General features: G+C 41.3%; 11 protein-coding genes and 2 long non-coding RNA genes across 35 annotated transcripts; 8 read left to right on the forward strand and 5 right to left on the reverse strand.

Moving 5' to 3' along the window:
* Window positions 1-16035: 16035 nt before the first annotated feature.
* Window positions 16036-55356, forward strand: LOC113950524 (retinol-binding protein 1). Of its 7 annotated transcripts, XM_027650431.1 has the most exons (8): window positions 16234-16291; window positions 22410-22494; window positions 23879-24015; window positions 30803-30986; window positions 35092-35201; window positions 39289-39467; window positions 51862-51963; window positions 55079-55278. In XM_027650431.1, exons 3-8 carry the CDS (start codon window positions 23907-23909, stop codon window positions 55130-55132), a joined length of 738 nt encoding a protein of 245 aa, XP_027506232.1. In that variant the 5' UTR covers window positions 16234-16291; window positions 22410-22494; window positions 23879-23906; the 3' UTR covers window positions 55133-55278. The 7 variants fall into 7 exon arrangements, with proteins under 7 accessions (XP_027506233.1, XP_027506231.1, XP_027506232.1 ...); XM_027650428.1 differs by lacking the exons at window positions 39289-39467; window positions 51862-51963; window positions 55079-55278 and adding an exon at window positions 36668-37177; XM_027650429.1 differs by lacking the exons at window positions 16234-16291; window positions 39289-39467; window positions 51862-51963; window positions 55079-55278 and adding exons at window positions 20629-20738; window positions 36668-37177.
* Window positions 46201-49075, forward strand: LOC113950530. The gene is made up of 3 exons (XR_003528768.1): window positions 46201-46335; window positions 47448-47513; window positions 47886-49075. It is a non-coding gene; the product is annotated as an uncharacterized LOC113950530 (long non-coding RNA).
* Window positions 55357-72619: 17263 nt separating the features above from the next.
* Window positions 72620-80839, forward strand: RBP2 (retinol binding protein 2). Its single transcript, XM_027650435.1, has 4 exons — window positions 72620-72806; window positions 75569-75747; window positions 78732-78833; window positions 80570-80839. The coding sequence occupies exons 1-4, from the start codon at window positions 72734-72736 to the stop codon at window positions 80621-80623; spliced, it is 408 nt and encodes a 135-aa protein (XP_027506236.1). The 5' UTR covers window positions 72620-72733; the 3' UTR covers window positions 80624-80839.
* A 17203-nt stretch (window positions 80840-98042) lies between these two features.
* COPB2 (coatomer protein complex subunit beta 2) lies at window positions 98043-112127 on the forward strand. 2 transcript variants are annotated; one of them, XM_027650423.1, is made up of 22 exons: window positions 98043-98214; window positions 99349-99486; window positions 99739-99825; window positions 100631-100757; window positions 101802-101950; window positions 103079-103225; window positions 104387-104486; window positions 104619-104761; window positions 104958-105157; window positions 105481-105591; window positions 105863-105951; window positions 106032-106138; window positions 106412-106555; window positions 107209-107339; window positions 107645-107852; window positions 108094-108204; window positions 108779-108993; window positions 109272-109364; window positions 109444-109624; window positions 109742-109810; window positions 111238-111330; window positions 111784-112127. In XM_027650423.1, the coding sequence occupies exons 1-22, from the start codon at window positions 98212-98214 to the stop codon at window positions 111877-111879; spliced, it is 2742 nt and encodes a 913-aa protein (XP_027506224.1). In that variant the 5' UTR covers window positions 98043-98211; the 3' UTR covers window positions 111880-112127. The 2 variants fall into 2 exon arrangements, with proteins under 2 accessions (XP_027506224.1, XP_027506225.1); XM_027650424.1 differs by having other exon boundaries at window positions 111241-111330.
* Window positions 112128-112523: 396 nt separating this feature from the next.
* MRPS22 (mitochondrial ribosomal protein S22) lies at window positions 112524-118707 on the reverse strand. Of its 2 annotated transcripts, none has more exons than XM_027650426.1 (8): window positions 118656-118707; window positions 117703-117863; window positions 116798-116962; window positions 115475-115618; window positions 114911-114994; window positions 113804-113949; window positions 112982-113090; window positions 112524-112700 (listed from the first exon to the last, which is right to left on the reverse strand). In XM_027650426.1, the coding sequence occupies exons 1-8, from the start codon at window positions 118690-118692 to the stop codon at window positions 112608-112610; spliced, it is 939 nt and encodes a 312-aa protein (XP_027506227.1). In that variant the 5' UTR covers window positions 118693-118707; the 3' UTR covers window positions 112524-112607. The 2 variants fall into 2 exon arrangements, with proteins under 2 accessions (XP_027506227.1, XP_027506226.1); XM_027650425.1 differs by lacking the exon at window positions 118656-118707 and adding an exon at window positions 118042-118144.
* On the forward strand, window positions 118427-401313 carry PIK3CB (phosphatidylinositol-4,5-bisphosphate 3-kinase catalytic subunit beta). Of its 5 annotated transcripts, XM_027650417.1 has the most exons (31): window positions 118427-118647; window positions 124221-124347; window positions 186930-187036; window positions 223871-224006; window positions 300228-300347; window positions 302546-302644; window positions 327674-327839; window positions 345575-345665; window positions 349570-349688; window positions 360913-361098; window positions 363667-363892; window positions 366506-366729; window positions 369375-369557; window positions 369813-369983; window positions 370832-370909; window positions 373343-373594; window positions 374184-374280; window positions 375148-375278; window positions 378199-378252; window positions 378984-379172; window positions 386429-386550; window positions 387483-387626; window positions 388439-388538; window positions 390842-391020; window positions 391637-391746; window positions 392064-392142; window positions 396813-396980; window positions 397409-397532; window positions 398558-398703; window positions 399531-399663; window positions 400142-400279. In XM_027650417.1, the coding sequence occupies exons 10-31, from the start codon at window positions 360946-360948 to the stop codon at window positions 400277-400279; spliced, it is 3201 nt and encodes a 1066-aa protein (XP_027506218.1). In that variant the 5' UTR covers window positions 118427-118647; window positions 124221-124347; window positions 186930-187036; window positions 223871-224006; window positions 300228-300347; window positions 302546-302644; window positions 327674-327839; window positions 345575-345665; window positions 349570-349688; window positions 360913-360945. The 5 variants fall into 5 exon arrangements, with proteins under 5 accessions (XP_027506218.1, XP_027506219.1, XP_027506221.1 ...); XM_027650418.1 differs by lacking the exons at window positions 118427-118647; window positions 124221-124347; window positions 186930-187036; ... (1 more) ...; window positions 300228-300347; window positions 302546-302644 and adding an exon at window positions 308568-308619 and having other exon boundaries at window positions 400142-401313; XM_027650420.1 differs by lacking the exons at window positions 118427-118647; window positions 124221-124347; window positions 186930-187036; ... (2 more) ...; window positions 302546-302644; window positions 345575-345665 and adding an exon at window positions 308568-308619.
* Window positions 276509-278257, forward strand: FOXL2 (forkhead box L2). Its single transcript, XM_027650427.1, has one exon. The coding sequence runs from the start codon at window positions 276509-276511 to the stop codon at window positions 277427-277429; it is 921 nt and encodes a 306-aa protein (XP_027506228.1). The 3' UTR covers window positions 277430-278257.
* A 4971-nt stretch (window positions 401314-406284) lies between the features above and the next one.
* Window positions 406285-410131, reverse strand: CUNH17orf50 (chromosome unknown C17orf50 homolog). The gene is made up of 2 exons (XM_027650436.1): window positions 409059-410131; window positions 406285-406951 (listed from the first exon to the last, which is right to left on the reverse strand). Exons 1-2 carry the CDS (start codon window positions 409208-409210, stop codon window positions 406708-406710), a joined length of 396 nt encoding a protein of 131 aa, XP_027506237.1. The 5' UTR covers window positions 409211-410131; the 3' UTR covers window positions 406285-406707.
* A 3811-nt stretch (window positions 410132-413942) lies between these two features.
* LOC113950528 (vesicle-associated membrane protein 2-like) lies at window positions 413943-466549 on the forward strand. Its single transcript, XM_027650437.1, has 5 exons — window positions 413943-414483; window positions 449822-449936; window positions 453249-453407; window positions 455372-455423; window positions 457540-466549. Coding segments are annotated over exons 1-5 (345 nt in total). The 5' UTR covers window positions 413943-414481; the 3' UTR covers window positions 457557-466549.
* A 12200-nt stretch (window positions 466550-478749) lies between these two features.
* Window positions 478750-525187, forward strand: PER2 (period circadian regulator 2). Of its 11 annotated transcripts, none has more exons than XM_027650517.1 (26): window positions 478750-478767; window positions 486200-486256; window positions 487173-487234; window positions 489121-489281; window positions 495863-496352; window positions 497012-497080; window positions 500097-500251; window positions 500761-500882; window positions 502356-502557; window positions 504071-504122; window positions 505440-505582; window positions 505808-505886; window positions 510447-510553; window positions 511180-511333; window positions 511557-511665; window positions 512040-512171; window positions 513286-513382; window positions 513930-514086; window positions 514169-514296; window positions 515486-515659; window positions 515919-516179; window positions 516920-517767; window positions 519192-519378; window positions 519877-520069; window positions 521663-521813; window positions 522727-525187. In XM_027650517.1, exons 5-26 carry the CDS (start codon window positions 496081-496083, stop codon window positions 522874-522876), a joined length of 3942 nt encoding a protein of 1313 aa, XP_027506318.1. In that variant the 5' UTR covers window positions 478750-478767; window positions 486200-486256; window positions 487173-487234; window positions 489121-489281; window positions 495863-496080; the 3' UTR covers window positions 522877-525187. The 11 variants fall into 11 exon arrangements, with proteins under 11 accessions (XP_027506318.1, XP_027506315.1, XP_027506316.1 ...); XM_027650521.1 differs by lacking the exons at window positions 478750-478767; window positions 489121-489281 and adding exons at window positions 479018-479078; window positions 489029-489092; XM_027650519.1 differs by lacking the exon at window positions 478750-478767 and adding an exon at window positions 479018-479078 and having other exon boundaries at window positions 489115-489281.
* LOC113950572 lies at window positions 486956-494595 on the reverse strand. The gene is made up of 2 exons (XR_003528780.1): window positions 493716-494595; window positions 486956-487459 (listed from the first exon to the last, which is right to left on the reverse strand). It is a non-coding gene; the product is annotated as an uncharacterized LOC113950572 (long non-coding RNA).
* A 14028-nt stretch (window positions 525188-539215) lies between the features above and the next one.
* Window positions 539216-540912, reverse strand: LOC113950636 (transcription cofactor HES-6-like). Its single transcript, XM_027650639.1, has 4 exons — window positions 540762-540912; window positions 540594-540680; window positions 540437-540518; window positions 539216-540361 (listed from the first exon to the last, which is right to left on the reverse strand). Exons 1-4 carry the CDS (start codon window positions 540885-540887, stop codon window positions 539958-539960), a joined length of 699 nt encoding a protein of 232 aa, XP_027506440.1. The 5' UTR covers window positions 540888-540912; the 3' UTR covers window positions 539216-539957.
* A 27444-nt stretch (window positions 540913-568356) lies between these two features.
* LOC113950635 (transcription cofactor HES-6-like) lies at window positions 568357-570604 on the reverse strand. Its single transcript, XM_027650638.1, has 4 exons — window positions 570163-570604; window positions 569654-569749; window positions 569428-569506; window positions 568357-569027 (listed from the first exon to the last, which is right to left on the reverse strand). The coding sequence occupies exons 1-4, from the start codon at window positions 570223-570225 to the stop codon at window positions 568582-568584; spliced, it is 684 nt and encodes a 227-aa protein (XP_027506439.1). The 5' UTR covers window positions 570226-570604; the 3' UTR covers window positions 568357-568581.
* Window positions 570605-576716: the final 6112 nt, after the last annotated feature.

Here is a 576716-nt window from a genome sequence, read left to right on the forward strand (position 1 = left end):
CAGCCTCTCCAGCACATTGCTGAGGGATGCCCTTTCAAATACTCTGAAAAAGCTTCGAGGTTGAAGCACAAGATCTGCAGTTGAATCTAAGATCAGACAAAATGCCAGCACAGCACCAGGAACTCGGTTGTTTGTGCCCTCTCTCATTCAGCAGCTGAGCCCAGGCTGTCGAGCCAGTTGTTTTCATGCCCTGTGTGTAACAGTCCAACATTCAGCAAGATGCAGCAGTAAAACTCACATGGTAAAAATGAGTTAAACAACTTCCCCAAGTAATACAGCTTGTTAAGCTAGTTTGGATAATACCTGGACTTGCAAATGTCAGTGAGAATCTGGGTGAATAAAGCAGGAAAATGAGCATATTGCAGCTTTCCCAATTCAGAGAGTAAAGTCATACTAAATAGCTCAAAAAGGAAGAGACAAATACATCTATATCTCTTATGACAGGACTGTGTCACGTATGACAACTCTTTTGGTATTGGAACAAGGACTTTACGTGTCAACTGTCTATGAAATTGTTAACAGAATGGTCACACATTTATCAGGAGCACAACATATTTGCCTGTTGAAACTTATACAGGGAGAAGTACATTTGTGCAAGCAAATGGTTGGCAACAACAGATTCGGAGAGAAGTGGTGAAAGACCAAACATTGGGCAAAAACCAAAGTATCTCCAAGTTTGCTGGTATCTTAGGAACTGTCTCTGAGCAGATTAACCTTGTCCTCTCTCTTTACCATCCTCTTCATACATTATCACTGTGTATTCAACAAGACCAGCTCTGGCTCTCACCCTGAACTGCGTGAGTAGCTGTGAAATGCAAATCTATGACAAAATAAAGTGATCAGTATTTTTTGTCCTGCTCACTTGGGCAAGAGTAGTTTTAGCTCACTTTAATACCATGTACTTCCAATGCAAACAGTAGAACTAGATTAGGGAACAGCACCTAAGGGGCCCACCCAGGACTTCATTTTGAAATACCAGAGCACATCCCTAATGGGCAAAGCCCCACAGATACTAAACACAGAAACCTGGAGCAGGAATGTCAGCTGTGTGTTTTCTATTTTGTGTTGAACTGGAGGCTAAACATCAGATCCAACAGTCACCTCCTTACAAAGTAGATGCATTTTTTTCAGCTCTACATTTCTCATTTATTCAGTCTTCTCAGAAGCAGTTCATTATTGCTCTGTTCTCCAGTGCGTGAAATCCAGCTTTTCCCCGCTTCATATTTTCTTTAGTTATGGCCTTTTTGGAATAATTGTATGGATTTCCTATTAGCAGTGCCAGTGTTTCATTTAAATTATCACTAAAGACAATTCTATTCTAAATGTGTCAAAAAAAATCAAGCTATACAGTACTTTCCATGCTAATCCAGTAAGTGTATCTGAGGAGCAAGTGATCCCTCACTGGGCTTGCAGTAGAGGGTACGCTGCTGGCACCATTTCAGTGCTAACAAGGATTTTTCTGGTGTATACTGACATATATTCCAGTACAGACTCTACACAGTGGCATTCATAATATTTGAATTTTTTTGGTGGGTTTTCTTTCATTCTCCCTTATGAGAATGAACAGAATTACATTTTTAGGCAATTCAGCCTGGTAGCATATAAAGTTACAGAGAGATACATGTGTAGAAAGTATCTACCAAAGAGCTTCATCCCACAAATGTTTGGTACCATTTCCTACTAATTTTTATAACAGTTGCTTTAACTTTTCAGAGCTCATCTCCTTTTTCAGTATTGATTTTAGGTATGGTGCAGAGCACAGCTTTGGGATGAGAACTGAATGATAGAGATCAAGATTTCATTGACTTGTTCCTGCTGAAAGGAATGCCTTAGTTATTCTTTATTGTGTTATGTACTTCTGTATCTGCTGGTCAAACCTATTTTAACTCTCTCTTTGGCAAGGCAGGGGCAGCCACGTTTTACAGTAGCTGCATTATATTTTATTAGATTCCTTCTTGCTTCTAAGCCCATCCTGACACAGCTTCTTTTACAGAAGGAATTCTAAAAAATCATTCCTCACAATTACTGTAAGAAATTCTAGTTCTCCTTTTTCTCCTCTCCAGAACATGGACAGTATATCCTTACCCCATACAATTTATAAGGTAATACTTGTTTTAAAGACCATCAGTTCCTCTATAACAAGTGCCAGTGATGGATAAGAGGAAAAGTTACCCAGGTTTTCTTGAAATGTTAATTCTTTTGAAGAATTCTTATTCTAGCTTAAGGGAAAATTCATTTTTGAATAAAGCAGTGCTAAGGTCATTAACCTCACTGAATTGCAAGTCTTGGCCAAAAAAAAAAAAAAAAAAATCAACCTTTCCTGCTATTTCTTTGAATCTAATTATTGATGATTAAAGAAAGTCAAATTAGTAGGAAATGTGAATTCAGTTCCATAAAGTAATTTCAGAGATATGAGCACCTGCATCCTCGCTGCAGAAAGCTTTAAAAGAGAACCCTTTACTGCCTGCTCACAATTCAGAGTTAGTATGTATGGGCTCAGGAAGAAAGAATTCAAGTTAATTATGTTTCTTTTAACCTAACCCTTCTTTAACATACCTGTTTCTAGCAATACCATATCCACAGACAGTTGAACCATTCTTGAGTTAAGAAGCTTTATTTTAGATGTGGAATTATTTAAGTCAGGTATTGAATTTCCCAGCTATTAATTCTTTCTTATTTTTTTCTGGGTATTTTGTTGGAGTTTTCTGAAGACTTTTCTTATGGGAAGTCCATTATCTTTTTAAGATTATCAGGCATACTTTTCCTTCTTCAGTCCTATTCACCCCATTGTGCCACTTCCTGCAAATTGTAAAGAAATTGAGTAATTCCAAACACATTCCAAACACAGCACTACTGAACTCACTCCCTGCATTTAAACATCCACATACATTAAAGTTGTCAGGCTTATTTCCCCTCCTCTTTTCTACTGTTTTACTGTCTGGTTTCCCTTCCTTTCTGAAAGAGGCCAGCCCTTTCTGTAATTGTTTGGTTTTATATCTTGTATACATGAACAAAAACTAGAGGTTAAAGCCACAAATGTTTTAACCTTTCTGCATATTCAAGCAATATTTCCTCCACGGAGACCCTGCTCCTCTCATGCATTTTTAACTAGCTCTTGATTCAAATGCCAAGCTTTACCTTGAAGGTTCATAACTTTTATCTGGCAAACAAATCAGTCATTGTTTCCACGAGGTTTACAGTATTAGGTTCCAAAAGACTAATAGTCCTACACTGGCACTGAAGTTGTTCACTTATGCAACTCTAAGGGCTCTGTGCTGGGCATTTCTTGGTACCAACAGGTACCACTACTGGGAGGAACACAGAGAGGTTGAAAACAGCAAGGAACGAAATACTAACTGCACATGGTGGATACAGACTTACTGGAGCTAAAACACCAAAAATCTATTTGTGATGAGTCTCAAACATCTGCAGAAAAGTCTGGGTAAGACAGAAGAAAGATGAAGAGCTATTTTAGTACATTCTTTCCTTCACTTTTCCTATCAGATTAGCAGCACAAAGAAATGACACTGAGGTTACATCTCTCTCCATTATGCCATCTCTGACTTTGCAGACACCAGGATCCCGAGAGGCAGACATGGTCCTCGTGTACAAAGGTTAGTCATGTGGAACCAGCAATAGGATTGAAGCTTTGCTAAGGTAAAGATATTGAAGCCTGGAAAAGTTCAGGGGATGCTGGGACAAACGGAATCCCTGGTTTGAATTATTGTTTATTTGAATTACAGATGCCTAAGGGGGAGAAAGAAGCAAGTCAGCTAATCTGCTCTGCACTCTATGAACATTTCCAGCAGAATTACTGTTTCTTTTTCCCTTCTCTCCTGTTCTCACCCAAGCACTATGTCAGAAACACCTTTTTAAATGGGCTGAATTTCCTTCTCCTGCTGCCCAAAGAGCCACTAGGTAACACAAGCCTTAGCTTTTAATTTTGACAAACAAGGTATGCAAGTCATGATTTTAATGTCTGCCTTGCTGCATTAAAAGCCCCACCTATCATTATGATTGCATGTGTCAAGAAGTTTTCTTATTACAAACATTTCCTAGATTAGCATAAGCAGTCATTAGAGGAAACAGTAAAGTTGCTCAGTAGAGCAGGAAGAAAGCGAACCTGGAAAGAACAATGGAGGTAACATGGACAGACAGAACCATAAAGCTCAATGAAGGGACTCAGGCAAGCTGCAGGCAAAAGGAGAGTTGAACGAAAAACCACCATGTGACAGTACTTCCCTGTTTAAACAGGGGTACTGAGATATCTTTTCAGACTCTCTTGGGTCTCCTGGAGATAAAGTTTTGCTCAGGGGCAGAACTCCAATAACCACCTTCCACTAGACCCAAACAGGCAACAGAAAAGCATACAGGTTTCACATTGAGGTGGAGAGTAGTAACTGGTCACATCTTCCTCTCCCCTTTCAATAGAGGTACCAAAGCTAGGGCCAACATGAGGACACATTGTTCCCAAACATCTGAGCTCCCTCAGGACTTCCCCCAGGACTCAATGAACTTGTGCCTGGAATTGTGTCTTTCCTTTCAGAGGACATCACCGAATATCCATGAGAAAGCTTTAGGAACATCTCCCTCCTGAATGGCTTTTAATGTAAGAGACAACCATTACCTGAAGTACAACCAGGCAGACGTGGCCTTACTCTGAGGTTTATATCTGCAGCTACAAAAATATGAGGAAAAGAAGTCTCAGAGATTGAGCCCCTCCTTCATACCAAGATAATTTCATATTCTAGGACAGTCCTCACCATGCTCTGATCACACCATTAATCCGAAAGGCCCCACAGCTAACAAAATATCCTCTTCTTTGGGAAGAACAAAACAATACTGAAAGGTCAACAGAAGTAACAGCATGAATCATAATAGCAGGCAATTACATCCACTGTGGTATCAATGAGGCACTCAAAGTGGCAGCAGAAGTTGCTTGATGAATGACTGGAGTAGAAGGATAAATGAGCTCAGCAGTGACAGCCTCGCTGACTGACAGCTGGAGCAAATGCCTTGACTGCAGGTGCTTGAAGATCATCACTATTAATGGCAGGTTCCCACCTGGAGGCCTCACTTCCAGAATCCCAGTGGGATGAATGGTTAGAGACAAAGATATTTCTTCTCAGAGCTTTGCTAGAACACTGATGCTTGGGGGTTAGGGTTTAATGGTGCGTTATATGTTCAGGATTTGAACTGGTAATTTTAACTAAACTCATTTGCTAAGTTTTTGCTAAAATCTTTTCTTAAAGTCTACTCCCTTTGAGTTAACTTCAAGAAGTTATCACAGCATATCCCACTATTTCAAGGTAACCATTTTAAACATGACTGAAGTATTTCACATCAAGAGAAACATGACACACCTGCTTTTATACCATTGTGGCCTGTTCTCTCTGTGTGTTTTAGTGCAGTAAAAAATGCCACCTGCATTATCCACTTGGAGAGGCATTTAAATGCCTTATGCAGAAATGGAGAAATGTTATCCCACCTCTTTTGCAAACTTTTCTTCTGTATCAGTACCTCAGCTAAGAATTTTTTGCACATAAAATATGAATTGTTCTGGTCTTTAGAGTCTTTTGCAAAAGAAGGATTCTGGAGTGCAGGTCAGCATGGTGACAAGAATTCTCTAATGAACCACAGGTTGCAGAATGAAGAACTAACTTTTGCATTCTAATCCTAGCAGAAACTCCAATTTCTAGACAAAAAGGTATCTCTGAAAGCAGCATATGGACAGTTCCTACTTCTGAATTTCTGCCTCTACATTCCTCTACTTTCACACAGATAAATTAACTTATCCCATTAGCCAAGAAATTCTTGCAGTATCTTATAAACAGTTGCACAATTTCTGCTTTTTCCTTTCTGTTGGATATATTAATTTAGACATACAAAGCCTCCATCACTCATATTTCCTGTCTAATATAGACAAAATGTCAGTAGTAACTGAGTAACATCTCACGTACTGTCCAAGTCTTTTCGGGAAAGAAATGAATGGCAATGTGTTGAATATCACTAAGGGGAGATTTTGCAATTTTTATCGGAGCATGCAAATAACTATAATTACTTATGCCACAAAAAATGTCAGTAAAACATTATTTTTTGAGAGTCCTAGATCAGGAAATATTTTTTTATAAACCATGCAAATATATACAGGAATACTGTAATTAACTATACCCATAATTACATTTCATACAATCGAGAATAAAGGTTTACTAAAAACCACCTGAAACCAGCCCGACACACCTCTCTGTTGACTTAAAGGAGGCCTTGAAACATTCTGCAATAAATCTTCAGCTTGGCTGATGTTAATAAAGAATATGCAACAGACCAATGATCCAATGCATTAATCATGATATATAATTGCAGTAAAATAATAAACAGCCACAACCTGAATAATGCTCACAGTTTGTTGACAATGTCAACAACCCAAGAGTCAAATACTTTTTTTCCTGAATAAAAGCTTTCATGTAGATTTAGGGGAATGAATAATATCTAAAACCTCATGCAGTTGACATTAATACGATATTTTCCTCATCATTCAACAATAAATTATTTTTTTCTTCATTTTATTCAACCAAATTGGTACAAGAACAGTTCCTAGGACACTTAGGTTGTAACATTTACCCTCATGTGTGCTTCTCCAAAAATATTATTTCTCCACAAAATGGAACACTGGAAATTGGATAGATTATTTCCTCAGGCTATGAAAATAATGGTGTTTACTGCTATTTTTCTAGGTTTGTACATGTAACAAGACTCTGAAATTAGCTCCTTGGGAGGGTAAATGAAGTAAAGTAAGCCCATTCATTGTACAGCAGAAGCTATAATTCATTTTAATCCCATGTTAATATAATTTTGCCTGGATTCTTTAGAAATAAACTAATTCTGCTCCATTCTGGTGGAAATTATGTACTCTGTGCACATACTGAGCACACCTTGATAATCAGAGATTCCATTACGTGTTTAATAATTGACTATTCAATAGAGCACTGAGGCGTTTTTGTCTGGAACTAATTCACCTTTGTCTGTGTATCAGCATGAATGTACAGTGAATTACAGATATGGTCTTGAGATGTAAAGGCCATATGCTTTATTCATCTCAGGTTTTTTTAAACTACATATTCATGACAGGCACTGCTTGGAAATTAATGCCCTAACTTGTATACGCTGGTATACATACAATATGATTTATTAGAGCAGTGATTCATTGGAAAGCACCTTGAACCTCTCACAAAAATAACACCTTCTGTAACAGGTTTGACCTCAAAAATAAATCACTCATTGCTGTATTTGCAGAGATGTGTGAGACATGAAGTACTAACAAATACAAACAGTGGTTGGAGTATTTAAAATATCAAGTTAAAAAAAGCCACAGAGACTGTTGCTGTTACTCAGACATATGAATATCGCTGCAGCAGAAAAGCAAGTACAAGAAAGTCCCCCCTGTTCATGCAGACCTGTCACCCTATCATTGCCAACTCAGGAAGAAAAACCTTCTTAAAAAAACGCTTATTCTTAAATATAAGATGTTCCATCTCACCAAAAATAAGTGTCTCCATGACATCTGTTCTCACCAAACAATCAGCCTTGATTTCAAGAACAACCTTACTGGTTTAGGCCACACAACTCCACTGAATTCAGCCAAGAATGAAAAATAAAACTGAAGAAAACAACTCCTAAAATTTTCAACAAGTTACATTTAATCTGAAAGAGAAAAAGCAATAAATTTTTCTCCATTGGGAAATTTTTTTTTTTTTAGCTGTACAGTAACCAAACCACTTTTCCATCTTTGGAAGCTGCATGTCTAAAGGTGAAGTTGCTGTACAGTACGTCAGTCAAGCCAGCACCTTCAAGGGCAATAAATTCACACACAAACTATTTATGTCACTTTGCCACAACTGCACTGTTGGCCCAAAATGCCTTTGAATTTCCTTCAGCTATAACCAACAGCTAATGCCCCATGAGTAAAGCAGCAGAGCCCTGAACTAAGGCACCTGTCATTTTGTACCCATTTGTAAAATCACAAATGTAGATTTGCCAGCAATCTAACCTGGTGAAAGCTTACTTCTATCTAATAATCTTACCTGTTACACTACCTTATAACATACACAGGCTGCCAGAAGTCTTGTTGCACTATATGGTAAACAACTGATAACGTTCAAGTTAGTGTTTTAAGAGACTCCAGATGCAGACTGTGGCATTACCTGATCATTATTATTAACAAGTGCTTATTCTCAGATAACTACAGAGTATATTGCCATTTCAAACATCTCATGGTAAACTTAACTTAATTCTTGCTATCTTTGCAGCCATCCATCCCAAATCTTTGGATTTACCCCCTTAATATGTTCACTTCAAGCCATAACAAACTTTTCCCCTTATTTTGCAGTCATTTCTTTTCCCTGAAGGTTTAAGAAATACTTTAAAGTACAAAACACCCCTGATTTTGCAAGATGACAAAAGGTACCACAAACATTTTTATCCACTGATGTGCAGCTGTGTTTTGAAAGGCATTTCATTAAATTTGGTCACAGTTTTGCCAAAGCTATGATAGAACCTACCATGATGAACCCCCTCCGAAGATCCCATGGGAGTGCACTGTTCCAAAAGCCCCATTCCAAGGGGCTCACTGCCACAGCACATGATTCACAGGGCAAGCTGAAGGTATCCCCAGACCAGCACATTTGTGAAATTCTGTTTGAGGACTACTCACAGTTGGATAAAGGACCTTCCACTGCTGCTGCCAAACCAATAGAGCAGAGCTGCTGGGCTCTGCTAAGGAAGTGCTCTCTGTCACCCACCTGGGATTGCTGATGAGAAGGTGATTCCTTCCCATATATGGAAAGGATTTCAAGGCATGGCAGCTGCAAGCAATTGGCTCAGCTGTAGCAGAGGGGCCACTCCAAGTACCCCATTATACTCTAGGTCTAGAGCCTATATACAGGAAAAGCAAAGCACAACACTGAAAACAGCTGACCCAAGATTTTTAGGGATCTACATTCACTACTTTCTAACACATTTGCAATGTTCAAATTTCATTTCCCTGAGGACTGGGGGTTTGCCTATACAGCTATCCAAGTCTTAAACAGCTTCATTCCTGATTGTATGCCTGTCCATGAATTTATCTGTTACTGGTGGAGCCCTCAACAGGTGAAGTCAATTTAGCAATTTTCTGAAGCAAACAATAACTTACAGGACGTGAACTCAATTCACAGTTTGGTTGAAGCTTTGGGAATCTCCCCAGTGATCTCTCTACGTGTTTAATGTGGTCCTGTTGTAGTTAAGAATATTTCTACTCTTTCACACCCCTCTTTGGTGAGAATACCTTTGAAAAGTACCACTGATTCCCAGTGATTTATTTTACTTCATGTTTATTTAAGAAGATACATTCTCCACCTATTTATATGGCATTACAGCCCCGAGATGTTGCACTTTCACACCCATGCTTCTGTTTTTGTTGGAATTGTGATTACAGACACATGGGCAACAAAGATAGCGAACACTGAAGATCTTAATTACATAGCCTGTTTTTCCTTGTTTGTTTTTTTTTCTTCAGGACAACTAATAATCATTTATAACACGGACAGCTAGGTTTTTTCAGTTTGCACATAACTCTCTTATGTTGTCACTGCATTTAGTAAAACACGCCTTGGGAAAACGCTTTCAATTGAAGAGTTCAGGAGATAATGCTGGTTCTGCATTAGCTGGAAAATTACTGACATTTCACTGCATGAGGGATGCTGTTTTCTAAGTGGATACTTCACCTTTTAAAGGGCTTATTACAAGGTTGGCTCTGTGCTGTACCATTCCACACAGATTTTGTCTTTCATCAACAACAATGGTAAGCAGTAACACTGCTCTACAGCTCTAGAGACCTTTCAGCTGCTGATGGCCTCTAAGTAGTGAAAATAAACCAGTGGTTTCTCATTCCCGAGTTACTTTATGTTTTTCAGAGCTGGCTCTCTCGTTCTCTGTGTGCAGTGTAAATAAGTCAAATGCCCTGTCATAACCCAGCCCAGAAGGTGAGGGTAACCCAGGTTTCTGTTCAGAGATGCCTTGGGGTGGATTAGAGCGAAACACCACCGAAGGATCGGTGTTTGTAAATATACATACACATAGAGTTTATTTTGGAACAGTTTGGTCTCAAAGGAAAACAGGTATGTAGCCATTTTGTTTGTTATCATCCATAGTAAGAGAGCACTATTACAGCATAAAAATAACCCTTAAGGACTTAGCAATCTTTAAGCCATTAACCATTTCAGTCTCTGACGTGCCCCACCCAGGACTAAAACGAAAATGCACTCAAAAACATGTGAAAAAGGAAGAGTTCTATTAAAATATTCATATATTTAATGAAAAATAGACCAAGCTCTACTTGCCATAGGTTTCTCTCTTTTTTTTAATAGGCATATATTGCCAATTGTTAGCACACCATAGCCAGCTATGCTATTTTACAATAACAACTAACAATGACAGTTACAAAAGATTTTATGGCTCTCCTGAAGGAAAAAAACCTTGACACAGCAGTAATGAAAAGTAAAAAAAAAAAAAAAAAAAAAAAGCCCTTAGGTCTGCTTTCCACAGAGCTTCATATAAAATATTCTTCTCTGCGAGGGTTTATTTCCCCCACGATCTCTGCAGGAAGAACTGAGCTGCAGATAAAGTTTAGGAAGTGCTGTTGGATCTGAATTGCCTGTGTATGGACAAACCAATTAGTGACAAGCAATAAGTCATCAGGTGCAATTGAAAGGAATATGCAATCTGGCTTTCCCCTTCTCAGGAGGCACTTATCTTCTCATCTATTGCAGCTATAACTTGAAACTCCTCTGCAGTTGCCATCTGGCATGTAAGTGTGGATCTGGGCCTAAATGAGGAACAATAAAGATGGATGAAGCCTTGATGCTTTGCGCTGCACAAAACTGCTTTGTAAAAGATCCTTCATATTAAATTATACTGAAATCAAGATTTTAAGCGTTACATTTCTGCTTCATTGTTATCATTTCAAAGTTTATATAAAAGAGATTAAATAATCTTCTAGCCAAGTCATTAAAAACTAGACTGGTGAGGGCTGAGAGAGAAAGAGAGAGATCCTCTAGCTCACTAAGATAACAGAAACCATAGTTAAAAATGGGTAAAAATTGATATTTTCAGCACATTTAATTTTTATTCTTTAAAGTTCAATACTGCATGTTCTAAAGAGGTTTACAAATATGAGCAAAAATATACTTTTTTTTAAATTCTAACCATGCTGTGCCTCAATAATCCTTGAGGAGGATGGCAATATCAGGTACTCAGGAAAGGCAGGCATCTGCCCAACATTAAGGGCTGCAGCTGCCCATTTGCCATGGCCTGGTGAAACTGTACAGCTTGCTAAGAGAAAGGGTACCAGCACCTTGTGTGCACAGGCAGAATTCTCTTGTGGGAACAGTGACACTGCAATGCCTCTCCAGAACACAAACCCCACTACTGACCACGTTGTCCTGGTGTACTAACCATAAGTTCAGTTATGAGAAGACAAAAACTCCCTCAAACCTGTGGCTATGGCAGCAGGAATTGAAGCCTGGAGTATCTCTGTTATTTAGAGTGGGGAAATGATGCACCTTTACAGCAATTCCTCTCAGAAAAGCAATAATGAAATCCACATATTATGCCCATTTTTTCCTCTGTTACACAACTCTGTGTTACAGAGAAGCTATTCTAAAAATTACAGAGCTCCCAAAAAATGACAGCTCTGTTTCACAACAAACCTCCAAGGTTTGAAATTAGTCTTTGTTCTGCGTTGAAAGAACACAAAATCCTCTCCAGATCTTTGTGGAATGGTACTGTGTCAGATATCCCATTTTATGAAAACCCATACGCTTTCTAGCATTAGACTTGCTTGCTTTTCTCTCTGCCCTATCTGTGTGAGAGATCAGTGAGTCCTACGTGGTCAGAAAATTATCAGAACAAAGAGGCCACAACGATACATTTCAATTTTGACTAGGGCTGTATTTTAACTAAAAAGTAATTTCATTAAAATCACTCCAATCATTACAAGGCTGTTCCCAGCACTTTAAACAAAATCTTAATGCCCAAAGTTTGCTGTTCCTGTGATACAAACCTGTTAAGGCTAAGGAGGCAAAGCAGTGAGTTACTGTCATTTCTCAGTAGAGAAGCAAGAGTTTATTTTCAATCCTATTTCATTCTTGGTAAAGAGATGTAAAGTTTATACTGTACTCTCATTATAACCCTTTTTACTACTGGAGTTTCTGCCCTAGGGACTCTGCTGAGGTGTCCCTCCCTCCTACCTTTGCTATCGAGGGAATTTGTTGCACAGAAATATATTAAAGTACCAGTATTTTTTGTCTTGGTCCTCCCTTTCTGAATTAGAACAGACCAGGTAAACAGGAATGGTTTCCTTTTGGTAGTGGTATTACTCTCACTTTCAGCTCAGCAGAACTATTAAATCTTAAACTTCCAATGATATGGAGGCTTTAGGAAGAGGAAAGCTGACATTCGACAAAAATGGTGTTGTGGTTTCCAGTACAATTATTAAAAATACCTGTGAGTAAAATCCTGCAGGTTACAGAAGAACACAGCAGCATAATAACATGCATCAACAGAGATCCAAAAGAATTTATGAAGGAAAAGCAAGGTGCCAAATACTTTCATAATATCCACTTGAAAAAAACCCACGTATATTAAAAACTGAATTTTAAATTATCTTACAAAAATTCTCTCAGACTAGATATACGTTGTTGTTACCTCCAGATACAACCCTGCAAATTTTTTTAATTGTGATTAAAATACCAAACAACCCTAATGTTATGATTTTATGAATCAATAATACCACTCACTGCGCTGGAAAGATAATATGGAATGTCATCTGAAACATTTTGCAAACAAAACAAGCTATTTTAGAGCTGTTTTAAGCGTCGCTAAAATTCAAAATACAAGCAAGTGAAGGCAATGACAAAAACAATTGATACATATTGATATAATTTTACAAACAGTGGAGGATTAAGGAGAGAGAGGGGAAAAACCAAAACAATTTAAAATGCACGGGTGACAGACTCTCTAATAACAGAAAGAAAGAAACCAATGAACCAAACGTTCCATTCTGTTCACCTGTGACCAAAAAAAACAAACCAAAACAAAACCTGCTTTTATCATCAGGGAGCCTAAAACAAGTGAGAAAAATTTTATTTATCTCCCTTTCAATGCTTGTATTTGATTTTAACCTTGCAGCCAGGTTAAAAAGTTTTACGATTGTTTCTGAGCCCTTTTTAAGTTGGTTTGGTTTTCTTCTCCTTAGCTTTCAGACAAAACTTTGTATTCTGCCCTGTCTCTACCTCAGCTCATTTATCTTCTGCAATTCCAGAGGAATCAGCACACTGGAGCCCGCTTTGCTTTGTGTCTGTACTGCATTTTAGCCTTTTGATTTCTACTGCTCACCTCAGTAATAATGGATTTGCTAATGTTTGCCTTTAGTTCTAATAGCAATCAAACAATTGAAAGATTTCCATTTGCAAGAAGTTAACATTTCCTTGTCCTCCTGTACTTGTAACATTTGATGTAATGTTCAAACCAACCATAACTGCAGCATTTAAGTAATTTAGAGATAAAAGCTTGCGTATTTACTTCATAAATGAAGCTGAGTGAACCAAGCGAAGCCTTCAAGCTAATGCTTTCCAATTCTGTTATGGAGGGGAAAGGTTAATGAACATTTCCCTCATGTTTTGCTTCTCCATCTCGTCCCAATAGAATTTTCTTCAGATCTGAACCACCCATCAGTACAGAGCAGATGCCAAGAACTAAAAGACTTTACCATGCTGCTGTTTTGGCAGATTTTACAATTACAAGGCCTAATCCTACAGCCTCAATGTGCATAACTTATGTAAGACCCTGGGAGCTTTGGGTCTCAGGCACCGCATCCAATGCCAAATTTTCTTACAACGGTTGATTCAGAGCATCTGGAACAACTCTGGCTTGGAACCTCATACTCATAGTTTTACACCTTGGCAGGGGTATTCTGACTTATGTTTTGCTTAATACTAACAGAAGAGTAACAGAGCAACACGTTGCTCCAAAGTCGCACTGAAAGCAGGCCAGAACTGAAAGCCATGAAAGTAATACTGTGACAAAGAGTAGAAGCCAGTGCAGTGATTACCATTATCTTTAGGTAATTGTCAGAGTGCTACATGATCTCGTAGGGGTAACTTTGTCTTCATTTAATTGCAGGAAGACAGGTTTTAACGAGATCATCTTTCACAATCATCTGGAACTTTCTGTGGTCATTTGTTCCTCCTGTGCAGTGTGGCATCTCAGTGCTGCAGCTCCTGTCCACTTCCTTGGCTGATACTCCTCTCTTCTCATATCTTCCCTTTTACATCACTTGCACTTCAGGCACGATTTGCAATTTCACCCACTTCACATGGGCTCAGAGGAGAACACAGCTTAGGATCAGACCTACTGCTCCATTTGTTTAGCATCAGCAAATTATTCCCAGTTCTAAAAGCACTATATATTAAACAGTTTATTAAAACCTAATGTGAAATGGAAACCTTAGGTTTAAAAACAACAGAAAAGAAGTAATTATTATCACAACTATGATTCAGTTCACAACAAAACTTGTGAAGGACAGAACCTCAGCCAGCACAGAACAGTTCCCACTGAGATCAGTTGAGCCACATTAATTTGTGACAACTCAGCAGCTCATTTCTAGTTTTCAGCTTGATGCACAAGATTTAATCTTTGGATTGGTCATCTTTTTTGTAAATAAAGGACTATGTCTCCTTTTATAGGGAATCTTATTTATTCCCAAAACACCTAACAGTAATTCAAACTCTAGAAAAAGGAAGTTTTAATCCTAACTACTCCTTTTCAGAGTAAGGCTGGTCAGCCAAAGCAAATGGTCCATTATGCACTAGGATGGCAGCTTCATAAAGTTTTTTTAAATAGACTTTTGTCTCTCAAAAGGAGTTGGGGAATTATTGTTTCTATAGTGTTGTAGATCCTTTGACAAAAAGGATTATTTATATACACATTAGTTAATTTCAAAACTGCCAGTCTGGGTTGCCATCATTTTATCATCCCATAGAATTTAAACCCACCTATAGTCTGGGTTGTTAAATATATGAAAGGGTTTGTGTAGTCTTTTTGTCCCACATTTTTTCTCTTTAAAACAATTACAAACAACACCACTAGCAACAGGATTTCCCTACCGTCTCAAGTTACAAGTTGCATTCTAAAATTAAAACTTCATGTGAAGAGGGCAGGACCAAAGAGGAGCAAGGAAATATCATGGAGAAATACACAGCCACACACAGGTAAACAAGAATTTCAGCACAGCCCACACTGCTGCTCTTATCACCCTGAATTGTGGGGACCATCTGCTGGTGTGAGAAATTCAGCATTAGGGAGGAAGTCCCAAACCCAGCAGCCATATATGCTTAAAAGCAGACACTATGAGACTTCATACACCTAACTGGATTGGTTTTGTTTAAGCTTGTGCCTTGTCTGGGAAATCTAATTTATGATTTCAAACTTCCTGAGGTTAAACCTCAAAAGTGTAAACCCTGCTGCCAGTCTCAATCCAAAGACATGAATGCCAACACTGTCCCTTGGGCAGCCCTGAGCAAGGCCAGCCTTGCTTATGGCCTGAAGCACAGCTTATGGCCTCTGAGTAAGAGCGAATCTTTATTGTTTGCATGTGCACTTTACACAGGAAAGCTTAAAAATGCAATCCACAGTCCTATTTACTTTTTACCACAATGTCAGACAAGAAGAATAGTTGTGTTTCCCTTCAACACCATGAAAACCAGGAGGTTTGGGGTAGATTCCAAACTTGACTGGTGACATTTGGACATCGTAAGACACTGGATTTTACATGCCTAAAATTAAAGAAATAAACTATTTTTAAATTCTCCGGACTTCACTTTTATGCAAAAATCTACTAAACGCGCGTTTTGTGACATTTCTGTATTTTTCAGAATATCGCACAGCTGCTGAAAAAGGAGGTGACTCTATGAGGCCATTCAATACACCGAGAAACCTAAGCTCCACTACTCCAAGCCCAAGCCTCTGAGAAAGCCATGCGAACTCAGGAACCCTCTTCGTCCTCACCACGCTGAAAGCGCAACCCCGGAGCCGCAGGGCCCGTCCCTAAAAAACAGGAATAACAGCAGGAAGCCAAAGGTTTGGGACGTCACCTCCAGGTGAATACGAGAGGGGAGTCCCCGCTCCGTGCCGGCGCCGGGGGAGGCCTGGGCGGAGCTGCCGGGGGAAGGCGGGAGAGAGCGGCCCCCCAGCCGAGGTAAGGAGGGAGGGAAGGAGGGAAGGAGGGAGGGGAGGAGGCGACGTCGGCGGCAGGAGCCGGGGATCGGTGACCGGGGTCGGCTCCGAGCGGGGCGGAGGGAGGGGAGAGCGCGGGCGGGGCGGAGCGCGGCGGGGCCGGGCAGGCCTCGCTGTCCCGTGTTGTGCTCTCCCCGGCAATTACACCATAAGCATATATCCAGGAACGTGTATGTATGTATCTCTGTGTGCATATATATATTTGTATTTAAAACAGAAAATTAAAGCTTTTTTTTTTTCTCTCCCTCCCTCCCCCCCTAGTGCTAGAGTTAAATAGAACAAGAGCATATATGGTTACTTTTCCCTTTTTTTTTAAAATCTATGTAATTCATCTTTCTCCTCCACTTTAAGAGGTTGTTTCCCCCCTTGTGCAACAGCTGTGGTTCAGTTTTGTAAGCAGTCCCTGGTTCCAATGTGTGGTTCTGGCAGTAAATTACCTTCATGCCTTTTGCTTCAGAAATGCAAATTTTAGGGTTTGGTGTAGCTATGATAAGCTAATTAGTGTTCTGATGATCCGGACTTTGGGAAGTCCAGAGATGTCTTAGGGAGGCACTGAGGATGCAATAGGTGACAGTCCTGTCAGAGGGGAATTTGAGCTATTTAAGGTTCTGCCTTTTACAATAATTTAATTAGACAAATTGGATTTCACTGCAGTGATGATTTCTAAGGACTTAATTCATAAAATGTTTCAGTAGCTATTGCTGCATCTGGAGCAGACTAAATTGGCTGGGTGAAGCTGTTAACCCACAGCTGCCTGCCCTGGCCTTAGCAGGTGCCCTGAAGAAGGACTGGCTGCATCGCCACTCAAAAAAAAAATGTGTGGATGTCCCCTCACCAAGCATTGTGCATTTTTTTTAACAATATCTAGAAAAAACTAAGAAATGAGCCTTTTAGGCTCACAAAGTATAATGGAGAGTTTCAAAGACATAAGAACTGCTGTCCAGCCCAGCGATCTGTCACAGGCAATGGAGAGAGGAGATGCAGTTTAGGGAAACTAACCTGGCCACTTGCTTCACCTTGTGTTCCTTAGGGACACCACACATGGATGTATCCTCCCAGGGTGCTCTTCTTACCTGTTGTAAAGTTTGGTATTGCTTTCACTGACTGCCCTCTAGATCTGCTATTGCAGGAAGAAGTGCTTTCAATTTAACCAGTGCTTTCATCATTCTGTAAAACTCAGCTGTAGCCTCCCCCAAGCTCCTCCTCTCCAAACCAAACAGTCTCTGACATTTTTTGCCTCTCCATTCACTTGGCTATTTGAACTGCCCATCCTGAGCTGAGACCAGAACTGCTCGTAGCAGTCAAGGCTCGGTCCCACCCAGGTTTTTGGTAGCACTAAGACAATACCCCATGTGATGGTCTTGGTACCTTTCCTCATGATGCCCAGCATTTTCTTGGCTTTTTTGTCTGCCACCAAAAAAAGAGGAGGTGCAAAGTTTTGGAGATAGTATGACTATATGGTTATTAGTGTATACTTTAATTATCAGAACAATTTATAAACAGTTCAGTGTAGTTGTTTCAGAATCTCATGTCTTTTTCTTTGGATAGATAGAAATCCCCACATAGGTGAGATGTTCTTAAAGAGAGAGCACAACGTTTTGGACAATAGGCAGGGCAGTGTAATTTCCAAGTTCTTTGGTTGTACAAGACAAGTAAAGTTCTAAAGCAATCATTTAATTAAAATGATAAGAAGCGATGTGAACTCTTGATCCTAGGAGCCATGTACTTAAACTGCTTCATTGCTATGCAAAATCCTCAGTCTTATTAGGAAAATTCATATATTAGTGCAAGAAATGCACATGATGCTTTGCATTTTGATGGCTTAAAAATAGAGCTGCAAGTAATTTTCTCACTGGCAAGTAGGCTATGCTTAGGGGCACCTGGATGCTACCAAGGGTGTGCAGGAGGGCACATTGTTTCCAGCAGCAGCCTTATATATTCATTATCAACCTCAATCTTTGAGCTGGGTTTGTTGCCTCCAGCAGTAACCAATAGATGAAGTTTCAGAGGAAAATGAGACCTGTCATGCACTTAACAAACTGAGCAGTTCTACATATTGCAGAATTCCTTCTTGCTTGCAGGTGGTCCGGTAAACTTCAAAGCATAGAAAGATAGCTTTCTTAGTCATGATTTTAGCTTATTGTTTTTAATTCTCTCCTTTGCTAGAAGACCTGCTCCATATGACTTAAGAGCCAGTGAGATGTTCTTTCCTTGACTACATAAACTCTGTCAGGGATTAGTTGCTCCTAACACAGCATGATGGCAAATAGTGATCCCTTTTTTGAAACCCAAAAGTAACTAGGGGGATTATCAATGTCGATGTTTTAACTTTGGTCTTGCTGTTTTTTCTGGAAATCCTGCATTTCCCTCTGGTTGCTATATATGATTATTTTGCATCTGTTCTGCAGTAGTGCTTTTAGATGTTTCATTAGTTTCCTACCTTTTAAAGCCAGCTTTATAAAAGCAAATTGTAGTGATTGAAGATGCTTTCATTACCACTTAAATATCTTCCATTTGTGTGCAAGCTGTATTTCTGAGATTTACCTTAGGTTATGCTAAGTGTATCTTTCTAGTTACAAGAAAATTACAATGATGATGATAGACAAAAAAATCACTCTGAGGGGCTTCTCGAAAGGAACTTGAAGTTTTAGCAAGAGACTGTTTTGACAGACAAGTTGGTGTTTTCACTAAATCAGCTGTTTGTTTGCTTAAAAATAACCACCCTGGGGTTTAGTTCTGCATGTATCCTCTCTTTTCTGTAGATCAATATATTGTTCTTTGTGGGTGATTGACTCATACGTGCAAACAGAAGGATGATTATTGGCTTTACTTAGAGTAGTTTATACAACTGTAGGAGAATAAAAAACTTATTTATTCGTGTGATATGGGCACAAGGAGTAGGAAAGGAGCTGAGGGTTAGATGTTGAGTGATCACAGGGGATTACTGGGTAAGTAATTATAAAGCTCATCCTGCAGTAAATACAAGAAGATGCCAGGAGTTGGTTGTGTCCCTGTGACCTTGTGGAAATGCTGCCAAATGTACAAGGTCTGCTCTTGTGTAATGCACGCTGACATCCTGCATTTCCCAGCAAACTGCCTGTGGGAAGTTGGACAAGATGGTCTTTTTTTACTTATTTTCTGCATAGTCTGGGCTGGGGAGGTATCGTTGGCTTTGTCACCAGATGGAACTGCTACAGATCTCTGTGCCTAAATATTGTCAAATGCTCAATGGGCAGTTTCCAAAATGGGGATTATTTTGTTATTTTCCCAGAGATGCAGAGAAAGAATATTAAGAGTGTTATACTTTGTTTTCTCTTTACGTGTTTACTGTTTAAGGATAACAGATAATCTAATGACCTCAAAATATTTAGTAAATGCCCATATAGGCGTGTTAAAAACATGGGAGTTTACTGTTCATGTGCATAAATGGTGGTTTCTGAATTCCATGTTGCTGAGTTGTTCCATCCCTTATTGCTGTTCAAGCAAGAGGGAGCCTGTAAGCATGATTATTTGGCAGGATGATTAAGAATATTAATAAAATATAATATTCTTAATATTAAGAATATGAGGAGGAATATATCCTACAGGATACTATCATGGGACCATCGCTGTGGACTTCTCATTGGCTGGACTCTGGGACCAGACCCTCTTGTGCCCCACTGTGTAATTCCAGTTAAAGTTCTAAACTTGCAACAACTCAACAGGCTTAAAAAATTATATTGTTGACTTGAGCTCACAGGGACTGTTTTATGTGTATTGTGAACACCATCCTTTTAAAGTTGTGCTAAAGAATATTTCTGCTCATTTTTTTTTGCACTTGAAAATCACTGAAGGCAATACCATGAGCATTATTAACTAGAGGTTCAATATTGGCACATATTTCAAATTGCTTGAATCCTGTGCTCAATTTATTATTTATATTTTTCATGCTTTATCCATGTGTACTTTTTACGGTGATTTTTTTTGTTTAGTTCCTTTCAACTGTAGGTTCTTTGTACAATGGAGCAGAAACAGTTGGGAATGGAAGTTGAAAACAGAGAACTAGTTGTATTGAGAAGAAAAAAAAAATAAAAGTAAAAGCAACTATAAGTGATGTTTAGGTTGATTTCAGAGATGTCATGGATGAAGAGATTTTGTTGGCTCCTCCCTCCCTGTGAGAGGGAACTTCCCCACAGATACAGCCTGAAATAAAGGAATTGCAAGAGTGAAGTATCCCACTGTGATTTGAAGGATTATAATTTCAGGAAAGGAAGAGACACTTCTGGTCAGGCTGCTTTTTCTGGTTACCACCAGGGCACTTGGAGTTTGGGCCACAGACATATCACAGTTTTCTGTGAGGTAACTTCTCCATGGAAAACTTTTTGGTTTGTTGGGAAAATTGCTGCCTGGACAGAGATGAAAAAAAAATAGTGAGTACCCCCTCAAATTAAGCAAAAGATCCCTATGCATTGTTAATATTATTTATTATTTTTGTGCCTTGAGGCAGTTTCAAAGATATATGTGAAAAAGCAGGGATTATTTTTATAAAGTTGTACAAGCTGCTGCTCCAGTGAAAACTGAAACAAACTATTCTTCTTTGCTGGGGTAACAAGCTTTTTAATGAGTAAATAAAATGTCACCTTAGATTGTACATTTTTAATTTTTTCTCTCACCCAGGTACTTACGTTGATTATTGAAGTGGAAGGTGGGGATACACTGGTAAATATTTGTCACTGTTGCAGAGGATTGATTTTAGTGACAGCACATGCTGGGAACTTACTGACTGGAGTAACTTCTGTTACAGGGGTGGCTCTCATTATTTAGAGTGTGAGAAAATCTGATATCCAGTCATATTTTTAAGGGACATTTGTGTACTGTGGTTTGCTGTGGTTTGGGTCAGCTACTAAAATGCACTTTATATTTTCTGACTTTGAAAATATGTCTAGCAGCCATAATATTCTTATAATGTCATTTGGTGTAACTCAGCTGGACTCAGTGCATCTGCATGAATATATATGAGTTAATGATGTGGTCCAGTAAGAGAATGGAAATGGGTAGCTTTGAACTTGTTCAAATCTAAATTTCATCTAAATTAATCTAGATTCATCCTCACAGGAGGAGATAACACTTTAATCCTGTGCTAGGATTTGTTTTTTTATTTCTGTTCTTTGCAGAAATTTTCCCTCAAGGGTGAGTGCCTCAGAGCATGCACGGATCAGTGTCTTGTTCTCCAGTTTACTAATTTAACAGCTCATGAATCAGCCTGCACTGCTCAGCACTCCATTGTGCTGCTGATAATTAATCAGATATGGCTCTAATTCCTGTCTTTCAGCAGAACTTAGCTGTGGTCATCTGTTACATCATCTATTATTGACATATTGTAGGAATATAGGCAACAGGAAGAGATCTTGCAGGAATTTTCTAATGAAGTTAATAGTGATTTGTCCATCATAAAACCTTTTTTATATGGATTAAATTTGATGGTAACTGCCCTTTTGTGTATTGCCACATGATGTTCCATGTTGCTGAAAGCATTCCCAGCTGCAGACACTCGAGTGGGAGGTGACTGGCATTTATAGGGAGACACCTGCTTGGCCAGGGCTGTTGGTACAAGTGCCCAGAGCAGGGCACACAGGCTCTGTGTTTAAAGTTTTCTCCTGTGTTTGATTTCTCAAGAGAGCTTAGCTGAAAAATCACTTAACTTCCTTTTTTTTTTTTTTTCCCTCTTATTTTGAGTGGTGTTCTATTGATTTTAAACCTTTAAGTAATTAGTACCAGCCAAGATAGTGGCTGAATCAGAAAGTTTTGTTTGAAATTTTAACTGTTGTACTAGACCTGTTGAATAGGTTTAGGATACACTATACTGGGGATAGTAGGAATAAAAATACTGCTCTTTTGATTATTTTTTTTAATATATAACTAGATTTTATAAGTGGGGGGTGTATATATGTATAAAACATCTTATGCAACACAACTTCATTACATGTTTAATATTAGTACATTCTTGGTTTGGTTTGTTTGTTTGTTTGTTTTTAGTCTTTTTATTGTTGTTGGTTTGATTTTTGAGTTTCCACTATTGGTGTTGCCTGATTATCATTAAGAATTACGGGTTGAAGTCTTTCGCTGGAGTCTCAGGATACGAATGAGTAAGAGCTGCAATCAAACCATCCAACACCTTTGTTTCAGGTGAGAAATAGAGTAGTCTGTAGAATTAAAAGAAAAACAAAAGCAATCATTCAGCTAAGATGGCAAATTAAAGATCAGCAATGGGAATATAAACCACCCTTCATCAGAACAGAAGAGAGTTCACAGAGCCATGGACCAGCACGTGAGAGCTCCCATTCACATAGAATGTTTTGCTCACTGTTTCAAGGCAAAAAGACAATCAAGATACATTTACAGAACTGCTGATATGGAAACTAAAACTTTGGTGTTGGTTTTTCTGAATAAACAACCTGCAGATTTTGCATGCAGTTTTCATGTGTGAGTTTGTTTGGTGTCCACGCAGGGTCAGTAAAGCAGAGGAGAGAGAGAGAAGAGGGTGCTGTGAAATGTGCTTCCTGCAGCTGCTACAACTGTAAACCATAAAATTGTTGCTAACTTCCAATGGCTCTGCAGCCAGCAAGTCTTTTCTCCCTGAGTATGATGTGAGATATGAGAAATAAGTGAAGTAAGATAAAAACATTATGAAAGAATCTTTATATGTATATTTAGTACTAAATGTTCAAGTTACAGATAGCACTTATGCTTCAAAGAATTTTCTCTATGAAATTTTGCAAACTGCTAATGTGTCACAAGTGGAAATATTAAAATTTGTTTCAGGGTGCACTGAATGCTGTTAAGAGGTACAGTCCCAAGCTTCAGAACTGTAAATCCTCTGTAAATTAACTGATAGAGTTGGCAGCTACAAAACATCAACTTCACATTGTTGTAACTGTTATTATCAAATTTTTCTAAGTCAGAGAAGTTAAAAAAAAAAAGGGAATATAAGGCCTGGGAACAGTAAGAGGTAGGCTCTGAGCTACAGTACTTGGTTGTATTGCAGATGGAGAGTAAGATTTGGCTAAACAGAGCACAGAATCCAGACTGGATTTGGTCTGCTAACCCAAGACTGACTGCTGAAGTTTGGGATGCAAGTGTCTTCTGCAGGAAGACAGTTAACATTTGGTGGAGAGGCCTGGAGGCCAGGAAAAGTGATGCTCACACCTATATATCATACACACCTATACTGTATGTGTGATATATAGGTGTGAGCATTGTAGAGATTTCAAATCTAGGCAAATAAATTGAATTCACAGACGTGTGTGGGACATACATATTTTTACCATGCCAGGTATATTCTTGATCAGTTGTAAAAAGTAGCTCCAAGCACAGTGACTAATTTAAACTGATTTCTGCTCCATTTTTACTGAGGTACCTGACATTTTAACACACAGGACTGATCTCCTGCTACTTCTCTGGTGCTCCATGAATACACACCTCTGAGAATGGTGCTCCTTTTAGATTAGGAAGGATAGACAGGGGCTTCTCTTTGTCAAGTGTCTTCTATTTTAATTTTTTTTTTCTTTAGGGTGGAGTTTTAATGTTTTGCTGTCAGGATGACGAGCAGGATCCCTGTCATTCTTGTAGCCTGTGGCTCCTTCAACCCCATCACAAACATGCACATGCGGTTGTTTGAGCTGGCTAGAGATCACCTGCACCAAACAGGTCAGTAAGGTGGGCTGAGGGGCACACACTCAGAGCTCTGCTGGGAAAAGGAAGGAACATTTTCAGCACTTGCCTGGATAAGCTCTCCATTTATGTCTGACTTAATTTTAATTCTCCTTATTGATCATTTAATATGAGGTTTTCTTGGCATATTCAATGCGGGAAGGGTAGCATTACCTCTTCCTTTGGCTCAGTGTTTAAAAAAGTATAATGAGTGTTGACACAAATAAAGTGAAAGTTTTATCAGCAGTTTTAGGATCGTATTTGTGGAACTGGCTGAGCCTTGTGAAGGAGTATGCTTAATAATTCTGAAACTGAGAAGAATCATTTATGTTCAGATTTCATGCTTTTATGATACACTATGTTTTAGTAAGAAGTGTAGCAGTTCTGACAGCCAGGTGAAACTGGAGAAAAGGTGAAACGTTAATTATTCATTATCCATCTTCACTAAGAGGCACTTTTTCTATCCTAGAAAAATAATTTGTTCATAAACTAAAAAAAAAAATTGAGATACCAGCAGGATAGAATGTTTTGGCAACAAAGGAGAAAGTGGGTAACATCAGGAACTTCAGCAAGAATCAGAAGAGCCACTGAGAGGCGTTGAATTCTAAGCTTGATCAGCTCCTTAGTTGCTGAGGGGGTTTTTTGGTTTATTTGTTTTTTTTCATTTGGCAGCTGAAATTTGCATTTATGTTTCTGGAAGCAGTAGTGAGAGAATTGGAGTTCACTGGAATCTGACAGAAGTTCCTAGGGAGGTGGTTCAGTAGGAACCTGAAGGGCAAATAACAGTAAAAGGAATGTGGCTGTCAAAGTGAGGCGGGGAGAGAATCTGGTAACCCACTGATACCCCTGTGCAGGAAATGCAGCAACTACCTACTCTCTGTATACTGTCAGAATACCTTGACCCTCATGGGGAAGAATTACAGAGCTGGCTCAGAGAGCAACCTCTACAAGTCTCTGTTGTCCTATAACTTTAATATTATTTTGTTGCTCCTGCAAGACTGGAAATAAAGGGTTAAAAAAAGATTTTACTTGACTTTTTTTCACTGTAATTTTGTAACTGATTCTGCTGCCCATGTGTGCAAGGAGTAGAAGGGTAATGTGAGACCAATTGGTAATTCTGTTTAAGTAACATTTCATTACCTTGGAAGAAGGATTGAACTGGGAAATGAATTATGGCTCTGTCTGAATCACAATTCATGGTTTAGTCTGCTCCAGGATGTGTGTAATGAGACTCCACCCCTTACTCAGAGCAGGTTACTTAAAGAAGTCTGGTAAAAATCATACTAAAAGTGAAATTGTGAAAAGCTGAAATGGAAATTGTGCATTACTTTGCACCTCTCTAATGTCAGTGCTTAGTTCTGGATAGGGTGTGACTTGCCTTTTGACTTCTCAGTTTAATGTGTGAAGACTCACTAGTATTAGGGCTTTGTGCTTTAAAGAAACCCTTCATTTGTGTCTGGGTTGCCTGCAGTGCAAAGCAAGAATCCTGTTACCCATCGCAAGTCAAGGTGGCTTTATTTGAAGTATCTGTAAGTGCAGATATATGTGTTTTTATGTCTGGATATACAAATCTCCTGTATGATCTTCTTTCCACTGTGAAGATAGTTTCTCAAGCAGAAGGGGTTGGCAAAGTGTTATAAACATGACTGATTTGGGATGCCTGTTTGATAGTAGACCCATTCCTACCCAGGAAGTTCATTGGTCATTCTCTCCCGGTTTTAATCCTGTTTCCAGTTCTGTGGTTACCCAGGGAAGGAGGGGAGAAATTGGAGCTCATTTGCTGAGAAGCCCCAGCTGCAGACTTGGGAGCTGGTAGTGGGGCTGGAGAACAATGGTGATCCATGGCTAGGGTTTGTTTGAGCTGAGGGAGGAGGATGCTGTATTGCCAGGGATTCCCTCCTCAGAGGGAGCAGTGCACTTGGAAGCTGACACACACTGAGTGCCTGGGAAGGTGAGAAGCAGGAGTGAGGAATCACCCAGCACAAGGGGCTGTTACCAGGCTGTGAGAACGGCTTCATTTGGTTCTTTTGCAGGAGTTCTTCATTCCAGATGGGACTGGCATGATGAGTTGTGAAGTGGCTTGGCTGGAGCTCACTGCAGTCACCAGCCCTGGGAGTGTTCAAAAGCTGTGTGGATCTGGCACTGGGGGCATGTTGTAGTGCTGAACTCGGTAGGGCTGTGTTAATGGTTGGGCTCAATGATCTTAGAGGACTTTTCCAACCTTAATGATTCTGTGACTTCAGAGTCAGGTTTTGCTGTTAGGAATGACATGACTATCCCTGATGTGCATCCTGTCTGACAGCTCCAGTAATTCTCTCTGCCAGCTTTTTGTACATCACTTCAGTTTCAAATGCTGCCTAATCTTATTTTTCATACATCCCTGTTTCAAGTAGGAAATTTTATTGAGTTTCTGGTATTTTAAGCAGTTTCATTGCCACATGTGAAGTAATTCATTACGGCTGTGATGTATGTTCACTTTCAATGCAATGGTTTCTGAATTGTGTCCCCTTTGATTTTCCTTCTGTTGAATTCCTTTCACAGAAGGTGACTGAATAAGAAGTAAAAAAGTCCTTTTTCATGCTTAGCATGGTATACATGTCATGGGAAGGTAAGTTTAGGATGATATCCTTTTGATATTTAATCTGAACAAAGATGTTAGATATCCCTCCCTCCTCCCCACTTAATTATACCTTATTAACATTTTAGTTTAAATGGAACAATGACAAATTTGTTTTCCTTGCCTTAGTAGGCTGAGAGTTCTGAGAGGATAATTGTGGCTTTCTTGTGGGTTCAAGGGAAACCACTGCTATTGCTTCAATACAGAATTTTGTCAAGTGATTTTAATCAGTGTGTAGTCACACACAGAAGGCTGATAAAAGAAATTAAATAGTCCAGTAATTATCTGTATTTGTAAAAGCAAGTGTGCCAGTCATTTCAACAAAGAAATGAAAACTTACATCTTGTTTCAATTTAGACAATTAGAACATTATATTGTAACTTATTTTCCAACACTGTTCACGACTGGTAGCACATTTTACATCATTTTACATTTTGAAATAGCTGCCACTTCCCTCACAAAGGAGAACTGACTCCTCAGCAGAGTGATACTTGTTATTTATGTGTTTGATGTTGTGTACATACTATGCAGTAAAATTTAAACCGTTCATCAGATGCATTTGGTTAAATCTGAGATGTGTAGGTAGTTTTATGCCCTTAGAACAGGCTTAATGAAGCAAAGAAAATACTTATGCCTGGAGAAACCTTCCAAAACCCAGCGCCAAAAAATTTGCAATCCTGTGTCCTACAATCATTCACGAGTGCACTGAGTAGAAGTTATCTTGTCCAGTGCTTGAAAGAAAATTAGGGAGAGTCTCTAGAAAGAAACAGGAGTCCAGGGAACTTTCTTTCACTTATGCTTGCAGACTGGATGCACAGGACAGAAACCATAGATAGGTGATGAGTTGAGTGCTGTCATCTTGAGTAAAGTGTGTGGGGTTTGAGGGGAGAGTTTTTGGTCTTTGGTTTTCAGTGGGTTTGGGGTTTTTTTGGTGTTTAGGTTGGTGGAAGTTCTTTTGGTGTGGTATTGATTTGGATTTTTGTGTATGTGTTTAGGGCTTTTGATTTGGTGGCTTGGAATTTTTTGGTGGTTTACTCTGGGTATGGTTTTAGAGGGGGTGTTGGGTTTTTCTTAGTTGGCCTTTGTTTTTTTCCCAGTGGATGAGAGATACATGACATGGTCTTTAAACTAATGCCCATATCTGCAGGGAGGCAAAACTTTTGTGTTTAAGTTGGTGTCATGTTTCATTGATGTCAGAGAAGCTTCCAGCAAGTCTAACTCTGCCTTTTACTCAATTACCATGGAAATGCAGAAGAGACTTATGTTTTGTGGGCACTGCTCAGCAGGGAGGAAAGTTTCTAGAAATTTTGCTTATGCTAAACCAGAACTATTTCATAATACTTACTTAGTAGCATCTTGGAAAAGGAATGAAATCCAGCAGCACTGAGGCACCAAGTGCCATTGCTGCCTGCTCGGGACGGGAAGGAAGGAAGAACAGCAGTGGGGTCATTCCTCTTCTCTGGGGAGGATCACACCAGAAAGCTGCAGAGCTTCCCAGTCTGTTGTGGGTTTTCCTGTGACATTGAGAGAAAAATGAGTCATGGGTCAGAGTTAAACGTATGGAAAGTGTCTCATTTATTTGGTTTCCTATAGTGGTTATTTACTTTTATTATTTACCTTTTGTATAGTTTCTCACAGTGAATTCCAGACTTACTACTAGAAGAAATAAATCTTTAGAAGCCCAACCAAAGTGCACATACAATTTTATATGAAATTGCCATTTGATAAATTTGCTTTAGTATTAATAAATTAATTCAGCATTACAATTTGTGCTAGTGTTTGTGACAATTGACAGTGACTTTTATTATGTAAAACTAAATACCTACTTAATAGTCTATTTTAACATGTTTGAGAGACAGCTTTTTTTTCATTACTTTTGTTATATTTAGTTTTCTAACCACTAACAAGTTTTCCTAAACAGTTCTTAGAGAATATAAGTTTGTAGCAAGAGGAAATTTTTTGCTACTTGTGGTAGGTATGTTTTGTAAAACAAAGCCACTTAAGGGCCTGAAGGATTTTTACACATACTTAGGACAAGCAATAATAACACACTTCAGGATGAAAAATTCTATTCCAGAGAAATAGAATTTGAAGATAATTCTGGACCAAGAAAGGTTTAAAGCTACCTATAATAATTTATGGGACAGAGAAGAGAATTGCAGTGGACATTAAGAAAAGCCCAAGGGGACAGAATTTAATGATTTTCTCTTTGCATGCCTGCCAGAATTGAGGGCCATATTTGAATAGGTGAACTTTGAAGTTACTGAAGAGGACACAAGTTATTACCAGCCAATAATAAAATGTTTTCCTATGTTTTGGCAGCTAGAGCTTGTAATTTTAGGTGGAAGGCTCTCATGGGCATCGTGTTTGCATAGTGTGGGTTACTCAGTTGTGAATCATCTCAAACACTTCCTGTGTTTGACTGTCAGTACTGAAGTACCTTCATTTTTTCCTTCCAGTTGTTTTCATTTCTGCTTTGGAACAAGCTGATATGGCATCAGAAGCTCTTAGCCCATTTATGCAGTTCTGGGCCAGACTGAAGACTGAAATCATTACAACTCACAGGGATAGGACAGACTCGTTCTTGGTTAGCATGATCTCACAGAAATTTAACTTTTACACTTAATATATTCATTTAAAATATAAGGGAACAATTTATGTCTGTAGGAACTGAAAAGAAAAAACTGAAATGTGGAAAATAAAATTATTGTTAACCTTTTAATAAGGTTAACATACTAATGACTTCAAACTGTAGCTTCTTTCCCTTTAAATGAGAAGTGACTTCAAACTGTACTTTCTTTCGCTTTAAATAACAACTTGTTATAGCTCTGTATAATATCAGACTACCAGAGAATAATTGTGGTTCATAAATCAAGTGAAATTATTTCCAATTTCAGATCAAGAGATAGACTTAATTATATGCACATCTTTGCATGTTTCTGGAAAGTTTTATCTTGCTCATTTTGTCTGCAATGAGAATGTTTTAAAACAGAGGATGGTTTGAACTGACATTTTAAGAGGATGCAAATCTCATTGAATTTTCATACTATTTTTTAAGTCCAACTCTTGAAAATTTTACCCTATTACATCAAAATAAATGTGAAGTTACTAGATTGTATTTTAGAATATTAAATTGTCACGTGCCAGTATCAGAAATTATGAGTCATGGGGTATTGTTTTCATTATAAAGAATGCTGCATTTAAGTTTCTTTGTTAAAACAATTGAATTAGAAAAGAAGATGATTTTTCCCCTTCAGTATCATATTTAGCATAGCTATTTAGAATGCATGTGCTACATCAGAAATAATTTTGTTTCCTTTTTGTTCAGTTGAAACACCCTTTCTTTCCTCTCCATTTCTTGAGGGTTCCAGCTTAGAGTAGTGACTGATGGTTTATCAAAACGAGAGCTACATTTTTGTTTTCTGATTTGAGGACAGAATTGCAAAATCTAACAAAAAGAGCCTGATGTGTTAATGATTCCATGATGTCACAGGAGTAGAAAAATATGGGCCTATTTTCAAATTTAATTAACATGATCAGCCTGACAGAAAGGGACTTTAGTGGCTGCTAAGCTGGTGTTTATAAGTTTCATTTTAGACTCCATTAGCCCCATCTTTGGTCTTGAATCTTCTGATGTGTCTGAATCACATTAATCACAGCTGTAATAATGTGCCATAATTCTTGGTTTAACACAAGAAGGCACAATGATTTTGATAAGCAAGCATCAGATGCTTAAGAACAAAGTAGTATTAGTTAAGTCATCCATTGCTCTGGCTATATCAAAGCTGTAATTACTGGACTATGAAACTTAATCATATCTAACGATTTTGGTACTTTGCAACATAAATTATGAATATCTCTACTTGCTTTAAAATTTTCTGTTCATCCAGCTTTCCTTTATGGATCATATAACAGGATAAACATATTGATAGTAATTGTGAGCAGTTCACAGAGGAACAAAGAAGCTGCATTTTAATTGCTGTTAATGTATTAAAAACAACACCCAAAACAAGTTGTTCATAGTGTCTTATAATTTTGTAGATAACCATGAAAGTTAACCTTTGAAGAAGTTGGACTAGATGACCTCCCAAGGTGTTATCCACCCTAAATTTTCAAGGTTCTGTGAAGAGGATGTAATTTTCTTTTTTCTTTTCGTTTTTTCAAAAGGAAGGTATCAGGTGATTGAGGGCATAATGTCTCCTGTTAACGACAACTATGGAAAGAAAGGCTTGGTTTCAGCAAGGCACAGGATAGCAATGGCTAAACTAGCACTGAAGACATCTGACTGGATTCGAGTTGATCCATGGGAGAGTGAGCAGGAGACATGGACAGAGACAGTCAAAGTATTAAGGTAATTACATTATCTTTTTTCTGTCTTTATGAAATTGCTGACTGCCAAAAATCTGCCGGGGGTCAGTGCACAGACCTCACTCCTGTAAAACAGCCAGGCAAAGCAGAGCATGTCTGGTTGTGTTCACTTGCTGTGGAATAAAGTATTGTACCTGTGAGCAATGAAAATTCTCATCCCTTTCATTCAGAAGTCAGGATTCCCCACCAGGAGGCTTTCCTTTGCTAATGCAAAGCAGATGAGCTTTCCCCAAACCTCTGTAATAACCACAGCCCTGCACTAATGCCCTTTAAGTAGTTAAATGCATGTGGAAAGCTTCTGCAAAATTCTGGCCACTGGAAGAGTTCTGCTGGAAAAGTTCTTGGCTCTCATGTTGTTTTTCTTGTTTTTAAGTCTCTAAGCAGGTAATAGAGGTCATAATCAGAAACTGAGAGGGTTTACAAACAATTCAATTCTTCAGGAGCATCCCTATTCCAGATTAGCTTTGTTAGCATTGTTGTGCCTCCAGGTTTATCTATTCACACTTCCTTGAAAAGTTTCCTTATTAACTCTAATGGCAAGTTAAACCCAAGCTCATCACTGCTGATATTTTCTTCAAAATCTCTTTGAGTTTGCTGGGCCTTTGTGCTGGAAGGAAAAATTAAACAATTTGTCCCAAGCCTGTTAACTTGATGCAAGGACCTGGAAACATGCCTTTTCCCATATGGTAATAAGTGCATTATGAGGCAAGGTATGAAAACACAAAGTTCTTGTGCTAAACCATCTTTTGGAAACACAGGTGCTACAGAAGTCAACAGATAGAGTTAAACTGAAAGACTTCCTGGATGTCTACAGCAAATGTGCTCTAAGAGTTGTCACTGATTCTTCATTTCTATCCCCTTTTTTTAGGTTATTATTTAAGTGGAAACAGGTGTTCGTGTAGCTTAGGGCTCTAAATTGTGCCTTCCAACAACTGCCCTGGAAGATCTTCTGGCTCCTGTGAAAGCAGTTGAAAGCCAGACCTGTTACTTTACAAAAGCATACATAAGAATTCACTACATATTTACAAAACAATTCGAGGAGCCTTTCAGTTTGGCTTTTATTTGCTTCACTGAGGGAACACAGTTGCTCCATTTGCCCCTCCCCTCCAGGGAGCAGAATAGGACTGGGATGGGAGGAAGGCTTGACAATGCCCCCCTGTCCCTGTGGAAAACTCTGTTCTTTTCTCGAGTCACAACTGTATGTCCCAGTGTGAGAAATCACCAAAAGGTCTCTTCTGCAGTATTGGCTGAGTTTGGGATGTTTGTCCTAAACTTCAGTTCTGTAAAACTATTTTCCTCCAGAGGAAACAGTCCCAAATCTCAGATCAGGTGATCCTACTTACAAAGGCATTGATCTTGCACAGCTCCAAGCGAGTACTGCTTGCAAGATTGGGTTTGTAAGTTGTAAATCCACTTCAGAGTCCTTTAATATAAGAGGTACAATAAATAAAACCTACATGTATAATTTTCTGCTCAGGCAAAGTAGTTATCAGTGTGGTACGAACAGCCAGACTTCTTGTCTGCCTGGAAAACGAACCTCTAGCTTTATGATTAAATTCACAAAATGTTAAAGTGGCTGCTTGTTAAGGAGAGAAATGAGCTTAAATATTTTTTTCCTAATTCTGACCTGTATTAGTGAGCTGAACCAGTGCCATAATGTAATGTTGAACCTTGTCCCTTGAATGGGGAAGCAGCATTCTGATGAAATGGCACATGTGGGTGTTTGTGCTTTATATTGTATTTTAAGTGTCACAGGTAAAAAAAAAGATGAAAAAGAGCTGGGTTTAGAGCTAGAATCTTACTAAGTATAAAGAGGCAATTGTTTATTGTGGAGTTGTTCTTCACATGTTTTCAAGGTTAGTCTATAGATCTTCCCAGCTCAAAGAACCAAGGAGCAATTGCTGCCTTCTCTGTAAGCTCCCTCAGGTAGGAAACTGCAGTACTAATAGAAAAAGATATTTCTATTGCAAGTCAAAGGTAAAAATCATTATTTTACCTAAATGTCTCTTCTTATAAGTATTTTGAGTTGTACACTTAACTGCAGAGGAACATTTTGTCCTGAGATACATGAATGGCCTTTTCTTACAGTGCTTGTTTTAACTGAGTGCGATAAAAATGTCACATTTCATGAAAATCTGTGGATTTTGCAGAGGCTCACAAGTAGTTGTGACATAAAAGAATTTTAAGCAGCAAAGCTCATATCCCACTTATGGTGGTGCTGTTAAATGAGAATGGAGATTTTGGAGACTATCCCAAGCCTTTTTTTTGCAAGCAGGAAGGGAACATACTAGAGCTAATTTCCACTTATCTGCTGTTTGAGAGTATCCTTCCTAGCCAAGGAAACAGTACTGTCAGTAACCAAAGAGCTACATTCACTCCTCTTGTATTGTAGATTTGATTGTTGTGCAGATATACTCGTAAGTGATTAAGAATTGGCAAAGATCTGCATTACCTAACTTTTGTTGAGATGTGCTTGTGACTGAGTTCTTTAGTGACTCAAAGCTTCATACACAGTTCAGAAAATAATAAATAAATAAATAAATAATAAACTGGCAGATTGGTTGTACTTTTTGGTGTATCTTTACAGCAACATAACCCTCCTGCTCCAGCCCTTGAAACTCCTGCTGAACAGCCCCTGTGCAGTTCAGGCTCGGCAGTCCTGTAACGTTATTCCTGCAGGGAGCTCTTTGCCAAGCGTTCTTATTTTTGAATCATGGCCCAAGAATGTCAGACCACAATACACAGTTAGTGTGCTTGACTATACATAGCATCTTGTTTACAGCAAGACAGGATTAAAATTAGAAGTGTAGGAAGGCACAGACCAAGCTACTGGTACCTCCTCTCTGCTGCCATATGTCCCTCACCTCTTGTCTGTGCAGTTTCTTTAGCCAGTGGCTGAGCACTAAAAATTACTTTGCAGCCTGTCTGGATGCAGGTCCTTGGCACGTGTGCAACTTATTCCTGTGAGTAAAGTATTTACAGGATTTGAAGAGTGTGCTTTTAAATCCCTCAACTATAAGCTCATTCCTGACACCAGACATTCCGGGGGTCATCTGTGGCTTTGTACACGCACTGAATTCAGACTGGACCTTGCAGCTCATAATCTTTGCTTTGATACAGTTACAAGAGCTGATGGTCATGTCAGCTCTGTATGTGCTAGACAGAGACTGGACACTGATGTGACTCTGGGTCTGCCTGTCCTGTCTAACCATGAGCTTGTTTCCTGAAGCAATTTTGGTTTGTGCCAATATGAGCAGCACCTGAGCATGGCTCAGGATGGTGCAAGTCTGGAACTCTTCTAAATAGTTAAGGCCATGCTGATTTGGAAGGAAGGGAGTTTGGGTGTTTCGATCTGACACTGGCACTTGCCCTCATAATCAAAGAAAAGGCCCCTACATGAGGTAGCATTATCAGTATTGCAGGGGGGCACCAGTGATCAGGAGCAGCGAAAGAATAAAGTAATAGAAAGCTGGAAAAACTGACAGAGGGATCCTTGACTGCCGTCATACATCTGAGCTCAGTAAAATTAGAAGCAGAGCAGATGTCAAAAATCTTACAAGAATCGCATATTTTTAGTTTCTCAGAATTCTTTCAATTAAAACGAAGGGGAAGATCACAAGGTGAAAACTCAGGGAACATGTTTTTATGGAGAAGAGGAGGAGAGAGAACAAAAATGTCTCCTCCTGAAATCTGAGCACATGTTCTAAAAAGATGATCATGAGGAGTTGTATTTAATCAAGAACTTAAATCTAATGACTGAAGTGTGATTCAATCCTGTTTCAAGCAAAAACCTCCACAATGTTTTAACTGTAATGAATTTTTTTTTTGCTACCAAAATTGCCATAATTTCAAAGGGGATTTAAAAACCAGAATGCCATGAAAGGACATTGCTTGTGAATTCCACAAAATGTTAACTACATTGATACTAATCTCATGGCAGAGTGAATATGCCAGATTCTTAACAAATTGTATTCAAATCCAAAGTGTATAAAAGCAGACTCTGTTCTTGAAGGGGAAAGTGCCAGGTAATCGCTTTGTTGCATCTCTGAGAGGATTATCTCACACAGAAGCCTTTCTTTTAAATGTAGGCACCATTATAATGAATCACTCAGATTGCTCCAGTCCAAGAAGGAATTTATGGAAAACAAACATCCCCATGAAAGATCCACCAGGGATTCCCTTTCTTGCCAGCACCCAGGTTGGTTCATAACTGTAAACGTGACTCTTTGTTTAGTATTAAAAACTGTGCAGCTTTACCAGGTTACACTGACAATGAAAAAGTTGAACAGAGTAGCTGGTGAGTGTTGAGGGCTGGAGCTGCCTGCCAAAAACAAGCCATGCCAATAGAACTGCTGGTACAGTGTTTTGTAATAATTCCCACTCAGACAGGAGGCCTTGGAGTTGTATTAAATCTGGGTTTTATAAGCATATCTTTAGCTATGTCAGAGATGTATGTTGTGGCCCTGCTTGTTTTGCAAAGCACAGAATATATGAATAAAAAATATCACAAATACAGGGGTTACTTAGAATTCTAATTCTAGTATTGGAAAATAAAGTGTCTGGATACCACAGCAGTGATGCTGATGCCTTGATGTTTACTGTGTTTCTGGCCAGAAAAGCTTCTGTTGACAGCAAAAGTGTGGCAGGTCCTGGAACAATGTCAGTTCTCAGTTTCCTATTTAATCATATTCCCTGGCCCTATGACTTGCTAGGATGCTGCTAGATTTTTGATACCTTGCATTTTTCCTGTAGTATTGCAGCCTCTCTTGGACATGAATAATACATAACAGTTGTTCATGGTTGTTGATGAGTTGTATCTTCACAGTTGGTGGAGAAAAAAAGGTCTGCTTTTTGTGCATCATCACTGGGATGTTTCTTGTTTTCTGAATTGCTCATTTAAGGAGTTTGTAGAAGACTTGCAGATGTGTTAACCACCTACAACCACAAATGAGTGTAAAATGGAGGCAATACCTCCATCCTTCCCCTTCATTTGTATTCACGTGAATACAAGGCTGTGAAAATACCTGGGCAGTGTTTGTAAAATACTCAGATGGAATAATGATGAGTTACATAGAAATGATTTGAGGAAAGAGATAGTTCTGTGCTGGGGCTTAGGCAGCGGAGAGCAAATAAGAAATGGAGAGAAAACAGAAAAAAATGTACTGGTGCAGTATCCTTGGTCATTCCTACAAGATACAAAGTGAAAATGCCATGGCCATGTGACACAAAATATCTGTAAAATATTCTGCCCATTCAGATTTGTCTAAAAGTGAAATAAAATTTGGTAGGTTATCTAACTAGGTTATTGTAAGGCAGTTGATTAGATACAGTTTGTCATAATTCTCTTCATTTGTTTCTCCCCCTTTTTGGCTTGCTTGAGTGGAGGAAGAATTCTCCTTTGCCTTTGTACTGATAATATTTGATATGCTGAGTGATGATGAAGTAGGTGGTAAAGTAATTGTGATGAGACACATAAAATCTAAACTGATTTTTTTCTTGCAGGCTTTTGAAAAAATCACTAAAACCAAACTGGAGTAAAGCTAAATTATTTTTAAAATAGGGGGGAGGTGGGGATGAAGTGATGAGTTAAAACCAATTTTAAGTAAAAACTTCCTAGAAAACTGAGAAAGGATAGACATCTCTTATTTCCTGTTGTCTTTCCAGTTCTACCAGAATTAAAGCTGCTCTGTGGAGCTGATTTTCTACAGACCTTTAAGACCCCCAATCTCTGGAAGGAAGAAGACATCAAAGAAATAGTGGAAAAGTTTGGTTTGGTCTGTATTAGCCGGGCTGGCTCTGATCCCTCTCAGTATATCAAGGAATCAGACCTTTTAACTCAATTTCAGCACAATATCTTTCTGGTGAAAGAATGGATTCAGAATGATATCAGTGCAACACAGATCCGCTCTGCCTTGTGCAGAGGGCTGAGTGTCAAATACCTGCTGCCAGACTCAGTTATATCCTACATTGCACAGCACAACATCTACACCGAGGAGAGCGAGAGGAGGAACGAAGGGGACCTGCTGCAGCCTCTGAAACTGCAGAACCCAACAGGAACCCCCCTGAGGGACTGATGTCTGCAGGGGCTCACCTCCACACACAGCCAGTTTGACCACTGAAATTTCTTCAGAAAGTTGTTTCCTGTTAATAAAAAGAAAGCCCATCAGTCCCAAATTTCTTGAAATCGTGTGGTGTTTTAAACAAGCGAATCCTCCTGTGGCAGTGCTTAAGCAAATGGGGATGCTCAGCTGCACAGCTTAAAATATAAAAAGAACAACTTCCTTGTGAAAATAAAAGGAGATCTTCATAATGAATGGTCATCTTTAGTAATGCTTAAAGGTCAAACATAGTACTTTCCTAAACTGTAATTCTGTAATCTTACAGACTGTTTTAGCGTGAAGATGGCTCACTGTTTGAAACAGCAAAATATAATGAACCGTAACTTTATACTGATATGTTTAAATATATGTTAATGCTAAAATTTGACTTTATAAGACCCTAAAAAACTTTTTGAGTTTTGGCAGTTTGGCCAAGAGATGGAAATATATCTTTCTTTCATGCAAGCACTTAAAGACACATGTAACACTTATGCCACTTTTGAGCCTCTGCATTCTCAAATTCCAGACAATCCTCATCCCCACATTTAAAGTGGGTTTCTTTACTTCTCTGATCCAGAGTCTTCTGTAAGGGTAAGTTGTTGCCAAAGCCCCAGAGTAGAAAATATATCCAAGAGGAACATCACATGTTCCATTTGAAAATAAACAGTGGAAAATAAATGAAATTATTAATAGGGCTCAGTCTTTGAGCCATAATTTTAGCCAGAAAAATCTGTTCTCTTCTGTGCTGGTTGCCTGTTGTGCTGAATCAGTATTTCTCATTTCTGACAGAAGACACCTTCAAAGAATATAGAAACTCTTTATAAAGTGTTGGTTTTGTATTTCAAAGTTTCTTAAATTACGTGTTCAGTAGTGATGTAGGATTTATCAATATACACAGCTAACCACTGCTCCTTAATACAAGTTTCCACTTCACTGGCCCTTTTAGAATCCTCAGTTGGCCAAACAGCTTCCACTGGTAGTTCTCTAGAATTAAGGAGCTTGGGGAACAAGTTGAAGTAAAGCCAGACCCAAATTGCTTTCACTGAAAGAGTCTGTATGATTGTTTTCTGGAAAGAAGAAGGTATAAAGTAGCTGAAACATATTCAAGAAAGAAGATTTTGCCTCAAAAACCATACAAGATAAGCCCTTGTATAGCTTTGGCTGATATCCTAAACTAAAGCTATTTAAAGGGGTTTTTTTTCTGAGTGGCATGAGAAATGAAGAGTAATATGGTTAAAATGGATCTCCCTTACAGAAGTTACATGAAAGGTGAAAGTTTCATTGAGTTTAAATCAAGTCATCCTGGTGTCATTAAAACCTCTGAGTTCAGCCTTGTGGAAGGGTTTAAAGGCAGCACTTCAGCACTAATCGGATTAGGAGGACTTGCATAGCTCTGTGGGCTAAAAACGACATAAAAGAAAGCAGAGTTCCAGCTTGCCCGAAGAAAGGCAGTGAGCTGTGTGGGGCACCATCAACACACGGTTCCAAGGCTTGGATTTTGACAATTCCCTAAAGTAGGGATGCCTGTGGATTTCAATGGGTACTGGAAAATGGTCAGCAATGACAATTTTGAGGAGTATCTGAAAGCACTGGGTAAGGTCCCCTTTGTACTTCTTCAATAAATAATCAATAAATGCCACCTTGGTCTTTACATTAATCTATTTTTTTTTATAGTCATAAATCATTTTCATGAGCAATGTTTTCTTCAGGAATGCACTTTAAGAATTACCTTAAGGAAAATTATTTCACCTTAAGCAGCTTCTACTTTTTATCATCTTGAAGCTTACATTAACAGGGATTAAACTACATAGCTCGAAGGGGTGGCGGATTTCAAACCATAATTTGAAAAGAGTAAAATTTTTATGTTTAATAAAGAATCAGTACTGTACATTATGCAATGTTGTGTGTTTGTATTTGATGTTAAGTGTTAGTATTTCTAGAGAAATACTCAAGGCCTTATGAACTGCCCAATACAAATTTTTTTAAGATTCCATGAAATGAGAAAATTGAAACATTAAGTTACTGAAGTTAAAAGAATTAGGTTGTGGACTTTTTCCTGATGAGAAGGCTGGCCTGAAAGATCTGGATATTTTATCTATCTTTGTTCCTTTTAGTTCTCCCAAAAAGTGACAAGCTTATATTTGTGGACAACTTTTCTAGATAAAAATAATTCTTTTTCTTTTTCAGATGTCAACGTTGCCGTAAGAAAAATAGCAAACTTGGTAAAGCCTGACAAAGAAATCCTTCAGGATGGGGATCATATGATCATTAAAACTCTAAGCACTTTTAGAAACTACATCATGGAATTTGATATAGGAAAGGAGTTTGAGGAGGATTTATCTGGGGTGGATGATCGCAAATGCATGGTAAGAATTAGAACTGTAACCATGGGCACAAAAAAAGAATAGTACTAATCTGAGGCCTTTCACAAAGCTCATCTGTTACCTTTTTGTGGGGCTATTCCTAAAATTATTTCTATATTTCTCAGTTGGCCAAGATGTACCTACAGTTTTGGGCATGCCTTTACTAATTTTAATCAGGAGCACAAAGCAATTTTATCAGTGAAAATTGATTTCAATTAATTTCAATAAAAATTTGCTCAGTTACAGTGGGATATTCATTAGTCAAAAAGGCATCTCAGTTCCTTTTCAGAACCTCTTCACTGGATGATGTTTTATGGTAGAGGAAATGCACTGATTGCAGGACCAGGCACTAGTCCCCATGTGTAAGAATGGCCAAGTGCTTGAAAAATTTATGTAAGTTAATTAAAATTATAAAGATATATTACTTAAAAATTATATGCATTCATTAGAGCAGACACATTAATTACTGGAACAAATATTATTGAAATGAACAAACAGGACTCTGAGCTGTGACTCTTATGAGCTCTTTTTGCTTGCCAGGGAGACAGTAGTTTTTGTCTTATGACTGATAAATAGCAATTAACAGGGGAAAAATTTGAGAATACCAAGTTCTCACCTTTTAGTTTGAAAGCATGATGCTGGCAATATTCTACAGTGAAGAAGTTGATAAACAAAAGATAGTTATCTCGAGAGGGACTATAGAGGAGAACTCTACATCTACATAAAAGAGAATCAATAGATTTCCAAGAAAGATAGTGCCATTTAAAGGCAATACTTTTATCTAACCCCAGGATATGCAAATTATCTTTTGCTCAGGTCAAGGCAGGAAAGGGAAAGATTGTGGAGACCAGAAAAAAAAGAATGGCTACATGCTGAATGCCTCAAGTAACCCCTCTGTACTCCTTGTTCCAGAGGGTCCAAGTGTGCTCAGAGTGCAGAATCCAAAGTGCACAGAAGGGAGGAGCACATGGATTTGTGAACAGGGAAATACCCCAATGACACAATGCATTTTTGACTCCTGGAAGGCTCTTAATCAGGGTAATGAGGTCCAGATGCACTGAACAGTTATGAGCCCACAGAAAGATTTGACTTAGGTGGCTAAATTCCCGTTTGAGATAGCAATGTTCAAAACATCTGCTCACGGTGTTGGTGTGCACAGAGCTGTCTCCATCTAAGCATTATCCATACTTAAATGCCATTAAACTCCCATTTAAAGGAGGACTACACCATCCTCTACGTGGCAGAAAGAAGTCTTTGTGCTCTGAGGCTGCCTAGCAAGTGCCTGCAATTGAGTTCTTACAAAATGTGTAAGGACCAAAAAATCAGATTCAGAAGACAGGGAAATGTGGTCCTTGCCTAATCCTGCTTTCAAAGTGCTGAATAGATTTAACACACAACTCTTGATTTCTTGAGAAATATCCTAAATATTTCCTTATTTGTAATAAGCAAAAATTTTCTACCCTTTTTTGCTAAACTGAGTGATAGGGAAGAATTCAAAATGTTAAACCAGAAAGAAGAAACTAGAAGAAGATTATTTTAGCCACTACAACAGCTATTTGATTTGGAGTAGAACCTAATTTACCCTACTTTCAAAGATTACTCAACCATTTTATCTGTTTACTGTTTAGTGCAAAATGTTTATTCAGCCTTGGAAGCAGAAGGTACCAGCACCTTCTTGCCTTTTCAGAAAAAAAAATAAAAAAAATCAGAGGTAATCACTAATCCTGACTGGATTTTTGTTAAGAATGACTTAGGGATGTAACTCCACAAAACCCTCCAGAGCTCTCCATGTCTCTTTATGGCCTCCAAGAACAAATTCCAGCTGCAGCTGTACAGTTCAGGTCACTGATCCCTGGTTCTCTGCTTGCCTTGTAACAACAGTTCCATTTTCCAATTAAAGATTTCTACATGAGGCCTCTGTTTTGTCAAAGGCAAAACAGTATAAGAAGCTCTGTCTTTCTGAAATCACTTCAGTCCAAATCTGATAAACATGAGGAAAAATTTGCAGTTGTTAAGCAGCAAAATAACTCCAACCCTGCAGAAAGAGTCCTGTGAGAGCAGGGTCATGGAGGCTATAAGAGATACTGGACCCGTCCCTGAGTGGTGTTATGAAGAATACCACCATAAAAGCAAAGGTTGAGTATCGTTCTTGGTGTTTCCTTTGCTCAGCTGGAGCTTGTGGAACTGCCTCCATAAATGGCTTAATCATTAATAGTCAGACTGTGTAATGGGAGAGATTGTGAATCAATTATTGTTATTTATGCTGTGGACTGAGCAGACCACTGGGCAAGTTTCATCCAAGTAGCTCAATGTATGAGCAGTACAAAGTAACATGGATAAGACAAATTGCACATTAAACATTAATCTGTATAGCAGAGCAATCATCAGGAGAGTAGCAAAAACAACCTTAGAGGTAATTCACCCTATAGGTATGGATCATTTTTCCTTTTAATGAAGGATATATCATCTCACTGGAGTTAACATAATGTTAGCACAGTGAACAGGTTACATCTTGTGTGTAATTCGCTGAAATTGTGTTCACCTTTCAGTTGTTGAACATATCCTTGAGTCAGGCAGGGTAGAGTGTAACTACAGTAATTTCAAATCGATACTGTCCATAGTAAGAAAAGGCTAAAAAGCTTTGCTGATACTTATTTTAGAAGTAAGTTGAAGTTTTGGCACTGGGAGTTGATACTCCTGTGGCAGTACAGCCTCTCTCCTTCATTTCCCTGAAGGCTCTTTCATTTCTAGAGTTGGTCACTCCCAGAAGCCTGTCTGAACTTTCTGGATCAGGGAGTTAATTGAGCAGGATAAACCTCAGGAGTTTCAGTTTGTCCTTCTTTTGACCCTGAACTGTCTCGTTCTTGTATGCACATGTTTTAGGTGACTCTAAGATTTTGTTTCTGTGGGGAAGTGAACATGTGCTAGTTTGGAATCTTGAGAAACTCAAAAGTTTCTCCCTTAGTTAAAGATGCAGTTTCTCTGTTAGTTGCCCGCACAGGAGAGATCCCTAATCCCAGTGCCAGGTACTTCCAAGAGGGCAGTTGGTATCATTGCCTTACTGAAAGCATGGATGGATCCAGCTGCAGCACAGCCTGGTCTGCTCAGGAATACAGACACCTGCATTCACTGAGCCCCATAATGCTGCCATGCTGCTCCTCCAGCTTTCCCCCAGAGATTTTATCTCCTAGGGAAAAGTTAAGTGACAGTTTCTCTATTTATTTGGCGATTTCAGCAAAGTGTTTCTGCAGGTTTAATCATACTTAATATTCAGGGTTGTTAAAAACTTGGCAGTTTGAAGTACAGAGGTACAATGAAAGTTGACATATTCAGGAGCCTCTTTTATTTTTTGCAAATATTACAAGGAGCACAAGATGTAGAAAGAGGTTTAGAACATTAATATTGTGTTACATTTTTTTCTCCTGAGATGTGAATCAGACCAAGAAGTAAAGTTTCTGCTACTCTGGAGAGTTTGTTCATGGTTTTAATTGGTAACATATATCAGATGGATAGTGTACCAAGACAGAAATTTAAAGTGAAACGGATAACTCTGGCTTTGGTATTTCCTGCATTGAATATTTGATCCTGCTATCTTAATTCTTAGTGAAGCTCCAGTCTCATCATGAGATTTCCTCAGTTTTAAAGATAATGTCTGTAATCTCTCATCATGATTAATTTAGTGACTGTCTCAGGTGCTGCACTAAGTATGAAACTTTGTTTCATGTGTATAAACATTAGTGTGGGAAAAATTTATTGTGCACAAAAGAGGCAAGACTTTATTGAAACAACAATTAATTGAAAACCATCTCTGAGAGTATATCCCATTCATCAGCAGATAATTCTGCTTTCCTTTTTCACCACCAGTAATAAACAGTGGAACTGAGGAGTCATCTGCAATGTATGTACCAGCACACATAAAAACAGGGCAGGATTTGACACTAAGCAGAAAATATAAGCCTTCAAAGTGTATTTGCTTAATATATAGTAAAAAATTTACAAAAATATTAACTGAAAAAACTTAAAAGCTGAAACAAAGGCTGAAGTTTCAGATTCCAAGTCTTTGCACCCAATGAATCAAAGCAGCTTGAAAATGGGATAGCTCAGATGCAAAAATTCCTTTCCTAGAATTTTTACTTTCCTAATCATTTTGCTGCTGAAATCCGAGGAAGCTTGTGCATTGTAATTTTTCTCTGCTGTTCAAGCCTTTGACTGAATTGCTTTAGCTCACACTATGCAGAGTGAAGCTGTCTTCTGACAGAGACTAAGGGCTGTTTAAAAACTCAAGGAAGATTTTATGTTCTAAATATAGAGCAGCAGAATTCCTTGGATAACTGCAAACAGTGTTAGTTGCATTAGAGCTGCGTATTTGGCCAAACACGTGAGGGCTGCTCCGGTCATTCAGAGCCTTGTGCTCTCTGCCAGAGTAATTTTCTTCTTCCATTGGAGTGGGAAATGACATGACAATGACTGGGAACTGGGAAACAGAGAAACCAGTGGGAATTTTAAACTGAATATGGGAAATAATAATACTAACCAGTTAGTTAAAAAAATTGAATGCAAGCAGAATATAACTGTGAATAAGTTATCAAATGGGTATTTAGGGTTCCTTTATTGGAACTATTATAACTTCTAGTCATAGTTAAGACTTGCTGGGGTGGGGTAGGGTGAGGATTTGGGAGCTGTAGAATTCACTCATCAGAACTATCATCCATCTTAACCATATGAAGTAGCTTCCTGAAAATATAGGCAATTAATATTTAAGACAGCCACATAAGGACTGTTCATAGGCACCTGTTACGTGTGCCTTATCTTACTGAGGGGAGATAAGTTGTTTGAAACTGCAGTTTTAATTAACAAAAATGCCTTCTGTGACACTGATTCCTCTCTAGTTCATATGAAGTTTGGTTGTTCTGGACATAATTTGATTTATACCACTGCAAGGTCAGGATAAAGCCCTGTTACAAAATCACATGGCTCATGAAGCTTATTTAACTATTTAGGAAAGGTTCTTCTGTTACACAAATGGAATTCACAGCTCTTAATCTAGTTTAGAGTAGGTTTTGGAATTAAGACTTTGTTGCTAAAAAACCAACAACTAACATTCCAACACTTGGAATTTCAGTAGGGATCCCCACAGGATGAGAAGACTCACATTGTGTCCATCTAGTAAAATGCAAAATTATCAATATGTCTTTACTTGATCCTTCTGGTTGAGCTGGTTTGTGTCTTTACCCTTCACATTCTGTCCTTTTTGGCTTGTAGGTATTTTCTCATAGACTTGGTTGGCTCAAGCATTTTTCTGGAATCACTGTAGCTGGGACTAGTCTTCTCCCAAATTTAGTGCCCCCTCTCTCTCTGCAGCACTGTATTTTCCGCAGCTCCTCACTGGCATAATCACTGATTACTTTTTTTAATAGTTTAAAAGAGGTAGACTTCCATGTAGTTTTCTGTTGATATTTCTGACCTTTTACAAACTGCTCTCCACAAATGAGGAAGAAAATCCCTCCAGTAAATCCCCTTGAGGTCTGGAGAACAGAGGTCCACTCCTGGCTCTGTCTCAGACTCTCTCAAACTCTAGTTCATCCTGTCTGTGCCTCAGTAAAGAGGGGCTGTTTCCTTTCTCCTGCCTTGTTTCACCCTGCCTGCTCTTTTGGCATCACTGCTTATTGCCTGCAGGTGAAATGCTCAGCACATTCACACAGTGACAGCAGATGAGATCTCCTGAATCTTTTGCCATATAATTTGTCATAAATTTCGAATTTTGCAGTGCTGGATTCATGTCTAAAATCTGAGACTGATCAGAAGCTTTTGAGCTGGTTATTCACAAAAGCACTGCTAGCACACTGAAGTTCTGTAGGGAACATGGGTTTGGATGGGTTTAGCATTTCAGCTTTTTGCGAATTCTGAAAAGCTCTGAGAGTTATGAATGCAGAAAGTACAATCAGAAAGAATCAGCTGAAAAGCTGAGAACCAGATACAACAAATCCGATTTTGAATGGCAAGCCATTAGTGTTATGTACAATTGCATCTTGCTAAAATTACACAGGGGATAAATCAATTATACACATTACTTTAAACAGTGATTGTCTTAGAATCGATTCTGATCCTTGCACAAAGTGAATTGGATGTGCTGGTTTTTACTCCTTTTTTTTTTTCTGGCATAGGATATACACAGCTCTTCCTATTTTTGTATTACTTGTATACGGTTTTATTTCAGTAGGAAAAAATATCCACCATGCCTAAGAAATGAAGCAATATGCACTGTCCAAAATATTGATTCTACCCCTCCTCCCACATGTTGCCAGCTGCATGACCTGCAGCTTTTCCACTACTCCCTGCACCATATCATTACTCCTTGCTCTTATGAGCAAGGATTCAAAATAAGGCATTTAAGATCTGCTCCTATCTGACAGCAGCTTACCTTTGATCTAAAACTTGACAATCCAATCCCAAGCCCCTTTCCTAGCTATTCTAGCAATGGAAATGCTGACAGTAATAGAAGCAAAGAAGACTTTATCATGACCTAGGTACAGTGTGGCTAAATATGGCCAGCAACAGGATCTTGAGATAAATCCAGGAATCCAAACACTGATTTTTCTGTTGGGTTTGTTGTTTTCTCAGTGGTTTCTCTCTGTCACCAACCTACCAGACACAGATTTGAGGAGACAAAAGAGGTTACAGGACAGAGAAGATGACAAACCCTGAGCATGGCTGGAGCCTCCTGGCAGCAGCGTGCAGCCTCCTCCACAGACCACAACAGTACAGAATGTCCCTTCACAGCTACGTTAGACTTTGGCTGTGACATCAACATTAGTTTATGCCATCAGCACTTCATTTGATGAAAATTTCCTCTGCAAACTGCTTACCAGAGGTTTTTATATCACTTTGATACTTAGGACAGATGAAAATGCTTTATCTTGAGAAGCTATTGGATACCTAGTTGGATATATTGCCACGTGTGACCGAAAGTTCTGGGATATTTTCTTTGGTGTTATTTTTAAACACTGTACAGGACACAGCTCAAATTGGATTTTCCTGTGTCATCTGACTTAAAAAAATGACTTTCCATTGTTTAATCCTTCTTAAATCATAATTACAGTTGTAAAATGACATGTCATTCTCACAAGCAGGGCCTTGCTGGATTGAGATGGAGCTCAGTGTGCTTTTAGAGCTTTGCAGTCGTTTGCTGCACCATATATAGAGACAACACTCTGAAGGGAAGTAGGAGAAAAACAGAACTGGTACTGCTGTGTTTCTCCTGCAGGCAGGAAATCAATAACATAGTTTGGATGAAAGGTGGTAGCTGTAGTTCGTTTTTGTAAATGCAACATGTTAAAAAATCTATGTAGCATTAAAAAAAATGTTCATGAACTGCTTTGAAAAAAGTTATTTTCTTTCATTTGTCTGTAAAATACATTAGGTACCTTCAGGTGCAGAGCACCTGACACAAAGCAGCACAGTAGGAACAGCCAACAGGGGAATGGGAAGCATTGTGCAGAGCCAGCATCAAATGGTTTTGCACTTAGACCTCAATGGGAAATGCAAAGTTCTCTGATAACATGTTGATGACTATTTCAGTAAATGGCAAAAGTCACTATCTCTGGCTGTGGGACAATATGACTTGCCACTAGAGGCTGGAATTGTGCAAGACTTCACTACTGTTACTGGAGAAAAAGCAAATACATAGTCAATGATGTGATTTGGTTTTATTAAATATTTCATTTAATAAATCTATCTTGTCTCATAACTGAAAATGGTGATGAGAATATTTTAATCATAATTTCTTCCAGCTTTAATTTTTAGGAAGATGGTGCTGCTATGCACATGAATTTAAATCTTCATTGCACAAAGAGATTAAATCACTAACTAAAGTGTGTGAATGACCAAGTAATCAAAGGAAAATACCAGAGTGCAGAAAAAGTGTAAGATTACATAAACTATAGCATAAATCTAAAGAAAAATTGAACTTTTTTGTGTTCTCAGGCTTCAAAGGCTTTTGCATTTCCCAGAGGAGCTCCATTCTCTATTATTACTCTTCAAGAACAAAGAGTTTGTAGTCTGAAAAATGTGCAGTATTGTTGGTTAGAGTTTTTGAGAAGAGTTAAATTAAGGCAAGACTCACTCTTATTTATCTTGCTCCCTTACCTTTTCTTGTGTACCTTCAGTATTTTTAATGGCACATTAATCACCATTCTCTGTTGAAGTTTCCTACAGAATTATATGCATCTGACTTAAGAAGTATTCATCTTAGGTTTAAGGATGATCAGGCAGTGAGTAAGCAAAATTTAGGTGTGCTTATGACAAATTAGATTATGTACTACCTAGTTAAAAGGAATAAATGATGGCTTCCATTTATCCTGCAGGAATCTTCAGTTTTAGAGAAATACTACATTTTCATCTACTTGGTTCTGTTACCATCAGGAAACTGCAGTTTTCAGTGTCCTCTGAGTTAGTGTACCCCTGCTCTTGCTTGTGGGGGAAGATGAAGAATAGGAACTGCCTGCCTGGGCAAGCTGTGTCCACCAAACCCTGGCAAAGGTTTCCAGCCATGGCTCAGTGTCTGTAATCAGGCAAACCTTAGGTAACACTATTATCAAAACGGGGGCAAACAAGGTTAATTATAAAGGCCTACTTTTCTAAGAAAAGTAGCTTGGCATAAAAGGTAGAGTGTTTCTTTCTCCTGATAGTGTGTGCCAGGAGGGGAAAACAACAGCAACTGAAGGCTCAGGCAGAGCTGCCTTAGTGTGTTCCAGTGCTTGGCTCCTGATTATGCTGTGGTGAAATCTGGATCCAGTCTTCAAAAATAAAATCTTTGCTCTTATATACAACAAAAGAGATGATGTATACCAACATTTGCCCTACAGTGGTATTTTTGGAGTGTTATTTTTATGTTCTGACTCAAATGTTTGGGAATGTTGTAAGGCAAGCATTGCTCTGTCTTAGATGTTGGTGGAGGGTGCAAATGTAGCAGCCACAGCACCTCTGACCTCAGCTGCCACTCACTGTGTGTCTCAATAGAGATGTTTGGAGAGGAAGAACTTGTTTCAGTCTGAGCTGAAAGAGAATTTTCTATCTTCTGTATTAGTGTGCCTTTAATAAAAGAGACATTGAGACATTACAGTGTGACCTAAAGAAAGACAAGATACAGGTGCTGCTGATTAATCTCACTGTCATAGAGGGGTTGTTCTGCTAATAACGAAAAGGACGTTATGTTCTCCTGCAATATTCTGTCCTTTATAACCTTCAGAACAAAATAGCTACATACAAAAATCAGAAACTGTGTGGTTTACTCATATCCCCTCAGCATTTATATTTCTCAAAGGGAAGGCAGAGGATGATAACTGAGAATATTGCCTGATAAAGCAGCTTGGTTAACGGTCTGTGGTATTATACTCTTTGTGGTTATCGCCAGATTGCAAAAAGCAATATCTAATCTTGACTGGAAAAACAAGAAAGCCAGAGAAAAAATTGTGTTGTTTTCTGAGATGAAACTATTTCAGTCACCCTTGGAGGCTAAAAAGTTAACATTTCCTTGAACAGCTACAAATATTTGTGAATTGCCCCCAAATGTACTAAGCTGGGGAATTTTATCAGGCCTAATAACTTTCACAACTGACTTTGAACATTAGTAGTTGGATTAATAAAGTTGGGTCTTACTTTGTCATGGTGTATTGCCTTTGAATTCCCATATAAACCCACAAAAACTATTAAGGTAGTCTAATGATTAAACTATGCTGAGCTAATACTCAACAGATACAAGTGCAGTTACTAAGCAAGGTTTCTTAGTACAAATGCTTCATTCCTCGGTAGCCCTCACATGTACTGGTTATCATTTATTTTCTGTTATATTCATTTTCAGAATCAGAAATTCTTAGATATGTTAGCTTATAAACATTTTTGACTTTGAATCTGTAGACATCCACTTAGAGACAGAGATAACAAATAATAGGAGTCAAACAGAGGAGAGAATTTATATTGTGGGTGAGCACATAAACTACTGTTTTACCCAGGGTTGTTCCTTCCTGCATTAGCATTTCTTACATTAAGGGGATATGGTTTCATTAAAATGTTATCTCGTCATCATGGCTGGACTTCGTGAACGAAGATTTGGGGAGGGCTCCACCCATGATTGTTACAAGCACGCTGGTGGCTTAAAAGGCCAATACGAGACAGGCACGTCTGGTTGCAAAAGGCACAGCAGAGAGACTCCTTAGGTGGTAAATTTTGCAAGACGCGATTCTTTCTGCGTTGTCTTTTCTCCTCAAGGTGATCCTGTGTGCTTTCTCAAAGGCATCAGCAGTGTTATAGATGCTGTGTCTCCAGACCTCCCGATTGGAGGCCAGAATAGACCAGTTCTGTTGATCAATGTGGCCAAGGCTGAGATGTTGTTTCAGGGAGTCCTTGTATCTTCTCTTTGGGGCTCCTCTCTTGCAGCAGCCGGTGGCAAGTTCACCATAAAGCAGGATCTTAGGGAGGTGGTGGTTGGTCCTTCATCCTGGAGACGTGCCCTGCCCAGCGCAGCTGTGTTCTCAGCAACATGGCCTCAATACTTGAGACTGCTGCTTGTTCCAGAACAGATGTATTGGTCACATAATCTGACCAGTGGATGTTTAGGATTGTACAGAGACAGCGTTGATGGAAGCATTCTAAGAGTCGCAGGTGATGGCGGTAGATGACCCATGATTCTGAACCATATAAAAGAGCAGACAGCACAAAGGCTCTGTAAACACCGATCTTGCTGCATGCGAGACGAAAGGCTGCTTTTGTCTCGTGACAGGATGGCAGTGCAAGGTGTGCTTGGTGGGCGGTTCTCTTCTTCCTCAACAATTCCTGGATCTCTTGATTGTTTTCATCAAACCAGTCCTTGTTCTTCTTGAAGGAGAACCCTAAGGATTCTTCAGAGGACTGCAGGATGCTGTTTTTAATATGCCGGGACCGGGGCTGGGCCGCGCTGCACGCGAAAATGTTATCTACTACTTGGTTTAAATACATCATTTGCCAAAAGCAAACAGAAGAATTTGCAAATGTGCTTTCCAAACTGAAGAGATTTTTAGCAGGGACACGTGAGTTTGTCTTTCAGAGACCCCCTGTGGTGCAAAGAGACTATATGTGATCAATACCAATGCCTTGCCTGTGATTATCTATTCTGGCACTCCTTCTACTGATTCATTTTCCATGCTTGTTTAGTCTAAAGCTTCCCGCAGTAGGAAGCTGGCTGTACTCTTGCAGAGATAGTGGCTATCATGGATATCATTTAAGAATTAATTGTTTGTGACATGCACAGATTAAATAAATAGGACCACGTAGTTCCTGAGTGTTGAACTGGCATTAATTCCCGGAATGAAAAATGGAGGCTGACTTCTCTTAGAAACTACACAGGATGGATGCAAGAAGTTTCCCTTAATGACAGATCAGAATTCATCATCTCTCCCGATTTGGCTACTCGTGCGGGCAGTGGCTGAAGGCTTTTACAAGATAGACAGTAATTTCATATTTAGTCCTCAGAGCCACTTCAAACAAGCTGATTTAAAAGCCATGTGCTAATATTGATGTTAAATTATCCTCATGGAACACAAATTGTCACTGCTCTTCCCTCTTTAAATATTTTACAGAGTATTGCTCCTCTTTATCTTAGGGAGATGTGAAAGGCAAATTGTCAAGCAACACTAACCAGAGTAACAAGCTGGAGGATGCACCATCGTGCATTTAAATAGTTCTGTGAATCAAGTTTTACTGAACTACTCAGGACAGCACCAATATTCACAAAAGTGCTGTGTTGAATACTGTAACACCTGACCCTCACTCTCATTTGCCAGTCCTGGCTCAAGTAGTTCCCCAGCCTCAGTTAAAAGGCGGGATGCTGGCAAAGTCAGCAGTTTGCTGATACTTCCAAACCACTCTGCTCGATGAAGGAAGGCAGATTAAGACATGAGGAAAAACCAGCTCAGTATTCAAAAGCCTTGTTCATCCATAATGCTAGGAAGTGGGAGTTTTTTTCAGGTGGTGCAGCTGGGGAATCATTCTTAAGGTGGAAGAACCAAAGTGAATCTCAAGTTTTCAGCTCCTTTTGTAAACACAGCGTTAGGCTGCAGAGCCCTTCTCTGCTGTGTTTGTCAGTAGGGAGGGAGCAGTGTGCTCTCATCATCAGTGATTTTGATGGTATTTTTTCTTGCATTTAAACAACTTTATCTCATCCTTCCAGTTTTTAGCAGGCAGTTGGGCAGCATCTTTCTGTTTGGGCTCATTTCTTTTGTAGTTACCCTAAGTATTGTAACACTCTGCAATTCTTACGAGATACATTAATCATTAATTACATTAGAGATAAGTTTTGCTTCATGGAAACTAATCATAAAATCAGAGAATACTGTGGTAACACTGAACATGTCTATTTTGTTAGACCACTGTATCTTGGGATGGCGATAAACTTCTTTGTGTACAGATTGGAGAAAAAGAAGGTCGTGGTTGGACCCAGTGGATTGAAGGAGATAAAATGCACCTGGTAAGATCATGTAAGAGGTTTTAAATGCCACTCTATTAAAATGGTTGGATGTAACACAGCAGGGGATGTGCTGTTGTTTGGGCCACTTGGACATAATTATGTATCGGTGCAGCATTTGACTTGTTTCTAAAGCAACAATGTCTTTTAGAGCCATTACACTTTTGTGTCCCTTACAAAGACTGGTGGTTTCAGAGCACTACTCTGTTTTAACTATCTGTCCAGACATGACAGGCTGAAATGTTCACACTGAGGAAGATGTTTAACAGAATGTCCCTCTCACAGTTTCTGAAATACTCAGTATGGGAGCTGGTAAAATTGCACACCCAACACTAAAGGGAAAATACATCATTGTTCTTTTAAAATAATTACAGGTCACACTGCATTATAGCCTGCAGAACTAAAACAGCAATTAATTTTTTGAAATGTATGTTCTTTGAGATCATCATTTTTATCTTCCTGAATTAACAGGACGTGAAAGAAGATGCCTATTCTTTTATCCTGTAAGGCTTTATAGCAGCCTCACTCTCTCATCAGTGTGGGTAAAAGGCAGCCTTCCTGCTGAGATAGTAAAATCCAGCCTCCATTTCTGTTCAGGACTATTAGTATTCAGCAGCCTAAATGGATGGTCTCTAAATATTCAAATCAGTAGCAGAGCTATGAAATCTTTGCAAAAGTACTGCAAACCTCTCCTAACCACTATTTTCAGGAAGTCTCAGAAACCAGTTCAGGAAAGGAATATATATGATGTCTTACCCACTGGACTAGGTACTTGATCCAATGCAGGTAGGGAGAAAGTTGCTCAGTGATCACCTTAGAGCTGAGGCCCTGGCCTCACAGAAAGTAGGGGACCAAGCAATAAGGAGAGTCCAGAATTGCCTGTACCTACATTACCAGTGCTATTCAGCACATTACAGTATTTCCACACGGCCTCCCAGCTTCCCAACAGCTGCTGCCATGACACTGAGCATCAGCCCTTTCAGATTCTCTGCTGGCAAACAGGTTGCAATGACCCATTACAATGTCTGGCCTAGAAGTTCAGTTTACACCTTGCTGCACTCAACCATGCACATATATGCACTCATCTGAAAGATATATGACATAGGTGAAATGAGCACTAGTTGCTCTTGCATTTCTCTGTGTTGGCATCCTGGTTTCTGTCCCTTGCCAGCTCTGCAGTCATTATCTCTTCCCATTTCCTGTCCCCAGCATGGATTTCTTTAGTCTTGAGTGCTGCTATCCACACAACCTGCCCATGGACCTCCAGCCCAGACCACTTTCTATATTTGTCCCTGTCAAGAGGTTGATTTTAGAAGTCAGAAAGTGCAATTCAGTTCCTCAAATATATGTCTCCAGTGCCACTCTGGGTACCCCAGGGTAATCTGACTGACCTGGGGCTCTTTCCAGAAGGCTGTGCAGGGTTCTGTGTCACACCTGCCAGCTCATGCAGGCATCATTGTACTCACTGGCACTTGTACAATTTATCACAATCTGTCTCAGAACTCAGTATAAAATTACTTAATGCAAAAAATATTTTAGAGTCCACTCCCCGGTATTTCAATTTTATCACATTTTATATTTCATGAACTTCAAAAGACATCCTCTTTACTTCTCTAAATCCCTGTTAAAAACACAGTAAAGAGTCCCATTTCATACCTTATTTTTGACCAGCTAAGGTAACTAGGGCTTGAACTTTTGAGAGTGCTTTGATAGAATGAGCAGTTACCTCTAGAAAATTGATACTTCGATAGCTTTATGATCCTATTGAACTTTACACAATGAGCCAAGTGTTAATTCTTCCACAGTTCTGTAGAGAGTGATACCACATCCTTTAGTAGTTTATTGTTTCCTATTTCCTTCATTTCATTCCATGGTCTGCACTTTGTAGTTCTTTTTCCTCTTTAGATTTTATTTTATGTGAGTGACTTATTTGGCCATTCTCCATTTCCTTTTGAGTTTTATTGCCCTTTTCTATTGTATTGATTGCTTCTGCTCTATAGGTTTTTGTCACTGTCAGCAGATCTCTTAGCCCTTATTGCACACTCCTTCTTCTGGGTTACCCGTAGAGTAGTGAACAAAACAGGTCCCAAGTAAAATCAGTGTATTGGTCTGCTTGGTGTGCCAGTTCATTATGAAGCACTTTCTCCTGTTGGGGTCCAGCAACATATGTCAATAAGGTTATCGACTTAATGTAAGGGTTTTGATGTCATTTTATCAAAGTAAGTCCCCCATAAGAAATGTGCATAACTTCCTCTAAGTATTCCTACAGCTTTATTAAAAGTCTTGTCTAGAAAGTACAACCATCCCTTCTGCTGGGTCATACATAACCTTTGTGTCCCTTAAAGAGTTTCTGCGCTATTTTTCTTCCACCTAAAGCAGCTGAGCCATGCACACATCCCATGTGCACACATCCCATGTGCACACATCCCACATGGACACACCTGTGGGCACTTCTCAGCTCAGAGTTAAGTAGTCTCAGTAATAGAGAAGGGTAAGCAGGTGAACAGCAGCAGCCTGACAAATCAGAGGCCAGGATGTGATCATTATTGCACCTGCTTACGCCCGGTTCACAGGGATCCAGTGCCTGGCAAGTGGGGATTTTTGGAAAGCTCTTACGGAACACAAAGGAACAGTAGAGAGCATTAGGCATCCAGTGTGCTCAGGTTCAGGCCAGACTCGCTGCTGTGCTGCTTTATCAACTCCTGCACACCTGTGCTTTTGTCCCATGATCTCTGTGTGGGCCTTCAGCCTGTGTCTGCTTTGGCACATTCAGAACTGGTCAGTCAAATCCACCTCCACTTCTTTATGTGTCCAAAACAGAAATGCCCGTTGCAAAGATCTGAGCAGTTGCATAAACTGCAAATAGAGAATAATGCACAATATTTGGCCCTTTAAGATCAGAGGTCCTAAAATAACTTCTCTTACTCCATCTTTTACCAGAAAAAAAACCCAAACCAAATTGTTTCTTTTAGGATGAAAAATAGGCAAAAATATGTACAAGCTTCCCAAACTAATTTAATAGACAATTGTGGATTCCAATTAAGGTGGACGTACACATGAATCTATAATCCATGTGTTCTAAGTAAAAGTTGTATTTTTAATTATTTTCTCTTCTTAGGAAATAAGAGCGTGTGGAGTAATGTGTAAGCAGGTCTTTAAGAAGGTACAGTGAGCCTACTGCTGATACAAAGTGAAGAACAGTAGAATTTACAGACTTACCACCAAATCTCCAAGTGCTGGTACTGAACATCATCAGTGACAAGAGCAAACACAGAAATGAAGATCACATTAGAAATGTGTAATTAGAATAACATATTTTTAAGAAATAATTTTGAAAAAATGACTGCAAATAAAAGTATTTTTAGAAATGCCAATAAAGATACTAAATGCTATAAATGTGTGCATATCATAATTCTTGGCTACACCAAAACAGGACGTTTGTGCAAAACAAGAGGCTGGAGTTTAAGACCTTGTAAGTTAATTTTTGACTCTCAATAGACATCACCCTTTCACAGCCTTAGCAAGGGGCCTCCACGTAGTCTTGTTGTCAAAAGCTGAACTGTAGTTGTAGGGAAAAAACTGAGAGCTGTAGGATGAGCTTACACTTACATCCTGAATTCAGTGAAGCCAGTGAGGATTTGACCATTAGCTCCAGTGGAGCAATACAGCACTGGAAATGTTCCACTAAAAATAAAAATCTGATTTCTCAAAATGAATGAAGTTATGGATCAATAGTCTGCAAAAACACAGAAGCATGGCTAAAGGACTATTCTTCTCTGAACACTTTAGCAAATATCTGCCCTTGCATTTTGTTTTCTTATTCTTGAGAACTAAGAGTAGGATCACTGCTAGAAGCTGTATATAACTGTACACACACCACACTGCAGATATGACTGGCATTGCTTTGTACCATATAATTTGCAGAGTTTTTTATGACCCATCACAGTCCTCAGTGGAGACTGAGCGTGTAGCAAAGCATTGGCTGAGCAGTTTCCAATGCTGGGTTAAACATTAGTTGGAGTAATAACTTTCAAAGCACACTGTTGTATTTTCAGTCCATCAACACACTGGATATACAATTAGCACCACCACTTCACAACAAGTTCAAAAAGAAACAAGGATACAGGGTGTCCGGTGGGATCAGACCTTTGGTATGTAATAGAATTCCAAGTATCTCCTAGAACAACTGTTACCAGCCATTTTCTCAATCAGTGGGGAAGTCGCTGTGGCAGAGTTGGAGGTGTTTTTTAAAGTGTTCTAAGATGTTCTACATTTCCCTACTCTTCTGCACCTCCTGTGCACAGCATGGCTTTTGCCTTCCTTGGGAACCCAATGCTGACAGAGACTTTAGAAATGTGAATGGGAACAAATGCTGCCATTCTCTACTAATCAGGGTCTGCTTTGAATTATGCACTATTGTTAATCCTGTTTAGGAGCCTGATCCAAATGAAGGAAAGGAGGTTCAGAAACAGTCATTGTGAACTCTGAGGTCAGCACAGCAAGGATGATAAACTTTCTAAACTATGGTATTTCAGTAGTACTACATTTACAGTGAGTTTAGCACCAGATGTGCTGTAATGGACATCTAATTCAATTTTCTAAAGTTTTGGGGGTTGTTTACTTCAGAAAGTACACAGAAGATATTATTCATGAAGATTTAAGCATCCCCATGTGATAAACAGGTGAAAAATACTCCCTCTCCATGTAAATTCTTGTGTTACTATTGCAACAGGTGTGGATCATACTACTTAGAATTCCAGAGAATTGTTTACTTTTTTCCCCTGTAATTTTTTTTTCTTGGCAATACTCTTCCTCATACTGAGGAAGTCTTGGGGAATTATGCTTGGCTTAGTCAACCAGAAACATGCAGGAGCTGTTTTTCTCTCATGGAAGAGTATGTTAGCCATGTAGCTGTGTTTCCATAGCTAAATGGATACCCCTCCTGACCAACATATAGACCAGCAAATAATGGTGTTTGAGTTTTCTTGGAGTGGAACAGGTTACAGTTAAATAAGATGGAAAGGTACTAGGAGAGGGGAAAGGATCAGAAACCTGTGGATCTCAGGTTAAAATACTTCTCTGCTTAAGTGAAATTGCAAGTAGTTGTCTACTTAAAGTGCTACTTATCATCCTATGCAAGGTTGGGGATTTCCCAGTTGCCAAATTTCAGTGCATCAGTCATTTGTTTTTCTTGAAAGATTATTGGACACAGAAACTTCTTTCCTTCAAGTTCCTAATTATGGATTTCATAATCATGGACACCCTCCAGGTACCTCTCCACTCTTCAGCCTCAAGGAAAGCAAGAGAACAATGGAAAATAATGGAAAATAAGTAACTGTGTCATAAAGTGATTTTTGGATAGTGACACCACTATCCAAAGTTAAACTTTGCATAGTTCTTTTAATGTTCAGCACTGAGACCTTTTTTGAAATGTAGTTTTCCTTCAATAGAACTTGGCAGTTCATAACCCTTAATTCACCAGCTGTCCTCTAATTTTTGCCTGCAGCTCTCTGCAGTCTTGTGTAACATTCACAAACTCTTTTTGCAGAAGGTTGTAAGTGGATCAATTAACATCTAGCTAAGTAAATCCAATTGTTAAAAGCTATTATTATTGTAATCAAACAGACAGCTTTTCCCCTTTGGGTCATTTGGTACAAGGGCAAATTTAGCACTGTACTAATAACTAATGGCTTATCAACCAGGAGCAATGTAACCTGCTGGTAATTATGGAGAAAAGGCAAGCTCACAAAGTACTGCCACAGCTCATGGACGTAAAATACAGAAACTTCAGAAATATTTAACTTTTAATACATTGGCTTCAAATCAGCTCAATTGCTTGTCATGATAATTGTAACCTCTTATCTCTCTTGCAGCAATCCTTTCCCTTGGAAAAGGAAATTATGTTCATTCATTGCTTCCACCACGATGCTTTCCAACTGATGTGTATAAAATGAACCATGCTGCTGCCACAAACCTTGAACAATTGAAAATGTACCATAAAAATATAGTTTAAAACTTTCTCCATAAAATAAATGCTTGCTGAATGTATAACATTCAACAGTCACCTGACAAACATCAGCCTCCCTGACTATTTTCCTGACTACTTAGTAGCCAAAACCTTCACAGTGAATTCATATCCAGATTTGCTTACTACTCAGAATCAAACTTCATATCGATTTTCTTGATCTTGCACAGAATTTCAGCTGTGGTTTGCCAATACCAACTCTGTATTTCTGCAGAACTGCATTCCTTCCAGATAATAGAAATTTTTTATTTTGTAGGGAAAGACCAGTGCCCACAGCAGCAGTGTGAATGGAAAGGCAAAAGGGTGCATTGCACCATTTCTAAAAGTTAAATTCAGTATTGGTTTTATTCTCGATCCAGAAACCTCTAAGTGAGAAAAGCTGAAGAATAAAGGCCAATGTGTTCCATAAGGCTGATTGTTCTACTTCAGTTCCCCCAGCTGGGGATTTGTGTGCATTTTCTAAGTAGGTGTGATCTTCTGAGGATGACTGGGGAACTCACTGCTACATTTTATGGTTCTGTGGCTTTTCAGTGAAGGACATCCAGAAGGAATACATACCTTCTGTCTCTATAGCACATGAAGGCATGTTGTGGGTATGAAATTGCAGCCTTACAGAAGTAGAGAGACAGAACCATATTTTTAGCAGTCATGGTGCAAGAGAGCAAAATTTGGAGCCTGAAAGTGTGGAATGGCCAAACTTCCTGTGAAAACAGAAGAAGCAACATGTAGAGCCATGAGCAGCCTGCTTATCTTCTCTGGAGATGCAGAGAATTAAATAAAGGATTAATTCAGGTTGTGTGCTTAGAACACACAATAATAAGGAATCAAGGCTTTCACAGAGCAGAACATGAAAGAAATTTCAGTAGGATTTGAAAACATGATATATATGGAAATGCAAAGGATCAGGGACAGAATTATCACGGAATCATTGAATGGATTGGGTTGGAAGGGACCCTAAAGACCATCCAGTTCCAACCCTCCTGCCATGGGCAGAGACACCTTCCACTAGACCAGGTTGCTCAGAGCCCCAACCAATTGAAACTTTTTGTAGCGGCATTTAAAGAAAACAGGATGGTCTTATAAGAGTAGGAGGAGAGGGAAGGGTGAGAAAGAAAGAAGAAAAATTAGTAGCACTAATATTTTTAATAAATTGATCATGTTTGATAGTATAATCTGTACAGATTATATTTTCATTTGGAAACCAGTTCGATTTCTGTTTTATATGAAGAATTCAAAACATACATATTAGTTTTAGTGGGGCAAATAAGAGTGTAAAGCCTTTAACTCACTACTTGAAGACTAGATATTTGATATGAGTGCAAATCTAATCTAATCTAATCTATACAAAATACATGTGTGTCTATGGACTGTAAATGTTTCGTTTCTGTATTCTAAAAATCCAGGATTTTTTAATAGATAACAAAATATTTTGCCAGCAGGAGAACACAAATTAAGCCAGATTCCATTACCTAAAGAGGTATTTTAATATCAGTAATTAGTGTTATTAAATTAATGGTATTAATGAATCTTTTGAAATGCCTTTAATGTTGCCAGAGCATTTCATCCTCAGATTTATTCTGCAGTGTCATGTGTGCAGAACACCACCCTTTGTGATTTCCATAAAATATGACTAACATTATACTACAGTGTTCTCCCAGACTGTACTGAGCTGTAGCTGAATCTAGAATATTTTCTCTTTGGATTGATTAACCTTCACCATATTTTTTTTCATGAAACTCTCCAATGACTTGTGGGATCAATGTAAACAAAACAGCCTCTGTCCCTTGTTGAGAAAACACCTCTTTTTGTTTGCTTGAATCTGCTACTTGCTATTATAATGTAATTTCTAATTCTTGTAATGCAAGAGATACCAAAGAGCTATTCTCTGTCTTGTCCATGCCACTCAGATTTTCTTTACCCCTTCTAGTGTATAAACTTGACTGTTTTCTTTCCTAGAAGCTTTTGTTTAAAACATCAGAATATCAGTGTTCTCATTTCAGTCCACACCAGTGAAATACTCCATGGAAACACGTGGACTAAGAGCAACTCTTACAACCTAAGCCATGGAAACCAAACTTGAAATAAGAGTTGGGCTTGCAGTCTTCATTTATGTAACAATCCAGCTTTGAAAGATGGGAAAGAGGTGCTTAGTGTGATCTGTGTAAGTGTTTTATTGTCAAAGAAGCACGAGGGAGCTGAATGGCAAATCCCTTAAAACGAGAAGGTGCATTAGATTCCTGAAGTGTCCCATGGGACTGAGCAGCAGAGGGTGATTGATAGTCTACTGGCATGCCATGAATGATGTGCTCCACCAGACACATCCACTTCCATCAATCATTTGCTTGATTCTGCTATATGAAACTCAAGCTGACAGTAAAAAGCAACGGTTCTCCATTACAACATTAATAAAATTTCCTAGTATGTATCATGTTGTATTATATTATTTTTTTGGACAGCCTCATCTGTAATCACATAACAGACTCACAGCTATTCATCCTTTCATCCTCTGTTAGTAGCACATTTGTCTTGGAATACTCTCTGTGTGGTACAGCTATTGCTATTTTCAGGTTTTTTTAACCTCAAAGCAAATATTCATTTAAATAATTTACTCCTGTCTAGCAGAAGTGCCCACAAAAGCAGAGTCCCATCAGTACCATGTGTTTTATTACCAGGGCCAGCACTTTCTCTATATTAATAGCTAAATATAAATATCCACACTGAACACTTACACGGACTGGCATTTCAGTTCTTCACCGAACCCTTCAACAGGATCACCTGACAAGTTTCCACACCATGGAGGCAAAATAAAATTCCCTTTTTCAATGGCAACATTCTCATTAAAGGAGTGGAGGAAAGAAGGATAAGAAATGGTCTGCGGTTATTGACTCTACACTTATTTACATAACAAGAGACCATTTGTCTTGTTAACACCACTTTTCTAATGCTGAGCAAATTAAAAGGCCAATATTGTAACAAGAGCATTTCAGATTTAAAGCATTTTATTTAAATGTTCAGCTATTTGATAGTTAAAGATTGGAGCAGAGGCATGAGCAGTTATTTACAGGTCCATAGGCATTATAGAGCAGCAAACATTTAGAACCTGTTTGGGCACATGCAAAGACAGAGAGAGCATTACCCTCAGCAGTGCACTGCAAAGATGTGCTCTCCTTAGAAAGCTTTGATCAGTATTGTAGTCTCACTTCCAAAGTTTTCCTGTAACTCTTTGACTGGCTTTTCTTTCCCCTCTCCTTTCAGCTACACAAAGCAACAGCACAGAAGTGCACAACTGAAACACAAGAAAAGATGAAGAAAGAGCTTATGCAAAATGGTACTGAAATTTGAAGTTACACTTAAACTGAAAAGTTCCTCTCTGTCCTGATGTTGCTACCAAATCTTTCCCTAGTGTGAGTCAGTGGACTTACTGCAAAAAGGAGTTGTTTATAATGCAATGCAGTCACCATTATAGTTTGATGGGGCTTAGAACCAAAGCATATGGGGAGAGCTCACTGAAATTTAACATTCAGTCAAGTGCAATAAGACTCACCTCCTTCTCTAATTCTAAATCAGCATGACTCAATTTATATTTTCTTACCAATACACTGAAGCTTATTATCCATAACCATTACAATTTCCAGCACTTCTCTCCAGCTGGGCATGTTAAGGGCATACAGAAGAAGTTAACACAATTCAGCAGTGCTTCTGTGAAATGACTGTGTGATCTTTCACTCATCCTGTCAAGAAACAGGCTGCCATTCTTGATGCTGACATTTCCAAGTTTATTTTTGTAGAGAAATAGGAGAGAAAAGTGCCATTTTATGTGTGCAACAGCAACACAGCAAAGAACTTACTCACACACAGCACCAAGCAGTTCCTCCAAACACTCACTTTCGGGTTCAACAATGTAGTTCCCTGTAATGCAGTCAGTGCTTTCCATTTTATCACTGATGACAGTGTTCATCAGAGACACTTAATTACTCAGGACAATCCTTAAGGGCAACATATGGTCTAAAATAGCACTAGCTGGAAAGCCAGCCATCACTATCCTTGATTCCAACACATATGTCCCATTATTGCACCTATAAACACAGATACTGTCTCAGCTCCTAAGAGCTCTGAAAGAATTACTTGAGAGTTTTAGACATATTATACCTAAAAACCAGCCAAAAGCACAGGACAGACTTTCACAACACTCTGCAGCAGTAACACATCATACCAACCTCAACCAATCTCAGACACGGGGGCTGGCTTAGGAGCCAGACAAACAAGAACTGCAAACTAGATTTCACGCTGTCCTAAATGATGCAGAAACAGATGACTCATTCCCTAGCAAGTAAAACAGAAAATAAGTAGAACATTAGAGTTCCATAGCAAAATAGTCTGTGAACAGTCTGCTTCCACCTCCTTACAGACCAAAAAAACCTCAAATTTCTGTTAGAAACTTTCCTTGTCACCTTTTGTGCAATTGAACACAAGGCAAATGTGTCCCAAACACAGATGCAGAATTATTTCAGATAATGGTTTTTTCAACATATGCACAACACTTTCTAGAGTATTTTTCTCACACAGCAATTCTACCCTGTAAACATTTAAAGTATCACATTACACAAAATTCCATTTCTGTTTCCAACTGCCAGCATGGTGGCATCTATTTTGGATTGTATTTTGGGGACCAAAGAAACAGGTAGACACTCAAACTGCTTAAGGTTAGTCAAAAACCTTACCAGGTGCTTTACTGTTAGTTAAAATTAACAGGTAACAAGTACCTACTTTGCTTGAACATCATGTGGATATTTTTAGGAGAGCCTTTTGCCCTCTTCAGCCACAAGAATGTTTTAAAAAGCTGGCCCAATGTCCTGCACTTCCCACTCCAGCTTGTGTAACTTCAGGAGCATCTAGTTGCCTTTTCAGTCATACATTCCCCTGAAGTGATTGGTTTTCAGTACTCATCAAACACTTAGAATTTGAAAAAGGAATGCCTAAATCTTAGTAATGTGCAGGCAAATGCAGATTAAATCCCCACATAAATAACACTGTTCTTCTTTTAAGTCCTCCCTGCACAACGAAAAGAAAAAAAAGCCCCCCAACAGCAAAATCATCAATAGCAAAATAAGTACAGCTTTCAATTACAGAGCTGCCCAAAAGCTTACTACAGTTCATCTCTGAAGCATAAAACCTCAAGACACTGTGCCTAAATTCAGGATGGCACACTGCTTATCTTGGCTGGTAAATCCTCCTCCTAGAAATGTCTGTACGAGTCAAGAGAAAAAATAAATGGAACAAGTATCCACAGAAAAGGCCACTTTTCATAAGAGTTATTTCTTTGTGAAGTACAGCTCTTCCTGGACCTGCTACAACTTCTTTTGGAGTGTATTTTGTTTTGTTGTGCAACATGTGCATTCCATCAGAACAAAAAATTTGTTGATGAAATAGCTTACACAAAGCAAGAAAAGTATCCTTTCTTCATACTCCTCTTTTTTCTGGTGCAAATGATCCTTATTTTTAGAAAACTCAGTTTTGTAAAGCTCTACCACAGGTCATTTTGGTGCTTGTTTGCTGATAATTTGATCTTTTCACAACAAAAGTATTTTCTGAAATAACACTGTTTAAATTCTTTTTTTTTTCTTGAAAAGATAGCAAAACTACCTGCAATTTCACCAAGGATTTCAAAAGTAGGTATTTCCATGTTAGAGATCAATGCAGGTATGTCTCCTTGTTGTAATTAAATATCTAAACTCAATCTACTGTCTGCACTGCAAACGTGCTTGAATGAGATTCTGCGAGGTCCCAAGATCTCTACCTTGAAATATGAACTATGAAAACTACTAAAACACAAAGCTATGCACTGACAGAAAGCAAAAAGTTACGTCAGTGTGCTGGCCAGATAAAAGGCAGTTTACTCAGCAGCCTGTGTGCTCAGATCCTAATGAAGAGTATATTACTGGGGGGAAGAGGAACAGCTTTGGGCTGCTTTCAATAAATCCAAGCTCTCAGAGCATCCAACTAGACTCAGTCTAATGACTGTGTGTTTAAGAGACACCATATAAAAGGTTATAATAATGAGGTGATGTCTTCTTTGGCACTGCAGCTCTGTGTGATTGCCACGCAGTGCTGTAACCTTTACTCATGAGCGAAGGGTATGTTGTTGAGCAGAGATAGCAAATCAGCCTTCAAAGGCCATGAGCATATTCCAAGGAATGGCAGGCACCAGGCAATGTCACAACTGACTGTTCACAGGGCTCACAGACCTTCCAACCACGCTGGACTTTGGCACTGTCACTGTTATCACACGGTGCTGTTGGAATCCTTAGAACTGCCGGCTGAAGATGTAGCTGTAACAGTCACAAGGAGGAAAAGGCATCATTTTTCCCCCTCTCATGCTCAATATTGGTCTAAAAGACATTTTTTTTCCTCCCTTAAAATGTCTGTTAGTTGCAATCTCTTGATAACAGAGCTAATTGAGGCAGCATCCTCTCCCCAAAAGGCTCATCTTTCAACTAGGAAGCAATGGAGCACAATGCCCTGATAACTAAAACACTTTCTTTTCCCTGACAGGGTTGTCCTTTACTAGAAACAAAGGCAATGATAAACATCACTCTAACAGATATATAGCTCACTGCAACCACTTCTGTTCATGTTTGGCAAGTTAGAAAAAATTGCTCAGTTATCTATGTTTTCACAAGTAACACATTTCATTTCAGCACGAGACTGTTTTCCCAGTGTCATGAAGGGAGACTCCTCACAAGGAGTCTGATGGTACTGGAGAAATACTTCCCAGCTCACACTCTTTAGTCATGGTTGCTATCAGACAGGTCAAAGCTGACACTTGCACTGCTTCCACACACCTGACAGGCTGTGTCTGTGTTCATAAAAAGGAGATACTTGTTTCCATATTGTTTTTTCCTCCGCTCAAACCCCAGATCATCTGGAAATCTCCATACAATCAAGATGAAGCCAAATGACCACAATAGCTACAACTTCAAATACAGTCTGAAAGGGAGTGGGGAAACAGATCAGTGTGGATACTTTCATTTTGTACTAAGTAGCAAATAGTTTTAGCAAGGCAAAGGTAAACGTTGTTGTTTTGCCTTATTCATTCAGCTTCCTTAAGTCCCTTTTGTCAACATTCTAGGAGAGCTGCTATACTAATGATATCATAAATAAAAATGTACTTTTACCTCCATCAATAAGGATTCTTTCTTTCTCTTTCTCCCTTTCTCTTTCTTCCTTTCCCTTCCTCCCTTCCTTTCTTCCTTCCCTTATTAAACCCAGTTACTATGAGAAAAAACACTGATATAGTTCTCCAATTTCTGGGAAGCATTAAATGGAAATCTGTAAAGGTAACTTTCAAATGCTCTCTTGAAAGTAACTCTTCTGATCAATTGATTAATTTTATTTTCACGCATAAACTAGAGAAACATATCATCATGAACATGACTGAATTTCTGGGGAATTCTTTCCTAATCCGAGATTTTATTTAGGCCTCGGGTTTCCAATTTTCAATTATTTTTATCTTTTCTTTTACTCTTCTAGTGAAATACAGCCTGCCATTCTGTTATATTATACACGTTGGTATAGGTATATCTATATCTACAAGTATACATTTTCTTCTAAAATGCACCATTTAAGAAACTTTACTTTCTGTTTTATCTTCTTCTATATTAAATGTACTTTGTGCTTTTTACTGAAAACTGATATTACCATATTTATCAATTCTTCATTTCAACTCAAACATCCACTGGCAATATCAATAAATCAAATTGATCCTTCCCCCTGCTTTGCATGCATGTGCATCCAGTTCCTGAAACTACTGGGTATCACTGTTGTTAAGAACCAATCCTGACAGATGCCAGGGAGAAATCTTAACTTCACCAACGTGTCCTGAATTATATTGCTTGGCCTACCACCAGGGATTCCTAAATTGACTGATTATACACATCAGGGCCAGCTTGCAGTGTCAATGTTGCATTTTAGTAACACAGAGTGTACCAACTCATTTAACTACCTCAGATAATATTGGGATTTTTCAAGTTAGTTTTTTTTTTTTAAAGATTACTGTAAATTTCCATCTTAAGTGCTGTTTCTATCAAATAATTGCCAACTAACTCAGAGCCAGAAATTCACCACAAGGAGAGACAGACATCTAAACACCACTGTTACTACAACAAAACTATTTTCTAATAAGCTCCAGGATGCATTGGAGAGCTAAACACTGGGTCTTTGCTCAACAAATGTGGGTAGAATGAAGGCAGAGCCTTTCCCACAGCAGGGGTGCTGCTGTGGAGCTGGAGATGCAGGCAGAAAAGAATAACTATACAGCACGGGGAGAGGAGTAAACTCCTGAGATTTACAAGGCAGAGAACCCCTTAATCAACAGGAAATAGAGACTTCTGCCTGCACTCTGAGAGGTGGAACAGCACGGGATGGTTGCACTCAGTGACCATGAAGATTTTGCCCCTGAGTTGCTTGTGATTTTTTTTCAATCTGAAGCAGTAAAAAACTGATGTATGGCAAAAAGAAAGCATTCAGGAAACAGATACACTCACTGTCGGAGTTTCCCCAGGCCTGGGGTAACAGTTCTGTGACTGCTCCACACTGGCAGCAGAGCAGTGAAAGAAAAGAGGCAGAACATTATTGTGGGTTTTCATCAGTATGTCTGGACCCAATCTACAGTTCTTCTGGGACAATGGCTTCAGGTCCTTCAGGTTATCACAAGAACGGTTTTAATCTTTTTCTTAAAGGCTACAGTGAATTCAAATTTGTGCACTAACTGCAACACCCGATACAACTTTTTCTGTTCATCTGAATTATGGAATTTGAAGCAAAATCTTCCCATCATTGAATTAAACTACTTATGAGGTATGTGAAAACTTGAGGTCTAAGATATTTGAAATTATCCCTATAAAGTGTTCTTCAGATGAGGTAAAAAGGACTTTTTCTGTTTGACAAAATTGATTCTTTAAAATATTCTTCTAATGGATGAGACTCTGCATTAAAATGACATTTAGGCTTTTAAGGTCAGGCCTGAGATACACATTTGCTTAGCTAAATTGTGCCTGTCATAGAAGTATCAAAGAAAAAACCTCAGATTGCTTTCTATAGATTCCTTTAATTCCAAACCCATCCATCAGTATTCCAGTCCAATGTCTGAGTAATGCAACCTTTATCTGATGAAGATAAGAAGTGGCAGTTGCAATTACAAAACTTTGCCACAGAATAAATACAATTAAGTTATAGATTACAGTTACAGATATTAATGTGCAGCTCATGCAGGGAATTCAAATCCCGAAAAAATCTTTCAAGGGAAAATTTAAGCAGCCTTAAATTGACAAAGCATTTAAACTGGCTCCAGATTTTCCATCCACGTTAAAGTTGGCCAGGTAGAAGCATGATTTTAGTGGATAACATAAAGGGTTATACTCACTAACTTGCTCTGCCCATTGGCTTTATGACCTTCATGCCCTTGGCCAAAGCATGTCACTCCTTACATTTTTCTAATTTCACGAAGGCTAATGATTTTTGCCTGCTTCCCCTGGGTAAAGAGCATTGAATAAATGCTCAGGAGAATTAAGGAACAAATAAATTCAGTAATCCCCATTTTTTTTCTAAAAACCAAGGTCAGCTTTATCCATTGGCTAATATATCTCTACAGCATAATTTTTCATAATGTAAACTGCTTTAATAAAAGTGAGTTCTCAAGACAGTAGGATCCACTGGCTTGTATTTTTAATATTATCAAGCTCAGTAACATGATCACTAGTGACATTATGAAGTCTCTAAGAGCTAAGCCAAAGTCCTTAGTTAGAGAGGAGGAAGGCTTCTAATTAATAAAGTGTGTAACATCTGCATCCAACTCCATCAGCAAAATCAGATGGAGTAAGACAGGAATGACTGAAGACAGTCAGTCATTGATTAAAAAAAAAAAGGGGGGGGAGGAACAAAAATCCAATGGCTGAAAGCCAAGTATTTTCTTTCTAAGAGAGTGATTACAAACATATTTTTGTGCATCTTTGTTTAAGCTGAAGGTAAACACAAAATGTGCTAAACTGGCATAACTGCAAGCCTTGTGCACTCCCTCACGCCACCACAGCATTTGCAACCTGTGTCTGCTGCTGTGTCAACAAGGTGTAAGGCATGTTCCTCTGCTGAGGTGGGAATGAAGGAATTCTCCCTTCTCTTAGCTCTCAACAAAAAGTTTGTTCCTACAGGTTTCTGTTTTGGCATGATCAGCTAAGAACTGATGCCAAATAATATGTGTTTAGCCAACAACTCTTATGTACAACTGGTCAGACTTCCAGTCCTTCTCTGTAGGGTCTAGGACTGAACAAACAAACAATCTCAAGAGTTAGAACCCAAAACTCCAACCCCAAGGCACTGAGGCACCCCAACCCCCAGTGCTCAGAGATGGCTCTGAGCCAGCAAGAAAGCTTATCAGTTAAGGATATCCAAGGGAGTGTAGTGCCAGCTGATACTGGAGGAAGGCAACCAGCAAGGGGGCCATCAAATCCTATTTGCTGAGCTCGTTTTGCAAATAGTGCCTTTTGATTCTGTCCCCTCCTGCTGCTCCTGCCACTTCTTGCTAAGCTCTCTGCCCAGCAGATGATTGCTCTCCTCAGCCAGCTGAACTCCCAAGGCCTCCAACACACCTACAAGGAAGCATGTTTGCCTTCTTCCAGTGTACTTTTAGTTGCCATAATGTGACTCCTCAGGCTAGTGCAGAACAGAGCCCCAAGCCTGGTGAGACAGCACCTCTGACAGCTTTTGCAGTAGCAGCCATCACTGAATACATTTCAAATGATTAATTTTCTTAAAAATAAAAATAAACCTAGTGAATTCACATGTGCTAACAAGTTAAAAATAATAATAGGTGTCTGTGACCATGCTGCTTCTGTCTGGATCCTTCAGGGGAATTCAGTTGCTAAGAACAACTTCCACAGCTTGCCATATTTCTATGTGTTAAACAACAACCAAAGAACTATAGGCAACAGTCCCAGCTGTCAAGCATGAGGAGTGTAGGGGCTGGCTGGGGGAGTACAAGGCATTTTTCTCTTGTGTTACATATGCATATTAGATAATCTAAAAGGAAAATGAAATGAGGCAAGGACAGAGTGGGAAGCATGTTACTGTCTCTCCAAAATACCATGCCCAAAAGTTTACAGGAAAAATTCTGTTTGACCTGGTCATTCTGTGCTTTATGTGGTGCTCCCAACAGAGCTTTACAGAAGAACCTTTCCAAGGAGAATGCACCACCAGCTCTTTCAGGCAGCAAGAAAGGCTGAGTTTTGTTCAGCTACCTGGATAGAATTTCTCTTCTAGGCAGGTCTCAGACACAGAGAGAAGAGCTGGAGGTAAGTGTTAGAAGTAGCATCCATGAGTGCTGACTTATTCCACACAAACAGCATTTGGGCCTCACCTTTCAATCTTGTCAGTCTAGACTCCTTCTATGAGATTATATTTCTCAATAAGAGGCAACACTGTCTTTGTTTTTTCACACACAAATAAAGACTGAAAAAGTTACTTAGGCATTTAGCAAAAGTAATTTGATTTTTCATGATTTGCTTTATTTCTAAGGTCTCACTATTCAGCCATAAAACTTACGCCTGTGTTGACACCTGACACAAAAGATATGAGCTCAGAACTTTGGGTTATAACATACATATCGGAAAACATGGAAAAAACACCTCCCTCTCCCCATTCCTGGGGTTCAATACATGGTGCACATGGCATCCCTGGTGGTCTTGCAAGAAAAGGATACTGAGAACAAAATATTAATGACAATCAGGAGAAGGCACCTTATCTTCATTTCCCCAAAGGTAGACTTGTCCCATGGGAAGGAAATATTCCTTTGCCATTTTGAAAGTTTGTCTCTATGTCTACAGTACATAAACAATAAATACAGAGCACACTGAATAATTTCTAAGATTTCAAATGAATAATTAGTCAAAATTTTAAATCTGAAATGTGATGAGAGGCAGGTCACTATAACTGGTAAGGCACAGAGCCAAGACTTGCAATTATCCACCTAGTGCTGTAAAAAAAGTTGTGTTCTCAGTATCCAAACTGTGTCTTGGCATCATATGATTTAGGCAGGTGTTTGACTGTGGTAGAGCTTTTACTGTCTACCAAGATATTCATTCTTAAACTGAAAATTCTCTTCATGGACCTTAACACAATGCTCTTTAAAAGCTCACGAAGCATCACAGAACTCTGCCAAGTTAGTATTTAATTTTCAGTATTTCAGTGTTATTAATTCTCTATTTAGCCAGTTCTTTGATTGGTTAAACTTCATGTCTGTAAACCTCTTGGCTGTATATTTACCTGAAAAGGCTCAAAATGCTACTTTAGTCTAATGGGTAAACACGTGCTTAGAAAACATACACATTGGGGGAAAAATAAGAAAAAGTTGTGAATATCATCAAAACATCATGGGGAAAACCTGTACAATTATATGTTTTATGCAAAGCATGTACTCATCTCATAATTGACTTTCTCTGAATGTGCCTGGCTCTGCATATCTGCAGCAACAGGACCCTCTGTTACTTTATTGGTTGTTAATGGACATTAGTTGGTGATCATCACATGGCACAGCTTCAGTCTCCTCCACATCCCACCAAAATGACTGTTACATAGGAAGCAAACTACATCAGAACTAAAATCAACAAGCACATGAAATCTCTCCCCGTGAGCTTCTAGCAAATGCTCTGATTTTTGGAGGTGCTTGTAGACATGCAGTCTGATTTACTCCTCATAAATCCCCCCCCCCTCCAATATCTCCATATTTGGAGATATAAGGTAAAACACCAAGTACCTGCTTATAAATTGTATCTCATTCTTTCAGTATCCTGAAGGAGAGAAGAACTTCCAGTTGGGAAGAGAGCGTGATAAGACAAAGATGATTATGCATGTGCACAAGGGAACCAGTGGTGCTTACACAGCTAATTTTGAGTGGTTGTGAGGGGTTGACTTGAGAATGATAACATTTTCTTTTTCTTGTTTTTATAGAACCTTTTAGTACATACATAAAATTTACAGAACCTTTTAGTACATACATAAAACATCTAAATAGTAATAATGTATTTATTGACATTGATGCAGCACGGAGGCTAAGAAAGTACACAAAGATACGTAAAATCAAACCTATTGCATAGGTATTACCTAATATGACCACAGAACAATATTTGAGACACAAAGATTTTCAATTTTCACTTCCAACATAACAACATTCATCGTGTTTCATCTAGAATTTCTTACAGTGGAAACAAATGTATAAATGATGCCTGAAGTGAGCCGTGTTTTAGAAAGCCCCCCTCTTCCTATGCAAAGATGTCAGTGGTTGCCAAAGTCCTGGGTAAACTGGGCTAGAGACAAACTACACACTCAGCAATGCAGGTACCTGCCCATGGCATTCCCAGAGGAATTCACCCAACTTCAACCGTCAGTCACTGCAGTTCCTGGAGCCTTTCTCTGATTGAAAACCCTCTCCCCATCTCCTGTAAGTACAGATCAAGATACTTCCTTTCCTTATCTTAAATTAGCTCCTTAAGTTAAGGCATTTTAAGAACTCAGCTCCCAGAAAGTCTCAAATTTCCTTAGGTTTTTGTTGTTTTTTTAAAACCCTACGTAAATTTTCAGCAATTGTGGAATTTTACATTAAATTTTAATAAAGTGAAGGCAAAGAAGAGACATTATAAGATCAGTAACTATTCAATTTTGTTATTTCTGACTTAGAGTTCTAGACTTTATTACTTCTTCTAGTAAATTTTTAAATAATATCCCCATAAAAAAATAAAAAGGAAGAAAGAGGAGGGAAAGAAAGGCAAGGAGTTTAAGGAGTTTTTGACTGCTGATCATTTCAATTACTCTCTCTGTAGAGCCATCTCTAAGTTCTCTGGACTGATTAAAGCCACACAGTGTAAAATCTTATGTTAATTTGCTTTTAGTACTTACTTTAAATTCCAATAAAATTTGACTGCACATTCAAATTCACCATTCAGACACATTCTGAATGTGCTTATTTGCACAACTGAAATATGTGGGTTTGTCCACAACAATGTAATGCCAATGGATGAAAAATACCTTTCTAACTGCCATGTTTCAGCGTAATTAAAAATCATTCTTAGGGCAGACTTGATATTAATTATGATTGATTTTTTTTACTTTATATTTGATAAACTTGCTGTTAAATTAAAACAAAAATATGGAAGTGTGGTTGGTATAAGTACAGCTACTTTGAAAATCAAAGGAAAATAAAAATATTTTCAATGGGAATATTCCTTTTTCTGCCCTGCCTTACATTTTTTGCACATTCGAGACTTCCAAACATTTTAAATGGGAGTTCTGGGTGTGACAGTTCCGTAAAATTGACTCTTCACAGGGAACAGTGACACAGAGGAAGGAACTGAAAAAGAGAATTCACCTTGGAAACTTTTAACTGGATTGCACAATTTGACACTGTGTTCAGTATATTTCAAAGGTATCCCATAACAGCTTGTCGTTCTTCCCAGAGGTCACTGTAAAATCCTATCCTCTATTACTCCGGATTTCTGAAAGTGTTCCTTGTCTGCCAGCTGTTCAAGTGAACTTTGTTAATGAAGGCAAAGTTTGCAGGGTTATCACTCTGCGTTATCTAGAAAACCATAAACCTTATTAAAAAAAAAAAAAGATATGAAAAGCTTTATAAAACCTTCTGTGAGCAGGTGCTGTTTCCAGCCTCCCCTCTTGAGCCGAAGGTGATTTGAAGCTGTCGCCACCATGCCGGCTGATTACAATGGCACCTGGGAGATGGAGACCAATGAGAACTTTGAAGGCTACATGGTTGCTTTAGGTAAGGGAAAAAATATTATCTGTACAGAGAGAAGAGGAAACGTTCCAATTATAAGTAAAATCCTTCCAAAAATGAATGAGCTTATTTCTGTTGTGTGTGTTGTGGCATAAGGGCTTCTGCCAATCGAGTGAAAATCAACAAATTGCCATGCACTTATAATTGCCATGATATAAGTATATAAGCAAGAGAAGATTTGCAGCCAAATATATTATTCTTTATTTAGATAAATGAAAAAACAGATACAGATGGGGGAAAAAAATCCAAAATAACAGGCTTTCAGATACAGAAACTCTTTTTATTCCTGTAAATACTTACTGTACCAGTGAAGCCACAGCCTGGTTAGCTCTGCTAAAGAGGAATAGGATGTTTTATATCACTAAAGCAACAATAATGCTAATACTTAATTAGTGCTTTGAACAACTAAAATTATATGTTACATAAATGAAAAACTTGATGCTTTATGTGATTTTGTACTAGTTTTACTCTTACCAAAGAATCTTAACCCTAATTGATTTATTTGTTCAGATTGAAAGAGAAGGAATACACATAAATACTTATAAATAAACTCTCATCATTATTCACCAACAATTGAAAATGTTTATAATTTCCTCAAAGCTTCAACTCTCTTGAGAGAGAAAAGCAAGTTTCCATCTTCATAGTTTTTGCCCTTTGTATTTATGGAAAAAAGATCAATAACTTTGGGGACACCTGCAGATAAAATACAGAGACACCCGTGAGGTTTTAAAAAAATAAGAATGATTAAGCCAATATCATGAATTTCAGGAGAAGGATACACACTAACTGAAGTGATTTGCATGCTGGGGTTTGGCAGTTAGTTAAGCATGAAGAATAATTGCTATTTTTTGTGCAACTGAAATGTGATTTCAGCTTTGAATATGGGGCCTGTTGGTCTGGCTGATGCTTAAGACAACTTCCAGTTGTCACAAATTGAGTGTTCCATCATGCTTTTTTGTGTACACATGCACATACACACAATAAGTTATATGAAGTTAAAACTGCCAATAATTAGCAAAAACACCCAACACCAAAAACAACACAAAGATACATATGCTATAGGTGATTCTCAGAATGAAAAGAAATTACAGGCAAAGGGTGAAAAAAATATTCTTCTGCTCTGTTTCTCACAATTTTACATGTAGTTGGTATTTTAAGTATGAAAGTGCTCAGATTCAAAGCACACTGAGGTTTGGGGGTTTTTTAAATTCATCCATCCTTTTAATTAATGCACACATATATTCTATACTTTAATTAAAGAATGCTTTTGTCCTTTAAGTCAGGAACTTTGGTTTTATCATAAACATGTTACAAAGTATTTTAACCTACCAAAATTGAACAATATATCCTTTTTATTGCTTGTATTGTTCAAAATGCAGTTATGAAAACCATGCTTTAATAAAACCTCCCCTAATTTTCTCCAGGAGCTACAAGACTAATATATTAGTCAGAAATAGCATTTCTTTAGAGGTCTAGACAATTTTTTCCCTCGGAGAGAACTAAATTTTATGTTGTCTGGCTATAAATCAGACCCAGAGATACCTTTAATCCACCACAGCAGATAAAATATACCCAAGAAGTCTTGAATATAAATACCGAACACGAACATTATTCCCTGCGTTAAAAAGTCACATTTTTTTAAAGCCAATCCTCTTACTCAACTCTATTAGTACTTCACAAGTAGTCTAATGAATCTACCAAAAGAAAAAGGGCTCCTTCAGAACATGGCATTGCCGAGCTGACAGTGATTAACTCCCATGCAAAAACCACTAAAGGATGGCTGGCAAACCAAACCCATTTTTCAGCCTCTTGCAGCAGCATGTGAGATTATTTCATTTGCATAGAGCACCACAAGAAGATTCCCTGCCAGCTGGTCAGAAATATTTATTGCAGCTGGTAATGCTGCTGGCATGAGGTGGATTGGCTGGGGCACACTGTCATCATGGTAATCTATATTCTGCCTTTGGTAACTTCCAATGCATTCCACTGCAAGCAGTTGTTTACATTAGAATGTTCATCACCAGTATATATTTCATTATTTTAGGTTAATTAATTAACCTCTTATATACTCCCACAGGCTGTAGGTTCATCATAAAAGTAACATGCAGAATCCCTTTGATTACGTGCTCATTCTCCCTTGGTTACATACTCATTCTAACATGCTTTATTTCTGAAAAGGAATATTATTCTGAGATCTTTCTTTAGAAGTGGCCAACATCTGTAATCCTGCAGGACAAACAGCAGTACCCCCCTGTGCCTAAGGGAGCTCCCTGAGTTCCTGCATGCTTAGGAAAGGCAGTGGCAAAGGAATGGCCCCCTGTTATTAGATGATAACAGCTCTCCTGCACCCCACAGCTTCGTGTGTAAGGGAGGTCAAACAGGCAATGTCAGTCTGAATAGCCCCTGTTGTTTCATGTTCTCAAAAAAACCTGGAAATTCAGGTAATTTAAGCACTATTGGTTGTATGCTGTAGCTCTGCTCACATTCCCACAGATATCTTGTTAATAAATAAATTTATAATCAGTGGAAGATCATCGAATTGAAAGCGTACTTGCAAACACAAGATGATTTTTATTTGAAATTATCTTTTTCTCTGCAAAATGTTCTAGGTAAAAGCATTATTTGTGGAACTATATTCCACATGTTTTTTTTAATGTATAAATATATGCTGTGTTTTGCTTTTTTTTATTTTTGGTATCAAATACTGGAATTTTCATTGTGATACTCTCTCTTTTGGTTTTTGACAGGTATTGATTTTGCAACTCGTAAGATTGCAAAACACTTGAAACAAACAAAGGAGTTTACTCAAAATGGAGATAATTTTAAAACAAAAACACTCAGCACTTTCAGAAACTATGATCTGGATTACACAGTGGGAGTGGAGTTTGAAGAACACACCAAAGGACTGGATAACCGAGTGGTAAAGGTAAAAATCTGGTACCTGAGTCAGCAGTTTCAAAAATTAGCTGAATACATTAAATAAGCCCCCAATATTTCACAAACATCAGAGGATTTTTATAAAGCAGAAATAATTTGCATCTCAAGACAGTTTTCTTTCCTGCTACAAGCATTTATTAGAAATGTGAATCGGGATGGTTACTCAGACACAAGAGGACAATTGTTAATTACAGGTTTTTCTAGTAGGGAATTTTTCCAGCTTTTCTACTTTCTTTATGCATTTAGAAAGTAGAAAAACTTATTTTTACCCATGTATCCTCTTTAATGAAACTTTAAATTCATCCCTGTGAATTTAGGACTGTTTCCATGTCAATATAAATGTTCAGTTTGCAATGGTTGTGTTCAGAGTGTATTTTTAATCTGAGCCTGATCAGCCTCAGCTGGGCAGTTTAACAGTTAGACACTTAAAAATAAACTGTGCTTGGCTGGGAACCTTAAGGGAGCTTCAGGAAGGGGCAAGAAAGAAATGTGAGCCAGAGCTCGCAGTGATCCAGGTGGCAGGGCTGCTGGCAGGGGCAGAGGGGCAAGGAGGCCCAGCAGTGCATGCTCTGATACCTTTTGGATTATAGGAGTAACCTGAGCTCAGAATTCCCCCAGGAATCTGTGGGGACATGTTCAGACACACAGGTTTGGATCAAGGGCCATGCTGTGCTTTAGCCCCTTCCCTCCCTCCTGTGGCAGAGTCAGTGAGTCGGTTCCTGTGGGGTCTTCAGACAAGGCTCTGTCAGAGAGGGAAGGAACACCCTTGAGTCCTAATTCATTTACTGAATTCAGCCTCATGTTTCTGCATCAATACCAGTGCAGGCTTACTCTCATCTCACCCCTAAAATAATTAAGCAAGATTTTCAAAGCTAGAAAGCCTTTCTGGATAGATCTTACATTTCCAGTGCCTGTCCCCTCCCGAGCCTTGCTGATCCTGCATCCCCTGCCTCCTCTTGGCACCGTGCCCTGAATTCCCCTTTCTGACTCTTTGCCATCACCACAACCGTGTTCTGCCACTCAGCTCTCAGCTGCCAAGCTCAGAGAAGCTGAGACCAAAGCTCCCTGTCAAAGGACCTGGTTTGTTTTGGCAATTGCCACAGGAACCTGGCAGCATAAAGGACATGTTTACATTTGAACTCACATCATCCTGCACTGGAGTGGCACAGATTTAACACAAGTCATTGTTTATTCACCATGGATCACTTTTCATTCTCAAACTAACTGTGCAGTGTAATTCCATGACTTCTCCCAAATTATTTCTCATTGACAGCACTGCAAGCCATCAAATAATAAAAACCTTTTTTTTTTCCCCACTATCCTGAATATCCCTGTATTGAAATTTTCTTCCTATCTCTTTCTCCAGTGAGCCCTGGGTAGGACATATTCCTGTGACAAAGTCCATGCTTTAAAACATTGTTCCCACACCTCTTTAGGTCAGTTGAAGGCATTATGAAGCATCTAAGGACTCATTAGATGCATCACTCCTTAAATCCATTAACTAACATTCCTCTAGTGCCCTTCACCACTACCAAAGCACTTACCTTTCCCTGCAAAATCTTTTCACTTGCAGACTCTTCACTATCAGCGGGAGGGAGGGAGGGAAGAAAGGCAAGGAAAGGAAGAGAGGAAGGGAGAAAGGGAGGGAAGGAGGGAAGGAGGGAGGAAGGAAGGAAGGAAGAAAACACAGTGTGTACATTTATAACCCTACCTGGTTTAATTACTTTGGCCTAGTATTCTTTTCTTAACAAATTATATTATTTGTTTCTAATGAGAAAAGAAGCAAAAAAGAAGCATGTCATGCCATTACTCTCTGGACTGCTGTAAAAGAATGTTCCGGTCATTTTATTAACTAAACAATGCCACAAACACATTAAAGTTAGATGAACATAATAAAATTGGTAGGCAACATTTAAATGTAAAGAGGGCATGGATAATTTAGAGAGCATGTAGCTTGAAAATTCTGTAAATAAAAAAGAAATTAACTGAAATGGAATGACTTTTGTCACATTAATAGAAAGCTCCCTCATAAGAGAAATAAATTACCCAGTGTTGAAGTAGAAAATGAACTAAGGTCCCAGTACACTTGGAGCTTTATAATAGCTGAACTTACATGGACTGGAACTGGTCTCTAAAAAGGATTTGTCTGAGACATGGTTAAGTATGCTTCTAAAGTACAATGTTTCAAACCTAGAACAGTTCAAACAAAATTGCTGTGAATGTACCCTGGCACACCTGCAGATATTAGAGAGGATTTAGCCTGTAAAGAGAAATTCTTACTGACAGTTATCCTGCTCCTGGACAAGAATCAGCACACCCAATACCCTGCCTACTAGTGACAGTCTCTGAATCACACCAAATCATCAAATGGTTGAGGATGGAAGGTGACCTCTTGAGATCACCTTGTCCAACCCTTCTGCTCAAGTAGGGTCAGCTACAGCACATTGTCCAGCTTATGATCATATCTCTTTAAATGTCTTTATGAAAGTGCATGAAAACTTATAAAAAAAATTTATTGTATGAGATGATACTAACATCCACTTTCTCTTGTTATTTTGTGCAGACCTAGAAAAGGTGTTAGCACTGCACTAGCTGGTATGAACCCCCAGGTCTTCACCATCTTATTAATGGCTTTAAACAGCAAGGAAAAAAAGTACGATTGGCATATATTGCACAATTATCTGTTAACTCACTCAGCAGTTCATTGGTTAATATGAACACTAGATATATGTGTATGGGAAGAAACACCTGGAAATGAAAACAAAGCACTGCAAAACTTCCCTTCAACATACTGTTGGCATCTTGAATGCACTGGGGTTTTGGTTAAAGGCATTTGAGGTTTTTTAGGAGGAAGATGGGAAATGATAGAAAGCAGTTGTGTAATTGTGTATTTACATTTTTTGATTGAACTTATTTTCATGTATTCATTAACTTCTCATTAACATATCTGCGTTAATTATCTGATTCATGCAGTCACTGGTGACTTGGGATGGTGACAAACTGGTCTGTGTTCAGAAAGGTGAAAAGAACAACAGGGGCTGGAAGCACTGGATTGAAGGAGACATTCTGCATCTGGTAAGGGTTGTTGTGCAGATACATGGCACATCTCTGAGGGTGCAACACACTCAGGTTTTCCATTTCAAATGATCCTTTTTCTAGTTAGAAAGGTCTTTATTTAGACGGTTCTGATCTCTGAACTCTAAGGAAATTACCCTCAAGGAATAGGAATGCTCTATTTCTTTCCACCTGCTCCCAGTTAAGTCATAACCCTGCAGTGGGGTTTTTGCTCCAGTCCACTGCCCTCCAGCCATTAACCCTTCCTGTTATGTTGCATCTCTAACATCATCACATTCTGTTGTAATCCCTGGTAGGAGAAAAAAAAAGAAGAAATAACAAAAAACCAATCAGGCAGATTGCAAGAGAAATGTTATTTTTTGTTCTGAAAGAAGCACTATGAAATTTTAGCACACTGTGTTGTTATACAGATCAGAAACCCATGGATACTCAAGAGGATCCCGTAAACAACCTCTACTGCAACTAGTTTTGCTAGTACAATAAAAACTTCAAAATATTCATACATCTGAGGTAGTAGCTGGAACCCAAAGACAGAAGAGGTGAGTCCAAGAGAGGCCTGAAGAACCCATGCAGGAAATAAGCAGGCAGTGAAGTCCAGAAAGATTTCAAAACAGTAGAATCATAGAAGGTTGGAAAAGACTTCCAAGACCATCAAATCCAAGGTCTGACTGAATACCACCATGCCCACCAAACCATACCATGCATTGCCACATCTACTCATTTTTTTGAACATTTCACATAATGATTCCTGAGTTTCCTGGGAGAGCAATCAAGAAATGGGCATGATAGTGTTGGATGGCACAATGGTGGGGGGGAGAAAGATTGTGGAGAAGATCTCATTGTTCTCTCCCACGCTTTGCACCCAGACATCTGCTCCTTCACATGTTTCCTCTGTGGATTCTTGGTGTGGCAACTACAGTGGCTCGGGTCTGTACCCCCGAAAGGTCAAAGCTATGAGTTAAAACCATGATCTGCCACCAAACTAAAAGTCACCCATCCAGTGACTTCAAATCTACTTTAACACATACTCAAAAGCTGACCTAACAAAGGTTCTACAGGATGGAACCACAATTGAGGCTAAGATTGGAGGAAACAGAGAGGCCAAGTAGATCCTTACAAGAGTCTTCAGAAACTGTATTGCAGGTTTGGCTCCCTGCTGGCCAAAAAGCCAGCTCCAGCTCCCTTCAAAGTGCTGTTTGCACAGGAATGCTGGCTGATCAGACTAGTCAAACTGACTACGCTGCAACAAGCAGCTGTGCCAAACTTTAAGGGGTCAGCTGCAACACTGGGCAAAAATGGCGTATTGTTCCGGTCCCTGAGAAATAGCTGGGCACACCTCTGAAGCAAATCATCTTTTTAAAGTATTCCTTTTTTATTATTATTTCCTTGTTTCAATGCTTCTCATGAATTATGAGGTAACGTGAATTATAAACTAGTACAGTACATTGTTTTAATAACAGAGCATGAAAAGGCCTTGCATTACAGCACAATTTTTATGCATTTTTCATGTTTATTCTTCTTAGAGTTCAATTCAAATGTCAAAAACTAATTACTGCAACATGAGGTGCATGCCTGCTGTTTGGTTACATATATTACACTATTCTTTCTGTTCTCTTTTTCATAAGTATAAGTTTTTAATGTGGTGGCTCAGTAGTAGTAATTTCTGTTGGGATCTGCTGTGTATGCAAAATATAACTTCTACCACTATATATTTACTCATTGTTTTAATACTGTAGGAGCTGACATGTGAAGACCAGGTGTGCCATCAGACGTTCAGGAAGAAGAAATAAAAGTGAGCAGAAAGCTGCCCTGATCTTCATCACATTGTTCTGCTGTTATGTTTTGTCTAAAAGAAGGATAAAACCAGATTTTCACTTCTTTAACACTGCTATGTGAATACATTTTGTTCCTGTTTATGGAAACAAACACATTTTATAGAAATAACATCAAACAGTTACAAACCTCATAAATTTCTTTGCCTTTCAGTCTGGAGGTAAATAAAAGTAATTGTCTTTCAAATACTGCTTCCCTATGTCTTTCAAATCCTTTCCAGAGGAATGTCCTTTAGCAACAAGGCTGACAATTAACAGTCACAATTATCTCAACCACAGTATATCTCTCTATAGTGCTGCATTATCATAATATATTTGGATGACTGAGTAAAATTGGACATTCATTGGAGTGTTTCTATTTAATTTAGTCCTGGATCACTAAGTCCACAGTTTCAGGTACCAGAATGGCTCACTGAGCACAGTACATGGCCTTTCACAAGATGTTCACTTGAATTTGGCCCAGGTCTATAGCTCATAGCAGTTATCACCTGATAAATGTCTCATGGCCCTGGGCAAATGCTGCAGCTCCTTAATATGGTGGATCGATGACAATGCTGTAACCTCCTCCAGTTAGAAACAGCATCCTACTACAAATCCCAGTGGAGAAATCTGCTGTTTGAAGCAAACTCTACATTTTCACAGTTGCTCTGTGGTGCAAAAACTAAGGCACACTTAGGATGTAAGAGGAAAACTTCAGAGCACACACAGCCTGCATGTACCCTGTGCATAAAGAGCACCCCGCATGCTGCACTCTTCGCCTTGTACCTACCTTTCAGAGACTTTAAAAAGAAAAGTCATTTCCATGCAACTCTACTCACTTTTATTCAGGGTTTTTCAAAAGAATTCATGTTCTTTGCTAAAGGCAAGTTGAAGTTACCCATGGCTGATGAGCACTACTTCAGTAGACAAACTGAAATTATTTGGCAAAATGCGTGTGCGCCTTCCAGGGAACTGAAGAAGAGCTGGTATGCCCAAAAGCTCATCTGCTTTTTCCCAGCTATATGAACTATTTAATAATACATACTGTCTTTCCTACGACCTTGCCTTTCAGATATAAAAACTTTCACATCAACTTTATCACTGTTAAAGTTCTCTCTTGTCCATAGCCCCCATCTTCTGTTTAGTATGGCAGGGGTGGAAGTTCACTAAATAGATCAGTGGTAGGGAAGAACAGATAATATGTGGAAAGAAAATTTCATAAATGGAGGAACATATGCTTTCTCCTCATCCCTACCTGTTCCTTAGCCACTCACTGTCAATAGCTCAGGATAGGAAAGGAGTGAGACAGTCCCAGCTGAAAACTAGGTTACATCTGCAAAAATCTGACTATTATGTCACCAATACTTACATGGCCATGGACATTATCCTGGAGCCAGCTGGGATTGAGTTAATTTTCCTCTTAGTAGCTAGTTTTATGGAGTTTCTGTGGCCAGGTTTTGGTAGCAGGGGGACCACAGGGGGACTACTTCTGTGAGAAGCTGCCAGGATGGACCCGCCACTGGCCAAGGCCAAGCCCATCAGGAATGGCAGTAATGCCTCTGGGATAACACCATTAAGAAGGAAAAAAAGTTATTTGGCAGATGAAAATTGCAGCCAGAAAAGAGCAGAGTGAGAACATGTGAACAACTCTGCAGAAACCAAGGTCAGTGGAGAAGGAGGGGCAGGAGGGGCAGAAGGGGCTCCAGGCACCGGAGCCGAGGTTCCCCCGCAGCCCCTGGACGACCATCGGGGTGCAGAGACCCTCCTGCAGCCCCTGGAGGAGCCCAGGCTGGAGCAGGTGGGTATCCAAAGGAGGCTGGGACCTCATGGGAGGCCCATGATGGAGCAGGGACCCTGCAGGGACCTGCTGATCTGTGGGGAGAGGAGCTCACCCTGGAGCAGGTTTTCCCTGGATTTGTGGCCCTGTGGGGGGCCCACACTGGAGCAGACTGTGCCTGAAGGACTGCACCCCCATGTAAAAGTGACCCACACTGCAGCAGCTTGTAAAGAACTGTTGCCCATGGGATGGACTCACGCTGGAGAAGGCTGTGTAGGACTGTCTCCCATGGGAGAGACCCCATGGGGAGCAGGGGAAGGACCCTTCTCCCTCAGCAGCAGCAGAAATAACCTGTGACGAACTGATCATGACCCCCACTCCCATCTCCCTGTGTCACTGTGGGGAGGAGACAGAACTTGGAAGGAGGGAGGGGTGGGGGGAAGGTGTTCTTAAGATTTATTTTACTTCTCATTCTTCTGCTCTGATTCTGTCAGTAGTAAATTTAATTAATATCCCCACTCTGTTTTGCCCGTGATGGTGATTGGTGACTGATCTCTCCCTGTCCTTATCTCAACTCATGAACCATTTGTTATATTTTCTCTCCTCTGTCCAGCTGCAGAGGGGAGTGAGAGAGCTGGTACCTGGTGTCCACCCAGGGCCAACCCACTACACCAGTGCTGTGGTTTGGATTTAGTATGAGAATAATGGGGACAACACCCTGATGGTTTAGTTGCTGCTAAGTAGTGCTTTCTCTAAGCCAAGGACTCCAGGTTCCCATGCTCTGCCAGGGAGGAGGTGCACGAGAAGCTGGGAGGGAGCTGGGACAGCTGACCTGAAGTAGCCAAAGGGATGTTCCATGCTTGGTTTATAAAGCTGAAATAAAAAGAGGGAAAACGGTTGTTTCCTACCCATGGGAAGTGGCGAATTGATTCCTCGTCCTACTTTCCTTGTTCATGAAGCTTTTTCTTTACCTATTTAACTGTCTTTGGCTCAACACATGAGTTTTCTCAGTGAATGGCTGTGTGGTGCTTAGGTGCTATCTGGGGTTAAATCCTGACAGGCATAGAGGTGCATATGTAAGGATGTATTTATGAATTGGACTTTGCTTCTCCTGATAAAAGTTGACCTGGTATCAAACTTCCTGTGTACTTCAACTGAGCAAAGCTTTCGTGTTAGTTCACATAGAAGAAACTGCACTTGGACTTAGTAAACTCCTTATTTTTTCTTATTCAGCCCTGAGTTGGACTTTTCAGTAGAAATGTATTTAATTCCTATTTCTAAGTCTCTGACAGTTACAAGGATAAGAAGTGCCACAATTCATTAAGATTTCAAAATGTTATCCAAAGGAAGTAATCACTAGAAAACAAAATGTGCACGTTTTAATCAGTGACATTTCTCATAGTTCTTGCCAGGAATGAGCACAATAAAGGGTTTTGTGACTTCACACAAAATCATAAAACAAAAGAAAACCTTTCATGTATCAAAAAGAACTATCATCAATTCACAAATTATGAGTTTGAAGATGGAGAGTAAACGTTCTTCAATTAGTTTCATATTATGGTTGTGGTTCAGAAGTAAATGAAGTAGGAAACTGAGCACAAGTAAACTTTGATTAGAAGAAAACTGGATTTGATCCTATTTTCTCATCTACTTTGGAAATGAAAATTTCAGATTCTTTAACAGGAAGTGAGAAAACGTGCAAGGATTTTTATTCTCCAAAACAGCATTTTGTTTCTGGACATACTGATATGGAAGAACCTGCAGTGTCCTTTACAACTGTATACATAGAACTGGAGACAGAGGAGATATTCATTATGTTGCATTATAACTTCTTCCAAAGGTAACCTTTTTTGTATCATATTTGGGATGTTAGCTTGGTCTCCAAGCTGTACAAAGCCCCTTATCTCCTTGTCAGCAGATTAAATACTTGCACTGGAGGAACAGCCCTTGCTGGTAAATCAGAGCATATTCATTCACATTTTTCAGCCCTCTGGCACACTGTGCTGTCTCAGCTGTTTTGAAGGATTACCATTTGCATGGATTCTTTTCCTCACAGAGAATAATACCCAAATACAGCTCCAGGAAGGGAATTTACCAGCAACCTTCTGATCCAGAAAGCAGAAAAAGCCTGTACTGTACAAAAGCCCTTCCTACTGATACAGTGCTGGGAAAAGAATCAGTACCATTACCTGTCAGTGGACTTTTCAAATGACAATGACAAAGCTGTGTGTAAGAAAAGTTTATGGCAGAATTACTAAAAATCCTCTCCATTGAGCCAGTTTTTCTCTCCAGAAGTTATCTGCATTTTCTTGCCAGCTGCCAAGAGAGCAACACTGCAGGCAAAGGCTGTAGAGTAACACTGTAAATGCTCCTACAAAAAACACTCTGTGGCAAGTCCCTGTGATGCCGCCTTTCTGTGGAGCTCTGAAGGGTCACCAGGATATGCACAGAATGCCCCTCAAATTTTCCATGAATATCCTGGATGCTCTGCTGATTTGCTGCTTGTGAAAGGTGTCTACTGCAATGCCACCTGGCAAAAAGTCTAAGGCTTCCAAATCAGTGTTTACTTCAAGATCTGATGAAGACAAAATTCAGAAAAAAAAAAAAAAGTTGCGTAGTAACATCTATTTGTATTCTTTTAAGCAAGGGTAAATGTTTTACTTTAGTGGAGAGAAATAAACAAGAGGGATTTCCTTGGAAGGTTTTTTCCTGCTAGAAGACACTGTTTTTAGGTTTAATTTGTGATTGATTTGAAGGGCAGAGGTGGCAGAGATTTTAATTTCAGCTTGCTGATTACACTTCTTATGCAGATGGTGAAGATTAGAAGAAATCATTTTGTGAAAACAAGATTTAAAATAAAATGAACCAGACAAGCTTTTCAATAACTGTGAAAATTTTGTCAGTTATTCTCTAAATATCACATTGGCTTTAATTGTATCTCACACTGCAGTGCTTCAGTCACTGTTAAATAGAAATGGGAATGAAGCAGATGACAGTACATATTCCAGAGTTCTTAGAGGTGGAGGAGTCCATGGAAAGATTGGGAGCTTTGTCTTATGTGACAGCAGAGATTTCACTTGGCATAAGAATACAAAATGAAAGGCTTCTGCTCAAGAAATGGAGGCACACTGTCACCCACACTCAAAGACAGGGAAAGAAAGACAGGACAAGAAGTAACAGGCTGGAACTGCAGCATGGAAACTTCAGGTAAACATTAGGCAAGAGCTGTAAACTTAGTTATGACTTCAGAATTAAACCCTGGCATGAAAGTTAAATGGAATGTCTCTCTGTGAAAGCTGCAAAGGGCCTTCCTTCGAACTGCTTTTTAAATATGTGATGCCCTTTGCTACCTTTTGTCAGTGCATCCAAAGTCAATTGTTTTCCTATAGTTTCTCAATTGGTTTTTTTCTGTCCCCTCTATTTCATTCACTTTGGATAGACATATGCACCTTTACATTTAGGGGTAAAGGGGTTCAGTAGCCTCCTTTGTTAAGAAGATGAGGTATAGTGTCCATAGTATTTGTTTGCCCTCACCTCCACAGCTTTTGAACCAGTTGCCCGGAGTAGACTGGCCAACCAAACCTGGCTGTACAAGATAAAGTCTGTAAGATGCAGTATTGCTACAACATTATGTGAAATTTAATGGCCTGATAGAGTGTCTTCAGTAAAAGACAGGCTGCAGGGTGAACTCATGTTTATCAAGTCCCAGCAAAATCACTTCGGATAAATGCCCATAACCATGGAAAACTGTCAGCTGGAGTTCGTATTTTGATGCCAATGAATTCAACCATGAGATAGAACCCACTAGAAACCAAGCTTCAGGAGTTCTGCTGCTCACAGTAGTACTTGTTTTATTGACTACTTTACATTTAATATTTTTGCTTACTCAGTTATCTGGTTTGCCTTTTTCTGGCTGTCTATCTCTAGTATCTAATCACTTGTTTCTTCGAAATTTGCTCATCTCTTCCTACACATGTGCAGGGGAAAAGAACTTCAATAACTGAAGAATAAGTATATGTTTTTTCTGGACATACACTAAAGCCAGAGATTGCTTAAATTTTCTGATGGCCAGACTAAAGCCATGCTCTTCCAACACTCCACCCAGGGCAGCAGTCCTAAAAAGAGTGTGGGGTGTCTTTGAAACATTTGGAGTCATTGTGGTCATGCCTCCTGCTCGAGCAGAGAAAGGCTATTGAGCCTTTGGCACAAAAGTGAGTAAAGTCATAATAAGAGTCAGTCAGTGTGACAAGTGAGACAATGGCATATTCTCAAAATATGTAATTTTAGCTTTTCTTTAAACCTTTTTAATTAATTGTCAGCTTTTGAAATAATTATAAAGGCCTCTAACTGTACATTGGAGCTGGGTTTGCAAGTAGTTCTACTTAGGTGAGAGCACTTCCATGGAGTCATTTATTCCATTCAGCCAGGCCAGATCCTGTCAGGCCACACACAGCACAGACTGAAGCTGCAGAATTTAATGCATTCAAAGTATCAGGGTCAGAAAAATGTGTGTTACTATTCACTGTTATTGGCACCTGCTTCAAAGATTCAACAACAAAAGAATTCAATAATGTTCCTGAATATTTCGAAAGAGGGTTTTAGGTTAAACATTTTTCAAATCGAGCAACTAAAAATAAAGGCATGTGACATATGGCACTTTTTTCTGTAATTTTGAAAAGAAATTGAGAATTTATACTTCTTTATATAGATATATATCACATACTTTTTAAAATACATCACTAACAACTTAATTTAAATTAGACTTTAATTTTCTATACATTTTTCGAAGCCATTATTAGTAAAATAGTCAGAAATAACACCTGGAAGATGAGCTTTACTGGTTAGAGGATTAAGGGAGAGTTGAATTGCTCCCTTTGTGAAATAACAGCCTTGGTTCTCTAAAAACACAGATTGCTGTTTGCTACTAATGGGTGCCTTGTGCAGCATTACAGCAAATTGCTTTCCTTGATGGCATAAACTGAATACACAGAAAACATGAACACTTAGTTAAAATGTTAGCACATCAAAAGGCACTAAAGGAAAATAACTGTTTTGCAGAGAAAGACTTTGCATGACCATAATTGATCTGTTTTGGTGATCAATTTAGTTTCTCTTTTAGTGAACTTGTATCATTTAAAACAAGAAGCAGAACCAGATTTTCTCTGGCCATGCTGATTGCACAGTCATTCTGTAGCAGAGCAAAATGGATGGGGACTGTGACTAAATGACAATGGCAGGAATAAATTAACCTCTGGCCATCGGGCTGCAGGCCCCAGTGTGATCCCCAATGGAATTCTAGACAGCTCCAGCCCTTGCCTCTGCTTGGACTTCCAGATACAACATCTGCTCTCAGTAACAGGGTTATCAGACTGTTTTGGTTACACCTGGCTTAGCTTGCACTGTACTGCACTAGGAGGTCCTGCAGAGGTGATGCAAGAGGAGAATATTTCTCAGGAGATGATCTCATACCAACCAGTTGGACTCTTTCCAACAAGTGTGGCAGGAGGGCCCACCCCAATGAGACCTAAAATCCAGTCAGAGAATGCAAACAGTTCAAGCTCTCCTGCAAGCTCTCTGTGAGTTACTGGTGGCACCAGTGCTGAGTGCTGGCTTTGGTGTTGAATTATGCTAAAACCAGCCCAGTTCACCAAACTTCAAACACACATCCTGCTTTTTGAAGCTGGATGTGACAGATAAGCTGGTAGCTGGCCTATAAATTTGTGGCTAGCACTCAATCACTTTACAGTATAAAAGTCCAGTCCACTTTCATACAGTGAGGTTCTTCTAACACAAACCTTCTTGGGCTCTATGTGTGGAGATTCAACCTTCAAGGTTACTCCTTAAGGTTGAGAGAAAGAGATCTCCCCATGAGTGTTGGTGTGGGTGAGTTACATCAAATCTCTACTTAATAATTATTTCTTTTTGGAAGCTCTAATATAATTGCTTCAATAAGTGTTTCAAAATAGTGCACTATACCATCTTATACTATACTACTAGTAGTTTTAGCATTTATAGTGTGTAGTAAATACCTCTGATTAATATCTTTTGTCTGATCATTTGTAATAATAAATGATTCATTTTATATAAATATTCTCATTTTGCCTGCCACTCATTAAAACCTGCTGGACAAAAATGGTTCAATCACACCTCTGTAATTCCTTAAATGTAAACCACTGACACAATCTGAGGCTAAGATTGGATTCAGCTGCACCCCGACTCCTCTCTGAGAAGGAGTTTGGAAATCAAGTCCTTTCTGCACCTTGTGACTCAACAGCAGGGCTTTTCTTCAATAAATTTTGTCTCAGCCTTCCACTCACACCCACAACAACAAGTTAACACAAAGGAATTGCAGAGCATATTTTAGTATAGTAGTTTAAAGCTGTCAATGTTCCATTGATACAATGCAAGGCAATGGAAATTCTGGCCCTTGAGCTCAGACTTGAGTTTACAGGTTTTCATAACTTGCTTTTTTACAAGGATAAATCTCTGTAATCTGTTGATATAGTTTGTGTTTGTCTTTTGTTTCAAATAAGAAAGTCAATCTTTCACAAAGAAGAAAAAAAAATTTGTTTGGTTTATTGTAGATCTCAATATCAACAAACTATAAGCAAAGCTGTGCATGGAAATACCATAATAACTTCTCAGATCTGTGATTTTATTTATAAAGTATGTGGTAGAACTCTGTAGCTGTCCTAGTGCAGATAATTTAAATAAAATGAGACCCAGAGCATATTAGGAATCTTCCAGTGAAAAGTAGAACATATTTTGGCACCTTGGAATAGGGTTAAAGGGAAGCCCAAATAATTCCCCTCACGCTGAAAATTTGTTTCCTAATGGAAGTAGACACAGATTAAATTTCTTTCACAGAATAAATCAGCACCACTGTATGAGGTATAACAACAGTGCAACAACTTACCTAAAAATCTAGGCCTGCAAGATATTTCAAATATCCTTTGCTGGATTACCAACAATAGTAACAACCAAGAGTTCTAAGTGTATACACACTGGTTATAATTATGCAGTGAAGAATGTACACAGACTCTCACCAAACTGTTTCACCTTAGGCAGTTAACAGCCCAAATAACTTTCTCAAATATTAGATCAATGCTAGAGCATTTGGAGCACGTATTTTGGTTGTTTTCTGGATTCCACTTGGACTAAAGAAATAAAATATGGAAACATATCAATGATAAGGTATAACTCTCCTGACCACTCCATTAGGTTTTGGTAATGAAACCATTACTACTCCTATCCTTTCCTGCTGGTTGCCTCAGCAGTAATTAATCTCCACAGACTGAAGAGCATAAAGGTGCTTTTATCACCATTTCCCCCCCACATTATAATGACTATGTAACCAAAAAAATGCACCAGAGAACATCTTTGGGTAGGAAAAAATTTAATCTGAGAACTTCCGTATCTAGTTCAGTGTCAGGTCTTCTTATCTGGTAGTATTAATTAGAGAGTAAAAAACCAAAGAAATCTTGGTTTATGTAGTTGTCTTTAATGTGTAAGATTGTAACCATGTCTCTGCATGTGACATGAGCTGCCAAGTACAGCCTGGCTGTCCTAGCTAATGCAAGGTATAGAGAACCTTCCTCCAATACTTCATACTAATACACTCACGGCCCTCTATGAAGTCACTTGAAGCCACAGAAGAATTTGCAGTATCTTCTCCGAGGACAAATGCTTTAATTTAGTGTTATTTGGTTTTGAGGAGAATGTATTTTTCTTCTATACTATCATCTTCAGCAAAAAAAACATTTCCTCAAAAGTCTGGTCTGCACTGCAAAGGCTTATTGCCAGAGACCTCCTTTTGTCATTAAAACTATAAACACAAACCTGATGCAAGTCAGGAAAGCCCAGGTTTTGTCTTATCCAAATCAAATCTACTTTCCCAAACAACAAAATTCTCTCAGCCAACAGTTACCAAAAATACTGCTGACAAAATAACACTGTCTCCAGTGTTATTTTATAAATGCTTCCAGCTCCTATTTGCAGTCAGAGTCAGTCTTCTGAGTCCCATCTCAGAGAAGCCCTTCAAACAATTCCACCACTAATTTCTAATGCACTGAATAGAACAACAGTCATCAGCTGTCACGACATAGTTCACATAAAAAATCAGAAAGCATTTTCATTACAGTAACTTTGTAACTAACCTGGAAGTTTCAGGCAGTGGGTGGCACCTCTTCCAGTTACAAAACCACCTAAAGAGCCTGGATTTTGTCAGCAAAGCAGCCAAGAACATGGAACATAATAATGTTCTAACATACAAGATCTGTTCTATCAGGATTTGGGCCTAGTGCAGCCCTTTGACTCATAAAAAAATATCCCAAAGGAATTAGGTCCTGTTGGCAACTTGGTGCCAGGAACTGCTCCCATGGCAGTGCCCACCTGCAAATATCTACATTGAAGTACTGCTTAACCAAAATTGAGGAAATTCACCATCTTTCTTTGAAGGGCTGGAGTTAAAAAGCATCAGTGAAAATTGAAAAGAATGTATTTCCATCAGTAGAGGACATTTCAAATTATCTTTTAGAAACGTGCGGTAAGCATTCTTTCCCAGCTGGATTTACTACAGAAACAGTTCCGGGATTTTCACATCCAGACATCAATCAGAGACCGCAAAATAGGTATTAACAGAATCAAGGCGCCATCGAGTGGCGAATCATGTAATCACACTGTCCCCTTCACCTCCTCGAATCAAAAAATACCAGCACTATTGTAATTTTGTATGTCTACAAGTAAATGAAATAAAATCCTCATAATGTCTTTTTAAGACAACGTGCTCACTGTAAAACCACATCACAACTTTCCAAGTGCTTTTACTTTTAGGGGATGAAATTCCAACCACATACTGACTACATATTATTAAAACTCATCAGTTAAATTTGGACAGCCACCTAAAAATAGTACATATCCATTTTTGATAGAATAATTCATAAAGTTTATAAAAGTATGTGTAGGTGATAGGTGATAGTTATCACCACTTGGAGGGAGGGGGGACATTGACTGTATTACAGAATGGCAGCATTTGCAAGAAAAGCATCAGAGGAGTTGAACCAGAAACCTCCAGGATTAAAAGCATACAATTTTTTAGTCTAACCAAGACTCTATATTGATCCTCACTCATCATCAGTATATATTCTAAACCACTGAGAGTGAACTTGTGCAGAAGATCTGAATGCTGTAAATCCCAGATCAGGTTCCATTTATGTAATATATTGACAAAGGACTGAATAAGAGACATTCAAACCTAAAAGCATTAATTGCTACAGTCTGAGTTTGAAAAATCAAACACTGGTCACAGATGGTTGTGATAACTTGCAGCCTTCACACCATATAATTGAGTTATATATACGACTGGATCTCTGAAAAAAAAAATGATTCAGGGTCTACTAGAAATGGGAAAACAAAAGAAACAACTATTGTATAGGACTTGTATATATAAATGTATTGTTACATTTGCCTCTGGCAATATGTTATTTATGTGTGATTGTTATAAAAGAGCAGGGATAAAATTTAATATAGCTTTCATCACTGCCTGCTCTCCTACATAAACAACTTGTTAGTGTGTTGTTGGGAAGAAAAAGCTTCTGATGCAAAGCCATACTTTTGGTGTTACAGAAATGCCATAACATTCTGTGATTGCTGGTCATCTGCACATGATGCAAACTGATAAACCACGTAACTATGCAGCTCAAATCACAAACACAGAGTGGTCTTAACTTTCCTTAAAAAAAAAAAACACCTTACATATACTGAAAACAAATTAAAAATAAAATAATAGAATGTTTCAAAAAGCCCCAAACCTATTGGCAGAGCCACTTTCCATTTGACATGCATATCTTGAGAGAAGAGCACTGGATTACAGTCACATTTTGGGTTTGTAAAAGCTTCTCCTGACACCTTGTGTAAATTAGCCTGACTTGAAATAAAAACTCAGTAGCAGGGGTTTAGTTTTCTGTGCTATCACACCACAAGTCTGACCCACATTTGAGCCCTGGTGAACCTTTTATTACCACTTTGCAGCTGGATAAAAAAATAACTCTATGTCAGTTTTTTCTAACATTAATAGGAAACAAACTTAATATTTTCAATAAACATTTTTTGCAAGCTTATGGAAAACCTCATGCTGAATCCAAGAATGCTCCAACTCTGTGGTCAGCAATGATAAGATAATAATATATAACAGCAATTAGAAGTGAAAATCATAGAATCTTTTTGTCCTGAAATCAATATCATTATAGAAACTTTTAAGTAGCTGTTGGACTGATACTCCTCAGACAAGAAGAAATAATTTTATAGGTTTTCTAGTTCATGTTATCTCGAAATTACATTCAAGGATTCTTGCTGAATCAGACCTTAGAAACAGTCTGACATGTTTAAAGATGAGCAGAAAAAATAGAATAAGTTTACCTGAAGCCTCAAAACTCAGTAAAAGAACATTAACACTCAGTCAGTGAAAGGCATCGTAAATCTGATAAAGAAAGACATTATAAGCTCCAAACTTGGAATACTTGGGAGGATATATTCTGCTGCCTTCTGAACCACTCCTGTGCTTTCAAGGCCTGGCCTTTTGTCACTGATCTTAATGGAAGTGGAATTGTGCCAAAATTGAGACTATGGCCTCCAGGAAATAAAACACGAAGCAGCAAGTGTTCATAAATCAGAAGCACTAACAGGTCAATCAAGATCATTGCTGGTAAGTGATTTCATGAATAAAGACATAAAGATAGCATTTGTCTAATGAATCAAGTGTGCCCAAAGAAGATGTAGCACAAGAGGTCAAGAAGTGGAGTCTTTATATTATGTACAACACTTTGTTTTCTCTCACTGACAACCTTCTTTTTTATCAGAGTTCCCTGTTTATGGACATCTCTCTCTTCATTATTATCAGCATGTGGGTGCCACTTAGGAGTGTGCTACCATGATTAGTACTTTAAATTAAGTCCATATCAGATCCTGCTAAAAATATTGTTGATTATCCTGGTGCTGATTTTGTGCTCCCTTAAAATTACTAAATTGCTCCTTTAAAAATGACCAAACCCTTCTATTGAAACTTGAAAATACAAGGTAAAATAGGCCCCTTGTTCAGATGGAGACATTCAGCACCAACAAATTCAAACCCACATGGCTGAAGTTTGGCAGAACTGTGGGTTGAAAAGGCAGGCCAGTAATGAAAGTGTCAGGTGATATTATTTGAGATGACATCAAATATAAAACTTCCAAACCCTTCTTTACTTACTGCAGTATCTAGTTTCCTTGTATGCACCACATATATGATTGCATTTGAAGGAACAGCCATTTTTTGAAACTATCAGTTTATGCACCATCAGGCTGCTGCTGACAGGTCGCAGGTTTTGGAGAGGATGGGATTATATATTTTCATATATGAACTCTACACTTTTGACAGTTCTCATTTCTTTACTGGCATTTTAATTCCTCATTATCCCAGTGAGTTTAATGCTCTGTATCTGTGTCAGGATTGTATCCAAGGGTAGTGTGTTTGCAAGAGAGTGAGAAGGGACAGGCTGGGCATCTCAGACTGAGAGAGACAAACTGCATTCCACCACACTGCTGTGTCCCTGCTCTACAACAAAGTGAAATGCTATCATTTCAAGGGAGGCTTTAATGCAGATTTACAATGGGGTTTGTCTCACAGCTCTGACACCTACATGTTAATAACACCTTTTCTTTAATCCCACTGTGTTCCATCAATCTTTACTATCTTCCAAGTTAAGGCTGCAATGAGTTTTGCTCCAGTTCACTGCACTGCAAGTATTAACTCCTGGCAATCACCAGCACAGCACATTGATTTTGCAGATGAAATGAACACTTTACAATACTGCAGAGTTGACCTAAATACGTAAGTGCCTCTGTTTATTATAAAATAAAGGATCTTATGAGAATAAAATACAATAATTCAGGATACAGAACACTTAGGGAATTAAAAAGCCACCCATAATACTACCTCAGTTAGCCAAGCTCCGAGGCACTGGCAAACCCAAAGTGAAATGCAGTGATTCTGCTCCATAACCCCATAAAGAAAACCAGCAGTGGCTGAAGTCTGGAGAAACAAAGAATTTACATAACAGGGGTGATGTCCTGGGTAGAACAATCAAGGCAAAGAAATCCTGGACCCTCAGGACTGAGCTACCTCCTGCAGCCAGCAGCAGCACACACTATAATAATTATACTAGGTGTGGATCTTCCTAACAGCATTTCAGAGATTTTTGCCTGAATATGAATTTTCAGACGTATGGGATGAGCCACATAGATATGGTTCTTACTTCAAGACCTCCAGTCTCCACACGAGAGAAAAAGAGAGTGGACTGGTGTTTTTTATTGTTAAAACACCAGTTAAAAATCATTTGCTATGCTGAGGATAAATTACAGGTGCTTGTGACTTGTATCCCAAACTGCTTTAATCTTTTTCTTTGAAAGAATGACATCGTACAATTTTTTTATTTTAAAATGCTCTATCCTGTTTCCAAAAAAACTTTTTATATTGCCACGCAAATTCAAAACCTGCCAATAATTTCACAGCCTAAAGGATCTAAGCTGAAATCTCAGACAAATAAGGTTGAGTGAATTGGCTTTCCTGAGAAGCAAAAACCCTGTAAAGAAGAAAATACCAGTACACTGAAACAGTACCAGCGTTGCTTCCCCCTCACCACTGTTGTATTGCTTGTGGCAAACCCATTTTAGCTGCTGTATTTCTGACTAAATCACCAACAGTAAAAGTGGGCAGAATTCCTCTCTTACAGAACTTCAGTAATATTTTAGCTTTACAAAATTTAATGGGTCAGAATGCAACTGCTTCAACTACCAGCACTTACCTGGTCAGTTGTTTAGAACATCTTTTTTTTTTTTTTTTTCTAAATTTTGGGGTTTTTTTAGTAATAAAAAAGATCCTTTTTAATGCTTTGTACTGAGAACTTCAAGAGATTTAAAAGCAGCTTTGCACCTACAGGAAATGTGTCCTGCAAAATCCTACTAGCAGTTCCTTTATCATGCACTTACATACATACAAATATCCACACTTTTCAGGAATGCTGGTTGTGTTTCTAACAAGAAGACAGTTGAGGAATGGTACCAGACACTGCATTCTGTACAGCTTTATTCTGGTTTCTTAAGGAAACAAGGCCTATGGCTGCACTCTGATGATCTGTAGCCATCTCATCATTTGCCCTTCATCGTTCTCTCCTCTCCCCTTTTCCTGTCTGTGGTCTTCAAGTTATCAAGCAGCCATGGGAGACAGACAAACCCAAGTTTGTGGCCTTGCTCCAAAGTAAAGCAAATGCCAGATTTTTTCCAGGCCTGGGAGGAAAGAGCCAAATGCCCAGTGCACTTGTGATGTTCCAGGTAAGCTCAGCAAGAGCTCCTACACTGCCAAGCAGGCAGAGGGATGAAAGGGGCAACCAGGGACTTCAAGGCAATGCCTACAAGAGACAAAGTTTTCTTTCTGCTCCGGAGTAAAACATTGCCTTGGGGGGTTTTTTACCTGAAAAATATCTTTCAGTAAAGAGGTATAAGAAAAGCTGTTGGGTCACACAAAAGAACCTGAAGTAGAGATTTTGTTCTCATTTAATCCCTGTAGTGAAAGTCTTCTCAGAGACACCCCATGGTTCCAGCTATTATGTATATAACCCTTGGTGAAACAGTGCCCAGTACAGGATACACTGGAAAGAACGTGAGAGGAAAACAAATACATAATATATTTCCCCTGTGTATTCATTCAATTCCCACAATGGGTCATGGTTTTGACACAGAACTGGTACCCAGTTGGTCCCTTTGCATGTAACAGCTGTGAGGGATATTTCTTATTTTTAATTTCATTGGATTTTTTTCATTTCTTCTCTCCTACTGTAAGGTCAGCCTTGGCTTATACCCTGTGCCTTTTTTCTCCCTTTAGTTTTTCTATTATTACAACTTTCCAGGAGAAGCTAACAGCAAAATAATTTCTTCCTTTCCCTGCTGTTATTTTCTTGTCTAAGATCTATACCTATATATTTCACTTACCTTTCTGATTATCTTTGATTCAATACTCTCATCTCTCTCTGGATAGGATCTCATTGAGTTTTTCAAGGAAAAATATACAGTGTGTGCTCTATATCCCCCACTACCTACATTCTCTAATATGGTATCTTTCCTCTACATCTCTTCTTTCATTGTTAGACCTCATCTGCCTAAAAACCATGAAATAGACTCAAAAGTCATAAATTTTACTCAGATCATTACTTTTAAGCAAGATTATCCAGATTCTGCATCCTGAAATTCTGTACTCAGACATTTTCAGTGTTATTCTACAATCATTATTCCAATGAATTCAAAGTAAAAAGCAAACCTTAAGGAAAGCTGAAAGTCTAAATTCACCCATAACAGTATTGTGCCCCTTCTCTTGCTTCAGGCATTTCTCTTCTCACTTTTCATCAGCCTTGTGGTTTTTTGAATTTTAATTATCTATCTTTTCTGTCTTTGCCCTCTTGGAGTGAAAATAACAAGCATTGCAGTAATGTCTCTGTCTCTCTGCTTTTTGTTTGTTTATGTCCTTCAGACTGTAATCACTCCAGGTCAGTGTAATCCTTCTTGCTGTGCTGTGGGATCAAACACACAGGGCTCCTAATCCCCAGGGGAACATTTGTTTTCGAAAGGAGAATTTTCTTTAACTGAATTCCAATGAATATAAATATGCTCCATGTTATCCCTCTCCTTTACACAACGACAGGGGGGGCTGTAATTTTTAATTGGAGGTGGAACTTCAACCTGGCAGCAATGCTGGGAGAGAAATTCCCATGTGCTTCGGTGCTTCCCAAACCCTCGCATTCCCCATGTTTCTGTGAGATGCTGTTTGGGTTTGCAGTGGCTTCAGCTGACAAAACGAATAGGAAGAGGAGAAATGTGTCACAGAGCCTCTCACAGGGCCTGCAGGGTGACCAGGCTCATGTCTTTGTCTTTGAGAGAGGTCCGAGGTCGCACAGGGGACTGTGGCTGGGGACACTGAGAGAACACTGAACAGACACAGTTTCGGGCAGCATAATATAAAAAAGACATTAAGCTATTAGAGAGCATTTAAAGGAAGGCCACGAGGACGATGAAGGGCCTTGAGGGGAAGCTGTACGAGGAGTGGCTGAGGGCACTTGGTCTGTTCAACCTGGAGTAGACTGAGGGGAGACCTCGTAGCAATCTACAGCTTCCTCATGAGGGGAAGCAGAGGGGACGGCACCGATCTCTGCTCTGTGGTGACCGGTGACAGGACCCGAGGGAACGGCATGAAGCTGAGTCAGGGGAGGTTTAGGTTCGATGTCAGGAAAAGGTTCTTCTCCCAGAGGGTGGCTGGGCACTGAACAGGCTCCCTGGAACAGTGGTCGCAGCACCAAGCCTGACAGAGGTCAAGGAGCGTTTCAACAACGATTTCGGGCACATGGTGTGACTCTTGGGGTGTCCTGCGCAGGGGTGGCACTCGATGATCCTTGTGGGTCCCTCCCAGCTCAGCCTATTCCACGGTCTCGCCACACCGCGCGCTCCCCTCTCACCCGCCGACTACATCTCCCGGCACCCCGCGGGGCGGCGCCTCGTTCTCGCGAGTGCCGGGAGTTCCCGCGCTCTGTCGCGAGAGCGGCGGGTCCGGAAGCTCCACGTCGGAGGGTCGGGACCTGCCCGGGGCGCGGCGGCGGCTGAGGGACAGCGGAGGGACACCGCGGGGAGCTGAGGGACAGCGGAGAGACACCGCGGGGAGCTGAGGGACACCGGAGAGACACCGCGGGGAGACCTCGGCGGGAGCGGGGCCATGGTGAGCGCGGGGAGCGCCCTGTGCCAGCTCCCGGTGCGGGAGGTTGACAGTCCCAGCCCCGCGGAGCGGAGGGGGGTGGCGGGGCAGGAGCAGCAGCGCGGTGTCACTGGCGGGGTGTTCATCAGGCACACCGAGCAGCTGTACCAGTGTTCTGGGTGCGTGTTGCAGGTCGCCCCTCAGAGCGGCCGTACCCGGCCCTGGTGGGCTGCAGGTCTGAGCAGTGCCGCGAATAAGCAGAGTCGAGTGCATGGTGTTCTAATGTTTATATCGGGAGAAATAATCCACAAATCCGTCCTCTCCCACCATGTCCTGTCTGTAAGTCACAGGTACTGCATAATAACTGGGTATTTTTTTCTCCTTGCGGTGTCGTAACAAATGTAACTGCAGGTTTTATTAATATTATCCCACCACTAGACACAGCATTCTTTGATCAGATATTATCCATTAAGTTTTCTATGAGATAAAATGTCAGCAGAGTTAAGTGAGCTCAGCTGAGTGTCTGAATGAATCTGTAATGCATCCAATAGTTTATAAAATCATTTCACTAGACTTTGTGCCTTTCAAATACCATGGATTTACAGTGCCAGTGATGAAAGTGGAAAGTCGAGGCCTTCTCTGTAAGGGAAAGACTTAAACTTTTCCCTCCTCTCAGTTTTTGTGACATACTGTTGTGTTCTAAAACTTTATTTTGGAGTTGTGAAGGGAAATAAATTCATAATGGGCAAATCTTGTTGTGATAATTGGCTCTTCTACCTGTTTTTTCAGGTGAAGTAGCAGGAAGATTAACTTTCTAACATTTGTATTAGGAGCTTTGCTTTAGTAGGTCAGGGACACTAGGAAGATGTACAGTGCATCTTGGTTTTCACTGTTCTGAGGACGCTTTCTACAGCATGAAGAAATTTTGAATTTCACAAAATTAAGTTTAATGGACCCATTGCCACTGATGGGGATGTGCTGGTTCCCTACAGAAACAAATAAGCAGGTGGATAGCAAAGAGTGGTAGCCTTCTGCCTGCCTGAAAAGCAAGACTGAATCCTTTTATTTTGAGGTTTAACATCAGCTTTCCTTTCCCTGTTGTATTTCTGTGCCAGTTTTCTGTTAAGCAAGTGGATATTCCCAACTCTTTCCCCCCAGCCTCTCCGACTGGATATAAAGCGGAAGCTGACGGCTCGGTCCGACCGCGTGAAGAGCGTGGACTTGCATCCCACGGAGCCATGGATGCTGGCCAGCCTCTACAATGGCAGTGTCTGTGTTTGGAACCATGAGACACAGGTGAAGGGGCTTGCTTTGCCTTTTTTATGGAATCTTCATGGCTGTCAGATGTGTATCTGGGACTGAAAAATTCAGTTTATCCAAGAATCTTAAGTCACTGTCACTAATTGACTGCGCTCTCCTCTGATTACAAAAGTCACTGTATCAGTAGACAAGGAGGCAACATAGTGGACACTGTTAAGAAAATATGAAGAGCTGATTTCAAAGCTTGTGTTTTCTCCTGTACTATAAACTTACTGTTTTTGTTTTTAGACTCTGGTGAAGAATTTTGAAGTGTGTGACCTGCCTGTGAGAGCTGCCAAATTCGTGGCGAGGAAGAACTGGGTTGTTACTGGAGCTGTAAGATATTGTCCTCTTGTGATTTCATATGTAGCTGTACTTTCTCTGATTTATTTTCATGCCATTGCCTTGTGCATGTTTAAGCTTAGAAGCTTAAACTCTTCATTTCCAAAGAGAGCAGCCTAATAATGTGACTAACTCTGCAGGTAGTACAGGGTAGATCTAGAGTCAGCTTTTGCTGCCAGCTGGAACATACTCAGCACCCAGTTTTGACTCAATACTGTTGGTGCTACTTTAAGATGAAACTACTGACAATCCTAGGTAAGATGAATTAGAAGTTGCTTTCTGCTTTTGTTCTTGGTCATAAATTTTTTAGTTTTGCTCACCTCTAGGAAAAAATCTGCTTTTATTCAATGAGTCTACTTGGAGAGGAATAGTTTTGTTCTAATCTTGGTAACACATTTTTCTTGCTGGAATGAGTATTTTGTGTCTGAATTGAGGTAATGCCTAAATATTTTTGTCTCAATTTTCTTTTCCTAGTCTTCTGCCCTATATACAGAGTAAAAATTTCTTGTCATTTTGTTGTTTTACACTGCTGTGACCAAGTTACTTTTAAAAATTAAATTTTGGTTGAAGTTTTTTCCATTTCCTAAGTGTCTTGGGAATAACAGTGGGTAATTTATAAACTTCTGAATTAAAGCATAATTTTTACCATTAGCAATGTGCAGAAAATACATTTTCTTCAACGTTTTGTTGTTAGAGGCTCTTAAGTGCCAGAATATTTTCTCTAGCTCCCCTGCATTGCACAGAAGATGCACTGGACAGAGAGTCTTATTTTAATGGTGGCTTTCCTTACCTTTCACAGGATGACATGCAGATCAGAGTTTTTAATTACAACACCTTGGAAAGGGTGCACATGTTTGAGGCCCATTCTGATTATATCCGTTGCATTGCTGTGCATCCCACACAGCCCTTCATACTGACCAGCAGTGGTAAGAGCCCTTTGGCATGTTTTTATATTTATTTTGTATTTAATAACCAGCTACTTTTAGGCTTCTGTTTTCTGTGTAGTGAGGGATGCATGTCTTCTCCTTTTCCTGCAGAAACAGGGATCAGTTGTCACTTGGTTATTTCTTTATCAGTTGCATTCCTGTTTCTTTGGTTGAATATCAACTGCACCTAAAATTTAAAATATAATAGCTTATGGTCATGTCAGAGAAGAGCAAAGAACCTTCTCATTTAAATATCTGCCAGGGGAAGGGTTCCTATATATGCTAATTAGTGTGGCAAACTCTTGAATAACAGCTTGATTCCCATTTTTTGAAAAATTACATAATGATCTGGAGTATGTTTTCAGCTGGCAATCTGACTTGGAAGGAACAGGTAACTTAAATCTTTTTCCCAAAATGTCACTGAGCTCTCTGTTATTTGAAGTGATCTCTGTTACTCAGCTCTGGAAGATCAGTGGTGCAAGAGATCTTGCCCAGGAACACCTGGATTGTGCTGCTCAGTCCTTTTTGCTCCTGGAAACCTTACTAATGCAGTCAGAGCTCTGCAGGAATGCAGGGAGCTTTGTGTGTCACAAGCACTATGTATTTCTGTGTTTTGCTGTTAAACTTACACTTAACACTTGAAATGAAGGTCCTGAGGAGCCAGCTTGGTGTTCTCTGCTTCCTGTTCCTTAGCACTCATCAGAGTAGGTGCTGCAGAACAAAGCACAGCTCCAATTACTTAATGTCTGCACACTATTTTAAGATTAATAATTCAATCCCTTAATATCAATTCTTAATCTTCCTTTTAAAGACATGTATTTCTTTCTTAGTTTATCACCATTTTACTGGACAGTCTTTTTGAGAAACTTGTACTCTCTGTGGTCCTTCTGCAAGGAAGGACTGGTGAAATCCTACAGATGAAAAATATATTGAATATTAGCAGTGCTTCCTTTGCAGCCTTTAGCTTGAAGCTTTTGAGGATTATGTAGTTTAAGAAGGTAATTATCACTCAGTGATGCTTGGTTGTTTGTGGGTTTTTTTCAGATGACATGCTCATTAAACTCTGGGACTGGGATAAAAAATGGTCTTGTTCTCAGGTGTTTGAAGGACACACCCATTATGTCATGCAGATCGTCATAAACCCGAAAGACAATAATCAGTTTGCCAGTGCCTCTTTGGATAGGACAATTAAGGTAAAGAAACTGTATTTGGGGATTTTTTTAGTCATTAAGTAATTAACAGTATACACAAACCAATAATCCTGCATGGACAGTGCATCAGTATCCTTAAAAGCAGGTGCAAGAACTGAATATAAATTGAGCAAAGACCTGAATGCTGGTCAACTTATTAAGTATTTCAGTAAATTTACCAGATTACTTGTCACCTCCAATCACTGAAATGTGGGTCTTTAAACTTTTTGAAGTGCTGCTTTTCTATTTGGATTACACAGAAATACAGAGAGTAGTAATGGTTAAACTGTCAGCGAGTGGTTTGGCACTATTAAAACTATATAGTGGGTAAAGGCTTTTAATTGTGCAGCAAAAGGAAAAAACCAAAACTCTGGTAAAGGTGTCTCACTCATTACTTTCCTGTTCTTGGCTGTCTATTGAATTGTTCCTGAAGGTGCCCTCAGCCTTCTCGTGGTAGACCCTGATGAGTCTGATTTGCTGTGAAACTGTTACTAAATATCTATGACTACAGATTTACAGGCACCTGAGCAGTGAGACTTCCTCCCATGTACAGTATATTGGCTGTAAAAAGCCAGTTCTGATTTCAGATGTCCTCAGATGCTGAGATCAGGCCCACGTAAATGTTGATTTGACGTGATAAACGTCAGAAAATAGCAGTATTTCTGCACTTATTTGGTATCCTCATTTAACATAAGATTTGTTATTCATTTAATGTCACTGGGAAAAAATTAAATTCAGGAGCCAGTTGGGGGCAACCCGTGTATGCACAGTTGTTGCTTTTTCGAGGTGTTCTAGTTGATAACATAAACAGGTACTTCTTCTTACAGACAGTGCCTTACTATTTCTTACAGACAGTGCTTTATATGGTTTTATGTTTTAAAAAGAAGTTGAAAGAAACCAATTCCATTGTTTAGAGGTATGAGCAGGGCATGTGCAACTCGACATGTTGGGGGTTTTTTGTTTTTATTTGGGGGGAAGGACTGGTAGTGTGAGCAGTTGGAGTTCCATAGTATCTATCTTTGGACTTGTAAAGTACACCTGAATACCTGCTCTGTTTGGCAAGCTTGACCTGGAGGCAAAAGATCAGTAACTGCATGTGTTTGGTGTTCTGTTGGGTCTCTTCCTGGGAAGGTGTGGCAGCTGGGATCATCCTCTCCCAACTTCACTTTGGAAGGCCATGAGAAAGGAGTGAACTGCATTGACTATTACAGTGGGGGGGACAAGCCCTACCTCATCTCGGGGGCTGATGACCGGCTGGTGAAAATCTGGGACTACCAGGTATGTGTTCAAGCCCTCAGGAACCTTCCTGCAGGCTGCCGTGGCAAAACATCAGTGGCCAGGTTTGAATAGACCAACAGATTTCCTTCATTTGTCCTTGGAAAGAAGGATACTGAGGAGGGAATATTTCATGACGTGTATGTAGTTAAAAAATGTGTTAACCCTTGAGAAAACCTGCTGTGAATTTAAATAGCCTCAAAGTTGATTCGTAAAATTAAATTTGACATAAGGTTTCTGCTGTTAGCATTAGGTTTTTTCCTTGTAACATATTAATCCCTGCCTTTTAGGCTTCATGTCTGTGGATTAACATGCTCCTCTTTTATGTTCAAGTGTAAATATTGTTCATGTATCAACTCTTTCCCTCTCTCCTTTCTCATCCTGTGCACATTTACACAGGCACACATGTGCATGCACACCCTTGCACGTGCTTCTACTTGACAGGAGTCATCAGAGGACCTGTTTGAATGCTCTGTTCTGTTGTTGGACCCTAGAACTCAAAAGTTCTTCCTGTGTACAAGTGTATGAATGGCCAGAAGGGAAGACAAAAGTTGTTAGGTGGTACTTTCTGGTTATTAAAGCATTGTCCTAGAGTAAACCCAAGCCCAGAAGTTTAAGCTGGCACTGTTAATTTAAGCATGCACTGCAGTAATGACTGTTAGACAACACTGCTTGAAATGTTGCCACCATGTACAACTGTAGCCATCAGTTAGTCTTAGTTGTAACAAGCCTTTTCATTCATAACTGTGTGATTGAACATTCTTACCAAAGACATTAGATCTGTCTTCACCTGCATTTAGATTCAGATATTTTCTGATTTTTTTTTTCAGTGAACTCAGCTTTCTATGTTACTTTAATCTATTGTGCTGCACAGATCTGGGAAAGCATATTTTCTAGGCAGAAACCTACCTGAAAATAGAGGAAAAAACCTCTATGTAGGGAAATAAATATTTTCTTCTGGGCAAGAGAAATTAACTCAGTACAGTCATAATTTTTAATATGTTAATACTGTTGTTTGAGCATCTTGGAAATAAATGGAAGAAATCTAGAGAAATATGTTTTCAGGCAAATTTTGGATTTGAGGGAGATTTTTTTAAGAAATGAAGGTTAAAATGCAGCTCTGTGTTCATTTTCTGTACCTGTACTTCTCATTCTCTTTTGCAGAATAAAACCTGTGTACAGACACTGGAAGGGCACGCTCAGAACGTGTCGTGTGTCAGCTTCCATCCTGAGCTGCCCATCATCATCACGGGCTCAGAGGATGGTAATTTTGTGTTTTCTGTGGTATAAAGGACAGGGAAAGAACTTAGGGGGGAACTCTTCTTGTGGTGAGGCTGCACAGCTCCTGCCCTTGCACTGGGAGGAGAGGAAAAGCATCCATCTCTTTTTCCTGTAGGAACTGTCCGCATTTGGCATTCCAGCACCTACCGCCTGGAAAGCACCCTGAACTATGGCATGGAGAGAGTGTGGTGTGTGGCCAGCTTGAGAGGGTCCAATAATGTGGCTTTGGGATATGATGAAGGCAGCATTATTGTCAAGGTACCTTTAATGCTTGGAAATGAGAAATGGTGATGCAGAGCAGCTGGTTTCTGATTCTGGAATAATTTGTAAAATTCTGAAAGTCTGACATTTTAATTGGCGTTTTTAGATAGAGGTGGGCTCTTTCATTTGATATTTTCAACTGAAAAGAAACGTGTTCTTTCCATCTCCCACCTTCTTACACTATGCTTTCTAGCTTGGTCGTGAAGAACCTGCCATGTCCATGGATGCAAATGGAAAAATTATTTGGGCTAAACATTCAGAAGTCCAACAGGCGAACTTGAAAGCCATGGGAGATGCTGAGATCAAAGATGGAGAGAGATTGCCCCTGGCTGTGAAGGATATGGGGAGCTGTGAAATCTATCCCCAGACCATTCAGCACAACCCCAATGGACGGTAATACATTCTTTTATCCTTCTCTTGAATTGTTTTTTTTTTGTTAACAGACAGGCTAAAATAAAAGAAAGGCATGCAAGGTACAAGAGCTGCTCAGTGGAGACCAGAAGGAAGAGGGAATAGCAAGTAGCCAGCAACATGATGCAGAAAAAAGATGCAGCTCCTTGACACTTTATGGATATATAAAGCTCATGCTCTGTCTGCATTTGCAGTGATTATATTGGGCATGGGGGCCTTTCACTTTTTAGATAATTTGCCTTCTTGATGATGCCTATTGAACTGAACAGAGATATCTGACCAGTTCCATCTTCTTCCTGCTCCAGGTTCGTGGTGGTGTGTGGGGATGGTGAGTACATCATCTACACAGCCATGGCTCTGAGAAACAAGAGCTTTGGTTCTGCACAGGAGTTTGTTTGGGCACATGATTCCTCAGAGTAAGTGGTGCACATTTTTTCCTATGTATTAGATTTGCTGCTGCTCGTTTTTGGGCCGTGCAAACAGTGAACTGGCCTGAAGACTAAAATCTATGTGGACTTGCAATGAACTTGCAATAACTTGGCTGCTTTAAAATTACTATTTCTAGCACTCTGCTAGTTGCTGATGATAACTGAAATGCAGCTGTTTCATAGCAGCTTATGATTTAGTAATTTGCTACTTTGGAAACCAAATAATCTTGGTTTTTCTTACAATTTAATCTCTATTTAGATATGCAATCAGGGAGAGCAACAGTGTTGTAAAGATATTTAAAAATTTCAAAGAGAAGAAGTCGTTCAAACCCGATTTTGGAGCAGAAGGTAAGTATTTACTTTTAAAATAGATACGTTGGTTCATTTTTTGCACAGTGTGGATTTCTTCTGCCTTTATTTTCTTGCAGGCATCTATGGTGGCTTTCTGTTGGGAGTCAGATCTGTTAATGGCCTGGCATTCTATGACTGGGAAAACACAGAACTGATTCGCAGAATTGAAATTCAGCCCAAACACGTAAGTTTCTACATGGAACTGAAGATATTTAGCTGTCTGTGTTTACTGATTTTTCATTTGTTTACTAAACTGCTGATTTTCATGAATGAAGCCAAGCTATCAATCCTAAAGTTCATCTCAATCATATGGCAGAAGGAGAAGAAAAAATCCTATATGTGTTGGTTTTTCAGGTCCTAAAGCTTCTAGAGTTAATATGTTTTAACTTTAATTTACACATCCTCTTTTCCTAACCTGAGGTGTCTAAAACTTCTGTTGTTGATTCTGATGATACAGATTTTCTGGTCTGACTCGGGTGAGCTTGTGTGCATTGCTACAGAGGAGTCATTCTTCATTCTGAAATACCTGTCAGAAAAAGTAGCAGCAGCCCAAGAAACACATGAAGGTGTCACTGAAGATGGAATTGAAGATGCCTTTGAGGTATTTAAAACTTCTGTTTGAAAAGTGGAATAAGATGAGATGGTAGAAGCCAGTCTTCCCAGAGTGTAGCAACTTAGTGGTTAAAATAACTATTTACACCATAGTTTCCAGACCACTGAGTACCACACAGTACATCTGCCTAAGGAACAATCTTCATCATTTTCTTTGGGTTCCAGAGGAGAGTTATCCCAGTTTGAATCCCAGCATAACAGACCTTGATGCCTGCATTTCCCTTCAGTTATCTGTTTACTATTCTCACAGACTTACAAAGGTTGTTTTTAAGACACACTTTTGGGTCATAGCTTAAACTTTTTTTTTTTGCAATTTTCAAGTTTTGAAATGTTATTCAAATTTAGAAGTGAGAAAATGTCATGCTGTGAAACGTCAGAAATGACAATTTCAGAAGGAAAGTTGTCTTTGATTGCCTTGCTTAATGCTTATTTTGGTGATTGTTTCCTAGATTTATTATTGGGTTAGTTAAGAATTAAGGTAGCATTTTTGTAAAACAAAATCATCATTTATGTACTTCTAATCTGTATCTAAACTTATTTTTGCAACTTGCCAGAATATTAAATATAATTTCAAAGTGCAGTAATCTTTCTGCTACCTAAAAGTACATTTTTGTCTCTAATTAAACCAATCTTACTTTGCAGGTTCTTGGTGAGATTCAGGAGATTGTGAAAACAGGCTTGTGGGTGGGTGACTGCTTTATTTACACCAGCTCTGTGAACAGACTCAACTACTACGTTGGAGGAGAGATTGTCACTATTGCCCATTTGGACAGGTGAGGGGCTGCTTCAGGTTCCTGAGCGAGTGTTAAAGGTTCTGTCAGTCAAGTGAGTCCAAGGTAAACCTTGTCCCCTGCTTGCTGTGATTACAGCCCGTTCTTATATATCATACTGATGTATGTTCTGAGGCAGGAGTGTAATGGTGGAGGGAATGAACAGTGCTGTGTGAAAGTGTACATCTGGTACAAGTAGAATATTTAATGTGAGTGCTCTCGCGACCATGAGAACTACTGGAGGGTTTTTTTGATAGACTGCTTTGTAGTGGATCTATTGAAGATGAATATTCTTTGTTTTGTTTCAGAACAATGTATCTTCTGGGGTATATCCCCAAGGACAACCGACTTTATTTGGGTGATAAAGAGCTAAACATTGTTAGTTACTCTTTGCTGGTCTCGGTGCTTGAATATCAGACTGCTGTGATGAGAAGAGATTTTGGTATGGCTGACAAAGTTCTTCCCACAATTCCAAAAGAACAGAGAACAAGAGTTGCACATTTCCTTGAAAAGCAGGCAAGAAAACTACTTCTTAGTTATCAAACTAAACAAATCAGTTAATTCACATTTTTAATTGAGTTTGCTAAGCAGAACCCAGCATAACCCAGCTTACAGTTATCTGTAAGCATAAACTCCTGTTAATTTTCTATATTTATTTGAGAATCCTGTAACCTTCTGATGAGAGTATTTTTGTTAAAACATCTCAGATGCTGTTGGACCTGACAGATCCCACCTAACTTTGAGATTTTTCTTTCAGGGCTTCAAACAACAAGCTCTTGCAGTATCTACAGATCCAGAACATCGTTTTGAACTTGCTCTTCAGCTTGGAGAGTTAAAAATAGCATATCAGCTTGCAGTGGAAGCAGAGGTACATATATACTTTTTGGTGATTCATGCTAATTCTAAGTGCTAGTGTGAATCTGAGTGGCCCTGTAAGAAAAGACAGTGGTATGTAGGGACACAGTACAGCTCCCTGAACACAACAGAAATGCCTCCAACTCTTGATGAAGCTCTTCTGCCTGTAATTCAAAGGCATCTAAGCTGTGGGATGGGGACAGAAGAATGTTGTTTGCTCAGAAAGCTACAGGATCTCCTGGAGAACCAGAACCTGGGCAAAGAACGAAGCCCTGGTCTCCAGTACTTAACAATGAGAGGAGTGACAGGGCTGAGGCCTTTAGGCCAATTTCCAAAGTTATTCCTACCTCCCACCTCCATGTTTACTGACAAACTGTTTATGGCTGTGTAATGATCTTATAAAACTCACTGTCATGCTGTGAAGCTACAGTAATCACAGGACCTCAAAGGGAAGACAATGTGGTAATGGGATACATAAGTAAACTTACATTTTCATACTGAATGCTCTGCAAATCTTTCAGTGCTGTTCAAAAATGTGAGTTACGGCTTATTTTCTTTCCCTTCCTCTCCCCTTTTTGTACAATTAGTCAGAACAGAAATGGAAGCAACTTGCAGAGCTTGCCATCAGTAAATGCCAGTTTGGCTTAGCCCAGGAGTGTCTCCACCATGCACAAGACTATGGAGGGCTGCTGCTCCTGGCCACAGCTTCAGGAAATGCCAACATGGTGAACAAGTTAGCTGAAGGAGCAGAGAAAGATGGCAAGAATAATGTGGCATTTATGAGCTACTTCCTGCAGGGAAAGTAAGTAGCAAACAAGAGATTCTGATTGTTCTGTTCTGCCTCCCCAAGTTCTAAGTACCTCAGCTTCTCCAAATGGTAAACTACAGCCAACTTTCACCGAGAAAGTTGGTGGTGGGCACCTTCTCAGAAAAGGTGCTTCTATTTTATGAGGGCTGCTAGATTTAAAAACTGAGATGAAAGCACTTTAAATTAATGTAATAGGGTAAACAGCTAATCTTAACACAGGAATTTGTCTTTATTAAATTTACTTGTTAAAAGCACATTTTAAAATCTTCTAGGCTTGATTCATGTTTGGAACTCCTGATTAAAACTGGGCGTCTCCCAGAAGCTGCTTTTCTTGCACGGACATATTTGCCAAGCCAAGTTTCCAGGTAATTTTTAAGCATATTCAAAGCACAAATGGCTTTGTCAGAATTAACTGGGTGTGACAAATACTGTTTGTATCTCCAGGGTTGTTAAACTCTGGCGGGAAAACCTCTCCAAAGTCAATCAAAAAGCTGCTGAGTCCCTCGCTGATCCTACAGAATATGAAAACCTTTTCCCTGGACTAAAGGAAGCTTTTGTTGCTGAAGAGTACGTGAAACAAAGCCTGGCTGACTTGAGGCCAGCCAAGGAATACCCCCTTGTCACTGTGAGTGGGAGTTTTTATTGTCTCTAGAAGAAGAAGATTTGGTGCTGTGTGAAACCAGCTTTGAGCAAGTCAGTGCAACATTTAAACACACGTGTTGTGTTGGTTTTTTACTTTTAGCCAAACGAAGAAAGAAACTTACTTGAAGAAGCAAAAGGATTTGAGCCTTCTGGAGTAATGGCATCTCAGGTCAGTGTTACTAAGTGATGAATTCTAAGAGACAACTTTGCTATTTGGTGATAACATCTACCTTGGAGAATATTTCACCAATAATGGACAAATTATTGCTCTTACTGGCTTGACTGTAAGTGCTGCAGCTGAGTTCCGTGTTCTTTGCTTCAGATTCTTCTTCTCTGCGTCTGTAACTACTAATAACTTTTGACTGTGAAATTATTTGTGTGCTTCCCTACCCTGGGTCACCCTTTGTGGTGTGAGTGACTGTAGAGTGTTACCACTGAATTCATCCTACAGAAAAACAATTTCAATTGCACATACAAACACCACCCCAACTGCAGATGGCTTTGTAAAAGCTCAGTTGCTGGAACCTGGAAACTCCTGTGTATTACAGCTTTAAAAATGCTTTATGTTCTCTGCTAGTGTGCTGCATGGTTATGGAATAACACTATTCCATGACTGACTGATTAGGAATCATACTCAGGTACTTGAACAGATGTTCTAATCAATATCTGAAGTAACAAACTGATTTTTTTTTTTCTCCACCTCAGTTGTCCAATTTTTATGCAGAAAACACAACTTAAGTGTAAGGTATGAGCATACAGATTGAAACAAACACTTCAAATGCTTTTCAGAGCTTAAACAGAAGATGACAACTTCAGTTCTTGCTCATGTCAAATACATTTGTACATGAAAATCAGATTGTGAGTTTCTTGAAGAGGCACAGCTCTTTGACACTATAAACATCTTAAATTAGAACTAAAATCAGAAACTGAGGGAGAAACATAAAAGCCACAACTCCCCATTCTGTCTGTATTTTTTTCCTCTTAGGAGATGCACTACAAAGCATCCCTGGCAGTTCAGAGAAGTTACCTTACTTTCAAGTAGCTGTCATGATTACATAGAAGGCCTAAACCACAGTTGTCTTTTACAGGGTAGGAGATAATTATAGAATTAATCAGAACACAGTTAATTGGATAGTATTGCTTCAGTAATGATACTGATGAATTATCTTAATATAAAACTAGTGCAGCAGCAAAGAGAGAAGATGAAGTGTTTAAACCTTTACAGGATACACAAAACCCAGCAACAGTACTAAGGTTTGCTGTCACAGTCTCAAGTAACCTAATGTGTCTTGCTGTGGACCTTTACAATCACTTTCTAGTACTTCAGTATTTGAAATGAACTGGTACTTTCTGAAGGTGGTTTTCCTTTTATCAGTTCCATCCATTGAAGCAGTTCCAACTGCTTCAAATTACCTGGGGAGGGAAATGGCAGGTTCCAGTGGAGTGAGGACTTGAACCCTTACAGGCTGTGGCTCAAGAATTGCTGAGGAAAACTTTGGAAGAGAACTGCTGGGAGGGGAGGATTATAGGTTTGCTGTTGTTTACTTGCTTTTGTTGGAAAATTCAAAAGAACTAAAGGAATTTTTTTGTCATTAGAAGAAGTTTGAAGAACCAGTTCCCTCTCCTAAACAAGAAGTGATGAAGACAGTTTTGCAGAATTCTGATATACTTCCAACAAGAGATCAGAAGGTACCAAAACATATTTTTATGAAGGGGAGCACTACAAGCACTAATTTTGTGTTAAAGCCTTCAATTAATAATGTGATTCAACAAAGCTACTGGAAAATGTCTCTATATTACTGGACAACTTAGGGCCAGTCCAGGGTACAGGTCCCTCCCTTGGTGGGGTGCAGAAACCATCCACAGTAACACAGACCAGTTCACAGCCTTGGGGGGTTACAAGGGGCAAGTTCAAACACAGTTGGCCAGAACATGGTAAAAAGCTGCAACTCCTGAAAGATGCTTCCTCACCAAGGCCAGAGCTTCTCTCTACAGCTTAGTTTAGCTCTCCTGTTCCACACCACTGCCAGAACTTGGGGTTTGCAGAATGTGCAAGTACATCCTACAGAATTGTACATGATATAAGCTGGCTGCCATGGAACTGTAGTAGTGTACCCTTCATCTAGTCTTTTCTTTCCCTAGACACTGCTGGACTTGGAAGATGACTTAGATAACTTGGATCTGGAGGATATTGATACTACAGATATCAATCTGGATGAAGAGATCTTAGATGAGTGAACATCCTTTTTTAGATGACCAAATCAGTTACTCCAAACCAACGAATGAAGTTCTGTGGACTATGTGCTCCAGGTTAATTTGATTTTTATACCACAAGTGGACCATGTACAGAAGGAAGTGCAGACCCAGCAATTGTTTGTGCAGAATCAGCTTCCAGTACATTGAATTTCAAGACTTAAGCCTGGCTCCAGCATGTGCTAACAAATGTTTTCATTTTGCAAGCAACTCAATAAAGTCTTTTAAACATTCTTCTCCTCAGATCTCCATTTACTAGTAACTCTACTAAGAACAGTGCCATTCTTATGAATAACCCAGCTTCAACAGTGTATATTAGAAATACATGAAACAGGAGCATAATAGTTGAACATTAGTGTTTTAGCCTGACATTCCTCAGCATATACACTTAGGCATATGGTTATGTTCACTGTGCTGTTTGGCTTGGGTTTGGTAACAATCAGTAAAATAACTGAAATGAATTGTGGGAAATTCTTTAGATTCAAGATGTAACATTAAAATATTAAACTCGGGGCATATTGGCACCAAAAACAAAACTCATGATGCTCTAAGTTCATTTACAGAGCTTTTCAAAATAGCAAACTGCTGTAGTGATTCTTATATAGTTCATTAAAAAAATATCCAGAACAGTCAGTTTATTGTATTTATTGTGAAATCCTGTACAGAGAATGTTTATAAACAGACTTAAAACTTAGGATGAACTGACGTTTATTTCACGAAGCCGTAGAAGTAGCCATTGCTTCTTCATAAGCCTGCAAGGCCAGCTGGATGTAGCCTTCTCTCTGGGATTCAGTTTTCACAAATACCTGCAACCATGGCAGGAGAGAGATTAATGTACAGTTAACAGCAGAGTTGCATAATGAGATTTCATCATGCCAGTGGCAGATCAGCCACCTACAGCTGAAATCCTGGTGCAGATATATATATATATATAGATATATATCTTAAAATACACCAAACATGGCATGCAGAACAGTTCTAGTTAAATATCTGCTTCTTAAGGTAAGAAATTTAGGCTACTAAATGCGTTGTGCTGTTTAAAAGCTTTCTCCTCTGTAGTTAAGTAGCTTAAAGCAGAAAAGCATACCTTGATCAGATCAACTCCTTTAAGTTTCCCTTCTTTAGCTTCTTTTGCCGACTGACATTCAGGATGTAGCATATGATACAGTGTAATTAAACTGGTAGCATCATCCAGCCTAAACAAAGAAAGGCTCATTTGTAGCAATTACTTTCTCTTGATCATTCAGAGTCTACAGAGGAAGTGTATATTGTGATGTACTTTGCACACCACAGGCTGTCAGAAACTGCTGCTTTCACTGAGTATCCAGTCACTGCAATATGGTAAACAGGGCAACGGGCATCCCATCATCTCTAGCAGCCCCTTCATGAGAAGGAAGACCAGAAGCACATGAACACCACACAGTGCACCAGGAAAAGTACCTAAATCTAGCCAGAGTGCAGTTGAAGCCTGGTGCCCTGCTCAGCAGTAATACACCTGAAATCTATCTGTAAAATAAAATTAATTACCCCACAACAAATAGTTAGTGGAGCAACTGTGCCAAAGGGGAGCTTCTGAACACAGACTGCAGTGACTAGCACGTTTAAGATCAGCACTGCCCAGGGCTGAAAGTGTTCTGACAATTACATGGGAAACAAAAATAAAACCCCAACAACTCCAAAAGGTCTGTTTCTGCAGAGAAACTTAGTTTAGTACCCCACAACTTCATGCACTGCAGTCAGTGCTTCCATACAGCAAACAGCACCTATACAGCCAACGCTCAGAGCCAGCCTAAGTTTTCCTGCAAATGAAAACTTTTGTACATCTTACAGAAATATTATTTTTGAACAGTGGCGCTTGTTTTCTATTTGTTGGGATAAGCAGAATCAGTAGGTGTCAGGCACTACTTACAGGTCTCTGTTGATCATATCTATTAGTAAGCCATCTGTCCTCTTCCTGTTGACCAGGTACCACACCATGCCCCCGAAGTGCCTGGTTGAGCGCAGCAGATCGTACTTGGCGCGTTTATCGATGTCATCGTACGTCCGCTGATGAACCTGCTCCCAGGGACGGTTTCAGTTTCACTCACACAGCTGGAGCTTGATGGCAGCTCTTCCCCTCTACCTCTCTCATAGTTTTTAATCTATTTTCTCCTCAGGAGTAAAAGCCACAGACTGAACCATGCTACCTTAAAGCTTTATGCATATTACAATTCAGGGTAACAGTGGAATAGCCCAGTTCTTAGTATTTAGGCACAGGCACCTTTATGGTAAAAGGAAACTAAATCCTAGTTATGTCCTGAACATTTGGGGAGGCAAGGACATAACCTCAACCTTCAGTGCACTGCTGTCAAGTTGTAATCTGCTCTTTAAGGTGAAAAATGCTAGAGCAAAGAAGTGAAACTTTCCTTTGAAGAAAAGGTCCTTGAAAAATTACCTAACAGAAGTTACAATTTCTCAGACAACTGAGATTATTAGAGAGTAAAGAGTAGTAAACATTTTAAAAGCAACTGCAGACGAACATATTTACCAGCAGCTACAGCTACTAACTTTAAATAGTTCAGCTAGAACTACATTTTTGTACCTGGTCTTTGTCAAAAGTCATACTTTGTGTACAGTGCTCTCTCTCAAAGTGCACTTTCAGTTATCTAACTGGTCCTTTTAAGTCCCAACAGAGCAGTTACCCTGACTCCAGCAGCACAACTCTGCTCATGGCCACTTATGCATGTTGTCATCAATTCTGTTTAGATAATAAAAATATCTGCACAGAGACTATTTTTTTGCATATGTAGTATTTTTCCATCGCGTTGAAAATTACTTAAACAGAATTCTAGTTTACTTTTCTGCATAAAAATAAACCCCAAAACTCATCAGAAGGATAACTGATAATCTATATGGAGGGGAAAAAAACCCTGTGACCAACACCTTTGAGCCCCAGATAATATTTGTGTTTACAAGACAAACCCAAACAGTTGTTCACTATTTTTGTTTTTACTAGAAAAATGACAAGTGAACTCACTCTGATATAGTCAGGTGAATCTGGCTCAAACTGAGCAATGCACATATTAAGGACATCTTCATGACGGTCTTGCTGAAATACATTCTGAAACGACAGTTCAAATTCAGGAGACTCTGTATCACACCACTCCAACTCTCCAAAATCAAAACAGCAGCCACAACATTCTGTTCTGAGCAACACTTACAGTGAGTAACCCCTTAATTGAAAGGTAAAATGCACAGAAGTACCATAACTGCCTTGACATTAAAACACTGTTCCTTGAATTTTGTTTCTGAAACACCAGTTCACATTTTCAGATTAAATGTACAATATCATCAATGCATAACAATTAAATGTGGACTTCTAGTATGACACAGTGTTTATACCTATCCAGGATTTACCTGGACCTAACCTGGAACTTTACTGTAAGTATTTTAACTAAGTTACAATGATAAGCAATTGCTGAAAACAGAATTTAAGCAGCTTAAAGCACATACTCAGAGTGGCTTATTCATAGCTCCTCTGCCCAGTAACAGAGCACAATTAAGTAAAACTAATCAGTTTTCAAACTCAGGAGGAACTTACCCCAAGGTTTTCATCCTTGAATAGCGCTGGGGCAATAACTCTGCGCCCTTCCCTGGGGAAGAATATCTGTATCATTCTGTCCCGTTCTTCCCAGGTCGCTTTTCTTAACACACCATTCGGTTCTCTAACTACAATGAAACGCTCCTGAAAATAAGGTAAAATAAAAAAAAGAGCATTATCTCCCAAAGCCTTCTGTCTTCGTAGCCAGAACCGCTATAAAAAAAGATTATTTGTCAAAGTCCTTCAACACCTAACTCCCACTAATAATGCCAGTTTCTAACTGATTGTTGCTATGTGCTAGATTCATCATTTCTGCCTTGGTACCTGCTAATTAAGTGCTACATTTGCACCTTCATTTTACTGTGCATGTGCCTATACTAAAAGCTACAGCTCTGTTTAGATTAACAGCATAAATCCTACCCAGACAAGGCAGTTAGCCTTGCTGCTGGCCTGATTTTACCACTTAGTAATACACATGAAATTAAAAATGCAAGTGTCTTGCACTTCTTTACCTTTGTTTCAGAGGCAGGTGCTAGAATCAAGTAAGGGCAACTGCAGTACAAAAAAAATACAAGTGAAACCATATACTCAGATCTGTTCACAAGCATAACTGATTTAGGGCAGCAGATGGGAAAGTCTGTTGGGGCAGGGAAGCTTTCAAAACACTGAAAAATAAACAGCAGGTTCCTGGGGAGAGCTCTCAGATAGAGTAATAGATGGAGGAGTGGGCAACTCCTTTCACAGGGCCAACACTATATGCATGCTGGAACCATGGAGACTTCTTAGAATCATAACTGTTTGTTAAGAATCTTTCCAGCCTCTTCCTACTGGTACTTAAAGACCATCTAGATGTTTCATTAGACAAAGAAAATTCTATCCCTATACTGAACAATTCTACTTGACAGCTGTTTCTTTACAGCTTTCCCATGAATTCATCCATCCTTTGCACAGCTTTCCACCAGATTTTTGCTACTGTGAAGGAGCTCTTTAGTACATATTTAGCCTATGTCCTAAATATTCCAATTCCACAGAAAGTTTCTAGGAAATATGGAAGAACTCAGTACTTCTAGCGTATCACAAGCATCTGCTTATAAAATAACTAACTACCCCACAGCTTCCCCTCATGCCTGTTTTTGAGTAATAGAAGTTAATTTATCATTATCAGTAAGAAGCAAGCTTTTAGAAATATATGTTTCTCTCTTGCCTTGTACCAGACTAAATTTACAACTTGTCAGCCTTTTCGCAAACTGATATAATTACGTTTTCATTAAAACCTGAAGGTTATTTTGAAAACAAATTAATATTTTCAATTGTGTTACTTACACGATGTGGAGTGGAGTAAGTTAAATCTGTAAATACATATTTTGTAGTTTCAGTTCCTTCAAGGAATTTGTCTTCTGCTAAGACATCATCGATTGGCTCTCGTTCATCCAAAACAGGGGGCATGATTAGTTTTTCTTTAGCTTCCTCAATGGCTTTTCTTGTGGCCTTGGGAGAAAAAAAGTAGTGTAATTTTACAACTAAAAATATCATTCTATTGGAAAGCTAACATACAATTTTGGAACAAATATTTTCATTTAGAGAAGTATTTTTAAATTTTTTTTCTCCAGCAGTTAAGAGAAAGGAGACACTAATTCAAACTCCAGGTAGATGAATCACACATGAACAATTCACCAGTACTAAAACCTGGGCAAAATGCTGGAGGAAGTTCCAAAACTTCAATGGACAAATTGCAAACACCACGTTTATTTCAGGTATTTTTCCAGGGTAATTTTCCCCCAAATCATAAACCACAATCCACAGTCTGTATATAGCTGTGTTTGTGGCTCCAGGACAGGCTCAAGTCAGGCCTCTTTGCCACCCCAAACCAAGTCAGACCACAGGAAAAAGAAAGTAGTCAAAGGAATCCCAGGGCTATAATTTAGATACCTGATAAAACATTTAACACAGTCAGGAAGCATAATGGGATAATAAAGAGAAGCTGTCACTCAGGGGGAAAAAAAGCATCCAATTTCCTTCATATTGCATAAAAATCGAGCAACATTGAACAAAACAAGATATTTAAAGTGAAGAAGCACTGTCTTACGCTATTTTAGGGAATGACCTGAAACAAAGGCAAGAAACCAAAATGTTTTCAAAAGCAGCAATAAAGGACACAGAAGTATGAGCTGTTACAGGCTCTTTTATTAAAGCCAACACTCAGTTCCTAAGGAACCAGAGCAGCCTACCTCTTGCAGCTGAGCTTCGGTCATCAGCTTGTACTGAGGCGGCTTGAGCTCCTTCTTCACGGGCCGGAACACCTTGTGCAGGTCGATCCCCGTCATTTTGTAGAGCAGCGTCTGAACCGCCTCGTCCGTGAAGGCGGGCCTGGGCTTGGCGGCCTTTCCCTCTGCGAGCGGAGGACACCCGCGGTTAACCGGGGAGCGAGGGGACGGTCACGGCCACCGCCTCCTCCCGCGCCCCCACACACCCGTCGCGTCCCGCCTCCCTCCCCACAGCCCCACGCGGGTCGGGACCGGCCGAGTCCCGTCCCCGGGCCGGGGTCCCCCCGCGCCCCCCTCACGTACCGCCCGCGTCCTGCGCGAGCCCCCGCCGCGCGTGCCTCCCCCACAGCGCCCGCAGCCGCGCGGGCACCGCCGAGGAGACACGCGCCCCCAGCGCCGCCATCTTACACACGCCACGCCCCGCCCCGCCCCGCCCTGCCTCCACCCCCGCTGAGGCGCGCCGGGAAATGGAGTCATAGAATCACAGAATATCCTCAGTTGGAAGGGACCCACAAGGATCATCGAGTCGAGCTCTCGGCCCTGCACGGGACACCCCAAGAATCCCACCACGTGCCTGAGAGCGTTGTACAAACACTCCTTGAGCTCCGTCAGGCTGGTGTTGTGCTCACTGCCCTGGGGAGCCAATTCCAGTGCCCGACCACCCTGTGAGGGAAGAGCTCTTTCCTCTTATCCAGCCTAAACCTCCCTTGACACAGCTTCATGCCGTTCCCTTGGGTCCTGTCACTGGTCACCACAGAGCAGTGCCCTCCCCTCCGCTTCCCCTCACAAGAAAGCTGTAGATTGCTATGAAGTCTCCCCTCAGTCTCCTCTTATCCAAGCTGAACAAATCCCCCTTTGCCTGGCGCGAGGGAGACACGCAGGCCCCCGGCGTTTTCTCCGAGGGAAAGGGTAAGAACCTTGTTGTTTGAAGTCCCCCCAGTGCGTTTGTGTCATTAAAGGCTGCCGAGGCGGAGATGAGGGGCAGGTCAGGGCGGGAACCCATCCAGCAGCTGCGGGACAACGGGAGCACAGCGGGAGCGAGGGGGCAGCCGGCTCCCTCAGCCGCCGAGGGGACGGAGTAGGGCTGCGGGCTGGCGGGTTTCCTTCCTTAGCGGAGAAAAAAAGCGATAGGAAAAAAGGTGGAGTTGAGGCCCTCGTGGGCGCTGTTGCAATTGAAGCGCTGTTAACCCGCGGCTGCCGTGAGGTCGGGACAGGTGCAGGCGGCAGGAGGGCGCGCTGCAGCAGCGGCTGCCCGCTGTGACAGGCACCTCCCTGGCCCGGTTCCTGGGCAGTCCGCCCAAGCGGGAGGAATACGGTGGTAATTTACACAGAATTAAAAACCCCATCTGGCACTGCGTACTGCTTTGGCACTTGCATGGTTCATGCCTGAGAGCATCCTGTGCTGTGCGGGGCTGTGCTGGGCTCGTCAGCCTGGCCACAGGTGTCACTGCCACGGGGGGGGTGAGGAGTTCACTCTGCTCGTGTTCAGGGAGCTTTAATGCTTTTGTAAAGGAAGGAAAATATATAACTGTATTTAAGCGTAAAGCCAAAGGTGAATTTTATACCCAATAAACATGTCAGATCAGAGCTAGTGAAGACAGGTTTTGCAGTCAAAAGGGGTATGGTATTCCACTGAAACTGTACGAGAGGAAATGGATTCAAAATGAAAGAGAGTGGGTTTAAATTAGATATTGGGAAAATAATCTTTCCTGTGAGGGTGCTGAGGCACTGGCACAGGTTGCCCAGAGAAGCTTTGGCTGTCCCATACCTGGAAGTGTCCAAGGTTGGATGGGTCTCTGAGCAACCTGGTCTAGTGGATGATGTCCCTGCCCATGGCAGGGGGTTGGAGCAAGATGATCTTTAAGGTCTCTTCCGCCCCAAACCATTCTATGACTATAACTGATTTCTTACAACCAGGCCTATTTCAAGGGCTTGAAAGTTTATTATTACTTGAAGTTTATTTTCTCTGGCTGGTCTGTATCTTCTCTTGAGAATTTCAGTCTTACACACAGTGCTTAGGGGGATGTGAAGCTGAAAGAAAACCCATTTCGTCTTTAAGGTCTCTTCCAATCTTGGTGATTCTATGATCCTGTTATCAGCAGCCAAGTCTCTGTTCAGGGCCCCAAAATGCTTTGAATTCTAAAAGATTCAAAGCCACAGACATCGATGCAACCTGGCTGATGACTTCCTGTTCAAACAGGAAGTATTTCATCTCCAGGAGGGGAGATGTGAAAACAGAGGTAATGTACTTACATTCTGTGGGTTTCCAATTCTTTTAAACTTTAGTGGTTTGTTCATTGCTTTGCTAAATCAAAGTCTAAATTACACTGCTTTTGAAAATAACAGTTGAAGTCTGGGAGAAAATGAAGACTTTATTGCATATATTGGTATTCATTACATTAAAGTTAAGCATCAGCCAAAAAAAATACATTTGTTTCTTATAATTGATCTTTGTTGTACTGGGGATATTCCTATTTTTCTCGGCCTTATGCAATATCCAAACACATGTGCTGGATTGAATTTAATTTTCAACTTTTTCAATATCCTGGTGCTTGCATCATCAGGAAGGTTGCAGGAGGGCATATTCTTCTCATATTTGTATTACTACAACTAAGTTGAAATCCTTGAGAACTGAAGAGGGCAAATGAACACTTAATATTATTTTAATGTAATTTTGTGCCAAATTTATTTAAATAATACTAAGAAAATGAAAGATAACTTTGAGGAAATGGAGAAGGTGTTGTTTTTCAGTTCTTGCATGGAAGATCTCTGGAGTGAGAGCTATACCCTATAAGGGAATTGGGAAGTTATTTGGCGACTTGCCTAAAAGCCACTTCAGACCTGTTCATGAATTTGGATGGCAAGCCAAAGTCCATTTTAATTTACAGAAGTGCTTAGAAAAACAACAGAATTTGTTGGGCTATATCCAGGAGAGGTTAAATTCGCATTCATTCTGTATTGGAGTAGTAACAGCTGGTGTGAGGATTAACCTTTTTGTCTGGTGGGATGAAAGGAAATATTAACTAACTGTACTGTAGATGAGAGTATAGCAGGTTAACATAACTTATAAAGTAGTATCAATTTATATTGAATAGATTGGTTATATTTTATTTGTGGTTTATTTTTGTACTGGAGTAACAATTTTAAGTAGGATGTTTTATGTTGGTATAAAACCACCTTGAAGAATCAGTGGTGTAAAAACTGATGATGAAATAAAGAATCTTTCTTAGCTTTTGTTATTATTTTGAATGCATCCCAAGACAGTTGCTGTTGGAGATTTACAACCATCTGATGGATGGGGGAATGTCCCCTGTGGAACACATTGGTGGTTCAAGTCTGGATTCTGTTGGAAAAGTGCCCATACCAAATCATCTGCCCAGTTGGCATTAATTTCCTTTTTGCTGGTAGTTTCAGGAGAGCAAAAGGATCAGATGGCTGCTGGGAGTGAACCAGTTGATTAACATCTCAGGGAAAGGGAAGGCAAATGAGGGGCTTTTCCTACTTAGTTGATGAAATAAGGAGCTATAGTTTACCAGTCTTTCTGAGTAATAAATATGTCAAATTAGTAATAAGGAGTTGTTTGGAAGAAAGAATTCTTTTTGGAAAAAAATACAGTGAAAAATACAAAATGTAAGGTTTGGTAACTGTGCATCCATTCGTTATAAGAATAAACAGAGTGAACTCAGGCAGGCTGTGAACATGGCCACATGACCCTTTTAAAATTAATGGCTGGTTCTCTTGTTCCTGATAAGAAACACTCTGGCAATCCTCTGGAACATTTTTCTGAGGGACACAATGGACCAGGCTGGAAGCTCTTTTTACTAAACCTGCATGAATAAATTGGTTTTTTACAGAGAAGGCCTAGAGAGTTGAAGTAAGAGAGATGACACAAACTCTATTATATCATCAGATTAGCCTTTAAGGGGATAACACATTACACATGTTTGGTTTTGTTTCCCCACATACATCGAGGGAGTCAGTATTTTTTTGTAAAATTGTTGGGGTGGTCATTTGCAATATGATTGCCTATTTTCAGGCACATTGCCTGCAAGCATCTTATTCATCAGTTTATTTTGTTTAACAAAGACAGTATTATTTTATCCAGAATTGTCTTTTAAGGTCTGTGGCCATGGATTTGTGTTGCCAACTCGAGCCCTGTGTAACTCCCTGGGTGATGATGGTGATGATGATGATGATGCATAAGCCTTTGCTCATACTCCAGAGTGGCTGTTTTCTATCTCAAAGACCATGTAGTTGTCTGAAGCTGTTTAGTTTTCAGGTTTCCTGTGGGTACTTGGCAGCAGGGACAGATCAGTGTGGCTGTAGGACTCTGGCCTAGGCTGCTGGGCCAAATCCACCTCTGAAGGCAGAGTTATGGGTGGTTGTGCTGGACAAAGCCCATTTTTACAAATAATAACTGAGATGCCCACTGAAACTACAGAAATCGAGTTCAACTGCAGCATTATCATCCTGGGGGACCAGCTGCCTTCTGTTACTGGTGTAAATATCCTCAGTGAGAGGGAACATTATGCAAAGTTGTTTCTTCAGTGCTCTCCGTTTTGGCAAGTGCCAACAGTCAGCAGAGATTGAAGAGCAGACGTCCCTGGAGGTTTTATTTGTGCCCTGACTATTTGACATTTGTATTTCCCATTTGAAGGAAAAGCAACAAAACCAAAAGGATTGTCCGTGCCCTTTATTTGTGCTGTTCAGTGTGGTTTCAGCCACACCTCCACTGTGCACATGTGCTGTGTTCCTGTGGGCCACGGCGGGGCAGGATTGAGGGCTAAACGTGAGGAATGAGCGTCCTGAGGAGTTCCAGTGGATCCTGTAAATGAACTGTTTTCATTAATGACCCGGATTTGCCTCTGTCTCGCATAAAGCTGCCATAATCTCACTTTAATAATGATAAATTAGATATATACAAAGACTGTCTCCAGTAGCTGAGATTACATACATTATTTATAGTAGGGATATAAATCCCACTTCAGTTTATATTCTTTTCTTTGCTACACTATAAGGGCTTGAGCCAAAGCCCATTAAAGTCCTTCCCTAACTTCAGCAAGCTCTGAGTTGAGTCCTTATTTTTCAAACAAATTTTATTATTCCTTTCTTCTCTCGTAATACTTATCTTTTAAAAATACTTACCAAGGAAAAAATAATAGTACATATTTAGTATTATTCACAGTAAGGTAGGGCTTGAGTAATTGTTGTTTTCCCCATTCCTAATAGTTTTTTAACCTCCCTCTATAGTCCATAACTGTTTCAAGTCCTGTCCTTCTGAATCCAAGCACTTGCCAGGGCATGGTGAACTAAACCTGGTGTCCAGCACAAACTGTTTGATATGAAGGATGTCTTAGGTCCAAGATGAAATGATTTTTCAGCTCTTTAGTGAAGAGCCTGTCTCACAAGAACAGTTTCAAGTTGCATTTGTTCTTGTTACTTTCTTTCTACCCAAGCAAATCAAGAAAAACCAAGAAACAAAAGCAGAAATAGAATTAATTTGTTCAAATAGTTATCAGACTATTTTCCTAATTTATTTCCAAATAATCCTTTTGACATTTATTAGGTTAGCCACTAGAGTTAATAGGAAGATTCCCATCCATTTTTGGACAAAGTGTCTGAGTAGAGTACGAGATGTCACCAGATGATTTCCAGAAGAGCGCTGGTAACGATTATTCAGCTGGTGCTACACCTGCTTCATCTGGGGCAAAAAATACGTGTATGTGCTTTATAAATTGTTTTAAAACGGTTCACTGAGTGAGTAATTGCATTTGTGCTCCTTTTGGTTTTCAGAGATTATATGTATGGGTAGAAAGCTGTACACTGTGTTTCCACAGTGCTTTCTCCTGCCTGCCCACCACCCCTGCATGCCTTGCCACGCCATCCTGCAGTACATGGTGTGATCGTGAACGTGGGCCAGTGTTTGCACACTTGGGCTACAACAAGTGCCTGGGTCTTTATGAGGGCCCATATTACATATCTAAATAAATAACGTTGCTGGGTAGCTGGAGAGATCTGGTGGCGGTTTTATAAAAAGTTTCAAGGGAAAAACCCCCAGCCCGGCATGGCAGGAGGAATCTGAGTGCCAGAAACATAAACCACACGGGCCTGACTCCACACCGTGCACTGTGGGCAGAGTGTCCCCGTTTGTCAGAGGGATAAGTGTGTGGGACACAGTGTGGAATTCTTTCATTGTTGGGAAAAGGGATGAAAAACAACCTTCCAGCAAGTGAGTAGATTGAAAATAAAGATGAAAAGCTAAAAGTGCTAGAAGTCCAAATGTTTGTATCTTGTTAGATACTTTTTGTTTTACAACTGCACAGCAAAATGGGAATGTGTTGGTCCTTGCTTTTATTCACCCCTTCTGGGCTGCCTGCCTCTAATTCCTTCCCTTACACCCACTCCATACACACACATCATATCTTTTCATAAACAGTCTCAGCTTATTATCCAAGTGGAAACAATGAATAATTTTCTTTTAGGTGATTGAGCTGAATCAAGTCACAGAAGGATCTAATGAGAGCCAGAGCCTCTCAAGGAAAAAGAATGGAAGCAGGATCTTCTCCTTTTGATATCAGCAAGCCTCCAGATTGTGTCACAGTGCTTCAGGTAACTACAGCCTCAAGATGCTGTTTTATAACTGGCCAAAATTGATCCTATCCTTCTGCCTCAGTTCAAGCCCTCCCTTGGGCTGTTTCACTTGCTGAAAACATTCTGGTCTTCATGACAGTCCCTAAACAGAGTCAGTTATTTTCTTCTGAATTTTGATTAAAAGCACAACACTTTGGGACACAGGTAAATTCAGGATCTAACTCTGAAAGGGAGCATATATGTTGCATGGAAAAGCAAGTTGAATTCTGTCCCCTTTGAGTCTCTGCAACAGCACAGAGATCTCCTAAACCTTACCAGGTATTACTGAGATGCAGCCAATCCACTGGGATTTTTTTTTACGGTACAGGTTTGCAGATCACTTCATTTTTCCTGAATGCTCTGTTGCAGCAGAATTCCTTCCAACCTAACTACCATTTACTTTGTAATTAAGCAGAGGAATTTTTGATTGATACTTTCAAATTAAGCAGGCTATTGCTTGGAGGGTTTTCAATAAGTGAGTCCAAAATCAACTGTGCATTTTCTGTGCACATTTCAACCCAGAGGACTGAATATTTACCCTTAAAGCAAAGCATCATTTTAACTAGTTGTTCACTCTTTCCCCCCCTCCTCTCCTCTCTTTTTTTTTTACTGTAGGCCCAATCAAACTTCTAAATGCTGGTACAATATGTGCAATGTTCTCTAAATATGATTATATGTCCTACTAAATAAGGTTAAATGATGCTTGCTTTATAGTCAGATGTTCTTTTGCTTTCTCCTAATAATTTCCTCAGTGCTACTGAAAACCAAAAAGATGAAAAAAAGGTAGTTCAGAATAGTATCTGCCTTTTCAACTACTGGATGTGCTTGTTTTATCATACAGTACTGTTTCTGAAAATTTATGAAAAATAAGACTAATCCGCGATTGTTACTGTGAAATAATTTGGAATATCCTTTCCACGTTCTCAGGTCAGTCCCGGTATGGCCTTGGACGCTAGATGGCAATGTGTGGCTGTGTGTCGTACACGGCAGCGGCAGTAGCAAAAGTCTCTCAACACGAGAGAATCCTCATCTTTCAAAAATATTTGTAATATTGCCCTTTTATTATGAAAACAATTGAAATGTGCAAATGCTGGATTTTTACACTCTAAAAACTTTGCAAACTTTCTTTTTTCCTGCATTATGACTGCATGGGGAACATTTCCTAATGAGTTGGACAGGTGAGTAGAACATTTACTCATTTTTTTGGTGTACTAGAAAGCTCTTCAATCGATTAATCTATCAAAAGAGAGAATTTTCAGTCCCCAACATGCTCTTTGCCTTAGAACTGGAAGGAAGGAATGACAAGTGAGAGTGCTGGCCTCTTCTCTCTCCTCAAATAACCTTTTATTGACTGTCACGACAATGATGAGAATGGAAATCTTAAAAATTAGGTAAAAGCAAAAGGTGTTGGGTAGGAATGGCCACCTTATACCCTTATTTTGAGCTAAAAAGTCATCTTGAAAACAACCAATGCAACCACTTGTTATTTTGTCCACATTTGATTGCTTTTGGATGACTTTAAAAGAGGTGGTTTCAAAGCCACTGATCTGACACAAGCTGACATGTTATGGAAAAGGGCCCGTTCCTGCACAGGTCCTTTAAGGGAAAGGCTGAGTGGGTTTGGTCATGTGTTATTTCTTTTCCATGTCACACCCTACCTCTGCCTCACTGCTTTAGGTCTCTCTCTTAGCTAGTCTATGTGGGTCACTTCTCCTCAAGATAAAACAGTGCCCTGTGTTTGTCAGTTAATTATCTCATTTTTGGAAGTGCAGGCAGAAATAATTGTTAGAAGAATGAAATTATGAGATGCCTTTATGAGTCTCTGTACAACTTTGCATTTACTCTATTATTGCTGTACAAACAAGAGGGAGGTTTGCAATGATGAGGACCCACCAAGAATGTTACAGAGGGGCATTATCCCTAAGATACTACAGACTGTTACCTTCCTCCTGCCCACTGGTGTGTTTTTAGTAGGGCAGAAAGGCTGTCTCTGCCTCTGGGTGCATTAAATGGAAGGACTGTGATGGGCTGTGGTTCCTGCTGTACCGTAGGATCCGTGAGTGTAGGATGAAGGCAGCACTGTCTCATTCTTTCTCTTCTCACAGGCAGTGCTGCTTTCTGTGCTCAAAGGAGAGGCATACCATGAGCAGACAGCTTTATTTCATTGTCTTCTCCAGCCTAATGCAGCATCCATTGCTGCCTTGTGATAAACACCAGCAGTCATTCCATCAGGGAAAAAAAGCCTGAATGGGAAACTAAGACGTTTAGGGCCTTTGTTAATGACCCTTCTCCACCCCTGTTTCTATTTTGCTATTTGTCTCTGCTCCATGTTCCCCACTGGTGCTTTATTTTGACATTTTTGACCCCTCGTGCACTTCCTTTTTTCCACCCATTGTCCCTCTCTCTCCTCCTCTTCTTTTTCTGGTAGAAGGGCATGTCCCTGTGGCATTTAGTTTTGTTTGGTTGGGTCTGATACCAGTCCCCACTGAAAACATTTTGCTTTGGGTACTCAGAACCACCGTGTGTAGGGGTGAACTGTTACCTCTGATGGCTATAATCCTTTATTTCTCAGTGAGGAACACGAATAAGGACAAGCCCTTGCTTAGTGGAAATGAGATTTGGGACTTTCTACAGTTTGCAAACTGATCAACTGTAAAATTAAAACTGAACATTTTGGAGAGCAGTACTAAAGTAAAACAAATCTATCCAATCAGTCATGACTAAATTTTCCTGAGGTTTAAACGTTCTGGGTTTTTTTCATTAATTCAAAATAAAATCAGAGTGCAGACTAGCCACAGAGCTGCCTCTATCCTCTTACAAAGCAATCAGGCTCATTAAACAAGCAGCTATACGTTATGAGCAGATACTGTGCCCAAATGACATCCCCAGTACTTTAGAAGGCAAGGCTCTCTGTTCCTTCCCTCTGTAAGAGAGGCACATGCACATCCCTCGGTGGTTAGAGGTGCTGAGGCCCCAGTGTGCTGGCTGAGCGGGGCACTCACAGGCACTGCTGCTCTGCAGGCACCTCGGGGGAGGGACTCAGCCCACAGCACTGCCAGGAGCCCACGGGGCTTTGCCTTGAAAGACAACCGGGGCACAGACACTGCTTGGGAACAACAGCTGTGTTTTGAGATTATCTCAGGGACCAGATTATATCCCATCCTTACAGAAAGAATTTTTCCTCCCATCCTTCCCACTGATGGCACCAGAACAGGGGACACAAAACTAAGCGTGCTGTGTCTGAGGAGTGTCCGTGCCTCAGGATTCCCAGGTGGGGGGGGAAAACTCCTCAAAACACCTTTTCCACATCAGTTTGTTTTAATAGGAGCAAGATTAAATGCTCTCAAATCTCCTACTTATGTTTGCAGTGAGAAAAGGGCCAAGAAATAGGCGAAGTCCCTCACAGAAACAGGACATCCTGAGCTGTGGCAGATGGACTTCCTTTACAAAGTTTTAATGAAAATTTTCAACAATAGCCCTGTGTATTTTCTTGCAGGGGTTAACACTTCTGTACACACACACTGTGCAATGCTACACAAACTTTTTGAAATAACATACAAAATACCGTGTATATTTTGCTAGAAGAAATGTATTTTGTAAATATATATATATATATTTACTGTGTTATGACATAAGGCAGGATTAGGTAGAGAGAAAATTTCAGGATGTGGGTGGCCAGTTGAAGGTCTTACAGGGAGTGTTCAGTAAAATATCCTTGGAACATAAAATTAAAATAAATGAAGAATAAACGTAACCAATGTATCAGTGAACATAAACAAATCTTGATGCTAAAAAATATTCCAAGGAAGCCAAAGTGCAATAATTAGAAAGAGATAATTATGCTTTCTCTCCTTTCTAGAAGAGATACCTAGGATTTTTGGTAATTTCTTAAATGCATAGCAAAAATAGCTGATGTAAGATGCAAGATGAAAAACCCTTGTTGAAATTTATGATATACAAGAATCTACTCTGGCTGAAGGCTTGTTTCATGGCAATAAAGACAGAGTAAATAAAAAAAATTTAAAATATTTTAAAGGTTTTGTCTGTTATAACATATAAAAATATCTGGAAATATAACATACAAGAAAAGAAAGTTACTATACTGTAATTTAGATAGGAATGGTGGTAAATCAAGGTGTCCAGGAAGGACAACAGATGGATACTGTTCTGATGTTAATTATCTGGTACAGCTCTCTGGAACTCAGTTTAGATTTTGAAGGAATGCTGTGAGATAATAAACTATTCTTATGATATTTTAACAAAATTATATTGTTGTCAAAATGCAGTTACAGCATGAAAAAATGGTTATTAAAAACTCTTTGCATTTTTCTCTTATATGGTAAACAATCTGGTCTCCTAATCCCTTCTGGATGATTTGAACTTCATGTCCATGCTTAGAATGCCCCAGTCATAACTGCAATGGCACCTTCACCCTCTCTTCTTTTGGAGTTTTTGTTGTCCTGTATTCCCAGAAATCTGTGTCAGAATGAGAGGCCCGTTGTGCTGCATGTTCCACAAACAGACCCAAAAGGAAAAAAAGACAGGCCACAAATCTGGTACTGTTGTGACGAGAGGCTCTTCTGTTGTTCCCACCAGCACACGTATGGAACCTTCCCCAGAGGCTTTGGACAGACCATGGCTATAAAAACACAGCACTCATTGGTTGGTTTAAACATTTGGAGTCATTATTTGAACTACAATAAGATAAAGACTTTTTGTTTTTCTTCTCTTCAATGAAAATGTGAAAAGCCTTTCTCATTTTGTATTAGCAAATTGGAACCTAGTTTTGATATTCCCGGGGACAGTGGAATGTGGGCAGGAAGTGCTTGCTCTTGAGGAGAAATGCTATGGTTTGCCACATTTCTTGGAATCCCAAAGCCCTCAGGGTGTATAACTGTGTAAGTTCTACTTTTTGTAGGCAAATAAGACCATCCCAAGTAGGTTACAATTGCATTTAGCACACAATTATATAAAATAATAGGAGAAAGAAATAGCAATGCTTGTGCTAGAAATGTGAATATATGTGGGCAAGGTCTGCGTAAAGATACATGGATTTGAATTCTTACAAAGAGGAAATAAAAACTTACACAAAATGCATATCATACAGCAGAAATATTACATAGTATTTTACTTATGACTTAATTTTTCTAGAGATTTGACTGACTTGCATCTTACACTCTGCCATAGAAGAGTTTTTTACCATAAGCTTGAATTTCCAACTTTCTGAGAAGATTCATAAAGGTTCTGATACACCATCAGAGGAAAAAATAATTGAAACACTAAATGGAATCAGATACATTTTACTGGGGCAGATATTTGCATGATCTGTGCTGTGTCCAAGAGCAGTAGAACTTAAACTGGAGACTTCAGGAAGATGTTGGGTTTGTATCTTGGGTCTGAAATCTTTTGACCTTTCTCGAGTCACTATGGATTTAAATAGACAAATTATGTCCAGAATATTTTTGTTATAGTGTCCTTTAGAGCCCTTAGGAAGAGAAAAGTACATTGTTAATTATTTTGGTGTGGTTGAATGATTAGGTTCAATGGAATGCTTAATATGTTCTGATGGATAATTAGGCCTGTTCTGTTCCTGGGAATGTCCCTGCAGGTATTTGTAGGAGCCAGGTAAGAGGAAGAGGGCTGATAACTGGCCCCAAACCAGGAGAAGGCTCTTTTGTTTTACAGGGTGTTGAGCTCTTGGAGGGTGAAGTTGCACGTGGGGCTGAGGAGGAACAGGATGGGTGTGAGGAGGCAGATGCAGCCATTGCACTGCAGTGAAAGAATTTGAGGGATGTGTTTTGATTCCACACCAGGAGGAGACTTATAGTGGAAAAAAGGAACATGTGGCCCTGTATCTTGACCTTTCTGTTCATTATAAAGCTTTGATTTTGAAGTTTGCATTACCTCTCTAATCAACTTTGATTTCAAACCTAAGCCTAAAGCTCAGGACACAAGCTGTTATATTGCTAACTGGTTTTTTTTTCTAGAGTTGTGCTGCTTATGGGACCAAACAGAACAGCATTCAGTTGTTTCCATTTGGGATTGTCAGTGAAGTGATTGGTTTCTCACAAGTGCCCTGCAGATCCAGTTGAGAGCAATGCTGGAAGAATTGCAACTGGAAACCTTTGAGAAACCAGGCACCTCATTTTCAGTGGTTAAATGTGGTTTCAGGTCTCCTAGAAATTTAATCACAGTCTATAAAATAGTTTGTTAACAAAAGTTGTGATTTTTGGGTTACACGGATGCAGCCAGACGTTGTCACATCTTTAATTTTTGAGGATAATTTAGGAGATTGGGATGTAGTATTATAATAAGACCCAAATGTCTGATTCCAGTCTTATCTTTCTCTGAAAAGGAAGGTTAAAGCAAGTCATTCTTCAGTTTAGGATTTGATGCACGGACTAAAATAAATCGCTTCAGAAGCTTGTTAAATTCTTCACACAGATCAAATTCAGAGTTAAGGCTTTTCTAGGCTGCATTTTCCATTGCCCAAAATATTGAAGTTTATTTGTTTGTTGACTATAAATAACCAAAAGTTATAAATGTATGAAGTTAGCATGCTCTATTAGCATCACTGAAACAAGTAGAAATACCTACTGTGATTTAATAACCATATTGGCTCACGGGTAGGAAAGTCAGTGGGGTAACACCTTGCTCCAGACACTGAAGCTGAGTGCAACACTGAGCCTCTTGAGCTTTTGTTTCCCTTGTAGGTAGCAACACTGAGGAGAAACAGAATAGCTCAGAACATAGGGGATAAAAGCTGATCATCTGAGAGCACTGGGCATGTGACCTAAAACACAAGATGGTTTATTGTTGTGGGTTAGTTATTTTAATTTTGGGGTAGTCCTCAGAGAGTGGGTGGAACTGTCTCTCCAGCCAGAAGAACTCAAAAGGGTATGAGCTCACAACAGGAGCATGTGGGATTTATTCTGTTTTGTTCAAATCTGAGCCGTTAAGCCACCCAGGCCTTTTAAATAAAACTGACCTGTTGAAATGACCATCATACTTTCTGTAACTGAAAACTCCGGGCTAACTCTGTAAAGTATGGGAAGGTGTCTTTTGGAAGAATGAGTGGATTGGGTTCCCAGCACTGGCAGTTAAATTTTAGGAGGGGAATGTACTGTGTGTGCAAACTGAAAAGGAGGTGTAGTTCAAGAAATCACAAGCCCTGTATGTTACCCTTAGTTTTTATTCTTGGAAAACAGTAGGGAAATGAAGTCTTGGCTTCCAGTGATTATAGATTTCTGTTTCCTGATTCCACCTGTGTAAGAACTGTGCTAGTCAATGGCTGGAGTGCAGGTTCCTTTTACTCCCTCCCTGGCAGCTCCTGGGAAGGGGTATGTTGCCTGCCTCAGTGTTTGGAATTTTATTGCCTAGGCTTCTTTTGATCATATTGTTTCACCTGTATTAGATCCTGACTCTGCTGTTGCTTGGGTACAAAAGTTGCACTGGTAAGGTACTCCCTTTTGTGTTAGTCAGCTCCCACTGCAGAGGGGTGTCGAGATGTGGGTACAAGCTGCTCTCAAAGGGAAGAAAACCCATGGCTGAAATTAACCCCACAGGACTTTCTCAAAGCCACACAGGAAACCTGTGAGAGATCCCAGAATAAATCCCAGATTTCCTGTCTCCTCCACTTGTGCTGTAACTACAAGGCCCATAATTTCTTAGCTGAGGAAAGTGTTGTCCAATATTATCTTTCTTTTTCTGCTGTATTGTTGCTTCAGTTTACTGCACTAGTTGCTGCCACATGTCAGGCTGTGGCAGCTCATCCCTATGACTCTTTCTTTGTGGTATTTTGTGGAACATGCATGAGGATTGCACAGTGAACAGTATTAATGCTGAGTACCAGTACTGTCCCACATTTAAGCAAATAAAATTCAACAAAAGGTGCTATTATGAGTTAACCATGGAGTATTTGCAGGTAAAGATAATTTATGGTCTGTCACTCTTCAAAATAAACTACTTGTGCTTCTAATCTAAATAGCATTCAGAGAAGCAGGTTTGATATGTATTAAATGATAGCTGCCTGTGCTAAGATAATACTTATTCAAATAACTCTATCAAAATGCAGGTTTCCTTTTTGCATATGCCACTTTGGAAGGTTGATGCATTCTGTTGTTAAGCATCCGTCCTTTTTAATGAATTATAAATTAATAGATGCAGTATTATCAAGGGAAAGTGATTCATAACTGCATGAGGTGCTCTGAAGATTTTATGACTTTTACTAGGGCTAGGTAAATTGAAACTGGAGTAATTTGGTTTGCTCCTTAGGTATCTCAGATGTTCACATATTCATATGTATTGCTGAATGCATGATCTTTTTTTAGATATTTTGCTGCCAGGTTAAACTTTAATAGTTTTCATTCTGTGCTTCTCAATTTGCTCTCATATGGTTCTTCTTTAGATAACGTTACTTGTACAAATTCCAACTGAAGCAGAATCAGTAATCTTTAGCCAGTCTTGACAGCATTTCTAATGCAGTGCAGCTATGGAATTTCATTGCATCTTCTTTTCTGTCGAAATTGTAGCTAAATAACTGGACAGAAACACTGGGGGGAAATGAGCTTTGCTAAACACTCTCTTCTTAATTTATAGGATGACATTTAGAGCACTTATTAAAGGCGTAATTGTTTTGAATGCAAAACCTTTGTAGACTTCAGTGGGAAATTTCATAAGCAGGAAGCTGAAGGTTTGTGTTTACTGATGTTTAAAACGAAGCTTAACTTCCAGCCCCGTGCAGAGACTGACACAGGGTCTGCAGGAGCTGCTCTGAGTGTAACCTCGGTGGTGCTGAGCCACAGAGACACCTCGAGAGAGCTGCCTGGGCATCTGAGCACTCTCGCCAGCATTCTGGGTCCCAAGAAGCTTTTTCAGTGAGGGAGACATTGGTTCACAAGAGGGCTGGTGCTTTGCCACATCCACTGGTTCCTTCTTAAACCAAGATCAGTGAGCACTGATGTGCAGAGAGAGCCTTTCCTCTGCAGGGACCAGTTACCTCTAGCTCACCATTATCCCTGGTGGATCTTGGCTGGCTCCACACAGCTGTCTGTGCACCGTGCAGTCTGGTAACCATCTGAGCCATGTTTTTCCATGACCTTTACTGTCCTAGTTCCCATTTCAGTGGATAATGGAGAGTCAGCTGTATTACAGTTGTTTTTACATAAGACTGGTCACTCTTTATGGTGGGAAGGGTTACTCTTTGGGGTCAGTGCTACCACTGGTGGCAACATCTGCACCGATTCTGAACATACTGCACCCTGCAAAAAAAACCAGAACATAGCAAATTAAGAAATGACACTGCTCACATGAGCCCTTTACAAGGCAGAAGGATAATGAAGATTTGGAGAATGATGGTGTCCATTTTCGCCCCTTACAGAGCTTTAATGAACATGAGTGTGACATGGCACAGATCCAGATACTGAACCCCTGTTTAAATCAGTGTAAAGTGGCAGGCTCTTAAACCAGGTGGTTATCAAATTATTAGACTGTAACACAACATTAATAGAGTTATCACACACAAGATAAAACTTTAGCCTGAATATGCATTTGAGAAAGGACACACTGTGGTTCTTAATTAATTTTTCATTTTATGAAAGAAAAATCTATAGGTATCCTACCTGTCATCTCCTGATTTCAGTATTTGCTACTCATCTCGTATAAAAGAAACTGAGAGTTCACAGTGGACTTCAAATAAGGTCTGTGAGAACTGGCACCCAGTCTTGAAACAGTTTTCTGTGGCTGCCTCATTTCTGAGCTGGGGATGCCAGACTACATGAGCTTCCAGTGTAAACCCTGATGGGCACAGAGATAACCATTTTAGCCTTTCAGTTCCTCTTAGCAGGGCATCCAGGAAGTCAGTCCTGAGTGGAGGCAGAGTTTGCAACTCTGAATATGTGGTTCAGCATGCTGAGGAGCCTACAACAATCTGCAAAGTGGATACAGTTGAGAGAGGGATATGATAAAATGGTATCTGACAACTAAGAAACTATGTGCTTCCTACTTAGAGGGAAAGATGCTTCTCTTAGCGCTTCCAAATTACTTTCCTTCATCTCTCACCCTTGATTTATAACCATGTTTACTGTAATATATGTAAAATAGTATAGAGTAGCCTCAGAAAACTATAGAATAGATCCAAAAGCAAGGTCTGTGCATGTGAGAGGAGTTCAGACACGCCACAATGTCCCCTGGTCCATGGGACAAATCAGTTCTGGGGACAGTCATGCCAATAACAGGTTTTGAAAATGACTGCAGACATTTGTCTCCCAGCTGCTGGTGCCCAGTGCCCCAGAGAGCCTGGGCAGCCAAGTTAGCAGAGCTCTGAGCTCCTGAACCCTTCCTACAACGATATTTTCATTCACTTTTCTAATCAAGTAAGTACATTAACAGGAATGGAGCAGTCTGCCAAATGACTATATTAATAGGTATGATCATGAATTAACAATCAAGATTAACAAGAGTAGGATAATAATTAATTATACATAAATGTACGTGAGAAACACTTTTGGTCTCTTAGCACTTTGTGTTTTCCTTAGACTAGGAGTATGGAAATGCATTTACAAGCTGTGACTATATATGAATGAGGACGTGGCACTTTCAAGGCTGGAGATTAGACGATACCAACAAATTTTTCTCACCCATAGGAGTCAATTCTGGGACCCATTACTTCACTCCTTATCAGGATAGGCAAAGCACTCTTCTTCCTCACAGTACAGTGGTACATTACCCCACATGTTAGTGCCAGCTTCTGATTAGACCCTTATTAAGGAATAAGGGGAATAGCAGACTGGTCACAGGTCATCTTAAAGGAATAAATAGGTTTCAGAGACACAGAGGATTTTCACTGACAGCACACAGCTCAACTGCTCTATGTTCATTGGTGCCTCCTCTCTATCTTTGTAGTTCAAAAGTACTTATATGTCTCTGTAGCTGCAGAGTTGTTCTTACATCTGCTTTATGAATCCAAAGTGATATGATTAGCAATTTATGTCCTTATTCTGATTGCAATTAAAACAAGTTAAAGAAAATAGGAACCAGCTTCAGAATATTTCATCTTTCACATAATATAATGTAATATCATTTAATAAAGTTGTTTACGATGGTTCTGCCTGGTTAATGAAACTACATGCAATAATGTTACCACCAGGTCTCTTTATCTTTTTTTTAGTAAGTCTGATTTCTTTGTGAAGAACAGCTGTTATGTACTTGGACTATCTGAGTTCAAAGACATAATCAACAAGGCTCATAGATCTGCAGTCAGAAAGCAGTTTAGTTCTGTGAGAGTAAAGATTAGAAATACCCCTAATAACAGCTGGGTGCATCTGGAAGGTTCCACAGCCATAGTTTCTTTCTTTATCTCATTACAGTTGTTGGTTTCTATTCTTATATTTTCTTTCTCCATTGATCTGAGATGCAAATACATTTTAAAAATTCAATATAATTTCCCAAATGAAACTTAACTGAGATGCTATTCAGGATTAAAGGAAAAATACAACCACCATGTAGCTATATGCATTTCACAAAGGAAAGGAAAACTCAAATATTATTTGCTTTCTATAGGGATATTGGGGCATATGCATAAAGCATTAATGATGCATATCATAAAGTAGAATCAGTTAAAACAATGAAATTGTAATCAGCAACATTTAACACAGGCACAGGATTTCAATTTTGCATGTGTAGTGAAGGACATACACTTTCAATTCATACAGCAGTCACCTGCAGAAGTGCCACCCCACCGAGTCAGCACACAGAAGAGCCATTCTCAGTGCCCCTTTATCCTTCGTGTGCTCTCAGCACCCCTTTCAGAGCCAGTTCTGCTGGGCAAGATGGAGCTGGATTCCCGTGGCTGCAGGGAACACGAATCCATGAGCTGTAGCAGGTGATCACCCAGGAGCTGCACAACCAAACTGCCACGTGCTCTGCACACGAAGCAGGTGGCTGCAGGGTCACCTCCAGCAAGGCCATCCCGCTTTGGCACAGTGTGCTTTTCCTATATGCAAAAGCCTTAGGGAAGAACATCACTTTACCAGGGAAGGGTCCTGCCATCTGCAGGTGGATGCAATCCCTGAGCTGATGAATATGGATTTGAGGCAGTGCAGCTGCAATGCTTTATCACAACACTTGATAGTCTAACTATTGCTTGAGCTTACTAGTTTGTGAAGTTGTTCATATGTCAGCACTTGCAGTTTAAGATTCCTCAAGTCCTTAATGTCATGAACTATATGGAATTACAGTGATATTTCCCTCCCAAATAATCTGTACCATTCTCCAATCTCTGTACAGCAACCATCCAAAACTGTTGGGTAGGAATTTTTTCCTCAATTCAGTATGTTTTACTCAATTACATGCAAACACGTAGTAAAGTCCCCTAACTGCTGATCACTTTTCTTTATTTTAATAATTATTTTTAAAGATGAATTAAATTATTTTATAAAGATTTATTATTAAACCACACGTACTCAGTGTTTTAATGTAGGCTGATAATCATTTGTGTAGTATTCCTTGGAAAGGAAAATAAATCACTCCTCTTTTAGAATAATGTGTTATTGTGCCACTTTGGGAAAATAGTTTATTTAAATTATTTTCCCCAAAAGTGTGAAAATATAAATGTAAAAATTAACAGTAAATAATCCAGTACAACTGCTTAGACTACCAGCCATGTCCCAAAAGACTTTAGACAAACAACAGAAGGTGATTTTGCTTGCAGAATTTTTTAGCCTAAGCTCTTTTTAGTCTTCAGAGGCATAGAGGCAGTAACCCTTGCACATATTTGCAACAGGTAAGAAAAGAAATTATTTTTTTTCTTCCAATTTGCAGCTTTACAAGAAATGCTGTGGTGCTTGACTTGATGCCTTGGAATCACAAAAAGCGTTTTTAGTTTCATTCCAATGAATGTTTTCTCTTGGCAAGGTTTATTGCTTCTAACAGACTGACCCCATCTTAAAAATCTTCCAGAAACCTTCTTGGTCTAGAACTGAGTTTGGAGTTTGTGCAGGATTAAAAATCAATATTCACAATGGGAAGCAGTAGCCATGAGTAACAGAAAGTTGTCATCCCTTAATCCTCCTTCTGCCCTTCTTTGAGCTGTCTTTGCTGCTTCCTCAGTGTGAAGAAGAAACTAGATCTCAAAGCTACTAAAAAGTAATTTTTTAAGACATTCTTCCCTCTGAAACCACCACTCTCCTTTACTGAAAAGGCTGCTTTATGTAGCATCCCTGTTCTCTAATATTCTTAAAATGATAATGAAAAGAGCAGGGCATATCTGCTGAGTCAGCTGTTGCTTTATTATAAACCCAACTGGGGGGGTTGGAGAGGGGGGAAGTAAAAATACTCTGGTGTAGAGAGTTCATTGCAGAGTCAGTTCAATAAAACTTGTGCTTCCCAGTTCTGGCAATGCATTTGGACATTTCAAAGGGCTTGATAAACAGCAATAGCCTTGTCTCCCACACATTAAAGCTTCATCAACGACATTATATGAAAAGAAGAAAAACCTGGCAGAACAGTAAAGCAAAGGGTAAGGTGTTCCTTAGATGGGTCAAGGTGCTCTGAGTTCCTCTTGCCTCACTGAAATAACAGCTTTTTTTTGTCTGGCAGCAGAACATCTGTAACCTCTGTCTGCATCGAAGCAGCACATCTGTTCACAGTTATGGGTCAGTACCAGACGGGAAGCTCAGTTGTGCTGCACTCGGAGATGCTGGATCATAGCTCACACAAAGCATTTCTAAAACTTTAATTAGTGGAGGAACAGGAGGATAAAATGAATGCAAGTCAGATCCATGAGAGTTAAAACCCCGAACAACTGCTTTCAACCTGTTGAACATCTCGATAGGCAACTATCATAGGGGTTTTTTTAATTGATTTTGGTTAAAATTCCTGATTCGAAAAAATACCAAGGAATAAAATTTTTATCAATAATGCAGCAAAGCACACGATGAGCCTGGTGGGTTATCTGATTATAAGGAATTCATAACACAGCATATTTTCTGAAGTTATTCCTGTCCTGTCAGCCCACAGCTGTTGCAGTGTTTCCCTCTGTCAGGTAGCTTCTTGGGAATACTTCTAGTTTTAGAAGGAATAGCATACAGCACACTGTTTGCAGTAACATTAAAATCAGTCTATTGTTGCTAGAGTTGCCCTGTAAACAACACGTTTATTTGTTTTGGTTCTCTTACCTTTGAAAAAATATTTTGAGAGGATTAAGGTGTACATTTTCAGTCCTAAAATATGTAGGCCTATGCAGATGCAGTTTTCTAATTATAATATCTGCTCTGAATTCAGTTATTCCAAGTCTGCTTAAACTGGAAAGCAAAAATATTTCAAAAGAATGGTAGCAATGAAACCGTCAGCCCTGTGGCAGGAACGACACATTAGAAGGCAATTTAGAAAACTAAAATTTTAAATACCTTTGTGTTTCATAACATCACCCAATTACTTTGTTTGAAAGAATTAATGGCCTTGTTTTGAGACACAGTAATATTAGTACAAAGTAGACTGAGCTGATGGGGTTTTTTTGATTGATTCTGCTTCTTGATAACCTTAACTATGAGGCTGACCTTGCTCTCCACCTTAAACCCACTTAATATAGTCCAGTTTTATTGCTGTAAGTTAGAATCAGCTCATAATACTGAAATTTGACTGTAGGATGCCCCACTACCCAGCTGCTGGAAGAATGGTTAATCTCTAAAATAGGAAATTGTACTTCCATTTTCCTACTTCCTCGAAGCACAAGCACTTCAGCATTTAAGTGTTCTAGCAATGTCTATTTTTTGACCTCTGAATTCCACCACAAAGCCCTTGAAGGAAGGTCACTGCTGTAGACAACAGCTTCTAACACACCAAAAGTTGTAATTCCTACCACAAATTAATCTGATGACTGATCTTTCATTCTTAATTGATAATGGTGACTTATAACAAGCCATGACATTGTATGCATTCATTTGTGTGGCAAGATGGGCTTTATAACTTCAGGAAATAATGTATAAAATATGACTAGGACATAAAAATGTCTAATTTATTTAATAAAGACACTTGGGATGTTTATAAGGTACTCGTCTCTGGTTTAATGCTCTTCTAATTGCAATTAATAAAATTCCTGCCCTTCCCAAAGTTCAAAGGGCAATAATATTCTTGCTGAGTAAGTTGTAGCTGAACCTGTAGCTCCTGAGACTCAGGTACTATACAGGGCAATTTTGTCTCTTTCTCTGTTGAGGGAATTTTGTCTGCTATGTCTGTCCACTTGCCAGTCACATACTAAACACTAGACAGTCACTACTTCTGCTCTGATGCAAAAGCTTGAACTTATGCACGATATTTATTCAGTTAGACATGGAGAAATTATTCAAAGATTGTTGGACTGTACAACTCAATCCTTATAACGTGCTTGAATATCAGCATTTTTTCCTGTGTAAAGTCCTGGGTACCTTCAAAGTGCATAAAAAGAAAATTAACATTGGTAATCACAATGAGTCATCATATAAAACCAGACAAAAACATTTGAAAATATTTAAGTATTTGTACTTTTATAAATAAATGCTAGCAGTTTAATACTTTTAAGTATTTGAATAATAACAGTTTAAGGTTTCAATTGACAGTAAAGCTCTGAATGTGAGACCCTGGGATGAGGGAAGAGCTCTCAGCATGGATCCTGCTGTTTTGCATGTATCCTATTAGGTTTGTGCGTTTGATAAACAAATTTTCAGAAAACTGCCTTCAGACATCACTTTCCAGAGGTCTTAGTGCACAGCCCCACTGATGCTCTATAGGGATTGCTGGCTTGCTCTGAACTGGGTGCTCCAGCATCTCTGTTTGATGGCCAGCACTGTTGACCTTCTCACCTGCAGTGCAGACACCCTGGAGCATGTTCAGGTTTGCACATTGCTGCAGTCAGGAGGTACTCAGCAGTTAAGGCTGACCTTGTGCTTAGGCTGTGGGAAGAAGCAGATTAATCAGTCTGCTTTTTTCAACTTTCCACAAGCAAGTTAAGATACAGGGAGACTTTTTGCAAATAGACACAATTCTATTTCTCTACTTCCCAAGTTTTTTGAAGGCAACTACATTAAGACTACCTGAAGTACCACAGAAATAGAGCCTATATAAAAAAATATTACTTGCTGGGCATAGTCTGGAGAAAACAGCCATGAAAAGCATGAATTTTAAAGGATGAGCAGAAATTCAAGCATAGCAGGTTATTCCAATTGCTCTTGTGGCACCAAGGTCAGAAAGTTACACAAGAGGCAAAGGGGGCCTAGTTACAGAAGATAGTTCTCCTAGTTTTCGCTGTGCACAAGGTGAGGGAGAAGAAGAGCCTGTCTGTGATCATAATAGAAATAGAGCCTGTTATCTGCATTAACAAGCTGAGGTCAGAATTAGAAAATATAAACTAGGAAAAATTGATCAAACTGTATTTGAAGGCTGTGAATGAGACTGAAGGAGTTACCATAGCCTATGTAGTTAGATTTCAAGGCTTCTTATAACAGCTTGAGTTCCTCTTAAAATATGGTTTTATCCTCAATGAGTAGGTATGCTGTCTGGCTGGAGATACCAAAATCTCAAAATACACTGTGGGCTGCAATGGCTAAAAAAAAAATTGTTTCATATATTTCTTGCGATTTATTCAGAGCCGGTAAGTTTTCATGCTTGCTTTCTTAGGAACCTGAACTTTGATAGCAGTTACTGTAAGACATGTGGCAAGGTCCTTGTTAACTTCAGGTTTGCCTAATTACCAAACAGTACAACAGCACAGATAACACTATATTGAGCAGAGTCATTCAGAAAATGTACCAGAAAGTTTCATGTGCACCTGCATGCCTTGTTTATGTGGTTGATGCTGCATGGTAAAATACATTGGAGAAACCTGTAAAGATTTCTTCTGGAAACACAGTAGCTTATGGAAAAGAAAGGGGGGAAAAGTGTTGAGAATACTCAAAACGTGGAAGGCAATGATTTATATTGATGTTTAAGGCTGGAGAGAAGCATGTGATTGTTTTATCAAACATTAGGAGTTTTCCCAGAGAAACTTGGCTGTTTTTCTTGATAAGCGCACAGCTGACTAGTTGCTTTTCACTCTAGCAAATTGATAGCTCAGTTGTTGATTGATAGCTCAGTTTATTGCAGAAGTAGCCTTCTTGCTGCAGATGCAGCTGTGAATTCTAATCAACTGAAGCAATTAACAGCTATCTCTGTGGCTGCAGAGGAGCCAACTGGAGAACCAAATGTACTGAGAACAGTCTTTTGCAGATAACTGAGAAGAGCGAAGTCATGCCTAACATTTACTCCCTATAACATTCCCCTAAGTTCCTATATTTAGTAACTGGATTTGTCACTGTATTACTTGATCAAGATTTCTGTTTCCACTATATTTAATTTTACTTTGTTGGGCAATCAGTAAGTGGGATTAAACCAGGAAGATTGCGATTAGGTTAAATAACTGACTTCCACATTTTCAGTCTGAGTACAATATAAGTATCCCATGTCCCAAGTGGACTTTTAAAGATTGTCTGCCACAGGCTTCAGTGAGAGCAATCTTGATGCTAGGAAAAGGTAGAGTAGTTGGTGGCAAAGTGACAGAGTAAAGAAACACGGGTTCCAAAACATTTGCTTTCCATAAAGAGGGGAACCAAGGATCTGACCACACATCATTCTATAGCCCCTGGCACCTTTTCAAATGTGTAAGACTGTTAACCCTGGTGTCCTGACCAGAACCCATCTTGCTTAAATAGAACTTGCCAGTATTAACTTCAGTTTTTGTTTCACCTGGTTATCATGGGGTTTTATTTCCTGTCCTGGGTTTTTAAATCATAACCATACTACTTTTCTTTTTGAAAAGTATCATAAAAGAGTGGCCAGCTTTAAGATTCTACACATTTTATTTTGTCCTGATGGCTGCAGATCTTAATGGGCCTCCTCCTCTTGAGAAGGATCCGAGACCAATTCTCCAGACTATACCACGTCATATAAATCCCAAAGTCAGTATATCAAACAATAATAGTGTAAAAACTTTTCAGGATTATGTCTTTGCTATTTGGTGTTCAGATAGAGAAGTTTTAGAATTTCACACATGGTAACTGCTGATACTGATAGTCATGTGAGTAAGAAGAGAAAAGCAGATGTCATTTTTCAGAAGTGATTAACTACAATATAAAAATAGTATCACTGAGTACAGTCAGTGGCCTACAATATTTTTCACACACAATTTTTCACTTTAATATCTGTTGAATTCTATTCTCACTGAATGGAAAAAGGTAGCAGTTACATGAAAAAATTACGATCAATTATTTAAGCAAATGATGATATAAAAAGTTTATCTTATACGAGGTTAATGCAATAATATCCCTTCTTTTTTGTATTTTATATAAAGAAAAAGAATTTCCTATAAAAATCATATATTAAAAAGTCAGGTTTTATCAACATTGACCATAACTCTTACAGCTGCTACCCTTAAGTGCAACAAAGATCCACAATAACTTTCACAACACTTGCTGTTACTCATATTTGGATTTTCATTATCTCATTTGCATGATGCGTTTGCAAACTGATAGGAGAAGGGAACTGTGCCCAGGTTTCAAGAACTGGGGCCTGCCTGGCCTCCAGCTGTTCCTGATCTTGAAAATTGCAAGGCTGTAAATCAGCAAATTAAGATTTACCAGAATAGCTGAATTCTGCTGTCTTAGAATTGAATTAAAAGAGATTAAGGTTTGCTGAGCATTTTAATCTGGCAGTGAAAGAAATGGTTATTGATGCTTATGTTTTTTAGTGTTCAGATAAAAATTTAGGAAATATTCAGATATGCTCAGGACAATATAAGATTATATACAAATACATTCACTGACGCCTATGGGTAGTGTCGCTTGGTGATTTGCTAAAATTGCTCATCAAATACTTATTAGGTAATCTTTCTCTTTTTTCAGAACTGGGCAAAGATAAGATTAATAGGGACATTTCTACATTCTAAAAGAAAGTACCTTGATATGTAGTTAATCTTGCTTTTGGAGCAGAGGTGAGGGAAATGACTGATTTAATCATTACTTTCTTTTGTATAAAGTGAAGCCCATGCTCTAGGCTACTAGAACATACCTCCTAATTGAAATCTAGTTTAGGGTTGCTTTAAAGCACATATTTAGCTTCAAGAATTCAACCGAGCATTTTTCTGGATCTCATGTAGCTGTTCTCTTGTAAAATACCCTAAATCTCAGCTCCTCTCAGTGGTGTGCAGGTCCCCGTTCCTGCCGGGGCACTGGAGGGCCCTGTCCCTGCTCAGCCTCCCTGGAGCCTCTGGCCACACGCGCACCCCTCTTGTCCGTGAGCCTGGAGCCCTGTTCCAGCCCAGCCCGGAGCCGTTCCCACGTGCCCCACTGTGCTGTAGCAGTGTCTGGCTGCATTCTTGTCTTGCCCGTGCCTGTGTCCAGCCATGGGCGCCACTGCTGCGAACTCTGATGTGCACATTGGTTCTGGGCCTGACCCTGGCCCTGCCTCCTGGCTTTGGCCTGCCCAGCAGTCCCTGACAGTGGCTGACCCTGGTTACCACCACCGAGCCTGATCCTCATGCTTGACTTGTGCTGCTGACTGAAACTCAGGCCTGCCTATCCCCATGATCTTCCTCGGTGATGTGGAGATGTTCAGGCTGGCTGCCACCTCTGGCAGTGCCTGCCGTGCTGGGCTCAGGGCAGACCCTGCCCTGACAGCTGCCTTATTGCCCTCAGCTCCCCCCCTTGGCACAGCAGTGGGTCCCGCTGCTCCCCGCCGGTTCCCTTCAGCAAAGCAGTTCCTTTGTTTGCTTGCAGAATTCACCAGTGTCACCTGGTAATTTAAAATGCCTAATGACATGGTAAGGAAATTTTGGGTTTAAAAATCCATTCATCATGGGCAAGAAGTTTAAACTCCAAAATGAGCTAGAGGCTTCTCGAGTCAGTGAATTCAGAATCTAGCAGTTGAAAACAGCTGTATTTCATTCAGAGTAGTCCAGAGAAGATCTGTTCTCTTTTCTCTCATAGATGCTAAACTGTATAACTTCCTCTAATGTGCAATAATATCCATCCAAGCTTTTGTGTGAGACAAATTGCATGGTGTGGGTTACATACAGAAAAGTAGATAGGATGGGGAAAGGCAAGCCTTTAAAGTCTGGCAAATTTAATCCCCATTTATCCAAAGTTAAATTAAATGCCTTTGGATCAGTAGTACATTGTTTGTAGATGTTCTTTGTCTAGTTTCAACTTTTAATAATCAAGACAGCTTTCCAGGAGTTGACTAAGCCATGCATCCAGCTCTTTCACTTAATTCTCTTTGGAAAACTGATTCAGAGTTCTAAAGCCAAATTCATACTGGGTCAAGCTCCACTGGTGGCAAGAAATTTCCACTGGTGCAAATGTGACCTAACTTTAGAGCTATCCCTTTATATAAAGCTTTGTGTGTGCCAGCCCACTAGCAGGTGGGTCAGAAACAGTCTATTCATATGGTTGCTTATAACTATAAAAGCACTAATTATTTTAGACACACATATACTGGTAATGCTTATGATAAATTTTGTTTCCTACTTGCTGTGACTAATGTTTACCTCATTGCTTTTTCGAAAAAAATAAAAATCTCCTCTTCCATGCCCTAAATCCATTAAGTTTTATTTGCTATCCTAGCACAGAAGAAATTTCAAGAGGGTAAAAATAATTTCAGGATAGCGAAATGCCACAGTGGTTTTTTTTATTCCATCCAACAAACAGAGAAGTATTTTAGCTGCAAAATACTTGGTCAAGATGTACTGCTGTACCCAAATAAATTCCCTGTGTTTGCCAAGAAAAAAACAACCCTGCAGAACAAAAGAAAGTTTGGAATGAATAAAAAGTTCAATAGGAGTAGATACTATCAGAACTGCTCTTTTACTTGAAAGGAACATGAAAAACCTTTTGTAGTGTTCCTCTTAAACTCTTAGAGGACACCAGCTTCTCAGAAAAGCCCTCCTGTTTGTAATATGTGTGCATGGCCATTGACTCCCATGCTGAAAGAGACTTAACATCTCATTTTTAACCCACCATCTTTCTGTTTTTTAGCATAATCAGGGATTTAGAAGCCTGTAGCAGTGATCCAATCAAGCACAATACTGACAGTAATAGTGGTGAAAAGAACTCCTACTCTTTCAACTCCAGCAGTTTGCTCCATGCCACAATCACTGGCCCCTCAGTTGTCACAAAGGTCACAGCCAGGCCATGAGTGGTGCCAAAGAAACTGTGTTTGGGAATAAACACACATTATTCTGATTTTTAAAATTACTATTTCATCCACATCTGACTTTAACCTCTCCTTTCTAGCCAGCTGGATCTGGGGTATTACCTTTATTTCTTGCAGTTGACCAACTGCTAACAGATAAGTGAAAACTGTAACTCCGGATGTTCCCAGTTACGGATTCCCTTTTAATAAGGAAAAGCTCTTACATATTTGGAATGGAATATTGACATCTGTTTTGACAGTATTGGTTAAGTGTTTTCATAGTAATTATTCTTGAAAAAGGAAAAACAGTTTGAAATGCTTCTCTAGGCTGAGTTCCAACTGGGATAATTACATGCTACTCTCTTTAATCCCCCTCCAACGTTGTCTTTTATGATGTTCCTTAGCTGCTGTCTTTAAACAATTGTTCACTGCTGCTCAACAGAAGCCCCTCTTCCTTTCGGGGAGGGATACACAGTATTTGTACATTATGTCAGGCAAGGAGTCCTAGAGTTTCAAAATTGCTCAGTTTTGGTCTATATACCTTCAGGCAGAGCACTGCTGATCCAGAGCAAATCCTACTCTAGCTCTTCACATATGGAATCTTAGCACACCTCAAGCTGGAAGGGACCCCTAAGGATCATCATATAACTGGTGAACTTCCACAAGCTAACTTGCCCTTTTTTGGGGGTGAGAGGAAGCCGAAGGAAACTCTTCAACATTTGTTGAAGCAATCCAGATATTTTATTCATTAGGTGTGGTGACTTTTTCTAAGCCAAAGACCTGTGAGTCTGCTTTCTGCCTGAATGTGCTGTCTGAGAAACAAGACAAACTGCTGATGGCTCCCAGCTCAGGTAATACAACATGATCAGAGAACTCATTTATTTCACCTTCTCAGAAGTATGTATCTCTCTAATCCTTGCTTAATCAGGCCAACACATGAATGAAAATTACTTTGAAATTTTTATGCACAAGGAGTGCTTGAGAAATGAAGCATCTGTCTTTCACTGTGATTTAGCCCCCGTATCAGTAAATGGTCCTCCAGAAACTATAATATCCTTGGCTCTGTGGCACCTCCCCTCTGTTTCATGGTTGAGATGAGAGTCTTGTAGCTATCTCAGAGTGGGAAAGGCTGTTTTGTTTCCTTCAGCCAAATCAGTAGCCTTGTTTTCAGAACAAAATGTCACTGATGGGAATAACAGTTCTTTTTGGTGAGAACTGAACTGGTTGGCAGTGTAACAGTTGTGATAAACGTCGCCTCTGTGGTTTGACTGAACCAAAACAACCTGGCATTTCCAAGAATTAAAATGCAAGCAATGAAGATTAGACTGTATTAAAAAAAAAAAAAAAGAGAGAGAAAAAAGAGAAAAAGGAAAAAAATTGAATGCAGATAACTAAATTGCAGTTGGGGCAGGTCAGATTCACAGCATAAAACCTGGGCCAAAGTCCCATGTGGATCTAAAAGGGATGAGTTAGCAACTGATAATGTAGGAAAAAAGGGACACAACCTTCCTCTTTGGAATTTTGATGCACTGATGTGGCATGGGCTCTGCCTCCTTGTCTCTTCCAGAAAGCTTAACTGCTTTGCCATCTTTTTTTCCTTTTCTATTTATTGAAGGCAAGGCAGGAACAAAACAGACTTGAGAACTGTATTGCAAACACTGTGACAAAATGTGGAGGCTGTGCTGTTGGAGTTGGCAGTGTGGGCAGCATTTACTGCCTTTGGCACAGGGCAGTGGGATGGAAAAGAAAACACGGCTTCCTCAATATTGTGCTTTCTCACTGTCTTTGGAACCCTTCGTTGAACCTGCTGACATCTTGCAAGTTTGTGGAACTGCTTCACAAACTGGGGCTGATTACTGATTGTTGTTGTCACAGTAATCAATATTATAAAAGTGTACTTCATCTCTCTCTTCTTTTCACTGTAGTTTTGCTGGGAGAGAGTTGCCCATGGATTGAGCTGTAAAGATGGGGACGTTGATATACATCACTCCTGTTCCAGTGACTCCCACGGAGCTGCAGTGGTTTGTGTGTTGGTTGATAGCCCACTCCACTAAGGTGATAGACACTGAAGGATGTAGGAGAATAATCCAGGATTCACAGGGGCCAAGGAAACAGTAAAATGAAAAGGAACATGGAAGATGTGGTATACTGTGTTTCAGGAGTAGTTGACTGAAGAGTCACATCTGGTAGCATTGAGAAGGGAATTTAATATGCACAAAAATTGTGGCTGGAAGACCAGTTTAACCACAATAGTGGTCAAATTGGCAGGCTGTGTAAGAAAATGGGAATTTTCCAGAGAATGTGTTGTCAAAAGAGAGGAGAAAGTAGCATGGGCTAGAAGACAATTCCAGTTCCTAATATAAATGCCATAATAGAAAAACTGTGGAAAAAAAAGACAAAATTATAGTGCATGTAACAGAGAAAACCATCACAGTATTAGTGCTGTCAATCAAATGGGTGTGTGATGACTGATTCAATAGGTGGGAAGTTACTGACATAATATAGAAATAATAAAGCCTTTAGCAGATACTGGGAATTTAAGTTTGCTGCATTTTAATATGTCGCATGTGTAATTTACTTGGGCTTAATTTCTACTTAATTTGTTAACAACCCTCACAGAGGGTATCCAGAGAATGCAAAATGAATTTTTTGTTAGCTCTGATCATAATGACTCATTTGTAAACAAGCATAAAAGCTTAGAGATATAAATACATCAGTGATAAAGTTCTTTGAGAGTGATTCTTTGACCACTCTTAGTTTATGTCTCCTCACAGATATACTTTTGATTTTCAGTCAGAAGTTTAGGGAAAGCATTATAACAAAAAGCAAAGCTAGGGGAGTCTCACTCTAAGCACAAAGTATCTTATATGAAAGGTATTATAATCTTTATTACAAAATATGTACCTTTCCAGACATTGATAATGAACATTGTCCATCCGGAAAATTACAGTTAATATTGCTTTTAATTCATGGAGAGCTTCACATGTTTGAAGTCTGAGTAAATTTCCATGTTTAGACCAAACTTGGCATGTACACACCAATATTCACATGTATCTGCCTGCACATACAACTGTCTAAAATAATAAATTGCAAATTTGTAGGCTTCCAGACATTTTGTAAGGGTAATTTTGACATGCAGGGCTGGTCAAATTATTTCACTTTTTTTTTTCAGTTAAAAAAATCATCAATAGAGAACCTATTTTCCATTGCAAGCAGGTTTGCTTTTCAGTTAAAAAAAACTTGCAGAGGCCTATTTTGATATTTTCTAAACCCAATATCATTCTTTTTAGTATCATTCTTTTAGCTAATTCGAATCATTTAAAATCTGCACATAATCACTCAAATTTCTATCTCAATTTCACATAGGAGAATTTCTGAAATCTCAAGTGTGATCATGTAACTAAAGACAGTTTCCCACCTACCTTTGGTGTCAATTTTGAGATTAATGAGTGTAGTGTGTTGTCCTGATTAGCTACACTAGGAAGACTGTCACAAAAATTCCTTTGATTTCAATGTTATGGTAGATAAGTCCCTGAAGTGTCAGCCTTACTAAATAGCATCATATCCATGATACTCTAAGTACCACTGTATGGAGCTCAAAGAGCACCTTTAGGTAACATACCTGAAAATAAAAGTAAGATACCAGAAATAAGGTTTATTAATTGCTTCTTTATACTATCAGTTCCTGACAGAGGCCCCTTTTCCCACAACCAATGTATTTTTTCTTCTGCATAAAAAATGCAAAGCCCAATTTCAGACCAGGGGAGTCATCAGAATACAGCAAACACACTGGGACCAGTGCTGGACTAACTGGAAAAGGAAACAGGTTGACTCATTGCATCTTCTGCTCCCACAAATTGACAATGTGACAATCATGAGCTTTAATCTCACAGATCCCTGTGTTGTACCCTTCTTGTTATGCATAGCAAGTGAGGGAACAGGTCTGTGGTTTGTTTACCATGACTTCAGGGAACTTCTACAATTTGAATCATCTACAGTCTTATTTATCACGAGCTGTATAAAATATTGAGCTTTGGTAGCATTCAAGGCTACAAATTCAAGAAAGTGTTTCTGTGATCCTGTAAACATAAAGATAAAACTGAATTCCTGGTCTTTCAAAAAAGCTTTCTGTAAAGTGACTGTGAAAGCTGGACGTGTCAGGAATGCAGTATTTGGCCAGTTTATTTCCATGTCCTCATTTTTCAAGCACAAATAGGCCTTTTGGTTGCATAATTTAAGACATGTGAAACCCCGTGCTCAGCAAATGGGAAGAAGCAGTGCTGTGCTATACAAGAGAAATTGTTCTGAAACACATCATATCTGAAAGGGTTGCAGCTTCCCATACAGTCTGAACCACTGCCTCAACAACTGAAAGGGGTGATTGTAATGCCCAGAAAAAGGGCCCTAATATTAACAGTGTTAGCTGGGGAAGGTGTAGTTGTTGGGGTTTTCTGGGCTTTGGTTTTTAATCTTATGGTATTTTAATAAAATATGAAACATGGAAACAAACCCAGGTCTGAAGCAAGATTTTGAGACCTCCTGGGTAGCATATTTCTGATCAGATTGAACTTCATCAGATATACCTGTTTTTCTAAGAGTGGTTATCCACAAATGCCAATATTTTTCTGACAGTTGTGTTCCCTTATTATTGCCGAATTTTTTTATGGATTCCATAGCAATGCAAGAGTTGGAGGAGCATTGGCAGTGGCCATTTAGGGACAGCACAGGGAGAGAGGCTGAGATATCTCAGGTTTACCATTCCTAGTAACTGAATTGTTGTTATTTCTGAAAGCAGGTACTAAGAGAACTCGATATCCAGTGTGTCCACCCATTCCGAAAATCTGGAAGTAGCAATTTTCTGCTGAAAAACTAATGGTAGTGGATGGACATTGAGTAACAGAGACAGATGGATAAGTACAATGTGTAAAAGCTACAAGAGCAACTATTTAGAAAAGTTGACAGTTATAAATATAACACATTGAAAATTAATTTACAATGTTCAGCCTGTCTGTCCCGCTTTTCTGTCTGGGACTTATGTTAACATTATACACTTAAGACATTATATCATTATTCTTATTTTAATGCATTTCATGCCTATAGATTTAATATAAACAGAGGTGGTGACAGGAGCTTCAGTTTAAACAGGTTTAAATGTGAATTTGACTTTATGATTCTCATCAGGGAAAAAGACTAAACAGTTTAAGTTGATTAAATTTTCTTAAAGCTGCAGCTAAATATAATGAAAGCCATTTGTGCATTTTTTTTGCAGGAAAATTGAGTGTCTCAATGTTAGTGACTGACAGCTTCATGCAATGAATTCTTTTCTTGTGAAACAGAGTCAAAACAGTTTCTATTTTTCATAAACTTCTGCTAGGTAGTTTCAATTTTCTGGTTTTTAGAGGAAGCAAAGCTTTCCCATTTAAGCGTGGGCTTATTAGACCAAACTATATATGTCAAATTACTAAAAAAACAGATCACACTAGATATTCCTTAAATATTATGTTTTCTTGTACTGCGGACATCACAGTGATCAATTTCTTCTTCCCTTTTTTTAAATTAAATTTCTCCTTTTCAAATTTTATTTCTCAAACGTTCTGATTGGTAAAGCCTATGGCTCTGATTCAATCTGAATACCTATTTAAGCATGGCCCAGATTCCAAGCATGCCCAGCCACATAAAAAAACGTGGTGTGAACTTACAAATGAGTACATGAGTCAGGCTCTGGCTGAAGCTGGCATGTGTTTATTAGGGGTTTATTAGGGGTTACTCTTGCATAGGAGAAGTGACATGTCCCTGCTTTGCAACAAAGCTATTTAAACTGTATGTCAGGGGAATACTGTATCCACATGCAGACTGGTTTGCAGTGGTTTCCCTGGAACAGGCACTTGGGTTGCACTGTGTGGTAGGTGCATTTTGAATGTCATTGTCTTCAATCACTGAATGGAAATAAACCCTCCAGTATTCCCAATATCCAGTATTCTCTAATTGTTAGTGATTTACCCATCACACCCTCCTTGGGCAGAGGTAACTTTGTGACAAAACCCAGGTGTATTGGCTCAAGGGTGAGCCCCTGGGAAGGATAAAGTGCCACTTGGCCATCCAAGAGATCCTGGACTGCACCCACACGCAAGTCAATGTTCTTAGAAGTGGAAATCTAGGAAAGCTCCAGCTTTATTTTTGTTCAGAAAGCGATTCATCCTCTTCCTGTTCTTGCAAATTACAGAAATACACTTTCTTAAAAACTCAATCCTTTTTGACATGCTCTTAAGAATTATTTAATATTCTTGGCTCCAGTGTGCTGTTTCATAGGACAGGAACTCAGAGACAAATGCTGCATGTCATTGAAAGGGTTTCTTTTTGAAGTTGCCTGAAAAATCAGATTAGACATCACAGACTGTGTCACTTTTCAGTGCACTTTATTAAACTTGCAACATCTTGCTGGAAGTTTGTTTGACATCTTTTACTCCCTTGGTGTTAAATGTCGTGCAAGTCCGCTGATATTAACTTTGGAAAATAACTTTCCATAATAAGTCAGTTTAAATTATGTTCCTAGTTAAGTGATAATGTGGATTACTGGTGCATTCAAATACTTGGCCATTGGCTCCCTCTGATATAATGAGAAATCACATCACTACTATGTGCCTCAGTTTCCCTTCACCTCTCCATGTACTGATTATGCCAAATCTTGTGCTTAAAGCAAAAGTAGAAACTTAGAAATGAAAGAGCAAAATTGGTTTGCACTGTGTGTGTACTTAGCAGTTAAAATTAAATTTTTCTGAAATTAGACTTACGTGGAAAATAAGAAAGATTCTCAGGTCTTAGTTCTGGTGACCAAGAGTCTGCATTTAGGTGGACACTGAAAAGTCTTTCGGATCTGTTTTCAAATCTCATGGTCCACACAACCTGCATTCCAGCTACCACACTGAGCAACAGAATCTCAGCTGTTTTTTCACCAGCCTAAAAACTTATGATTAACTCTGTCATCCTGTAATTTTTAAGGCATATTTTTGGCAGCAGTTCTTTCACTTCTTGGCCATTTTTTGAGCATAAAATAAGACCATAGCAGCTTCCACACTTGCCAGGCCTGCAACAGGAAGTATCCTTAGGGATAACTGTCTCAATATTTGGAAACATATCCCTCTGGTGTCACTAGACTGCAAGTTTCCAAGGAGATCTTTGGATAGTCCCACTATTAGATTTACTCAGAAAGGTCAATGAGTGCATGGGAAAGAGGATCAGGAGAAGCATTAAAGGCAACCATATGTAATGATTCATTTCAGTAAGAGATTTCACCCTAACAAAAGTCACCCTGGAGCCAGTGCTTGGACTATTGCCTTAAACTCTTTCAGGTATTACAGCTCACAGAGCGTTATGTATCTAATGCAAGGTCCACCCTGTTTTGCTGAAATTGGTGCATCTGACAGAGTGGCTTGAAGGAACAATTCTCCTGGAAGCAGCAGCTCCAGAGGTGTTCCACACACTTGTTTGAGCAGCATCCAGGCTGGAGAGCAGGGCTGTGTGAATGGGCAGCACTGCCCTCCTGCTGCTCTGCTTGAGGGAGTTGCCATGAAATTTCTCCTCACCTGGTGTGAGACACTGTCTTATAAAGCACCAGGTGAGGAGAATAATCCTGTGCTTTCTCTTGGAGAATGGAGATACTAAATACATGTATTTAATCAAGGCTTATTGTTTAGTAATGGAATTCATTTATACATTTGCTATTACTGGAGACAGTGTGAAAAATCTGGCAAAGGAACTTCAGTGGTAAGTGGATTTTTGTCTTGCATGAAATGACCATCTCTCCGTCAGCTATCAAAGCTGTGAAGGCATGCTTGGAGCCACCCCAAATATAACATTGCTATTAACTTCCTCTTCACTTAGCCATAATTGCCTCATGAACTGCAATGTACAACTCAAATTGGCTTCTTGGAGGACAGAAATCTCTTCTTGCCATGTACAGTAAATTAATAAGTAGTAAATAAAAGGAACTTTTTTAATTATAAGGAAGTTCCTATTTCTGCGAAGACTTTCTAGGGGAAAGCAATAGATGCAGGTTTAAAAAAGATAGAGCAGAAGTGGCCCATGACAAGACATTAAAATATTTACTTGAATCAAATCCATCCCCCCACTCATTTGTAAAACATGCAGTTAAGTGCAGTTAACTAGCTCCTTAACAAAAGGCAGATAAACAGCTGGACATTAAAAAATTAGCAATAAAATCAGTCGTGAATACTTTTTCCCTTTGTTTGCAAAATTATTTTGAAAGAGGAAAAGAGAATCATTCTGAGTGGCTTTTTTTAATGTATATTTTTTAAATGCAATCACAGAAACATGCAATTCAGAAATGCTTTGGGCTGCATGTTTGTATCTGCAATATCTCCTCTGACCCCGAAGGCCACACAGGCTGCTTTGAGATATGGAGCTGTTCTCTCCAGACTTTTTTTAAAATTTTTCTTCTTTTGAATTTTATTCTAGGTCTCGATTCTAAACCTGTGCTATGCCTACTGTGAACAAGCATACAACCAGAAGGACTGCAGAGGGCATGTCTTTTTAATTTATTTAAAACTTTTTCGGACACGGATTTTTTATTTGTACATGTTAGTACATAAAAAAATGCAAAAGCAGTTTTGAAATGTATTGGATGATTTTGATGCTACCCCCCACAAAATCCTGTGGTAATTAATGTAAAGACTCCAAAACAATTTCAGTAGGATTGAATCTGATTGTAAATCCTTCAGGGATGAGGACCAGTTGCATATACCTGTAGCATTTAAAAAAATATTATTATTATAATCTCAGACTTCACTGCAATGTAGGAGATATCTCAGAGCCTCTGCCCAAGCCAGGACAGGTGTTTATGTCTAGAACAAATCTTTGGGAAGCTCAGAGGGCTAGGGCATAATAATGGCTGACTGTGCTTGTTTTGTTTCCAAACCTTTTCTGTCTGAGGAGTAAACTTGGGATATTTGTGGAGGAAGGGTATTTTTCTGCATTTTAAAAATACGTAAAAAGCCCCACATTTTTGATAAAGAAACTTGTCTGAGTGTATGGATACAGAGCACTCCCTAATCCAGCAATGAATGATGCACAGGTATGCAGGTATAATTAGAAAACTATGTGGACAGCAAAAGTGTTAAAAACAATATAAAAACTTTAGGATTTTTCATTACTATTATGAGTCCATGAAAGTATTCCAACAAATTTGAGGAGAATCAATGAAAGCAATTTAGTAAGACTTTTTATATCAATGCCTAAGTTGGCATCAGAGGCACAGTTTGTCACAAACTTCGGGCAAGAAACCTTATGAAAATTCCAAGCTCGTCTACAGACATGATGCTAGAAACTACAGGAGTTTATTTTATAAGCATTCACTTAACCACTGCACAACAAAAATGTAACACTTCCCTGTTGCTGTTCTCACAGTTCATAACAGTGCACAGAGAATTCCATTCTGATGTTCTCAGAATTTCTGCAATATCTCCACTGAAGAGACTCTCTAATGCACTGTTCTGCTGGCATGAAGGAAATTGTCCCTTTCAGTTTATTGGACTCAAACAACCTTTTTGAAAAGGATCCCATACTGATGCTTGTGCTGTTTAGGGGCTGTATCAGGAAATATACTGTTACTTCTCAGCTTGAGAAAACTGGGAGAGTGTGTGCGTGTTTCTGGATCTGCTCTTTCCTGCCATCTGCCTTTGGTGTGAGGTTTTCTAATGTCCTTTTAAAGTGAGAAAACAAATACTTTGTAATCCTTTCTTACTGACATGAAGCCCACGTGCACCTCAACCTCCCCATCTTCCTGGGGTGTGGTGAAGATCAGATGTCTTTCTCAGCTGCAGGTATCACACCTCTGATACTTGTGATTAATGTGGGATTTCCAGAGAGGAGCTTAGCCTTCATCTTCTTCTTGGGCCTCCCATTCCTTCTATATTGTAAACAATCAAAAGTTTAAATTTTCAGACTTGTGGCTATCTCTGATCAGATAAACTAAATGCTGTTTATCAAACCCTCTTAAAAGTTCACCCTTTTGTAAAGATCATTTTCCAAATAATCTTTCCAAATAAACTACTTAGATTTCAATCATAAAATTCAGCCAAGCACAACGAGTGCTCTGCAGCGCTTAGATCTCACTCAAATACATTTCTCAGCACTGTTGGGAGTCAATGATTAAAATCACTTTCTATCCCTGTAGACAACCACAAGTGGTCTAAAGTGTCTTCACAAATGCTGCACATAATGAGTTTTCTTGCTCCAGTTCTCACTGATTATCTGACTATTGAGATGTTAGCCATGTGTTTTTAATCCAGTTTGATACTCATGGAGGTAACTTTCAATAGTAATATAAATCTACCTTTTTACAACAGAATTTATTGTAACAATTATAAAAAATTTTAAGCATGTCTGTCATAAGCTAAGTTAGATACAACTAAATTCTTGTTTGCTAATTAAACTGAGCAAACAAAGGACATAAGTAGGCTTTTCATCCAGTGCTTCTCTGTCTTCTGAGCTGTGCAGTCTAGAATTCCATCCCAAAAGAAGTACATATCAACAATTTACTAAATGTGTAAACAGCTTCCAGTGCTGTGTGTGCTTGATTTTAATCCCAGGAGCAATTCTGTGGAGGATTCATTTAGACACATAAACCTAAATTCAGAGAAAGAGGGTCTTTCGTGCTTATATTAAATTGCCTAGGTACAATCCTATGATTACTGGAAATGGAAATGCAGGTTCTAGGTCATTGAAGTATCAGTTCATAGAAACATACCTTGTTCTTATTTGTGACTGATGTGAATATTACTTCAGCAATATTATAAATACTGTCTGCCTCGCTAAAAAAATGTATCAGGTAAATACAGTAAATAATTGCAACTTTCATCATGTCTATAAGAGCTGAAATAAACATCTGCTAGATGGAGAAGGGATGTATAATGTAATTGTAATGCTGATTTCTGCTGGGACATTCTGTGATTATACACAAAGCCTAACTGAAGATAGTCTGGGAAGGGATTATCAGAGAATCTGGATATTGTCAACCACAACGAGTGAAAAACTTCACAAGCTGAAAAGCGAAAGTGCAATTCAGTCTGTTTGAATACACCTGTTTATTACTGAGAGATCCTCTTAAGTACACCAGGCTGCCTTGTGGGTAAATCCTTTTTCAGGATCAAAGCTTCAAGAACTGGAAACGTTCATATCTATTCTACTAAAGAATACATTCGAGTGCTCTCTTACCGTGTGGAATGCAGCCTAGCTGAGCCTTTGATGAACAGCAGACAGTTGTTCAACACCACCATTAAAGAGCTTCTAGCATAGTATCTTATGCCTGTATAAGCAAACAATTTGTCAAGCAGGAAAGAATAATTTTGGTTCTCTGCCATCTGCCCATTTGAAAGCTTGTCCCACTTGCAGCACAAACTGCTTAATTCTGCACTTAGCAGGGCAGGAGATATTGTTGCCAAAATTGTTATCTCAGTTGCCACGTTATTTGTTTTTATTGCCATAGTTCTACAATGAGGTTTTGCAGCTTTAAACTCCCCTGAAAAAAAATATAAATACAGGCTGCCACAAAAAAGGAGGCCCAAGAAATCTGAGAAGACTGAGGCAAAGCTGTTCCCATTTGCATATTCTTATTCTGAAAAATCTGTGTCTCTTTCTTCTATGATAAGTGGGGAGGGATGTGGGGAGAATCAATCAATGGAGTGCTCAGACAGAAGTTCAGAGTGAGACTGGAGAGAGGCAGAGAGGCAGATTGCTGAAATCAATAGAAAACTTCTCATTTATTACAATAAATTCTAATTATTTTTATGATCAGAGCATTCATGATCCTTTGATCAGGACCACAACAAGTAAAGCATTCTCCAAACAGAGCGGGAGATGACCCTGGTCCCAGAGAGCTTAAAGTCACATTAGAGATGTGAGAGAACATGAATGAGATGTTGTGGGTCAATATGGTGTGCTATGTACTTAGAAAATACATTTCAGCATCTACTGAGCAGGTGAGGCAGCTTGGTGAGCACAGTTTGGGAATTTCACAAAAAATGGTACTTTAAGGAATTAACCAGGAACATATCTTGAGTTACAGGAATGCCTTGGTGTCAGAATGGGATGAGCCCTTTATTAACACTGTGCTTTTACAGGGCTTGACCTGTGGTGTTAATGAACAGATTAATGTTCCTCAAAAAGTTTCAAGATGGTGCTATTATAGATAATACAGTTCATCAAATACTGCTGCATGGACCCATAACAGTTATCTGTCTGGGGCTTTTTCACTGGATTATGAGTAACTGGCTTTCTAATAGACAATGGGTTTTAAATACAATCTTTGTTTCTTATTTGGTTATGTGGAAGCATATATATATGTATATATGTATATATGCACATATATATGTACATATATATATATGGATATATACATATATATGTCTCTCCCATATTCTCTTTTTTCAGATTTTTTTTCTGACCTGTGAGTATGTTGAGCTCAAATCATCTTTGAGGGTCAGTGTGATTGTTTGGTGTGGTTCTCATTTTAAAAAGAAAAATATACATTCAGCCACCAGAAAATAATAACAAAGCCTTAAACACAAAATAAAATTCACTAAATGTAAAATTTAATATAGGCACATGGAAAATATTTGCAGTGTTTCCTTGTGGCTATACCTAATAATAAATAGCTTTTCAGAGTTGTTAGAAAGACATGGTTGTAACGTGTATTAGAACTGACAACATAAAGTTACCAGGGCTGGGCAGGATCATTTGTCAGTCGAAAATGAAGCTCTCTGCACTTACTACTTGTATGTTGTACATCATACTTGATTTTCAGAGCAGACTTGGAAAAGCCTCCAACCTCTTAGAAGTCAGAGTGATCAAGTTGTCCTAATTAGGACTTTCATATCGAGTGTTCCAGAGGTTTGGCCCCCACATCCATTCACTGGAGGAGGTTTGCAGCCTCTGTGCCATGGGAATCACTGTCAGTCTATTAGCAGGCAGCTTTTCATCATCTTCTTTCCTCTCCTTGCCTATAAATACAGTTTAAAAAACACTTATATGACTTGTTTCAGAAAGTCATATACATCAGGTGTTCTCTCCCCTGAAATACTTTCCTGCTAATTCTGTTCAGTGATCATTCTCCTGTTCTCCTCCTGCTTCCTTTTCCAATTGGTTCTTGTTCCCCTGCCCTCCTTTCTCCTGATTCCTTTCCAGCAAGGAAAAAGCAGCGAGTGATCACTGAACCAAACGTTTTAGCAAATGGCTGACCCCTTCCTTGGCATTCAGCTCATGGCAGAGATTGAAAGGACCTCCCTGACTGTGAAATGGGAGACAGAAGAGAGACCCCTGGACTTCATTCTGTAAGAGCTTGTCCACAGTCTGAATTAGAGGAAACACAGTAATGATTCCTGGAGGCTGGTGCAGTGTTGATCAAGTGTGGCTTTTCTTGGCTTGTACAGCTCCTGCCCAGCACAGGCAGAATTGATCTCTCTGGATGCTTCCTGCTCAACAGCTACTGCAGAAATAATAATGTAAAAAACCTCTCTCAGTGTAGATGCATGCACTTCAAATAAGTCCCTCATTGTACAGTGTCTCAGAAACCCATGTCAGTAACCTGGACATGTCCTTGTATCACATGTGCAGTGCAACTGGGAACTCACAATGCTGAAAGGCAGAGCTCAGTTCAGCATTGGCATGGATGTAATCATTGTCCAAAAAATGTCACTGTGTATTTAAGATATCTCGAGGCATTTGTAACAGTATTACTGTTTGTTGCACACTGGCTTTCTGAAGCAGAGAGCTAAACTTCAGCGATCTGTCTGCCAGAACTCAGTGAATTTGGATTGGAAGTGAAGCTGCAGCACATACATTAATAATTTTCTCCAATAACTTGTTTATTCATTCTCATTCTGCCACTGATGGGTCAGAGTTTTTGGCAGGAAAGTTCTGTATCTGGCAAAGCCCCCAAGTTCTAGTGTGCAGTGTATTCATGTTGCACGGAACATACAAGCAGCAGTCTGCATAAATGCTCTCAATTGGATCAATCAGAAGTGATTTAGAGCTTTTGGTAATACAAGTCTACACAGTGAGTCACATTTTCAAGAGAGTTCAGTGTTCAGCTGTTCCCAGGGAAATGATTACAGCCATTACCTGAGAGGCTGAGCCCTTTTGTGGTGTGTGACAAAGGACTTGAGCTACCCCGAGCCTCAATGCCAGCCAATGAGCTTCTGCAAATTTAGGTTTGTTTTTCAGAGGCAGATATTTAATTGTCTCCTTATGTCTTTTTCCAAAAGATGATTCCTGCCAATCCTTGACAAATGGTGTGAAGTTTCAGAAGTGCTGCTTGCCTCTTACTTCATGGCAAACTCTCTTTTGAGTTCGGCTGATACCGTGGGGGTGGCATTTTGTGAAGGGAACACACAATTAGCTCTTGTGCCCATCTTCGGAGCGGGAGAGGGGGGTAATATTTCTTATATTTTTGGTGACTTCATCAATTACTATGAAACAAAATTTCTCTTCTCTGGCCAGTGCTGGGAGCCTTTGCAGAGGAGGAGGGGGACGCAGCCAGGTGAGCTACCCACAGCTATGCCTTGGATCAGTAGCAGAGCTGGGCTCAGAGCTCAAGACCTGCCCACACCCAGCTCTCCAGACACATCTGCCACACTGTCTGTGCCAAGTGTGGCACAGTGACAAGAAAGTCTCCGTGAAAACAATGATATTTAAACACTTTTTCAGAAGAACACTATCAACCAGCTCTAAAATGCTTTTGAAACATTTTAATTATGATGTTGGTTTTTTGCAAATTATGTTATGGATCCGAGTTTTCAGTTTGCTCTGAATGTTCACGTGCTGCAGGACTGCAAAGAAAAGGCCCAAATTTGCAAGTTTTACTTTAATGAAAATCCCACTGAGAAGAAGCATGAATATCATTGTTTTTCCAGACTTGTATTTTTCTGTATTTCTACTATTTTTTCTTTCTAACACATAGCCCATTAGAAGTGCCCTGTGGCTGTATTTATGACATGAAGTAGAACAAGTAGATTTGGTTGTGTATTTTGTAACTGAAGCTGCACCACTTTCTACCTTGTTGCTTGTGGAGTAACATGATGCCTAATTTGACTAATTTAATTTCAACCATTAAAAAAGTAAATGTAGGGAAAATGCAGTAATTGACAAAACATAAATGATTATTTCCCTGAAGCCAAAGTGTTACTTCGTAAAAATTAAGTTATTCTTTGATTAGAGATTCCAGGATCAGGTTTCTCTCCTTTTCTTCTCTGGTATTTGTATTTTGGTAATTTTTGTTCTTTATAAATTTTGAGGAAAATATCTAAGCAATTTTTTTCAAATCCTTGCTCTACAAACATAAGCAAAAATTATCTGTTTCATTAGTCATAAAATAGGAGGCTTCCTAAAGTTGTTTTTTATACAAAATTTATTATCCAGGGACCTATTTCTGCTCAAGCTACAACCAAGTGGGAAAAGAAAAAGCTATTATAAATCCTCTCATTTGCAGGGGACAAAACAAGTAAAAAATAAAGAAAATTTTGTTTTAGAGAAGAAAATTTCCTTTGTTTTTAATCCTCTACTGATTCTACAGTGAATCTGTTTTTAAACAATAAACAGAGAGTACCAAAGCCTCCCTCTTCACAATCAAAATATTCCTGTCTAAACCAAACATGTATGACTTCTGATATGAAGCCTTCAGTTCTTAAAACATAATCAACAAACAAGAAATATTTACCTTTGGGCCTGGAATGGGAGATACAGAACTGTGGCCACGGAGTTCTTCACAACCTTCCCAAGAAATCTTATGATTTTGCCTTTTACTTTTTAACATTTGCATTTTAAGCATATATTTTAGACTGATATACCTGTGGCTATCAGTAAGAGTAGTTTGAAACACATGTATTCTAAATATTTGCTGGGAGATGTGTCATTGCTTGTCAGTGTCACAGTGAGTATTAAAATAAAGGCATGTTTATGGGAATTGAGAGACCTTGGCCCGTTCCCATTCCTGTCACCGAGTGCTGGGTGACCTTGGGCAAGGCACAGACTCTGGGCTTCCGCCTGACTCCTCTGTGCAGGGCTGATTCCGAGCACCTTTCCTTTATGGATACTTGTACAAGGTCAGATCATTCTTTGGGGGTGTTCTGGAAGTCACTTTTCCCCATCACCCTCCTCTCCAACACCCCTTGAAGTGGCTGAATACGATTTCAGTGCCTCTAACACCTACAAAGCACAGTTGTGCCACAGACAACCAGAATCTAAATCATCACAGGAAAAAAAAGTATTTGAAAAGCAATGTATGAGTTAGGTATGTCAGAGAAGAGAGTAAGGAATTGTAAAAGGTGCAAATGCTCACTAAATGCCTCCTTTCTTTCATAGTCCCTATGTTCTGTTTCAAAGGGATTGATAACTGTTCCCATGGATAAAAGGCCATGGTGTGGCCTTCGTCCTCTTTCTGTGCTTGTCTGCCAGTCGATGGTTTTCCTGATGTAGGTGTGCATGTCTGGATGTGGAAAGCTCCAATAAGGAATGAATATACCCAGCAGCACCTCAGGAAAAGTCAGAGGATGCAACTTTTATTTTACTTTAGTCTGCAGTAAAAAATTCCAAATTAAATTTTCAGACAGCCCAGCAGTTGGATTGAGTTTCCTTTAATCAGATGGCCCTTCTGAATAAATGGTTGTTCCTCTGTCTTTAAAAGGAAGAGTTTCAGGTGCATTCAATACTTAGGATTTTGGAAACTTTAACTTTTTTAGAAAGCCCAAGGTGGAGAGATAGGAAAGGCTTAGAGAATAGTATGGCTGTCTTTATAATCTTCTTACAGCTCTAGTTTGTAGTGATGAATGTGCCTCCCTGCCCTCTCCCCTGAGCATCTGCCTGGGAGCAGTGCACACCTTCCCAGGGTCAGCACGGGGCTGAGGGGGAGCGTGGGCTCAGTGCAACCCCCACCCAGGGAGGAGGTTCTACATTTGATGCAGAGGTAACATGAAGACTTTCCAGTTGGAAAGGCTGAGCTTTGGCTTCTGCTTTTAAGTTTCTGTCACTAACAACTTCCCCTCTAACTTCAGCAATCCATATGTGTAACTCAGTTGGGTGGCCCAAAATGAAGCGTTGAAAATGAATCTGTCCATGCAGAAGTAGTGCTTACAACAAAACTGATAGAGAAATACGTAGATAAGTAGTTCTAATGAGAAAAATGGGGACATTTATAGAGACATATGAATCTTGCTTTCTCCCAGTGATGATATCAGCTTAGTGGGGCATAACCAGACAGCAGGAGCTATCCTGAAGATCATTAATTATTACTCACATGTCTATTATATATTTCACCAATACATCTTAGTTATTGCACAATAATTTAAAAAGGCTGCACGGATAAACTAAAATTCATTATTCTCATAGGAAACTCATCTATATCAACATGGAAATGAAATCCAAACATATATATATATACATACATTTCTATTATTAATTTGATACTCTCTGTGTGCCTATCAGTTACATCTGAGCCATATTTCTGGTCCTCAGTTCAGTCACTGTAGTGCTGTAGCCATGTATATCATGTCACAACTGGCAACCATAAACCTCTAGTGAGAGGTTTTGTTCTGCATCATTTGGAGCTGTGTCCTGTAGCTGAGTTATGACTGAATTCTTGCTAATGTTCAGGCTTTTGGCAGGTTTTTATAGGTTATTGTGTTGGCAACTGATTAAATACTGTGGAGCTTCTTTGAGCCAATGGTGCCTTCTACTGTAAAATCTTCTTCCAAAATTTGCACTAAGGACTTCCCTTCTCAATGTTTTACAACAGTGCATGAAAAAGAACACTCCTAAGAACTTCATTTTGTTCTGACAAATGTAAGAAAGGTCTGTGATGTTTCCCTCTGATGTGTTTTCTCTCAGTTGGAGACACGCTTGGTGACATTCAGCACTTCCCTGGGATCCTTCTACCTCCGTGGGCAGAAACCAGAATCAGTTCAGCTCATGTTAAAGAACTGCTCCCCCTGTGAGCACCCCAAGTGTCTGTCACTTGGGTGAGATCTACTCATGTAGCTCATGGTGCTCTAAAAACAGAAAATGTTTTGTGTGGAAAAAAATTAAGAGAGTGATTTTTTTAATGTAGCACATTAAATTGAGCCATAGCTTTAAAATGAAACAACATAAAAACTTTGCTCGCTGCAATAAAATATAATGATCTCTTAGATTTTGCAGTAAACTGATATTATTCTAACTTGTTTTAATCTGACACACTTTCACAAGAGTGTGTTCTCTCAGCATAGCCCTCTGACATAGAGCTAATTTATAGAAGATTTGGGAGTATGATGCAATATCAGCTGCGTTTGCATAACTCATCACTGTTTTCATTTGAAATCTCTCGTTAAGACTCATGTTACTGTTTGGAAGGTTACTCAGTTCTTTCCTGTTCAATGACTGGGCTGATTTGGTAACTTCTAAGTATATTAAATGGGCTAGGAATAAAAAAGAAGCTTTAGATCATAGTCGATATTAAATTAGAATGTTATTCTTATCAAATGGAAGATTTCAGGCTAGGATACTAATTGAAAATCCCAGGTTTACAAGTAAACAATTATTTTTGTACACAAATAATAAGAACTTACAGTGTCCACATTATTTTCTTGCTATTTAATTTGTTCCAATAATTTAGTTTAACTGAATCCTTTTTAAAGTTTCTGGAACTAAAATCTTACCAGTTCCTTTAAATGTCTTTAAACACCACCTAGAAAGTGATTATTAGTTCAGTGTTTTAAAATGTGTATGTTCTGCAATATCAGAGAAAGGCCTGAAAAAAGCTCATTTGGCAAAAAGAATTAATTTTTAACATGAGTGTTTGCTTTTTAAAAGATCATACACCTCATATTCCCAGATTGTCCTCAGCTAGTTTTGTTGTTGAATTTTCTCCCATTTACTCTTATATTAAATTTTGTTCTAGTTAGAGCATAAGGCATCCACTTGTTTTCCATTAAAGATATTGTACAGAAAAATATGAAGTAAATTAAATCATCCCTTTATGCTCTTTCTCCTTAACTCTATTCAGTAAGTCATTTTAAAATGAATAAAATATCAACATTTTTCAAAATGGTATTTATATGCTTAAAATACATTTTCTTACCATTTACAGTAGTTGAAATGATTCAGTTACACTTAAATATTTCTAAAGGGTCCCAAGGAATTCTGTATGAAGTATTAGTCAGATCTGTCAACGTTGTATATTGACTTCATAAAATACCACTAACCGAAACTGAAAGCACCAGGATTACATTGCACTTGTTCTCTTTACATATTAAAAGATTGTTAGATGCCCATGTGTCAGAGACAAGACAAATTAACTCCAGTGTGTGCAGTGAACAATTTCATTGCTGTACCAAAGTTGCTGAGTGCTAAAGCTGAGTCGATGGCGTTCAGATTCATGGAGATTCAGAATGTCCAGGGCAAATGTTAAGCTGAAAATAGACAGCATTTTAAATCTGTTTTGCCATTCAGATGTATATAATCCACAGAGTTCTGACAAACCCGGGCCTTGCAGACCTTACAGATTCAGCCCAGAGTTCGACCAGTCAGGTTAAATTTCCTGACCCACTTCTGCTGCTCTGATTGTGACCATTGCTCAGAAAAAAAAGAAAAAGGGGGAAAAAAATACACCCACACACAGGCTTCCAAAAGGGTCGTCATGGAAGTTATATTTCTTCAGTAAAAATTCTTATTGAACCTGCTAATAAAGAAACTAATTAATTAACAAAAGAAAAATCTTGAACTGAGTTCTTCAAGGTTTCATTTTATTATTAAAAATGAAAAGATGGATTTGAGAATGAAAACCACCTTTGGTACAGTACTGAATCTTGTTTGCAGGGAAATGGATTTCAGAGTTTTCTTCTTTTACTTTGGCTTTCTTTTTTTCCCGTGAAGGAAAAGCAGTGATAAAGTATCTAGTAAGTGTTCAGAGCAGAGGAGTTGTAGAAATCCACGTAGGAAAAGGAAGAGTGAGGGTGAGCAGGCGTGTTGGGAGCAGGTCAGGAGCAGATCTGAGCTGCCTCCGCAGCTTCCCCAACGATTGTGTTTGGGGACCAGCATGAGGCTCTCTCCAAACCTCCCCTTGCTTCAGCAGCAAAATTATACTGTGCAACCTCATTTCATGAGGTTCTGCAGGACAGTTACCCAGCCCAAACAGAAACAAAAACCTACTTGGTACTTTCCCAGCAAAACCCAAACTGATCTTATACGAAACGTCCTTATTTCTTCACCTGACGGTTTTTGCAATATGTGTAATGTATGTGTGTGATACCTTTGTTTTGAACATCTGTCATGAGATTAAAATAAGATTTTAATTTCTGGTATGCTATTGATGTTCAAGAAATGTAGGATAGAAAGCATTATTAGCTATCTGCTGGTTGACAAGGGGGCAGGATTAGGTTTCTTTAAGGGAATTACACTTTTGATGACCCCGCTACATATAAAACATGTTAGCTAATGGGGGTGCAGAGGGGGCAGATTTAAGTGTTTGATCAGGAAATCCTGCATGAGCATATTGGATGGAAATTTGATTAGTAACCTTAGTGACAAGGGGATCAGATCCACTCTCCACGTACAATCAGATCTGGCAGTACATGCTTTTTTGTCTCTTTGAAGGAAGGGAACATTTGTACAGAATCAAGGCAGCGTATTGGATAATTTAAAAGGCTGTTACATATTGAAACCTGGAAAATCACCTTTTTTGTTCTATTTTGGAAATATGCTTGCAGTTATCCTGGTGTGGTTTTTCTTACCAAAAAAAAAAAAAAAAAAAAATGGAGAAAAGAGTAAGGCTTTTAGCATTTACAGGAAATATTTTATAGAAAATGGCCTTTTTCTAAAACTACTTGTATTTTACCTCAGTGTTGTAAAGAATGTTGGAAAAGAGCAGAATGAGAAAAACAATACTTTTGTCTATACTTGCCTAATATTTGTGCAACAGTATCAATATGGTTTTATACTGGTTGTAAGCATTCTATCTGTTGAGAAAGCTGATATAGTTTTGAAAACCAGTTTATTTTTTTAGATCATTAAAGCATGCTATCAGGTTTTTAACTAACATGTTAAAAATAAATATTTCTGTGTTTTGATAGCAAAGCTCCTTTTATTTGTGTTTGATTTTTGAAGGGAGCTCGAACTGACTGTAGAAATCAGGCCTCCCTTTTCCTTGGTGAGAAGTGTAAATTGAGGATGATAATGTGGTGACACTGATTCTCACGAGCCAAGCATCTGGACCCAAGTGTTTGTTTTATAAAGAATGGAGGCAAAACGAGCCACCTCCTGGTCTCCAAAACCTTGTGAGTGCAAGGACGGCTCTTGCCTGTGGCTGCACAGATTTTAGTGCAGTGTCCCGGTTGTGTTTTGCTCCCACTTTTGTGCAAACACAGTGAGGATAAAGCAGCCCATGAAATGCCCGTGGGCTCCTTGGCTGGGAAGAGTTGAGTGTCCTCTGCTTCGTGTGAAGAAGCTTCAAAGTCTGGTGCAGGGAATTCTGCTGATAACGCCCCACCAGACAGAGTACAAGCCCAGGTTCAAATGCTGGCTCTGCTGCTGACCTTAAACAAGTCATTTCCTATCTCTTTGCTCCCTCTTCCACTGCCCTACTCTGTTTTGATTTCCAGTTATCCAGGGTTGGATGAGGGCTTGGAGCATCTACCACATGTCAGGACAACATTTAGCACCAGTGTCTGTCCGACTGTGGTTCTGTGTCAGGATGCTAGTGTATTATAAATAAGATGTAGTTATCACAGGAAATCCTGGCACCTGGCAATGCAGGCTGTTCCTGTGCTTTAAACTGGGTGTAGACTTTAGCTCTCCCTTACTTGGGATTTTCATATTTTTAAGGACAATAGTATGGAAATTCAGGACGTGAAATCAGCCTTAGAGTTTGAAAAGGAAAAGCATGTCAAATTTTCCAGAGTGTTGTGGAAAAAAATACTCAGAGTAACCTTTTTATATAAAGTCCACTGCTAGAAGTAATTAAGTAATAACATCTGATGACACAAGGACTGTCATCTGTTTAAACTCAAAAAACTGGAAAGCTCAAGGAGCCCAGATATCAGATAACAGGAGTGCCTGTGTTGTGGAGCTTCTCAGCAACTCCATTCTTGAGGTGGATGTGAATTAACAGCTGAAAATGCTGTTTTTTAAAAAAGCCATACCTTGTGGGAGAAGTAGACAACCAGAATGGGGATGGGTCTCAGCAGCTGCAGACCTCAAACTGGCCCTGCTCCTCTGCTAGAGGTGCGACATCTTTGCCTTTCTCCATCCCAAACCTACAGGAGGATGAGGCCCTGTGTGCATTTGCTGAACTGAGACGTATGTGCAGTCTTGGGACACACTGAAGAATTTGCAATTTATTTTCTAAAAGTAGTTTAATGAGAATTAGCCTTTCCAGTGAGTTTGATAACGTTATTTATTTTATACAATAGTCTCGTGAGAACAGACAATACTTTCATTGTAATTAATTCATCTAATACTTCAAAAATGATACATCCAGCAGTTTAAGGCTCCTGCCTTTAAGATACAGTAAATGTTTGAGCTCGGTTTTTTTTCATTTACTACTTGATGTCAAAATACTTAGAATTGTTTTCTCCTTATAGCTAATATTATTTTTTCTTTCTTTTTAATACTATGGTCCTAATTGCAGAGAGTTATAAAGGAATGACAAAATAGGATGGAAAAAAAGGTTCTGATCGGATTATAAAGGCTAACAACTAACCAGCAAAGTGGAACTTTTTTTTAACACCATCCAATGATGTCACCAGTTTGAGGTTTCTCTGGGACTTTATTAAAATGTTTGTGACAGAGCCAATGTAAACCATCCTAAATCTAACACAGAGCTGAAAGGACTGATTTTAGGGAATGCAAAGATATGGATCATTGGGTCTGTCGAAGCGGCATCTTGAGCCAATTATTGGTGTCATCTTGAGCCAATTTAATCAATCCAAGGGGGACTCAAAGGAGGTGGGGGTGCAGGGTTGCAAGTGTTGGTCAAACATTCTGGCAAAAACGGATTTGTTGTAACAGCAACCAATCTCTGGTGTGTTGACTGACTTCCTGTGGCTCTGGGTTTGTGCACACTGTAAATAACTGATCAATCACTGCAACTGCTCTTTTAATTGCTGGGTAAATTTGTACATTATGTGATTGTATGTGCACAAATGTGAGCTCGAATTTATTTAAGACACTTCTAAAGGGGAGGTAATTTAGCGTAAAAGAACCTGAAATACCATACAGTGTTACTTTCAAAATAGTAAAATATACAAATATATTTCTAAAGAGTAACATCTACTGACATTATCTGAGTCTGATCTTGTACACAAGTAAGCTTGAGGGTTGTAATTCCTATAATATAAACTACTCACAGGGGCTACTCAGTTGAGGAAAGCTAATCTGCAAAACAATTATTAGCAACAGAGAACTGAAGTGACAAGCTCTTAAATCTTACTAAAGTGATTTTGTTTTATCCTGTCAGATCCATAGCAACAGTTTTTGGTCAGAAAATCTATGTGGAAAATTATTTAATTTAAATTCTACCCGAAGCACCTTTTAAAGATTTTTTGTTTGCTTTTTTGCTTTAATATTGTGGTATGATTAAGAGAGTTTTTATTTTAGTTAAAATCCCACAAACTCTCCCTCATTCAGTAACTTCTGTAAAAACTAAACAGGGAATCCTCCTCACCTTTGGGATTTTTCCCATCAATGAACATTTACAAGTCAAGGTACTACACATATTCTCTTGTTGTAATGACATATACAGTTGTAATTTATAGTGCATCTGTGTTTGGACATAACAGAAATTTTAAGTCACAAATGCTTTCTACTAGTTCTGCAATTTGCATCCTGCATTAGTTTAAAGGTAGAGACATGGTTTGTGTCTATATATGAACTGGGAGACTGAAATATAAATAGATATAGGTAGCAGTAAGAAAAAACAGTAGAAACAGCATATAAATCCATTCATATTACAATAAAAATACATTTCTTACATGTGAAAAATGTAGTATGTGTATTTTAAGTATGTCTCATAAAGATTATCTATCAAACTAAATCAGTGAGAAGGGGATATTTGCTTTGGACAAGATGTCTTGAAAAAGCAACTTACATGTTTTGGAACTGTTAACACTGCACAAGTTATGTCACTGCAGCACAGACACGACTGAATGCAAGGAGATGGAATGTGAGATGAGCCGATAAAACAAAGGCTCAAATTTAAAGAAGTACACATTCAACTTCACTGTTGCATCTTTGCTGCTAAAATATTGGCTCTTTTCTTTAACATATCCCAGCAGCTGAGGAAAAGAACACTCAGGTAAGTGTCCAAAACCCACCTCTTCTACCTTACTGCATTCACCCAGGGCCTGTTCTTTCCTTTCAAGAGGCCTTTCTCGCTTGCTGCTAAATGCACATGTAAAAACAGCAACGAGCACATTGAAGAGGGTTTGCAGTGTGTTCACTTGACTCTACACCCATGCCATTCCTTCATCCCACTGTGCTCAGTGCATCCTTCTCTCCAGAATAAAGAATGGCAATCTCCAGTTGGGCAGGCAAAGGCCAGTCCCTGCTCTGTGAGCTGGGGGGGTTTCAGCTCAGGTAAGAACAGCCCTGCAGCAGGATCTGCTTTGCACAGCAGTGCGAGGAAAGGGGGTGCCAGCAGAGCAATAGCATTAAATAAAAGGTGAGTCACAAGTTAAATACCTAAATCATTTGAGATCTTTCAAACATCTTCTGCAAAAGTGTTTGTTTGTTTGACACTGAATTAGTTCTATATTTCACCAGCAGAAAAATGTTGATTTTAAATTAAAGATCCAAGGTATGCCAGCTTACAGGAATCACACTCTTCAACGCATTCCCAGCTCAAAAATATTATTAGTGTTTAATTTGTCAGTAAAAGGACATTTTTTCTTATATTTATAGATAGTATTATACTTTCTATCACTTCTATCCAGTGTACCTTTTTATCTTAGATGTAGCAACATATTTGTGATGGTTCAACTTCAGCAATAATCTGCAGGCTCTAGGTCTGTAATTTATTATTTGCTCTAAAAGATCAGGTCCAGAGTTTAAACATCCCTAGCTGAAAGTTTATACCGTTCAGGACAGAAAATTATTCTCTATGCCTAGGTTGAAGTACGTTACTTCTTTATTGAATTAATTATGATAAGGATCATAACTTTAAACTAGGGGTGAGGTGCTGGCTTTCTACTAGGATTGCTTGAAGCAATTTTCATCTGAACATTTTTGTAGAGTTATTGAGTCTGGCAGGTCTGAACTTTATGAGAGAGTAACTTTCTCCACAACTTAAAAGAGGTTGGACATTGATCCAGGCAAAGGTTTACCATATCCATGTCTGTAGCCAGAAAAATTTGCACTGCATACTGAACAAATAACTACAGAACCAAATTAAACACATCTTATGAGCTTTTAAAAGAAAAGCAGTGCTGGCCCTTTCCCTGAGGGATCGATCAGGGAACTGAATTAATATGACAGATTTACTTCTTTTTTGTTTGTTTGAAGTGGAAGTCTAAAATGATTTTTGGTCAAGGAGGAATTAGTCTACTAAGTATGTATACATGAGGCTATTGAACCATGTATATTCAGTGACAAATTTTATATCTCTATCAGATTTGAAAAAGTTGGGCTTCAAAAGCAGGTAAAGATGTTAATCCTACAGTGATTGTTCCCCCCCGATTGGATTAAAAGGCCTAGGAACAACAGAAGGAAATTACAGGCTTCTGAAAAGTTAAAAAGAAAGAAGAAAAACATTCAGCTTGAGAAAAGCAGGTTCCAATAACTGTTCTGTTGCCTTGAGTCAAACACTCAGAGTTTGTGCAAGACTATAAACAAGAGATCCTCTGGGAAAACTGTGGTTTAAGTGACTTACCTAGAATTACATAAGAATTCTGTGGCTCAGATTGGATTAGGAATAATTTATTTAGGTGAGAGGTGGCTATTTTTCATCCACTTTGTGTTGCAGTACCTATGTTACCTCTACTTTTTTCAGAGCAAGAGAGGCAAGAGGCTGTCATCTAGCACTCTCAGTCTTACAACTGCTCAAAACCAGCAAATAGTTACTCAGTGTAACATTTTGAAATTTCAGAGCTTTTTCTATTATACAAAGGCTGAAACTCGACTGTGCTTTTTTTTATGTTATTTTATAATGTAAAAGATTCACCTTTTAAATCTTCAGAATTTTCAATTTTTTTGTTGCCCCTCTTTTATGCCACTGAGTCCAATAACAGGAATAATGTCAAAGATAAATTTTGCTTTCATTTTTATTTTGCTGCTTTTCCTAATTTCTGTCCTGGAAAGTTAAGAGTAGCAAATAGAGAGCCCGTAATTTCTAACAAAGTCCCTCTACTTTTACAAAACTTTCTGGCTATTGAAAGAGGAGGGTTTTTTCAGCCTTAATAGCATTACTTTCATATTCATTTTTTATTGTTTCAGTTCTGTAATTTGTTAGTTTGAGAAATAAAAATACCTTTTTTTTTCTGTTACAAGCAAACACAAGAAATCTACACTGACATTATGAATTGTATCAGAATAATCTTGAGAGCTGGAGCACTGAAGTAGAAAATACAGTTACCATTTAAACTTATAAACATCACTAAAAGCTTTGTCTTGCCCTGAGAACAGAGAGGAAGAAGGAGGATATGCTGATTTACTGCAAAGAGGTAGTAGAAACTGGTTACTACTCAATGGATTGGTATCTGTGGGTGTATAAGAGCATAAAACATGGCCCCTCAGGGGAGCTAAGAGGATTCTCTCTTTAAAGAGATAATTGGTGGGCAGACACCGAATGTGACAGAGGTCCATATAAATTTTTTGATAATATTGAGTAAATACTGTGAATAAGAAGAGTTAGAGGTGTTTATTCATTGCTTTTCCCAAAATCAAACTTACATGCTGCCCAAGGAGTTTCACAAGCAATAGATTTAAAACAGAAACAACCCTGACTTCTTTCATGACGCCAATAACTGTGCAATGGAAGTTGTAACGGGGTTTCAAAATGAAACTACACCGGTGTGAGGAAGGTGAGTGACATCTAAACAAAATGCTCTGGAAGCCCTTTATCCACTGATTTCTGGGTCATGGGATGTTACACTGGAGAACAGTCTCCATTTCTGGCTTTCCTCAAGACCATGCTGTTGGCAGCTGTGGAACACTGTAATGCAGGCAGCCGTGTCATGGATGTCCATAGTCCCTACCACTGAAGGGGACACTGCCATTATCTTTCCTCTTATCCCAACTCTACTTTATGTGGTCTATTGTACTTAGCTTGTAATATATTTTTAGGAGTTCTACTTTATTCTGCACCTTGTTCCTCTTGACTGTGCACCCTGCCTGGATTTGGGGCATGGAAAACCCAGCTTTTAATGTCCCTGGGTCCAGTACTACATTCAATGCCAAATATAAGTGCTAATAATAATAATACAAGATAGACTTCAGAATGCTTACAGTTCACTAAGTGTTCATTTAGTGTTTGAGATGCCCTGAGCAGTTCTTCACACGAGAGCTCATTTGGAAAATCAGCACTACCAGACTGTCAGTCCTGTTTATCCTGTTGTTTCATGTCCTCATGGCCTGTTATCTCAACCTTTGGAGTTTGCACCGTGCTTGGTGCCCCTTGCAATCTTCTCTTTTTTGGCATCTGTGTGAGCTTTTCCTCCATTGTCATTGGTCTTCAGGGCTAATAAACCTATGTGAGTGAAGTCTTAGGTCAACTTCTCCATTTTTAGGCTGTCTTGTAGCTATAGGGAAGTAGAAGAAAAGATGGTGGAGTATCTCTGAATCCCAAATCACGTGGACTATTTACGTGTTTCCCCATTAGCTGGGGGTTGGCAGTTCTTAGTGATTTTGGTATGTTTTTCAAGCGTGCTGCCATTTGGCTCTCACTTTTCTTCCTGAACCAAGCATGATCTGGTGACAGGCAATAACATCACGCTGCTATTCCTTTTGCAGGTCATCATCTGATCTTCAGAATGTAGGCAGTTATTTTGGCAGTTTTCTACCAGCCCTGCCTACATGAGCACATGACTGGTCTCACACCTCTATTGCCCTCTGTCCCGTGGGTTAAAAGATAACTATATTTTAGGCCTTTTAAATTTATAGTATATTTTCAAGTGTCTTATTTCTGGTACTGAACATAACTAACACGGTATGAAAAGGGTATGATGTCTCCTGAAGAGAAGACTCAATGAACACAAAATTAGGCGTTTAATGTTACTTCTTTATCCTTATTTTTTATTGTATGTAAAAATATATATCTATATTTATTTTATAGCCTTTCATTTCTATTTATCCTTGCATTGTTTCTTTTCTGATGAAACATAGCTATAATGTCTAATATCCTGTTAGATGAAAAGGGCATTTTGTGTGCTTCTGGAGTGATGTCTCAGTCACTGACAGTGCTGTCCATTACTCTAAAGAAGCAGTTTTGCTCTTTTCCTTTCTACCTAAATAACTTACCCTCTACTGCTGCTGAGAACTATTTCCAAAGTGATGTAATCCACTGAATTTCTTCAATCCTTTTTTTCCTACTGCCAGGCATTGCCTTAGTTTGAGATGGTTGCTGCAACGCTGTTGACGTTTGGGTTAGTTTTTGTGAGCTCTCTCTGTCTTCTCTCTCTATTCTTACAGTATTTTGGATTCTATTTAGGAGATACTGTATCAGAGCTGGCTGCTTCCAGAAACTCCATTCTTGGACAGCGTGAATTTCTTTATTTGGCAAATGTTCAATTCTGGATTTTTTTATATCTCTTTCCAAAAGTTTTGTCCTGAATTTCAATAATTATCAGATCTTTTGTCAAGAATTCATCCCTTCCCCATAACTGGCTTCTTAGTTTATGATTAGCAAAGTCTTTTATCACCATGTTTTTCTATCTTTGTTTTTCTTTGTATCCTTCAGCTCAGGTTTTCTCATGCTTCTTTAATGCAATTAACTAATTGCTAGCTTGCTCCTCTTGATTAGCACAAGCACCTTAAAGCTCCTGCTATCAGAAACTCAGATCAGTGCTGGCTGTTCTCCCTTAGGCTACAGATTTGGAGCACAGCTGTGAGGACATTTGTGGGCTGAGGGCTCTGTCTGTCCACACTGCTCAGGAGCTGTGTGCCTGGGGCAAGTCCTGGAGAACCTGAACCACACTTTCAGTCCCTGCTTCTGGGCCTTCCAAAACCAGTCCTTTGTCTTAGGAGAGTGATTTTAAAAACAGTTGTGCCTTTTGATCCATTGTCAAGATTTTGTTTTCTGTAAACTATTCTCATAAATAAGAGGTGATTTTGTTAAGAGCCTGAGGAAGCAACTCAGTTGATAGAAGCACTGTGTTCAGTAATAACAGGGATAGTGATAGGTCCTGTGTAATGTAATTATGGTAGCAAACATTTCCCAAAAAAAAGGAGTCCAAATCTTTATTTTTTTCCCATGTTCCAGGGGTGCATTAGGTCAGATGGAGAAAGGTCAGCACTTCATGTGCCACTGACCAGCACTGAACCTCTATGGACATCTGGGACAATGATTTCAGGCACATGGTGGGATTCCTGGGGCTTCCTGTGCAGGACCAAGAGTTGGACTTCAGTGATCCTTGTGGGTCCATTCTGACTCAGGATACTCTATGATTCCGTGTTTTGATGACAGAAATGGAGTTGAATTCTCATAAGGTCCAGGCCTTAATTGCCAATTCTGAGCATTATTGAAAACCAAGTCCCTTTAATTCCACTTGCTAAAGACAACCAGAGGTTTCCCCAACAATTAATTTCCACCATTTTGCTGAGGATTTCCTCTGTTTTTATTCCAGAGCAATCTGCCCAGTTCATATGCATGTGCACAAGGAAGAGGACAGTAAACCAAGGCACTGGCTCTTGTTCTGCATTAATGCTTCTGCTTCCTCAGACCTCTGAAAAAGAGGAGAAAAAAAATTATCTTCCATGAATACTTTTTTCACTTAATAAATGTGAGGTGACAGCTAGAGAAGTGAAGAGGAATGACATGGTTTATGGCTGTTTTCTTTTCCTTCTATAATAAGGAATTGGTTCATCATAAATGAGAATGTTAATTCCTATTGTTTTAGCCCAAATCCTTTCTACTGCATCAAAACATGGATTTTCTTCTAAGGCAGCTGCAATGCTTTTCTCACAGACAGATGTTGAGCTCAGTCCTGATGCGCAAGACACTTCAAACCCTCTGAATTTTGCAAGTATTGTTACTGTATTCTGTTTTCCCAACAAACAGACAAAAAGCAGTTTGAAAGTCTTTTTGCACTTTACATGAAGAATTTTGGCAAAAGTGGAGCATATTTATGTGGCTCTGACAATCAGGTTGGTTTTATGCAGGCATTTAGCCTTTTAATTTAATAATTATCTTTTAATTTTGAAGTACTTTATCTTTCCATTCTGATAGTTCAAATTTAACTTTGCTGATAGGGTTTTTCTCTTAGTGCCACCATGTATTTTGTACAGAGTGCAGAAAGCCAAGTTCTTCCCTTAACACACTTGTTTGGCTTTATAATATATTCATGGCTAGGCTTCATGAACGAAGATTTGGAAATAATACATACTAATATTATATTATATTATATTATTGATGTTTGTAAGACTGGCTTTCATGTTTGGAAGCTGTCACTGCATTTGATTTTAATTTTGCTCTGCTTTTTGCCCTCTACTACAGACTAATGCAGTGTTTAGGAGAGGCGGCAACTACTTTAATGACACTCTTAAATCTCAGCCCAGATTAATTACAGCATAGTAACATTTTTGTCCTAGTAACAGCTGAAGTGGGTTGTGTCAACAAGATGGAATTTGACTCACTTGGGCTGTAGCACCCCTTTTCAGGGCTGCATGTAAATGATTAGGGTTTCAGAGAACACGTGGACAGTGAGTGTGTATTACTCTGAACTCAACAGTGGATGAAAAACATCTGCCTTATTAAGCATCCTTTTAGAGACAACCATCCAAATATGCCTTTTGAAATCAGCATTCTTGATTTTTTTTGTAGCAGCCAAGGTAAGCATAGCTTTAACCTTCCCAGTAAACCATTTCTAGGTGTGATGCTGGCAGGGACTGTGAACCTTCAAGACTGGGAATTACATTATCTGTTTATAGCACATGCATCCAGTCAGCAATTGGAATTCATGATCTACCAGGGAAACATTAGAGTGTTCTGCACAGCCATGGTTTTACAGAGCTGCTGAAAGATTGTGTTCTGGAACTAACTACACCTTAAAGAGGGTAATTACACTGTGTGTGATGGTGTGCACTGGGCAGACCATAAGTAATGTGTAGAATTTGCCACCCTACACTTTTTATTTAGAAAAATCACCAGAGATTAACCTTTAGCATTTATATATAAAAAGATTTTCAGAAAGATTTGGAAGGTCATGGGAGAAACCAAAATACTTCCAAAAATTTCTTTGGGTGTATATCTGTACTTAGAAACCTGAAACTTGAAAGCATCCTCAAGCATAAAGCACATATGCTTGTTATCTTAATTGACTTTCACTCCAGAATCTGTGAACTTCAGTCACTGGTGCTCCAGCATTGAACTGAAAAGCAGTCTCCCCTCGGTTCTTTGCACCAGTGTTGGCATTAATAACTTTGTAGTTCTAAAATTAACACAGTGTAGTCAGCCCAGATGCCAACAGATCTGAGCCTCTGAGCACTATTTTTTTTAATATTCTGTTATAGGTAAAAATAAGATTAAATGTCAGTGGCACAGAAGTCTAATTTAAATCAACTTCCATAATCAATAAGTTTCACTGAAAATGGCAAAGCCTGGTGAGAAAATACTTGTGATTTACCAGCAATGTAAATCTCAGGCACCCTATCACTGTTAACAGAAGATCCTGTTCGAGGACATTGCAAAGTGATCCTATTTGTTTACATTTCTTATTAAAAAACAACTGATAGAATGAATCTGAAATTTATCTTGCCTGTTAAGGACAAGCCTCAACAATGTCAGCATGTTTTTACATTTAAACTCTTGTGAAAAAAATAGGTAGAAAATCAATATGAACTTCTAGCACAGTCCATGTTTTACCTTGCACACTCACATCAAATTCTTCTTGATATCAACTGCCTGACTTGGTGGCAGTTATTCAGACACGGTTTAGTTGGTGTCAGCAAGATTTGGGCACATGGAAAAAGGCAGTAGTCCTTCAGGCATGCCCTTAAGAGCAGGTTTATTTTAGCACTGAACTGGCTGCTCAATGCTAAACCCATGCTTAGGTGCTCTGCTGCAGCCAAGTACTGAGCAGAAACCTGCTCTGCTGTAGAAATCAGGAAATACAGAACTCTGATGCCAGATTAATGTACAGACCTTTCACTTGAAACCAAGGTCTATCCAGTGCTTTTCAGTTAGGTATTCTTACTGTGACATTTATGATGGCAAAGCTTAACATTGCTGGGAACGCTGAAATGTCCTTAGCTGCTTTGAAGCAGAGATTTGTAACATTTTAATGGTGGATATTCCCAAAAAACAGAAGCTGGAAGGTCTAGCCTGAGGCTGTCCTAAGACAACAGCTGATCTTAAGAAATATTTTTACTATCTTTTTTCATGAGAACTGTACACAGTTAAGTTTTAAGCTAAAAAGGAAGTGATTATTGTCAAGAAAGGAGTAAAATCTTTTTAGGACTAGATATTTCTGGGAGTCTGAGGAGAAGCTGTGTTTGTTGTTTGTCATACCAACTGCAGGGAATGTGTCTGAGCCGGTTCTCTTTAAATCCAGGTCTTCAGTGGAAGTTAACAGTGAACAATTATGTCTGGATAGTGTGCCCCACATTAAAGGCCAAACTCCCTCATGATACAAACTGGCAAAGCTGTGCTCATGTCTCTCTAATTCAAAATTTGCTTCAGCAAGTGTGTTAGAACTGGCCTTTTTTCTGCCAGAGCTGAGCCCAGGGAGAGAGATCATCAACCAGAGAACAACAGTTCTATTTAAGGTCCCTATTTCATTTAAATAGAAAAAGCCCTTTGGGGAGATAAAAGCAGAATAAAAGAGCCTCGGGTTCAAAATCCAAACCCTTGCTCTCAGTCACAGAGAAGAAAAGCTGCCCCTGTGTTTGTATTTTCTGTGTCAGTGCATGAAATGTTTCAGTGGCTGTTTCAGGCAGAGCCAGTGTTAACTTTGTTGGATACCTGAGAATAAAACAGGCCTGGGTTTGCTGCAGGAGTGCTACGAGTGAGTGACAGGAACACGTGGCTGTAACCCTAAACAGGATTGTGAAGGCCTTTATCCAGAAGCCAAGTTTACAGATTTTGCAAAGACATTAAACAAACACTGTAACTTTTAACATAAACACAATTAACTAACATAAATATTTAGGCAATTTTCTTTTCATTTCACTCAATGCATATAGTGCACATGAATCAGAGTTTACCCTTAAACAGTTGGCCTTAGGATACCATTATCACTCTTATCAATAACTCAACTTTTCTAGAGCAAATAACTTCCTTGCTTAGCCCAAAGACATTTCTTAAACTTAGTACTTGCTCCAAAGGATTTCAGGATTCGTTCAGCTTCTTAGACTGATGAGTTGTTAGACACAGAGAGTTCCTTTCAAGGGTCAGACAGACAGGGGTAGTTTTTTCTTGCCATGCTCAATCTCCAGCTATTCCAACAGCACAACAGAAATTTTGCAGTGTGAAAGTAAGTAAGGACTGAGTAATGGATATAGAAATTTCTCTCTTAAACCAGCACACAGCATTGCTCTAGTAGCACTAATATAGCATTACTATAATCCCTTTTTAGTAAGAGGTCTTGCTGTGAGTTTGGTGCAGTCAGGTAGAGAACCTGTATAGATACAGAACCCTTGGAGTGTTCAGTAAACACAGTCAGTCACCTACTGTGTCCTATTCTGACCACAAAACTACCGCTGTCCCAACAATTTGGGTCATAGTCAGCCCCACTGAATACAGTGAAGACTTTCAAGTTGCATATCCCTCCTACATGTGACTTACCAAGGCTGCAGAGCTGGAACTGAGCCTTGTAAAAAGTCATGTTTTATCCCGTGGAGATAGGCATCTCTCCCAGAAGATATTCCTTACTTGATAAACCTTTATGAATTTAATCCAACCAAAAGCAAAATTTTTACAATGTGGAAACTAAGGCACAGACTTTATACAAGTCAGTCCGTCCCATAAAAAACACCAATTCATGACCACAGTGGCTTGTGTATATACCAGCATGATGATGAGAAATCTAAAATTCAAGTATATCAAGAATTCCTCTCTTTATTCTACACCAGAGATGTCACTTCTTTCCTTTTCCTGTTTTTCTTACCCTGTCAGGCAAAGTGGCCGTTTCATTTAATTCTCTTATTCAAATATTTCTCTTTTTCTTCTTGCATACTGCATGGTTATTGCGTGTCTCTGGATACTCGGGTGTTTTGCACTCATCAGAAAATGCCTCACTGCTGAGGAATGACAGGGAAAGAATGGAAGTCACTTGCAAAGCATAAAAAGGCAAACAAACATCCTACCCAGTGTGCCCTTACATGGATCCAATAGCCAACTGTCCTTGAACAGTATTATCCGTGATACCACTGTACACGGACAGTTTCAAATGTTTTCCAGTCAATAGCTAAGCAGCCCTGAAATGGATTCCACAGGGAACGTAGAATCTCTCCACAGCAGGTAATGAGGGTCATTTCATAGGAGAGGTAAAACAGATCATTTCAGGCTGTCTGCATTCAGGTCATTCCAGAACTGAGGGACAAAGCTGACAAGGAGCTTCTCCATCTGTTCACTAAGCTGTCTATCACCTGCTATCAAAGAGTTGAACTCCTTAGTAAACTCAAAAGAGTAGAGTTAGAAGGATGGTCATTCCAGCATTCAGGAGTAAGGGAATGTCAGGATCAAGCTTGCCTCTGTGGCTCTTGCAGAATTACAGAATGGTTGGTGTTGGAAGGGACCTCTGGAGATCGTCTAGTCCAAACCCCTGCTAAAGCAGGTTCTCCTAGAACAGGTGGCACAGTGATGTGTCTGGGCAGGTTTTTAATGTCTCCAGAGGAGGAGACTATACTATTTTTTCCCATAGGACCCTTACATTGTTCAGGAGGAAGCCTGGAACTGTCTGGGATGACATAGGCTGATGAATCAGAATCAATATTGCCTCTAGGCTCTCTTTATTGCATCAACTGGAGGACATATATTGAATGATGCAGAGGTAAAAGAAATCAGATAGTGGAAAAATCTGGTACTGTTACCGTGTTTCATCATATTAACACCCACAGGGGTCATCAGCAGACTGAAAAATAAGTTCAACCAAGACAAAAATTGCTTTTAATGGAGATCAATATCTAAAGACTAAGTCTACCCTATGTCATTTTTGTGATTGCATGACAATAGTAAAGCTATTTTCAATCTAAATTAAAAAGTGTTCCAAGCCCTGGAAACGTAAAACTGCTTGTGTGACTCAATCTTATTCACACATGTACACAAAAAGAGTCTTTTTGGCCCCAAATGAACCATATGTCTTTTCAGTCTGATTAGTGGATGTGGGGGTGTTTCTTGGAAGATTATGTGCTGGGTATTAACAAGCTTCTGCTGAGAAACTCTCATCTTAGTTCTGCATTGGCCTACATTGTAAAGATAAATGAGGCTTTCCTGTGCATGTCCTTGCAATCCTTGAAAAAACAGCATCACCCCATTGAACAAAAGCATCAAGAGTCCACATGACTCTTCCAAGTTCACCCTGGAAGTCAATGTTGGACCAGGATGTGGAAGCCAAGTCTTCCCATTCATTGTCTGATGCCCCAGACAAGGGTGTCCTCACCTTCATTGGTTAATAATGTAATTACTAAATTCCTAAGGCATACTATGGTCTCCTTAGATAGGTTATATTCCACATGATTTAGTAATACCTAGTCCCCTGTACTGCCATGATAACATTCATACTCATAAAATGAAGGTGACAAAGGTGACAACATTCAGACAGCTCGACACATCAGGTTGCTGGAACTCCTGGTCCTTTTAGAAAGTGTCTAGTCAGAGTAGACTTCTAAAGGAAAAAGGCTTCTGTGTGTGCTGCTGCAGCGAATGTGGAGAAATAGAGTTCTGCTCTTGTCCAAGAGCTCAGAGAAAGCTGGAAATCAGAAACTCTTGAGCAGTTCCACTGATTCTGTAACGCCAGGTTCGTGAGAACTCACTTTGTTCAAACCATGTTTTCTGTGCTGTGGTTTCTCCACTCTTCTAAGGTGGATGACTTGATTATTGGTGTAATAGTGTGAGTGGGCTCTTTCTCAGTGTGCTGCAGATAGGGAAGAAAAGATGTAGTCCTGAGAATGCACACGGGCTGTTTGCTCAGAACATTGGGGAACCAAAGTTCACGAAGTTTTCTGCACTCATACGTATCTAAACTATCAGAGGTGTAGGTAAAAGAGAGTTTTTGAATTCAAAGAAACAGGAAAGTGGCAATGCCACAGGACCCATTTTTTTCTGGGATTCTCATTGTACGAAATCTGTGAAAGTGCTGACTGCTTGTGTCAGCTGTGAGATCAAAAGTCCAGTCAGCCCACTTTTCTGTCTGAAATACTGCAGGGATCCCAGGGAAAAGGATGAAAACACAGCAAGTATATATTTATCTTTTGTATCTTCTGCAAGATACTTCTTGGGCCAAAGGCGTAGGATATCAAGGGGATTGCAGCTGATTCAACCTCTTCCCCTGATCTGAGCAGATTTTGATTAAGCTGGCATATACATCTCTGGTTCAATGATGGAATTAATCACTTGGGCATAAGATAGTGAGAGTTTTTATAAATAATTTAAAAGTTCAGTCTCGTTCCTCAACTTCATTCCATGGGCAGTTGTACAGCATGTAAAATTTGTGTACATTATTTACAGTGATAATCTCCAGGAGTTATTATGGTTCCATGAATCTACTCATGTGGTATCTTGTATCTTGTCAAAATTATCAAAATAAATTAAATACAAAAGCCTTATGATACACTCAAATGAAGTCCATAGTCTTATCTTGTCCCCTAGTTCTTCATACAGATACAAGGACTGAGTAGGAAAAGGGCTATCAATGTGGAAGCTGTTTTGGAAAAAAAAGGAGAAAATAAATGGAAACAACTTCTGTGGTCGAACTGATTCTCTTGTTTTCTGAGACACTGCCAAATCACATTTGAAGATACTCAGAGCTTTAAAACTGTCTTGGGGAGCTTGTTAAGTCTACCAATTTTTTAGGTGACTAAGTAGGGACATGAGTTCTTAAAGAGATGGGAAATATCCTCTTTTAGTGTGTATATCTACATATTCCTTCCAGTTAAAAGTTTGGTGAAAGACGTAAAGGAAATGTGTACTTCTGTATTAATAATATCAAGCAGTGACCTAGGGAAAATCAGTGTATAAACCCCGTCTCATAGTGAAGGTTTTTATGTTGGTTTCAAATAATACTAGCTCTGGCGTATATTGGAGTAATAAGGAACTATAATAGAAATAAATCAGAATATGTATATTCTACAAGATCTTGTTTACTCTCCATAAGAGTGTTTAAAAAGAGTTCTAACATAGACACAATTACCTTTGAAATCTATTATGTTTAAACAGGTTAGTTTTGTTGCAGAAGAATATTAGAGTCCTTTGTGCAGTGTGACTGGAAAAAATTATTTAAGAAACGTATTTGAAAAGCTGAAAACATAACAGATCCCTTAGCTGGGGTTGGTTTCAAGCCTCTTACTAGAACTTCCAGGATAATCTCTGACTGGAGGCAAATCGGGAAGTAAAAATTTGTGGCATCACTTTATGTTTGTGAGGCAAAACACAGACAGGAATTTGAATTACCAATGTCACTGTAAATTGTTGTCTTCACACATCCTACAGTGTAATAATCCAAGGGTAAACCTTAGCTGGGCTACACACCTGCTCTAAGAGCTGTGTTCATAGTAATAACCATTTGAACTGCTTTAACTCCTTGAGGAAGTTCCTCTAAGCCGTTTCAGGTTACTAAACTGATGATCCCAGCATATATAGACCTAAAAACCAGCTATATTTGTTTTCTGAACGCCTTCAGATGTTGTGAAATACATATGTTTTAATTGCTTTCTGTTGTATTTCCATGTTCTTTCCACACAGGCCACATTCAGCATATCCTATCTGTGATGGCTCAATTTCTCATTACTACAGAAATATCCAAACAGCACAAGGGTTTGTAACCACCAGGCAGCGTGTTTAGAATCAGAGAAATAACTGAGAAACAATACAGAGGATGATGAGAAATATGAGGAATATCTATCTTTAGAAGCTAAAGTATATTTGTATTTAATTACACTGTGTTTCTATCTTGTGCAATACATATTGCCTCCAAAGATGAAAAGAAACAAGCTGGAGTACATTTAAATGTGATCATCTGGTGTGAATGTTTTAGGCAACTAAATTCTGCCATTATGATTACTTTCCATTCTCACGTGGCATTTAATATTGGAGGAAGCAAAATAGTTCTGTGTGGTTGTAGTCTATCCAATATCAGTGTGTTACTGGGAAGTTAAAATCTCATCTAAACCAAAAATGTAAATCTGCCAGACCTCCCAAGAGTACTGAAAGCTTCTTTTTCTCTCCTTGTGATTTAAAGTGTAGAAGAGATAACATCGCTTCTTTTGTATCTGGGAAATCATTCTTTCTGCTCATTCCTAAAAAGTTGTCCCTCTTTCAGCTTCTTCTTCAAAGAAGGATTGCTTTTCTGAACCCTCTTGGTTCCTTTTTGAGCTTTCCTTTCATAGCTGTCATTTTACCTTATAAGGTCCTGTCATTTCATCTGTCATTTTTTTAAAAAAACTGTTTTCATCTAACGACCTTTTAAATTCCATTTATGAGTGAGGAAATGAAAATGAACACAGGTTTGGGGCTTTAAATTTTTGTAGTAAATATCATATGCATCTCACTTTACCGACATGATGCTATCCTGTTCAGCTTTATAGAGGTAAATAAGGAAAGGCTAGGAAGGAGAAAACAAAGCATGGCAATGAATTGATCACATCATAAAGCATTCTTAGATACCTGGGGAACTGGGTCTAACCAGGCTAGCAAGGCTTCTGAAGCTTAAACTGGAGTCTATGAGCAGAGGAGATGGAAAAATATGGGAGATCCTGTCCCAGGAAAGAAGAGAAATGAAGAACATCTCGAAGGAGCACCAGCAGCATGTTACAGCAAAATAGTTGGCATCTTCACAGAGGCTTTAGCACAGACACTGCATATTGTCAAAGAATGCAAAGAAAGGTCTAGTTTAGCACATTCTGCATGCAAACTTGTGTTGGTTTGGTCTTTTGCTGTGTACCTTTGGGTGAATAAACAAGGTGAATAAATAGAGAAGAAGATATTTCTCTGTTGTTTTAATAGGCTTCCAGTCCCAGACTCCCTGCAGTGTGAGCCAGGTGCATGGAGCTCCACTGCAGGATAAATGAGCCGGGTGGGAAAAGCCACAGCAGCTTCCTCCTGAGAAATTCCTACAGGATACCTGGTCAGACACTGGAGGAGATCTCAGTCTTACATGGTGGCTGTGCTAATGTTATCCCTGTAAGAGCCAGCAAGGAGGGTTTTTCCCAAGAAAAAATGATAAATCTTCCCCGTAATATCTATTATTTCTTTGTAATTCTGTAGAGAAAATCTAAACTCGAGTAAGGGCAGCCACAGCATTGAGGTGCCTGAATGAATTCTGTGAAGAGAGTCTTTAAGGTAATAGAAATAAAAAGACCAAGTTGCTCCCAAGAACCTGTGGTTGATTTTTGCAGGTATATAAGGCATAAACTGGCTGTGAGCACACAGTGAATCATCACTGCTGCCATTTGGAAGAGCAGATCACTCAGGCTGGGGCCCTGCCAATGTCATTGCTGTGTTTAATGCTGTGGCTCTGTGAGCCAGTGGGGCAAATTAATGTCTTCTGTGATAATTCCATTAAAGACTTATTATTCTGAGAAATCACAGAGGGCAAAGGTCATGATCTCCTGGGAACTCTGAGCTATTTTGCTCAGTATTTCTATATTTAACTTTGCCATTGGGTTACTACAGATATTTGCATTGCCTCTCTTTCAACTTCTGTTCTTCCCTTACCAATGATTCTTGAAAACATTTTGGTTACTTATTTTAAAATATTTAATGCAGAGAATTATATTCTCTAATATGTTTTCACCTGATCAGTATATATTTGGGAGCAAATATGACCTGGAGCAAAAATTCTTTGAGCTCTTGGATATGTTTTACATACTAGGAATGTTTAATAGAAAGATACTACTGAGAACTGAGGGATCAGATTAGTAAATGCTATTGGTGAAAACTTAGAGGTCATGACCAGTTAAATACTCCAAGAAATCTGTGTTGGAGGAATACCACCTAAATTTGTCATATGAGTACTTTATTTATTATGCACAGAATATAAACAACTAACTTTCTATTACAATGGTGATTGCTGATCTTCGGAATACAAACACCAGTTATTTGTTGAAGTTTGGGTAATTCAGAGATGATTCTTGGGAGTTACTTTTACTTCAAGAAGTGGATCAATTCCTAGGCATTGTTCCATTGTGATAGCACAAAGCCTGAGTCTGGCTGGAGGGCATGTGATTTAAGATTGCATTTCCTCACAGTGTGATATATATTTGATGGTTAATCCATCAGAAGAAAACATGTTTGATGGGTGAGTTCTACAAATCTGTTATGAGGTGAACTGTCATTTAAGTCCATAATCCCAGCAAAACACCCCACCACTGCTCAAGAGAGCAGTGTTGACAAAAAGACTAAAAGCAGTTCGTTGGTGTAGGTTATTCAATTCACAGCACTGAAAAAGTTATGTCAGCAAAGGATTTTTATAATGGTATAATTTGCATCTCCCTTAAAGGTGCAAATGTACTTTGGCTTTTTGAGCTCCAGCTGTTCTATGCAGCCCAACATCACAGGAGACAAGGCAAGGAGCTGGCTGGACCCTCTTCTCTTTCCTCTGACCTTAAGGGCAAAGACTTGTATGTTTAAATCAGAGGAGCATGAGCGTGACCCCCTCCTGTAATGAGGCGAGGGAAGCACAGCAGGAACACGTTTGGCAATCTGGGGTCTGCTTGTAGGAACAAAATGCCATTTTAACCATTTAAAATACAGGAGACTGCATCCAACACAACTCTGTCCCTGGGGACTGACCAGGACAGTTTTAGCCCTTGTAAGAACAAAGCAATCAGAGGCCTTGCTGCAGGAGCTCAGTGCCCTTTCACAGAGTTTCTAACAAAGGAATGACTTCTTATTTATTTATTTTATGTCTTCAGCTAAGCTTTGATGAGAGGTTCCTCAACTTTTCTGTAGAAGCTGCATTTCCTGTCTGAGATAGTATTTAAGATGAAGACTGACTCCTTCTCCTGTTTCCTTTCTACAGACCAAAAGGAGACCCTTTCAAAGAATACAGCCTTTAATCTGGAGGCAAACATGTGCCCTGTTTGAAGCCCTCATCTCTTTTACAATGACTAGTGTTGCTGCTTGCAGGTAACAGTTTTTATCTCGTTTAATCCCTTATAGCTCCTTCCTTCACTTGTATTATGCCACAGAGGAATTAGACCCCTTTTATGCTGTGCTTCTGCTGGTGGATCATCGTGGCATTGGGGATAAGTAAACACACATTTAAGTCAATAAATCAGCTACTTCAACAATACCTTGTTTTATTCAGCATGGCAATCTCACAGCACATTCAATCTTAGATGAAAGGGTGTTTCATTAGTGTTTTTTAGATACATAAGATCCGTTTTTGCGTGAATATTCTTTTATTTATTTGTTACTTTATTATATTATCTCTAATACTACTAGTACTGCTAATAGTAGTGGTATTATTCATTTGATGTGAATCTCAAGATGTAAATCACTAGAGAATTTTTCCACTAAGAAGCCAATTTGATGGTTATTGCAAATAGTGGGAAAAAATACTTGAAACTCCAGAGGATACTGGGATAAGCCTTTTTTGGTCATACTCATAGTTGACCAGCTGTGAAATAAGACACATTCTCTAACAGCATGATATCCCTGTGAGAGGCTTTACAGTCTGATGAATAGTCATTATCATCCTGTTTATTGGCCAAATGTTACACTGATAGCCTCTAGTTAAATAAGGACAGTGAAAAAACCCCACTAATTTAATGCAGGTGGATATCCCTTCCCCTCCTGCATGCTGACTAACATGGTGTTCGTTAGTCATCAATTAGAAGACACTTTTTTCCCTCATGAGCTCATGATGTTCCTTTTCTAGTGATTTTTTTTTCTTTGTCGTGACGTTGTGAAAGCTGGAAATTTGTATCAGTTAGTATCAATGTGAATTATACATGCCAAATTATAACTTTGAAGTTATTTGGTATATTATTCATATTTTTAAAAATATATGCTCCTTCACTTGTAATCTTAGTAAAATTCACAGATGTTTTGGGTAAATGTATTTTACTGTCTCTTCTACTCTCTTATGGAACTACTCATACACATTTAAGACTCAATCTTACTCCATTCAGTGGTACATTTGCCACTGATTCAGAAGTAGTTGGATCAAGGTCTTTATTTGGAGGAAATGGATGACAAACGCCTTAGAAAGAGGTGTTTTGAACAGGTGAATAATGTAGCAAAGGTGAGTGGAAGGAGCAGCCAGTTGTTCTTAACAGCTCAATAGAACACCTGGCACAATGTAGACGTGCATTGTGGCGGGGTGTGCATTACACAGCTCCAGGGCTGGCAGCATTTCTATATATTCCTACTTTTTTTTGTTTTTTGACCAGTCACTGTAGGTTACTCTGTCTTCATTTATGGAAACAGATGTTCATTTGTGTCCCTGTTTATGAGAGTATAAATTCTTAGCACTACAGAACACTTTATAGTGGACATTTTCTTCTTAAATTTCATTTGACTAACAGGTTGCTACACATTCATACCACATTGTGTAAAACTGAATGTAGAAGATCATCTATTTTGGATAGATATTACAGACTTGCAAATCATTACATAGCTACTTGACACTAGTCATGCAACTAGTGTGAGTTTAGCAGAACTGTCTATAATAAGTGGTAAGTTAAATATGTGCAAAAGTTTGTGCAATATCAGCACCTGAGATTTTGAAGACACCTGCAGAGAGCCAGGTAATTTCACAAGGAGATCAGTGAAATCAGTCCTGTGAATACAGCTGTAAATCTGTGGTGGTTTGCTGTATGTAATAGCACAACAGCTTTGATTAACCACAAATCCCTGCAATAACATTTCTGTTCTCCCAAATCCTGGTTTCACCCAAAACGTATGATCCATTTCACCAGAACCACTTCTGAATTGTTCATTTCCTTTCTGATCACTCCATCCACCTCTCTGGTTCAGTGCACTAGGACATAGAGCTTATAGGAGTGACAGATGTGAAGTTTTCTTTAAAAGGAAGTTGTGTTCATTTTTTATACATTCAGAGAGGAGAGAATATTATTATTTCTTTAATAAATAACATTACATCAAAAATACACCTGACTTCTGTTCCTGATTCCTCATGCTCATGGTAACAGCATCATGAGGCCTCACTGGCTATTGTTGCAAGCCTGAGGGACACTGGTGGAAACTGGAGCATGAAAAGTGAATTGTTTCCCTATCACAATATACTGTTGATCCTTCTGGAACATTTTTGGTTGTTTTTCTGTGCATGTGATATAGAAAATGGAAGCATGAAATGAAAATACTCTGTTTGGAAAAGCTGAAGATTCTGTTTGATAAACAGAACTAAAGTATTTATAAGACTTGAACATTTCCTTTTTGGGTCAATGCCTTGTCATTTTCTTCCCTGAGGCTAAAATCTCAGCATATTTTTGGGCATTCAAATCATGGCCTGAACTCAGGAAGAATGAGAGGATGAGTCTGATAGTGTGGGCATTCTGTTTCCTCTGCCTACCTGCCCTGTCACTCTCGTGTCCTTGACTTTTGTAGGCTGGTTCTTTCCGCAGAAGACCAACACACATCAGGTGTTTTGCTCCCTCCCAGTCTTCTACAGGGGACTGAGATCAGTCCCTCAGAAATTGTTGAGCTTCAGATGTCAGCCCTAATTCCCAGATTTGTAATGTCGTGAAAACAAAAACAGTCAAACTTGGATTGCCATCATCCCTCCCTCCATCCCACTACACCCCGTCCTCTTCACACTTGTCCAAAACTTTTGGTGATGGCAATATCCAGATTAGGACATTCCAAGAAGAAAGACAGAAAACTATGTCAGTTACTAAAGACCTTTTATTCCCTGTGGATTTTTGGCTGAAGAACACACTGTGAAAAGGAGCCGGGGCTTCAAATACCAGGGGCAGCTCAGAGCAAGGCAGTGCTGTGTCCCCTGTTCTCTACACTAGCACAGTACTGTGGACTCCTGCAGCCTTCTGTGATGAGGTTAATCTCCCACTCCTACAGGAGCATGAACTGAAACAGGCCCATACCTGTAGCTGCAATTTTATTTCAGAACAGGATATAGTATAGTAGCTGAAATGCATTCCTATTATTTTATTCTTCTCACAGGATCCTAATTCACAACCAATTTTTCATAGAACCCTCTGTCTTAAGGACACTTTCACGTACACATCATGGTCAACAGGCTGGGACCTACAAAGTTAGTGAGAACAATACTTGGAGCTCTTTGGTTTCTACCACTTCCATCTGCACCGACTAGTGCCTTACACTGACAACACTCCTATTGTCTTTGGAGACAATTAGTAAAGTATCAAGTTGTTCAGCACAACTTAGAAAGAGTCTCCATAATTGACCTTTAGATAATTGGAAGGAATCACTGAATCACAGAATATGCCAAGTTGGGAGGGACTCACAAAGATCATCAAGTCTAACCCTAAGTCCTGCACAGGACCGTCCCCAAGAGTCACACCATGTGCCCGAGAGCATTGTCCAAACTCTTCTTGTGTCAGGCTTGGAGTTGTGCCCACTGCCCTGGGGAGCCTGTTCCAGTGCCCAACCACCCTCTGGGGGAGGAACCTCTTTCTAATAACCAACTTAAACCTCCCCTGACACACTTTCAGGCCATTCCCTCAGGTCCTGTCACTGGTCACCACAGAGCAGAGATCAGTGCCTGCCCCTCCTCTGCCCCTCACAAAGAAGTTGTAACTGCAGTGAGGTTTCCCCTCAGTCTCCTCTTCTCCAGCTGAACACACCAAGTGCCCTCAGCTGCTCCTCATACAGCTTTCCCTCCAGACCTTTCACCATCTTTGTTGCCCTCCTTTGAACACTCTCTAATGGCTCAGTATTTTCTTACATCGTGGTGCCCAAAACTGCCCCAATATTGCAGGTGAGGCTGCCCCAGTGCAGAGCAGAGCGGGACAATTCCATCCCTTGCCCAGCTAGTGATGCTGGACCTGATGCCCCCCAGGACACAGCTGACCCTCCTGGCTGCCAGGGCACATGGCAAGGAAGTGGGGTAGAGAGAGAAAGGGGAGAGGAGAACTTCATAGGACATCTATTAATGAATTCAAAGTAAAGATCTCCTTCTCTGAAGTCATTCTGTAGCCTAAAAATAGCAGTGAGATCCTCGACTGGTGAGCACTGGCAATAGGTCCTTAGAAGCATTGGGAGCTGTGCACAGCTAGTCTGAGTGCCATGATCTGAGTGTGTAGCTGTGCTGTGACTGCAAGCTTTGCAGTCAGCAGACTGCAGTGAGATGGCCTTATTACAAGCATTTTATCTAGATGAAGCTAAACTGGTACTTAATAAATGTAAACAAGTGCATAATATGAACAGCATGCAATTTATATAATTAAGGATTGGTACAGAACACTACTCAGAAAGTTACATTATTTTTAATGATGCTCCTACTGTAGGGATACTGAACTGATCAGTATCCCAGAATTTACAAATCAGCTTCCCAAAATTTACAGACACACACACAGCTTTGTTGTCACTTACAGATATTAAATTATGAACATTCTATTACAAACAAATCATCTTACCCATACGAGCTTTATTTCACTAGCTTCCCTTAGTTAGAAACTCTTTTACAGTCACATTTTGGGGCAGATGAAGCGTCCATCCTTCCTGCCTGCTTCCCAAGCCGTCTGTCAGTTGTGATCAGACGTGCCGCACGCCACGCAGCACAAAACTCGACCTGATGCCTCCTAACCGGGAAAGCAGGAGGCAGGAAGTTCCAGCTGAGGTTCACAGTTCCAAAGTCCACAACCTTCTAATATTTTCAAGGTTTCGTGTGTTTTACGCAGGTCAACACATGGTCTGCTTCTCCTGAAAGTTCACTGACAGTTTAGTAACGTCGTGAGCTCCAGGGTTAGGAGGGAGAGAAAAGTACATTTAAGCAAAATAACTATTCTAATGGTAATTTTTATAGCATAGACATTTTAGTAAAATCTCACCAGAGATCAGATTCTGGGCTGTGAGAAAGACCTAAATTTGTTTCAACTCTGATGTACCAGTGCATAAGCTGCATTACTCTCACATATGGAATCCTATCACTGCTGTATCATAGATGTAATTAAAAACCTGCCATAACAAATGTGCACTATGCCCTACCAAGCTCTTGTGCTGACAAACTGCCAGAGGGGAAGAGTTTGATCTTTTACTCAGTGTGGCTTGCCTCTGGTCCTAGAGGTTTCATCAAAGGACTTGAGAGAAGCAAGCCATGATGGGGCAGCAGGGAGAGGCAGCTTCAAGTAATCGCCTGCCAGGCTATCCGGCCTTCCCATTACAACTTGCACACTGCTCTAGCACCAAGCAAAAGATAGGCAGAGCAAAACACTGAGCACAGTTTGTTTTATGGTGATAGCAGCTCCTTTCTACTAAGAATGTGAGTAGCAGAGTTCTGCACCAGCTGGTACTTCTGGGTGGTCTTCAAGGCTAACTTCAAATACCGGTCCGTGCAGTAAAACAGCATGGAAGTGTCAGAGACATAAGTAACTCTGGGAAGGTCCTTATCAGCAGACAAGCCTCCGTTTTTTGACCAGCTACACACTGAGAAGGAGCATAACAAGCCACCATTCCTGCCTAAAAATCCTGAGGCAAGGATGCATACAAAAAAAAGCCAGTATGCAGGGTGTTTCTTTGAATAAATGAGTTCTCAAACTGAGAGCCAAATAATAATGATCAAATGCTAATAAGTATCTTCATCTACTACCCAGTTGTTTTAATCTCCCATACAAAAACATAGCTGATAAAAGCATGCTAGACTTGAGTGGTGGCAGGCCAGAGGATGATCTTGGGAATTGTTTACATGTATGAAACCTCCAATTCATTTATTCAGTTCTTTTTTGTCTGTATCCCTATAAAAGTTTTCAGTATATGTCTCTTAATATCACCACTCCAAATAAATTCCTATATGACCATTATTGATATTATTTAATAAACAAAGCTGAAACTAACCTAATCAGGATATTTATAAAAGAACTCTTAATGTTAACATGCAGATCATCTCTATTCCCAAATGGCTACTTTAATAAAATTGTAAGAAATTATTTTGCCTAAGGACTATATCTAGAGTCCCCAGAAATCAATGGGAATGTTTTTATGATTCAACAGGATTGACATCAGACCATAAATGAGCAGCATATTTTATAAAACATATCAGTTATTTACACCAGGCAGAAACCCTTTCTTTTGTGGCATGGAACTAATGTGGTATTTCAAAAGTACATGGAAGAAGATGGATACCTCTGTTTAGAAAATTTGTAAAACTTCAAATCAGTGGTGAAGTTTTCTACTCATTTTACTTGTGAGTAAAATCTTTAGAAAACTTCACTGCTTAAAATAGTCCCAAGATCAAATACTGTATTGGGAATGGATATCTGAAGTGATACTAAAGACAAAAAGCTTTAATTCAAAGAAGGTATGTAAAATCTGAAATTTATAGCTCTTCTTTTGCTAATTCATTTTGAAAATACATGTTATTTTCAATAATCCTGCATTAATTTTAATAACACTATTTTTTTCATAATGGAAGAACTTAAAAAGTATCCAGATATCTTTCTGCACTAAAGGCTAAGACAGGAAAAAAAAAATCACCTGGGAATGTTAAAATTCAAAGACCTAAATATATCTATGACATATTCCAGCTGTATACAAACCGCACTTAATCCTGTATGGAGAACTTGGCATTCAAACCAACAGCTCTAACAAACAGAACTACGTTTTCATTTGCTATTAGTGCCCTTCACTTTTGTCTGCTGAGGGAAAGGTTCATTTGAAGACAAAGCTTTGCTGGGTAGAATAGCAGAGCACACTCTGTCAGTGTTATCAGTGTCTTTCAATGTGGAACATATTTAACTTGACACAGGAGTAAAAAGAAACATAGAAATAGGACTTGTGAACTGAAGTAAAAATGTATTGAGCTCTATTATATCTCTCGAGAACAGAGAAGCAGAGGAGAGGCAGTGGCACCTTCAGTATCCCACATCAGGGAGGAAAAAATAGTTTTGTTCAAATACACTGATGGAAAGCCTGGATTTTCAGAGGAACCAGAGCTCACATCCAGACCCTGAACACAACAGAACCCAACAACAACCATTACCAGCACTATGGCTGGCAGGAGAGAGCAAGACAGCTAAACTCCAATTTTCCTCTGAGACCCACAGCATGCTCTAGTTCCTCAATGCCAGTTGTACAGTGGCACCACAGCACCCTCCCAAACTTCTGTGATATTTCTAACACTTTTTGTGTTCCAACCTACTCCCTGAAGAAGTCATGTCTTTTTTATTTGCACACTGATAGCAAAAGCAGCTCCTGTGGCTCAGAAATGTAGATTTCTGAAGAGTCCCAAGAAGCAGCAAGAGCAGAGCTGCTGCAGGAGCTGGGTAACCCAGGAGTCCCAGGGAGCACAGGACAGGCCCACACTGGCTAAAGCGCAGCCCATGGCAGCTGAGCAGGGTCTGAGAACAGAGCTCATGACAGCCCCAGGCAGAGGGACAGGCTGAGCCTGCTCCAGCATCCTGACAGCAGGGAACAGGGGCAGAAAACTTGTGACACCAGCTACAGTTTAGGTCCAAGGTCCTTCCAAGAGACAAGACTACAACACGGATCCAAGGGTGGCACAAGAGGCAAAAGCAGAACCAAAAGTGAACTGGAGAGAGCTGCAGCAAAGCTCAGAGCAAGACCAAACCTCTCAGCTTGAGCTTAAAGGAACTTCTCCATGAGAAGTGGGAGGGGTACCAGCTGAGGCAGGTGAGGGCAATTAAGGCCAATTAGTGTAGTCACAGCCCGAACTAAGGCTAATATTTGCGTGTCTTGGCTTAGGAATGGGTTTAGTTCTCAGTGTGGCTACCTGGGAGCACAGAGGATTTTGGTTAATAGTCATTGCTTAGCTTACAATGAGTTTACTAAAGGTCTAGACTGAAGTTCTAATTTTTGCAGCTAGTCCTGTTTATGTATCAGAATATTTATTCCTTGTTAAATTGAAGAAATGTAGAAAAAATATTATTCTCCTAATTCATTATTCATTCATAATTCTCATAATGTGGAAACAACAATAACAAGCATTCAAGGTTGCTTTTAGGTATGTAGTTATTTTATTATTGTGTTTATACCTTTAGTACACTAGCAAAATTCTATTTGGTCATAACACTTGTTTCAAAAAAGAAAAAAATATTATTTTGCAGGTAATATGGGAGATTTGCTTCTTTCACTATAAATTGAGGTCCTGGATTTTTGAACAACTGAAACAAAAGAGGCTGTCATATCATTGTATCTGTCTAAAGCAGACAATTGTTACACTTATGATGATGTCACAAAAACAAATTTAGACAGACTGAGTCCTGAAGAAACATGGAAATTATTTTATAACAGCTTAAAATGGACTTCATAGTATTTCTAGCAAAGAAGTCTACACTTCAGTTTGATACCAATGCTCCTACCACTACACAAAGTTAAAATTAAAGGTTTATGCAACTTTTCAAACCAGTGATGAGAGTAAAATAGATTAAATCCTCTAAGCGCAACATGAAATAGCTGCTGTTCCTTCCAGCTCCCTCTCTCTTATGCCACAGGAGCAGGAAGGGAACTGGTGGCTGTAGGGCCAGTAAGGGAGGAAAGGCAGCAAGAACCTGAGAGCTGCTTTTGAGTGTTGCAGTGAACAACTTCTAACTTAGCACACCTTACAGCGTATTAATTCAATTTACAAGGTTTGAAGAGCAACAGCTTAATGAAATAAGTATCTGTTCTTATATATGTCTTTTACCCATTTTTAAGGCAAGAAGGTATTTGAATGAATCTCTGAGACTTCTTATTGGCACAGGGTTCTGTCCTCCACATCTAGGAACCATCTGTGTGCAGAGGACTAAACCTCTTTCCCAAACAGTTCCTTCACACAGTGTAAACCTGCTGCTGCTTTTATAATGCTGAATTCCTGACACTGAATGTGCTGTACAAAGGAATAGATAGACATAAAAAAAAAATGTGGTCTGAGAGATACTGAACAGTTTGTCATCTCCTGTAGTCACAGATACAACTTCACCAAGCAGTCTCAAGGTTCTGGGTGTCTGTCTCTAGTTTCTAAGGGAAGGGCAATTAAAATAAAGAGGAAAAGCTGTTTGGGTTGGGTGCCTTGCCAGCAAAGTTCATGATTTGTTTGGCCCCTCTCTGTAACAGCTTAACAAGGGGGTCTAATACAGTACCATCAACTGCTGAATTCATGTTAAGCCTGTGATTTATTTTAACATTTTTTTCCTCTTTAAAGCAGGGCTTACTGGCCCTACATTAATATAGAATTAGTAATTCTGTATTAATATAGAATATATTAATATAGAATTAGTAATCTTAGTACTAAAACTTCATGATGAAAAACGAAAACTTCAAGCAGTGGAAAACTGCATCTTAAGAAATAAGAAAAGCCAGTTCCTCACAAATGTTTCATGACATTTTTGAGAGTGAAGGTTATCAAGGCTAGATTGGTTTCTTCAGTCCTGGGGATGAACAGTGTGTGAGTACTATTTCAGAAGCTTGTGTTTCTGAAACCACATGATCCATTGTTATCTCTTTATGTAGGTATGCTCTGACCTTATGAAATTCTAACTGCAACCACATGAATAATATTTAGATTGGTCCTTTGTTATTGAGATTTTTTATGTGAAATTATGTGCAGCATAAAGATTACATGCCTGATTAGAGAAAATCACACTGTTTAAGACTGCATTCGATTTCTGCTTTTATTTCTAAAAGCACAAGTAACAAAACAATTATTATACAAATATTATAACAACAGTTATATAAATATTATGACAATTTCTTATACATTCTGCTCATATGTATTTATAAGATTCACAATACTGCTGTTTCATACTTGGTCCTGTACTAATATTTCAGGGGAAAAGTTACCAGCAGTTAAACATTAGGTTAATTTTAAGTGCAAAATATTCTTCCTGAGGCCATGTTTGATTTAATTAAAATAAATATTGGGGCAGGAGTGTGTGCTGGCTTGGAACCTAAATTTCCTGAGCTTGGTTAAAATAAAGTATCTCCCACTGATATTTTAAAGATTTGAAGTAAAGAATAGCATTCCATATTTCTCTGGTATAAGGCCACCGCTCTCCAGATGATAGAACTTGCAAATCTTTTAAGTTTGTGTCGTTTTGTTGTATTTAATGAACGAGACTGTGTGGAAGCTGCAGGTTAATCAGGCACAGCACTAAATGGGAACGGCTCTCCCTGGATTTCTGTCCTTGCTGACACGTCCTGCAGTTCTGGTCCCGGGGTCCCCTGCGAGGCACTACAGTAATGTTCCTTTTAGGTGCTTTGAAAATCGCTTTGCAAGTTGCCTTTCAAGAAAAGAAAGTATTTGTTAACATGCTGTGTTTGCAAGTAGCATTTAAACGTTTTTATCATCTAATCAGAAAGCTGTAAGGAGCATTTAGTGAAAAGGAAATCTTTGCAACTTGGGACATCGGCAAATGAAAAGTGACAAAATTCAATGGAAACATTTCAGTGTTTCTGAATTTGTTTCCTCTCAGAGGCTTAGCAATTTGCATGGTTGAGATGTAAAAAACAAATAGAAAAAAGCCCTAAACTTTGTTCTTACTTGATTATCAAATAAAAGCAGTTGTCATTTGAATGTTTTCAGGCGTGCTTGAGAGCAGCACGTTTTGTGCATGGCTGCAGTGCTGAGAGAGCAAACTGTGTTTTCCTTCAGGTGCTGTTTGCTGCGTGAGGGTGAAGTGATTTACTGACTGGGTTTTACTGTGCTGATGTCTGTAAGTGACGTAAGTACAGAGTAACAATTAGCAGTGGCCAGAAAAGTGTTGACACAAATTCCTAGAGGAGATTTACTCTTCGTGCTGATCTGTCAGTAAACAATGCTAAACTTTACCAAGAAACAACAGGTTTTTAGTCTGTAAGTCCTTTTGTTCGTGAATGTTGCTGAATTTTACTTTCCATCTGGCCCAGGTCCTGGGGGCTTTATGCTTATGCCTATTGATAAAGGCCAGGTGGTCAAGTTTTGGGAGCTGTCTGTCACTTCTTCAGAAATGGGATGTGGCTGTAGTGGAGGGAAAAATAGAGAAACAAAAGGGGTGGGCAGGGGAGCAAAATTCCTCTCATTCTCAGCCTCTTCTCCTGTTCAAGCTCAGCAACACCTGGATGTTCCCTCAGTAATGGCTGCTCTGGGGATTCCGTGGAGGCTGCTGGGAGAAGCAAGAGTGTCTTTCATCAAGCAGTATCTCGAGAGTGCTTGGTGAATGCGCTGCAGCCTTTCCATTGCTTTCTGAGATGTCTGTGGTAATTGAGCTGTTGTGCCTAGAAAGTGCTCTTTGCTGGGCTTTGTCCGAGAACCTTCTTCTAAAACGATGCATTCTCTTTTCAGGAAAGGATGTTGGTCTAATGTGTATAGTTACTGGCTATATGGTGGCATTAGTCTGGCGTTTGTAATAATTTGAAGTCACATTTCTCACAGCTTGCTAAATACATTAGCTCATTTTCATAGCGTTTCATCCCTATCTTGCGATTTCTGCTTCATTGAGATGAATTGTGTGGGACAGAAGGCACCTTGAGCTCTTTGTCATAAAATGTGCATCTAAAACTTAAACCCAGAATGTTTCCTTACAGAGCACAGACCTCTGGGCTTGTAGTAACCTTCAGCTACTCTTATCAGGATTGACTTTAGTGACATCTGTATCCTCTTGAATGAAAAAAAACCCCAGACATTCTTAAATACAGGAGTAAGATGTCGGAAGACATTTAACAAAATGCAACTTCAGTATTGATTAGGATATAAATTTTATTTAGATCTTCGTGGTCATTGAATCCATGTTTCAGCAAAGGAAACTTTGCTGGAGCAAACTGGGTCAAAACTATTGTACTGGTTTGAAGGTGGCATAAATGTAACTGGAGAAGTTTAGCTGGTACTTGGCTTTTTCCGTGTCAATCCAGTGAACAGGTGGCTATTTACAGCCGTGTTTACTAAAGAGGTACTTAGGATAATATTTACTAACTAAGAGCAGTGGAGAGAGAAAGCAACCAAATGTTTTGGTTACTCTGGAATTCCTCCCTTGTCAGCATGGGAGGGCAGTGGGCTCGGGCAGAGCAGTGAGGCTGCAGCTTGTTTTCCGTCCCTTCCTCACTTTCCTTCTTCAGCTCCTCCCAGAGAACAAGTGGTGTCTTTTACCCTGAGTGTGAGGAGTAGATCCTTTGCTAATGAGCTGTAGTGGAAAGCAGATGATCGTGTCTGCTCGATAAATTCTCACTAAATCTTCGCTGAGGGCTGAATTGAGATTCATTGCATACTATTTACATATTACAACGATTCCATGGAAGTTTATTGCTAGCCATTTTCCTTTTCACGGTGACTTCTATAAAAATTTCCAGGTGTTGCAGAAGTATTGGAAGTACTTATCAATGTTCTCTGAAAAGCATCTTAAGGATCTGAATTTTCCCAAGCTTTAGGTATTGTCCTATGATTTTTTTTAATCCTCTATTAAGTGATTCAACTGAATTTGTATCTCTCTCTGCTTGTGAAAATTATTTTGAAGCAATGGCTCGCTTCAGTTCAGTGGGAGAAGTGATTGATGAACTGTGCATCTTGCATAGTACCAGATACTGACCATTGTCCTTAATTCTGTCTAGTTTTGAAAGCACATTTAAATATTTTCCTATTTTAAGGTTTCCATTATTTTTCTTCCTTCATAAATAGGAATAATAGCTTCTAGATATCTTAATATCTAGATATCATATTTACTAATTTCAATTTTGAAAAAATTTGATATTTTAATGTTTTGTTAACTCTTTAATATTGCACCCATCTCTAGAAACCTCAGTGTTTCTGTAGAGTGCCTGACAAATGTTGGTAAGTTTAACTTTCAGCTTGAAAAGTTTAGGAGCTTATTAGGCACTGCTACATTCAGCAGAGCCCTTCCATTGCTTTCTTTAGGAACTGAATCAAGTCCATAATTTGTGTTCTCACTTCCTCTGAACCTAAAGGACTTTCAAATCTTGGTCATGTATGGGACTGATTATTTTGCAAGTTTACATAATTTGAAAGTTTACAACTTTTAGATTGTTGTATTGCTTACAGTTAACTTTATTCCCCGATAAGAAAGGTGAAAAATTTCATAAATATATGGTGAATATACAAGTTAAAATTTTACATATAATTAGGTGTAACTGGGACCAATTAAAAAGGAAGATAATGTGATTAAAGCCTATAGGTTGAGGGTACCATACAGATGTACTCAGAATAGATCTCTGGAAACTACTGAAGAGTTGTCTAACACAAGAGCAGGGTAGGAATGTTTTGCTCTCAATTAGTCCGTGTAATTGGCTGGTGTCAGAGCAGTACTGTAGAACAGACTTGCTATGTGACACTCAGGACTGAGGAGATTTACCTTCAGTCTTAGACACTAATTGAGGTCAAATAATGTAACTGGAAAGCTCACTTTGGACCTAAGACCAGTGTCAATTAGATTTCCTAATGCAGATCCTACCTGCATTTTATTGTAAAAATTATATAAACTTATCTGGCTAGGTCACAGATTCCCTGGGAAAAAAATGAATGAGGTATAATAGCCTCTTTTTGGTTTTGTATTCACCAAATATCTTCCCTTAAAGAGTCTGGTTTATAAAACTTGTGTGCAAACTGCTAGTTGCCCAGTTATTCTTGGCATGAGCTTTGATTTCAGTTTTGTATTTACAGAAAACAAAGGAACAAAAAGCACTGTGTGGAATGAAGATGTGCAGTTTTGAGTGTGGCTCCATGTTGTCCAATATACTTATGGAGCAATGTAATGGTATTTTTAAGATGATGCCTAAGTAATCAAGCATAGCATGAAATCTTGTGAGCTGCATTTGGCAGCTAATTCAACACTTTGCAATCCTGATTAGAGAATGAACAGGTTTATGCAGGTAGGCAGTTATAAAATAAACATTGTCAACTACTGGTGTACATAACTTTAGTTTGAATAGGAACAAAATAAAATCAACTGTAAATTTTAAAAGTTTATTATCTTACATAGGTGCCATGTCTTTAATTTCATATTTGTACTGGAATGGTGATAATATAAATGTCTGCAGTGCTTGTTGTAGGATCAGGATCCTTCCAAAAGTTTCAAGATTGGCATTTCATTCTCTTAAAATCTGGATTTTAAGAGACATTAGAAGGGCAAAACTGGTTTGGAAGCAGACTCCTTAGAAGACCAGGATAAAAATGAGAGACTACTAGCAAATCTGAAACATGCTGTTAGGTTTTGGACCTTTCAAAGACATGTATTTTGAGATAAATGTGCAATAAAGCCTGTGTTTAATCTAGGAAGAGGAGCAGTATTCTACTGGTAAAAAGCAGAAGGAAAATAAATTGCATCATCTATAACCTTTGCAGTCATAGGCTCAGTGAACAGAACATCAAAACCAAATGTAAGGAAAACAAGCCTCTGTATTCAATTTACCTAGTGATATCCGGCCTTACAAGAAGATTTAAGTACATTCATTCTTTTAGCTACAGTGTGAAAAAATCAGTACCAAGCTCAGTCTTCGGTGGATGAATATATCTAGGGGAAAAACTGCTTGAAGCTAGATCCAAGGTCTGTCAAAGTGACTGGAAATAGTTCCAGAGGCTCCAGGGGCTGTAGAGGAGGCTCTTAAACATGTAAATGAAAGTTCCATTGCTTTGGGTGAGCAGTATTTCTGTTAATCATCCGGCAAAATAGATCTGATTATTTGGAACAGCAAATAGCCATTTGGTTTCTGACAGAGTGCATGTTTAAGCATATCAAATGTGTTTGGAGTTAGAGAAGGAAGAATCTCAAGATGTTTGGGTTAGGTTTGGATACGCATCCAGAGTCTGCGTGCTTTGTTAAAGCTCTTTATCTGCACCAAGGGCTCGTTGAGCAATGAGCCTTTTGCATGGCTCTTCCAGCACCAGAGAGCCAAGAGTGCCAGAGCAGCCTGTTGGTAAAAGGAATGAAAAATTCCTGGGCAGCAACAGAGGGTTTTTTGAGAAGCAAGTGTCTTTAAAAACAGCTCAGCTTCCCAAAGTGTTTGTGTGAAGATAGTTTGACATAAACTCTCTGCTTCCACGTAGGAGGCTGGCTGAGGCCACTGTCCCCCTCTGAGGTGGAGTTCTCCTTTCCTGCTGCAGACACAGCCCTCCAGTGCCCTGAGGGTCCACTGGGGCTTTGCTGGCAACACTAACCTTGCTGGTTTGGTGTAACATGAAAATCCTACAGGTGTCTTTCTTCACAGTTTCCTTTCAGGTGTGTGGATGTCCATGGGGGTATGGAAGGGGGATGGTGGGGAGTGAAATCTGGAATTTACCTTCCAGTCCTGCTCAGAGCAGAGTCTCCCCTAGTGCTGGTTTGATGGCTCCGTTTGCTCTCCCTGCTGGGTGCTTGAGAGCATGAGAAGTGCTGATGTCCTTCCCGTTCCGAAATTAGGAACCTGCAGTTGTGTCCAGGAGAATCTGACTGTGGTAGGGCGTGGTGAAAATCAGGAGGTATGAAAGAGTCATATGGAGACAAAACTCTCCATGTTATGCCTCCTTTCTTTCTGTTGGAAAAAATCTTTACTGCAGGAGGAATACAAAACAAGGAGAGTGAATCCTTCGATGTATTGCACTTGCACAGTTGGAATTGTGCTTTATACTGCTGCCAGTGCAAAATACCAGTGCTAGTCTGCTCATGAGACAGCCTGGCTCATGGAAGATGGTACCTCATGGAGTTTATGTTGACAAAATATCTGAATTCCCATTTTTCATTGAGATGAAACTCATCCAATGGAACAGCTGACATCCCTTAACTTAGAGGTTGTGGCTGAAGTTATGACTGTGTGCACTCTTACTAAATTTGTCACTTTGAGTCTGACAATTTATGGAGCTCTGTCACTGCAATGACAGAATCTGTACCTAATTTATGGAAGTTTTGCTCTTCTGAGAATTCCTTTCCTAAACAGAAACTAGCCAAATAAATTTTATTTTATATCTAATTAGAGTATAAGTAGGTAAATATGTATCTAAGGACCACGGATTAACCTGAGGGTATTAAATGAAAAATTCATTTCTTGATTGCTTTTAAAAAGGACCATAAAAAGTATCATTCTGAAGACAGCTGTCATCTCTTATTGGCCTCTGTATGTGTGGGGGTTTTGTTTGTTTAAGGGGAGGAGTAGAAGTCGTCTTTGGCAAGGTTTCCTTGTCGAAGAATCTCTGATTATGACTGTTGTGCTTTAGCTATCCTGGTGCCTGGTTCTGGGCCAGGGTTTATCAGGATGGATGATGTTCTCAGTGGTGGTGTGCTTTTTGCCACTAGCAGTGGTTTTTCCTAATAGGGCAAGTTTATAAGGCGCATTACCAAGAAGGGAATAATGGGAAAGGAATTTTCAGTGCGATTTTTTTTGTTTGTTTGTTTGTTTTCCTTTTTTAAAAAGGGAGACGGAGACAAAGGATGGAGTTAATAGAAAATCTTGCTCTCCAGTTAGCCTAAAAGATGACCTGCAGGTTTTGGAATTACGGTATGTTCAAAGATATGTCACTGAAATAATGTAATGCCACAGACATTAGGCCATAATGACCTAAAAAAGTATGTGTTTAGTAGTTTGCAGCTGGAGTCAAGGAAGGAACAAAACCGCTTGAAGTGAGCCAGACCCACACATTCTGAAAATCATTATTACATTTAGAGCACTGGAGAGGGAAAATATTCCTACTTACAATTTGCCTTTGGTTTAGATTAAATGTCACATGATTAGTGGCTTGCAAGGGTGCAAGGAGAGCTTTTCCAGAGGATTTTGGATTTTTTATGTAGCTATCAACTGGGATCCGGAAGATCATGACTGTGGTCCTCATCAATGGTGGTCTGGAATTTTAGGGGATGGGGTTTTTGTTTTGGGAGTTTTTTAGCAAAGAGAAAGGACTTATAAGAAATAGGAATTGATATGGGCCACCCAGAATAGATGAAGGGTCTTCTGAGTGTCTTGAAATACCTTCTGATCATCAGAAGGTCCAAATGAGCATAACTGTGTGCTCAGTAGTTTACTGAATTAGAGATTAATTTATTAATACCTTAAATTTCAAAGGTCTAATAAGGCCATATTATTTTACTGTCAATCTTGCCTGTGTACCCTATGCAGTCCTCACAGTGCAAACAGCAGCATGAAGGGGTAAAATCACTGTTGGTGGTGACACAGCTTTCCTAGTGACTGCCTGAGCAGTGGGTAAAGGCAGGCACTTCAGATGCAGTAACTGCCAGTCCTGTGCTCTAACAGCCAGATAATTGTCCTGAGCTGTACCTTATTTGGTGCCTAATTCACCAGTGCTTGGCATGAGACATCTGGGATCTAACATCAGAGCTTTCTTCTAGTGTTATTCTTTCTCCATATGTTATCTTAATGGTCCTCAAAGCAGTTTTGATTGTGTACCTACCAGCTGGATGAATTGTTATTTATTCATCTCATGGGGTCTTTCTGTACTTATTTGTAAATGAAACCAATAATCCAATGCTCTTGCCTTCCTTGGGTGAGTTAGTAACCCCCTAATGACAAACTTCAGGTGTTTCAAAGCACCTCTTCTTACCCTGCTTCACCAGCGAGCACAAATTTTAGTTGGAAGCTTTTCCTGAAGAGGGGTCTGCATTTTCCAGAGCCTATCAATTTGTTCCGGGGACATTGGTTGAGATAATGGATCACCTATTTCTACAAATCTGGTCCATTTTACTGGTCCATTTTAATCCAACTTATTAGCAGTTGTCCCAAAAGTGAAGGTGGTATGGGGGACTAAGTAAAAAAGTGGTTCTGATGTGGCTAAAAAGGCATCCACTTTGATCATTTTTTTTTTAATGGAACATTGATGCTGTGGTGTTTGGGTGTTTTTGAATGGAAAATGTTTTGTTTCCTCATTCATAGTCTGGTCTCAGTATGTTCAGCAATTCCATGGGTAGTCTGCTCCAGAACATCTTTGGTTAATAAGAAGCTGAGAGATAAACCTTGTGATAATTGATAAGTCATTAGCAGGACTCTGGTTCATCAGATAAGGCCATTAATGGTTTCACATTTCCTAAAAAGTGGTAGTGTTGAGCTGAGTCACTACAGGATATAAGATGAGGAATTGTGTTGTAGCATAGTTTGAATGCAATACAGATTTACATCCCACTGTGTTTGTTTCTGCAATACATACTTTTTCTCTTTGAATACTCAGCTGGAATTTGGGTGCTTGTGTTGCGAGGAATTTATATTTTATTCTCTCAGATTTTGTACAGCAGAAGCTGTCTTTTGTTGTCTCCTTTCTCTGTTATGTGTCCTAATCAGTGGATTTTCTCACTGGAAAGGTATTTCACTTTTTTTACTATATAGATGTTAGAACCGTTGTGATTTGAGTATTATGGAGTCAAGCCATTCCATAACTACACTACAAATGAGGAAAAAAAAAGTTCAGAATTCATTCCAAGTTTCTTATGATTTCTTTTTTTTTTAAAGTTGAAATTGAAATTTTTTTGGCTAGTTGGAATTGGAGTTGTCATTTACCTGGTATGGTATAAAAGTTGAAAAGACAATAAAGACAATAACATTGCATGACTTAGACATTCAGAGCTCTTAATATTGGTACTGAAAATTTTATCCTGTTTCAAACACAGGCAGGTTGAAGAGCTGAATCTTTGATCTTATTGAAAGAACTGGTTTTTTGTTTTTTTTTTATTTCAAATCATGTATCAATTGAACTGAACAGTTATGAATGACAGCTTTGATGGAGAGCTTGCGTCTCGCAGAATTTATAAGAAAGGTCACTTTTAATGAAGTGATGAAGTGGGTCAGGAGTGATTCCTGGGTTCGCTGGTATTGACTGTGTGCAGCCAAGATGCCCTCGCGGGCACTTGGGCTTTGGGCTGCCGGGAGAGACCCCAGCAGTGCTGACTCCCACTGATGGAAACTGCTGGAAATGCAGCCAGTGCTCCACTGCCGAAGTGAGGGATTAGCAGCAGACAATAAGTTACTCTGGGAGTCTTTTTCACTCTTTTTGTGTTGCTCCAATCGCAGTTAGGATTTTAAAAAAAACACTGTTGATCACTGGAATTGAACCTGTCTCTCAAAGGACCGTTCCGAACCAGTGACCTGTAGCATTCATCCCTATCACCTTAGGGGATGAAAGCTTCTTGTTGTTCTGTCTCCATCCAGTCCTTCTATCTTCTGATGATAAATATCCCTTAATGTTTCATACTGGATTTGATAAATGAGCTTTTTATATTGAATAAAAGATCAGTTGTGAAATTTCCTGCTAGTTCAGTCTAATTTTGGAAAAGACTGCACAACTGGTATGCAAATTCCTTGCTTACAGTGAAGCGAAGATAAGAGAGGAGATAACATCCTGGCTGAATTGAGGGACGAATTCTGATGGCACTGCTATTGAAAAGCAGGCCTGTTTTTAACCTATTTCTCCCCATCCATAAGCGTAAGAGCTTGCTTGATCTCAATAGCAATGTGATGTGAGTCACTGAAGGCTTGACCTATACCTTAGTACCTCAGTCTGAAACACTCCTATGGGAATTCTACAAACCCATTTACAAACATTCTTTTAACTATGGAGTAAATTTTGCCTGAAAAATATTATGGCTGCCTAGCATATTATGAGGACATCTCTGGGTATACAATAATGTACCATGTTTATACACTGGAGCTGCTTTAAACCTGTGTCTGTGAGTAAAAAAATTGAATCTGGTGTTTAGTGTCTGAATCTTGAGGGCTAAGCACATGAAACTCGTCATTTGTACTGGGGAAAGTCGGTACCAGCTGCACGGGCTGCTCCTCTGCCAGTGTAAAGTGTAGCCTTTGTCCAGACGGTAGATAAGGATCGTGCTCTGATTAGCATACCACTTAAGGAGTTAATTGCAGCGCTTAAGTGAGCTGATAGCATCTCAAACTACAGTCTTGAAAGTGTCAGAGGAAGAATAACAGTAATTTGACTGTTTGAGATGGGAACACATCCTCTGCTGATAAAAGCCAACATCACCGGTGTTGCCAGAGTGTAACTCGCTGTGCTAGGCAATGTCAAAAGCTACTGGGAAGAGCTGTTTAAAGCCTATCTGGAGCCTGCCTATGTATGTCTGGACACGTGTTAAAGCTCCCTTAGCATTCGGTATGGAAGGTACAGCCGCTGCATAAACAGTGATTTCTTTTTATAAATGCTGTACGCCTCCGATAATTCTTCTTAAAATACTTGGAACGTCCTAGAGAAATAGACAACTGAAAGGTGGCAGAATCTGACCTGTACTTACTAATTTTGAAATGCAGTTCGAAAGGTAATAGTCAATTTTGAGATCAGTTTATCTGTAAAGCATATTGTGTGGAATGTAATATAACACAGTTTCATTCATCTTAAATGATGCATATGAAGTCATTTGCGCTATGTCGAGGGCACCAAGCGGGGGGGTGGAAGAGAAGACAGAAAGGACCACAGAGTGAAGGGAGATGTTGATGTTACTAAATATGTCTCAAGATCCGTCGGGTCCAGACACGTCATTGGGAAACCTGGAGACAATGCCTTGTAGCTGGTGATTAGGGCTAAAACAACTGAGGGACGGAAGTGTAAACACTGGTTCTTAACTCTTCGTGGGTTGAAGTGTATTTACTGTACTCACCGACAATTCAATGGGAGAGAAAATAGTGAGAAAAATAGCAAAGCATTATCCTATTTTAACTAGCAATTTGTAGCAGCTGCTCTTGGGCAATCTCACTTTAAGGTCCCTATGAAAAAAGGTGGTCTTACTATGGTCCTGTTACATCAGTACGTAGTGACTTGTAGTAACTGTGGTTCATCTTGCTTTCCCTGGAAATAAGGAAGGTGTTTGCTGAGTCACAGCTCTTTCCCAGGGTTCCTAGGCCAGGGCAGCTGTGTACCAACTCTTACACAATAGCCAAAAATGCTCGGTGTCAGCCTACAGCAGCAGAGCTAGAGCTTTGAACCTTTATAATCTTCAGTATTTTAATCAAATTTTGTTTGGCCTGGGACTATGTAAAAAGCTCTCTGAAGTGCACACATTTCTAATTAACAAGGGAATCATCTTCATAATTTCTTCCCTTCAAAACCAGACAATTCCCGAAATTTCTTTTTTTTTTTTTTTTACCGAGTGCTTTAGGCAGTGATTATTCCCAGTGATTTCTGCTGTTCTTCATGCATCTCCCACATCAGTTGATACGGAGGACTCGTCGGGGCACTGTTGTCCCCGTTTAATCCGCAGTATGTACTCGCAGGAAGGTAGCAGAAAGGTGCCCAAGCCAACTTCAAAAGACTGTCACTTGAAGAAAAGAATCGGCAGTGTTTCCAGCAATTAGTGACAATAGGGGCACGCACCTGTGGTGAGGGACTTTGACTCAAAGAAGCTGCTCTGAAAAACTTTTAAGCACTGTGGATTTCTAGTCTTAGATTTGAAGAACTGACAGAAATGACCTGTTCACCTCTGAACTGGTGACCTACAGGTGGGAAGCAGTATTGTTAGAGGCATGTAAGCAGAATGTAAGGCTGTGTTGTTTTGATGTTTAAAGTATCCATTTCATCTTGATGCAAAGAATAACAAAGGGGCGGTCTGGCTGATGAAAGGCAAAACTGCACTTGAGTTAGCTCAGCTAGAAAGCTAACTTCTGCAAATATTTTCACAATGTGCATGGTGGAGATGTGTTAATTCATTTGTACTTAAAACCAAAGTCAAGGATTTTAAGACTCCTGTTGTCCTTAACTATACACATGTTCTGCAACCTCTAAGCCTTTGTAACCTTGTAAAGTAACACAATTTTGTTTAAAAAATTAATGATGCAGAGCTCTATGTCGTTGACTTCAGTGGCAGGAGTTTCAAGACCTAATATTGTTCAAGAACCTTAATTCTTGTGGATTGTGTTACTAAGGCACAGAGCAAAGTGGTGCCAGGGAAATTAGGTGAAGAACACTGGAAAACAGTTCTTTTAGAAGCTGTGTTGCTCATTAAGGAACTAATGACAGCCAATGAAGTCATAAGAGGAGCTGGGAGCAGTCAGTTGGTGTGTTCATGCTGGATGTGACTATTATTACAGGAGAATTACAGCAGTACTGTGCTGCCAAAAGTGAAGGTAAGAACCATCACTGGTTTCTTCAAGTGCTTGAGACTGGCAGAAATCCCTTAAGTGATCCCCACTGTGAGATTTTAAATTGGGTAGGAGGAAGAGGGAGGCGATATATGACCAAGGGGAATTTGGCTAGTGAAATGTTTTAGGATAGCATAAAAATTATAAAACATAATGTGCTATTTAACATGCAGTGGTTGCTGTTGTTTTACTCCTATAGAAATTGATGGCAATGCTCTCTCTCATGTTTTCAGTATGAATTCTTAAAATAGAAGGAGCAGATGTATCCTTTTCCAATAACTTCCCCTTTCTCTACTCCTTCTTTAATAGCAGATGCCTTTCTATAAGGTATCTTTTCTGTTATAGGTAGAGAAGCCCTGTACACTTAGCATCAAATAAGACTCAATCAAGCAAAATTCTCTATAACATGTGCATATATCCCTGGGGAGACAAACGTGCTGGACATGCTGAACTGTGCCATACACATTGCTTGGGGCAGTGCTGGGAGATGCCAACGTGAGGCTGAGCAGTGTCTGCAAGAACTGCAGGAAATCAAGCAGTTATTTGAAGTAGATTTGAAGCATTTAACAGACAGGCTAATAATTGCTTCATCCATACGCTTACATACACAGCATTTCTCAGAATCAGCAAGTAAAACATTCCAAGTGTGACAGGAGGATATTTATCCAACAATAAAGAAATCTTGTCTAAAATGTACTTTCAGTGTCCAGTAGCTTTTAGAATTGTAAACCCACGGCACCTTGCATGAAATATTTGGTAATTTTCAGCACAGAAACCTAGGATTTTTTTAGGTGACAACTCATTGGAAGGGATAAAAGGCTCACAAACAGATATGTATATTACCTAGTAAAATTCAATTTTATTAAGCATAGCTACCAGTTGCTGCTTAGAAATCCAGTTCCAAACTGAATTAAAATGGCAAAAGTGTACAGCACCTGTCTTCCCAAAGACTTACCAAATTTTATAGGATCACAAAAAAGTCACATGAAACTGGAGCAGCTAATTTCAAAATCATTTTGATAACGAATCATTTGAATTTAAGCAGATGAAGGATAAGCTGAAACAGGGATAAGCTGAAAAGGCCATGTGCCGAGTCCTTTCATTATCTATGTGACTAGAAACTACTGTGCTTTATCATCTGCTGTCTCTTTTTGCTATCTCCCTCTTTAATTTTCCTAAATGGCTGATGCACTGCTGCTGAGATAAGGTATTTAATATGGGAAAGGATTTAGATGTTCCTACAAGACCAGTCCAGGCTCCCTTTTTTTAAAATGTCATCTTGATTTGTGCTTTTTTCTTCTCTCTAAGTAATAGGCAGAGGGATTATGAAATTAATCTGGAAGCTAAATTCCACTAACAAAATCCTTGTATCCATTGGTAACAAATAACACTTGGTTCATAATACAATAATCCCAGATAGTAACCACTATGAGAAGACTCATAAACTAAATCTCATATTAGATACATTACCTTTAAAATTAACCTTTTTTGGGGGGAAGCTGTAGATCCACATATATTTAATTTGAAATAGTTATCTAATTTAACTTGTTTATGGCATTTTTTAAAAAGCAAAGGAAAACATTCTTGATATTAAAGAATGACCCATAATAGATATATTCCTGTTACTTGTATATCTTAAAACTCATCCTGTAGCAATCCCATGGACTTTCTCAATTAAGTATTGAAGTTTAGTTTCTACCCTAATTGTAAACCATGTTCTGTCATCTTTACAAATGTTAAGTAGCATCTTCCTCCCCATGTCTGTATTCTGCACATGGCCAGGGGATCCCTCTGCACAGAGGGGATCTGCAGGGCACACCAGGAGGTGTCCACACACCCATTTTAGGGTGGATCAGAAGTGCATTTCTGCAGTGAGTCTCCCATCCCATGCCCTGCTTCCTGGGCACTGACTCCCTTCACAGGCCAGCCCTGGAGCTCACAAACAGACATGACAAATGTGCTTCAGGAACAAAACTAAAATGCTGCAGCCATTACTGAGTGTTCAGTTGTGGGGAACAGATTAGAGTCCATCTGAAGTAACACCCCCAGACCAAGTGTAGTGTTGACATGTGTCCTCTGCATCAGCTGCCACTGAGAGAGCCCAGAGCAAAGTTCCACTGAACTTCCCAGTGCTGCACCACACAGGGACAAGAGGCTGCAGGAGTAGTCCAGCTGCATTTGGAACGTGTGAGCCTCCAAAGAAGAAAAGCATCTAATTTTCCAGTTCCCACCTGAGCTAGAATCTCTATGTGGCCCTGTGTTTGAGCTGACAACTCTCCCTCTGGTGTGACCCACTGTGTACTGATAACTCTACAACTGAAAGATGGTGTCCAAAGCTTGTTCAGCTGGCCAGGAGCACTGAATGAACGATCCCTGTACACAGGGTGAGAAGTGTGGAACTGCTCATATGTGCACCTGAAACTCTGGAGGTTGAGTCTTCTAATAGATATACTTTAAACCACGAGGGTTAAAATGATCTAGAAGGGCATGTGGTACTGGACAGGGAAGGATGTGATTCTTGAATAAGGTCTGCGAGGCTGAGAGAACTGGTGTTGGTCGGTAGCAAATTCCCAATCACTCGAAGGAGCTCAGGTCACATAATACAACAGCAGGATGGTCAGTGGTTACTTGATTTTCTTCAGTAGTGGGCCAAAGGGTGGAGAGTTTACCTCACAAAAGTGTGATTTTTTCATACATTGCATCCTTGTCAACAGCTGTCTCAGAAATCAAAACTAAGAGTTTAATCTACTGGTTTGCTATAGAAGTAGGTCTTCTGGTGCATGAAAGAAGCATAAGCTTGCAGTAGCCTGTTCTGGAAATTCTCTGGTACCTTTCTATAGCTAGAGGGAGGAAATTAATGGATGCAGGTGCTAATTCTATAGTATTCTAATGAAAACTTTATTTTTATTTAAACTAAGCTTTTATGGGCCTCCTGCTTGTGAATAATAATTGGTAGGAAAATTATCCTGGTTGTTAAAGTAGCATGGACAGGGAGATAATTTCAGAGACTTGATCTCAGCTTCTACCTGGAGGGAGAAAATGAGAACTAAAAAGTCCAGAACTGGAAACTTACAGGTTGTCTGCTGCAAGCAGAACTATCAGTGTTGTTTTTATGCAACTTCAGGAGAGTCCTGCTGCAAAGCAAAATGTTTTTCTCGCTACAGCATATGAAGGACTTTTGTTGCAATGTGATGAGTCAAGGTCCTTTGCATCACGTGTGATCACTCCCTAAGACAGACCTGCAGAGTACAACCTCTGCTCCAGAGTGAGCACAGTTTCTGTCTTTCATTTAAAATTAGTATTATTCCATTTTCTATAAAATTGCACTGTCTAAGTCTCATCAATCTGGATAGTCATTGTCAAGGTGCTTTCTGTACTTAGTATGTGAAGACTTAAGTTTTTTTCCACTGCAGAAGCTGATACACGATGCCATCAATTATTGGGAATTTTGTATGCCCTTCCATACACCTGAGGAATATTTGATTCATGGTATAGTTCAGGCTATGACCCTCTGCACCTGAAGAATATTGGGTTTATGGTATAGTTCAGGCTATGTTGATGAAAATAATTAAAGAGCACTTGATTCTTACTGAGTAGGGGCGTTAGGGGCCTCTAGCTAAGGTTGATTGTGCTGATAAGGTAAAATGCTGGGAAGCAAAGTATTTTTTTGGAAAAGTTTTTAATAATCAGGACTCAATGTTTTGAAAATTATATATTTATAGGCAGCTGTTGTTTGTACAAGAAGAGCAGATGTAAATAAAGGGGTTTTTTAAAGGTGTAGTCTGCTATTGTCAAAAGAGTTCTATTGAAAGGTATGCAGGAGAGGTGGATCCAGTTATGGACTGGAATTGCTATTTACTGTTTTGATTTGTGAGAAGTTATCACAGGCAATCAGCCACCTCCCCACCTTTGAGATGCGGGTGTTTTGAGGCGAGTATCACAAGATAACTCTGGAGACAAGCACTGACACAGATCTCATTTATCCTTGCCTTGGAGCTGGAAGATGCCTGTGCTCTAAGGAAGCTAAACAAATGAAAGCAGAAGAAAAGAGTGGAAGGTAAAACATGAGATTATTTGGCAAAATTAAAGAGACATAGAAGATCACTTAGTCAAATCTTGTGGGTTTAGGGTAATACCACAAATACAATGCTCTGGGCATTCTTAGGCCTCCTTCATTATAATTCTACACCACATGCTGAATTCTCACCTCTGTGGTTGAGATCCCTTGGAATCACCTTGATCTGCTTTACTGCTTTGCTTTCAATATATTATGTAGGGGGTTGGGGTCTTTTTGGCTTTTATCCTTCTGTGATGGCAGAGATAATGTTGGTAGGATACAGAAAACTTAAAACAAGATGCACTCTCAGTCTTTATGGAAATTCCAATTATTTTCTGCTTTTACTGCAAAATGGTGGTGAAATTGTTCAAAAACCAACACACAGGACTGAACATCTTTAAAACAGTTGTCTTCTGTTGAATTAATAAACAAAGAAAAAGTAAGTATGCTTTCAATTTTTCTTATTGCTGCTAATTCTAGGAGTATGTTGTATTGTATATGAATAAGTAGAATAAGTTTTCAGTGAAAGGATAGAAAAGTGTCTAAAATTAGAAGATTATAGGTCTCAAATTTGCTTTGAAAGTTTGTCTCTTTGCCTAAGAAAGAGAACAGTATTGCACCAGAATTGCAGTGAGGGATTTGTATTAGATTCTCTGAGGATGTGTCCTGTCTTCATGCTATTGATGAAGCTTGAACAATTTATGCCAGCAGTGCCCAGCTTTTCCTTTGAAGTTTTGAATATTTTCCTGTAAATACCCAGAAAAGTGAAGCTTTGGAATTCTGTGGGGTTATGTTCTTGGTACCTCAGCAAAGTGCATCTCAAGAGAAGCTAGTACTTGTAACAGGATAGTGTCAGAGCTTTCAAAGTGAATACTGGAGTTTCCTTGTGCTAGTGAACTTAAATGCAGAAGAGTCTGCCAATATGACCTTTTCTAGCTACAGTTATTAATATAAAGACTGAGTAGGAAATCAAAACGGGACATGAGCAGTCTTGTTTCCTCAGTTAACCAAAAGTCAAACAAGAATCACCAGTGTGATTCAGACTGGTGAGGAGGCCTGGACTATGGTTATTTTCATCTTCTGCTATGGGGTCTGCTGGTAAAAGTACATGAAGTCCTAAACCTGGTAACTTAGCCTGAAGGTAGTACAGAATAACAGGTTCTTTTTCCTGTCAAGTAATTCCCTGCACTAATAGAGCAGAGAGAGGATTAAGGTGGAGTTGTCCTAATGATCTGAGTAAATCCTAGATGTGCTCACTTTTGTTTTGTTGATTAAGTTTCAGTCTCTATCATACTTTCAGATATCTGTTTGGTGATTATTCTTGAAAAACGTTATTAATCTTTGTCTGAACTATTTACCTGTAAAGTTAGAATAAACTCAGCATGAGGGCCTTCTGAGCACAAATTAAGATCTGAAAACCACTGCTTCCCAATATTATTAATGGTTTCAGAAAGCTGTTCTCAGGAAGATTTGTCTGTAAAATGCTGCTTATTCCAAGAGCTTTGTTTGGTTATACATTTTGCTTAGCATTTGTTAGTATGTGATTTCTGAGTCAACACTAAGGCTGACAAGGGTAATTGTTCTTCAACTGTTGCTATTATCTTACTTGAGATTTCCCATTATAAAATGCTCTTAAATCAATGTCTGTTAAAGAATCGGATTAGTGCCTGATTAGATCTGTCAAGTTTGATCTTCCAATGTGTTTTGTGCCAGATTTGGATGTGAGAATGAACACTTAGAGTGTTAGAAGTTCATATGTGATACAATTGAAAGCTCTGTTGCGTAATTACATTTTTGATTTCGAGTTTGTTACCCTAACAAGTACATTGGGGCACAAATGAAAGGCTCTAATATCAGAAAGTTTACTTCATGATGTCATGGGCTGCATCCCTCCCAGAAGAATTTACGTTAATTGTCACACAGTCTTGCCAAAATCCTGAGCAGTGTGCAGTAATGAAATCCTAATAGCAGCCAGCTGGTTTTAGAGGCATACACCCAATGGCTTTGACATTTTTCAAAGAAGATACATTTCTCCTGCAAGGGCTGGCTCTCAATTCATGCCTGACCCACTGAGAGGAGGCATGCTCCAGCAGCTCTGCAGAGCTGTGCAGTCCCTGCATGTTCTGCCTGTGCAGGGAAGGGGCAGTGTATCCATCTCCCTCCCAATTTCTCTCAACTGCTTGGCTGACCCTGAGCCAAATGTCTGCCTCTGTGTTAAGTTGAACTGCATCACAAATTTCTAATTATCCCTTACCTTCTATTTTCCCAGGCTCCAGCCCTGGGAAGACCATTCTCTGATGCGTGTTTATTTATAAATGGGTCATTTCCATGTGGCTTTGACCTCTCCAGTTGGCTTCAAAACCTAAGCTGTGTGGAGGAGTCAATTTTCTACCTTACTACAGACATATTCAAACCCTTTGTTTTTTTATATGCGGAACATACCTCAGCAAGTATCTTCTTTCCTGAGACTGACTTATGGATCATAGAGAAATTTGTGAGTTCAGCTTCCTACTAGTCAGTTTGTTCAGCTTCACAGCTGACAGTCCTGGACAGAGAGAAGGGAAGCTGTGAGTGTTCTTTTAGGATTAATTCTAAAAAAAAAAAAAAAAAGTAATATCCAGTTTGCCTGCTGGTGTGTTCAAGCTGTGGAGAAGTAAACTCAGCAGGTAGACGTATTCATTGGTGTGAGCATCAGTTCATGGATCAATTCCTGTATTGGAATTTGATTTCTCACTACCTGTTTATCTATCACATGGTAGGGTGATGATCTTTATTAGTATCTCTGTGCAACAGCCCTGTGTATATTTACTTGAAATCCCTATAGCTGTTTTCTGTTGCCAGTCCTTACCTATTGATGTGTTGATTACACCTTGTAGGAGACAAACACTGATGTGAGCTGTCCACCCAGGAAGGGCAACAGCTGTCCCTGCTGGGTGTTTAGTGAAAAGTGATCTCAGGGCATACTGTCACTACCAGAGAGGGTTCCATATGGCCCCTGAGACTGCTATGGGATTATCTTCTGTGTTGGAGTATCCAGCATGAAGCAATGCCCCTGAGATACTGTGCATCCTGGGTGTAATTTTGCACTGGGTGTCATACCAGGGCATACAGGCGCATATTTGGATGAGCTGCTCATGGAGGTGATGGCAATCCTGAGCAGGGAAAAACCCAGCTATTTACTGCCCCAGAAACAGAACCAACAGCCCCTGGAGAAAAGCCTTCTTTTGTTATAGAAGGCCAAATGAGACTTCTGTTTAAACACTAATAAATAAACAGCATAAAGGGAACCTGTCAGTAAGATGGTGAAGATCCAAGTGAGGGCTGCAGATTGTCCTGGGGAAAATCACGCTGCTGAAATCAGTGGGGATGTTAGATAGAAAATGCTCCCTGGGAATGAATCGATTTTTCTAGGTCCACTAAAATATTTGAGAAATAGATATAGGTGGGAATACCTGAGATTTTTTTTTTTTTTTAATTTCTAAGAAGTAGGTGTGTATACTGTACTCTTTCCTTCGGATAAATAAATCCCTCCCTACACCGCCCATACCAGGAGGTTGCTTCCAGCCCATCATATCTTCAGGCTCTTATGCCTTTTAACAAGGACAGCCATCCAGTTTTATACATTGTGTTTGCCAGGGCAGTGCACACACAAGGTAGTACGATATTAAATCAGCCAAGGAAGAATTTTTGACCACTTCTTTTTTCCCTCTATGATGAATTCCTGTGTAAACCTGCCACGTTGCACACGTGTCTTAGCTGTGCATACTGTCATCTTTCACATTTTTCTTTTGGCATATTGGTAAAAGCAAAACAATATCAGAGCAGGGAATGCAACAATTGGTTTCTAAGAGATATACCAAAATGAAAATGATAAAAGCAACAACTCCACTGTGAGAGGTTTAGCTCTATAAACAAAAGTTAATGTTAGATACCTCTACATTCTGTGGGAGGAGAGAGTGGAGAGATCATGATGATTATTTTTTCTTCTACTCAACACCAATGTAATGATCAAGAGCAGTAACCTGAAAGAGTGAACACACACACATGAATAAAGGGAAAGTTTTTCAGGGAAGTGAGTGATAAAAGGCAGAATAGAAATGAAGAATGAAGTCTATTCAGCAAAGGAAGTTGGCTTCCAGCAACTGGATAGGAGGAGTAGAAAGGTGGCTGCCTAATAGAACTGAACTCCTCTTTACATTGTTTTTATGTAAAAATATGTATATATAAAAATGCACGTGGAAAGTATGGAACTTATGTTTCCTGTGACAACTGAAAACAAATGTGGACGTTGGCCATGGGGCAGGATCAGCTCCTTGGGCTCCTGTAGAGTTCCTACAGAGTGTACTGCCAAAGATTCCCTGCTGTTGTGCTGCAGCGTGTGCTTGGCCACTGCCTGGGCACGGGGCTCCACCCAGTTCTGGTTTTTGTACTGAAAATGGTCAGAACACGGTTTGAGGTAAAAGGGCTGTGTTTCCCTGCTGAGGCACAGGGTGCTGGCTGTCTGGCACATTAGAAATAGTACAGCTGGGCTTTTTAATTTATTTTTTTCTTGCCAACAGAGAAAAAATACTGCATTTAGTTCGTGGTACTTACTAAAACAGGAGATTGCCTTAATTCCCTAAATTTCTTTTTTGTAATTGGTTCAGCAGTACTTTTGCCTCTATTTAATGTGAAGGATATCTTTTCCTTCTGTAGGTGCCTTTTAGTATCTTTGTATCAGAATAATTAGTGGTGTTTTGATAAATGGGAGGTGGGGTCTGTAGCCTTTCCAAATCTGATTTCTGTGGGTTTCCTTACAAACCAGAAAACAAGAGAGAATTGCTTGGAGATGAGAGTGATGGTGCAAAGTGTTCGCTTTCCACCAGACCTTACAGTGCCATATCCCGCCCGTCTGTCCCCCCTGAGCCATCAGATGACAGCATATCAGGAACCCAGTTCTGCCTGGGGGTGTCCCAGCAGCACCTTGTCTGTACCACTGATGAAGTTTAAAGTCGGTGTCACTTCCAAGGCCTTCAAAAGAAATTAATGTGGTCAAGCTCAAAACCTCGGGGGTTTTTATGCACTTCCCACCTCAGTGCCCATGTTTGCAGCCATGGCCTGTACCTGTGCAGAGTGCTTCCTTGACTTTTCTTGTGATCACATGGAGAGATTGTTCTCACTGAAATGTCCCATGTTATGGACCTGCCTTGCCACAAGAGTTCAGGCATTAGTCTCAATCACCTCTTCACTGTGGGCTGCAGCACACTGGTTTTTCTTAAGAAGCCAAATACTTCAATCTAGAATTGAAGGAGTGTTTCTCATCTCCTCACTATTAAGGGCTGGTATAATGAGAAGGAACAGAAATGACCTCTGGAGTTGTGTGCAGCCTGATGAGCTTTCACAAGGCTTTCACATGCCACGAGTTCCACACCAATGACTATAAATAATTGCCTAGGTTGGCCTGACCTCGGGTTGTCTGAGAAGATGATCTGATAATGGCACGAGTGACTCTGATTCTGTTCTGAAGTTGAGATCCCGTTTAGGATTATACTTATTTGAACTCTCTGTAATTTAAGAAGAAAGCTTTCTGCATGTGCCAGTACTGGAAACACATTTTGGACACAAAGGTCACTGATGTGGCAGTTGAAATCATCATGAAATAAGTCACTTGGGACGTGAATTTAAGCAAAACTGAAAAGTTACCTCCTGTTTGACAATGAAGTTTTCTTTCCCTGGTCTCTCAGCCCTGCCAAGTTTTGTAACAGCTCCTCAGTTCTGCAGACTGTGTACGGGGCAGATACCCCTTTGCAGGACCTTCAGCAGGGATCTCTGCACATTTTGAAGCACATCTCAATCTGAGAGCAGCCTGCAGAAGGGCAAGTTGGGTACCACGTCTTTCCCTTGGGCCATCCTTGCCTACTTTCCCTGTCAGTGGCAAGTGGTGCATGTTAGTTTCCAAGAATTACTAACCCATTTCATGACATGTGGTCCAAGAAAAAAAAAATTACCAACGAAGTTACCAACAAAAGCAGCCTTTATTACAACCTTGCTTAGTCACACTTTTCTTTTCTTCCTCACAAATAATGAAGAACAAAGCTAACTGACTGGATGATCTTCAATGTCTTTTCCAACTTAAATGGTTCTATGACTTTGCTTTTTTCTTAAACCGCTGTTTTGCCGAATGCACAGTGCTAGGAGGAGTTCCATTACTTGCTGTCAGTCCACCCCAAAGTGCTCAGAACTCACAGCATTTCATCAGACATGATTTTGATATACAATAAAAGAATTCTTCGGATTTTGACCTGTTACAATGCCCCTGGTCCCAACTAGAAAGATTTGAAAGTTGCTTTTTTGGCAAAGTTGTCAAAATTTTCTTGTCTATGTATCCTAAAAAATCATCTTCAAGGGAGATGGAAAATGGTGTTAAAACACTAGATTTGGAAACAGTTCCTCAGAGTGGCTGTGCCTGTGACCTGGTATGGCATGGCTGCAAATTTTTGGGTTTTACAGCAAATAATGGTTTATAGATCATTGTAGAATGCAACAACTTAGGTAATGTGATGAATGTACTGCTGGGAGGAGCACAAACCACTTCAAAATGGCTCAGCCGGGCAAACAAACAGGAGTGATCCTGCCAGTGAAGGTATTTGCTGTTGCTGATGGTTGTACATGCAGCAGAAAAAGGTTGGGAACTCCCTGGCTTGGAATAAAAAATTCCCTGAAGGGAGATGGTCTGAGCAGATTAGCTGTGGCCTCCTTAGGCCAGGCTGTTACTAAACTGTTTGTTACTGGTACCTTCTGAAAGATCTTTATACCTCACTCAAGCCTGGGAGAAAGCTCCAGAGAGATCCATGTGTTATTTTATGTTTAATTTCTTCCCAAATGATTGCAAAAATAATTTAATATTACTGTTTTGAGGAATCTCCTGAGAAGCCCATGAAAACTTTAATTCTCCAAGTCCACTGCCTTTTCTGAAAGACAGAGCCCTGCTTAGCCTTTCTTTTCTTAGTCAGGAGCAATCCATTGAGGGACATAACTGTATCTGGGGAAGCCTTGGGGCTGATTTTGCACTGGCTGTAATAATATGAATCATAAATAAATCAGTTTGCACTATCATCAGAACCACTTGGGAGGGGAGATTTAATTAGGAAGACTATGGGCAGACTGCAAATGTTTTATAGGTGTGAGAAGAGTGACAGATGGGAAGAGGACATTCCACAGTCCGGATTTCAGCTCTTCACAAACTGTTTGTAACCTATTAGCTGAGATTTTCAGCATAGCTGTAGGATTTAGTCATGTCTTCCATTGAGGTGTAATGGGTGATAAGTTTAAATACCGTGCATTTAGAAAAAGAAAGAAAAAAAAAAGGTAGAGAACATTTTCAGTCATTACTGAAGCGTACTATGGTACATTTGTGTGAGGATCAAGAAAAGACAGGTGAGATCTACTGTATGGGTAGGCAAGTTTCCAAGAGCATTAACATTTTATTTTAAGAGATGAATAAAACCCTCAAAATTGCTCTAGACTTGGCAGGTAAGGATTGTTATGCTTCATCTTGCCTCTTGGCCAGAAAGCTCAGTAAGTAAGAGCTTGCCAGATACAGCAGTCTTCCCCACTACCTGAATTTAATTTAAACCATTCTGTGCAGCCCTGATTTTAATCCTTTCATTTTGGTTTTGAGTTACCGCATATATGGCACAATGGAAATATTTTTTCAAACTTAAATTAGAAACACGTTTTAGGAGACAAAAAAAGGGCCTGTCTGTAGTGCAGAATGAAACATCTTTAACTGTTAGATGAAGTACAACCGTTGGACCATTTTACTTAAAAGGTTTGATCATCAGTAGAGAAATGTGGATTTTCTGTGATGCACTTTTTCTTGCCCTTTCCCCCTTCCAGTTGTACACATTGCACAAAGTGTTTCTTCAGGGTGGCCAAACTTTGTGATAGTTAGCAATAAATATGTTTTAAAATAACCAGAGACAAAAGTGTGATATGTCAAAGGTAAAAAAAAATCAGTGTATTCATCTTTATTTTACACTCTGTGTGTAAAAGTAACAGTGAGTTTTTAAAACTCTGAGATATTTTTGTTTGCCATAAATGGTGGCAACATTTTTGTCACCTCTAAGAATATGTGTTTCCAGGATGTACCATCAACTTTGGCTCTAAAGCAGTGCAGAACAGGAAGTATAAATGCTTCAAACATCTGAACCCAAGTAAAAGCTGCGGAGAGAATGAGAGTTGCAACTAGATCTTCAATTTTGCTGCCCAGGTTGGCCTTGTTTCTTCCACAAGGAAAAGTAAGGGGCCAACTTGATAGTTTTGTCTTGAAAATTGTCTTGAAAGACTATTTTTTTTTTCATTTTTTAAATGTTGTCATGGTGTTTTTGTAAGCTAAAAAGTCTAGAAAATTCAGATCTTTATGGAACTGCTAAAGTACACATATGAGAAGCACAGTGAAAACCTGTGTTCAAAGTCACTGTCAAATGGGGGGATATATTGACTGGGATTTCACAGAAATCCTGGCCATGGCTTGTCGATCAAAAACATAGCTTGAAGATTAAAGAGTGTGCATAAATCTGCAGATGATGGGATTCTGGTCAGAAAGGATGAGCAGGAGGTAACACCTGAGCGGGAGGAACCTGTTGCATGACCAAGCAATGGTCAGTGACTGATGAAGCACCAGGTACTACAGCTCCTTGTGCCACAGTTAACATGCCTTGACTGTGTCGTGCTGGTGAAAAAAAAAGCCTGTTCCATGCTACACTGGAACCTCAGAGTGTTACTGGTGAGCCCTGTGGAATAGCCACCTTATTCAAGTAGTGTTGGAATCAAGACCAGTGTGTCCTATCCTGCTCTTGGCCTTTCTGAGTGAATGAGTGGGGATGATTCAGGTTTGAGCACTGAGGATGAGGTCTGGAAATACCACTCTGGGTCTAAGTCACTGTGATGATGCTCATTGACTTGTCACAAGTGATTCTTGGAATTTCATGAATTTTTAAAGTGGGCTTTATCTAGCATTTTAAACATGCAGATTTATTAGTAAATCAGATGTGTATTAATATAATTTGTGCACTTTTTTATGCTTGGATGTTGGGAGCAGAACATGACAACAGAAAGGAATACTTGCTATGCAGTTGTGGTCAAAGGACTGTACTCAGTACTTAGTTCTTTGAAGGATAATTTGGGGCCTACTTCAGCAAAAATGTCCCTGCATGTCAAGGCAGTATGGACATACCATGACTGGGACTGCTGGAACCTCATGTGTAGTACCAGCCAGTCCCTGGTCTAGACGCCAAAATGTTGGTCACTGGGATTCTTATTAGACTGCTGATGGAAATGTGCTTGTTTAAAAAAATATATATAAACAACATCTGACATAGTCTTAGAAAGAGCACTTTGAAAAGTGTGTCTTTTCAGAAATTCACATATTAGGTGATCTTACTCATGCTTATTTGGGCTTTTTGGTTATGTGAATAAGGCCTCTGGAAAAATGGATTATTTCCATTATGCATGGGAAATGGTGGAGTGACCAGATTTAAATGCAGCTTCCCTGAGTCCTGGGTATGCAGAGAAGGTCATGAAGTCGCCCATGGGTGTTGGCCAGGATCACATCTGACATGGTCATGTTTAAAGGCAAAGCCAAATGAAAGAGAGGAATGGACCAACAAGGTATCACTGGTGAAGAAAGATTATCTACAACATGCTGGCTACCCTGTCCAAGTGTGAAAAGGCCAATTAGCTCTGCTTATCCTTCCCTTCCTGTTGTTCCCAGCCTGAGTGTGAGCCACTCACAACTTCTTAAGGGTTTGAGCAATGAGTTGCTTTTTCTAAGGACTGACAGGAAATCATTTAATAAGCTGGGAGGAGGGAGAAGTTTCCTGTTCTACTTACTCCCCAAATAATTCCTAAGCTAAAGAGAGAAGACAGTTGAGTGGGCCAGAGCGCCCGCCCCAGTGTGCTTACGGGTGTTCCTCTAGCAGTGGGGGTCTAACCACATTGATCACATCCCCACATAGGTTTTGCCTTCGTCTCAGTTAGACCCCTAAAAGCTATATATTCTTTTAAAGAATTAATAAGTTGAGTGTTTTATTAAGTTGCATGTTAATATAATAGAAGTGCTTTCGGGGCCATGACTGTGGGATTAGCTCTGTGCAGAGGGGCTGGATCAGGACCTCGGGACCATTGTTGGAACGTCACAAACACTTAAGGACAAATTAGGCTCAAGTGAAGCCTATTTTGCAATATATATAAAAAGTGTAACTGGGATTGACATATCTGTTCTGCTGTAAAGATCTAACACTGTCAGATGACTAAAATGCACAAGGCAGTTACATAAATCTTACTAATGCTTTTGATGTGTTTATCTCCTGATTTTTTAGGACTTATAAGTGTATTTCAGGTTTACTGGTACTGAGAATGAATTCACTAGAGAATGTGTGTGCTTATTTAAAGTTGTGTAAAAATATTCTATTCACTTGAGTGTGTGAATGGTAAACAAAAATTTTGTCAAAAGCCCATGGTAAATTTAGAGATTCAATACTTTAGAAATCCTACTGAAGAGTTGCCTGGAAAGTGTAGTATATTTTAAAAAAATGCTTGCTGGATAGTATTTCATATTAAAAGTGTTATTAACTAAACCTGTGCTATCAATGGCAAAAACAGATAAACTCTGCCATGCTTCCAAGTATATAAATAGTATTATTCAATACCTGAAGACAAATTATTTGCTAAAGACCTACCATTTGTTTTCTGAAAGAAGTGTGTATTTGTTTCTTGAGCAGACATCCTCCGTGCTGCTGAGAAACCCCTTGGAAAGCACAACACTTCAGAAGGGTCCTGAGGAAGGATATGACAAAGTTCTGCAAGATGTGACATCTGGTGGATGGCCTGCTCCCAGTGACCCAGGGCCCCTGTCAGGTACAGTGATGAGTTCGAGTTTATTGAGGTCTGTAACAAATTTCAGATGACTTGATTAAAATCATGAGTGTGCAGCCCCCTTTCTGTTGGCAGTTAACTTTTTTGTGCTGCAGCAGACAGCACAGAAAGCTTAAGTTCTATTTGAATTTTGCTAATTGTCACTTGACAGCAATGAATTATTAAAAATTTGTCGTCCTCAAAATCTGAAAGAGAAATTTAACAGGCCAGAGGTGTAACATGTATTGTTGCATGTATCCTTCTGCTTTCCAGGATAGGTGTGTTTATTCTTGTAGTATTGTCCATCTGCAAGTCTATTCTGTAATTAGCCACAAGTTTTTTAAGAAGTCCCGAAAATCATGAGATTCACCTGAAATGTTTCTCAGTGCAACATATTTCGCTGCCTTTTTTTTTTCATTTTCTACTTCTAACTTCTGACAAGAGCCAAGAACCTCATCTCTTAAGTTAAATAGCTGATTGCTTGCAACTTTCAGAAGTACCAGAAATTGCAAAAATAAATTAAAAATGGGTTTAGTAGAGTTCAGAGTGGTATTCTTTAGTAAGACTGGAAGTATTAGGCAATCCTTATTGTGGTAGCTGCAGTAAGCTGGCAGTAGGAGTGTTCAGTCGGAAAAGAGGGTATAGGGTACAGATGTGTGTTACAGGAATGCTGCTTGGTCATCAGCACCCTAAGAACCAACCCCAGTTTCACTGTTCTCACTGTCCCTCAGGAGAGATAAGAGAAAGACTATCTTTTTGCAAATAAATATCTGCATTGACCTGACATTGAGAATACTGCTCGTTACAAATATGGGACAGTTTTGTTTGTTATTATGTTTTCCTTATGGTTGTTTTGAAAGTGAATTAAAGGAAAGCATTATTCCTTTGTTGTTTATGGGATTGTTATCACTGATCACAAGTTCTGCCCAGTTTCAGCTGTTTCTCCCAGTAACCCCCATAGATAGGCCTGTGGTCACCTCTCATCTCAATCTGAGAGGCTGAAATCAGTTTGAAATTAAAAACTGAAAGTTGGGGAGGAAAGCAGTGGAAAGATCAATGTTTTACAATTAAAATGAAATCTCACCATGCCTGTTTCTGCTATTTTACTTTTATATGCTGCCATGAATATTCTGTTCAGAAGTTACAGATTGTGTATCCCTTGTGATTTTTCCCAAGTCCTTCCAGTAAATTTTCTCCCGTTACTTGTTGTGGCTGAGCTTCTCAAGCAGGGGAAGGCTTGTTTGCTTGTTTTTATTTTGTTTTCTTCCTGAGCTGCTCTGTCTGGAATTTCAAAGCAAAGGAAACTTTTGTATATGTGTAAAGGGGTGAAACTTCTGCTGGCAAGGGTTGGAGTGTTTATTTCATATAGCTGTGGAAACTCCAGCAGAGACATAATTGTTAATAATGATGAGGATGTATCAATCTGCCAGTAATTTGACTGGGACATGAATAAACACATGGGCCCACTGACTGAAATGTCTGACCTGAGTTTTTATATCCAGGAATAAGTTGTTGATTTTCTCCCATGACAGTGTCAAAATACCTCCACCACGAATATGTGCAACCTGTGTTTTTACACCATACTTTCCTTATTTTTTCCTGGACTAAATTCTTGTAAGTTGTCCTGTTCTCAATATAAACCCATTGGTCTATCTTCCCCCTTAGCCTCCAAGGATTTAGTCAGTAAGGGGGAAGTGTTTAAAAATAATTCCAGTTATGGTAGAACAGCCTGTATCCTTTCTATAGAGTAACTGACATCAGCCTTCAGAGTTCACAAAATGGTCAACAAAGATCAGTAAAAACATCCAAGGATTCTGAAGGGTAAACATTTTTTTTTTTCCTCTTTCCTTTAAAGGGAAAATGTGACTTTTTGAGCAGGAGTAGGTTTTCAGACTGTGGAAGCCTGAGTGACACACACCTCTTGTTAAAACTGGTATGATTTTGTATTCTGAAGAACTATCAGACCTCTTACAAGCTTCGCCTTTGAGGATACACGTAGCTCTGTTGTAATACCAAGTTAATATCCATATTAAGGGTGCTGTGTATTAGTGGGAATAAAGAGAAAAAGAGAGATTTCTCCTGTTTTCTTTTTGACTGATTTAGTGATGCACATGCCCGTGTGCTGGCTCCTGGGTTGGGGCAAGGGTTGTATTTTGCTCATGTTAAAGCTGGGGGGTGTAAGGACATGCAACATGAGGCTGCAGGTGGAAAACTTCTTTAGCCCAGGGAATATGTGCCTCCAGGGAAGACTCAGTGACTGGCTGTGGCTATCATATGCCTTTTCAATGTGGGAGAGCATAAAGGAGGAGCCATGCAAGACAGAAGTTGTAGAGGAGGTGGGGATGTAGGCAGGAATTGGTGTAACAGAGAGGGAGCTCTGTGGTTTTCTCCTGTCCTTGTACCAGCAGCCTGCTGAGGTGTCATTGCCAACCAACCAGGAGACAGCAGTGGGCTGGGTGTAATTTGGGGTGTCCTGCTCAGAGTTACATTGCCCAGTTTTATCACTGAAGCTGGAGAGATTTTGAAGCAAGCACCTGTAGGCTTGAGGAGAGGGCAAGTGGCAGAGCGGAACATTTCCTTAGGCCCTGGCCTAGTGAACTCCAGAATTTCAAAGCAGAAATTGTGCAAGGGGCTTCCAAGATCATGGGCAAGGAGTCTGTGCTCAGCACTTCACAGCCGGGTCGTGGCAGCACCTGAGGCAAGGAGGACAACAAATGTTTGCAAACACCCACATTCTAAAACATTCACTTACTATAGTGCCCACACCAAGAGCTGGAAATGTAATAGCACTGCAGGTGTTTCTTGCCTTCATATTTTCCCCATTATGTTTGAGAAATGTTGAGAGTGGCTCTGGAGACTTTGAACATTTGAAATGAGTTATAAACACAGACTGCTTATAATGGTGATATTTTTAATATATCTACATACTATTGGAAACTTATCAGTTGTTTTTTCTCACTCTGTTATTTAAGAAAACCAGAATTGATATCTGCTAGTTTCAATATTTCACACTTGCCAAATTTCTTGGCTTACTTTTGAAAGACTGAATCTTGAAATAATGATTTCTTTTTTCAGTAGAAATTTCAATTCCTTTTTTCCTGGCACATAGGATTAGACAGGGAAAATAACCCACGCCTTTTCCCTGATCACTGCCTGCATCCAGACAGCCACACCAAATCTTCTGAACATTACGAGCGTGTTATTGCCTTCTGTTGCACGCTAGGAGGTTTTTCGGACTGTAAAGGTCCTTTTCCTGCTCAGGAGAGAAACTGCAGCACCTGCGTTTGGCGTTTTCTTGGTTCTTTCGCTTCGTGTATGGAATGTAAGTTCCTTGGGAAGGCCCCGGAGAGCTCGGGCTCCGGCAGAAGCGACTCGCTCCAGGCTTTGCCCTGATGCTCAGCACAACGATCCCCTCCTCTCCCCGGCCTCTCCCGGCGCTCGCTGTTTCTCTGATGCCCCCTTCTGCCCTCCTCGCCTCATATCATGGAAAAATCTTCCTTCAGGACTGCCCAGAGACCGTGCAGCACAGGACATGGGGTTGGGTTTGAGCACTGCTGGGGGTGTTCTGGGGAACGTGCCCAACTGCTGTTGTGTTGGCGAGTCAGGCATTTGCCTTTTCTGCAAATAGGAAGCGTGTGAATGCATGAGGAATACACTGAAGAAAGGAGGTGGGGATGATTTCATCCATTAGAAATCTTTGTGCAAGTGTGGACCAAAAAACTCTAAAAAGTACATTTGGCTACTTTCAATTTTTAGTTGTGTGGTCACAGGTGCATTTTTAGGCAAAGTATCACATAAGAAATTAGCTCCTCCTATGAAAAAAAATTAAGAGGATATCTTTGGAAAATTAGGACTGATCTCTACGGCTGCTGTTGCTCCCACAGTCCTTCCCTCTCCAACAAACCCTTTAATGTGATAAAAGAGTGTTGATACCCTTTTCATTTGGGAGCCTCTGTTTGCTGACCAGCCCCTGTGCCACACTTGTCCTTTGGCAGACAGTGAAAGAAGTGTCCAAGCTCCGGGATACGTTTGTCTGTTCTTGCCAAAGAGATCCAGTTACAGAGGTGAGACAGTGACCCAGATGCAGGCTCTTTGCTGGTGCTGCCCCTGAGGGTTCAGTTCCAGTTGGTTGCATTTATGCAGCCTGCACTTTGCTAGGAAAGAGTGAAATCATCAATTGTCACAAGTCTAATTGGTTTGGACATGTGACCTTGGCACTGAAGAACTTAAGATCTAAAGGTCTGCTTGCCCTGAGAAATATGTTCAGGAATGGCTCTTCTGCCAGGAGTCCTTATGTGGGTGCTAATTGCATGTGGCACACCAGGGACTCCTCTGGAAGCAGCGGGGAACAGCCATTCTGGAAAACATCTGTATAGAGACAAATCCTTATCCTTCAAGGCCTCTCCTTCCCAGGGAATTCCAGAGAGCTCCTGCATAGAAAACTGAGAGTTACCAAAGAGGTGGATATTTCTGTAACACAGACTGCAAGGCCAAAGTGTGCAGGTGCTTGAGGAATCAAAAATACCTCAGAAAGTCTGTAGAAAACTTTGTCATTTCAAAATATGAATGAGAGGATAAAGCCTGCTTTGATTTAGTGTGAAAAGGGAGGAGGGGAACAATAACACGGGGATAGAACACAAACCATTCCTCAATTTTAGGAAAAAAGGTGTCTGTAGCAGTGTTTCTGGATTTCTTCAAGTGCAATATAAAGGTTGGATCACTGTTCCCCACATCAGCTGCAATAATACAGAACTACTGTGGAAGAAGGTTTCAGTCACTGCATTATCTTCATTTTTACAATAATAAATGCAGCTACCACTTAGCATGGAGTGACCTTTCTCCTAGGTCAAACTCTTCTGTTTGTGTTTCTATGACAGCTTGACATAAAATGACTTAATGACTAAAATGAAAAATGGTACAATATTTCAATCCTCATGTCAGGAACAATTTAGGAATTAAAAAGCATAACATAGAATTAATGTATCCTTCAAAAATTCATTAAAATAACCCTCTTTGGTTCAGTTAGCATTGACATTTCAAATTGACCTCAGGTTTTAACAAAACAGTGTGTGTTTTTTAAGGAAAAAAATATCGAGCTCATGTAAGTAAAGCCTTTGTATCTTGAGTTTTCTCCCCTGTCCTGATAGAGCTGTCCCTCAGACTCTCACTCCTGCTTCTCCTGGTAAACAGCAAACGGTGTGAACTGGCAGAGCAAGTACCTTCCCATCACCTTGAGCTCATGAGATGTTGACACGCAGCAGTGGCAAAGAGGAAGGTGCAAACAGATGAAAATCCCAGCTGAATGAGTGGGGTTTTAATCTTCTTGCACCTGTTTCCAGGAGGGAGTGTGACAGTGATAGGGTGCAGAAAGGAATGTTACAACCTGAGCAGGAGGATGTGGGTGGTGGCACAAGTCCGGAGGCGGGAGTGGGATGGGGGAGGATGAAGCAGCAGCTTGCATCATATTTCAGACCTTGAATTTGGAAGGACCCTGATATATTGAAGACAAATATATAAAAAAGACAAACAATTTAAGACCAGTGTTTAGGTATGGTGTTTACCAGGGAAAGAGAGGTATTTACCAGCATGATCTGAATGCAGCAACTTTTGAAATAATTTAATTTCCAAAAGTAATTACTCTGAGACTATAATACTGACTGCTGCATGGATCTCATGCACAGCAGAGTGTGATCTCATCTCCAAAGCCAATTGCCTAGACAGAGTGGGGATCTAAATGGTTAGAAATAGACTATTGAAAATAAAAATTGTCCCAAGTAGGATTTGCTGTTGGATTGGAAGATTGTGCAACCTCTGCACAGGGCTCTGCCATGGAGGTACTGATACCCTTCTGGGGAGAGGGGAGAGTGCACGGAAGGAGTTGCTGGAAACTTTTTCAACACCACTTTATTCATCCCCAGTAACAGATCCCTGATGTCCTCACAGTTAGTGAGCCTGAGCCCAAGCTTTGGAAGAGCCTGGTTGGAGGCCAGGAAGGTCCCCTGGTTCTCCCGCTCTTTGTTCCTCAGTGGTTTTTCTCATTACATTGATAGAATTGAAAAAAGTGGCTAAAATATTGTTTTCTGCAATGTTTCTGGAAATTTGCACACCTGCCCCTTTCCAGCACATCACTGGATCCTGTGCCAGGTGCTCCAGTGCCAGTGATGGTGACTCCAAGGCAGGGCAGGTCCTGCTTGGTTCCAGTCCAGTTGCATTCACAGTCCTTTGAAACAATGCTGACCAGGGATGAATTTCAAATGGTGTTTAAAATCCCGTGTTTATTGCTATAAATCCTTGAGTTTTTTCCCTTTTACTCTCTTTTGGGTGGACTCCTAGCAAGTTTGACAGGAGCACAGGACATTTTTGATATATGGCATCAGGTCTGTTAGTTCAGAAACCCCACACAGAAGCTTGTTTTTCGAAAGAGAGAAAATAAGATTAAACAGGACAGGGAATGCTGTTATGAAGGAATGAAAATATTTTCATTACCAGAGTATTTGTATGTCAACAGCTGATAGGGAATGATGTGAGACATTCCCAGAAGGACTCCCAAAGATTTTTTCCGTGTGTAATAGACCAATTAGCAGAGCCCAGATTAAATGAGCAATGTCACATTGCTTCTTGCATTAAAAAAGTGTGACATTCAGTCTCTTTATCTACTAAATATTTGCATTTTTTATCCTTGGGACTTTAGCTATACTCTTTTCAACAGCTCTAAGTTCCCAAGTAACAGGAGGAAATGTTAGCCTGTCCAACGTAACTTTAAGACACATAGATAGATTTCTATTATGTATTATATGTTTGTAAAGATTTATTGATGAGAAGCTCTGTACACTCTCAGAACACATACACATGTGAAAAGGAGAGGGATATTAAACTCTGCTAAGCCAGAACTTGTAATACTTTTAAGCTGACTTCATGAGTTAATAAAGGAGGAAATGAGCAAATTCAGTTTCAGACTGTGCTGCCCAGCTCTCCTGGAGCAGCCCTTGGACTGACTCAAAAGCAATTGTTTGATTTTCAGTTGGTTTTCAGTCTTAATGTGGTTTTGAGAAATTTTAGTCTTTCCCTAGAGAAAACAACTGAATGATTAAATAAAAAATTAGCGCTGTATGATAAAAAAAAAATTATTTGCAGGATTGCTTTATTTTCTTAACAGCTTTCAGCTCCCACTGCAGAAGGGTTTGAGTTTTGGTGACAGGGCACTTTATGGTTTTATGAATTAATGTTGATTCGAAGTGGGTAGAAGAAAAATTGCAATAGACTTAAAGAGCATTAACACTTAATTGAATTTAGTGTTTGGATATCTTTTTTATTTCCATATCTCTGAAAATTTGCACAAGTTAAATATCAATTAATGATTGATCTTTCTCAGATAACAAATAATTGTAGCAGATTATAATTCAGAATCAGGTGGCTCCTTTAGAGGTATTGAGATCTGCATGTCATGTCAGTTATGTGTGTTTATTGAGAAAAGGTAGAAGCAGTGGAATGTTATTCCCTTTTATGTTAGCATTTAAAGGACTTGCATTTCACAAGGTAGCCTTACCCATTCAATTCTTTACTCTGTGTTCATCCAGTGATGTTTTTACCTCATCTTTATCCTCTTCCTAAAATCCAGTTTTTTTGCTAATTGCTATTTCTAAATATGGAGCAGAAGACCCTGTTTCTCAGGTCAGAGGAACACTTGAGAGAAAAACAGTTAATTCCACTGGCAATATTTATTAATAACACTGCAATAAGCTCCAGAGTAGGCTCAGAATCCTCCTGTCTGCTGTATGTACATGTTCCTACATTTACATATTGTCACCCTTCCCCCAAAAAAGCTTCCAGTATTGCCTGAGGTGGGCCTTTCAGAAGGGCCTAAGTAACTTTTCCTTCTTCACACAGGCTCCAGGACACTTTCTTTTAGGGATATCCAAGAGATGCTTTAGGACTAAATATAAATTGTTCTTCTAATGCTTTTTCAGATTTTCTTCTGAGATTCATAGGTTTCTTCTCTTTTGTTAGTCCCAAATTTAATGATTCAAGATGACACCATTTCTGAGAGCTGAATTCTGGTTTGTTATACCAACAGCTCTGAGATTAGGGGGGGTGATGGGGACCTGCCTTCTATGTAAAAAAGTCCTAAAACGGGGATGCCAAAAGGGAAGGTTGAATTGTGTCAGAAAACACCATTTTTCTCAATTTTCGTCTTGTCTGTGGCTACCTTAGTTTTTTACAGCATTTGTTGCCTCTTAGCACCTATTTGGAAGTGCAAATTTCGGTGCAAGTGTGTGTTCTCTGTTTGTTGTGTGTGTATGTAAATGTGTTCAGGAGAAACCATTTCTCTTCTGCTGCTCTTAAAATATTTTTATCTGTTATTTATGGAGAGCACCTCTCTAGATCAAAGCTGAAATAATACAAATACAGGTGTTATTCCTCCCCCCTCCCTTGCCCACTCAAAAGATCCCAGAACATGAGGGTCCTTCCGTGGAAATGAGTACAGCCTCCTGTAGGAGAAAAGGAGCAGGCCCGGCACAGGTGTCGAGTTAAATGGGCTGCTGCTTTCCCTACAGAGTGATGAGTGTGAAAATAAAGAAGTTAAAACAGTATCTGATGTTGATTCTCTAATAGTCAAGTTTGACATAGACTATTCCCACCCCTGTGTATTGCTGGGGTCACTTGGAAGAGGAGAGACTGCAGGGATTACACTGAGGGTGGGGATCCACAAACAAGAATGCAATGAATAACTTGACAAAATCGTGCAGCTCTCTACCCCTTGCAAAGAAGCCTTCACCTCTTGCTGGAGTTTTTTGGCATCTAGGAGAGCTTATCTTCGGGTAACATGTAGAGTGTAAGGTGAATTGCAAAAGAGGAATGCAGACAGCTTCTCCTATCAGCACATTGTTTTGGTTAAGACTCCACTGGAGTTTTGTAAAAATGCGATTGGGGGAAGGGAAACAGGACAAAGTCAGCGTGTCCTCTGGGTTTGCTTAGTTAGTCAAATAAGTTTATTGGGAAATTAACACTTCTAGGGTTGGAAAAGAATTACTCTGCTATTTTATTTTACACAGGACTTCCAATACCGTATCCAGCTGTCTGAAAAACAACCAGGCAGAAAAATAAGCTCTTGCACCTCTGGCAGTAAATGCAAAGGTGGGGGGCCAGGACCCTGCATCCTCAGCAGTGCTATGGCAGGTTTACCTGGAGAAAAGAATATTTTTAGGCCAGACTTGTTGTGAGTGATTGTGGCCCTTGCAGCACTCTGGATGTTGGCACGAGCGAAATTCTCAGCAAATCACCTTTTCCATGAAATTTTTTGTTCTGTTTCAGAGTTATCCGACAACTTCTGCCAATATTAATTGGGGTTTTGTGACATACATAAGTTTATCATTGTAAGAACTGTCTGCTTGCAGGGCTAGATGTCCTGCACTTCCTCATGACTAGATCAGTGTGACTCTTACAGGATCCTTGATGCAAAGAGCCTCCTGGAAAATTCAGATTTATTTTTCAGTAGTTGATTAAAATGTGCTCCTGCATTTTCTACCTTATTTTTGCAGAGAATTAAGCAAAAAGAAATAAAGTCATGAGTCTGTTTGATGTGTTGGCTTTACAAGAAATGTTTCACAGTCCCAGCACTGAGAATCACTCTGGGCTTTGTGGACTTTATCCCTTGCACTGGAGACACTGTCCCTCTCTTCCCACCTTGGTGGTGGTGGATGGTGCTGGTCTCTGCCCAGAATAGCTCTTGTGTAGACATCTTAATCTTTCTTCTACCAGGCTTGCCACTATACTGTCTAGTTCCCTTCTTCCTTGCTCCTGTCATTTCCCTCTTCTGGAGTATTTCTTAACCATATTTCTTAGCTACACAGGAGTTTCAGTGGTTTCTGACTGTTTCCTGCACTGTTTTTACACACTTAGTGGCCTTTACATTCTGTGGTTTTGCAGTTTATCCTGGGAGAAGTAGGACCATATTACATTTCTCAGGTAACTGAAGCATGGGAAATAAAGCCTCTAATTTCAATATAATTTAAAGGTGGTTTAAAACATAGGGTATTGGTTTGGTGATAAATCTCACCCGTGCCTTGGGGGTTCCAGAGTCCCATACAGTCAGCTGGGGAGCTGACAGTGCTCTGTGTACTCACCTAAGAAGGGAGTGCATTGGGAGAGGTATGTGCCGATTTTTTTTTTTTCCCTTTTATTTTTAATAATTTAAATGTTAAATAAGCAAAACAGCAAATGCTGGGGAGCAGGGACTGTAGATATTTGCACTAGTTCTCTGGTGTAGAGATTAACGAATACTTGTGAATGCTTGAATAAGGGGTGCTGTGCTCTTGCTTCCTTGGAAATATCCCAGCCGGGCTCTGTCCTTCCTCCGTGGAGTCCCCTGCCCCGGTCTTTCTGACCGTCCCAGAGAGGAGAGCACTGAAACAGGCTCCCAATGAAATGGGAGATCATCTGCCGTGGTCCAGTGCCTTTAATGAAACTATTCGAATGAGTAAGGGATAGTGTGTGGGTATGAGTCACCCTGGAACTACATGTTCTCTCCACGGGCAACCTTCGGGAGGAGGGGGCGGGCAACATCTGCAAGGATTCTGGGGAGAAGGTCACTGCAGGCAAACTGTGTTATTTGAGCACTGCTGAAAAGACAGAGAGGGAAACTCGGCTCCACGGGCTGGCAGTTGCTGAGCTGTATTTGGACAGGTACACAGATGATTATATCTCAGTAATACCAAGGAGCATTACAGTCGTTAACAAGACAAGATTTGCAAATTCCTTGTCAGCAAATGCCTTTAGGAAGTGTACAGCAGGAAATAAAGAAAGGAGTCCCTGTCTCAGAACCCACAGCCATTTCTATGTTGCCTGAAGACCTTTCTTTTACCCTGTGCAGTTGAGACACATTTCCTGAGTGCAAATGCTGCTCTGGGACTAATGCACTTGTGTTAGTCCATAACTGCAGGAACATGGATTTCACTATGGCACGTTGTAGGAGTACATTTAACGTGCAGGTTGTGTCCATAGCTGTGAAATTCAGGGAGTTATAGAAGCTACACATTTAAGTAAATATTTAAAAAGCTTATAAATACTGTGAATTTCATAAATGTATTATACCTGTATTAAATCTGGATTAGACAAAAGTGGAATGATCAGATATTAAGAAGCTATTTCCTAGTGGCTGATTTTAATATCATTCCAGACATACAAATACATAACTCCCTCCTGTCCCATCATGTATTTTTTCCTGAAAATATATTGTGTGCAAGATGAACATTTATTTATTTTTTTTTTATTATAAGCAAAGTAAATCTTTATAGCTTACCAAAGAACACTTTAAAAAAGCAAATGTTCAACAGAGGGAACTTTTCACTGAAGCAAGGTTTGATTACTCGTTTGCCCTCTGATTGTTCAGAGTTTGATTCTGCACGTACTGGAGTAACTCCCATGAAAATCTCTTTGGTGGAACATATCCCTGTGGAAATCCCTCATGCTGGATTTGGTTCCTTGAGTTGTTTCTTTTTTTTTTCCTTCATATTTTTTAGGATCTTAGATTGATTTTTATTTTATAGATGAAAATTAAGAGAAGTTTCAGTGTGTGCCTCTATAATCAGAGGGAATCAATAAGGTTTCACTTCCCTTTTGCTGGAGCTGTTAGCCAAAAAGGAAGATTCCTCTAGTGTTTCACTCTAAAAAGAAATAAAAATAAAGTGTCTATTCAGCCCTCGTTTAAGCTATCTAATAGGGAGCTGTAATTTATCATTAAAAGTCTTCAAATTGAACTTCAGCTCTTCACAACGGACTAATCTTGGAGTGTCTCTATCCATGGCTGGATCGGCTTCCTTGATGTCAGTAATCAACAGCAAATAATTTGAGGGAGTTAAGCAGCAGAAGAAAAACTCTGGGACCAGCAATAACTTTGTTCAAACTTTCTCTAATTTTCCCAATTTTATGTCCCTAGTTTTGCCCTTTCTTTCATGTTAAAGGGCCACATTATATGAAGCTTGTCTCTTTTTTATAAGAGGCAAATGGGAGTTCTGTGTAGGGAAGAATAAGAGTATACCATCCCAGTTTGCTTCCTGTTGGCAAACTCTCATAATCCCCTGACTGGTAGTTGTCCTGCTCCAGAAGGCTGCCCTCTTTCCAGGAACTGAAATAAAAGCCTTACAAGTACCACATGTTGCAAAATAGCTTCAGGGGGTTTTGTTACCTGTTGTTACAATGGCAAAAGCGAGAACTTAATTTCCAGCACTTCCAAATCGATCACGTTTTTTCACATCCTTCTTCGGCAGCCCCGGGTCAGCCCGTTGTGCCCACTGCCTTCTGGGGGCACCCACGTTACACCTGCCCATGGCCCTGGCTCCTCTGTGGCCAGCGATGGTGTTGCAGCTCAGTCCCAGAGAATTCCAGCCATCCCAGGTTCATGTGCAGAGGCTGAAATGTAGGAGCAAACGCCCCAGGGGAACAGTCCACATCATCTGAATGCTGACTGAGCTGCTTTTCAAATCAAGAGATCATTTCTTATGAAGGTTCCCAGGTAGCCTGGAGAGAACGAACACAGAGAACAATGAAAAGTCATAATGCATGTGAAAATGCAGACAGTCTAAAAAAGGTAAATTGGATCAGCACAACAGTGCAATTCCTTCTAATTTAACCACTTTGACAGGGGGAAATGTTCTAAAATACCGAAGATTTAGCTGTGCTGTTCATATCAAATAAACACAGCATCCCTCTTGCAAATCTCCTTTCTTCCTCATCTTGTGAATAACCTGAGTTAGAACAGCTGGATAGGGAACAGCTCTGTCTTACAGATGCTGCAATTCAGATTATATTTTATTAAGCTGAAATGAGAGACATAGTAAACTCTCCCAGGGAGTTCAGAAGTTTCCACCCTTCTAGTAATTGCATACTGTACAGGAAATGGAGGTTAAAAAAAATTACAAAAAGTCATTCAGGGTATCTCTATTAGAGTCATTTCCTTGAAATAAGTTCTCATCTCAGAAATCCTCTGAAAGAAAGAAACAGGGAAGCCTTTTGGTAGCTTTTGGTATTTGTCAATAAAAAGAGCAGAGGAAGGTGTCTTGGGCTCTCTCTAGAGCAGCCTCTGTGAGCCTCCCAGCCCTGTGCAGACACTGCATTGCACATCCGTATTTAAAACTGAACTCTGAAGACCTGTGCCTGCTCAAGTACCTGCACAGATGTCTTGCTTCCTACTCTTGTCACAAGTGCTTTCCCCTAAAGACACCACCCTACAAAACGTGTGATATTTGCTATTCCTGCAAAGTGGAGCTGAAAGTATTTCACACTGCTAACCCTACATGCAAGCAGACAAGAGCATTATCAATGTGCTGCTTTCATCTCACCAGAGTGATGCAAGATAAAAACTCAAGACTCGCCTGAAACTGGAGTTCCAGGTTGCTCTTAAACACACAGATCCCTCTCTCTGTGGGAGTACAGCTGTGGGACACTCCGCTCCAGCCACCTGGACTCCAACTGCATCTTAAAGGGAGAGCAACATTTCCCCTCTTCCTCTCCTTTCCCCTCACAACTACTATTCTAAAAAAAGAAAATAACCCCAAACTCAACAGTATGCTGTTGGCTCTTGAGAATAAGGTTGTTTTGGCAGTTGCAAATCATGACAGTCACTATAAAAGGGAAGCTTTATACTCAGTGTATGCTTTGTGTGGTAATTCTCAAAAAACTTGGAGTACTTGGAGTGTTTCATCCATTCTAGTGCCAGAATGATCAGTTTTCTCTCTTGAGTGGAGAAAGAGAGAGGATTATCTGGGAAGCTGAACACTTAATTTTTTGTTTTCTTCAGTGTCTGAGTCATTAACAGGTGTATGGTTGAGGACCAGAGGGTCCTGTACCATGTTCTCATTTCTTCTAACTGCCTATAATCCACTTCAAATTGACCATTAACTTCATGTACTTTAAAAGAGGCGTTGTGTATCCCTCAAAACCAAGGAAATTTATAGATAAGATGCTTTAAATATAGGCTTCACTTAGCCTGTCCAAATTCCTAAAGCTAAGGCTCCCCAAGGTCTGATAGACGGTTTTTACCTGCTGGATTAGAGTGAAATCACTTCATGGTCCTGTATGAAACTGAGCTCTTTTTGTACCAGGGTTCCTGGACTTCTTTATGGTACTTCACAATCTGCCAGTGAAAAAAGGGTTTGTGGATGTTCATGGATTTTATTTAGTCTATTTTACAGAATAAACATGAGAGTGACTGTATTCCTCTAAAACAGCAATATTTGAGTTTAAATCATTACAAATGCAAAAGTCTTGTGGGGGGAAAAAACCTATAAATTGTGACATTAGCCTGATTGTCCTTCCTTTGAGGCTCCAATAGAACAGTAAACAAGTTACACTAAAAATCATCATACTATGCAAAACACTTCTTTTACCTCTGCCTTTGTGGCATACCAGCCAAAATAGTCCATGATAGTGGCTCTTAGGAAAATTGAACAACGCATAATACATAAATCAAGCAACACAGAGTACTGGTGGGACTATATTATTATAAAAAGTACAGCTATGTCAGCTCTTGCAAGATTAGAGGCTAGTAGGATGTTCAGGAAAACTTAATCTATACAGGACTTGTGTAGATTTCAGATTAACGGCCTGTAATGTCCTTAAATTGATGTGAATCTCTGATTTAACACTCTGACAGTAATATTAATGTGCATCAATAATTATGAGACTAATTATCAATGCTTGTTCTACTTTCTTCCTGGAAATGTGTGTGCAGTTAACAATGGTGTCACTGGCTTCATCTAGGGAGAATTTGATTCTGTATATGTGATAACACAAGTAATCAGCAAATTTGTATTCGTTAAGTTTTAGTAAAAATTACATTTGGAGTTTGACTGTATGATAGAACATGTCAAATCAGGAGACACAACAGGTAACCACCTCGAATACCTGTGGCTGTCCAAGCTAGATAAATGGGCAATACAGAAATAAACAGGTTCTGTGCTAATCAGTGCAAATCTATGCACACTGAAAGCAAAAATGAAGGTGTCTGAAAGGCACTGGATTCACTTCCTTTATATCATTGGATCTGAAGAGATTGTGAAGGTGTAAAATCAAGTTATATAAAAGGTAATACAAGAAATGCTCAGGTTTGTAATTTTATACTTCAAGAAAAGTATTGTGCACTTCTATCTGCACATTTGGAGCAAGATGCATAAAAAAAAAAATCCTACATCATGTGCAGTGTATTTCCATCTTTACTTTTAATAAATTTTAAATTATAGGGAATTATTAGACAAAAAAAAGTAGCCTGTGATTTTACTTAGTTTATCAGAATTTGTTCTTTCCTTGCTGCTTTTTCAGGTGTAAATATTCAGCAAACAATAAAGAGGCATTAAATTTATATTACTGCTTCAGTGAAGGCTTTTTGTCAGTAAGTATTAACTGGCTCATTTAAGTACTTGGAGTTTTTACGCTTCTTTGACATGCAGCCAAGAACCAAATTCCCTGGCTCTTGTGTCCCCTCTGAGTGCTAGAAAGGGCTAACAGCATATTAAGTTGAAATCAACTCACAGATATTGCAAGGACAGACCACATATCTGATAAATTCTGCATCTATGTAATGAATCTGATGGAGACAAACAAGGTCGTAGGGGGAGGGATTAAAATCATTTCTTGCAATGATATCTCTCATGTACTAAAAGGCACATAACAAAAGTAGAAACACAAAACGTTGTGGGCTGGGACCTTTTGATTCTCATGTCAACCAGATGTTTGCTGGCCCTGTCCCGACTGAATGTATCAGTTTGGCATGTGTGGAGGAGAGGAAATCGTTGACATCAGTGAAAACGTTGCCTGTAGTGGTCTGCTCACTATCTCTTCCATCTGAGGCTGCTTACAGTTCATTCTGAGAGTTGGACCTGGAACAGGCCCAAGCTGTGTGAGGAGTTGTCCTTTTCTTCCTCCCAGGCCAGCAGAAGATTACAGGCAGTGTAGACCATGACCCTTAGATCATGGCCCTTAGATATTCCCTTGTCCCTCACGTTCACACAGGATGCTCGTGCTGACAGATGATTTACAAGACAGAGGGTGTTGCAGGCAGAGGATGAGCAGTGACTGAGTTCAGTGCTGAGCAGGAATTCCACAGGGCTGCACAGCACTTGGGGCAGGGACACCAGGAGTGTTTCCTCCACTGGGCCAAGGCATGCAGAGCTGTCACTGAAGTTGGTTGCGGTGGTATCTGCCAGACTTAAGTGGATGTCACCAGATTCCAGAGTGTCTTCACCTCTCAAAATTTCCATATGTTTCTGGGAGAAGACTGGTTACCCTGCACAGACTGACTGGAGATGTTGGCGCAGTGTGGTATCCAACCCTTTGGGCCACTGTCACCCTTGGAGACATTCTTTCCACTGTGAGAGCTTTAGGAGCAGAGAAGAGACCTTTCTGACACCCAGGCAGCACAGAGAAATCCACTAGTGCTACGTTCAGAAAGATTGTGAGCTGTGCTTGAAGACAAGGGACAGATTAGTGCCTGATTCCTGGGGAAGGGCAGACATTTGGTTGGACGAGGAGATCAGAAATAACAATGAGGCAGAGAGTTAGGCTGGCTGTGCAAGGCAAGCTATGCTGCAATATGTACAGAAATGTTGAGATCAAAGAAGGGAATAATGAAAGAGAAAACTGAATTTAGAAGCTACTGAATTCTTAGCATCCTAGTCTAAAACCAGGAGTAGCTGGACAAATAGACTGCCAAGTGCTGCTCAGTTTTGTTTGCTTCATATAATATCCTCCTCAATGGTGTCTTTTTTCTGCCTGAAAAGTCTTAGTCTATTTTGTGATTTTGTTTGTGAAAGGTGCTCCATCCCTTTGATTGGTTTCTCTGCCTTTGACTGTGCCTGCCTCAGCTTGTCCTGTCCGAGATGCGGCCAGGCACGTATTATATTCAGCATCTGAGTGAACCATAGGTGTATATAGTGACACAGGTAGGTTTTTATTATGTTCCTTACTCTTCATAAAATCCTACCTATTTTGTGCTGGTCCCTGAGCTGGTATTTTTTTATAGAACCTTTTATTGCAAAATACCTCTATTGCATAGTAATAACCAGAGTCCATCACTGCATGTATGAAATTAGGACTTTTTTTTTTTGCTTCATACTTCACGTCACACTTATAAGAACTTGAGTTTCATATGCCATTTTATGGCAGACTATAATATTGCAATGTAATTTTCTGTGGCTGCCTTTAGTTTTCACTACACTGAAAACAACATATGATCAGGAAACCTCATCTCTCCACTTTCTTTCTAAGACACTGATGAATAATTAGACATCACAAGCTCTAGTGTAGATTTTCGTGGAACTCCATAGTTTCCTGTGGAAAAGTACTCCTGCTTAATTTTTTAAGAAGCTATTTATGAATGTGAAGAGCTACTGTTTTTTGACCTACCCTTTTTTTATCCCACTCGAGCTTAGAGCTCCGAGGGAGAAAAACGTGTCATGAGCTCTTTGGGGTTGGCCTTTCTGCATGTGTTACCTCTTTGAAGGAGCCTTTCACATTTGCATCATTGTTTGGTCTTCTGCAGACTTTTTGCTCCTGGTGTGTTTGAAGGAGGAGTGATTTTATTCCTTATGCCTGTAACATGTTGTTCTTTAAAGTCTTGTAGGCCTGCATTAATATAGTTTTAACTTTAACTTGATTGAGTTCTTTTTTCTTCATTTGTTCCCAACTTTATCTTCTCACAGTAAGTCTGTATTTCTGATATTCTGACAACCCATTAGCCATTCCAATCTCTTTGGTCTTCCTCAAGTCTTTTTTGATAGATGTGCATTTTCTGTCCCATTGACATGATGCATCTAAATATTCCTGTACTCTTCACATACAAGAATTTCTGGTTTACCCTTTGATTTTAATTTTCCTTTAACAGGCTTCATACTCTGTACTTGAAGAGTACAGCAGTGTGGTTTGAGTGTTAGTATTCATGGTAGGAACATAGTGAACCAGGTGCTGTTGATGGCTCAGGAACAAGTAAAGAATTGTTTCTGCTCTTGTGCATTTTCTGACCAACTGCTTCATGAATCTTTTTTTAGAGGGATGTTTTATTTCTTTTTAATGTAATACTAGTTACAGGAAAACTTGGAAATGTAACTAGATTTTTAAGGTGATGTTCAACAAGGGTCCTGGGTGAGGTTCAACAAGAAACTGGGTGAGAAAATTGTCTCAGATATTTACTTTTTTTAATTTGTTTTTTTTATTTATGAAAATAAAATCTTGAGATGGATTTCTCTAAAGCCCACCCAAATGATCTCACGTGAAACAAAATTATTCGCTCTCATTTCAAGCAATTGTTTCTTTAAGATAAAATTGAAGGTAGTCTTAATACGAAATCACAATTGGAATACAAACCTTTTATTAAAAATGCATGAGATGTATTATTTTGCTTAGATTCTGTTTGCACTTTTGGTTAGAAAATTAAGTGAAATACTCCCAGTGTCACTCTGAGCTTCAGGTCACCCAAATACCAGGTGGCTCCAGCAGGGCCTGTGTGGGGCAGGTCCAGTCCTCCTGAGGGGAGAGGGTGGCTCTTGGCCCATGAGCATTGCAGTGACTTGTTTTCCAAAGCCAGTTCCCTTTCTTAAATTTTGTTAGTCTATAACCTTAATTATAACCTACAATGTTTGAGCTATAACCTATGCTTCCTTTATTTGCACAGTGATACTTTTTCTGAGTGAAACAAAGATAATATAATTAATGTAGATCACTTGGGTTTAGATTCTTCTCTTCACATTTTTTATTTCCTGAGGCTCTCCAGTCACGTTCTCCAGTTCCTGACTGGATTGGTTCTCTGCTTGTTTGAAGTTGGGCAGGTGGCTCCTCTTCTTTTGTTGGTGTTGGAGGAGAGAGGTTGATTAGGACTTTCCTTCACCTATCACCTTTTGAAAATAGCATGAGAGAAATATGTTGAGTGAGCATAATATCCCTTCTGCTAAGTGCCTCATATTGTGTGGAAGAGGACAAGTTTCTCAGTAATGACAGACAACCCGTGACAAAGAGTCTGTTGTGATGCAAGTGCTGCTTCTCACTACCCAGTGAATCAATCAACTGATGGATGTGATCAAAAGATTTAAAATACATCACCTAGTCTGTAAATGGCAGTCATAACAAAAGCAGCATTGCAGCATCTTCTGAAAGAGCAGAACTCCCTCCTCCTCCCTGATAGTTCTACTTTATATAACCCTAGAGAAAGTCCAGAAGACCATACAGTAAAACCACTCTAGTAATAAGGGATCCCTGTACCGAAATTATTTCCAGGATTATTTTTAATAATGGGAGAGTGGGAGAATTCAAACCCATACATGGAACTAGGATCAGCAGTGGTACCTGTCCTGGTCATTGTACATGTGGAGTGGATGCTCAGTTGAATTTCATCACAAACTAATCCAAAATAAAAGTGTTTCAAAGGATTTGGAGGAAGAATCCCTTTGCAGATAATTAATGCAAAGTAGTTTAAAAAAAAAAATCCCATTTCTTCACAAGTGCCATCCCATCCCCCTCCAGAAAGCAATAGTCTGACATCTGCTACTGCTCTGCCTGTTATTATTTGTCTTAGAGCCTCTGCCCATTCTTTTGCTTCTACAGCTGCTGCTGGTGTTTCCTCTTGGTGCTTCCTGCCTCCCTGGCCTAAATTCCATCTGACACCCTCTTACCCCTCTGGCTTTCTGCCCAGCTGGTTAAGAGATGGCATTCAGTTGACTGCAGCGCTCATTTCTGCAGTAGGAACATAAAATAATATTTGGGTTTGATTTTCTTTTGAGAAGCTCTTCAAGATCCTTTCATGAAGGTAATCTATTATTTTTTCATGCTGACCCTTCAGTTTGATCTTTGGTCTGCAGAGTATCTTGTACCCATGTGAGAATTGTCAGAGCCTGTAAGGACTGCAGAGAAACTTTGGGCAAATTTTCTTCAGAAACCATAATGAATTGGTTTGGTTGGGGAAAATGGTGGAATAGGCAGTTTTGTCTTCCTGTTCAACAGTTTCCCAGTCAAGATGACTGTACAGTCTTGCCCTGGCAGCATCCCTGATATCTCTGCTTCCTGTAGACACTTGCCAGTGGAGGGGGAAAAATGGAAGGAGGAATCCAGGCTGTGCCTTCTCTCTTGTTCTTTCACCTTGATGTCTCTCTGAAACCCCAGAGAGAAAGTGGTTCAGATTGAGTCCCTCCTTCACAGCATTTTGGGAGGCACTTATTTAAGTCTTCAGGAAAAGAGCAAATGGCTGTCTGGGCCTTTCCATCAACACGGACAATAGTTGGGAACTGGAGAAGAGCAAATAACTGAAAGTGCAGCATATTCTCCCTTGTCACCTTAAATTTCTCAAATCTAAGGCATTTCACAATATAATATTCAGTTTAACCATATTATGGATGACATGGCCAAGATATTTTGGGTGTTGACAGAGATGAAAGCTTGACCTCTGGAAGATGAGACATTTGAAAGAGTCCAGAGCTTATGGCAAGAGCTTATCAGCAATATCCCCATATGGATGATCAATATGGAGATTTTTCTCTCTTTATTAGATCACCTAGGAAACATTCCTGACTCCTGTACTAGCACTGGTCCCTGCCAACATGCTGAAGGGTGGGGAACCTGCAGACCTGATTATTTGGAAAAGACAACTTTTTTTTTTTCTATCCTGAAGCTACCAGCTGTATTCTATTAATGGACAAAACAGACTTCTGGTGCAATATTATCTTTTCAGCTCTGAAATAGCCCCTATCCCATGTAGAGTTTTTTAATTTGGAACCAAAATAAATACCAGTGGAAGAACTTAGCTACACCGCAAGTAACCTGATGCTGGCTCGTGCACACAAAATAATGACTTTCTGAAGTGGCTAGAGTGAAGCACCACATCTACAATTTGATGTTGTCACTTGTCTATCATCTAGATGTGGAGCATGTCCTTGCACTGCAGAGCTGTAAGGTGTTACCTCAGCAGATAATGCTATGCAGGCTAGTAATCCTTCTTTTACAGATGAAAGGGTTTCCTGAATAACACAGCGGGACCACTAGTACAGTAGAGAGAATACCAGGGAAGGGTTAATCTGAAATGAACACAAGCAGTGATATTCTGACTGATGTGGGAGGTCACAGAACTGTGCCCCACAAAATAGTGGCCAAGGACAGGTCTTCCAACCTAAAAACTGAAGACTCAGAAATGATATGGAAATACCAGTAAATTAGAAGGGAAACAGCTGTTATCATCTCCCTTTCTCCTGGGGTTAGTTAGTTAGTTAGTTAGTTAGTTAGCTGTGTTGAAGGAGCTGAATGCAAGATGAGGCACAAATCTGAAATACCAGATTCTATAAAGAAGCAATTTCCAGGTGGAGGGATCAATCTGTTCAGATACAAGGTTTGTCTCTTGCAGCTGGCCTTGAATTATGATTTCTCCATATTTTGCTGTTATGCTGCCCCCACCATGGTTAAACATTCTCAGGACTAGGAAACTAATGAATGTGCAAGTTTAAACTTAAGGGGCAAAAATTTGTAACCTGTGAAGCATGTAGGCTTCATGTAATTTTGTGTTAATACAATGTACTGGGAAAGAGCAGGAATAATCTTTTGCCAAAAAAGCTAGTTATTAAGAGAGTCAAGGCCACTGAGCACTGCCATATCTTATAGCATGTATTCCTTAAATCCATATCTGCCATACTGAGATTTCTATCAAAATGTAAGAAAAGTGCTACAAAGATGATCTCCTAGAATACTGAGTAAAAGGCTGAAAACATAATATATGGTAGTAGTGCCCTGCAGTCCTGCAGAGATACTTGTGGTGAACTTCCACCACAACATTTCTTGGTGACTCTCCTTCTCCCCCATTTAGTGTGTTCTTGGGTGGTGCCATGGAGTTCAGAGGGAGATACCACACATGCAGTTATATCCCAAAAAGTCAGAATGAGTAAAAAGGGGTTAATTTTGACTTCTTGATTCACTCTTAGATGGTATCTTGGGAGTGTGCTTGACAATTTTGACACCTGTATATATATTTATTTTTGTTGGAACGTAGAATTACATTGGATTTTAAGTGATTCCGTTTGGTTTGTAAAGCGATATTTTGTTTGCATTGGTTCTTCTGGTTTGTTTTCAGAATGTTGTTACAGTGAGTTCTTAAATATTTTAATTAGCAGCACATTAAGAAATGTTTTCAGGGAATTAAGTCATTTGGAACTTCTATATCACTTTAACCTGAATCTAGGCTGCTAATCCTGTTGAATAACAAAAGCACTGAATTTCCCTCCCTGGCTGTACACTCAGAAAGATGCTTGCAACTAAACTGCACCTCGAAAGTCAGTCAAGGGAAGAATTCCACTAGAGTGTCAGTCCTGTAATCCAGTGGAATGTCTGAAATTCCTCAGGTATCTACTTTTGTTTCATACAATATTTCTGATGATGTCCAATAAAACACTCCCAGAGTGTTCCTTCAAACTGAAAAATGCTTTTGGTTTTCCCGTACTTGTAAACATTTGAGTTCCTTGATACAATTACATAGTTTTTAACATCATGTATTAAAAAAAAAATCAAAAATACACAAAGCACTTAGGTCTCTCATTGATTTTATATTTAAGGTATGTCATATTTTTTGAGACCACAGAAGTACCTCAACATATAAAAATACATCTTTTACAGCAATGTCTGCCAATGTGGCTGTTGAGAACTCTAAGGCATATAGGACCTACATATAGGACATATGTACATTGTACACACAATTGGGCTTCCCCCTGGCCACACCAGTGCTGCCTTCCCTTGGATAGGCATCCTCCTTCCATTTTCTCTTCTCTGTGGTTTCTCCTCATTGTTCTCTCTGATGTCAGTGCAGGTTTTGACCTTCTGTCCAGATCTGTGCTGAGTTGTACTCCTGCCTGTAAACCCTGGTTTGCTCCTTTTCCATACCTAGAGGCTGATTCTCTTTTTTGAGTTAGCCCTCCTCTGTGCTAACACATATTAACTTGTTCATTTCATTAGGTCTCTTTAGGCTGGTAATGCTCTGTGAAATACTGATTCAAATCCCTCCTTCCCACCCTCTCTGCCATCCTTAGCAAAGCGAACCTCTAGGGTCAGCACAGGAGTGAGAGGAAAACATCTTCAGTTGTTCTGTTGCCCTGGTTGCTCTCTGGCCTCCTCTCATCCATCTCCCTTTTCAGAGCAGGACAGTCCTCCACCAGCTCAAGCAACTAGAGTTCAGATATAAGTTCTGTTTGGCTACAACAGCTCTCCAGAAGAGCTGCTTGGATTTTTTCTGTGATTTTTTTTTTTTTTTTGGCTCTTTATGTTGAGGGCCAAGGCAACTGGCCTTGAATATCGGGTGTTGGTCCCTCACACTGCCACAGTCTGCAGTTTTGTTGATGGCTGTCACACGTTTCAGTTCTGTGATGCTACTTCCTCTACAGTCACAGTGCGAGTGTGATTTTCCCTCCTACATAAAGAAGCACAGACTTAGAGCCCTCGACTTCAAATAGCTCCATTATTCCCTGTTGCAACTCAAAACTGCCCTTCTTGTTTTTAGGCCTCTCCCCAGGATTTCGTGGGATAACTCCAGCCTTGCTAAATAACCTCCCCTCTTTGCTCTCCCCTGTTCAGCTACAAGTGGCCTTCTCTCTGACCCTGTTGCTTCTGCCACCTGGAGCAGCCTTCCTGTGTCTTGCTGCCTTTCTGACTCACCACCTATTTTCAAATGCCATGTGAAAGCCTAGAGTTTCAACCTTGCCTTGTAACAATCTGGAGCAGCCTAAAGAAAACAACCTCTGGCTGTTACCCAAAGAGGGTTCCGTAATTATTTCTCTAACCCTCCTAAAGTAAAAAGGTTGCCCACCAAAAACAAATAGGAGGCAGACCTCACACACATTATCCATATTGGCTGAGAGGTAAGGAGAATAAAATAAGACCTTAAAAAATTACCTCTACTTCTTGGCAAATACAAAAAAATACAGAGAGTATCCATGCAAATAAAACAGATTTGTACATTGATTTTTTTGATTGTTTGTTTTTTCTCAAATGTTCCCACCAACTGGTTCTTAAAAATCACATAAGAATAGGTGTATGTTAGATGGCAGTAAGGACAGAGAGAACGCTTCAAGTAGAAATAAGGTTAAATATCTGCCAAGAACGGGATGATTCGAAGGACTGACTTAATGAGGGTTCACAATTCTGCCCTGCTGAGATGAACAGTCACTGCTTTAAACTCACAGCCCCTTGACAGTGCAGCTCTCTCCAGTGCAGCACCACAGGACATGGAGTTTGCTTCTTACATGGAGTATTTTCCATACAGTGCTCACTGGCAGTGGAAGTAGCAGGGCCAGAGACAAGGCAGCACAAGACAAGCTTTCAGGCTTCAGCATAATGAAGGGAAGTCTGACTGAAATGAATGTGGCAGGCAAAAAGCATTTGAGAGCCCATTTCCAGCAAAGTCCATGCTAATACCCTTGGGAGCAGAAGGGAGAAAAACATGTTCTGGAGATCACAAAGTTGTCTTCGGTGCTTGTGTCCAGCATTCATTTACTGACTGCTTACTGTTTTCCTCTTTCTATAGTTCCTAAGGGCCTGTTTTTCATGTAACTTCATATATTTTTTCCCACTGCTGCCTGTGGCTTTGCTTGTGAATGCTCATCCTAACCAGCCTCAAGCACCTTCTTTCTGTGTGCTTGGGGAAGACAACACCCTGCTTCCAATTAGCAAGGCAAGGAAGTTGGCTGCAGAAGCCTCTTTCTAACGAGAAACACCTCTGATGCTTATTGTTTGTATTTGGTGCCTACTGTCCCTAGTCAAGCTCAGGAGATTGCTGTGCTTGGAGCCAGATATACAGATCTTGTCTTCATTAGGGAAAAGGTGGTTTAGATGTCTTGCCAAAGGGATCCAAAAGACTTGAGCTTAATACAAATCAGTTGCTGTTCTTAAAAGGGATTTGTTAACTTCGAATAGCTAAAAGGGATTAAAGCAGCTGCTGTCTTTGGTAAGACTGTAGCAATGGTTAAAATCAGGAAATACCCATGATGTGGCTCAGCCAGAAACTCCCAGATGGACTCTGTAGGCAGGTCATGGAAGCTCTTGTTTCTGTTGCTGAGGTTTCCTTTCCACACATGCAGACCTGCTTTGTGTGAGCACACAGAGGTGAGCCTGCCTCACCTAGGAAGTGTTGCCCAAGACACAGCAAATTGGTAAAATAGGACTTGTACCTTTGAGCAAGTTCCTTATTTCTCTAAGTCTTCGCTGCTGTTCACCCTGTCCAAGCGCACAATGGATAGGAAATCCTTTCATGAATGCTGACATAGCCACAACTGTCCCCTTAGGCCAGTTGGCAGAGCTGGTGTGGACACACAGCCCTGCTGCTGGGCTCCCCTTGCTGCCATCATTCCTCATGCACTTCCTCCTGGGAAAGGGCTCCCAAACCCAGCCTGGGTGTGGTACTTCACTAAAGTACCCCCTCGTTTTGGGGGGGATCTGAAATATGGCATTGGACTAGACGACCTCTAAGTGTCCCTTCCAACCCAAACCTTTTTGTGATTCTATGACTTGGGGTCTCAAGACTTTTTGGCTTCATCACTGACATTTGTTTTTTGATGGCATGTATTATTTTATTACCAAATTTCTCATATAAGAAGGAACGACATCTCACTTTTGAATTTTGAAACTTTGTTATACTAAAGTTTTACATGAGGAGGAAAAATTGTGTAACTGCAAGGGGAGAGAAGAAAGGTATCATCAATCTGAGTGGTAAAATGAGGTCTATGTTTTGCCCATGGTAATGAAGTTTCTTTTGTAACAGCTTTATCCAGGTAGTTTATTATATTTCAGTAACTGTCCTTCAAAGTATGGCACTCTTCCTGTTCTCCTTCAGGACTGCAAGCACTGCAACTGTTGATGTGAACAGTTGTTCCTCCAACACTAGATCATTTATGTTATTAATCATAATACATGCCAATCTAACTTTCTGATTAACCTTAATGCGGATAAAAGTCCTTAACATCTCTCTAATGTTTTCTTCAGCTACTTATTCTTATTCTCTGAATTAGAATTAGCTTATATACACTGATATTATATTTAAATACATCATTTGCCTCTCTGTGGGCAAGCGCTAGTTTGGTTGCAATTATTGCAATGCAAGCCTGAGGCTAGAGTGAGGTTATTACTTAAATAATATATTAAAGGAAGGAGGCCATTTGGCTTGTTTTGTTATGGAACCTGGAGCGATCATTTGTATAAAACCACTGAAGGCTCATACAAATGACACCTGTATAAGCTCCAGGGAGAGTGTTCATGCTAGAAAAAACCCAGCTTGAGAGTCATTAGTGAAGCGGGAGAACGGCAGAAAACTTTCCTCTTGCATCTCTAGGAAGAGATTCAGGAATAGCTGAAGCAGCTAAGAAGTATCACTCATCACTGCTCCAAAATCTAAGGAGAGTGGGGAGGTGGGGCAGCTAAGAGGCTCTTGGAAACTTTTGAAATCATTGTTTTCGTGCTTTAGGGGTTATATTTAACCTTCATTAAATGTTCAAGTAAGTGAATATTTTGGTTTATTTAGTGGGGTTCAGGTTGCAGGACAGACCACCACTCATTTCTGCTTTAATCTTTCCACTTGTGGAAAACATTTAGCAAGTTTAGACACTATTTAATCTCTTTCTTTCAAGCCTCTTGTCTTAAAACCAGCAATAAAAAGAACAAACTTTAAAAAAAGTCCTGATATAAACCAAAACTGTGCTAATATTAGCTTTTCAGAATATCTAGGAACTCATCACTTTCTATTTTGATAGATTGGACATGATATCCATGGGCTGGGAAAATTTCCAGTGTATTATTGGGTTTGACTCACGGCAGACACTTGCAGCAGCTACCTGCAAAACTGTACAGTGCTGGGAACACTCAACTCATGGCACTTCTTTTGAGGGGGAGCCTGAGGTGCAGTTGTTCACGGTGACTCCCTCCCAAGCTTGTCCCGGGATAAAGCCTATGACCAGGCTGTCCCAGACAGGATTTCTGAAAGGTACACAGCAAGGTTTGATTCCTGGATGTCCCCAGCATTTCATCTTTCTGATCAGCTTTAGCTGCTGGAGTGAGGTTTGACGGTGTGACCTTGCAAAGCCAGAGACGTGAAAGGAGCAGTGAAGTTCTTTCAAACGAGCTCGATCTGCTTCCAAATAACTAGCCTGGTGTTTTCGTCAGAGACTGAGAGCTGTGGGGCTGTATATCTCACAAGCAAATGACAAAACCGTGATTCTTGCCCTGAAGCAGCTGCAAACCAAGACTCCAGTCCTGTGATCAGGCTGTTGGTAACCTCCACGAGCCCTCCAAGGGCTCTGAGCTAGTACTGCACTCAGAGCAAACACTCCTTTTTGAGTCTGGGACGGCAGAAGGTTGGAGCCAGATTTCTTAAGGTAGCTGGTGCTGAACTGCCCCAGGCTGGCGAGGCTCGATGGCTCTGGCTGGGAGTTTCTGAAAATAACCCCCAAACTCTTGATTCAAAAGTAACGCGACACTCTGCAAAGTTTGCTTTCAGGCAGCGAGAGCTGGGATCTGCCCTGTGCACGCACAAGGGCTGGATTGGCTTCGGCAGGAGCCAGCACGCTCTGGCAAAGACACCGTGCTGGAAACAGCATTCTGCTCATTCTTCTGCATGTTCACATTAGTGATATTTTCCAAGGTGAAGACAGTCTGTACTAATGGAGAGGGAAAATAGTGGGTGAGGTTATTTTGGCCCATGTTATTTAGGAAGTCAGACTACATGTTACATGATCACCTTACGATCCATAAAAATTAAAGTCCTAGGGCTAGTGGAGCTTTCTCTGGGTCACACATCTATGGGGTCTATAAAAGTGTGTATTCAGATGCTGCTTGTAGAGAGCTGTTGTGCTGCCTGTTACCTGAGTCTCCCCTTTTGCTGTGCCTCGGATTAGGCTCGGGTCTTTCTGGTATTCCCGCACTCCCCGTTAATTGCATGTGTGGAGTCTGAGGCACTTCCCTGGAACCGCCGGGGAGTGTCAAGTTCAGCTTTTGTGTAAGCGCTGGCAGGCGCCGGGAGCAACTGGCTCTGGAGCCTTTTGGAGCGCTGGAATGGGTGAATGGGAGACATATGGCAGGGAGGGGACACGGCGGGAGCGTGGGGACAACCCCCGAGGGAGCCTGGGCCGGCGGTGCCGAGCCCGCCGCAGCCGCGGACAGGGGACTTTACTTTCAGCCCCTGAGCTGCCCCTGCAGCCGGCTGGTTTTGAATTCCTAACAACGAAAACCCAATAAACTAAAACAACAACAACAACAGGGAAAAAAAACCCCAACCTCCTAATATACCAAATTATCCCCCATATAAACTCAGTATTGTCTTACTTTATCTTCAGTGCTTTTCCTGCATGTGATTTCTTCCCCCTGTTCTTCACACTATTTATGGGCAGCGTTATAACCAGTCTTGGGTGATGCTTTGCAGCGTGCTGTTATTATTCACCAAAAATGCAAGTTCTGAAATCCTTTACTAAATTTAAAACTTCTAAGGAATAAGAGAATAGGTTTTTAAAAAAAACTACTGCGGGATTTAAATAAAGTTTACGTTTCTTATTTCAAATGACATTTTTATTTTGAAATTCAAAATTTTAATTTGCATAATTCTATGGACTGTCAAAAACTACAAAGTTTAATCAGAATTTAATTTTGGGTCAGCCAAAAGGGCTTACTTACCCCAGGAAAAAAAAAAATTAAAAAAAAAATATAAGAAGATCTGAAAACAAAAATTTCTGTGAACTGAAAAAAGTGAGAAATCTTAAACTTCTAGTTTAGCTAGTGAACAAAACTTCTTTTGTTCCTTTCATTGATCTCTGGTGCTAGTGAGTTGATAAATCTTCATCCAGCTTCTGTTCAAATAATTCTGTATATTACATTTCCTGGTAATATGATAGCTTCACTTTTACATAATGCCGTTTCAGGATTTATAAGACTGGAGGCAATTAATTCTAATATAATTATTTATTACCAACTGGAGATCATTAATAGTTGCACAGACTAGCAGGTAGAGTTCTTTAGAAAATAAGGATAGAAGGAATACACAAAGCAGATTTTTTTTTTTTTTTGCAAGTACTTTCAGCAATAAATTTTAATCAAATAGAGATTCAAACAGAAACCACAAATCAGAGTAAGCTCTGTCCAGACAGGAGTGGGCACGGACTGCAGAGAGGGTACACTCACTCACAAGCTATGGAGATTTTGGGAGACCTCTGCTGCAGCAACAGGGACATGGGCTGCTGTCTGGTATAAATTTCAAGCAAATAAATTGTAGGCATGAATAAATCATAACAGCACCAGTGTCACGTAGAGGCCTCAGCTCTACCCAGAGCCTTGCTAAAGTCTGTACAGTCACTGAGCTGCTTCTTACCTAATAACTGTTCTGTCTCTCCTTATATAATGCCTATTTTTTGGATGAATTGCTACATTCACCAAAGCCTCAAAAATAGTTCTAGTGATCAAGTCCTGATTATACACTGCACATGAATTCAAAGGTCCTGTTCCATAACCTTTTTTTGACTTTGAAATGTGCATACTATTTCAGGCGGCTTTGGAGTTTAAAGCAATCTGTTTCCACTGAAGGCAAGCAATACTGGAAATATGATTACAATAATTGTATTATGAACATAGTATTGTCATGATCAAGTGAAGGGCTCCAAAATGTAACTGATAAAATTGTAGCTTTGACCTCCATCGTTAGCTTGCAGACCTGATCCAGTTCAGATATCACTCCGTATTAGCCTCGTTAGCACAAAAAACCGGCCTAATAGTTCAACCACCGCTCCCATGAGTCACTTCTCTGACAATATTCGGGTAAACAAGAGCTTGTGGGAGAGGGGAAACAGGATCCATCTTTTGATGTCGGTTTAGAGCGTAAAAGACTAAATCATGCACTGTAACAGTTCCATCAGTTCCCTGGAGTCAGAGCAACGGAGAATTCGATTTGAAATTCCTGTGTAAACACGCCGGGGCACATTCATGGTTGATATGAGTTGTTGTAACTTCCTTGACTGTATTTGACTCACTGAAACCAATGAATTTGGAGCTGTTTACACCATATGAGGATTCCTCTTCTTCATAAATATTTATGCAAAAAATGAGAAAGTTATAGTAATTTTAAAATATTTTAATGTGGTGTTCCAAATCATACAGAACATAGTAGACCCCTTCTGCTTTGTTTTCTTATCCTCTGGCTTCACTGAGATCCTAATTTGAACTTCTCAGCTGAATATGGGAAGAAATGTGTAAATTGTACCAGTCCTACCATTAGCTTCAGTTTGCAGAAGTGCCATTGATACAGACTTTTGCATTTATTTTGGGTGGAAAGTGTCTATTTAAATTGTGAGATCAATCGTCAAATTAGATGTGTGACTGCACACATCGTCCCAGTGTTTATTTTCTTTTCTGGCGCACTTGTGGCTCTTTGGGTTTGAAGAATGTAACTCAATTGGAATGAGCTTCAGTGATAAAATGGTCATCACATAAGATGTCTTTGTGTTGTTTTGAAATGTACTATTACAAGGCATTTTAATAAACTTTGTTTTTATTTTCCTTGATTAATAACACATTTGCTTGTGAATTTTTTGGGATGTTTGATTCATGGTCTTTCCTTTCTTTTCCTTAGAACTCCTTGGTGGCAGCAGCCTACAGGAGGCCTTGTGGGACTATCCCATGGCGATCTGACCTGGTTCTGGCTTTGTCCAAGTAATTTTAGTCGCACTAACACTTTTGACCCCTGGTGTCATTGATAAGCTCCAGAGCACTGAGTGCTGGGTCAAAAAAGTTTTGAAAGATCTACAGAAAACTAAATTCTTAAAGCCATGTGATTGATATTTATTTGTTTTAATTATAAATATAGAAAATAATACTCTGTCACTTTCTCCTCTCTACCTAGTCACACTGATAGAGAAGCTGTTCTATGAATAGTAAATTCACTACATATATTACACATTGTCAGTGAGGTAAAGGAGAACAGTTCTGTTCCCATCTTCTCTGTTCAATAGCTGATGTGATTTAGCAGGAAAAACACTGTGCAAGGCATTAAGAAACAGCAGTTGATCACTTCTACTAGTATGGTTTCACTATAAAATACTATCATCTCCTTTTGATTGGCATTTGCCTTCCATAGAGATGTTTGGCTAATGCACTGCTTAATAGTCTGATCTTTCTCTTTTTTTTTTCTTTTTTTTTTTTTTTTTTGGTTAAAACTGGCTTTTATCTTTGTTTTACAAAGCAGAAAACTGCGTCCCTTTGAACTCATCCTCTGATGTCATAAGAGCTGGGAGCTGACATGAATTATGCTGTTAAAATACTGACATTTCGAGCAAGGTGCCAGCATGTACTAAAATACAGTAACACGTGTTACACTCCAGAATATTTTTTTAACATACTGTTATTAGTGGCAGGCTCTTTGGTCTGAATGCCTTTGATAAGTGAAATTAGCACACTGTTTTTCCAGCCTATGTATGGTAAATTCTTTCCCCTTTTGGGGTCAAAAAATATAAATATTAAAGAAAACTCCAAGTGTTGCTATTTGCAAGGTTACCATGTTTGTTATTAGAACTGTGGAATATGTTGAGTCTTTTGGGGAAGATAGTATGAGGGACCCATGAAAGGACAGGAAACATCTATATTTGCTGGCAGCATGCCTGTATCAAACATATTGCTCACAGTGCCATCCTGATGGCACTGTGGGGAGGGACAGTTCAGCTATGTGGTATGAAAACATACCATCATATCCATATTTCACAACACAGCACGTGTCAGTCAGGCAGGACTGTGAGTTAATTAGATGAGGTTCTTTGCAGGAAGCCAGTTCTGTGGACAGCTAAAAAAACTGAGGATGTTCAATGGAATTAGGTCCCTAATCTTAATCCCGTCCCAGGAGAAGCAGTAAAATGCAGGAAGCACTTTGCACAAGGCTTCCTCTGGGTCCCCCAGAGATGTCCCACAGAGAAGCCTGGTTTTAATGCTGCATTCCTTAGCACAAATAAAGCACAGCTTTACATCCTTACTTGTGCAAGACTTTAAAAGAGACTCTCATTGTACCCTACAGCATGGATATAGTGAGGCAGTAGGAACAAGTACTGTTTCCCTTATACTTTTTTTTTCTTAAATACAACAGGATTAAGCCTTATGTGAAGAAAAAGTGTACTTTGGATCTTAAGTAGGATAAGAAAATTATATAGTGCTGTGCATACTACAGAGAACATTGAATAGCACCATTTATTTCCATCCATATAGTATCATATCAGTCCTCTAACTGTTGCTTGTATAAACAGTTTCAATTCCATCAGGCAATTTTCCTGATTGTGTTAACAGAGATTACTCTTCCCATGAGTATATGGAAAGCTTGGAGATGCTTTTAAACTCCCTGTTTGTCTTATCCAAAGACAAGAAGATTCAACCAATCAAAAATCCCCCAGCCTTTTATTTTTTTGAATCCAGTCCATAGCTCCTGGAACTAACTAAAACAAGAGAAAAAGAAATCCAATGCATTTGTAAATAATTCCAATTAAAAATAGCAGTTTTGGCCAGCTCAGGATGCCTGGGCTCCGTATGGAAGCAATTCTGCTGGCTCCGTCCACTGCCGGCTGACCTAGCCAAGCACAGGCTGGTCCACAAGGTCCCTGCAGGGCAGCAAGGAGGGGGAGAGTCTGGCCTGCCTTGGAGACACTTGGTGCTTGGTGTCCATCATGTAGAGCACAGAGAGCCTGCTTGCCTTGCATTGGGTATGTCCAAGGACACCACAGTACCATCAGAGCGCAGCCGTGGGTCTGTGCCACAGGCACGTGCCAGCCCTGTTTGATTTGTGACAACGGGGGCAGCCTCGGGCCTGTGGCAGGGATCCTGTGTGCTCATCGCCCGAGGCAGTGCCCAGTCCCTGAGCCTCACCTGAGAGGCTGCAGGTGAATGCAGATGTGTTAAGGAAAGAGCAGGAGCTGGGAAAACTGGTGGGGCTGAGCCGAGCAGCACAGCAGTGCCCTCACCCAGAGCAGGGGCAGGGGGGCTGCAGAAGCACCTTCAATTTGGTCTCTCTATAATATGGGTGAGCTGCACCCTCTGTGCACCCACACAGGAGCATTAAAAAAGTTAACACCTAGAAACGGTGCAAATGTGTAGTGAGGACATGGAGGGTGTATTGGTGTGTGTTAAGTAGAAATAATCATTTGAACAGTAATTGCACAGCCAATATCTGTCATCTTCACCAATTGCTTCTAGCCAAAAGCAGTTATCTGTGATAAAGATTTCTGTTATTTGAAGGCAGGCCTGGGTTTAAAACCACAAGATAAAGCAATTATATGCAAAACAAACTGTTGCTACCGAAAAAGCCCTCAGAGGGAGGACTGACCCAGTGTTCTGCTCTGCTTTCAATGCCCTGTGTTGCCACTTTACTCATCTAGAGTGCACCTGGCTCTTGAGCTGTGCTCAGTAGGAGGACACAAGGGTGTAGGGTGTGCTCACAAGTTTCCCACACACCCCCCATCTCATTTGTCCTTTCTATAGCACCTCATCAGACTCTTGGCCACTCTCTTCTCCCTCAGCAGATTAACTTGGGCCGCTTGAAAGAAAATGTTGATAAAGTTTTGTTCAGGTCAAACAATTGTGTTCTGTTAAACATACATTCTTTTCTTTAGAGTCTTTAACTTTTGCCTTGATTTTTGGGGTTTTCTTTTTGCCAAAATATTGTGAAAAATGTGAGAAATTTTCGTCTTTTTTTCTCCCAAAACAGAAAAAGAAAGTGGGATAAAATACCCTAAGAAATAACCAAATCCAGGCAGATGTACCTTTAGCTTTGAACAAGGAAAGGCGAAAAAAAAATTTGTGATATGTTTTCCCAGAAATAGACTATTTGGAGGGAGGATAGTTGCTTGGTTAGAAATAAAGAAGGATGGGAATTATTAGAAGAAAAGGAACAGTAAAGAATAAACCAGGAAGAGGAAGTTTGGAAGAGTATGAGAGACATAGCAGGGGTGGAGCAAATGCATACTGGGAGACCCTAGGGTACCATATGTGGCTTATGAGTTGATGGTCTGTCATATTCTACTGCCCCAAGTTCCCTAACAAAGTTATTCCATTGGGAGGGATGATTTTCGTCTTCTCCAAACCACTCATAAAAATTTTGAAAAATAATAATGCACAAAGAAGAGTGAATGAAGGGGGAGAGGTCAGGAGAACTTGCCGGCTCAGTAACACATAACAAGGTAGTAGAGGTTGAGAGAGCAGGAGGATCCCCCAGGGAAGGAGAGATTTGTGTCTGAGCTCGGTGGTGCAGGCAAAGGCATTTACACAGAGGTGTTTTGCTGGGAGGGCATGGAAAGGGCAGAGAAGAGGTGGAACACCAAACCTGAACATACTGGTACTAAAAGACTTGTCAGAAGAAACTGAGGAAAAAGAGGTCAAAATTAGAAAAATGAGAAGGTTTTTAAGAGCTTTGAAAGTTAGAAATTCAAGAGAAGTGATGTCTTGCATTAGAAGCCTATGTCTTTGCTACCCTTTCTCTTTTTTTGCTCCTTTTCTCCAGAGATTTAGGAAAAAAATATGAGAACTTTGTATGCAAGCTCAATTTGTGTTTAAGTGCACTTTCTAATACTTTGAGGAGCTTTTAACGTAATGAGAAGAATTCTTGGACAACCTCTCCCCCCAAAAATCCTCCAACTCTGTCTCTGGCAGCAAGGGTGCCACAGGCTTTGGGAGTGTTGGGCTTGGGAATCTTCTGAGCCTTCCCAGCTCCCACTCTGGCAAGATCAAGCCTTAACTCCTAAGTCATAAAGTACAAATCACTGCTAATCACTCAAAGGATTGCTGTGAAATCATCCCACACCAGAGGTGCATTTTCACTGAGTCTCAGCGAAGGGGTTTTTCAAAGTAGGAGACAAGTCTGAGAGCTGAAGTGCAACCTCCTGAGAGGCAACGAGCAAAAAAACTGCTGTGGATGGCTGGGTTACAGTGATACATCACTTCTGTGCAGTGAAAACTGTGGGAAGGACAATCAGTGAAGGCAGCTGAAGAGCATTGCTCTGAACAGGCTGGAACCCAGCAGAGAGAACTGGCTTGAGCCTTGGCTCATGAAGTGGCGCCTCTGGGAACTGGAAGCTTTTTCTTTTCAGTTTAAAAATCTGTATTGTGTAAAATTGTTTAATGCTTACTATTCAATTGATTTTAAAGTGGATAATCATCACTGAGCTTTAAATACACAGAGCTTGTTGTTGGAGCTGCAGATTTTCTTTGTTAATGCTAACATTAAATATTTATTCTGGATAAGGATAATGTAGTAATATGGGGAAACACCTGCGATTGAACTGCTGTGATAAGGATCTCTACTGTACACTTCCACTGCCAATATTTTCACAAACTTCACTAGATTCAGTGGTAAATAATTTTAATTCATTTTCCACTCCTTTTGTCTCACAAATTTGAATGTATTTGATGCGTGAATCTTTACAGTAGGTTGTAAATTCATGTCTTTAAGGACCTGTACTAAATTGTTTAAGGAGTTCTGCCTGACGGAAGCCCTTTTTCTCCCTCCAGCACTAATTGGGTGATGGTGATTGGGTCGTTTTGGGAAACATCAGAGCACAAGGAGGCAGCTGGAGACAGTGTGTGAGGAAACCCAAAACCATGCACAGACTTAAAATTTTATGAAGCTGCAGCAATTCACTGTCTCACTTCAATGAAACTGTATTACCAACAGGCAGTTCCTCTCAGTTTGCTTGGACAGCCCCTTCTGTGTGGTTTTCTAAAACCTGTAAGAGGGTAAATTTTTTACTTGAAGAGTGGAGAATGAAGTGATGTATTTCTCCCTTTGACATAGTCAGGGAAAGCTGATGCTGAATACCTTATATGTTTATGAATGTCAGATGCTTCTTCATCTAGTGTTACATATTGTATTTTTCAATTTGAAATATCTGATAATTGTGGCTTTTAAATGCCTTAGTGATATACCATGCATAAATTTAACTAGTTTAAGTATTATTTTGCTCCAAAATTACTTAGGTTTTTTTTTTAAAGACATTCTTCAGTTTTGTGGTATTGATATTTATTTAAAAAAAAAAAAAAGAACAAAACCAAAAACTAAAAATCCAGTCTTCTCACAGCAGTTGTCATACATCCTTGTAAGTATCTGACTGGGCTCTTGCCTGCAGGAAACTACTGCACTGCGGGACATTATTCTGAGCTTTGAGTTTTGTAGATATAGTAATGTCTTTTAATATTAGTTGCTGTTAAGACCGGGGTAAACCTGGATCTTGTAAAGTCAACAGCAAATTTCCACTTGCTTTAGTGAAGCTGAGATTTCTCTTCTTGGTAGAAAGAGGAAATTCTCTTTGAGCCTTGTAAAAAGCCAGAGGCAGCAAAGGGGTCTGTCAGAGCTTAAAGGAAGAGCAAGTGAGCCGTGGTCCCAGGCTGACTCATCTGTGTGTGAGCGACCTGAGGAAACTGTTTGTGATGAAAAGAAGCTCGTTCTTTAATTTCTGTCCTTATCTGAAAATCCATGTGATCAGGAACTACCCACATCCTGAATAATTTCAACCCTTAAAAAGCAATTGCTGTTCCCACAAGGGGTGACATTTCCAGGTAGTCAGCGCTGCCCGATTCTGGTCCCTGCATGTCCAGGCAAGAGCTGTTGCTTTCACAACGATCAAAATCCTCTTTACAAAGTCGATTTTGCAGCAGAGTACATTTAACTCAGACTGGTGTGAGGGCTTTGGAGTTACCAGAGTGTCCCCAGCCTTTTCCCCTCTTGTGCTGTTTTGTGCTATGACCGAGTGCAACATAAACAGGAGTATTTGCTTACTTCCACTCAGGCAGTTAAACACCCGCTGAAAACAGCTTTGTAATGAATCCCTGCTTTGAGTAGGAATACATTTGACAGCAAAGAAACTCAGTGCTTCTGTTTTCTGTTAGCTGTGTGTAACAGGTGGCATACAAAGCACTGAAAGGCAGCAAATACTATTTTTTTATAATATAGGCAACAAATAACATTTCCATAATAATTTCCATTGCATTTTAAACAGCTTTTTGATCAGGTTAAATTTATTGAGATAAAAGAAATGTTATGTTGCTACTTAACCTACAGATACTCTCGTTTTCTTTTAGTTTGTCTCAATACTGCTCTAAAGGCTCCACAGAAATCTTTCTATAGACAACTAAATATGCAGAAAATGTTGTTCACCTTTTCTTCTGGCTTCCAGTTCTGCTTATGTTCTTTTAAAAAAGTTTATCCATCTGGAAAACACAGCCAGTTAAAGATGCCTTTCTGTGTGTCAAGTCCTTCCTTCATGTAACTGTGCAGTAACTGTTATTCTTACAACTGATGAATGCAGACTCTGGGACAAACATTTTCTATTGTAATTATTTATTCCAGGGCTGTGGTGTCTGTATGTAGCCCTGTTCTCAAATGAGGAATAGGCAGAGGAAACCTAATATGTAGATGAAATCTAATAATAACATGGAGGTTGCTCTTTTTCAGCTCACTGAATTGTACTGTAAATGGCTGTGAGCAGTTAAACTGCCATGCAGGGGAATGCAATGGCAGCAGGGTATCACTGATGGATTGGCTGCCTTTTTCTGTGCCTGTTTCTAGAGTATGTGAGTCCGGATTATTACTTCTTTAGCTATTGAAAAGCAATCAACAATGAAGTTAGAATGTCACAGAAAAACTGTGCATCTCTTTTAGAAGTTTCTTCTCTGTGAGTAGAGGGCTAATCCTACTTTTGGTCAAGTTATGTACAGGTCTGCCAGAAGAAGGACATCCCACAGCACTTAGACAGCAGTAGCAGCAAATGAAGGGCACTGCATATTCATTCTCTAAGTGGAAAGTGGGAAATCGGCTCAGTTAGAGAGCAACATCTAGGCTGTGGTTTTCTTTGGGTGTCAGTCATGTAATCAGACATGGGTAACAACTCCACAGAAAGGAATATAAGGTTAAAATCAGATGTGGAGGATGTTCCTGTGAGGGTGAGGTGCTATAAACCATCTACACTTGAAGCCAACTGACAAGGAATAGAGCGTAATCAACACAAATCGTTTCTTTTTAAACAAGTGAGAAAAGAGAAGTGGTTGTATTTTTATAGAAAATGAAAATTCCAACCACAACAGAAAAAGCTGATAGCAGTGAGTTTAGTAAACTCCAATAACTGTCGAAGGATCAATACCAGTCAGCCTGTTTTCCTACAAAACTGGTTCCAGACAGGCAGGAGGATGTCCATATCCTGGCTCTCCCCAGGCAGGAACACACAGATTTGGACTCTGCTCATCCTTCACCTCAGCTCTCCATGGGAGCAGCCTCACCCCATCCTGCTGAGCACCAGGGCCAGGCTGCCCCACTCCCCTCTGCTTCCACCCGCTGCTGCCAGGGCTGGGCACAACTCCTACAGCACAACTCCTGCTCTCCCATCACCCCCCCCTCCCCCCCCCCCCCCCCCCCCCGAGGCCTTGGCAGGGCTCAGGTACCTTTATTCTCATTATTTTTATCTGACTCTTTGGGTGACATCATTCGGTTTCACTTCAGCTGCTGAGAAGCCTGAAATACCTGCAAACGCTTTCAGATGCTTGTGTGTGTTAAACCGAGGGCCAAATCCCTGCAGGGATCGTGCTGATTTGAGGGGTTTATTGCTGTTGTATTGACATTTTCTTCAAAAAACAGCACATTCTCACTGCTTGTTTGTAGAGCCCTCATGAAATTGTCTGGGATCATTTGCTGAGATTAAACATTTTCTTTGTTTACTTCAAAAATGACAAATTTATTTATCCAAACTCTTTTTTCTGTGTTGCCTTAGCACCCATTTACATAGGAAGGCTTAAAAAAACTCCAACAAATTAAGTAATGTTAACTTAAAACACATTACTTTAACTGCATTAAAATACTGTGTAGGAATTCTTTTTAGAGTCTGAGTGCTTTCAACTGCCTTTAACTTACTTAAAAGCTCTTGGTTGTGAATAAGTTGGGGACTTAGGCCAATTAATTAATCCATTTGAAACTGTAATGCAGTGTAATTTCCTGAGTGTGTGTCTGTAGGCAATTCTGAGGAGAATTGTTGCAGAAATGGAAATTAGTGAGGGTTGTTCTCTCTTTCAAAGGACTTTCATTCCTACCTATGTCTGGTAACTATTCTTCAAAATCTAGTCCCAAGCATGGAAAGTTTCTGCAGTGACTGAGCAGTTGGAGACCTGGGTTTGTTACCAACCTCTTACACAGTCTCAGTATCCTCTTCATCAAATTTTCGTTAAGCATTTCTCTAAGAAAATGAAAGTTCCTTAGAGATATTGTTCAGATCAGCCTTCCCAACTATTTCTGAGTCTTTTTTAACCTAATGGGGTGGAATTTAGAGAAATACTGTGAACTTTGCAGTAAATCTTCAAGGGAAAATTCTGCTAGCAGAATGTAAGGCCCATACCAGTCAGGGGTAGATGCTGCTTTGGTATGATCTGTGCTGATCTTAACATGTAGGATGTAGCTTAGAAGGGTTTGGGATTGTAAAAGCTGTAAGCTGTGGTAGTGGTGCAACAGTGTTGTGTGCAGTTTCTTCTCCAGTGACCACTTAGAGGCCTTGAAATTCTAATTTATCCTTTTCCAGTATAGAATGTAATAGCATCACTGTTAAAAAAAAAAAAAAAAAAAACAACAACAAAAAAAAAAACCTCTCGAATTCAAACCAAGTATTTAATGGCAAAATCACAATTTTTTATTCTACTAAGCCATTTGGCAGGGGAAAGGCCCTACTGTGTTCTTTCTTTGAAGTCTGAAAAAAATCTGGCCTAGGTTTGTTATTTGGGGAAAAGAGATTTGTCTTGTGTAACAATTATTCTCCTAATGCCACGAGAGCTCCGGGTGCGTTGTGTTTTCCTAACATAAACGTTTAGCTCGTCTTTTGTTTTTATACAAATGGCTACTCAGATGAGACTTGTAGGATTTGGAAAGAAAAGAGCCTTCTGATAAAGAATTGTCTTCTCATTAGCCCTACTGATTTTCCAAAAGATTTTGCTTTGTGTAATGCATTATAATTATATGACAGGAGAACAGTGGAGAATATGGCATAGCATTTCCCATAGGTTTCCTTTCTGAGATAAGAAAGATAAACATTCTGCTTTACTTCTCCAAGAACAAAAAAAAACCAAAAAACCAAAAAAAAACCCCTCAGCGGTTTCCTGCGAGGCAGTTGGATGTGAGCTGCTCGCTGGAACTGAGGCTTTCCACGGCCAGACAATGCTCTGTGCCGTGCGGGGAAGCTGGGTGTACAAAGTGAGGAAGCCCCCTGCACTGAGGTGTGTGTCCTCGGCTTCCTGAGAATGTGCCTTATCGCCCAAGGGTCCCTACACACTCACACGGCTTTATCTGCGCGGCTCCCGGAGGAGGAGAGCAGCTGTTTATTTTTCCAGGGCGCTCTCTGTTCTGGGGGAAACAAGGGAGGCCTTTAATTGGATCTCTCTTTTGTTCCTGGATTGCTGCGACTTCAACGAAATCAGGAGGAGCGGGAGCAGGACCGAGGTCTGGTTTAGGGTATGCGGAGCTTGACTCTCAATGACCCACCTCTGTTTCAGCCGTGACACCCGGGCCAGGGAAATATTTTGCTTAGGCTGCCTTTGCTAAAGCAGGGAGAGGATCTCTGGTTACAGGAGGAGCGAGCAGCAGCGATGCTTTCAGTTTGCTCCACTCTCTACTGCACTTTTACGGTCTGAATTGTGCAAAAGGGGAACAAATACCCAGGCGTCTCTTCCCGATACCAGCCGGGAAGCATGTTCTGCAGTTCCCAAAAAAACCCTGGGTGGGTGAGAGATTTAAAAGCTTTAGAAGGATTCAACAGGAGAAGCTGGAAAATTGCAGTAATGCTCCCGGTGTTAGTGGTTAACGAGATAGTGTCAAACACAGAGGGGTGACCTCCTCCATAGCTGCAGAGCTTTGCAGTTTCCTGCACTTTTGCTTTCCCGTTTGACTTTCTCATTTGTAACTTCTTTTATTATTCTCCAACCAAGTTTTGTAACGCACTGACATCTGCTGTGTGTTTGACTAATACAGCCACCAAAGAACCGAAATAAGCCTTGCAGCCCAGGCAGAACGGGGCTTGAGGAATTAAATTTAAGAAAGGGGGAAAGGAGAGTGGGAGAACCTGGTAACTTGTTACTGATACAAGGAGATAAGAGGGAGCAAGTCACCCTGCCTTTAAGGATCTTATACTTGTTTCATGGAAGAAATGCACAGAGTAAGCTAATTTAGTCATACAAGCAGCAGTTCTATCAACCGACTGAAGTTATCACTATTTAGAAAAGGCTACATTAGCTCACTTTTTCCTTTATTTTTGGTCTAGTCAGGGTCATGATTATGAGGTGGGCACATGATCCAGATGAATAACTTTTCTGCCAATTTTCAGAAACTGAACTTGAGAGGAAATGGTGCAGCTGAATAACCCCAGTACTGGCACAATAAACAGTCTACAAGCATCCTGCAAGATGGGAGCAGCCTCCACTCCACCCACAAATAATTGTAGGTACTAGAACAGGAGCATCACTTTTAAAATACTAGACCAACCAGCAGCAAAACTTGCTGCTGGTCTAAAGCTTCCCTGAAACGTTTGAAGTGGCAATTGATTTCTGGTTGGGGTGTGAGGCAGTGGAAGTGCTCCCTGGCAGTGTGGGACAACCATCCAGCACTGCCTGGGAGCTGAAGGCAGAGCCACACATGCCCTGTGCCTCACTTAAAACAGCTCCCAGCCCCAGCTCCTGCCCCAGGTACATTTCTACTGGACATTTCAGAGACCCAGGGCAGTACTAATCAGAAATCTTTTCTCAAAACAGTTTTAAACGAGAAGCTGACCTTTGCCCGAAGGAATAGTTAGGCAGTTTTGGTTTTTGTCAAAAATTGACAGTATTTCTAATGAAAAACTGAAGCCAGGCTGGGATTTTTTTTTTTTTGATACATTGTTCAGCTGAAAATAATTGTTTTTAAAACAACACCTTTTCTTTTTTTCCTTTTTTTTTCAAAAATGAAGTGTTATGCTGGTTTCAGGAAAGAATCTCCTTCACGAAGATTTTCAAGACTAAAAATCTAAGTGTCTCTCTGGAAAGGTGGGAGCCTCCTAACAAATGGTTTCTCAAAATACAGATTTACACCAGCTCTGTGAATCAATGAGTTATGGGGTTGTCCCCCAAATTAGTCCCTCCATATAGGTAACCTTAATGTACTGAGTCTGTGAACCAGGCAAGACTCTATGCATAGACACTTGAGCAAAACAGGATAAATGGCCTTTTCTTTCTTTTTCTATCCCAAAGTTGGCTGTAAAAACTTGTTTTGTATAGTTTACTAGAAAAACTAGGCTTCAAATGTGTCATAAACCATAGTTTCTCCTTTTGTTAATTCCCAGCAAATGTGCAAAATGTCTGCAAGGCTGTGACAGTGCTGGATTAACACCTCACCAACAGCAAGAACTGAAACAGAAAAATACCTTTTCATTATGAGGAGTCTTAAACAGTAGGGGAAATCCTGCTCCCCTCGAGATCAAGAGGGAAATTCCTTTTCAGCTTCAAAAGAACCAAAATTTAGCTTAGCATTATTCTGAAAGCTGTTTAAAAACCCTTGCATTTCTATCACTTTGCATTCATCCCAGAAGCAGGGAAAAGGAATACAGCTTTTGAATCAGGTTTACAGGTCAGCAGAGAGCTTGCTCCTGGGGTGGTACTCAGGAACATTTCTTAAGGGCTTGTAGCACTAAATGACTGATACCTTTCCTTCTTTCTTATTTGTGTTTTGTCTTTTTTCCGTGGGGCAATGTTTTCCTTGAAAGTCCGTGCTGAAGTGCCCTTCATTCTTTTTTTTTAATGCCTCTTATGGTCAGCTGTCACACTTTCAAACTGAGGTGTCTGACATTAGCAATGACAATCAGTATTTAAACACATGAGTTCCCCGACACATTCAAAGAGGTTGTGCATTGCCTAATGTACAAAAATGTGACATTAAATGACTAGTGGAGGATCTGGCAGCAAGTAAAACTTTGCTTTGTGCCATCCAGCAATGATGCTGGTTGTAAAATACTTGAATTGCCCAAAAGCTGACATGCTGCTTAAATGCTGGATAATATTCCAGTCATAACATCAACTAGTAGAGGCTTGTGCTTTAAGAACAGTTAATTTGTTGGTTAATTGTCAGGTGAAGCTGAGCCTATTTCTCCTCGCTGGAGTGTAAGCCATGTGTGGGGCTGCATTTGGTCCTTGAGCTCAGAGCTCAGAGCATCCTCAGAGCTCTCTCTGTAAGGATGCAGGGGCACACAAAGCACTAAAAGCTAACACATCACTCAAGGCAAAAATCTTCTGAAAAAGAAGCCAAACCCTTTCCTTTCCTCTGCTATGAAGTCAGATAAAATCAAGATTTAAAAAAATCCAACCCTTGTGCCCTGCCCGTTAAAAATGAAACAGAGGAAAATAATAAATTTAAGTTTTTGAACTGTTATTCTGAGTATCTGGTGAAGATTTCAGCATACCTCCAATGCAATACATGCTTCCATATTCAGTGGGCATTGCAGCAGTTAATATGTGAAGCCATAGAACAGAACTGGCTTGATACAATACTCAACCATGCGGCACATGTAGTAGCCTTTGTGTGCAAATAATGTTATTTTGTGCCTAGTATTAGACACCTATGGAACCAGAAGGATGAATATAGATAATAATGGAGCAAGGAAGAAGCGGGAGAGAGAATTATTTTGCAAATAATTGCATTTTGTTGTTAAATTACACGAGCGATGTTTATATTCCGAACCTGTGGGCATCATGGCAATTGTTATTTTTATGCCCTGAGGGCGTTTATCCCCTGTCCCACCCATGCCTTTGGCCAGAGTTCTGCAGGAGCTGCTCTGGCAAAGGGCTCTGGGAGATGGGCTGAATCTTTGAAACATGGGGGGTTCTTTCCCCCTTCCCCTGTCCAGGCAGCACCGTGTCTGTGGGCTGTGCCACCCCGTGAGGACGGTGTCAGTGTGGCCTGACCCCCCCAGAGTTGGTGCTTCTGACCAGGCTGTGCTGCCTGGCTCTGGCACAACTTTTGGCTTGAGCCCTTGGGTCACAGGGTGGAATTACTTGTGCCTAGCCCAGGTTGGACTCGCCTTTGGGGCTTAACTTCTCCTGGCAGCTATTCTTACAGTGGGTCTCTCATTTGTTGCAAGGGATAGCTACAAATTGGACGAAAAAAAAAAGGAAGACAATTTGAAATTAAATTGTATGTAAGTAAACAAACTGTAATAAAATGAGCAGGCTGAACTTTTGTCTACATTTCTACTGGATTTGAACCAAGCCCCTTCTGAGAGTCTAAGAAAGTTGGTTAATTGTTTGTTTGTTTATTTGTTTGTTTTGGTCTACTCTGCATTTCCTTGCTCTCATGTGACCAAGAGGAGAAATGCTGGAAAGCTGTGATCAACCCTGATATGCTGTTTCTGGCCAGGTCAAAAGTAGGGCAAGCTGGAAATACCATACAAATTTCCATGTTTGGTAGATTTCCAGTTCAGGTTTGTATACTCAGAAGGTTGGAACAAGATTGAGATAAACTAAAAGACCTCAGGGTGATTGTACACAGAAAAATCAACTTCCAGAATTTAGGTAGCCAAGCTTAAACTGAAATATTCAGCTTCATCAAAATTTCTGTTCTTGCCATGAAGGGAAATTCAATGTTTTGGGTTTGCATTGTGTTTCCAAGCCCACTGTTTGGTTGGGACGATGCAAGGACTGAATGGGTGTCCGAGGATCAGATCCACCCTCCACTGGCACCACAACCTGTATCTCTAATGAGTGTGTACTTTTAAGTTATGCATTCAGGTTCTGGGGGGAGACTGTGTGTAATCTGAAGTTGACTTTGGCTGAAGCTTAGCTCTTTTCCTCCAGAAGGAAAAAAATTACTTCCATCGCAACCTGATTCTCTAGACATGGCATGTGGTTTGATCCAACAAAACAGATTTTTTTCTCAGATCAAACCTAGTTATATAATTTGCAATCTTATAATCTTTGTAGAAGCACAGTAGTTCCATTTAAAAGGAAACAAACTTGTGCTTCTAACTGTTTTTAAGTGCAACCTGTATTCGGTAGAGGCACAGCTACAGTCGTGAGAGAACAGATTGTCAAGTGCCCCAGCTCCATCTGGGGAGCTCAGAAAGCAGGAATGGCTTTACAGGTCCACTTGCTGCAGGCTGCAGGTGTCATTGTGGTGATACCATGTACTCCTCCTGAACAAGTCAGGTTTATAAGTGGAGGTAGATGCTGTTTGTAGGGGCACAGTAGTCCTCCCTCACCTTACCTCTGCCCTCTGGATCCGGCAGGGTGTTCTCTGGGTGTCTCAGCCAGGGCTTCTGTTCAATAAGCAGATGGGGGAGAAGCTGTGTGTATACAGAGTTACTTACAAATTGTTTAGATAGGTAATATATACATAAATTCCAGATGTGGACAGCCTATTTTAAAACAAAGCACCCCTGCCTAATGTAGTTCCTGGCTAATGTAGCCCTTTCCGGAACTTTCTGCAATTCTGGAAGACCTTGAGACATGACTACTTAGCTTTAGCCAAGTCCAGCTGCTTCTAGTTGCTCAGAAATAGAAAAGGAGTATGACATACGTGGTCATAATGTAGATGTCAATATCTGATTATATGTGTGAATTTTACAGCATGTTGCTATGTCTGTATGGCTTTGCTCCCAGGGCAGCACCTCCCTGCAGGAGCCTGCAGAAAGTGGACAGAGAGCACCAAACATGCCTCACACAAATTCACAAGGAACTGCTAAAGACAAAACTGGAATTCACAGGACACAGAAGTGCTGCCCAAATTCAGTGGTCAGAGTGAGTCACCACGAGCTGCTCACTCAGACTAAAACCAGTGTAGCCACAGACATGTGCAAGCATGTCCCCCTCTGGCCAGGTCTGTTGTAGGACTGGGAGCCTCCGACACGAGATTGAGCATGAGTGTCCCCAAAAACTCCCTCACCAAAGTGCTTCCAGTCTGGACACAGCTGGGGAGCAGTCAAGTGCCAGGACTTAATTCAACCCCAAGCTGGTTGTACAGGCTCTCCTGACTAAAACAGCTTTACCAGTGACTGTTTCTCTAAAAAGGGCTTTTGTCAACAAAGTCATATCAGGTGAAGAACTGCTCTTCTCCCAGTTACTAACAATCCAGCTATGTTGTTATACTGTGTTGTTGGATCTATGTCACCTAAATTTAGGAATCTCAACTTCTGACCTGAATAAGCTTTTCAAATATTGTTTCCTCAAAGCAGTAACAGACCCTTTATGAGAACAGACTTGGGTAGATTTTATGAGAGAATCATGGCTATAGTTTGGGACCAGCATTCTCAAAGAAGTATTAGAAAACAAATTTTCATTGATGTCCCTAGGTTAGTTCAAAGAATTTTTTTAAGCCTCTTTTTTTCAAAAAATCTGAAATTTTTATAATTTTCCTTGCTTGGATCTTTACCTGTGCAATTTTTCAAATTGTCTGAACGAGTATGCAGATTTTTTATTACCTAAAAATGATCTGTTAAGCAGCGTATCTCTGCAGCAACAATGGGAGAAGTCTGCTTTGGTTCTAATTTTGTTGTACAATACTATTAATTTGCAACTTCAGGGTGAGCTGGACATGAGTGGACTTGTATGGTTTGGGTTTTTTTGTTTCTCTTCCTCCCTCTCCCCCCATGCTTTGTATAAAAATAAGCATCAATTTTGAAGTGCTAGAAAGAGCAGCTTGTTTTGGAGGTTGTCAGACTCTGATACAAACGATCTTTGCTTCGAGCTTCCTAAAAAAGACATAATTTCTGCTCTGTCTAAAAAGCAGAGGCTTCCTTGTTTGTTTTTATTTGCAGCATTCGGCAGCATTGCTGTAGGCCACTAACTGCAGGATGGCAGTAACACAGGATTATCCTGCAGAGCCGTAACTAGTGAATCCATAACAGCCAACCTGAACTCTGCTGCGGGCTGCCATTTAATACCACAAGAAACTGTTTGCATTTCATCATGTAACCGGTTGTGTGAATTCAAGAGCCTTCCCTGGATCAGGCTGTGTTTTCAGATGAAAGAAAGGAACTACCAAATGGTGGAGTGAAATATAGAGCTTGTTTTCCTGTAGGCCTGTCCTCTAAGCATAAACAAATATATTGTAGGGAAGACTTTGACTCAGGCTGGAGAAAAGAAGCTGAGTAGAGAAGAGATGGGAAGCAGGAATATAAGAGGGAAAAAGTCTGGGGCTGCCTTTTCTCGTGAGATAGTTTTCCTTGATATTGAGGCAACAGGAACAGGCTCAAAATTAAATGGGACCCTGAAAAGTGTCTTCATAGTGTCAGCTGAAGGGCAAAATCTACTGTCCAGATCCTAAAACCTTTCCCTCTAAATTTCCCGTTGTGTTAGGTATAGAATTGAGCCTGTTTGTGACTTTTCCCCTCAGGCTCTGTTAGATGGGCTTTTATTCAATGTGATTTCAGTCCAGATTATAATAAAGTACTCTGTTCCTCATGAAGCTCACATTATGGATGTACAGCCATCATGGTCGATGGACTGCTTAGTTTTTCCTGTAAAAACAGAAATCCTTGTACAGCTGGGAACTTGTAAAAACAAGCCTGAAGCTACCAGAATTTTTAGCTTTACAGTATAAACGAGAAACTAAATTCTCCACTGCAAAACATATACGTACCTATATATGCTCACGATTTTGACAATGAGACTCATTCATGCAGAAGAAGACACTTTCCAGGTGAATATTTCCTTGTTCTGGCATCACACGCTGAGTAACGTGATTAAAGAGCGTTTATGAAATATTTGGGACTGTGCTGCTGGGAACTCTGAACAGAGGGGAAAGTGGCATTGTGTGTGTTTGGGGTGGCCCTAGGTGAGCGAGGTGATCTGCAGGCCAAGTGAGAGGTGAGGTTCTGAAAATGGAAGCTTTTCCAAGACAGAGTTTAGGGTCTGAAGGGAGTGACACGCATGCAGTTTTGTCTCACATAACGATTGCGGTGAGATTGCAAAGGTTATTATTTCTGGATATTTCTGGTAGTCGGTGCTGTGCTGCTAACAGCACCTCCAGGATCGAGCCTGCCTCCAGATATCAATTAGAAAGGGAGCGAAGCGGGCTCTGGAGAGAAAGCGGGGCAGCGGCCGGCCCAGCCCGGGCTGCCGGGGCTGGAGCCGCCGGGTCCCGGAGCACCTCCGTTCTGCTCTCCCCGCGGGAACACGGAGGTCCCTCGCGTAGGTAACGCAGGAAAATGCCTCCGTCTCGGCCTTTTAATACATTAAATCTGATTAATTTTCATTGAGGCTAGAATATTTTATTTCCCGCAGTACATTTCGTTAATTCTCGTGAGCGCCGTGGTGCGGGACAGACCCGCGAGTGCCGCGTTTCCATATACTCTCCTATTCCTGTGTTTGTTATGGGGATAAGTAGTCCACGATCTTAAAGACTAGTAGTACTTGGGAAAATAAAAAAGGAAGAAACTAGGAATACTTGACACAGTAGCATGCTGACCGCTCTGTCCCGGATGCTTTGGTGGCTGTGCCGAGGAAGGAAGGGTGCTGCGAGGACGGAGGGCGGACCGAGAGCGCCCGGTGCTTCCCGGCTCCCGGAGCCCTGCGGCGCCGCGGGTCCCGCTCCTCAGGGAAACGGGACTCGGAAGAAGGCTCGCCCGGGGCCGCTTTTACATCCAGGTCACTGCTACGTGAGCCAAAAGACTGCGCGTTAACGTGGGTATGGCCGCAGTGTGCCCGGGCTGGAGCGGTAGCTCCTCAGGCGGCACCAGCCGTGAGTCCCACCCCGGAGCGGAGCAGGAACCGGAGGACAGACAACGGGGCTGTGTCGCCTGTCGCTGTCCGCATCTTGATGAGGGAGGTGGGAGCCCTGCCCCAGTGCCTGCAGGCGGCGGCTGTGCTGGCCGAACGGGAGCGGGGCTCTCCGAGCCAGGGGCATCCCGGCGCTCCCCGCCGGAGACATGTTTTCTCTCTCTCTCTCCAAAAAAAAAAAAAAAACCACCAAAAACAAACAAACAAAAAAAATCCAACCAAAACGGAACAAAACAAAAACAAAAAAAAACTTTGGGAGAGGGAGGCTGCCGCATTTTCAAACAAACGACCCAGGTAGAGTCGCCTCTGCTTCCTGCACAGGGTGAGTAGAAAAAAGCCCACTCTGGCTACTCGAGCCTTATCAGCGCTGCAGCTGAAGGCACGGCTTTCGTGGGAAGCGTGGTCCGGGCTGCGGGGACCAGCCGTGCGGGCTGTGCCCTGCCCCGTGTCCCTGGGGCGCTACGAGACCCCCGGCGCTTGCCGTGTCCCGCTCCGCTGTTCCACCCGTGCTACGGGCTCAGCCGCCGCCCGGCCGGAATACGGGACCCGGGGCCGCAGCGGAGGGTGCGTGCTCTGTTCGGGAAGGTAGACCCGGTGCGGCTCGGCAGCGGCGCAGCCCCGATTTGCAGCACCTCTCGGGGCGCTTCTTAGCGGAGGTGCGCGGCCGGGGTTGAGCCCCGCTCTGCCCGCCTCCTTCCCGGCTTCCCTGCACTGGGGACGGGCTGAGGCCGGGGCTATTCTGCCCTCGTGTGAAGAAAGCGAGAGCCCTTTCCCCGCCGCCTCTCTGCAGCGGGCCAGGTTACGGGCACCGGCGCCGTGAGCTCTCTCCACTGCGAGCTTCCCTCCTGCTTCCCCTACCCCTAGGGTGACCGCAGGACCGGGCCGGGAGCAGCTCCGCTGGCTCCTTCTGCGCTCGCTTTGCCCGGGATGTTCGACTCCTGCCTGCCCCGGGAGCGGCGGGGCGCGGGCTCACCCAGACGCACCGGCAGATCGCGCCGCTCCCCGGGGATCCCCGATCCTTCTCCCGGAAAGGGCTCTCCGCGCTCCACTGCTCGCTGCCCGTCCCAGTTACTCGCATCCTCCTCACTGTGACATTTCTGTGTGTGCTGATAAGCCCTCAGCTCCCCGCTCAACCGCAGCTATAGGGTACAGCTTCATGGGCGTGCTCCTGCGCTTTCAGGTGCTTCTTTCATGTCCCTCGAAGGGCTTAATTAGGAGAGGGGAAAGCCTGGCAGCGCCTGCCTGTCCTGGTGTCAAACGTTCCAGTAGCCTCACACTGGGCTGCGCGCTCACCTTTGCCGCTGCTCGACCCGATCGCCGCTCCCAGCGCTGGGCTGAGCTTCTGCCCTGGTGTTCATCCCAAATCCCCCTTCGTCGGCTGTCAAAAAAACCCAAATAAGCCCCTCGGATGTCAAATGTCCTTTGCGAGCGAGCGAGCCCTGATAAGGAGCTACGCGCCCGGCTTAGGAGTGAGAAGAGAGGAATGTGCCATTTGGCGGAGGTGATGACACAGGCGGCAGCGCTGTTACACCTGCACCGGCCCTCGCCGCGGAAATGCCTGCGAGGGGGAGCGCCGGGAGCAGCATGGGTGGCCGGCAGAAAGAAGTTCGCCCTGGCCCTGGGGAGCCCGGCAGCCCCGTCCTGGCGGCGGGGCACAGCTGGCTCCGGCTGCTCCGCCGCCCTGCGAGGGGCGAGCCACTGGGGGCCGCCCGGGGAGGAGAAACCTGGAGAGGGTCTCTCCTGCGGGCCTCGTCCCTCCGCCGTTTCGTTTGTGTGCCTTGGGGAGGTGCCTGGGGCGGCGTGCGCTGCTCCGCGGCTGGGTGCGGAAACAGACGGGCCTCCTGCCTGTGACCAGAATCATAGAGCCCGGGTTATGGGCCACGCATTCCTCCGTCCACGGGAGATGAGGGATTCGTTATATGGCCATGGAAGAAGATGTAGAAACGTATTTTAACTGAGGAGTATAATATATGTATATATATATATATATATATATATATATATATATATATATATATGTAAATATAAGAGTTCCCCGAAGAATTCGTTTATTTCTCGGTTAAAAAACGTTTCTACATCGCCGTCTGCCTTCACCCCCAGTTAGCCTCTCCCGGGACGGGGAGCGGGGACTCGTGACCAGGCACAAGAACTAGAGATCCGCGCATCAGCCATCGAAGCCCCAGGCGCGCCTCGACCGAAGAGGCCTGGCTGCACCGGGCACGCACGTTCGGGTGCTGCCAGCCCCCTGGGCTCATGCTTGGTTACCAAAATTGGTGTAGCACGTAAAATCTGCGGGGCGGAGAACAATGTGTTCACGTTCAAGAAAGGCAGGAGCGAGTCTGAGGGCCGTGAGCTGGCGGCCGGCGGAGCTGCGGGCGCCGAGCTGAGCGTGCAGCTGCTCCCAGGGCCGCTTCTGGGCAGCCCGGGCTGTGCTTGAGTACGGGAGAAGAGGTCGGGTCCGTGCGGAGCCGTGTCCGCAGCACCGGGCTCACGGCAGTGCCACACCCCGAGGGCCGAGCGGGGCCGGGCCGGGAGCGCAGGTAGTCCCGGCCCTGCGGAGCTCGGCCGGGCTTTAGCGGCTGCCGGCGGCCGCGTTATCTGATGGAAGGGCTCGGGGGTCAAACGGGGCCAGTCTGCTCCATTGCCGGTGAAAGGACTGAAGGCTCCGTTAAAAATCAGTGCAAAGAGTCCTCTGCCCGCCACTTTGCCCGTGTCTGAGCAGCTCCGTGTTACTGGTTTGTTAAAACGTTGTTATAATCTTGTGCCCTGGCCAGCTGAGACGGCCTGTCTGCTGTTCGGGGAGGCTCTACCTGAAGGCAGGAAAGGGGAAGGAGTGAGGGAATGTCAGTGCTCCAGGAACCGTGTGAAATACGATGAAGCCCTCCAGGGAAGCGGTCAGGAAAGCTGCCTGGTGTGTCATCCCCCGCCCCGCCACCCTGCCCCGGCCCTCGAGTCGCCTGTCAGCGCGTACTTTGCGGGGAGAGAGAAGGGGCGACCTGACACCTTTTGCTCTCTTGCCTCCTGCAAATAAGAGCTGCAAGAACCGACTTGCAGGGAGCGGCAACAACCTCCTTGTGCTCTCCGGGAGCGATCGGTTGGCGGGGCCCGCGGCCAAGACATATAAACGCGGCCGCGTGTGCGGCTGGCCGTGTGACAGCCGCCGTGGCGGGGGCGAGCGCCGCGGGCACACCCCCTCGCACCCACCGGGCGGGCGGGGAGCGCAGCGCCGCGGGCCCCACCGGGCTCCGAGGTGGGCGGCAGAGGTTCCCCGAGCACCCCCCGGACACCGCCCCCCGCCTCCCCGCCCCCGGCGGCGCGGCGGGGCCGGGGCGGTTCCGCGCCGTTCCGCGGGGCCACGTCGGGCCGCGTGTGCGCGGGGCTGAGCGCGGCGCCGTGACTGCGGGGTGAACTCGGCCGTGCCCAGCGGCTCGGCCGCGATAGGGGAGCGGGCTCTTGACGAAAGCGGAACTCGGCCGGGCCCATACAAATCAGAAAAGAGCCCGGCCGCCGCGGCAGAGGGGAGCGGAGCCCGCGGGGGCAGGGACGCCGCGGCCGCCGCGCTGCACGGACCAGCGGCGCCGCGAGAGGCACCTCCCCATCTCCGTCCCGGTCCCGGCTCCGGCCTCGATCTCGGCGAGCGCGGGGCGGGACTGCCCCCGGCGCCGGGCTCCGCGCACCGGGCAGCGCTCGGCACCGCGCGGCGCTGCGCTGGCCGCCCCGGGCGGCGGACGCGGGGCACCATGATGAGCAATTACCCGGACGGCGAGGAAGACACAGTGGCGCTACTGGCTCATGACACCAGCGGCAGCAAGGAGCCGGAGCGAGTCAAGGAGGAGCTGAGCACGGACAAGGGCCCCGAGAAGCCGGACCCCTCGCAGAAGCCCCCCTACTCCTACGTGGCCCTAATCGCCATGGCCATCCGGGAGAGCGCTGAGAAGAGGCTCACGCTGTCTGGAATCTACCAGTACATCATCAGCAAGTTCCCTTTCTACGAGAAGAACAAGAAGGGCTGGCAGAACAGCATCCGCCACAACCTCAGCCTCAACGAGTGCTTCATCAAGGTGCCCCGGGAGGGCGGCGGCGAGCGCAAGGGCAACTACTGGACCCTGGACCCCGCCTGCGAGGACATGTTCGAGAAAGGCAACTACCGCAGGAGACGAAGGATGAAACGGCCTTTCCGGCCGCCTCCGACCCACTTCCAGCCTGGCAAGACCCTCTTCAGCCCAGACAGCTATGGCTACCTGTCCCCGCCCAAGTACTTGCAGTCCACCTTCATGAACAACTCGTGGCCGCTGGCGCAGCCCCCCGCGCCCATGCCCTACACCTCCTGCCAGATGTCTGGCGGGAACGTCAGCCCCGTCAATGTGAAAGGACTCTCGGGCCCGGCGTCCTACAACCCCTACTCGCGGGTGCAGAGCATGGCGCTGCCCAGCATGGTGAACTCCTACAACGGCATGGGCCACCACCACCACCACCCGCACGCCCACCACCCGCAGCAGCTCAGCCCCACCAGCCCCGCGCCGCCGGCGGCCCCGGCGGCGAACGGAGCCGGCCTCCAGTTTGCCTGCGCCCGTCAGCCCACCGAGCTGTCCATGATGCACTGTTCCTACTGGGAGCACGACAGCAAACACAGCGCCCTACACTCCCGCATAGACATCTAGGGAGGCTCCGGCCGGCCGCCGTCACAGAAACGCACCGGCCCCGCTGCTCCTCTCCCATCCCGCCGCGTTCCCCTGTGCTCTCGTGTCTCTTCTCGTCCCTTAGCTGCAGACTTTCCTCTCTCTCTGCCCAGACTGTCGCAGTGGGTAAATAGCAGCCTCGCCTCGGGTGTAGTGTCAGTGCAGGAGCCGTCCGGCCATGAGAAGAAGGCAGTGTAAATGTGGGAGCTTCCCCGCGGGGCTGCGCCGGGCGTCGGCGGCCGGGCCGCCTGTCTCCGAGCGAGTGGGGATTCACCGAGTGTTTCTCTGCTTGTGTGTGTGTGTGTGTGTTTGTTTGTGAGTTGTTAGTTTTGGTTTGGTTTTGGTTTGTTTGGGGTTTTTTTTTGGTGGGGCAGGGGAGCATGTAATTAAAAAATAAGCTGTTTAGCCCTCAAAATTATGCTCCTTTGCAATTCGGCCGTAATCTTTTCGGGCTCGGCCTTGAGGAGAGTAAAGTGGAACTTGTAAATAGCGGAGGCATTTTCACGCGTGCGGTGCAGGGCTGACGGGGCCTATACACCACTGTGTGCCCGCGGTGCTCGTCCTCCTCCTTCTCTTCGCGTTTTCTGTCTTCTTCCTCGCTCTGCAAAGCACTGCGCTTCTTCCGAGCTGTGCCTTTTCGTTAAAATAGTACTTAACGTGGGGACTGCTGTAACAGCAGATGTGCGATATTGCTGGTTAACACAAACCAAAAAACAAAACCTGTCAGATCACTCCTGAAACGTTTCAGCAGTGGGAAATGTATTTTTTAAAGGAGACAGTGTCCTCTGAGGTCTTAAAAGTAATTTTATACAAGTCTAAAAAAATATTTTGATGTTATTAAAAAAGAAAAAGAGACGGTTTCCTGTAAATTAGAATATTTTTCAGTGTGCATATTATTATTAATAATGAAAGTTTAAACTATCTTCGTTTTTTTCCCCCAAACCTGGCCCCAAATGGATTTTCCAGTAGGTTCTGCTTTTGAGTGCTTGACCTTTTTCTTAAAAAGTTTTGATCCTTCAGTTTTACATACGGTAATGTGAAAAATATAGCGTTTATAAAACAGGGGCCAGTTCATAGCGATTCTGTAAATGTTTGTGTAAGCTGATAGATACTGTGGCATAGTACCATTTTGGGACCAACTTTTCTAGAGTGAACTAGCACTTTTATTGTACTTTCTAGCATTGTAAAGTCTCCAATAAAATGCCTTTCCTTCTTTCCATATCGTTTTATTTCACTCCGCTCCTCCGTGCTCGGGATCGGTTAGCGGCGGCAGGAATGGGGCGGGCGGCGTGTGCCAGGGCGGCTCCGGCGGCGGGCACCGCTCCCGGGACCGCTCCCGGGGCCGCTCCGCCGCGGGAACACGCGGGCTGTGCCCGGACTCTCCATCGGCTCCGTGATGCACCGGCGAGCTGCGCTCCCACCGAGAGCTCCTGCGGGGCCGCGCCGGCCGCTGCGGGACCGTTTCGGTGGCTCCACAGGGGTGAGCGCGGCCGGGCACGGAAACGCCTCCGCTCCGGGACGCGGCAGCTGCCGGCACCTCGCCCGTGTGCCCAGCCCTCCGGGCAGTGCCTGCGGCTATGCCCGTAGCGGACCCCGGCTCCGCTTTCATTTCTCCCCCGCCTGCTCGGGGCGGCTCCGCGTTATCCCGGGCCCGGCCGCGCTGCACAGCGGCCTGCGCCCCATCCGGGCCCCGGCCGGGGACGGAGCCGGGAGCCGCCGGCGGGTCCCTCTTTCCTCACCGGGCCGATGGCTGCGGCAGCGGCGCTCCAGAGGCCTGGGCCTCGCTTCGAAACCTGCCGGCCCACAGGGACAGCGGCCCCTGCGCGGGCGCCTGTGGGTCAGGAGGGGATGGGGCAGGAGGGGTGGCCCTCTCCCGGTGCCGGCCCGGGACGCAGTGGGTCTCCTTAGACGCCGACCTGGGCCAGGCCGGCAGTTCTGCGGCAGGAGTGGGGATGCGGGTGTTCGGCTTCCCGGGATGCTCCCTGTCCCGGAGAGGGACTGCAAGGGGCGAAAACCAGTGCTGGGGGTGAGCACTCCCCGCCTGTTGCTGGAGGCCTGCAGCGTGACCCGCGGGTCAACCAGGCCCTTGCCCGGCTGCCTGACGGTCTTCCCTTTTGCTAGGGCCTGCTGCAGCCTCTCTGAACGGGAGGAAGCGGCAGCTTCCAGCCTGGGCACAGAAAGCCGTGGGGGGAACGTGGGGACCGGTCGCCTCTCTGCCGCGGCGCCACTCGGCGAGCACGGCCAGGGCAGAAGGGCTCCAGGGGCACCCTCCGGGCCAGCCCGGGCGCCCTGCTGTGCCCCCTGGCCCCGCTGCTTAGGCCCTGTCCCCAGCGGGAGAGCGCTGAGAGCGCTGGTACGGCCGAGGGGCTCCACTCCGGGGCCAACAGGGAGGCACAGGGGGTGCAGCGAGCGGAGCTGTGAGAGGAGGCGGTGCCGCAGCCGCTCCGCGCTGTGCGCGGGGGCTCCGGGCCGAGCGCTGCCCCGGGTGCCGGGAAGGAGAAAGCCTGGCCTCTACACGAACACTGGTGTAACGATGGGGCGAAAGGCCGGAGAGGGGCTACCAGTGCGCATGGGACACGACCGCGACTCGCGCCTTTGCCACCCGTGCCTCTGCGGGAGAGGAGCGCTGTCCCGAGACTCAGACCTGCCCGCGGCCTTCAGGCGGGAGCAGGTGGTGGAGGGGAGAGGGAGCACCGCTCACAGGCCTCGGGGATCGCAGCTTTGCACCGGAGGGCTCAGGGCCTTGGCTGCTTGTTACTTATTTAATAGGTACTGCCAGTCCCGCTAATTTCCTCCGCGGTGCGTCGGAAACAAGGGAAACCCCCGCCGCCGGAGGTGGGCATGGGGAGAAGGGAGGGAGGGATTACCGCCCCGGACCCTGCACAGGCCCACCGGCGCCTCCACGGTGTCCTTCCTGGGCTGTGCCGTCGCTCGGCCGGGCTGCAGCGCCCTTGGCAAGCACCCGGCGACTGCTGGGGCTCGGCGGCTTTGGGTGAAGCGATAGCTGGCAGTGCCAGGTGCTGCGGGAGAAGGCAGCAGCCCGGGACCGGGCAGGGTCCTGCGGCCCCCCGGGCTACTCCGATTCCCGGGGGTCTTTACTAGTGCTTTATCAGTGCCCGTCTGAGTACACACAGAGAGACAGAGAGCCGCGCGTTTGGGAAAGGAGCGGGCCGGCAGGGCCGTGAGGTCGCTCTCCGGGCCGGGCCGGTGCCCAGTCCGTCTGTCTGACTCCTTGTGCATGGATGAGGCTCCGATCGCCTTCGCCCTGGGCTCCCCTCGCCACTCCCGGACAGCAGCGCGGCCCCGAGTCAACTGCGGCCATTGCGCCTGTAGGATGTTTTCACGATCGTTTTCTGTATTTTATAAACAGAGACTGCACTGAATGTAAACTTCACAGGGAAATCACGGCGAGAACCCGGCCGCCGTCCCGGGCTGGCCTGGCGGCGCTTGCCGGGCACTGTCGGGCTGTGGCCCGGGGCAGGGCTGGTCCTGCGGGCAGCAGCTCGGCCTCTGCCGCTGCCGGGAGCGGCCGGGCCGCCCGGTCAGTCCTGCCGGCCTGGGGAGGGGGGCGGCCATCACGTCCCTGCTCGCTGTGCTTGCCTGGGCAGCGGGGGCCGGCCCGTGGGGAGCCACCGCGGATCGCGCCGTGTGATGCTGAACACCCAGGCACCGACACGCAGGGACTAAGTGTCCCATACGACCCCGCTGGGCAGCCTGGCTGATGGGTAGGATCGGGCTGCATCCCGACAGCGGCATTTGGGACGACAAGGGCTGGGCAGGAGAAGGGGTCTGTACCGACCCCTCGTGCAGGCAGCTCCGTGGGCACGAACAGCGCCAGGGGTGCTCCCGGCGGCTCAGAAGTCCCTCGCTCCGGGCCGCCACGTCAGCCGATCCCGTGGGTCCCACCTGCCCCCGGCCGCGCCGCCGCCCAGCCCCGTCGACCCCTTTACAAAAGCCGAGCTCTTGGCAAGAGCTGGGTTTGCGCGTTGTGTAAGGTCTTTCCCCGTTATATAAAGGACGGCAGGGGGAATGCTCCACGGAGCGGGACGCGCTCCCCGGGACAGCACCTTGGCGCTGAGCCTCCTCCGGCCGCGGGGCTGCTCCGGGGGCCAGAGCCGGGCCAGGGGGCCTCAGGGCGGCTGAGCCGCCGCCACTGCCCTTTCGGAACGGCCCCGAGTTTACGCAACGCTGGAGAAAGATGAAAGCAGAAGAGCGAGGGGTGTTTTCTCCCTGCCCGGAGCGGGCGTGGAAGCAGCCTGCCTCGGCCACTGCGGGAGAGGCAGCGCTGCCCGTGCCCTTCGGGGGAAAGGCCGGGTTTTTCCCCCGACGCTGAGCGGGCTCCCACAGCCCTTCTGCTGCTCTGGCACACCGGGGCAGTGCCAACCCGGCGGGATGTTCTGCGGCTGTAGCTTTTTCTTCCTCTCAGGTCCTTTGCGGAGGCCGCAAAGGTCCTTTGAACCCCTGGCCGGAGTCAGAGGGTGGCAGAGCCCTCGGCACCCCGGCCGGTCCCCGCCAGCACGGCACGGCACGGCACGGCTGCCCTCTGCCTGTGGGCCGGCGGGAGCGCGAGTGCTGAGGGACCCCGGGAGAGCTACTTCGGCTCCTCTAGTCGTGCCTGGAGCGAGTGGGCGACGGTGGCGGTGGCTGCGGGCAGGGCAGGGCAGAGCCGTGCTCCGTGGGGAGACACACACAGGGCTCTTACCTTGCGCCCTCCCTCCCACTCTGGCCGGAGCGCCAGGTTAATACCGCCTGATTCCTGGTATTCTTGTCCGTGTTTTAAGTGGTGAAAAAGTCACTTCCAGTCCCATGGTCCGCGTTTCACCCTGAACTCATTGAAAAGAGAGTGCGGGGTCAGGACTGTTTATTATACAACCAATTAAAACAGGAAAATATGCAAAGGCTTCATTCAGCAAGATCCGGCTATTGTTAAGCCGAAAACGATATTTTTGTTTCAAAAATAAAAAAGTACATTTGTTACTTAAAAAATCTCCGCTCTGCGTGTGTGACGGACGCGGCTCCCGCCGGTCGGGAGCGCGGCGAGCTCCGGCGACCCCAGCTCGCCGCCTGCCCTGCACCTCGGGCCCGACCCGGCCGGGGCGGCCGAAGGGCGGCTCGACGGGGCGGGCAGGGACCGGGGACCCCCTCCTCCCTCCCCGCCGGGCTCGACCCTCCCTGTGGGGTCAGCTCCTGCAGCCAGCCTCAAACGTGGGGGGCCAGCTCCGTGCGGGGGGGCACGGGCAGCCGGTGTGATGTTTTGGGCAATAGAAGCCGATGAAAAAAATACTGCGAGGACTAAAAAGCCGGACACTGTAGCGGGCTCATTCAGAGCCGGGATAACCAGACAAGAGAGCCCCAAGAAGCGCTGCAGAGCCCCGAGAGCGACGCTGAGCCCCGCCAGCGGCGCCGGCAGCTCTGGGCACACCTTGGCAGCCGGGAGCGGGAGAGAGAGAGAGGCCACGGGCGGGGCTCCCGGGTCTGCCGTTCCCCTCCGACTTCTCCCTTCACCTCTGCGGAATCCCCCAGAAGTCCATTGCTGGGGGTGCGTGGCATCGCCGCCCTTGGCAGGGCTGTGCTCTGCGGCGGTGTCACATCTGCCTCGCAGCAGGGATGCGGCCCCGCACAGGGCAGGCACGGAGGGGGCTCATCCCGGCGGGATCGCCCCCCGCTCCGCCGCCCCCCGGAGCCGCCGCGGCATCGCTGCCCGCCCCAGGTAGCCCTCGGGGATGTGCTCAGCAGCGGGCCTGGGAAGCGCTCACCAAAACAATCGCTCGGGCTGGCCTAATCCAATGAGTTTATTTTAGTCCTAGAGCTGTATTGAAAACATTAGCTGTGCTTCTTGTGGTTGTTTACAGTATGTTGGTCTCAACATCACAGCCGCCCTTCTGGAAAAGTCTTACAGGATTCAGACAGAGGGAAACCAACACAGAAGTGACTCGGAAAGCATGATGGCCAATGATTAATCAAATCAGAGACAAGAAGGCGGAGGTAATCAATGAGTTTTCACTTATAGTTTACTTGGATGGACATCTTTTTCCTTTTTCTTTTTATAAGTTTAGAAACACATGGGGCTTTATTAGCCAAACAAGCAGCTGCAGGGTTTGGTGGGCTGGTGGGAATCCGTTCAAAATCAGCTGCATGTTTCCTGAAGCGCAATTCGGATTTCGACAAAACCTCGTTCTTGTTCCCGCCCAACACTCGGCGCCGGGCACCAGGCAGGGCTGCGCTCCCCGGGAACCCACCCGCTCCCGCTCTCGGGACCTGCCCCTTCTGCCCAAGAGAGGGGCTCGAGAACCACAGATCACGAACGCGCTGGCAGGGCAGGAGGGCCTTGCTCTCCCTCAAGTTGCACAGTGAGGTAATACGGTGAGAAATCTCATCAGGTGTGATCTTAAAGTGAAACAGCGGCTCTCCCTGCTCGGCCTTTGGGAGAGGGTTTGCGCACTGTGTAAGGCCTTTCCCCGTTATAAAATGACGGCAAGAGGAACGTCATCCTTCCCCGAAGTGCCGAGGATCCCGAGTTCGGTTTTCCCGGAGGGCGCAGGCGCACACACAGGTGGCTCCTGACACAGACGGAGGCTCCTGCCTTCCCAGCTGGCCCTTTAAACCCTGCGGGTTTGCTGGCAGATGAATGGTTCACCTACCTTCGTTTAATTTCTACCCCTCTCCAGCGGGATTTTCCCCCCACACCACATGAATAACAAATTCGGAGCGATCACGAAGTAACGGGGTGGAACCTCACCTTTGTGGTTCACAGTGACTGTTTTCGATGACAGGAGGCAGCACGGGGGGGAAAGCGGGCACGGAACGGTGCAAACCGCCCCGAGCCGCGGGCTGGCCCTCGAAGGGCATTTTACTGATAGAGATCTGGCGCTTGAATCGGGCGGGGGCATCCGAAAAGAAACGTGGGGCCTTCAGTAAATGGGCTGTGAGACAGTGTGGGGAGAAGATTCGTGATTTTTGGGCTGTCGGGGTAGCTTCCACTTCTTCGGGCAAGCAGGGCGTGCAAAGGTGCGGATTTTGGGGCCAGCTGTCTGCTCCGCCGCAGAGAAAAGTTACTGACCTGTTGTTAAACGTACGGCGCCTGTTTCCCCGTTTTTTCCCAACGATAACTGGGGTTCTTTTCGTTACTATCGTTTTGTTCCATGAAAACCCAAACAATCAATAAAGGACAGGGCGAAGCTGAGCACAACACGAGGCGCAGTGTCCTAAGTTATCAAAAGGGGAGAGAAACTAAAAGAGAGAAACTCGCTACGCGTCTTTTATTTTTTTTTTTTCAGGTGTTGCTTTTAACAAGATGTTCGGGGAAAAAAAATATCAGGCACATGTTGAGGATGCTCTGCCTTTCCTCCGCTCCTTGCTTTGGAGGCGATATCGCTTGGTGCTTATCAGCGACAATGTGTGCGGCATCTGGTACGTGGCTCCTGAACGCTCCCCGCGCTCGGGTACAAGTGGTTCTTGCGGCACGAAGGCTGCCCCGCAGCCAACCCCGCAGCCAGCCCCCCTCAGCCTGTCCCACCGAGGGGCTGCTGGCAGCCCCGGAGGAGAGCCAGAAGAGGTGCCGGGAACGGCTCGTACAGCCTGGACAACGAAGTCCCGGGAAATGTTGGTTTCCTGGCTAATGAAACACCCCCGAGGCGCAGGGGGATGCCGGGAGGTCTTTCGGGGGGAAGCAAGATGCACGGTTCTGAGGTTTGGGCAGCCGGAGTTCTCCCTTGATTCGTTTTCGCCAAGGTTTTGGGACCGTACCAGCTCTTTCTGCCTTCAAACCAGCCCCAAGCGGGGCAGGAGGAGCGCACACCCGGCATGCGGGAATGGCCACTTGGATCTCCGCTGGTACCAGTGGGAGAGGGATTCCCGAGGCACTTTAATCCATGTCCTCACGGTTTTGCCATGGATCCAATGTCCCCAGGGCGCGGGGCAGCGGCCGCCCGGCCGGGCCGGCAACGGGGGGCGAAGAGGGCAGGGACAGGGAGAGGGACAGGGACAAGGGCAGCCTCTCGGTCCCCGGTCTTACAGGTTGCCTTTCTGGTTCCTATGGTGCCTCCGAAATACGGGGACTTTTCAAGAAAGAAGCAGATTTTAAAAGTTAGCAGTAAGGTTTTTTTAAAATACACATCATTGCTGATATCTCTTGTAGAGCAGCCTCCTGCCCCGCCTGTTATGGTTCCAGTCCACTGAACAGTCCTTCTCTTTCCCTACTCTTTCCCCAAAATCAACGAGCTTGCTTTGGAAGCCTCTTGATTCGCCTCTTTTTGATAAACCACTGTTCAGTTCAGACCAGAGCAGCTAGTGTTGTCTGAGACAGTCACCAGTTGCCTTAGCACAGAAATGGGAACCACTTGTTTAAACATCTTCAGGTCCCAAAATCTCTACGAGCCATCACAGAGTAGTTTTTGTGGGGTTTTTTGTTTGTGGGGTTTTTTTCCCCTCCCGAAGCGGGAAGGGAACGAGAGGATTACACGGAGGAATGTCTGCTCCGGCCGCTACAAGCACCAGAAGATTTCGGTTTGCCTTTTTCTTTTTTTTTTTTTTTCCCATCAGTTTTTCCATTCCTAGAGGAAAATTTTTCAGTATCTGAATCAAAGTGCGTGATTCCAACTTTTTTTTTTTCCCCTGTTGTTTTGTTTTATCTCAGCCCTTTTTTTTTTCATGTTTTCATTTAAAAAGTGACAGATTTGGTGGAACTCTCAAGTGTTTCCCATTAGAGGCGGAGAGTTCACCAGTGCGCCTTTCTGATGTTCCACATGACACGTTTCGGAGTCTGAAGCAAGAGCACGCCCTAAGTAGTTGCAGTTGGCCCGATGCAATTGCGGTGCCTGTGTCTGCACCTCCCGGCCCTCCGCTGCCCTCTGCCGGTCCCGCACCTCCCCGCACCGCCCAGCACCGCACCGCCCGAGGGGAGCGGCCCCTTCGGCCCAGTGGGCTGCTCTCTTCCCCCCGCCGTGCTCTCAGCATCGTCCGATTGCCAGAAAACAGCCAGAAAAAAAAAAAAAGAGCCGCGGGGGCAGTAGGTGTTTCCCAGCCTGCGGGACGTTCTTCACGCCGTCTTGAAATGTGGGGAATTCCTGGGATATAAATAGGCGGTTGCACATTTTCTCCTTTTGCCTGCTCCGTTTCCCTCGTGGATTCTGCTCTGCCTTTTGCTGCTGCTCTCTTTCTCTCGCTGATACCACCGGGGCTGCAGCCCTCCCTTCTGGCAGCAGGCTTTTACCATTGCTCTCGTGTTCTGTATTTTTAACCACTAATCTGTCCTGTAAGGAAAATTCCCTTTATATAAGAAGTCATTCTGAATCCTCATGTTTTGGAGTGTGGCCCTGTACAAATATTACTAAAGCAGTGTGGAAAGCAGCACTTGGTTAGGAGAACTAGAAGGTGTCAAGCAATCTTCATAGCCAAATTTTCTTGTAAATATGTGCAGAATACAATCCTTTGGCAACTGAGACCTTATAACTGTAGAAAATGGGTTTATACACATTTACTGACATTTTTAGTGATAAAACTTAATTTTATATTACTCAGACTGTGTGGTCATGGATCTTGGACAAATGAGGATGTATCAGCTATTACCTTTTATTTGAGAAAGAACTGAATATTTATAAAGTATTAGGAGTAACGGAGTTTGCTAAAGAAAATCAAGTGTGGTGGATCCTAGAGAAATGTAAGGACCAGTGAAATAACTGATGCTTCAGACAGGAGGATGTCCTGGTTTCCCTGTACTGCAGTGAGCTCCTCACCGGAGCCTGGCAGTGCCCCTTCCCTGTTTCAGTTCTCTGCTGGGGCTGGGCAGGGGATTTGTGCGGGGCAGTGTGACTACCAGGGATTCCCCAGGGTCTGAACTAGCCGAGGAAGATCACAGAGATGACTCAGCAGGCACTGGAGGATGAGTTGAGCTATCGTTGCCTCTTTTGCCAACACAGGAATACAGACTGCAAGTGAATCCCAGCTCTGATGAGGGGATGTCAGTTTGCAGCGGGAAGGACTGACCTAGGCGAGCTCTCCACAATGAACAAACTTATATGCCTTAATTTTCCAGGGTTGTTTTTTCTATAGATCTTTCAACTTCTGAATGACAAAGAATGGAGCAGAGCTGAATTTTAGACTCACTGAGCACCCACAGCTTGAGCCGGTGCAGTGGGAAGTTGAGGTGCTGGCTATTTCTGAGGGGAAAGTGCTAACCTCACATTGGGAATTCCAGGAGTGGGAAATTTTTTGTGGTTTATCTTTGTAGCTATTGTTGTATTTGTTTACTGTTCAAGCAAGATTGGGGCGTTGCTGCAATACGAGAGCACATGAAGCAGCCCCAGATCCTGAGAGTCCCCAGGCAAAATACTTCTCTGATGTTTCCAGACTGTTGGCTACCTCAGGGGGAAGGGCGCCCTGTTCCCGGAGAACTTGCCAGCACTGATGCTCCACTGGTGTAAATCAGCACAGTAATAACAAAGTCAGTGCACTCTCATCATATTAGGTGTGGATTTCTGCTTCTATTGACATAGTTGGTTAATAGCACATTTGTCTTTGTCCTGTGCTTCATGTCACTGTAGCACAGAACAACTGTCATGATTTAACTTTTGTACTTTTTTCCAGAGAAAATGAGTGAGATGGATCATTTTCTGCTGGTCACTCAAGTATTTTCTGGCTAGCAGTCAGAAAGAAAACTCATCCACTCGAGACCCAGGTGTGGCAGGAGTAGGGTAGAAAAGGTAAAGCTTTGTACATAGCTGTATTCTCAGACTGTTTGGAGGAGGGTGCCTGTGGATTCGGCACTAGTGGATCTGACACAAAGTGAGAACTGTTTTTCTGTATCGCTTACATTATAGTTGAAATGCGAAATGAGCTCCATGTGGCAGCAGCCAAAGGAAAGAAAAAGGGAAAATAAAAAAAAGGAAGCACTCTCCGAAAGTTTCAGTTATCCCTTGAAGCTATATTACAACATCTACTGCTCTAATTGAATCAGTGTGAGAACTTTTCCCCTCCATTTAGATCACTGCTAGTCTCTGTCCACTTTTCCCTGGAGATGCACACATTTGATACCAAGATGTACTGGGGACATCCACACCTAGGGTAGGATTTTAATGTTTGGTTTAATGTTTTAACTGCTGAAAAGGAAATGTCAATTCTTACATGCCTGCCAGAATCCATCATGATGTTCTCCCCCTTCTCTCCCCTTCTTTATAGACTTAGCACCAGGGTGTGAGGCAGGAAAGTTTTGTCTGACTAAAGGCTGCTAGATCTGCTCTGAGGATGTAATAGATTAATTAATCATTTCTAGGATGAATCAATAAAACTTAGAAATACTGGTGGCATCTGTGAAGGGCCCTTAAAAGGCTAATTGTGATGAAGAAGCAATGTGGTCTTGATGCTGCTCAAACCCTACCACCCTGTTAGCCCTGAGGGGGAGCAGCATATGAGGGCTTTTAACCTCTGAAAGGATGCCAAGCAAAGCCCACTCAGCATTGTGAGCCCTCATTTGTTACATTTACCAAGCATTTTTAGAAGTGTGGAGAAAATCTCTTCACATTTCAAAGCATAAATGCTATTACACAGCACAAAATTACTTGACATCTCAGAAAGCAAAAGCAATTGATACCCAAACACAGGTCTGCTCTGTAAGTATTCACATGTGCGAAACAATACGTGATCCACAAAAACATATGGCTCTTGTATCAAATACATGGAATCCAGTTGAATTATGAAGACTTTGAAAAGGTCCTCAGTTTAAATGTACACGGCTCTCTGAAATGTCCAGCTAAGTTTAGTGCAACAATTAAAAACAGATAGATTGTCAGGATGCATAGACCAGGGGTAGAGTTAATTCAGTATGAAAGAAATGAGTGACTGGGAATGAGACAGAAGAGCAGAAGAAGCAGGAAAGGAGCAAGGATGAGTGGAGAGATGAAATGATAATAAGGGGGGGTAGGGAGAGACAGAATAGAAATGGGGGGAAGAAAGAAGTGAAATAAAGTAGAGAGACAGAAAAAATGAAGGAAGTGTATGAGACAGGAAAGAGAAGGAGAGCAGCAAGAAAAATAATGACATTTTATTGTGTACTCTGGCAGCTTTCACTTTAGGAGAACAAAGCCTGCAGCAGACCTACAGGCTACTACTTATGTATTAAAATATGTGAGAGGGTTTTTCTTTGGTTGTTTTATATATATGTGTGTGTGTATAATTGTATACATAAAATGACACAGAAATTACAGCCTTCCTGGGGATCTCCCCCTGTTCCCTGTCCTCCCAGTTTTGCCCATCCTCACAGATTTTCCTGCACTGCCATGTGTCCAGCAGCAGTAGCACTGTGAGCCAGGGTTTTCTGTTTCAGTTTGCTGTTTGTTTCTGTCCTGCTTTCTAAGAGCTGGGAATGGGGGTTCTGGCTCCCCTGTTCTGCAGCCCCCAACTTCGGGGCTGTCCACTGGGATATCTGTTGTTTGAAGCTGCTGTTTCCTTATGTTGATCTTCATGGCAACATTTTAATTTTGCACTGGCTGATTGAAAATGTGTCAAATGTTTTATTGTTGAATTAGTTGGGGGGGGGGGGGGTGTTATTGTTTTTGCTTTGTCTGTCCCTTTACCTGCAAGCTGCTGGTATAATGGCACCACTTTTCAAACTTTTTAGAGCTACAAAAGTCATTGAGTGATATTGAAATCTATCCATTTATCTGATAGTTTGACAGTGTTAAATATTGATAAGAATCTATCTGCCTCCCTTAAAATAGACCCTTTCTTACTGTAACATCACCTTCTGCCTTTGGCTTGTGCAGTGCTGGGACCATGAGCTGCATATCTTTGACTGAGACTGTTCATGCTCATGCTCAGTAAATTGTGCTCTTTTACTGTATGAGGAATAACACTTGGCAAGTTAAATGAATTGGATGTGATCATCCATCTGGCTTCAGGAAGGCTGTCTCAGGGAGACAGGGGCACTAGATGAGGTTTCTGGCTTGGGCAGATTGGTGTGACATGCATTTCTCCAGACAGTTGAGCATCCCCAGGAATTTCTGGTTCCTGCTGGAGTGGGTTGTGCTGCCAAACCTCCTCGCCGTTGTACTTGTCCATGTGCTGGGCTGACTCCTCTCATTACACCAAGTATACGTTTTCTGGATCCTCTTAGCTGATCACAGGATTCATTTCAAAGCTGCCCACGGTCCCTGTGTGTGCCCTTCTCTTGCTTGAGGTCAAACTGTCACATCCACTACATTTAGCATGTTGAGGATAGTGCAAAATTTCCTGCTCTTGCACAGTGACTGGTTTGTTGCTGGTTGTGTGCCTGGGTGATCTTACCCATACAACCAGCTCTGGGGCTTGCAGTGATCCCTAATTTTGGATGTGCCATTCCAGCACCATTTTGTCTGGCCTCAGACATTCTTCCCAGACTGTGAGAGAGGTCGGATTCCTTTAGTTTTCTTCCACACACTATGGAGAGCTTCCTCTTCTCCAATGGTATCCTCAGGTCCTCCCATGACTGTGTTTGTCCCTTATCCCTTCAGGGAGGGCCCCTCTGTGAGGAGTCCAAGGATTTTGTAGTTCAGTGATGGATACTTTATTTCCTGGTGCCATTGGAAATGGCATCTCTGCATTTTGGTAGTGACCTGTATGCTTCATTCCTATGCCCCGTTGCAGATGGCATTGTTCAAATCACCTTATCCAGGGTACCAAGTTTTCTAGTTTAAGCATGGTGCACAGGTTCATTAACATTACATGGTTAATCCGTCATTTTTCTGAAAACAAAATGGCTTCTGGCAATTGCTGGACCATTTCTGAATGTCTTTTCTGCTGTTTTGGATAAAAATCTGAGCTAAATTTTGCCATTCTCCCTCATCATTTCCCTGTTTCATTTCTCATCATTCTAATAGTCCTGTTATGAAGACAAGAAACAGAAACATAGATGTTTAACACTTAACAATATCTTATTGTCTTACTGCTTTTGGAAAAGGGAATGGAAGAGGAAAAACCTCACATAGGGCTATAAACAAAACAGAAGGAAGTGAGTTCACTGTCCACGGGAAAGCACAGCTCTCCTGTGAAGGAGATTTTTGTTTCAGTGGAGGGGAAATGCACCATTGCTCTGATACTGAGCAGTTCTTTTCAGCAGACTACACTGCTGAAAAACTTGTGAGGAAACCCCAAATATGCCCTGTCTACCCTGGGAGCATTTCTGATGACCATGAGGCTTCTAGATTCTGAGGTGGAATGAAAACATTGTTGGAGAATTGAGGATGAAACGGTTAAAAGCCCCCCCCAAAAATCTACAGACTTGGCAATCTTTGTGAGAATAGAAAATAAGCAGATTATTTAATGCCTCAAGTTTGATAAAGCACAAATATAACTGAGCACCCTCATTTTATTCTCTTCCTCCAGAAGATGGCAAAAGTTAGCTGGACTTAACACAGCCAGATGGAGGAAAATGTTCCAGGACTGTTTGTGCTATCCTCCAATTTCAGGTCAGCACTGGTTTAATGCTCCAGCTGCAAGGGTTGATCCCAAACCCACTGAGATAAGTGGTTGTTTGGAGCAACCAGGCACTGCAGCTCCAGCACTGCTGTGTGCTGGGTGAGGTGCCACTCCAGGCAGCAGAAGGGGCTGCGGGGCTGCAGCAAGTGCTCCAGGAGCCATGCAAGTCCCAGGTATGGCCAGACATTTCCCTTCAGGGGGGGGAAATTGTCAGTAACATCTTCATGGAGATCACAGCCAGAAGTGCAACTGTGAGAAGTTTAAATTTTATACACAAAACATGAGAGACACCAACTACAGTATTTGATAGTGCTCATAGCATTACAGACCTTCTGCTGAAGAAAAATCCCTTTAAGATTTGCTCCTTGAATACTGAAGAGGTTAATTCCCACAAATACAGCCTATATTTGGGCTAGGACAGTGTGGAGAACTTGCATTTACAGTGGAACCTTGACTGAAAAGAGGAAAGGATATATAACAAATATATAGAAAAAAATCAGATTAAGTACAGATTTGGCAACTAGGATTTTTTTTCCAGCTCAGCAAGGAACTCTAGAAAAAGGAAAGAAATATTACTAATAAGATGAGAAGAGACACAAAATAAGCTTTTACTTCTCATGTAGTTTATTTTGTTCCTATATTTAGCTGGTCTGGCACTTTATAATTTCAACATTAGGAAAATGTGAGAGTATTTGAGTAAGGTGATACACTGAAGTCAAGAGGCTTCCTGCCAGCAGAGGAGAACTGAGGACTGCTTGTTTCAAGGATGCTCCTGAGGTGTTTCAGCTTAACCCGGTGCTTATCCTGTAGTGAAGTTCTAATTTGATTCCAAACAAATTTGTCCTGACAATTTTTTCAGCCTAGGGGTTTTGACAGCTGCTGTAGCTGACTGATGGATGCTCAGAGTGGATTTGTGCCTATGCCCTTGGAAGGAAAGGAAGTGAGCAGTGGGCCAGTTTGGAGGGTGTTTGACACCTTGCAAAAGCCAACACGAGTAAACTGTGCTAACAACACAAGAGCCCGTGGCAGCTATTCCCTTCTTGAACATCCTCCAAGAGGAGGCAGTGATGTCCCTAGTTCCCAAAACTCCAGCTTTCTTCTTAGAGCCCTTGCAGCAGGGCAGGACCAGAGGTGGGGCAAGGACATGTGAGCTCCCACCTGTGCTGCCTTTACATGGAGCTTTGGATTTGGACAAGATGCTCCCATTTGAAGACACATTTTCTCCTTTGGACAGTGTTCAATATATCAACCGTGTTGCTTGATCCACAGTAAGGTAGTGATTGTGTCTTCTGTTATGAGAAAATGTTCATGTCACAATTGACTTCTTCGAGGTCATATCCTTATTATTCAAGCCAACTGGGAAATTTTAACGAAGTGATTCCCTGGGCCTCCACTCCCTGAGAAAAATACAAATTTATCAGAACAAAACCTTGATTTTTTTTCATTTCAAAGTTTCTTCGTATGTCAAAATATTCTGTTTCCCATCCAGAAGCAGGAAAAAAATCTTGTTATCTCAACATTTTTGGCTGAGTTGGGTTTTTTTCTGGGTAATTCAAATGTGCAGAAGGAATATTGCCAAAGGCTGTTTTTAGGAGCATGAGAAACAATACCAACCACAGAGAAGGACCCTGCATCCATTGAAGTGACTCAGCAACACTACTTGTCAAGAACAAGTTCTGACCAGGTTGGCAGAGCCCTGCAACTGCTGCTGGGTGAGTTCAGTCCCACTGGCTGCGTCATCCCTGGTTTCTCTGGCTGTGCAGAGGAAGCAGGGACACAATAGCTACAGCGGTAGGAAGCTTTCTAGCCTCACCCCTGCTTCCTCCCCACAGCAGGGGTATTACCTGCCTGTCCACTCCTCTCTGCTGTGTTCACCTTCTTATAATCCCTCTGCTCCTGCAGCTTTGCTTTGGATAGAGGGAGTTATGACCAAATTCCTGCAGAAATGAGACCATTCTCGAAGTATGTGTTTACCAGTGCACTGCTGCAAACTCTGAAGAAGCTGCTGCAGTATTAATAGCTTTGCTGCTGCCAGATGAAAGGAGGAGAGTGTTCAGATCTAAGAAATCAACAGATGTTAAAGCAATTTCTGCCTTCTCTGTTATATTGCACATCAACGGGAACATGGTAAAGTGCTTTTTTGTACCGTTTAGCATCTGACATTTCAGGACATCTTGTAAGTGTGCATTAGGAGAGTGGAATGTTACTATATTTGTACTTGCAGATTTGGAATGAGAATAAAATCTGGAGACATGCAATGTGCACATGGAATGTTTTCCAGAGGGGCTGAGGCTGAGGGAACCCAGCACAGTGAAGCTTGAGCTGTCTTGAAACTTCAGGCTGCGCATGCAGGGAGGCAGAGCATGTATTGGTTTTGAAATGGAACTGAAAACTGTAGAAACTTGGAGGTGCTTCTCCAAACCTGCCTAATTGTGGGATCACAGGTACCATTGCAAATTACTGAAATAGCGTGTTTGATTTTTGCAGTTACTCTCAAAACATGTTGTTGCTTCATCTTGTCTCCTTGGATACGGGTGATGGCCCTCTGGCTAGTCACTTCAGAAGGGAGCTGTTGCCACTGCAAGGGATACCTGACTTTTACTGCTGACACCTAGTGGGGGCATGATACAGCCCTGCCTCACCGCAGCCATGGTACTGCACATCAGCAGGATCTCTCTCCATGCTTCTCTCAGCAGTTTTCTGTTAGATCCCTCTTTTTCCCTAATAGTGAGATCTCTGGAGTCACCACAAGCCTTTAGTCAGCATAGGTACTCTCTCGTTTCATCAGGGCCCTGAGGGCACTAATAGGCCCCAATTAGCCTAAACAGACCCCTCTGGAGACTCTGCTCACCCTTGGTCCAGGAACCTTTTTCAGCTTATCCTGGAACCTTCAGTATTGACCTGAGCTACATGGCAGGACTGCTGGTCTCCAGCCATGGTCACATCTGTGTCTAGTCTGGACCACAACCCACAGACTGATGTGACCTGGCCTCAAACCTACCTTGTCCCTGTGCACCTGCCTTGGAGACCTGGAGTGGACAGGGATCTTGCTAGAGTGGTGAGGAACCAGCAGCCTTGGCTGCATTTTGGTATGGAAGATGGGCCTGAGGTGATGGGCCTAATGCTTAATTTGCCCATATTTGTGAAGGGAAAGTGAATTCTGTCCAGAGGTAAAAAAACCCTTCTGCAAAAGGCACAGAAGCTCCTTCCTGGTGATTTGTGCAAGGAAGGTCAGCGTGTCCTAGAAGGCGGAGATGAATTGCAGATGCGAAGATGGTAAAATTTGCATCTCTCTTGCCCTGTTTTCCAGTACTTCTCCTCAATTAGGTTGTTTGCATGTTACCTTTCCTTTCTAGGTTTGGTTCTCTGCTGCTGGCTGTGCTCTGCTTTGTCTTTCTTAAGAGTAACATCAGCTTTGAGGTCTCCTTTGCCCCCTCAGCCCCTGTGCTTTGCTGACAGTGCTCTGTGTTTCCAGCAGAGGCTGCCTTTGCAGTTAACAGGGTTCCAAGGTGTAAGGGTGAACTGCTTTTTCTCTCTCTGGAAGACCCTTAGACTTTTCCCTTTGATAGCTGAAGCTGAACTGAGCATATTTAACAAGCTCACAGCTCCCAGGGGTTTTCCATTGCCATTCAGCCACTTCTTCCCCCATGGCCAAGATGCAGGAGGATGTGTCCCTTTTCTCCTGAAGTCCAGTCCCATCACAATCCCTCTGCCACTGAGCAGCAGAGGCAAACTGAGACAGTCCTGCAGAGGGACTGTGGCCGGTCTGGCCCCCCCAGCTGGAGTGTTAGCTCACAGGCAGCTGGGAGGAGAGTGGGCCAGGAAAGGCTGTAGCACATGTAGGTGAAAACAGACACACAGAGAAAGGCTTTAGATGTTGCTGAAGCCTGGATGTTGTAATAACATTTATTATGTCTATTCTTTTAAGGCTCAGATGAGTAAATACAGGCTGTTTTATGGTAAAACTTGGCTTTTTTACCCCAGATATGAGGAATCCCTCTCAGTACACCTGGAAATCTAGCAATGAGCACTGGTTTGCAGCCTGAATGTTTAAAGAAGGGGCAATTGGCCAGAGAGCAGAGCAGAGCCACTGCCCTTACAGAGTGGTCCCTGTTGCTACATCTCACAGTGCCTCCATGTTTGCACCCCGGGGTGTTACAGGAGCTCATTTGAGGCACACAGGGTAGTGGGACCTATCCAAAGAACTTCACCCCGGCTGTAGGTAGATGTGCACAGGAGCCCTGATCCCGGGGCGCTGAGCTGTGGGCACAGTGCAATGCTTGGGCCCCTTCGGGCACCGCTGGGGCTGTCTGTGCTCCTGTCAGTGAGGGAGAATCTCCCATGGCCATCTCTGTGCCAGAGAATGTTTCCTGAGGCTTCTTTGGAAAAACATTCCGCTTCCGAAGTGAGTATCTGCTTGGAGTGAGCATGCTCCCTGTGCTGCTTTGCCATTTGGGCTGGTTTGGGGCATTTCACTTCACTCCCCACGAGTCCGTGTTCAGGCCCCCGCGCGCTGAGTGAGCAGGGGAGCGGAAAGTTCCATATCCTCGGCAGTCCCCGCTGCTCTCTGTTCCTCTCATGAAGTAGCGGCTCTCGGAGTCGGGACAGCAGGGCAGCTCCCGACGCCAAAGCCGCCAGCCCGGTGTGACCGATCCCAGCACCCCATCCCCGTGTGACCAGCCACAGCGCCCCCATCCTGGCAGGACCGATCCCAGCTTCCCCATCCCGGTGTGAACGATTCCATCCCACCGTGACCGATCCCATCTTCTCTACCCCGGTGTGACCAATCCCAGCTTCCCCATCCCGGTGTGACCGATCCCAGCCCTCCATCCCGGTGTGATCGATCCCAGCTTCCCTGTCCCGGTGTGACCGATCCCAGCCCTCCATCCCGGTGTGACCGATCCCAGCTTCTCTACCCCAGTGTGACCGATCCCATGCCTCCATCCCGGTGTGACCGATCCCATCCCTCCATCCCGGTGTGACCGATCCCAGCTTTCCCGTCCCGGTGTGACCGATCCCATCCCTCCATCCCGGTGTGACCGATCCCAGCTTCCCCGTCCCGGTGTGACCGATCCCCAGACTCGCCGGCAGGTGGCGCCGTGGGGCGCGGCGGGTCCCTGAGGGCTCTGGGCTGGAGAGGGGCGGGAGGACCCGGAGCAGTCCCGAGCAGCGCCGGTGATCCCGGAGGAGCCCCGAGGAGCCCCGGTGATCCCGGAGGAGCCCCGAGGAGACCGGTCCGGGCGCACTGGCTGCACCACCTGCCGGCCCGGTACGGCGGGACCAGCGGGCAGTCCCCTGCGCCGCCCCCCCGTCGCTCCCCGCCGGGGCCGGGGATGTTTGTAACGAGTCGGGTACGGAGGGACCCTGACCCTGCCCGAGCTGCTAGAGAGCAAAACCACTGTGAATCCGAACACTCCGTGGGTTCAGCAGGCGTGAGGAAACCCCAACAGTAGGCAAGTGTGTGGTTATTGTACCTTACCTGTGCACACCCACGGCAGGTGTGCAGTCACTGTGTTACAGGTGTGCAGTCACTGTGTTACAGGTGTGCAGTCACTGTGTTACCTGTGCACACCCACGGCAGATGTGCAGTCACTGTGTTACAGGTGTGCAGTCACTGTGTTACCTGTGCACACCCACTGCAGGTGTGCAGTCACTGTGTTACAGGTGTGCAGTCACTGTGTTATCTGTGCACACCCACTGCAGGTGTGCAGTCACTGTGTTACCTGTGTGCAGTTACTGTGTTACCTGTGTGCAGTCACTGTGTTACAGGTGTGCAGTCACTGTGTTACCTGTGCACACCCACAGCAGGTGTGCAGTCACTGTGTTACAGGTGTGCAGTCACTGTGTTATCTGTGCACACCCACGGCAGGTGTGCAGTCACCGTGTGTTACAGGTGTGCAATCAGTGGGTGTTACCTGTGCACACCCATGGCAGGGCTGCAGGTCAAGTCCCCAGGGCGCTGCTGCCAACTGCACCGGAGCTGAAGCATCAGCGACACCTTTTGTTGAGGAGAAATCAAGTGTTAAGGTGCAGCACTGCAGAATTTCTGCCCCCTGGGTAAGTCGTTCTGTACGTGCCCATTGCCGAGGTCCTTAGGGCTGTTGGCATATTCCCCACAGGGATTTAAGAAGCATCATTTACAAATACCTAATTGAGTATTTACTACCCTTGCCTCAAGTGGAATTGGGCCAGTTTATAAATACATGTCCAATCCTTTTCAGATACAGAGGAGTCTCAGCTCAATTTAAATCTTGTGGGAATGAGTTCCATAGGTTAATTATGTGCTGTATGGAAAAAGATTTTATAATTCAAAATGTTGCCTTTGAAATTGCATTGTCATCTTATTCTTGTATTATTCAAAGAGGGTAACCAGTCAGCCCAGAGCTGACAACAGGACTTAAAACAATATGTGTTAGTGTCAAAACATGTGAAGCATAAACGGGACTTGGTTACTGTCTACTCCCGTTAATGTCCAGATGCTTTCTAGACTTACTTTAAATTTCTCTGTGAAAAAGTATTTCTTCTCCTCAGATTTGAATTTTCCACCCTTTCCATTTCCTTACTTATCCCTGTGTTCAAACATCAAGACAGGAAAGAGTCAAGCTTCTGTCTCCTGTATTGATCCTATTCATTTCAGACTGTGCTTCTATGAAGTCTTCTCTTACTCATTTCTTCTCTGTCCTAAGAAGTCCTGGTCTTTCAGTCACAATTTGAAATTTCCCAGGCCCTGTGTTATCAACATATTTCTGAAAATGAAGCAGCCAACAGCTTCAGGGCTGGTGTTTTACTCTGAAGCAGACAGGGCTGTGATCTCCCTCCCATCTACTTAGCACTGCTGATGACTTTTTTCCCCACAAGCTGGAGAGTAGCTGCAGAGTTTCACATAATTACAGCTGTACAGCACTCACATATCTCAGGTTTCTACAAAGATTCTTTTGTTTCACTGTCCTATACCTCAAGCATCCAGGCACCTTGTTGCCTTCATTGACCATATGCATTCCCATGAAGGTTTTCCAAAGCTGTTTGCAGTAATACCCAGGTAGATTTCAGCTTGGCACCATTAACTGTGAGCAGCACTGTCTGGAAACAACCATGCCTTATTGCTTTACCCAAGTGCAATTATGTTTTAAAATGCCCAGACTGGGCTGGCCTTTATTTTATCCCCTGTAATTGAAATTTGGCTTGAAGTGTTTCTAACTACAGCCAGTAAATAGAGGCAAAACCCAATCCCTCAGCAGTAACTCATTCACCCATTGTCCGACAGTGTCTCCAATGATTTATTTGATGACTGTTGCTTGGCTGTGTAGGAGATGAGCTGAGCAGTGGGAATGACAGGAGAACTGATGAAAAAGCAGGTTCAATTTAAAAGCAGCTGTACAATGTGGAGAGTACAGCAGAGATGAGTGTGTGTTGGAGGTTGAAGCATGCATTTCTCAAAGGAGTAGGAGGGGAAGTCAAAACATGTGCGTCTTTAAATAAGCTAGCATCCAGATTTTGTTACTTTTATTTAGGGTTATCCCAACAGGCCAACTCTCAGACTTTATTGAAGTTTACTTTTGTAATGACTGGATTTTCTTCCTCTTTGGATTTTACCCAGAGAAAGTAGGGAGCAGCTATCAGTGAGATTCCAGTAGTGCTCTGAGTAGCAGGCATGGCCGGCATATATGAAAATAAGACGGCATTACTCATTTTAAGAAGTGGTAAAATTTGGCCTGTAGATATCACCGCTATTTTCCCACTTATGCAGAGTATTGGCCATATGCCAATACAAAAAGCTGCCAACTAAAACGTTTTAAGAAAGGAAACACTGTTTGCAGCCTGAAAAGAAATGTTTTCATTTCCCTGAAATATGTGCTGAACATATATAAAGAAGAGTCAGAAGTGTCTAGTGAGGTTGAACATTTTGTAATCGTATGGATGAATTTGTTAACCTTTTTCACACTTTGTTCTTTAATAGATGAACATTGCAACTAATACTATTTAGTTAGAAACAGTACTTAAACACTGAAAACAAGAGGTAATGTAATGCAGTCGGATAAATCCATTAAAAAGGCAATAGTATAACATTAAAATGCCAACACCATGAAGTCTTTGTTGGTTTAAAATTCCTTTGCTGTTCTGCCACTTTCTTTGTTTCTTTATGCTACTGTTTTTTTCTTGTAGCTGAAAACATCAGATGACCACGAGGGATGAATCTGCAGCAGTGCTGCCTCCCAGGATGTGTAGCTGCAGCCTCTAAGCCCAGTGTTGTGCAGCAGTAGGGATCCACGTGGCCGATTGTTTTGCAGGCACAGTGGTGGCATATTTATGTATTTCTGAACTTGTTTTTCAGGATCCCTGGCTGCCTGTGTATCATGGAGCTTGCTGCTTAACAACAGAAATAAAGCACTTGTCAGGCAGAAGCAATTGTGTCAGTGCAAAATGGAATTCGCAAGACTAAAGTTTACACGAGGTAACAACAAAATCTACTGTTCCATTCTATTGGGCAACAAAGGTAATTTGTTATGCAACATAATGAGGACTTGTGTGTGATAGCAGAGGCTCTTGGTTACAGGGCATTGACATCAACAAGCCCATGCAGCTCATAGATATGAGAATTGCTATATGTAGCACTGAATTCAAAAGCTTTCTTGTTATTATGGGAGGAGTGGTTTCCAACTTAAAAATTGCAGAGTAAACAAAATCCTGAGACCAGTCCTGCAGTCCTTTATGGTCTGGGTAGGACCTTCCTCATTGCTTTTTGGGTTGGTCTGTGTCTCAGACTTGATAGTCAGCCTGGGGGCCACAAGGTCAGGGTCACAAGTGTCATGCATTTCATGTGGTTCTGACACATTTGGCAAGTCTCCTGCCAGCCCACATAATGACCAGGGAAGAGAGAGTGGAGGGGGAGAAGTCAGTCATAATGCCATTCACTGCTGGCCAGAAGTCCATGATGTCTGATCCCACATATTCCACTGCTGCTGTTAGCACATCCACTCCTAGAAGCCAGTTATCCTTCCTGCAGGACAGCAATGGTCATTCACCTGTTTTGCAGATACACTGCAGCACATGGGCTGTGTACAGAGCTGGGAATGGAGCCGTGGCCTATAAAGCAGTGAGATTCATCTGCTTTGCCCTATCATCTTTCAAAACAAATCTACAGGCTGGTGTGATGGGGCCTCTTGTTTATGATGACTTAGGCTGCTCTCTGCCTCCAGAGCTGGTACTAGACTCAAAGATCCTGTTTGCTGGCATTCCACTGCTGTCTACAACTGCTTCTGTAACACCCTGTCCCATATGTGTTCTCCTGGCCCACACTGAATATTTCCCTTGCCATTCAGTTGGAAGAGAGAGTCTGGGAACAGTCTCTTCCTGAGAGCTGTGAGGGAGACAGTGGACTCAATCTTTACTGATAAAGTAATACAGGAGAAATAAGAAGTTAAGACTGTGCTACATGGCCTGTAGAGTAGAGGACTAAGCTCAAATTGTATTGGTAACTTTGTCCTGGCAATCTGTGGGGTTAGTTCTATTTCTGTAGCATGCATATAACGTTGTACCTCATGGATGATATTCTGGAGCTGTCATAATCAAGCAAACAGTTTAATTCCACAAGTGCTGTGTTAATTTGGAGATAATGCTTGCTTTTTTCCTCAAACCACAGTCAAGACTGACTGGCCAGACCACGTTAGGGAAAGCTGCTCCTGCAGAAAAGTCAAAGACCCCCATCCCCTGGTGTACTGTGCCAGTGGCAGGATGTTGGAGTTCTGACTGTGACAGTGACTCGAAAAGGGCCTGGCCTGTTTACTGCTACTCAGACAGGAGCCCAACTTCTTAGGACTGTTAGGACAGCAGTACAAATAAAGGTAAGACACTGAGTTAACCACTATCTTGGCCAAGCTGCTTTACCTCTCAGTGACTTGGGTTATATGGGACAGTCATCACTATAAACTCTGGTGCTTGAAGTTTAACCAAATAGACTGAAACATCTAAAGGAAAGGAGTGAAACAAGAGTTGCTTTAGTGGTTTATGGTGGACTGTTGGGCATGACACGCAGCCCAAGGTATTCAAACTAGGATGTGATTGAGAAAACTTTTGCTTGTGGTTCCAGACAGGTACTGTACTCTGTTTCCAGAGATGCCAGGCACCTGCCATTCAGCAGTGGCTTCCTCACATTATAAGGCAGGTGGGTTTCTCTGGGCCTATTTTCTTGTGTATTTTTTTTTCACAGCCTCTTGAACAATATGGATCTAGTCCTGACTGAGATATTTTAGGAGCCACTGACAGAAATATTTCATGATGATACCGGTTACTTTAATTGAAGATATGTTAATTTAATTACCAACCAAAGTAATTAAATTCAGCCTAACCAAATTAATATTGCATCGTAAGAAGCACTAAGATTCCACACTGTGAGGATAAGAAGCAAACAAACCAACCCTGTCTTTCATGCAGGAGATGCTATCTGGCATTTGCATAGATATTGTGTATGTAATTAAAGCCATCCTTAATGTGTCATGCTGTTATTTCAGCCCTTGCTATTTTGTAGCAGTTGCTAGATCTTACAATGAATGACTACAAAAATATCCCAGGGACTCTAGCAAGCATTACAGTGACTTTGCAGACAACGATTCTCTTCAAGTAAACCCCACAAGCATCCTTGCTTTTTCACAGGGAAACATCTTGTTAGCATCTGTCAGGACGAATGCCATTTTGCCTCAAGAAAATGCTGATCCTGGCGGAGTCCGGGCACTGCGCACTGAGAGCTCACAGGTGAGTAAGCTGTCTGGCGCTTTCTGCAGTGCAAGTGCAGGGTGTTTTCAGACTCTCAGCGCTGTTTGGCAGAGCCTCGGGTCGTCCAGAGGTGAGCTGCCACGCTAGACAGCCCTGGGTGAGCCGCCCTCCCGGAGGGGCCGCGCTTGGCTGGGCGCGGAATTGTGCAGCGATCCCGTGTCAGACGTGCCGCAGGGGTGTCTTTCCGCCTGAATGCGGCCACTTGCAAATGTTTTGCTGTTTCGTCCCTCTGCAGCCCTGCTTTTGGGACCATTTCAAGGTCAAGGCTGTTAACAGGGCTGCGAGTGCAACGCTTCCTCTCAGACTGCAGGGTCCGTGGCACCGGGGTGATTATTTATGATACTCTTACACAGTACCCAGTGCACTGAAATGTTGTTTTCCTCTGCACTTGCTCCTCCTACCTGGGAGCCGCACAGTTCGTGTGACTTCCATGCATCTGTCAGCCCTGCTGCCTGTCCCCCAGGGTCCCCAAGTGGGCAGCTGGGCTGCTCTAGCCTTTGGGGCTCTACCCCTGGTACTGTTCACAGGGAGCAGCTGGAGTGATCAATGCTGGGGATTGAAGATAGGTTCTGGTTCTGGTTCTTCCTTCAGCATAGGCAGCAAGAAAGCATCCACCTTCCAGCAGTGCTGAAACACTTTTGGCAGCTTTACCCATCTCTGTGGTCTCTCTGTCAGCACCTCTTTCTCCCTCATTTATTCCTTGATCTCCTGATCCTGTAGTAGAGGAAGCCCCACTACTTTCTCAGGCCCTTGCCCTGTTCTGTGGAGTTTTGCATTCCCCTTCCAACACTGCTGGAGTCAGGTACAGCAAGATGAAGGAACAGCTCAGTATAATGTTTAGCTGAATAAAGTATCACACATAGAAACTTGCACTGTTTCCATCAGCAGCTTACCAAAATAAGAATGAGTATAATTGTTCAAAAACCAAGTTAAGATGGATTTTCACATGTAAATATCTGGACTGAGATTTGGTCAGCAACAGATGATGTGTGGAGCTGTGTGTTTTAGGCCTCTAATTTACTGTCTTCAAGGTGCTGTGTCAGTGTCAGGCTCATCTGGGTCAGGATTGTGGAATTTGCTCCTTGGTAGGAGGCCTGCCCTCTGATTGCCCCCTGTGTGGATGGTTTTTCACAAATGGTATATCTGTAATGTGTTGTGGCCAAACTGCACGTAGAAAAGCCTTCTCAAAAGTCAGGAATTGTGTCCATGGTAAGATTTGACTGTAACAATTAAAAACCCCCAAAATTAATAGATATTGCTTTAATCTACTTGCAGCAGATGCTGCCACAGGTGAATGTCAGAGACAAGATGGGTGGGGCTGTCAAGGTGACCAACCAACTTCAGTTCACCGAGTTGGTAGTTTTAGGTAATCTAAATTGAGGTTCAAAGCAGGTGTTAGAGGTATTTGCTAAGTTCTAGGGCTCAATAAGTGTTGTGAGTAAGATGAAACTTTGAATTAAGCACTTTGAAAGTCATAACAGGTCGAGTATCTAATGAAAAATTAAAGAATGAATTAGCGGGCAGAAAAGAGTTCTCCCCAGAGCAATACCACGGTCCCTGAAAGCAGCCGGAGCCCCTGCGGGGGCAGTCACAGGCTCTCTGCTCAGCTGCCTGCGTCTTCTCCGAGAATGTGGCTGGGCTTACTTTTTATTTTGTTTGTTGTCAGCACAGGCTGATTTGAATAGAGTCCAAGTGAAAACAGTTACAATCTCAGGATCTGCCTTCAGGAGAGTTTCAGCTGCATTTTCAGAAGTGGTCATGCACATTGCTGACAGCAAACTTCTCTGCTGGTAGTCAGTCAACTTATAGCCTTGTCTTACTTTCTTACTTCTTAGTGACAGAGCAAGAAACACTCAGAAATCTGCTGTGTTCATAACAGGCAAAGATCACCTACTGAAAAGGAAACGTTGGAGAGTAATGGGCCGGTTTTGCCAAGCATTTCCTCACCCGGGACTTGCGACTACTAGAAGAGACTGCAGATCCAGCAGCCCTGGGGAGTGGCTCTGCCTCTCATCCTGCCGCCTCCTTCCCTTTGCTCAGCCTGGGTCAGCTCATGATTTACTCCTCAGGCTTCCTACAGGCCTGCTCACTACCTGGGGATCACTGCTGTGCTGCTGCTCTATGTGAACAGGCAGTTCTTGGCTGCTTCTCCTCCTCCCACAGTGAAAGCAAAACGCTGAGCACCCCTACTCCTACAGTTACCCCGTGCCAGGGCAGGGAGAGCTCTTGGTGGTATTGCCAGGCATTAGTCTTAACACATCTTCTGCTCTATGTGTGTATGTGGGGGGGATATTGGCTGTTCTGGGGTTTTCTTGTAAGATTCCAGATCTTTAAAGTTAAGCTAAGAAAAGAAAATGTCAACTGTAAAAAAAACAAGACCCCCACTTACAGTCCTTATAAAAAAGTAAACAATTTAAATTAGTAATATATAATAAAATACAATATTTGCCCTAATGGTTGCAAATTAGAAATGAGATGCAGCTGTAACATAATATATCAGGCAGAAATTAGCTGCTAATTAATAAGAAAAAGTCATACTTTGCATGATTTTTGAATGCTAAATATTGCCAATATCACCTCTTTAATGACTAAATTCAAGACTATGATACTACTCTTTCCTCCAAATAATATTATAACAGTATGTAAAATATGTTTAATACTGTTAGTTGATTAGAATTGGACAAGCATAGACAAGCAAGAAATGCAGAACAGCACAAAGCCAATTCCTTGTGGACTTCACAGTAACATCAGGACATTCTCACCACTTATCAGAAAATATGTAAATAGTTCCTGGCTCTCTTACTTGCCTAGATAGTGAGGCAAGACCTTTTCCATAAGCCTTCTTCCAGGAAACTTGTCCTCCTCAAGGTGTGTGGTGAGGAATGATAGTAAAAAGAAAGAGCATGAAGGATAAAAGGCAACACTAGATAATGACAGGAACAAAGGGATCCTGGGAAGCAGTGAGGGAGAGGCCTGGGTTGTCAGGATCTGACAAATGCTGAATACACTGATAAGGTGAGATGAAACCCTGGCCAGGAGTACGTGAGTTAGGCCAGGCAGACAAGCTGTCTGCAGGCTGAAAAATCCAACTGCAGTAGTGGACATATAAAATAAGATTTCTTCACAGCAAGGGCAAGAAACTGAGCAAGCCAGACTTGTCTCTGCTGCAGCTTAGTAATTACTGTTACCCTTTCAGGCAATGTTTAGGTGCCACAGCTGTGTTCAGTGCATGGGGAACAGCCTTGGAAAGCATCATCTGTACAGAGATGGCTGGTGGAGGATGGAAAAAGTGAAGTATTAGCCATGCTCTGTGGGAGGAAATTGTAAATTTGTATTAAGGAGCTGTTTTAGGGACACTCATTGAAGAATCAGAGCCAGCAGTACCCTTGCTGCTCTTTCTTCTCTGAGATTTTTAAGTTGACACATTAGCTCCTTTGGCATAGATGGGCATATCAGAGTATCCAGAGGAAGTAGAGTCCTTTCAAAGCAAGGTTTAGCCCACAGATGCCATAAAAGCTGCTGGTAAAGTGCTGTCAACAGTCAGTCATGGAGAGCTATACCTCAAAATCTGTAAATTGTGATGCAGATATAAACTCAAAAGCACCAGCACCTGAGACTTACTAGTGGAAAACACTTCATAAGGTCCCGAGCAAAACTCTTTTTCCTAGTAGCTCCTTCTTAGCTGCTTATAAGGTTTTCATCACATCTGCCATTGATTTATGTAGGTGTTAGGATAGTTGCCTGGATTTAGATTATTAAACAACCACTTCTAAATACAGAAGTGGGTACTGACTCTTCTCTGTACTGAAAGAAACCAGCTGGATATATTCTTTTTCCTTGAAGAAGGCAGTTGTTAAGGAGAAGTTACAAGTACATTGGGGAAAGAAGCAAATCACCATGTTTTAGCCTGGATGAGTTCACTCACCCCATTTGTCGAGTGGGAAAGAAGCTTGCAATGGTGCAGAGAGTACCACGAGTGGGCAAGGGGAGGTGGTGTCTTCCCTGTGGTGTGGGTTTATGCTAGATAAAATTTTGACTGAACTCTGACTTTTCTGTTTCTGTGGCTCCAGGTGGAAGCTCTGTGTGCAGGGTGCCCCTGAGCACTCCTCCATATGTGAGAGTGATGTTGCAATATGGTGATAAAACTGGTAGGCACAGAACCTTGTTCAAGGGGAGGGGAAACAGCACCCTGCAAGAAATGACAAAGAACTACCAGCTGGATTTTCTTCTCTGTCAGTGATGAGGTAGAGCTTTGCTAATTCCAGGGGGAAGGAAGAGATCTGGCACTGAGGATCTACAAAGCAAACCCATGAGCATAGAGAGGAGCCTGGAAAAGGAATCTCCAGGTGGAGGCTGTTTCAGCTTCCTTTGTTGTTCATGACATTGTTTTTCCTGCCCTGCTCAGACCCTTATTTGTGACCAGCACAGCTGTAGGAGAGGGCTTGCAGTTGCTGTTGTTAGTTGCAATCTATTGCCCCTACCATGCACCAAAAGAATGTCAGGCTTCAAAAATATAATGTTGCCATGTTTTTAGCTTATATTCCCACTTTGTAGGTTCAAAAATTCTCATTAAACCTTTCTGCAAGTACTAAAATTTACAAGAGACCATTAACTCGAGTTCCTCTGCTGATGAACACCATTTTTGCTGCTTATGACAGACAATAAAACAGGAATACAAGGTTCAGCTTGCCCTGTGGGATGTTCCAGGCCCCCTGCTAGGGCATTTTTTGGATTCAGGCTTTTCTTAGAAACCGTGTTTGCCTTTGGTCCAGTGATTAGGGTCACCCCTTCTGTGGGGGCTGCTTATTGTCCTTTTAGCTCTAACAGTTGCCTCATGTCTGCTGGCAGATGCCCTGGCCTTCCCTCAAAATACAACTTGCAATCCACAGTGCCTTACCACCTGACACAGTGTCAAACGTGATGACTGAATTTGCACATCTGTGACCACTATACCTGAAGTTACAGGTTTTGACTTATTAAAACACCATCTCCCATGTGGTGGCCCAAACCCTGGTGAAGGTTGGCACAAGGTCCTACTGAAGCACAGAGGACAGCAAAGGTGTTTTGATGGCCAGATGTAGGCAATGTGTCCATGTCAACCGTGGGCAGCTGTTTCCTGCTTTGCATTAGTGCTGTGCTGGCTCCAGCAAGGCAGAGTATCCCCTAGTCTTGCAGGGGATGCCATGTGTCAGCCTGAGGAGCTGGCAAAGAGCTTCTCCAAGAGTTTCTGTGGTAGATGGAAGCCTATGGCCTGTGTGATGTTTGTGAGGAAGGCAGGCACCACGGGTGGCTAAGTGGTTGGAGACACCACTATGAGAGCTGCCTGGGAAGAGAAGAAGGGAGATGTCAAGGATGCAGTGCCCTCAGTTGGCTGGGGTAGACCTGGGCCTTACATACACCCACTGGTGCAACGCATTAACCTGGTACTTTCCAGACAGATCCTCTAGGAGGATTGGAGACTGGCACGAAATGAACCAGGTGGTTTTATTGCAGTAATCACCTTTCCTGAGAGGAGATAAAAGGGGAGAGAACAAGGAACAGCTGAGTGCCATTTAGCATGACTCAGTATTTCACTGTCAGGTGCAAATTCACGGCTGAAAAGATCACGCTTGTGAACTGAGGAGGTCGGCTGCTCTCCTGCCCGGGGCAAAGGTACGGTGTGGTTCTGGGGCAGTGCCGGGCTCTGCGTGGCAGTGGCAGGCTGTGCGTGTGTGGGCAGCGGTGCTTCGGGAAGTGCTAATGCCTGGGAAAAAAGAGAAGTTGTCCCGGAGCCAGAGTGGGGAGTAGGGCGCGGGAGCCCCGCTGCAGCCCGGGACATGCAGTGCCACATCCCCCACATCGGTGTGTCTGTGCCTCGCTCGGGGCCGCGCCGGGGCAGAGCAGGAGGAAGAGGCGGTGGCCGGGGCGGTGCCGGGGACGCGCTGTCGGTGCGAGGCTGCGGGAGGCACGGCCGGGTAGGACCGCGGGGCGCGTCTCTGCTTTGCTTCATTTCTGACCTCCCACGACCCCTTCCCAGGACCGAGAGCCCCGGAGCGGGCCAGGAACCCGCGGCTGAGCACCCTTCGGTCCGGGGGAGGGCAGAGCCCGGTCCTCTGCCGCGGGACAGCCAGCTCCTCCTGCCCCGGCCCGCTGACAGCCGGCTCCTGGCTGCGGGGACTCTGGCGTGGTCCCCTCCCTTTCGCTGGTGGGGCTTTTCATGCCGTGAGAAGCTTCTCTGTCCCACTGCAGTGGCGGCTGGTTGAGCGGCTTCCCAATCCCAGGTGAAAACCGCCTCCCCCCCCTCCCTAGGGTGCTTCTGGGGTCTCTTCCCCTTTTCGGGTGGGAGGAGATGAGAAGAGGGTTTGGAATGGAAAATATTAGATGCGGCTGCTTAAAAAAGAAACCGAGGGGGAGGTGGGGGGGGAAGAAGCAGAAGAAAAAAAGAAAATAGAATCAAAACCGATAAAATCAAACCCACCAAGGAGATGTGACTACTAATTTATTGGCTAATTTACCAGAAAGCAATAGGAACAGGGCCTCCAGTTGGGAAACTTTCACATCCCAGCAAGGTCTGGCAGCTGCCGGCAGTGGGGAAGTGGGTTGGCAGCACGTCTGAGGCTGACGCCTCCCGCCTGCCAGCATGTGTCAGACCGTTTAGGGTGTTAATGGCAAGGATTCACCAATTAAACAACATTTCATCTCTTTTTTCCTTGAATGTTTTCCACGTGTGCTGTCCTTAAGAGTAACCTCAATTTTTTCAAATGATGTAAAGCGTTTATGTTGTCTGTTTTCTTTAGCAAGGTGCTTTCCTTAGCTGTGATTCATCACCTTGTTTTTCTTTACCAATTAAGCGGCTCATGTGGAGCTCTGAGGCAATCAGTGCCTCATCTTACGAGCTGGTCTCAGAATTATCAGCAAGTTTGTCCCTCGGATTGAGTTCTTGGTAGACTGGAGATGTTTTCAGTTTCAGGCTATTGTATTTTCCTGGCAATTGTAACACAAGGGAGGTCAATGATCTTTTAAAGCATGAGGGGACTGATAAGAGTGGAGCCTTGGTTGCATATGCAGATGTGCTCTTGGGTTTGCTCCTCAGAGACAGCCCATGCCTTAGGAGAGTTCAGACAGCTGCCGAGGCACCAGGGGCTGTCCACTGCCCTGGCACCAGAGTCTGTACTAAATGCTGAAACACAGTGTTCCAGTAATAGTTTTTGTACATTAAACACAAGGATCAGTGAGTTAATCTTTGATGTTGTCAGGGCAGTGCACAGCATTCCCTGGTGAGCTCAGTCCCTTTGGGCAATGAGTGGACAGATACTGGAGCTGAGATGCTTGAGGAGGGGAAGAAATAGAGGAGTTGCAATACTTGCAATTCCCAAGCATGGGAAGAGTCTGGACGTGCTGGGCTATAGCTCCTATTCTTGAAGCCTCCAGTGTTCTGCTGTAAGTGACTCCATCTTTACCAGGGGCAGCTTCAGGGGTGCTCAGAAACAGTGCAGAACAGGCCTGATCACCAAATATACTATTTTGCAGAAAAATTGAGAGTGAAACATATAACTTTTGCCAACACTTGCAGTAGACTTTCTACAGTTTTGAATACTTTTGATTGACAGCTTTGGCTCAACTGCAGCCTGGCTTCCCTGGCTGGGCTCCCTGGTTGTGTCGTCACCTTCCTTCTGGGTGATCTCACACCTCGTGGGAAGTGTGCTCTGGCAACTGAACCACAGCTCCAGCGAGGCACCACTTCAAAACCAAGTGTTTGTTGAAAACCAAAAGATAGTAGTAGATGTCTGTGTTTTTAGATATTAATACTAAACAGAGTGAGGCTTTTCATGGAAAGGTTTGTTTTGGTTTTCTTCCCTGGAGAAAGCCACGATTTTCAGTAGAAACACATCATGAAGGGAGTTTTTTGAGCAGCCTCAGGCAGCAGTTACTAAGATCCAATATTAATGGAGGGATAAGAAATGAATGCAGTTGATCTTGTCCGTTTCTTGCTTTGACAGCATCTGTGAGTGAAACCCTGACTGTCATGTCATCCCAGTGTGGCACTTTCTTCCCCAAGAGTAGGTGGTGGCCTGTATAAATCTTTAAGCTTCTTCCCAAAAACCTACATGGTGTATGTGGTGGATTCATTTCTTGGTGGATTTGTACTGTTTGTACACTAGTTACCCAGTTCCTAGGCTGACAGAACAGTGAGTAGCCAGGTTTATTCACTCACTTTCAAGGCCAGGTTTTTAGGAGCTGGCAGTTCTACTGGGATGCTGTGTGCTACACCAGGTGCTGTTTACAGGGAAAATGTCACGAGCAGGTTCTAAACTTGATAACCATGAATGCCCAGTTCTGAATAGTGGATTTTTTTCCACCCTGTGACTTGGTGATGAAGTTTAGCCAAATATTTCTGGCCCGTCTTGCAGGAATCACATTTAAGTCTGTCAAACATTGTGGCTGGGAACCTTCCTCTGAAACATCTGGGTATGAACAGTGCTGGAAACAGGATCCTTGCAGAAAGGAACCTTGTCTCTGAACCATTGTGGTTTTTCTAATGAGATCAGTTTGCCACCTGCATCTCTCAGGGGTGTGACTTTATTTTAGAGATATTGTAAGTGTATAAACAACCTTCTGACCTTCCTCCTTTCCATGTATTTCTTTATGCTCCATTTCCTTTTCTTCCTCCCCATCCTCTCTCACAGTCCTGTGTCCTTGCAGACATTCCTTGTTGCTAGCTTGAGACATGTTGCCAGCTGGACATTGTTTCACAGCTCCTTCAGACAAGAGGAGGAAAAAAAGAGCCTGCTTGGTGAGATGGATAACCTTCAGGATTTAATGAGCACCTCTTTAATAGCAAAACCAGCCAAGCTTTGATAGTACCCAGATTCTCACCCCCTGACTCCTGAGTGTTTGCTCAGCAGAGCTCAGTAGTGGAACCCTTGAGTGTATACATTGAATCAGCTTCTCCATTTCATGAGCAGAATGGACTTCAATAGACAGTTGTGAACACTAAGACCAGAATTCCCCAGTGAGACTGTGACCCAGGGACTCGGTTGTCCTTGACAGAGTAATGCTGTGACAGATTTATTACTACTTTTCATTTACGTTTCTTAGATACAAAGAATTCATGTTGAAGGCCTGAATATTTGGGGTAGTATTTTTTATTTACTGTAATCAGTCAAAACAACGTTGGCACTGAAACTTCTGTGGGAAGGTTGTTTGTCTACTTGGCATAACAAGAAGGATTATTAACATAACCAGTCTTACAGGTGATGATAAATTCAACAGGCATTACTTCTACTTTTTTAAACAGTTGGTTTTCATTATTATTAATTTTTCACATAGATGCCTTATTCCAGCTAATGTAAATTCCTTTCAGGGCAGACTTAAACCTTGTAATTTGCCAGGAAGTTAAGACAACTTTTTATTTAAAATACGGTTTTCCCCTCTCAATGTAGCAACCAAAACTAGTGCTTTTCTTTTACCTTGTAGAAAGCAAAACATCATGACATTATCTCAACTTTGCAAAGTTACCTTACATTAAGTTCTGTGTCTTACCAATCCATCTTAAGAGAAAGAACATGTCTGTTAAATCAAGGGATCGTTTTTGTCTTCTCCTCCCCCCACCAACAGGCCAGGACATCAATAGTTTTCAACTGTTCTTATGTATTTACCTTCAGTATTGAGTGTAGCACCCTGAATCACAGAGGTCAGACTGAGAATGGATGTAATACTCCTGAAGGGCATATGTGCATTTTGGACCAACCTGCCCTTCTGATCTACTTACACCTCCTTTGTGGAGTTACTCACAGCTCTGACATAGTGTTGTCAGCTTACATGTAAGCGTTAAATTGCTTTTGTGGCTTTGATGGACATCTGTCCTGGTGAATATATATTAGTTTCTTGCTGGAACTAGTATCCAGGTTGAAATGAAAGAGCAGCTAAATAATCTTACTCATTTTACTGCCTCCATTGCATGTATAGAGATTGTTTCCAAGCATGCCTTTGCTGTGCAGTACATCTGTATTGACCACAACAGTGTCCTGTGGGTTCAATGGCTTTTGGAAATAGTGCAATAAAACAAATTCATGAGAAAGTAGCATAACAAGCTATTTATTATACTGACTGAAATGTATGTGCGAGAAAAGTTACCCTTCTAATAGTGTAAATAGAGAGCTATTTGTTTGTATATGTAGGAAAGAAAAAAAAATGCTGTTCCCCCTCAGTGTTATTTTTACTAATAGTAAATATGTTTATCTTTGCCCTCTGTGAGCAAGTGTGGTGAGGGTATATCTGTTGTTAAAGGAAATTAATCTGGTTTTGGTTTTGTTACCCACTTGTTTTGGGGCATCTGATGAGTAAGGGCCACTTCATATGGTTATTTTATAATGAGAGCACTGCTCTTCTGGTGCAAACATACCTTGCAGTATCACACCCTTACAGCTCTTTTATCGGTGACTTACTGAACTTTCCCTAGTCTAAACAAAGCTTTGGTGCTGCTCTTTGTATTAGTTGTTTTCATTTGAGACACAATTTTTTGTTCAGTTCCACTGAAATCTGCCCTGCATCGTTCTTTTGGTACAGGTTGCTTTGTGGTGCTTGATGTCATACAATCATAGAATCACAGAATGGTTTGGGTTGGAAGGGACCTTATAGATCATCTAGTTGCACCTTCCTGCCATTGGCAGGGATACCTTCCACATAAAATAAGCTGTCTTGGAAAATACTGTTTGTCCTAAGCTAAACTTAAGCAAAGCCTTAGTGGTCAGACCAGAGAGTGCAGGGCATACCCTACAAACAGTGATGGGACGTGTGTCATCTCTGCATGTCCCTAAGTCTTTTGGCTTCCAATTAGACAGACAGAAATGTGTAGCAATGTAAATAATTGCTTATATCCTTCTTCTCTATATGCCTCCGCAGCTAAAATGCTGCAGACAAGTAAATATTAAAAAGGAATGTCTATTTCTTGTTTTGACTTTTAACTCGAGTAACATTTCAATGGCAAAGAAATTTCTATCCTGACATTCATCTTTTGTGATGTGGTCCAGTGAGTAACAGTGTAAACTGTGTTTAAACATACCAATTACAGAGAACAAAGGGATGGCTTTGAGAGATGAAAGAAGTTGGTCCTGTCTGTTTACATTACAGGGCTCCTTCAGGAGTGCAGGTGGCATCAGAAGGCAGCAAAGTGTCCTCTCAACTTTGCTTCCTAAAATACAAATTCAGATGAATTTCCTTTGCCCTATAACTAAGCTCTGGGTAATGGCAGCTTCCTCAGCAGGGTTCAAACCACCCTTAACACTGTAAGGAACTTGCTTATAAATGACCTAGTGACTTCTCTAGTTCTCCTTTCAGTATTTTTACTTGCTTGCTTTTTTTTTTTCTGATTTTTCAGCTGCATGTTTTACTTACAGTATCTCCACTCTGTTTTCGGTGGCTGAGACGGGAACACGGAAATCCCATTTTTTGTGTTCCCCAGCTGCACATCCAGTGTATTATCCACCTGCCTTGTCAGGGATTTCCTGTTTTAGAAGATTAATTAGATTTGAGCAACTCTGAGTTCCTCTAAGAGAAATGATTTTCCTTTCCTGCATGGCAAGGGAGATTGCAGTCTTCTGAGGCTGTAAACTTTTTTAGACCCACCAGTATAGCAGTTGGTACCATGTAGAGCCACTGTCTGGTTTCAGTTCTCTTACATCAGTGTACATCTGAGTAGCTGCTGTTGCTCCCTTTACCTCTTTTAGAGGTGGTTGTCCTTGTAGGCAGAGTTCTTCATCCAGCTAGAAGTTTGCCTCTTGCTATCATTCTCTCTTCTTTCCAAGTCAAAAGGCACTGTCTGTATTTTACCACATCTCCAAAAATGACTGCCCTGGTTGACTTCGAAACCTTAACTCAGCAAACACACACAAGTGGTTTCCAACACAGCTGCCCAGTTTGGATGGCCCTAAGGATTCCTGTGGAAACAATGTTCACCTGTTTTCTGTCTCTTTTTGTCTTTTTTTTTTCCCCCTTTTTTCTTCCCCCCGCCATTCAGCTGGTCAAAGGGCTAGCACATCTGCCTCACCCACTTAGCTTGTCCTGGTCTAATTCCAACAGTCAGAGGTTGAGGAAATGGCCTTTTTCCAGTGAATTTTGCTTTGGCAATTTTTCTCATTCATGTCTACCTCAACAAATTGCTTATTTCTTCCCTTGTACTTACCTTAGTACCATTTGGTTTGGATATTGGGTGTTTGTCCTAGGCCCCTGGAGATGGTGCCAGAGCCACAATGCCATTGGCCTGGTGCTGCTAATGCCTGAGGAAGCTGAAGGAGCTGGCAGGGACTGTGTTCCTGTAGGATTGCCTGCCTTCCTGGTGCTCTGCAGATCTGTGAAACCACTCTGGAGTAACAGGAGCACACACATGGCACGTTCTTATTTTTGTCACCTCAGAAGTACAAGCAAATATAAGCCACATCACTGCATGTTTTGTTGCCACAGTTATTTTGAGGCAGCTATGGGGAGACACAGGCAGGCTGGTTGAGATAAAATAACAGAGCCATAACCTGCATCCAGGCTGAGCTCACGTGTGCCCTGAGAAGGCAGACCCATCCCTAGAGGCTTCTATAGTTGTGTAGTTATGGTTTCTGTGTAATTCCTAGAGCTAATAAAGTGTAAGCTGCATCTGTTACTGGCTTCTGACAGTGTAGTTTGATCTCTTTGCTTTAAACTGGAAGCACTCAGGACAGATAGCTCGATCTTTTTTTTCTCACTGTGCTTTTTTTAATGACTTGTTTAGGGAAGGCAAGAAGGGAAGTTCATAGATGGGAACTGCCAGATTTCCAAAGTTCCAGAACTTGATGTGTTGCATCTCTGAATCCAACTTGTGACTACAAGTGAACATGAAGTCAAGAAGTAGGATGAGTGGAGTGACAAGGGACAAGAAGGGATAAGGGGGAAGAAAAATAAAGGGGACAGTGTATCCTCCAAAATGAATAGGAAAACATGGTGAGACAAGAAGGAGTTCATGAGGGACATTGAGATCTCTAATCTTGCTTCTAATTTAGGCACAAGCTCTAAAAACATATGTATTCATATATCTCTCATATGACTTGCTTTGAAGGCTGGTAGGATTCTCCATGAATAAAACTCTTTGTTCTTTTTGCTGACCTGTCATACTCAATCTTTTAAAATAGTTACAATTTAGCAGCAACTATAAGAAGATATTTGAGGTGATCTCCTGATTCCATCCTGGCATCCGGAACCAACACACCAGTGAGCAGTTAATGAAAGCTGTGAGAAACAAGCAATTTGGTCTGTGTGTGCCATGGCTACATAACCTACTGGAGGTGGCAGGGCAGCAGAATGAGATGTTGTCTCATAGTTTCAACAAATCTCATCAAGCCCAGATCTAACATTGTTGATTTGAGACTAAGAAAGAACGTAATTCTTAATAAACTCTTGGGAGATACTATTCAGGAGATTTCATTTTTCTCTCCCTCCTGTTTTATGTCTAGGTGGAATTTTGGCCACAAACTAAACTTTTGGGGTTTTTTTCTCCACTGTGTACTTAATTTGTCTCATGTAATTTTAAGGAATTAGACTAAAATATGTCATCTTAGCTAGAGAACATTTTTTTAATCTGATATAACAAAAATAATTTGATAATGATTTCAAAATTCAGTGACAAAAATTAGAAAAATAACTTGACAAATGGCAGGCTGCTGCCAAATACCTTTGTAAAGGTCATGCTCAGTCAGCCTGTTTGGAGAAAAAATGTGGAAAAAAATTTGAGTTAAGCTAGTTCTTTAATAAATTACCCCTTAATATCATTACAATGTACATCAGATAGGAAAAAAATGGAAGGAAAAAGATGAATTTGAAACCTTGGAAAATCATAGTCAACTCGATGGAGAGACCATAAACTGATGGGAGGAACTGGAAAAGGGCAAAATGTACAGAACTTGACATATGCTGAGGCCAGACTGGCTTGGAAGGAGGGTTGGAGTCAGCAGGATTGCTCGTGTGTAAGGTTACACATGAGGGTACATGGAATCAGACACTGCAGACCTGGAGTGCAAAACACACTGATTTTCTGTGCATTAAAGTGGCATATTGCTAATTAAGATACTCAGTATCTGTCAAAGAACTTGAAGCAGCCACAGTAATGCGGATCTGGCAGCAAACTTGCCATACAGGCATTTGTTTGTAGCCTTCTGCCTCCAGTAGCCTCAGTCGAACCCTGATGCGCTTGAGTGCCATCATTTGGTGAGTGCAAAGCTCTTCGCTGAGGTGCAGGTCAGGTGTTTGCTGCTGGGTGACCCGGTCCCATGTATCAGCTGGAGGAGCATATTTCCATCACTGTGAAATGCAGGTGAAGGAGGGAACTCATTTTTAGTGTAGAGACAGACAGGAGCAATGTTTGGACAGCTGAGGCTTCTGCAGGCAATGCACAAGATGTGCTCGGAGGTTGAGGGGTGTGTTTCAGTCAGCGTTCACCCAGAAGCATTTATTTAAAAATTCCTTGTTTCAGACAAGACACGTGCAGCATGGAGCACAGGATTGTCCTTTTAAACTACACTACAGAAGCACTTTTCAGGTATATCTAGCAGGGCGTGGGATAAGTGTTACACCACTGCAGTGATCCGCATGCTGGAAGTGGCAGCGCTGGCAGGGGCAGCCCCGGAGGAGCTGTAACTGCGGCAGTGAGAAACACAAAGCTGCTTTTGTTGAGTCTCCCTGCATTATTATTCTAATTCAGGGTTTACACAGTGCAACAGTCCCACTTCTATCAGATACTAATTAGTGTCCGTTTGCATTTTTCCATCTTTTGAGGGAGGTTATCACCTGATCTTTAACAACTTGAAATAATCAGGTTTTTTAATAGAGTTCATATGGCCAAGCCACTATAGAACTTTACATCTGTTCCCCCAGCTATTGTCAAGAGGGAAGGAGAGAAAACAACAAAAAATCATGCTCAGCTTTTCAAACTGTTTTAGGTGAGCATCATCAATTCTTAGGTTTGAGTAAAATGATTAAACCACAAAGTGCATGTTCTTTGATAGAAAACCTGACATCCTGTAACAGGACCTTGTTTTTCATATGTATGTATATTTCTTTATAACCTATACCTGTGAAAATGATAGTTTAAGATGTGACTAAGATTAAAAGAGGTGAGGTATATGTCTCTCTAATACTTTTCTCAAGCCTTAGAGTCAAGATTTAAAGGTTAAGTATGTATTTTTAAGTTAAATTATTAAAGGAAAGCAGAAATTTTAAATTATAGTGTTTTAAAAGGTTATTTAGGATATAATATATGAAGGAATTAGAAAAGTTTACAGGTGTTATTTCACAAATTAAGACCTTTTTCACTACAATGTGGGGGTTTCTTTTTCTTTATTGTGGCTGTTCCAAGTACTGGATCTGTAGTTAATGGTGTTTGAGAACAAAGGTGTGTGAGAGCTGACACTTGATACTTTTTGCTGTTCTGAAACACACATCTAATCCATACTGTAACTGAGTTACCCTAACTGGAAGTTGTACTTGAGAAAAGGAATTGTAAATATAGTTTAATGGCAAGGTAAGGATGCGCTTGAAGTTTCAGTTTAAATGATTCTGTGTTTGTACCCATTGCATGAGGCACTAGAAACTTGAATTTGTGTGGGATGGTTAAAGGCAGCATGCTCTCCCTTAATGGCATTACCTCCCTGTAGTGTAAGATATGGACCCCTGCAGCTGAAACAACCTTGCCAAAGTCCTTTGCTCACCAAAGTCCTCTGCTCAAAGCTCCTGGAGTTAGCACACAGTAGTGAGGATACAGATCTATGTGTAGACAGGTATGGTAACATTTCTGCACACCAAGTGTGCCTGAGCTGTCACTACCAGCCAGGCTTGGCCTCCCGTAGTCATTGTTATCTGCCAGATGAGTGTGCTCCCAGCTCCCTGGTGGGTACACAGGACCCTGCAGAGAGGGCAAGGAGTCTGTGCTGCTGCCAGGCACTGCGTTACGTTACATCCACAAGATCGTGCTGCGTGGCAGGCTGAGGTCTGTCATTTCTTGCATATATTAAGAGCCTGAAGGGCAGAGTGCTGAGGGGTTGCAGGAGGTGTGGATTATATACATTTATACTTGTGTGCAGTGCACACAGCAATAAGCCTGCTCAGGAAAGCCCCTCTTCTCTCTGTGGCACTGTGTCCTGCTTTATTCCACGCACTGCTGCAGTGGAGGCTGTGGCAGATGCCTGCCTGTTTCCCTGGGCCCCGTGGAGATGGATCCAGGCAAGAGCTGGGGAGCATGTTCTGCTTTGCAGGTGGTAGTGTGTGGGTGAAGGGGGAAAAGGAGAATGCAAATGCCTCCCTTACTGTTATCGCATTCCTCTGTATAGGAAATTTGCACCCGAGCTCTGGTGCCCTCAGTGCCCTGACTGAAAAACAAACAACTTTTCAGTTGAATAGAATGTCTTGAAGAGTCTAGAAGCCAATGGTCCTTCCAAGAGTCCTCTTAGCCCTAACATTTTTAGAAGTCTGGAAATCGGTGGTTTTATTAGTCTTTCATAAAAAAAAAAAAGTTTATTTCACAGAATAAAGAAGAATTAAGAATGCAGTGAGTTATTCTTTCTTAGGAAAGCAGCACTGGCCAGCCCAACCTTTCTCCAAAGGTGTTGGTGGATGGTTTGGTCTTTCCAATCATTCTTCTTCTGTGGGGGAACTAAAAGCAGCAGGGAAGTAGCATTCAGAAACCTTTCTTTAAAACGCTCCTTACTGAGCACTGGCATTCCTGTGATAGCTTTTATGCAATCATTAACTTAGCAATCTTCAGAGCAGGACAGGCTCATTCTGGCATGGTTTTGCTTTGTGCCTGTCCTGATCAGCCCACACAAAAAATTAGGCCCCGATCAGTCACTGAGATGTGCACAACAGTTGTCACGTTGTTGTGATCTCATTTTGCCATTGTGGGTGTAATTTCAGTTTCCCTGTGCTCTGTTGTCCTTGAACAGTCGCTGCTACCAGTGCTGCAGTTCTCATACAGAGGTGGGAAGCTTTGGTGATGGGAGCTGTGGTATTCACTATCACTAACCCCATTATTTCTCATCCAGATGTGGGAGATCAGGCAAAAAAGGCTGCTGCTGTAAGCAGGGGGACAGAAGGGGCTTGGTGGATGTTTTCTCTGGTATTTCTGCTTTCCATATGTTACCCAAACAGGAGCACGGTTCTTACTATTTGCAGTTACTTAGACCCTTGAATCTAAGTAATGTTTAGCACTGCTATTGTCACATCCTCAGCTGGGCTGCAAGTTCTATTGCCAGGAAAACAACTATGGAAAGGAGAACAATCCAACTCAACCCACAACTCTCAGCCCTGTGCAGTTAACAGACATGAAAAGAAATAATTTATACTTGGAATAAGCTATAGAAAATGCATTACTTTACCTTCTTACTTAACAGCTCTATTCAAACTTACTGCCCAAGCACTTTTCAGGGTGGAATTTGATGTTGTTTCCTGGGAGTTCCTTGGATACTTGGACCTGGGTCAGTCTCTTCTGCAGAAAACCCTTCATGAAAGTACAAATTACAGTGGAAAATCCCAGAAATTTCCTTGGGCACTTCTCCATTGAGACTAATGACTTGCAGTCTCATGGAGATGATTCAAGAGCCCATCTTCACTCCAGTGATGTTTTAGCTTTACAGTATGTCCCCTTTTGGTTAGTTGGCTCAGAACTGCATTTGTCCCTGTTGTGGAGTGTCACAGACAGTAAAGGAAAGAAGTTACTGGCATGTGCTGTGCAAGCAGTGTGCATGGCTAAAGCCATACTAAATCCCAAGGAGATTTCCTCTACCAAAGTGAAAAGAACTGTGGCTTCCCAGCACTGTGCTGTCACACCCTTGGGAAAAAATGTGAAAATCCAAAATCTCAAAATTGGAGTGGGGAATACTGTTGGGCAACGCATGATGGGGCTCATATAAAACATCTTTGGTGGTATGAGAAAACCCTCAGTTTGTTTCCAATTGGAACTTGTCATTTGTTATTAAAAGTATTACCAGAACTGTAACACTTTGAGAGCTCAGGTTGCCCCATTGCATAGGATATAAGGCACATCAGAGGCTTTCAGAGAGAGCCTTCTCTGAGTGAGGATTCATGAGGGAAGTTTTCAGGGGGTTTAAGATCTATCTTGGAGATATTATGGGAGGAAGATTCAGTCAGTGATTGGTGAGAAGTGCTTCATTAATATTAAGTTTTAGGTGCAAAAGAACTGAGGAAGTTGTTTTTCCATTATCACAGGGGGAAAGCAATACCAGTTAAGCCAAGGCCTACAGCTGAAACATTTACTGGAAGTGTTTACATGTTACTTAATACCTTGACATGTATTATTCAACTTGTGTAATGGCAGCTGGGGTGGAGCAGGGAGAAATGGCTTTGCATAAGAATTTGTTTGTTCCCTATGGAATAGTTTCCTGATCACAGCTACCTTCTTTGGCAGTGAGATACATTCCAGGAATTAAAAAAATGTTCTTGAGCTGCATTTTTATGAACGGCTGGAATGTGCTGTCTTGCAAAGGTGACCTAACCTCTTCCAGATGGTTAGTCCTTCTCTGAGCAGTGGCACCCTGTCAGTCTTTCTTCAGGGTAGAGCAGAATTGCAGCAAAAGCCCCCTGTGAGTCCCCTCCAAGCAGGAGAGCCACACAGTAAATGTTGGAGCCATTTAAATGGATGCACTTCTCATATTGGAAACGAAACACCACTTTGCCTCTCAGAAGGAGGCAAGTGCTCTCTACTGAGCAAACCACTTAAGGTTCAGTTTTCCTCATGTGCCCAAAGGACTTTCTGAACTGCAGCCAAATGGACTGTGTGTTGAGGAAAAGGCAAATAGAGCTCCCCTGCTCATATGAGCAACATCACAGTGGTGCAGCAAAGGAGAATGGAAGGAGAATTAGATTGGGAAGCATGAAGTTAAGCTGGCATCTCTCTGATTCCCTCATCTACACAGCCAGTAATTTCATGATTCACCTGCTGAACGATTTGTTTCGCTGACAAAGCTCTGATAAACAGAGACTTGGCATCATTTGCATAGGTGTTTAATCTAAAGGTGTATGAGTCATATAAATGAAACTTTCAGACTTGTTGTGATTGTCACACAGAGTAGGTGAAACACACAGACTTTTATTTGGTTAATCAATAACTGGAAATGTAAAAACTGATTTAGCACAAAGCCTGGAGTTTCCAAAATAGTAAGACAGATTTAGTTTCTAGTTTTGAAAGGATAATCATATACTTGTCCTCTTATGCTGCAACAATTTGTGTGTGTGTGTGATGGCATCTAGCCAGACTTCGTAACGTTAGCTCTTGAGGACTAAAAATGAAGATGATGCATATGTATCTTGGGGAAATTGTCTGAAACATAATTCTTAGGAACATGAGTCTTCCTGATTCAGGAGGATTGGATTGTCTAGCAAGAAAAGACTGTGCAGAGTACTGCTTCAAAAAATGTACTGGTATTCTGGGAATCTCTGCTGCATTAGTTGTGCAGTGCTTGTTAATAACACTTCATGGATGCTGCTACAAAATGTGTCAATGTTTGTATTTCTGAGGATAGGACTCGTGGCTCTGGATTATCAGAAGTTCAATTGATAGAACTGAGAGATGGAAGTGTTTTAGTCTGTTCCAGCAGAGCACTGAATATAAATGGTTCTCACTGATTTCAGTGTGTCTTCGTGATTCTGTTTGCACTGATCTTGTTCTGGAAGAGCAGTTTTATAGCAAAATAAACATTGAAATTAAAGGCTTATGAATTAGTATTAGACAGTATTTAGGAACTTGAAACATCCTTAATAAGAAATCTGTAAATGCCTTTTGAATGCCTTTTTGCTAGATATATGTATTTTTTATAGTCCTTTTAAAAATAGAAACTCACCAGTAATATTAAAATTACAAAGCATTCACCAGAGGGAAAAAGTTAAAATCTGAGATTTTTAAATAAGGATTCAAAATAATAGTGCATTTGTAGCTAAGAACTGATATTTTTAGCAGAATGATGATGCAAATATTATTTGTTATTTTTCCTGTGCTTACTGATTTTTAAAATTTCACACCTTTTTTAGTTTACCTTGCTCTGTAGGTATAGATAGATGTACTATGTATAGATGTACTGGCTTTCTAGTAGTGTGTGATAATCAATGAGATTATTGTGATTGTGCTTTCCATGAGACAGTGAAATGTTAATGCAGTACCTGTTTTTTATGGTAGCAGCAATGTATCGCATTTGCTTTTATCTCTTTCTTTGGTTTGCACGTGACATACACTTGGGCGAGATGAAGAAAGATTTGGGTTTGAGCGAGTCTTTTGTGGTTCACAAATGGCACACGACCAAATTCTGAAGTGATGTGCACTGTGCCCTGCAGGTCAGTAAATGTGTTTGACCCACAGAATAACTGCATCAGTGTGCTTTTAGGCATAAAGACTGTGCTTCCTCTCTTGTGGCAGTTCTACACAAAATGAAGTCTTGCTAACCCTGACTTACACCATCGTGGCTGGACAAGTGGTGCAAGCAAACTTGACAAAACATCAGCTGAAAGTCTCCTCAAGGCCAAACTCTGAAATAATGCAGTGTACTTCATGTCCACAGTCATTAGAAATTGTGACAGACTCAACAGTATTCCTGATCATTATTCATTTTCACAGTTGTCACATCTGTTCTGTTATCAGATTCGCCTTAACAAAAAGGCCAGCTAGAAAATAAGTGTGTAAAGAAGGTGGGAGAGCTATGGATTTCTTTAAACCATTTGTGTTCCAGTTCCTGTAATGAATCTCTTCCTAGTCTTTGCCTCTGGCTGAGAATAGTAATATACCATTAACCCAGGAGATTTAAAACGTGCAGTGCTGTGCTTGGGAGGGTGTCAGAAATTCCTCCTTTAAGGATGAGAGGGTGTTTGATTCCTTTTTCAGTTGTTGGATAGCCTAACCCTAGTAAGCATTTTAGCAAAAGTAATTGTGAAGCCTGATGTTTTTTCACAATTAGCAGATTGCAAAGAAGGGCTGGTAACACAGATGTATCCAGGCAGGTACAGCAGCTGTTACACTTGAAGTGCTATCTCACACGTTACAACCTGCTGGACGTGGAAGCCTATTTTTAGTAAAAGAATAAATAAGCTGGCTGTGCCCTACTTTTTGTCAAAATGTGTCATGGGATCTTTGTATTTGATTAGAAAAGTCAGTAGAAATTACACAAGGGAACTCAGTGCCTTGTCCAAAAACTGGCAATTCTAACAATCCAGTGCTGCCTTTTATTACAAAAGTATGTTAATATTGGTTATGAGTTCAGACCCAAAGTGGGGACAGGGGATAATAGCTGGTGGGAGACTTGCCTGTGTGGGGCGTGAGGTTAAATGTGGACACAAGTCCTGTTATATTAGGTACTAGCTATTCAAGATGCTTTTGGATGAAAGCATTTGTTTTGCATTGATGGAACTATTTTTGCAAAGTCTGTATGAGGAAACTGGAAAAATGAAAGATATGTAGAGTTACTTGTACGTAAAGAGAGAATGTAGCAGGAAAGTCAGTTGGCCACTTCAGGATGCTGTTGATTGTTGTAAGGACCTCACTCTCACTAATTCTGAACAGATTTTTGTCTTCACTGGCTGATATAAGATGGTAGTTCACATACCTCATGAGCAAGCTGTCTTGTAAAGTGTGACCATACCCAGAAACCAGAATAGACACGGAAAAATATACATTGGCTATAATAGAGAATTAGTGAAAAGTAAGTACTTTCAATCAGTTTCTCTACAGATAAGGGATATTAAAAATTTACTGCTTTATTACAATAGGATTGGCATAAGCTGATAGAAATGCCACCATTTAAAAGTGCCTGCCTAAGGGCTCCTGACCACGGAGTTACTGTATTTGGAGGCAATATGACGATGTGCCTTCTGAGTGTGGATTTACAGGGTAGGGCAGGGGGGTTCAGCTCCCAACTCTTACTGGCACACTTGCAGCCTCAGTGCAGAGGGACTCTCCTTTCTGATTCTCCAGTCCACAGCCTGGATTTAGGGAGCTCAAGAGAAGCATGCTCTGTGGGATCCCAAGCACAGCTGGTGCTCCAGAAGGAGAGCTTTGGTGGGGTAAGGCCTCTCTCCAGCTTGGACCTGCTGCTTTACACCAGCTCACACAGCTTGCCTGGGCACAGAAAAGGGGAAGGAGCTGAGCCCACTCATTCACAGCAGGGCTGAGTCTGCCCTGGTGGGTTCATCAGCTGATGTGCTGGTACTTCTGGTGTGTTACAGTGGCCAGGGAGGTCAGGGAGGTTGAGGAAGAGGCCCTCTATTTCAAGTGGCCGTGTGTCGTTTCAGTTAGACTTAAATTTTTAAATGAGCGGCCTCAGACATGGAATTCAGTAGGTGGAACAGAGCAGTGAAGTGTCAGGATGGTGACTGTTTGGGTATGAGTGCTGCTGGCTCTTTTGAGGGACTGCTGCAGATAACAGGGGGCTTTGCCTCTCTGGCTCCCATACCTACACTGTAAGTTCTCAAAACTTTTCTACTGAATTTTACTCAAATAACTTGGTTTAGCAAAGCACTGTTAAAAGCTCTTGTTCTTGCTGCAGGCTGTTGCTTCATTAGCCAAACTCAGCATCCGTTTTGTCTGACATCTGCATTTGCAGCCTAGTCCTGAATGTCACTCAGCCCATTATTTGCTGCTGCCTCCCCCTTCCCCACAGTCGGTGTGAGACACAAAGGGAAGCTTATGATAGACACACATGCTGGTGCAAGCACTGGAACAGAGACCAACCTGCAGTACAGAGCACCTCTGAGAGAACGTTATGCTTCCAAAATTAAGCTGGTGTGTTACAGAGAGTTGTTCACCGTGCCATTAGCACTTACCAGGGCACCCTGAGACACCCTCATGGCAATGACCAGCTTGGATTTCACAGAATGGTCTGTCAAATAACTCTAGAGATGGGGAAGGTCCAGGCCAGCAGGCCAGCTTTTATTTAGTAGCTGAGGGTGTTACAGGACCATGCTATCCACGTACCTTATCTTCTGTCACATCATTTATATGTACTGCATTACTTTAACCTGGGGCATGAAATCATGTACTGGGAATCTCTAAGTATTCCCCTTTTAGAAGATTATATATAGGCTTTGACAGTTAAACCTGATTCTTGTGATTTGTTTTCCTAAACACGTGGCTTGAAATACTCACACAAAAATTATTCACTTGTTTATTAACGCCTCTTAAATTTCAGTGGCTAATGATTTTATCTTCCAAATGGTAACAAGCTGCTACCTTAGGCAACAGGGGACATAATTTTTCTGGTATAGATGAAGGAGGGACTTAAAAGGGGACATGAAAGTTGTGTTAATAAGCTATTTTTTGAATGCTGTAATCCAGACTGGCTTTCCTCTAGTGACTGCTGAGGAGACTGACATGTTATTTGTCATACACAAGGTATTCTAAAGCCTTTTATTGTGATAACTATTGTCAGCAAGCTGACAAAGGGATGACCATGCAGTGTCTACTATTGCTCACATAGTAGCATAACCTTTTGAACATAACCTTTTTTTTTCTTTGAAGAAAAGTAATACTGATGAAAGATTCTCATGTTATTCTGTATTTACCACCAAACATTCCTGTGCATTGACTACCCAAAGCTGATTTGGTTTGTAGATGTTGCCATTGTGTCACAGTATCAGACAGTAACAAGTTGCTATGAGTATTTAAGTTTTGTAATGAATGATTTCTAAGCACCTCCTGCCCAGTATTTTGCTGTGTTCTGGATTGTTGTACTTTAGATTTAACAACTTGGGTATTTTTCAGATTGGCTTTTTCTTCCTTGGGCCAAACATCCGTAACATGGCATTTCCACTTGCATTTGCTTTCTCTGTCTGGGTCTGCTGACACGGTTCTCTGAAGTTTGCAGATACACAGACAATTTAGTTCCTTTTTTCTGATCACTGCAGTGACACAGGACTCAAATAATGCAAGCCCAGAACACTGGAAATGACACATTTTCAAGTGACCAAGAATGTGCCTTAGGTGTACAACTGTTTCACATGCAAAGACATGACTCAGATACAGCCTTTTTTAGACAAAACCCCTTTGTTATATTGAGAACACATGTAACAATAGCCTGGGGGGTGAGAATAATAGAACTTTTGTTGTTTTGTGAAGGGGAGTGGGAAGGGAATCTAAAGATAAGGAAATTGAAAATTAAAATTATATGTAAAGTCTGGGGTTTTTTTGCTGCCACATAGGGTATAAAAACATTTCTTTAAGACGTTTCAAGACAAGTTCCTTATCCTTATTGCACACACTTTCCATGGCAACTCCATGTGTGACAATAACATAAATATCATGCAAGTTGATCAACTATAAAATGAAAAATATTAATAACGACTGATTGAGGTCTCTTTATTCCCCCTGCTAAATACTGATATTGTATTTTGAGGTGTTAAAACAGAAAATAGAAAGGAAATTTGAAATCAGGGATTACAACCCTACAGACAAGCTCTATGTGGGCAGGTTTCATTGCAATCTATTCACAGATATAGCAGAAATTGTCTATACAAGACAATTTTTAAGTACGTAGAACTTTATATGGATGACAGACACTTCAAGGCATCATTATTCAGTTGAAAAGATGACAGTACAGTAAACAGATTTTAAGCTTCTGGATTGTAGCCTTCTGCTTACTCTAGTAAATCACTCACAACACTTTACAAAGACTGCTCTGGATCCTGTAGAACAACAACCTAATGTCACAAGATCCAGAATAAATAGCTCTTTTCTAAAGAAACATTATCTAGCCTATTCCTGAAATATTTAATGTCGAAACCACAAGTATTAGAATTATTTGAAAAGTTGCATATCTGGGACTTTTTGCACTTCTGTACTTCATTAACACCTTATTTTTCAGAAATATATTTCAGTAGCAATGTAAACTTTAAACAAAAGAGACAAGTGGCTCAATATACTGAACTAAACTTCATTATGGTCATGATCCATTTGTGTGAGTTGTATGTTTGCCTTGATAAACCAGTTTCATTTGAAATCTGTTGGCTTTCTTTTTCCAGGAAAAAGGAAAGTCAAGTGAAGTTACCGCACTCTGTGGTGTGAAGAAGCAACATGATGTTCAGGAACAATGAGCGGCCTTAAAGGAACTGGAAAGGAACTGCTTTTAGCAGGAAGGGGAACTGTTAATTGATACAACAGAGAGGCTGTGAAGGCGACTGACACATGGTAGGCAAGATTTCTCATTAACTTCTGCCCTTCCACTGAGATTTGCCAGGATGTAGCATTGTACGCTCACCATTCGTGCAAAATTCCCATTTGCTGAAGTAATGGGGAGATTATTGTCCTTCCCATAGATTTCTAGTTAATCCGTGTTGTGGTTGGTTGGTTGGTTTGGAACAGACAACAAAACATCCCCTAGATATTTTCTAATCTAAATTTAATGGATTTTTAGCGCCTTGAGAATCAGTAAATGAAGTTGATGAGGAAGTAAATCCATCCATCTATTTTCAAAACTGGAATAACTGGAAAAATGAACAGACTAAAATAGACCAGACTAATGACATTGTATGATTACTAGCATAGGGATGTTAAGATATGCATAATATGATCATACTCTTTGTGGACAAGAATGTGCTATGCCTCGCCCTGTGTTCTTTAAAGGCGGCAGGAATGTTGCTGCTGATTTCAGTGGGTGGGGACAGCCCGCTGCATGCGAAAGTTGTTTCATTACCGGTTACATTGTACCTTGCTTTTCTTTACTGCTTCTTTTAAGCCTTAGACAAACACCTCCTTTTAAACGTTCTAGTTTCCATGCAATTATTCCTAACACCAAGACTCTTGAAATGAGGATGTCTCACAGAAATCATTGGCAAGGCAGTAAGCTGCTATAATGAAGTCTTCCCTGTTGATTTCCAAAAGGGAAAGCTGGTCACGGATGAGCCCTTTCCTGTCTGCCCGTGGGTGGCTGCCCCTGTCCTCCGTCTGAGGGCTGTGCGGGGTGTGCGGCAGCAGCTTTGCGGGGCGCTGCGGGTGCTAAACGCGGCCGGGGAGCGCCAGGCGAGCGGGGGCAGTGGGACTGCGCGGCGGCCCGGGCTGGGACCGCTGCGGGAGCGCTCGGGGGGATCTCACCAGCGGCCCCTCGGCCCGGCAGGAGCGGGCGGACAGGCGACCCCCCCTTCGCCGGCAGCCCCGCAGCCCGGCCGGAGGCGCGGCCAAGGCCGTCCCTGCCGGGGAAGGGGAGCGCCCGCAGGGGCGGGACGGGCCGCGCCATTGGCCGCCGCCCGCGGTCTGAGAGCGAAAGCCCGGCCCGGGTTGGCGGCGCCGGGCCGAGGGCGAAGCCATCGCCTTGGTAACCCCGGCGGGGCGCAGCGGCCGGTGCCGGCCGAGGGAGCGCTCCCCGCTGGCGCCAGCGCCGCCGCGCTGGCTGGGCTGGGGCGGAACGGGACGGGACACGGCGGGGCCGCGGGGCGGGCAGGTGAGTGTGCGGGGCGAGCGCTGTGCTGTGCAGGCAGGTGAGTGTGCGGGGCGAGCGCTGTGCTGTGCAGCAGGTGGGGACGCGGAGCGAGCGCTGTGCTGTGCCGCGGGTGCGCACCGGGGACGGAGCGGGACGGGCGGCCGGTGCGGAGTGCGCCGGGGCTTCTCCTCGGCCGCCACGGCCGGCTCCTGCCGGTGCCTGCCCGCCCCGCTCCGCAGGAAGAGGCGCTGCTCCAGTTGCGACACGGCGGTTGCTCAACCGCGCGGGGGAAGGTTTCGGCGGGACGCGGTCGTTTGGCAGCGGAAAGGGGCCCGGCTCGGCTCGGCCCGGCTCGGTGGGCGCCTTTGTGCGCGGCCCTGAGCGACCGCGGCGGGAACGGCCCCGCAACAAGTGCCCGGCGCGCCCCGGCCCGTCCGCTCTGTGCTCAGCCGGGCCGGGGCCGCGGCTCCGGCGGCATCGGAGCCCCCGCTGCGACCCCCGGGCCCCCCCCGGTGCGGAGCAGCGCTGGAAGCCCGTGTGCCCTCCGCTGCCCCGGGGCTCGGCGGCGCTCGGACAGGCTCGGCCATCCCTGGGCGTGCGGCGCCTGCTCCCCCCAGACCGCTCCCGGACGAGCTTTGCGCTCTGCCTGCTGGGTTTTTTTCAATGTTTGTATTTTTTTTTTTTTTCCCCCAGCTGAGAACTCTCTGTGATTGCTCAGTGAATTTTAAGCGGCGTTTAGGTTACTCGATGCTCCTGGTTGTTTTCAGCCGGGTTTCTGAGCGTTGTTTTCCTTCCGAACCGCAGGAATTTGTATGGCAAAGCAGTATTTCGGAAATGTGTTTCCAGTCAGATGCCCACGCTCTGTGCAGCCCGGCGCGGGCAGCGCACTGAACGGTGCTTTGGCAGCGTACAGGCATCCTGTACTCTCTTAACAGACATCTAAACTATTCCGCAGACGGGGAGCTCTTTCTGTGAAAGGGGGGAATAAATCTTCATTAGTCCCAAAGAGTTCCTGAAAGAGAAACGGAAACCTCTCATGAATGATTCGCTGGTTGTCTAGCTCCAACACGTGTGTGTTTAGACTCATGTTGGATACCTCCCAAACTCCAGAAAGCTTAGTTTTTATTGGGCTTTTTTTGTTTGCTTTTTTTTTTTTCCAGGACTTTATGCACTGACAGTCTTTTCTTGTATGTATTCTTCTCAATAGATACACTGATGAGGGTTTTTTCATTTGGAATTTATAACTGTAGCCATAACTGTAAATGTGATGTACTCTAAGTTCATACTGCTGTTCTTCTGTTGATACTGAACTTAATTTGGGCTTAAGTTTCTGAAGATAGGCATTAATAGAAACCCCAGCAACACATTATTTATGTTTTCATGACTGTAATTTAGGATTTGAAGTTAGATGAACACATGAAGGATGTCATTGAAATTTGACTGGCTTGTGGTTTGCAATATTAGCTAGAGATTCCCACAGCTGTATGTCTTCAAAAATTAATTAAAAGATGAAATAAAACTTTATAACATGCTTGCTTTTAGGAAAATTGCATATAAAGGAATATTGAATATCCATCCATATGCTTGGCAAAGGGTTGTGAAGTCTAGTGGAATGCATTCAGGTGGCTGGGGAATCAATCACCAGGTCACTTGGAAACTTTGATCCAGAAGCTTCAGTTCAGACTGATGGTGGTTTTTCGGGCTTTAGAAGTTTCATTCCAGCAAACAGTGCTTTTCAAAAGAGTGGGGAATCAGAAAAGGATTACTGAACTAAAATTTGTCGGTAACTTTTATTGGCCTCTTTTAGAGTGTCATGGATATTGGTAACATGAAGAATGTTTTGGTGTGGATTGACTTGGAAACGTGCTAGGGTGGGGGTTTTAACATTGATTAAATGTTTTTTGCATGGTCTTAAAATGTATTTGTTGATTGTCTATTTAAATATCTGTTATTCTTGAGTAAAAATCACTTCTATTAAGTCAGGTTTCACTTCCCTGGAATATCTGATGTCATAAATTCTCTAGTTCTCCAATTGTCTATGGACTTTTGGCAGAACTCCAATTTCTGGTGTAGGAAAGCCTTCTTAAAAAAATAAAAAACCTTTCTTTGGTTTTTGTGATGTAGTAAAGACAGAATATGTCCTGCTCCACTGCTCCTTTCGCTTTAATAAAGTTTGCATATATCTGCAATATGCTCTCTTTTGCAAGTAATTTAAAACCAAAGTCCAGTAAAAATACAAGCTGTTAGATTGCTATATATACACGAGGAGGGTGCAGGAGAAAATACTGTTGTTGTTTAGAATTTGGGTGGAAGTGCAGGCTGGTGTTTTGGCTGGGTAGCTAGAAAGCTGGTATTGTGTTTCAGTGACCAGAGGCGCAGAGTTCAAGTAGCTTCGGTGCTTTTTCACAGATCTAGAGACACACATGGAAGTTTTGCCCTTGGTTCTTTAAAAGTTGTCACCAGTTATCTCAAAATAAATAAGGGGGGTTGCTGGATTGTAGAATGTGGCATTGTATTTATTCAAAGTCCGTGGGGCTGCTCTGGTTTGAAGTGGGCTTTCTGACTTGCCACTCTTGGGAGCAGCAGACCGTTAAGTTATGAAGTTTACCCCTTTGCACAAGTGGCAGTTTCTGTGAAAACAATCCCAGAGAGAAGAGTCTGAAATGAGCATCATTTACACAGTTGCATAGAAAAACTTGCTTGTTTGTTTTGAGTTTTCTTTTTTTGGGTTATTTTTTGTAAATGTGTGTTTTTACTCAAACTGATACCCCTGGGCAAGGCATGTGGTGTTACACACTACATCTCAAATAATTTGCCTGAGAATATGAGGACTTTGAATTGTGGAGGACTAGAATTCAGTGCTGGTGTCTGAGTGCGTGAAACAATTTGTTTTGTGGCAGTGCTGCTGGTCCTTCCAGTCACTCATTCTGCGGAAGTTTCACTGTGCCTTGCTTTGATAACTAAATCAGATCTGGGGCAAAGATCATCTTATGTTAGAAATTGAAGTTTTTTTAAAATTTTAATTAATTTCAGTAGTAACTTGTAAGCAAGCAGTTTTACTTTGGGTTGGTAAGGCGTACACCTACGGTCCAGAATGAACAGCAGGTAACCCAGTGGTGGTTCTTTGAAAAATCAGAGTTGGAGATGCTGCAAGGTGAAGGTTACATGTATCTGTACGATTCCTGAAGTACCAGCTACTTTGTAAGCAACATCGACCAATCTGTGTTACATTCTGTGTCAAATTTACGTGGGTAAATCTTTTTATCTCAACCCTTGGCAGAAATAAATTCAGGAATGTGGTTTCATTTACATACATTAAGAGCTGCAGAAGAGGCCCTGAAGTGCAAATGCTTGTGGAATTCCAGCTGCCAAAACTGAATTGAATTTACATACTGGCTTCAGAAGATTAAAGAAACAAAGAGTGTCACTGATGAGTCAAGAAAAGCTTCCTTTGAAGGGTGGGATTGGGGCAGTTCTGCTCCCCTACTGATAAACTCTGTGTGTGTGTGCACACTGTTACTTGGTTTGGCTTTGCCAGTTTTAGGCAGCCTAAGTGTAATTGCTACCTTGCTAAAGAGACAGCCTTTCAGAAAACCGGTTGTGCACAAATAGAGGATCTGGGCTGTCCTCGGGTACCTTCTTTGTTACTTCCACTTCACAGCTTTGGCTGTTACCTGGGGGGCAGGTGGGGGCTTTTCAGTTGCATTAAAAAGGAGGAAGGCAGCTGTGAGAACCTCAAATACTTAGTTTCTTACCTTATGTACTCTTGACAAAAAATTGTTAATTAGTTGAACTCAAGAGGAACTTGCCTTTGGAGTTACATCTACATATGTAGAAATATTTTTTGTATCTACTTCTAAAAGAGCATAAGAATTAGCAGTACTGTAATTTTTCTCTCAATGCAAAATATACTTAATATAAATTTGCTACTCACAGCTTACTTTTCTTTCAAAATTTTTAAACTTGCATATTTTTGATAAGTAGCATTGCATTAACTTTTTACTATGGAACTGAGTTGTCAAGGGTGCTCTTCTATTTCTAGAACACCTTGCTATTAATTGTAGTAGTTACTCTGATTTTTAGAATAGCTTTGTGAATTCATCAAGGTGTCTTAAAGGAACTCCATCAGAGATGCTGATGTTTAGTTTTATGTTTGTGTAGCTTAGCTCAATGTGTTGCTGTATTGCTGAAGAGTTTTACTTCCCATATTCGGTTGGTAAATAATCTTTTACTACTTCACTAATGGCTGTATAAAAACAATTCTTTTTCTGTTTTCCGGAAACTATGATGATTGAATGGGAAAGATATGCCCTGTAATGGAAACAAGTCTATGTTGTGGGTGTAATTTTTGTGCCTGTACATGACGTTCTTTCCTCTTTGCAAGGATCTACTTGTAAGAAGTGAAGAGGTGACAGTCATGTTCTCGTGACTGTCTTTTGGTGTTCACTTTTGGGGACCACCAAAGGTTTAAATTGAAGAGTATAAACTTCTTTTCACTGTGTTCTTCTCAGGCTTTTTCCTCAGACTTCTTGTACCCAGAGCAGAAAGCAGAGGTTTTTTTTCATGTGTTGGTTGGGAACTAATGGGCATTTTAAAGTGATGTGTAGTCCATTAAGAGGTGCAGTGTTCACTCTCACTTTGGGTCCTTCCTGTCTTCTCCTTCCCCCCAGGCACGATATATCCACTGGAATTAAAGAAATCCACAACCCTATGAGAGGATTTAAAGATGAGTTAGAAGATAAAAGTTTTGAGTCGGCATCAGCTGGCAGCAATTTTGGCACAGCTTGTGTGGCTGTTAGAGGTAGATAAACAGTTTCATGGAAGTCATGTGTTTGTGGTTGGTGTTGTCAGTTAATAAGAATTCTTAAGAATATCGATGTGTCTTCAGTTTTATGGTACAGTGTTGCTATGAAACATTTGCTAATTCTTAGTGTTTCTGAAAGTCCTTTGCTGTCTGCAGGCACAGGAGGTGTCTGTAACAGAGCAATGAAATACTTGTTTATGAAAGCTGCTGTTCGGAATGTGCAATAGCTGGTGTTCTGTGTCATTAACCTGACATTTTAAGAGGTTCAGAGTCCTGCTGTCAAGTGGTTTTGTGACAGGTTTAATGTGGAAGACGTGTTTGTATGCAGCTACAGAGTACTAGAACCAGTTGAAAAATCAGAGTAGGTGGGTGGTTTGGAGAATATTGTAAAAATAATCTAGAAAAAAGAACAACTCGTAACATTTTTTTTAGTGCTAGAGGTTCTTATGGGAGCTGTCTATTGAGCAATAACTCTTTAAACTTTTGTAAATAAGGTGCTTGAGAGATACATTTTTATATTTTTTCATCATTTTGTTTTCTAACAAGAAAAGATGATGTTTTGAAATGTGCTGTGTTATTTTCAGTTAACAATTTTGTGTTCATGAGTATAGAATGTTAATAACAGAAGAATATGAAGCACAGTTGATTTTAAAAACTGGTTACATTTGTGTCACTGCAAAAGGCAGCCCAAAAGCCTGCTTTTGAGTACTGCAGAGTGATGGGTTTTCTGTCAGTGATGTGAGTGTTGCTGTTTAGTGTTGTGTCCTCCAGAAGGCTGTGGTTTGTCAGCCTGTGGTTTGTGCCTGCACACACACACTCGTACAGGGGAGAACCAGGTAAACAAAGGTAAATGTCAGTAGAAACTCAAAAAGCTAAGGACAAAGCTGATGCAGTAGAAAGAAGCACATGAAATGTTATTTTAAAATTGCACTGGGCACTGTACCCCCTTCCTGATTAGCTTCATGCCTCAGATTCCTTTTCTGGTTTTGAAGAGTGCTTTGGTCCTTATGCCTGTACTTTTTCCCCCTTCATCTACCTCTCATATTCTAGGATTTTTTACTTGTTTTTCTTCTTACAGTGTGTCACCAAGTTTACTACTCTGGGCTTATTCCTTCTTCCCAGATCCGCCATTATTTCCCTCCCAACCCCCAAAGAATTTAAGAACCTGTGTGTTAACCATGTCTTTGCTCTGTTTAGTGCCTTGTCTTTTCACACTGCTGGTTCTTGGAGGCCAGTGCTCCTTGCAGTGCCTGTGGGGCCCTGTCCTGAGGATATGTTAGAAATAATTTATGCTTTATAAAGTATAATATTCTGTAGAACAGAATCTCTAGAAGAAAGGACTCTCTGGTGACAGCTGTGGGGGGAAGGAAACCAGCAGTCACAGATGAGTCCAGACTAGGACAGGAGTGGCCTGCTGTGCTGTGGGCTGATGGTCAGGGGCTAGAGGTACACAGGGAGATGTAGGGGCTGGCATGGTACCAGTTGTGATGCTGGGAGGGCTGCTTTGGGTCCTCTGCATTTTGGTGCTTGAAGATGGCTTGAAATATTGTTTATTCTCTGCAGGTGTTTGAGTTTTGGGCCCTTTTTTTTTTTTTCCAGATCCCTTTTGGACTTCTATGGGTGCTGCTAGGGGAGGCAAGGCCTTTGGGATTTTCAGACCGCCTCACACAGTGTGGGCTTGGAGTATTTCTGTTTCTGGCCTTTAGTGCTGAGTGTCTTCCTTTTGTTTCAGCTAATACAGAGGAGTACCTCTGAATTTACTATCAGGTTATCTGTATGCCCTGCTAAGGGTGCAGTTCAAGACATCAGTGAAGATATTTAAGGAGGATTGTCCAAGTCCTAACCAGAGACCTTCTAGGCAAAGAAGAGTTAGTCGTTGGTGTACAGACAGCAGTAAAACAGCACAGTACATCTTTGTGTGTCCAGTCTGTATGGGCACATGCAAGGGCAGCATCAAAATGTGAGGAGACACAAGAATTTAAGTCCTTTATTGATTAATGGATATCTACAAGACAAAATCCCTAGTAATGAATCAAACCTAGTAGGAAATAAAATTTGAAAGGTAGAATCACAGAATGGTTTGAGTTGGAAGGGACCTTAAAGATCATCTTGTTCCAACCCCCTGCCCTGGGCAGGGACACCTTCCACTAGACCAGTTTGCTCCAAGCCTCATCCAACCTGTCCTTGAACATTTCCAGGGATGGGGCAGCCACAACTTCCTCTACAACTTTACAACATCTTTGCAACAATGTAACTTTACACCTACCTCAAAGGAGGTTGTAGGCAGGTGAAGGTCAGTCTCTTTTCCCAAATAGCGAGCAATTGGATATTAGGAAAAATTTCTTCACCCAAAGCATTGTCAGCGTTGGAACAGGCTGCCCAGGGAAGGGGTGCAGTCACCATCCCTGGAGGTATTTAAAAGATGTGCAGGTGTGGCACTTGGTGTCATGGTTTAGTGATGGGCTTGGCAGTGCTGGATTAAAGATTGTTCTCACTGTCAAGGGTCTCTTCCAACCTAAATGATTCTGTGATTTTATTCCTTCAGTTTTTTGTGTAAAGTTTGAACGGAAGTACCATGTGCAACATGATGGATTGAGCCATAATATCAGGAGGTGAAGAACACTTGTCTACATCTGCTGAAGTATTTGAAGTTATTTACTTGTAGCAATGTCTTCAGTGTGTGTCTGTATGTGGAGAAGAGCTGTCTTGTTTTTATTTATTAGGGAATCTGTGATACATGCTGACTGGAAAGTGAGTAGTAGTTTCTGAACCCCCTTGAGTGAAGAAAAACATTAGTTTGGCAGATTGTCAGCAGCAAATAGTACATTAATTTTTGGCACAACTTGCTAGCAAAAAAAGAGACTTTATGTTGCTAATAATAAAAATGAAGAGGGACCAATTATCTGTGCTTGGTAGGCTGATATTTGATATCCACGTAAGACAGAGACAATGCTTTTGAAAAATGTCCTTTTGTATTTTATTAAAAATAAAAAAAAGTCTATAATATATTGATAATTTGCATCCAATTACATGACTAACTTTAAATAAATTTTATTATGTTTACAAACTATTACAAACTATGTATAAACTATGGCAAAATTTCCAATGTGTTTATAGAAAGAGGTACCATGATTCAGATGTGTATTAATCTGTGTAGAATAATGTGAGTCTTCATGCTAAGCCAGTTTTACTCCCCCAGTCCTTCAGAAGTACGTTTTTACATCTACTCATCATCATCATCATCATGGCTGGGCTTCACAAACGAAGATTTGGGAAGGGCTCTACCCAGGTTTGTCACAAGTGTGCTGGTGGCTAAAAAGGCCAATATGAGACAGGCATGTCCAATTGCAAAAGGCACAGCAGAGAGACTCCTTAGATGGTAAATTCTGCAAGACACGATTCTTTCTGCATTGTCTCTTCTCCTCAAGGTGATCCTGTGTGCGTTCTCAAAGGCATCAGCAGCGTTATAGATGCTCTGTCTCCAGACCTCCCGATGGAGGCCAGACTAGACCAGTTATGTTGATCAGTGTGGCCAAGGCTGAGATGTTGTTTCAGGGAGTCCTTGTATCTTCTCTTTGGGGCTCCTCTCTTGTGGCAGCCGGTGGCAAGTTCACCATAAAGCAAGATCTTAGGGAGGGGGTGGTTGGTCCTTCATCCTGGAGACGTGCCCTGCCCAGCACAGCTGTGTTCTCAGCAACATGGCCTCAATACTTGTGACTGCTGCCTGTTCTAGAACAGATTTTTATTAAAACATATTTTTATTAAAAATGTTTACTTACACTTGAATCAGGGGATCTGTAGCTGTGCTGAAAATTTTAGAAAGCTCAGCATAATGATCTAACTTTATTTTTACCCAAGTAATAATAATAACAATGTTTTGTTTAATGAATTGTTGCTTTAAGTGTGAGGGTAGCATTTTTTAATACTCAGATGTGGTTCTGCATAAGTTCTTAGAGTCCAGCTAACACAAGTACATAACAATTGTTTATTTCCATATGGCAGTCTGTTTTGATAACTAGTGATTTCTGCTTCCTTTGGGTGCTGTAAATAAATCTGGTGTATGAAGATCTGCAGTGATTAACAGTAGCAGAAAAATACTGCATGAAAAGAAAAGATTATTTAGTAGGAATACAGTTCTTCAGTAAAAACAAGTTTTGCAAGAATGTAAAGATGCCACTGTAAAACTTAGAAGTAATGTTAAGACCACAATCAAGTCTTTTCCTCATCATTTCTCATCATGAGTAGGTCACGAAGATTTGCAGCAGCTCTGTATCTGAAGCTGAATGCACATATTGGCTGCTGTCAGAATTTCTATCACTGCCAATATGCTGGATTACAACTCACTTTATATTTGATTTGCTATTTACCACAAGATGACAAAAGTCATGTATTTCTACATTTTAAATAAAGAACTTCTTTCTCTGTATTTTTTCTCCTTTACTCCATTTTGTTTAATTTAAAAGCTTCAACATTAATTTACTTGGGTGAGAAATATTGTAAGTAAAGCACTGACTGGGGATTTGTAATAATTGGCTGCTATTTCCAAGTGTGTCACACGGCTGCTCTGTGAATTCAGAGACATTTGGTTATCATGGTGTGTTTTCATCTGTGTATTGGGGAGGAGGCACTTTTTCTTTCTTTGGTGTTTTTGAGTGGTAAACTTTTCTTGTGTTTATGTCCTTGAACAAACATAATGTCAGCTGTCATCCCTGGAGGGATTTAAAAGCTGTGTAGATGTGGCACTTGGGGATATGTTTTAGTGATGGGCTTGGCAGTGCTGGAGGAACAGCTGGACCCAGTGATCTTAGAGGCCTTTTCCAACCTTAATGATTCTAAGTTGCTGTGCTGCTTTAGGATAAATGCAAGCACTTAATTGAAAAATACTCTGTAGCAGCTCTGGTAGGTGAAATGGATAGCAAATAACTTTATATGTGCTTTATATTAGAATGGAGAAAAGGTAAATGTGTTTTAAGTGGCCCCATTAAAAAAGATCCATTTAAGCTACTGCATATGATCGTTCCAGCTGATGCACAGACTCACTTTACCTACTGTCTGTGCAAATGCTTTTTGAAAGTAAATCTCCTTTATTGCATATAAAAAAAAAAAAGGGACAAATGATTCTTAAAAAGTAGGTACAGGCAGACTGCAGTACAGCATCAAAACTATTTTTAAAGCATCATATTAAAAGATGAAAAACTCAGACTCTTTAGTGTATTCTTGTCATGGGAATAGAAATACGAATGATTAACCCCTTTCTATTTATAACTGTTTTCTCTTGAGTCACAATTCCTGTTCCAGTTAACTTCTAGGTAAATTTTATGAGAAGGCAGAGTAATTCTTGTCTTAGTCTATCTCTGCAGATAGTCATTTTAGTATCCTCAAGTTACTTTCTTTTTAATGTGCATTTCAGAAATCACATCTGCATTTTGAGATATATTTCTAATTTAATAACTTGTCAGCTTTTATTGCATGCAACTACAGGATTTAAGGAGGCCTCTTCAGCATTTGGTGGCTCCTTTTGTCAGTTTTAAAAATACTTAAATATTTAAAATGCTTAAGGCTGATCATCTGGAGTTATTGGCTCAAGAGAATGAGGCGGAGGCTGCGTGTGCTATACTGCTAAATCTCAAAACAGCCAGACAATAAATATATATCAATTACTATGAAAGTCTTCCACCCTCTTGATGCCATAAGTTGCTTTTTCATTGTTGACTTAATTGGGACTTGTCAGCCAGGACAGTAGCATGCTACTTTTGGGGTGTTTTTTATCTCTATTTGTGGAGTAAGCGAGGGTTTCTACCTATGTAATGGCAGCTTTCTTGAAAAAGAGGCAGTGTGGGTGGTTAGACCCCTTGTATAAGAAAGGTTCTTCAGAAACAGCAGCATTCCTGAAACCTTCAGCTCAGATGTGTACATTTTGGTGATTAACAAACCCAGTTAACCTGAAGAAAGATTTATCGGGATGCAGTGGCAAAGGAAATGGTTTGTTGTTTAATTTTCGGTTGTTCTGTGATTTACTGGTGAGAAGTGAAATAGGATTCTAGAAGAGCTTTGTTTTCTTTCTGACTTACCATGGGAGAGAATTTGAAAGGAGTTAAAGCAAATATTTTCTGAGTCTTTCCTCGGTAAGTCAATCTTGTGCTCTCAAGTGAGGTGTTGAGAAATTTTTATCTTGGTCAAGCCGTTATTGTTTGTGTGAAAACTGAAAAGCCTTTGTTTTCATTTGCAAGTCACTTTTTTGATTTCTGATTTTTTGGCATATTTTAAGAATTGCTTTCTTAAGCATAGATGGTGCTGTTCCAGCAGCTCTCCCATGTGCCTAGGTTTACATCCCTTGAGTGCTGCTACTCCCGTTGTTTGGAGATAAAGCGATGTGCTGTGGTGCAGGATGTGGTTCTGATGGAGTGAAGGCATTGTTGAAAGAAAGTCTGTCCAGTGACTGGCTCTGGGAAAAGGGGGAGCTCACGCTCATTTATTGGGGAGAGAGAGGCGTTTTTAGATGCCTATTGCCAGAAACTGGTGTAAATATTGATCTCCTAAGTTAGTGGTAACAGGAGGATAAATCCATTCTCCAGAATGCATCTGCTACCTCTCCTCAATCCTTCCACAGCTTGCCCATGAAAATGTCAGAGAACTCAACATTTTCAGTCCAGCCTTTGTCTTCTTTTGTCTTGTGTTTTTGAGATGTTACACAACAATTAAGAGGGTTGCATTTTATTCTTTCCATCTTGCTCTTCACGGTTCATCTCAGTGGCAGGGGTTGCTTTGCACTTTGATCCTATTGGATATAGATTTATTCTTGATCTGGTTAGAGCACTCCTATTCACTGTAGCATCTATGGTGCTAGAGGTAGGAAGTCATTCCCCTGTATTAGAGACCTGCCAAGCAGGTTGCTGTCTTTATGGAAGAGGCCTATTCCCAAAGGATTTCTGTGCTCTGCCAGTGCTGCTCTCACACAGGGTCACAGTGTCACTGCTTTGTGTGGAATTCTCTGACATGAATAAACGTGGCAATTCCCTGCATGGGTCTTAGAGCAAATTACAGCTCTGGCACTGCTAAGGCTCTGCTCTTCCTCAGAACATGGAAGTGGATTTCTCTCTGCGGTGTTCCTGACACCACAAAATCTTTGACTTCTGTCAGAAATAAGCCTGTAAAACAGGCAGGTAGTTAATGCACTGAAACCCTTTAATTAATGAAGGAAGCCAAAAAATGCCATATAGTCTCAATCACTGTACTGAGCATTGCAGCTGATGAAAATAGAAGGTTTTGGATTGGTTGGTTTGTTTTTACATCAAGTGTTCTGTAATTTTAGGTGCTCTGTCTAAAAGCAGTGTAAAATATGTGAATACTGTTTAAATCTGACTTATGGATTCAGATTTGAACTGTTGGTTTATGAGAGGAGACTTGTCTTTTGGTTGTGGTTTGCCTTTTTTTTTTTTTTTTTTTAACCAAGTTCTCTCCTGCTTCTAGCCTGGGATTTGTGCAAATTTGGGGTTCTTCAATTATTTAGTGTTATGAGTTGTGATGCTGAAATTATGCTTGATATTTAAATTTAATTTTTTTTTATATGAAGTCTTACTACCTGAAAGAATGGGGAGTGGGGAGCAAGACCAAATTAAAATGCACAGTTATAAGAAAGAGCTTAATAGATTTGCTTTTGAGTGTTGGATGTAGCTGGAGGTAAACTGCATTTGTTAGATGCTTGAATTTTTCCTTCTTCAGCACAAGAAATATCCTTAGTGATTACTTTTAGTTTCAGATAGTATTTACTGTGTACATGATGTTAGTGATGGAATAGTGTTGATATTTATCGTGTGGTAATATTTGGAATCAAACAGCAAGTTGGACTGCAGCAGCATGTCTTTGAAATAAATTTAGATAGACACTATTTTGTTGGGTTCATGGTCTCTTGCAACCCACACTTTGGAGTTTATTTTAATCATAAAGAATGAAACCTTTCAAGTGATACCTGGAGTAGAGTGGGCAGTTGCTTCACAATGTGGCTCATAATAATTAATTACTGAAAAATTGTTTGGTTTTACTTTTTAACTCTACTACTGTGTTCTCATTTATATGAATTTAAATATGAGCACAACAAAAAGCAGAATTTGGGAACTAAATAGAAGTAAATTTTCATAGACCATATTAGGCATTTAACAGAACATAAATAGGAAGTGAAACATCAGCATATGAAAGTAGTGAAGAAAATAGACTACACAGAAGAGATCACAAGAAACAGAAATCATGAGTAGTCCTACTAATAATGTTTCAAGTAACTAACTAATTGTAATAAGATCTTTGCAGAGCCAGGATGCAGATCCACTGTTTTATTTCTGTTTAAAGTGCAGGTAAATATTTATTCATTTAGTAACTTTTGGGTGGAACCAGTAGGGTGTTTTTGTGTTTTTACATCTATGACACACTAGCGAGTAGAGAATGCATCAACAATAAGGGCTGTGCTCAGTTGTCCCTGTATTCTGGGGAAATGCTGAGTCAGTGAGACCTGAGCACTGTGAGTCTTTCAGAGTTTAGGACAACCGGAGAGAAATCATGGAGGAGGACTTCATAAACTTTAGAATGCCTGAAAATGACCTTGAGCTCATTAAACTAATGTAAAATTTCTGTATGACAAATGATGGTGTGGGAGTAATGTGTTCTGTGTTAAGCCCAGTAATTTACTAGATTCAGAGGTATGCTTCAAAACAGAAGTGTGGGGCGTAATTGTCTTGTGATAGAGAACCAAAGAACCAGTGCTTCAGTGATATCCCACAGGTACTGGAATTGCTGTGCTGCTGGCAGTTAATGCCCTCCTCCCCAAGACTTCTGTTTTCAAATACTGCTTTAGAGGTAATGCAAATCCATGCAGAATCAAACATCTTATTCCTGCTTGCAATCTATTTTAGTGTTTGGACAGCTGAGTTCCAGCAGTGTGACTGCTGAGGGTGCGTGGTGATTGCAGAGTGCTGGGTTGGCACTTCATGGACTCTGCAAACATCCCTGTAGATGTCACAAGGGCTTGTGCAGGGTGGTGAATTTGTTTGCACCTGCCTAAACTGCTCTTCAGTGGTTAGGTTGGCTCAGCTTCCAGCCTTTGAGCTTCACCCTGTGTGTCTGTGCGTGTAGGTATGGATTTCTTGGAAGAGGAGCACGGCTTCTAATTCTTCACTTCTGTAAGCCAGATGTAGTGAACCAGATTTAGAAAAGCTGCAACACTGGCCTTGAGATGCAAGTGATCTGTGGACCCTGGGAGGAGTTACATCTTCACATGGATGAGTTTGTTCAGTCTAAACTATTCGTTTCTTTGTCATCAGCTTTAGAGCTACTGAACCAGTTGGGTAATCACTTGTGCCCCACGCTGGATCGGAACTGGAAATGAGCTGGAAAGGGTTGCTCACTTGACTCCGTGTTTATGCAGCAATATAAAGCAAATCTAAGCACTTGTTTGTGAGTCATCTGAAATCATAACAACACTACTGTTTTTATAAAATGGTCACGTGTGGCCTAGAACTTTGTGCTTTTTGAACTGCAGAGTATCCTCAGACCCAGTACATTTTCCAGCCCAGAACCTCTCCTAGGATTTTTCCTTATTTTGCAGTTGTCATTAGAAGTTATGAGCACTGGCAGTCAACCCTCTCCAATGCTGAGGGCATTTGCAGGATCTCCCACTAGCAGAGACCTTGCTAGTCTTGATCTCAGCACACTGCTCTCAGATGAGAGAATGACTGGCTGCTTGGCAGAATGTGAGAGGAAAATTTGTCATCTACTAGTCTTTTTGTTAACCTTCATTAACAGTGCTGTGTTCCCCTTCTGCTTTGCCCAGAGGTATTTCTTTTGAAGCTGGCAGAGCAGGAGAAAAACAGTTGAATCATCCTGGGAAAATAAAAATAAATTATTTTTGTTTAGGTTTCTCTTTGTTGATTCTAAATCATGCAGATGATTCCTTGCCATCTGGAAGTATCTGTTCTTTGCTCCTTTAGTTTAAGGTCCTTCATTTTCCAGTGCCAGTAAGAGCCCACAGTTTTTTGCTTTTGTGTTAACTTTACTGTAAAGGCAAAAAATTGTCATTTGCCTCACAACTTCACTCATATTGAGTTCTAAGCTACAGTTAGTAGGAGGGTTACTGGGTTACTTAACCCTGAGCACCATCATAACTGTGAAAGGCAGACACACCCCACCCTCCCAAATGAATTCAAGTGTCAGTAGCTGGCACCCTGTTGGAATCACAGAATGAATTAATCGGAAAAGACCTCTGAGATCATCAAGTCCAACCCGTGACTGAACATGGCCATGTCAACCAGAGCAGGGCACTGAGTGCCACGTCCAACCTTTCCTGAAACACCTCCAGTGATGGGGACTCCACCACTGCCCTGGGCAGCTTGTTCCAGTGTCTGATCACCCTTTGTGTGAAGAAATTCCTCCTAATGTCCAACCTAAACCTACCCTGGCGCAGCCTGAGACTAAAAGCAGTATTTTCAAAACAAAGAGTTGGTGAAAACTTTGCAAGATGTTTTTGGTGTTGCATTGCAGTTTAAACTGAAAGGAACTCAGCAGAACGTGTAACCGAGTCATGGCTGGGCTTTGTGAACGAAGATTTGGGGAGGGCTCTACCCATGTTTGTCACAAGTGCACTGGTGGCTAAAAAGGCCAATATGAGACAGGCACGTCCAGTTGCAAAAGGCACAGCAGAGAGACTCCTTAGGTGGTAAATTCTGCAAGACACGATTCTTTCTGCATTGTCTCTTCTCCTCAAGGTGATCCTGTGTGCGTTCTCAAAGGCATCAGCAGCGTTATAGATGCTCTGTCTCCAGACCTCCCAGCGGAGGCCAGAGCAGACCAGTTCTGTTGATCAATGTGGCCAAGGCTGAGATGTTGTTTCAGGGAGTCCTTGTATCTTCTCTTTGGGGCTCCTCTCTTGCGGCAGCTGGTGGCAAGTTCACCATAGAGCAGGATCTTAGGGAGGGGGTGGTTGGTCCTTCATCCTGGAGACGTGCCCTGCCCAGCACAGCTGTGTTCTCAGCAACATGGCCTCAATACTTGGGACTGCTGCCTGTTCCAGAACAGATGTATTAGTCTGTTAGTATTAGTCTAATTCATAACTAAGCAAATAGAAAGATTTATTGTAAAGCATATTAGTATGTGATTGTGTGAGTATAAATTTGTTTTAAACAAGCCTGTTGGACACTGAAGGGGATTTCAGAGGGGAGCCTGGCTTTGTGAGGCTGGCTGTCTGGGAAGAGGGAACAAGGCTTCCTTACAGGGTGATTCACAGTAGTTGAGTACTGAGCTCCTGCTCTGAATCACCCACTGGATAAGTATAATTATGATACTGAGTTCTTCTTAATGAAGATATGTGATTGAATTTAGGTTCAAATCATGTTTCTAACTGTTACCTATTTAACTTAAAAAATAACACTGACCCATATGTTTAGCTATTCAAGAAAATGCTTTGTGGTCTCCATTTTGTCCATCTTCAGGAATAAGGAAGGCTGTAAACTGATTTTTAGTTCTCTTGTTTTAACTGTTTTGGCTTACAACTTGGTGTTCTGCAATTTCTGTCTCTACCTTGTTTGTTTCTGTGGCTGTTCTTGTGTGATGAGAGCTTGTAGCTCTATGCCTGTCTTCTTTTAGTTAAAAGATTTTGTACAAGATAGGTGGGTTTCACATTTCAGAGAAGCTTGACTTTTTTTTTTTATTTATTTAAAGGATTTTGTGGTTTTTTGACCGACCACCAACACCTGTGAAAGCAGAACACAAAGAAGAATGCTGCTGTGTGTGTAACAGTATGCTGTCCATGGTCAGTAAGATATTTTGTCTCTTGATATTACTGCAAAAATAAGTGCCATCTTTAAAAGGTCAAAACTGGTCTGAGCTGTTGAAGAGACTTTGGGCACTGCATGATTAGGATGGTTGTTATGTACAGTCCTACTGTTTGCATCAGTCTGAACACTACACTATGTAATACATAAGGAATGTTTTTTTCAGATCTAGGCTTTAACTCACATTTTCGAATATGCACTCAGGTATACAGTAGGTGGAAGCTGGAGGTTGCTGTGATTTAGCCAGATGTACACTGCTGCAAGTTTGTCTTTTCCTTGCTGTTTTAATTCCTGGACTTGGGTTGTAATGGCTTAATTACTGATCATGAATGTTCTTGAAGAATTTTGTGCCTATGGTGGAAAGTTAAGATTTAAGGAGACTGAGTTTATTTATATTTTTCAGTATTTTTTTAATTTGAAGATGTTTGGTGTATTTACTGATGGTTAATCTTTTTCTTGTCTCAGACTTGGTGAAATGGTGAGGTTTTTCATTGCCAGTTGGATGCTATAGCAACTAATTTAGCTTGACACTCACTTGTCCAGTCTTCAGTGCTGTTGAGAGCATGAAATGCTCGACAGCTTTGAGGCAACCAGAGGTGTGAACCAAAAGCGATGAAATCCCCTAATTGTGCCCTTCTCTGTGTATCACTTTCCTAAACATCTGCTAGTGCTCTTCTGATGTCCTCCTCAGTGCATTCTTCCAGAGCCAGAGATACTCAAGAAACTGCTATATCATGTCATTCAACCCACTCGGAGTTCCTTATCCTAAAGGAACCCGGAGTATCCTCTCCAACAAATGATTCCTTGTGTGCTCTGGCAGAATTCACAGAGCAGCCTGTCTGATGGGTCTAGAAATTGTTATAGGGTAGAAGACCCTAGGACCACAATCAGCCTACTAATTTCTATGTAGTATCTTACATTGCTTAATTTTTTTTTTCCTTTTTTCCCCCCTTTTTCCCTGTCTTTGTGAGTGGCCCATTTCCTTGGCTTGTAATTGTTTCTCTTTTAACATTAGATGCCACACAAGAGTTTTAGGCAAAAGTTTCTTGTACATTTTCCCCTTTCTTTACTTGTGGTACAATTTTTTTTTTGGTCTTGCATTCATAAGTGTTTCTGTGGACATAGAGAAGCACAGAGGGTAGGTGGAGAACTGTAGTTTGATTGCCACCACACAATTTGACCATACCTGAATTACTTCATAAGATTGTTAATGTTTTAGAAAAAAACAGTTCCAATTTACATAAAACCAGTATCTATATGATAAGGGTGTATGTAGAAGTATCTGTATAATAAAGGTGTAACTAGAGGATTCACAAAAATTATTATTTTGCAAAATACAGTTTCTCATGCTGAAGTTGCAAGCTGAAGCAGAATAGGATTTCTTGGTGGGTACTGTCAGTAGCAGTGATATGGGTGTGGACCCAAGGGCAAGTGCCCAAGGTAGTTTTGTGTTGTGTTTTTGACTGAGCTTGCAGTCAACAGACCCATGAAGGAGACCCTGTTGGTAATGGCCAGGACAGTTCTATTTTTACCACATTCCCCAGAGAGATGCAATGGAGAAAAGATATGTGCTCATTAGAGTCCAGTTTGTGTTCACCACTTGAGGCAGTTGCCTCCAGTCTTTCTGACTTTTACACTCTTCCCAGAGATCATGCTGGCACATTTCTGTTGTGGTTGGAGTCCTCACTGACTGTTTATGACCAGCAGAGTTTGTACCTTGGTCTGTTGGCTGATACAGTCACAAGTCTTTGAAAAATTCTCCACTCAGTTGTTTGAAGGTAGAGTTTGAAATTAGAGATGATCCCAGCGTATGAAAGACTGACCTGTGAGAGACTGGCCCTGGTGTGATCTGCAGTACATTGGTACCACCTCTCTTAACCCCTGTCCTGCTGGTCTGAAAAGTAAGGAAGGTTGGTTAGCAAGGAAAATAAAGCTGCACAGCCATCCTGTGATGAAGGATTTGTTTCTTGTACTTGAATACAGTAGTGGGCAATTTGTCTGCATATATTAGGAATTTTTTAAGATCTGGAGGGCCGGGTGTTCCCTTACAGTTGGCTCTAGAGGACCAGCAGGAAGCGTGTTGTCAGTGCCATGTCTGACCTGCAGTGGAGGTACAAAGTGTTGTGAGGAGAAACGGCACTGGGAGCTGTAGGGAGGTGAGCAGAAATCTAGCAAGAGACTAAGGAGAACACAGGAACTGGGACAGGAGCTGTTACGATGTACTGTTTTGTTAAATGCGTATGATTTATGGACCTTAGATATTTTCTGGTCTCCCACCATCTGATTTGTCATCAGGTGTTAGCCAGAGACCTCTAGAAAGTTGGGATGTCCAATTTAGTTAAAATAGTGTCCTACTTCTGCCACAGGCTGTGGTACTTCAGTCCTACACTGTGTCCCCTGTTTGAGGGGCCACAGGTCATGCAAGTTTGCTTCCTCAGGTGGAAGTTGTGCAAGTAATGACTCCTAGCTCTAGCATGATGCATTTCACACCCCTCCCAAGCTCCTGCCTGTTGACCAGGAGCTTTTGATTCTGATTTTTCTGATTCCACAAACACAAGTATTGACATGGCTGTAAAATCTGAATTCCAGGCTGGTACTTCACTGTACCTTTGTCTTTGCAATTTCCAAATCACCTAGGACTGCCTTCATTTTCCTCTAGCCTTTCTTTTTGCCTGTTGCCTGCTGTAGGCTCCTAGACTTTGACCATGAGAAGTTTCTGAACTAGTTCGTACCTTGGTAAACAAATCAAATACCTCAACTTTGTGTGTGGATTGGCTTCTTGCATATGGGGTGAATGAACTTGTTTCAGAACAACACCTTTATGCACCATAAGGTTGTTTTCAAAAGGTTATGTGTGGAGCAGCAACTTAATTTTTTCCAGACTTAAGCAGGTGGGGCAGCAACTATTTTTCCCTCAAAGCCACCGAAGAATCTGAGTTGCCTCAGAGTGCTCTACACGCCAGTTCCTGGAGGAGTTCTGCTCTCTGTGGGCCAGGGGCACTGACAGCCTTCACTCCTGGTCACTGTGCTGAGTTCTTACAAGCACACTGGGGCCTACTCAGTGTGGTTTAGAAAAATAATTGTTTATGGGAAGAGGAGCGTAGCTACGTGCCTTGCGCTTTGTGGCTTGGCCTGCAAACCCGTAGATAATATCAGTGCAAACTGATAGTACTGCTTGGTGCTCAAGGGATTTGAAACAGTTTTTATTTCTCTTTACTGAGAGCCTGATTTGCAGGGTGATGTCTTGGCTCTGTGGAGATATTTTATCCTGCGCATCTGCAGCGTGTTGGTCAGAGGAGACCTACTGAACCTTTCTTGGGCCCTGTTGAAATATGAATAGGAAGATGGGATCACTTGTGTCATCACCTCAAATTCTCCTCAATTGAACTATAGATGACATTACATTCCTAAACCCAAGCATGACAAAAAGCAAACCAAAATCAGCTTGCAACCAGGGTAAAAGAGAAAATGTGGTAAGGAGAATGAAGGCAACTCTCTTGGCTTTTTTTTTTTAAACTACAGTGAGTGTCTGTTGGTCTGATCCAGATTGAGTGTGCAAAAATTTAAAAATATTTATAGTAGCTAAATATGGTTTTGATTAATTCATTATTACAATACCTATTTTATTAGAATAAATACCGTATTCTAATTATTAGTTCCTTTCCTTTTTTTCTTGCTGTTAGCTGAGGGATTGTAGATTTGACATTCATTTAATTGTTAGATTGTGTAATGGAACTGTAGTGCTGTAGTATTTGAAGACGTTGAAAATGTGTGATAAATTAGGTATTTCTGCATAAAAAGTTGATGGAGTGTATAAACCAACTATAAATTGCTGATTTTCTCATTTGGTCATTTACATTATGTCATGTTTTGCTTTTTTAGGTCACATTTAGGTCATCTTGTGGAATCTTACAAAGAAACAAGGGTAATAGTAAGAAAATGATGTTTAATAGAAGTATCTTCACTACACAGTCAGATTGAAACAGGAAAAGTTCTTTGGAGTGAGTATTACAGGGTGGGGATTTTTGGTGGGGGGGAGGTTGTTGTTGTTGATTTGGTTGGGGTTTTTTTCCCCCCTGTAAAGTCAGTATGTTTATTAGGCTATTATTGTATTTAATTTTGTTATAGTTGTATTAAAAAATAAATCAGTGACTCCATACTAATTTCAGTTGGTCAGCTGGTAATGGACTCTTATGGATTCTTATTGAAGCAACTTCCATCTTAGAATCAGTTGTATCTTGTTAAATTTAGATGGGCTTCAGATTTTTCTCTTGGCTGATGTGTATTCTGGCTATGGTTTTGAGCAGGGAGTGGTCTAGATTAGATGTAATTACATATAAACACTTATTTGCTGGCAGAAGTCAAAGCCCTGCTTGTATCTTCCAGGGAATTTGAAAATACAATTTTTTTTTGTCTGTAACTTTTTACTCCTCACACTTTCTGACTGATTTTGATATTGTTGTTGTCAGTATTTTAATATTTATCCTGTACTGCAGTTCCATCATCCATCAAAATTGCATGAGTCTTCAATTTATGGATCTCAGATACATCTTTTCTTCACAGTTTCTAGTTAACTTGTAGATTTTGTGAATTCTAGGCTGAGACATGTGTCTAATTTATAATAAAAGAAGCTTTGCTACCTAGCACAGGGACTGGGGATTGCACCTTTTACTACTAGGTACCCAAACGTTTATATACTGATACAGTACAACTCTTAATTTCTGTCTACTTCACATGCTTGAGATGGGAAAAGGAATCATTTTTCTGTCAATTTGTTTGCATCAGATTGTAAAATCTTTAAAAATCTTCTTGTAGAGGTTGGCAACTGGGGGAAAAACTGCATATATCTGATGCAGATTTTACTCATACTGTGTGATTATGTGAATGTGATTCTGCAGGAGTAACTGGAAATACACCTGAATGCATAGTTGGGAACTAAAAATACCTGGCCACTAGAACTGAAAGGAGGTGAAAAATGGTTTCAGTTCAGAAGACGTGTATTTTGGCATATTGCTTTATTACTAAGAGGAAATGACTCCTCTGAGCTTCTTCTTTTAAAAACGGATGTGTACATGGTGTCATAATTAGGGTAGAAAAATGTCTGTGGAACCTACATTAACCTACTCAGATAAGCTAAACTTTTCATACTGAGTGTTTTTTCCAGGTTGTTTTTAACTGGCAGAATAACACATTTGGATTGATAACTTTTCCTGCCTTAAAAAAACCCTATACAATTCATTTAAATGTGGATTTAAAGAAGTTGATGTTAGTTCCCTTTCTGTAAGTATTTGAAACAAATGCTACAGTTTTTAGTCAGCACACTTATATTTGCCACAGCTCCTGATCTAGGCCATGTGTCAAGTGGCTGGTAAAGACACTCATGAAAGGTTCTTGCAGTACCTGATATGTGAATTCTGACCTCTGAAGTTTTCAGGAATTGTGTTGTATGGAGTTATTTTAATTTTACTGACTAACTAGACAACACAGTAGAAATACAGGCACCTGTCACAATATCTAAATAGAATAATACCTATTTGCTGCCCAAACACTTAGTTTGACAAGTTAATTCTTGGCTCTGCTAATCAAGTCACCAAAACAGATGGACAATAAAGTTGAAACTGAGCTCTCCAATCAAATGAAATGAAGAATGTCCACTGAAGACACCTTTAGTCATTTTAAATCACTGTATTCAGGCTTATGCCAGGCACAGAACTTGCTCAGGTTTTTAGTTGCCAGTAAACTTGGGTTTCTTGCCCTCCCCTTTATTTTTATTTTTTTTAAGAGACTGAGAATTCAAATGTTAGAACCTAAAACTGATTCTAATTTGTCCTTGTCGGGGAAATGTTTTGGAACTCCTTTTGTTTGAGTTGGACACTTGTGTGTACTTGTGTGGATTTCAATCATCACAAAGTATTTTCAGTTGGAATTTTTCAGTAAAGTACTAGAAACATTAAAATGAAGTCTGAGTAACGTCTCTATTCACAGATAAAAGCCAGATGGGGTTGTTATGAAGTCTTAAAAGCAGATGCCAAGTCTCACAGCTGGGCAAAAGTAACCCCAGGCCCCAGTCAGCTGCCAAAGGCACCTGCTTAAGGCTCCAAGGGTAGCAGCATTTCTGGGAGACTGTGGAGCCTCTATCCATGAAGACTTTCAAAATTAGCTGTGCAAACTCTTAAGAAACATGCTTAACTTCAGTGTCAAAACTAATCTTGGGACCAGCTGACTCCCAGAGGTCCCTTTCAACCTGAATTAATCTGTGATTTTTAGATAATCTTAGTTATTTTTGGTCCTTATGATGGATGGCCAGGACTACTTTTGGCTTTACTGCCATTAACTTCATGACAAAAGTCTTGGTTGCATAGGTTTTTTAGAATTATTTTTTCCTACCAAATCGGCATTATATTTCAAGTTGTCTTTGTAAAAAGGTTTCATGAAAAAGTTGTGTAAAATACATCTAAATATTTGCATTAGACTCGAATTGTTGGATTTCCTTCAGTGCTTGTTCAGCACTGAACAGTCCTGTTCACATAACAAATGGTTGTGAATCTGTGTGGTACGGGATGTTGAAACTGGTATTGGAAGAAAACTAAAGGCAAAAATCCAGACCAGATTATCTAAGAAACCAACCCAATCAGGAAGAATGTCTAGTGATGAAGCATGTAAAATGCTTTTTTAGGTTTTTTTTCCTTTAAAGGGCATCTTTCTGTCTTTTAGGATCCATGGCATCTCTGAGATTTAAGCACAGTCTGCTTATGTGGTTGTTCTGTGTTTCAGTCTGTGTGACCCCCTTGTAGGAGAAGATTTTACTCCTCATTAATTTTCCACAGGTTTTAATTATTTCACTGTTTTACTTCTCTTTCTAGATATGTACAATCAGTCTGCTGAAGAATGTCTCCTTCCTAGAGGTTTTGATTGAAATATCAGAAATAATTGAAAAGTGAATCTTTTAGTCCCTGTGTGAAGAGGTGTCTATATATAGGAAATCCTCAATTTCTGGTTTTAACTATTTTTATAGTAGGAAGTAACATAGCTCATAATTTAGAGATGTAACTTTTTAGTAGCTGAAGGAAAAGGTTAGGGAGTCACCTGGTGAGATTTGATGGTCTAGGTCCATTTGTACAATTCAAAAGGAGAGGCAATATTAACCATTTATATTTTTAAATGGCTTGTAAGTGGAATGTTTCCTTTGTGTTTACAGTGGAACAAGAAATTATTGTGAGTGGTAGAACAGGCAAGGAAATACTGGAGAGCAGAACTAATACTGGTTTAATATTTCCTACTTTTGTTGTTAGACTATGAAGAATCTTCATACAGTTCTTGGTTAGCAGTGGGGGGACAGGGACCCTACAGTTTACTTAGTACAGTAAATCAGTAGAGGCACAACTCCAGATGATTAATGCACCTTTTCAGAATCGTAGTGGAGACATTATAAAGTTGTTTGAATAACAACTTGGGCTGCTAAAAAAACCAGGCCTTTAGGGTGTAGTTTTGCCTACATTTTTTAAAATGAGCTTAAGAGCTGTAAAGTGGCAAACCAGCCCTGAGGCTGGAAGAAACCATCACTACCACTCCTGTTGCTCCTGTTTGCACCTTCCCTTTGCTGGCACAAGCAGTTATGCAGCTTTGTAGGAAACTCTCTGACTCACCTGTGTTAAAATCACATATTTATTCTGGGTTACGGTTCAGCTCTTTCTCCTCCTTTCCCATTCAGTCCTTTTTGTTCCCCTGTGCCACCTCCATTCACCTCTTCTGATCTGATCGGTTTTTGTTTGTTTGTTTAAAATATCCATGTAAGCATTCCATCATTTCAATGTTTAGTGTAGCATTAGAACTCAACATACCCTAACATTTCATTCTAATCTTCCTCTAGTGCAGAAAGTATCTACAATGATCCACAGTATCAAAGATGAGTTCTCTGTGTTGTGAACTATCCAGGTCTAATCTTTCCCCAAATCTTTGGTCTCAGCTCACTGTCCTACAGTGTGCTATACAGAATGCATTGGTGCTCACATAAGGCCTGCTCTGCCTGCTGCTCTTTAAAACCTTCCAAAATCCCTGAGAGCTGATTAGAAAATTCCCTAAAGCTGAATCTACCAGATATGTTCTCCCAGCTCAATTGACATAGAAAACTGAATTATTTGCCTGGGCTTTTTGTTTCATTTGAGTTTTTCTCCTTCTTATCTCCCTTTGTTGGTTAAGGTGTCAAATGAACTGTTACTCATATGACAGTGCTTTTCTAATCCACTGTTTTCTTCCATTTCTTTATATTCTCTCCCATCTTGACCATGCAGAACTGCATTCCAGTGAGCTGAAAGATGTTTTCTCACAGTGGCCCCAGCTTCAGCATGATCCAAAGATTAAATGCTTCTGAAGACAATTTCAGACAGTAACACTGAAATGTGAAAGGAGTTTTTTTTTCTCACTGCAACTCACTTTAATTGCACAAAGATGACCTGAAACTCCTTGCTTTTATATCTAATTTTAATGTATCTATACGGTGATTTCTAGGTAGAGCAGAGAATGGTTGTGAATTAGCTGTAAGAAGCTGTAATGTTATTGTTGGGTTTTTGTTGTTATGAGTTATGTGCTGCCAGTGAATTGTCAGAAGTCTATTAGAAGCCTGGGACTTAAATTGTATCCACTTGTTTAGTTCATCATGAATATTCTTTGGAGGAAGCAGAAAATGAGTTTACTTGCCTGAGTATAAAGTAATGAGAAATAAGAGTGTCCTTTTATCCTCATTGTTCAAACCAGTTCTGATGAATCTTCAGAGTCTGGCATACCATTTTTAATAGTGCTGTTCTCTACCTGTAGACTTCTTTTCCAGGAAAAAAACCTCTGAAGACAATAATCTCATGTGTAGCTAGTTTTAAAACTATCCTTCCATTGAATCATAGAATCATTTCCATGAGAAAGGCTGACTAGAGGTAGTCTAATTGAACCATCTGTTCAAATCAAGTTGCTTAAAATTTGATTAAACTTTAATTTGAAACCAGTTAACATGTCTGCATTTTTTTTCATATCTCTGAGTCCTGCGTAAGGCGATTGCAAATTCAGGTTCTCAGCATTTCTTGAAAACTGGGCCACTTTTATTTAAAGGCATTAATATCTGAGTAGAAACTTCATTCATTGTGGCTTTAAAATCTTGACTCTAGTGCCTAATGGGCACAGCAGAGGAGTAAAGCTACAGGAGATGAACAGACAAAATAATCAGGGATCCTGGAAAAAAAAACAACAACCTTATTAAATTCTTCTTGTTTGTGAATAATTTGCTATATTTCATCAGGAGAATTAAGTTCAGATTCTCTCACAGCTGAGAGACCACTCTTGGTACCAGTCTGAGCACTGTGAGGGAATGAGGCCTTTAAATAAGGCCTTTCATGTTTTCTATACATAGATATTTTTAGAAAACTAAATGGTGATATTTTTATTCTGATTTTTGGAGGAATCCTGACTAAACGGACACTTAATTTTCCATTCCATGGGGCCAGCTCATGTGGTAGTTTAACTAAACTGCTGGGAAATATTTGTAGTACCACATGATCTTTAAAAATAACTTCCCAGGCTGCTTCGTAGATGTCTTGAATTCTTAAAATCTTTGCTATTGTAGATAAATGACCATGACATTTGTGGGGTGGAAAAATCTTAGCTTTGCTCATTTAGTCATTTGTATTTATCGTCGGTTGATTGTATTTAGACTTGTAAGCAGTTTAGATGGACATCCACCTGTGCAGCTCTAAAAGACCAGAGCCTTGAGTGGGTTCATTCTTTAGGGCTAAGTAGGAATTTCAGTGGCATAGTATGTAGGAGAAGAGAATAAACTTTAATTGTCAGTGCACTGGATGCCATCTTTAACAGAGGGTCACTGTTGGTCCTGTGTGAACTGTGAGGGACAGGGAACAGAAGATGCAGTTCTTAGTGGCCCATGCATTGCTCAGCATCAGTGCTCCTGTCACGTTAAACCTTCAAGCAGAAGCTTGGTTGCAATTCCAACGTGGAGCCTGATTTCATCCCTGTGACTGCTGCCGGAGGGTAAGGACTGTGTTCTCACCCCACCCTGGTTTCAGATACTGTACCTGCTTGTCCCAGGGTGAGGCAGGCCCTGGGCTGATGGAGAAGTGGCAGTGTTTGTTTATATTGTTTTCCCATTGTGTGCCCTGAGCTGGGAGCAGGGATGGCCGGAAAGGGAAAAGCTGAACAGCGCTGCTGTTCAGAGTGCCCTCAGAGTGAGCTGTGGGTACGGTGGCACCAGGGTGACTTAGCAGAGTCGAGGTTGTGTCCGAAGGATCCTGTTGGAGTCACTGTAAATCCAGCTGGACTCAGAGCAGCACATGGAAACTGCTGCCTGTGCCTTGGCTGCAGTACTGCCTTAGGCCTGGAAGCTCAGGAGCTGTGGCAGCACCCGGGAATTCACTATTTTAGGAATACAAGAGGATGTAGTTCTGTGAAGCTGTGAACTGGCACGCTGATCTAATCTATATATTTGACTTCAAAGTTTTCAAAAGATATCAGAATTTTTTCAATTTTTCCTTTAATTTCTCTTTTTCCCCAAAGGCCTCCTAAGTTTCATAGGACATAAACCTTCCTGTATATTCCAACTCCTTTCCCATCTTTCTGCTAGATTCTTCTCCCTTGTTTGTGCTCAGATATTTCATTTATAGCTTGCTCATCTTTTCATAGCACCAGATGTTTACGTAGTTAGAAAAATTATTACAATGGTTATATTGTGGAAGTGCTTAGAGTTTCTCCTAGTTAGACTATGTGATATGCTGCTGCTGTTTCCTACAAAATTGCTGTGGTCAGATTGTCACTAGTCTGTTCTGGACAGTAAGATACTGTTTAAACACTGCCCTTTTCACTACTGCAAGGCTTTTTTTTTTTTTTTTTTTTGCCCCTCGAGTGCCACATGACAGAGCAAGCAGTAGATAAAGAGCTGTATTGAACACAGTGGTAATGGTCTTGAATGTGGTGCTCAACAGTTGTAACATAAAGCAAAAATCTGGACAAGCAGAGAGCTCTTAGTTTTTTATAAGCAGAACAAACTAGTTTCTGGTATTTGTCCTTTATGTAAATATTCGTATTTTTAGTGAAAAGAAAAGTAAATCCAGGTTTATATTTAATCTGAAGAACTGTAGATACTTATGTGCCCTTAAAATGCATCTGTGTTTGGAAGAGATGATGTAAAAGAAACTTATTTCCTAAGGAAAATTACTTTTTATTACACAAGTGATCCTCCCCCCCCCGGATTTCTCCTGTCTGTTTGGGATGATAGTATATTTATTCCATCCTGAGAGAACTGTGACCACATGTCAGGGGTGGGTGACATCATTTCAGATGTACAGTATCTCTTCTAAAGACTTGTCTGAAGATAAGATTTTTTTGATACTCAGGAGAATAAATACTGTGAGAGATAACGGGGCATCAACATTTTCCTCCAATGTTTATAATCACCAGCTTCTTTGCAGCTACTTTTATTTGTGTTTGATTAATGTTCTTTTTGATTATGCTTCAGGATAATGGATTGAATGTTGCATGGGATTTTATGTTGATGTTCTTTTAATAACAGAAAAAATAGACCTCAAAGGATGAGTGATAGGGGATTTGTGGTGAGTTCAAAGTGAAGGACTTAATGACATAGTGTGAATTTTCATAATTGGTGCATTCTTCAAAACGTTGGTTTCAGAAGAACTTATCTGACACAGATTAATATTGACTGTTGATGACAATCCAAGTGGATTTGGCTTTTCCAACCTAATTGATTCTGTGATTCTGTGGTGCTTTTTAATTCTAAGTCTTTTGCTGATACGATCAATTATTTTCAAAGGAAAGTTCATGACACTGTTACTCCATGTCTGATGTTTTGCAGTGCCTTCAGACAGGCTCTCTTTTTCTGAGCATGTTCTTGTGTGGCTCTTACTTTCAGGATAACCTTAGGAACTCTCCTGTGCTCCTCTGTCTTTCATATCTCCTTGGTCGGTGCTGTTTTACATCAGATCCTTGCACATCCTGGATATAATTCCTTTACATGTGCACACTAACTACTTGGCACAGGTAAAATTGATTTCTCCAACTCTTGCAGCAGTGGTGTGAAGCCTTTGCAGCAGAGTGCTCCTGGCCTCTCAGTGATGTCCTGAAGTAGTTGTCATGATGGAATTGAGTTTGGCATAAACTAGTCTTGCCTGCCTTCTCAGCAAAATGGGATCAGTGTCTGAGTGGGTGGCTCAGTAAGGGAGCTCTTGCCTAGAGATGATAATTCCTTTAAAAGACCAAATGATACCATCCAATTGAGAAATCTTGTTGTAAGGCTTCTTGTTTGAGGACATTAAATAAGTAAATACAAAAATGAATGTTGAATTTTCTATTTCTTGTTCTGCAGATGTTCTACTCATCTGTGGTTTTTTTCTTTCCTTTAGTCTAAGCAGCTCTCTCAGAACTGCTGGTATATTGAAGTAGGAGTTGAGCAGTTTTGGGTTCCAGTGTGTGTGTATGTGTACAGACATGTATATGAATCTGAAACACACAGGTTAAAATTTAGAGAAAATTTACACTTTTTGAACGCTGTCTATAAATACTACATAACTGTAACTTAGAAAAGCATTTTGTATTGGGCTTTGCTACTGTGAAATTCAAAGTTATTTGAGTAGCCAAGATTTGAGTAGCTGTTTTAATTACTTCCTTTTTTTGTATGTGAAGTTGTTGTTACTGTGGCAGTAGGCAAGAATAGCTATGAGGTTAACAGCCTGAAATAGCTTTTTGTTATTATTTTAATTGTTGGGATTTTTTTCCTTTAGCTGGAAGTTGTTTAAAATGTCTCTGGTGTTGTTGCTCCCCATCCAGATGACTTCGTTTCAGTTCCTAGATGTGATATTGTAAATTAGTCACTGGTGCCACTACATGTCACAGTTTGGGCCATGAGTCATTCTCACAGCCACTGTGGGTTTGCCGTTTCTCAGGATAAATACTGGTTCTCTCTTGACCCCCCTGATGTCACTGGTGGGTCAGAAATAGGGTGCTGACTGTACAAGATGCTGATCTGCTTCCTTGAGGAAGGAAATATTAAGTAAGTGCCTGAAAGCAAGAATAGCTTTCCAGCATGCTCAGGCTGGCATGATGGGTGTGCTTCCCTTTTTAATGGAAAATGGAAATTTAAAAGATTCTGATGTGTGTGTTGGAAGCTCATAATTATAAACAAGAATCTTGTGAAACTTTATGATTCTCTGCGTTGTGGTGCCTGGGCTCCAGGGTGTGGGGCAGCATTTGTAACTCTTGCCTCTTTGAACATTTTAAACTCTTGTTGATGCACTAAAGTGATTTCACAATTGCAAATGTGGAAAAACATCTGAAAGGGGATGAAAATTAAAAAAAATCATATGCTGAAGTAAAACAGGAATGAATTATGAACTAAATAACTACATAGAACAGATTAATGGTTTCCTTGCTGCTGTACCTGTCAAGTAATGTTTTATAAGGGCAGTATCACTTTATTTTAATCTGATGACCACATAAAATAACTGAAAATATACTGTGTGTGCATCCAAGTATGAAAAATGTTTAGTATTATTATTTTTCTTGGACTACTAATTTCAGTTACAACAGAATTGCAGCCAGGATTTTATGGGTAGAAGGAACTGGATGGAGGAAAAGAAATATAGTATCCCATTTAAATAGTAGCTTGTTAAAGATCTCCTGATTAGTAATGAGGAACTACACAATTTCTCTAGATTTTTTTGGGTAGATGTTGTGTTATTCCAATAGTGTAATCTATGTTGCATGATGGGATTACATTTTATTTCTTTTCCGTATGCGGTTTAGAGCTCACACACCGTGCTAAACTTTGCATGCCCATTAATGAATGAATCCATTTGTAAAATGTGGTAATTCAGGTAAAATATCTTCATATCTGATTTGTTATTTCACCAGGTCTGCACCCTCACCCCCAGTTCTTTTTGTTTTGATTCAATTTGATCAGTGTAGTGGATTTTTTTTGGGGGGGGGGGTGGGAAATGAGGACATGATGGTGGTAAAACATTATTTGATAGTGATGATGACAGAGGCTCCTTAATTGTTGCTTCTGTTGAGGAAAAGTGGGTCTTGTTATTCAGTATATTTACATGGCAGGTCGAGGTGAGACTGGAGGGTGTTGTCCTGTACCTGAGGCAGCTTTGCACTGGCAAGTTGATTTTTATGCTGTTGGCATGTTCTGTTATCCATGTAGGGAAGGGAAGGACTGATAAAAGTAATGGAAAGCTGTGACAGTAGTGGAGTTGCACATTCTGGCATATTCTTTTACAAATGGTGATTTCCCACATCTCAGCATTGTCCAACAACAATTAGAAAGGTGTGGGGGTGAATTGTCTTTATTGAAGATCTTCACAATAGTGTTTTTCGGTGCTGCCCACCCCTTTGTCAGCTGAAGAGCATTGTCTGGAAGAAGAGGAAGGTAAATCCTTCAGTGAGCTGTGGTTGAAGAGAAAACTCTTTAGAGAAGAGCAATCAAAAAAGAAGACCTGGAAGGTCAGAAAAACTGGTGGTAGCACTGAGTAAATAAAACTGTCTGGAAATGCAAAGGACAGGTAATCAGGGGGGCAGTGTAGAGAGCTGAAGTACATCCCAGAGTTCCCTCCTACCCTGTAATGGATGTGGTTTGCACAGTGGGTTGAGTTCATAGGGGATGATCTTTCTTTAAGGGTGAAAACAAATTGAGATAAGTGTCTTTAGAGGAAAATGTCAATTTCTAATAGAGTTGAAGATGTTTTTCCTGCTATTCATAGAGACTTTCAAGTTGAATATGTCACTGGCCACATCTGTGGGCAACTAACAGGAAACTTGCAAAAAATAAAATAATGGAGCTACTCATGTTTTTATATGAAATATTGCCATATTTCATCCAAGAAGCTTACTTTGATTGTGTTTTATGCAAGTAAATTTTTAGGGAAAACCTGAAATTAATTTCTACCTTTGTTTTAGCTAACTTCTAATTAGTTAGTTTTTTCTCTTATTACTTCGTCACAATGATATAAACATCTCAACGATAGTGCTTTACCTTTAAATAACATTAATGACTAAAACTATGCTTATGTGTTTGCAATACTGGCATTTGAGACCCCAGACTTGTAAGCTGAGCTGTACAAGCAGAACTTATATAAACTTTCCAAAGGCTTTAAAATGTGTGTCTAATTATAAAAGGTTAAGTATACTGAATTTTATTTTTTTTTTTCCCCTAAGGCCACGTGGTTATGATATCATTGAGATTCCATAATGCCTCCTGCTGTGACAGACAGTCTTGACATCTGGGCAGTGGATTCACAGATTGGTGCTGATGGCTCAATATCTGTGGACTTCCTGTTGCCCACTGGAATCTACATCAACCTGGATGTCCCTCGAGATGCCACCATATCTCATATTAAACAGGTAGTGCCAAATGGGCAGTTAACTTAAACTTTAGCTTCTGTTAGGTGTGAGTGCTGTTTCTGATTTTTATGTGCCTTTTGGCAAATCAAGTAATGAATTTGAGTAGACATAAAAATAATGTGTTGAAGGCACATGCACAGCAGAGTGACTAATAAAAATATATATGTATATGGGAGTTTGCAAGGGCTTTGGGCAGATGGCAAGGTTTGGAGACGTTATTCCTTGCTGATAGTTACAGTTCAGCAGAGATTAATAGCTCTACCTTAACACTGCATTGCTGCTCTAAATCTTTTTTCTAACACATTGGTAATACATTGTTTATTGATCTAACATTTCTCTGATGAGTGTGTCTAATTAGTATAGAAGTCATAGATTGTGCTCCTGCTTCTTTTGATGGATACCAAAGCCTGAGGCTTTAAAAAGTCTGTCTGTCATTTTTTAAAGGTTTCATACAAGTTAGGGCATAATTTAAAATCTGAGGGAATATCTAAATCAAAGGGGAGAACATAAGGAAATAACCAGAGATATTAAAGAACAATCTACTGATCTTTCATCAGACAGTGGCCATGTGGAGACATTTAGACAGGGCAGTGAGTGAATTACAACACCAAGTAATCTAATCCTTGAGCATAATAAATTTCTAAAAGAAAATAAAGAAGTGTGATGTCTCCTTCCATTGCATTTTCTGGTAAATAAGTATATTGTTTTTAAGGCCTATTCGGTCTGACAGGATTCACTTGTTTATAGACTTTATTTTCTTTGAATCAGTAGTAGCTTCATTTAATTTCTTTTACACTGAATTTGAAACTTTCCAGACACTGAAGTATTTTCTCAGGTACTGGACCACTTCAGAAGAAATTGAAGTGATCCGAGTTTTGTGCTATATTCAAATACTTGAAATAATTCTGATTGGAAAAATGTCATTAAAAGGGTAACCTGGGCAACATAACAGGTTAGTTGGTGAGTAAGATAATGGAATAACTGATAGTGATTTCAACTGCTAAAGAATTTAAAAAAACAAGCATGTAAGTGACAACAATAAGGGACTTGAACTAAGCTGTCAGGTTTTCTTGATAGTTGTGGCACATTGAACTTAGCATGCTATAAACAGGTACTGTTGATATTTAGCTGTTTTTTTTCAAAGAAAAGGAATGTTGATCCTAACTACAGAGATCTTTCCTGGAAATCACTGTATTTGAAAACAGAAAGTAATGAAGACTTTGATGGCAAACTGGATTAGCAGCTTTGCTCCCACCACGTTGCTGTGACAAGGCATAGGGTGTGGACTCTTGGATATATAAATAGAGGACTTGAGAGCAAATATAAGGAGTTTATCTTGTACATGGAATGGTTACAATTAAAATAAGGGGGGGGAGTAAAATAACCAATTATTTGAAGGCTGAAGAACTTTTCATTTCTATGGAATTTTCAATTTTACCAGGCCATGCTGTGGGTGATGGACAGTGTCTGCTTTCAGTGAAAGCCAATTTCAGAGACTTCATGGCTTTGTAAATTTTGTAATCATTAAGTCATATAAGAAGTACCAGTAGCTGGAAATTGAAGTTGCACAACTCAGGAGGAGAGGCAATAATAGATTTAATCTTTTGATACCTTTGAAACTGGAATTTTTGCTCAACACCAAAGATAGCTGCTGGATTGAGCTCTCAGTCAGCTGTGCAGAATACACTGGAATACATTTCTGGCAGACAGAATTCATTGTTACAAGGGTGTGAAATGTATGCAGATGTGTTCAGTTCCACAAAAGCAGTTTGGTTCAGCTGCAATTATTTGAGAAGAGGTTTTAGCCATTACATTATTGCTCCTGCAGCTCCTGTTTTGAAAGAAGCTTGAGAAACTGATCCGTAAAATAAGGACAAAAATATTCTTGCAGATAAAGAGTTGAGTAGTACTTAGGTTGGGAGAACTTACTTTACTTACAATTTTGATTTCTGCCAAAGATTTGTACTTTACAAATAAATTTACTTTAAGCTTCTCCAGACAACGTGGGTTTTTTGTTCAGGAATTGGTTCCATAGTGAGAACTTCTTGTCCATATATTACAATAATTACTGGAAAAAGGAAATACAGATGTGTCTTGAGGAAGAAGGGTTTGATAGGAAGCTGTAGGAATGGATGGAGGAGAGCAGCACTTTGCTGATTGGTGTCAAGAGTGGCTGGCTCCAAAATCCAAAATAAGTGCTTTGTTAACTGTGGTGACAGCCCAGGTGCTGCAACTTCACTGCAAAAAGGACTGTGCTGGGGAATCCAAGGATAAGGATCAGGATGAGGACTAGTGCTGCCATTCTCTCATCACTTCATGGTACTTATCCCCTGTGTATTTTTTTGCCCCTGGGATATTTATCACACACGTTGCTACTTAAAAGTAACCTCAAGGTGGAGGCTAAAAATGAGACAAAGTAGGTATATAATAATATACAGAGAGATAAAAATGAACCAAGTTAGCAAACATGCTACTCTTCATGTTCTTTTGGGCACACAAATGGAAATACCCTACTATATGTCCATGCTTTCTTGTTTTGTTTCATTTTCTTACCTGTTTTCATTGCAGCTGTTATGGAAGCAGGCACATGCCTATCCACTCTTCCACCTCCTCATGGAGATTGACTCTTACATGTTCTCATGTGTGAATCAGACTGCTGTACATGAAGAATTAGAGGATGAAACCCGGAGACTTTGTGATGTTAGACCCTTTCTTCCTGTCCTTAAACTAGTGACAAGGAATTGTGATCCAGGAGAAAAGTTGGATTCCAAAATAGGTGTCCTCATAGGCAAAGGTAAATGCATTTAACTTTTTTTTTTTTTAAATAAGTGTAAACTTTGTTGGTTATGAGGGTCTTTATTGGGCAGGTAAAATATATTAAAAATATATTAAAATATTTCTAAAAATTTCTCTTAAAAATTCAGTATTTCCCTTTCTCAAACAAATACTGATGTAGTTGGAAAGGATTTAAATGCTCAAGATGAAACATGAAAGTTGTTTAAAGCTACTTTCTATATTGCATTTCAGCACTATATTTTATTACTGCATCATTCAAGAGAAAATTTTATTTTGGTAGATGAGGAGAAAATATTTATAATTTTATTATTATTACTAAGTGAAGAAAAGCATAATCCTTGAACAGTGCTATCATGAATAGCTCAACAGTTAACTGATTACACAGAAGGAACTAGAATTATTATGATTTTATTACATATGGTGTCTGAGTTGGTTAACAATATGATTCTTTTGTTGCTCTCAATTGTGTCACTGATTTTCATCAAACAATGAAAAGCTATTTTTAAAGGTTTCACAGTAACTTATTCTTGATGTTATGTCAGAATTTTCAGCTTTTAAATCTACTCTGCTTGGTTATACAATCCAGACTGACAGGGTGGTGTGAGGTCATACCTCTTGTTTTAAAACAATGAACCATTGTTAGGTCCCTTATAAAGACTGCAGGTTTTGTTTAGATTTCAGCAATACACTGTCTGCCTGTTTGTTAGAGCCAACAATGGGAACAGTTAGTCAGTTTAACCATTCAGACAGATTCTGACAGATTCTGAGAGATTCACGTTCTGTGACTGAATATTTGGCTTATTATAGCTGTGTGTGGCCCTTCCTTCTGCAACCCCTTCTCTGTACCTTAGCAGTGGGGAAAAAAGTGTTCCTGTCTGAGCTTCTGTACTTAGTGTTTCATTCTAAAAAGGTGTTCAGTGCTTTGTGTGGTTTGGACAATGTCCTTCTAAGTTCAGGAGAAAGGATAAACACACTTGCAGGCCCTACATATCCTGAAGTACCAAGGAGTCACAGCTGTGTGGACTCTCCATTATAGAAACATAGAATAGTTTGGGTTGGAAGGACCTTTAAAGCTCGTCTCATTCCAACCTCCTGCAGTGAACAGGGACATCTTCAACTAGATCATGTTGCTCAGAGCCCCATCCAACCTGACCTTGAATGTTTCCAGGATGGGGCATCCACCACCTCTCTGGGCAACCTGTGCCAATGTTTCACCACCCTCATTGTGAAAAATTTCTTATTTATGTATCATCTACATCTACCTTCTTTTAGTTTAAAACCATTATCCTATGTCCTGTTGCAACAGGCCCTGCTAAAAAGTCTATTGTCAGCTTTCTTATTGGCCTCCCCTTTAGGTACTGGAAGGTGCTCTAAGGTCTCCTTGGAGCCTTTTCTTCTCCAGGCTGAACAACTCCAACTCTCAGCCTGTCCTCAGCAGAGGTGGTCCAACCCTCTGAGTATCTTTATGGCCTCCTCTGGATTCACTCCAGTAGATCCATGTCCTCCTTATGTTGGGGGCCCCACAGGTGAACACAATATTCCTGGTGGCGTCTCACCAGAGTGGAACCTCATGGGCTGGCCGTGCTGCTGGTGATGCAGCCCAGGACACCTTGGCTTTCTGGTCTGTGAGTGCAAATTGATGGCTTATGTCCAGCCTGTCACCCACCAGCACCCCCAGGTCCTTCTCAGCAGGGCTGCTCTCGATCTGTTCATCCCCAACCTGTGCTGATACCGGGGGTTTGCCCTGACCCAGGTGCAGCACCAGCACTTGATATTGCTGAACCTCAATGAGATTCCCATGGACCCACTTCTCAAGCCTGTTCAGGTCCCTCTGGGTGGCATCCTGTCCTTAAGAGTGTTAACTGCATCCCTCAGCTTTGTGTCCTCTTCAGGTCTGCAGAGGATGCCCTCCATCCCTCTGTCTGTGTCATTAATGAAGATATTAAATAACACTGATCCCAATACAGCCCCCCGAGAGACTCCACTTGTCACTGATGTCCATTGGGACTCTGAGCCATTGACTACCACCCTCTGTGTGTGACTGTCCAAAAAAGTCCTTATCCATTTAACAGTCCATTCATCAAATCCATCTCTCTCCAATGTAGAGAGAAGGATGTTGTGAGGGACTGTGTCAAAGGCCTTACAGAAATCTGGAGAAGTGGCATCCATAGTCAATCCCTTGTCCACTGATGTAGTTGCTCCATCACAGAAGGCCACTAGGTTGGTCAGGCAGGACTTGCCCTGTGAATTCTCTCTTCACATATTTTGGAAAAGCAACCTGACTGGTCTTGGATTGGCTGAAATTTCAATCCTGCCATTTTGATCCATTTTGATCCGAGAAGAAGATTTTCTTTTTTGACTTTTAAACACAACTAAAAAGGATGATGTTATCTTTCTGTGAGATTAAAAAAAATATTTGCAGACACTTCTTCTGCTCTGTGGTCTTTATGATGCATTTGCTGTGCTTTCTCTTCATTTGCTCTTGTGAGGAGAGACTTAAAACTTTCCAAGCAGTATTAAAGTCAGGGTGAGCTTGGCTTTTCCATGTAATAGTACCTAAGAGACACATTGGTTCAGGTATATATCCTTTTGCTTGTTTGAATTCTTTCAGGTCTCCATGAGTTCGATGCCTTACAAGATCCTGAAGTGAACGACTTCCGAGCTAAAATGCGGAGGATCAGCGAGGAAAAGATTCAGTCCCTTGTGGGTCTCTCCTGGATGGACTGGTTAAAACACACTTACCCACCAGAGCAGGAACCTGTTATCCCAGAGAGCTTCCAAGATAAGCTCTACAGTGGAAATCTTGTAGTGGCTGTTCATTTTGATAACTGCCAGGTAGGAGTGGTTGTTCATCACATTTTGTGTCTGTTTTTACCCAGATCTCAGTTAGCATGGGACTGATGTAAATGAAATAGAATACTAACATTGTAGTGTTTGCTTTAAAATGCAAATTCTACCACCAGGGTCCTTGACTCTTGAAAGAAAGTGAGAATGTGAACCTACAGTTGAGAACTGAACTTCTAAAGTCAAATTACAGTTCTACTTCTCAAGGCAAAATGCACAACTTGTATATTCTATATTATTTCACATTTGTTTAAACATAAAACATGATTCAAAGTTGTCAGGACTATTTTTGGACAACTGTTACTGTGTTGCTTCACTAGCATTCAGTTTTAAGCTCAGTTCATCAGGGATTGCTGGTGAATTCAACACACTTCCCTCTGTGTGTGGCTCCTCGAACATCTTTGGGGTTGGTCTGCTCAATAGATTGAGCAATGCATTTAAAAAGAAAAGAATTAGTATTCCTTCTTCTAAAAATGCACAGAGACAATTAAAACACTGAGACATTTTTTTACCTTTTTGTTTTGGCTAACAAAACTATAGCTTATTTTCAAAATAAGAACCCCTTTCGTTTCCGCCAAAAAAACCTAAAATGTTTTAGCCTCACATTTTTTGATGTTGAAGTTACTGTGATTCTGCTTGAGTCCAGCATTCCCGTTACTCCTTTTTTCACTCTGTTCTTCTGGATAACTGTGAATGATCAGCATTGGAAACCTTAAAAATCTCACAAGTGTGTAAATACATCAGGCTTTTGACCCAGGTGCTAGATACTGATTTTCTAATGATTCAGATAATTTTATTTTCAAAACTGTGTAATTTCTAGTGCTATCTTTTTAAACTTAAAAAAAAAATGGAAAGATCAAATCTGCCTTTGGGAACGTTAACTGTAGAGGTGCATACTCTATGGGGTCACCAGGAACACCAGCTGATGTTAGGTGCATAGGTGTATTATAACAAAACCTTTTGCAGTCCTCTTTGGCTTAGTAGAGACCTTGTAGTTATCCAGTAGTGAGAGTATCTGTGGGTTTGTCAGCTTTAGATTAAGATACTGCATATATATGCATATGCTGACAGTACAGAAGCAGAGCAAAAGTTCATGCTGGTGCAGAATGTATTTGCCTGCTGCTATAATAGCTTAGGCTGCTGACATTTCAAATGTTTGAAATACTTCTGCTGCCAGCTCTGACCTTCAGAACTACTAAGAGTTCAAATCTGAGCTGCTTTTTAGAGCAGTAAACTCGGTTCCAGACCTTACTACTTGTACTGAGCACTGGAATCATCCTAGGAGACTGTTGTGGTCTTTTAGTTCTTTCAGCTGTAAGAGTGAGAAAGAGAAAATACTTTTTTGTCTAGAAGGTGTGGGTGAGCTATAAGAACTCCCTGGTTATCTCTGGAGCAAGAGAGGCTGATCCTCATTTCTGTGACATATGTATCACATCCTACAATTGGGAAGGAAGGCAGCTGCCAGAGAGCGCCAGCTTTCTGGAAAGGAAAAGTGTTATTCCTTGTCTACCCACTGCTAGGAGAAAGCCTTCCCAGTGTGGCAGCTTTCTGAAAGGGGGAAGCTGTGGTGAACCATGCAGAAACTGAGAAAATACAGAATTAATTTAGCGTGACTTCAGCGTGGTTTTTCCATTAGGGCAGCTTGGCTTCTTACCAGTAAATGTCTATATAAATAAAGCACAATGCAAAAGAATGTAAGCCAGACAATACTTCACATTTGTTAATAACCGGGTTTAGGATGCTTGCATCTTCAGAATTGTGTGTGTGTAAATAAAAAATAATAATTAAAAAAAAAATCAAAAACACACCAAAACCTCAGAATTCCCTGAATCAACCTTTGCAAACAAACCTTTGCAGAGCATAATGTGATAGATTAAGGGAAATGAAAGATTTCACAGATCTTTTACATTAGGAACTTGAAATGAATATAATTGGTTTTTTTACTTACGAAAGAAAGTGATTTCTTCCCTAATCTTTTTAGAGTACATTGAAATTAGAGTTACTTTGGAAATATACAAATAGACTCTAAAGGTTTGATTAAAAAAATTCTTAGAAAATGCAGAGTCTTTGCGTGTTGTATTCAGAGTGCTACAGGTGTTGACTGCTACTCCTCTTTTCTGCTCTCCTCCTGGTTTGATGGTGGTTTTGTACATTAATCACATTAACAGTTTCTTCTGCTTTATTACTTGAAGTTTTCTTTTTCTTCTGAGTACAGTGATACTTAGAAAGAGGATAGATTGCTGGTGGCCAGAAAGAAGAAAAATTAGCACATCTAGTACTACTAAATACCTTGGAATGTGTGCATGATTTATTGTTCCATCAGTCACATTCCAAAAGCAAGCTGCTGGACCAGTACATTGCTCTAAAAGTCTTTAAATCACTGTTGAATCAGAAAGATAAAGATCTGTGTTCTTAAAAGTACTTCTGATAATATAAAAGTTTGGGACCTGGCATTTTGCAGCTTTTAGGGTTTTTATTATTCTGATTGCCCTAAAGATATAGACATTAACTGTTAAATAGACTGGTTTTAGCAGTTATTATTTCTACTCTATTTTATTATGTATGCTACAATTTAAACCTTGTACATCTGACTATGACAAGTCTGACATTCAGTATTCCTGCTTGTGTTTTGTTAGGATGTATTTAGTTTCCAGGTGTCTCCTAACATGAATCCCATCAAGCTGAATGAGCTGGCAATCCGAAAACGTTTGACTATCCATGGAAAAGAAGATGAGGAAGTTGATCCTGCTGACTATGTGCTGCAAGTTAGTGGAAGGCTAGAATATGTTTTTGGTGATCACCCGTTAATTCAGTTTCAGGTACATAAAATTTTTTGGAACTTGGTGTAACAATTCTCTGCTGCCTTGGCCAAAGGTGCTCCCTGTCCCCTTGGATGGTCGGCTGTGCTGAGCAGTAATACCTTGTCTCTTCATGTCTGCAGCCCTCTCCAGTTGTAAAATACGTGTGCACCCTTCCCTTTGTGTCTTTGTAATGAATTATTTGTTTCTTTGATTTCAAAGTTGCTGCAGAAACACTCTGCTAACTGGTAACAACTGTTTTCCCTGGGCTTTTAGTACATCCGCAACTGTGTGATGAACAGGACTCTCCCTCAACTGACTCTGGTTGAGTGTTGCACCATCAAGAAGATGTGTGAGCAGGAGATGATTGCCATAGAAGCTGCCATAAACCGAAAATCATCCAACCTTCCTCTTCCTCTGCCACCAAAAAAAACAAGAGCGACAACTGTAAGTTCATATGGGGAATGTCTAATAGCCGAAAGGAACCCAGGAAATATAAATCCTGGGATTTGTGCTGTGACTGCTGTTTGCCAGTGTAGGTCACCTGGATGTACTCAGAACTGCCTGTTGCTTGTGAGATTTACCTCAGAAATAGCAGACCTTGAGGCTTCTTGGAAATTTCTTACCTTCCCTCACCTCATCCATCCTGCTCCTCCTGTTCCGCCATCCATTCCTCCCCTTTCCGTTGCTATTGATTGTACTTTAAATCACAGCCCGGAAGAGTGGGTAATAATCTGTTACCAACAGCTGGAGAAGTTGTTGCAGAGAACCTGGGTTCTCCAGCTTTGTTGGAACTCCACTGGCTTGGGCAGCAGTGCTCTGGGATCTCTGTATTAGCCCAGATATCGCACGTGATGCTGCCACTGCAGTGATGGCAATTTTTGCCACAATAGGCATCTAACTTTCTTATAATCTGGTGCTTCCTTTATTACTGAACTTTTGGCCTTACAGCACAGTTATATTTTATGTGCTGTCACTCTAAGAAATGTGGACAGATCTTTGCTCTATTACACACTCTGTAGTTATTCAGAATGAACAATAAATTTGAAGGGTTATTCTGAATTGTCAGTAGTAGTACGTGATGTATGTTCTCCTCCCCAACCCCCTTTCAGCTGAGTTTTTACTTTGTCTCCTTGTAGTTATTGCTGACCAACTTATCCATTAAGATTTCAAATCTGTATTTTTAAAAGTGCATTTTTGTTTGTATTTACGACTTGCTTAAAATGTGTAGCTTATAAAATAAGTCTCAATGTTACACTGATGAAGAATGAACTTGTCTTTGTTTCCCTTCTCAGAGTGTATGGGATATTTCCAACCCTTTCAAGATTATTCTGTTAAAGGGTAATAAACTAAATACAGAGGAAAATGCCAAAGTAAGTAACTATGTCTAGTATCAGAAGACATTCTGTTCATCACTTTAATGATTTTCAATGTTAAGTGAACTCAAAATCATACAGATTTCAATTCAGCAAAAGTATAGGCATTTTTAGTTATTCCCAATAACCTTGGTAGCATTGGTTAAAAATCCAGCTTTACTGTTAAAGTATTCCTTTGTTGTCTGAAGTTCGATATGTGCACTACAACATTGCAATAATTGTGACAGAATGACATGAATGTTTACACAGTACTTAATTTTTTAAAAGATGGTGTCTGTAAAGTACTGATATTGATGTGAAATAGGCTTATTTAAAATAGACTGTTGTAAACACCTGACACAGATTAAATATTAGATGTTTTTCAGTGGGACATGAGGGGTTTTGTAGTCCTAAATATCTGTGTCTAAACATGGACTGTATGCTTCTATACAATCTGTCTTTTATTTTCTAAACATGAGGAACACAAAGAAAGAAATCTATAATACCACTTCCTGTAAAAATGTACATGACTGGGCTACTGACTGTTGTACAGACCACAAGTTAACACATGGGAATTTATTGCAAAACTACTTAGACCAATTCCTGTGAGATACAACAACATTAATTTCCTTTGTTTTGTTTAGCAATCAATAGATTGTATAACCAGTCATGTAGAGAAGGAAGAGATCCAGTTAGCCTCTGATATTTGCTGTTCTGATGCTTTATTCAGGATACTTGGTGCATTTGTTTCATTCAAAGCTATTGTTACAACCTCCTTGTAAATTAACAATCCTACATTTTACTACATAGCAAAATGAACCATAATTATATTTTACTTCCTGAGACACTGTGATTGTGGAAATGCATCCCTGCAAAACTAGATGTTTCCCTCTTCTCTGTCTAAACCATTAGTTAGTTCTAATATTTTCTTATCTCTGCATTCTGCAAACTCTCAAGTTTTTAAAAGAAAAGAAGGGGAAAAAAGAAGGTGAGTTTTGATTAATTTGAGTATGTTTTTAGAGGAAAAAGAAAATACTTTGATTATAAGAAACAGGAAAAGTTGTCAATTCTTTTGTATTAGCGCCTGTGGGCACCATCTAAGTATTATTTAGTGTTTTGAATGCTTTTTAGTATTGAAAACTTAGAAGTCCTGTGCTTACCCAAGAACAAGAATGTACAGAGCAGCCCTGCAAACTTGTGCATGTTTCCCTGTGTTGTCTGTCTACACTGTTATGAAATTGTCACTACTGAGAACTCATTTGTTTTCTAGTCCTGATTCTAAGGCTGTTTAATTCACTGCCATTGTTCATTTACGCCCACTGTGCTTTGGATCAAGCCAATATTCATCCCTTTTTGCTGAATCCACCACCAAGGTTCACAAATGCAGTGTTTGTGGTGGGAAACAAAACATTTGTCAGATGGGTAGCACTGCAATAATGTGAGCTGGGTTGAGTATGTTCACCTAGAGCACAAGTGACCTCACTGATCTGTCTAACACCCCGTTATCCAAATGCATGACATTTGAAATTGCTTGTCTTTTTGTGTTGCTCTTTGACTGCACCATTGGTACACACAGTGTCATTAGTAAAAGGGAAGTGTCAGAATGCAAAGAAAAAAATCTGGACCCAAGCTTTTACATTAACAGGATTAGAAATTGTAGAATTAGAAAGGTGAATTATTTTTTTTTTTTTAATCCAAAACCTGTATCAAATTGGAAACATCTGTCTTTCCCTTGCAGTGCTCAGAAATAATATGATAGCTTAAAGTAAATGTTGGGAAGGTTGATTAGGAACTTAGGGAACCTGAGACATCAGATCACTGTCACACATTTAACTGTAACATCGAGAACTTCTCTTAGGTGTTTACCAAAGGATTACACTTGTGGGTTTCTATCTCATATTGGTGTTTTTGGAAGGCCACCTGAAAGAAGTTGGCATATTTCACTCTGCAGTTTTCTGTGTACATATGTTATTAAACAGAAATGCATTGACCTGTAATGTGTTTCATTTCAGTGCCAATAGCTCCAGCTTCTTTATCTATTTGTTCTTCTGCTTTCCTGATCCTTATTTTCATCCTTCAAGCTACCTGGTTTTGTTGGTTTTTGAGTGCTAAAGATGAAACAATTCCTGGAAATCATGTACACTGTCATTATTATTATTACAGGTGATTTCTGATGCTGGAGTCATCAGTGTCCCCTCTGTAGATTTTTATAAACAGTTTAAGTAAAAAATTATTTCTTTTTAAGCTGGAAAAACCCCCAAGCTTTTCTCATTTTGAAGCATAAATTAGTTCTACCTGGAGACTTGAATTAGTATTCAGGAAATTTATCTTAAATTTTTCATTCTGTTTAGTTGTTTGTTGAAATTCATATATGTACGTTCTGCATAATATTGTATGGAGAATTCTCTAGGTTCTGTGACAAGCTTAATTTTTTTTGTTTCTTTATGGCAGGTTCATGTTAGGGCTGGTCTTTTCCATGGTACAGAGCTCCTTTGTAAAACTACTGTAAGCACAGAAATATCTGGGAGAAGTGACCACGTTTGGAATGAAGAGCTGGAGTTTGAAATCAATGTATGTGATCTGCCAAGGATGGCAAGGCTCTGCTTTGCAGTTTATGCTGTGATGGATAAGATGAAAACAAAAAAGTCCACTAAGGCAATGAATCCTTCCAAATACCAAACAATTAGGAAAGCAGGAAAAGTGGTAATTATTTCTTTTTTTTTTTTTTTTTCTTGAGTGACCTCTGAGCTATATTGAAATGAACATTCAGAAATTTTTCCTTGTCCTCACTTAAGTGTTCAGGAATGCAAAATGAAAATAAAAAGTTAAAAAGAGCCTATGTATTAAGACGTGGTACGAAAAAGCTTTTGATACTTCTCAGACACTGAAAAAGGCACAAAAATGTCAGTTGTAAGTCAGTTGTCACATAGCTGTTCAAAGAGTTGTATTTTAAAAGGTCAGTTTTATTCTGAACTGTAGATGAGTTGTGATTGGGAAAAGATGAAATAAATTAGCATTAGGCTTAGATTCAGGGAAAGGCTCACATTCAGGGAAATGGGTATTTTTACACTGGCAGAGCGATGCCCTTAAGATTAAGTCCTTATTGTCCTCAGTGGTACTGGAGTACATGCTGAAAGCTAAGCATGTGATCAACTGCTTTTCCAAAAGATATCACTATTTGGAAAAAAAAAAAAAGAACCACCCTCTCAATTTTATTTATATTGTAGTGTTTGCTTTGTAATAATATTTGCTGGCGTCTGAGTTTCCATGTAAAAATAATTTCCTTTAACAGCATTATCCTGTAGCCTGGGTAAATACCATGGTGTTTGATTATAAAGGACACTTGAAGAATGGAGAACTGGTACTGCACAGCTGGTCATCATTTCCTGGTAAAGTCTAAGTTTTAAGATTTGGGCTTTAAGTACTGGAGAATGTAGTATCAAGTAGTAGAATATTTACTGTATGCATGTCCCATTCCCCTGTAATAGTGTCTTTACTGCTTGTATTTTTTATGTGGATAAATATGTAGCATCTTAGTCTCTTTCTTGAAAGTATTGTTTATCAGGAAAGAGGAAGAGCAAGAGTCTGCTTGGAAGTAGTATTCTAAAAGTTTTATCTGTTCTGGAAGGAAAACCACATAAAAATACATGCATGTTTATATCTAGTGTTACTTGTTTTTAAGGAGCAGTTTAGGTTTCATTTGGTCCCCTCTGCTGTGCATCCTAAACTAAATAGATAAATTATAATGTATGTGGCAATATTTGCATCAGCAAAAACTGTGAGTTGCAATTTTGTCTTCTTCCCTGATGCTCAACTTGATTAGTGAGTGTCTGAAACCTCCATGTCACTCTTCATTCCATCCCAAGAAACCCTGTGTCAGCTTTGCTGTAGTGCTGAAAGAAAATTGGTTTAAAACTCTTCCTCGATACTATTTAATACAGAGGCAATGTGTGTCCTGCTTTGCAGAAGCTGCAGATCTTCCTGGGATTTGTTTCACTATAGGGATATCTCAGCTTCCCTTGACTGTGATGAAAGAGAAAACCAGTTTCTCATTGGGTGATAATCCAGCGTTTGGGAATGTTGGAGATAGTTTATGCTGGAAATGCAGAGCACCATACTAAAAGTGCTGTGCTGCAGAACATGCTTCTGTCTGTTGTACACGTTAAGACACTTCTTACTGCATCCTTGCCTTTCAGAGGTTTAAAATTTTAATTCATGCCTGGCCTGTAATATCAATTGTTTGGTCAATGTTTCAGATGAACTTGAAGAAATGTTGAATCCCATGGGAACCGTCCAGACTAACCCTTACACTGAAAATGCAACAGCTTTGCACATTAGATTTCAGGAATATTCCAAACAGCCTATTAATTACCCTCCCTTTGATAAGGTAAGCTATGACCTAAAGATAAGTCATGAAAGTTTGTGTAAATAGCTGTTACTTCTTTCCTTTCAACACTGCCTTTTCCAGTGAATTCCCCTCTTCCTGCCCTTTAGTCAACATGCTGCAGTTTTTTAGACTTGCCTTGTGTGAGTGGCACTGCTCTGACTTCAGGGTCTATTTTGAAGTTTATACTCTTAAAAATGGTCTGTACATAGTCTTTTGAGGGTCAAAAGCACAGTCAGTTTCCCATATGTATGATTTAACAAAAAGCTAAATTTATCTGCTAACTTTCAAACTGTATTTGCCTGTGATCCATAAAGATCTGTTCTTTCTTTGTACAAATGTATGTTACCCACTCCTTGGGACACTGCTTTATGAGCTCAAGTCCTCAAAAGGATAAATAGACTCTTAATACTGTGTGAAAAGGGACTTCTGAAGGTCTGCTCTTGAACTAAATCCACTGAAGTTGCCCTGCAGTTTTCTGCAGATGTGAATATCTGTCTAGAAAGGAAGTGTATATTTGGAATACATATGGTACTGTCTGAAGGGTGAAGGCTAGATAGAAAGTTGTTCACAAACTAGTAAATAAAGCTAAGACAAGTAATAAGTCTAAACCAGACAGCTAATGATGCTCTATAAAAACAACGTTTCACTTATATATATACATTAGTCTGAATTTTGCTTTTGGGTAAGTCAATAACCACTTAGAGAAAAAGACCTTTTTACACCTTTTGGGGGGCATGAACAAAAAGACTGAAACCACCAAACTCAATCAGCTTGATCAAAGGGGGATTTGGGGTTTAAGACTCATCAAAATGAAATCAAGTAACAAGACAGATTTTTTTTGTTTTGATTTTGAGTTGATTTTTTTCCCCATCCCCTTGTCAGTACTTTTATGAAAACAGCGTTGGAAATGCAGTGAGAACTAAACTAGTGCTGACTAATTGCTGCCTTATTTATGGCTGACCAGTTGACTCTTCATAGTGGACATATTTTAGTCAGCTTTGACATTGGTTTATTTGTAGTACTTTAAGTTTTTTGCTCATTACACTATATGTATGTAATTTCTAAAGAGAAAAAAACCTGCTTTGATGTGCATATTACAGAGAGGTTAGATAAAAGTGTATTTCTTTAGTAATCACATATAGTGAGATACTCAGTGTAGTGATGTTAAGATGATGTCTAAGGGGCTTCCCCATCCCATGCAACTCAGCTTCAGGTGAAGGTTCTGTTGAATCAGGAGTAACGTTGTAGCTGCTTGGATTATATCAACCAAGAGTCTGTTTCTCAGAATGGTCTTAGCTGAGACTTGCTTACTGCTTCTAATTTTCCCAGTGTTATTGCTTGGTTTTGCCAAGAAGATGGAGAGTTGGGTGCCACATATTTATTCTAGGAAACATAATGTGCAAAACTAGATGAAACTGTTCAATCATGTCATCAACCTGCCTGCACAGTGAGTTTGGGGCTGAGGGAGCAGAAGTGCCTGGACCATTGATAAGAAGCTGTTGTGTGAGGCAAGAGCTGGTTAATGACCAGTGCTGCTGGCACACTTGGGGTTCACTTGAGCAAAGCTGGACTTGCAAAGAGTTTCAAAGTTTATTTGCAGACTGGGAAGCAGGAGAGGGCAAGCATCAAACATAGAATTAGGACATTGTGGTTTTGTTTATGCATGTTTTCGCACACAGTATGTAAACAAGCTTTGTGGCTGAGTAGCAGATGTAATACACGATATTAATAAGAGGTTCATAGAGAGAAAGAAGAAATAAAACAAGTTAGTGTACCTTTTTAAGGGTTTTAGCTGCTGGGTATTTATGCTCTGATTATTGTAGTCTTTTGTTGTTTCTCACGTTACCTGAGTGAAGATAGCACAAGTCTTGCTGAACCTGTGTCTTGAGATGCTGTTGTAATCCTGGGTGATGGGAGAGGCAGAGCTCTGAGGGAAAGGAGATGGTGTGATTCTTTAGACATTTTTCTTAACTGAGATTTCTTTTTATGATTCATTCCTCAAAGCAGCGGCATCTGCCAACTGTAGACAGACATACCTACAGTTAGGTTAGACAGCCAACTGGACCAGTTCACCTGGTCTAATTGGCCAGGCAGTCACCATCCTAACACCTGTCCAGGGTTGCAGGAGTGTGCAGAACTGTTTGAAGAACTGTATTTACAGCTACACTTAATTAGCATTGTGGTTTATTACATAAACTTCAAAAACCAGATAGAACGTTCAAAAGGCCAAAAACATTAAAAAGAGTAACTCGGAGCTGAGCTTTTGGGGAAATGTTGCTTTGCTGTTAACAAAGGTAGCGCTCCTGGTTCTGAGGGTTACTGTGTAATAGCTGGTGCTGAGAGTTTGTGGGTGGAATATTCGCTGTATTGTTACATGAGTTCTTGTTGGAAGATGGTTTGTCCTGGTGTTAGGTGGGGGAAGTACCTGGAAACACTAACTGAGATCATGTGGGCAATCTGAGAAGGTGGTGAAGAGACTGAGTCTGTGAACTCATACTGGAACGGAGAGCTAGAAGTATGGATCTGGGGGTGTGGAAACAGTGCCCTTGAAAACAGCAGAAGTAGAGATGAGAAAGCAAAGGATAATTTAGAGCTGAGGAATTGGTTTGCTGCACTGAAAAACGAGGAAATGCAAACAGAAATGGAAAACAAGGTGCCATCAGAAAGACTGTTTAGCTCAGTAGTGCTGAAGAGGAAAAAACGGTGGTAATCATGAGCACTGCTATTCCTGATCTCCCTAGTCCTGCAGATTAGAAAAGGAGCACACCATATTGTACCACTGTATATACAAAAGAATAGTGTTGAAACTATATAAAAGATAGCAAAATTTCCTTATCTACTTCATTTCTGTAATGTTTGTTCTTTCAATGCGATCAGATTTGGGGTTAAATCTAATGTATTTAAATACAACTTTTTGCAGATACTTGAAAAGGCAGCTGAGATTGCAAGAAACAGTGACAATGCTGCAATGGCGGTGAGCATCATCTAAAGACTATTTTAAAATTAATTTTCTGGGGTTTTTTGGCTCTTCTACATCAATCTGGAAATAAAGAAGTCTACAGCTCAAATAAGAGTTTACTGGCTCTGTTTTCTTATATAATTCACTTGATGAACTGCCTTAAAATTCATGTATATATCTGCTTTTTCCAATATATTTTGTACTTGGCTATATTTTGTTAAAAAGCTTTGCATATTCTATGGGTTTGGAACACAGCTAAGATTTACATTAGATGTGGAAAACAAGTTAAGATTAGAAGATAAAAATATGTGTTTGTCTACTTGGCAAATATACTTTCTTCTAGTTATTATTGGAAAAGTGGTTTTGTTGGGTTTTTTTTTGTTTTTAATTAAAAGAAATATATATACATGTATCTATTAAATGTCATCATTTGAAAAACAAAAGAAGAAATATGCATCCTAATGAAAATTCTCCATGTTGGAGTTGGAAAACAGAAATATTGCCATCTAGTGTCATTAACTCCAAAGTTTAGTTGTTTTTTTAGAAACTGCTGCACACTGAATTTGAAATCTGTTAGCTGCAGTGCTTACAGCTTAAGAAATCTGAACGAAAGACACATTAGTCACTCCCCTGTGTTCCATGAGTTTTATCTGATATTCCTCCTGCTGTGAGGTTGCTGATATTTGAGCTAAAGTATAAGAATCTTACTGAATTTATCACAACATTGTACCTTTCTCATTTTCTAGGGTCGAGGTGGTAAGAAGTTTTATGTTGTGCTAAAAGAAATAATGGAAAGAGATCCTTTATCTCAGCTTTGTGAAAATGAAATGGATCTCATTTGGACTTTGCGATATGACTGTCGTGAAAATTTCCCACAATCATTGCCCAAACTGCTGCTCTCTTTAAAATGGAACAAACTTGAAGATGTTGCTCAGGTAAGGGAAAAGACAACGATGGTGGGGAAAAATGCTGGAGTCAAATCATCAGTAAATAGGATTTCATTCCATTTTGAAATGTTTCTGTGTGTACCTTCCATGGCCTGGACACGTAAGGAAGAACTCTGAAAAAAACCCAAACAAAACCAACAAACGAAAACCAAACCACAAAATGCATTTCAGAAGTCACAGAATTATGGAATCAGCCAGGTTAGAAAAGACCTCTGAGGTCATCAAGTCCAACCCTTTATCCAACCCCACCGTGGTTCCCAGCCCATGGCACTGATGCCACAACCAGTCTCATCTTAAAAACCTCCAGGGATGGTGACTCCACTCCCTCCCTGGGCAGCCCATTCCAGTGGCTGATTACTTTCTCTGTAAAAAATTTCTTCCTAATATCCAACCTAAACCTCCCCTGAGAGAGCTGAAGACCCAGCCCTCTTTTCCTACTGCTGGTTCCTGGGAGAAGAGACCAACCCCCCCCCGGCTCCCCCCTCCTGTCAGGGAGTTGTAGAGAGTGAGGAGGTCTCCCCTGAGCCTCCTCTTCTCCAGGCTGAACAGCCCCAGCTCCCTCAGCCTCTCCTCACAGCACTTGTGCTCCAGTCCCTTCCCCAGCCTTGTTGCTCTTCTCTGGACCTGCTCCAGCCCCTCCATGTCCTTCCTGAACTGAGCGACCCAGAACTGGACACAGCACTTGAGGTGTGGCCTCACCAACACTGAGTACAGGGAGAGAATCACTTCCCTGGACCTGTTGGCCACACTGTTCCTGATCCAGGCCACGATCCATTGGCCTTCTTGGCCACCTGGGCACACTCTGGCTCCTGTTCAGCTTCCTGTCAATCCAAATTCCCAGCTCCCTTTCTGCCTGGCTGCTCTCCAGCCGCTCTGTGCCCAGCCTGTAGCACTGCAGGGGGTTGTTGTGGCCAAAGTGCAGGACCTGGCACTTCGCCTTGTTGAACCTCATCCCATTGGAATCAGCCCAACTCTCCAGCTTTTCCAGGTCCCTCTGAAAAGCCCTCCTGCCTTCCAGCAAATTGATACTCCCCCCCAGCTTGGTGTCATCTGCAAATTTGCTGGATGGACTCAATCCCCTCATCCAGATCATCAATAAAAACATTAAACAGAACTGGGCCCAACACTGATCCCTGGGGGACACCACTAGTGACTGGATCCCACCTGGATGCAGCACCGTTCAGCACCACTCTCTGGGCCAGTTCCTAACCCAGCACAGAGTGCTCCTCTGTGTCATGGGCTGCAGCTTTTTCAGGAGAATGCTGTGGGAGATGGTGTCAAAGGCTTTGCTGATGTCAAGATAGACATATCCACAGCCCTCCCCTCATCCACCAGGTGGGTCACCTGATTGTAAAACGAGATCAGGCTGGTCAGACAGGACCCGCCCCTCCTAAACCTGTGCTGGCTGGGTCTGATCCCTTGCCCATCCTGTAGGTGTTGTGTGATTGCACTGAGGATGATCTGCTCCATAACCTTGCCAGGCACTGAGGTCAGGCTGACAGGCCTGGAGTTTCCCGGGTCCTCCTTCCGGCCCTTTTTGTGGATGGGCGTGACATTTGCCAACTTCCAATCATCTGGGACCTCCCCAGTGAGCCAGGACTGTTGGTAGATGATGGAGAGCGGCTTGGTGAGCTCTTCTGCCAGCTCCCTCATCACCCTTGGGTGGATCCCATCTGGTCCCATAGACTTGTGAGGATCCAAGTGGCTCAGCAGGTCGCTGACTGTTCCCTCCTGGATTACAGGGGGGTATTTGGCTTCTTATCTCTGTCTACAAGCTCCAGAGGCCAGCTGTCCTGAGGACAACCTGTCTTACTGTTGAAAACTGAGGCAAAGAAGCTGTTAAGTGCCTCAGCCTTTTCCTCATCTTTGTTGACTATGTTCCCCCCCAAGTCCATAAAAGAATGGAGGTTTTCCTTGCCCCTCCTTTTGCTATTGATGTATTTGTAGAAGCACTTCTTGTTATCCCTGACAGAAGTGGCTAGATTGAATTCAAATTGTGCCTTTGTCTCTAATTTTCTTTCTACGTGACCGAACTATATTCTTAAACTCTTCCTGAGTAGCCAGCCCTTTTTTCCATAGTTGGTAAACTCTCTTTTTTCCCCAAATTTCCTTCAAAATCTCCCCATTCAGCCAGACCGGTCGTCTTCCCCGCCGGCTAGCCTTTCGGCTCACTGGGACAGCTCCCCTGCGTTCAAGAATTCCTTCTTGAAGCATGTCCATCCCTCCTGGACCCTTTGTTTTCCAGGGCTGTTTCCCAAGGTACCCTCTGAACCAGTCTTCTGAGTAGTCCTCTGGGAAAAGCACAGCAATTATTCATACAGACTAATTTTAAAATCTTGTGTCCACTTTGATCTTAAATGCAAGGAATTTCGCAGACTCACAACGTTGCTTAGGTTGAAAGGAACCTTCTGAGATGACCTAGTGCAGCCCTCTGTGCTCAAGCACAGTCACCTGAGCAGGACTGTGCCCAGCTGCATTTGGAGTATCTTCACCAATGGAGACTCCACAGTCTCTCTGGGCAACATATTCCAATGTGTGACCATTGGAATATCTTTTGTAAGGCTATTAAATATTTTATAAAAAAGCTTATCAGTCATGATCTGAAACAAAACTTCTTATAAAAATTACTAAACTGCTCAAATACTGTAAAAATCCACATCTCACCTGGGTAATTAAACCTCATTTGGGCAGACAGGTGATTTTCAAAGAAATATGATCCGCACCAGTGGTACAAAACACGTCATTCTCGTCATGTGACTGTTTGACCAGAAAGAGTCTCCTTAAAGTGACTGTCAGTAACCAAGGGCATGAAGGCTGGTGCTGTGGTACAAGATGCATTTTTAGTAAAATCACTTGTTTGCTGTACAGATGTGCACAATTATTTCACTGCACTTTAAAGAAGTTGCTGTAGCTGCCTTTTGCTGTATTTACCCAAATAGAACCCAACTCCTGTGACACTTTTTGGGAATAGGTTGATCTTTAACCTTTAATAGGAAAAATTATATGAGCTTATAGTAAGACCATTCCTACTTGATAGACTGATTTTTAAAAAGTAATAAAATAACATATTCCTGGATTGGTATTGAAACTTTTTAGTCTGATTGTGTACAGAGTACAGAGCAGTTTGGCCAAACTGCAAGTCTGACCAGAGTAACCAACACAGCACTCGCTCCAGGGGGTGAACCCGAATGTTGTTTTGGTCACCTGCTTATCCTGACAGAATTCATATTTAAATAACACTCAACTTCTTGCAGACCATTACACTGTGATAATGTTTATATCTTTCCATGAATCTCATTTTTTAAATTTGAAACTAATTTTTTTTTCATTTTTTTATAACTTTAGATCTAAAAAGCATTTTCTGTGAAGGATTATGATTGATAGTATAGATTTCTTTTATGCCTTAGTATTCTGACCTTCACCTGTTACAAGCTTGGTGTTGTGGGAAGAAAAGGAAACCATTCCATGAAAATATCTTCTGCCTATTTCTGTAATTTTTGTGATTATCTAGTCAGTCAGAATCTTTACTCGCCTCCAGCATGGAGCTTATCTTCTGTTACATCCCTTCTACCACATAGATGTATATGTTGTATGAACTCCTAAAAATAAATGCAATTTCATCCTAGCTAATTGTCTGTACCATGGACACTACATTAACAAAATGGGGTACTCACACATTTCTTGCTCACTTGTGTTCTTCCGTGTGCAAGAATCCTCATTCCTTAGTAATTCCATTGTGCTTCTGAATTTATTGTTCATTATTAGAAGTTATCTGGAATTACAAAGTGTAGAAATATAAGCAGGTACTTGTTTGCTCATTAAAATATGTGAGGAAAAAGGCCTTCTGATTGCTGTGGGCTTTGAAATGTGGCCCTTGGTAGCAGTTTTGAAAAGTTATTTGGAGTATGGATATCAGCTGACAGCTCAGAGTCCTTTAAATTTGGGAATATTAAATATTATAGGTGTATAAATCATTTATTTAAGCAGATGGCTGAAAATATGTGGTCATCTTGTTACTGTGTACTTTCTGGAAGGAATGTAGTATTTATGTTTGCTTATCTATAGGCAATAGTGCAGGTTATAGTGTAATATTGGTTTTGGCAGCAAGGATGGTCTATCTGAAAAATGAGATCTTATCCTTAAACATGCCAAATATTTATGTAGTACACAGACATGTAAGTACTTCCAACAACTTACCTTTTCAGGTAAGGCAAGACAGCCTCCTGAATTTTATGAGTTCCAAAATTAGCAGGATTCATAATTTACTTCTCATTAAAATTAAACATTTATAGTAGTAGCTGTAGATTGCAGTGTTTGTACGGCTACATTGTGCATGCTGTTGTACTGGAAGTTTTCTTAATGTTCATTTTTAGATGTATTTCAGTAAAAGTCTTGACACTTAAGGCAGAAAGTTTTAAAAAACTAAACACAACAAAATACAAAAACACCCCAAACAAACCAAAAAGCCCCAAAATACAAAACCCCAAAAAGCAGCCAAACATCTGTTTGTAAGAAAATGGACTAAATAACTATATTCCTCTCTTTATTAATGTAGTTCAAAAATAGTAAGTTTTTTTAGAAATGGAGTATTGTATTTGATTGTAGACCACCTTTATTCTGTTAGCTCAGTGGTCCAATGGATTAAAGCAGCTTTCTTGAATTATTTACCATATAGATCTCATCCAAGTTCTTATTGGATTGCAGTATTTTAATGAAATGATTGCACTGAAGGAATTCCGAAGGTGCTTACCCTCACTGCTGCCATAACCCCCTCACTCAGCAGAGTAGCAGGGTGGCAGAACTTGTTAGCAGAATTCACAAGGCAGTATTTATTCTCAAAGCAGATTTCAACCATTGTTAAAAAAAATCCCCTTATTTTCAACAAAGTGACACCATCCATAGTGAGAACTAGAGAAAAGACAGCTGATTTCTGAAATATGTGAATAAAAATAATGGCCTATGCTTAACTGTATTGTCTTTTACAGTGAACTTGTCTTGTTAGAAAGAAATTGTGGTTATTTCTTTATAGAAAAAAATATTGATACCCCAAGGCCAAATCTGAGATTTCTCTGAACCTCTCAGTTGTTGCTGGGAATTGCAGTTCCTTGTGTTCTCCTGGCTCGTCAGGAGTTGCAAACCATGTGAGAAAATTAGGTGGTGTCTCATGTGTGCAACATTTTACCATGTCTCTTATTGCAGAGAAATTTTTAGAACTCAGAACATGTTTTGAAATGTGAAATTTCTTTACGAATGTCTTTACTTGGAAGCTGTTCAGTTACCACTCTGCTGCCAAAGCAGGTGAGGGCATTCCATGGTGCATGTTTTCTTTTGTCCAAATGCAACAAGTGCTTCTGTCTCCTCTCACCTGCACTTTGGAGCAGAACAGCTGAATGTGGAGCTGCTTGGGCTGCATTTCTCTCTTACTAAATTTCCAAGGGATAATGTGAGCAGAGCCGTAGGTGTTTGGGGAACTTTCTTGGCTGTCATAGGTTATTTAGATCTTGCTCCCTCTCAGCTCATATACCTTAACATTTTCTCGTTATAACAACAATAATTTAAGCAAAGGGAGGAGATCTGTACTTTCAAATAACCTTCACAGTAAATGTACACTCTGTAGAGCGTGACTTTCACAATTCATTGCCTGATACATGAGGCATGTAGGGCCACTTGGACTCATCAGACTATTTCAGGTTCTCCATTCAATTCAATCATTCAGTATTAGCAAAGTATTTCTATATTCTTGTTGATTCTGCACCTGGTTTAAAGTAGGTTGTCTAGAAATTCTGGTAACTTGCAGAGTTTCTTACTGCATGTTCATAGCTGCTGCTTGCATTTCCAACATCTGTCTTGTGTATTAAGTATCTGATCAGTGTTAGAGTTTCAGTGCCAGTGTTCTGCTGTGTGACTGTTGATGGCTGCAGTCCTCAACATCGGGACTGGCATTGTTACCCCTTGTTGGGCCATGGATTGAATAGATTTTTGAGTGTATTTTTCTGTGGGAATATGACATCTATGTTTAAAAACACCTTTAGTTTAATTTTATATCAGTATGAATCATGCAGGTGTTCATACCAGTAGTTGCCCATGAAAACGGTTTCCTCCACTTGTGGAGCTGCAGTCTGGCCACTGGCTTTGCACTGTTAATGATCTCTACCCGTTTCTTGTCTTCTGAATTTCACAAAACTGGCCCTGTGGTGTTTAACCAGTGTTATGAACACACCTGTTAAATGTCAGCTGAGACTATGAGCTCAAATGTGTTTGTCATACTTGAACTGGAAGCATTAGTTGATATGTGACATATATTAGAAACAGGGAATTTTTGCTGTTGTTTTGAAATTGTTACTAAATCAGAAAGAAAACAAGATCTTAATCATTCAGATTTTATAAGTTGCTCTTTAAATATGAAATAATATGTATTATCTAATTTGTAGGAGGGTATTTTTGTTACGAATTATGTGACTCATTCCTACAGAAAGAAAAATCTTGTGCTGTTGATACACTGCATTTATATATTCAAGTTTGTTTATTTTGAGTAATAGGGAACTGTTTCAGTCATACAACTATCTACATATTATTAAAAATACACTTTCAGCAGGGAGTTTCATTACAATGCAATAAAACCAGTTTATTTTATGAGACTTCTGGATGTTCTTGGTTGTCCAAAATGATGCACTAGTGTATTCTGGAATGTTTTCCAGCACATTATATTGCATAGGGATTTTTTTTTAAAATACCTAAGCTGAATCATGCTTTTCACAATTTAAGCTTATTACTATTCATAATGAACGTGTGAAAAAGCTCCATCAGTTGAGGTGGTCAAATAATCTTGCTAAAGATTTCTTTCAACAAAAAACTACCTTTTTTTTTTTTCTAGTAAAAAACTTTTGCCATTACCGAAGTTGTTATACATTTATGAGAGCATTTATAAAACTTTAATTTTTATTGACAGTGTGTCTTAAACATACTTATCTGGGGTTACCTAATTTTTGGTTATTGTGCATTGTGTCTATGTATGAAGAAACAGGTTTTGCAGACTAAAAATAATCTGGATCATTTTAAGGAGTAAGAAACTGAATCAGAAGTGGGCCCATTTACCCCAAATTGTTTCTCTCCTTTCCACCAAACCCCCACAGTGGTTGGTAACCATCTTCTGTTGGTATGAATACTTCTATGGGCAGTTATACCCATCTGTGTTCTTAAATAGTTCCTTTACCTGTAACCTAACAGTCTTCTTTTTAAAACAGCTTCAGGCTCTCCTTCAGATCTGGCCCAAGCTGCTGCCCAGAGAAGCTTTGGAGCTGTTGGATTTCAATTACCCAGATCAGTATGTCAGGGAATATGCAGTGGGTTGTTTAAGGCAGATGAGGTGAGTATGTTGTATTACTTTACCATCTGAGGATTTCTGGGGTGGAAAACTGCATTCAGTTTGTTTACAGGAGAAAAAAGAACCCGGAGAGGAAAGAGTTAAACACTCTGCCTACCATGAATAGGTGGCCAAATAAAGCAGTCAAATTTCTAGATAGGGACATTGGCAGCCAAATAAAACCTTTTTATTCTGGCATCTCCTAGTCAATAATGATTATTTTCCATGTTGCAAAGTGTACCTTTGTCCAAGAAAGGGACAAACACACACAACCCTCTCTGGGACAAAGGGAGAGCGAGATGCTGTGAGAACTTTTTAAAAACAAAGGGAGAAATATTACAGTACTCAAATCCTGTAAGACCTAATGTGCAACCACCTCACACTCTGTGTCAGGGATTGGCTGCATCACAAAACAGGAACATAAGCTGTAGCATATAATAAATAATGGGAGAATTACTGATGTGTTTGTTCTTCACAGGAGCCTTCTCTCTCTGCAGTTCTTCCCTTATTACATTTCATTCTGCTCTCCACTGTAATCTAGGGCAAGACTTGTGTAACATTATCATTACTGCATATTTCCTGTCCTTGAATTCTGAATTCTCTGTGGTGAATGGTTTAATGATTAATTTTTTAACGGTCAAGGCTAGACTTTTGGGGTAAGAAAAAATAAATTATCTGGACTTCTTTCAAATGCAAACAAGCAGTTTTAGCTGCCTGGCTATCCTAATAATACCAAATTGTTATGTCTGGAATTATTTCCATCTGGCAGTTGCACTAAGATGTGTATTATCCTTCTCCATGTGATTGAAAAATTGGGGAATGCTCTTGCTATTGAAACAAATCTGTTATTGTTGGATTTTTCATATGCATCTGAATTTCTGGAGTATCATTAATCTAGTTACTCTTACTAACTGTCTTGATGTAACTCATTCTAGTGATGAAGAGCTCTCTCAGTATCTTCTCCAACTTGTGCAAGTCCTGAAGTATGAGCCCTTTCTGGATTGTGCACTCTCCAGGTTTCTCTTGGAAAGAGCACTCGCCAATAGGCGAATAGGACAGATGTTGTTCTGGCATCTAAGGTAGGAGTTCTTCCCTTTTGTCTTTCTGAAGTTGCTGAGCCTGATTGGACTTTCAAATTTGATTTCTTGAGGATTTTGCTAAATGAGCCATTTTCATAGTATTCTATAAATCCTCTTTATGTTTCTTTATCTTTGGCATTTAGAGATCGGAGCAAGTCTGTCATTAAATAAAGTGATTTGTAATCTACCACATGATGAAAGAATTGCAATAGACACACAATAGTTTTGTGTGTCATTTCTACTTTTGATGAGCAGTTTCATGAATGGCAGAAGCCTTGCAGAATGGACTATAGGTTTATTCTGGCTTCAAAGCACAATTTATTTTAATATTTCTAACTAAAAAGAGGAAGTACTACATGAAAATGTTTTGGAGGATAATTAACTCTGGTATAAAGTTCAATGGTTTGATTCAATGTGTTCCCCTTTGGACAAATTTGGGCTTTTCCCTTACAAAGATTTGGGAACACGTGGTTTAACATCAACCCCAATTGTCAGGATCATCTTCTGTGACTTATCAGTACTGCTCTGAGTAAAAGGGGGTCCTGAAACAGGTATTCAATTGCTACCTCTAAACATTAACACCACTGCCTCCAGAGCAGTCCTGGACCTTGCAACAAGTGGCATGTATCAAACCTAGCCTGTCTTCATAGTCTTCAGCACAAAAGTGTTCTGCTATTTCTTAAGAGTTCTGGCTTTTTGTTTTATCTACATGTCCATGATGTGGTTTTATGTTTGATTTGGGGTTTTGTAATGACTGGAAGAACACAGATCTGTAAGTGCCATGGTCTGACAAGAAGCCTTTCTCCTCACAGGTCAGAGGTTCACATCCCTGCTGTCTCGGTGCAGTTTGGTTTGATTCTGGAAGCTTACTGCAGAGGAAGTGTTGCTCACATGAAAGTGCTTGCTAAACAGGTATGGGCTCCCCTTCTCCTGGCAGGCTTGACTTCTCTCAGTTTGTAACTGATGCTCATTCCATTGTTCCTGTGGGGCATATTGGTTACCTTGACAAAGTCCATCTGCTGGGAATGGGGGAGAGAAGGAAGCATGTGTGACACAGAGAATTAAAAGGGCTCAATGGATGATGGAGCTGCCTCCCTGGTACAGAGGGCAGCCAGTGCTGTGGGCCCTCAGCGGTAGTGAGCTGGTTTAGCAGATGTGAGAGGTACCTCCAGCAGCCTGGATGTATTCTGGGTACAACAGCAGACTGTGGATTGTTAACTGAAGAAGGCCTTCTGTGCACTTGACCTTTTCCCCTCAGTAAAGGCAGCTTGTTCTAAATTTTACTTAGATGACTCCAAGACTACTTCCTGCAGCTTTGGCTTTTGTTAAAGGGTGATGCAAAACCCCTTGAAGTTGTAGTATAGTGTAGTGCTCCCTGGAAATAGAGGTGTTGAAGTAACCCAAATACTCATTTTAGTGTTAATATAGATGTGCCATTTCCAGAGGGAAAAAAAAAAGAAAAAAAAGGAGAGAGATGTGTTTGCTTTTAAATGCCCTAAAAAGCATGAGAGGTTTGCTTTTAAAAACACTAATAAGTCTATCAGCAGATCATTAAGAGACACTCACAAATCATGTTTGAAATCTCTAATGCAGTTTTACTGAGTTAATTTAGATTGTGACCATAAAAATATTTGAAAAATGATCTCTCTTGGAGTTAATGTATTTGCTGTATCAGATCACAAAGACTCACTCAGTGTATGACTGACTGGTGAGTGGCATTTGTCTGCATTAAAACTATCCTTTGGGAGGCATATGGAACAGGAATGTTCTGCTGTGCTCTTTAGTGCTGCAGCTCACAGGGCATGGAAGAGACCATCTCTTACATATGTGTGCTTGTTAGCATTGTCAGAATCATAAAAAGATTAGGTAGTGAAATGCTTTAAGCAATAGATGTAAGGTCAGTAAAGTTTTTGTGCACTTTACAGGAAGCAAATGTCAGTACAATCAAAGAAAGGGCAAAAAAATTCCCAACTGTACAAACACGGAAGAAATTCAAAGTAGAAATACTTCAAAAAGTTCCTGTTTGTACAACACAGGTTCCATTTTGTTCCCCTGTCACTGATGTTTGTACAGCTCCTAGAATAGTGGAAAAGCAGAGGGCTTTTGGTTTTGACAGATGGCTGACCTGGCAGGTCTCCACTGCCCAGTTTTATAATCAAGCTGCATACAATTTCCACAGCATCCTGCCTGACAGGGTTCGGTCTGTGGGAGGGGTAAGTTTTGACTCAGCACCTTGTAAGTTAGACTGAAGCTTCCTTGTATAGAAATCAGCTTTCATAATTATTACCCTGGTGTTGTTTGCTGGAGAATCTCTATTGCTGAGCACGTTAACTGTGGCTGGTGCAAACACAGCTGGTTGTTATAAGAACTGTTTTGGTTTGTTTGCCAACAAGTTGTTTAGCTGTAGAAACTGTATTGGTTGTATGTGCTGTCTAGGTTTCTTACCAGAGGGCTTTGCTCTGTCAGTGTTGTACATTTACAACAGTAGTTTTCTTAGAAATTATGTACCAGTAGAAAACTTTCCAAAACAGAATGGAAAGAAAGAGTTAAACTACTTGTATTACTGCAAATAATTACCTTGACTTTTTACACATTTTTAGCTTAAAAATACTGTTTAGTTGAGGTGCTGTGATTTGGAGCACCTTAGTCGATTCGCGCTTTTGCCTTATGCCTGACTTCAACAGCATTTTAATGACAAACATTTAAGACTCTGAGCTGTGACAACTGTCTGCAAGTGGTCATGTGGCCACATCTTATTGGGTGCAACTTAATGTGAACAATGAAGAATCTGCATCCACATCTCCTCTCAAATAGTGTCTGATTTTGTTAGAAATATGAAGCAATCAGTGTTTGTGTTGACTTATGTATGGATAGAGGCACCTATGTCATGTTCTTGGTTGAATTAGTATTTGTATTTTGAAGAAGGAATTTGTGTTGATGTATCATACATTAAAATGCCCCATTCATCTTTCAAGAAATGTTAAGTCATGCTTTTAAAAGTGACTCAAAGCTTAGGGGCTTTCATCCCATCAATGTCTCTGCTAATTATGAAAATGGTATTTCTGGAACTTGAGTGACTTAATTGCCATCTATTATTTCCATTTTTAAAAAGCTGGAGAATTATTTAATACATTTTTTGTTTTCAAATGGGATTTTGCACTGTATTATATGTTAAATTAGAGCAATAACTCTTAAAGATAAAATGTCTCTTTCAGGTGGAAGCCCTTAATAAAATGAAGACTTTAAATAGTCTAATTAAGCTGAATGCCATGAAGCAAAGCAAAGCAAAAGGAAAAGACGCCATGCATACGTGTTTGAAACAAAATGCTTACAGAGAAGCACTTTCTGACCTTCAGTCTCCTCTGAATCCTTCTGTTATACTTTCAGAACTGCAGTGAGTAAAGAATGAGTGAATACAATTTCACTGTAGCTTTTGCATGGAATCAGTAGAGCAGAAAGTTCCTCTGGCTGTGTTGTTCAGCTGATGTGCTGTCATGGGGAGCTTTTCCTATGGTGAGGGGTCTGCTGGGAATCTTCCTAAGGTTAAGATACCAGTTGAGTTAGAAGATATTTGTGATCCACCATGAAACTCAATATTCTCTTAACTGATCCATTACCATAGCTAAACATATTTAAATATAAACCTCAAAGTTCATTAGACTGCATTCCTTCCTTCTGTTTATAACAATAAGCACAGAAGTCACTAAAACTTTTCCCAGCACATAAAGTCTGAAAATTGATGGGAAGGAATATAAAGAAAACTATTTTCTCTGAAAATGAGGATGCTTGATTTAAGCACTGGAGATGTGTATGCCAATCAAACACAGTCCATCTATAATATGTCCATAGCTTGATAAGTGCTCATAGCATAGCTGCAGAATGAATGCTGAGAGAGCATTTAGGTATTTCCAAACTGGAAGTCTGTGTTCTGGCATGTTCTGAACCATGGTTAGACCTTTTCAGTTGAATTATTCGTATTTGACTAAAACTTCTGTTGTATTTTCTTCTAGTGTTGAGAAGTGTAGATACATGGATTCTAAAATGAAGCCTCTATGGATAGTATACAACAACAAAATGTTTGGAGGAGATCTTGTAGGGATCATCTTTAAAAATGGTGATGGTAAGTAATGCTAAAAACTTTAAATTTTTCCTTTTCCTTTTCATTACCACGCTTGCACTTAAGCTGTGTTGCTGTGTTTTGCCATAATGTAAAGGTGGATTACTCTAACACTGGTAAACATTCAGCATCTTCTTCTGACTGAGTTTCAGAGTACAGGCATGGCCAGTCACGATGGTGTAATTATGGTTAATGCCACTTTAACCCTTAGGCTCGAGGAGTGTTTTTAGATACCTTTTCCTGAGGGCCTTATAAACTTCAGAAAGTTTGTTTGCAACACAGTGAGAACCTGAAGCAGCAGTTTCACCCTTTGGTTACAGATCTCCGACAGGACATGTTGACGCTCCAGATTTTGCGTTTGATGGACATCCTTTGGAAAGAAGCTGGTCTGGACCTCCGGTAAGGATCTCTGGAGGGCTTTGGATAGAGAGTCTACTTTTAGAAGTAAAGCTTTCCTGTTTTTAAGTACCTTCCCTACTGCCCCCTTTCTAAACATCAGTATGGATACCCAAAGGTTTCAGTTGTCACAGCTAAGGTGAACCTTCTCTCCTTCCTGCTCTGAGCAGTCCCCTTATGGCTGTTCACACTGACACAGTCACTGTGAGCACCTTCAGTGGAGATGCTGAATCCCACTTTGTATGCTTTTGTTGATAAAACACTATTTGGACGTCAGAAGACACTTTTCAGACCAGAAATATCTTTGTATTTTTCAAAGTCTCTTGCAAAGCAGCTTTCTTACCTTCGTATGCTTGCCAAGGTAAGTATTACTTCTTTGTAGGAATATCAGAGTATCCCAAAGAGAAACAGGATCAGGCATTCTTCCATGTCATCATACAACCCTCTAGTACATGGGGAACTTTTCCACCCAAGTTATGCACCAGTTTTAGGTAATATGATTATCAAATTCTAACTAGTCTTTAGAAAAGTAGTCCTAAAGAAGGCACTGGGTGTCACATTATTATAAACCATTTGGAGGCCATAAATTCAATTTTATGTCTGTGAAAGGGCTGCATTTAATTTTTCAGGTTTTTTTTTTAATTCTAGAAATATTTATTTAAATATTTATTTTAGTTTCTTTGAACTCATTTCAAATGTTTTATGGTTCAAGCATAAACAGTGGGAGCTACATAAGGCACTTAACATCAGCACAGAGAAGTGAAATTATAAACTTGTTACTTGTTTGCTTATAGAAAGGTAGGAATGTGAATTACAAACTGTTTCTGGAAATGTACATTTGTGAGGTGGCTGAATGTGTGTTAAATTGAACACTGACTTGAGGAAACCTTAGATAATTTGTCATTATAAATAGACTCTGAGGAGACCAATCCATCATTTAGGGGCAAGGACAGCTTCTGGCAGCTGTGGAACTCCAAATGAGGCATCCTTTGGTTGCTGCCTTCCCAGAATCTTAGTTTGTGATGCCAGCCTGGGCCACACACTGTGCCTAGCAAACAGGAATAGTGATTAGAGTCATCAAATATACTTCTCCTGACAAAGGCTTTTTTTTTAAACTTAGCAAAGGAAAACCAAAAGGTAGCTCTGATGTCCAAGTTTTTTCTTAAAACTCTTGAGAAGAAAAAAAAGTAGAAAGGGGAAGTTCCTAGTGAGAATTGAAGTTCTATATTTGGCCTCTTCCATTTATTTGCTTAACTGGGCTTGTTTTTGCTTGGGTATGAGTCATGATCTCAGGCAGAAAAATAGTGTCAATGGAGCTGCTTTCCTGAAAAATAGTGTCATATGCCCTTACCAATGCTTCTTGCCCTGTATTGTCCTTGGAGGCTTTAGTTTCCCTGAAGGTGTTCATTCCATTTGTGGATACATAATGGATTTTACACTTGTCAACTTTTCTCCACTACAGAAAGTTTGATAACTCCACCCAAGTAAAATCAGGGCTTCTTGTGCCACTGGTGTCAGGGCAGAAGCACTTGCTGTTTGCCTTTCCCCATCAGTCATGTTTTGTCACAAGCAAATTGTGCAGCTTCTGTGAAGCGTGGATCAAGTGGCAACCAATCCACTGCCATCGAGGAGTTGGGGACATGATCAGTTCCCTTTTAATTACACTGTGATCCACAGTAGTTTAGGAGTGATTTAAAATTAAATCTTAACTCAGTCTGCATCTAAGGCAAGCACGATATTCCCAATGGGATTTCTCTTCTCTAGAGAAGAACACTGAATATATATTGATTTTGATGTCTCCAAAGCTGAAGGAGGGGAAGTGTTTGTTTGTTTGTTTAACTGTCAACTAATGTGTCTCATGGGTAAACTGGCCTTTTGCATGTGTGTGTTGTGCTGCCTGGGTTCCTGTGTGTGAGGTCTGACTGAACAACACAACCAGGGCAGGGTTAGTAAGGGAAAGGAGATCTGTTTGTGCAGGAGGATGCAGCAGTGCTCCAGTAGGTCCTGGGCTGGCACTGGGTGGACTGTGCACGCACAGCTGAGTAAAACCTGAGGTGCAGATTGATCTGCTTCCCAGTGCAGAGCCAGCCATGAGCAGAATGACAACTGAAACTGAGACAGAAAAACTTTCAAACCCCCTGAAAAGTTACAACTCCTCAAGTTACAAATTCTGCCTGTGAAGTCCCGTATGGGCATACTCAGAGCAGATTACATAGCTTATTCTACTATTTCCACAAGGAATGTTGAACTATTACAAATCCATGTCACAGCACAGGAGCATAACGTGTCTTCCCAGGGGTGCTGTGGGGTCTGGGGTGTTGCACCTCTTAGGAAAGTAATCCTTGCATAAGGAAGTGTTTCAACTGCTTTACTTGTATTAGAGCAGCAAAGGTGTGTTAAGGGAAAAACTAGTAAAGTAACAGAGCAACAGAAAATCCTGAATTTCTGGAGTTTGATCTGCGTTGACTCACTTTTGCTGTGGTAAATTGTCATAAAAGTATTTAATACTTGGTTACTTTTTTGGATGTTCTCCAAAGTACTTTTTTGTTTCATGCTTGTTTATTGTGGGGTTTCATTTTCATCTCCCTTATGAGTGAGGTCTGATGTTATGTGGATGTGCATGAATGAAATCAGAATTCACACAAATACTGAAAATGTATTTGTTACAACTATAGGGAATGTCATCTTTTTTAAACTACTGGACCTGAAGTTACAGAGAATATGTTGATAAATTACCAGAATTTGGTGTGTATTTGGAAGGATACTGCTTTGGAGAATTAAACTCTTAAAAAAAAGAACAATTTTAAAGGAGCAGAGAGAAAATTTTCTGTCTTGTTTAGGACTGCAGTATTGATCTGTCCATGGCTTTCACTGGCTTTAAAAAGCAGGGAGCGTATCCTGCTGGCAGATGTTGAAGTCAGAAAGACCAGAATGAGATGGAAAGGGCCCAGAGGATTTGTCCCTAACTTGACTCCTGTCAAACCGTCTCTCTGACAAGGATGTTTTTTCCTCCGGTTATAAGCACACAGCCCTCAAGGGGCTGAAGGCTTTCATCATTGCTTGCTTTTGAAGGGGAAGTTGCTGGACCTGTGCCCAGTTAAGCTGCAAGTAGGGTGGGTTGAAATGCCATGGAAGAAGGCCAGCGTGCACTTTAACCTGGCAATATTTGGCTCACATTTGTCGTGTCGTGATAAGGGTGGGCTGTGCTTCCTCGTGTCGTGGGCGCTGCCATTGGATGGTTACACCATTCTGTTCATTGTGAGACCTGCTGGGCTGGAACTGGGACATAGATCAGAACAGAAATGGGAAGAGGGTTCCAAGTCTGCACTTCTTTTGTTGTTTTGAAGTTGAGTGTTCTCGAAATACCCTGTTGAATCTGGTTTTCAGTTTGCTTTGTTGACAGAAGAGTCCCAGACTATGTAGTACTGCAGCTTGTGCTGTTTCAGTTGTATGTTATCCCTGAGGTAGAGAAACTACTCAGTTGCTTCATAGCTATTATGGTAAAAAAATGTCATTAATTTTGTATGGAATTTTATTTATTTTCCTTCTATGGCTTGGGATAACAGGCTGTGTCAGTTAGGAGATGAGGTTCTGCTTTGTAGCAATGAAATTTAATATCTATTCTATATATAAATAAAAATGACAGCTCCACCAGCAGTACTTTTTCTTTATATACATACATATATATATATACACACACATATAGAGATATATATGTACAAGTATATGTATGTATATATGCACACACATCAATTTTAATATGTCCTGCAATTGCTTTATACGGCTCTGTAAGTTAGTGAGTGCTAGTCTATAGCTTGTGTACTGCAGTTAGATTTTTGTGGGCATCTGTTCTCTTATACCTGGTTTTGCAATCACAATTGAGATAATATTCTTCACCTGAGATGCCTGGCACAAGAACAGACACCTCAATTTGGGATGCAGTGCCTTTGAAGAGTTTGCTATAAGTTTCCATTGCACACACTGAGCTCCCATTCCCTGGGGAGTTGGCATTCTGTTTAGCTGTTTGAGCATCTAGAGTGAGAAAACACTTATCTGCTTAGACACATCTCTCCTTAGTTCATATCCTTAACTGTGTCTTATTGTAATGCAGTGACATTGTTGGAGATATTTTCACTAGTCACAGATATATTCTTAGATACCAGGCAAGTTAAGAGATGTATTCTTGTTTTTCATTGGGTTTCTATGCTTAAATTTAGTAAGAGTTGGGAAACATTTTATGTTTATATTTAGAAGGATTTCTAGCATTTTAATTTGAAATAGGAATAAGGGGGGAAAGGACAAGATCCTTTTTTTTCCATTTACAGAAGTGATTTATCTGGAATGAGCAGGAGTGTGTTGGTGTCTGCCCGAGCAGGAATTAACAAATGCAAACATGGGGCTCCCTCTGTGGGTCGTCCCGTGAAAGTACAAGTAACTGGGAAAAATTAGGCTTCCTAAAATTTCTTTTTTTTTACATATATGTACATAATAGGAAAAATTAATGTTTTAAACGTATTGCTGGTATTTTACCTTCACAAGCAATTCGTGTACGTTGACCTGTGAGAGGTTTACTGTTCAAATGAGCGAGAGTATTCATCCCTCTCAGAAAATCGATACACTAAAGAAACATGTTGCTATGTCTGATTTTAACATGATTCTGTGTTTCCTTTCAGGATATTGCCCTATGGCTGTTTGGCGACTGGAGATCACTCTGGCCTTATTGAGGCTGTTTCTAGTTCAGAAACCATTGCTGACATTCAGTTAAATAGCAGCAACGTTGCTGCAGCTGCTGCCTTCAACAAGGATGCACTCCTGAACTGGCTGAAGGAATACAATTTAGGGTAATTTCTCAGTTATTTTCTCAGCTATAGTATGAGCTACAAAATGCCTCTTAAGTTTCTCTTTTAATGTTGAGAGAGGTATGGTTCTTCTGGCAGGTTTGTTGCTAATTATTTTTCTATTGTGTCAAATTCTGACTCAGATTCCTGGTGCCCTTGGACCTGGCATTTGCAGCATTTTCAGTGTATGTTGTTGAGTTATACTAGATTTGGCAAAACGAACAAACATGGGTCTCAAGTCTTGATGCCATTGCCTTTTTTTATTGCCTATTCTCTATGGCTACTTTTACAGTATTTTTTCTCAAGTAAGCCTGGGTTTACAGCATCCTAATGGACTTGTGGCTTATACAAGCAAAAATCCTACTTGGGATCAAGGCATGACATGAATTACCAATAGTGTGAACTAATATTGTTTGTCTTTGTGGTTACAGAGATGACTTGGATCGAGCCATTGAAGAATTTACTCTGTCTTGTGCTGGCTACTGTGTAGCTACTTATGTGTTGGGAATTGGTGACAGACACAGTGACAACATCATGGTCAGAAAAAATGGGCAGGTAAAAATCCTTTCCCTGGGCAGAATAACAGTGTGCAAGAATTGTCTTGAGAACTTGTAATTTCTTTGATTTCTTGGTGAAATTAAATTCACACATGGTTAGAAATTATGCCTTTGCTCTCTGAGAATTGAAGAAAGCTTCAAGAAGAGGAAATGTAATGCTGGTGGAAGGACAGATCAGTGCCTATTCAATAAGCAATTCTGTATCAAGAGAGGCTGTTCTGTAGAGCTTTTTCAGAACACCCAAGAGGTCTGTTAACGGTTCAGATTCACTGAATAAAAGTAATCTTAGAGTGTCTTGCAAAAGACCATCCTTAAAAATTTTGCATTTTGGAGCGGTGCAGTTTCCCCAAAGTGACAGCTCAGCCCTGCAGAAATGTTCAGTGTGGAACCCAGTACCAGCACAGTGCTGTGCACTGAGCACCTGGGTGAGCTCTTAGACACATATTTTCTTGCTTTGTATTGTAAAACTCGTCTGATTTACTTGAAATTATTCTGCCTAGAAAACTAGTAAAGGTTATAAAAGTAAGAGTTTTACAGACATTTTCAGTATTCATTTAAGTTTGTACCTACTGGAAGAAAGCTGAAATGCCCTTATCTTTGATTCTAAAATGGGAGAACTGCCACAGGTTCCTCGAGATCAACTTAATTCTGCTGGCTTTGCCTCTGTCTTTATGTGGGAAGCCCTTGGATATGATGATGATGAGCCTCATGGGCTCATCCTTGGGCTCATTTTTCTGGGTGATATTGCCAGCAAGACATCTAATGGCAGACAGCAGCACCTTAAACCTCAGATAATATTTTGCACACTGATTTGCTGCAGTGGCCACTCATAAGAGCGTGGAAAATATCACTGACTTTAAATCTTGAAATGTTTTCAAACTAACCCCAGGAGTTGAAACCATGGGCTGTGGAGGGTTGTATTAGGAGTTACAACTGTTCTTAATACCAGCATCCTGCAGAGATATTAGAAAAGTGACATATTTCACTGGAGAAATTAACTTGCAATTCTGTTACTTTTTTTAGCTCTTTCACATAGATTTTGGGCATATTCTTGGAAACTTTAAGTCCAAGTTTGGAATTAAAAGGGAACGGGTACCTTTCATACTCACCTACGATTTCATTCATGTTATTCAACAAGGAAAAACAGGGAACACTGAAAAATTTGGTCGGTGAGTGTTACTTTGATCTCTTTGTAACCGAGATGATCTCTGGTGTTAATTTGCAGCACACCAGGAACCTATCTGGGTTTGGTTTGCACATTTGCACTTGTGTGGAGGTGTCCTAACATGCATTTACTGTCCTTTCTGCTGCTCTACCTGAGCTAGAATGTACTACAGAGTATTTCATAGCCAGAAGCTGCAGCTCTGCAGTGGGAAGATGCAGTTCTACCTCCCACAGCAGGAGGTGGCAGGTTTTGCTGGGCTCATTTGTTTTTGCCTTCAGCAGCACTGGGCACTAGGCAAGGGTGCCACAGACTGTTGTTCAGGTGAGATGAAGCTTTGGCCTTAGGAACGGGCTCCCTTTTGCCCTTCTTGTCCATCAGTGCACACTCAGGGTGCTACCCCATCCTGACCTTGCTTGGACAGGCATCGAGAGCCATGTGCTCATAATCCAGACGACAGAGATAGGGACAGGTTGAGTTGATATTGAGGGACTGCTATAGAGCTTTTGTTTTTCCACTGTAGGTCCACTCAATAGGATCACGAGGGAATTTCACCTAACAAATTCTCAGGAGATGGGACACTGGCACATTCTTTCCAAAGAACAGCTGGTGATCTTTTGTGCTGATGTTTTAAGGGCTTGTTGCAGAGCCATGGGATATGTTTGTGAGAATGCATTAAAGATTCTGCAGACATCTCTGTCCTTTCTGTTCCTGTGTTCCTACAATACTAGTGTTAGACCAGATTACAAATTTTGGAAATTGTTGCGTACCTCTGTCCTCTGTGGAAGTTCTCACGTGTTGTGTTCATTGCATGTGCCCTGGTTGGACACAAAGGTTCCGGCAGTATTGTGAAGAAGCCTACTTGATCCTGCGGAAACACGGGAACCTATTTATTACACTCTTTGCACTGATGTTGACTGCAGGGCTTCCAGAGCTGACCTCTGTCAAGGACATCCAGTATCTCAAGGTAAAGTAAGATTTACAGCTCAGCAGGACTTAGCATTTTTCGAGGTTGTGAATTTTTGATTCCAAGATTAATACATTTTAATAGTTTTGCATTTCTGCAAAGATTTCCACACAGTCCTCAAAACTTTCTTTTTCAGCTCTATAGAACAAGGTCTATAGTCAGTACTAGTGCTCAAAGGAAACTGTTCCTTTCATGAGTTCAGGATCCCTGCATCTTAAATGTAGTCTTCTCAGGGGTGTTTCCATCTTGGCTCATACACAAGCATAGACCCATAAAGGTGAAAATCATTTGCTTAATTCTTTTTCAGTTTTATCTTTAAACCCAGAAAGTACCACTGATGGTACACTGATGGCTCAATGAATAGGTGAAAAAGTGTCAAAACAGGGCTAACCAGGATGTGGTTTGTGTTGAAAGATGACAGAGGCTTTAACTGTGTTTGTTAAAATTCCTAACAGTACTTGTTCTCCTGTTGTCTTAGGACTCTCTCGCCTTAGGGAAGAGTGAGGAAGAAGCACTAAAACAATTTAAGCAAAAGTTTGATGAAGCACTCCGGGAAAGTTGGACTACTAAAGTGAACTGGATGGCTCACACTGTTAGAAAAGATTACAGATCCTAGAAGACTTCTGCGCTTGCACTAAGCTGAAGGTTAGCTTGATACGTGTTTTTAGAGGGTATCTGTCCTATGGACCAACAAAACTTCAAGAAGCGTTTGGATAACGCCCTCAGGCTCACAAACAACAAAAAGAAATGGACTGAAATAATTCCTGAGTCTTTTGCACTCTGCTTCTGAATGCTTGATTCCAAGACTGTCTCTAGAAACAGTGAACATCCTGGATAATCAGTTCCTGCTGACTTTGCACGCTGAGAGCTACTAGGCATTTTTAAAAATTCTTTGGTACTTTATGGAGGTGTAAATATTTGTTTTTATACGTTAGAGTAATGTACTCTAACATACTCGGGAGGGTTGAAGACCTCTGACAGAACTGTTCTTTGTTTAAAGTTGGGACTTGAAGAGTAAATTTTTTTTTATATCCTAATCTGGCTAAAAATGACCATATTGTATATATATTTTTCATAAGACCTCTGCCCTACTGGCACAGATGCATTAATTCTACTGTAAATAGCAACCACAGTATCACTGTACTGCAGGGAGCTGCCCCACGTCTCATGCTGCTGCTGAAGGAAGGGTAGATGTCTGTAGGGTGGGGGGAGGACAGGGAACAGGGACATCTTTGGGAATGATGCAGCATCCAAATGTTCAGGGTTGTGCAATTCTGTTCCTCTGACATAACACACAAAAGAAGCCCTTCAGAGTCAGGAAGGTTAAGCCAATTCCAAACGTGCCTGAGAATCCCCTGTGGTAATGGTCTCCCACTCAGCCCCTGGGGCTTTGCCCTCAACACCCTGAGAGGCACATTTGGTTCAGGTTCAGCAAGAAGCTTCTTACAGCCTTACACTGAAATTTGTATCTCAGATTAGTTGTTCCCTGCAAAATGTACTGACTTATGTAGGGGACATTTTCATTAAATATACTACACAAAGTGGTTTTTAGAGCCTACATACCAAAAACCCCAGAACACCAATGCGAAGTCACTGATCTTTTCTCACTGTATTTATTAAAAGCTTGCAGTAATGTTGCTTTATGTTGAAGATGGTTGCTGAAGAAACTGGATTTGTTTTAATTTATTTAGTGAGATACCAGGCTTTTAGGTGCTTAAATGGAGAGCAAATTTGTTACGTGCAATAGGGAACTCCTAGTTCAAAGATGTGACATACTGTTTCCAAACATCAGCAAGAGAAATTTTAACTACTGCTTGTTCTCCGAGGGACACTGGTAGCTCTTGATTCTTGTTGACATTTGAAAGAGAATTAAACATATATATTTACCTTTTGACTAAACAGTTGTTCTGCATAGAAATGTTGATTTATGTAGGAATTTAGGTAAAGGTGCTTTTACTTTGTTGAGAGTGATTTATTTTTGTTGGTTTGAGGTTTCCTTGTTTCTTTTAGAGGTCAAGAACCTAACTGGAGCCAAGGTGGCATTCTGTACAGGGCTTTGATTCTCTTGTTCCTCGCCCTTCAGGCTTATCTATCTGAAAATCTTCTGCTTCTGGAATATTGTAAAAGTAACAAGTGTTTCGTGGTTTGGTTTTGTTGGGTTTGATTTTTTTTTTTTTATACAATATAGTAGCATTAAAAGTGCCATTTCCCCTGTTTGGTTTTTTTTTTATATAAATATATATTCTACAGCAGATGGCAGGAAGGCTAAAAAGAAACTACATTGCAGGTGATAACTGAAAAAAGTAATTTCATCCTCGGCTAATTCACAGCATGTAAATTTGCATAAGTAACTGTTCTGGGACACATTGTATTTTTCTGTGAAACAGAATACTCAGACATCTCTGCTGTGTTGTCTTGTTGAGGGAGACATAACCTTTCCCAGAAGTTTGAGATGAAGTCGGCAAGTTCACCTTGGCTGCTTGGGGCTGGTGTGTGTGGTATCTGAGAGGAGGGAGCATGATGGCATCCTTATATCCATAGCTGGAAAGACAAGTCACTTCCGTATTCCAGCCCAGCCTTCTTGTGGGACTTGGAACAAGTCATTCAAGTCTGTGCCTCAGGCTCAATCCTATTGGCAAAACTGGAGGTAGGAGCCTTGACCTCCAGGTGCAGGAACACCTTCCCTTAAGTACCACCAGGATATTGCACAGAATAAAGTTATTTTGTGTTGTGAGGTTTTTTTGGATGTGATTTTTGATGCAGGTTATAAAAGTACTTGAGATAAGCAATAGGATTTCCTCACCATCTTCCTTGAGGAAGGTGTTTAGAGATTATTAAGAAATACTACTTCTGCTCAGTGTTTGTGTTGGTTAATAGCCCTTGAACGGGCTGTGTTGTGTTTGGTTGTCTTTGCCTTTGCTATGCTTACTCTTGGCAATGAATTAGTAAGGATGGGGAGAGGAAGTTAAGAGGCCTGTTAAATGGTCTGGTTTTGTGTTTGCCAGCAAAGACAATGCATTTTCCTCACGTAAATTGATCTTGGTCTTCAAATAGCTGAGAAGATAGCACATCTCAGAGGAAAGCCTTCCAGGCTGACATCTCAGGGGTGAACCTGACAGGAAGCAGAGTTTATAGGGTCACCGAGGTTAATTTTGTGATACCTTCATGTTAAGCTCTGAGTGGAGTACTGGTTTGCTGAATTGTATTAGCAAATAGATCACCACTTTCCCTGGATTTCATCATATTTGCTACAGCCTGTGGTATACAGACTTTGATTCAGAAAACGAACAAATAAATAAATAACTGCTTTGTGAAAAGCTGGAAGAGACAGTCTGTCCTTCGCATTTTGTCATCCAAGAGGAAAAGACTGGAATTTTGGCACATCAATCTATTGCTTATTTCTGTATTAACCTCCCAATATCCAGCTGCAGTATTGAAATGGTAAGTTCGTTTGGGCTGAGTGGGATCATATTATTTTAGACCATTTACAGAATTCAGAAGGCATCAAATGGTCAGATTATAATATGAGAGGTTAAAGATGTTTGTAACAGTAAGGAGAAACATCACCTTTTTAAATGTGGAAGCTTTGGAAAGGATATAGCTTTGTGCAGCTGTAGAAAAGAAACATAAGGTACAACTTTGATATTAAACATCTTCAGTTCAGATGGTCTCATGTTATGGTAATTACTTTTCTCCAGATCTACTTCTAGTCTGCTCTGTACATGTCAACTGAAAAAATTACTTTTCTTTCTCAAGGCCTTCGTTGTATCTGGCAGAGGAGAAAGCTACCTAGACTGCTTTAAAAACCAAAACTGAAATTGGGTATATGCAGTGTATATATTGTATTAATTTATTCTGGTTTTCTTTTGATTGTATGAGTACTTTATGGGTTTGCTTGCTTTACCTTGAATCTTTTGATTTGTGAACAAATGGTGACAACTGCTGCTTTTATACTCCTGCTTGTCCTGTGTTGGATTTCCAGGGAAAGAGCTCCCATGGATTTGCCCCTCACCAGTGGAGTTGCTTCCTTTCCCTTTTATGCTTGTATCAGTTGTGTTGGCAGGGGTCTGTTGATTGTCAAGTCAATCACATTCTAGTGAATGCCTTTGATGGAGCCCATTTGTGTATTTAATATAACAGAGTCCAATATTCCTCTTAAATTTCCTCAAATTATTGGAATCAGATAATTAAGGAGTACAGGCTCTTAATAACTGATATGTCAGTGTATGATCATAGCTTTATTATTTAGGAATGATTTCAAGCCTAAATCTTTTAAATGTGTAATCAGTATTTCTATTATAATTCTTTCACAATATATTGTATTAATATAATTATGTGTCTTGAGCCAGCTTTAAAATCTAAAACTGAAAGCCTGTGTTCACATAACGTGTTCCACTTTTTGGCAAGTTTTCTTGAAATAATTTTAAAAATTACTTGTCTGGCATAAGAGCTGAGGGGGTAGAGCTGTCCTGATGGACAGGTGTCAGTGGGTGCTGCCATAGAAGTGCCAGAGCTCCCTGGCTCTGGGATTTCACCGTTTGCAGGGGCCTGTGGGGTTTTTGGAGTCAAATGTGCCTCATTGTGCCGTGACTGGGGAGATCAAAGTCAAGCTAAGCTCAAGGTAGTGGCTTTATTGCCTGACCTCAATACCACACACATAAGCCTGTGTATGACAGGAACAAACATGGTCTCACAGTACCAGGCAGATCTCTGAAGCAAATTCTAGTAGCCAGCCCAGGAAAAGTGCAGTCATTTAACAGCTACTGAGAAAACAAGTACCATATTAGCTTGTGCTACCTCAGTGCATAATAAAAATGTTGTAGTTGTTCTTCCCAAGCTTGACTTCATGACTGATAGAGGAGAAGAGTGGTGCTTCTGCAGTGCTGATCAGGGAAATGATTTACCATGTTACCAGCTGTCCTTCAAACAGGACAGGAAAACAGCATTAACTGAGGGGAAAGTGAGGAGAAGAGAAAGTTGCTCCCTAAAATGAGCTGGGTTTGCACATTGCTATTACTTAGATGCCTTTCCAGACTAATAGCCCCTATGAGGAGCTTTGCTGTGTGTCCTCCAGCAAGTCACAAAAGAAATCCCATCAGGCAGATGCTGATAGAACTTTGCTTGTTCTATCCCCTCTGGAACACTTGGCTAAAAGCTCAACTCTGTCAGCTATTGGAACTGGTTTCACTGTAGTGGACTGTCAGTTTTAAAGTAATGCTGCTGTGATGAGCTAGTCCTTCATCCTTTCAGTCTGTCACCTTGCTCTTCCTCGGGTGACTGTCTGGAGATGTTTCCTCTGGATTGCTTGATGAAGAGGGATGAGGATGAATAGATATTTCTAAAGTACTGGAGTGGCTTATTCTTGGGAAAGCTGTGAAGGATCACAGCTTAAGAACAGCAGTCAGGGGGAAACGTAAAAGGTTAATTCTGGTTTGCCAGGCATTGCTTGGCTTTTATGAAGCAAATGAGCGGAAGCTACAATCAAGCACCATGGAAACATGGTTTCTGAGGGATTAAGGCCCTTGTAGCACAAGGATCTTCGTAAGATCTAATTTCTGGCTTTAGAAGTCTGCGTTTGGACAGGAAGTCTGGGCACTTGCTAGAAGGACACTGAACCAGGGAAGTCTGGGCAGAAGGGTTCATTCCTATTTGTAAATCCTGCCTAAGGTTTTCTCCTACCTGTGGTTCCTAATGGGCTTTGCCCTTGGGGCTTTGGACAGCTCAGTCTAGTTTCTGAAATGGTCTCGGTCTCTTGCCTAAGGAGCATTGAGTGTTTGACATTCCATAAAGGGAGCTAAGCAGTATTGTTCAAGATACTCTGGAGCACAGGAATGTTGTATATGTGGCTCTGAATTCCTCCTGTTGAAATTGTTTTCTGAGGAGGTGGAAACAAAACACAAGAATGGATGACATAGCTCAGTCAAAGTACTCCCTAGAGATAGAAAAAAAAAATCAGGATTCCAGTCCCCTTACCAAACATTCATTGGAACAAAAATGGAACAGCTCCAAAAAGGGAGCAGGAAGGACACAGAGAGTCCTTAGGAAAAGGATTAATGAAACAAGTCCAGACTTCCCAGGCTGTGTTCTATCTGCTTGGCTAAATAAAAGAACCCTTAGTATCAACAGCTATGGGACACTAAGTCTGTTTAGCCTGTTACCAACCAAAGAGTGAGGAATTTATCCTGCATATAGAGTTGGTCAGTTGCCATGGGACGAAAAGATGTATGCTGCTAAACTTGGGATAACCTATTCCAGAGGCTACTTCCTCCTTTCACTTGTACTTAAGAATTCCAAAAAGATAAATAGTCTTATGTATGCCTGGACCTTAATGCCACCCACCCCTACCATTGTATATTGGCCTATTTGGCTCCTATTTGGAGCTGCACTACACAGTTTTAAGAACTGCTTAAAAACTACAGTTTTGGGTCTAAGAACCTGAAGAAATCCTAAATACTTTGAGAGTTGTGATCCTTGTTGCTTCTTCTAAGGCAAGATGCTGAATCATAAGGTGTTGAAAGCCTGTGAAAGGTCAGAAATTCTAGCAGGGTGTTTGGATGTGATCTGCAATCCTCATGGCCTTTAGAAAGCCCCCTTCCCCCATCAAGTGCATACCCGAGCTAGTTAATTTAAAAATAAAACGTTTAATATTCCAGACCACAAACAATACTGAAACATACAAGGCATTGCAAGTAAGAGTAATGTACCCAGTGTTCTGCATGCAATAGTCACGTCCTTTGCAGCTCAGTGGGATAATCTTGTTTCCTGGAGAGGACAAAGAAAACTGGAGATTATTTCTGAAACAATTCCTTGTCCTTAGTAGTTGAGAAACTTTTAGCCTCCAGATCTTTGCTTGCAGGGTGCATGCTGGTTAAATTGCTGCATGTGCATCTGCTGTGTATAGTATGAGCTACGGTATGGCTGGAATTGCTGATGCTGCACAGGCTGGAGACCCAGTGAGCCTGAGGGGGATCCAAGCTTTAGCGTCTGGGATGTGGTTGGGTACTGGCAGGGTACCCACATCAGATCTTTAATCACCCTCTGCAGTCACAGGTGGGCTGTGGCTCCTCCCCTATCGTAGTGGTCGAGCAGGCTGTGGGCAATGAAGCCGCTCTCCGAGTGCAGGGTCTCGCACTTCCGGCAGGTGAGGATCTCGCATTTCGGACACATTTTCCCAGAGTGTGGCTGCCTCAAAGAACAGATTTCCTCCTGTGCTGGCTTCAGCTTCTTGGAGCCTTTCCTGTGTAAACATCTCCTCTTGTCTTCAAAAAGCTGACTTCTTCCCTGAGGGCTACAACAGTCACAAAGAGAGGTGACAAGTTCAGCCTGTGCACTTCCTAGGGCAGCAGAAGCAATTAGTGTGTGATTTATGAACCCTTCCACAGGCTGTACCTGTGACACACCAGGAGCAGGTGCAATGTGTGGTCACCTGCAGAAAGCAGGAATGGACAGAAAAAGGGGAGTCTGGCTGTGATGGCAGGACAAACCATTAGTTTTAGAACACAGAATGATTAAAGGATTTCCATCATTTAAACAAAACCATTAACCAGCGATGCCAGCTAGCTAGGTAGGATCTTTAATATGCAGCTCTTCTGTGGGTGATTGTGGCACAAGCCTCGTGTGTTTGCATGAAGACAAAGTCCATACAGCTCTGTGTATCTAAATTACTGGCATCTGACCTAACAGGCCTCCCCTATACCATCATAAAGGTTCTTTTTCCACTTGTGTGCACTAACAGTGCACACTAATGCTGGCCAGTAGATAAGCCCTATATTGCACTGACCTTCAACAGAGATGGAAGAGCTGAAAGAAAAGGTCTCTTGATCAAATTATATACCACTGTATTTTATATAAAACAGTGCTTCAAAATCAAGCTGCTAACCTACGTAATCCCTTACAAGAGCTCACAAATCAGTGCTGAACTGTAGAAATGATGTAATTTGGCTGTACCACTGTGGGAGTTCTGTAGGCCCTTGTGGCTTGAATGTGTTTAAAAACCACTGCCATGCAATGTGTCTGTAGAAATATCTCCAGTAAGGTCTGAAGACTGACTCTTTCCACTAATGTGAGAGCACCATGGGAGGAGGTTCCTACATTCCTGTTGAATTTCTTTTTAATTTTTTTTTTTCAAACTGGGGAAGTTCGTATTTGTCACTGACACAGAAGGATCAATGTCTGGAAAACATGGTTTTACTGCTTTGCATCTGTCTGCTCCCTGAATGCACGCTTCAGTGAAATTATGAATAACAGAGAATACTCACAGATGTAATTCACTTCTTGGATGTTTGACTATGTTTCTAGTCCAGTTCCTTAGCAGTGCAGCAAGATAAATCCCAAAGCCAAGCTCTTGGTATTAGTTATGCTGCAATTAGATCAGTCTGAGAGAAAAATCTGGCTCTCAGGTTCATTTCTGGCTAGTGTATTTTAATCTTATGTCGAGCCTGTAACCAGCTGCTGTGGCTATCAAGCTTAATGTAGTTAGCTGAGTAATTGTGGAGACTTGCGTGCACTTCCTCCTAAGACGGTAATTTCATGATAATTATCAAAGACAGACTCTTTGTTTTTTCTCATTCAAGACCTGCGTTCCCTACAGATCTCCTACAATTTTTGGAAACCCCTCCTGATCTTAGCATGATGCATACACTCAGTTTAATTTGTGTTAAGGAAGAATAATATGAATAATATCAAGTAGAAAGACCCAAAAAGAGAATTTCAAACCCAATATGGATGATTATAATGGCTCAAAACTAATACATGCACAGAGCAGTAAGCTCAAACTCACTTTTACCTTTGTTTACTTTTGTTGAAAAAGGAATAGTTTTGCGTTGCTTGTCTTTTTGTTTTGTTTTGCCCTTTCTCCTTCTAACTGAAAAGTAGTAAGTATAAAGGTACGACTGTTAGGAACACAAGCAATAATTATGCTCTGATTCAAGAAACTTAGTAGCACTGACTTTGTTGGACAGTGATTTTTGCTGCTGCCCATACATTGCCATTGCCCATTACACCCCGGAGTTACAGCTGTCAGTGCAACAAAAACTGCAGCAATGTCACTCCTAGACCAGTGTCCTGGGTTGTCGGGCTGGCAGTGTGTGTATCTGGAGGAACAGAGATGCTGCCTCTCTGAATCTCTCACTGGAAGCATTGGGAAATGGTTATAAGAGGAACACACAGACACACGAGGTTTGGAAACATTCATTTTGTGTCTACTTCTGCCAGTGACTTCCTAGTTTTTAGGTCAAGTTGTTTAATTAGTCCATAACTGTTTCCTTGTTTGTGAAACAGTTAATACAGCAGAGCTAACAAAAGTGTCTGTATGGCTCTTCCAGAGCTGCTCTGGAAATCCTTACAAAATTTCTTGGTTAAAAATGTATACAAAATATAATCAAGGATGTACTTACAATTTATTCTTAGGAGACCCAGAGAAAAGGCTCAGTCCAGAAAATCTCTTCTTAAATAGCCGCTCTCGCTTTTTTCGGCCGTGCTTCCCATCTCCTGCACTTCCTTCCATGAGGTCCTTCTTTCCTTTGTGCCAGCTCATTTTATCTGTCATAACAACACCACTTGCTTAGATGAAAACAGAAGTCTGAGTAGCTTTTCGAAAGCCTCTCCCTTGCTTGTTGTACCTGGCGAAGTCTGGATGCGTTCCTCTACCTGCAAAGGGTCCTGGTTACACGGGAGGTTCAGTTGAGATCAGGGAGCAGCTGCTTTCCATCAGATGAAGCAAACACCTGCTCTGAAAAATCCTGCAGACACAAGGTGACTCTGGATATTCTTGCTCTATTCCACGTAATTATGGAAAGTAGGCTTGGACAGTAAACATAATGAATATTTCCCTCTACATGCTCTCTTTCATGATGAAGCTGGTTGCTTAAACCAAGAGCAGAGGCAGCTCGTTTGATAGAAGCGAAGAGCCAGGAGCCAGTGAAACAGCTTTGTGCAGAGAACAGAAGCAGTGAAACAAATGTGAGATGGAACAAACACTGCAAAGCAAAAACCAGAACCCTGAAAAGATGAAGAACCAACTGGGGATTTTAGTTAAGGATTGGAAATTGTTTCCTTTTTCTTTTGATAAAGCAGTTGATTAGGCTGCATTTCCGCGTTGTGATGCTTTGTCTCCAAGAATTATCCCTTTGGCCTCTCTGATTGAATTAGTCTCTCTGTGCTACATTTGATACTTGGTAATTTCATTAACTTTTGGTTGCTTGACTTGGAGGGTCATGTTCACCCCCTCCTATGTCTATTGTCTTGTTCCTGCCTGTTAAAAATATTTCCCACAAATCTTCTATACAAAATCACACAAAGTTTGTGGGCTTAAAAACAAAACTGACAATCATTTTGAACTTTTCTGCTTTTACTCTTCATCTTTTCTCTCCTTGTGTGCTGCTCTCCCCTCAGTCTCTCCCAACCTTTTAAGTACAGTTCTCCATAACCAGTTCATACCTTAGGACACACACAGGCAAGAGCAACTGGGACTCACTGTACAAATGCTTTGCAGGATCACACCTTGAAACAGTTTTAAGTTGTGTTATAATCACTTACCAAAATTACATGGTAATACACATTAACAAGAAACTGTAAATTCCTTGAAGGAACATAGAGTGACACACCTTGCTGCTCAGGCTTGGTCATGAGAGACCCAGTGTTTTAACCCAGGTAAGTTGGACTTGTATATCCCAAAGAAATGGCAGAAAAGACCATTTATGAAAGGAATTACAAACAGTTCACTGACCTGTAAAAGGAAACTGTCACTAAAGTATTACTAAGATGTGAAGGAATAGAAGTTGTGAAGGAAAGAAAATTTACACACCTCACAATTACAGACTTTGGGGTTTAATTGGTGACAAAATAATCTGCAAATTCAAGACCCATTTTAGGCATACAGTGGTGCTGAGGTGAAGTTCTGCAGAACAGAACAATCTGTGTCTAATAAAATCAGCAACTGGGGAGGCAGACATCTACCTTGCTTCTGACAAGGGAGCTTCAAAGGCTTCCCACTGAAGGGTCTTTCAGTACTGATACCACTTGCCTAAAAGATCAAGAGAAGAAAATGTAACATGGAAAATAAACATGTAAAAATTGGTAACAAAGCACTGAAGGTACTCAGGTCTTTTTTTAAGCCTTTTAGACAATTTTTGAAAAATTATACTTTGGACATGTACAGTATTTAATTTCTCTTTTAAAGATGAATTTGTCTGGCTATGGGTAGTGTAACTAGTTCTAATGATGTGAGAGTTAATCCTTGTGTACTTTAACTATCTGTTTAAAAGTGTTGCCAAATCAGATCTGAATACCCAATATTTGAATAATTGATTTATTTGCCTTGCTTTTCTTCTCTGCTTAAATCTTGTGAAACTTGACTACCGTTGCTTTCTATCTACCAACCAATCGTTCTCACCTTTCTTATCTAGCACTAATGGAGTTGTTTTGTTAATGACTCTTTAAAATGGGGATCGTACTTGCAGATTTGGGAGAAAATATGTTTCCTTCAGATGAAGATCATATATCAGCAATGGATTTTCAGGAACCTCATTGTTGTATCTGTGGGTTGTCTTTAGTTCATTATAAGCAAGGTCTAGTACCTGCAAGACTTCAGATGCCAAAACTGATCTGCACAGATGCTGTTTGTTGATGGCTTTCATTTCTGGGTGTCCTGAGCCGTGTATTGATGGCTCTGAAACTGCCTTCATAGATAAAATTTGACTTCAGGACAAAATATGATTTATGAATGGGGTAAAAAAAACAACAGCAACAGTTTACAAAAGACTGATTGTTTTCCCTACGCAAGACTGGCAGGCTGAAGATGCAGGAAACTCTTCCAAAAGCTGAGCATTTCCATGGCCATCCCTCCAACTGTTGCAGCCGTGATTCAGCTGTTGTCCTCTGGAGTAAAAGTGCCAAACAGAATAAGAGGTAAAATCTTTGTGGCAGGGACTGTCATGCAAACACAGAGAGTAAAAGATACCAGACAGGAAAGGATGTCTGGAGAGAGGAAATTACATGAATAGCAACTTGGGGAGAATTTCTTGGTGTCCTCACGATGCAGCTTTTCTGATCCATTTGCGTGTCTTAAATGAATTTTCAGCTGTTGGAACTAATTCTGATCATATTATTTTGCCACCACAGGGTGTCTCTGCATGTCTTATTTCATCAAAGGCTTTGGTAGCCTTTAATGGCAGTCTGTGAACTCAAGGAAATGTAGGGCTAAAGGAAAATGTCCCCCAGTTTAGCTGTGAATTTTCTTCAGAATCGTGATCTTGGATTGGAATGGTGATGCCTTCATTAGCTGGTAGGAAATTCTTCTTTAGCAGCCACAGTCCAGTGATGTTATTTAATTTGGTTTTGAGAACTCTCCTGTATCACATCAGAGAAAGCTGTGGCCATATGCTGTGGTACACTGTTCCAACTTCAGCTCATTCTGCACTCTTTTCACAAGGTTTGAGGTATTATTCCTGTACTGACACGTTTCTACTAATTTTTAATTTTTCTGACTGCCATTTCACTTTTACGCTCATGGGTGTGTTTTCTGTTCCACTTCAATCAGGATAAAGCTGGCATGAAGTCAGCATAGACACTGTATCATGTGCTCTGGATAGTTTGTATAATAAAACATTTTAATAAGTTGGGTTTGGAGTCTTCTAGGGGATTTTTTTTTTTGAGTCATTTGAGCTTTGATCTGGCATCAATACTTGTTCCACCCTCCACATAACAACATGAAGTGACAGCACAGAAGGGGCAGCAAGGTCTAGATAGTAGGTCTTTCTGTCCCAGAAGCTCCTGGCCTCAGCCTTGCATGACTTGTCAGTTCCTCAGTATGAGCGTGGTTTGGGTTTGAAGACTGGTGTAGCAGGTGGTACCTGTACTCAGTGTATGCCTATGTGTGGGTGTTGGTGTGGCTGTGTGCTACAGGGTATCAGATAAATGTGTCTTTGTCTAGGATATCTGAAAAGTAAACCATCCTCATGAGGAAAGATTGTGGAGGAATACCAGATGAGAAGTGCTGAGCTAAATAATCTGTGGATGGATAAAGCTTAAAGCTAGTCAGGAATCTTCTGACTGTCGTCAGGGCATATCAATTGGTTGAAACTCCATCTTTACATAGAAAAAATCCACTTTGATTTTTTTTTTTTTTTTTTTTTTACTTCCATCAGAAAAAGCTTCTCAGGGCCAGGCTATTATGACTGCAATATGTGAGCACGCCCTTAGTGATGTGGTCAAATGTAGAGAACTAAGGCTCAAAGTGACATTTATTCATTCATGTAAATGATTACCTTCATTAGAAGAGACAAACTCACCCTCCAGTGGCAGCAGGTATGATGAGTCTTTAATGCTGTGAGGAAGCTCTCAGGCAGCAGAGGGAGAGGGAAGAGAGGATCCTGTGACTAAGTCGCTCTGAGAGTTCCACCATTCCCCCAAAGGTTTGGATCCCCTTCAGAGCTGACAGGCAAGGGCTTGCATCTGAGGCTGTGACAGCATCTGAGCCTGGATTTAGGCAACAGCTGAGTGTCCTAAGGTCTGGGCTGTGTACCACCACTGTGGGTGTTGTCACATTCCTTGGTTACTTTATCCATGAAAACATTCAACTGATTGATAGCAAGTTTAGAAATTGGGACTGATGCGTTCCTCATCCCTAGTACCTGTGCCTTTGCCTGTTACTTTGAGGAACAATTCACCTTTTCTTTGACTCCCGCATCAAAAACCACAGATTTTATCTGATGACACTGTTGTACTTTATCTCCAAAAGGCACCTCGAGATCTGAGGTCTTACTTACAAAAGCTTCTCTGTGTTCTGGGTAAGCCCTTGCCTTACCCAGATACCTGATTTTAACAGCTTGTGCTATCTGTCACTGACATTGATGGAAAGGCAGTGATGGGTAAGGTATCTTTTTACAAGAAAAACGGAAGAAGTTATCACTGGGGACAGTGATGTTAAGTGCCATTTCTTGAAAACCTTTCTTCTTCCTTGACCTCTGTTTAGAGTATGTGATGGCTTTGGTTTGAATGTAAAGGAGCACGTTCTGCTTCAGAAGAAGTTTTGTGCTGTACAAGGGTGTGGGACATGCAAGGGAAGTGCTGATGGTAATGAAGGAGTTTCAAGGGTGAGATTGAATGCCTGGGCATCAACTTAAGTTGAGTGTGAGGTGAACTTAAAGCCAGGAGCATAGAGACTTGGCAACTGCTGTACTTCATCTGAGACACAACCATTTCACGATCAGTGGCTGATCCAGTAGCTTCTCTGTCTTTGGGTTTGCTCTGTGTTGTGGGTAGGCATTATAATCCTGACAGCTTGCCTTTTTTCATTCACGAGTACTCACCCATGACACCATGGATTGAACAGCAACACCTTTCGTGCTTCTCTTCCTTTTTTTCCCCCTCTCTCGCTCTCTTCCTCTCCCCCCCCCCCCCTTTCTTTCTAGAAAAGAGAGGGAGACAGAAGGTGGTTGCAGAAAGACACAAACGTTTTCACCTAAATCCCCCCCGGCGTCTTGGCTGGACTGAGCCCCGCTCCGGTGACCACACCCAGCCAGACGCTGCCTGCTCCGCGCGGGAGGAGGCGGGATGTGGCAGGAGCCGGAGGGTTCGTTCGCGTTCGTCACTGCAGGAGTTTCTCCTGGCTGGCGTGAGGGTGGGGAGGGGGTACCTCCGTGCCTTGCCTCTATTTCCTACCCTGTGATAAGGCGCAGGCATGCTCAGTAGCCGGTGCCTACCCCTCCTATCTCAGCAACAGTGCCTACAACAGTAGGAGAGCGTTGGCAGCAGGCGCGGAGCCGGAAAGCCATCTTTGCTGGAGAGGGAGGCAGCAGACCCCGCTCGGCCCCTCGCCATGTGAGTACCGGGGGCCGCGCCCGCCCCGCCGGGACCGGCCCCTGCCCCGGGGCTCGGAGGGCCGGGGAGCTGCCCTGTTGCTTCCGCAGGGCGTCGGTCCGTGTGGGGGTGTGCGGCGGGGTGGGGTGAGGGGATGGGCACGGCGATGGAAGGTGGGGAGCTGCCGGAGCCCCGCGGCCGGCGCCGTGAAGGTGCGGGCGCTGGGAAGGGCTCGCAGGGCGGGGGCTCGGCGGCAGCACCAGCCGGGTCTGGCGTGCGGCTGCTGCTGGTGACCTGCGAGCGCTCAGAGGGCTCGCACTGCTGCTTATCCAGCTGCCAGGCAGCAGCAGAGAGGTTTATTGACACGTTTCTAGCTCGGATTAATACTGGAAAGGAAACGCTGGGCCAAGATCCTCAACAGGTTCAAGTCAGGATTGTTCAATAGCGTGAGTCACACTCGGAGGTGTTGCTCCACAGCAAATGGGTCCTGTCTGCTTTCACTGTTTAATGAAATGTTCTCTCAAATGCTGGCTATCTGATAAGTTCAGCCTCAGCATCTCCAGTACCAATGGCTTCCTGTCAGCAGTGCTTGATAGTAATCTGTTCCTTCTTGTTTGCATCTCTCCGAATAGCTCTTCCAAGTCTTTACATTTAGCATTAATGAAAGCATTAACGTTCTATGGTAGGCAGTGATGAAACCCCCAAAGTCAATTCTGAAACCAGAAGTGTGCTGAGGTAAGTAGGAATTGATCAGACCCCTCTTCACTCACAAAAGGATTCAGGCAGCTAAATGCATCATTTTACTATTGTCTCAATTCATTCTCAGTGACTCTTAGGGGACAGCCAGAGAAGATGTCTAAACCAGTCATTTGTGCTGGTATTGGGTGATCTTTGAAGAACTGGAGCTTGGTTGATGCAAAGAAGGTGAGGAGTGCGGTCTTGGCAGTCTGTGATTAAATTACTTTTAAAATATTTCCAATGACCAACTGTTTTTCATGAAGCATTTTCAAAATAAAGTCTACAATCACATATTCTGAAATGCTGGTTTTTTTCTTTAATGCTATTTCCTGTATAATATCTCAGATAATAAGCTTTTGTCCATGATGTCCAAAATATTTCCAAAGCAAGGAACTCCTTGGAAGTAAAAAAATTGCTATCTAATAGAAGAATCCTTATATAAACACTGAAGTCTATCTAGTAAACCCAGTTCATTGTAACCTCCTGTTGCCAGCTGTGTTTAGACTGAGCCAGGTGATGACTTCAGATACTTTTATCTATATGTGAGCTGTTCTTCAACGATTAATATAAGAGTTTGCTGTTGCAGTTCTATACAATTTAAGCTGTTCTGACACTAAGCAATAATTGAGGTAATGTTTCATGTACTATGTGCATGTTTTAATCCTGGTGTAAATAGGTATTTGTGATAGTATTTGTAAATGAAGCAGAATGGATGATGCTAATATAACTCAGTCATATTTCTTCTGTAGGAGGTTTGCATCAGACTTCTGACAAAAGTTAGAGGAAAAAGGGAAAGCAGTTTTTGTCTAATTTGGCAATATAGACTTTCAGTTTGATAATCAAAAGAAAGCCAAGACAAATAACTAGCTTGTCATTGGCAATGTCAGTCGGCTTCTGTTTCATTGCCTTCTACTGTAATGAAAACTTTTCTTTGAACATCTATCTGCGTGAATATCATGTCCTAGTAGCTTCTGAGCTACTGATGAACAACAGAGATAAGTGTGTATTAGCTACTAGCTTGTAGCAGCAGCAGCAACAGTTGTAGTTTACTGACTGTAAGAGCTGGTTGCTAGTGAGCACCAAATGCTCTGCAGAGGTTACTCTGCTGTTACACCTGTAAGAGTATCGGGCTCCTCGTGTGCCTGTACAGCCGTGCACGTGAGACACGGTGCTGTGTCTTCAGCTGGTGTGAACTGCTGTTCATAAAGATCTTCTTCACTGGGTCAAATGCCAGCTCCATCTATCCCATGTCCTGTCCCTTAAAGCAGCTTGCAGGGAGTGCTCAGGGAAGAGTACAGTGGGTATGCAGTGGTATTCCCAGAATACTTTCCCAGTTTCCAACAATTTAAGGCTTGGGCAATGTCTGGACCTGAGGAGAGTTCTTTGTATTTCATGACTCCTGATGAGTTTTGTTCTTTCAGTAAGGTGTTCAGTTGCTTGGTTTGCAGTGTCCTGGGGCAAGGAGCTCCACAGCTGGACTGTACAGGGTGTGCAAGCGGCTTCCTGTTAGTTTTGAGCTGGCAGGTAATAGGTTCCTTCTGATCTTACTCTTGTGTTGGAAAAGTGTTCCTTATTCACTATGTTTTCTGTGATTCATGGTTGTGTATCACTCCAGCAGACCTGCCTGAGTTACATCAGGTGGGAATCTGTCCCTATGGCCTCTATCACAGTGAGTACAATCCAGGGCAGGTGAGATACATTCAGGTTACTTTCACTTTTGTGCAGGCACAGAGAGGAAACTGTGACATCAAAAGGTTGAATGACAGAAGGATATAAAAGGGATTTAAAGCAAGAATGGAGAAGGGTTGCACCTTGCTAGTGCTGAGAAAATTGTTCCAGGTGTAAGGAAGGGCACACAAACTTATTTGGAGGAGATGTGAAGAGCAGTGAAGGAGATGAGAACAAAATGGTGCTCAAAGTTGAGGTGCTTAGAGGATTTGTTTCTCCCTGGAGAACAGACCAACAGCAGCAGGTGAAGTATATGGTTTTGTTTCTTTTACAATAGTCACAACTCAATAGGTAATTATATATAATAGTAGCTCACAGCATCATGTCATCTGTTGTTTACAGACAGGTCAGTGACCAGACAGCAGGGTGCTTTTGATTACATTAATCCAATACAAATGTGCTCTATTGCAGGGTACAACTTTTGTGAGACAAGCAGCAAAGCAAAGCACCTGGCTCTCCCTGGGGCAAAATTGTATCTCATTCCTCGGGTAGCAGTTACAGCTTCCTAAAAAAAAATCCTTCTGCCTGTTTTAGAGCAGCAAGGGGTACATGCTGGAGGGGATGGATGGGATTTAAATGGTTCCAGCAATAGTAATGAGTCTGTTCTTATTGAATGTCTATTCAGTTTCTCGGAGAAGAATGTCATGGCTATGGTCTCCTGCTGTTAGTAGAGCAGTACTCAGCCCTGCTTTTGTGGGCATAATTTTATAAAACTTGACAAAATCTTCCTGCCCTTCTCTTGTACTGATCAGCAAAGACAAACCAAGTCAGTGCAGTACTCTACACAGTCCTGATCCACTGCTTTTAGGGAGTTTAGGTGGCTTACAAAAGTGCATGCAGCTAGTGCATGTCCTAGGAAAGTCTAACAAGCATGAAATGGAGGGATAAATTTTCTAAGTGGTGCAGCTGTTCCGTGCTGTAGATGCCTGTGTTCCCTTAGAAATATGTTTCCCAAGAGCTCTGTAAATCCATGGTGGCAGGAAGATTTGAGTCCACTGGAGCTCTGAGGCTTTTACATGTGGCAGGCACCTGCCTCAGACCCAGCCAAGCTAAGTTCAATATTGACATGTGCTGACATTCTGCCTCCTCCCTACAGTCAGCCAGAGGGACCCAGGGTTTGAGAGTCTTTTAATATTGGTTTATACAACCATAGCTACGAAGGAGTGGGTTGTTCTTCTCGTTTAAGGGATGTAATGGAGCTCATAGCGAAAATAATGAGGCTGTACTCAGGGCTGGGTACATGAGAGGAGGATGTTGAGAAGGGGAAAGCACCCAATTTTCAGCATGGTTCTGTTTGGACTCTTGTTTGCTGGTTCTAAGGCTAACAGCTCTTGAGGTAAGAGCCTTGAAGTAAGGGCATTGGGAATAGGAGCTGCTTTTAATCTACTGCTTTGAGACATTACCAGAGGGGTGTTTGTGTTTTGTTCATTCTTTGCTTCCCTCGCCTTGCTCTCTTCTGGCATCATGCAGACACAGATCATCTTCATGTATTGCTTTAAAAATAAATGCTTCAAGCTCCCATGAAGTGTTATTCCTGATACACTCAACTTGCCATTTGAAATAAGGGTGGCCCAAGTAGGTCATCAATCTTTTGGATGCTTGGGTAATGAGTGTTTGAAAGTGTAGAGATCAAGCTGAATGGTGTCTTGAGGACCACAGTGAAGAAAGTAATCTCAGAATGGGAGCAACTGAGAATTATATGTGACAAGTACACATGTTCTCCAAAACAGGCTAATGTGAGGTAGATGAACCCCAAATATATTTAGTTTGGTGGTCCCTTCCTTGTGAATTAGCTCTCATTCGATCTGCCATGCACCAGGCATTTTACATAAGATAGTTCCAGCTGTGGAGGACACTTAAAGTGACTGCACTAGAAGGTGAATTGGTCTGCCAAAGGAACATTTCCCCTTTTTAGGTGCTATTTACATAATTAAATATTAATTATTCCTCAAAAATTAGGCCGTAGAGCCATGTTTGTGTGTACAGGATGTTCCTGGCGTGAGCAGGCAGGGACAGCTCTTCTGCCACCATTTGTAGGGTGCAGAACACATGGAAGATGCTCCTTGACAGCTTTAGCCAAATGTTTACAGTGCTCTGGAAGGGGCAGGACAGACTGTCCCAAATAAGTTCAGATTGACTGAACTGTTCGTTTTAAGCAATTACGACTCAGAATATTCTCTCCTCTACGTCACTCAGTGTTCTCTGCTGTCATTATTCATAGCCATTACCTGCAATTAACTGGGCTGGAGTTTTTTAATGATGCAATTCTCTTTTTCCCTGAGGTCTGTGCTTGAGCCCTTTAAACTCTTTTCCATTATTCACTGAAGAGCCATCAAATGATTGCAAGGCTTTTTTTTTTTTTTAACTGCTCAGTTATGACAACCTTATGTTTTTCAGTGTAAAGAAGTAACTCATTGAAATAGGGCTGCCTGTACATTTGCAAGTAAGTGTTTTGTCCGTTGCAGTTCCGTTGTAGCTGCTGTACTGGGTGAAATAATGAGAATGGAAGTTCCTGACCAAATGATCTGAATTATGTGATCCAGTTCCATGATCTTTTCTGATGAAAAATTTAATGAGAAACATAAAAATATTTATATTTCACAACAAATGAGAGAAAAATTTAATTTGTCTGTTTTTTAACTTACACCCAGACTCCGTATCACAGGGTCGAAAGAGAACTCTTCTAGAAAATAGAGTTTTTCCTATGAACACTTTTTAGAAGATAAAAGCCACATTATTGCAGGAGTTGTGGTTTGTTTGTGGTTTTGTTTCTTAAAGTACCTTCTGATCTTTCGCGGTGCACTCTCAATGTAAACCAGTAAGTGTATGGGACTGGTTTCCAGTATGTCATCACTGCATATTTGGAAGCACCAGAGAGCTGACAGTTTGTATTTATGAGGAGTCAGTGCTGTGAACTTCACTGAAGGTTTTAGTATTATGCAATGTCATTACTATGCCGAGTTGAAATGGCTTTGCAAGTAGCTGGAGACAGATCAGAAGTGCTGGGTGGTAGGAACACACCAGAGACTGTGATGTGTCCTGCTTCATCCAATGGTGTCCTTGTGCTGGAGTCCAGGTAGGCAAGCAAGTGTCCATAGAGTTTCCAAAACTCCTTATGGGGTCTGTAAAAGAGCTGAAGAGAGGAAATGCACAGTGGCAAGTGTGGTACTGAACTGTTCTTAGTCCCTGATACTGGATAGGTGCTGATTTTCTTTTAAGATGCTTACACAAGATTCAGATGGGAATTTATATATTGACCTTTTAAAATTTTAATTGGAAATTTAAATTTGAAAAGTGAGTAGTATTAAAAATGCAGTCATTGTAGCAAAAAGGTTTTTCTTATTTCCTATTCTGGATGGAGGAAAATGTGTTATGTTACAAAATTACCAAAAGATTTCTTTGCATTGTAGGAAATAAAGTTGCAAAATTTGGTTTGAAATAACTTCTTTAAGGACTGTAGTGCTTGTGTTCAGGAGAAATATTTTGCAGACTGTTTTGGGAGATACTGAAAAATCTGACTGGATGATGTCCTAAGCAAGTTCATCTAATGGGCTCTGCTTTGAACAGATGGTTGCACTAGATGATCTCCAGAGGTTGCTTCCAACCTCAGTGCTTCTTTGATTCTATTTGAAAAGGTCAGTCCAAATTGAATATGTTCAAGCTAATTAAACTAACATTTGGCTCTTTCCCAAACATTCAAGATATTGATGTTTCATCCATGACAACTTGGTAGCATTTTGATTTTCAACCTGTTGGCAGTGGATGCCACAGAAATACCTCTAATAGAAGGGGAAAACATACAGCATTCAGGAAGGGAGGAAATGTGGGAGCTTAAAAGAATGTAGATCACTGGAATGCATTATTAAATTTGGCTTAAATGCAAAAGTTCATGTTCCTCCCACAGAGAACAAAATCCAGGTTCCCTGCAAGTGAGCTTTCTCATCTTTCATCTTCAATGCCATCTGCTCCAGCTTGGTGTCAGCTCCCATCTCCCTACATCATGTCTTACAAGAGCTTGGTAGCTTGGAAAAAGCTATTGTTCTGTTCCCCTGTAAATGCTGCCTCAGTAGTGCAGTGATCACTTTAATACAATTATGTATGCTTATATCAAGTTAAGGTGTTCAGGTCCATAACAGAGGAGAAGGAAATCTCACTGTCGTGTGCAGCACACAATAGGAATCGCTCGCAGCAGGCAAGGTTAGCAAGGAGTGATGTGCTGGCCAAGGCAGGAGTTGTGACCCACTGCTACAGAGCTGTGGCTTTTGCAGCTGAGTTTGTAACTTCTGGAAATGGTGGGTTTAATACTTGGTTTATCCACCGAAATGGCTATTGGATCAGCACAAAGGACTGTGTTGCATCAGGGCATGGCTGCCGAGGTGGATCCTGGTCTGTGGAGCTGTGCAGGAGCTCACTCAGCAGAGTAGGCTCCTTATATCCATGCTGGTAACAGGTTCCTCTTGTTTCTGGGCTGTCAGAAGCAGGATGGATCCTTAGCCCAGCGTCTTCCCTGCCTCTCCACATCTTCCTCATACTAGATTTCATGTACCTCTGGAGGAGAGGTGAGGAGTGAGTTTTCCCAGTGGGCCGTGCAAACTCCGGTTCTTGCTGGAATCAATCTCTGAGCCTGCAAAATGAGCGATCCACCCAAAGTCCTTAGCTCCACTGAAATGTGGTTGCCTATGTAAGAGCAAGTGTGCACCCATGAAGGAAAGGACTTGGGAACTGGCTCCCTAGGCTTCTCAGCATCTTCTCTGCAGACACAGAAAGGCAGGGGAGCTGGCTCTGGGATGTGGGGCATGTTGTAATGCACTCATTGCCTTTTTAGACACCTGGATCACGCGATGTGTCAGTGTTTTAGAAACATAAGGGTCCTGATAAAGCTTTCCTAGAAACTATGAAAATCAGTAATTATCCCTAAACCCACTTGTTATCTACTTCAAGAGGTTAATGGTTAGAAATTGCATTTGTTCATTTGAATTCACATACAAAAATAACTCCTCTTTATCATGCTAGTGAATCTGGCCCTACACAAGGCCTTAATTACAGTGTGCTGCAGTAAGGCAAAGGGCGCTGCTTCTTGAAAGAACAAACCTGATCTGCTCTTACCCAGCAGCTGTTGGCACGGAGTATTGTATGGGTTAGTGTTCTCTACATTATTTTGGAGTTTACAGGGGAATTCTAAGCCTGTACATTTCTTATTGCTCTCAGAGATCCTGAACCACATTGAAACAAAGAGGCGAAACTTTCTCATGCCCTCTCTCTCCTTCTCTGTCCCTCACTCTTTTAGGCTGATCTGTGGGAAGTCTTCCTGAACTCCAGCTGGGTTTGCTGATAGCTCTGATAGAGAACAGTTCCCCCTTCTCTTTCCTTCATGTGTCTCCAGTAGTATCCATTTCCAGTGAGTGCATAGAGAGAGTACCTGCACCCAGCATCTGTCACCCATGGTGGCAGTTCAGGTGGGGAAAGAGGAAGGGAAGCAAAGGAATGAAGAGCTTTAATCAACAGCAGCAAAGTGCACTGAGTGATAGAACAGTCCTTCCAGAAAGTTCTGGGTATCGAGTTGTTTCCTACACTTCAAAAGCTGACTGAGATTTGATGATGACTTATAGCCCACCGGCTTACCAAGAATTTCAAGGCAGAATTCTCTGAGCTGGTGTCAGCACTGTGGTTGAAAGACTTTCTGCTGATTGGGATCTGGGGAGAGCTCAGCTTGAGAGTGGGTACTGCCAGGATGAATCAGCAGATATCTTCCTGGAAGCAATCAAGTCTGGATATCCCAAGTGTTTAGCAGAGATCCCACCAGGCTATAAAAGTCTGTTTGTGAAACGTTTGACTTCTTCTTTCCAGCAGGGAGCTGTACAGTCATTCCCTGACAGCTGAGATGTTTTCTCCCACACATACATGAAGATCACACCGTGACATTTTTCAGCAATTTCGTTTACTAGATGATATAAATACAAAAATATTCCAAGTCACTTAACACCCTTGATGCTTTTTTCTTTACATTGAACATTTTAGGAAGACTGGGAAAAGGGAATGGAGAGGCAGAATATGCCCCATGTGTCTTGGCACTTTGACACTGACCACATTTTTCATGTCAGTCTCAATTGCTCCATCAACATGAAGCAACACAGCCTTCTGTCTTTCATCTTCATAACTGATGTGTGGCTTCAGCAGCAATGTTAAAGCAAAGACCTTTCCACCAGCATGTTCACTGTCCTTATAGTGACAATCAGTTCTATGCAGTTGACTTTAGGGGAGAATGAGCAGATTTGATTAAGTTCTGTGCAGAGACTGAGATGTTTTAGAAGTGGAATGATCTCCTAACAGAAATCACAGCTGACAGGTGCTTTTCTTGTTTAACCCCCACCTGGCAAAGACAGTTATGAACTATGCAAGTCAGTATTTTTCTTGTTGCTGACTCCCAGATAGCTGTTTGCTGAAGAGCTCCTTCAGCACCACAGTTTTAGAAATAAAGACTGTGTTCAGTCCTGAGCCGCCTGTCCCAGCCCCTCCTGTTTCATGAGCAGTCTGGATGGTGAAACTTGCCATGCAGAAAGAAGGCACTTTGACTAAAACATAACAATTACAGAGTCAAACACTATATATTTGGGCAGAGGAAAGACCTTAACAAGTCAGATAGAGTGTGTGTGTCTGTATGTAAGAATCAAGAGAGGGTCTGCACCTTGGAGAAGGAAGCAATGAACCCAGAGAGAAGAGCAGAGTTCTTCTCAAAAATAACCTTGTTCCTGTGTGCTGTCAGTGAACAAGGGCTAGCAAGATTTCTGAGTTACTTGCTGTAATCTTGGAGGAATCTGTAGTTCTTGTAGCAAGTGAAAGAACTCTAGAAACCTTATGTTTGATTGCACTGAATGGTTGCTGATACTGAAGTCCTCTAGAAGTTTAAGTGCTACCTAGCAAAGGGAAAAGGAGTCCCAGAGGTCATAGCTGTTTAAGAAGCTAAATCCAAAATCCCCAGAGGAAACATGGCTACTGACTGTGGATCAGGCTCAGCTCAGAGCTAAATCGTTCTGTACAAGGTACTTTCACTTTGAGATGCTGCAGTAGCATTGCATAACTTGAAGGGAAACATTAAAAGAAAGTAGCAGAAATTAGTTCAGAAGGTAACTAACTCCCAATGAATTAAGCATTACTTACTGTCCTGAGTGAACCTGAAAAAATCCCCAAATATTATAAAACATTAAACATTTAACAAAACCTAACCAGTGACTTATTCATTTAATTTAAAGGTTCACTTTTTTTTTTTTTTGGTAGTTTGGTGATGGTGCTTGTCTCTGTGTTTGTTCTAGCACTGCTTGTCTACTTACAATAAAGGCAGCTGTTTCCATAAACTGGACCAGAGTAGTTGTGCTTCAGTGTTTGGATATATGTAAGAATTTGCAAAACTGCCTTAGTCAAAGGATTTTTTGCAAAGGCTTATGTTTGTTTCTGTTACCTTTGTTTTGCTTTGAACCTGACTGTGCAGGTTGCTGGTGGGATTTTGCATGTAAATAATGAAGATAAAGATTGCTTCCTCTATTTAAAAAAATTATCATCTAGGATTTAGGATAAAAAATGAGAAACTCTTCTTATTTGAAGGGTGGTAGGGAGGTATTGTGAGCAGCAGACAGGAGGTAGCAACTTGGTGAGGGTATGGAGGAGGCAAATATAGGTGTTTACACTTGCAGGCTGCTGCACGGAGCCAGCATTCCCTCTCCTGACAGCACAGTCACAGAACAGTCTCTCAGCCAGGTGTCTCAGGCAGTGACTCACTCACTGAATACAGCTCTGTTGTTTTCACTGTGGTCCCTTGTTAACCTGCAGATGGTCTATCTCAAAACCTGCCTGCTCCTGCCACTTCCCTGCTGAATGTGACTTGTATTTGAGACTTTTCCCGTCCTGAGGTGGCTTGATTACATGTTGATTACAGATTCATCAACCAGCAAGCATCACTTACAGCTCCCAGGGAGAGAGGGCTCCTAGCCTAACTCCCTGGGGAAATGGCCTTCCGTTGAATCTGACAGTAACATGCATTTTGGAACTCTAGCAACAGAAACATATCAAACAGCCTGTCAGTGGTGACAGGAGACAGCACTGCAGTAATTCCCCTGTGTTGTCAAACAAACAAAGGGAATTCCTCTGCTGTGAGCTACAATTTCCCTTAATTTGGCCAAAGTAGATTAATCTGCATTTACTCTTCTTGGCTGTCTCTTTGAAAGAATAAAGTCGACAAACTTGGCTCATTCTTTCATAACAGAAAAGACTGGTTGTAGGCTGAGGTCAGAAGACAATTAATTTAGAATATGTGAGGAATTAAGGTGAGGGCCTTGACTCATTCTTATGGAACTCTTTTTTTTCTGTTCTGCCAAGCTCCAAACTTGTAAATCCTTCTTTCAGGAGAAGTACAGAAAACTGAGAATTGTCAGGATGGAGAAGGCTTTTTTAACTCTAACCTCACATCTCACACGACAGCATCCTGGGTGCCTCAGCATTTGTACCAGGCACATGAGAGGTGGTGTGACCTCTCAACAGACCTAGCAAACAGCACAATACTAGCTTGTAATAGAGACTTGAAATTTTAAGCAAAGCTTTCTTTCTCAAACTCCTTTAATTAGCTACTAGGACTCTAGATATTCTTGCTATGTACATGCAGAGGTAGAGGAGCAGTCATGTTAAACCATCCTTTCCAGTTAAAGAGCTTTTTGGACAAAGGCTGACTGTCTCTGTACTGAATGTGCACACTGGGAGTGCAGCAAAGAGAAGTAATATCTTTGTTCTGCTAAAAATGGAGCAACAAGATAAATGTCCCTGTGCAGCAACTATTCCCTGGGCAATACCATTGCTTCTACTGCTAACCCTTGTTTGTACATGAACCCTGTAGCAGCTACAGAGAGACGGAATGAAGAGGACACAAGGACAAACTGGGATGTTCAACCCATTGTTACATCAGACACCACATTGCCTCTTTATTGCACAGAGAAAGAAATCAGAGCTGTCTCTGTCCTCCTATCTGCAAAGTGGAACACAGGGAAGAAGAAAAAAAAAAGATTCAAGGACTTTGACTTTGTTTAGTCAATCACTAGGCCACTGCCCAAGTAATGGAGGGTGTTTGGAACTGGGAATTTCTTATAGTTACTGCCATAACCAAGACAGGTTCTTCTTGAGGAGCCTTTACTTTCCCAGAATATAGTGTATTTTGTATTTCCAAGTACAACATAGATTTTATATAGAACTTGCTCTTGGGTGTAGTCAGATAAATGCTCAGGAGGCTTAACTCAGAGATCAAAAGGACAAGTAAGTTGACCTTAGAAGGCTTAGGAGAGAAGATATTAATACTCCACAAGAAGTGTGAGATTTTTAGGTGAGAAGATACTCAGCACAGGAACAAACACCTCTGCCTAGGAGCATGCAGATTTTTTTTTTCAAATTGCTGATGTTTCCAATACAGTTGCCCTGTGCAAATGTGTATAGAGAAGGCTCAGTTTAGAAGTTTCCATGATGCTGTGCAAGAGCTGTTCTGCATATGAGCATTATGATGCAAAGCATGTTCTATCTGACAACTCAATGTTTTGCTCTGTCTTTGGAAACAGAGCCCTGAGAGGCTGATATTTTTTGCATATGTGTGCATTAGATGGGTTGTTTTGGGATAGGCAATTTGTTTTGTTTATTGTTCAGACTATCCAAAATGGAGAAGCTGTTTGACAAATTCAAATGTTGGAACCCAGCATCTTGTCTTTGGGGTCTTGTCTCCAGGCCATCTGTGTGGCTTTTGTCCCAGTTTGAAGAGTATTTGTTTCTTGTCAGTCTTTGCTTTACAGAGGATGTGTTGTTGGTGCTCATCCTTTCTGTGAGGAGGTATCCTTCATAGCAAGTTTAATGGCAACAAACCAGTTAACAACTGTTTTAAGTCATGTGTCTATAGCATCAGAGAAATTGAGAATTCATTTCATAGAAGGACAGTATGTGGCTATTGACTGCACAGGAACTAGACCTGTTCATGAAAGGTGAAGGTCATGGACTGTATAACACCACACTAGGTAGAAGAGGATGCATCCAGCAGCTTTCTCTTTCCTCTTTGTCCCAAATCTGTAATACACAGTTAAGTAAAGCAAAATGATTCTTGGAATACTGGCAACTTCAGCACTGCACAGATTTACACTGTGTAAATATTGACAACTGAACCAAAGAAGAATTAAAATCTTGGAGAACTAAGGCAAATATAGCTGTATAGCATATATTGAATGGATTTTTTTTTCCTTCAGAATTAACAACTGTTAATGGGAATTAAGAGAGAAGATAGAGGATCCTGGTTTATATTCAGTAGCATAAATGAGTAAAAATGATTTATGTAGTTCTCTTGCATGCTTATGATTGTCTCAGAGCTTTAATGAATGTCTTCCCTTTGCTGATATACTCCAAAATTATCTCACCGAATTGAGTTAGTGTGGGATTGCGTCTCCATCACAATGCTCCAGAAACTGATATTTTAAAAGAAATTAAGACTCTGGTCCTCTTCTTGAATGTTTTTTCTGTCAAAGTACTGGGTAAAAAAACAGACTGTAAGAAAGAGCCCTCTACCCAGTGTTTGGCTGGGAAAGTGGCTCCAGGCTGGTGGCTTGTGCTACTCATTTTCACCTGCAAATATGCTGGTGTTTGGTGATACAGATGCTATAAAGTACCAGTTATGTGGTGAGAGAAACAGGGGAACAACATGTTTTAATGACATGACCCTGGTGGAACAAAAGATGTACTGGTCCGGTGAGGTGCATGTAAAGTGGGTTACTGTGGTAAATCATAACCATCTCTGCCTTGCTCTTTCTTTTTTGCCTCTTTCCTCACCCTTGATCTATGACTAACTGACTACCTTTGAATATCTCTGCTCTATTGGACTACTCTGCCTCACAAACCCTTTTGTGGAGCAAATTTGCTCCAGCAGTGTGTGCACAATATGTGTCTTTTAGATTTCTCATCAGAGCCATATCTTGTGCCATTAGGCATAAAGTTTGCTGGCTTGCTTCTGATTTGAAATTTGATTTCTTAAATGCTAACAAAATAAAAAAAAAAAAAGAAAAAAGCAGAAAAAAAAGCAGTCATGCTGTGACATGTGAACGGAACAGAAGCTATGGACTGGGAAAAATATCCTCTGACTAGAAAAGATCTTTGAAGAGAGAAAATAAATTCCCTATGGAAAGATCAAAGCACATGAAGTTAATGGATTATGACAAGGTAAAAAAATACCTGGAGAAAATAGTAGGTTCAAACATAAAAGAGGGAAATAGGAAAGAGTGGGTTTTTTGTTGGAGATAAAGGATAGTTAGATGACTATCTAAGTACTTGAGATTATACATTCTAGCTAAAGGGCTATTAGTGGGAATAGGGATTTTTTTCCTCATATCTAGTGCAACATCCAGTTACGTGGTGTCAAGGTAGCCTTGGAGTTGCAGTCCTGAATTCCTGCTCTATTCCAGTGCTCTGTGCTGGTGACTACAGCCTAATGCACCTTGTACTGCAAACAGACCCTCTCAGACTGATACAAGACTGATGTAATTGCAATAATTCTTAAAGTCACTTTAATAGTCTGAGTAGTTCCTGCTAGGGTCAAAAATGTATGGAGTTTATCTCAGGAAAAAAAGGCAGAAACCCATCTGGTGAGCTAGGAAATATTTATGGGTGTAGAGCTCTAGAAAAACGTTTGTTCAGGTTACTGTTCCCAAATATCATCTGTACTGCTATAGGTATCTATGTGCCTTCTGCACTGCTGCAGCATTTGATGCCTCACAATCATGCAGAAACAGAGAACTAAAGGTGAGGTACAAAGAGCCTCAAAGATCTCAGTGGCATGCACATCAGTGGGGATCAGAAGTTTGAAATGCCTCTCAGGAAGCTGGGATCAGGTCACTCTGTCCAAGGCTATGCTGGGCTTCTGTGGCAGAGCAGAAGCCACCCCTTACTTCTCCCATTTGGACACCCTTCCTTCCTTGGGGCTCACCACAAAGGAAAAGTCCCAAGGGAATTGTGCCAGTGCTTTACATGCACGAGGAGGTTCACCTGCACCGACTACAAAGTGGATCTACTGAGGGACTCAGCCACACATCTGTAGGTGTGGCTCCATACCCCTGTTTATTTCTCTGTATATTTGAGCGGTTGAATCTCCACAAACCTGCTGGTTGTTTCGTAGATGGACACTGATGTCTACAGTGAGAGAAAACCCAAAGTCTGTGGCCTGTCCTTCTTAGCAACACCTGCTTGCCCTCTGTCTTGGGTCAGTTCCTCATTTGCCTTTTCACAGCTTTAAGAAACAACCTGTCCCTCTTGTCTTTCTGTCTACAGAAGTTTGTTTTGATAAAGGCAGTGGATCTGTATAGTGACCAGAAGGAAGAGAAGTTTGCTTATGTGGGTAACCTCTGTATTAGTGACCTGATGGAGAGCTGAGCAATCCTGGACTGCGCTTAGTGCTTTGCCTGTGACCGTGTGCTGCCAGAGTGGTTACCAGATGGAACGAGAGAGACATTAAGGTCCTGGTAAATTCTTGTCTCCCAGCCCTCTCTCCTCATTAATGCTGCCTGTGCTTTGTATGTGCTCCTGTGCTGTTCCAAGAAGTGGCTAAACTGACGGGCGATCTGTGTTGCTTCCAGCTCACAGGCAACTTCAAATTAAATATAGTTCACTTAATTAAAAATAAAATTGTAAAGCCTTCTTTTTGTTAGACAATTTCACTTTAAACTAGAATTTTTTTCTCCTTGTTTTAAAGCAACTGCAAGAGCAATAGTCTCTCTTGACTGTCTGTATGACTAGAAGGAACTATGTAAAGGAATAGATTCCAGTGGGTGCACAGTCCAGAAGGGATGGAGCAACATGAGTACAAAGTTCAGTTATTAATAGCAAAGCATTGCTATCTTCTGTTCTTTTAAGATCATGTATAGCTCGGTATAGTATAGACCAAAAACCAAAAAGTTATGGGAAGTAGATGCTGCAAGACTTGGCTGAATAGAACAAATGGTTTTGATCAGAAATGTTATTACTCTGGAAATGAGAAGATAAGAGACCTTGAGCTAAATATTTGACATTCAGAATTCTTGATAGTAGGATGCCAACAAAATTTCAGTGGAGTAACTGGAGAGCTGCCATTGGGTGACTTAGGCAGTATGTCAAGAACTGTTATAGTATTGAGGCCTTTGCCAGCTCTCAGTATGAGCCCATGATGCTCCCACCTTTTCTACGAGAATGAGTCTGTTTTAGTCCTTTCTGTGCACTTTATGTCTGGCACCACTGTTGGGTTTCTTTTGTTTGGTTTTTTTGTTTGGTTTTTTTTAACCCTGCCATCTTAGTTCAGCAGCTAAGTTTATATACCAGTCTTAAAATTTCAGTTTTCAACCTTTACTTTATCATGTTCCACTTGTACAAAGCAGCAATCACAGTGGTGCCTTTTGGCACATGCTGTTTGTGCCAGGCCCAGGGCTACTGACCTGCTCTGTGTGGTGAAAAGGAGTTGTACTCCCAAAGGTCATTCCTGGGTACAAAAGTGCAGTGAGTCCTTATCTTCCATCTCTTTCTGTTTCACAAAGCTGTATATGGCTTTTCTTTCGTATATTTGCAATCATTTCCATCTCAGTGTTGAGGTATGGAAGATGACAGCACAGAAGACATTGCTGCAGTAGGGTACTCCTGTGAGATGATGCTGGCAGCACATGCAATTGGCCACATTGATTTCTTCTCTTTTCATAGCTGGGAAGAAAACATATGGAATTAGTGAGCAACAGAACCTCAGTTTTCATTTGAGAAAGGAAATAGAGAATGATTCATTCTAAAACCATACGCTCCAAAGGAGGAAGATTTGAATTATTAACAGCAGATCTAAACATGACGAGTGCTGACACCTTCATCTCTTTTATTTTTACTGCCATGGATTTTCTTCACATGCAGTGAGAGAATTACACTATAGGAACTGTTAATGGTTTCACGCTTCCTACCCATTTTTAGCTGCCTAATTTATGGAAAGCCATTACTAGGTGAGTCACTGCTTTCACGGGATTAATGTGGCTGAGATAGAGCTTTGGGTGTTCCTTTAATTTCCGTGTTTGCTTGAAAGGAACATCAAATCCACATGAAAGCCCTTAGTGTTTGGTATAATGGTAGAGTTCAGAGTCTCTGTTCTACTTGATCACGTACAAATATTGCAAGAGATGATCCCTGTCCCTATAAGCTAACAGGCTAAACAAACAAGACAGATATTTATCTGCATTCTAGATACTATGAGTTGGGATGTCTCATTGTTCAGAATTTGTGCCCAATTGGATGGGAGTTAAATATTTCCAAGGATTGCAAACAGAAGCAATACTGGGAATCTCACTGCAAATCTCACTATAAAAAACTTATTGCAGAAGCACGTTTACTCTCTTGTTGATCTTAGGAGGTTTTGCTTAGACATTCACATGTTGAAAAATATAACATCCAAGTCTGAGGGTCAGGGTTTGCCCCCTAATGATAAATGAAGCATGGGTTGAAATACATTTTGGGCTGTCTTTTTCATGTAACAGGAGGAAATGCAGTGTGTAAAATACTCAAGCACTGACTAAGGTGTAGATTTCACAGCCAATACTCTTTGTAATAAATAACTCAGAAATATTTATTCAGTTTCAAGAACAAACTCCAGAAGACAGTAACAGAGAAAATTAAAAAGAAATTTTGAGTTGATTTTTTGAGCTAATTTACTCTTCTATAAATCTCTAAAGTTATCACAAAATTACTTATTATGAGCCTTTCACTGAATTAGAAGCTCTTAAACATCTATGTAGCTGTTTTCTGCTACAGGTTTTCTGTACAGGTCTCCCTCCAGAGGCTGGTTGTTATATTTCTGTGTAGGTTTCTTAGGGAAGGAGCCCTCATCTCACTGCACAGCACATAACAGGTAACACAGCTATCCACCTTTTGCTTAGTTTTGCCTTGCTGGGAAGTCTGTTGTGTGAGTGAGTCAGTGTGGACCTGGGGCTGGGTTATCTTTGAACTGCTGTACTAAAAAAATTACCATTTGTCGGTGCTATCTGCAGGGAATAATGAATGAACCATCACTAGTTCTCCCTCTTTGTTTTCCACTGGAGAGTTTGGGGGGCACGAAACTGGAGAAAAGATGTTACAAGTAATTTATTGCTCAGGGTTCTTTTTCTTTCCCCAATTTCTTTGTTCTCATACCAATTACTCTGACTTAAGAAATTATAAAGCTCTTCATAATACTGCTTGAAGATTGGTATGTTTGCTGTATAAATTCTTAGGCAGATCTTCAACTACTACAAAAGGAAGTGATTTTTTTTTTTTTTCAGTTACAGATCTCTTGTATATGAGCTATCCACTTTTATTTTTCCCCTAGGGATTTTAAAATGCTTGAAATATTCTAGAAACAAAAGGAAAAAAATACAGTAGTGACTGATATGCGTAAGGTTGGGAGACACTAAGTTACCAGTGGCTCATTAAATGCTGTTACAGAAACTAAATATAGATTGCATTAATCAATTGGTGTATGTCCATGTCTTCATGTGTACCCCCAAGTGTACACTTCTGAAAGAGGTGTTAGAAAATAAATTCCAAATTATCTTTGAAATCTGTCATCAAACTGAACACAAGTACTTGCCTACTTGTACTTCTTAACCAATAAAACATATTCAGCTACTGTTTTACAATGTGAGTCTGTGGTGGAGATGGAAGACTGTTTGCATTGACTTTTGTAAGAAAATTCAAAGTACTCTGAGTATGTAGAATTGAACTGTTCCATCATGCTTTTCCTGGTAGGACTTTTCTTAATGGGAATGTGTTTGCACCACGTTATTATTTACTGGCTGTACATCTGGGTTTTCAGGCAAGTATTTTTAATTTTCTTCTGAACTGAAATCAATATGAACGTTTGTGGTGGATGGTTTTATTTGTACTTTCAAACACCCCACATTTTTCATGTTGTTAATTCATTCATGGCAGTTGAGTGACTGAGTGCAGAAAAAAGTGGAAAAGCATCGGCATTGTTTGAAAGCTGAATGAGTGCTTGCATGAATGCCTGCATGAATGATTTCTTACACTACTTCTACATAAAATGAAGTGTCCTCCAGAGAGAGCCACTGACATCACTGAGGCATAACACTGAATAACAGTAGCAAAACCAGAAAGAGGTGTCTACATGCAAGACTTTTAAATGGTGCTGGCTTTGGCCCTTCCAAGGAAATACAGTTTGTGTGATTACCTTTTTTCAATTCTGCTAAACTTGATAGAGTGGTGAAGACCTCATAGATACAAATTCCTAAAAGCTGGGGGAGATCAGCCAGGTAGAGATGAGGCCCCACTTATTGTTGCCAGCTGAGGAAAAGTCAGCAGGAGAAGCTCAGGAGCTCTTTGTTATTGTGGTTGGCTGTACCCAGGGATGGTTGGGACCTCACCACACTGACTGTTCTGACACTCACTGGAGGGAGAAAGGGTGGGGAAGAGCAAGTGGATGTGACAGGAACTGGAGGTGTTACAGGTTAGCAAGCCTTACAAGATGGTAAGGGAGGTAAGCTGGAGGTATTTTGGTGACTGGGGAGGGATGGAGCCATTTTGGATATGAAATCAGGCCTTATTGGTTTAGTTCCTTGTAGGACAGTTCATAATATAGTTGCAAAGGTTGCTTTTTGCTGACAATTTTAACACCATAAACCAGGGAATAAATGGAATAGTTCTGAATATTGCTGATGTTTTAGACCAGTAGAAGGGTTAAGGCTCAGTATCAACAAAAACTCTTTAGAGACCCTAACCACAAAAAAAGCAGAAATTGTATACAAAGTAAAGAAGTATGATAATATACCATGAGTGTTTGTTCTACAAATAAATAAGCCAGTGGATTGAATATTTGTCCTGCTTTGAAGCATTTCATTTCCAAGCAAACTAACATGCAAACCACTATTAATACAGTTCTTTTAGCACCCTTACTGAGATCTATGTTTCATTCTGTAGCACAGAGAAATTTTTGAGTCCAGTGCACAAATGAATCAAGCAAAAATGTTCTTTCCTTTTGGGCATTGACTGTTGTCTCCAGTTGCACCAGAGAACATCTGAAGCTGTAAGATGGAGCTATATTCTACTATTAAAAGCTCCTTAGACATTGCCTGATACCTTGAGGACTTGTGACAGTAATATTTTACTATAATTACTTTCGTAAGATGAAGACAGAGCCCTGAAGTTGCTGTCATTTTCCCTGTATTAGTTAAACCAAATACATGTGATTCAGACATATCCTCTGACAGAATGCCTTGAATTTACATGATTAGAAAGCTCTTCATATTAAATGCAACTCATCAAGGCATTTCTCACAAGTAAAATACCTGTGTCAAATTAGCCCCTTTTCCTTTACAATGATAGGAGAGTAATCTTACTGAATTCAAGCAAAATCTCTGAGCTACCTGCACATCAGGTGGGTAGTTACATAACACCTATAATTAGTTCCAAATGTAAAACTCCATGTGCAAAACTGAAAGCTGAGTTGAAGTTCTTTAAAAAAAAACAACAAAAAAAAACCCCAAACAAAACAAAAAAAGCCAAACAAAAACAACTCCCTGCCCAAAAAACCACCAAACCCCCCCCCAAATAACCCCTTCCCAATCTCCCTCCCCCAAACCAAACCAAAACAACTAGAAAAAAAAAACCTGGACAAAGTGGTACTGCAAACTTCTGAAAGAGAGTCTTTTTCACAAAATTAGGCCCTTCAAATCTATTGAATCTCATTAAATGTTAGTCAGAAGCTTAGTAAGAAAAAATGCTTAGGAGAAAGTGTTAGAGGGTTCTTTATTGTGGTGGTATTGTTTAGGAAGGTTGTTTATAGAAGTAAGGTGCAGGTTCTCTGCAAAGTTGCCATAAAACAGAGTTATGTGGTACCAGGACATCAATAACCACTTACAGACTGTTCTCTTATGCTAGTTTGAAGCTCCTCACCGAAGCACTGCTATTAATCCACATATGCACAGACGGTGCATTACATCTAATGGCTGCTGGTAAGCATGTGAATGGAACATGATGGCTGCAACTAGTAAGAACTTGCCTTTATTTTTAAAAAGTTGTGGTACTATGCAGTAATATCAGATGCAGTAATTAGTTGTGGTACTATGCAGTAACTCAGATGTTCTGGTATTTGTGAGGCTCTAATTCTGCAGGAAAATTACTGGAGGGAAAATGTGAATTTGGTAGAACTTCACCTAAAGAAGATTATAGCAGAACGCAAGAGTGGAGTAAAAAACCAGACAAGTGCTCCACCGATGAAAGAAGATGGATCAGCTTTGGTTCATCACGTTTACTCCCCTGTGTGAGCACAAACTAAAAAATAAACTTGCTATAACCATGCTTGGTTGGATGAGTGTTGGTGAGGCTGTGATAATTACTGGTTCATTATTGGAAGCTGAATGCTGTTCTTTTAACTCCTAAAAGATTTGAGAATCTCTGTTAGTGTTTAGTGACTATATAAACAGTATAGGAGCAAAATAAAACCCTGAAAATTAGCAACACTCCAGAAGGTGAGATGGTCAACAAAATTATTTTTTCTGCGAATTACAGATTATATTGCATTTACATGCATAACTTGGATGTAGTAGTGTGGAGAGATTACCATAATCACCAGATATATACTTTATCTGAATTTGAGTTAGCAGTCATTGATAAAAACCAAATTAATTCAGGTAGAAACTGTTTTTATTCAAATGAACTGCAGCTTGAAACACACACTAAGGCCAAAATGTCGTTAAATGACTTATTGTGTTGTGTAGCTGTATTATTTCATAGTTTAGTTTCTTAAACCATTACAAGTTTTTTGAATCAACAATCAAGGATTGGTTTGTTGATGTTCAAGTATTTTATTTGATATTCAGCCTTCTAACCATTTAAATTAATAACCTACTAAACTTAGACCAGTATGATTTTGTTTTCTGGACTGGAGAATAATCTGATGTCAAGCATCTCTCCCTGAGCCCTGATGGTCATGTACACTTGTGTATACACATTTGTGGAACTACTTCAGGCTCCTAAATAGCATAACAAAGTCTTATGTTAGTAACTCTTATGATTTTGAAGTGCATCAATACTTCACAGTTTATTATTTCTTTAACTTTTTGATTTGGAGTTGCCTGTGAGAAGTCTGAGCAGCTAACAATTTTTTTTTTTTAATAATTTGAAAGTAATCTCAGAACTGCTATTCAGTAGATTACTCACAAGCTGTAGGTTGCTTTTATTTGAAATCTGGAAAAAATGGAAATGTGGTCTGTTCATTTAGGCTGGTTTAATTCTGTAATTTTTTCTTCCATTTGAACTCTGGAATCAGTCTTCAAAATCTGTTTTCCCAATAACACTGTAGTTTGTCTTTCTGATAATATTTGTCTCAGTTAGCTCATTTAAATATTCAAAGACAGCAGGTACTGCAAATTTCAGTATTTTTATGAGTATATTATTAAATTATTTTTAACAAGATAGTTCTAATTAAGACTAGGAAACTGAATCAACCCAGTTATAAAGAGATTGGGCAATGAACAGGTTAAAATGTACTTTGCTAAAGATCTCATAGGTTTGGTTTCTACCAAACTCTAAGAAGGAAAGCCTTCCTTTTCATTTCTCTTCTGAATTTCCCTGTGGATTTTCAGCCACTCTAGGACTTTATGGGTAACCTAAAGAGCTTCCCTCTCAGGTTTCCATGCAGGCACCAAGATTCTTCATATTCACAAGTCACAGCTCTTTCTTTTCTAGATACTGTGGTGTCTCAGCTGATTCATGACTGAGGGGTCTATGCTGCAGATAAGCTTTGGGCAGTCCTCATTAGGGGCCCTGCCACTGAGCACTGCAAAGCATACTGCAAGGATTAATGGCTCTGTCTGGTGCCCTGGGAGTTTTTCTTGAGTTAACAGTGATAAATGAACCATCAAAATGTCTGATACAAATACTGCTGGGGAAAGAATCAGACAAACCTGTATCAGATCTGAAGTAGAAGTGAGTCCTCCCTGGAGATAAGGGAGTGGTCCAGATAAACTCCTGAATCGTTTTTCAGTTAAATTTTCTCTTTTCCCTTATTCTCTTAAAGGGAAAAAAAAAAAGAAAAGTAAAACCTGAGTCAGAAGGAAGTCTGGTTTGGAGATACACTCGCAGTTATGTCAAAATCTGTTGCTTACATTGGGAACTGACTGACCTTGTGTGGTTCCCCAAATTTTTACTATCAGTCCAAAGCACAAGGATTTCATATTACCATCTAAACAAAATCTAATTTAATAAATGGTTAATTAACTTTAAGGGAATGCCTTTTTGATATGGAATACTTAGTGCCATATGTCACCTTTGCATCTAACATACAGCAGTGTTCTTTGTCGGCTCACACATCTGTCTGTGAGAATTATAAGGCATCACTTACAATTACATCCTTTTAAAGCACTTATAATATATTAAGTTTTGCTGCATTCAGTGACCACTTTGGTTTTCTGGAAGCACAATGGCTCTGGGCTGTGCCTTGTCAGGTCACTAATCTCCATCCTGCACTCAGCCCATCAGCCACATGAGAGTGACTCATTCTCTGCAAACCTCCTGTTGCTTAGTAGCTGTTTGTAATGTGAAAAAGAGTTGGGGAAGTAGTGGTGAGGTAAGAGGAAAAGGGCTGGGAGGCAGAGTGTTCCTGGCTGCCTAAAAGGAACTTGTGAATGAGGGCATTATTTGACCATCTAATTGGGGACAAATTTTTCTGTTTCCTCACAGGTCCAAGGCACATGAATTTACATGTTCTGCTGCTCTCTATTGTCAGCAGTATCTAGGAAAGTTACTCGTGTGTGGGCCTTTATTGTGTGCATTTATTTACTTAACACCATGGTACCACTTTCTCTTTTAAATACCACTTGGTTACCAAGGGAACTGGTTACTGCCCTGCACACTTTCCCTCTGCTTGGCATGTGTGCCATACACAAGGTTCCCAGTTGTGTTCCAGGATCTGGATGTCTGAGCCTGTAGTGCCAAGACTGCATTACAGCACTGCACCAGCGTGATGGCTCAAACACAGAAGGACACAGGAGCTAAAGGAGTAATAATAAAAATGTAATAGCTCTATCAATGCATTGAATCTTGCTGTAGGTAGGCTGAATTTATTGTGGACAGGTAGATTTAATTACCAGTATTTAGTTGGGGTAGTTGTAGAAAGTTATTTAGCTTTTTTATGGAAACAAAATGCATGAATAACATTTGCTTCTAACTTCGAGGATGTATCTGTATCCAAATGTAAGAGCAGAAGGTAATACTTTGCCCTTCAAGGGATGTAACACAGATGGAAAGACTGAGAGAACTGGAAGAGTAGCTTTGAGGGCACGGAATCCTACGGGAATGCTTCTCTTTTTTTTATATAAACAGGACTTCATGGGTGATTGTAAATGGGTTGCTTTGTCTCAACTAAGATTCTCACCTGTTCTTCTTCTCACTTGAATAACATATGGACAGTTCAAATTTTTATTCTTTGACTTTTAAAGCATAACAGGTTTAAATCTCAAACATTTCTTCTCAATCCTAATGACTTTTTTAATTCCAAAAAAGGACATGAGGAAGTAGTGGTTACTTTTGAAGTATTGTAAAAAAAATTAACTTCCAAGTTTCAGCTGAATCCTAAGCAAAATAGCAATATTCACTCAGCAGACACGGAGGAGACAGTTTCCATTTATCTAAAGAACCCTAAGGGCTGCTTATAGTGGTGCAACTCACAACAGATTTTCAGCAAAGTGTCTAAGCATTTTCATAAACAGCAAAAGGCACTCTCCTGAGTGTAACAAGACTAAAAGATAGAACCAGGATAAACTGGTCTTTACTGAATTATAGACTTTGTGGATTTAGTTGGGGTGAAAAAAAAGCAAAATTAAAGTTCAGTTTCTGCACTGTAGCATTTTGCAAATATACAGGTGTGCACAACATTGATTTAAATACCTCAAATAAATTAGAAAACCAGATGCCACATCTCAGCCTCAGCATTGATCCACAGAGTATACCTGTGAGCTTCTGAAATCACACTAAGGGTTCTGGAATTGTGATCTAAACATAGGTCTTTATGTAAAGCAAAGATGGTCATTAAAAAATATCAGAGTTTTCAGAGAAGGACAGATGGTAAGATAAAGGTGGGAGCATAGCCTAAGGAGAAGCTACAAGGCTCTTGGTGATCCCATGAGGATGGGGAGTTAGGAGAGATGATGGTGATGATACAGACAAATGTTACTTTACACATTTGTATGATTTTCTGTTAGTATTTAATGAATTTACATCACTTTGTCAAGTGATTTATTTGGCAGAATAGTCTCAAAGATCTTCTTTAAAAGGTCTTTAACACTCTGGTTTTGTTGTATTCAAAATGTTCTGGGGTTTTATTTTTTTTCATTCAATGAGAACTTGAAATGAGAAGTTTCCCTTTATTGCTTTAATGCATTTGATTGGTTAAATGGAATCTAGTTTCATTAATGGATGGATGTTGAAACTGGGGAGAAAATACATTGTGTGTGAATCATAACACTGTGGGAAGGTGGAGCACCTGTGATAAGGATACAGTCACTTGTAAACAGGAGCTGTGTTTCATGGAAACTCTTCCATAACTGAATAGGACATTTTGTGAGAAATAAGGATGAAAGTTTGGCTTTCTGTACAGGTACTTTTGCTGTTCTCTAACACTTGCACATACAATGTGACTGCTGTTTAAGTAATGAATAGGTGGGATAAAATATCCAGTGCAGCTCTCTTGGCCAAATAGTTAGAGAAGATTTAAGCTTAATAAGCCTCCTGATAATTAAGCTCTAATATAAGTAACGATGGTAATTACCCTATAAAGTTTAGTTGTGATGAAACAGCCACTGACTAGCAGTGGTACATATATATAGCAAGGCTACAAAAACGTTTCACTGCTGATGGAAATGTGACTTTCAGCTGTTTTGTTGTTACTGTCTCTTCTTTTTTTTTTAAAAAAAAAGGCATGTTAATAGTTGATTTCCTTCTAAAGTACAACAAGAGTGCTGGAAAATAATTTACAGGCAAGTAGAAAGCCCCCAAGCCTCCTAGGTTTTAATTTGAGTCTTTTAAAAGACAGGCACAGAAAACATCCTTAATCCCAAAAATGTTACTTAAAAGCACGGAAAGCATATCAATATTTCCATTCTTTTGAGAGTCTTCATTGCTTCTCTGTATCAGAGGTAACTTTCAACTGACTACAACCAGCAACAAATGATAGCATTTTCTTCTACACCAGCACATGAGTCAGTGAGTAGGGGATGGCTGAGTCAAACTCTACCCTGATCTTTCCCTCCCACTCCCTGCCCAGCTGCTGCCTGTTTACCCCTTAGGGTATATCCCATGAAACTGGAAGCCTACACAGAATATTAGAAATAGTGGGTGCTCTTACTCCTTTGCATGAGAAACACAGGCCATGTCTGCCCATAACATACCACATCAGCGTGAACGTCAAGTACAACAGCTCCAGTTCAGGGACTTTGCTTAAAGCTGCCATTTCCACTCAACTGTGTCCTTAGGGATTGCTTGGAGCTTGGAAAGAGAGGTTTGTGAATCTGGAATATCTGGCAGACCAGGATGTTTAGCATCACTGGGCTTGTTCAACTCTGGTTTTGGAGTTATGAATTTTTGAAACGTTTCTCTAGCAACATGTCTGGTATTTGTCTCTTTGCCCTACAGTTTGTCTTTAAGACATATTGTATTTCTTCTTTATCTTCCGAGAAGAAGAGGGAAATGGCAGCAGCGATACTGACTACATTTTCAGTGTATTTATTGTTCTGTTCTTGTTTCAGACATATCTCACTAAGGCACTGGGTACAGCTTTGTTCTGTTAGGCTTCCTCTCTCCCACAGCCTGGTACACTTCGGTGATTTCTGCTTTAATCCAGTGTTGTGTGTATACAATCAGTTTTCTCTTTCCCTAATTTCAGATTGGTAACTTAGTGCAAGAAAAATAAAGTTTTTGTGTTACCAAGGGTTTGATTTCTCTGCTGAATCTCTTCTTTGTTTGTTTTGGCTTGTTGGGTTTTTGTCATTCTTGGGTTGGTTTTTGTGTGTATGTATTCTTATGCCCAGTAAAAGCGCTCTCCTATTTATAAACTAAAATTCCTTTAGTAAAGTTTTGTAAGGAGAAAAATGCAACTCTTCCTGTGCTGGTCAGTCTTTGTGATATTTTTCCAGGTGTGTAAGTTCAGTGTGCAAGACTAGTAACTGGAGAAAGGTTGCTACCAATGCACCTTGCAAAGTCAGGAGCTCTCAGGGATGCAGTTGAAAACCACATCAGCTCAGATGGACTGCATTAAGATGAAAACACATAGGTCTAATGGAGCATAAGGAACTTTTGTAAGAGAAAATTCTGGTTGTTTTTTTTTCATAACAGTATGTCCATTTACCTACACTAGATTTAATCTGTGTGGAACTGACTTGAAATAATAACCTCTTGAGACAAAATCAGATCACAGAACTGGTCTTTGTGCCAGTTTTATTACCTTTAGCCCACACCATAACCTGGATACTCAAGGTTAACAGATTGAAAAGCATCAAAAAAATAAAAAAGGGACAAAAAAAAGAAGCTTGTATTCTTTCAGCTAATGAAAAGAAATTACTAAAAGAGCCTTAAACCTGCCAATTATGAAATCTGGTAAGAAGTTATAGAAGGTGCAGCCAATACTACCTAGGAACTAGAGATAACACTTCCTTTTAAAAATTGACTTCTAGCACAATGTTTTAGTATTTTTCTGTGTAGACATTTCACTGAAGACATTTTTTTAGTTATTAACTATTATGAATATTAACTATTATGAAATAAGGATTTTCCACATTTTTACTAAACTAATTTCTATCTGAAAGCAGCCTGATGCAAATTATGAATTTAAACAAGCAAAATTTAGAGAACAATAAATTACATTTGTTTCTTTTTACAAAATGATGTTAATGTCAATATAAATATTAAGAGAAAATTTTTTATTATTACTTAAACCTGTATTTTCTTTCATTCTTTAATTTAAAAAAAAATAAATCTCAGTTTAGTGTAAAGATTACAGTTAGTTTCAAACCAGCAAATAATGAGAATTAACCCCTCTGACAGGGTATGTAGATTTGCAGTCCTTGTAGCTGTGAAAAAATATCTGTAATTTCATCCAAGATTACCCAGATTTGTAGCTCATCTAATGCAGAGGTTTGTCAGGGGCAAAGTTCCCTGTGATCTGGCAGTAGGTGAGCAGAGGTCTCACGAGGTGCTGTGGGGCTGCCCCATAAGTGAACCAGCTCCAGTGGGTGCTCAGTAACGTGGAGCTCTTCCTTCCCTCTTGCAGTTGTCCCAGAGAGACCTAATTTGCTGCTCTGCCCCCTGGGAAGAGATGGGGAACTCTCTTTGCTGCTTTTGGAGAGGCAAGTGCTATGATGTAAAAATTAAACCCCGTATCACAGTGTGTCAGAGCTGAGATTTGGTTAGTCTGGGTCAACACAATTCCTAATTGTGGTTTAAGTAGCAGACTGAGCTCTTTTAAGTGGGGCAGAGGGGTTACAGGTTGTAATGGTGACTGACTACTTGGCTGTCTTCCTCACTGATTCCATATCATTTTGTTAAACCTTCCTTTGTCCAGTTAAATGTGAACATGAGACTGGTCAGCTGGGATCTAAAGGCTGAACTGGTTTGTATGTGCAGGAGCTTTTTTGAATCAGTGATCACTTCACAGTGGGGTACGTGAGATCCTTGGCTTCTATAACGGAGCTCTGAGGTTTTAATTTGTGAAGATAAAATGTGAACACTGACACTCTGAGTTGTCTAACCCTTAATCATCTTTCAAGCAAATGTATGGACTACTCTGCAAAACATGAGCAGTGGTTAACACATGAAGCAACATGTCTGCATTGAGCTGACTTTATCTTAAGCCACAGACTTCGCAAAAGATGACAGCAAGGGGAAAAAGGATTTGAAAAAATCTGTAGTGTTGGTATTTCAGAAAAGGAATCCTGCCTTGTATTACTTTTTTGACTAGCTGAAACCCTGAGTCTCCACAACTGGTTGTTCTGAAGGCTAAACTTTAGAGAAATTATGGAAATAATGTAACTCTTTCTGGAAAATTCTTATGTTTGTCACAAAAATAATCTGGCTGGACTAATTGGCATGATTCAGAATTCAGGTGTTTGTGGCTTTTTAAGCAATGTTCATTTGGCTTGAATAGAAGATACTGGAGAAGGTAAATCAGTCAGTTTTTTCTAACTTAAGAAATATTGATCAAACTAAAGATGATGTCTTAAGGTTCCTCTGTTTTTCTTTTGTGTGCATATTTAGCACACCAGATGGTTAATGCAGTCCTAATAAACTGGTGGGAATATTTAATTAAATGTGGTCCCAGGACGTTAAATGTAGAGTATTATTCTTTGGCTGGTGATCAGAGTAAATATTTGGTATTAAGGGAAAGTCCTCATAGAATATTGTTGGTAGTAAATGAAAATCACATTTGGGAACACAAATATGTTCAAAGCAGAACTTTCTTCACAAAATTAAGACACCTCAAATGCTAATTCCTTTTATATGTGGGGTTTTTTTCCTACCACCAATTCACTATTACTCATTGCTACCCAGTTATTACAAATAGCATGAGAAATCATTTGAAATTTAATAGTCATAGAATAGAATGAGCCTAAGTTTAAGTCTGTAGCCATTTACTTGTCAGTAGTCACATTTTTACTGAAGTGCTCAGATAGAACACTGAAAAGCACAGTTAAGAACAACATCTCTGTTCAAGCAGTGATGCTTCCCTTGTAGTGAAGGAAGCCTGTTTGCTCTTTTTGGGATCCAATTCTGCTCTCTCTGTGAGATCTGAGGGCTGAAAACATCTTTCTGTAGTCTGAAAATCCCTCCAGCCCCAGTATGCAAATGTCCACTAGCCCAGCAGTGATACTCCCCTGTCAATAAGCTAATTATCTTCTCAGCCTAACCAGTTTTATGATATCATGGCTTTCTTTACTCCTATTGAACAGCTTTTTTTTATTCCCCTGTGAAAGTGAGATTAGTAGAATGAAAACAAGGATAAAACTCAGCCTATTAAAATAGGCTAGTTAATAACTGAAGGGAGGAAGATGAACTAGAAATCTCAAATACATAAATTATGTGGGCAACTGAACTAAAAAGCACATTCTCCTACTGAGTACGTCTATTTTGGAACTGGGAAGTCATGCTCTCTAGCCAGGGTTGTCTTTTGAAAAGTCCTCTCACCTTAAAGGCAGAGAACATCACTTTCTACTTGTAAGAAGAATGAGAACCAAATTCTGAAGAAAATTTATTTTAAGCAGGTGTTAGAAGTTTCCCTAAACCTTTCCTGACAGACTTAGTGTGTGGTTTTGAAAGAGTAACAGGACCTGCCATTTGACACTATCCCATTTCACTATGGGAAAATCAAAAAATTTGGTAAGAGGTGCTGGGATGGATAGCTAATATCTCTTGATTTCGAGACACAAACACAAACATGACTGTCCACACACAGCTGTGGTAGGCATGTACTGTTAAGTTTGTATAGTTAAGCACTCAAGTCTGGAAGGCCCAGAATCTTAAGTAGCAAAGGTATCAATTTCTTTGAGAGATGGCTTTGAGATGATGTGAGTAGGCTAGCACAGAATTTTACTCTGCCCAATTCAGTAAAACTGGATTTTGGTAGGACTGTGGCAAACCTTACATAGCCAAACTGATTGTTAAGAAAGCTTTTTTGCTAATGTTGGCTAAACTGACCTACTACAGAAATAAAACCCCATGAAGTAGAATCAGATTAACAGAAAACTAGGAACTAGCAAATTCCTCCAGAATGCAGACCTCCAGTATTATCAGGAAAAGTCCCCCTTTGCAAATTATCAGTGGGAAAATTGGTTTAGCTGTTACTGCATAGGAATAAACAAAGCAAGTTCAGAACTAACAGCAAACCCCCAGGGCTACAGAGCTCCTTTATTTCCTTAGAGATCCTCCCTGCCTCAAAGCTTTCCACTGCATCTCAATGCACAGATGAACACTCTTGGCACCAGGGACACTGGGAAAGGGGGTTGTTTCTACAGCTACTCTTATGTCCAGAATCTCCACTGACATCCTTAGTCCCTAAAAAAATGTATGAATTTGCATTTGTAGCTAATTTTAATAATTGGTTTAGAGTTAAATCTCAAGAGTACAAAGCTATGGAAGTGTTCTGATTTATTTTATGGTTAAACAGGTGTTTTTTGGTCTATTTTTCAAATTCCTTTGAAACAACAGACTGTCCAACTCCACTTACACAGTGAAGCCCAAATGGGTTAGATGCCTTTTGAAGGGGTCCACATGGAAGAATGGTATTTTAAATAATACATAAGTCACAACAGTAAATATTTACTACGTAAATATGATACCTGAACAGTAAAAAAAAAAAAAAAAAAAAAAAAGAGGAATCACAGTGGAGTTCATAGAAAATTGCCTCCTTCATGTCACTTTTTATAGGGATCATTAGTCAAATGTGCTGCTGCATTGATGCATGTGCACTGCCCTCCCTGCCACGGTCCGTGGGGGAGAAGGGCCACAGCACTGCACAAATAGGTCCGATGAGGTTTGAGGTTGCAATGCAATGTTCCTTTAATGGGGGTGCACAAGGACTTTATGAGCTCTGGCTTGGAATGCACCAGAAAATGGGGTGGAGCATGAGACAGACAACCAGGGAAACGAATAGGGATAGGGACTCAGGCGAAGAGGGAGGAACGGGGGAGGAAGCAGGGAAGGAAAGGGCGTAGCTGTCTCCTCTCTGCAGCTTCTTGAGCCAATCAGAGAGGGAAGGAGGGAAGCAAGCACCACGAGGTGGACATACATGGGCAGTTACAACTGTAGGGGAAATCATACAATGTATATATTTATAAACACATGATAACTGTAAAGTCCATATAGTAAAGTCCTTTCAATCGCTGTATATCTTTTTTCATTCCTGAAATCGTTCCCATTCTGATCCTTGATCCTCCACACCTCCCCTGAGCTTTGCCAGCTGACACCAGCTAGAGCCGTCTGATGTAATTCTCACTTTCCTCGTGCTATAAGCTTCAGCTATGTTTCTCACTATCTAAGTCTGAGGGGTAGAAAATAACTCTTGCTATCAGAAATAGGCTGTGAGCTTTCACTCAAGTCAATAGTTGAAGAACAGAGGAGCAGAAGGATGGCAATGAAAAGGGCTGGGCTGCTTTGCCACAGGCTTTCTGTGCCACTGAGCAAGTCACTTAATCTCCCTGTACCTGTTTCCCAGCCATATGAGGGATAATAGCTTTTCCTTAGCTTATTGCAGTGTTGTTAGGATAAAGACTTTGAAGAGATTAGGTCCTGTAGCTGGAGGCTTTAAAAAGCACTTTGGATAAAAGAAAATGCTGAAAGCAGCCATGGAGGTCCCAGTGTAAACTGTACCAAAACCACAGTGGTGTCCTGGCATCCTCCTGGTGTTTGCATCGTGCATCTCCCTTCCCTAGCCTGACTAAGAAAATAATTTCTCCTGTGTAGCTCACACATATGAACAAAAATGAAAGTATATGTCAGGCAGTTTCCCAAAATATTAGATACACAATCATCCTTAATGTTCTTTCAGCCAGTGCTGAAATGCAAAGCACTAACACTGGATATCTCCACTTCTATCTTAATTAGAGTTGAAGCTCCGTTTAACTGTCAGAGCTAAGTAGTAAATTGCTTCCAAAATATCCAGGTGAGATGACAAATCTCTTAGTCATGATTTTGACCTACTAGTTTCAGGCCCAATTAGAAGAACTGAGGATGTCTGAGTCAGCTGAGACCATTTTGCTGAATCACTAGGATAGTCCCTAAATGTTTCTTCCAAGGTTGCTGCATAGCTACACAGGTCCAGCACCTGCTTTCAGTCAGATTGCTCATGTGCTGACTGAGGCAAAATCTGGCATTGTGGGGACTGAAGGTATAACTAATGTTTTATAAAAAACAACCCAGCTGCTGAGGCTCTGGGCAAGTAGTGCAGTTGTCCTGCAGTGAGTGTACTTGGCACTCTCCCAGAGTTTACTCCAGTGCTCTGACATCGCAGAGTGGTTGCAATTTATAAGACTATTTGCTAGGGATTTATACTCTTTTTCACCAAGAGTAATAGAATTTTGTTCCCCTTTCAAAATTAACTTGACCTGTTCTTGGGAATGAAGATTCTCAACATCAACAGTAATTTTTTTCCTTTTCCTAAAAATAAAAGTACAGAGATCTGATGACTAGGGGCCCAGTGATGGAGCTTTTATATAGATTTTGCATTCTTTTGTAGTTCCCCAAAATCATGCCAGACTATAAGAAATTATATTTTAAAGTTGTGATGCTTCATGTATTTCAAAAGGAAGCTTCTCCAACATAGTGATAATGTTCTGCATAAATTTCTTTGAATAACGCTTCTGAGAAATTATAAGCTGATACAACATGGTACAGAGGCAATAATAGAAGATTATGTAAATGTAGGAAGAATTATGCAAATGCAGGTTGGACTTTCATTCTAGAATTTTGGTACTAAGATATAACAGAGAATGTCTATGCTTTCAAGTGATGTAGACCTTCAGTTCCTTTCTTTACTAGAAAACTTAGGTTCAAAGACAAGCTCTTATTTGGATGCTTGTGTGGGACTGGAGCCATGTCAGCACACTCTTTTGGTGAGTGCTCTTCTGCTCATTGCTCTGACCCACAGGGCCATGAGTGAGGCAGCTGCTGTTACTGTGTAAGGAGAGCACAATTCCAGAGACACAAGGTTTGGAAAGCGTAGCTCTGCACTGCAGGCAGCACATAGCTCTGGTTACTCTTGAATTAGATTTTATGTAATTAATTAAGATGGGTATGTTAATTACAAGCTTGCTGTGCCTTAGCATAAAGATTGTCATCTCTTTGCTAGTTACAGTAACTCCTGCTGGGTGAGCAGGGCAGCTGTAAAAACACACTGGTTTTCCCATCCTTTCCTCCCTTATGCAGGAAATGCCCCAGGAAATGCAATTGAAACTAAGTTAGATGGCAGCAAGGATGTTGGAAGAGAACAAACTAGAAAGTGTCTACTGTATGCCAAACCATTTTAAGGGCAGATTGAAAGGGCAAAAAAAAGATGACAGTTACCAGGCAGAAATGGTACATGGCAGAACTTTTGAGTTATCTCCTAGCTTTGACCAAGAACACCTCTGCTTTTATAAGCTATGCTTACAGCAAACCTATATGGCAGGGAAAAACACTTCTGTTCTGTAGTCTCTAGGATGCCAACAGTGCATAGCTCAAGAGAGGAGCTCTCTTAACTTTTGTAGCAGTGAAAAAATTCTGCTTGCTTTGATTGGGAAAATGCCCATTTATGTACTTAACTGCAAAGTTTTACAATTTCAATTTCAGCTCTGTTGTTGTACCAGGAACTCCCTTTGAAGTTGTGGATGCTCCAGGGAAGTCTTGTTTTGCATTGTGTGTGATATATTTTATAGTCAGATTCTGATCCTTTGCAACAACTCAGAATAAATCCTGTCGAGATGCTGGCCCATGGCCATTGATGGAGTGATTCCATTGCAGGTGGTAGCAGCATCTGGTTTTTATGTTTTTAAATAGATGAGTCCTCAAATGATGATGGCTCCATTTCTTGCAACTAAAGCTTGATAAGGTCATTCTCGCAGTTAAAAAGTGAAGTGTAAGTTACAGCAGAGCTGCAGGTCTGCAAACAGCTGCTCCATCTCTGGGAGCCTCTGAGGGTCAGTGTTATCCACAGGGATCTCAGCCCTCAGGCGATGCTGTCAAACTGAATTCTGCAGCTGAAGGTACCTTTGGGGAACCACTTTAGTGCCCCTCAGCACTTCGACAGCGTATTAATGAGGCCATAATTCCAGCAGCAGTAATCAGACCCCAGGATGTAAAAGGGAATGATTCACAGAGAAACACTGTGTTCTCTCAGTCTGTCACTATGGGAAGGCATTGGTAATGCATGAGTGGGATTTGGTGATACTTTTCAGTTCACATGCTTAGGGATTTCCTCTGCAGCTTCAGGAAAGGTTTAATTCTCTGCAGGAACAAGTGACAGGGGTCCCTTGGAAGGAGAGGCAGGTTTCACAGGTTAAAGTCTGGGTGTGAAAAACGGTGTTCAGGCCAGCAGGTTGATTTGTCTGTACTAACTCATACTCTGAGACAGACCGGGTCAGTTCTTGGATTTTAAGGAACCTTTGTTTTGTCTTCTGTAATATAGCAAGCTGGGGAAAGTCAGTGTGGATGCTTAAGAAAAGAGCTGATGTGCAGGAAACCAGGGCTCTGTTCACAGCATTGCTACAAATATTTGCCTAGGATCTGTGGCAGATGCTCAAGCCTGGACAGCTGCTCTGGTGGCATTTGGTGACCAACAATGCCAGAGATGACTAACCCCATGCTGTGTGCAATTCTCACCCCCATTGCCTCCTCTAATTCTTTCTCCCCTGCTTTTGTTTTTCTTTACTTAGTTAACTTCCAGCCAAACACAAAGAGCAGGGGAGTGCTTCACTCAGCACACTGCGAAGAAACACAGAGTCACAGCCCTGGCTCCTATAACATTAACACAAAATGCTAAGTGTGTTTCCTTAGCGAGACATAAGCTCTGCCCTGCTAGTCAGGCCTGTGATCAGCTTGGCCATTGGCCTAACTTAGGGTAGATACTCTGAATTGTTTGCTATTTTAAAAGGCAGCAAGGGAGAGAAAGAGTTTGATATAGTCCTACTAAGAAACAGTGTAAAAGCTGATTGTGGTATGAGAAGGAATTGAACAGGAGGGTTGTGATCCAGGAACAGAAAACATGGGTTGAAACAACAGAAGAGTTCTTTTAAGAGATAGGTACTTTTTACCTGTTCCAGGAAAGGGGTAGTGAACAAGTAAAGATGGTCTCAATCACTTATATTCTCTGGTTTTGATCTAGGTCTGCTCCAGCTCCTACCCAAGGTCCCACCAGTGCCGGGGCTGCAGGGCCTTCTCCTGCTACCAATGTGTCAAGCAACAAACGGCTGCAGCAGACACAAGCCCAGGTGGATGAGGTAAGTGGCTCCAAGTGATCTGTTGCTCACCACAAGTGTTGCTGTGGTTATTTTTTTTCTTTAAGATGCTTTTCTCCATGATCCAGCAACACTCGTCTGAAGGCAGTGGATCTGGGAAATGAGGTTTATCAAAGATGGCATTTATGAGGAGCCAGGCAGTACAAGTGAGATTCTGAGTATAAACATCCTTGTACCAGTAACAGTTCTGCAGAATAAATGTGGGCATTGGTGCCAGTTTGGGAATTCCTCCCAGTCAGTCAGGTTAGGAGGATATATCATAGTGGAACCAGCTCTTTTAATGTGTTCCCATGTTCCTACAGGTTAGACACTAATCTCACAGACTGTTTCACAGAGACAACCTTTGACTTCTCAGAGGTAGATTTGTCAGAGAATTGTGCAGCTGAGGGCTGTGTTCATTAGCCAGAGCTCTATGGATTAATCATCACAATTTATCCCTAAAGAAAGGCACCCACACGTGATGTCATAACAGCATCTTTAACAAATCCCCACTCCTTTTGTTGGTCTTGAAGGACCATCTGGCTGTTTCAGCTGGGATCCTTAAATTCCTACAACACCTCAGCTGTAATGCCAGTGCCCCTCCAACTGCTGTGGTGATGGGAATACGTGAACATCCCACTGCTCATCGGTGGAGTCCTTGAGCATTCCAGCAGTATAGGAGCACAATATCCAACTCAAATGCATTACTTAAGATGAATTAAATACACCTGTCATGATGGGTTTTGTCTTTTTGAGAACTTTTTCTTTGCTGAAGAACTGAAATGGGGACTTTCTGGCAGCAGAAATGTCTAGACCAGTGTAGGAGGCGTGTCCAGGGGTGCAGGGGAAGCACCCAGGGCAGGGAAGCCCAGGGGACATGCACTGGAATCAATAACCCCATTGGTCACAAGGTCACATGGTTTTAGGGGATAAAAACAGCGCCGGGCTTGAATTAAACTCTCTTTGATCACCATCTCATCAGAGAGCAGACTACACTTCTTTGTGATATAAAGACCCCATGCAACAGGCCAGGTTCTCTCATTATCACTGATTTTCACATCACACTCACTTCACTGATGTTAGTGGAATGTCTCTTCCAGTGGGGAAAGGAATATTACATTTCAGCTTCTGTCTTTGGTCAGAATAATGAAATAAACTTCTTATCCTGAACATGTTACATCATAGTGGTCCTATAATTGTTTATGTGAGTGACAGCAAAGTAATTTTTCCTAAAAGATAAAAAATAATTGCTGTTTATTGTCTAAAAATGAGTGATGCCTGTCAGATACATTGAGCTCTTCAAGCAGATCAGTGGAGGCGGCTCCAGTGAGGCTAGTGGACCCCTGCTTTTTGCTTAAGATACTCTGTATTCTGAGACTTTTAACTCAGACCCGTGCAAATTGGTCTTCTTGTGAAGCATGATGACATAATTTTGGCAGGAACTCTTACCCAGTATGAGGGGATTTAGATTTGAGGATTATGTGTGTGACATTTAGGATCCATGGGGTTTTTGCCTCCCATTTGAGAGGGAGGCTGCAGTTGGTATGGGTTTTGAGTTTAATAGCACATGGTCAGCAGATCCTTGTTCAACAGGGAAATCACAGTATAAGAGTAGCCAAGGGAGAAAAATGCCACTGGGCTTTCAGTCCCGTGAAGTCACTGGGGTGAAGCTGGTTTATAATACCTAAGAGTCCGATCTGTAAATGTTGCTTTGACCTTCCTAGATATTTCCTGCTTTTTTCTTCCATGTCTTGTGGGAAAGTCATCTGTAGGTGGCACCAGACACCACGGAGGAGTGTGGCACACTCAGCCTGAAACCACAATACCATCGCCACTGTGCTTCAGAGAATATTCTTGGTGTTAATAAAATGACTGATGTTTTTAATGCTGTATCAATGCTGATACTGTATTGCAGCTATGTCCATGCTGGGTTTTCCCCTCTGATTTCTCTAGACATCTTCTAAGGCCCCAATCATGGTTTTATTCTAGACAAACATTTATTTATTTGACAAAAATGCAATCTCATCTAGACAAGTGTTCACTGCAGTCGGGTTAGATTCAATAAATAGTTATGGGCAAAACAAAAATTGAGAGAATGGGTAGCAAATAGTACACTATTTTGTTTCAGCATTTTCAAATAGTTCAAAATTTTCACTATAAATCATTGTACCAAGAGAAAATTCAGCAAAATGCTAGCTGAGAAATTAATACACTTTGTTCTTTAATTTGGTATGAAGTTAAATGCTTGGAAGATTTTAGTTTGGAAAAGCAAGTAAGAAAATTTGGATTGACCAAAACACTTGATTTTGTTTAAGGTTTGGTAGAAAAGTGAAACAAAACTTCTGAGTTTTCAAACAGCATTTAACCCTCTGCTGGTCCTTTCAAAGTTTCTTTCACTACCAGTTTTCATCTCACTGTATTTGAATAATGTATCTTTTTAATTCCGGATTTTTGCAGGTAATAGTTAAATTATATTAGATAAAAATAACATGGAATTCCTTATGACAGCATAGGAGAAGTAATAAACCAACAGACTTATTCACTGCTAGAATGATTGGACACAACTTTACTGAGATTGTTATACTGTCTAACATTTGCATTAGTGATGAATCTCTAAAGGATCTCCATTTAGAGTTATTGGCTTGCTAGAGGAGGATTTTAAACTAACTCAGTGTATAAAATATTGTGTCCTGGCTGTGCATGCTTTGTTTGCTGAGGCTGGCCAATGAGGTGGGATGAGCTCCCTGCTACACTTCAGGCTGAATTGTCTCAGGTAAAATATTCTCCTCCTCCGCTTTCAAGCAGGACTTCAAATTATGGCTGGGAAATCATCTTGCCTGAAAGATCTGCAGAATGAGTAAATTCCTTGGTGAGGAAATGCATACAGTTCCCTTTAGAGTGGCCTTTATCTAGCCAATTTCACTAGTTCAGGTAAGGAAGATATTAAATATATAAGGAAAATAATGGTTTGTTCTTAGTGAAGTCAACAAAATTGTAGTATAGAGGTACTGGTCTCTGTCAGGTTTTTGTATCTATATTTGTTGGCCAAAAGAAATCAAAAACTTTAATGGATCTGACTCTGGTATTTCATGATGTCTCTTTATATCACACCTGAGCAGTGTGGCTGTGCTCATCTTGTGCTCACTGTTGTTTCCATAGGCAGGGGTTTGGGGCACTGCCCAGGTAATTGCCACCACATATCATAATGGCAAATGGCTGGGTTTGGTATGATATGTCATATTCCAGGGTGTGAACATTCAAGTGACCTTCAGCTTTCCTCTGTGTGGGATCTCATGTGAGGCTGTGCCCTTGCAGGTGGTCGACATCATGAGGATGAACGTGGACAAGGTGCTAGAGAGAGACCAGAAGCTTTCAGAGCTTGACAACCGGGCAGATGCCTTGCAAGCAGGTGCCTCACAGTTTGAAACCAGTGCAGCCAAACTGAAGAGAAAATACTGGTGGAAAAATTGCAAGGTAAAGAATATAAATTCTTGTTGAGAATCACTTCATGGCAGGAATACTTTCACTTGCATTTAATTCATTTGCCTGCAGGATGGCATCTCTGAGTCATCTCTTTCTGTCAAAGGGAGAAAGACATGCCTTGCCCTCTGGGCTCCATAAGTCAAGCAACTTTGATCTTTACTGGAACCTAAAAATTCTGCAGTATATAAAATGTAGATACAAATTTCGATCCTTCAGTCAGTGCCTGCAGATAGGGATGGGAAAGCTTTCCATGTCAGTTCATGTTCCCTGTGTGAATGATAAAACCTGAGCAGGTGCAGTGAATCCTAGTACTGGAAGAAAAGAAGCTTTGTCCTTGTGGGAGATCATCAACCTCTGGATCTTCCATTAGGATTGTAAACCAAACTGAAAAAAACCCCCAACTTGGTTTCACAAACTGCTGTGAGAAGTAAGGAAATTACAGTATTTTATGAAGAGGGGCCAATTAGGATAGAGCAGGACTTTCATCAACCTTCTCTGCTGTCTTCAAAGTCTTAGCCTTTCCCGAGAGCAGAGGGAATCTCACTCTCCCTTGCTTTTTCAGATCTCCTCCAGTATTTGTGTTTTCTGGAGCCACAAACTTCAGCTCCTCTTACTCATCCAAGATCCCATACCCTTGCTTCTTTCTACTTATGCACCACCAACATTAACACTGTGACAAAATTTCAGCTCCATTTCCATTTCTCTTCAATCTTTGCTGCTGACTACTCGTGTCCACCCACATAAACCTGCCTTTTCCCAGAGGAGAATCCCACATGTATCCCTTGCCAATCTGTTGTCTGCTTTGTCTGTTCAATCCACAGTGCTATAAAGTGTAAAACAAGGCAAAATATTCTGGGTAAACTACATGCACAAACACTCCAGGAATAAGGGGACCTAGGTTAGAAATTCATGTGAGCAGTTCCTCTGGGCCTCTTCTACCTGCTGCCCAGTGCAGGAAGCAGGGCTTCTGGGAGCTACAGGCACAGATTTTGAGTGACTGCAGTGCCCACAATGACCTACACTACACTAGACCTTCAAACCTACTCTCATTCTCCTTTCCTCATTATCCCTTCTTGCTTTACCCTGACAAACAGAATCCCCCTGTCCTTCCTCTGGCTCACAAACTCTGGAAGGAGAGGGAAGTAATAAAAAAAATCTCCTGCAAGCCAACGGCTGGCTCTGTCCTTCAGGCACATATTATGAGGAATGGAGGCCTTGATTTGCCATGCTTAGGTTTGTTGGGTTTCGGTCTTTCCATTCTCTCTGGGGTAATAATGGCACCTGGACTGCAGCATTCCTGGTGGCCTCATTAGCATCCAGCAAGTCTCGTGTGGGGGCCTCTACCCCACACAGCTCAGTGCTGGTGTGATCTGTGCACAGCTGCCTCTGAGTACCTATTCCTGTGGGAGCGGATTTCTGCTTTGCCATGAGCGATTTCCAGGAGAACATGCTGGAAACCATGCTGGTTAGCATGGGCTTCCTCTCCCAACAGCGCAAGTACACAGAGCAGCACCAACAGCTGGGAGGCATTAGACATCTCCAGCTGCCTCTGCACTGCCACGGGGAACCTGGGGAAGAGTGATCAAGGTACTCTGGTATAAAGTGGTATATGCCATGAGTGAATCCAGTCACTTAAATCACCTTTGGAGTTGTTTTACTTCGGAAACGTACTTTTTCTTTACTGCTGGAAATGGATGAGGTTGGTCACTGCATGTTTAGCTGACAGGCAAGAACTGACTAGCTTTGAAAGAGGCTTATGACCATTGCTGGTGGTCAGCTGTTCTTCAAACTGACACTGACTTTGGGGCCTTAACAGTCTGTTACAGTGAGTCTTTTCAGGAATTAAAAGTATGAGGAATGAGTCACTAAGTAAAAGCAAAAAAATTGAGGGGTTAATGTCTTTCATGCGAAAACCTGACTTTCTCTTTTTCTTTCCTATAACTTTCTTTTTCTAGATGATGATCATCCTTGGTGTAGTATGCGCAGTCATTCTCATTATAATTATAAGTGAGTAATTAATTTTCTCTTTCATTTATGATCTCAGTAGCTTGTGACTTAAGAAATGCTGCTATATTAAAAACTAAATCAAAACAAAAAAATGGATATAAAATATTTAAACTGATTAATTTGTGAAATTTCCCTTCTAGTATCGTGCTTTTATAGTAAGAGTTACTGCAAACTCTCTGGACACATATAGGCAGAATTTGTTGACATTTAATGTTTTTTTACATTAGCATGTTACATAACTTTTCCTAGGATTAAAGACTTCCTTTTTATGTTTTATATAAATTTTTATGCAGTCTCAGAGATATTCCTTTCATTACAATGAGGGCCACAGTCCTGTGTTTTCTACTGAGAACAGTAATATTTGAATTACCTCATGCCTATAAAAGGAGGGTGAAGCCCCACAGGCAAACAGGCATCTGATGAATTTTTTAAAGTGTGTAGGTGCCTAGTTCCCACCAAATCAGCTGGAATTTGAGATGTTAGTGCTTCTGAAGATCCCTTTGTATCTTGAATGCCTAAAATGTTGTTAAAAGATGGCCCAAAGTCTTACTGATTTATTTTCTCAAAAGATATCTCATTCCACATATTTGTTACAGGAAAGTTAGCTATGAATGAATAATAGCAGTCGTGCTGGTTGGGACCCAGGGATCTTGTAATGACAGTAATTGAACATTTCATTTATGTAACCTCTGTGTTAGCAACAGCTGTTATGTGACATAACTGGAATATGGCATTAACTCCTAAGAGGAAGATTTCTTGAGTTAGACAATCCAGCTAGTAACCCAGAAGGGATTCACCAGCACTGTGGATGTGAGTTAATTCCCAACTCTCAAATTACATGCCTTGTATTCAGGGTGTTTCCATTTTCCTCTGTTGCTTCTCTGAAGAAGGCTTACAGAATCACCTGTAAACATGACTAAATGCAATGAGATACATGTGACAGTTTATTAGTCTTATGAATGCTGGCACCAGAGTGACCCAGAATAATTCTAGGGTTTCATAACACTGATACAGCAAGAATGAGAAATGGTTACATATTAATTAACTATATTAACTGGGTACTGAAGGCAACTGGCTTCAAGAGAAAGATGGGCCTTTGTTCTGCAGTCTAGAGCAGCAACCTGGAAAGACAGGTGTGCAGCCATTGAACTAATTGCTGTGTATATCACTGACCACTGTGTGTATCTTAACAAGAAAGTAAAAAAACAGTCAAGATAGCTCATAATTCCTCCTTAGAAGCTAAGACTGAAATTATATATAAGTAATAATATAGTTTCCCTCCTTGTTTTAAATGTTGGATGCCTGTCCTGGTAAGTTAAGAAACAGCAGGTTTGACATGGGTTAGGTTGGGTTTCATCATTAAACCCAGGTCATGGCTCACCACAGTGAGATCTAGTGCAAGGTCAGTGAGATTTAAATGTATCTGGACCTCAAGTTCTTTTTCCAGTCTTTTTGATTCTTCTGTAATAGTGCCTGCAGCTTCAGGAAGGACTCTGTGTATTGAACTCAATGCTGCATTTATTTACAGTAGCTCTCAAGTATGTTTAAATCCTATAGACATCAAGCATCCTAGTGCTGTCAGAGACAAGTCCTGCATGACTTTTCCAGTCTCTGATTTGAATGGGAACAAGATCATACCCTCTATGCAGGGCTGGCTATGGGTGCAGATAAACTGAGCCATTCCTCACAGCAATGAGCTACCGTGTGTGGTGAAATGGCCCAAGCCAGGCTTTCTGCCATCCCGGTAGTGGGGCCCTGGAAAAGCAGGCACACAACCCATGGCATTGCAGGTGTTGCTGGAGCTGACGATGGCAGCTACCATCACTGTCTGTCCTTGCCCTTTCTGTCTTTTGAGCCACAGTCTCCCCTGCTTTCCACTGCAGTTTCCCCTCCAAACTCCTTCTGACATGGGAGAAGCATCCTCATTTCCCCTAGGAAGGAATACTGTGTGTAAGATGTGTTATGCTCTTTTAACTAAGATCTGCTAAAGATGTTTGCAATTCTCTGACATCGCACACTTCTGTAAGATAAAGCACAACAGTAACTCTGTAATAACTGTTGGGTTTTGTCTTTTTTTTTTTTTTTAATCTTTCTTTCCTTCTGCTTTGTTTCCCAGTTTATTTCTCCACTTGAAAAAACAAAGAAGGAAGACTTGGCACAACTTTGTTCATATCAACTGACAATATCAGTGTTCCTTTGTTGAACTCCGCTTTTTAATTCCTGGTGTCTTGGGATTTTTGCTTGTAATAACCCATAAGCATTCAGTGTGGTGTATTTTGGAATTCTGTTGTTTCCACAAGAAACTGTACCAGCTAAATACTGCCAAGTAGTTCCATACACTGTCTTATCACTGTGTCTTAAAATGTGTATGCACTGACCTTCAGAAACTGTAGTATATAAAAAGCATCCTAAAACATCTCAGAATCAGAGAATACAGTTATGGGGAAGCTCCTGCTTAAAGGGACACTGTCAGGTGCATTGGACCCAAACCTAAGGTTGCAGCAAACATTAGGGCCTTCTCAATCTGAGCACCTAAAGTTGGATGGCAAAATCCATTGTCAGATGTAACTTTTTGAGGAAGTATCTGCTACTCCCACTGAAGAGAGTGATACCTGCAAGTACTCATGTAAGATATCATAGTTCAACTTAGCTAACCAAACACAGATTTTTTGAGATTAGTTGTAGTATCCAAGTCTAAAACCATTACCTGCAGAAAGTAAATAAGACTAGTTTGTTATCTTCCATGGATTTAAATTTTTCCTTATGGAAAACACCTTATGATATTCCAAACAACCAAGATGGCCTCAATGTGAAAGCCAGAAAGAAAACTCTACGACAACTAAAAAGCATTAGCTAGTACAAGTGAAGTGTAAAAATGATAACACAAGCATCGTCGATGACTAAGATACAGTCTCTTGCTAAAAACTCAAGGCACTGTTTGTCAGGCTTCATGGGACTCCCATGAATGCCAAACCCCAATAGTTAGGCCCTGACTTAAACCACATGAACAGCTTTGGTGGTGTCGGTGGCTTCCCAGCACAGCTGTAGGAAGCTACCTCTGCACCAGTGTGCAGGAATGGTCCCCACTGTGAGGATCGTTCAAAAATCAGGAAGAAGAAGGTATGGGGGAATAGTAGAGTGAGGCTGAGAAAGGGAAGGTGCCTAGCAAAGCTTTCCTGGAGAAGAGGAAGGCAAAGAAACACTGTTCAGAGTGGTGGTGTTAATAGGCTTTTAAAAAATTGATTTTGTGTGTGTGTGTATAGTTCATAAACTATAGTGTCATCTTTGTAAAGTGCTCAGCTGAGATACCTATCATACTCAATTAGTTTAAACTAACATTTGATGTAATTAAAAGAAATTATATATTGTGGCTTAAGAGAAAGTTCTTGTACGCTTTTGTGAATTTCTTGGGTTTTTATCTTTTTAAAACACTGAATAGCTCAATCATAGTTAACCAAACTAAAAATGAATTATCAAATTTTGAGCCAGGCAATTCAGAAAGGGTCTTTTTAGGGTAACTCCTTCAGAATTTCTAAAAATAATTCATAGAATAAAATAAAAATAATTTGGTAGGTTGAGGGGGTTTTTGTCTGCAATTTAATTAGGGAATAGAAATGGTGATAATAGTAGTGTAAATATTTCCACCTTGGAGTCTCTCTCTTGATAGGGTTTAGATTAAAAACATAGAGACCCAGACCTGTTTGTTGCAGTGAATCTATATACAAATTGTGCTTAAGCAGAAATTTGCAGAGAGAATAAATAATGATCAACTGAAAGCTTCCAGTTGCATTTTTCCCCTATATATTTATTACTTCATAGTCACATGCACTGTTTTGTGTCATTAAGTAGTAAGTGGCCACAGTCTTAATGAAAGTGAAGGTTCAAAGTTACTAATGTGCCACTGGACTCGGTGGTGTGCCCTGTTCACTTCAGTCCTTCAGCTGGGTAAGCACAGAAACAATTCTGAAATCCTCATGGGCCACACAGAAAACTTGGCTGTCATGAAGGACCTGACTCTATGAGGTGACACAGCTGAGTACTATTTATCATCGAGCCTTCACTGGAAGAGGAATAAGCCATCCAACTTCAGGAAACCTTTTAAACTACTAAGATAATTGGATAGCTGATATGAAAGAATTTTCTCCTAAGGGTGAGTCCTTCCACCCATACCCATGTTGAGCATGGGTTAATCCTCACAGGGCTTCTCTACTGAAAGGGCACATGAGATGAAGACAGCTTTCCCTGGAGCTGGTACAATCAGTAAGGTTTCAGGCTGATTTAGAGTTTTAATGTAGATGTTCCTTCTCCTCTGAGAGCCCGAACTGACTACTGGGATGATAGGGCTGCAAATACACATCCTGAGTTTGAATCCTCTAGCTACAAAGATGCAAAGTTCCCAAATGAAACTGTGGTGAAAGTGCTACAAGGATGCAAAGCTTACATCCTCCTAGCTAATGTAGATGAAGAAAGTTAATAATCAAAGTAGGAGCTTTAGGTGGAGATGGTTGTGGCAGGTGTACTCATTATCTCTCAAAACTGTAACTAACGAGGATGACTCCTAAACCTTAGTGAGAATTTGCAAGGAAGAACCCAGTCAAGAAACCTACCCTCTGGTGGGTTGTAAAATGTTTGTGAAGAGACTATTTCCTCCTGATTGCTAATGAAATATGCTAAATTAATATGTTTAACTCTTTGAAGTTGGTTGCACATAGTGTGCTCATGAATGCTCAATATTTGCTACTAGTTGTGCTGTAGAGGTTGGTTGCAATTGGTAAGATAAACCATGTAACCTTTCTGATTCAGACCAGGGATCATTAACAAGTGTGTCCTTCCCTGAAACACAGACCCAGAGCTGTACTGCTCCTGCAGAGGGTTAAATCTTCACCAAGGAGCATATGGTAATATAGGACTGTTCAGGGTCATGGGTTGTGCAACAGCATCACATATGTGTAGACTGATGCAGAGGACAATCTATATAAACACAGTTGGAGATCTTATGTGTGTTGAAGCCAGGATTGATTGCTTTCTACTCACTGCCTCTGCATTTAAAATGTGCAGTTACGACTGCCTACCTGTAATAGTAAATTTTCCATGAAAAGTTTAACTCATTCTTGTTCAGTCAGCATTGATTAGAATTTCAATTACTGGGTAGAATTTCAACTGCTGCCCTTCATCACTAAATACTGCCCAGACTCTCACCCTGGGCTGGTTAAAAAGTCACAAAAAGGCTTCCTTTTAGTGACTCCCCAGCAAACCCTCAGAGGACTCCAAGGCCATTGGTTTCTGACTGCCACTTTGGGGACTGAACCGAAGACTCCTCTGGTTGGAAGCAATGCTTTTGATAGCTTTAGCCACAGTTTGACATTGCTTTAGATTTGCATATTCCATCCTTATAAGAAGCACTTCCTCTGCTTTCTGGGCCATCCAGCTGTACACATCTGGGATGCTGTACAGCACGAGCTGCCATTCAGACACAGCACTGCTGAAAGGAGGTGGTTGGGAGCTGGTCAGTGCCTGTACCATGGCTGCTGTTTGGCTTGGCAACGATCCTGTGTCAGCATCTGAGCTTGAGGATGTGCTATTTGCATCCATTGTGCACAGGCTAGTGAGGTCCTGCTTGGGCATTACACTTCCTCTCTAATTTAGTTTACCTTGCAGTAACAGAGAAGTTGCTTTAAATCTACAAACATTGTTACTTGGCAGGAGAATGTAGTGTGGAACCCATACGAAGTGCTTGACCTGATTTTCACTTGACAACATTATGTAACAGCACAGTCAATCCAACATAGTCCAGTGTAATCCAATACTATTAGAAGGAGGATGGGAGAATCTGATAAAGAGTCTGACTCTAACCTAGGGTTTGTAAGGCAAGAATTGATTTAGAAATGTAGTCAGTTGTATTTTTAAAACTGGCGCTTTCATTCTATTGGAACCTGGATGAGGTTAGCCCTGGAACAGTTCAGACAAGTAAAACAATTGTTTGGAGGTTTTTCTTTTTAAATTGTGATCTGCAATAAGTGACTTAAACACTCACAATGATGGAAGAACAGGACAGTATTAACTGTGCAAGGAATGAATTAGAACAGCCACAATCTTGTATGAGTAGCAAGACCTTTTGAAATTCTACCATTTCTGTGTCTCATTTCTGTCACTGCTCCTCTGGCAGGGCTTCACATAACTTTAATTTTATGAACAGCTGGACTACTTATTGTCTGAATACATTGAATTTTAACTCTTAAGAGCAAGTTCCTGACTTGACATCAGTATTAGAGCATGCCTTCAAAATGGAGATGTGCATCTACCACAGCAGACTCAAATTTCAGGAACTTTTAGAAGCTCAGATGTTACTCAACTCTCGTGTTTTACAGAGTGAATTTTTCTCTATTCCATGGAACGTTATCCACAGAGTGGGAATACATATAATCTATTATTTTTTAATGACAGCACTGTGATTGCATATGTTAGTGCCAGACCGTCACAAATAAACTAGAGAGCACTTGGGTATGATCCAGGATTTAGATCTCAGTCCTGCTTCTCCTGCCCTTTAAACACGGAAGAAGGCTAAACCAGCAGCCATATAAGGCACTGGGCTTCCTCCCAATGTACACAGTGAGTATTGGAGAAAGGCTTCAAAGAGACCAAAGTCTCTTTGCTCTGGATTTTTTCTTGACCTGAACTTTAGACCCATAACAGATCATAACCTTTGGGCCCACTGTAGTCAGAAGACTGAGATGTTCTTCCAGCCAGTTCTTCCTCTCACCTGATTTAGGCCCCTCTTGCCAGACAAGATACATTTGAGCATGTGTTTCTTCATGGAAGACGAAGCACAAGCACCCTCCAATTACCTTCTTTAAAAGCAAAACAAAAAAGGCTGAAGAAAGTAGTTTGAAAAAAATGAATTGGAGCTAGAGGAATGATTGGCTGAAGGTTTCTCAAATGGTAACATTATTTTCAGGAGGAATACTAGGTTGGGATGTGTGAAACAATCAAAACAGAACCTTACATTAACTGTTCTTTCTGCATCTGGTCTCCTTCAGAAATACTTCCACTTCAGGAAAGGATTTTGTTTTCTTCAGCTGGCTTCCCTTCCTCTGTTCATTAATATGTGTCAAAATTGATGTGCTCAATAGCTTTTTTTCTCCATTGAGAACCATAGGACTCTCTGCCTTTAAACACATGCATAAAAAGATATCTGAGCCACCCAAGGAGTTTACCTTCCTTTCTGATGCATTGACATTTAAAAGCTACATCTTGCAATAAAGCAGAAAAACTGTGGCAGTCTGGTTACATGCAGTTTCGGTGGAGTAAACACTTGATTATTCAACAATGAGTCATTCCTGCAGTAACCTCATTCTGTCATGACTGTATCACATCTACTAACTCTCCAAAGCAAAACCCATAACCTGTACGGTTTAAAACATGAATACAGCCTCGTGGTTCATACATAACACACTATTCAACCAAAGAAGCCATGTGCTATAAGTTTAAAAGGGCAAAGTACTTGTTCTCCAAGAGAAAATATCATATAAAACAACAAAGACAATTAGGAAAAAAACCCTTCTCCATTCTTTAGCTCTTCTCACAGCATCTGGTTTCTTCATTATTCGAGTCTCTCTTTGTTCTCTTAGAAAGCCTTCATGTTTTTGGAGTGTAGTGTATTTGGAACATGGTATATTGGGGCCAGGATTGTTCTGCCCTCTCAGTTGACTCCCTGTCTTCTGCCACATTCTTATTGTTGAGCTCAGTCCAAGCTCAGGTAGGCCTTGAATGGAGCAGAATCTCTTCCCCATAATGCCCTGCTGTCCTCAAACCAGCCTTCACTCTCTGGACAAGAACACTGGAGGCAGAATATGCATCCTGGGTCTTAATTTGGTTCAAAATTACATGATACAAAAGAAGGTTGTTGGCTGTAAGACAACAGCATTTTTACTCCACTACTTTAAATTGTATCACTGGAATTTTAATTAAATGTATTTAACACTTCTTGTAACAATAATTTCATCAGTTTTGTTGAAAAGAGAGGAAACAGCAAATAAGGATAGTGTGGTAATAACAATATAGTAAATTGGGAAATGGTTTAAGTGAAATATAGCCAACATTCAGTAAACTCCTTTTATAAGTGGCTCTACCTAAGAGCACCTTTTGTATGTTAAAATTAAGAGGTGCTCATCTATTGAAGTAAATTTACCTACTTAAAATGAACTACGACAGATGGTTAAGGTTATTTTCCTTGAAAATGCAGGAGATATATGCAGGAAGGATGATCTAACATTTTTTGCAGAGAATGCCTTTTGAGTATCCAAAGACATGCTGCAGAAGTGGTCAAGGACTTCAGTCAAACAGGACTTCAGAGCACTTGGTGCAGTAACAATACACCCTCAGTGCCCACTTTGTTCTACAGGTCTCTGTAATGGAATCTTTTTGACGCAGCATGATTATTTTGCTTACCCTCATTCCACTCTGGTATTTACACTTGTCCACCAATAAATGGTCTAAGCAGAGGACAGAAAATGACTTTGCTGAATCCACTACGTTCCTGTAATGTACATGTGAACACATGGTGGTGGTCCAAGCTTTCTGTAATGAAAAGTTTAAAAGACTTAAATCAGTTTCTCCCCCTGATACATTACAGGTTTGTTTAAAGACAGAGCAAATAATGGCAGCTGCAATTATTTTTTTTGTAAGATCAGTGATTGAGATACTACACATAATGGAGCTACAAATTCATAGATGCACAATGCATAAACTTTATTTTTTTCAGAAGTTTAGCTATTAATTTTTATAGTATTGACCTGAAAGTTTGCAACAATTTCTTTATTAGTGAAAGTAGTCTTGGCTGACACCAAAAATTCGGTGGTCAGTGTGTCTACCATGCCACTAGCAAGCTACTAAATAATGCAAGGTCAGTCTTTCATGAAGCTTAAAGGGAAAAAAATATTCTGAATACAAGTAGAAATGTATGGTAAAGACCATGGGTGTAGAGTTTAACCATTACTTTATTTAACTATTATTTAAGGAATTAGCAGCTAAACAAATGGTCAAATAATTAGCTTCCAAAGCCTAATTATAGATGAAAGAATATTTTTTTCTCGTTAAAAATGCTTACTTCAATCTATGTTACATTTGCTTTTTCCCCAAACAGTAAAATGGTAGTGTTGCTACGACACAGTCACGGGTCTGCACAATAAAATATTACAGATAGCCCACTACTTGTCATGAAAAACATCGTTATTTTTTCTTGTAAATGAAATGTCCTCCATCCCCCGACCACATACGTGGTAAAATATTAGTCACTTTACACTTATCAGCATCACTGAAAGATTAGAAATTAGTGCCTCCTACTCATGAGCAGGACTTGAAAACATGCTTTGTCTGTTGCAAAAATACATTCTGAGGGGGAAAACACCAACTGTTGTAGAGGTTAAATTTTTCTTTGATGACTCCTATTCTTTTTTCCTCCCCCTTTCTGAAAGAAGTGCTTATACATAGACAGGCATTTGCCTCTTCCCAAATATGAAAGAGGTTAAATGTAGCCAGTATGTACTTTGAGCAACCTTTAGTTTGTTTTGCAGCATAAAAAGTTTTCTAAGTGGCAGTATATGAACTCTTATTATAACCTTGTTATACTCATAGCAGGAAATTAGTTCATAGCCAGCTAATTAGTATTTTCCTTAATGATACATGCTGGAGTCTTGACACAGAAGAGCAGCCTCTGGAGGTGCTATGTAATCAATTCAGCACTGGGGTATTTCACACTTGCCAGCCTCGAGTGAGGAGCAAGGCATGCCCTGTTCTGGAAGTGAGTTCCATATGTGCTTAAGCATATAGTGAATTTCTATTCTCTGTTTAACACAATAAAAAACCACCCTCATTTTGCCTTACTAAATCCAGGTCTGATATAGAATCAGTGCTGTGTCCTAATTCAGGAAAGGAAAAGCCTTTCCACTGAATGATAGAAAGATTTGGTAGAGAAAGACCCCTGGCAGTTTGCCTGGTCCAATGTCCTGCTCAAAGCAGAGCCACCTTTGAGGTTGGATCAGGTTGCACAGGGTTTGTCTTGATGAGTTTTGAAAATCTCCAAGGCTGAGGATTCCACAGCAAATTCCGCCACTGAAGATGTTCTCGGCCTTCCCAGTGGTGATAAAAGTGCAGTATCCACCTTGATAAGTATACGTGGTTTATATTTTTGCCTTTTTTTCTGTTGTGCACTGAACTGATTAGAGTCAAATTCAGATCTAGTGGGAGTAAGTGCAACCCCATTTTTCAAAGAACTTCCATTGACATCAAGAACTTTTCTTTGTTTCTTATTGACATTGGACTGAGCCATCTGATCACACTGAGGAAATCAGTGCATTCTCTCCCCTCTGTGTATCTGAGCCTGCTTCTCTGACACTGAAGCTGAGAACAGGACAGATTCAGGACATCTGGTAAGTCTTGTTCTGTACTCTGAGGTCAGTGGCAAAACCTAGACTGGCACCAAAGAAAGAAGAGGATGTACTGAGATTACTCTTTCTTCTCACAAGTCACCTTGGCAATGCCATCCCTCTTTCAAATGCTGATGGAATGGCAATGCAAAACAAAAGCCTTTCTTCTACCTCTTTCCTTGTAATTCTTCAAGCTTTATGTCATGTAATAGGAATAGTGTGAAATAAGTTTTCAGTTGCCCTTTTAAAAACCCAAACTCCAGACCAAATTTCTAATTACATTCTTTCAAAGGCCACACAGTAGTGTTGAGCTCTGTAGTAATGCACTCAGAAAGGACCTGAAAGCCTGTGCTGAGAACAGCATCTCTCACCTCAGTCTCGGCTGTGCTGAGCAAGGAGTTGTGATTTGTGCCTCTAATGAAAACATTCGATTTACACCTTATTGGAGCTATCTGGAGAGGAAAAATAATGTTGTGGAGACCAGGAAATTTCTTAAAGTGCTTTACCTGGAGGTCAGTGGAATTTCATTTATAAAAGATGAATGCATGCATTTTGATGCTAAAATTGTGATGACTTACAAAGTTTGATATTACTGTACTTTTCTGTGGACAGTGATTTTTTTGAAGTGGTGAACATATTTTCCAAGAATATCATAGACATTTGTAACATGTATGTTTGTGCCAATAAATCTTGTTTTAAGAAGTTGGTTTTCGCATCATTCTGTTCCCAATACACACAGATTAGGGACAGTTAAGCAGCTTCAGCTTTGTTCCCTCTCTATGTTACGTGCTAGAGGCTTCTGGAAATGAAGATTTTCTAATTCACACCGAGTTTTTATATGTTCGGTCTAATAGAAAAGAAAAAATGTACTTCTGTTGTATAAACAATAGTGAACTCTGTCCAGAAATGTACAACCACCATGGAATTGTGAAGAGGAGCAGGTGGAAGCATGTGTTTAGTGCATTCCACCTTATTCTTCACTTTCTCAATGGTAACATGTTTCCTTTTAACAGGGCACAGTTACCTCAGGGAGCTCAATGCCATGAAATACTGTTAGTTCACCAGTCTGGTGAACATTGGACAATAAGGATTTGCTGTGAGAGGAAAACAGACTCTCTTGCAGGGTTATCTTCTGCTTTACCTTGAAGCAGCTGGTGCTGGCCACTTGTGTATGGATTAATGGGGCAGGGTAACTGTTGCCAAGGTTATTCCTAATGAGTAATTAAATCCTTTGAAGGGACAAGACTTGGAAGCTGCTTTTCTCCCCCTGCTAGTGCCTACACCCACATTTTAAAATGCATCAGCATCACAGTAACTCCCAGGTAGCTCTGCACTGTCATGCATATGGGGCATTATTCAACAGCTCTTCCAATTTTGTTGCAAATGATTACAGAACACATAAAAGGCACAGTATTGTTTCTCCCCACCCAAACACACAAAAACCAGGTAATGTCAAGATGCCTTCTTGTATGACAGTGCTTTATTAGCAAAATTATAGATTTTACCTTGGTAACTCAGTGCACATGGCAATAAATTGGGGACACTTTGAGTCTGTAAGGAGGAGCTGGGACAATCACTGATTTCATACAGTGCATATTCTGATCTATGTGAAATAGCAAATAAGGACGAAATGAGAGAGTGAATTAGGTGGACTGGTGCATGTGAACCTGATATTGAAGAACAAAGGGAACTGATCAAAGCCAAAATGAGGCTTATTAAGAGAACACGATGGGCTAATACTCCATTAGCACTCTTACAGTCAGGTTGTGTAGTTAGCTCAGTTTTATTGAAACAAAACATCCCAATTTCTGACTTGAGCTCACAAAGAATTCTAGCAAATGATAAAACAGTGTGAAAATGAAATTATGTGTAAAGTAATGGAGAAAATAAAATGGACATGGCATAATCAGTAAGATTATATGAAAAATCTAATGTATTTTTCATTCTGGTCAGATAGATTTGCATAATTCACAGAAGTTCAGGGAGCAAAAGGAAGAACTCTTTCTTAGGGTTATTAAGTTATGTGGGGTGAAGAGCCCTGGGCCTTGGATGTACTCTGGAAAGTCAACAGAAGATAGTTCAAAGACAAAACAACCCTTGAAATGACTGCCCATATACTTTGCTTTGTGAGCTGAAGTACTTGGAGATAAGTGAATGAATAAGACACTTTTAAGTGCTCCTAACAGTTCTAAAATTAAAAACAAAAAAATAATCTCACATGACTAAAGATGGTCAGAACTGCAATCTGAGATGAAAAGCTGGTAATCTTGGACTGCTTAGAGCTCTATATGAGAGAGAGTGAGGCAGTGGTGGTAACTATTGTAGAGCCAAACTATCTTTTTTTTGCTTTCCCGAGTGATTCAAATTTAGTGGGAACATAATCTTGTAACACCACCTGTGGTTTGGGCAGCTACCATCAAAAGCTCTTACCATGCATGATGTGGTAGACATATTAAATACATTTTACTATGGGAATTTCCTGGCACCAAAAGCACTAAGTTATTGCACTTTTAAGGCAGCTTTTAGGATGATTCTGCAGAAATAACACCTTTGCCTTCTCCCTTATCATCTGAACAGTCTAATTGTAATTTAGCAGATGTTAACTGACTGCTTTACAAAGGCAAGTAAAGCCTGGCATTTCTCCTTTCTGTTGGCCATAACGCAGATTTACTCTGTTGAATGCAGTCAGTGAGTTTGATAATTTGACTTCTAGTACTTATCTAATAACTGGCAGGTAGTTATTTTTACTAGAAGATGTACAATACAACATCAAGTTATTTACATATTCTCTGGCTTAGCCTAGAAAATACCTGCTCCGTAGTCCAGCTTCAGCAGGGACTGCAAACACTTCCCAATACCATAGAGTGCAAGCTTCTGTGATATAATCTGTAGAATTCCATGACAGTGCACTGAAAGAGCTGGCTGGATCAGAAGTGTTGCCAGCATCATACAGCCCTGCACCAACACAGGCTTTGTTAAATTTCCTTCCTAATGATCCAAGAAAGCTACAACAAAAAGCCAGACTTTCTGATTTTATCTGTCCAGCAGTGCAGCCACCTGCCTGCTGCAGTGCCCTGAAGTGACTCTATGCCAGGCTCGGGAGGCATCTGGTCAGCCAGGTTTATGGCCACCCCTTGGTGCCCAGCCTGGGGAGTGTCACACAGTGGCAGTCGATGCAGCAGCACTGGGCTGTGACAGCATGGGCACTGTCAGTCACCTTCCAGTGAATTTATCCGACAAATGATGCCAACATAAACTAATAGGGTCAGACTCCACCTCAAATGCAAATTAAATTTGGTCACAGTTTATCTGATTAAACTGCACTGTCCATCCCTTGGGTTAGCCATTCTACTGTACTGGCATTCTTTTAACAGTTTTTTAGACCTCTTTTTCATCTCCTGTACATCAGTTACTTCAGTCCAGGCTTCAAATTTCTCAAGTGTTTTCAAACTTAACAGCATTTGTCTTTGTGAATTTGGCATTGTCTCATTCTTCCTCTCCACTTCATCCCACTTGTTCTCTCATGATGCTGAATGAAATATTGTTCTCCCTCTTGTCTACTTCTCAAGTAATTTTTTAACTCTTAAGTTCCCCACTTGCTCTGTGGAAAAAAGTAATCAGAGGATTTGTGTCTAGCCATAATGGTTGCACACTTTGACTACACCATCAAGGTATTTGCATTATCCTGATGCTTCCAGGGCTGCTTCCTACACAGTGACATTCTCTGTTTTGGTTTTGCTCAGGTTGGACTGCTTATGTTGTCTCATTTGTCATTAATAAAATCTTTCAGCTCTTCTTTAAAAACAAGTATATAATATAAATGCACCTTTGTCTACAAATGAAAGGCTTTAAGTTTCTTATGTGTTTAGGTCTGTCTTGTACTCTTGCAAGCATCAGATAATGCTGCATCAATGTGGAGAAGTACCTGTTGATCCCTTCACAGAATATGTCTTAAGTCAGGAGCCAGTGTGAAGCATGTTGCCTGCAGCTGTCTGTACAAAGGCTCCCTGTGTCATGTGCAGCATGGGAATGACCTCACCAGCTGAATAGAGCTACTGAACCAGTTACAGATGTAGTCTGACAGTCACAGAACAAACATGACTCATTTAAGAACATTCCTTACCTTCCTTTTTAATAACTGGTTTCTCCAAAGTCAGTAAACTAGAACTGAAGGGAGAACAAAGAGTTCTTCAGTCAGCTCTGCAGGGTTCTCACACACCCCTTGCTGCTCCACAGGAGCACGTTTGAAACAACAGTCCCACCACAATTACATCCTCTCTGATGGTGCCCAAATTCGCACAGTGTAATCACCTCCAGTGCAGATACTGACATGCCACTACTGTAGAATGCTATACAGTGGCAATAGTAAAGCCAATGCTAATGAATGAACTGCGCTATGTCCTGATTTCAAACCAAAAACCTTTAAAAATACTGAATGTTCATGTGCTGCAGAGAACATCATCCATGATTGTGATAATAACAGTGTTGAGATGAGAACAAGGTTCTGAAAATAAGGAGATTTGTGTCTAGTTAGGCCATCAAGGCTTGGTAGTATAACTTCACACACAAGTATGCTCAACTTTCACACTCAGTTTTCTTAACAAGGGAAATTAATTCCTGCTATGCCTTTGCTTCTCCACCTTGCAGTATACTTTATTTGTAAGATATTTCTGGTATTATAAAGTTTTAACTCCACCCATGCCACTGACAACAACAAAAAAAATCTTGATTATATAAGTGGAACTGAGGCTTTATCTCAGATAAATCCATTACAGCATGCAAATAGCAACACAATTTTTTGTGTGTGCAATACACTAGTCATACTAGGTCTCCTATTGCTTCAGTGTGATTGTAGTGGACTGATACTACAGTATAAACTCTGTGGTATCCTAAGTTGGAAACAGTGGAGTGCATCCATTTCACTAGCAGTGGCTGTGTCTGGAGGGCACAGTGCAATTCTGAAGTGTATTTGGTTAGTGGTCTTCCTGTACAATTCATTGTACTGTAATCCAACATGTGGCTGAGGAAAAAGTTTTTTCAAGCAGATTTGACTTCTTTAAGTGATAATTGCATTAAGTCAGTGTGAATTGCAAGATGCTCCATCTCCACATTGGAGGTGTGGTGTAATGGCCCCATGATGTGTTAAGTGCCATGTCTCTGGTTTTGAGCACTGATTTGTATTTCTGAAGGACCTTAGTCCGAGCTCTAATGATCAAGTTTGCAGTGAGGTAATAGTTTACAGCTAGTGACACAATGTGCTTTAATTGCATTTTAGAGCTTGAGGAGATGTTGTCTCAGTAGAAAGTCAGCATATGACAAGAAAAGTTGATTCACTGGTTATTAGGTTCCAGTGAACTATAAAATCTGTCATTTTAAAAACATTCCCTTTTTTGGTTTGCTTTTTGAAGCGCCTTGAAGAGTAGCACACGCATCTCTCTGATTAGGCCAAAACACAGCTGAAGCAGATTAGCCCAGTCTTTAAATACAAGCTGTTAAGTTTAGTCATAACACATGTTGCTTTTATCACTCCTCTTAACACAAGTTAGGTAATTCTTGATAGGGAATCCCAGATAGGATCATATGCAAACTAACATAGTAAAGGTATAAAGTTCTTCTGCAAAGGGAAATTATCCTGGCACTGCCAGTTAGGAGGATACCAGCGACAAGGGACTGCAGTGGAGACCAGCCTGCCCAAACCTGCCCTGTGCTCCCAGCTGGAGGCTCTACCAGAACAGGATCAATGATTCAACACCACTGACTTGGCTCTTCGGGTGGGCTTTGCATCCGCTCTGAGCTCTGTACCTGTCCAGGGAGTTTCCACTACTCTGAAGCTGGCTTGAATATGCCTTCATAGGCTGTACCTACAATCAGATGTACTCTAAGGCTGCCCCAAGTCACTGTTTTCCCTGCACTGTATTCATTTAAAAAGAACAAGAATGCTATTACTGCATGAGAGGAATAAGTCTCCCTAAGTAAGCACTGCTTTCTTCAGCAGTAAATGAAGCCAGCAAAAGCTGTGAGCGTTGTTACCAACAACAGCTGGTTGGTAATGTGCAGTGAGAGAGCAGGGCTGGGGAAACAAAATAATAATTGTAAATTACCCATATCAATAAAAGGGCTGAAAGGCAGCTGGATATGTTTTTCAGACCCACTAGAAAGAAAGAGCTCCTGAGGCTTATTTAGTTTTCCACCCAGACCCAAGAAAACCATGAATGCTACAGCATTTTCCTAAATGCCTGCAGGAGGCATATCTCACGGCTCTGCTTTTTTGGCAAGGTAAGATTTCTTTCAATCTTTTTGTCTTGCTCTAACTACCCCATTTTTTCTCAAATATAGTTCCTTTGCTTTCCTGTAACACAGGGCTTTAAGGTGACACCAGTCTTTTCTCTAATGAGCAACAAGTAGCTAATATAGCTTAAGATTCCTTCTTCCTTTTTATGACTTTCAATCTTTCTCCTTTAAGGAATGTAAGGGTTAGTTTTGATTTGTTTGTTTGGGTTTTTTTCTATTCACTGGCTTAAACTGCTTAATTTTTTATTTTTATTGTGTAGCTACACAACAGAAGCATTGAATTTCAGAGTTCTACTGCTAATGGAGTATCACATGTCACAAATGGATAGAATATGTCTCATTATGGCAATGAGTTCTGGTGTGCTAGTGGGTTTCTGTGTAATAAAGGCTCATGTGATCACTTTGATTTTTGTCTGCTTGTTTGTCTCTCCTCATTCACATGGCAATTTTAAATTTACTGGCTGGTGTCTACAAATGTGACAGATAGGAAGAAGTCCCAAGGATATTTCAGCCACATAATTTTCAAGTAGTTTTACACTGGGTAAACCAGGTAGATGAGGAAAGTCTGCCTAGAGCTACACTGAGGAAAGGGCTGTAGATAAGCTCGTACCAACTAAACACCAGATAATCCACAAAGATGTGAAATATTTCTGCCCTCTTTGTTTCAGTTACTGTCTTTTGAGCAAGTTGCCAAAGCTCTTTATATGAAAGGGATTTATCCAAACAGAACTTGTATCAATCCTTCACTCCTTGGTTCTATGTATCAGTGACAGTGTGCCAGCTGAGCTCTCCTTTCTCTTTTTCTTCTCATTTATTAGAATTAAACCTGAAGAATTTCTGATTGCTTAACATAAACTTCTATTTAGTGACACAACCTGTAAAACTTTATTTACTGAAGTCTCTTGAATTGGCTTAGTCTACAAGGGGCTTCTGCAGTGCCTGAAAGGCTTATTAAAATTCATACTTTGTTTTTGGTAGTGTGGCCAGGTATGTCAGGCTTCTCTTCCTGAAGCAAACTCAGCCAGTCTGTGTTACCCTCTCCTGAAAACAAAACCAAGCTTCCGCTGACTTCAGTAGCAGCAGTGTTCAGTTCCAAACAGCTGAAGTGTGAACTAACGCCGGAAAACTGAGACAGAGCAGTAATGGGAAACTCACGCTGAAAATGAAGTGTTTTTAATTAAGAGACACTCTTCAAAATTATACAGAAAGACGCTCTTTCCCATTTAAAATTTGCCTCTTCCTTCCTCAACAACTATAAATCACTGATCTGTGATAGTATTCTTAGTGGAAGGAATGCCTGATTGTCTGGCTTAAGTTAGGCCTGTGGCTGTGATGAGGAGGGCTGTAGGTGTGTTGGAACTGATTCTAGCTAGTTTCCTACTTAGCATCCAATTTCTTCAAATGTTTCTGTTATAATCCCTTAATATTATAATCTGTTTCTTAAAAATGATAACAAAGTAAGGAATAAGGGTGCCTCTAGATTCCTAGTAGCTCAGAGCAGCAGCATGACTGTCACACAGTGACTGGGAGTTTGCCTGTGAACGAGTCCAGCTCCAATCCCATGCCAAGACCTAATCCAACATTTTATGTAATGACTATCTAATAAAAATTGCATAAATGCTCATTAGTGGGAAAGTCAGTACCCAGATCTTGTCTCAGTACTTATTTTGTTTTTAAAGGAAAGTACAACTCTTACTCTGTTTTTCTAAGAGATTGTTAATACTTCACTCTACAGAAGTGAGTCTACAAGGAGATCATAAATACAGTGGGAGTCAGTAAACTGACTCTGGTCAGCAAAGGCAGGGTTTAAATCAACACTGTGCATTAGGAACCAGTGGTTGTGAGGAGTCAAGGGTTGGGATACACTGTGTCACAAGCCCAGCACCTCTCATAGGCCTTATGTGTCTGTTGAGGATTTTAGGTGTCTCAAGGGCATCTGGTGTGTGTGGCCACATTTAATCTAGAAAGTACTGTGCCTCAGGTATTAAAATTTGTGGAAGTGTTCTGCTGTCTCATTGCCTTTAAAAGAGCTTTCCATGCCCTGTCCATGCCATGCCTGGACTCAGGAGTGTATTTTCTCACCAAGGGATCAGATTCAGCTTACAGGCAGGAAACTAAGTCAGGAAGCTTTCTGAGAGATTAACAAATTGAACTGGCTCACTGAGGGGCCAAGTAAGTAGCAGAGCGAGTAAAAGGAATGGCCAGGACCACATAACCACGAGTACTTGGTGGCAGGGACGGGGTGAAGAGCAGTGATGCCAAGCCCTTGATGAAAGGGAAATGTCAGATCAGCTCAGAGCCCCTGTGAAAGCTGTCGCTGGCATATGAGTCTGGGTGGTTTTGAATGGTGACCCCCAATCTGATGCAGTCACTTTCTTTCACAGCAGATGTATAAACCCAACACAGTAGGCAGGAATGAGGACGCACTTTTCTGCTTGCCATCTCTTATTAGCTCTCTAATGCAAGTCTAATGACAGGCAAATTTCATTTTAAGTGCCTAACTCTGTCATTTGATGTTCCTGTTGGTCTTGGATCCTCGCTCCAACCCAAAATGTGTTCTTTGATCCTGTTTTGGTTTGGCTTTTGTGCTCCCACATCTGTGATGTAATCCAACCAAAAACTTCTTTCATGGGATATTTTCAGTCCAATCAGTTTCCCAACTTGGCTGACCGTGCAGTTGCATAATCTCTGATTTTTAACTCAGTGGAGGTGGTAGGACTGTTCCTTTCAGTGGATGTGTAAAGTCACCTTGGGTAGACTGTGAAATCACAAACTACAGCTCTCTGAGTTATGCAGGAAGCTTAAAACTCCTTTTCATCACTGTGGATTCAACTTCAAGCTCTCTTCATTCAGCCTTCTGTGAGTCTGACTGCAGAAAGCAAGTTGCTAATGCAAACTAAACAGCAGGATCTCAGATCTGGAGTGCTCCCAACTGTTTGCTTCTAAAATCACCTTAATGGTCTTGGGGATCTGCACATGCCCTTAGAGTGGTAAGATACACCCTTGCCATTTGTATCCTTCTAAAAGAACAATTCAGGGTCCTTTATGTGTCACTTTTCAAGATATTGGGAACTTAAAATTACATTGCATTTACCAAGAGAAACTGGATTTAATAAAGACAATTAGAAAACAGTACAAATAGGAAGAGAATGAAAAACTACATTCCCCAGAACTTGTTAGGAAAGGTTTTCTATATCTGGGGACAACCAGACACTTCTGCCAAGGACTTCTGAGCTGCAGCACATTTCAGGAACTTGCTGTTTGAGCTGGAGTTCTTTATCATGTTCCTTATTTTTCTTTACAGTTTTAATCAAAGAGTTTTCAAGACTGTATCATATTGCTATCTTTATATTTGTTACAGTTTGTTCCTACTCCATAATGATTTTAGAAAAACCTGTCCATATATTCACTGGTAATGAGGAAAGCTGGTTTTTTCCTTCCCTCATCCTTCCCTCTGTCTACACAGAGAGTAACAGTGACGCCTTTTGCTCATTAGCAAAAAAGCCTTTCCGGATCTTTGCAAGAATCAATGACTGTCAGCGTCACTGCAAATGGAGAGTAATTAGACTTAGGAAATGAAGGATTAGATGTGGGCTCCAGCTGTAAATTATTGATTTTTTAAAAAATTATTTTTACTAATATACAGTTCTGTCAGTGCTGTGGTATAACTTGGAACAGGTAACTTCTACAAGTGGATAGGGAAGCATAGTTACTTGAAGAAAAGGAGCCCTATTTCTTTAACAGTAGCAAATCCAAGCAAGCAATCCTCAGGTAGTTTTTCATGAAGTCTCAATTTTTTTCCCCCCCAAAATGTAGATAATGTCAATATGTTGCTGCTTATCAGAACTGACTGAAATACTTTCCTTAAGCAAAAATTCTACTTTTTGAAGTATGCTGGGAAAAGGTTCAGCATTTTGTGTATGTGTGGATAAAGATCTGGTCATATAAGTGTGAGAATCAGTGGGATTCCATAAAAAACCCTCATACAGACCGGCATTTGCCTGGCCAGACCGCATGAGGGAGCCGGGCAGCGTTTAAAGCAGGACAGGGCCCCACTTCTCTGCCCCAGAGCCGCTCCGGATGAGCGCCAGTGTGAGACCTGGTGTGCTCCACGATGAAACAGTCACATAGAAAGGGCTTGCCTACTGTATGAATGATTTGTTCTCTCCACGGTCCAAGAGTTACAACTGAAAACACACAAAAAAATAAACAAAGCCGGGAAAAAACCCACAAGCATTTTAATGTTTTTGTTACAACCTTTGTGTTCTTTAGAACAGTTTCTGTATGCATACACAAACATATTTTACTCCTGCTGCTATTAAAACCTCTATGTTATAGCTACTTACCAGACAGAGTGACCTTAAAAACAAACCCATTTTTATCCTGTAGCATTTTGCAACCATTTTATTTTGCTTCGTTTCTTACCAGATGAGCCATTGAGTCAATGGTAATGTTCACTCCTTTAGAAATCCTGTGCCTGCCTCCTTGTTATTTCAGATTGGTGGGGTCTGTAATAAATTGTGTCTATACACATGACTGCAATGTCCAGAAAACTGGCACAATAGAAAAATTTGAACTGAACTGGTTCAATATGCACAATCACTTTTTTAGTAATACTGCTTTCCCTGCTTTTAGTAAATCAAATATAAAGATATAACTACTAAAAGGTGGCATGAATAGAACTTAAAAATGCTTCCCATAAGCTTGACTAAAATAACTGTTTAGTATCCCTTTAAAATAAGCAGAACTCAAGTAATGCCTCTGGTAGTTACTAGGATGGAAAAGGTACTGGCTATTTCTGGTGGTGGTGATTACTGCTCTCCTGGCAGAACAGGGATGCTCTGCTGCAGTGGTGAATGTGTATCCTGGAACTCACTCATCTCTAGCACAGTGCCACAGTTTGCCACCCTCCTCATGTTTGCATTTTGACAGGGTGGAGGCAGAGGGGGTCTCAAAGTTTTGCCTTGGTTAAAGTGCCTTACTTTGAGTCTGTGGTAAGAGGTGTAGCCCTTAGCACACAGCCAGAGAGGGATATTTTTGGCACATGACATGAAAAGCAACATCCCATGGAAACCAAGAATGTCATTCTACATCCCTCCAAGCCTAAAGCAGAGAACTTATATAAAGATGATGAAATTTTGGATGTGAAGGCCTAACAGCAACAAGTTGACCAAATTATACTGAGACTACCTAATTAGGATTAGTCTTTAAATTAGATTCCTCAGACAAGCACAAACTAAGAATGGTATCCTGGTAATCTGACTTGTGCAGTGCAACAAATCCAGTTGCAGAATCTGGTCCTAATGCTTCCGCCCACCCCCTCTCCTTCCCAGCAGTTAAATACTGCACAGTCCTTTACTCACAGGCTGTTTCTGTAACAGGCACAGCTTAAATATCTGTGTACCTAATGGACTTATCCTTAACACCACAGTGAGGGAGGCGGCATTAACCTCATTTTGCAGATAAACAATGGAAGCCCTCATGGCTTCCCTGCATTACATCCTATGGAGCAACTGCGTGTATGCAGCGAGTGTAAAATGCTGTTACACGAGACTGAGGTATTGGCACCCAGACTGACAGAGCTTTGGCACATCCTCTGTTCCTTCTTTGCACAGCCACGTACCACTAAGGAGACAGAGCGAGTTCAGAATATGGGTAAGTTAACACTGACTGCTCTGCTCAGCCTGGGAAGATGTGGAGACTCGAACAGAGCTGGACTGTTCAGCAGTGGGTAACCTCACTGCTCAGACCTCAGGTGCTGTCTCACCACAGTGCAGGATGGATGCTCCAGGGGCCTGAGCAAAACCTGGTTGACTGATGTATGAGAATTATTTTTTTATTATTATTCTTTTCTACTGTAAGATGGGAAATAATTTCTGAGAGTTTTGCCTGAACAGAAGGGGGCAATATTTATTTTTTTTTTTGGAATAAATACGAAAAACTGGTTTTTAAACATTTGTAATGGAAAGTAATCAAATGGTAACGTGTACTGTGTCAGGAACTAGTTTTTCACAAGAGAACGGCACATACCTTTAACACCCTGGAAACTCTTAGTTTAACCATTGTTGTAGCTATTCACACCGACGCCGGCTGGCTCTCGCCGGAGAGACCTGCAGCCCTGCGCTCTCCTGCGCTGCACTTTGCTTTGTGACCCGGCGCCTCCTGAACAATGCGCGGGGGCAGTTTCGAAACTTCTCAGGGAGTGCACCCAGCGCGGGCGGCGGCACCAGGAAACGGGATACAGGCGCTGCTGCCTTATGTAAGCGAACCGAGCCCGGGCCAGGCCGTAAGCGAGGGCTGTGGCCGCCGCCTCCGCCCGTCCGTCCGTCCGTGCGCTCCCCGGGACCGCGGAGCCCTCCCTCCCCCGTGAGGGGCCGCTCGTCAGGGGGCCGTGAGGGGCCGGGCGCGCGCGGCGGCTGCCAACGGTCCCTCTCCCCGCGCGCGCGCGCGCGCGCGACACGTCACGGGCGGCTCGGAGCGGGCGGGGCCGGGGCCGCTTTCCCCAGGGCCGTCACGTGACCCGTGCCCCCCTCGGCCCTGCGGTCCGGCGGCGGGGGGCGCGGGGCGGAGGAGAGCGGGGCGGAGGAGAGCGGGGCGGCCGCGACGGGAGGGCAGCGCGGCGGGCGAGGGTGAGCAGCGCTCCGGTGACGGCGGCGCGGGGGAGGGGCGGTCCGGCGGGGCAGGCTCGGGAGGCGGCGGCGGCGGCGGCAGCGGCTGGTGGAAACATGGTGCCACACGTGAGGCTTATGTAAAGTGAGCGGCGGGCGGTGCGGCCAATGGGAGCGCGGCGCGCCCCGCCCCCGCCCGCGCGCCCCTGTCGCGTCACACGCGCGCGGCCAATCGGGGCGCGGGCGGGGCGGGCGCGCGGTGGCCGGTCACGTTTTTGCCCGTATGAAGCCCGAGCCGGGACGCGCCGGGGCCGCGGGACGCGCTGTGTGCGGTGAGTCGGGGCCTGCCGGGCGCGCTCCCTGCGGGGACCGGGAGCCTGCAGGGGGCGGCGGGAGGGGGCGGTGGGCGCGGGGGGCACTGGGGTTCCCCTCCTCCCGCCGCCCTCCGGGCCGAGGTTATATAACCCCCGCGCTGGGGCTCTCCCGTTGCCGGGCCGATGGGCGGGCGGGTCGCCTCTTGTCCCGCGGGGTCCGTGGCGCCGCCACTCCCGGCCCCCCGTGGATGGGGTGCGGGGTGCGTGGGGCTCCCTCTCAGCCGAGCGAGGGGCGGCTGTGACACGCCCCCCCCCCATCCCCCGGGCGGCAGCGAGGGAAGCGGCCGCCAGCTGTGAGTCCCTGGCTGGAGCGGGTGCGGGGCTGAGCGCGGCGCGGCCCCCACCCGCCTCGCACCGGGAGGGCGGCCGGGAGCGGGGGGCACGGGCACACCCACACTCGGCTGGCGCTGGGACGGGAGCTGCGCGCTCCCAGGGGCGCCCTGGCGGGGTCAGGCTGGGAGGGCGAGGTGATGGCAGTGTCCCCCGCCTGTGTCCGGCCCGGGGCAGAGAAGGGGGTGGCGGAGCCGGTCCCAGTCCCCCGGCGGGGCTCCACTCTGGCGTCCCTGGCGGCCGTGTGTGTGCGGGAGGGCACGGCGGGGGCGCGGAGGGCACCGCCGGCACCTCGCGTGTCTCGGTGCAGGGAGCAGCACCCCCGCTACGGGGCCGTGCCCGCCAGCCCGGTGGGATGTTTCACCTGAGGAACTGTGTTACTCAGAGCCACAGTCTCAGCATTACTGACGTGCGTGAGGTGCAGGTAGAGTGGGCAACAGGTGCTGTCTGCTGTTTGTTTTTTTGTGCTGCCTGTGGTTGTGAGGACACTTTTTTCCTTGAGACGGTGTGGTTGTGCCTGCTGCTTACATTAGTTGCATGCTATTACATGCATGATTACAAAACAGTTTATGTAAGTACAATTTTATGCAAATAGATGAGCAATATGTTAACTGTCAAGCTGACACTACGTCTGACGTTCTGTAATAGGTCGGGATAGGGTAGAGGAGTTTCAGTGTACCACAGGAGCTTAAAAAGCTCACTAAGATGTCAGTAGGAAGTCTCTGGTACTTGGAAACTGTAGCGCTTTGCAAGTCTGTGCCAGTGAAACAGTAACTTGACAGTGCATTGAAGGATTTTGAAGAAACAAAATCATGAAGGTTGGAAGAGACCTCTAAGATGGAGTCCAACTGTTTCAACCTTATGTCCAATCTAAATCTACCATCTTGCAGTTTCAAATCACTGCCCCTCACCCTGTCACTGCAGGCCCTGATAAGAACCATTTCAAGTTGCCAGTATTGTTTCAACCACAGTTTGATTGGTGTAAGGGAGAGTGCCCACATTGTTGCACTGTAACATCAAGTTCCCTCTTGCTTATGCTTGCATGTGTTTGCATGCTTTTGGGATCTTTCTTTTTTCCCTTTGTTGCTGAAACTTGCATTATTTCTGCAAAGTGAGGCAGTTTCATTGGAAAACCGGACTGAGTCCTCACTTCCTCCAAAGCTTGCTAAGTCTTGTGATTAGAGCACTGTCCTGAGGTGTGGGGTTCTGATTCTGGACTCTGGAGGTTGCTTACCTCACTCGTAACACATAGAGGAAAGGAGATGACCTTTGACCTGGAGTAGAAGAAAAAAGTAATAGCCTTCAGGTTTTGATGGGGTTTTAGCCATTTCAAGTGTTTATTTCAAGGTAGAACAGCAAATAATTTAGTTGGGTAGTTGTCTTAAGTGTCAAATGCTGTGCAGTGAAAGAGCCTGTCCTGTGAAGAAGTAAAGTGTAGTTTGGCTTGATGTAGTCCAGAAGGTAAAAGCATGGAAAGTGGGTTTTTTGCTTTTGTGCCCTTCTTCAGATTCAGCAAGTTTTCTGGTTTCATTTACAATTCAAAGACTACATGGTTTTGCTGGACTTTTTGTTTATTTGTCAGTTGGTGGGACTTGTTGTAGGCTTCCTCTATTTGCTTTAGCATGTGAATGCTGTCAGTGAAAATCTAAGTAATCTTCATTTTTATATCTTACTCTTATTCCTTTCGGATTTCCACTGAGAGGCATTAAAGAGACAGCATATTGTCATATTACCTTCTCCACTTTTTCTTCCCCTAGTCATAAGATTAAAATATGTAACAACTCAGTTTATCAAGTAAACTTGCTTAAGCCTGTCCCTAAACAATACATTTTTATAGTAATAAGTATTGTGAGTAAACTGAGATGCTGATGGAGCCAAAGTATGAGAATAGAGTGAAATGAGGAAAGTGATTGGCAGTAAAGTTCTGGATGTTTCTTCTACCTCAGACTTTATTATGACCAGGAAGTGTTTGGCTTAGATACAGACTAATAAACCAGTTTTCTTTTTCCTGGGTTCTGGCCACACCCTTATTTCTCTAACATCTTTACAGTATTAGAATATAATTTACTGCAGAAAATCTTCTTTAACTCCTTAAAGTATAAGCACCTTTGCAAATTGCTGTGGGATGAGGTGTATTTGGTGTGGATTAAAAGCAATATGTTACCAGTAGCCAGTAGAACCAGTAAATTATCACTAGTCTACATCAACTGTAGTGTTTTCTATAGGGTTGCTATGGTTGGCCTATGTTAAAAGGGAACATCATGTTCTTAGCAGGGCCTTGTGTAATACTTGGCGTGAGTGTCCTGTAGACACTATATTATACTCATGACGTTACCACATCATAATTACTAGATGATCAGATGTTTCTGAAAAGGAATTTTTGTCTCCAGTTTTGGTTGCATGGCCTAGAATTCCTCTATGAGGTTGGTGGATTACAGAGTTTATTTACTGGATTTCTTGCTGCATTCATATTTTCCACATCCTTTTAATATCCCTGTAGAGCAAGTTTTGAACTGCTTGAGTACTCCTTGTGTTAACTTAGCTTGTCAAGCACTGAACAGCAAAGGGGTCAATTAATACCTGTATCATTCTTTGTGTTATTGTTGCATTACTCTGAAGGGATTTGACTTGCACTTTTGGGTACAGATGAGGTTGAATACAGAAAATGTTGGTCTTGAAAGTAATGCTACTGATGTTCTGTGTAAAAGGTGTCCACTTCCCTGCTTTTAACTGCTGCTTTGAACTTACCCACTGCTGTAGTGGAGGTCAGGCTGTTAACATTGCATGTGTTGGTTGTAAGGCAAACCTTTTACTTGCCAGCCGTTTGTTAGTGAAGAAAAACTCTGCCTTCTGACACTTAGAGGGTTTTTTTGGGGGGGAGAGTGTGGGTGTTTCTTTTTAGTTACAGGCAACATACTTAATTCTGTTAAGTACCTCTAAAGAACATGTGAAAAGAGAAGGAAAAGAGAAGGTAGCAAACTCGTATTTCATAGGCTAATGGTTTTACTATCTGTTGCTGAGATTTCTTGTGGCCCCAGGCTACTTTTGTGAAATGCAGTGTGGCAGGGAACAAAATGAAGAAGGGTCAGATGATTTGGGTATGTCTGCAAAACCTATGGAGAGGCTTTGAAGCTGCTCTCCAGAGCAAGCTCTGTTAATACTGAGGCAGAGCCCTATGTAGTAGGGAGGCACCCGCACACATGGGGATCCACATGCCCGAGCATACAGCAGTGATCCGATGTTCTAAGTGGCTTAGTAGATCACCAGGCACGCTTGTGCAGCCTGCTTGTACTCTGCCTGCCAGCAGTGCTGGAACAAGGGCAGGGCAGACTTCTGTGCTTCTGGTTTGTATTTCTGAGGTTATCCTTTCAGTGCAGAGAGAGTCTCTTTGTCTGAGTGCCCACACTGGACTTGTACTAGTGCAGAATCCTCTCACTTGGTCCTCTCTGCCTGTTGAGGAGTTGCTGAGGGACAGCAGCAATATACTAAGTTTCACGCAAGTTGCGCGTGCAGCAGTTCTGAAGTGTGTGTTTTCCCTGCTTGTCCACGTATGTAAGAGAGGTTATGAGAATTTCTGTGTGAAAGCTATTGTAAGGTCAAGAAATTTTTGTGCAGATGTTTTCAGCTGCTGCTGAAGTAGTGTGTGGTAGTCCTAGAGAAGCCTTCTGATTTCACTGACTTTTTTTGGTAGTCTGATTTAGACAAGTTTGCCTGTAGAAGATGCATAATCATGGAGTATGATTTTCCTTTCTTCGTTTTCTCCCAGTAGAAAGGAAAATTTTATTAGGGGTGCTAATAGGTTAGAAGCCCAACATGCTGTTTCCATGACAAGTGGACTAAAATACAGAGAACATGTTCCTTGGGGCAAGAATTTAAGGTGATTCTACCGATTGTGTGAGCAGGCTGTAGGTGTTTGGTGGAAAAGAGAGCTCATTTGTATGCCAAAATGTTTAGGAAGACTTTAGGTTTGCTTCCACCTGGTTTTGAGTGTACTGTTATAATCCTTAATGCTTGATTTTTTTTCTTATAGATAAAATACTTGGAGATTTCCATGTATAGATGACTTTTCTAAGTAGAAATGGCTTTTTAGAAGTAGATCCAAAGTTACATTGCCTTTCTAACACCCTGTCCTAAAACAGAGGCACTTCACTGTGCCTCTGCAATGACATCTGTAACTTCTCATAATGGAAGCTTAGGGAGACAAGATGAAGAGGTGAGCATGTCCAGTACTTTTCTTTTTTGTTGGTTTTGCTGCCTGTTCTCCTGATTCCTTGCAGCTTTTGTATCTTAGTACAGTTTTTGTGTTTGACCTTATTATGTGTACTTTTACGTTTCTTCTTAGTTTAATTTTACAAAGATCTTCAGTATATAAAGCACTTACTTCATTTCAATTACCTCGCTGGCATAGGTTCTTCTGTGACTTGAGCTCTTACTTCAGTATTAATATGTCCAACTCCTAGGACAAGTACATCACACTTGTTAGGTTGCTGCACTTTTTGGAGTGTATTACTGATGCGATGGGGACTAGAATTTATTTGGCACAGAGTCTTCCAGGATGGTCCTTCCATTCTGACTGAAATCTTTAATAGAGTGTGAACTGCAGAAATGTCTTAACAGCAGCATTGGCCTGGAACTCCTGTAAATGTAATACCCCATGGTGAAACCCTGCCCTCTTCTTTAAGGGAGGGGAGCAGTAGGTATGGAAGTATGCTGCTTAATGAGGATGTGAACAAATACTATAGTTGAAATATGATATTGAGATACTTTTGATCTAGTTTCACCTATAATAGAGGCAAAGTATATGAATACATGGTGGAGTGTGATAATTTTTCCCTCCTTTCTCTGACAACACTTGACAATCTCAAACGTATCATTTTTGTTATTTTTTTTTTTCCAAAGAGGACAAAAGTTGGCATGTGCAGGTACTAGAGTTCTGAATGTTGCTGTGCTTAATGATTTCTCCAGTTCCACTCGAGAACAGCATTTTCTGGTTACAAAGAAAATGAAATATTTTTTTAAAATTCACGTTGAGTGCAACTTTAGTTACCTGTAAGACTGAAGGAAGGATGTGTAGAAATTAGCATGGGGCAGAAGAAGGAGATCGTGTTGAGTGTCTTCACAAGATGTCTTGGTACAGGCTGCAATTTTTATTTATTTTTTAATTTTTTTTAATGGCAAATATGCAACCTATTGGCAGTTAAACTTAGCTCTGGGCCATGGCTTATTATTCAAGGTGAAGGAATAAACTTCAGAAGGCTAGTTTCTGTTGGCTCTTGGGGACAATCAGTCCATGTCCACTATGGAATCTTGAGGGTTGTGGGCTTAACACAACAAGGAAACCTGAAAGGATAAAATAAGCTTTGTTCCTGGTCTGGCAGAAATGAGAACAATTCCTGCTAGATGATGGAGGAATGGTTCCAAACTACTTTTTTGGGGGAAGGGGGAAAGGGGAGGTTTCTGTGGTACTTGACTTCTTACAGTCTTTCACTTGACAAGTCAACAATGTACTGGATCCTGCTGTTGTTAGTAAAACTGAGTTGACTTGGTCCTGTTACTTTTATTTTTCACTGTGAGTTACTCCTCAGGGAAAATAAGCAGCTGTAGAAACAACAAAACCAACCTCAAACTGGAAGGCAATAAAATAATAGCAGTGCCATGGGTGCTTCAGGAGTACAAGTGACTGGTGACATACGCTTAGGTCCACTTAGGAACCACTACTTGAGGACTGTGGGATTAATTTTTTTCCTATTTGGCCCTCTGGGGGCCTAAGAAAGCTTCTTTCTGTGATGCCTTTTTATTTTTTTCCATCAGATATGCGTAGAAGAAGTGTAAGTTTTAGTAAACCGAGAACAGCTTTTGCTCTAAGAATGCATACTTGTGTTCTGGAATATGAAACTAATCTTGATCATGGTGTCAGTACTTCTCTGGTGAATTAGCTCTCAGAAGTTTTTCATCTGCTGAGGTTAATTTGGAATTTGTATTTTGGTGATGAAGTGTTTTAAGGTTGTAATGTGCAGAAGAAGAAACATAACTTGAATGTGATCCCCAAATTTGTACCAGATAATACTAATTCTTCAGCTTGGATGTCTCAGCATTTTGAAATAAACTGTGTTAGTATCTGTATTATCTAAACAATGTTCTAACAATAAATTAAGATCATGGAGATGCAATTTGAGGAGGTTTCTTATGTTAATAAAGGGAACAGAATTCAATGGGTAGTTACTTTGTGCATTGCTCAAAGAACTAATTTAGAAGTTAGGTTACGATAATAAATATTTTTATCAATAAAATTTCTTGCATTGCCTCTCATTTTGTATTTGTAGTTTTTATAACTGTTCTTCATCTTGGAATACATATTTTACATGTCATGGTTTGAGATAGCCCCAAAATCCGATTCCCTAGCTCCATCCCCCCTCCCACATCTCAACCCAATGTGAGATGGGTTTTTCCAGACAAAACACAACCAGACTCAGAATGGGGGAAAGGGAATATATTACAATGACTGTACAAATAAATACTATAACACATTATACACACGATCACAACTACTCTACCATGACATATAGTATTTACAATGGATCAGATCTCCTCTCCCCTCCAAATAAAAGTCCAGGAGGGAAGGAAGGACAGATCCCTTCCAGTCTCTCAGGCAGCATTGCATTGCATTTGTATTGCATTATTAAATGGACTTATCTTTCGTAGTAAATTTTTACCTAGTTTATAAAACTATTTTCTCTTTTTTTTAATAGGAATCTATTAACCACGCTTTCAGATTTGGAAAGATCATGATTAGTACATTGAGTAAGGTGAGTGTTTTATGCTGTCCCTCAGAAACTGATTTGTACTATCAGTACTTTCTTAGTGAGTCTGAACTGGGAGTTTATGTGCTTTTGTTGTTACTCTTTTGTGTGTTTCCTTTGAGCTGTAATATCAGGAACAATGTGGCAGCAGGACCAGGGCAGGGATTCTGCCCCTGTACTCAGCACTAGTTAGGCTGCACCTTGAGTGCTGTGTCCAGTTCTGGGCCCCTCAGTTCAGGAAGGATATTGAGGGGCTGGAGCAGCTCCAAGGAAGGGCAATGAGGCTGGGGAAGGGACTGGAGCACAGGCCCTATGAGGAGAGGCTGAGGGAGCTGGGGGGGCTCAGCCTGGAGAAGAGGAGGCTCAGGGGAGACCTCCTTACTCTCTACAACTCCCTGACAGGAGGGTGTAGCCAGGTGGGGTTTGGTCTCTTCTCCCAGGAACCAGCAGCAGGACAAGAGGGCTTGGTCTCAGGCTGTGCCAGGGGAGGTTTAAGTTGGACATTAGAAAGAAATTCTTTAGAGTGAGTGATCAGCCATTGAAATGGGCTGCCCAGGGAGGTGGTGGATTCTCCGTCCCTGAAGGTTTTTAAGATGAGACTGGTTGTGGCACTTGGTGCCATGGTCTAGTTGACAGGATGGTGTTGGTTCACGGGTTGGACTCAATCTCAGAGGTCTTTTCCAACCTGATTGATTCTGTGGTCTGTACTGTTTGCAGTGCAGAAGTTTACTAATCAGCTAGTCTGGATAGTACTGTAATATTGCAAAACAGATGAAATTGTAACTGAGATTTTGAGGATTAACACTATGATGTCTGTTTAGTCTAAATAATTGAAAAAAAATCAAACCTGTTTTTCTGTAGCTAAAAAATGTGTTCTGAATTGGTTCTAAAATCTGACAACATTCTCTTTTTAATGCTCCAGGTGGGGCTTCAGTTCTACAGAAAGTGAACTTGGTTCAGCTTGGTTTGCATCCTGTAAGACAGGTGTGTTCCCTAAAGCAGGTTGTTCACTCCTTTCTAATATTTGAAGTCTTCTGTGCTTAGAATAGATATATGTCAGGATCAAAGGAAATGTCACAAGTTCTGTATTATTTGTAAACTGAACAAATTAGACTTCCTTCTGTGGAAAAGATCTTCGAGATGCCATCCATAGATGAACTCTCTTAGTTCTTTGCGGTTTGGTTGTACTCAATCACCTGTACATTTCCTCTGTTAAATAATAGGAAAAAAAGATCAGATTTTACTGCCTCTAATTCTGTTCACATTGTTTAAATACAACTCAGTCAGACTAGGCATTTTGTTTCAGATAAATTCTAGAAAGGCTTATCATGAGATTTTTAAGTAGTTTACAAGGACTGTTTTTTCTTAATGTCGTCCTAAATGGGCTAAGTAGATGAAGCCAATTTGAGACACAATTAAAATGGTACATGCTGCTACTGTGAATATCCTCTTCAAACCTAGACTTTGTTAAACCTTTTTTAACCTCTGAAAATTTTACAGGGAGTTGGGTTAGAGTAAGGGAATTGGAAGAGCTGCCTCTAAGCAAGGATTTAACTAGTGCTTAAAGACATTTCATGTTTTCAATTTCCAAGCTAAAAACTGTGAAATCTGGAAGTAGTTCTGGATACAGCAATTTCTAACACTTCTTGTGGTCACAGGTAGAAAGCTCATAATTTAAATCCTGTTGTATCAATTTATGATAAAATCAGAAGCAAAAACATTTAAAGAACCAGTGTATACAGGTTTGTATCATAATACAAGTATTTTAGAACTCATATCAGCTTTGTGATGTTATGCAGAATGGAATGTTGTGAATAAATTCTTCCTTAAATCTGGCCAACACAAATGTACTTTTAACAGTTAGTAGACATGCAGCATGTTAAATTAAGGCATGTTAACATGGGCTGTCTTCCAAAGTGGTTAGCTTGGGATTTGAACACTGTTCCAGGCTTTTGTTCCAGACATTTCTTCTGCATATTCAAATGAAGCACTTAAAATGATGTAACTGTTTGTCACACAAATGTTGATCTTCTGAATTTGTGGTTTTTATTGTACTATTTCTTTGTGCTACATGGCAGTGGCATGTACCAACAGACTTAGTTTGCTAGATTTGATAGAAGAGCTTTCAGTTTCTTGTTTTTCCATCAAAATTCCCAATGTCTCTCTTGAGAAACTGTTTTTATTAGAAAGAACAAAAGTGTTAATTGACTTTGTCAGTACAGCCTTCTGACCATAAAGAAACACTTTTTGACTGTGAGGGTAAGTGAGCACTGGAACAAATTGCCCAGAGATACTATGGAGATATTCAGAAGTCTTCTGGTGGTGGTCCTGGGCAGCCTGCTCTAGGTAGCTCTGCCTGGACAGGATACCTCCAGAGGTCCCTTTTGACCTCAGTCATTATGTGAATTGAAATTTTGCAGCTGCCTTGTAAAATCTTCAGTCCCGTACCAAGCCTGCAGTGATGTAGATGAGTTTAGATCAGGTGGTAAAATGGTGTTGTAGCCAAACCTGGAGCTCCTGCTGACCACACCAGGCATTTGGCTCTTGACCTACTGGAGATACTGGCCCTGCTCTTAGTGGCTGTGTCAGCCCGTGCAGACTATGTGCATAGTGTGATACTATACTGGTTGTGAATCCTAAGGGTTATTTTATCTAGCGTAGAAGATTCTGTTGTTTTAAAATGCAATATTTTAGACCAAAAGTGTTTAAAATGCAAATTTGTGTCTTATTCCTCTGCTGTGTGACAGTTTCATGTTTAACCAACATTTATCTGCGTAGGCATGGCATAACTGTGAGCATCTCTCTGGTATCTGTTTGAAGAGGACACTGTTGGGGGGCCCAGGTATTTCTTTTATATTTTATAGTTATAGAGGTGTCTGGACTCTGTAATGGTCAAAGATTTCCAGTAGAAGAGGATGAGACAAGAATTAAATGCATGTGGCAGACTCTGGACCTAGGCACCCCATGCTTTTGATGCTAACTAGGAGGGAGCTTGATAAACACTTTTACCAACTTTTCGTATTAAAAACAGGTAAGAAACACGCATAATTATTATGATTCATGTTAGTAGAAAGATGCTTCCCCTCCTGCCCCTCTAGAGCTTATGCAGAAAATAGACTGTTCTGTGTTTGTTTTATCTTAAAACTGTGATTTCAGTCGTATATATACTCAGAACAATTTTTTGGGTGTGAACTGGTAGTTACCTTATTTGAAGCTTAAAACACTTTTAACCTAAAACCATACTTATTCTTGAATTCAGGTTTGAGTTTCTTCACTGAGGAAACAACCTGGTTGGAAGCATCCTTACTATGGATGTAAGGGCCCTGATCTGATGCTGACTTCTTCCTGTATAGGAGCTGCTGTAAATTCAGAGTGGCCCTTGGATGGCTCTGGAGCAGGGCTGTCTTGATAAGTTCCTCTGTTGTAAAGTGGCAGCTGTAAGCAGTGGTTAATGGGGATGACCTTTATAAAGATATTACTTTTATTTAAATAAGAGACTTGTGTTTAGGGTTCTCTTGAACTGGAAGGTGAATCCTTATCAACAAATTGTGAAATGAATACTGTGAAATTCAGATACCAGCACTTGTGATATACTAGATGTTGTTGATAATTTTATTGGCATAAGTAGAAAATTGAGTTACACCTCATTGCTTGTTAAGAAAAAAAGTAAAACTTGTTTACTATTAATTGAAGTGAGATGAGAAATCTAGTAAAAATGAAAGTTTTTCTTTTTTTTTTTTTTTTTTAGTAAAGAGGTGCTGCAAGAAATTATTGAGCATCTTTGTTATTGTTTCTTATAGTGAAGTCTGAGAATACTGCCATCTTTTGCTTTTCCCCCTTCCTAGAAAATATCCTAATGAAGGTATTCTGTTAATTATTCTATCTCTTGCTAGATTAAAATGGAGCTCTCAATGTTGTTGATAAAGTTATAGAGTTGAACAAGTCACTTACTGGATTATTATTTGGTTTTCAACACATTCTCATAATGTTTTGCTACTACCAAGCATTTAATTATTGTCTAATTGCACAGGGAGAGTGCATTCATTGTAGATGTTAATTTTCAGTTATCTCTCAAATTGCATGATGTGATTAAACCATTGCTAGTTATTTGTCATACAAATGAGAAAACAAAGCAAAAATCCAGAAGACATGTGGAAACTCTTCTTGTTGATAAGATCTTCAGTAAAATTTCATCCTGACCATTAGGAATTTCTCCTATAGGTACTAGTACAGTTAAGAGTACCTGAATATTCATATGTCTATAGTCATAAACTGTGGTGTGCCTCTTGCTTCATTGGGAATGTTGATAAGTTCACAGTAGTTGCAAATTTAGACTCGAAATGTTGTCCTCTTACTCAGTTCTTGAATTGGATAATTTTGACTCTAGAGTGTTAGTTTCTCATTCTTTAATTGCCAGTACTAAACATGATAGGTTTTGTGTGAAAAGAAATCTGGAAAAAAATCTATTACCTGAATATAATCAGATCTCTACTGAAACAAGATTTTTGTGTTTAAATACTATAGTTTTCAAAAGAAGTTCACCTCCTTGGTGTTCTACAGTCCTCCTTGAGGGTTTTTTTTCAGAAACAGAAGCTCACTTACTTCTTCCAGCATTTGTCCATATGTATTTTGGTGTGTTTTTCTGGGGATGTTAAAGTTCAGGCTGTTTCCTTTGTCTTGCTGCAGGATAAAGGAGCTACTGTAGCTAATGAATAACCAGAAGACATTTGCTGCACATCTAACCTGGCATATCAATGCCTACATTTGTCCTCAGTGGAATTACGTTGCCTTTTTCATACACTGCATCAGGACTTTGTAGAGCTCTAGTGACTTTGGAAGGCTTACTCTATCTGTACTGATAGAATGGGGTTTTTTGTGAGCCAGTTGCCTTAAAATCAAGCTTAACTGATGCCAACTTAAGATTAAAAAAAAAATTATTTGCAACATCAGAAAAGACAACCTCACTTAAAAGTTTAGAAAGATACAGCAGCAAATAAAGAAAAAACTGGCTTAATATACTTGCCTCAAGATCAAACCAAAAAGTTCTTTTTGTTTCCATGTTCAGATGTGTACTGAACTTGGTATGGGATGTAATAACTGTCTTCAAACTGGTAACAGGAGAGAGCCTCAGACTGGGAAAGCATGCAAGCTTTTGCCTTTCCAGTCTTGTTTGGTTAGTGATTGGAAATTTATTCAAGCATATGAGTGAGATGAATATGTGCAATTTATTATGTCATTTTGACTGAGATTAGTTTCAAAGTTAATTAATCTCTTTGTGATGTCTGACTGTCTGTGCTGTTGAAGTGCCTGCAGAGTGCTTGCGTGTGCATGCAGATGTTCCACTTAAAGTCTTTCTGTGCCCGAGACTGAAGTCTAGCCAGCTGCATCATTCTCATCTAAATTACAGGCACAGAGCATGGTGTAGGGTTGTTGCCAGTCTGTTCTTTCTTCACTGTTACTCCAGTCTCTTCTTAGAAAATCTCTCCAAAGTTATGGCATATATTAACATTGCTACTTTGGGGGAATCTTGGCCTTTTTTATTATTATTACACGAAGTCTTGTTTTAGAAACGCTCCACTTTCTTCTTTCCCCAGAAGCTCTTGCAAATTTATCATAATATTTTTCTTGTTACTTCCTATTTACTCTTCCTGTATTCCTTACTCTGGTATGTGCCTCTGGCACTGAGGCTTTTGAGATTTTGAAACAGAAGAAATTTTGTGCAAGACTGACTTTCAGTGATGGTAATCTTCCTGTCCTGCCGAAGAACACCATTCCACCTCCAGGAGTTGAGCCAGTTCTTTTGAAAGATACTTTTAAAGAGGTCAAACTTGTATCTTCTCCATTACTCAGCTACTCATTTTTGTTTCTGGCGTGACTGTCTTTGGGATCCAGATTGTGGTCACTATAATGTGGTTTTTTAGGAACTGCAGCGACAGTTGGTGTGGGCAAAGCTGCAGAAGCTCTGGCATGTTGGTAGCTAGAGGCAGAAATAACAAGACTTAAATGTGTTTCCTGACACGGATTTCTGCCAGGTCTCAAGAGGAAGAGAATTGACATAGTGTTTCCTAAGTGTCAGTATCTATTTCTTTTGTATTGGTGATTCTCTTAATTTGAACTCATTGCTTAAAATAAAAATACTTTTAAAAACCCTAAAATCTTCTCTGTCGTTGACTCAATCAACTCTTGTTCAAGGTGACACAGGAAATTCCTCAAAAGTTATTGGACAGTTTATGTATATATATTGGTAATAATTGTCTCCTACCTAAGGAAATACTGTTGAAGTTTCCTGCAAATACCTGGCAGATGCTATCAGGGAAAGAAGGGAGGAGTCGAGACAATAGATATTTAGAGGTGGAAAAAATTATTCATCAGTGGTTTAACAGCTCAGAATTTCAAACTGTGTAAGACTCTAGAAGCTATGGCACATTTTTGTTGCCTCATAAACTTCCAAAGATTACACAAAAGACTGGGAAGATAATTTTCCAAAGAAAGGTTGTGTCAAAAAATATTTGCGGGCAACTTTTGAGGCTGGAAATAATACAGCATATGTAGTACTCTCTGGCTTAGGAATTCAGGAGAAGAGGTTTCTTGTGCTTAAAGACTAAAATACAAAATATTTACATCCAGCCTAGGAAAGCTGTGGCTCAGTCCTTGTTCTTCCCATAAATAGCACAATTTTACTGATATATGGGTTACTGTGGTACTGAACTAATTATCTTTGGAGAATTTAGGGCTATTCTAAGAGTCTGTCTTTTGGTTCATGCTTATAAACCTATCAGTTATGATTTACATAGTTATATTTATAGGATTAAATATAACAGCCCAAAGTCGTTTGGTTTTTTTTTATTATTTTGAGAGATTTTTTTTTTCCCCTGTCTTTAAAAAAAACATCTAACATAGTTTACTAGCAGATAGTGTTGTTTTGGTTATGACAGTATATTTTTCTCTGGTATCTAAAGCTACTTCCACATAGCATTTTGTCAGGAAAGCAGGAGGGAACTCCAACCTTGGGCACAGAATAGTATGAGAAGTGTTAGACCTTGCCTTAAATTTGCACGTCAGACCTCCTTTAAGGTGATGCTCTGGCTGCCTTTATTCTGAAAGCTTCATGAAGGGGTTAATTTTTGGTTTTTTGATGTGCATAAGGCATTTATTTGAAGTGGACGAGATGCTGTAGATGATCTCCAAGGTTACCTTTAACCTTCACAGAGGAGGTAAAAAGGCACTCCATTGCTAACTGAGTAGTTTGCTGGACTGCCTTTACTCACTGAATCCTCCACAGAGCTTTATGCTCTCAGTACCCTCTGTCAAATAATAGTACAGATGACACATGGAAAATGGCTTCTTGAGGGTGGCCTCAGTTATTTAACCAGACAGATGCTCTTATGTACTCAATACTTGAAGTAGTGCTAAGAGCATCTCCTGGGTAAGAACGGATTTAACATATGTGTAAAATGCTCCTTACCTTTGCAGTAACAGAGGGTTTGTCTCATGTGCTGTCCATACAGGTCTTCCCTGTGCCACATTCCATATTTGCTCTCCTGAGCTCTTTGGTGGTTTTGGTCACTCTCACACAAAAGCAGCTGTGGTTATCCTGAGATGATTAAGCCCAGGCTGTGGTTTTGCAGACAGGGTAATGGGCACCACTAACCTCTCACCAGGGAGGCTCACGGGGAGCCTGCGTGGCCAGAGTGGACTCTAACCTGGCATGGAACTTGTTTCAGATGTCTAGATAAAGGCAGGCAAGGGAAAATTTGAGCTTGCTCTGTCAGAGAGATTAAATTAGAGGTGAACTGTCTGATCTAGTTAATCATTGGCCACTAGAGTATGTTCCATTGTGACATAATACTAGAGTTTCAGCTAAGAGTAAATATTCTTTTATTGCAATTTCCAGTTATGTAATTTTTAGGACAGAAGTGGTTAACTTAGTCCGGAAAAAAACTGTTAGAGCTACTGAAGTGTAATTTACTGCCTGTACAGTACTTTTCAATACAACAGCATGACAGGATGTCTATTTTGTCTGGATTGGGGTACCTGAAGTGAATACGAGCAGAAGTGAAATGTCAGTATATTTCACTCTACCCAAAGGTGTTGTTTTTTTTTTTTTTATTATTACCTACAATGAAGAACTAGTGAATAAACTTGTAAAGAAAAAAAACCTATTTCTATTTTTATACCATTACTGATAGCTTAAGTGAATGCCCTTAAACTACACTTCCTACTTCCTCTTTCAAATGAAAGCAGATACCTTACATATTACTTTGGCCAAGCAGGGAGATGAATAATATTTTCTGGAAAAACTCAAAATAAGTGTAAAATATCTGAAAAAGCATCAGTTAGGAGGTTAAGAAACTAATTTCCATGTGGTTTCATTTTAAGGGGAGTTGAATCGTAGTGTGTTTTAAATTAATCTTGTGAATGTTTTCTGTTACGGTCTTTCTAAAAATATATTTATTTATTTGTGTTTAAAAGGAAGCTGCTGCACTTACTGTTAACAAAACTTAGTTAAGAATTATTTTATTGACTTTGTTATTCCAGTCAGAGGTCTATTAGTCAACAAGTGTAGTCTTGAATATTTTAAAGGAACAAAGAGGAAGGAACAAACATGGTTCTCTTGTCTTGAAAACAATGGGTTTTTTCCCTGATGATGAATTACATAGTTCAAAGAATCTTAGTTCATAGTTTTGCAGTACTGTTGTCTCTGTGGGTTGCTGACATAGATGAGGATGTGAGTCAGATTAAAGACGATTATTTTATTCATAAAGTTGAACTACTCTGTAGTACTTCTTTTGATGGTACTTCAGTATTAGTTTGTTCTTGATTCGCCTCCATATACATGCTGACTTTTTGGAGCCTGATGCATTAGAATTTACTTTAAAAGCAGGGATTTTGTTGTTGTTTTAACCTTTTCTAAACAATTTTTATCACCCCCCCAAGTTAGTGGTAATCAGTAGATAAATTTCAGGGTTATTTATGTCTTAGAATTTTTGTTGTTGATAAATAGGTGGGTTTGTTGATAAATAGGTGCTTAGTTTCCTTGTTCCTGCTGTGTGATCTGTGTACCTACCTACATGGCTCTTGTACAAAGAAAGAAATGAAGAGCTGGTGAAAATGACAGAACAGATCTTAAAAGAAACAGGTTGAGACTATGTATTTTAAACCCAACATAAAAAAACAAAACAGTCCAAATGACCTCCAAACCAAGTAAGCAATGCTCTGATGTCTGAATGGAATTTTTTTGTTTATCAAGGTAAACTGGAAACCAGTGAAATGGTTTCAGTAAAAGTAATAACAGTTATTGTCCAAATCCAGGTAGTAAAATTGTTGATTATTAGGTAGGAAAGTAGAAAACAAATGAATGCAAACTTTTAAGGAGTTTTTCATGTTTATTCAAGTTCAGGTTTTTTGTGGGGGTTTTTACTAAAATATAAATACCTTTTCTGTGATAAAACATTGTGAGATTTGCAATTTAACCTAAATTTTTCACCACTCAAATGCTAAATATATTAACTATAAATATCACTTTTACTTTCTACAGTCAGTGCAGATTCCAGTCTGTCAGCAAGGCAAACAAGAAAATAAATTTTTTTTCTTCCTTCCCTTCCTCCTCAGATTTGTGCATCTGTACTTCCAAACAAAGTTTGCACAGAGAGAAAATTCTGAATATGGCTTGATTTGCTCTTGATCTTGGCAGTGTTTCTAATGACTGTCCCACGGACTCTATCAAGTTCAGGGGCTTCTACTCCAGCACTGAGGAGCAGAACCCTGAGCAGCAGCCTGGGATCAGCAAAAGCATTTCTCTGTCATTCTTTTTAAAAGAACAACGGAAAATGAGTGATTACCCTGGACTCGCAAATAACCATAGCCAGATGATTGCTGAAGATTCAGAAATTCAGACGAAGCCTGAACACTCTCGTGGAGTTCTTCAGGAAGATATTGAAATGAGCAGTGGCTCCAGTGGAAATGACTCCAGTGGAAACGACTTCAGTGGAAATGACACAAATGAAAACTATTCAAGTGGGCATGATTCGCATGGCCATGAGTCTGATGAAAATGGGAAAGATTCAGCAATGCTCATGGAATCTTCAGACTGTCATAAAAGGTGGTAGCTAATCATAAAATACATTTCACACCAGTGACTTTTTGCATTTGAATATAATTTCTGAATAATAACTAAGGTATAAAATGTATCTTGAAATTGAAGCTGAGTGTTCTAGTTAAATTGTTACTCTCATGTGGTGTAAATTGTGTAATAGATATTTATTCATAGAGAAAAGGTCTCTGGTGTTCTGCATGGCCACCTTCATTTGCATCTTTCTTCTCATCATTGTGTGTTTAATTGGCCTTATTTATATTTTTCTAGTAAACCAACTTCTATAATCGTGTATCAAAAACTGTCAGTTTATTCTTGTGTGTTGGGATGCAACTGTGCTATTTTAAACATTAAAATAATAGCTTACTGTACAAAGCTGAAGGAAGAACCACCTTCTTAGCAGTCCTGCAAGGACCAGGGAGTTGAACTCGGTGATCCTTATGGGTTCCTTCCAACTGAAGTTACTCTGTTTCTTAGACAAATGTTTAACAGCCACAGTTTCCATTTTTTTGTACCATGCAGAAGCTTTTAAAGTTCGGAGTTTGTTTTGTTTGTTTTTTTTTTCCTAGGTAACCAGTAATTAATAGGAAAATATAAAGCTAAAATGAACTAAAAGTTTTTTGTTAGGTTTACTAATATTAATCTTTTTCAATCTTTCTTAATTCTAGTTCAAGTTCAAATGCATTTAGTCTGATGATTGCAAACTCTGAACACAATCAGTCCAGCAGTGGATGCAGGTAAATTAATGGGCATGTATTTTTTAGTAACTTGCATGTACGCTAAACGCTGAAAACTGAATAGTGTTGTATTTTGGTGTTTTGTTTTGTTTTGCCTAAACCTGGAGGACTACACAAGAAATCCTGTCCATAATCAGTAGCATGTCCTATTAACTACTTGATTGCTTTAGAGCTTTCTGTTGCTTTTCCATGCTAGTTGTGTGATAACCTTTCAAGTCATGTTACTTGGTAGCTAAACTCCCTAATTTTTATTTTTTGTGCATCTCTTTGAATATTGCTTCAGCTCTAGTAGTTTTTTTTTGTAGCTTTTCTTTAAATTCTCTGCTCTTTAGAATTTAGCCTGAACCTGGTAGTGTATTAACATCAGGATTCACCTATAGAGTTGGGTTATGTTCTAATGTCCAGCACCCACATCATCCGCCTCTCCCGTGTTCCATTTTCTGGGTTTCAAGCCTCCATTGTATAAGGATAAACCAACATACTGCAGGAATGCCTCTCTATGAACTCTGCTTCTGGCCCTGGTAGCACTGAAGGCTCAAATCTAGATACTTCAGAGTGCCCTACACAACTGTACTTGTTGTTTTTTAAAGTCAGCTGATCAGGAGACCAGACCCTGAGCAGATCAAGGATATCTGGCTGTAGCATACTGATATTAAGACCTCTCTCCACACCTACCTGGACGTGTTTCCACCTGATACAGAAAAGTGGTAAATTAAAATTGCTCTTGTGCACCATTTGGTGCTTGAGGAACTTGTTTTCTGTGTCTGCCTTGCAGGCACCTGGAGATCTTGTTCCAGGCTCTGTTTTCAGTTGGAAATTGTGATCTGGAGTTCATATTGCTAAGTATGAAAGACAGAGTGAAACAAAGACATTTCTTAATCTTCTTTTCCCATTAATTCCATTTTCTTCACTGCAAGATTTTGGGAGGATGGAGGGGTTACTTATTACAGTTTTTCTAATGTCTCTTTATTTTAAATTTCAGTAATATTTCTTTGCTCAGAAATAATTAGGAATCCATCAGGAACAGTGCTAAAGGGTTACAGAGCAGAATCTGATCATTCTTTTGAAAATGGGAGATTGAAGATATATCTAGAGAATGATCTTTTAAGAGAAGACTAAAGTAGTCTGATAAGCTGCATGCTTAATCTTAGATTCAGACTACTGGGGTTTGGATTCAATATCAGTGCCAACCAACAATTCTAGTTTAATATCTGTAGGTACCTTTCCAGGTTGCTGTCAACAAAAAACAAAATGGAAAGCTCCTTTTTTTTTTTTTCATAGAGCTTGCTTATTCTGTCCTCTGAAAGTCACACCTTCCCTGTGGCTGCCTACTGTGCCTGATGCTACTGATCTCTGGGAAAACATTTCAGAGTTGTGTAACTTATTTTCCAAGGAGGCCCATCTTTTGTATACGCTGCTGCTGAGGGCTAATTTGGAAAGGTTTCTTTTCTTGCAAAAGAGTCTGACCACTCTCATGAAGCAGACTCAGAGAGTACAAACCAGCTGTATGCTCAGTTATTTCATAATCTTTTCCCTCTCTCTTTTTCCCTACTGCCAGCATAGAGGGCTCTTCTGTTAACAAAGCCCTGTTTGATTGCATCAGTCCAAACTGTCAAGCCACATTGTAGATGTGATTTTAATATACAGCACAAACATAATGTTTCCCAGGGGAGTACTGTACTCTTTTGTCTGATCCCTTGCCATTATTTCCCGGTACAAAATGACCACTGAAGAAATGAATGCTGCATTCCTCATAGTACATTGTGGTGTAAGCCAGAACAATGTGTATTCTCTAGTACAAGTCAGCTTTGTCACTTTCCAAGCATTTTTGGTAAAATACACCCAACACTTGTCAGGTGACTGATTTACCTTTTTCAAAGTCCTAAAAATTCCCAGAAAAATGTTCAGAAATCCTCTTGAAAATTACTCGGAAGCCCAAGTTACTTTATTGACCACTTCAGTCAGGGCAGGGCAGTTGCCAAGACTGTTGTTTCTGCAGTAGTGCATAGGGTAACTTCTTAGAGATGACCAGCTGTGACAATCAGGTGGTAAGAGAAAACCCACCCTTTGATGGAAAAGAATTTGTTTTCAGGAATGTTTCAGAACAGCTCTATAATCCTCTTGATCATTGTGAATGATTAGCTTTTGAAGTCTACTCCAATGCAAAAGACAAGGTGATTTTTCATTTTAACTCTTTCCTACCCTTCTGCCGCCTATCTTTATCCTGCCCCTCCCTTCCCTCACCTCCTTTTCTCTTTCTTTTTGCTTGTGTCAGCACCTCTTAGTAATGGGGAGAGACAGAGGAACTGTAAAGGAAGGTGATAACTTCCTGAACTGATAATCTCTGTTGTTTGACCTTCTACACTGAGGCAGCACTTCTGAACATGCACTTGAGAAATGTCAGTGCAGCTTCTGTCTCCAGCCTCCTCTGATTCTTCACCTTACATATTTAGTCAAGTTTCCTTACCTTATTTAATGTAATGCCATACTTAACTGGGATAGGTTGTTCAAAGGATTTCTCCATTTGTTTTGTTAACTTGATGCTCTCCCACTGCCATTCCCTTTTCAGGGACCTCTCTTAAGAGAACCTGCTCGAACAGGAGGTGAAGACTTGAGTGGACCTCCTGCTTCTCTCCTTTGAAGTCCATGAACATTTCTGAATTTGATTTTGAAAAGAACTAAGGAAAATACTACTAAAAAGGCAGGAGGGAGACTGGCAAAGGAAAAAAAAAAAAGCAATTCTCTGGTGCTTGGGTATATGTACTGTTGCACATACAGAGTGCATTTTACAATCACATTCCAGGTGGTGGTAAATCTTTCATTTTAAATGATTCTAGGTCATGTAAGAATTTTTGTAAGTTCTGAAAGCTGATACTGAGTACTGGAAAAGTTAATGAGGCTAGTGTTACAAATTTATGTATATGACAAGTGTCAGAGTACGTTTGGGCTTCCAAGAGGATGTTATGTTGCTTCAAGCATTAAAGTGATGTTTTATTTTTTGTTTTTAATCTTACAGTAGTGAGCAGTCCACTAAAGCCAAAACACAAAAGGAATTGCTGAAAACATTACAAGAGCTGAAAGCTCATCTTCCTTCTGAGAAGAGAATCAAAGGCAAATCTAGTATCCTAACGACATTGAAATATGCCCTGAAAAGCATAAAACAAGTTAAAGGTAATCGAGTATGATACTGCCTAGATAATGCCAATCTGGATAAAATGAAACTTTAAAATAGGGATTTAAATAAACTTATCTTCACACAGGAAATTGCATTATGTCTGAAAACCTCTCTAGACAGATGTTCTCATGGTGTTCCTGTTTGTTGGCTCTGTTGTCTTTTGTTCCTTTGGGACTTAAAGTAGGTCTCTAGATGCTTGATATTCAACTGATGTTTTGTTGAGTTAGAAAACTAATTTTAAAACAATTTACAATTTCGTACTGTTCGAACTGTCAAATAGACCAAAATATGTGATCATTCTTACACAGGTATATTAAGATACATAAATTTGGTTGGGTTACTGATGAGGAAGCTCTATCAAGGAAAAAACTGTAATTGGAATAGTACCTCAGTTTCCCAACTGCTCATTCTGTGTTTATTTCAAAAAATATTTTGACCGTTTACTGCTTCCAGGCTGAGTGTTTTTTGATAATTCTGAATATAAATTGTTTGTTGTTCTCTGTAGCCAATGAGGAATATTACCAATTGTTGATGATCAATGAATCCCAGCCTGCTGGTCTCAATGTGTCATCCTACACAGTGGAAGAGGTTGAGGCTATAACCTCAGAATACATCATGAAAAATGCGGTGAGTACGGTGACCCGAGTCCACAGTGTGGATTGAAAATGTTTTCTTCAGCTGCAATTCTCAGGCATTCCTTCTTTTTACATGGTAAGAGTTGGTAGCTAGGTCAACTTGCTGAAGGTGGCTTTTGCCTTCTGGGGGATGTTGATTTAGAAACTCTGAGCTGTTGCCTGGAGGTGGTGGTGTGACACATCTCAATATCCAGGTGATATAATGTGCTGTGAGACATCATTCATTTTCACTTGAGAACACCTGTTGGAAAGTAACTTTTTCCAAATTTTAGTCAAGGAACACAGTGAATTACTTCAGCTTATTCTTATAACTAGGGGTTGTTTGATGTTTCAGCAGTTCTTTGTGTTAGTGTGACTGGAGGGTGATGAAAGTGTTGGAATCATGGTATGTTGTGTCCTTTTCTGTGGTGTTTGTCTGGGTTTTGCAACAGATACAGGCTTGCTGTGGGATCTGGTGCAACTGTATTCAGCTATGATGATCAGTGTAGTTTTAACAATAAAATGATAGTCTGAATGATTTTTTTAAATTATTATTTATTTCCATAATACTAGTATTTTATAGATAAGTTACAGAGTCTTCAAAAAATAATTGTATCTAAACTTATTAGACAACCTTCCACCATTTTTTTCTTTTTAAACTGAAAACCTCTGCCTGAAAGTATGAAGTTCTGAAATCTGTACAACAAGGGCACGATGGGGGATGTTCTGTAGCTTGGAGTAGGTGGGTTTTGTTGTATCTATGAACAGTAAAGGCTTCCCACAGGGGAAAATAAATAGGAAGCGTAGAACACAACTGAGAAATTCAGCCAAATTCATAAACATTGTTCATTTAAACTGGAGCATCTGAGTTTGTGAAACTGGTGTTGTGATGACAGCTCTTGAGTTTGTGTACAGCGTTGGTGGATGGAGCACTAGAGGTTATGACGCAGGAAGCTCCTCTGTGTGAGGAAGAGAAACAATATGGAACAATACAAATGGAGTGCGTGGGACATTTTTTCCACCTGCACACTCATACTTTACTAAGTGGTCTAGAGCACTTCTTTCATTTTGCAGTGGATGGACCAGCTCACATAAACAGTCTTTCACAAACAACTGAACTTGATAAATGTAAACCATGCCTGTAACGTTAAGCACAGGGAAAATGTGCAGCTATAGAGCTGGAAGCTCATTAATTCTTCATTTGTAAATTCATTCTGCGTCATAAAATTTTAGACCGTGATATTTAGGTCTCGTAACCTGGCAAATTGTAGTGTATTATTGCACAGTTGGAAAGCGTTCTGTGTGTCTACTTAAAAAGCAGATTAACTTTATTTCATTGCAGATGTGATTCAACAATTTCCTTAATTTTTATTTTGAATTTATTAATGGTTTTGTGTCTTAAATGTATGTGTGTGTGTGTGTATATAAAATACTGTATTGAGGAATGTTTCAAACTGTCTAAATAACCTGAGATTTTTGTTTTTAGGATATGTTTGCTGTCGCTGTTTCTTTGATTACTGGAAAAATTTTGTACATCTCTGATCAAGCTGCTTCTATTCTCCGCTGTAAGAGGGGTTATTTTAGAAATGCCAAATTTGTGGAGTTCTTGGCACCTCAGGATGTCAGTGTGTTCTATACTTCTACCACCCCATACAGATTACCATCATGGAATATTTGCAACAGAGCTGGTGAGTGGTCTCAACAGCAAATACTTCTCCAACCTACTTTCAGTCATGCAAATGTAAATACTTGAACTGATTTTTAATATCCTCCCATCCTTCTCCATCACTTTTTGAGGATGAAACATAGATGCATTATTAGAACATCTCTGAGCAATACTAGGTGTATAACACGCTTTTATAAATCAGCAAGGCTTGTCTGTTGCTTGAAAGTCTTCCAAATGTCATTGTTTATTGGTTCTTATGCCCCTTTCATGAAAACAAAGTAAGAATTCATGCTGAACAGTGGGTTTACTTTCCACTTTTACTAGCAATCAAATTATTGTTTTCTTCACACTTTCTCATCTTCAGCTATGAGGAGAGACAATGCTCTGCCTCTTTCTTTTTAAATGGTTGTGGTTTGAATACTGGGCACCTTGATTACAGTGTGGAAAAAGGTGTTTCAGCTACGATCACTGTGCATTTACCAAGTCTCTTCTTTTACCCTTGGAAAAGTGATGTTAGATGAGCTGATGTTGAGATGTCTCAGAGCACTTGATATTTGTTTGTGGGAGGATTGTTTTACTAGTGTATCTACACCTGTTAGTAATTGAGAAATATCTGCCAACTACTTTAACAAACACTTGAAATTCAGGTCTACTCTAAATATATGGAAGTCCAATCCATTGCATACTAAGTCTGTGAAGTTAAACCAGGGTGCAAACCATATTAAATCTGAAATAAATGTGTACTAAGTAGTGCATACGTGAAGCAGGTCGAAAGGGACCTCGTGAGGTGTCTTGTCCAAATTCTGGCTCCAAACAGGGTCAGTGGTAAATGCTGACCATGTAGTCCTGATTACAGACACTCAGTTATACAGGTTTTGGGGTTTTGTTTGGTTTGGGTTTTTTTAACCTTTTGCGCAGTTTTATTAAAAAATGCAGCAAGTGGAACTGTGCACACTGTCTCATGTATCAGCTGCCATAGAATATAATATCCAAATGTATTGTGTGCTAGAGGCCTTTGAAATGCCAGAGCTTTCCTTGAAAATCAGTCAGTGGCTACTCTGGAAAAGGAGAGAAATAGGCTTGAAATGTGAAAAGAAGCCTTCGCGAAAAAAAGCTTTCTTTTCAAAGGGGTGGTAGTAAGTAGATTTGATGATCTAGCTGTCCTAGTGCCTTTTTAGGAAAAATCTCAGATTTTGGGGTCCCAGATAATCAAACATTTTTGGTCAACACTATAAAGTCCTGTAAAAAAATGATAAGAGTTAAGCAGCTCAAACTGGAGAGCTGTTTAGATATGTTTAGGAAAAAGACTTGATAAGCAAGCAGCTGTGATTCACACACCAGCCTCAGAATCTGAGTGGTGGTCAGATTTAGTTGCTTATGAAGTCCACTGTTCAACAAGTAAATATGGACACTTCAGGGAACGTGAAGTTTTTTAAAAAAATCAACTACAATCACTTAAAGAAAAAATCATGTATTAAATATAATAACCTTGGAGTAATTTGTAACTTGTTATGAAATATGTTTAAAATTTCTAGAGTCCTCCACCCAGGACTGCATGGAAGAGAAATCTTTTTTCTGTCGCATCAGGTAAGACAACAGTATCCTAAAGCTGAGTGTTGTACTGTGAAACTGTGCATTACATATTTGACTTTTATAAGAACCATATGGTATCCGAATTTCATGCTCTTCCATAATGTGATCACAAAGCAAAACATCTGCACATCCTCCAGTTGATTAACTCTAGAAGCCACAGAGAAAACTGCAAAGCGATTTCAAGAAGTTGCATCCTGGAAGTTAATTAGTGTGAATATTGACCTTTGGGCCATAAGGGAAGCTGATATAGTATCTCCTCCTGCTATGGAAAGACTTCATGTTAATAGAACTGTTGTGTCCAGCACCTACTGCAGAGTCTCTCTCTCTTTCTAGGAAAATAATGTCTCATCTTCAATTTATCTCAAGTGTCCCCTAGAAAGATACTTGAGGATAACTTGACTTGTCTCTTTTACAGTTACTAGGATGACACAGTTCTTTGGTTCTGCTTTTCTTCCTTCTTTTCCTGCCCCCACTCCTCTTTAGCTCGTTTTATTTAGGAGAAGCTGGCAGCTTATTCCATGTTCTTTCTTCTACAATTTGATTTCTTAATGCTTATTGCCTTTCTGGCACCATTTCCAAAAACAAAAATAGTGGATCCTATTACATAATACTCCTGGAGTAAATAAATACTTATTACTGAGCTATGAGTAAACTTTAAATGAATTAGAGGTAATCCACTGCTCCTGAGTGTTGGATTGGATGGACTGTGGAAGTACTGCTGGTGTTATTGGAGATTTTTTTGTCCAGCTAATACTGGTTTCAAAAACTTTACTTTTATAAAGCTGTGCTGCTATAAAGTTACCACAGCTGACTTTTTTTGTCCACTGTGTAACTGGTTGTTATTTTCATTACTGTGTTTTGCATCCTTGTTAAGTAAACAACAATATTATTGTATTGTCTTCACTCTTTTTAAATTGTAATAAATATTGATTAAAAGATGACCTTTATGTTAACTGAGGAGATACAGCAGTCTTCATAAAAATTAACTAAATTCATCCCTCATAAGGGTATAATGTCACAAATCAAGATTATTGGATCAACAAATAACTTTATTGTACGAGTTGGGTTTTTCTTTTTTACCAAATTTCCATTTAATGCAGTTGTGCATCTTTTTATTTCAGACAGGGGAGAGAACAACATATTCTTTATTGCAATTGGTATGCAAAAGATGCCATTGGAATTAGATTCTCTTCTAGCAAAAAAAAAAAATAAAGATCTTGGGTGCTATTCTAGGAACTAATATGGATAAATTAAAATTTTATTTAGCATAAGATTAATCTGTTGAAATAATTAACTCTGTTTAATTATTAGTGCGGGGAAGGAGCGTGAAAATGAGATTTGCTATCACCCGTTTCGGATGACTCCTTACCTTATCAAAGTGCAAGATCCAGAAATAGCAGAAGACCAGCTTTGCTGTGTGTTGCTCGCAGAAAAAGTGCATTCTGGTTATGAAGGTAATCCTTTGAATGGACAATGACTCGTTTGGTTTCCTAAAAGTAAGAGCTGTTCAAGTTTTATTGCAGTGAAAGATAATTGTTTCTGTTCTCTGTCCTTGCTGAGCAGCTGTGAGTTAACAAGCTGCTTCTCTGTGTGCTCTTGCATGGAATTTTGGACTTGGAGCTTGAAGTGTTATATATGTAAAAACACCACTTGTTAATCTGCTTTTGTTTTTCTCCCAGCACCCAGAATTCCTCCTGACAAAAGAATTTTTACAACTACGCACACACCGACCTGTTTGTTCCAGGATGTAGATGAAAGGTAACCTACAAAAAATATTCTTTAATTTACAGATAAGCAAGCTATCCAGTATCTTTACAGGATTTAAGGTGTCTGTATGGGGTTAAAAGTTATGCAGCTGCTGAAGAGTGTTTAACCTAAGAAAAGTACATCCCCCTATTTTCACTAACGCGTTATCACTGGTATTTAAGTGGAAAATTATTTACCTGCTAACAAACAACTTGTTCTTCCACTTTCCTTCCTTCTGGGACAAATCTAGACATAAATTCAGTGAATGAGCCAAATGGTCAGAAAAATTTCCTTTGCCAATAATTATGACCTGTATAAAATTTTTTCTGTGGGAGGTTTTTTTTCAAGTCTGATCTAACTAATGTGCTGCTGTCACTTTCTGCTGGCCCAGGTAGAACTAGAGGTGTGTTTTTCAAATGCAGTATTAGATGTTTATAAAATAAAAGTGTACAAAACTGCTCAAATTCTATTGGCTGAAGATTTCACATTGCTTTGACAATCTTGAAAGCTGATTAGAGTAAGTATTTACATTCTAGAGTAGAAACAAATATGCCACCTGTGATCTTAAAGTATATATAGAGACTAAGGAACTAAAGTATAAATCAAGATTTCATGGAATCACTTAAGTTCGTCAAATCTACCACTAAAACACCGTCCCTAAACACCACATCTGCACATCTTTTAAATACCTCCAGGGATGGTAACTCCACCACTTCACTGGGCAGCCTTGACAACCCTTTCCATGAAGAAATGTTTCCTAATATCCAATCTAAACCCCTACTTGTGTAACTTGAGGCCGTATCCCTTTCAAAGGATATCTGGGTGATGGAACCATGAAGTCTATGAAAAGAACAGAAGATAGTCCTTTAGAGTTTCTGATTTTTGTGCTATATGTGGGACCTTATTTTCATATTTTTTTCTGCTTAGGGAAAACTAAGTTAGCTGTAATAGTAAGATCTGACTTCTGAGATTTTCTCCTCTTGTTTTTAAGCATTCTATGAATGCCAAAAGTTTCTTTGTAGGTTAAGATGGGGAGGATGTCTTCAGACAGAGTACAAGTATAATGGACAATTTGGGGTTTCTGTGGTATCTTTTGGTTGGAAATCTTGTTTCTGAAGGCATGCTATTCTTGGCAAAATCTTTAAATGCAGCAGAAGACAGAGAGAGAGGGACTGGGGGAAAGGAGGTTATTGGGATGTTTGACTAAGCTGGAGTCAAGGTAAAAAAAAGTACTGTTTGACTTTTGAGACAGTTTATCTGTAGAAAGATCAGGCACATCAGTATTAGTGCAGTGCATGGGGGTTTTATTAAACAAGAATTGCAAAAGGTAGCTATTGGAGTTAGCTACTATAGAAGAAGATAATGGCTAATCAGTGAAGATAAGTTTGGAGTTTGAGATACAGCTGGTTTTGGCTAACTTTGCAGACATTGTGGCCAAGTATGAGAGTTCTTGTAGGATAGAAAACAATGGAATGCTGACAAATTTTTTTTTTCCATGGTATGATCTATACAGTCTCTCCAAACAGCTTAAGTTGACAAAAGAACTACTTAGTCCACTGTACTTCTGTCCTCTTCATGGATTTTTTTCTCTCCCTCATTCCCACACAAGCTCCAAGCCAACTGCAACTTTGCAGTGTGGGTTTATATTTCCAGATAGCCTGATGGCACGGTGCAAAGTTTGCCTTCCTCCATGGATCCCCAGCTCACTGATTTCCAGTAGTCACTTAAAAGAAAGCACAAGATAGCTGAATGGAGAACTTTGCCCTTATTCTTGGGTTGAGTGGAGCAAGTGCAGTAAATCCCTTCCCTGTGACTACTATGGAAGCTTCTTTCCTTTTAGTCTGGTGATGCCACTTGCTCTCAAATACCATTTTTTAACACTTCCAGTAAAGGTTGATTACATCTTGGTGTGATAGTAGTACTTTACGTCACTTATTTCTGTTCTTCTGATTTGTGTGTTTCGTTTTGCTTTTAATTATTTAGCTCCTGAGAGCATTGGCAGCCAGATAAACGTTTACCAAGATATGCATATCTTGAGCTCTCCAGGGTTCAGTATAATACACAAAGCAACAGATTCTTAAGAGAAAGCTGTGTGTAATATTTAAAAATGTGCAACTGAGCACCTGCCGTTGACTCAAATTGTTCATAATATAACACTGAAACTGTTGTCTGACTTGCATAAAATAAAGTTAATTTCTGTAATCAGTACATGTTCATGGATTGGAAAAACGTTTATTTGTCTGAACAAATCAAATCAGATCCCTGCAAGTGGATCTCTGCACAGATCATGTTAAGTAAAAAATTAATATTTTCCTGAAATTAAATGGATCATTCCTATATATATTTGTCTTTGAAATGTATTTCATACTCGATGTGTATAATGGGTGTAAGGAGTTCTAGGTAGTTCACAACAATCTTCCTAAGTTAATTTAATGCAGTTTTGTATATAGCTTACGAGATAAAGAGCCTTCTTATTCATGTTGTTTTGACACTTTAAATGTCATTCTGTAAAACACAAACTAAACTTCCTGCCTCTCCTCATCAGCCATTCTTGCGCTGCATGTACGTTTGCATTCATAAAATGAGTTTATTAACTTAAACTCTGAATGTGTTATTCACTATGAGGAAGCATAATGATGCTAAGACATGATTCTCACAGCATTATATGATCACAGAAAGGCTGGTTGGAAGGGACTGCTGGAGGTCTTTGTTCCTTTTGCTTGAAATGAAACCTTTGCCCCATTCTAGGTTATGTCATCTGTAACCTTGTCTCAGTAATGCCTGAAAACCTTCAGGGGCAGAAATTACACAATCTCTATGGGAAACTGTTCCTGTGTTGCACTGTTCTGTTAAAAAACTTTTCCTGACATCCAGCATAAGCTTTCCAGACTGCAGTCTGGGACCATTGCCCGTTTTATTGTCTGGCAACCACCAAGAAAATTTAACTCTGTTTTTGTAACTCCTCTTTCCAGCAGTTGTGGAAAGCTCCTGGATCATCCCTTAGTCTCCTTTTCATCAGAACAAGCAAGCCCAGCTCAGTCTCACATTCTAGATCCCCCACTTTTCCAGTGATCTTCATATCAGTATAAAAACACAGAGGGGATTTTTATTTATTTATTTTTTTTTTGCGTAGAAGTGATTGAATTTGCATCTTCCTTTATAATTTGGTTTAATAAGTCACAGTTGGATAAAATCTGATCTCCTTTAGGGTAGGTGTTCTGTCACAGCACAAACAAGCGTAATGTTTGCCAGGTTTCCATAAAGCAGGTGGCAAAGAACAGGAATAGTACTGAACAAAAACTTCTAACTGTTACTTGATGAAGTCATTTGGAGTTGACTGGTATTTTAAAGTCCTCTAGTGGCACAGCTTTTCTCATGTGCTTTGAACTTGGCAGCACTTTTAAATGTCAATGTGTCACAATGATGTGATTTGGTATGAGTTTCAGGCCAGTTTCAGTTCTGTTGCTTTAGTTCATCTGTAAGCTTCCAAGACTCATTATTTAACTAATTGCTTCAATACTAAGGCATTAGTTGCTATCCTCATTTTCCCCTGAGTATCTCAGCCTCTTTACCAGAAGGGTATCTTTGATGTTTTGGGGAACTGATGTCATTCCAGTGGGGTGCTGGAAGTGCAGTGTTGAAGGCATATGTTGCATAATGCTTTTGAGTTCTTACATGACACAAACCCCTTGTCTGTGGTGCACTGGTGCTGAGTTTTCCATTAAAGCTATTCAGATCCCTGAGTGTCTTCCTACCCCGGACCTTTGTCAGAGAACAGGGCTGTGGGAGGAAGGTGTACAACATCTTGAGTTTACAAGATGACTCGTTAGCATCTGGCAACTTAAACATTACTGAGCAATATTGACTTAATGCCATTTTTTTTTTCCCAAAGCTTATTAACCTTCAGGGTGAGGTGCAAGGTGACATTTTTGAACTTTCACTCTTTCTCCTTAATACGAATGCTTGAAGTGATCAATAAAAATTATTTCATCACATGAATTAGTCATTCACATCACTAGAAGTGCTCACTGGTAATGTGCAGGATTTCATCAACATTCCTTTTAATTCTCTGGTTAATAAGTTTGTTTCCTTGCAGCTCCTTGAGGTTGAACTCTTAACTTGCCTGTGAGAAAGTTGTCTTGAGTCCTACTCAACTGCCCTGTTGCTAGTTCAGCCCTGGTAATCCTGTGATCCTTAGCCTTGGCTCACAGTTGAGGGATTGGGGTACTATTTACCTTCATGAGAGTTTTACAAGATTAAACTTTATTAATGCTCTTTTAAAATTAGGGTAAGTATTTATCCTCTAAAGTTAGGAAGCAAAGAACGCACAGAACTGCTGTAGGAGACTTCTTGACTTGGTCTGACCACCACCCCACAAACAAGCAAAATCCCCCTTGTTGAAAGAATATTATTGTTATTAAGTTGGCACTGCTTTTTCATCATATTTAAACTTAAAATAACTTGTTCTCTTTGTAGGAAAAACGGCAAAGAAAACTTGAAGTATTTTAAAGATGAACTATACCTTTATTCCACTTGATTTTCATTATTTTTTCTCTGTTTTTCTTTCCCCAGAGCAGTACCTCTGCTGGGATACCTACCTCAGGACTTAGTAGGAACACCAGTCTTGGTGCATCTTCACCCAAATGACAGACCCTTAATGCTGGCAATTCACAAAAAAAGTATGTAGTCCCTTATTGTGGCAGAAATACAATTTTTTTTCTAAAAATTAATAAGTATGATGACAAAGACTTCAACAAGTAGGAGGGGAAGTTGTGTCTATGATTTTTTTCTGCAAGTAAATCCTGAATCTTTTACTGTACAACTTGATTCTTAATGCAAATTCATGAAAATGAGAAATCACTCAATTTTATGTTCTATATGAACCATATGTATCTACTGTAAACAAGTTGACTGTAAATGAATATTTCGTACATAAAGAAAGTTTTCTTGGGAATGGTGTGAAAGAAGTTGTCATACATTAAATGATAATCTTTCTTATTTCATAGAGAAGAGAATAAGAGTCATTCTGGCAATGTTAATTTGTTCAAATTTGAAATTGTAAAGCTGTTCCTTCATCCTCCTTTATTTCGTTGTATTCTATGGGTGATTTTCTTGATCATAGTCCAGCAAATTATGAAGGTCTCCTTATTCTGGTAGCTCAGCATTTCTGAATGTATTGATGTATCTGGCACTTGTTACTTCAAATAACATCTTCCTCCTTTGCAATTCATTGCAAAATCCTGAATCATTAAGTAGAATTGTGAAAATATTAATCTAAAATTTCCTTTTGAATCCTTCATTGCAGTTCTTCAGTATGGAGGACAGCCTTTTGACTATTCACCAATTAGGTTTTGTACTAGAAATGGAGATTATATCACCATGGACACCAGCTGGTCCAGTTTCATCAACCCTTGGAGTAGAAAAGTTTCATTTATTATTGGAAGACACAAAGTTAGGACGTAAGTCAATAAACTGTTGGGACTTTTAGATTTTATTTTATTTTAATTATTATTTTTATTTTCCCTTCCCTCAGATTTATCTAGTGATCTTTGAGAGAGACATAAGGGAACAGAATGAGTGTTAGATTTTGTTCAGTTTATACAGATGCTAAATTGAAGCTGTGACCTGTGTGATTGAAGTACTTGCATTTGTAGTGAGCTGGTATATGTTTGGTTTACACAGGGGTCCCTTAAATGAAGATGTCTTTGCTGCTCCCAACTATACAGAGGACAGAATCCTTCATCCCAGTGTTCAGGAAATCACTGAGCAAATATATCGGCTATTACTGCAGGTACAGCACATGCTTTAATTGTTACCCTTTTCATTTCCCACTGAAGGAAGGCTGTTCATCTTTGTGTGACCGTTTGTTTAGCTGTCTACTACTATATTGGAATTTTTGGCTACAATCCTGGAAACTACTTGCACTCAGGATTACTGGACAAGACTTACCCGCTGGAGCTTTAACATACTTCAGTATCTTAAGGATTTCATGCAGCTATGGAGTCCTCTCAAAAGACAAACCAAGCAACCAAAAAAAATCCAACCCCAAAAAACCAAACAGTAAAAAAAACCAATGTAAAATAATCTTTTTTTTCCTCACATAGAATTACTGGTGTGTTGAGATACGTGTGTAGATATAAATGTATATTTTGTTGTTGTTAACAGCCTGTACACAACAGTGGATCCAGTGGCTATGGAAGTCTAGGTAGCAATGGTTCACATGAGCACTTAATGAGTGTGGCATCCTCCAGTGACAGCACGGGAAATAATAATGAAGACACTCATAAGGAGAAGCCAGTAGGTTTGAGTTTTTCTTTTCAAGTATGTGGCACAAAACAAACTAGTCAAAGTGGGCATTTTTACCTTTTACATTAAGTTACAAATTAAGGATGGAAGAAAGCATAAAGAAAGTGTCATCTTTTTTGACACAGGAAAAACCTTTCTGTCTAAAGGAATAAACATTCCTGGTGTAAATGAAATCTCAGGATACTGAACACAGTTATAGGCATGAAAGTCAAGGTTTATAAAGAATTTAAACCTGTGTAATGTGTTTACTTAATCTAATGTCTGTTATATGTCATATGCTGTGTTTCCGGGAAAACCAGCTGGATATTTGAAAGCAGTTGTTTTGGAGGGGAAAGTCTGTAATTACTGTTTTCCCAAATGAAACTAAGAAGATTAAATGCAGTAATACCTCCATAATCAAGTGATAGCTTGACTCTGATAGCTTTTAATGTTGCAAAAATACGTCCCCTAATACGGAATGAAATAAATGGAATATAATAATCTTTTAGTTTGTTCTTAAAACTTTACTTTGCATTCAGTTCTGAAAGCCAAAATTTTTATTTACTGAGTTATACTGCTTATAGGCAAATTCCTCCAAATCTGATTTGCACTTCTGTGATCAGACTTTGCAGACTCCTGCTCTTGCCAAAGTGATCACTTCCTTGGCTTTCAGTTCTTAAACACTGGTGGCATAAGCAGATGAAGTCTTTAGATATTTTGTGTAACAGATAAATTATTACTTTTTGGAGCTGTGCAGAAAAGTAATGTTCCAAGAGATCTTGCTTTTGAGGGAAGTAGATACCTGGCTTTAGCAAGTGACAGTTTTTTTTCTGAAGTCATCTTTGTAATGTATCCTTATGTTTTCTGATCCAGAACATTCAACCATATTAAACAAAATACAGAGCAATTATGTACGAAAACCATACTTTAAATTTCTTCTTTCCAGTTCCCAAATTTCTCCTGCTGCACAATAAGATTGTATGCAATGCATGCAGATTTCTCCTGTGATAAAACTAATTGCAAGACTGAGATTAACTGAGATTAGATTTGGTCTACTGAGGAACTTCTGTGCATGATGTTTTAAGTCAAAATTGTGTAATAACTGTTTCTAATTAACTGCTTTCAGCAGGTTTGTCAATATGCCCGTAAGGTCAAGAATAAAGGACAGCATATTTTCACTGACAATAAAGCAAAACCAGACCATAAGAAAGAGTCTTTTGCAGGTAAGACATTAGAAAGTTAATTATAGTCTCTTGTGTTGGTGCCTTGTATAATATGACAGTAGGATTTTTTCTAGTTTAGTTCTAATCAAAAGACAGCATTTTTATCCAATAAAATTATATTGCTCTGTGTCTCTACCGTGTTCAGGAAAATTTTATGCTTGGCTATATCTGAACTGATAGTGGTATAACACACAGTGAAGGCAAGTCTTAAAGCTGGTGTTTTGGATTCCTTAAATGGGCATTGGAGTTGTCCTCATACTGAGTGTGTTTCAACTGTAATGATATCTGTTCTCCCAGAGCCACAGTATCTGTTCACTTTGGATCCGTAAGTTGGACCTAACTGAACTTTACATCTCCAAGAATCCACAAGGACAGGAAAATATTTTACACAATGTTCATCCATTAGTGCGCAAAGCTCTCGCTTTACAGTGGTTAATTTGTGACCTGGTCAGAAATATGCAGAAATGAAAATTTTTACTGTTACTTTTATGAGAATTTGCAGGGATTTAATGCCATAATTGCATAATAGCAGTATCTGTTTTCACAGAAAAACAAAATACTCCTGGTGGTCAGGTAAAAGATGTAGGGGGAAAGGATACTGCAGTAACAGCTGCTCCTAAGAATGTGACTCCTGAAGAGTTGGCTTGGAAAGAACAACCTGTATATTCATATCAACAGATCAGCTGTTTGGACAGTGTCATCAGGTAAGCAACTAGTGTGTAGATTACTCTTAACCTCTGGACTTAAGATTTGTATATCTAATATTGTTAAATCATTGTATTTTAGGTACTTGGAGAGCTGTAATGTGCCTGGTACAGCAAAAAGAAAATGTGAACCTTCAACAAGTGTTGAATCCCTGAGTTCTGGAGTTCATGAACAAAAAGCAGCTGAGAGTGCTATACAGCCCTTGGGAGGTATCTCTACATCACAGCTTTTTCTTGATTGGCCAGCAGTCAGTTGGGTGTTACTCTTTGCAGAATAATGAGTGTAGTTTAGGCATGACCTCATAGTTGTTTTCTCAGTGTTTGATGCTGGTGATCTTTTCTCATTAAAATCTTCCCTACAATCGGATTACTAAGGAATTGATGGAATATCTGGATTGTAGAGGCAATGAACTTATTTGTACTCTACAAAATACGGTAGGATTTTGAGTTTTAGGATTTGACATGGTCCCTTGTCTGAATAGGGAGCTAAATAAAGAATGTAACTCGTTAGTACAAGAATTGTAAGATTAATAAAGAACTAAAGGCAAATGAGAGATTTGTTCATTCAGCCATGTCATTATATGAGGCTGAAAGGAAAGTGTCTATGGAGTGCCTCAAAAATTGGTCTTGGGAATGATCTTGTCTATATTTACTTTTGATCAGCTTCAAAAAGAAGTTCTAATGCAGTTTTTAGAATGAAATTAGAAGCTATCAGTGTACATAGGAACAAAGTGTCCTGTAGAAGGAACTGAAATAATGTAATTTGGAGTCTCTGCAGTTCTAGTAGGCAGGATATGATGTGGGTCATGAGGTTTTTGTTGCACCAGTGTCTGAGAATGATGAAGTCACCAGCATAATCTAATCAGGAAAAAGGCAAATATTAGTTGTGAAATGTGTTATGGAAGTATTTCTCTGAAAGGAAGAGTGTTTAATACTGTTTTATGAGGCACTGGTATGACCTCTGCTGGATTACTGTGTGTAGCTTTCAGGGGAGAGAATTTTAACTAGGTGGGTGCTTAGAGCAAAACTGTCAGGGTAACCAGCTATGACAGAGATTAGTGTACAACACTATGAGTGCTGCATGGAACTTATTCTTAGGCTGGAAGAGGCTAGAAAGTGCCTTCCAAAATTGTGCCATGAAAGAACAATTAAGACCAAGAAAGAGCAAAATGTCCTTCACTGAAAAAGTTTGGTTTGGCTGTATGTGAGGATAGAGGATTGGATTTGGTTGCTCAGTAGTGTTCTATTCCTACAATATTCTTGGTGGAGTGTAGAAAGTAAAATGCTCATTTTCTGTCTTGTCAAGCACAGTTTGGCCTTTACTGTTTTGCAACCCTAGCAGCAGGTAACTGGAATTTTCTCTGATGTTCAGTAAACTGCAACTTTATTTCTTTAATAGATCCTGCTGTGTTGAAGGCACGTGGTAAATCAAGTGGTCCCCCAGTGGTTGGTGCTCACTTAACATCTTTGGCTTTACCTGGCAAGCCTGAAAGTGTTGTGTCTCTCACAAGTCAGTGCAGCTACAGTAGTACCATCGTTCATGTTGGAGACAAGAAAACACAACCTGAACTGGGTATGATTTTTGCTATAATTTTTCTGCAAAATGGCAATTGCTGGCAAGGTTAAACTTCAGATGTGAACAGCTAATATCTGCTTGTGACTTACATTTTCTTACAGCTGAAATGTTATTAGGGAAATGGAATAAGTAGGGATGGAATTTGTATCTTGAACTTGCAGTGAAATTATTACAGAATTGTAATAGCTTAAAAATTCATATCCAGAGCTTTTTTTTTTAACTTTATCTTGATGTATTTTTCCTTCTATTTCTGTAGAAATGATAGAAGATGGTCCGAGTGGAGCAGAAATCTTAGATGGCCAACCTCTTGCCCCTCCATCAAGCTCTGCACATATAAATCAAGAAAAGGAACCTTTTAAAAAACTGGGACTGACAAAGGAAGTCCTTGCAGTGCATACACAAAAAGAGGAGCAGAGCTTCTTGAATAAGTTTAAAGAAATCAAGAGATTTAATATTTTTCAGTCGCACTGCAATTACTACTTACAAGATAAACCAAAAGGACGACCTGGTGAACGTGGTATGGCAATAGTTTTTGCTATAAGACTTGCATTTATGTAGGAAGTGAATCGTGTTGGGAGGGCATTTCCATTTTTAGTTGTATTATGGGGCCACTGTGAACAGTAACAGCTGCATGATATTTTTAAAGTCCACAGAAAAATTCTTGCTAGAAGATGGAGAGTGGAATATAATTTTTAATGTAATAGTAGCCGATGTTTTGATTTTTATCTGTTCTCTGTACTATTACTGTCATGCATTTACTTTCAAGGGACAAAAAACATGTTTTAGCATGTTTGCTTTACTGTATCTATGCTTGTAATCCCTTGCTTTTCTTTTCCTTCTGTCTTTCCATCTGTCTTTTTTTCAGGTTTGTGGTTTGGTTTTGTTTTCAGCTCCTTTGTTTTCCTGTTTTTCCCCGTTCCACTGTGGTGAAACAATCTGGTAATTGGTTGCCTTTAAGTTATTAATGCAATCTGTGGGATGGAAATGGCAGACAAAAGCAGTAGTAGTGAGACTTTTTTGTTTATTAGGCCTAGGAACTCTGGATGGCATTTCAAGCATTGATCAGGCATTTCAAAAATGCTTGATGCTGATCTGATTTTGTTCCCATTTCAGTCTTGACTTGTCTTGGAACAGAAGTCAGACACTGCTAAGGAATTTTTTCATATTTTTACCTTTAATTTTTTATTTCAGTAGCTATGCAGGTCTTGGATAACTATTTTTTTATAACCTTTATTATAACTTCTTTGTGTTTTGCAGGTGGCCGTGGACAAAGAAATGCCACTTCTGGAGTGGATCAGCCTTGGAAGAAGAGTGGAAAGAACAGGAAATCAAAACGCATTAAGCCACAGGAGTCCTCAGACAGTACAACTTCTGGAGCTAAATTCCCCCATCGATTCCATCTCCAGGGTTTAAACACCACTGCTTGGTCACCATCAGAGACTTCACAAGCGAGCTACTCGGCAATGTCTTTTCCCACTGTCATGCCTGCATATTCACTTCCTGTTTTTCCAGCAGCGGGGACTGTGCCACCAGCTCCTGAAACTTCACTCTCTGGTTTTAATCAGTTGCCAGACTCTGGAAATACTTGCCCTATGCAACCCTCCCAGTTCTCTGCACCCTTCATGACCCCTGTCGTAGCTCTTGTGCTCCCCAACTATGTCTACCCCGAGATGAACAACAGTTTACCTCAAACACTTTACCACAATCAGCCCAACTTCCCTGCCCCTTCCGCTTTCTCCTCACAGACAGTATTTCCAGCACAGCCACCGTTTGCCACCCCCAGCCCTTTCCCACAGCAGGCATTTTTTCCAACACAGCCATTCCATTACAATCCACCAGCGGAGCCGGAAAAGGCTCCTGTCGCAGAGACACGAAATGAGCCGTCCCGCTCCTGCACTCCACAGTCAGTGGGTCCTCAGGACCACGCTTCACCACCTCTGTTCCAGTCAAGGTGCAGTTCTCCTCTGAACCTTCTACAGTTGGAAGAAACCACAAAAACTGCTGAAAGTGGAGCTCCTGCGGGTTTACATGGAGCTTTAAGTGAGGAAGGAGCCATAGGCAAAATTATGACAACTGATAACTGTAGTGGAAAGGAATCCTTACCAGTAAGTATGCGGAGGGATACCCATTTTCCTGTCTCTGATACATCATTTTCAGTCCTTTCACTCCCAGGACCTATTTTTTTGATGGCAGACAGTAGTTGGTCACTACAATGCCAGGAGCTGGACTCACAATTGTAGTTAGTAAATTCAAACTTCAGCAGAATAAAACATGAAACCCAATCATTAGAATAGTCTTAACCTTTAAAAATTAAATCCACCTTGTTGTTCTTCCAAAGTTGCACTAGGAAGCTTGGAAATACATTTTGAAACAGTTTTGTTCCACTTTTTTTAAAAAAAATTTTAAGAATATGGATAACCCCATTGAAAACCACTGAAACAGATTTTAAAATAATATGGGCACTTTATTTTTTGGCAAAAAGTTTTGGGCTAGGGAATTTGTTTAGAGGGGAAAAACAATCTACAAATGGTCTGAAAGAAGCTGATTTAAAATAAAATCACATCTTTGTTTACAAACAAGCAACCAAAGTGATGAAGAAGGGATCGTTATTTGCAGATCATTATTTTTGTTTTATTTGGTGCACTAAAAGTAAGCTGAATTATTTGGTAACCTCTATTTCCTGGCTCCTTCAAATTTGACAAATCAATTTAACAAATAACTTCAGATGTAGTAATATGTCTGTAAAGGTTTCTGTGGAGGAAATATGTAGACTAATACTTGTGCTTTCTAAAGGCACCATAGAGTATCTTTGTAAATGCTGAGTCACTGATGGGATGGAGCTGCAACTTGCATCTTTTCAGCTGCCTCCTTCCTTTGTTCAGGAATGTATTAAGTATAAAGCTGGTTCTTTCCATTTTTACGTTTTGCTAAGTTCTGTCAACCTTAATTTCTAATATTTAATCTTCAAACTGACTTGTGGGGAAGTTTTGCTTGCATTAAAATTCAGCACAGTTAAAGCTCTTTCCCTTAAAAATATACAGATAGATCATCTGACTAAGAAGCTTCCACCTGGGAATGTTTTCTTACTGCTCTCAGTGTGTGGTGAGATGGAACAGTGATGGACTGTTGATGCAAATCTCTTTGAGGCAGATTATAGTAGGAGCACCTGCCAGTGTATGTATTAGGTGGCTTGGATAAAGTCTGATTTGTCCAGGACAGTAGGTGCTGTCAAAACTGAACAGGAAATGCCTTTCTCACTTTTTTTTTTTCCCCCTGAGAGAACTTGGATTGGTCTTACTGAAAGAACCCTTGTCTGCCTATCAGTCCACTTTATTTTTCCTCAGTTGGTCTTGGCATATGTCTGTCTTGGTCATTGTCTATCTTCGAATCATTATGTAAGCATATTAGAATATGAAGTTAAATTGATTTATTACAAATCATTTACATTTAGTAATAAATAGCCGTGATTTTTGGGTTTTTGTTTGGTGGTTTTTTTTAATTTTATATTTTTTCTCCTTCTTATCACTAGGCTGAATCTCCAATGGATGCTCAAAACAGTGATGAACTCTCCATGTCCAGTGTCTTGCTTGACATTTTACTTCAAGAGGATGCATGTTCAGGCACTGGTTCAGCCTCTTCAGGGAGTGGTGTATCTGCAGCTGCCGAGTCTCTGGGCTCTGGATCCAATGGCTGTGACATGTCAGGGAGCAGAACAGGTAACACTGGCAGCCAGAACTCTCTTAGCATTCCAGCAGAATTGGAGTGTGAGGTGTCGCAAACACCAAGGACATCAAGTGAAAATCTTTGTCCTTACTCCATGTTGCATGGTTTATTCTTGATTTCTTTCTTATTCCAGTAAACAAATATTTTGCTGTTGATTTACAGGATAGAACCTTTTTTTAAGCATGTGTAAAATAGCTATTAAGATATTATGCAGATATGAAAAGACCATACTCCTTCATGTTTCCTTTCAGAGTTTTAAATTAAAGTTAGCTAATTATTCTGCTGAAATTTAGCGGAGACTGAGCTTGAGAATTTGAGTTTTAAAAATATTAATGCAGTTACTCAGGGGTGGAAGTTCCCTCCATTTAAAAAAGGAAATAGAAGAGTGGTTGTATTTTACTTTCAGTTCTCTTTAATCTCTATTTTCAAAAGCATTTGAATAACCTATGTATTTGACAATTTATAATAAGATTTTAAATCTCTGTTTACAGGTAGTAGTGAAACTAGTCATACCAGCAAATACTTTGGGAGCATTGATTCCTCAGAAAATCATCATAAAACCAAAATGAAGACAGAAATGGAAGAAAGTGAGCACTTCATTAAATATGTCCTTCAGGATCCTATATGGCTCTTGATGGCAAACACAGATGACACAGTTATGATGACTTACCAGATTCCTTCACGGTAATTCCAGTGTCATAGTCCTTCATAAATTCTATATATGTTGGGGGGAGCAGAAGGGAAGTTGAGCATGAATCTCTGTCTCAATAGAAGTAAATTGGTTTTAATGTTGAACTCACTGTCAAGAAAAATTCTCTCTTCCTTCATATCTTTTGCATACTACACAAGAAGCTCTTGAGAAGTCAAAATTGTTTGATTAGGCTTACCTGTATTTTTAGATCAATTTCCTGAGTTTGAATTAACTGTATATATTTTTGAAGGTATTTTATACTTATTGTAACCATTTGCCTAGAAATCCCTGAAGTCTAATTAACAGATCCTGGAGAATATGCTTAGATCTAGGGATGGTCTAGCACGGAAGATCTGCACTCCCTGACTGTTGTACCTGAGATGCCACATTTGGTGACATGCTACTCTTGGACTTGTGGATTTTTTTTCTGGGTTGTTAACTTCCATATGTTCATTCTTCTTCATAAATTCCCATTCAAACAGGACAAGGAAGTAGAAAGTAAAAATCATAAGGCTTCTAACAGAAAAAACTTTATTAAAAAATAAAAGGTTCCTGCTTCAATAGCAAAGAGCAGATATAGGGGGAGAAGGGGTATCAAGTCTTCAGATTTATTCTTTTTTATTTATTTTGTGGCTGCAGCGAATGGTATTTTGAAAGGAATAGGATGTTTCAGTTAAAACAGGCCTTTGAAAAAGAAGGAAAACAAGCTTTCAAAATACAGAAACACAGGCATGATGAGGAAAGGAGTAGATAATACATTGCAAGAACTTTAGCTTTTTTCCCTAGATTTAAAAATACTTTGACATTTCCCAGTTTTTGTAGCCTGAAGTGTTGACAACTATAGGTAGGAATTCCAGTAGACCGTAAGAATAGCAAAGCCTGCCAAAGTGTGACAGGTGATAACAAGAGTTAAGCTCATTGTCAGAGCATGATGCCCTAAAATTGAAGTGTAAAGCCAACCTGTTCTTGAGTATCCTGTAAGGAACAGAAATTGTACTGGGCATCTTGGAACTTGGTTTCCCCTGTCCTCTTTTATAGAGGAATGCAGCTTGTAAGTATTGGTATGCTGCATTTTTTTTTAAGTTTCTGAATTAAGGTAGGACATTTGGGGGGAGAGAGAACTTTGTCTGCTGAAACAGAACAGTGTTTTCTAAAGATTAGTTCATTCTTGATGACTTTCTTAAACATATCTTACAAGATCTGCTTTAATACCTCATGTGCATCTGGTGTCTGTTTTGGGTTGTCCTCCCACTGAAGGGGAACTTGGAACTCCTGCAGGAGCAGCAGAGGGAAGCTGGAATTCTTGGTAGTTTCACTGATGGTGCTGCCTGAGTAGCTCTGAGAAAACTGTTCTCACTGATGGGATTTGAAAAGATAGTGAGCCAACAGAGATGTGTTCAAGTTGTCTGCAAATGTAGAGAGCTGCTGAAATAACCACACTTAATTTTCTTCCAGCATAAGATTTGTAAGCGTGATGTTTTAGAACAAAAACAGTCATTAAAAAGATGTTAGTATTTGTATAACTTTATATAGACATGAAGCCCAGAAACTGCTGGAGCTCAATTTCTAAATCCCTTTTATTTCAGAGATTTGGAAACAGTTTTAAAAGAAGATAAGCAGAAATTAAAACAAATGCAGAAACTACAGCCAAAATTTACAGAAGACCAAAAAAGAGAGCTTATTGAAGTTCATCCATGGATCCAGCAGGGTGGGCTGCCAAAAACTGTTGCTAATTCCGTAAGTTTAATGAGTTCGTTACTGTTGCATGTATAATAGTGCTTAAATTATTAGCTGCCTATGTTAGAGTCTTTCTTTCCTAGTGAAAGCTTGAAATGAAAAAGTTTTCTGTTTAAAGCTTGAAATGAAAAAGCTTGCTGGGAAAGCTTGGTCAGTTAATGCAGAGAAAAGAACATTCAGACTTCCATGCAGTGGTTTTTAGCTTGATTTAATTTACCACAAGTCTTCTTTCCAATAAGGGAAATTGAAGGAGTGGTGAATACAGTACAAGAAATTTCCTTCCTCTTTCTCAATTTCTGTGTATCTGTTTGAAATCCTTTAGCAACACAGCCAGAAACTTCACTACATGAAAATCTCTATTTTGTGTGCAGAAATTTATGCTCGTTGTTTTCTAGAAAGTATGAAATGAATGGCAATGTACTGTTCCTTTTTTCTATCAGACTTCTCACTCAGGATCATCTCTTGCCTTGATTCCTCTAAGTAGATTAATGACTTGAAAGGCAAAAAAAAAAGAAAAACAACAAAATAGAACAGGTTTATTTGTTGTAACTGTACACTTGCTTTAGTCTCTTTAGCCCTGCAACTGAACATGAATGTGTTACTGCAGTGTTAGCAGTCAAATGGAGGAAAAGTTGCTTGGAAGGTGTCAGCATTATAAATGATCCATGACATAACTGCTTCCAGCAGACTTCTCAAGTGCTTTTATTGATTTACTGCATAGTATGAAATCATAGTGGGTGGAAAAGTTGTGGAGTAGAATATATCTGGTAGTTGCAGCACAGATGTAAAGGTTCTCTTGGACTTGGAATCCAGGATTGCATGCAAGAGGACTGTTGTTTGGAAAAGCTTTTTTTTGTTTTTTGGTTTTTTTTTTTACTTATCAGTGCATCTGTGTTGTTTTTTTTCTTTTTAGGAATGTATTTTTTGTGAGGACAATGTACAGAGCAATTTTTATACATCATATGATGAAGAAATCCATGAAATGGACCTTAATGAAATGATTGAAGACAGTGGAGAAAACAACTTGGTTTCCCTGAGTCAAGTCAGTGAAGAACAAACATAGCATTTGAGCCTGTTGTTTTGAAAACTGCTTCAAAACGACAGTGAAGGATCCATAAAGTTTTAATCTTGTATCCAGCAAGATGAATCCAGTTCATAAAAGCAAATGTTTTTTTCTTGCTCAAGAAGAGTCATTTGTGAATGAATCTCTTTTTAAATGGTGGCAATCTCTTCCCAGTAAGGACATTGTTGAAGATGGTATAGCTTTTCTTTAAAAGACTCATATTTTGCACTTATATGCCTCAAGTATTTCTTTATAAACTGTAGAAACTTTCATTGATGCCTACTGGTTTTTGTAGAGTGGGTTAATAAGTGCTGAAAATCTCCTTACGTACATACGGTTCTTCAAATCCCCTTTTGGTAATGATTCAGCATTAGAAATTGTTGAAGCAATTTTGCTTAGTGGCTCTTTAGCATTGTTCTTAATATTTGAAGTGGTCCAGCATCGTAGAAGAAATAACCTTCAAGGAAATCAATTCACACTTGCCCTTCTCATACCAGCTGATCCCATCCTCTTTGTTTGTCTCCTATAGTTTTGAATGTAGGAACTTTTTTTGTCTAAGAGAAATGTTGAGCTAATTTTCTGAGATGGTCTTGGGTTAAAATACATGTTGTTGTGTAAGTATAGAGGAGTGTTGACAACTTTGTAGCCTTCTGTTTGAATGGACACTGCAATACTATGAACTGTTTATTACCTTGAAGCATAATTTCTGAGAATTTATACTCAAGGAATCTTTATGCTTAAAGATTTTAAAAACCAAGACCACAGAGAATGACTGTGTGTGCTCCAGAGGCTGTTAAAGCTTGGGATAACATAAACCTTTCTTTCTGACCTGTTCTGTCAGGAGGTTGGCCATCAGTTGTTGTGATGTGGCAGAACAAACACCCAGTTCCTCCATGGCAAGGGAGGATTAGACTCATCTTGTCATTTGAAGGTGGTTCTTAAAAAAAGAAAGTGATTTTGAGAATAGTGTTGACTCACTCTATTTGAATTGCATAATCTCAAACTTAGCATGGCTGGAATCCTTTGCTGTTGAAGATTTAATTTTAATGCCTCTGAGATTGTATTGACTTGAATATTTGTACTTTATGTTCTTGTACTGTTTATATGTGTTGGATGTGGGAAGAGAACATGAAAGAACAACTTTAATATGTTGGTTAGTTAAAGGACATACAGTTGCAGTGTTGCTGGATGTCAGCTTTAAGTCTTGGGATGAAAAATGGAGAAATTCAATTGACTTTGACATGTTTGTCTTAAAATATTTTTCATGGGAAGCATTTCCTTTTTTATTAGGCTAATGTTTCTATTCACTGAAATTTAAGGTTATTTTTATTCTCTAAGAATGTTTCTCTTTGCATACAAAGAGGATGTAAAGTTAGATCTGACACTACCAAAACTACGGAGAAGTGACTGGTATTTGCTTAGTGGAAGAAATAATTTGTGTCAAATAATTAGTTAGTTATAAATTGGACAGTGTATTGAAGAAATTTGCACTGGAGACAGGTTCTGCAAATAGTGAAATGTGTGAACTTGTGAAACAAGTAGAATCACAATTTTAAAAAAAATAAGTATCTTAAATGTAGTGTGAAGCACTACCCAGCAAGATCTGAAGCCTGTCTTTAACAGCTTAGCAAGGTCAAACGTAAATATATGTAAATATAAACTGAATGAGAAATGTTCAAGTGTTGGTGTTCACGTCCGATGTATTAAATGTTTTAATCATAAACGGAACAGTGCAGCTATACCAACATACTAAATAGATTTTATTTTTACGTGGAAACATGAACAGTTTTAATTGGACCAGGGTTTGGGAAAAATAAAAGCTTTATATAAAAGGAGTGCATCATAATTATACAAATATTTTTCACAGTTTTCAACCACTTTGAACTTCCTTGCTTTAGCATGCTTTTCTTTTTTCATGTCTTTTTTATTTGTTCTCAGTTCTTTTATTATTTTTTCGATGACCATCTTGTAACCGTAACTTAGTGAAAGGAAGAGAAAAGTATATTTAGAGCATTTTGTGGATGTGCTTAATTATGAACTTAATCTTGCATCCTTAAAGTGTTTGCATTTACAGGGTGGTATTAAAATATTTTCCTGTAACTTTAAATCTACATGCCTCCATTTATAGATAAGATTCTGAAGCTGTAATTTTTCCAAATTGTTGTAAGATGATTTATTTGTGATGACACTTTGTCAACATGTCAACAATGTTTTCTGTACACTGTGCAATATATTTTGGTTTTGCCACTTGTGACTAATTTTTATGACTTTGCTTTTTAGAAAACTGGTAAATAAAACAGATATATTTTTAGTTGGTTTTTTTGTTCCTTGAGGCTTCTACTCCATGTAAGAAGAAAATATTTTTATTTTCCTGGTAGTATGTAAATTGGTATTTGAAACTGCAGAACTTGCAAGTTATGGTGTCAGCTGTTACTGTCCTGAAGTGAAATTGTTGCCAGCTTGTCTGACCGGTAAGTTTAGTGGTCAAATGGAAGATTGAATCCTTATATTGACTAGTTGTTCTGAAAACATGTGCAAATGTACTACCTGGAAGAGCATATGCAGGTGGGTTCTCTTTTTGTTCAAAACTGCCAGAAGACACGTTATCCTTTCTGCACTGTTTAAAGCTGTGGCCCCCTGTGCTTTTACATGGGTAGCTTAGGGACAGAGGATTCCACTTGTGCCCCTTGACTTTGCACAGCCTTCTGTTGAGGTGTGAAGTGTTGTGTCTTCTGAAGATTGCTGAAACTTTTCATGTTTTATTTTCTGATGAGTGGAGAAGGCAGGCAGCCTTGAAGATGTCTGTTTTCTCTTCCTGAGCAGTGGTGTTGCTCAGTGGGTTAGGCTGCCCCTCTAGGTTAGAAGGTACTGATGTGATGAGACCCTCTTTAGCCTTTTGTTTACATGACTGTATTTTGAGAGGTTTATGGAATTTTTTAAACAGAAAAAGGTAGTACAAACCCTAGTTTGGTCATGAGGGACCCAGATATTTCTGTAAAGTGCAAAATCAAGGTGTTTTGGTTCCAAAAAACAGTTCAGCACACAGGTGAATTGTCTTCACACCAAGGGTAGAGTTGTAGTGTTGTGTGCTCAGCTGCCAAGACATGCATTTTAAAGTGCAATTGTTTAAAACATCATCCAAGTCCCTTTGAAGTCCTCTGAATTGACTCTAAATATATGGGCAGTTCTGTGTATGTGAAGTCTGAAAACACTTTTGTCCTAACAGTTCCTTGGTTCTTCACTCAACTAAACATGCAGAGGAGAGATGTATTGATGAAGCACTGCCCAGAACTACAAACCTGAGTGTCATCCACACACACAGGTTATCTGCAACCCAGAAGGTATCGTGCTGGCATTTGGATGCAAGTTCTGATAATTGATGTATGACCTTGGGAGAACTGAAGTGCTGCTGATGTGATAAATTACCAGGTAATGTTTCACAGTTATTTCTGCTTTTCCTAATTTTTTTTGAAATGTAAATGTAGTTAAATGTGGCTTCAGGTATTCACTTACTCCTCCTTGGTGATGTGCCTACTGTCAGCACTCAAAGACAATGGCTTGCTTTGCACTGCAGAACTCTTGGGAGCAGTGTTTGTCAGTCTCTCCCACCTCAGTAGCCCCTAGATGTCACTGGTGTTCTGGGATTATATTTGGCAGTTTTGCCACCCCTGTTTGTCCTCTATTTAGCAGCTTGTATATTGGGGCTGTTGGGTTTGCTATGGCATTATCTGGTGTAAAGGAAAAGCTCTGTAGCTTGAATTTCAAATAAGATGGTGAGAAAACTCATCATGAAGAGCTGTGGTCACAATGATAGTGCCTGCAAACACAAACTCTGCTTGGAAAAGGGAAAGGGGACTGCTGAAAACATCAGATTTTAGTCCACTTGACAACTCTCATGAATTTGGAGGAGATAAAAAAAAAGCTGTCCTTACTGAGAATTAAGATGCTGATTGGTCTTTTATTACTATCAAGGATGGAAAGAACCTAATGCATTGATAAGCCTCTGACCCAAAGAACATGGTGAAATGAGCTGCATGCTTCTGGCAAAGTTTCGTTAATGGATGCCTTAAAAGGAGAATAATGTTTGTAGGTGTAACTTCTAGAAATTCCGGTGTTTACTTGCTCACAAGTGGTAGGAGCTTAGGAAATATATTCAGTCTGTTGAACAAGGTAATGAACAGCTCAGCAGCTCCTTTTGCTTGGTGGCTGTGGAAATGGACGTTATATTTAGGGGTGATACACAGGGTGTGTAGCAGCTTTGTCTGCATTTCACTGGAACAACTTTAAAAAAAAACCACAAAGAAATAAACAAACAAACAAAAAAACCCAAACCAAACAACGTCTCCAGGCTTTCTAAGTGGAAAGTAGTATAAGATAGGGTAGAAACTGAGACAACTGACCTGTTAATCATTGTTATTTCTCTTTGTATCTGCTAAAGAAAACATGAGCTCTATCAGGCTGCTATGTGCAGTAGCAGTGTGTGTGAATTCTACTGTATTTCTGGCTCTGGAGTGTATCTAGTGGTTAGATACAGATAGAGAAGCTGCTGTGGCAGCACATGAATAGTGTTTAACCTTAGCAGACAATACAAAGTATGAAAACACCATTCAGGCAGAGAAAACGCTTTTAGCTAAAGGACATGTGAAAGGAGCCTGATGTCCTGAGGCAGGGGCTGTGGTGTGACTGATGGGTGTCCAGTGGTGGGTACAATGGTGTCTGTGTAGTACAGAAAGGGGAAATGAGCAGAGAGCCAGATCTCAAGCACCTGCTGCAGCTGGGGTAGGTGGTTTGCTGGGGCAGCCACTGCATCCCCAGCCTTAGAGGGATGTACTGCATTGCACTTAGTTTGTTTTAGCTGGATAAAAGGAGACAAATCTAAGGATGGGTTAAAATTTCCTGATTTTCCAGGGTCTGTCAAGGTGTTCTTCTCTTTCTGTAGTCTGTGTATTAATGCAGTAAAACAGGATGTAGTGAATTAATTGCTCTTTTTAAATTGTTATAGTGGTCTAAAAGTAAACTGTGTTGCTGTTGCACTGTCCACTTCAAAGATTCTACTTCTGTCCAAGAACTTATTGGATATGCTTTTTTAAAAAAAAAAAAATCTTTATCTGTTGCTTATGTAAGGTAAGGTCTACTGCTTTTCCTTCTGTTGTCACCAGCTGACTCCCTTTGAAATTTCCTGTGGCCCTTTTGCATTGGGTGCTGGATAAACTTAGCAAATGCACTTCTCTAGTTGGCTTTAATTTGCTTAGCTGTAGGAAGCAGAAGAAGGTTGAGTGGGTGGCCTGTGTTTCCCTCTGCTCTGATTTAGAGTGGCTCAGTTCTGTGGGGCCTGGCAAGGTGGACTTGGTTCTTTCAACTTCCCAGCTCAGTGATGTCCTGCACAGGCATTTATACTAATGATTAAATCTGAACCATCTGTCCATTCTGTTTGCTGTGACTTGTGCTACTCCTGAGTGCATCTCTCCAGCTTTTAAGTGTTTGCAGTTTTGTTGGGAGTATATAAAAACTGAAGCCAACACTTAAATTGGGCTGAGGGCTTTTTTTGGTGCTTGTGTTAATAAGCTTCTCTCACTTCCTTTAACTTTCAGTTTCAATTTTGAATACTTGATAGATCTGTCCTCACATATTTTGGAAAACTGTTTTTTCATAGTTGAGTTGCATTTCTAAATTTGGCAAAACCAGAGGTTTATGATGTAAAGATTAATTAGATTGCAGGCTAAGTTTGTGCTAAGCAGTTAGTTAGGAGTGGCAGTACCTGCAATGCAGAGGTACTGTTGCTTCTAGAATCCAAAAATATGTAGTTTGTTTCTGCAGCAATACAGAATTCTAAGGAATAAAATCATGTTACTTTTCTCTTGCAAGGACAGGACATGTGTAATTTACTATACCAACAAGTATAATTTAGTATCAGATGGTATGTAAGTGAACTGCATTGTATTTTTCATTGTGCAGTGTAGTGGCTCTCTGCTAGAGTAGTTTCTCTTCCTGTTTGGGCTAAATGACATTTCAATTTAATAAAAAAAAATTCTCTCCAGGAAATAATGGAATTGAAGAAAAATATATATGTGCATCAGGGCATGGAAAACCCCAAAATGTCCTGAAATGGCTCTGGCTGTGGGATGATCCCTGGAATGGCATGGCAGGCTCAGTAACAGCCCCAGCCCTCGAACTGAGCTCCACAAGCTGCTCCGTCTGTGCCTTCAGGCCCTTGCACAGAGACTCAGTTACCAGCCTGGGGCCAAAGGCGGCATCTTATGTACTGGAATTTGTGCATTTAAAAAGCATATGGTGTGACACAATGCAGAAGGCAGTGACAATGGGGAGAATGTGGCCATCAGGAGTTATTTCCAGGGTCTATATGCAGTTGTCTTTACAAGCCTCCTCCTTTTTTGTGTTCTGAAGAGCTGCTGCCTGCTGGTGAATAGGGAAGACTTTGTCTCAGCTGCTCAGAGCGGGCCAGGAGGGAAGGGGAGGATGGGGAGGAGAGCCTTCTGTTCAGATCTGATTTACAAGGAGATGCCGGCCTCTTCCTAAACTCCACCTCCCTGGGAGCGGCTGAAGGCTGGAAGACTTTTTGTTCACTGTTACCTTTTGCCTCCACTCCTTTTAGAGACGAATCCAAATATAAATATATTTGTTTTAGAATTGTGGTGAAATCTGTTACAGCCAAAGTCATGCGGCAATACTGAAGGATTCCCTCATCATGTAAAGAACTAGGAAATTCTTCCATTGTCCTTAGACTCCATTGCCTTATACCATACAGCCCCATTCAATAAAGGCTTCTAAAGCTTTGGATGTTGACACGCAGTGAATTTAATATTTTAATAATAATTACCTTGCATTACATTGCAGTGAATTTACATGAGATCAGCTGTAAAGACCTGATTATGAACGCACATATGTACAACATTGATTTATTAGTCCTACTAGTTGCCCTAAAATCCTTTCCCTGTATGTGCTCTGCCATTATGAGGTGATGCTTCAGTCTTAAATTTAGAGTTTTCAGGAATTTCTGGCTTGGATTTTTGAGGAAAATCTGTTTGCTTTTTGGGGTTTCTTTTGTCAGATAGTCTATTAGCTAGCAAATTAGCAAAATAAAAAAGGTGTCTGTGTCCTGATCCGAGTAAACCATTTATGGTCTTGAATCAATTTCATGGCAGAGTGATGTAAACTGAATCGGACTGCATACTGTAAATGATTTCACTTACTGACAGAATTAGCTTGATAAAGTGATATTTGACTGCCTTTGCCACCTAATGTAGTGTTCATTGGCCTGTGAAGTTTATAGTGTTAACTTTTACTCGTTACACTGACAAGAGTGACTTTACAGGTGTAGTCTGTTAGGATGTATTTGACAGGATCAAATGGCCCAGATGCTCAGGAAGTTGTTGAGCAGTGACACTGCCTGTGGTGCAGGGGACGAACTGAAGCCATGCAGAGGAAGGTCAGGATACCTTGGGCACCACAGTGTGAATCCTCCATGAGTGAATGAGCTGGTGCTAAATCAGAGGCAGGAAGTGCAGCACTGTGTTCTGGTCTGTTTTAAGAAGATCTCTGTAAATGGAGATGGTATTTACCACCTCACTGATTTATACAGTACAACTGGCTTATTCAAACATTTCCAAAGAAAACTTGTAAAACTTTCAGATATAAAATGTGGTTTTCAATAGAGAGGAGGGCGTGAGGGAGAGAAATCTGTGGTGTTTGTTCTGCAGGGGTGCTCCCAGGAGTATGGATGCCAACAGCCTTCCCCAACTCTGCAGGCTTTATCAGTGCCTACAGTGGTGACTTGAAGCTGGTTGGCAAAACTCACTGTGAGTAAATTGCTGTAATTACATGTATCCACAGTCTTCCAAGCATTGTCATACCTCTAAGGCTGTTAGATAAGACTCAGGGTTGAACTCTGACACCTGGGCTATATATAGAAGGTGGCAGTTTGCTGCTCTGGAAACATTTGGGTTGTTGCACTCTGATTTGTGACTGTCATGAAGGAATTGGAGGAAGAGGATAATAACACATTTCCAAAGGGCACTGCCTCTTCTTTGAAATTGCTTAACACTGCCTTTTTAAAAATAGTTTTATCAACAGCAAAACACAATTTAATCTTTCTTTGGGTGAGGTGTTGTGGTTCCTTGTCAGAGAGAATTTGAGAAAGAAACAGATGAATGACTCTTGAGTCTTGTGGGTGTTTGGACCTTTATTTCCATTCAACTAAACTGTTCCTAAGGAGTTGTTAAAATACAGACAGAAAAGGAAGGCTTAGGGTTAAATCTGAGTGCCTCCATAATCTGTGACCATAAAAAATGAGAAAGTTGTCAAAACAGGGAAGGCTGGAGTTGTCCTGTGTCTAGACAAAAAAAAAAAAGAAGAATTAAAAACTTGAGGAGGAAAGAGAAAACTGATGTTTAGAGCTTTTGGTAAAAGAAGCTACAGTGGCAGAACCCAACCCCACAAAGGGCTATGTTCACCTGTGCCCTGTGCTAAGCTGCATTGTCAGATCAATACATATCTGAACTCTAAGGTAATGTGAGTCAAATCAAAATTATGAGTCCAGGCACTTCAGATTTTTGGTGTCCTTGAAAACCAAACCCCAAAGAAGTAATTGGGCCACTTGAATCTGCCCGTGGCTTTGTTCAGAGCAATGTCTAAAATAACATTGTCTAAGCAGTTTCTTAAATGTTCTCTAAAAACAGAGGCAGTAATTACAAAATATGTAAAAAATGATACTCTTTTGTTGCAGGGCAAGGACAGGGGAAGTGGAAGCCCTTCCGCTTTTGAAGGTGCCTGTGTTTTATTTTGTGCTGCTCAAATGCCATGGTTACAAGCAATGCAGAAAACAAACCAGTAGCACTAGGTAGGTTCTCTCCCTGTTTTCCAGCAGTCCCAGTTTCCCTGCCCATTTGTGAGATTCTGACAGAAAATGGAGCAAGGTTGAAGGCTTATGTGTTTCAGCAACAGAAAGGACCAGATGTCAGAATCTTCTAATTTGAGTCAGAAAGACAAATCCTCCCCATTACACTGTAGGATTCTGCTACATTTATATGTGGAATGTATTGTAAGCAACAGTTTTATTTTGGTTTCTTGCCAACAAGAAATGATGGAAAGGTGAAGACAACACACGTAGCATGAGACTTCCCTACAAACTTTCCCAGAAGTGGTGGAACAAACTGGGATCCATGGCTAAAACCCTTCTTGCTTGGCCAGCTGTTGTTGTTCTCTTGCCTCAAGAACCTCCTCTTGTCTCAAGAGGATTCCATGTGCTGAATGACTGTGCAGCGACTGTGTTTCTGTGCTGCATTGGAAAAGGAACTAACAGAAGGATTGCTAGACCAAAGAGCCCAGCTGTTTGCATACAGAAGATCTAAAAGTATTTGGTGTGGCATCTAATGTATTCAAGGAGGGAGGTAATACCTGAGAATTCCCTTGGTATTGCCAGCACTGCCGGGATCCATTTTCCCAGAGCAGGCAATAGGTATGTAAGTACACTGCTTGGGAGGAAAAGGGGAAGAACAAAAAACCCACAATCAAACCAAACAATGACTGAATGCGTGTAACTCTTTTTCTTTTCTGATCTGCTGTTTTCCATGACACAGATTATGTCTGTTTGCATATTTCCCTTCCCATCTGGCCTATGTCATTTGCATCTATTAATTTTACATGCATGTATGTGGCTGAGTCAGTGGTCATTGCCAGGCTGGCCAAGGAGAACCCTTCCTTGAAGTGCTCACGGTTGGATGGGACTTACAAAACCTGTTTGGGTGACCAACTAGAGCAAGAAGATAGAACATATGCATTTGTCACTCATACAGATACATCAGCACTTGCTCTTTGTATAAGACCTTAGTGTTTCACTCAATACTTGAGTCTCATAATATTTCAGTCATAGGAGACTTCAGAACATGAAATTTGAGGAGGTTCTTTTCAGCTGAATTGGCCAGTTAAGCAGAAAAACTCCTACCCTGAGAGATCTGTGACCAGTTCTTCATTAATGTAATTTGGAGTTAAATCCAAATTGCATGAATAGAGAATGGATGGAGGAGTGTCTGGCACCAGGCTCCATCCTAGGAAGTGGAGAAGCTTTTGGTTGCTGTGAGTGTACTTACTTGAATTTCATGTACGATACAAATACAGTGCAAGAAAACATTGGCTACATTCAACAGCAGTCTCTTCTGCAACTTGCAGCAAGAGCTGGATTTTAGGGAAGACTTGACAGTTCTGACAGGTGAGCAAATACCCTGGCCTTATAGATTCATTCTCCCTTGCAGTCTAAATAAGAGTTCTTTACTGTACTCCCCTTCCCTTTTTCCTCTGGCAAATAAGAAAGGCTTTTCATCAGCTCCTTCACAGTACTTATCCCCTTGCCTCTGTGTTATTATGAAATGGTTGATTATAACAGCTGTTAATTGTTGTGTGACTACAGATCCACAAAAGACCCAGGGAGGTTGTTGGCAAATTCTCTTTTTATTGCCTTTCCTTCTCAAAACCCCCTGAGATAATAGTTCTCCCTTCTTTGTGACGTCCTGCTAGAACTATACGAGAGCAAACTGTTATTGGCTGTCATTATAACATCTTGTACATCAGCATAATATTTTTTTGCATCTTTTAAAAAACATAAATAAATCCCAAAGTGTTTAAGCAAGCAGATAGATATTCCTGCTTGTCATCCCTGAAAATGAGCCAACAGACCTTCTAGCAAAAAGCTGAGACGGGAGAAACTGGTTGGTGTTTTTTGTTTACCTTTTTTTTTTTTTTTTTTTTCTTTTCAGAAAAAGGGCTCAGGGAGTAGATTATAGTTTCAGGAATAGAGTGGTGCTTCTGGGAAGGAACAGGGGTGGGAACAGACTCCTGAGTAAGCACAGGGCATCAGGGACCTGGGTTTTTTGCATTGTGTTTTGAAGACTCCCTTTGTCACCGTGAGTTTTCTCACCTCGGAGCAACAACGCTCTGGTTCGGTGTTGGCTGAAAGGATGTGAATCATTTTTCCTGCTTCCTGCAGCAACTGAAAGTGCAGCCTGTCCCACTGTTCCTGAGTCACCCTGGCTAGCTGTGCTCTGTGACAGGCAGCGTAGTCACTGCTCCACAGCCAAGTGCTGCTGCTAACACAGCACAGGGGCAGCTGTGCAGACCCTCTGGTGTCCCTGCTGTGGTCCCTGTTGTCCACACAATGGTGCTGCTCTGGGCAGCTGTTTCTGTGTTCCTGCTCAGGTACCTGCTCAGGGCACGGGAGGTGTGATGTGGGAGCACTTGTGCCCTTTGGGACTTATAACCCTCTTTTTGAGATCAAGCACATTCAGGAGCTTTCCAAATTATGTGTCACTTTCTATAAGCTTTCTGGGAACTAAAGGACATCCTAGGCTCTCTATACAGGTATCCTAAGGCTCCTGAGCAGCAGGTTGCTGTCATGGACTTCACTGAGAACCTGTTTTGGGTTATTAAGAAACTGCAGTCAGTTGGTTGATGAGTGAGAGGCTTGCAGCTGCTGGGAGAGTAGCAGCTACCCAGTGGAGATTTGCTCCAGAATTCTAGATTTTGGTAAGATGCTGTGTGCCCCCTCTGCCTGGATGAGGGATTCAATTACACTCATTTTCTGACCACTTAATCCACTCCTGTGAAGGGTAGAAGGAACCTGTATCAGGCTCAGGTGTGTGTAATGCAGTGTCAAACTCCTGGTACTCTGCAGGCCCGTGCTGAGGATCTGTTGAGCAGGAAAGGAGTCTGAGTGCGTTTTGGAAAGCAGCAATGTGTAGGTAGATATTACCCATGTTGGAGGGCAGCTGTGACTAATGAAGCCACTCTTGTTTTATGAGGGCTGATCATATCCAGCAAGTAACATTTGCATGCCCAAAGGAGGCAAATTTGCTCTAAACTTGTGTGATTCAGACCTTGGTGAGACATATGGATGTTGTGAACATCTTCTCCCTGTTGGTGGAAAAGTTTGATGGGGCTGATAATGGAGTTGATGTGTCTTTTCTGGGCTTTCCCCCCCTGCTCAATTTGTGGAGCATTGATTATAAAAGCCATTGTTTGCTGACAGTAGGAGGGGGTTTATACTGACTTTGCTTAGCGCAGGTTAGTTCTGGGGAACTTAGTTTAGGCTAGGAAGAAAGGAAGTCAGAAGTTTTACTAGTGTGTGTCTCAGTCACGGATGGTCCAAAGCCCAAAACACAGCCAGGCTTCCACAGGGGCCACAAGAAGCTGAAACCCATTTAGAAACTCCTGAGTGGACATGCAGGCTCTGGGTGATGCCCAGTAATTAAGAAATGTAAGGCCAGAAGGAATCAGTTAATATAATTGCTTGTATGTTGTTGTTTTACTAAGTAGTTTTTGTTTGTAACCAAAGCAACTTGTATTTGCTTCTGGGAATATGTTCTGTCTCACTTGACATTAAGAGAAAGAAATTCATTACTTCTTCCAGTGTCTTAATTTCAATCAGTTTCCTTCTCATTCCAAGCTACTTGGACCCACTATCTAGGTCTTGGCATTTAAGGCTCTACTTTATTGGATTAAAATACTTTTTGAAGCCATGATTTCCTCGGCTCTTAAGTGAGCTATATAACGTATGTGTAATACAACATATGCAGTATAGCTAATCAAATCACCCTCATTCATCATCTTCTTTAACTCAATTAACTTAAAGCCTTGTGCTGCAAGGTGTATTTTCATGTTTGAATGTTTTCTGCACCAGCTTGAATTTTTTTTTAACCTTCTTAAAATTCAGTGCAATGAATTGTACTTGCTGAAAACTATAATGTTGTATAAAGAGCTAAAGTCCCATGAAAGGACACAGACTACTTTTTCCCTTTTGCTTTTTCTTTAGCTTAGCTCATGCAGAAGCCTGAGAGGCTTAAAGTGCATTGTGACTTTAGTGGCTTTAGTGACACTGTCCATATAGATAACTGTGGACTCAGGAATTTGCTATAAGAGGAGCATAATGGCAACTTGGAACCAGGCACCTCATGCAAGAAGATGAAAATATGTCTTAGGAAGCAGAGGAAGGGTAGGCTTCTGGTTAAGGCAGCTGGATTAATGGATTGTTTGGATCCTTGATTTTTCCATGTGCTTCATGCATGAACTTGTTGAAACCATTATGCTCTTCTGAAGACCAAGATGATGTTCCGCTCCCAGGTCCTATCCATACTGGCTTCTGTGTTTCTGTGGTCCAAGCCATGGCTTGTGGGACACACTTGGCAGGAGAGGCGTTGTTTGGCCCAGTTGTTTTCATCTCCAGAGAAAAGAGCAAGTGGCTTGGGCAAAGGTCTTGGTGTGTTCCAGCAGCTGAACAGCAGCTTTGTAAGCACACCCTATGTGTCTGCAGGGTGGAGGAGGTTAGGGCTGGAGACCTGCTGCTATGTGAGTGTGTCCATAGAGCTGTGCTTGGAGATGGGCTCAAAAACTGGGAAATACTGAAACTGGGCTCCAACAGATGGAGGTATCAAGAGTGGATGGCCCCTTGGGCATGTTATCTACCATAACATGGCAAGGCTCTGGATGCCAGGATTAACCAACACTCCTCACAGGAGTAAATCCTCCTTTTTTGTGACTTGTTTCGATAGCATTCTGCTAATGGCAGCATCTGGGATGGTAAAAAATGTCAACTGTCTGTATTATAGACAGGAACAAACTGTCTGCTTAGCAGAGATTTTCCACATGATGTCTGCACATCCCCTAACCCTGCCACTGAGGGCTGGACTGAGCTTTTATTCATCTGTCCTTTTAAACGGAATAAAGACTGAAGCATTTATTTATTTTGAGAGGGAAACTGTAGAGAGCTGCATGATACTTGCTAGTGAGAGATGAAAGAAGATGTAAGTTGATTTGGACAATCTAAAAGCTTGATCTTGCCTCCTGGCCTGAGGCTCTGACAAAAGACCTGGTATTTGTTGCCAAGAGGTTGGGAGGAGGTTTAAGCTGTAAGTCCTCGAAGCTGACCTGGTCTAATAAGGAGCAGTTTTCCCTTGCAACAGGTGTGAGTGACTGACATGCAAAGAGAGGGGAAAATGAACCCTTCTTTCTGTTATTCTTCAACTGCATATCAAAGGAGAGGAGTCCTGTTAGTGTGCTGCCCCTCTCTCCTTTTACAAGGCAGTACTGTCAGATCAGATTGTTTGTATTACTTTAGAATGGAAAAGAATAAAGGCAGTTTCTATAAAGAAGGACTTGAAAAGGCTTCACTGGTTTTTCATCAGAGCTGTTGGAAACCTTCCTTCCCCCATTGCCCCTTCCCCAGTCCCACCCCGCTCACCTCTTCCTGCCTTTGTCAGGGAAGTGTCAGATTTGACACCTTTGCAGTAAGGTACAGAAATGCAAATGGAGAACTCTAGCAACACCTAATCAGAGGATGTAAACTTTCTGTGAACCTAATTTGTGGATTTAAGAAAAAAAAGCCCTGTTGCTAATAACACATTTCTAAAATGCTTTTAACACTTTTGAAAAACTCTTAGTAGTACTGCTCTGACCTGGCTTTTTCATTTCAGCCAGTACAGGACTGGTAAATGCTCAGGGGATAGGCCTGTAATCCCTGTGCTCTTCCTAACCATCCTGGCTTTGGCAGAGCAGCTGTCTGGGTGGTGTCACCTCTGCCTGTTTCTTGCTGCAGGAGCAGGGCTGGCATGTGCCCAGGTCTGCAGTTGCTGTGGCAGATGTGCAGGGAACTGTGTGGGCCACCAGCCCAGGAGGGTTACCCCAGGTGTGAGAAGTACAATCTATGCAGGAATGGGAAAAGGCACAGGTAAATGGGGAAGGCCAGCTTTGCTCCCATTCTCCAGGGCCAGTCCAGGAAAAGCAACATGTCCACAGTGCTGCTTAGAGATGGCTTTGCTGCCCCTGCCTCCATCCACTGCTGAACCAAAGCTGGCACTTCTTTGTTGACTCTGGGCAGTGTTCCTGTCACCAAGTGTCAGGATTTGCACTTGCTTTCATAGGAGTGTTACAGAGAGCCCTAACCCGAGGGTCTTTCATCTCATGGAAATGAAGCTGCCTCTGGTGTTCCTGCAGCAGCAGAGGGGCTGGAGTGGCTGCCCTGGCCCAGCATCACCCCTGGATGTCACAGCCGAGGCCAGTGAGCTCAGGCAGATGTCTACAGTGCTGCTGTGTATGCTGCTGTGAGCCACAGGCTGGGTTGTTGCTGTGGCTTCATCTCCCTCTTGAGAGCCCCCTCACAGAAAGGGCCTTTTCCAGCTGTTACAGGTAACTCTGGCTGAGTGCAGCAGGGTAACAATACACAGTGACAGCCCAGGTAACATTACCTTGCTGTACCACCAAGGGCAGTTCCCACAGGGCATAACTGTGGAGAGTGATACCTGGGGGTAAGAGCTTTATATAAATAAACCCTGACTTGTGCTGGGCCTAGAGAGGTACAGCCTCAGTCCAAGAGGTCATCTTGTGTGTAGGGTGTTACACTCAGTGCAAGTGTCCCAGGCTCCTCTTTCATTTACACTCCAAAATACTGACCTCCCTCCCTAAAGCAGAAGGGTCACTACAGCTCTCACTTCCCCTTGCTCAGCTGTTTTTTGCCCCTCTCCCCCCAGTTCAAAGGGAATTTAGCACAAAAGGGGATGAGAAGAACCAAACAAATTTGATGGCCATCTTTGAATAAGAACACCCACCTCAGGTAAAGAAAATGACAAAGGATAGGTCTTACCAGTATCCTACTTTCTATTTTTATTATTCCATAGGGTTCTTAGTAAGACAAAGTTACATGTCTAGTCCCTTGGTAGTTGGCTTGCTTCCTTTCTTGCTTGTTCTGTGCTTGAGAACTTCCACATATTAAGATACTTCACAGCCTTTTTTGTTTTTCTCTTTACAATAGCAGCTCTCTGAAAGGTATTTCCACAGCATAAATAACCTGGCATCTCCCCAAAGCAGGAATAGGGAGGGATCAAAGTTAATATACGAGAATGCTGAGGGTCGGCCCCAAGCCTCTGAGAAAATAATTTAAAGAATACTTTCCAAAAAAAACACCCTCAATGTGAAGTTATGCCCCAGGACAGGATTTGCCTAGTACTTCTGAAGTTAGGGCTGTACGTGTATGAGCAGCACCTTCAGATGGCAGATCCAGTATAGTAGGTTTGAGAATGGCATCCAGACCAACCAGCCTAGAAACCTGTGGCCTAAGACCAACCTTAGCCAGGATGACCTTGCTTCCTGTAATAACTTAAGTGTCTTCTAGTATTAAACAAAAGAATTTGAATTCCACTACTTAACAACGCTTAGTACAAGAATTAAGTGCTTAATTACCAGCATTGTTTCCATGACATACTGTTGTTAATAATAGGGAACTGTATTTTTAATTTTTTTAAGTGGGTTAGAAGTATATCACATTACACAATACATGCCATGTTGTGAATTCAGTTATTTTTTTATTAAAGATTAAAAATAAAAAACATTTGACACCCTAATATACATAAAGTCACAATAAACTCAGATGTGCTAAAAGCAAAATGTGCATAAAGACACTCATTTCTAAAAGGCACCCTGCCACCAGTATCTTTTAAATGTTTGTCTAGTTCCACCAGGTTTCTAGTTTTCTCTCCCTTCACTGAAGGGGAGACTCTAGACTGCTACTGAGTACAGATGCTAACAAGACCAACCCCTTTCAGGGGTCTGTGCTATCACTAAAACACTTAAAACCGTGCATGCAGACTTAGCTCGAGCTTCTCATGGAGTTAACCATCACGATTTAAAATACACAAGGGCTTTTCCTTAAAAAAAAAAAAAAAAGGTAGTGGTATTTGGGCCACTCATAAGGGCCAAGAAAAAAAGAGAGAGGGTTATAACTGCTGTGTATCCAGAGAGCTTTGCTACTACAACCCAACTCCCTCCCCTCCCCCTTCCCCCACCTCTCATAAAAACAAACCCCTGAAGTTACAAAATGCCACACACACAAATGAAATGTTAACGCGTTCGCTATTAGCCTGTCAGGGTGTGACAGCGTCAGAGCGCCACCGATACAGTCCTGGAGCGTGTGCACACACACTCTCGCAGGCTCACACACACACTCGTGTGCCGGCCGTGCCCTGCTGCCGGGGGCCCCCTTGCTCTCCCCCATAGGTAGGTGTGCGTTGTCTCCCGCTCCTTCGTTACCAGGGTCTCCACATGGATTTGGGCAGGCCGGGCGAGGGCAGCCCGCGCGTCTGCGACGCGTCCAGTCCGTCCGTGCGGGTCTGGCCCGGCTCGGCCTCCGCCTCGTCCGAGTCGGAGCAGGTCTCCTCGCTGGGGGACGGCGAGGGCGCCGGGGCAGGCAGGGCCAGGGGGGCCCCGGCAGGCAGGGTTAGCAGCGCGGCATCCCCCAGAACGTCCGTGAGTGAGTCCGGGCAGCCGCCCTCGCTGAGGGGCATGGACTCCAGCAGGTGGTTGAGAAGCTCGGCAGCCGTGGTGGCGTCGATGCCGGGGCAGCTGGAGACGAAGGTGTGCACCTCGTGCATGCACTGGATGTACCCGGCGGCGAAGCGCTCGCTAGCCTCGAGGAGCCGCCGCCCGCCGCCTGGGACAGAGAGGGGCGCGGGTGAGGTGAGAGCCGGGCCGGGCGCCCCCCGCCGCCCCCCGGGCCCGCACTCACCGCGGCCGCGGCGCTCCAGCACGGCCCGCACCCGCCGCACCGTCCGCTCCAGCACCTCTGCGTTCTCCAGCTTCGCCTGAAACTGACCCAGGGCGCCCCGGCCGTCAGAGCGGCCCCGGGCCCCGCCGGCCCCCGCCCCGCCGCGCCGCCGCCTCACCTCGCTATCGGCGAGCAGCAGCCGCAGCTCCCGCAGGCTCTCGTTGATCCGCGCGCGGCGCTTCTTCTCCACCAGCGGCTTCCTTGTCTGCAGGGACAACAGCGCCATCAGACCCCCCGCCCAGCCCGATCCCGCCCCGCCCTGCTCGCCGCGGCCCCCGTCGCTCACCCTGCGGTCGGCGCGGGGTTCCGCGCAGCCTCGGCCCCGCAGCGGGTGATCGGTACGCGGCGCCATGGCGGCCCCTGAGCCCCGCTCCCGCCCCGCGCCGTCCGCTTTATACCCCGCGATTTGCATGTCAATGAGCCCATTGGCCGCGCCGCGCGGGCCGCGCCGCGCGTGGGCCGAACGGACCAATGGGCATCGCGCGCTTTGTCTGCGCCGGGGCGGGGCTGCGCGGCCGCCGGCGCTGCCGGACCGGGGCGGGCGCGGAGCGGGAATGAAATCGGGGTCGGGATGGGCCCCGCTCTCGAGGCTGACACCGCCCGGAGACTCTCGGTCTGGGCTGGGGGAAGGGGACGTGCCCCTCCCTGCAGCTTGCGGCTCCGCGAAGCAGCGGTTCATGTCAGTCCAACCCTGCAGTGAGCCCCCAAACACCCACCGCCCGTTACGGGCTCAAAGCGTCGGAACACGCGTGAGTGCGGTTCGTCGGGGGGCCGTCGGTGCCCCTCGCTGCCGACAGGGACCGACCTGGGCGTGAAAGAGCCAGTCTGAGCTCTGAGCGGGAACCAGCGGGACTGAACAGGCACGGCTGGCCAGGGGCCAGGTCTTCCTCGTCCTGCCCCATCTTGGTGGATGGGGAGGCTCCGGGAGCCGGAGTTTGGGTGCCTGCCGGGGAGGACGCGCCCGTTCAGGCTATGCAGGGCTGTGCTGGACACCACGGCTGCCCCCCGGGGCAGCCCTTCCCCAGCCCCAGGGGCCGCTCGCCCGCCCTGTGGCCACGGGCAGCCGGGCCCCGAGCGCTCGGTGCCGTCCCCGGGCGCGTCCAGCCCTCCGCCTCCCCTGTCTGGAAGCGGCGGGCAGGCCGAGCTTTGTGCGGGTAACTTGATGCTGATGACAGTTGGCAGCTGCAGTTCCCCCGGCATACTGAGGCAAATAAAAGCATTAGGGCTCGTCCCCGAGGAGAGCGACAGGTGTTCGCTCCCGCTCCTTTGTTTCCCTCCTTTTATTCTCTTCGCTAATGCATGTCATATTTTTACCCCCCGAGGAAACGGGAGACGCGTCCCCCGCTTGACTCGGCGCTGCCGCACGTTCGCCTCCCTCTATGTGTCCAGCATAGCTCCGCTCCCGCTCCAGCTTTCTCCCGGTTTGTTTCGCCATGGAAAGCCCACTGGTTTTGGTGGTGCTGAGGTTATCCTTGCTGAGAGGTCTGATGTGAGCTGCGGGCGCCCACAGCTGGGTAGAGCCTCGTGACCCCCGGCTCCATCATTTGTTATGGATCCGCACCTGTAGGTCGGTGCCTGGCGCGGCTCGCGTGGTCCAGCGGGTAACGGCACGTGCTCTGGGAAAGGCTGGGGTGGCTCTTAGTCAGTCCAATGTTACTCAGGGCTGCTTTTCATCTCCTAAGCACTGTGCCTGCACTATGTTAATCTATGTCTGGTAAAAGAGCAGACTGGGATAGAGAAGTTCAGCAGTGTCTTCCCACAGCCATCACAGAGGAGCACATCAGGGATAGAGCTGGCATTTGGGGTATCCTGGCTGGAGACCCAAGTTCAGGCCAGTCTGCTTTTTGTATCACAATGGACAGAAGATGTTATTTTCAGAAAGGTATTTCTCTTGTGTTTCTTCCTTTTACGTTAAAGTATCAGTACTTGGATTTTGTCAAAGAGTTTGTCCAGTCGGTGACAAGTTTCCCTGCACCAGGCAGGAGCAGAGTAGGATGTATGACTAAGTCTGTCCTTCTGCTTTTCATGTACACAGTTCTCTGCATAACACAATGTTGGAAACTGGCTCATTATTTCATCGATATAATTAATGCTGGCTAAGCAGAAACGCTGTTTGGAGCAGGCCAGGTACACAGCATTTTTGTATTAAAGTGAGTAGAGACATCTGTGACTGCATTTCATGTATGTTTTATGCATACTTGGCCTGGCAGGGAAAACCCACGATTGTATGGGTGCCAACTACAGTGAAGTAACGAGTGTCACAATTTTGGAGGAGCCATCTTCTTTCTGAAGCAAAACTAGGCACATAAGGTCAGCAGAGGTGTATAAAACACACTAATACACTTACACATGTTTATAAAATACGCAGTAACACACAATGTATGTAATCATGTGGTAAAAGATAAACTAAAAGATTCTGTGAGCTTGTTTTCCCTTCAGAGAAAGCTTAGCTTTTCCTAGAACTGGGCTGGGGGGAGGTGAGTGAGCAGCTGCCTGGTGCTTGGTTGCTGGCTGGGGTTAAACCACAACACATAAGTAATCAGGTGCTCCAACAGTGGGGTTAATGCTGGTATAAATTCTGCTGATTTATACAAGAGGCACTGCACCACTGTGGCTGCAGGTGCAGTCCCCAAACCTGTCAGGCCTCTTTACTGCAGGTGTTGGTATCAGCTGTGTTTCAGAGCTAACTTAGGCTGGAGGATTAACTCCCAAATTCACCTCAGTCAAAGTTCAGCTGTGTTAGGACTTGGGTGAGGAAATGCTGGTGGCTGCTGAACAGCAACTATTTCTCACAAGCCTCTCAGATCTGTGTGGTTTTTAGCAGTGAGGAGCTGCAGGGATAGGTTGAGGACTTCTGAATGCATGAGAAGAGGAGACTCTACCAGCAGGCTAGCAAATCTTGGCCAAGGATGGCTAGAGGGAGTTGGCCGTGGCTATAACATCCTATTTCTGCTCTGACTGGATGGGTGCTGATGGTGAGGCATTGTACTGTTGCTAGCTCTTGTTCTGCAGCATGTCTTTTTGTATTGTCTTTGAAAAGCTGCTGATCAAATGAGTTGACAAATGCTGGAGCTGTTTGTGCTGGGCATTAAAAATGTATGTGGCATAAATATCAGGGCATCACTAGAGCTGCCATTCTGGAGGAGGGAGTCACTGCAGGCTATCTCCTCTAGCCCGTGGGATAATGTGATATTTTTGTGCTACTTTAAACAAGTTCCATCATATCAGGTGAAGCGAATCATGGTAACCTCATGCATTTTAATGGAAATGTCAGCTGCAATCTAGTAAAAGAAAATGTTCCTTAGATACTTTGTCCAATACCTCAGTGCTTGCCCATGCATGGTGGTTCCTGAAGGAGATTTCTCTCACAAACCCCATCAACTTATCTGTATCATTTTTTCCAGGTTAAACCCATTCTGCTCTCTGCTGATGGGGAAGTGTATGGGCACTGCTTCCTCCTCTATGGAGGGTGGGAGTTTAACCTTTGCTAGAATGGGGAGCTCTGTCCTGTCAGAGATGGGCTCCTACACATGCTATAAATTGCAGTCTGGCCAAGGAACAGCATAGTTTTAGCAGAGATAACTGGATCTGTGCCCTGCTGCATGTGCTCTCCTGCGAGCCTATGCATAGGGAAGAATAACACAGCGTATAATAACAGGCTTTAATTCTTTGTAGATGATGCAGCTGCGGTGGTAAAGGCAGCTGTGGGAGGCAATCCTGCAGCTTCAGCTATGTGCCATGTGTTTTGGAGGGCCAGGTAAGTGGCAAATCCTCATGAGATGGGGAAGTCTGACATGTAATGCCTTGCACACTTCTGAGTTGTCAGGTGCATTTGGAAGGTCTCCAGCTCCCAGAAGAACATCCACAGAGGCATAATGAAACTTCAAAAATTTTTAAGTACTCTAAAGGCCAGTGTGCTGCCATCTGTGTTCTTGGACTGGAAGCATTGGTGACCCAGGCTCTCCATGGATAATATAATCAGAGCACACAATAAAGACATGATGAGCATGGACAAGGTCCATTGGAAATGCTTGAGTAGTTTCTTTCATAAATGGTATAACATCTGTTGTCGTTGGAGGCACAAGTTCCTGTCAAAAAGACACGTCACCCTTATAAATATTAATGGTGCATATAAATGGTGGTGCGTGTGAACTGCGGCGGATGTCAGGTTAATGGGGGAATAGCTCCTTAGGCATCAGTTTGCTGTCATCATACTTATTTCTATACTAACAAATATAAACTGTTTAGGCGGCAGAGCAAGCAAAGAGCTATCTTCCCCCTCCTCCTCTCCCTGGAGTCCCTTCACAAATGAAACTTGTACTGTAATTAGTCTCCTGCCTTGTTGCTAATGAAAATTAGTCCTGCTTGCAGGGCCGAGGAGGAGGGGAGCATGCCCGGAGCCAGAAGAGCTGAGGCTCTAGGTGATAAATGAAGCGAGTGAGGAAGGCTGTTTGGAGAAGTTTGCAGCATTCCCTGTCAGCTTGATCCTCACTGCCTTTAGTGCCATCGATTTCTCTGCTGTTAAAAGCTGATGTTTAAGAGGAAAATAGGGTGGAATATCACCACTGAGCTGCTCTTGGACTCCAGTCTGTTACTGCAAATTGTGTTTGCTGCCTTGAGCACTGAGTTCCTGTTGCCCTTTTCAAAAACCATAAGGCTTTTCCTATCTTTTTTTATTTATCAACAGACTTGGCAGCAGCACTCGTGTTCATCAGCTGGGGCACAGAAGAACAGTTTCTGCCAGCCACAACACTAATGAGTATATTCAAAAGGGTCTTATGTCCTTTCACAGAAGAGCCCCCAGACCCCGTTTTCTGCCTGTGAGGGCTTCGAGTCCCCTTTGTGTGAGAGAATGGGCCCTGTTTTCTGCCATTTCAAAGGTACTTGGACTTTCTGCTATTTCAAAGGTACTTTAACTTTCTGCCATTTCAAAGGTGATGATTTTCAAATGCAACAAATGGTGAGGGGCTGTGCTGAGCAAGCAGTGAGGACAGTGGGGTGTCTCCCTGCCACTGAATGATGAATGGGTGTCATGCACTGCAGAGCTTCCCCCAACAAAACTCTCTGTGCCACCTTTATTATTTGTTGGGATACAGCAGAGATTTGCCTAAACTCATAGAGCATTGCAAACTGCTTCAGCTCCTACCCCTTAGCCCATGGTCCACTGTCAGTGACTGTGACAGGATCCCATGCCTTTGAGGTTAGAGGGACCATTGCCCAGTCACGTTGTGTGTAACGAATTTATTTCAGGGAGGTGAGAATAACTGTCAGAAGCAAGTACAGAGTTGTTTTTCAGTTGGATTAAAAAAATAATCTGTCTGTGGTTCTTCAGGGACCAGTTTTGTCATGTTTCCAGTGAAGCCTCTTGTATTTGATTTCTCTAATATTTTTTGGTAACTGAAAGTTGTCCTTGTCATCTTCATCATAGGCTTTATCCTATCTTTGTAACAGGGATGCATCACTAGTCCTTCTCTGCAAGATATTTATATTAGTTCCTAAATGCCTTACAGGCATCCTCATTAAAGTACATTTATTTCAGAGAAGGTGCTGAATCCCTTAAACACAATCTTGACTAAGGCTGAAATGGTTTTAAGTGTGTGCTCTTCAGAGCATGTTTCTTCTGACGTGCAGTGCATGGCCAGGGTAACTACCTGCCTGTACCTCTGGCAATGACACTCCAAGTTTGTTGACAGGACACAGGTTAACATGTACGTAATCAGGCTCTGAACTTTGCTCCTCTGTGTTTTGTGAAATGCTCCGGAAAATGCCCGCTTTCACCATCTCTCACAGGCTTGCATTCACATTACAAACTGCATATCTGGAGGTGGGAAAAAAACATATGCCCTCAGGGATGTCTGTGAGATCCTTTTTAGCAATGACAGCATTATATTTTATAGTCAGTTTTGATAAACACTGGTCTTTCTAAGTCAAAATGAGAACTATTTTGCAGGCAGAGACCAATCCCTTTTACTTGAGAGTCTCAGTACCCCGTTTTGTGTTGTGCATAAATACTGGGTTTGACCCAGCACACAGAGGTTTGCTGGCCCGGTTTGGGGGAGGGGAAGGGTGCTGGGCGGGCTGTGGGCAGGCTGTGGGGGTCCTTAGGACTGGTGGGCGGGCAGGAGGGCGGGTGGGGCAGCCCTGCATGAAGTGTCACAGGTAAGCGGTGTGTGAGAAGATATGAGGTAACACGGTGGGGGGAGGACAAGGTCAGGGTGGGTAATGGTTCCTTCTGGGGGGTTGGGGGTATCGGCCGGGCTAGGGCCTTGAGAAGCACTCGAGCCCCAGGTGGGTACAGGGGCCGGAATGGTTTTGTTCGTTTGTTTGGTTTTGGCTCACCTGCAGCTACTGCCCAGGCTCAGTATGTTCTGGATATGTTTGTTACATCCTGCAAGGACAAAAGATTGTTCCTGGTTTTTCCTTGGGATTGAATATAGATAGGTGGCAGAAAAGTAGGAAGTGAAAGCCTTGCCCTAATCATTTTAATAGTAATGTAGCCTGTGTAACCCTGTGTGGTTGTGAGCTATGCTGGCGATGGTACATGCCTTCGGTAGGGTCGCCCATGCCAGACAGGTCAAAACCGTAGGGTCAGATACAATACATCCTTGGGCAGGATGAGCTTGTTAGACTTCTGGCAGTCATCCTAGGAGAAGGACAACTCTAATCCCAAACCGGGGTGGATGGAGCTTGCTTAGCCCTATAAGGCCATCCATCTACGAGAAGGACACTCTAATCAAACCTACATCCTGAGGACCTCGCTGCCACCGTCCAAGCTCACTCAGCCCTGGCAGATGAACCTTAGGATTAAAGGGTGGGCCCAGTTCTGCACATACTGCGTCTCACCTAAAAAAATCCACTGCGCAGGCTCGAAGGCTTTACCCATATTCACAAAGCCCTGTAGCAACAGGTGAGGGTCGAAACAGGAGGTGAAAGGTGCACTGGAAGCCGCAGACCCATCCCTGCATGCAGGCAGTTCAGGATATTGGTCATTTGAGACTGACTGTCTCTTGGGGCAGCAGAGCTGCTGAGCTGCCTGGATCCCAGCAAGCTCATTTGACAGCTGTGACGTCTAAACTGTCTATGAATAAAAGTAGGGAATGAAAGATAGAAGACCAGGCATTTGAAGAGCTGCTTGTCCCTGATTAAGTGTTTGGTGAGCAACAGAGAATTCAAAGAGTGGGATGTTGGGGAGCAAGAGCTCTGGGGTTGTGACTGGTGACTTCCTAAGCATATTTGTGTCAGAAGAGGGACATGCTGGAGAAGATGCAGAAGATGGCTTTTGCTCCAGGTGGTCTGTGAAATGCCCTTGGCTTATAGGGATATGTAGTACAAGCTCTGTTAGAGATGTAGTTTCAGGTCGTAGCAGGGAAATCAGTGAAGTTTAACTTTAGAGACACCTTCAGCTCCTTCTGGCCATCTGCTCTGACGCTTCCTTGAGCTTTGCTCTTGAAGGCTTTCTGGCTGGACTTCAGGATCTGGGAAGAAATCAACTTGTTAGTCCCCCACCTCTGTGCTGTGTGCCTGGGATCAAACCATTCACCTGCAAGATGCAGCCTCATGCAGTTGGCCAACACCAAACCCACAGTTGCCTGGTGTTGAGTGGAGCTCACTTCCTGTCTCTGACACCTGTAATCAGAGACAAGCCCGGGAGAAACACAACTGATTTCTTGAAGAGCTCATCTGGAGGATCAGGAAGGACAGAGCAGGTGGCTTCAGTACAAGCTCTAAGGTAGGCTTAAGCTGGGTGGAGTCAACCCTCAGGCTTGACCCTAGATGTCAGTGTAAACAGATCCTCTGGGCACTCTCATTATGAAAAGCAAGGGCAAAACTGCAAGTCCCTACCTGTGAGTGCTTAAAATTTAGCCAGCCCAGACTGGGCAAGTAGGGCTGAGCTGCCTCCTGCAGCTGCCTGGGAGCAGCCTCGGCCTTGTCTGCCTGAGAATGGAGAACTCACTTGGCCCTGAGCCTGGCAGCGACCTGCAGTGTGGCAGCTGGAGGGTGAGACCACTGCAGGGCAAGGGCACCAGCCACCATGAGCAGCAGAACAGCAAGGCTGGGCTGAGACAGTGCAGGGTCAAGTGGGCTGCTGCTGGGCAGAGGATCAGCAGGTCACAGCATCCTCCAGGAGAGAGTCCCTAGAGACGCTGATGCTGTTCCTTATGAAGCAAAAAGGCAGGACCTTTGGTCCTGGCACTGCCCTCCCTCAGACAAGGGCCCTTCTGTTTGAGTGGGATGTACATGTGCCCCACTGCAGACCCTGATGTCCTTCTGGTGAAGAGCCTGGGAGGGCAGGAGACAACACGTGGCAGTGGTAGATGACTCCTGAACGTGTTTCTGACTTCTGAACATGCTGTGATTACAGTCTCTGTTCTGGGTGTGTCACATGTTGTAGCATCCTGAACACCTTTGGTTTCTCACTTTTCTTCCTTCTGTCTCTCCTGGACAGCTTTGCACCCTCTGGAGCTGGGTCAGACAAGTGCATGGAGTTTCTAGTTGTGCTCTTCTGCTGCTTTTCCTCAATCAGCTAATACTTAGATATTCCTTAGTATTCTATACTGTCAAAAACGTGGTGTTTTTTTGGGAAAACTACTCTGGTGATAAATGTAGTCCAAAGGGTTGGTGGAACAGGCTGTCTTGAGTTTCTGTTGGCTGTCATGTGAGTTGTGTTTCACAGGCCCTGTGAGTACTAGCGTGTTTGGTTTCCTTCAGCATCTCCCCACAGCTCTGCTGCCACAGGCAGCTCTGCTAGAACCCTTCCTGTTTTCTAGGATTTTCTCTTCTAGGTAAAGTTTGTATATTATGATGACAGTTTTGGTTTTGTGTATTCATTTATTTCTTATGGCTTTTTATGGAAGAGAAGAGTTGCAAGGAGAAAAGTTGAGCTCCAAGAATGAACATAAACATCCACCATCTAAACATAGTGTCTGAGAGTTAAGTTTCTTGAAAGGGAGGTCTAGAAAATCCATGTGCTTAGCAAGAAGCCCCCTGGAATTTGTCAGGAAACATTGCGTGGGTGTATCTGAAACTCTTCTAATCCCTAGAGGTGATTTAAGGCTTCAGACAAGTGCTCATCTATTCTGGATCTAAACCCATCTTGTAGGGTTGGGACACAGCACTCATGGGCAACACTGCTTCCATCAGGATAGGTACTGCCTTTGCTGTCATAGCCTTTTGGCCTCTGCATCAGCTAAGAGACTTGCTTTCAATTTTTTCTTTCAGGCCAGGCAAATCCACCTCTTGGGATTGTAAAAGCAAGGAGGGAAGGGGAATGTGGGCTCTGGGCTAAGGGTTAAGAGAGGGGAACTGTAGTTTCGAGTCCTGACTCCAAGGCTGCTTTTATTCTGTTTGTGTTGGGTCCCAGGAAAAGGCTTTATAATGTTTGTGTTCAGGCCCACGTGGGGAGGGCAATTGAGAGATTTACTCTAGTGCCGCCCATGTCTTTGTTGTGTCAATAAAGTTATTTGCACAGAATTCATCTGAAGGAGGAAGTGATCTTGAAAGCTTCTGGTCTAAACCAGAGTTTCCTGCTCCTTCTCCAGACAGAGGCCCCCCCAAGACTAGAGGGGGGGAGGTGTGCCCCATGTGGCAAGTCCCTGGGGAGGGCAGGAGACACATCAGTCAGTACTTGTAGCAGGTGGCCATCCCTGTGCAGCAGTGTGAGCGGGGTTGACAACCTGCACACACGTGTTCTGCACTGAGCAGCTCATCCACTAGATGGTGGAGCAATGCTCAACAGTCGAATTGCTCTCTATTACAAATTGTTGAAAGTTCTCTTTTCACCCTGAATTGCTCAGTATTTCACTGCAACACCTCTTCCATGGTCCTGCTGGATGGAAAATACCTGTGTTAGACTGCCCAGCATGAGGCTGCATGAGTACTGGACTATGGACAGGACTCTGGATTTGTGCCAGTGACAACTGCAGTAACATTCAGTTCAGGGACCCTGAGGTGAGAAGGGTTGTGAGGGGAGGAGGTAGGGGGTCCAGTAGGGAATTACCAACATGAGCGAGACCTGAGGGAAGTGGGCTTGTGTAGCCTGGTCAAGAGGAGGCTGAGGGGAAACTAACAACATCCTACAACTACTGGAAGTGCAGTTACAGAGTTGGAGTCAGGCTCTTCCCATCAGTGACAGATCACAAACCAAAGGGTCACACAGTGCAGCTTGCAAGGTTCAGATCAGATATTGGGAAACCTCTTTCCTCTTATGGGGTTGGTGCAGCACTGGGGCAGGTTGCCCAGAGAAGTGAGGGAATCTCCCTCCTTTTGAGACTCAGTTTGATAAAGCTACAGTCAGCCTGATGTACTGCTGGCAATGGCTGTGCTTCAAGGAGGTTTGGTCTAGAGATCTTAACAAATTCATTCCAACAAGTATTTCAGTCAGTCTGTTGATTCTGGAAAGACTGCCAGCATGCTGTCAGAGTTTTCAAGGGGAATTTCTGCATCGAAATACCTGGTGTTTTTTGTTTGACAGAGTAACCCAGATCTAGATGGAATCTGTCTGCTCCAGATGCTCCTTCATGCCCATTCTGTTTCACTCTGCATTGCAACAAAAGTTGAACCGGCCTTGCGGGACCTCTCACCTTGGCCCAGATGCCCACACTCACAGAATTAACATGAACTTCACTTCCTTGTGGTTTTTTTCTTCCTTATTCCTTTGTTAAATTTTTCTGTGGAAGTCAAACATTACTGAAGGAGGATTCACTGAGGCTTGTGGTGGGATTGTTTCCTTAAGGGAGAAGAGGTGAAGAGAGCAAAAAAGAGAGTCCAAGGAGCCCGGCATTTTACCCCTGTCCTGTTATCCACAGATCTTGAACTTAATCATCACAAATATGTCATCATTGCTGAAGTCAGAATGAAGTTCAGCATTTTACTGTCAGCAATATTGCGTGAACCAACTTCCTGTTTTGCTATGTCTTGAAATACAGTCCCTTTTATAGACTTGCTGCTAAGTTATTTAATTTTAATGCAGTTGGAATCACGTTTTTAAAATGCACCCCAAACACAGTAAATACACTGTGTATCCAGGGCCTGCCTTATTTCTGCACATGAATGAGATCAGGGGAATAAGCCAAGCGTGATGATGTCATGCAGTTGAGCACCACTGTACTGGGTAGCACTGAGCTGGCTCTGTGTCCTCTGGCTGTACTGCAGGCAGCTGATGAAACTCCAACTTTTCTGGGAAGACCTGTAAAATTTTCAAATTTCTTTCTTAAAATCCAGGTTGCCAGAAGAGGATTGTTCTCCAGTGAACTGCATTCCTCCAGAATAAGTGTTTTCACAGCATAGCCTTGTCTTAGGAGAGGGAAAAAGAAAGGGCACTTGGCCCTGCAGGGTGCTGTGGAGGGTGTCCTAGGGGGGACAATGTGAGGGGGACCCCCAGAAGAGCCCTCTTGGCCCTCTGCTGCCCTAAAAAAGCTGGACAGACGGACAGCTCCCTTTGCCAGGAGCAGCTGTAGCTCAGCAGAGGGCTCTTCTGGCAAATGCTGTACAGTGCTAATTAGCCCTTGGTTGGCCTCCAGCGCTTGTTTGTTTGTTTGCTTGTTTGTTTTTCTTGCACTGAATCATCTTACTTCTAAGACACAAGTAAAGCTGTCCAGTCAGCATCCTGAGCTGCCTATTTCAGACTTTACCTGTGTTGCTGCTGATAGAGCCAACCCATAAAGAAAAGAGATATAATTCTCATCTTCCCCATTAATGCCTGTCCCCTGTCAAAATCCTTCAGGAACTGGGTTTGTAACAGAGCTCCTTCTGCTTCCCCCTTTACCTCAGACAATCGTGTTGGTGTGTGAAGCATGCAGAGGAGCTGAGGTACAGAGAGAAAATCACCTGGTCTGTATTCTTTCCCTGTGTGCTGGGATTGTGAAGAGTAGGGATGCGCTGCTCTTCTGTCTGCAGGACCTCAGACACCTGAGGAATAATGGTTGAGGGACCTGGGGGCAATTCATTGCTACCCTTGAGATCTGATTGAGTGACCTTCTGCTTGCAAGTGTACCAACGATACTTGTGAAACTATATCCTCCTCTGTACTGCTGCATTGTTTTGTTAGAGCACTAAAACTGGATGGCTCTGTCCTGTCTCTTTTGTTGGGTCAGCTGCTGTCTGATGTCCATTCTGCCATTTCTTCCCCTCTTCCAGGAGAGCCATGACGTTACAGCGGCGGTCGCAGCTCCGCGTACACAATGCCATTGATAATTTCCAGTCTGGCTGAAGCAGGAGGCATGGTTCTGAGGCAGCCCTTTTGAAGGTCTTCCGTGATCTCTCTCTGCCAGCTGGCTCAAGGGTGTGTTCTGTATTAACACTCCTTGATCTGTCTGCTGGTTTTGACACCATGAACTGAGATGTCCTTGTGGAATGCTCTGAGCAGATGGTGCATCTGGCTGGGGCTGCTTCAGGTTGATTCAGATCATATCTTGGTGAGAGCTGCTCATTTGCACATTCCATTCCTTTCAGCGAGTTTCTGTCTACTTCATGGTTCTCCCTGGGGACCCTCCCATTTCAGTGCCTATTGATCTGTTTTGGTTAAGCTGCTTAAGCACGCACTTCTGGCTGCCTTCGAGCATCCCCCACACTCTCTGCTCCTTTGCCCAGCCTGACACTCCAGCAAAGCAGAGACATATTTGCAGCTCTTTTGAGGGTATGTCAGTGCAAGTACTGTTGGTATTTGTGGGTCAGTGCCCTAAAAGATCCAAGCAATGCCCAGCCTGTCTTAGGAAGGGAAGGGTCTGATTGTCTCCCCTGCGTACATTGCTCCAGATATGTACACCTGCCTAGATGTATCTCAGCTTTTATCTCCACCACAGAGCCAAATCTGAGTGGTTCTGTGAGCTCGAGACTGATTTTTTTAAGCCAGGGCCTGCCTCTGCTGTTGAAAATCCTCAAGGGATGTCAGACTCTAGGGTCACTGTCTGATGGAGACATACCAGCAGTCTAAAATTGCACAGTCAGGCTGCATGACTGCTCACTGATCACCTGTTTATTGATGTATGTGGAGGAGTTTTTGGTTCTCCATAGTGTTTTGATGCTGTTCTCTGCTTCACTGTACACTTTAGAGATGTAGCATTACAAGGATTGACAGATAAATATACACCTTAGGGCTTTAGATGTGTGTAAGAGTTGTGGCCAAAGAAAACAGCCTTTTTCTGAATATGGCACACACAGGTTACTTGGGCTTAAGTAGGCCTGATATACATGGGACTTTTGTTCTTTAGTTTGCAAATACTGTCATCTAAACACTTCCACAGACTGGAAATATGAGGTGGAGAAATAACATGACTTCCCCTGAAATCACACAGCAGACAGCTGCGTAGTAACGACCAGCCTTTCTGTTGCCCTACCCACCAGAGAACATTCCTGCTGTACTTTTCCTTCTTTAGACACAGCCCATGATATTCCTTTGTGTATATCCCCTTCCCTTGTCCTTTCTTTCTTCCAGACTCTGGGCTCAGTGGAGAGGGGATGGATTTGGAGAGGCTGAGTTACTGAGCTCCATCTGGAAGACAAAGCTCCACAACTTACCCTACTTGCAAAAAACACCCCGCTCAAGGATTTCAGCTATTGAGGCAGTCATTAACAGGAATGAACTTGGTTAGTATATTCTTACCATCTCTAGTACAGGGCCACAAATCTACCTTCTCCCCAGAGGTGACAAACCCCAAAGATGTCGTCACAGCTGGCGTCTGCACTACGCAAACCCTCATGACTCAGCAGCAATTCCAGGATGAAACTCCGCAGGTTTCTTCTTTATGGGGTACACATTGTACCTGAACCTTATCATAAGCAAGGCAATCCTGGCCGGCCTGTTACATCCCTACCTGGAATTCACCACGCAAGTAATAGCAGCGCAATAAAAGCCAACAGACAAGCTGGTTTCTTGGTTCAGCTTTGAAGTGGGAGCATTTGGCACTTCGCCACACTCATGTCAGGCCTCCACCAGCAACATCAGGGAGCCAGCAAAGCTGGGGTTCCAACAGCAGGGAATTCCACGCCATTGTGGTGCAGGTCCATGGATGCTTGATGGTTTCACCCTTCATGGAGTCACTTCGTTGAGTTTTTTCTTTCAGTTCATCGCATTTTTTCTTGGTGAAGTATGTCTCCTGAAACTGCACTAAAGGTACCTGATGGAATCAGCAGATCCTTTTGAAATCTTCATGTGTGAGTTCTGGCTTTAAATTAGCTGTTGTCCCCTGTATTTTGTCAGTTTTACTTCTGAATCTTCTTTTACCTGGCTTTTCACTGAGTCTAGTTCACTAAATTTAGCAGGACTTTGTGTGGATTAAGTGCTGTGTGCTGTAATTTGGCAGAATCTAGCCTGCTCAGGGCAAGCCTTGGTCATTTCTCTCTAATGCTCTTCATTTTTGTTCAGGTATAACTGTGCTACATAAAAGGTGGTCCCTTGATCATCTGAAGCCAGGAAAGGGTCTGGGCAACACGATTGCCTCTCACACCTGATGCAGAGTGCAAAGGAGGATGGGGGAGAAACCAATCATTCAAACAGCAATTAAAAACACCCAGGGGAAAGTTTGTGAGCTTCTGTTTGGGGTTGTGTGAGATAACCTCTTGCTTGCACTTCTGAGGAGAGCAAAGTCCTCCCTGCCTCACACGTTGTGGCACAGGAACAGAGGTGAGGGGCAGTGCTGGGGAGGTGGGAGGTGGGTGCAGGAGATGGCCCAGGGGAACCAGCACTTCAGAGAAAGCCAGTGCAGAGCTGAGGGCAGGGCCCAGCTGTCCTACATGGCAGTGTGGGACTGTGTGTTCTCTCTTAGGACACCAAAGGGTTGTTCTGCTCTTGCATTACTGATTCTCCTTTCTCCAGATCATAAACTGGAATGATATCTGCATGCAACTCCTCCACCAGCCCATAGCAGCTCCTGCTCTGTACAGGTACCAGCCAGGGCAGTGTGTGCCCACACTGCCTCAGAGCAGCTCACCTGGGCTGGACTTTGGCTTTGCTCAGCTTTAGAGGCCCTGGATGCTCTTGCAATCCGTGTTTGCAGCTAAGCAGTGGGTTTGTTTCTTAGAGTTTATCCAAGTGTGATTTCAGGGTTTCACCAGGCTTTTGCGGTAACACAGTGACTTTAAAGAAAGAAGAAAGAGATGCAGCTTTCAGAGAAGAAAATACCTGTGAGTATCAGTGTTTTGATAGCTCCCTCCCAGGGAACCTGGTACTAATCCCTGGGCATGTGTCTGTCCTTTTCAGAGCCCAGCAATGACACAGAGCGCTCGCCCTAGATGCCTAGAATTTGAGGTTATCCTATACTCAGTATATTCACCTTCCAAGAGGTCTGGGATGCAGGGGGCACGCAGCAGCTGTTATATGGTGGTGTTGTACAAACACAAGGCAGGTGTTAGCTGGCATCCTGTCTCTCGTATGTCGAGTGTAATTGCAGGAGCTGCCACATTTCCGCCAGCTGGGAGCATCCCCAGCGTATTCTTGTGGATATTGTATTCCCATAAATATAGATTGTCATACCACACTGAAATGCCCTCCCCAACAGATTGTTCCCCACCAGTTACCACGGTGGATGAGCCCCTCACTGCACTCTGATTTCGGATACCAGCAGGGAGGTGTTGCAAACCCTGCCCTCACAGAGGCTCTCAGGCAGGCCATCCATGTGGACGTGGGGAGCTGGACTGTAGGGCTTTGCAGACTGGTTTGTCTCTCCAATCCCAGTATGGAAAGGGCTGCCTGCAGTCAGTACCTTGGAAGGTTCTAACTGCATCTGGAATTTCTGACTCCTGTGCTCTGGGGTTGAGTGTGGGGTCACTCAGAAGAGGTTGTTCCTAAGTGGAGTACAACCTGTGCAGGGAAGTCTTTGTTGATGGCAGTCATTCCTATGCCTAGTTTTCTCACAGAGGTGATGTATGTCTATTATTTTTGGCCTCCCAAAGCAATTTTGGTGGTCTACCTTTCCAAAATTGCATGTGAAAGGAGGTCTTTCAAAGAGACCAGCATGGAGTTTTTTCTCCCCTGGCCTGCCTGTGCTATGTCTCCTCCAGAGACATGTCACCTCTGCTGTTGCAGCTCTCTGTTCCTGTAACACAGATACCACCCAGAGAGGTGGGTTTCACCCACAGGCTGAGTTGTTGTAGGCAGCTGGGCAGTCATGGCTATGGTAAAGGGTTGGTTGTGCAGGCTTTGAACCAGATCAGAATCCCAAATTCCCCTGGACTAGGGAAGGAGTGGGGTGCCAAAAATAAAATCTGAAAATGTTTTTCATCCTTATGAATAGTATTGCTGGTGTGAGCTGGGAAAAGCTTGCGGTCCCTGGGGAGATGAGGTGAGATCCGCTCCTGTCCAGGGTCAGATCTGCAATGGAGGGAGCACAAGGTGTGGTGAAATTCCTGGAGAAAATGGTCCCCAGGAGTCCACATGGGAGTTCCCAGATGCTGCAGGCATCAAAGCAGCCCCCCAAGTGCAGGTGGGAGCCTGAGCTGGCCCCTGCACCACAGCCAGACTCCACATGCCTTTGGTTTTGTTACTCATGCCTTAATCTTTTTGTTCCCTTGGGGAAACTCATAAAAGTAACTGTAAAATCTCTGGCAAGGTGATGGGAGGAGAGAGGAAGCATGGGAGAGATCTCTGCCCTGGCTGCTCTGATGATTCTGCAGCTGCCCCGGGGCAGAACTCCCCCCTTCGCAGGGGCACCTGTGCAGGTACTTGCCCATCTCCTCCCTGTTAGCTGTGTTGGCTGATCAAAAAAATCCCCCAGACAGAGTGGGACCATGGAAACAAAACACAGGCCCTCACCACTTCAGGTATCCTCACAGATGGGCTGCTAGAGGTGGAGGGACACTCAGGAGAGATGCTGCTGCAGAGATCGGGGCTGCTGCTGCATCACCCTGATCAGGTGATGGACCCCAGACTGAGGATCTTCTGGAGAAGCATCTTCTTCACTGTGAGGCTGCACCATCACTTGGAAAATGAGATTAGGGCAAATATTTTTTTCTATCCCCCAGACAAGAGCACTGAGCTGCTGGGCATTTGATGCATTGGAGTGATTGGTCTCTGCTCGCTGCAGCAATGGGCAGCTAAGCCAGGGCGCTTAGCATCAGGAAATCCCTCACAGCACAACACTCTTTGAAGGCAAATGTGACCCTTTGATTGGCAGCTCTAAATCTGACTGGACTTAAAATAGGAACCTCAACATCAGCTTTCTGAAATTCGACTCCCCTTAAGCTTCATTGTTTTGGCCCTGCGTAATTCTGACTTCAGTATACAGGCAATTTGTATGTTAGGCAATCTGCAAATGGAAACCATGAAAAAAAAAGTGAAATAGGGGTGTGCTGTGGAGTGGCAGCCCTGTGCTTGCCATGTTTGCTCTTTCCCTGGGCCATCAGAGATGGGTTAGGTGGGCTCCTACTGTCATCTCAAGTGATTCTTATGCCCTTGTATCATAATGGGTATTTCAAGCAATGGTGCAAACGGGGGAAATTCCTGTCTTTAAGTTGGCTGTTAGACACCAAACACTCCTGCACATGTAAATCCCACAGCTCAGAGGATCTTCAGGCCAGAGGCCATATACATCAGTCTCAAAGTAACAGTGGGCAAAACCTCATGCTAAGAGCTCTCCTCTGCTTCTGTCTTCATTTCCAGCTGCCTACAGTATTTTTGATTGCTTACCCCAGCCAAAGCACAGATGCAATCCACCTGTGTTTCACCCCAGTGATGGGAGTTTTTCACCAGCCATTAAATAGTCTGTGCCTGTTTTGCAGAGGACCCCAGATCAGACACCTCACATTTTCATGGCTGCTCATTGCAGGAAATCAGTGGCAAAGGTTTGTTTCTTTGTTTGGTTTTAATTATGCTGCTTCACTGCAAAATCCCTACCAGTTATATGAGTATAAAAGCACTGGGTAAACAAAGCTGATCTTGCTTGTCTGATGTGTGGATTCCACTGGTGGATTTTGCTGTGGTGGCAAGTTTTGCCAGTACAGCTGCACCAGCAAGACTGGTTAAGAGCAGGTGAGAGGAGCTGGATGCATATCAACTGATTGGCAGCCAATACACTGCATCTCCCGTGCAGTCGCTGCTGGCTCATGAATATGATGAACAAGGGTGTTTGCTCCCTGAGCCAGCATTCAATGTGTTGTGAGTAAGGCATTGCTCATCCCTGCTCACATCTAGAAGCAGGAATGTGTGGTGGGCTTCCCATCTTGGGGTGCAGAGCATTCATCAGGGAACTGTATGAATGTGTGTGTGGAGTTGTGCTCACTTGGCCACACTCCATCTTATCTTTAGGTTGGGGGTTTCTCTTCAGAGCCCCCCACAGTCAGATATTTCAGCACCCTAAGCCAAACTCTCTGTAAAACCCAGGTCCCCAGGTGTGCAGGGAGCCCTCGGACAGTGCCATGCCTTGGGCTCTTGCTGTGTCCTGGAGGTGTGCCCAGGCTGGCTGCAGGCAAGCCTTTGGGGTGATCACTTTTACCACCTTGACTTGCATTCAAACAGTTTGGAAGTCATCTGCTGAGGAGCTGCCAGTTGGTGCTGCTGCTGTTTGGTCTGGACCATGCACAGACATGCAGGGCAAGTATTGCTTCCTCTGCCTCCTTATCTCTGCCAGAGGAATGCAGCGTCTCCTTCATTCAGTGTACACACACCATGCTCTGTCTCTAGGAATGGCCAGGGCAAAGCAACCTTTTTGGAGCTGGGGAGAGAGGGATGCTAGGGGGGAGCTGATGGCTGGAGAAAGAGGGGGGCATGGAAATAATTAGCATTTTTATCCTTCTTTTTGCTGAAAATGGTGGTTCTCCTACTCTCACACCTGTCCAGTGTTCCTTCAGAAAAGGCAAGGCCCCTTTTCCACAGCAAAAAAGCTGCATGATCTTGAAGCCATTTTGTCCTGCCTGTGAGTGCAGTAACTCTTTGGAAACCCAAAGAGTAGTCTGCCCTGTCTCTGCACTGTGTCTGAGGGGCACAGGAGGAACTGAGCTCTGATTCCTTCACAATACCTGGGAAGCAAGACACACCAAAATATGCCACAGAAGGACTCTGATGACAGCACATACAGGGCAATTTGCTGCCTTGCCTTATGCACTTTATTTCCCTGTCTGTGGTTGTTTCTCTCTGCTCTACTTATGTAGCTTTCACTGCTGCTTTGGGCTGATTCTTCTGCCCTCGGCGGTGTTGACTTTATTGTGGAAAAATGTAAGGAGGCTCTTGGAGAAGCAATTATTTTGTGTACTGGCTTTAGGCTCCTCATGTTTTGCTGCCTCCTTATCTTTCTGTTTCCCAAGTTGTGTGACAGATACTTCTTTATGTGTCTGTTCATAGGTATGTACAAACATACATGCACTTACACCTATATATACGTGCACAAATATGGATATAAATGGTGGGCCAAAGAAACTGTTGTTGAGTTACTGGAGCGGCCTTTAAAATGAGCATGTATTGCCTTCACATATTTATTGAGAGGGGTTTTCACATATATTTGATATATGTGAAAACATATTTGTTATATTTCACATATAACAGTGTCCTGGCATGGCTGACCCCTGCCAGGTCAGCCCAGCACCACGCAACAGTGTGGTGTCTGGGGACTCAGTTCAGCCACGGATGTTTTGTGGCCCTGAGGCAGCCAGAGTTTGCTTGTCCTCAGCCCTTTGCTTCCCTATGGAGAGGTGACAAGGTTGAAAAGAGTATTGTTGAAGCTCTGAAAGACATCTGGGACAAGGACATCTCACCTTTGAGGAGGTGGCTATTGTCCACCTTACTGTGGTTCACACTCCAGCTGTGGAAGGATTTGGGATGTCTGTTTAGGAATGGCAGAGATATGTTGGTGCTGGAGTGAACCTGCTCTTGTTCTAAAACATGCAACCTGCTCTCCTGGTTGTTCCTTTTTCTTTCAGCATTTCATCTTTGACTGGTGAAACAGCATTTCCCGTTACGTGGAGAATTCTGTCCTCTCAAGCTAGCAGCAGTCTGTCTGAGGGAAAATCTGTGTTTGCTCCTCTCCCATGGGTGCTTTCCCAGTGCCTGCCTCAAGCTGCCTGTCCTCTTGGGATCCACCCTGACCACACAAGCAGTTCTGGAGGTGTGTGGTGTGGAGCAGAAACTCTGGTGGTGATGTGGCCCTGGCTAGCTGAGGACAGGTAGGTGCTACCCAAAAGCATCCCAAGACTTTTTGCCCAGTGGCCTTTTGGGTGGAGGAGCGTGCCCTCGGCAGGCAGATCCCTTCCTGCTCAGACTTGCTTCCCAATCCCCAGGAGTACTGCAGGCTGGCTCTCTACAGGCAGCTGGAGCAGTGCCTGCCCCAGGTTCAGGGCAGGAGAGCTGTCTGCATGCTGGGTGAGGACTCTCTGATCTGTGTGCCAGGAGCTGGATATAGACACAGACAGCTGGATGAAAGATGTGTAAAATCCCCCTTGAGGGGCTAGGATTGAAACTGTGAAACCAAAAGTGTGTGCAAACATGTTAGGCTCCATCTAGGGCAGCCATATTTCCCTCCAAAACCAGTGGGAGTGGAGAGATCATAGGCTCTAACTCTACTAGTGTTTCATTTTGGAGCAGTCGTGTGGTTTTGAAGCAAATTTCCTAATTGTCCTCACTCTGTGTGCACTGTGTTCATTGGTGGCACAGTTTTTGTGCACATAAACTGTGTTCATCTTGGTGGAAACCAGACAAGAAGTTCTGCTCTGAGCTTGCAGCAGCCGTGGAGGAGGATGTGGTGGTTGAAAGCAGCAGCTGGTCCTCTGGGCAGCTGTGAATGACACACATGTCCAGAGGTTTGGTCCAGGTGATGAAGCCTACCTGGAAGTATCATCCATGAGCAGCATGCATGGTAGAGATGTAGGAGCCTCAAAAGCAACTTCTTCAGCCAACAGATCTCCTCTGTCACACACAATTATTTGCTGGCATAGGTGCTGTCCGTGAGTTTATGTGACCTCATGCCCTTGGTGAGTAGTGGCCTCAAGTGGGTGTTGAAGTTTTGCTCTCCAGGGCCCACAGGTCACCCCGCTCATGTCTCACACCTACAGCTGCAGTATGGCCTGTGCTGAAGTGTTTGCATTGCAGGCTTTGCCCTGCTTGGGGGATCCCCTTTGCAGTAGGATCAGCATGGGCCATCATGAAGAACACTGGCTGCTGTTTTATACATTAGGTATTTGAGGGAATGGCAAGAATGGCTTTCTTCCTCCATCTCTGGCTGCTGAGTCCAAAATCAGGACAAATGCTGGGAATTCCCTGGTCTGGAAAGTACTTGCAGCCACCCTGGAACCCCTTGGGAAGGCCCCTGCCACTCTCTGCTGCTGTAAAAGCACCTCTACTGGAGAAGATCAGGGTGTGGGATGCAATGGTCTGGTTCATTGGAAGTGTTTTGGTGGGAGGTGGGAGTGTCAGCCTGCCTTGGTGTGCTCAGCTGCCAGGCCCTGTGCCCTGGCTGTGCTGCAGCCAGGCTGAGCAACCTGACCAGGAGCTGCACTGTGCCAGGGAATACCCCCAGGAGCACCTCCAAGCTCATCACCTTTGGCCTCTGTCCTTCAGCTACTGCCAGCCTGGGAATGGCAGCAGAACCACCCAGTTGGTGCTCAGAGCAGTGCCAGTTTCCCTTCAGCTGTTGGAGGAACAGCTGAAACAGAAAATGGCTCTTTTCAGGCTTAATGCCAAGGTTTCCCTCTCCTTCTTGTCTTGCTGTGGGTATCATCTCAAACCACACGCTTCCTGAATGAATCACTAGTGCCTGGAGTGGCCAGGCACCACTTCCAGCAGGAAGGGGCAGAGCCTGCTACTCTGATATGGACATCACCTCACAGCCAGTTGATAAGGGGCCAGGGCTGGAAAAAATTCCTCATGAGAGCAACAGAGGGTCACTCTGCAAAACAAAGGCATCTCCCAGCCACAAGTTAATCTTTCCAAGCACAGTTTCATGCTTTCATGTTGCCTTTATGTCATCTGTGGGAGAACAAGCAATGCCTCGTCCGGGGGGTACGTGCCCCTCATCCAGCATAGTGAGTTTAGACAGGACTGGTGCTATGCATGGTGTAAGCTGGGCAGTTTGGGTCAGGAAGCAGACCTGGGGTGACTGTACCATTGCCAGCACAAGGGCAGAATGGTAGGAGGGCAGTTGGGTGGCCTAAGTCTGGTCGTGACTGTAGCTCAGAGAAGGCTGAGAGCAGTGGGGAGGCTGGGCCAGGCACTGGGGGAAGGCTCCAGTGGTAGCAAAGGTATGTTTGTACAGATGAACTTGGAAGAGGAAAGTGCTGGAGTTGGGAAGACAGTGGAGAAATGATTCATACAACAGTTGGTTGTATGAATGTATGTATGTATGTTGGCTTTTCAAGTCCTGCCTCATCTCTTTAGTCTATGCAATCCCTGGCATCTTGCTGGTGCTTTTCATCTAGAGATCTCTGAGATGAGTACAATCACCACCCCCAAGCAGGAGACTGAAAAAATTCAGGTGCAGAGCAGGTAGAGGAGAGAGTTGGGCTTACAGCAAGACCAGCTGTCCCATGGGGTTGTGCTTAGCTGCTGCCCCACACTGCACTGCTGTGACTGTGTCTGCTCTGAAGAACCACAGCACTATTGACACCAAGTTCAAGGCCATGGCTGAGATAAACTGTACTGGTAGGCTCAGGGCTTTCTTCTGCTGTCTGGGGTCTGTGTTGGAAAGTGCTCTCTGCTCGTGGATTCTTATGGACAAGGCAGGAAAAAGCCTTGGGCTCCTGCTGTGAGGGCAATGCCAAACTATGGGAAATGCCAGGAGGCATTGGTCTCCTTTTCCCAGAGGATTTTGACAGCAATATGTCTAGTTAGGAGAACCTGTCTGTCCAGTATTGCTTTCATTGTATTCAGTGGCTGGATGGTTCATCTATCACAACTATCAAAATGGTACCTCAGTACTTCTGAGGAGTGCCTGAGGTGAGGTGATTGCTATCCCATGTGGACTGCTTGTTCTCACAGCCTCTCCAGTGGGAAGAGTGCATATCTTAGAGTGCTTTGCTTTGTACTTTATTACCCATGTAGGCTAATGAGGGTAGGGCAGGTGACAGAGAGGTTTGAGGTTATGTGGTTGCTCCTGAGCAGTTCTTCCCACAGTCCCAGAGGGACCCAGGAAAGTCCCAACTCTTACACAGGGGTACTCTGTCCCAGGGAGCTCAGCCATGGCTCTCCTGGCTTACTTCACTGTCCTGCCTAACATTCGCTTTTCTGAACTCTTTGGAAATGATTATTTCTCTCTTTCTCCCTTCTCAGTCCATAGAAGGTAGAAAGAAAGAGCTTGAGCAGTGGGAGATGGTGAGATCATGAGGAGGGGTTGCTGGGGCTGCCAATGTGCCAATTTCAGGTTATGCCAATTTGAGTGAGAAGCTGTCCTACAGCAACTCCTGCTGTGTGGGTATGCTCAAGGATGAGGGGGCCTGGGCAGGGTCAGGTGGAGAAAGAGGAGGGGCTTTTGGGAAGCTCCTAGTGAAAGAAAGGCCAGCTTGGCAGTGGTTTCTCCATCCTCCCTCTTACCCCAGCAAAGTTTTTCCCTGCTCAGCAGCCTTCCAAAAGCCACAGACTTCTGCGCTGCCATTTCCCCTGGCCTCCTCAGGAAGGGACCGTGGAGAGGAGGCATCATTCCCAGCTTTCCTCAAGGGTGTTTGCTGTTTGGCAGAGCAAAAGGGACAGTCCTCCATCCCCAAAGATGAGCCCCTTTGAGCTGGTTCTAGAGGACCCAATCTCTCTGTGGCAGCAGATGTGGGATTGATTGAAGAAGACCATTTGCTTGGTGGTGTTAGCCGTAGAAAACTAAACGGAAATGCTCCAACATGCTTTTTAATTCCAAATGTGTGGTAGGATTTATGACAACTAATGCAGGAACCATAGGAGAGTCTCAGAGCAAATCGAGTTCCCAGGCTCTGGTGGGTCTGTGGTGATGCCTCAGGCAGCAAGCCACATTCTCACCAGGGCTGTGACTTATAAATGAAATATGTCAGCAGTGCAGGACAGATCCAGGGCTAGTTCAGCTTCTGCTCCATTATTCATGAGTATGTGAAAGCTCTGAAAAATGTGACAGACTTTGGGTTAGGTTCTCAACACAACATTACTCCTCGTGAGATGAAATACGAGCGTGTCTCTCCTAAGACAGGAATATATATGCTGGAAGCTGTGGGATAATGGCATATCTACAGGAAAGTGAAGTCTTTGGTGTTCTGCTGCTGGTGGGTTTGTTTTCACTTTCCTCCCAACAGGAGTACTTGCTAGCAATCTGCAAGCACTCACAACCATGGCAGTGTGGTTCAAGTCAGTTTGAAAATATTTTGCCCCAGAATTGCTTTTGCGTAAGGTTTTGCAAGGTCTCTCCTTGTGAGCGCAGAGGATTAGGAACCCCTGCATGGCTTCTGGAGTGGTCACACTGCCAACCTGGAGTCTCCTTTTTGCCAAAGTGAGCACCCAACAAAGAGGTTAACTGAAAATTTAGCTTGTGTTCCCTTTTTAATCACTGTGCTCAGCCCTCTCAGGTAATGATCCACAGGGACTCAGCATCACCCCTAAATCCCTAAAGCATTTTGGCCTTGTAACTGTGGGTGGCTGTGGGACCCTCAGGGTGGAATGAGGAGTAAGGGAAAAGGCAGGGATGCTCAGAGGCCCTGAGGGTTGTGTGTGCCTAGGAAAAGGCAGCATGGCAGGGCCTTAAGTTCTCTTACTTACTCACGAACCTCTGTACTTTCCTAATGAAAAAGGACTTAGTCCTGTCTTCTGAGAAATCACCGAGCGTTTCCTTGGCTTCCGGGAGAGCAGGTCTGGGAGTGAAGTTTATATAAAGGGAACTGCTCTGCACATGGGTATTTTGTCCACCTGGGCTTACATTGGTATATGAATCAGTAATTGCTTTGTATTAAAGGCATATGAGGGTCCTGAGCTTTGGATCCAGCCTTTCCCACATCCTTGTGTCCTTAGCAATTGACCTCTGCTTTTAATGCTCCATTCACAAACACAAGGTTGTGGGTTCGATCCCTGTATGGGACTTGATGATCCTTTGTCTCCCTTCCAACTCAGAATATTCTGTAATTCTGTGACATGTCTGGAACAGTACTTTGGCAAGGGACAAACAAAGCCCAGATCTGCACCAGGCTGTCCCAGCGTATGCTGGGGGAGATGTGGTGTATCTTGTGACTGTTTCTGGCAAACAAGTCTGTCTGGCCATGCCTGAGCTGAGGAATCTTGTCTGAGTGCTTGTGTTGGCCGTTTTCAGTCCTGGGTGTGCAGTATCCCTGTTGTCTGTGCCTCCAAACCCCTGTGCCTTAGGCCTGTAGTCCCAGGTGAGAATGGTGGAGCAGCCTTGAAGGTGCCTCATCTGGGTGCTGGGGGACCGATCCCTGGGCTGTGCTGTGGCACCTCGGGCAGCCAAGAGACACAGCCATTGGCACCTGCTGCAGATGTGCAGATAGCATCTGTCTGGGTTCTGCTGCTGTGTCCAGAGCTGTGTGATGGGGCAGCTTCAAACACCAGCTTACAAGGACAGTGCTCTCTACTCCTCACTAGCCAGCTGGCTGGAGCAGCTGCTCTATTCCATCTTTTTGGGAGAAGATGGTAGCAGCTGCCAATTCTTGGGTTGCCAGTGGAGAGGTGCCCACATTGGAGAGTGAGATATTATTGCTCTTGTACAATCCCAGTTTTGATAAAACCGGATGGGTTTGAGGTAAATATGGAGTTCCCTTGTCAAACGTAAGTAGGAGCTGAAATTCATGTGTTTGAAGTGCTATGAGTAATCCTCTGCCTTTCTGAAGAAACTTTTTTTTTCCTGAAAAACTAGTGACTTGCAATGGATTCCCGCAGCACTAGTTGGATACGTGACAAGGAGATCATATAAAAGGTCACCCTTGGTTTGAAATGAAGGCAGTGAAAAATGAGTGTCTTGTACTAAAACTGTTACTGGAGATTGTTGGCCAAGTATTGCAGTCTCACTTTTCTATTTTTAAAACTCTCTCACCAGCTGTGATGTGACCCTTCCCTCCACACCCACAACAGAAAAAAGCCCTTACTGATTAGAAACAGGAAATAATAAAACTCACTAACCACAAAGTATTTTCAGACACAAAATAAACAAGCAGAGATGGTGAGAAGTAGATATTTCCCACTGATCTCTTTTCAGCACGGTAACCATAGCTGATAATTATAGTCACTGGGGATTTACAGCTTTTAGAGGGAATGTATGATTTTAAGTTGATGCTGTCAAACTGTAGTAAAATATTTTCATCACAGCCTCTCCCAGCATAACAATAAGGTGGCCACAAGTCTCATGAGGTGCATTATTGACACCATCTAGAAGTAAAAGAACACTTCAGGTCTGATCCTGAGCAGGGAGCTGCTCCTGTTGTTGGTCCCACTGGTGTTCAATGGAGCTTCCTCTAGTGAGTACAGCTGTGAGGGATTTTATGGGGTGGGATTTTTATCTAAACTCAGCAACATGTGTGATAATAAACTGGTAAGGTCTTTAATGTCTTTTCTCTTCCAGGATTTTGTGATTTGCTTTGCCTGATAGTTTTCTCCACCTATGAGTGTTCTGTGCCCTTTGCTGCAGTGGTTTGCTTGGGGTGGCCCCAGCTCTCAACCCTCTGGATCTTTGCAGTGGGATATTGTGTATTTTCCACATTGGTGGTCATTCTGGAGGTTCCTGTCAGCAAAGGGGGAAGTCCTAATTTTCAGGCCGAGGATAGAAACTGAGGTTGAGGTAAGATCTGTACAATTCTATGCCTTTACCTGACTTCTGCCCCCATGGTTGAAGAAACCTGCCTTGCCTCCTTGCAGCCATGTGTAGGCCAGTTGTTTCTCCTACCACCCTTATGCCACTGCTCCTAATGGCTCTTCAAGAGGGCTGGATAAAAAGGAAAGCTTCACAGAAAAAGATGCTAAACCCAGAGGTGCTGGTTTTCACTCCTTAGGCACCTCATCAAATAGATCTCGCTGCATAATGAGCCCCTCTGAACTGCGGGTCCATTCATTAGTATGCGTGGTGTTTGTTTAAGAGCTCCCTGCTCTTTTATTTTAACTGCGAGGAACTTTTAACTGCCTTTGAGATGAAAAACAGGGACCAAATGTTGCCAGCAAGTGAGCAGATTTGTCCCAGTCTTCTTGGTCCAATTTGCAGGAAATTTTACCTTCTGACCTTTAGAGGATCTTTGTGATTCACTTATAAGTAAAAGCTGAAGCATTGATCCAGGCTGATAAACCCAGCTCCCCACTTCTTTCATAATTTTTAAATTGTTGCTGTGATCCAGGTAATGCTGTCTGTGTGTGTGGTGCACGCTGCTTTCCCACAAAGCATCAGGAGCAAAACCCAAACCAGCTCTTTCAACTGCATTAAGGAAAAACTATTTGTGAAAGAAGAAAACAAAAGCAGATGCTTGAGTACTGTTTATTCAGAGCATAAAGGACAAGGCTGGGAAAAGTATCAGTCATGATCTTCCAAAAGTTTATTTAGAACTTTTAGTTAAGGAAACAAACAAAAAAAAAAATCCCTAAACATAACTATACATTACATATATATACATATACTAACACATAGCTCACTAGTTTAAGAGCGATGTCAGGATGTCCAGGTGGCTGGGAACAACACAGCCAGAGTGAGCAACCCAGAGAGCATTTCTAAAAAGCCTCAAAAGTCCAGACCAAGTCTCTCCCTTTCTCTTTTTTTTTTTTTTTTTTCCTAACCACTGCAGCATTTTTACAGGAATTGACACTGGAATCTCCTACAGCTGCACAGGGGTAATAATAAAAATAAGAAGCCAAAGAGATCAGCTGTTTACCCCTTTATTCAACAAAGTTATCTCAGTGGTTTATGTGAGATCTGAGAGGTAACTGACGCCAGAAAGGGCCATTGCCTGTTGTTTTGTATTTTTATTAATAGGAAGTTAATTATTTTAGAACATAAGACAAGAAAACTATATAATTAATATAAGCTAAAGAGCATAAGAGGATTCTATACAATAATTTAGATGTATTAAATAAATAAAAAATAATAGCAGCCTTCTACAATGCAGGCTACACATAGGTTTACTTCGGCTTGAAGTACCCTGGTCTTTAGTACACCTACAGGAACAGACTTGCTCCACAAGTGTTTTAAAGAAACATATCTATAAGATACATACGTAAGAGTGTCTAAGGTTAGGATAAAAATTGAAAACACACTTTACCATGGTCTCCACATATCTAATGACCCCATTCTAGGGTTGTTATGGGAAAAATTTGGCTGCAGAACCTGTCTGGGAGGCGCAGCATCAACCTGGTTGAAAACCGACAGCAACGGCACCTGGAAGGAATTTTTGGAAGCCTGCTTGTTCTCTGCAGAGTAGAAGCGCTCCTGTGCCAGGTTTGTGCCCCGATTGCTCCCCTTAGGGCTCAGGGGACCTTTTGGTGTCAAGAGAGGCTGTTGAGATGGGCTGGAAGACCTCAGTGCTGCTTTGCAGGTATCTTCACCAGACCTGGGCAAGGATTTCAGCAGGTGGTTTAGCAGGCGCGCCCCAAGGCTCTTGTCCATCCACTCACAGGTGAGAAGGAGGTTGTGTACCTCGTGCATGCACTGAATGTACCCAGTGCTGTACCTCTGCTGGGCTTCCAGACCCACTTTGGAGTCAGCTGCATTGGTGAGGAGACAAAGGGGAGTTGGTGAGAGGGTAAGAGCTGACTGGTGTGTTCCTGCTGGGAAACCTTCACCAGGTTTCTGGGGGGGGCTCGCTCTGAAGCCACTGGACTTTCCTAGAAGATGCCTCTTTTGCAGGGAGAAGGTGAGCAGGGTGTGAGCCCCGGTGCTCTGCTGCCTACTGCAGAGGCAAAACTACACCAAAAAGCAGAAATAGGCTTGGGAAGGAAAAAATACCTTGCCCAAATTAATCAGTGCCCAGCTCCATTTCCCCATCTAGTGGAGAAAGCCGAACCCAGGCAGCAGCCCGGGCCTCGGCTGGTTTGAATGATGCTTTTGCCAGTCTGGCAGGGGATCAAACCTGCTGCCACCCTCCTGCCCGGCACGAGCACTCACCCATCATCTTGCTGCTCTGGATGTTCTGGAGGTGCTTCACCGTCATCTCGAGGATGTCTGCTTTTTCCAGTTTAGACTGCTGATAAGGAAAGAGAGCAGCAGTTAGAGGGAATGAAGGGTTTGCACCATGCCCAGCTTCTCAAAAAATGAGATGCCCTCCACAACCCCACCCCTCAGGTTTCCCACCAACAAAAGAACAAAAAGCAGCATAAAAATGAGCACTTACATCCAGGTGAAATGCTCCCACAACTGTCTCCTTCAGCTGGTCTAAGCAGTTATTAATCCTTTCCCTTCGCTTCCGCTCAATGAGGGGTTTCCTTAACTGGCAAAGAAAAGGAGCAGGAAAATTGCAGTTGGTATTTTTTTCTTCCCCTCCCTGCTGCAGTTCAGTTAGGTCAGAGTCCCATCCCCTGTGTGAAGCCAGTGTGGGGTGGCACAGGGCTCAGCAGGAACAAGATGAAGATGGATGTGTACCATCTTCAGCCACGGCCTGTCCCTTAGATGGCATCAGCCCTCAATTCTCCCACCTCCACTCATTTTATGCAGGGTTCACCCAAACAAAACAGAGAGAAGCAGAGAAAGGGAGGAGAAAAAAACACCCATGTGGGTTAATTTCAGAGAAAACATCTTTATAACATGATGAAAATAACTGTCCCCCTTTTCTTTCCTGGAAGCAGTGCCCATAGCCCCAGCACCCATCATTCACATGCCTGGTGCAGCGCAGAGGGCACGTACCTTCCTCTCCTCCTTGGTGCTGGCGAGCTTGTGGGTGCTGCCCGGGGTGGCTGTGGCAGTCATTCTAATCCAGGCACGGGGTGGGAAGGAGGCACTCGGGCAGTGGGTCGCTCCGTTTCCAGTTGGGCTCTTTGCTGCTCCGCTGCTCCTCTGCAGTATTTATAACCCCGAATTAGCATGTGAAAGGGAACTGTCCTTGGCGGGACTACTTTTCCCACACGAGGGGTCGAGCCCGGAGGTTTGTGGCCATCAATCAAAGCTGACAGGTCACTGCTTCTTTTCAATGAGCACGCCAGCCCCCCCAAACGGCGACAGATGTCCGGCCTCCGACGCTGGGCTTTGGAGGGATCTTTTGTTAGGGAAGAAGGGAAGGAAAATGGGCGCGCTCTGAGCAGCTTGCACGGCTCCTCGTTCAATTTGCACAGATTCCCAGGGAGGGAAACAATAGTGGGGAAGCGGTTGAGTTACACCTGGGAAAATACCTTCTACTCATCTTTTCCCCCTCTGTTTCCTTGAAGTGATGCCTGGTTTCACCTACTAACCTGACCCCAGCCATTTCACATCTTTGAAACAGCCTCTTAATTTAATAATAGAGTACTTCAGCTAGGAGTTCCCGCTCCCAGGGATTATTATTACAAGGAAACGATGATCGATTAAAAACTGTTGACAGCTGGTTGTTTCCATCACAGAAATCCTCTAGGGCAAACATGGGAACATTATTTACCTCTTGGGAACCTGAGTTCTCTGTTGCACATGGGCGGATGTAGGAAATATGTAACTCTTCCAGTTTTTGGCTGCCGTGTAGAATTTAATATTAAACTGACAGGCAGATGCAAACTAACCAGAGGTGAGTTAGTCCTGTGGGATTTTTACTTTGATTTCCCCCCTGCCATGCTGAAGGGGGCCTGTCTGTTCACTCCTCTGGAATGCTGGTGCAGGAGCAGAGAAGCCTTTGGAGGAGTCTTGGTGTGGAGTGAGAATGCACTTCTATACTTCCTCACTTCTGCCTGGTTTGGAGGAGAGTATGAAGGTGTTTTTCATGACCGTGCATTTGCTTTCTGACGTTTGCTTTGCTAATGAGCAGGATTTGGCAGTGTCCTGTTGAGTCCTGCAGGTGAAGCCCTTTGGATTGGTGTCGAATGTGTCACCTTATTGAAGTGGAGAGGAAGGGGCCACAGTGGCTCAGAGGCACCGCCAGCCCTCCCAACTCACTGGTGGGATTTTCCAGCTCCCAGTGTAGTGCTGTGGCTGCAGAGCCCACTCCACTCAAGCCAAGGGTGGGATGTACCCCAGTAATAAAAGCGAGGACTTCATGTCCCTTGCTTAACCACAGCGTGGGTGTGTGTGTGTTTGCTTGTGAGTAAATGCAAACATGCAGCATGTCTGCACACCCTGCTGCCTGGGCTCATCACGAAAACATGTCCCCAGACATGGAATCTGGCAGGCAGAGGCTGTTTCTCAGTCAGATACAGAGTTGGGGTGCAGCTACCTGGTTTTATAAGTGCACTACTTGGCAGAGGCCTGGGATGAGCTGGTGTGGTGGTTGTGCTGGGAGAGGAGGGCTGGGAGGGTGAGGTTAATAACTTGTCCTTTGTGCCAGGTAAAGGGAGCAGGGATGGGCCCCTTATCTCAGGTGTGTCCTCTGCAAAGACAGCGAAAGGAGGTCCCACTGCTCTGCGTTGGAGTCTCTCACATCAGCCAGCCCCAGCTGATCCCCAGTGAAGATCTTTTGGTTTTCCAAGTTTTTTCCACCCACTTGGGAAGTGGATTGTTGCTGGTATTTATAAAAGGTGTAGCTGAGGCATCCATGACTCCAGCACCTTGGTATGGAGGAGGCAGTGGGTGGACTGGAGTACAGGGAGGTCTGGTGCTCCAGGCTGGAAGCATGTCACCTGGGAACACAGCTTCTGCCTAGGTTTGGCTCAAATGGTGGGTAAGGAAGAGAAGTCCACCATCCACCCCCACACACCCCTCCACCAGCACCTTGTGCAGAAAAGGTACCTTACCAAGGCAGTCAGGGCAACAGGGGGAAGCCTGAGACCACCTTGGCTCGTGGCCCAACTGAGCATGGCAGAGGTGGCAGGAAATGCAGAATTACCTAAAAATTCCTAAAAGCATGTCCTGTGCCTGCTGGCACCCCTCCTTGGGTGGGCATGGCTATAGGGTGCTGTGTGTGCCTCCCATGTTGGTGGTCCCAGAGTCTGGCCAGTCCCCAGTGCCACCAGGAAAGGTGTCTCCAGTCTCTGTAGTGGTGGAACCTTGTTCCTCGCTCTCCCCTCCCTACTTGGCCTTCACTTGCTGCTTCTGCTTCACCTTCCCTTCTGCTTCCTTTATCCTGTGAGCTGCTGCTGAGGTCTGGGGTGAGTGGGATGCTCCACAAGACCATGATGCAAGCTGGTGGCAAGGCTTTGGGTCCAGGAGACAACCAGGTGGGAGGGGAGGCCACAAGCAGCACGGTGGCCCCGGTGCCCAGCCACGGCCTGTGCCCAGCCCACTCAGGGTGAGCCCCTTCGCTTGCCCACGGGCATCTGCTCCGGGTGAGCTCATTTCAAGGTTCATTTGTAAGACAGCACCACAGTGAAAAAGAAGAGCAGCTTGTGCTGTAAACAGTTATTTTACACCTCTCAGTCACGGCAAAAGCCTTTATTTCGGAGGTGGGGAGTGCGGGCGGGAGAGCTGCCCTGGCTCCGGGGAAGGCCGACATCTGTGCTGGGGATTGTAGGTACCCAACAGGCCAATGCAAATGAGCATTACAGGGAGCTTACTGCAAATTCCTGCTTTCCCTTTGCACTGCCACTGCCAGGTTTCACTGAAAAGGGGATTCTCCTTTGTAAACAAAGCCTCCCTTTTTTTTTCTGGGCTCTCCAAGAAAAAAAAAAAGGAAAGAGAAAGGGGTGAGTGCTGCTTAGAGTTTTCTTTTTTGCTATTTTTCTACGTTTCACACCCTGGAGAAAGAAAACAACTTTTAACATCTGTTCCTGCACTTTTTAAGAGGGAAAGAAAGGCTCTTGAAAAGGGGGAAAGTGTGGCAGATGTTGGCAGGTTCCCTCCAACGCAGATGTCTTGCTCTGAAGAAAACTTTCTTTGGGGATTGGCGGCCAGGGCTAATCTTTGACTCGGGACACGCGACTGCTGAGCGAATGGAGGGACGTGGGAAAGCGCCGCCGAACAAAGGGGCTTATTCAAACAAACCTGAGAGCCGTGAACAATCTAATAACCAGCAGAGAAATGGTCAGCGGCCCCCGGCCCCAACAGGGAGGGCTTCGGGGCAGCCGGTGGCCACAGGACAAGGGAATTTGACCGTGTCCCCAGGGCTGCAAGCAGGGGTGTCTCTTCCTTGCCCCCAGTCTGCTCCCTCTGGGGCATCCAAGGCAGTGCTTTGGCCAAGGACAATCGTCCTCGAGGTGCTGAATGGTTTTGGCTGCCCCATGACGACAGCAGAGGAGATGGAGGGCAGCTGGGCTGGGCTGGGCTGCCCCACACGCACCAGCCAAGGCAGCATGAGAGGAGTGACTGTTGGACAGCAGGGATGTCTTTGGTTAAGCTTTTAAAAAAGAGGTTCTGCCAAGATAATAATAATAAAAAAAACCCAGTCCTACTGATTAGGACCGGTTGAAGGAGGCTTGTGAAACTGACTTTGGTAGGAAAAAAAAAGTGTTTATTTTAATCGTAAGCAAAAATGTTGAGAGAAAAAGGTATTTTCTGTAAACCTTTCAATCTCTTTCTTTCTGGCTGATAATACATTTTAAAATAAGTTTTTACCATGAAAGCTGGTAATATTTCAGCTTAAGCACTTCATAGGAAAAAAGGGAGAAGCCCAGAGAGAAGGGAGCAGAGCCAAGAGGATTCACACAAGAAACTCACTCATTCCAGTTTGCTGTTACAGCTGAAGAGCTCTGTAGATTATTCCTCTAATTCCTTCAAGTTCTGCCTCATCTCTGTCCTGGTCCATTTTCTCTGGGCTCTGGTCAGGGCACAGCCTTTCCTGCCAGCAAGACTGCCTTGTGCTGGGACAGCTCTGCCTCTTCCCTGCTCAGGGCTGGAGGGGAAAGCCCAGTGAGATGGAGCTGTGTTGCTCCTTTGGAGGTCAAGCCCTGGGGCAAGCAGCCCAAAACGCTGCTCTGTGTGTCCCCTGTGTTTCTTCTGACAGCAGAGTCCTCCCTGCATGGCAGCTGGAAAGCAGGAGCCATCTCAGCTGGACTGAGGAGCCCCGTGCTGCAGGAAGGATGCTGCATGTCCCCAGAGACATGAGAACCTGTCCAGGCTGGTTCCTCCTGCCTCTTACAGTTTGGGGTGATGCTGTGGACAGCAACTCACAACCTGACAGGACTAAACAGGGGGCCTGTGCAGCACTCGGGCAGACCCAAGTCCAACCTAGGCCCTGGCTGGTTAATGAATGGCCTTGTTAACACAGATGAGCATTTTGCAGGGATGGATTTGCTGTGGGAGAGGGGGAGGAGAGCTGAGCAGGTGCTCCTGAGCACTGCTTAATCTGCTGCACGTGTGGGTCATAGCAGGACCACTTGATCTCCTCTTCTTTCCAGGCTGGGGAGCATCCAGGCTGGATTTGCCTGTAGTTAAGTGACTGCTTGTCCCTCCTCTTAAGATATCTGCTGGCTGGGTGTGGGGGCATGGGTGCCTAGCCCTGAGAGTGCTGGTGAGCAGGTGTCAGAGGGATGGACAGGGTGCTCCAGGAGTCCTGCCCCATCCAGCACTTCCAGCTGTCTGTGGGTTTGCTGGGGCTGGTTTTATGACAGCAGCTCTGTTTTCAGCACGTGCAGTGATGTGAGGTTTGTGGAGCGAGGAGCAAAGCATGGGTTTGGGAGCAGACAGGGTAAGGTGGGGGCAGCTGCTTGCTGCCAGCATGGGGAGTGGGTTAGCCCTGATGTGAAACCACAGGGCACCCTGTACACCTTGCATTCCCTCCCTCGGGTCGGGCTCCAGACCCGCCTTGCTGTGAGCAAACACTCTCTGAGGAGAGGCTGTTTTACAGGGGCTTTAGTCATTCTGAATACAGAGGGTTTTGTCCAGCTTTTTTCAGAAGGTCAGTTGTGGCTCAAGGTTGAGGTTTAAAAATGCGGGGTAAAGCTCTCCTTCAAAATGTTTAAATCTGGATGCTTCTTAATAGCTGTAAATCCCAAGAACCCCGTCCTGAAGCCCTGTGTCACCAAACCATTTTGTTTTGCTACCAGAATGTTACAGCAGGAGAGGAATGTGAGAGCAGCAGGACGTGCCGGCGTGGTGACTGGATGTGCCGGGTCTGGAGGGTGCAGGCAGTGCCTGGGCAGGCAGGCTGGCTCCCAGCACAGAGGCACCTCAACCACAGTCTCTTGGGGATTGCTCACTGCTGGATGGCCCGAGGGCACTGGGGCTACACCTCCAGACTGGCCTCAGTTTGGGACATTGTACCTGCCGTGTCCCACTTCAGACCCACCTGTAGCAGGGTCTGCAGGGGGACCATGTGTCCTGCAGCCTGGCCAGGATGGATAGAGCTGGAAAAAAGCTGGAGCAAAAAAGCAGGGGATGATTTATTTGTGCTTGGGGCGTGGAGAAGAGCACTTGCAGTCATTTCCTGTGCTAAGGAGAATGGGCTGAGGGCACAGCCTCGATGAACAGACGCCACCCACAGTGGGACATGGGGCCAAGGGCACCATCAGAGCTTGCAGCGAGGGGAGCTATGGCCGTGCTGGGGAAGGCTGCTCCAAAGACCTGTGTTGGAATCCTTGGAGCTGGGGTGACACTGTCTGCACCAGGTCGCTGTTTCTGGCAGAGGGTTGGGAAGTGATGGGGTTTGTGGCTGGGTGAGTGGGGAAGAGGCACGGGGGATCTGGCAGATGAGTTTGATGTCTATGGTAAGTAGTGGCCTATCAAGGCAATATCACGTGCAATATCCTGTGCAATTCACCATGGTGTAGGCAGGGGTAGGAGTGCAGTTGAAGGTTCACCTGCTCCAAAGACATTTGGTGGAGAGAGAGAGGTCACATATGGCATTGGACAGTGCTACATGCAGTATTTTCATCATAGAGAAAATCCAGCTCCAAAAGTAGCACTGGACATCCAGAAATTCTATTGACATTTCTCACCTCCTTTACCACGTACACCAAATCTCCCTGGCCCCAGCTCAGCCTCCTGGGTACCAGCTGACTCTACCATCTTCGGGAGTGAACTCCTGGGATAGGAAATAATTACAAGGCTGGTACCAGCTGAGTAATTCTCAGCTTTTCTTTCACACACCCCCATCCAACCTTCGTGTTAAGGATTAGCTGACGCTCCTGCCATTGCTCAAGGTGTCTCTCACCTGGCAGGTTAGCAGCTGGTAAGCTCCACAGCCCCACAGGAAGTCTTATCTGCTGCTTTGCAGCCAGAAAGCTGCAGCTTGAAACACAGCTCATGGCGCAAAAGAGTCCTATAGGAAGAAGAAAATCTGATAAGCTGTGTGGCTGGTGACAGACTGATAAGGGTTATCCCCTTGCCTGTGCCAAAGTGGTGGTAGGAGGAAGAAGAACGAAACTTCACAAAGATGGCACAGGGGGCTTTCAGGGGGTGTTCAGGGG

Source organism: Corapipo altera, unplaced genomic scaffold (assembly GCF_003945725.1).
Source record: "Corapipo altera isolate COAL_440 unplaced genomic scaffold, ASM394572v1 54, whole genome shotgun sequence".
Taxonomy (NCBI): domain Eukaryota; kingdom Metazoa; phylum Chordata; class Aves; order Passeriformes; family Pipridae; genus Corapipo; species Corapipo altera.

Coding starts and splice junctions, on each gene's coding strand:
- LOC113950524 (XM_027650430.1), top strand. CDS start 23,907: ATGACGAGCAGGATCCCTGTCATTCTTGTAGCCTGTGGCTCCTTCAAC. Junction 30,987..35,091: donor GAGACAGTCAAAGTATTAAG/GTAATTACATTA, acceptor TTTTAAATGTAG/GCACCATTATAATGAATCAC. Junction 35,202..36,667: donor CCTTTCTTGCCAGCACCCAG/GTTGGTTCATAA, acceptor TTGTCTTTCCAG/TTCTACCAGAATTAAAGCTG.
- RBP2 (XM_027650435.1), top strand. CDS start 72,734: ATGCCGGCTGATTACAATGGCACCTGGGAGATGGAGACCAATGAGAAC. Junction 75,748..78,731: donor TGGATAACCGAGTGGTAAAG/GTAAAAATCTGG, acceptor TGATTCATGCAG/TCACTGGTGACTTGGGATGG. Junction 78,834..80,569: donor AAGGAGACATTCTGCATCTG/GTAAGGGTTGTT, acceptor TTAATACTGTAG/GAGCTGACATGTGAAGACCA.
- COPB2 (XM_027650423.1), top strand. Junction 105,158..105,480: donor CAGCACAACCCCAATGGACG/GTAATACATTCT, acceptor TTCCTGCTCCAG/GTTCGTGGTGGTGTGTGGGG. Junction 105,952..106,031: donor ACCCGATTTTGGAGCAGAAG/GTAAGTATTTAC, acceptor ATTTTCTTGCAG/GCATCTATGGTGGCTTTCTG.
- MRPS22 (XM_027650425.1), bottom strand. CDS start 118,141: ATGGCGGCGCTGGGGGCGCGTGTCTCCTCGGCGGTGCCCGCGCGGCTG. Junction 114,995..115,474: donor TCAAGGATGAAAACCTTGGG/GTAAGTTCCTCC, acceptor CTGTCGTTTCAG/AATGTATTTCAGCAAGACCG. Junction 112,701..112,981: donor AAGGAGTTGATCTGATCAAG/GTATGCTTTTCT, acceptor CCATGGTTGCAG/GTATTTGTGAAAACTGAATC.
- FOXL2 (XM_027650427.1), top strand. CDS start 276,509: ATGATGAGCAATTACCCGGACGGCGAGGAAGACACAGTGGCGCTACTG.
- PIK3CB (XM_027650417.1), top strand. CDS start 360,946: ATGCCTCCTGCTGTGACAGACAGTCTTGACATCTGGGCAGTGGATTCA. Junction 387,627..388,438: donor ATGTTGTTCTGGCATCTAAG/GTAGGAGTTCTT, acceptor TTCTCCTCACAG/GTCAGAGGTTCACATCCCTG. Junction 399,664..400,141: donor AGGACATCCAGTATCTCAAG/GTAAAGTAAGAT, acceptor CTGTTGTCTTAG/GACTCTCTCGCCTTAGGGAA.
- CUNH17orf50 (XM_027650436.1), bottom strand. CDS start 409,210: ATGACAGATAAAATGAGCTGGCACAAAGGAAAGAAGGACCTCATGGAA. Junction 406,952..409,058: donor GGGTCTCCTAAGAATAAATT/GTAAGTACATCC, acceptor TGACTGTTGTAG/CCCTCAGGGAAGAAGTCAGC.
- LOC113950528 (XM_027650437.1), top strand. Junction 449,937..453,248: donor CACAAGCCCAGGTGGATGAG/GTAAGTGGCTCC, acceptor GTGCCCTTGCAG/GTGGTCGACATCATGAGGAT. Junction 453,408..455,371: donor ACTGGTGGAAAAATTGCAAG/GTAAAGAATATA, acceptor TTCTTTTTCTAG/ATGATGATCATCCTTGGTGT.
- PER2 (XM_027650514.1), top strand. CDS start 486,236: ATGATTAGTACATTGAGTAAG. Junction 496,353..497,011: donor TCTTCAGACTGTCATAAAAG/GTGGTAGCTAAT, acceptor TCTTAATTCTAG/TTCAAGTTCAAATGCATTTA. Junction 512,172..513,285: donor ACACTCATAAGGAGAAGCCA/GTAGGTTTGAGT, acceptor AACTGCTTTCAG/CAGGTTTGTCAATATGCCCG.
- LOC113950636 (XM_027650639.1), bottom strand. CDS start 540,887: ATGCAAATCGCGGGGTATAAAGCGGACGGCGCGGGGCGGGAGCGGGGC. Junction 540,681..540,761: donor AACCCCGCGCCGACCGCAGG/GTGAGCGACGGG, acceptor TTGTCCCTGCAG/ACAAGGAAGCCGCTGGTGGA. Junction 540,362..540,436: donor GCTGGAGCGCCGCGGCCGCG/GTGAGTGCGGGC, acceptor TCTCTGTCCCAG/GCGGCGGGCGGCGGCTCCTC.
- LOC113950635 (XM_027650638.1), bottom strand. CDS start 570,225: ATGACTGCCACAGCCACCCCGGGCAGCACCCACAAGCTCGCCAGCACC. Junction 569,507..569,653: donor TGGGAGCATTTCACCTGGAT/GTAAGTGCTCAT, acceptor TTTCCTTATCAG/CAGTCTAAACTGGAAAAAGC. Junction 569,028..569,427: donor CCAGAGCAGCAAGATGATGG/GTGAGTGCTCGT, acceptor TCACCAATGCAG/CTGACTCCAAAGTGGGTCTG.